Source organism: Urocitellus parryii, chromosome 4 (assembly GCF_045843805.1).
Source record: "Urocitellus parryii isolate mUroPar1 chromosome 4, mUroPar1.hap1, whole genome shotgun sequence".
NCBI classification, from domain to species: Eukaryota; Metazoa; Chordata; class Mammalia; order Rodentia; family Sciuridae; genus Urocitellus; species Urocitellus parryii.
In genome coordinates, this window is record NC_135534.1 from 134,524,608 (window position 1) to 135,028,225 (window position 503,618).

The following is a 503,618-nucleotide window of genomic DNA, read 5'->3' on the forward strand; positions in this document are numbered from 1 at the left end:
CTATACCCTACTCTGCTGTGATTTCTTTATTAAAGTTCTGGATGTTTAATTAACTAGGAAGACATAGGATATGCATTTTTTTCCCTGACTTTGTTCCTCTGGCCAACCCAAGAAGAACAAAATGTTAAAGCCTTCTAAAAATGTAAGCAAGAATTGACTAAAAGAAAGAAAACCTGAAGTAAAATCCAAGACTCAATAGCATAATCAGATTGACACTGAGGTATATGAAAGAACATAAGAGCTGAAAGTGCCCCTTCAGACATGGTTTTCTAACCCCACATTTTACAGAGGATCTGAAAGTAACTCACCCAAGATCAATGGCCCATTAATGGTTGAAGTAAACTGGAGCTCCCTCCTTTGTTCAGTGTTCAAGGGACCTTTTCCTGCTCTTTGTGGTTTTCTCTTGAAGGGAAGGTAATAGCCCAATTGGATGACAACTCCATCCTCAGAAGAGCGCCTCCTACATCTGGAGAAATGCTAGGTAGCCTGTGCTTGGTGCCCTGAGCTCCAACCCTGGAATTTAAAGTGACAGAAATCCAACTCCAGGTTAGGGATGTAGCTCAGTGGTCGAACCCTGGCCTATCATATGCAAGACCCTGGGTTCAATCCCAAGCACCAAAAAAAGAAATGAAAATAAATTCAACTCTGACCAGGTTAGCAGATTCCATTCATAGAACCTAGACCCAAACCTCAGTGTGGGTGAACAAAAAACCCAGATGCCAGGAGGTTTGCATCTGTGGATGTCTTTCTTTCCTTATCTTTTCTTCTCTCACACATCATTTCATTCACTCAAGCTGGCATTCACCTCAAGCCTGTGACCACAGTGACTGTGCCATCTTTGTCATTAGAGAAAAGACTCTCTCTCCTCTTGTTTCTAGGTTGAAAATCAACTCAGAATGACTTCAATGCCTTTGGGTCACACACACCCCGACTCCTGCACTGTGAGATGCAGATTGTGTTAGTCTGCTTTTCACTGATGTGAACAAATACCCAGCAAGAACAACCTACAGGAGGAAGAGTTTTATGTTGGCTCACAGTTTCAGAGGTTCACTCCATAGCAGGCTGACTCATTTCTATGGGCCCCAAATGAGGCAGAACATCATGGCAGAAGGGTGTGGTGGAGGAGTGCAGCTCTATTCATGGCAGCCAGCAGAGGAGGAGGAAGAGGCCACTGGGAAGTGAACCATTCCAGTGACCCAGCTCCTCCATTCATACCCATTTGCCTACAGTTACCACCCAGTCAGTCCGTTCAAACTAGGTTGGACAGATTAGATTGTGGCTCCCATCTTATCTCTGAATATTCCTACATTAACACAGGAATTTGGGGGGGGGCACCTTATATCCAAACCATAACACAGAGCAATACAATTGGCAGCATCCAATGAACCATAATACCATAGAGTGGGGGTAGTTCAAGCCCCAATGGAAATGTTCTTAGCAGAAGAGAGGCAGAAGGCTGAGAAGGTAAATGCCATATATCAACCTCGTCCTCCCTCCTCCTTGACACAGCTCTGCCCAGTGACATCATCACAATTTTTGTCAACATTCAGAAACTTGAGAGTTTCGGGGATATGAACTGTCTCCCAGACATTCCAAGTCACTATTCACACAGGGAGTCCTCTTAGAAGGAGATACTAGCCCACTGAAATCTACATTTCAATAGAAAATGAATGACACATTTTATCTCAAACCCAAGCGTAAGGTGAGGTTACAAAAACAAAAAGGTTTTATTTTAAAATCAGTAATTCATTGTGGCTCTGAATTGCATATGACTGCTAGACTCAGAAGACCATACATCATTGGAAATATCATACAAGAACATTTTTGCTATCCTAGAGCTTTGGCAAAAAAATAGAATAACAACAAAATCTTTCTTGCACCTCCTGCCCTGTCATCCCAGATTGAATTCCTGAGATTTAGTAGTTTTATTTTTCTGACTTGAACAATTCAAAAAGAATAAATATCTCATTCCTCCTTTTGTAAAAACAGAAAAAGTACAGAATTGTTGGTTCAGCAAAAATTTTGATAACACGTCAGTTCCATTTATGAGTTTCTTTGTCACAAAGATTTTTAGCTACAGGATTCCAGAGTTTTCCTACATCTCACTTGTCTCAAATTATATGACGGTAGGCAGCAGTGGATATTCGGCGCTCTTCCCTCCAGGAGTGGAGATTCATATGTTGACTGAATAATATCCCATACACCACATTTTGTTTACACATTCATCCATCAGGGTGCACTCAGGTTGCTTCCATCTTTTCCTATTGGGAATAATGCTTCTATGAATATAGGTGTATAAATAACTCTTCAAGATCTTGCTTTCAGTTCTTTTGGCTATATATCCAGAAATGTGATTGGTGGATCGTATGGTAATAGCATTCTTAATATTTTGAGTAGCCTCTGTACTGCTTTCTATAGTGGCTGTACTGTTTTGCATCCCCAAAAGATTCCAATTTCTTTACATCCTTGCCAGCCCTTGTTATTTTCTATTTTGTTTTGCTTTTTTGATAGTAGCCATTCTAATGAGTGTTAGATGGCATCCCCAGGATTTTTTTTTTTTAAATAATTTTATTTATTTATTTATTTATTTATTTACTTGGTACTAAGGACCAAACCAGTGCCTCACACATGCTAGGCAGGGAATCTACTACTGAGCCACAACTCCAGACCCATTCCCAGGATTTTTAGCTAGAACTGAAGAAGTCTTTCTATGACAGAAGCTATACTATGGGGGTGAACTCTAGAGTCAATTGTCATATTTTTTTTTTCATATGTGATGGAAGACAGTGTGTGTTGAACTTTTAGGATATTACTTATTCCTACTCTGCTCCCTCCAAAATTCTGAGCCCACCAAAATGTCTTCATAGAAGCCCAAAGGGCACCTAAAGAATTGGAATAGCAGCCTCAGCACATTTTATATATATATATATATATATATATATATATATATATATATATATATATATATATTAGGAATTGAACCCAGGGGTACTTAACAATTGAGCCACTTCCCCAGCCTTTTTTATTTATATATATATTAGGAATTGAACCCAGGGGTACTTAACAATTGAGCCACATCCCCCAGCCCTTTTTGTTATTTTTTATTTTGAGACAAGGTCTTGCTAAATTGTTCAGGGCCTAAGTTTCTGAGGCTGGCTTCATACTCAATTGTCCAGCCTCCGCTTCCCAAGTAGCTGGAATTACAGATATGTGCCACCACATCCAGCTTTTGTCTTTTAAAATTTATTTTTAGCTGGTATGTAGAAACATAAAAATGTCCATATTAAAGGGATATGATGTGAAGCTTGTTTTTGTTGTTGTTGTTGTTGTTGTTTTAACTTTTGTAGTTGCAGATGGACAGAATGTTTTATTTTTTTATATGTTAATTTTTATGTGTTGCTGAGGATGGAATCCAGTGCCTCACACATGCTAGCTAGGCAAGCACTTTGCCACTGAGCTACAGCCCCAGGCCTGATGTGAGGTTTTGATACCGGTGTACATTGTATAATGTTTAAATCAGGTTAAACATAACTTTATCCTCAAACATTTATCATTCCTTTATGGTGAAAACTTTCATAACCATTTCTTAGTGTACAGTAATTATTGTTATTTATAATCACCCACCTGTGCAATAGCACACCAGAGTTCTTGCTTCTATCTGACCTTCAGCACTTTTCAAGGTGAATTGGAGACTATGACTGGAAGCCAAGTCCTGTCTTCCCATTCCTCTTCCCCAACAAATGGAATTTACTCAGGAGGCAATGGTAGGCCTGCTATGCTCCATTTTATAACGGAGGCAGACAAGGTCCTGATGAATTTATAATAGAAAAGCATAAGACCAGAGGGAAGACAGCATGCTGCCCAGGAACAGGAGACAGCCAAAACAGAACCAGAGGGAGCCTGCATAGTAACCTTTTGCCAATCTCATCAGGCTGAATAAGTTACTCCATCAGTCTGAAAGAAGGGAGTCTGCTAGAAGAGCAAAAGTCTAGTCCCCAAAGCCTCTGACAAACAGACACTTTATGGATTTGGGCTGACACTGGAAGGGAGGGAATATGTCTCTCCGCTGCCTCTTCACACAGCTCAGCTCAGCTCAGCACAGCACAGCACAGATGCAGCTGTTCTTTCTGGAAAGAACATGCATGGGAGTATTTCAAAATTCTTTCAGGAATCCTCCTGAGGTCACTGATGAGACCTGAAGGCTCTGAAATGAGTCTGAAGAGAACATTGGTTGAATTTATTCAAGGCTATAACATGCTCTCTGTCCTAAAAATTCACTTTCCAATCTGTTTTCCACCTTAATTTTCTCAGGTAGGACATTCAGTAGAGCTCACTGGAGAATATTCAATAAACTTAAATGAAGCCATAAAACTATTCCAAATAATAAATACCAGCAATATTAAAATGCTCTGATTTGAACCATATGAAATACTTCCCATTATTAAAATTTCAGGGAGGTAGAAGTCTAAAAAAAAAATGTAAAGCCCAGGTGGAGTTCCAAAAAAATTTAAAAATTTCCTGTCCAATTTCTATAAGTTCAGGGTCAGTGAGAAGGTTCTCATTTAGAAATGGTGGTGGAGTCTGGCTTCTCTGGCAGCCGCAATCCATACAGAAGAATCTCAGCTTCTGGCTCTTCCAGAAATCAGTGTCTTGGCCAATAGTCTGAAGTCCAGGACTAGCGGATATAATTGGAGAATCCAGTTTTATAAGGCAGCGTTGCTGGCACAGGTCCAGGGCTGGCTGAGGGCTGTCTTGCTGCTCGGTGGCTCTCCTCAGGAGCTGCTGCCACTCAAGGTTTTAAAAGGAAACCCACTTGTAAGAGGCATCTCTGGCTGATTTGAGGATTTGAGGTAAGATTCTGCAAGGGCTGGCAAGCTCTGTACCTCTTCCACACAGGACTCTGAAGTCCCCCGGAGCCACTCCCTGACAGAAGACCCCTGGTGCCTAAGCTTGTAGGGCCACTCCATGCTCAGACAACCAAGGGCCATATTCTCCAACCTAAAAGCCAAGAGTATGAGACTTGCCCCTTAGGGAGAAAGGGTGAGATGGAATAGACAGCTGGAAAAGAATCTTCTTTACTTTTATTTATTTATTTTATTTACTTATTTATTTGAGACAAGGTCTCACTATGTTGCCCAGGCTGGCCCAGAACTACTAGGCTGAAGCAATCCTCCTTCCCACATATGTAGGACTATAGGTGCAAGCCACTTCTCAGCTTAGAAAATAAAATTTTATTGTAGAGAACAGTTATGAGTCTCAAGTTCAAGTCCAGTCTCAAACATGGAGTTGAAAAACCCCTAAATGATCAGAATCATCATGAATTTTATAGAATGTTTTAACTCAGGTTAAATGGTAAATCCTAACATGGTCCATATTATTTTTGCAGTACTGGGTATTGAACGCAGAAGTATTCTACCTCTGAACTACATTCCCAGCCCTTTTTATTTTATTTTGAGACAGGGTCTTACTAAATTGCTGAGACTGGCCTCAAAATTTGATCCTCCTGTGTCAGGCTCCCAGGTAGCTGTGATTACAGGCCCAAGCTACCACACCTGGCATAACAAAGTCATAATTAAAAAAGCAATCACTTCAAACGGATGGCAAAATCATGGGCAGTCAAGGGCCTTAGACCTGAAGTTCTATTTTATCTTAAAGTGAAAGATATAAAAATCTTAATCTCTGGTAAAAGACTCAGGGTAAATCTACTCTTTCTAGTGAGAGAAAACATCAAACTGTATCTTGTCTATTGTACTCAATATCTAGGCCTTAAAGACTATGGACTTCATGCTAAAATAAATGATTTCAGCAAAAAAGTTAATTTAAATTATTTAATATTTAATTTAAAAAAATTTTTTTTTTGTAGTACTGAGGTTTAAAACCAGGGCCTACTGAGCTACATCCTCAGTCATTTTTATTTTTGGAGATAGGATTTCACTAAGTTGTCTCAGTTGACCTTGAACTTAAGACCCTCCTGCTTTGGTCTCCCAGAGGGAGGGGGTTATAGGAGTGTGCCACTGTACCTAGCTAATATTTAATTTTTAAAAAATAAATAAATAGAATGGAAAACACACCAAAACATTTAGAGGCACTGCCAATTTAAACTTATAGTGCTATACCAAGGAAAGGAAAATAACTACAGAAAGTGATATAAACCCAAGTGTCCATAAAGAACAAAAAATGAAGAAAAACGTTTCTTGCACATGGGCTGTTCTAGTCCCTTTTACTACAGCAACAGCTCAGGCTAGGGGATCATTCACTGCTGCAGCCTCTTTGAATATATGGTGACAACCAGCGACAATAAATATTTTAGAATAAATATTTGTGCAGCAAAGAGCGCCAAAAGCCACACTGTGGGAAGAAAACAGATTTGAAAGCAACAAATCCTGCTCATGCCTTGAAACCCCCTAAAAACTTAATCAATTCTTCTAGGGGTCTCATTTCTTCTTTAAGATAAAGATAAGACTTTCCCCCTACAGGTTCTTGATTCTTGGAATAATGTATGAAAGTGTCTCTTGTCTAGTATACAATAAAGCATACGATTCCCAGGAGGGTTAAGTAAATTTTGACTTTGGTAAAAAAAAAATTGGGACTGACTATCAAATTGATTTTAGTGTATTCAAATCCTACTCAAATTTTATCATTTAAGGTCCTGAATTAGGATTTTCTAGTTTAAGATTTTGTTTTCTGTTTTTTTAAAGAGATAAAGCCTCTTCCACATTTCAAGGATTTTGAGGACTATCTTTCTAAGACATTAAATAAACCAACTAATCTTCACAGGCTTCTCTGGAACAAGGTTAATGATTATTTGATCTATAGGAGGTATTCTTATCTATTCCTAAACTACCAGGGTTAATGTTGAGTGAGGAAGTACACAAGGAAGCTTTACATATTTTACTCCATCTATTTCAGAGTTGTTTGACTTAGAGATTGGTGGGATTTTTTTCTTTTTAAATTCACACTGGTTTAAAATTTACAAATTGTACTAAGAGAATCCAGGCATCAGGCTGAGCTCTTTCAACCTCTACAGTACATTCTGTGTTTGGGAACAGCGAGGCATACCAAATGCCTTAAACCACAGGGTGAAGTCTCTTGTTTTCTACGTTTTTAACCAAATCATATGTGAAAATCCAAAGTTTTTTTAAAAAGAATCTAATGAGAATTACCTTAAGACTATTAAGAGTTGAAGAGGTGAAGAAAGCTACACTTTGAGGGGAGTGAGGAGAAGAGCAAAAGGGGAAATACTCTGGAAATGGTATTGACAAAATTGTTATATCGTGTACAAATATTCCACCATTATGTGTAATTATAGTGCACCTATAAAAAAACAGAAAATGAAAAAGAAAAAAAAAAAAAGGAAATCTAGGCTTTGATGTAAGGCCTGAATGTAGAAATTACTTTTAGCCAAATAAAGCAAATGTAGGAAAGATTTGCCCTATGCCACCCAGCTTTATCAGGGGTTCACAGAACTGATGTTTAAAATCTTGTAGCTGATTTTTTTTTTTAAAGAGAGAGAGAGAGAGAGAGAGAGAGAGAGAGAGAGAGAGAGAATTTTTAATATTTATTTTTTAGTTCTCAGCGGACACAACATCTTTGTTGGTATGTGGTGCTGAGGACCGAACCTGGGCTGCACGCATACCAGGCGAGCGCGCTACCGCTTGAGCCACATCCCCAGCCCCATAGCTGATGTTTTCAAACTATAGGACATGACCTGTTACAGGACTGTGAAACAGTAGGTTGTAAGCAGAATTTTCTTTAAAGGCATGAACTAGAACAGAACAAATCAGAGTGAGATGCTAGATGTACAATAAGAATTGTTTATGAAATTTTCCATTCATGGTATGTGCACACAAGTAGAAAATATGATCATATGATAGGTTGCTATCCAAGAAGGTTTGAGTACATTATGTAGGCTCCACCAACACTCCAAGGTCCAAAGCTCTGAGAGAATTTTACATAATAAAGCTTGTTTTTCATTCACATAGATAAGGAAATAAGACAGACATAAAAAATAAGACAGGATAAAAAAAAAGAACACAGGGCATAAGGAATAACATCACCCTTTTTAATTTTCCAAATTTCTACAATGAAAGTGAGTCAAGATAGGTCTCAAGCCCCATCCCATCTCAATTAGCATAGCTGACATAAGCCTAAAGACTCTCTTTTATCCCAATCCATTGTATTATCTGAGGAGCTAACTTCCCCAAGTGTAAACAGAAATATCCTGTTTTTCAAAATATTGGCCAACCATCTTGAGAAGCATTCACAGAGATCCAAGTTTGACCTAGAGTAACCTAATAAAGAAAAGTCCTTGTCTAAAACCCCGGGAACAAGCACATGGCACATACACAATAAGCATATGAAAAAGGGACAGGAATCTGTCAATCACCCCTTGCTTTGCATAAACCACTCCTAGGAAAAAGTCCACCAAAGGTGAACAAAGGACTCAAAAGTGCACATAAACCCTGATCTTATACCCTCTGAGTCATTGGCAGACATCCTGGGTTAGGATTAGGGTTAGGGTTAGAGTATCATTTCCCTAATGAACTCTAAACTGCTTCTCTTTATTTTGGTGAATTCTTCTGCCTGTGTACCCAACATCACCCAGGTTCATGACAGAAGAGGAATTTATACACTTATCAAACATAAAACCAGACTTACTTAAAAAAAATTCAATAACCCAAAAGTAAATGGAGTTAAAATATGAAAAACTGTCTTGCATTCTTCCTCCCTCAAAACAACTGCTTTAGTAGAAGAAACTAGTTGACTTAGTATGTACTACTGTCTAGGCACACACAGATACACAAAAGCAGTATGTATTTGTAAACTGGTTTTAACTATATGAATGTAAACTGGAGTGTGTGATTACTGTGCCACTTGTTTTTTTCTGTATGTCTCAGAAATATTTTCATGTCCACACTGTAGAACTATTGTGTTTATTTGCTGCAGACTATTACATGGTAGGAATTAGAAATTTTTTTTCTTTGTTTTAATATTTATTGGTAGAAATAGATCTTCAATGCATACTTTGTATTTATATATAAATTCTACATTTTCTTTGTTTCTTCTTGCTTTCTGTGGAGCTTTTTGGCCTCCAGAGTGAACTTAACATATTGTCTATGCATTTGATTCTTTATAATGGACTTTCTTTTTATTTTTTTTTATTTTTTTATTTTATTTTATTTTTTTTTTAAAAGTGAGAGTGAGAGAGAGAAAGGGACAGAGAGAGAGAGAGAGAATTTTAACATTTATTTTTCTTAGTTCTTGGAGGACACAACATCTTCGTTTTTTGTATGTGGTGCTGAGGATCGAACCCGGGCCGCACGCACACTAGGCGAGCGCCCTACCGCTTGAGCCACATCCCCAGCCCCAATGGACTTTCTTTTTAAAACTTTAGATTTTAAAACCAAACTTAAGAAACCATGCATATTGTATACCTTTCTGAATCCAAAGAATTATTTGCACTTTCAGAAAAGTCACAAAAAGGCTGAACTCAAGTTAAATAATCTGAATGTCCTAAAGAAATATTTGTCCAGTATTATATATTGTTTGCTGTCTAGTAAGTCAGATTGTCAGAGACATGTCAGTAAATTATCTCTTTTAAAAAATTATATCTTAATCCTATCAGAGATGATCTTGTCAATCATAATACTACATATGTCATTGTGCCATATGTAGTATTAGCCCCAAAGCTTAAATAAGAGCAGAATGGGTATATTCTAATTCAACAATTTCTGCATTTTTGTACAATTATGGTTTCTAATTTTTTATTAAAAAAAATGCTTCAGTACACGCCATATACCCCAGAGGATACTTGCATGACTATTTAGGGTAAATGGCTACATTTAGAGTTGTTAGATCAAAGGCAGACCATTTTAAATATTGACAAACACCACCAAGTTACCCACTCAAAAAACTACTTATTTATATTTCCTTCAACAATGACTGAAAGTACTAATTTCCATACATCATCTTCTCCAGCACTATTACCAATTCTTAAGTGTCATTTTAATGTATTAAAATAACTCAGCTTGTGAAGCTAAATGTTTTTATGTGCTGTATTTCTTCTTAAGTGTGTAATTGGTGTCCAATTTTTTGTTTGTAGTCACTTTATATTATGTACCTTAAACCTTTTGTTGTATTACACACATTTCCCAATCTTTTGTCTTTTATTTATAGTACCATAGTTCTACATTATTGTAGCTGATTTTAAGTACTTTGGATAACTGGGTCAAATGGTGATTCCATTCCAAGTTTTCTAAATCTCCATACTGCTTTCTGGAGTGGTTGTACTAATTTGCAGTCCTACCAGCAATGTATTAGTGAACCTTTTTCTCCACATCCTCACCAAGATTTATTGTTACTTGTATTCTTGATAATTGCCTTTCTGACTGGAGTGAGATAGAATCTCAGTGTAGTTTTAATTTGCATTTTTCTAATTGCTATAAATGTTGAAAATTTTTTCATATATTTTTGAGCATTTGTATTTATTCTGTGAAGTGGCTGTTCAGTTCCTTAGCTCATTTATTGATTGGGTTATTATTATTATTTTTTTGGTGTTAAGTTTTTTGAGTTCTTTGTATATCTTGGCGATTAAATGCTGTATCTGAGGTACAGGTGTTACGGATTTCTTTTTTTCTTGTATTTTAAGATTTTTATTTTATAATTTTGAAATGAAGTTTTAAAACTGCAGACATTTTAAAAATCTTTATGCAATATGTTCTTCTAAATTTTCTAGGTCCTCTTTAATGGTTTTCACCTTGGGTTCTAGTCTGAAATCAACACATCTATTTTTTTTTTAATGGGTAGATAATTTTATTCAACTTTTTTCTTTTTCTTTTATTTTGCATTTTTTATTTGTTTTAAGTAGTTATACATCACAGTAGAATGCACTTATATACTTTGATATATCATACATAGATGGGATATAATTTATCATTTTCCTGATTACACATATTATAGAATCACATTGGTCATACAGTCACATATATACATAAAGTAATAATGTCTATTTCATTCTACTATTTTTCTTATAACACATCTACTTTTGTTAGCATCTGCCTGCTATATTTTTGTCTGTCTCTTCATAATCAATGACATTACTTTTAAATTTATCTTTTGCAAATAATATATAATTAGATTTTGTATTTTTCATTAAGCTTAGGGATTCCAGAATTTAACTTATTCACATTTACTGTGAGAAAAGAACTTGGTCTTTTTACTCATGGTTTTGGATATTTTTTTTTCTTCTTTCTATCTTTTGGCAGATTTTAAAATTCAATTCCATTTCCTGGTCGTTTAGTAGCTATTAAAGTTGTCGACATGTATTTGGTTCTCTCTCTCCTTCTCTTGCCATGTGGCAAGTCTGAACTTCATTATTCTATTAACTCAGGCATGGCTATGTGACTTTCTTTGGCCAGTGAAACGTGAGTAGTGGTGACGTTCACTATATCTAGGTAGAAGCTTTGAAGTCATATTGTATGTTCCGTCCATACTCTTTCCTTGGGCACAACAAGGAATGTTCCACATAATGTTCTACCAGGCTGGCTCTCAAAATTGAGGGTGATATCCAGTAGGAACGCTAGACAATTTGTCAAGTAGCATGAACACAAAACTATGCTGGAAATCAAGATTTGGAGGTTGTTACTGAAGCATCACCTAACTTTGCTAGTATACCCTTAACTTTATTTTTCTATCAATACCAAGAATAAAACATTATCTCTATCCTGCCCTTGAATATTACAACCTCCTGCACGTTTTCACTTCCTATATCCTGCCCTGTCTCCATCCATGTTACATTTTAGTTAGACTTTTTCACATATGCGTATTTAACCTTTTATAACCTTTTTCTGTTAAAGGGGATTAGCAGGTCACCAGTTTCATCAGTTTCCTTGAATTGAAAATCCATTGTTCAGTTTGCTTAGTTATATAGTTACTGATGTAAAGTCTAATACCAACTTGATATTTGTGTTGTGTCATTAATTCAACAAATATATATGTCAATTCTGTTCTCCTAGGATTCTCTCCCTTTTTGTAACCTGGTTGCCTCAGATTTGATGATTCTTGGCTATTCCTATTTATAGATGAGGGCCACAGATTAAACCATGAAGTACTTTTCTTCAGCCAAATGAGAATACTGGTTAACTTTCAATGAATACAAACTAATTTTAGGGACCTATGGCAATTATAAAGGGAAGTGGCAGGTTACTATAGCAAAAGAGTGTGGGTGGGAACTTCAGTTCCTTCTTGTAGTCATTTTGGATAATGACCTTATTCTCCAATCCCAAAGTTGCCTATGTCATAATTTCCACTTGAAATAGCGCTTACTTAGTTCTGGTTATCAAAATCCAGAATTAGATGCTCCAAAGTGGAATAGCTTAGCTATTCCACATATTAACTAACTGGTCCTTCAATAATCTGCCTTTTAGTCTTCTAGAAATACCATATTATTCATTTTCTGGTTTTCCAACTCTGCTATTAATTTTTTAAAAAGTTTTAACGCTTCTATAGTCATTTCAAGAGGATTCTGGAAGAGCAGAAGAATGTGTTAAGTCATATAAATATATCATGTTATATACAAGTTCCTGCATGTGGTATGTAATCAAATTTAAAAAAAAAAACAGTCACCTCCTATCTTGCTGATTCTGTGAAAATCAAGTGTTAGACTCTAAGGCTAGAGATTATAACTACCCTTTTGAAATTAAACTGATTAGAAAATGAAGGCACTTCTTTTAACTTCCATTTTCCACCTTTATCTCCCTCCACACTAACCAGTCATCTTCCAACTCTGATAGTAAATAATTATTTTTTATGTATTTTGTGATGTGACCTTCTCTGATTTTTAATCTCTATTTCCCAGATCTTAAGAACTTGTTGCCCTGATGTATGCAGATGAGCCACCTCAAATCCAGAAACCAAATCTCCATCCTCATCTGTTCAGATCAATTTTAGTCTTATAAGCATATATTATGCTCCACCTTATCTGAGATCCTGCTGCATACATGGTCCTCTTCTTCAATTAGTTCTTTCCTGTCATCCCATCAAATTCAAGTCCTTCTTATTCTAAAGAATTTGTCTTTAGCTGTTTCCTCTTCTTATCCAAACTCCTTCAAAGAATAATCAATCTTGACTTCTTTGCCTCCTCAGGACAGCCCTGTCCCATCTACTTACTGTAATTTTTCCATCAACCAATTCATTGAATTGCCCTAAGGTCACCAGGATTTAACTGCCAAAATCCAATGAACACTTCTTCATAGCATGGTATCATATTTTTTTTCTTTCTTCTTGAAACACAATCATATCTTTCAGAACCCTTTCTTTGCTTGTCATTTAATGTCAGTCCCCACAATTCCTGGCAATCTCATCCACTTTCATATTAGCTACTATGCTGATTGACTTTTTTCTTTCTTTTCATGTCTTCATTTACTCATCAAAACATCTACCAGTCACCTCCTCCTGAATTCTACAGGTGCTTTACAGCTCACCACATCCGAAACCAAACTCTTTTCTCCAAAGCAGTTGGAAACCAAAGCAGTTTGGTTATTTTCAACCTTGACACCACCAACCAATCTTATGGAGTACATACTGCACAAAGGATGTACATACCGCTCCTTCTTCAAAATTGAGGGTGATATCCAGTAAGATAACTGCTGTAACAAACTGCTGTCTTATTTCCTAAGATTCAAGCTTATTTCCTTCATCATACTTATTTCAAATCTTTCTCCTCTTACTATGACTAACTCAGAAGTTATCAAATTGTATAATCAGTTGCTAGGAACTCCTATTTTAAAAGGACTCTATAATCAAACATTTTTGAGAATGGCTGCACATAAAAAAAAAAAACAAAGAAAGAAAGAAAAAGATGTTTTAAGAACTGGGGATTGAACCCTGGGGCACTTTACCACTGAGTTATTCCCCTTTTTGAGACAAGGTTTCACTACATTTTTTAAGGCCTCAATAAGTTGCTGAGGTTGGCCTTGAACTTGTGGTCCTCCTGCCCAAGTCAATGGGATCACAGCCATGTACTATCATGCTCAGCTACAATATGACTATCTTATTAAAGATTTAGAATGAACACTGCCCTATGTTGTGCTGAGAAGTCCTACAGTGAAGAAACCAGCTTAAGGGAATAAGGATATGGCTCAGGGTGGAGTGTTTGCCCGGCATGTGTGAGGTGCACTGCAAAAAACAAAAAACAAAAAACAAAAAACAACACAACAACAAAAAAAGCTTAGTTTTATTTAAGCCACTATCTCCATTATGTTTGTCCACAAAATACTTTAAGTAAGGGTAGGACAGTAAGTGGGAGCTTAAGTTCTTTAATTAGAAACCCACCATTTGTAGTCATACAAACCTATAATTCCAATGATTCAGTAGACTGAGGCAATAGAGCATAAGTTCAAGGCCAGCCTGGGCAACTTAGCAAGAACTTGTCTCAAAAAATAAAAAAGGCTGGGAATGTAGCTCAGTGGTAAAGTATCCCTGAGTTCAATCCTCAATACCAACAAATGAATTAATAAAAATTTTTAAAAATTCTCCTCAGAAAAGAAGAAAAATAATCTCCATGCTTCTTTAGTGTATCTTCCATACTAAGTGATCTAATGTTCAAACCTAGGACTGTCACTTCTTATTAGCTCATTATTTCCTGAGGAAAGAGAACTAGTTTCAGGCAACATGGATTGTTAAGACCAGGTCTCATCCTCTTGGGTGCCTACTTGAATGTCACATGTCATTGTCTGATGACATTCCAGGAACTCTAAACTACCTGTTTCTGTGGTTCTCTTCATCTCCTTATTCACCAGCTTCTAACTAGTTTAAGACTTAGCTTAGGTACCCAAATGATCTCTTCTTAGATAAAAACATGACCTTAGTCTCATATTATATAATCTTTCTCACAGCTTCCCTTTTCCCTACACATTAAATTCACTCAGTATTCCCACCATGGAATGGAACACACAGTTTTAAAATACCATCTTGAGTCTCTCCACTCCACATACTATTAAAGCGCCAAGATTAATGGATTCAAGAGTATTGTAGTAGTCCTTTGATAACATAGAGGAAGGAGTGTTTAGGAGAAATCAGACACTCTCAGCTTTTCTCTTAGTCTGGTTGTTCTACAGGATTTATCCGGGCATATTTTACTGAGGAAGGATGATTTAGTCTAGAAATGTGGTCATATTTACATACTCTGCCTTTGAAAAAGGCTGGGGTAAGGGATAGGTATACTTTCTGATAGCCCCCCTCCCCCTTTTGCACCTCTAGTGCTCATTGGCTTTTCTCTTGCCATCTGTTAAGCTGTTTCTCTCCTAACAGGGAAAATGGATAAATGAATATGAGCACTGGTTCTGGTTCCAAACCCAGCTGTACTGTTTATATCTGGACAACTTTGGGCAATTCACAATCTCCTCAAGTTCACCTACGGAATGCGCATAACAGTAGTTTACTCCTGTATAGGGTTGCTGTAATCCATAACATGGTTGGTTAAGTACCTAAGTACATGTTTGTTGCTCTGGTTATAAATTAGGACATGTCAAATGACCTCTGGCCATGTGATTTGCATTTCTACATTTAACTTAATCAACTTAATCTCATCCCTTTCTAGTCTCCTTCCCCTGCATTGTTGCTGTTGTTTTCTCCCTCCACACAGTATTAGTTCCATAAGGGTAAAAGCTTTGCTTTCTTTGTTGCTGAAAGCCACAGTACCCAGAATAGTATTGTAAACATTTGTTGAATGAACAGTGCAAAGTATCAAAAGGGAAAATATGCCAGAATCTTCATTATGATAAAAAGCATAGATAAACATTCCTTTAATGGCTTCCATTCCTATATTTTAAGACACCATATGCCATAATAAAAACATAAGAAAATTTATTAAAATTTGAAGGTAAAAACATAATTTCAGAAGGTTTAGACCTAGGTCAAGCGTGATAGAGAATGGATGCTTTCTTGAACTTCAAAATCAGATCCAAGAGTATCACTTTCAGAATGTTCTAGTGGATTGGATTTACTTTTATTTGTCTTGGATGAAACAGTCACTATTCTACTTTCTTTCTTGACAGAAATGTAGTTTTTTGAAGACTCACTTTTAATTGACTCATGAACCAAAGACCTATTTTCCCCAATTCCTTTGCTTTTCTGGTTTATAAAGGAGTCAGAATAGGAATGCAGGTCCTTCCCAGGCTGTTTCTTGGCAAAGTGTTTTTTGGTATATTCACCTGTTTGGGTCATTTTCTCTGAGGGTGAACTGCTATTTCTAGATAATTCCTCTTCTTCTCTTTGATTTCCAGTTCCAGAAATCATATCTGCTAAAGGAGAACATGTTCTCGCCATGAATCCTTCAAAAGATTCCTGCTGCTGCTCAGGAGCTGGGTCTCCCAGGTTGTCTTTGGAAGTTCCTGAGGCCTCCTGAGTAGAAACCGGGACATGGAAGGAGTCAAGAGGCAAAGGAATTCTAGCATCACCTGTGATTTTCTGAAACTGGAAAGGAAAACAAAAAATTCAGTCATAAACAAAGCTAACCATTAAAGAGTGCAGAACTTGATTGTAATTCCGTAATCTTGTTGTTAAGCCATCAGCTGATTGCTCAGAAGATTTTAGAGTCATTTTTCCCCACTAATTGTATCTTGGCAAATGACTCCACACTCAAAATGTGCTATATTCAGAGTTAGGTCTAGAACATTTTCAGATTTTGTGTTTAATGTAATTACTGTCCATTTCCCTTTCCCTCCTTCAAAAACAGCAACAAATAAACCTAAAACAACAAAACAACACCTATTTCCTAAGAAAATGAATTTATTTTCTATATACCACATGCATGTAAGTAGTATCCAATGTGTAACTCAACTGAGTTCTCAAACTGTCAGTTCCTGAGAACAGTCTGAGATTGGTTGATGAGAGATGGGGCTCCAGGTAAGGCAGGGGAAAAGCAGCAGGGGAGTCCTGTGGCAGACAGGTTTTCCCCTCCCATTCCCATCACCAGTGGCTACCTACAATATATTGCCTTTTAGTTATATCTGGACTACTTATTTTTTTAAATTATCTGTATCAGTATTTGTACCTTCATTAGTGTTCCTTCATTGTAAGCTGACTGCATACAAATAGAAACCTAGATGAAATGTGAATAAAATAGACATTTACAAAATTTAAAATTTAGAGTATTTTCTCTAATCTTTCCTTCTTTACTGAAGACAATCTGCTTTAAATCATAAACTGTCAAAATAAGTTTCTTATTTACAATATAATATTATGAAATGGACACAAACTTACTAATCTCAGACATGGAAAGGACCCTAAAGAGGCTTCTGGTCCCCCAGCTTGGGAGCTGAGGAACAGTTCTCATTTTCTCTCTAATTGAACAATTCCCTTTTTACTAGTCATTCTTTGATCATTAAGTTCTGCCCACTTACTTGGATATTCTGCATTTGTCCTAGGGCATTTTGCTTTGGATCTGTTTTTTCTTCTTCAAGTGCCTTCTTTTCTTCTTTAGGTGCACTACTAATAGTAGAATTCATCTGAGGACGACCTAGTAAATGAAAATCTGACTGATCTATACCAGCCATTGTGGCAAGTTGCCCAAGCCTGCATAAGAGGAACAAACGAGAAAGAAGGGTTACTGTAATCTCATCAGAATAACTCGGATTTCCCTATTCCTACAAGCACGAAATATTTGTATAAATGAATACCTAAGCTTCTAAGATCTTAGAAGCCATTATCTTACTTCAGATCATAACCCCCATCTCTCTATATTTCTCAGATCTTCCCATATTCATGCTTGGGGTACATACTGGATATCCAATCCTTCCTGTACTCCATATTCTCTACAACTTTGTATTAATATCTTTTGACTTTATGTCCTTAGCATCACTCCTCCATTTTAAGCTCTAACTTACCAGGGGCACCTTGTGCCTCTTATCCCCATACACTTTACCACTTTTCCTACGATTTCTAAGAATATGAATATTTCCACTATCAACCCATTCACATACAAAATATCACTCATCAACTATCTCCAACTCTTACTTTTAGCAAAATTATTCCTGGTTTAGAACCACCAATCTATATTTGTATCTATATCTATCCAGGAGATTAATAAGCATTACAATAGGACAAAAAATATCAATTTAAACTTATTCAACAAGAAAGATGAATAAAAGGCAAGAAAATTTCTACACATTCCTCAATATTTTCAATTATAATTGCCTTTCATTTAGTCTGTGCCAAGAGTTATACCTACCAATTACTACAGCACTACTTTTTATGATAGGCTCTCTACCAAGGCAGAATTGCCATTTTGCATTTTTTTAACAACTAATTTTTCATGTAAAAAACAAGTATATTATCATTACACACTAAATATAGCTTACAGAGCTCTGAAAATCACTCAGGTTCCTTAGCAAACTATGATTAAAATTATGGAAGGAAAAATGCCCTAGACAGAAATAAACTAACCCAGCATCTTTAAGGAGATCCAAGAAAGCGTGAAATTTCTGGAAAGAATTCTCAATACTGCCCAAAACACCTTCATCATCCAGGATCATGCTTGCCACGGACTGTGAATGAAGGGCTTCAGACAAAGTGAGATTTATATTTCTTAACTGGGCATTTTCATGTTCCAGCTACAAAAGAAGGTTGAAAGTGTGTGACACAATTTTCATACATTTTTTGTAATCTAAAGAAAAAATTTTAAGTAACAAAACTAAAATAAAACATTTAAAAATATAATTAATTTGTATAAGTCTTCACAGTGATGACAATAAGAGTAAACAGATCAAAACTTGGAAACATCTGGGCACTGCAGCACACACCTATAATCCCAGCAGTTTGAGAAGCTGAGGCAGGAGGATCCTGAGTTCAAAGGCAGCCTCAGCAACTTAGTGAGGCCCTGTCTCAAAATAAAAAAGGACTGGAAATGTGGCTCTGTGGTTAAGTACCCCTAGGTTCAATCCCCAGTACCAAAAAACAAAAACAAAAACCAACCAAGCAAAAAAAAAAAACCAAAAAAAAAAAAAAAAAAAAAAAAACAAACAAAAAAAACAACTTGGAGACATTTGACAAAATTTCCTGCAAAACAGGAAGTTATTATTTCATTAATAATATTTCAAAAGATCATTAACTGGTTACATTTTTATACCAGATCATTCTACACTAGAAAATTAGGTGCCTAAGATTTTTCTTTTAAATTAGAAAACGGGGGGTTGTGGCTCAGTGGTGGAGAGTTTGCCTTGCATGTGTGGGCACTGGGTTTGATTCCCAGCATCACATAAAAATAAACAAACAAAATGAAGGTATTGTGTCCATCTACAACTAAAAAACACAAAATAAGTAAATTAGAAAACAAAATATAGAGACTGATTTGAGCAAAGTCTATTATAATTCTGCTAAATGTTAAGGATTAATTAAGTTGAGAGTAATTTAAGATTTGGAAGTTTTGTTAACTTGTTAACTGGTAACGACCAATACCTGCAACCTCCTTGTTGGCTTCTTGAAAATATTTACTCCCCTGCATGCTGCTGCCTCTCATCATATACTTATGTAAAACCATACACAAACCCAGCACTAATTTCTCAGAAAGACCATTTCTTTGCAATGTAATTTTTGCCTTATACAATCAGGTGTTCAGTATTTCTTAATTGACTAAGTGTCCTTCAATCTAATGCATTACTATCAAAAATTCCTCCCTATACTCTTTGTACAAATTATATTATTATATATGTTTATAAAAAATGTTCTAGCTTTCATGCATCTTAGTCTAATTTAGTACTCTATATAGTATAGATTTTTATCTGTCATTGCATTTGTGGTATTTCCACTATCTTATACTTAGATTATTCATTTTATGCTACTGCACATGCAGTATAAGCCTAATAAGTCCATTTCATGCGTCAGAAAATAAACCGCAGTCGTATAAAGGCCTAGAGACAAATAAGAGACTACAACTTACTTTAAATATAATTACATGACACTAAATATAAATAAATACAAAGATTAAAATAATACAACCTACTACAGGGATGCAGCCACATCAATGTTTGTAAGAGTTCAATTCACAATAGCCATGCTATGGAACCAACCTAGGTCCCCTTCAACAGATGAATGGATAAAGAATATTCGGTATATATATACAATGGAATATTAATCAGCCATAAAGAAGAATGAAATTATGGCATTTGCAGGTAAATGGATGGAACTATAGAATATCATGCTAAGTGAAATTAGTCAGTCCCAAAAAAACAAAAGCCAGAAAAAAATGTTCTCTCTGATATGTGGATGCTCATCCATAACAAGGGAGAATAAGGTGGGAAAGTATAGCAGTTCATTAAATTAGACAAAGGGGGATGAAGGGAAGGGAAGGGTAGGGAGATAGGTATAGGAAAGATAGTCGAGAACTGGACGTAACTTTCTATAATCATATATGAATACACAACCAATGTAACTCTACATTATGTACAACCACAAGAACGAGATCAAAATTGTAATGGATTGCACCCTATATATGTGTAATTTCAAATTTTACCTACTATCATGTATATCTTAAAACAACAAATAAAAAAATACTCATATATGTCAGCAAATACTGTCAAAAACAAATACAGGTATGACATCAAAATAAAAAAGCTTATCCATAAAAAAAATAATGGAACCAATTTGCAATCACTATTATTTTCTTACTTTAAACTATATTTCAAAGTTTACATGTATGTATGTATATATGGCTTAGAATTAAATCAAACTCAAACTAAAAAACAAAAAACTTTCAGAATGTAAAACTTATTTACCTCACTGACTCGTTTATCAGCTTTAAGCCTTATTACTCTTTCCTCTTTTAACTGCTTTAGGCACTCCTCCAGTTTTCCCTAGAATGAAGAGAGTAAATATTATAATTCATTCATACTATGATCTCTTATCCCAAAGCTCTTCCAGTTACAGATTCCACCAAGTATTTAGGGGCAGAGCTGGAATTACAGAATACTACTTGTGATATCATACCACACTAATGAAATTAATTAGCAAAACATACCAAATTAGCATGCTACAAATTTATTTAAATCTCACTGCTTCCAGGACATTTGTGGCAGTTCACCCTAAGGTGTATACATGATCTAGTTAGTGATTCATAAATGAAAAGTAAATGCCATGAAAGGAAAATTCTGTTCTTATTTGTGAGTCCCTCATAATAGGAAACTTTTTTTTTTTTTTGTACTGGGAAATCTGGACTACTGAGCCACATCCCCAACCCTATTTTGTATTTTATTTAGAGACAGAGTCTCACTGAGTTACTAAGCGCCTCACCATTGCTGAAGGTGGCTTTGATCCTCTTGTCTCAACCTCTGGCAGGAAACTATTAACATGCGTTGTAATTGCAAACTACAATGCATTTTTAAAAAGTAAACACTTTCAAAGCACTTTATCAAATGTCAAGCATTGTTCCAGATATATGAAGAGTTTTCTTGGTATTATCTAATTGAATTATCAAAACCTTACAAGTAAAGTACAATTATTGTGTTATTTTATTCATAAGAAAACTAAGGAAAGGAAAAGTAGATTAACACACTCAAGATCACATCATTAGTTAAGTAGTAGAGCCAGGTTTGAATTAAGGAAGTTGGGTGCCAGTGTTGGTCACAAATATGGTAATCTTCTCCTTCATCAAGGTCAAAAAAATAAAATGCAAATGGGTTAACTCCTTTATCATTTTCAGGAACTAAGACTCCTTGAAAGTAGGGGTCACTACTTATGGTAGGCAGAACCTTAAAATGACCCCCAAAGAATCCTTTTGCTGGGGTACCCTCTTGCACCTCCCACTATTCAATCAAACACTTATCTAGGTGTTGCTTTGAAGGGAAGCAATTAAGATCCCCAAAGCAATTGATCTTAAGATAAGAAAATTACCCTGGGTGGATGTGACCTAATCAAGCAACCAATTAAAAGGGACCAAGCTCTTCCTGATAAAAGGTATCAAGTAAAAAAGGAATTAGACACAAGGGAAATTCTCCATTGCTGGCTTCTTTTGAAGTATGATGTTGTTGCAAAGAATGCAAGGAGGGGATGGCTAACAGCTGAGACAGTCCCCAAACTGACAGGCAGCAAGGAAATGGGATCTCAGTCCTAACTACAGGAAGGGAACTGCTTTTTTTGAGGCTGTTGTTTAGGATTTTTTGTTTGTTTTTGGTACTGGGGATTGAACCTGGGGGCCCTTTACCACTGAGCTACATCCCCTGTTCATCTATTTTTATTTATACTGAGACAGGATCTAAGATGCTGAGGGCCTTGCCAAGTTGCTAAGGTCCTAAGTTGCTGAGACTATAGGCAAGTGAATTATGTATGCATGAATAGAAGAAGGTTCTTTACAGAGCATTCATATGATAACACAGCCTGACTGACACCTGGGCCTCAGCTTTATGCTCTGAGCAGAGATGCTTATCATGTCCTACCCCAGACTTCTGACTGATAGAATTGTGAGCTAATAAGTGAGTACTGTTTAAAGCCACCAAGTTTATAGCGATAGAAAATTAATGTACAACTCAACCCCCAGGTTCATAAACAAAATAAATGACTACTGCTGTTTTAAGCCACTAGTTTGGAGTGGTTGTGCAACAGTAAATGAACAGAACATGTATGTTTACTAAAACAACAGGATACATTTTTATTTTAAAGGCTTTGAATATTCACTTAAACATAGTTTCAACTTTAGGTTTAACCCTGCTTATGTGTTGAGTGGAGATGCTCTACTACAAATTGACATTAGGAAAGGAAACTGATAGCATTTTCTGGAGTAATCTCTAGATTATACCAACAATTTTCTCTGATTTCCCTCAGGAAATAATCACAAATGTGGGCAAGGTGAACTATCAACATAATGTCAGAGAACTAAAACAAAACCCTAGAAGTAAAAGTTTCCAAACTGTAATTAGTAAAACAAAAAATAGCATAGAATGAAGGAACATTCTATGAAGCCACTAAAAAACAATGATAATAAAGATCTCAATCAGAGTTACTAAATGAGCTTTAGAAGTATCTTTAAAAATTTTTTGCATTTTTTCTTTGAGAGATGGTTCATAAGGTTAAACATATTCTCTGAAGAGTATTCAATGACAAAATATTTTGATACTTTTTTTTTTTTTTTTTAAAGTGTAGATTATAAAATCCAGGTGTGCTGGGCATAGTGGTGCATGTCTTGATTTTTTATGATCTACCCTCTTTTTTAAAAAATATTTTGTTATGTAATCCCAGATTACAAATTCAAGGCCAGCCAGAACAATTTAGCAAGATCCTGTCTCAAAATTTAAAAAATTGGGGGCTGGGGCTCAGTGGTATACAGTGCCTGCCTAGTACGTGTGAGGCGCTGGGTTCAATCCTCGGCATCACATAAAAATAAATGGAGGTGTTGTGTCCATCTACAATTGCAAAAACATATTTTTTAAAAAATTTTAATTAAAAAGGACTTGGAGATGTGGCTCAGTGGTAAAAGCACCCTTGGATTCAATCCCCAGTACAAAAAAAAAATAAAATTCATAAAACCACGCATAAATGGTTTTCCTTTAAATTAAATTTTTCATTATACTCAAATTTTTCCTTAATAAGTATATACTTTTATACTCAGAACATGTTTGAAAATAAGTAAATGCTCTAAAAACTTCAAATTCTTTGTTTGTTTCTTTTCTTTTTTCTTTTTTGAGACAGCGTCTTGCTAAGTTACTAAGGTTTGTCTGAAACTGACACTGAAATTTAAACAATGATGCAAACAAACAAACAACAAAAATCTCTCATCACTGGAAAGAGATTAAACTTTTCCATTCTTGACTGGTTCTATATAGAACACCAAAGTACAATTACATGAAATAGTTTCTCCCTCTAGTGGAATTAAAACATAATGTCCCATTTTCATGAAAAAGTAATACCCCTTTGTCCTAACCACTCCTTTAGGAGTAATTCATGCTCCTTGAAGAAAATAGGGACTATGGAACAAAAAATTACAAAGTAAAATCACTCAACAAAATATTCTACTAACTTGTATTCGTACTATCAAATTCAAGTGGATTCTTCTTCCCTGTCATACACCAATGGTAGTTTAAAAATCTGCCCCAATATAGTCTGCTTTATGTTTGTGTCAACAGAGCTTTCTCCTCCTCTGGAGTTTGATGTCCTTCTTCCTTCTCAATCTTCCCTCCTCCCTTCTAACTGTGCTGAATACATGGTAATGTGCTTCAAGTTTTTTTAAAGCTCTCAATCACACAATCACTGAAAGTTACAAATCTAGACTGGTTGTTCTATACTGAATTCACCTTCCTTTTGGGTTTATTTTTTCCCCCGATTTTGCTGGATTACATACATTTTTAAACGAGGAAAGCTGTAGCATAGGAGGTAAATTTTCAAATTTGTTAATGTACAAAATATCCTATTCAGCCACCACTTAAGACTGACAGCTTGGTTACATATAAAACCCTAGGTGCAAAATTATTTGCCTTTAAAACTTTGAAGTATCTTTCCAATGCCTTCTGGAATTTATAATAGATGATAAGAGGCATGAAAAAGGTTAATTTTTATTCGTTTTTAGAAATTTAACTTTTTTTTTCTTTTTGAAATGTCTTTCCTCACTGTTTTAAAATTTCACAACGAAGAGTGTCTAATTATACATTATTATTGCTGTATGTATATAGGTGACTGTATGACCAATGTGATTCTGCAACCTGTACAATCAGAAAAATGAGGAATTATACCCCATTTGATTCAAATGTATGAATTGTCAAGATCATTGTACTGTCATGTATAGCTTAAAAAAAAAAGAGTGTCCAATTATATAAGTCTATCTTCATTCATCTTGTTCAACACAGTGTAGCCCTTTGCAAAACACCTGAGACCTTGATTTACTGTTAAGAGACATTTGCTTGCTTTTGGAGGGATAATTTCCTTCTCTACTGACCAGAGATTTCAGCCCTTAATCTAAAATATGAAATGCTTCAAAGTGTGAAAGTTTTTAAGCACCAACATGGTGCCACAAGTAGAAAATTCTACATCTGACTTCATGTGAGGTTGCAGTCAAAACACAGGCATACTGGGCTGGGGGTTGTGGCTCAGTGGCTCTGTGGCATAGCACTTGCCTAGCATGTGTGAGGCACTGGGTTCAATTCTCAGCATTGCATATAAATAAATAAAATAAAAGTCCATTGACAACTTTAAAAAAAACCCACAGGCATATCAAAAATACTGTATAAACTTATCTTCAGGATTTGTGTATAAGATGAATATAAAATGTAAGTAACTTTTGTGTTTTGAGACTTAGGTCTCAGTTCCAAGACATTTCATTATATTTGCATATATATGCAAACATTCCAAAACAAAAAATATGAGACTTGAAAACACTTCTGGTCCCAAATATTTCAGACAAGGTATAGGTAACATGTAGTAACATGTTAGACCTCACAGACACAGCCTCAAGACCATATCATTTGTCATATTTTCCATTTCTTTGTTTTACATATAATGAGAAATAAGTTTCCTTAACTCCTATTGAATTTATTTCAACAAATGTACACATATTTGGGGCACTCTACCACTAAGCTATATTTCTAGTCCTTTTTATTTTGAGACAGGGTCTCACTAAGTTGTGGGGCCTGGCCTTGAACTTGTAATCCTTCTGCTTCAGTCTCCTGAGCTATTGGGATTACAGGTATGTGCCACCACACATGACTCAACAATCATATTTTAACCTCCAGAGACCTTTCTTGCTTTCTGAAAGTTCCTTTTTAAACTATACCCTATTATTATTTTATAGATGCCTTTTTCCTAAAATATTTTTGTTCCCTCAATTATTTCTGGCCCTACCAGGATGCATTTTTCATCTTGTTTTTCCCCTGTCATGTAAGTTTTATTGAACCAGCTGGTGAACCACAGTTATTTTGTATTTAAGAATAAAAGAGTAGCTCATTGGAAACTGATGATTGGCTTCTTTTATGCTTAAAGAAGTGGGCCGCCAGTTAGGTTACGATATCCCCAACTGTCCTTTTCTAGGGCGTGAAATTCACACTAGTTACTCTACTTCTCAGATCATTTACCTTTTTTCCAAAGTCAGATTACCTCACTTTAAGAGAGTGAAGGTAGGGCTGGGAGTCAACTCTTCTACACACAAACTGTAAGGAGCAACCCCTACTTTAGTCACAGTTCTAATCCCACTCCCTCTGGCAGGCACAGCTGAGCATGGAGCAGTTTCTGCAGGGAGGATTAGGTTCCCTTTGAGCATGGGCTGCCCCTGTGCATATTCCAGGTGATGATTTTCTTTTATTCTTCTGTTCAGTTAGATTTTCTTCCACTTGTCTTCTATTTTTCAAAATTGTATTAGAATTTCTTCTACAATGGCTTTTTTTTTTTTTTTTTTTTTTAATTTTGAGACAGGGTCTCCATAAATTGCTGAAGCTGGCTTTAAACTTGCAATACCCCGCCTCAGATTTCTGAGTTGCTGGGATTATAAGCATGCACCACCACATCTGGCCTAGAATTTCTTCTAGACTGTTGACTGCTATGGGTTTACATAGTTAGAATTTTTTGATGCCATCATTTTAGAGGGTTCTCAAAATGAAGAAGAGCTTAGAGGACACCAGAAATTCTCTATCTACATTTTTGAACCTTGATCTTTCCCAATGGCTCTAACCACTTTTAGAAATGTAGTCTTGTAGTGCCCTGGTGAAGGGAATAAATGTAACACATCTAAAACAACAATGGATTAGGATTAGATGATCAAAGATTTTGTCTCTACTTGGCAAATTAGTAATTTTAAAAAAATGAAAGTCTGGTGCTTTTTATTTATTTTTTTCTTTTAGTGATAGGGATTGAACCCAGAGCCACATGCGTGATAGGAAAGTATTCTACCACTGAGCTATGCCTCAAATGGCTTTCTACTTTTTTTTTTTTTCCCACGGATCAGTAATCTCCATAGTCACATAAAAATAGGAAACTGCCCTTCAACTATGGGAGAACATGGCAACATGGTGCCATCTGTGAACCAAAAATGCAGGCCCCCGCCCAGATACCAAAGTTGCCAGCACCTTGATCCTGGATTCTCTAGCCTCCAGAATTGTGAAAATTAAATTTCTATTGTTTATAAGTCAGTAGATAAATATAGTCTCATTCTAAAATAAAATCATAATTTTATGTGGGGGGCTAGGTGTGTAGCTTTGTGGCCTGTTATGTATGTGCAACACCCTGGGTTCCATCCTCCGTACCAAAAAAATAAATAAACAAAACAAATAAAATAAGAACTTTGTAGTACACACACACAAAGAACAGGAACTCTCCAAATGGTGTTTCCCTTACTATAAGTTATATGCTCTACTTTAAAATTGAAAATAAATAAATACAATCTTTTTTAAGGTACAAAAATATTATAAATTTTTATTTTCTGGTCACATAAACAGAAGAATAGAATGAGATTAGATGTGAGGAAATATAAAGTACCAAAATTTGTTTATGAAAGGAGAATATCAAAACTTTTCTTCCCTTTTACTTTTATTAAGCACAAAGTTATAATTTTCTCTTACAAGAAAATTCAACTAAACCATCAATTTTTAATTAGTTTTTTAAAAATTTTTTAGTTGTTAATTGACCTTTATTTATATGCAGTGCTGAGAATCAAACCCAGTGCCTCACACATGCCAGGCAAGTACACTATCGCTGAGCCCCAGCCCCAGCCCATCAATTTCTTGGTATGTAAAATAAGTACAATGAATTGGGTGACTACATCATACAATATTTAGTTTCCTTGAGTTTACTTTATGATCTCCTTAAATATAATATCCTATGATTCTAAAAAAAGAAAAATATGTTATTGGTGATATGTTTTGATTTTTATTTTGTAGTAGTCACATGTTCTTCTGTCCCCTTGCTCTAAAAAAAAGAAACCTTTCCAGGGGATATGAATTAGAAAAGGGGTAAACAGATCCCATGCAAGGTATCCAGGGTTGTTTCACAGTCAAGCTTTCTGCCAAGTAAGTACCACACAGTTTCAAATAATCTTCCCTATATATTTAAAGTAATAGTTTTGTACCTGTAATGCTTCTTGTTTTAAACAAGTTTTCTCAGGCATTTCATGAACACTTTCTGAAGAATCATCAACCTCTTCAATTTCTGAGGATGAAGGACTCTCTACTGTCACAGTCACAGGAAAATTTGAGGGCTTAAATAAAGAGGACAAGATTGTATAAACAATAATATCAATCAAGTACCAAATATAAAAGGCATCTAATCAAAGTGATCTTTCTGAAATATTTAAGTCCCCTAGAAGCTCACGTGTAACACAATGTAAGAAATTTCAGAGGAGAATAAATTTTTCCTCCTCTATAATTGTTCTGGTTGGGTCCCTTTAGTCACAGCAGTGAAAAACTTGATTAAAACACTGTTACTGTATTACATGGTTATGATTAATATTTGAAATTTCCCATTTTAGTTTAGTAAATTTCTTGCACATGAATCAAGTGAGAAGCCAGGACAAACATTTTTTCTCAGGTCAATTTTATACTGCAGATGAGAAATTTACTCTGCACTATCCAACACAAAGAGTCTATTAAGTACAATTTTTTGGAGGAAAATTCCTAAGTAGGGAGACTGATAAAGAATTATAAGAATGATTAGTTAATAAGCTAAACTGTAATTAACAAACATTAAAATGACCTTTTAATAAATCACACACACACATATACAATTAAAACTGGCCCATCAAACTACCTTCGCATCCTTAAAACAATGCTATACTCCTGTCAAGTTTCATTAGCACTGGAATGTTGCTTAATATGTTTCCTATCGTTTAAAAACTGACTAGTCCAACTTCATAAACAGTCTACAGATCAAAAAAAAGTATTGATATAAATTTGAAAAACAAGTCACTAGATGTAATTTCTACCATAAGCAGCAAACCATGCAGTATACGAAAATCCTCAATGGCAGAATGAGACGTATACTCATCTATTAAGTAGGCAGGGGGCAGTACTGACACCCCAGGTGCTCCTGTCTCAATCTCATTAGTGTTGTTTTTATTTTAATTTTTATTTCTTTTAATTAGATACATATGACAGTACAATGATCTTAACATATCATACATTTGAATCGGATGGGGTATAATTTCTCATTTTTCTGAGTGTACAGGTTGCAGAGAAAATTTATGGTCTCTTGGGACAACTGGGAGAAGAACCAAATACTCTGATAGAATCAGTTTGCTCCAAGACCGAGAGGTTATAGGACAGGGAATATGTGTGGCCCTGGTGAGGGAGAAAGAAATGGTATGAGAAATCAGAGGTTCTGGCATTTGTTGCTTTGTTCTGGGCGTAGGATCTAAAATTATGTAGAAATGCATATATCTCCCCAAAACAACATTTCTTGAAAACCGAAGGACATTTTTGAGTATGATAGCTTCATGTATCAAGTCAGTAATGGTGGTTTAAATCATTTCAACTGTAGTTTATGAACTGAAAAAATGGCTTCTTTGGCTATAGATGAAACTACAAGGTGCATGGTGTATGCCATATACATACAACCATACTGTGGTGTTGAGAGAGCAACCTGAAAAATTTTAAGTGGATTAACTTCAGGGAGGTATTTCTTATAAGGTTCTACTCAGGTTTTAAAAAGTAAAAAGCAGAGAATGACCCTCCATCTTTCTTAATCCAAACCCCTACATATTACAAATATGATAAGCACATACCTGCAGCTGATCAGATATATCACGAGTTTTGATTGATGGAAAACCCCTAAAAGAAAATCAACAAATTGTTATATTTTGATGTAAATGCACCATTAGTTAATACCAAGTATTCACACTTACTAGTACTATTATCTATATAGAACTATGTATAGAAATAATCTCAAAATAAGCACCTAGAAAGCTTTACGAGGGAGAAAACTGAACAAACTGCAGCATAATGATTTTTTGATAACTCTCTGGGAAATGCATTTCAATTCTATGCTCAAGATGATTGAGATTTTCAGACTAACTTCTCTGATAATAATTACTCTCTGATTTACAGCTCCTTCTGATCAGAGTGGACTAGAGATTACTAAGCATCCCAAGAAAAAGATATGAAAACACAGTTATAAAATTAAAATGTAAAATCTGGTATTTCAGCACTAGTTTATGTAATACTAATTCACATTACTAATTATAAATAAACATAGTAGTCAGTTGCCTATTATATACATCAATTTAAATGTGAGCAACTGAACAGATATTTTACATAGTATCTATTTCTAAACCTATTTAGCATCAATTCTTTATTGTCTTAAGCAACTATTAATCCTTAATTTCTTAAATATTCAAATCAGTTATTAGAAAATAAAGTATAGTAGTTTTATTTTATATTTTATTTTTAGGTAGCTACAATATCTTTATTTTTCATTTATGTGGTTCAGAGGATTGAACCCAGTGCCTCATGCATGCTAGGTGAGCACTCTACCACAACCCCAGCCATGAATAGTAGTTTAATGCCCTTATCAAGCCTAAAATTACAGTATAATTTTTTAAAACTTCTTTGACAAAAATTATTTCAAATAGCTACATCCTGGGTAAGTAATTAGCTAAAACTTATTAAATCTTCTTTGATTTACTAAAATGCGAGTTAGGCCAGATGACTTAGCAAGTCTCATCCATACTTCTTATCCACTTGGCATTAAACTATTTCCCATGCCTATAATGCCCTTTTCCCTATTCTTACATATCCAAATTTCTGCTTCTGTCCTGTAGGACTCAGCTACACTACACATGGGTTTTCTGAAACCTTTTCTTACCTGCACAAATAAAGATAATTTCAGTCTCCTATGAACTCCCATGGGGTTACAACCTGTGGTGACCCTTAAGATGTAACATGAAATTCCTAGTTATACTAATTTTTTTGTTTTGCTTCCCTAAAGGACCCATTAAGCAGAAACCATATGTTAGTTATCTTTTTCTCCTTGTAAAAACAACCAGATAACTTCCATATAATAGAAGCCCCCCCCAAAGAATTGTGAATGACTAAAAGATGGGGAAAAAAAAATCCCACCTGCTCCTTTTTGCACGTTCTGCAGTACGCCATGGCAAGAAACCAGATACACCAGGTGGTGGAGGTTCAGAAGTACATTCTCTACAAAGGGTGTGTTTTCTTCCACTGTTTACAGGTTTCTTTGTCGTCAATCCTGTATTAAGGACAATGTTAAAAAGAAAGACTCCAGATGCAATAAAAGGCTATCAATTAGTTATTATGTGCACATTCTTAAAAGGATTCAAATGAGCAATTAACAATGATACTAAACCAATAAAACACAATCAGTCTATAAATTTGTTTTTTGTTTGTTTTTTATTAGCTGCGTTGGGAACAAAACCAGAGTCATGTGACAGGCAAGCACTACACCACTGTGCCACATTCCCAGCACCCAATTTGTAAAACTCTTATTAAATAGGGCAGCAGTGTTTTGAAAATTTAAGTTCTCCAGGGTAACAGGTTATAATTTTGACTAAAAGTATATGGGTCATGCAAAACATGCCAAAGTAAATACAAATATATTCCAAATAATGAACAATTGTGCATCATGCAAAAACATTCCATTTACTGAATCTCAGAACATCTTGAGTATTTCTGAATTTCAAGGTCAGATCAAAATAGGTATACCCATAACTCCTGCCCAACAGAACCTTCTAAATTAAAACAAAATTTCACCTGCAGATTAATTTTACTACATAAAAATTATCAAAGTTAAAAGACTGAAGGTTACTGGGTAGTAGCTGAGTAAATGTTATCCTCATAGTAACTAAGAAATGACCTTGAGTGCTCATTTGATTTTTTAGAAACTACAAAAGAAATCAATAAAACATTGGATAAAAGAGTGAACCTACATTTCAACAATGAAGAGTTAAGTATCTTTATATAAAACACTTGGCAGAAAAAACTAGATCTATACCTTTGTTTATTTTTTTAATGTGGTGCCAAGGATCAAACACAGTGCCTCACACATGCTAGGCAAGCACACCCTACCACTGAGCCACAACCCCAGCCCCAAAAGTTATATCTCTATATATTGACACTTTATTAGAACAAACCAGATATTAAAAATTCAAATTTAAATATTTGTTTCTAATATTAGTGAGAACAAATAATATTCATTTATTAAAATGATTATATTTATCTTTCCAGTCTGTTTTACTAAACAAGGGCACTTTAGCCATTATTAGGATGGCATCTAAAATAAAATGTTTGTGGTAATATAGGAAAAACACTTCATATATTGTAACTTATTGATAATCACCACATGGTGTTATGGGATTTCTCTGGATACATTTACATGCCTCTTCAAATACACAGGAGCTCTATTCATATTCTCCTTTTCCAGTTTTCTTCTTTTTTTAACCTAATTATCTTCACACACACAAAAATGTTCCTGTGGATAGCCTTCACATATATAGCATTTCCTTCACTTTCAGAATGCAGGGCTGGGGTTGTGGCTCAGTGGTAGAGCACTTGCCTAGCATATGTGAGGCAATGGGTTCGATCCTCAGCACCACATAAAAATAAATAAAATAAAGGTCCATCAACAACTAAAAAAAAATTTTTTAAAAAGTGCAAACAACTTTTTAAATTAAAATCAAAATAAACCTATTTTGGCAGAAGATTAAAAATATAATAAAACTTCTTATCCTCTTTCGGCACATGTAATTACAATATGAATATGATACAATTCACATATTCAACCCCTGTTCTCACTAAAATCTAACTATACAGCCAAGACTCTGATTTGGCTTACCTCTATGTCTCCAAATAACTGAGGCAAATCCAAAAAAAAAAAAAAAAAGGGCCCAAGAAACAAAATTACTCTTAAAATACCTCGGTGAGTTTGTAAAATTCAGCCACATTCCCACTTTCTTTAACCATGCTGAGAAACAAATTTGATTTTATTCTCAACTGTGATGCTTTATTACACAAACTAGCTAATAAAATTACAAAATTTTGAACATGTTTTATATAGATGTAATATACATTTTCTATTTTTATTTATAAACACCAATAGAAATACTTAAAAGAATGCTTACATGATATAAACCTTTAGCAATATTTAATTAGTGTGATGTCACCAGTCTCAATTGTATATACTATTTGAGTGACAACTAAAATATCACTGTTCTGATATGAGAGTTGGTAGATAAGATAAATATTATACTTTTATGTACTACTACCTAATACATTTATTACTATTCACTACAAATAAGCTGGTTAACAGTAAATAAAAATACAGGTTTTAATAAAACAAGAAGTTATAGGTATGAAGATGTTTACACTAGGATTTTTTAAATTATTAAATACTTAAATACTTAAATCTTTTCCAGCTTTTTACCAGTTTAAAATATTGACCCATCAACTCAATAAAACCTTATGAATGTATTAAAAAAGTAACTATTAATCATATAAAAATTTACTATGAAATGAAAAAAAATGCCAAATTATATTTATGCTGACAGTCAACAGGAGAAAATATTATTTGACAGAATAATGAAATTGGAGGTGTTTTCTGTTTTTATCTCCATTGCTATTATAAAACAATACCTTAATAAAAGCTAAACAAAAATCATCAAACAACTTAAAAAAAATTATGTTGAAATATATCTAACAAAAATTTCCATATTAATCTTTTTTGTGTACAAAAAAGTATTGGGGACTGTACCCAGGGTCTCACACATACTAGACAAGCGCTCTGCCACTGAGCTACATCCCCAGTTCCTCATATTAACCATTTTCAACTATATGCCTCAATAGAATTAAGTCAAATAATTTGTTAAGATTTCAGATTGAATCCAAATAAAAGATTGCCATTAATTGTTCAGTGACCTTGATGTATCTGGCATATAACTAAAGTTACCACAAATCTTTAACTAGTAGAAAGTTGGCAGATCCTAAACATAAATTTTTTTTTCTATATTAGTTCTTATGGTTTTACTGTCTCAAAATTCAAAGTTATTACAAAAAAGGCCAGTTTTCTGATAGATTTAGATTAACTTATTCTACTGTGTCATTTTTTCTTTTCACAAAGAAAAAAAATTGTTTGTACTAAAGATAATTTGTTATAGAAAATAAAATTTTAGTGAATTAAATTATTCCAAACTGAAATTTACTTCACTCGTTGTTAAAGAGTTTTATTTAAAAGGTTTTTCCCATTATACTTGGTCACAAAATCATGGATATTTTTATTTCTAACTATTATTAGATTAAGTATTACTTGGAAGATTAAATATACATTATAACAAGTAATACAGAAAACATTTTATTCTAAAACATTCCATCTAGGGTCAATAAACTTATTTGCAACATTGTTTCATAAAGATTATATATATATATTTTAAGTTTTTTCTTCATCATTTAAAGAATCAAGGTGTTATCTAATATCTATTAACCTTTTTTCTTTTTGGTACCGGGGATTGAACTCAGGGGCACTCAACCATTGAGTCACATCCCCAGACCTACTTTGTATTTTATTTAGAGACTGAAGGTGGCTTTAAACTCCCGATCCTTCTGTCTCAGCCTCCCTAGCTGCTGGGATTATAGGTATGCACCACTGTGCCAGGTTTCAATACCTTTTAAATGGGATTTTTTTTTTAAAGTGGGGAACAAGGAGAAAAAATGTTGTTTCCTAGTTTTAAGAAAGGGTACTACTCCATTAAAAAAAAAAAAAATTGGCAACACACACCTATAATCCCAGCAACTCAGGAGACTGAAGCAAGAGTATCACAAATTTGAGGTCAGCCTCAGCAACTTAACAAGACCCTGTCTCAGAATAAAAAATAAAAAGGACTGGCCTAGTGGTAAAGCACACCTGCTGTGTTCAATCCCCAGTACCAAAAAAAAAAAAAAAAAAATTAAAAACTTTTTTTTTTAATTAAAAAATTTGATTCGGGGCATGACTCTGGTAGAGCACTTGACAACACGCTCAAAGCCCTGGATTCCTCTGTAGCACCATAAAACAACAAAGGACAATAAAAAGCAGTGTCACCAAAGGGCATCCCAATTTCAACTGCAAAGTATGCAAGGCAATCATCAACTGGGAAACACTGAAAATGATGAACATTTTATGAAAAACAAAAAACAAAAACGGCTAATTTAAAAAATGGAAATACTAGTATTCTTTCTACAATGATTCATTTAACTATTTCTACATTCTATAAATTCTTGTTATCTGTTTCAGAACAATTACAGTCCTGAGAAGATATACATGTGTCAATACAGACAATGAGAAGAGTAATTTTAACACATTAGAACACATGGAAGATATAAATTTTAAAAGTATTAAAAAGACAACACATATAGAGTTACCAATTCTAATAGTAGCTTTTCCTTTTCGACTATTTCCCAGAATTATTGTTCTCTTTTTCTGTTTAGCAGTTTTAGATGGTTCCCTTACTGATGGAGAAGTTATCCACTGGTACTGGAAGAGAGATATAGGTAATTTCAGTACTGGTATGAGGATTCAACCTTAACTCAAATTTATTAAGATATTCTTAACAAAAGGTTTGCAATTTGCAGTTTTAGGATTCCAAATTAAGTCTCAAAGTATTTTTAAAAACAGAAAAGCCACCTTAACTGACTGAAAACTTCATTTAAGAAAGTGCCCTGGCAATTTTATTTTACTAAAAACAAAAGTAAATGAATAAAAATTCTTTCTAGAGGACTAAAACATGTTATACCTCTGACTTAGCACTCCTTCCATTCTGAAGAACTTTTTTGATAACTGCTTTCATCATAGAATGATCTAAAGTAAAATGAAAATTGAAATTGTAGTAACTTTTCCAATGAGTGGCTATTTCTATTTAAAAACAAAAGTCAACTAATCATTACTTTTCCCATAAAATTAAAATATTCAAACCAAAGTTGTGATACACCCATGAAGCTGCTCCTCTCTCATCCTCCTTTTCTTAGTAACTGTACCACTCGGTCATACACATTATCACTGAGGGACATTTTAAAAATTACTATTTCCTTCATAGCTCACATCTATCTACAAGTCGTCGTCTTAGTTATACTTTGTTTCATCACCTCCAACTTTCCACCCTAAGCTAAGCCATAACCATCTCTCACTTGGACCACTTCAAACTAGTCTGTTTTCCTTCTTATTCCTCCCAAATGAAATGCTAACTTGGCTCATGCCTTTTTCCAGCTCAAAACTCTCCTGTGGTTTTAATTCACTCTAAATAGTCCAGGTCCTTACCTTGGCCTTTAAGACCTCAAAGTAGCCCCTGGCTAGCTGTCTGATCTCATAGGATACCAGATTCTCCCTCACTAAGTGCTCCAACCATGTTGGTCTCCTTGCTTTTCCTTAAATACTCCATCAACTCTACCACCTTGTACTTTTATTCTCATTATTTCCTTGTTCTAGAATTGCTAACTCTTCTCTCCACTCAGGTCTCTCTGTATGTCACTTTTCGAGTGATGTTGTCCCTTAACAAACCTATCTAGTACAGTCTCATCAGACCCCATCTGTTTTCTTATTTTAAGGCATTCTTGCACTTCCTGCTATCTCAAATTACACTACTTATCTGTTTACTCATTTGTATTTGATTTCCCCCATTAGAACATAAGCTGAGTGAGAGTAAGACTTTAACTAGCTGGTAAGTTTAGTGCCTAAACCAGTGTTTGGCACATAGAAGTATTCAAAAATTATTAGTCAAATTAGCAAATGAATGAAATGCTCTCTCCCAAGAATTCAGAGGTTCCAGAAAAAAAAAAAAACACAGAAATAATGCTCTTGGTAGAAGCAGGTTTATTATCTGGGTTCACCTGTATTCAGAGTAGCAGCCAAGAACAATTTACAAGTATAACTCATTTTAATTGGCAAATCACCTGCTAAAAACATAAGGAAGTACAAGATTAGAAAAGTATAAGATTAGGAAGATAAACATATTAAGCTTTAAAAAATGTCAATACATGAACAAATTCTTTTTATTCTGCTATTTGTTAATTAGATTTTTTAAAAAAATGAGGTGACATACCAATGAGTGAATTTTTTCTTATATCCAGAATGACCAGTGTTCTATTGGTTTCAAGGGCCTCTAATAAAGCTTTGGCTCCTTCATTGGTGAGGCCACACTGCTGCAGGTCAAGAGCTTTGGAGGAAAAACAATAGGTCATTTGCCAACTCTCTACATGTTTAACATTCAGACAACTCTCATTAATGTTGGAGATTCCTGAACAAGGCGAGTCATGGAAGGTTTTTAATCTTGAGTATTAAAAAAAATAAAATCAGAAAAGCATATGCAAATACATACTCTGGGGGGGAAAAACAGAGCATCAACTCCCCCCCCAAAAAACTCTTCTTGGATATGCTATGATTATCCATACTTTAGTTCTAATGAGTCACCCAACATATTTTATAACTGCAGAGTTGAAAAGCACTCTACACAATCTGTGAGAGAGGAAAATTGTCACAAAATGAATATCAGTTCATAATTAACAAGGATGCTAGTGGCAGTGTAAACATCACAGGCAAATACTGGGTAGTATACTGAGGTTGCACTTTATTCTTTTGATCATGATCTTGAACTCCAAATGAACTCAAACTATAATGGAAGGGGAATTTGGGTACAATGGCACACACCTGTACTCGTAGCTCCTAGCTATTTGAGAGGCTGAGGCAGGACAATCAAAAGTTTAAGGCGAGACAAGTAGGGTGGTGCACGCCTATAATCCTAGCAGCTAGGTAGGCTAAGACAGGAGGATCTCAAGTTCAAAGCCAGCCTCAGTAAAGGCGAGGTGATAAAAACAACTCAGTGAGACCCTGTCTCTAAACAAATTACAAAATAGGGCTGGGGATGTGGCTCAGTGTTTGAGTGCCCCTGAGTTCAGTCCCCAGTACCTAAAAAAAAAAAAAAAAAAAAAAAAATGTTTATGGTCGCCTGGGCATCCTAGGAAGACCTTGCCTCAATAAAAATAAGTGACATGATATTAGAAAATGAGGCCTTGGGAAAATAGACTTAGATGAAATTTTGGGAATAGAGCCCCCATTTTGGGATAAAACAAGAAGACAGGTTTCCATAACCCAGGAAGAGCACCTACATCAGACAGTGGATCTGCCAAGGGTCAAATATGATGAAGCTAAAGATCTGCCCACACCTAGACTTCCCAGCCTCACAATAAATTCCACTTTTCTGTGTAACTACAATGCACCAAGTAGAAAATAAATGAATGAAAGAGCAATAGAGGACTTTCCTCCATTTACTAGTAAATGATATAATTTTTTTCTTCTTTATGGCTAAGTGAAACTCTATTGTGTATGTATAACACATTGTCTTTATCCAGGATCAGGGGAAGGGAAAAGGAAAGGTAATGGATTTGTACCAGGGATTGAAATGGAGTAAATTATGTTATGTGTATTTATGAATATGTCAAAATAAGCCCCATATTTAAGTATAAATATAATGCACTAATAAAAAAAATTAAAGGTGCTCAAGCTATATTGAGTGAAAAAAGTTATAAAAGTTTATAGGGCAATCCTAATTGTAACAAAAAAGGGGTAGGTGGCTCTCATTTTAGTAAAGTTTAAAGTTTTAGAACTGACAAAATTGCATGTTTATGAGTGTGCAGGCTTCATATATATACTGTTAGTGTGAACCACAAAATGGAACAGCATTTCTGGAAGACAATTTGGCAATATGTGCCTTTATCTTTGAAAATATGTTACATTAAAGTCATTCCACTTTTCAAGAAGTAATTCCAATGGACACATACATTCTTTTACTATACATTTAAATAGGGAAAAAGTACAAACTGTCTAAATATCAAATAGCAGGGAATTCATTAAATTACTATGCATCAATATGAGGGAGTACTACATGAGACACTATAAAGCAAAATAAAGTAGGGTTACCATACAAATACAGTTATCTCCTACTAGACAAAGACACCATAAACATACACTGAAGAAAAGATAGCCTCTTCAACAAATAGTGCTGGGAAAACTGGAAATCCATATGTAACAAAATGAAATTAGATCTCTCTCTCTCACCCTGAACAAAACTCAACTCAAAGTGGATCAAGGACCTAGGCATTAGACCAGAGACTCTGCACCTAACAGAAGAAAAAGTAGGCCCAAATCTACATCACGTCAGCTTAAATACCAAATTCTTCAACAAGACTCCTAAAGCACAAGAAGTAAAATCAAGAATCAATAAATCGGATGGTATGAAACTAAAAAGCTTCTTCACAGCAAAGAAAATAATCAAGAACATGAACAGAGAGCCTATAGAATGTAAGAAAATCTTTACCATCTGCAACTCAGATACAGCAAAAAACTTAACACCAAAAAACCCCCCAAATAATCCAATCAATAAATGGCAAAGGAACTGAATAGACACTTTACAGAAGAAATATGAATTGTCAATATATATGAAAAAATGTTCAACACCTCTAACAATTGGAGAAATGCAAATTAAAACTACACTGGAATTCTATCTCACTCCAGTCAGAATTGCAATTATCAAGAATAAAATGACAGTAGTGTTGGTGAGAATGTGGGGGAAAAGGCACACTCAAACATTTCTGGTGGGACTGCAAATTGATGCAACCACTATGGAAAGCAGTATAGAGACTCCTTAGAAAACTTGAAATGGAACTACCATTTGATCCAGTTATCTTACTCCTCAGCTTATACCCAAGACTTAAAATCAGCATACTAAAGTGACGCAGCCACATCAATGTTTATAGCAGCTTCATTCACAATATCTAAGCTATGGAACCAACCTAGATACCCTTCAACAGATGAATGGATAAAGAAAATGTGGCATATATACACAATGAAATATTACTCTGCCATAAAGAAGAATGAAATTATGACATTTGCTGATAAATGGATGGAAGTGGAGATGGTCATGCTAAGTGAAATAGGCCAATCCCAAAAAACCAAAGGCAGAATGTTCTCTGATACAAGATGACTCACAATAGATAAGGTAGGGGGTGAAGTGAAAGTTCACTGGATTGGACAAGGGGAAGTGGGAGAAACAGAGGAGGGAATGGGAATGGAAAAGTCAGTAGAATGAATCAGACATAATATTTTCATAGTCATATATAAATACATGAACAAAGAGAACATGAACAGAGAGCCTATAAAATGTAAGAAAATCTTTACCACCTGCACCTACGTGTAACCCCATATCACGTACAACCACAAAAATGGGAAGTTATACTCCGTGTATGCATGATTTGTCAAAATATATTCTACTGTAATATATAACTAAAAGAACAAATAATAGTACCCTATAGTTCTCTATTTTTGTAATCTCTTACATGTATAAATACATCTGCCAAAAAAAGCTAAAATATGTATGCCAAAATGAACAGTGGGTGTTTTGATTATAGGTAATATTATCTTTTATCGTTTACTCTCTCTGTATTTCCTATGAAGAATATATTTAACTTTTATAAAAGTTTAAAAGCCATTAGAAAAAAAAGAATTTTAAAAATATCTTGGGCTGGGATGTACCTCGGTGGCAAAGTATTTGCCTCACATTCGCAAAGCCCTGGGTTCAATTCCCAGTTCCAAAAAAGACAACCGATACATTATGACAACAATACACTTCCAAGAGGTAAGCATATTTGATACTCAAAATTCACCATTTTCAATTCTAGAAGTTCATTTATCTTACCTCTAAGCCATAAATCCTCACTAAGAGAGTCTGCAAAAGCACGTGCCCCCAGGTCACCAATGAGGGAGTTGCAATTCAATGTGATTCGCCTTAAGCCAGCCATGCAGTCAAGATCTGGTCTCCTATAGCGAAGACTTTCAGCCCAGGTTTCTTCATGCCGTCTCATGGTTTGATACTTCAACAATTAAATAGCATGAATTTAAATGCTCAAAAAGGACACAGAAAAACTAACAGGAAACTAAGCGTGGCTGATTATGTCAGTGCCACACACACACACACACACACACACACACACACCAAGTACATTTGCTGGAAGTCATCCTTAGTATATTAAACAGTAGATTGTGACTTAGGGGTCCAGTGACCCAGCTCCCAGTCTGCCAATGACTAGTTGTGCAACTCTAGCCACTGGATAACCTGTTGCAGATTAGTATGTAAACTGACAATTCAATTAAATTTTAAGAGTTTTATTTTCCTTTATTTTCACACTTTTTACCATTATCTATTGCAAGGATCAGAGGACTTGCTCTATAGTGGCCCAAAAGCAAACATTTTCAACTTTGTGGGTCAGACAGTACCTTTTAGAAGTACTCAACAATTCAAGCGTAGGTTGAAAGTAGTCACAGTTACTATGTAAACAACTGAACATGGTTGTGCTTAAAAAAACTGGTGGTAAATTTGATCCACAAAGTTGGCCTATCCCAGATCTGTACCATCAAACTATAAAAAAGGTTTCATATCAAATTATCAAGTAATTGTATGCCAAAATATAGTAGTTATAACCACTATAAAGTTATTAAGGCACCCTTAAAATCATTTTTTAAAAACTATGATTTTTATTGGTTCATATATTATAGCAGTTAATATTTGAGTCACTGAAGTAATATGAAGACTGTAATGCACAAAATTTCTTTCAGTGCCCAAAACATATTTTCAATAACTAAAGGTACACAAATGTATAATTCATAATGCATTATACTTTAAAATCTCATCTAAGATTAAATACATATCTTACTAAATGGTAGAACCCCAAGCTAAACATGGGTCACATTCTTTCATTAGAAATATAATTACAATCACCATATGAATGAAAAGATAAAAATAATTGCCATCTCATACCAAAGTATTACTGTGCTTCAAACACATAACACATTTTCACAAACTTCTGAATACAAAGTCACCTTTAAGATCTTGGCCATGTGATCTGCTCCCTGCCATGTCAGACTACACCCAGTGAAGTTGACTGTCTTAAGAGTGATAGAGGTCTTTACAGCTTGACAAATAACTAAAAAGAAGGGGGAAAAAAAGACACATACAATAAACCGAAGAGCCTAATCAACCCGGTCAATCCTTTTCTTTTTTTCTTTTTTGGTACCAGGGGCACTTACCCACTTACCCACATCCCCATTTTTATTTTAAAACAGGGTCTTGCTAAGTTGCTTAGGGCCTCTCTAAGTTGCTGAGACTGGCCTCCAACTTACAATCTTCCTGCCTCAGCCTCCTGAGCTACTGGGAGTACAAGTGTGTGCCACCACACCTGGCCTAAACTTTCTTGAGTATATTTTAGTTTATAGCTGTATTCTTAAAAATCACTCTCTATACTCTTTCCAAAAACTAATGGATTGGTACATTCTACAACATGTTTGTGACAAAGTGTTATTCTAATTTATAGCAATAACATAATCCTATTGATGCTAAAATTGAAAACTCTGTATTCCCAATCATAGAGTAAAGTATTATAGAGTTTTTGAGTCATCTGAAAGAAAAAGAAAAGTCTAAAACATGATTTTTTTCTATTTTATTTCCAAGAACATACTTTTGGTCTTGATCATCAATTTAAATGTCAACTATAAACCCAGAACTATATCAGGTGCTCTTATTAATATAAGTAGGTGCTCTACCAAAGCACATAAGATACCAGAGCAACAGAAGATAGACGACCTTAAACTCTGTTCAGATTGAAATGCAAGCTTCCTTACCCCTCCAGACCATGATTCCACACACTGAACACACACCAATTCTTCAGGACCCCAATCAACAGATGACCTCTTGTAATTATGTCCATGACCAGCCCTCTCCTGGCCAGAGAGTTCACTGACCTTTCATATGCTCCCATAGCACTTAGCATATATTTTCTATTTTAGCACACACCACACAGTGCATTAAGACTGCATTATAGATGCCATTTAAAAATAATGATTTTTTCCTCTTTACATTTTGCTATTGCCATTCCCATAAATATTTCTTAAAAGGAAAACCCTAAAAGATGAATATACACAAAAAACAGAATACCAGACAGAAGAGGTTTGTGTGGTTTGTGGCTTAACACATCCTTTAGTAAAGTTACTTCAGAGAGTAATCAACATGATAAGCTTTAAGGGTAGAAGTGATAATGGATCAAGATATAAAGAGGCACAGGAGGTAGCTCAGACCGAGGCAGCAGCCAGAAAAGGGTATTAATATAAAACCAGACAGGGATTAATATGGCATATAGGCAAACATGAGACCAGTCTGATGGGTCAAAAGTTAAACAAGATTTAAACTCACTTTCTAAACCTCCATCTCCAATTGGACAGTTTGCAAGAGACAGGTGCACCAAAGAAGTCGATTTATTCAATCCCTTTATTAGAGGAAAAGAGTTAAAAAAATTTATTGAGTATTTCCCCCTACAAAACAACTATGAAACGTTTGCAGGCCACATTGAAGAAGGCTTACCTTTGTTAAAATAATTAAATCCCTCTCTCTCAGAACTAGTCCATTTAACTCCAGGTTCCTCAGCACACTTGATACACTTAGACAACCTTTAAGAGCTTTACACAACTGGAAGGTCACATCTTTGGATCTTATAGCAGGAACGCGACTTCTGCAAACTTTGTTTATGTCAGAACCTAAAGCAAAGTTATTGTAAAATTAGCAATCTCAATGATACAGTTCATCATTTAAAAACATTCATTCACTATTAAGGCGCAGACATGAACCATATCCTTAAAAAATCCTTGTAAGGAAAAACACAAGAACTCAAAGTCACCTGAGGTACAGAAACACAAACCTTATACATAGAGGTTTTTAAGATGGCAAAGAAATTGCACCTAAGGGATAGCTTCAAGAAAATACTGATACTGAACCCAGAAAGATGAAAGTAAGTTAGAGTGGATAATGTATTCTTCTAAGAGGAAGTGGAATGTGCAAAGGCAACCATGCCTGACCCCTGCAAAGCACTGTAAATGCTGCAGGTGGAATGACTACACTCTTCAGGGGTTGAGGAGAAGAGCTGCAAATTTTAAGAGGCAGAAACAAGCCTGGAAAAAAGTTGTCTTTTATCTCACAAGTGATGAGAACTAGGGCTACCACACACTAGGTGAGTTCCTGGCATGTCAGAAAAAATGTGTCTCACTGTGAGAGGACCAATTAGATAAAGAAAAGGATTAGAAAAAGGCACCTGCTTTCAATTAAAAAAAAAAAAAAAAAAAAACCCTTCCTCAGGCATAACTAGCCCCATGAGGCTTGGCAGAACACAGCTCAGATTTCAGTACCTTTGACAAAATACAAGTTGTGCCACCAATTTGCAGCGGTCCTGTGAGTCACTTTAAACATTTTTTTAAGCATATGGTTTCCTCTTAGAAAGATCACTTGAACTGAAGTGGGCAGAAGAATTAAGGGAAACTGAGTTCAGGGGCAGCAAAACTAGCTAGGAGCTTCTGCAATAGTACAGGCAAAATGTAATTAAGGTTGAGTAAGTGACATATAAGAGGTTAAAACCTAGACCCACTGGATTTGAGAGAGGAATGAGATTCAGCAAAGGATATCTGAAAAGAAATTGGTCCACAATACGTTTTTTCTTACACTGAGAATAAAGCATTTGGCAAAATCAAGTATACTAGTTTTGACTCTTAAGATCCCTCTCATTTTTCATTTATTTTGATTTCTGCTATTACTGTGGTTAAGTCCCTTCAGAGGTGCAGAATCATTCAACATCTGAATGAGATGCAGAGAATAAGGTGACTTCAGTCAGGGGTGTGATGAATGGTCCTTGCAGAGCAGACCATGGATGGTGCTAACCTCAGACCTTAGAAAAAGACTAGGCATATGACTAATAGTCAGGTTTTAAATAAATCCATAATCACTTCCTCTCCAAGATCTCTACACTCTGCTTCTCAGCTCGTTACTTTCTCTCAGCTTATAAACATAACTCAAGTTCATCCATTTAGAAAATGTTGAAAGCCTTTCAAATATTTTCTCCATCTTCTTTGTGGGTAACTCAGATCCTCTCCTATCTTCACATGCCTGTCTTTCCACAAGGCCCAAATCTGTATCTAGGGTTTAGATCTACTTAACAGAGACAAATCTGGAAGCTGTCTTAAAACATTAAAGATGAACTAAGATTCTCTTCCCAACCTAATCTAGTTGTCCTGTGTCTTAGAGAAAGATGATATTCTAAATTCTAACTAGTCACCAGGCCCCATCCATTCTCATCATTCAAAATCCAGCCCTTCTCCCTATCTTAATTTGGGCTGTTAGATTGCAATTCTTTCCCAACTTTAATTCGTCTTCCATATAGAGGACATAGTAGGGCCCTAAATCAAAAGTCCATTTCAACATCCTTCATTGGTTCCCCGCAACCTTCAGGAAAAACACTGAACATCTGATCTATTTGGCCTTCATCAGTCTCAACTCTCAGATCTTTCTCAAACTCTAAATTTCAGTTCTGTACCCCAGTTTGCCATATTTTCTATTTCCAACTCTGCACAAACTGTTTCCTTCTGTCATATGGCTGGGTTCTACACATCCTTCAAAAGGATGGCACCTCCTCCAAGAAGTCTTCCTTGAACCTCCCTCTTCAATTTTCTGTGCTCTACAGCACCGGGGCTCACTTCTTCCACAGCACTGACCCAGATGCTTGTGCTTACTTGCTGTCTCCCCCAGTAGAAGGGGAGAACCTTTGGGGCAGAGGCACACTAAGCTCATTGTAGTGCCACCAGGACACTTTACACATGACCTGCTTTAATACTAAGAACTCACTTAGAGTTGTTTTAATACTTTTTATAATTGTAAGAATTGTAGTTCAAAAAGTAATTTGCCTCAGATCACATAGAATGTAAGCTCCAGAATTCAAACCCTAGGCCACCTCTAATATCTGTACACTTTTGTTATATGATACTACTTTAAATTTTTTTTTTAACAAGATCTGTCTTTATTAAAAAGGTATTAAGAGTGAGATAGGAACATATATGTTGGGTGACAATTTTTTTTTTTTTTTTTTTTTTTGCTGCTTTGCATATGTCCATGAATGAACATGAAAGCACCACAAATACTGATAGGGGAGTTAAATTAAACATGGTGAATTTACAAATACAAAACCTGCAAAAATTAAAAATAAAGAGAAACAAAGAACAGAAGCATTAAGAGCAATCACTTTGCCTAACAGATCATCCTAAATATATCCTGCAGGGAGCCAAGTTTATCATTCTCACTCAAGTGTCCCCACTCCAAAACTTTACCACTCCCACTCCCCCAGCCAACTGCCTGAAGGGGGCAAAACTACAAGGGCATTCCAGCTAGCTACAAACATCCCACGAAGCAGATTAGGCTGGATTCATAAATTTACACTTTACTTTCCCCATCCATCTTTAACAAAATCTCTTTTATACTCATTTGATGGTTACTAATGGAAAGATGTGAGCCTCTTTCAGGTCAATTTAGAAAATATGACTTGAGCCCCTATAATGTACAAAATGTTGTGAAAAGTACTAGAAGGAAGAACATTTTGTCACATGTAGTCATTCACCTGTTTTCTAAATAATCGGAGGGTCTGGATTCTAATTACCCTATATCTGTAAGTGGCTAATAGTTGAAAAGGGCTTTACAAAATTCTTACGTACACACTTTTTTAATGAAGAAAAGGGTTGGAATATATTAATTTCGCTTACTTTTTCTGTATCAGGCAAAAAAAAAAAAAAAAAAAAGACATTGAATGAAAGAGGAAACAACTGTCCAAGATTTAATGACGTCCCAAACTGTGCTAAACATTCTACAAACATCATTAACTCAGGGAATCCTTGCAACCACTTATCCTCGATCTTCTTATTAAGCCCAAGTTACGGATGAGAAGTCGGTACCTTAAGACCTTCAATAACTTGCCAGGTTCGCCTCGCTGGTACTGCACACATCCTCCAGCACAAAGCGCCTCTTCTAGGGCCCAGGCTCCACCTTGGACCTATCTGAAAACCCATTTCGAGGCACCCACCGGGGAGCACAAACCTGTTTCACCAAGCCACGGCTGGAAGAAGCTCTTGATGGAGATCACGGGCAGATCTTTATTAATCTTGAGGGTGCTCAGGAGGGGTGCCCAGTCCACCACCCGCAGGCGGTCGGCATTGAAGTCCAGCACGCCCTCCCGGAGGCAGGTGCGCACGGCGGGCAAAGGTACCGAGTCCTGCAGCGCGCACAGGTACTCATAGTGCGAGAAGAAGTCCGCTGCGCTGTCCCGGCGCAGTTTCACCGAATCGATCATGGCCAGAGGCTATCCCGGCCACAGAGACCACTCCCGCACCCACCAGGGGCCCCGGATCTCGCCCAGCCTCTCCAGCTCCCACCGCCCGGCGGCTGCGGCCCCGCACTGTACGCAGGAGCGGCGGCTCAGCCCGAAGAGCACGGCCAGGGCCCCCAGGCTAGGCCAGCTCCTCGACGCTGCCTTCCCGCGTTGCCTCCCGCTCTGCGGCCGTAGCCGTTGGCTTCAGCCTCACCAACATCTGTGGCGCGGGACCGCGGTTCAAGCCGGAGGGCGGGTCCTGGCGCTGGGTGGTGCGCGTAGACGTCAGCGCGCTTGCTTGCGTCCACACGCAGACTGCGCCTTCCGAAGGGGCGGGGCCTTAGGCCCGGGAGGCTGGCCAAGCCCAGAAATAGTAGATGGGTATAATGTGGAGTTTGCGATAAAAAGTTTACTGATTGAACTGAATAATTATGGGAAATGGATGTAGCAACGCATTTTTAAAACGTGATCTAGTCCTGCCGGGCGCAGGACACAGGCCTGTAATCCCAGCGGCTCTGGAGGCTGAGGCAGGAGGATCCAAAGTTCAAAACCAGCTTCTTAGAAGGGAGGTGCTAAGCAACAAAGTGAGACCCTGTTCTAAATAAAATCCAAAATAGGGCTGGGGATGTGGCTCAGTGGTCGAGTGCCCCTGAGTTCAATCCTGGGTAACCCCCCCCCCAAAAAAAAATAAACCAGGGTCTAGTCCTTGGGTAAATTATTTAAAAGTTTTCAATTCCTGGAAGTCAACCATACTCTGTCAGAAGAAAAAATTGAGATGAGAAGCTGCTCAAATCCACATGTAAATCAAATGGCTTCAGTTTTGTTTTCTGTCTTCTCTTTGGAGCAGATAAAGCTAGTATTTAACTTATCATTTTCAATTAATATTCGTTTTTAATGTTAGTTATGTTAAAATGCAAATGTGTACTTGTGGGTGACTTCTGTGTCACAGAAAGCAGATAATTTATTTTCAATAGTCCTTTTTAAAAGTTACAATTATGTTCAGTGTAATAGTTATTAAAATAAACCGTTCACTATCAGTAGGAAAATTCAGAATCATGCTCATTTAGTTTTTTATTGGAACATTTAATTGTATATAAAATGCATTACTTTTGACAGAAACAAAATGAACTCTGGGAAAATAAACATACAGTCTGTCAGTTTTTTAAAAACAAACAAAAAGCCTAAACTCCTGAGGAAAGTGTCTGTGCTTGGAGTAGTCAGGACAGAGACTTACTCAATAAGGAATATATGAACAGTGGATTGTCATCCATTAAATCTTTTATGCCTCTATCAATTTCTACAAATAACCCTTAATTTCTGTAGTTTCTATTTGGCCCACATAATTGTTGGCAAATTGTAAACTGTTACATAAACTCAGTATTCTATTGTATTTCCATTGAATCACTACATTTGGTATTGATGATGATGATGATGGCTAACTCTGATAATTAGTACTGTGGCCTAGGCATTATTTTTAGGCAATAAGTATGAAATTATTTATTTTTCCTATCATCTCCTCAAGGAATGTGCTTTGTGATTTTTAAATACAGTTTACAAATGAGGGCACTGGGGAACAGAGATGTTAAGTGGTATACAGCTCAGTCAGTACAAGAACCCTGATAATTGTCTTCAAAACCTGTATTTTTATCCCTTCTCTAGACCAATGATAGTCTTCCTGTCAAGCCTTAGACATTATAGTGTTCCTCTTCTATCTGTTGCTTTCTGAATATTACAACCCACTACCAACACACACACACACACACACACACACACACACACACACAAACACACATATGTGCATGCATGCACACACATTCCTCTAAAATTCCTCAGATATGGCCACAGTGATGGCTTTGTCATGCAACATGCTCAAATTAAAATAAACATTCATATATCCAACAACCAGCTTGAACTAAAACATTACCACTTTAGTTGAAGAGCCCTGTATAACTGCCTTCCAGATTACAACTGCAGTGCCCTCAGACCCTGAGATAATTGCTTTTGTGAACTTGCTATTCATCCTTGCAAGTTTTACATTTCTGCTACATTTGTAAATAAATAGCATGTAACATTCTACTATGTTTTTGCCTGCTTCATTGTTCCCATTGCTAGGTTCTTCCATGTCCATACATAGAACTTGAATTCATTCATTCTCCCTGCTATGGAGGATTCCCATATAAGAACATAGACAATTCACTTGTCTGTTTTCCTGTCAGTAAAAAATTTAAATCATTTCCAATTTCATTTCTCTTGCTTACTTATTCTACATGTTGGTTTTCTTTTGGTTTCCATCCTCAGCCTCTACCTTTTCTGACATTTTGCAGTTTCTTTTGCTGATTTTATCTCTGGCTCAATTTGAACTTCCCCCTTAATATTAATGGCTTCTGACAAAGATATCTCTCTCCACACATCAAATCTTGGGAATGCCAAAGATTTCTCATTACATTCAGAATCAGATCTGTATTCCTTAGCTTGGCATTTAGGCACCTTCGTGTAACTGGAGTACCTCCAATGATTCATTTCTTACTACATTCCTTCCTATATGTCTTCTTTAGACACATGGAACTTCTTGAAGTTTCTGATACTGTCATTCCTACCCAGCCCTTTAATCATGCTACTCCTGAGTGGTCTAACTTCAATTTTTTCCCCAAGCCTTGGCTTGTGGGCACCATCCCAGGGAGGCCCTTTTCTCCTAACACTCATCTCTCCTATTTCTTTAGTGCCCTGCTTCTCTGCTCCCTGACGTTCCTGAAACACACACTTAGTACAAAACACTGGCATCTTTTTTACATGATTTTCCTTCCATAGTCAAGGAGCATGCCTCATTCATGCTTGTATTCCCTAAGCCAATCTTGCACAGTGTTGATACAGAAGAGGTACTGAATGATGACTAATTATTGGAACAATCTCCTCATCATCACAAGTCATCATCAGCATTTTGTGGCTGGTGCCTATTGACACAGCTCAGGGAAGCCTCCATCATATTAATTAATCATTTAACATTTGAATTTAAAATTTATTTTTCCTGAGCTTACTCATTTTCACTGTGGCAAGATCTCTGTCAAGCCTTGCCTAACAATCTCTTCTCTGCTTCAATTAAATTATGGTTTTATTTCTTCTTTGGATGTCTGGTGAGTTTGTTCACCCACATGTTGCCCTGAACACTATGAATGAAAGGTGCCTGTGCACAGCATCTCTGGGATCCTCTGAGAAGATGGGCTCAAACCTGGCCCAAGACAAAATGCTTTGGCCTCCCTGTAGGTGATGACTTGGGAGTGATATGCTACTGGGCAATATGAGAGATATACTCTCCTCTTCTAAGGGGTCTGGTGAGTGAATGTTGACCACAATACAGCTGAAGGCATCCTGTTACCTCTTATTCACCATACTCTACTCAGAGTTGATCTTGACAATATTTTACTTGACTTCCTAGCTACTTTTCTTTCCATTGGACCACAATGCTTGTGCCCTCTACTTATCTTTGAAATTGACCCTCTTTACCTGCTCCAGAGAAACAAGTTTTGTTGGATCCAGTCTCAGAACGTCAACCTGCCGACAGCATAGACTCTCTTATTTTAACTGATATGTGGTCACTTTTCATTTTTCTACTCCCTTCCTTATGGGATATTCACATGTTTATCCCAAATCTCCTCCACTCTTTTCAGATTGCCACTGGACTTCACTCTAAATTCCTGCTCTCTCACCTGAAAAGAACATCTCCTATTTTAACAAGACACAAACTTCCTTGTCGTCTTTCCTCTCACTCTGGCTACCTTCCAAACTGTGCTCTGTAATGTAGCCACTACCACTTCCTCTTCAGATCCTTCTGAGATTTCCTATTGCTCTTAGGATAAAGACAAAACTCACAACCATCTCCACGCAGCATGGAACCACACACTGGCTGCTGGTTGGGAATTATTACTGTTCTCCTAATATAAGGAGCTCACTTCCGAGTGTAAGTCACTTTTGCATTAAGGCAGTTCAGCAGGCTTTTTTAGAACAAGATTTTCTTGATAAAAGAAGCAGTGTGCTGACTTACACATTCTAGAACAAGCTCCTTACCACATTTGGCACTGGTGCTTGAACTAGCACTAGTCGACAGGGTGCTGCATCCTCCAGACATGTTGTGGTATGGTCTCTGCAGCCTCATCTTATACCCGAGTCCCTTCCACAGTGACCTCATTTGAGGCCTGTTTGCTTACAACGGGCCACTGATCATGCTGTACCCTCTGCCGACAGTGTACTTCCTTTCAATCTGCACCTGATTCACACCCTATATTCTGTTCAGTTCACAAGTCGCCTTGTCAAGGTAGCATTTCTTCCTTTCCTCCCTGACTCATCAAATCTCCCACCACAAGCTCTTATAACATGTAACTCTCATTCATAATCTGCATCCTATTTCACATTCATTTTAAGGTAAATATTTACTATACCATACACGAGGGAGGAATTATGCATGTTTTGCCCATTCTTGTGCCCCAGCAACTAGCTGCAATATCTTACTGACATTCTCTGTCAAGCGAATAAATGAACTCTCCAATTAATGACCAGGACCCTTTTAAGCATCTTTCATGCTCCTCCCTTACCTCTATATGCATTGCTATTACCTGAGTTCCACACCATTTACTATTTTCCACCTAGAGTACGAGTATTGCTTCAGAGAATAGAGTGTCCTCTACATTCAAGCTCTTCTTTCATCTCTTACCACACCTCCACAGGTTCCTTGATCATGCCAGAGCCTTTCATGACTCTCATTGCAAACAGAATGTAACCCAAACTCTCAATATTGACAAACAAGACCCTCCACAATCTGACTTTTCTGTCTCTTTTGTGTTATGGGTTTAATTATCTTTTCTCCCTTACATCTCTGTCTATTAAAATACACATTCTTTTTTTCCAATATCTTTATTTTATTTTTATGTGGTGCTGAGAATCGAACCTAGTGCCTCATGCATGCTAGGCAAGTGCGCTACCACTTGAGCCACATCCCCAGCCCCTAAAATACACATTCTTCCAGCCACTATCCTTATGCCTCCCTCCCTGGGAAAATTTTACTGAGAATCCAAGAAAAATATGGTTCCCATCTCTCCTTTGAACTTGCAGAAAGTTTAACAGGGCATATCTGAAACTTATATCTTATCTCTTCCTCTGGAATCTAAATATCCACAAGCTGGGATCTCTGTGTCTGTGTTATGCCCATAGTCAACCTGATCAGTAATTATTGAGTGAATGAATAACCGAATGAATGAGTCTCCATTAGAATGTGTTCATTGGCTCTTTCTTTTTCCTCTTCAAAGATCCTATAAGAGAGGGTTAGGTTTGGACAATATGTTGCTTCATAGCAACACAATACCCAAGTTCACAGTGTTGCAAATAGCTGCTAAGAGCATCCCTGCAACTCTTTAGAACAGTCCGTTCTCTCTCAAGTGGAGAGAGAAAGATCCAATATTTATTAAGTGGCTTTGTTCCTTTGGTATTTAGAGGCACTGAGTTGCACCAGGGCTGTATACTGGGTGAAATGCCCATATTGATTGTAATTTTCCCCTGGGAATAACTGCTATCTCCAGAGATGTTCCATTACATTTTTTCTTTCTTTTAGACACACACACACACACAAAAAAAAAAAATTTTGTTACATACAAGGAGAAACAGAATAGAAATTATTTTGCTTTATATTTAATAAAGGTTTAGGGAGGCATTTTATGGCACATTACCAACTTTACTTGAGGAACTTTAACCATATAAAATGTGTTAAAGAGGTAACAGAAGTTCAAGAATTCTCAAAACTTCTAACTACAAGGTAGCTTCACATGTAGGCATGGTAGCAGCCACACATTAGTCAGTTTTTTGTCACCGAGACCAAAAGACTTGACCAGGACAACTTAAGAGGAGGGAAAGTTTACTTTGGCTTACAGTTTCAGGGGTTCAATCCATGGTGGGTCAACTCCATTCCTCTGGCCTGAGGTGAAAGAGAATATCATGGCAGAAGGTCATGGTGGAAGAGTGCTGCTTAGTTCATGACAGCCAGAAGCAAAGAGAAAGCAAGGTGGCAGGGACAAAACATAAACCTCAAAGTCAGGCCTCCAGTGCCTTCTTCCTCTAGTCACACCCTACCTGTCTATAGTTATCACCCAGTTAATCCATTCAAGTGGATTAATCCGCTGATTAGGTTGCATCCCTCATGATATAACCATTTTACCTCTGAGCATTTTTACATTGTCTCACCATGACATTTTGGAGGACACCTCATATCCAAACCATAACAAGGCATCTATGTAACACTGATTTTGAGGATTTCATATTAGTCAGCTGTTGCTGCCATAATGCTGTAAAACAAAGCATAAGACTCAGTGATATGAACAAAAATAATTTATTTTTTTAAATCTATGGGTTAGTTGTAATGACTATTTTAGACCTTCAGATGGTTGGGTGTTGCTCCATGCTTTGGTTCAGTTTGAGGTCTGTTCCATAGATCTTACCCTGGGGCCCAACTCTGGGCATCAGCTTCCAGCGTACATGGTAGCTGAATCACATTCATGAAGTACAAGAAGTGAGCCCTGTGTTCATGGTTGGTAAAGCACAAGAGGTAAGTCCAATAGGGCAAGCTCATATAAAACATTCACCACCTATGTCTGCCATACTCCAAGAGCCAAAACATGTCACAAGTTCACAAAAACAAAACAAAACAAAACAAGAACACTAACTAAAGTAATTGTGTAGCTAATTATAGAAGAGTATATTTCAAATTTCTTCTTCTGTTTTTCTCAACTGGTTTTCAAAGTATTTGCACAAATAATATGTTTATGTTTGGATTTTTATCCACACAACATATAGAAATATAGTGTATTTGACAATAGCAGCACAAAGGAGACAGAACAAATTTGGATCCAGGCTTTTATTGACATCAGATTGTAACTGGAATTCAGAGGGAGAAATGAAGAGAATCAGAAATGATAAATAAATAGATGGACCTAACAAACTCTATAAATGTTTTTCTCCATTATCCTCACAGCTTCTTCAAAAGACTTGATTATATAAAGAAATAATAATAAAAATGTACTGTGGGATGTGTAATATGTATAAATGCAATAAAACCAAAAAGGAGTAAGTCATGGAACTATATAAGAATACAGCTTTTATATTTCACTGTAATGAAGTTATTATAAATATGAATTAGATTCTGATAAGATATATTTTATAAGCCTTATAGACACTAATAATTCGAAAAATACCGTTAGAGATCATTAAAATACTGTTATACTAGAAAATATCTGCTCAATATAAAAATAAATAATAAAGGAGAAATAGAGCAGCAATAAGAAAGCAACACATAGGAAACAAATGACAAAATGACAGATACAATACTACCATATCAATAATAAAACTAAATGTGAATGCATTAAACAACCCCAATGCAAAGACTATCAAGCTAGATTTTAAGAAGATCAAAGTGTCTATAGAAGACACACACCTTAGATTCAAAGATACAAATATGTTCAAAGAAAAAGTGTGAAAAAACATATTTCCTAAAAATAGCAACTATTAGAATGCTGAACTGCCTATACTAATACCAAAAACCAAAAAGACTTTAAAGTATAAAATGTTATTAGATACAAAAGGGGACATTTTAAAATGAAAAGAGGGTAAATCCATCAGCAAGACACAAAAATTATAATCATGTTTCTCCCCCCCAAAAAAGAAAAGTCATGAAGAAAAGACTAACATTGAAGGGAAAATAGATAATGTGATATTATTGGAGATTTCAATATCCCACTGTCAACAATAGGAAAAACAACTAGTCAGAAGACTGGCAAGAATATTAAAGACTCGAATAATATTTTAAATTAATTAGACCTAACAAACATCAATTAAACACTCAACTCATCAATAGCAAACAAGCATTATTCTCAAGTGTATATTAAACTTTCTCCAGGGCAGAACATAGACTATTGCATTAGGCAAGACATTGAAACCCTTATATATTGCTGGGGGGAATGCAAAATGGCATAATCATTTTGCAAAACTTTGACAATTCCTCAAAATATTAGACATAGTGTTACCCTATGACTCAGCAATTCCACTATTAGATATATACCAAGAGAAATAAAACCATGTTAATACAAAAATCGGTACATAAATGTTCAAAGAAGTGTATTTACAATAATAACCCAAATTGAAAATAACTAAAATATCAATTTACTGATAAATCATAACAAAATGTGTCAATGGAATATTATTCAGCCATTAAAAGAAAAATGTTGATGCATGTTACAACACAAATGAGCCATGAAAGCACTATGCAAGGTGAAAGAAGCCATTCACAAATGATTGCATTTTATATGATTTCATATATGAAATGCTCTGAATAGGCAAATCTGCAGAGACAGAAAGTAGAGTAGCAGTTACCTAGGGCTGAGAGTTGGGAAGAACAGTGAATAACTGTTAGTGTATGAGTTTCTTTGGGCAAGATAAAAATCTTCTAAAATTGGATGATGGTAACTCATAACAACCAATAGCATATATATGTAGATATATAGATATAGATATAAAACTATGGTTTGTGAATACGGTATTTGAATTATAATTCTATAAACCTGTTAAAACTATCACAAAAGTTATACATTTGAAAATGCATTCAAAATTACAATTGCAGTTTATGTCAAACTATATCATTGAACTTCATTCAAAGCTTTCTTTGACACAGGAAATAAATATGAAAAGTGCTTTCAGTTTTTGCTGGCTTTGAACATATGTATTCCAAAGATAAATCACCATCTATGAAACTAATCTCAGAAATAATTGGTAAGAAGGGGATTCTAACCCCAGTATCTGTACTGAAACTTGGGACTGGGGTGTAGCTTAGTGATACAGTGCTTGCCTAGCATATGTGTGGTCTTATGTTCAATCCTCACTACCACCACCAAAAAAATAAAAAAAAAAGTATATACACATATATGTGTGTGTGTGTGTGTATTTATAAACTACATATAAAATGTATATATCTTTTATATATCCCAGGATATAGGATGCAGCAAAGGAGCTGCCAGAAAGTATTCAAATTTTAAGGACTGCTATTTTCTACTTGTGGAAGATTATATTTTCCACAAAGGACCATGGCAGTATTTTCAGTCCCTTCCTGAACTTTTCTACTCTCCTAGAAGTTGTATCTATTTACTTTCCCTTAAAGTGATGCAGGACTTCTTTGCTGTCTCATTGAATGAAATACAGCAGACATGAGTGTATTGGCTTCCTAGGGCTCTGTAGCAAACAGCCACAAACCGGATGGCTTAAAAAACCAGAAATCTAATTTCTTATGGTTTTTGATGCTGGATATAAAAAAATCAAGGTGTCAGCAAGTCTTGTTCCTTATGGAGGCTCCGAGGAAAACTTTCCCATGCCTCTTTCCTAGTGCTGGTGGTTGCTGGCAATCCTTGACATTCCTTGGCCTGTAGATCATCATTCCATTCTCTTGCCACCATAGTCACATGGCATTCTTTCCTGTGTGTATCCCATATCCAAATTTTCCTCTTCTTATAAAGACACTAATCATTGAACTAGGGCCCACCCTAATCCAGTATGACCTCATCCTAACTTGATTACATCTGCAAAGACCCAATTTCCAAATTAGGTTACCTTCACTGGTACCAAGAGTTGTACTTGAACATATCTTTTGCAGACACAGTACAGTTCTCAACAGTTGAGTGATTCTGAGGTTAGGTCATAAAAGGTAATCCAAATTCTGCCTGGATTTCTCTCTTAGAGGCTGCTCACATTTGGAACCCATCATTTTGTGAGGAAGCCTAGGACATATCAAGAGGCCACATATATAAGTTTCAGCTGGGGTCAGGGGTGAACATGCCTAGCTTGCCCAACACAACACACACACACACACACACACACACACACACACACACATACACAATTTTAGCATACAGCCCCAGCTAAGATCTTAGCCCATGGCTAATCATGTAAGTGAACAGGCTTCAGATCATTCAAAGCCTATCCTTTGAGCTCTGCCAGCTGATGCCAGGTGGAGCAGACATGAAATGACAAATAATATAGTTGCGCTTCTAATCCACCAGACTTTAGGGTGGTTGTGTTATACAGCATTCAATTACTGGAACACTACTCAGTGTCTGTCACCTTACCTAAGACATCTGGAATTTTCTGTACTAGGATTACCACTTGTAATGAGAACACAGGGTGGGGAATCTTGCTGCAGATTTCTTTTGCATTCAATCATCCTTCTCGCTGGAGTCCGACGGAGAATTGGCTAAATATTTAGGTGTAATCTGCTTCTACCTGGCTTGAGTAAAGATGTAGCCAAGTGTTAAAAGCTATTTTGTTCATTTACTAGTGAGGTTATCTCTCCATCCTCTGGAGGTCTAACCAGTGACACAGATGTAGTTCTAGTACTTACTAGATGTGGGATCTGAGCCAAATTCCTTAAACTCTACCAGCCATAGTTTCCATCTATAAAATGGGCATGATGATACCCAATTCATTTATGTGAGCTTGCATCTCAATGTCTGCCTCATTGTAAGTGCCCAAGAAGTATTTGTAAGTAGCTCAAGATTATTTGAATTGAAAGTTAAAATGTTCACAAAAGATTTTTCTATTCAAAACACTGTAATTGACAGAAGTGGTATAAATTTGCAAAACATATCTCTAGTTAGTAACCAACTGTGAGAACATGCTACTCTGAAATTTAGCACCAAATAAGGGAGAGTAAATATTTATAACTGCAACATAATCCTTGTTGCCACAGATCACAAGGGCTTATCTATTAAAATAGGTGGCACCTGGCCAAGAGTGATTATGAAGTTGACAAGTTAAAAAGAATTTTCTTTTTATAACTAGCCACAGCCCCCTTACAAAGCAAAAGGAAAAAAAAGAGAGAGAGAAAGGAAGGAAGAAAAGAAGAAGGTCTTCATCATATGCTTGGGAAATTTCTAAACTAAATATTTTCTCTTCTCTGATGGCAAGATTTATCTCCAATATTAGAAACACAAATGTAAGATCATGAGATGTTGGAAATTTTGCTGGAACAAGTTTGAAAACTAGAGAACTAACTTAGGGAGGGAGCCCTTAGTTGATCCAGGGATCTCAATAGAAGCCAAGCCAGGCTACTTTTATATATGAGAGTCTAGGTATTATTTACTAGATATTTTTCTCATTTCTGGGAACTCAGAAACCCAGGGACTCAAGCATGCTTAGCAAGTGCCCTACCTCTGAGCTATATAGTTGCTTTTTAGTCAACTGGTAGTGTGGTTATGTTTTCTGGTGATTTTTATTCAGCCTTGTACGTGCATCAGAAACTTGGGCATGCATCAGAAACTTGGACATTTCATGAATAGCAAAATAAATGTGAACTTTATCCACAAAGCTTTTGGCGAAAGAAGTTTCTTTCAACAAAGTGCACTTAGTTTTTATTGTTTTAGTCTCATATTTACCAATGCATGCAAAAGAGAACCCATTCTTACATTTCTGTCCTTTTTAAAAGGATCCTTCTCACTTACCTTTCACAGGTCCAGGCTCTACTGGTAAAAGATATTTTTCCCCTGCATTCTGCAAAAGCCTACAAACTCTGAATGCTAAGAGGAAAGCAACCAAAACCAAAATGTGCAAATCTGTATGCTCGAAAATGTGAATATAGCTGGAGTTGATCCTTTGTCTGATGCCCAGGGGGAAAATACTTTGTTCTGTGGCTAGGTGGCAATATTTCCTTACCAAAAGGATGGTTATTGGACTCTTGCAAGTCCCTTTCTAAAACAGAAAGGAAAACTGCTGCCTTATTACTTACTGCATTAGCTACATTTTAACCAGACTTCCTGGTCTTAGCCCACAAAGAGATACCAGCAACTTCAGAGATTGCAAGGCTAGAGTGCCCAGAACAAAAAGTTCTTCCTGCTAGCCACTTTATGTTGCAAGTTTGCAGTGTAAAGCACACGTGGCTTCCAGTAGCTGCAAAAATCCTCTCTAAATAGGGACTGTAGTCAATACCAGACCCTAGTAAAGAAGTAACATGTTACTTTTCCAGTGATCTGTGGAATAATATTAATTTCATTAATAATCAAACAACTCTACTATTATGGTTATAAACTTATGTGTATGATGTGCCTAATAATTACTGAAGGATGTTTTCAGGAAAGAGGTTTATTTTACTCCAGTGCCAGACAGGATGACCAGATACTGTAAATAAAAATACAGGACACTCAGTTAAATCTGAATTTCAGTGAGTATCTTTTTAGAATAATTATGACCCATGCAATCATTGGGACTTACATAGTGGGATCTTGATATCCATGAGTTTAATATCTTCAGATTCAACCAACTATAGATTTTAAATATTGTTTTAAAAATTGAATCTGTACTAAACTAGGTACACTGGTGGATGCCTATTATCCCAGTGAATTGGGAGGCTGAGGCAGCAGGATTACAAGTTCAAGGCTAGCCTCAGCAATTTAGCTAGGCCCAAAGCAACTTAATGATACCCTATCTCAAAATAAAAAATAACAAAGACTGGGTATGTAGCTCAGTGGGAGAGCACCCCTGGCTAAAATCCCTAGTACTACACACACACACACACACACACACACACATACACAGTCCCAAATTATATCTATACTGAGCATGTACAGATGTTTTTCTTGCCATTATTCCTTCAACAATCCAACATAACACCTATTTATAGAGTATTTATATTGTATTAGGTACTATAAGAAATTAAGTAATTTAGAGATGATTTAAAGTAGGCAGGAGGATGTGTACAGGTTATATGCAAATATTATGCCAATTTATATAATGGACTTGAGCATCCATGGGTTGTGGGATGGGAGAGGTAAGTGGTTCTGGAACCAAGCCCCATAGATACGGAGGGAAGACTGTACTAAAAATATGTTTGTTGTTTATCTGGAAATTTCTGAGTCAGTGAATCTGGTACCTGTATTTTAACCCATACTTTTAGTTTATCGATGGTATTCTCAGGTGATTCTTACATCACACTTTCAAACAGCCTGGGTCTGAAGCCCAGAGTCATGAATCTTATTGAGAAACAAGTATTTTCCCAGAAAAATGACCACATCAACTCATTATTTTCACACAATTTCCATGAAATGGTTTACTGGAAAGCTCATTCTCCCACAAAGGTGAAGGGAGAACAAGCTCGTTTTGAATTCTTCCTCTCCTTCTTCTCCTCATCTCTAACAAGTGTCAGCACAGGGGATTTTCGGCTCAAAATACAATACCTTGCAACTATCTGGATTTCCTTTTCAAATGAATTGTTTTTTCCTTGCTGTCTCCCACTTAGCTTCATAAAGAGTGTTTTAAAACAGGGTCTGCCTGAGTGAATCTAGATACACTAAACCAAGTCCATCTTCATCAGTCATGAAAGAAACCAGTTTTGAGCCAAAAGAGCCAATTTTGAACCACAAAATAGTTATCTTAAATGCCCATCAAACCATAAAAAGGCAGAAAGGGATTGCAATTAGATATATCCAATAAAACAGGGAAGTAACATTGTACTTAGATTAAAATACCAAAATCATTCACTTAGAGATGGTTATTAAGTCAGAGGTTTTCGCCTTAGATCAAAGACTCTCAATTGGTGGTGGGGGAGGGAGGGTTGCCCCCTGGTCAGGGGACATGGGGCAATATCTGGAGGCTCTCCCCTACAGGTTAAGGACTGAACCCAGGGCCTTGAGTATGCTGGGTAAGTGCTCCACCACTGAACTACAGCCTGAGCCCCTGGAGACTTTTATGGTTGTGTATGTCTGTGTGTTGGTACCATTGAAAACTAGTAGGTAGAATCAAAGGATGCTGGAAACATCCCACCTACACTATATATAGGAGAATTCCCCTTTCCTCTCCTCACAGCAAGAACCAAATATGCAGAGTCCAGAGCGTCAGTGGTGCTGTTGGTGACAAACCCTGCCTTAGAGAGGAAGAGCATATAAAAGACCAGCACTTCTCAGTCCTCTAAACACCACTTTTGGAAAGTGAGTGCTCCAATTCCTTATCAGAGAAAATGGTCAGAGCCCCCAAATGCCAGCCCCAGTAGCAGTTAAGAGTTCTAACATATCTCCCTCCAAATCTCCAAGCCACTTTCTTCATGCATCCAGTGATAACAAGCTGTATAGATAACTTGAGAGGGAGAAGTCCCAATGTGGGGCACAGTCAACTTGATGTTCTGATGTGCTACCCCTGTTGCAGGGTTGCTGAGCCCTTCACACTAGCTTTGGGTGGGAATGTGAAAGCTATGGTGAATTCCCATACCAGGAGCAGGCACAATGCTGAGGAAGTGTTTTAGAATATATTCTCACTCTGCAGCTGGGTTCAGGGACAAAGACCCCACCACATTGTTGAGAAGGCCTTTTTATGTACTCATTCTGTCACTCCTGGAGCATCTAGGGCACCCTGTCACCACATGGGAAGATGGAACCACAATAAGGCCATGGGAGTACTATGGCTCAGAGCTGAAATAAGGCTAGCAGGGTGAGAGGGCACTGGAACTTTGTTTACTCCCTAAGGCAGAAATTCCATGTCTCCAGATTAAGTATCTCCACCTGAAAGGCTAAGCCTTATGAAGGTAAAAACTAGTACACAGGGAAGGTATCTTAGAAGCTGGTGGGTGGAGCAGAACCTTCCATGACCTCATTTATAAGGAAGATGATCGCACCATATTGAACTCTCCTGGCCTGGAATAGGCCTGAGTTCCAGGCTTTAGCATTTGGTGCCTAATACTTAAGGTTTATAGCTATAAGCACTTTCCTGGATGTGCTAGAGTGAATTTATCTTAATGATTCAATTGACTAGCCCACCACTGGCCCTCAGTACACCTCTACGGACCCCTTTAATTCATAAGGGTAGCTGGGCATAGGGAGTATTGTTCTATTTTCTCTCTGGACATAAAAGCCTTAGTGTATCTTAATCACAGGATAATGGAGTCTTCCTTCTTCCTTAGATTTATCTCACCAAGAAAATCTCAGAGCAACATTTCAGAGCAAAGATGAGTATCTATCCTGAAAAGAAAGTGAAATGAACAAAAAATGGTGCTGAACTATAAAGCTATGAGAGTATCTTCTCCACAGTGAAATGATTAAGTTAAAGGATAGGGGCATAAAAACCTTCTTTTATATGACCAGTAGGTTGAATAAACACAACTCTAATACAACAAAGTTGTTATCTAATTGTAAAAAATTTTGTATTTTCCCATGACCTCTTAATCTTTCATCTTCCTTTTTTTTTTTTGCAGTGGGAGGTACCGGGGATTAAACTTAGGTCCACTTGACCACTGAGCAACATCCCCAGTCTTGTTTTTTTTTTTTTTTTTTTTTGCATTATTTATTTAGAGACAGGATCTCACTGAGTTGTTTAGTGCCTTGCTTTTTGCTGAGGCTGGCTTTGAACTGGCAATCTTCCTGTCTTAGCCTCCCAACCCACTGGGATTACAGGCATGCACCACTGCACCTGGCTCATTCTTCCTCTTTTCTGATTGAAAATTCACATAGGCTTCAGCAATAACCAAAACTTGGAAATTTTAATTCAAATGTAAGCCTTCTTGATTTTCCTCACATGTTACCATTCAAAGCATGATGATTCTTCTGTCTTCTGCCTAGTGGCATTTACTTTCCCTCTGTCTCCCCATTAAGACTGTCTTGGCTCATTCAGGGTTGGAATCTGACAGGTGGGAGAAGCAGCATAGAGGGAAAGAAAGTTTTTATTTGATTTGTATCATCAGTGGATGGCTTCATTACCTGGGTACATTTTTCTCTTGTGTGCAATTTTTTAGGGTTCTCAAGAGAATTCAATGATGGGGGTCTATCTTTTCCGTTTCTTCAATATAGAAAACTGAACATCTCTTCTAGTTGTTCACTTGCAACTCCTCCTGCAACCCCTATGCATTTGATGATCTTCCACTAGCATCCTTCAGTTGAGAAAGTCCTTAGATTCTTGGTGCTTCCAGGCTAGCTGTCTGTCATTAGTGGAACAAATCTGATCCTTAGGAAATACACTTTCTTTGCCCACAGCCCTCTGCTAGCTTATCAATCTGATTCCAAATATATCTTCTCTTTGCATTTGAATATTTGATTCTCACCGAATGAAGTGTGGCACGTAGAGAACTTCTTTATGTGAGCTCCGTAAATTCACTTGAGCATGTTAAATAATTTTGTTTTGTTTTGTTTTTGGTGTTGATGCTAGGGATTGAATCCATGGCCTTGTGCATGTTAAGCAAGCACCCTACCACTGAGCTGCATCCCCAGCCTCGAAGCCCTTCACTTGAGACTAGGAGGTAAGCTTCTTCTATTCCCTCCCTTGTAAATGGATTCAGCTCTCTGACATCTATTTCCAAAATCTTCTCCCCAGTTTCTTCTCTAAAACTACATGTACTTCACCCATTTTATATCTTTCAATATGTGTGAGAAATGAGTTCTGCCATTGTTTTTTAGATATTTCTTTTGAAATTTTGTATTTTACTTTGGCAGCTCACTTTGAAATGCAATGCATATTATATCTTGATTCCTCAATTAAAAGTTTCAAGGCTCTGCCTTTTACATAAGAAAATTTGTTCTTGTCATAATCCTAATTTCACATCAGGCATAAACCTAAAGTATTTGCATGTGACACCATTGCAAGTGCCATTCACTAACCACCTACGATATTCATGAACTCTTTATATAGTATTCTTTGGTGATCCCATGGAAACCATATCCTCATTTGATTACACACTGGTGAGGACCAGTTCTACCATCTCTTCCACAAGCTCCAGGGCTCATCCACAGAGATATAATAGTACTAAGAAAACTGGTTAATATGGTAATTTTTGGCTTACATCTTCAAAAAATTGAAGACTTGTTCTCCATACTCTTTCTGTATTCTTGGTTGGTTAGGCCTTAGAGAATGGGTTGTAGAATCCATTGGGAATCAATTGTAATAATAAATGTGCATTAACATAAGAGGGAGAAATCTAATAACGAGTTTATATTGGAGGATGTCTACAACTGGACACTCATGATGAATAATGATTGATGGGAATAAGTTGGATCCTCATGGATCCTCATGAGGACAGGCTTATCACTCCCCCAATCCCTGACTTTCATAAGGCTGACATAGGAGACTAGTCTGTTTTCCGTGTGGTAAGATTCACTGCAAGTGAAATCACTGTTACAGTCTAGGCACCGACACTTTGATAAGCAAAGTCACAGTTGCAAAGGTTTTAAAAATTGGCAACTTTTAGGTGGCACTGAACTTTGGACAAGAGATTCAAATTCTTGGATCTTATTTTATGAGAAGTCTCAAGGTATCTCTTATAATGTGTTGCAGAGAAGTCCATAATCAGGACCCTATTAAAGCTTTAGTGGTCCTGAAGGGAAGGACTAAAATGGTCAGGAACCTTCTTATGCTTCCCCTTCTCAGGCACCCCAGTCAGATCTGTTAGCCTTCATACTGAATGTGGGACAACTGTGTCAGGGGATGTGCATGAAGATTCACATGTTAAGATCACATATGGGTGCTGCAGATACCTTGTTATATAATTTACCGTAAAATTATGGTAGTCAGTAAACCAGCTGCTAGATCTTGCTATTTATTAATAAAGCAGCACACGTTACAAACGTTATTTAGTATTTTGACAACTGTATTTCAATGTTTTTGATATTCTTTATAATCTTAGATGTTTTGTTTTATGTATTTACAAACATGAACAAGGTTTCCTTTCATATTATTTTGATTTGTGATGCTTGTCACTTCCATCTTTAGCTTAGAAGTAATTTTGGAACTGGAAGGAGAAAACTAGCAAAGGAAAATGGGAAATTTTACATCATTATAGCTTGCATTTTATACTAGATTTTATTTCCTTTGTTCCCAGGTTTTTAAAAAATCTGATATTACAGCTTCATATGCTAATTTGTTTTCCATAAGAGCCACATTTGAATCACCTTTTCCAGTGAATAATTATTTGCTTCCTTATGGGGAGCTAGGACGATTCCTGCTGGTTCTATTTTGGAATCAATGATAAGGTACATTAATGAGTCCCAGAATTGCTCCTATGAGACTGTTTTCCTTTCTGTGCTCTATCACATTGATGTGACCTTTTTCATAGTATTAGAAATTGCAATTCAGGCGTAACACTTCTTAGCTTATTCTCTGTGTCTCCAGATTTCATGTGGGGATGTGATTTTTTAAAAACATCTCATGTTCAAATTCCAAAATCAATAGTAGGAGTGTCTCAGAGATGTTTGATGTACCACCACCCCCAGATTGATATCTTAAGAATAAATGTCAAGAATAGAAATAGAAATTATCTATTCCAGGAGACCTAATCATAAACATTCTCAGGCTATTTTTATTGGGGAATGTGCTGCAACACTGCTCCTGGACTCTCTTCTCAGAAGTATAAGAGCCAGTAAGGCATCTCAGAGCCTTTTCTACATTTAGCAGGAAAAGAAACTTACATTAGTCCTAGTGAAAATTAATGTTAAAAACAAATAATGACATATTTTTGTTTAATGTACATTTTAACATCTCCATTTGTATTTTCATCATATGTTTTTGCAAGTCCTATATAATTCTCTCCAACCTCTCCTGGGATATGAGATCAGTTCATTTTATATTCAATACCACTGATGAGATACTTAAAGACAAAGGAAAGGGTATACTGGTAGATTAGTAGATCTGCTGTGTTGGTTAGCTTTCTGTTACTGTGACAAAATATGTGACGCAATCAACTTATAAGGAAGAGAGACTTATTTTGTCTCATAGTTTCAGAGGTTTCAGTCCATGGTCACTTTCCCCATTATTATGCACCTATGGCAAAGCAGAACATCATGGTGGGAAGCACATAGCAGAAAAGAGCTCCTTGCCTCATAAAGTCCAGGAAGCAAACAGACAGAGAACGCTTCTATAACAAAGCCCCTCCCCCCAAACTCTTTAAGCTATGGTTCCATCACTGGATTAATCCATTCATGAGATGAAAGTCCTCATGATCAAATCACCTCTCAAGGATCCCACTTCTGCACACTGAGGGCTTTGGGGAAAACGTTTTCAACACATGAGAATTTGGGATACATTTAAGATCCAACCATAACAAATGCTATTTAACTATCTTATTATTCCTTTCACCTTTTCTTGGTTTCTACAATGTAACAGGAAGCTACAAGAATATTCCCTCTGCTGTTGACATTAATGATGAGAAGGGAATTGAGGATAACAACTTGGTCAAGTTATGGGATTTCTTATAGAGAATGCTTCCTTGCTTATTTGGGGGAGAAATTATAGATCTATTATTATATCTTTTGCATACTCCTTTGTTATTTATTTTCATTGTAATTATACATTAGGTTTACATAAACTTAAATGTAAATAGCTCACATTTTAATGAGGAGTGATCATGATGAGGGAGTGTTTTCTAAAATTTTTTAAAAATATTTTTTAAAGATTTTTTTTTTTAGTTGTTGATAGACCTTTATTTTATTTATTTATGTGCGGTGCTAAGAATTGAACCCAGGGCCTCACACATGCCAAGCAAGTGCACTATCACTAAGCCACAGCCCCAGCCCCTAAAATTTTTATCTTTTTAATTTTTTAACAGAAAGCATACAATTCTTTTATTTTAAAACATTTATTAATATAACTCTTTGCATAGGATTGTGTTTGAGCAAGTGGATTTCTCTTGGGCTTTGACAGACAATAATGTTGTGAAGAGACACACACAATTGCATATGTCATTGCATATCTCTGCAAAAAGTAATATATACAATCAGCTAGAGAGTAGTGAAGGACAGTCTCTGCCTATATGACCTTTAAATCTTATAATGGAGAAGAAATACATACATAATCAAAGCATAAAGCAGAGAGAGGTAAATGATGTAAAAAGAGATATGTGTGAAGAAGTTCAGGAGTGAGGAAAATTAACATCAACTTTCAGGCCTCACCCTCAGAAATTTATTTACTAAGTTTGCAGTGGGTTCAAAATCTGCTTCAGGCATTTCAGAGCTTCTGATGTACTGGTCCTCAGAATATATTTTAAGAAATATTGATCTAGTGGTTTTCATAAAAAGACAAATTTTCAAGGAGTTGGGAAGTAGTTTTGTATCATTTAGTTTAAGAAATGTATCTTGTAAGCACATTTTAACATTAGCCACAACATAGTACCTACATACCATGACAGAAAAATCTCTTTACCATACCTTTAGAAATCACTTCTGGCGGGCAGGGATTGTGGCTCAGGGGTAGAGATCTTGCCTTGCATGAGTGAGACACTGGGTTTGATCCTCAGCACCACATAAAAATAAATAAATTAAATAAAGGTGTAAAAAAAAAAAAGAAATTACATCTAAGATCACAATCCTGTGTCTGAAACTTTTTTTTGTCAAATGTGTTTCAGAATTCAATTTTTTTCCTTGAAAGGTGCTAAAGAATCCATTTCTAAGAAAAATGCTAACTTACATTTTTTCTATCACTTTTTAAAACTCTTCAGGATCTAACCTCTTTTCAGTGTTCCCAGTAAGACATTATTCATGGCACTCAAAATCTCCTTAGCTTCCCATGCTTTTCTGAAGCAATCTATAAATTTAGGTAAAGGTTTTCAAGCTTTATTTATATGATGCTTCTATTTTCAATTGATAGCAAACCTTAACATTTATGTGTGTAGCTATGATTTTTTTAGATCTAGTGTTTGATTTTTTGCCGACTATTGCTTCTTTTATTTCAAGTATTTCTCTTCCATAGATCAGTACTTAGTTTTTTCTAGAGCACATTCTGGCTTACTTCTCTATGAAAGGTTTATGGATGATACATTTTATGAAAAACATTTCTTCTGCCATCATCAGTATTTATACTATTTAGACTAATGAAAGACTCCAGGTCAAAATTTCCTACAGAAACTTAAGGACCTATTAATTCATCCTCTTGTATTCTGTTTTTCAAATTAGTTTGACATCAACCTGATTCTTTTTTGTACAGGGGAGCTACTGGGGATTGAACTCAGGGGCACTCAACCACTGAGCCACATCTCAAGCCTTTATTTGTATTTTATTTAGAGACAGGGTCTCACTGAATTGCTTAGCACCTTACTGGTTTTTAAAAATTTTTATTAGTTACTGATGGAACTTTATTTATTTATTTGTTTATATGTGGTGCTGAGAATTAAACCCACTGCCTCACACATGCTAGGTAAGTACTCTACCACTGAGCCACAACCCCAGCCCTAGCGCCTCACTTTTGCTGAGGCTTTTGCTGAAGTTGACTTTTGATTCTCCTGTCTCAGCCTCCCAAGATGCTGGGATTACAGGCATACGCCACTATGCCAGCCAACCTGATTCTTTTCACATTATACCTTTTTGTTCTCTTTGGAGATAATTTGAGATATTAATTTGATACCCAAAATTTTACTAAGACTTTTGTAGGTATCGTAATTATTTTTGGAAGTATTTTGAATTACTTCTTGCTCATCATTGGGTAGACAGATCTAATGAGAACACTCAAGGCTTTTCTCAATACAAGAATTTTTTTCTATTTTTTTTTTTGTTCTTTATTCCTTTGAGTCTCTTCCTAAAACTGAATCATTAGAACACAAGGAATATATCCCCTGAGTGTCTTATCTTTTTTAATATTTATTTTTTAGTTGCAGTTGGGCACAATACTTTATTTTATTTATTTATATGTGGTGCTGAGGATCGAACCCAGGGCCTTGCATGTGCTAGGCGAGCGCTCTACTGCTGAGCCACAACCCCAGACCTGTCTTATCTTTTTTATAACACCTTTCTTCTTTTGCTTGTTGTTCTTGAATAAGGTGGATTAATATTTCAGCTCACTAATTCTATCTTCAGCAGGGTTAGGCTTGCTATTAAAGCCTTCAGTGAGTACAGTTTTATGTTTCAGGAATTATGTTTTTAATTTCCCAGATTCCTGAGTACTTATTTTTCACAAAATTCTTTCTTTTTTTCTTGGTAAAAATGACCTGTCAAATCTGTCTAGAGTTAATGACTATATTCTTTTTCTGTTCTCTGCATTGACTCTACTTCTGTAAGGATAGGTTCTGTTTGCACAGTTCAGAGACTCTCTCATGGAATCAATCTTTCCATGAGGAACTCTTAACTCCATTTTTTGGTCTTGTTTTCCTTTCTTCCTTTTTTTTTTTTTTTTTTTTTTGAATGCAGTTGCTAGGCCTGGGAAATAAATCACTGAAATTGTCAGCTTACTCAATGACTGACTCAAATATGTAAGCTGAAATCTAGATTTTCTATCAAGTTACATCAGCTGGGGAAACTTTGGCCAATTTCATTTTTGAAGAAGTGCTCTGGGAAAAAAATAGGTTAATCAAAACAGAAATGACTCCCATCTATAAATGTGTATATGTTTCCCATCTAAATGTACTTTAATCTAAGCAGTTAATTATTACCAATTGAAGCTACCCAAATAGAAATATGGAAAACGTTTTCTCCGTTACACTTTTATGAGAGATACATATGATAACACCAAAGATTTATTATATTGAAGGAAGCTTATTTATAGTTCCAAACTATTTTAACACATTTTCTTTAGATTTCTTTTATTATTATTATTAGCTTCATTTTATTTTTAATTTTTTCACTTAAAATTTTTTTTAGTTGTAGATGGACACAATACATTTATTTCATTTATTTATTTTTATGTTGCGCTGAGGATCCAATCCAGTGCCTCATGCTTGCAAGACAAGTGCTTCACCACTGAGTCATAGCCCCAGCCCCAATTTTTTTTTAAAATGGCGCATTATAGTTGTACATATTAATGGAATTTTTGGCATATTCATAAACGCACACAATGTAACAATATAATTTGGCCAATATCACTCCTCAGCACCTTTCCCCTCCCTCCCCATCTCCCAACTCTTGGTCCCTTTCCTTTACTGATCTCCCTTTGATTTTTAAGAGGTCCACCTCCAGCTTTCTTTTTCTTTTTCCTCTCTAGTTTCCACATATGAAAGAAAACATACAACCCTTGATCTTATTTCGCTTAGCATGATGGATTTTAGTTCCATTCATTTACCTGAAAAAGACATAATTTCATTTTTCTTTATGGCTGAATAGAATTCCATTATATATATATAAATAATTTTCTTTATTCATTCATCCATTGATTAACACTGTAGTTTGGCTATTATGAGTTGTGCTGCTATAAACAAGGGTATGCATGCATCACTGCAATAAGATGTCTTTAATTCCTCAGGATAAATATCAAAAAGTGTTTAGCTGGGTTATATGGTGGTTCCATGCCTAGTCATTTGAGGAGTCACCATACTAACTTCCATACTATTTGTTCTAATTTACAGTCCCACCAACAGTGTACAAGTGTTGCTTTTTCTCCACATCCTCTCCAGCATTTATTATTATTTTTATTATTTGCATTACCTCCAACTACTTCTAGGATATATTTCAGCATTTTTGTAATATTCTTTTTTTCTCCTATGAGTTTGATAGTTACTCAAAATTTTACATCTTCCTGAAACCTCTGAGAATTTTTGAAGTGTGGTATCATACCTCCAGACCTGCATTATATACTAGGTTTATGATTGTATATGGTTCTTGCCATTAATAAGGGGTTATTTTGTTTTTCTTTTGGTTATTGGTTCTTGTACATATTTAGCCTGAACTCTCATAAGGAAGAGAGGTGATCATCAGGGAAGTATCATCCTTTGATACTTGGCAGCAATGCAATCATAATGGCATACAAAATCCTTTTTTTTTCCCAAAGCCTATACACGTTGGCAAAGTGTAGGCTCATGTTGATATCTATATGGAACTGGTATTTGGGGCAAAGTACCATGTAGGAAAAACTGAGGTTCTTGGTGTACTTGCAACAACTGTAATTACTTCAGTTAGTATTAATTTTTAGGAAAAGAGATGACTTTGAGGTCCAATACTGTTTTTAGGTCTGATAGGTGGAGTAATTAATTTTTTTTTCACTAGAGCTTTTTGTTCCCTTCATTGTATTACCCAGCCATGATTGGGAACCAGTGTTTCAAACTGTAAAAGTAATTTGATTCTAGAGGACTAGAGAACACTGGTTTATGAAGCATTTGAAATTTAAATTCTCAGTATTTGGTATGGGCAGGTGGTACTAAATGATAGTCCCAAATCTAGTTTCTTTTTATGTTATTTTGAAGATGTTGTAGGAAAAAAAATTCATGTGAAATTCAGCTTTGGCTTTAGATAGCTTGTCCCTGAGTCCTGGAATGAATTCGACACCTTGACCATCTCTACCAGCATATAGCCTCATCTGATTCTGCCTGGTTTATTTCACAAACTCAAATCACAGCCAGTGGGTTCAGCTGTGGTGGACTTGGGTTGGGGATTGTCGTAGAGGGTAATCTAATTTAAACAATGAAAATTTGAAGAGAAGTGGAAAACCTTATTAATCAGGTTGGTGTAGAGAAAAAAAAAACTCATGTAATTGTTAAAAGTCCAAGAACTGAAAAGGAAATATAAAAGCTTATGCCCAAATACTGTACCTCCAGGACTCAGTTTTGCTTGAATCCCAAAAAGGCTAGTGACCATCTCATGAAAAAGGTGTTAGTCTTATAGTCAGGACAAGCAGATTATGAAACACATCTCCTGTTTTCTCTCTGCTGTTTTCTTTGTCTACCCACCATTCCTAAGAAAACATTAGTCTCTGATATGTTCTTTGACTGCCAACAGCAAGGAGGTCTGGATTATACCATCTGCTGAGATCAAGAGAAATAACTTTTCATGGAAGTAAACTACTGTCATAATGGGATTCACTTGTATTTTGTGTGTGTGACTGATCCATTGAGGTTCTTACATAGTTTGCTGACCCTTGTGAACTATAGAAAACCAGAGTGGTGAGATGAGTTGGTTTGGATTAATCCAATTTTAGAAGTATTCGAGGGAGCTCCACCCATCTCAGTGGAAGATGTTCCAGGCCACAGCTGCAAAAAAAAAAAAAAAAAAAGGAATTGAGACTCCTTGTGAATTAAGCAAGTCTGGCTATCAGTGAACAAAATAAGAAATAAGAATGGTAAAAACAATGGACTATAATTTCTTTCAGATTTTAATTTCAATCAAGAGAGGGGGAATTTGGGTCTGGGGCTTTAGTTTCTCTTTAGTGAATTAATTGGGAAAATTTATTCTTTTCAAGTTTGGGCATTCTTCATTATTTAGGCATGAGACATAAACTCTGATAACCTAGTCCAAATATCGTGAGTGTGCACAGGGAAGATATACATATATTGAAATATTCCATAGTATCCTATGGATTTGTACAACTACTGTGCATCAAATAAAAAATAAGTTTTACAAAAAAGGAAATGAATTTCTTACTTGAAATAACCTGTGACCTTTAAGTTAATTTAATATACTGTTGTGATTCATTTCAGTGGCTTTGGGGATAGTGGGTAAACAGATTTAAAGGAGGGTTTCTGAGGAGTAAGTGATGAGGGAATTAATTCTGAGGAAACTTCTCCAAGTCTAGTGGAAACCCGACTACTTGAAAACACTGTTGGGCTCTGTTGGGGTCACTAGCTTATCCTGATTTGCCTGGGACTGTCTTACACTCCTTCACCCTTCCCAGTCTGAGTGGAGGATAAGCCCTCCATCAGTGGGCCTTACTCCCTGTTTGCCATCCCAGGGAGATAAGAGGCCATCAACAGGGGCTGGGATATAGCTCAGTTGGTAGAGTGCTTGCCTCACATGCATGAGGCTCTGAGTTCCAGGAAGAGGCCATCAATAATTAAAATGAAAAGGGCTGGGACACTTCGGTTGTCTTTGCCCACCGGAGAGGATAGAGTCGATAATCAGCTTAGTAAAACTCTGAATATTCACTGTGTTTCTTTTTCACCTGGGAGAGGGAGGAAATTCTGCATCCACGTATTGCCTATCTATTGCCTTCTTGTCATGGAACAAAATTGAGTCTCCTTCTCAGAGACAAGGCAGTCATTCTGTTCTCTAGTAGCTACCACTCAGGGGCAGTTTCATCCCAGGGGACATTTGTCACTATCTGGAGACATGTTTGATTGTCCCAGCTGGGAGGGGTGAGTGCATTACTGTCAGCTGGTGGGTAGAGGCTAAGGATGCTGCTGAGTATCTTCCCTCATACAGGTCAACGACTTCCCCACCCTTCTCAAAACAGAAGTATCTCCCCCAAAATATCAATAGTTTTAAAATGTTGTTCACTTTCATTCTTTCCATAGGGTATATGTTAGCAAACCAGGACCCGGGACATCCTTTATATGCATGTACACCTGAATGTCTTATTTATATGTGGGGGAGTAGGAAGTGTGTAGCCTTACTTAGGTCTGTGAATCTTAGCCATATTCTTTTTTTTTTTTTTTTTGGATGTTCACCAGGATACATTTTTTATTTGAATAAATAAACCCCAAATTACCTTCCAGAAAGCCTGGACTAGTTTACACTACCAACAACTTATATGAAAGTTGCTATTTCTCATATTCCAAACAAAATTTTCTATTGCTTATACTGTTTCTTCACAGGCACCTCATTTAGCATTGTTGAGCATCTTTTCATGTGTTTATTGGCTTTGGGGATTTGTCATGTAAATTGTCCACCTAAAACTTCCACTCATATTTATAGTTTTGAATGACTTATAGAAACTCTCTATATATTATACACAATAACCAGTCACTCATTAAATATGCTGCATAGAGTTTTCTTAGCATGTTATCTGTCTTTTAACTTTATCATGACTTTTATTGTTCCAAGATGATTTTTAATTTGTGTGAGGTTTTATCTCTCAATCCTTTTCTTTTATGGATTCTGATACTTGTACATTATTTAAAGATCTTTTCCACCTCCATGTTATAAAAACATGCTCCAATGTAGTCTCTGAATGCTTTTCAGTTCTTTTTTTCAGTTACTTAATTCATTCTGAAGTTTACTTTTAAGAATGCTATAAGGTAAGGGTCTATTTTTCCACTTTTCTGAATTGAAAACTAATTTTCCTTACACAATTTATTGCATAGGTTATGCTTCGCCCAATGGATTTGAAATACCACCTTTATTATAACCTGCATTTCTTTTTTAAAATGTTTTTAAAATTGTCAATGGATCTTTATTTTGTTTATTAATTTATTTATATGTGGTGCTGAGAAGAACCCAGTGCCTCACACATGCTAGGCAAGCGCTCTACCACTGAGCCACAACTATAATCTGTATTTCTATAGATGATATGTGGCTCTTTTCTGGTCTCTGTTGTATTGATTCCACCCCCCATCTTCCAACTATTTTTTTAATTCTTTTTTTAATCTGTTCTTGTTAGATATACATGACAGTAGAGAATATTTTGACATATTAAACATACATGGAGTATAACTTATTCTAATTAGGATCCCATTCCTGTGGTTGAACACAATGTGGAGTTACACTGGTGGTGTATTCATATATGAACATAAGAAATTTATGTAGGATTCATTCTACTGTCTTTCCTATTCCCCTCCCCCATCCCTTTGTCAAGTCCAAAGTACATTCATTCTCTCCCTCTCCCATTTGTGTGCTAATGTCCACATATCAGAGAGAACATTTGCTTAGCCATATTCTTAAACTTGAATTTTCTGAGTCTTTCAATATCTATCTTGACTAGTAATTTATAAGTAGTATGTTTTCTTTTGTCTGTTATTCCTCATATTTTATCTATTCCAGTAGAAATTCTGTAGGGAAGAGTAAAGAGCATTAAGTCATGATTTGGGCATTCCTTGCTTCTGGACTATAATAACATCCCAATATAACTTTATCTCCTTCCATCTGTTGTTCCCTATCAATGTATCATCAACCCTTCTTTCTCTACAGACTTCTTCCTGTCAGCTAGAAACATGCTCATATTTCCCATTGTTTAACAAATGAAAATAAAAACCAATTTTAAAAAATTCTTTTATCTCATATTCCTATTCTAGTTGCCACTTAATTGTGAAGCTTTTTTTGAGTTAACAAATGTCAAATTTACCACAGACAATGAGTGTTCCATTGATAAGTATGGTTGATGGAATGAGTCCATGCTCAGGCACATTCCAGCCACATGTCCACAACCAAAGCATAGTTTATTGCTTTCATGTAACCCACACTCATTAAGTCAAGGAAATTAGAAACTTCAGGATCTTCTGGGTTGAGAATGGATGTATGGATAGATGGATAGATGGATTCATGAGTTTTGGAATGTATTATGGATACACAAAGAACCTTATCAAATAAACTAGACATACAACTATAAAACATGGACTGTCTAGAACCTGGAAATCAAGGCAAGATGTTTAAATAAAGAGATAACAAGCTCTCCCACTCCATTAATTCCCACCTACACTTAACCCACAAGGTAGTCCACATTAATAATCGGGTTGCTTCCTTCTGCACCTTTTTTCATAGTCATACAAATTTATATGAACACATGATATGGTTGGGGGGAGTTTTACTTATTCAAATGTTTTACTTTGTATTTCTCTGCAACTTTGGAAATTAGTGTAGACATAAAAAGATTCTGGAGTCAAACCGACTAAGCATAAATCTTGGTACCTTGATTTTTAGCTCTGGTATCTTAAGAAAACGATTTAGGCACTTTTATGTAGTTTCTTTATCTAGAAAATAAAATTTGGAAAATGATAATTTTCTTTTTTTATTTATATATGACAGCAGAATGCATTACAATTCTTATTACATATATACAGCACGACTTTTCATATCTCTAGTTGTATACACAGTATATTCATACCAATTTGTGTCTACATACCTGTACTTTGGATAATAATGATCAACACATTCCACCATCATTAATTACCCCATGTCCCCTCCCTTCCCCTCCCAACCCCTCTGCCCCACCTAGAGTTCGTAGATTCCTACCATGCTCCCTCTCCCTATCTCACTATGAATCAGCCTCCATATATATATATATATATATAAACATTTGACATTTGGTTTTTTGGGATTGGCTAACTTCACTTAGCATTATCTTCTCTAACTCCATCCATTTACCTGCAAATGCCATGATTTTATTCTCTTTTACTGTTAAGTAAAATTCCATTGTGTATATATGCTACATTTCTTTTATCCATTCATCTACTGAAGGGCATCTAGGTTGGTTCCACAGTTAAGCTATTGTGAATTGTGCTGCTATAAACATTGATGTGGCTGTGTTACTTAGTATGCTGTTTTTAAGACCTTTGGGTATAGACCTAGGAGAGGGACAGCTGGGTCAAATGGTGGTTCCATTCCCAATTTCCTAAGAAATCTTCATACTGCTTTCCATATCATTTTGTAAAATGAAGTACATAACACTACCATCAATAGACAGGGATCTAATTCAATTTTTAAAACTTTTTTCTTTTCTTTCTTTTTTAAAAAAATATTTTTAGTTGTAGATGGACACAATACTTTTATTTTATTTATTTATGATTATTTTTTTATGTGGTGTTTGAGATCGAACCCAGTGCCTCACACATGATAGGCAAGTGCTCTACTCACTGAGCCACAACCGCAGCCCCTTTTTTCTTTTTCTTTCTTTCTTTCTTTTTCTTTCTTTTTTTTTTTTTTTTTGAGACAGGATCTTGCTAAGTTGCTGAGGCTAACCTTGAGCCTGAGATTCTCCTGTCTCAGCATCTCAGATTGCTGGGATTACAGGTATATGCTGCAATGCCCTGCACTGTAATTTATTTTTAAATAGCTATGTAATATTCTATAGAAGAGGTGTACTAACATTCATTTGATCATTTCTAATGTTGGCCATAGGTTGTTTTCTGTCTCATCCTTACCATAAACATTTTTGGACTTAAATTTTAGGTTTTTTAATTTCTAGAGAATAGATTATCCAAAATAAGATTGTAATGTCAATTTAATTGAATCGATAGACACCTAGCATAGGAGACATCCTCCATGACAGTATGTTTCAGAGAGAAAGTACTGCAATCCCTGACGGTTTCAGGGATGGGGAGAGCCTAGGTGCCACTCTCCACAGAAATCACAAAAACTTCCAGGAGTTGTATATCAATCTTATATTGATTGGAATTGAAAAGGGTGCTTTTATTCTGGGGCTCAAGCTCCTAGTGGTGGAGAAGTTTGCCTTTTCAAGGTCAATTTATTTTAATTGTCATGGAAGTGAGAGTGTTAAAGAAATGCTCAGAAAAGAAATCACACTGGAATAGCTTAGTAGAATAGCTGTATTAAATTAAAGTCAGAAGGAAATAATAGGTCAATTCCCTACAAATTGGATATCCCACAGTCTTTCGCATGGAATGTCCCATGTGACTTCATTCCTAACTGATCTTCTACTTGCAAACCTATTGATAATTCAAACAAACCTGCACGAAGATGTGCCCTGTCTCGTTCAAGATCTCTGTCCAGTATTTCTGCACTAGAACAAGATATCTCTTTTCTAAATTGGGTTCTTCTCATTCCCTATTTTTCATTTCCCTTTTCCTTTGTACTTAGACCTCAGACCCTTGGTAGGCTCACAGCACCACCACTGAGATTTAGAAACAGATTACTTTCAGATTGCCATTTCCTTACAACAAAAGCAGTTTTCTGATTTCTTGGGCAATAAGCATTTCCAAGTTCCTAAGACAGAATCAGCAATATTTTTTGACATGTTCCTGCTTATCACTGATCTTCTTTTCCAAATATTTTTTAAAAATATTTATTGCTCCCCTTCTGTGGGAAAGAGATGATTTGGCTTCCTTCTGCTACTTTCTAGTGGAAATGAATACCAATAGGCCTCCCAAAATAAACAGGCCCCAGGCATCCATGAACACAAAAAAGCACTCAACCATACTGAGGTATTTGAATCTGTACTCAGCGGCACTTTTTTTTTTCTGTCTGTGTATAAACAAAACAACACAAAGAGCCTAAGCTCATAGTCTTTATGAACTACTCCCAGTAGCCTTTTGTCAATCTGAAACTGGAGAAGGTGGAGCAGCAAATATAAACCCTCTCAGGGGAAATGAGTGATTCTAACATACTTCTTTGCTTCAGTATTGCTTGTGAGAGGCTGTGAGAGTGGCAATATGGCTTTGGGAAAGTTGGCCAAGTCCTAATATGGACTAGCACTGCAGTTGTTTTCTCTTTCTGTCCAAATCTCTTCCTTCCTTCCCCTCTTTTCTATTCTTACACTGACTTCAGGCTGTCCCCACGTTCTACATGTGTATTTTTTTTATAATCTACTTCTTGTCACTCCTGGTTTCCGGCCCTATAGGCAGAAGGGAGCCCACAGCTTGAGAAGTACATCTGCCATGAGAAGGAAGGACTACTTTCAAAAGGCATCTTAGATTAGGTCTCTTTCCAGGATGGTCTTTGTCCCAAGTTCATGGTCCAAACTGCCAATTGACTTAGCAGCACTCTTGTGATGTAGACCAACAGGCCACTCAGAACTTTCCTAATTTCCTGTAAGAAGACAAACTCTTACCTATGCCAAATTATTTCTTTCTCATCTTTATCACATTTCTATGCTTTTCTAGGCCAAGTTGTGAGAGCTAAAAAGGTTTGCAGCATTCTTCACACAGGAAGAGTAACATGTCCATATTAAAACACACTGCCTTTTGAAAAGGATTTAAAATATTCCATGGGATTATATTATGGTGCTTTGACATGTGGATATATTGCAGGATGATTGGATCAAGCTATAACACATCTAACACCTACCTACTTATGTGTGGGGGTGGGGCAAGGAGAACATTTAAAATCTACTCTTCCAGCAAATTTGAAATGTTCAACACATTCTTATTAACTATGGTCACTGTGCTATGCAATAGATCACTAAAATTTATTACTCCTGTCTATCTGAAACTTTAGACTCTTTGAACATTTCCACCCCAGTCTCTGCTAAACACCAATCTAGTCTCTTTCTGTGAGATCAACTTTTTAAAATTCCACATATAAGTGAGATAATAGAGAATTTGTCTTTCTGTGTCCTCCAGTCCCATCTATATTGTCACAAATGATGGCATTACCTTCTTTTTGAGACTGTATAGTATTCCATTATGTATCATAGATCACATTTTTTCCCACTCATATATTGATGGACACTTAGGTTGCTTCCATATCATGATTATTATGAACAATGCTGCAACGTACACAGGAGTGCAGCTATCTTTTCAGAATACTAATTTCAATTTCTTTGGATACATACCCCAAACTGGGGTTAATGGATCATGCAGTAGTTTCATGAAAGAGCTCCATACTGTTTTCCAAAGGAATTATAGTAATTTACTTTCTCACCAATAGTGCAATAGAGTTCCCTTTTATCCAAATCCTAATCAACATTTACCTTTAGTCTTTTTGACAATAGCCTTTCTAACACATGAGGTGATATCTTACCTTAGTTTTATTTGCATTTCCCTGATAATTAGTGATATTGAGCATTTTTCATATATTGGTTGGCCATTTATATATCTTCTTTTTAAAAATTTTTTAGTTGTAGATGGACACAACACCTCTATTTTTATCTATTTATTTATTTTTATGTGGTGCTGAGGATTGAACCTAATGCCTCACACACACTAGGCAAGTACCCTACCACTGAGCCACAACCCCATTCCCTGTATATCTTCTTTTGAGAAATGTATATTTGATTCTAGTCCATTTTTAATCAGCTTGTTTTCTTACTATTGTATTGCATTCCTTATATATTTGGGTACTAGTTACTTTTTTACTCTACTGGTGTCTTTGGATAAACAGAAGTTCCTAACATTAGTATGGTCCAATAATCAATATTTTTACTTTTATATTGCACTTTTTGCCCACCCAAGCTCATGAAGCTCTGTTTTCTGTTAAAATGGTATCATTTGATATGCTTTTGTTTCTGAGTATTGAGTTTCATTCTCAATATTCCTTACGTTCCAAAGATGCTTGCTGGAACTCCAACAATAATGTTCATAATCCAGGAAATAGGAAGAAAGGTAGTGGGAGGGGAAAGAGGTGTACCAACTGTTCTGTCCTTATTTGAAGCATCTGTCCCAGAAATCTAGCGCATCAGTATCTACATATAGTCACATGACCACAGTTAGCAGCAAAGGAGTTTCTTTTTCTTTCTTTTTTTATTATTTTAGTTGAAGCTGTTGCTTTCTTACATGAAATTTCCTTCTGTCATTAAGGAAGATGGAAAAAATGGATAATGGTGGAGACTTCTGGTTGTTTAATCAATTCTAGTCTCACCCTTTCCTTGACACATGGCTACATAGCAAAAAGTGACTTTCTTGGTATGCTAGATTGCTAGATATCATGGCCTTGTAGCTAATTTCTAGTAATTGAAATAAAAGAAGAAGTAGTGTGTATAATATTAGCTTTGTTTAAAAGAAAATCTCTTTCTTTGGTTATTCCCTTTCCCCCTTCCTATAAGCTATAAGATGGATATGCCTACAACCCAGCTAGATATACTAGAGGATAATTTCTTGGAGATAGAAGAGAATCAAAATTAAAGGAAAATGGTTTTCTACATAGGAGGAAAAAATTCAATCCCTACCTCACACTATCTATAAGTGTCAAATGGATCAAAGACATAAACATCATAAAACTTCAAAAACTTCTATAAAAAAATCTTTATGGTCCCTGATTCAGAAGATATTTCCAGAAAAGACAAGGGAACAAAATCATTTTTAAAAAATTGAGGGTCTGGGGTTTGGGCTCAGCGGTAGATCGCTCGCCTGGCATGCACGAGGCCCTGGGTTCGATCCTCAACATCACATAAAAATAAATAAACAAAATAAAGGTACTGTGTACAACTAAAAAATAAATATTAAAAAAAGGTTTGAAACTTTCGACAATATTAACCTTTAAAACTACTAGATGATGAAATAAAATATAAATAAATTTGAAAGACAGCATATAGTTCAACCAATGTATGAACTATTCCTACTCATTGATAAGTAAACTTAAATAATGCAATGGAAATATGAACAAATATTTGCATATTCAATTCAGAGAAGAGAATATTCTAGCTGTCCAAGGAAAAAGAAGAAATTAGCTCAATCTTGCTGTTGCTCAGAAAAATGCAATTAAAGCCTCAAGGTATCCTTCCTCATAATTACAAAGATTATTAAGACTAGAATCATCCAATGCTAGCATAGAACAAGAAAACAACCTCACTATAAAACAGAAAATTATTGAACAGATTAGGGAAGATTCATGATAGAAAATATGCAGTATTAAAAGTATGAGGTACACATTGCTGGTGGGACTGAAAATTGGTGCAACCAATCTGGAAAGTAGTATGGAGATTCCTTAGAAAACTTGGAATGAAACCACCAGCTATACTCAAAGGACTTAAATCAGCATACTACAGTGATACAGCCACATCAACGTTTATAGCAGCCCAATTCACAATATCTAAGCTATGGAACCAACCTAGGTGTCTTTCAACAAATGAATGGATAAAAAAAAATTATAATTATATATACACAATGGAATATTACTCAGCCTTAAAGAAGAATGAAATCATGGCATTTGCAGGTAAATGGATGGAGCTGATGAATATCATGCTAAGCAAAATAAGCCAACCCCCCTCCAAACCAAAGCCCATATATTTTCTCTGATAAGTGGATGCTGATCCATAATTCTGGAGGAAGGGGAGGTTAGGGAAGAATGGAAAAAATTTGGATTGGGCAAAGGGGAGTGAGGGGTGGGAAGGACAGTAGAATGAGATAGACATTATTACCCTACAGGACCACTCTGTACCATGTTCAGCCAGAGGAATGAGAAGTTGTGCTCCATTTGTGTACAAAGTGTCAAAATGCATTCTACTCTTATACATAACTAATCAGAACAACTTAAAAAAAGAATTTGAAATTGAAAAATTATGAGGTACATTTCTGATAGTTTTAAGTGAAAAAACCTGTTTCAGAATAGTAAGTGTAGTATGATCTCATTTTTGTGAAAATCAAACAATCCTGCCCCATTGTAAGCAAGGGAAAAAAACCCTTAAAAATATACGTAAAAAACAAACACTGATTGATATGAAGTGGGTCCATGTAGGAAGGTCACTCCCACATAACAGCGTGGGTGCTTTCAGGAGGCCATGACCAGTGCACTTTCTGCTATTGGCACTGCTGTCCCATTTACTTGTTTTCCATTATTTATAAATCCTAAAATACAGGCCAAGTTAGGGCTTTTATAGTGGTGCCATTCCCAAGGGCACATTGATAAAGTAGAAGAGGCCTTAGCACAGGCTTGGAAGTCTTAGTGTTGCTTCTGTACCTATGTTTCTGGGATCTTTCCGCTGAGTCAGGAGGCAGAAACGTGCTGCCTGGGCACATTCATATCCGGGTATTCAAAACTTGAATCTGCTGAGAATTTTGTTTTCAATCAAAGGGGGTTGTGATAAACCATTATTTAGCAAGTTTTGGGAAAGACCACATTCGAAGCAGAACCTGGCATGTGGCCAAATCACTTTCTATTAGTACATTTGACACGCACAGAAACATTATCTTGTTCGTGCTATTAGGACGCGATCATCTGGTGCGCCAGTAATGGGCTGATTCTCCATGTAACTCTTATTCCCTGGGAGATTCTTAAGAAGAATGGAGTTCATTATGTTCACTGATGCTGTGATGTTAGGAATCAACAGAGAAACAGAGCAGTCACAAGGAGACACACAAGCAGTGGAAGGACAAGGACTCAAGCAGTTTAATGCATAGAGGGTCCACCCTGCTAGGGTGCCTGAAGACCTATTGCACACCCAGCCACAGTCTGGGTTGTCTAACTCTCTTTGCCATTGTCTCCCCATGCAAGAATCAGGCACTTACTTAACTTTTGGCTTTTCAGCCAATGTTTCTCAAATTCCTAGGGTTAACGTAAGTGGTAAAGTGAGGGGTGGCATAGAAGACTAATAAAGATGGTCTCAGGCCAGACAAAACCTGTGCTTCTCTCTCTTTTATATACTAGGATTCTATATAACATTTGGTTTGAAATAAATTTGAAAACCTCTATACCAGATTATTTCCTTGTTCCCAAGCAGTCTTCAAAATTATGGGGTTACTGGTACAGATGGAAAATGTTACCATGGACTTTCTTTAATTTACAGTCTTTACTTGTTAATAGTAATGTTTCCCAGAGTACATTCTTTGGAACTCTGTTTGATGCTCATAGAAGGGGGTGGCTACTATGTGAACAAATACGTTTCATAAAATCTTCATAGCAGAACTTCTAGGAGTCATTTTATATGTTTATGTACAACCTGATGGGATATAAAAAGCACATTTCCTCATATTTCTTTGCAGTTTATTTTCTGTTTCCTGATTCACATGGGGTTCCACCTTCCTACACCCTTCTACTCTGATCCCAGGAAGCTGGGGGTTATTACTTCAATATGAATTTGATGGGAAGAAACACAATCCAGTCCATACCAGGGATCATTTTTACTGTGGCATAATCTAGTGTATCCTAATACATCTACCTACTTGCGGATGTCAATGTCTGGATGTTACCTCTGACTGTCTCCATCGCCCTTTGCACAAATGTATAACCAAGTTGTGTTATATTTTTCTTTTAAATTTCTCTATAAAATATTCATCATCTTCATTCTCATTGTATATTAGTCAGCTTTGTGTCACTGTGACTAAAATACCTGACAAGAACAACTTAGAGGAGAGAAAGTTTATTTTGTCTCATGATTTCAGAGATTTAGTCCATGGTGGACTGATTCCATTGTTCTGGGCCCAACAGGAGGCAGAACCTCATGATGGGAAGGTATGAGAGAGGCAAGCATCTCAGCTCATGGCAGCAGGAAGCAGAGAGAGACAACAGGGTGAAGGAACCAGAGGACAAATGCACCCTTCCAGGATACTCCCCCAGTGACCCACCTCCTCCAACCACACCCCACCTGCTTACATTTACTGCTCATAGTCCATCAGGCTAGAATGAACTGACTAGGTTACAGGTCTCACAATTCAATCATTTTACCTCCAAATATTCCTGCATTAACACAGGAGATTTGAGGAAATGTCCAAACCATTACACACTGCCACTAGGTTAGTTCAAGCCATGCACAAGGAGCAGTTCTGTGTACTCAATGATGCTTCCCATGCCTCTCTCAGGAAATAGGGTTGCAGATAAGACAAGGATTGCAGATAACCTCCAGTGAGCATGTAAGCTGAACATGAGGTGATAAACATCAAGCTGTGAACTGCGTGCAAGTGGAATGGAGAAATACTGCCTAGGAAAAGTGAAAGAGGGGGGAAGTAGACTCAATGAAAAAAGGCAATGAGTGACTATGTGTGAGAGACGAGAAGGGGAAGATAGCTTTGTCCATGCTTATTAGCTTTCTTGGTCCGTATTTTAGTTCTTGGCTATGCTTCTTTCCTTGTTTCAATGTTCCTGCCCTGTTTTTGCTGACCAGTCTTCTTCCTCCTATTATTCTCTAATTCCACTTGTCTCTTGATGGTAGATGCTGATGGCAGGGAGACTCTTCCCTGAAAATCCTTCAGAATCAGAATTCAGTCCCACTACAGCAGTATTTCTAGGACCCATTACAAGTTTATGTATCATTGTGAAATGTAATGAGTTCTGCAGAACTGTAATCTTTTAAAAATCAAACAAACAGGGATCTCAAACACTTGCAACCAGCATTTCTTTCTTGCTGCTTGTCATGAGTTGTATTGTGTTCCCCCTGCCTTCAAATAAAGAGATGTTGAAGTCCTAACCATTAGGACCTCACAATGGGACCTTATCTGGAATAGGATTATTGCAGGTAAACTTAAGGCCATAAAATTAAGATGAGGTCATATTGGAGTAGGGTGGGCCCCTAATCAGATATGGTTGGTGTCTTCATCAAAAGTTAGTGAGGTGAAGAATACATGAAGACACATGGGGAGAAGGTGGTCATGCAATGACAGAAGCAAAGACTGGAGTGATGAATCCAAAAGCAAAGGAATGCCAATAATCTCTGGCAAAAATAGCAAAATCCAGGAAAAGCAAGGTCCTTTGGAGAGCACAGCCCTGCTGACTCCTTGAATTCAGACTTCTAACCTCCAGACTATGAGATAATAAACTTCTGTTGTTTTCAAACACCTATCATTAAGTAGTTTGTTACAGCAGCCTCGGGACACTAATAAACCACTGCTCTGGAGGTCCAGGCCCAGAGGTGACAGTCACTTCCAGGAGGGTGAGTCACTGAGGGATATGGAGGTCTCCCTGGGTCCTTCTACTCACCGTGTAGAAGTCACTGCAAGAGGGATTCGAACACAGATAGGTGAAGAGGGCCAGCAGCTCTGTGAGGCTCTTCTATTTCTTAGTCCACAGCAGACCCTTGTCACTTGTCAAGAGGAATCGAGGGGGCTTTTCGTGGCCCATCCAAACCTCCAGTACCACTTCTCTCCTCTGGCCTCCCCTCCTTGCCCCAATTGTTTCCATGCACTGCCGGGTCTGTGTTTCTAAACAAAATTAAGGATTTTTGAAAATGTTATAATCATCTGTATACAATCTAGAAGTATAACCACTTCAGATGATGGAGAAACAGCTGAGAGATTTGGGCCAAGTGGTTGAAAGCCATTTATTTGTCCCAGGTCATTGTCCCCTTGACACCTGTGGAGTTGTCCCCCAGGCATACTCTCTACTCTCCTTGTTCTTTCCCCCACGGTTCTGAACTATTTACCTCCTAACCTGCATCCTTCTTGGTTTATCAGTTTGGTTCAGTGTGTCTTAGAAAGCAGCTTCCCTTTCCCAGCCAACTCCAAACTGTGAGTACACTGAATCAATAAATATGCCCTTTACTATGGGAACTTTCAGACCTCTGATGAACAACTACTCCCCTGGGTACTGAGAATAGATTTGATCAGAGTGAGGAAGGAAATGTAATCCATCAAGCATAACCTGGTTACTCTCCAAAGTGGGCTGGACAGATTTCATGTCAATGACCAGGTTAAGGCTTCCAGATATGCTTACAAGCTGCTGCTCCTCCAACTATGTAAATAGAAGAACTTCAGAGTTCCAATAGCCACCTGCAAGTACACATTTGTCCTCTGGAGTAATCAGATATGGATATAACAGAAGTCAATAGCAACAATAAAGTCAACGCAGGCAGAATCTGGAGGAAAACACAGCAAAATGTTAACTCTGGTTTTCTCTTAAGAAGTAGACCTAAGCAATTTTTACTCGTTTATGTCTTTCTGAATTGTATGACTTTTCTTTTCTTAGAACAAAAATAGCCTTCAGTTATGAATCTGATAAATAAAGCTGTCTCAACTTTGAAGAGTAACCAACATCACCCAACACAATGCTAAGAAAAGGTAATATGCTGATTTAGCTTAGTCAAAAAGAAAATATCTCCTGGCACAGTGGCACATACCTATAATCCCAGAAACTCATGAGGCTGAGGCACGAGGACTGTAAATTTGAGGCCAGTGGGCAACTCAGTAAGTCCCTGCTTTAGAATAACAATAAATAAATTAATTAAAAAGGCTGAGGATGTAGCTTTGTTAGAGTGCCCTGTGTTCAATCCCCAGCACCATTAAAAACAAAAGTCTTCATTAGGTGGTAAATAAAAAAATAAAGACAAAACAGAAATGGAGGCATTAATCTGCCCATTTTGCCAACAATTGGTTATTGGAGTGCTGGGTTCACTACAAGATTACCCGAGACCAGCTTACCATGCACATACTAGAGACATGCTTGTAGCTACAGGGAACAGAATATCTGACTGAAAGTGGATTTTGCAATAGAGGTTTATTCTCCTCACACAGCCAGAATATGCAGGTAGGCAGCGCTAGCTTCAGCTTCTGTGAGAGTCTTCCCGTCTCGACTTTGTGACCACAAGATGGCTGCTCTAGTTCCAAGCATCAAGCTCTCCAGTGAAAAAAGAAGGAAGAAGTGGTTTGTGTGGGGGTGGGGAGGCTATGTTATCCTGGAAGAGAGTTCTTAGAAGCTTTCCCAGCACATTTGTCTCCAGGGTCATTGGTCAGGATGAGTAACTTGTCCCTTCTCTGACAGCAAGGGGCGACAGGAAACTGAGTAAAGAGTGTCTGCCATAGTGGGTAACTTGGTGAAAGTCCAGAGACAAACATATTCTAAAATTTAAGTCCTTTATAATATCCTTTATAAACACCTGAACTTTCATAGCCTGAAAAAAAGAAATCTAACAGCAGATTAATAACCCAGTTATGGTTTAGATATTAAATGTTCCTGAAAGGCTCATATGTTGAAGGTTCGATCCTGGTGCAGCAGTGTTCAGAGTTGTGGTTTTGGGGAGGTGATTGGACAGTGAGGGCTCTGATCTTGTGAATGGATTAGTCCATTGATGGATTCATAGCTTAAAGGAATATTGTGAGGTGGGGGAAACCTTAGGTGGTGGGGCCTAGTGAGATGAAGTATATCATTAGGGGCATGCTCTTGAAGGGGATATGAAAACCCTGGAGCCTCTCCCTCCCTGTCTCTCTCTCTCTCTCTCTCTCTCTCTCTCTCTCTCTCTCTCTCTCTCTCTCCTTCCTGGCCACTAGGTGAGCAGCTTTGCTTCACCACATGCTCCCAGCCATGATGTCCGGCCTCACCATAGGCGAAGAAGCAATGAAGCTGAGTTCCTGGGATTAGAAACCTCTGAAATCATGATGGAGAATAATGATTTATTCCTCCTCTTTTTTTTTTTTTTGTATCAGGGACTGAATCCAGGATGCTTAATCACTGAGCCACATCCCCAGTCCTTTTTATTTTTTATTTTGAGAGAGGGTCTCACTAAATATGCTGAGGCTGGCTTTGAACTTGCAATCCTCCTGCCTCACCCTCCTGAGCTGCTAGAATTATAGGCATGCACCACCATGCCTGGCATCTTTCCTCCTTTTCAATTGATTTTTTGTCACAGTGACAGAAAACTGAATAACACAAACCCACTTCAAAAATAAGAAAATTTTATATGACAAATATCTCATTTCCCATCATATGCAAAAAAAGTTCTCACTGTTTTAAAAACTACAAAAGGTTCACGAGGGAAGGAAAAACATCTCTATGTGCTTTACTCTATGTCAGGTGCCATATTAAGTGATTTAAATATATTTTTCAATTATTCCTTTAAGGAGGATATTATCAGATTTATGTTGTAGATGAAAAAAATAGCAGCTTCAGGGAACTGAACTATTTCTGCCACCTTCCCTTCCTGAGCCCTTTCATTTCATATCAGTCTCACAGCAAGATTTCTGTTGGGCAAAAACCAATAGCCAGGTTATACAAATGAGCAGACTATGACTAAGCAAAAGTATGAATTCATGCATTGTCTAAGGATAGTGGCAGTGAATATGAATGATTTCAAAGCAGGTTAGGCTTTGTTTATTTTCCCTTTAATTTTGCTTCACCTTCATGGCATATCAAAAATTGAAAGGGCTCCTGGATAGTCTCATACAAGTCCAGGCCTGAGTGTAGAAGCTGTGTGCCTAATTGACTCTGCATAGCTTATTTCCTTATTTATTTTGTATCAATGATTTAAAAGAAGGAGTTGTCACTGTCCATACATTATGCTCTTATATTTATTTGTATGCGAATATGTCCCACTGTTAATACTATAAATTAGTTTGGTGATTGGTTTTAAAATATGCTTTTCTTCCAGGTAAGTAAAATATAGTTGTTTGAAAAATGGAAGCATGTTATTTTTCCTCTTGAAAAATATATTGATGTGAATGATATTGGCCAAATTATTCTGTTCTATTGTGTGCATGTATGAATATGCAACAACAAATTCCACTATTATGTACAACTATAATGCACCAATAAAATATGAAAAAATGTATTGTAACTGGACATTGTGGCATACACATAATCCTAGCTCCTCAAGAGGTTGAGGTTGGAGGATCACAAGTTTGAGGTCAGCCTGGGAAATTTAGCAAGATCCTTTCTCAAAAATAAAATAAGAAGGACTGGGAATCTAGTTCAATGGTACAGCAACTGCCTAGCATGCATGAAGTCCTGGGTTCAATTCCAACTTTTGAAAAAAAAAAAGTGTTGGTATAAATTTTAGAAAATTTGCAAACTGAAGAAAATTAAAAAGAAAAAAATATCTTTTATTTCTTTCATGATCCAGATAGCCATTGAATTTATTCAGAATTTTATTTTTTACTCTTTAGTAAAATAAAACATCTATAATGCTTATGATAACAACCATGTGCCCCCCACACACTTTCATCTCCCAATTTTTGTTCCTTGGAGAAATCACTATGAATTTAGCTTATTCTTTCTATTGTGATTTATGTTATCCATTGACTTTCTGGAAGATGACAATTTACACCTTTGTTTCCTCCCTGCTCCTTGTCTCTCAAATTTCTCTCTCAATTATCCATACATTATATCACCAGTCAATATTCAGGGGGTATATTATTATGACTGAGCAAATATTCACATACAATTAACTCCAGTTGCATGTTCTTTCTTGTATGGATTTTTTATTACATGTTGTTAATATTTGTCTTGATTTTCTGTTACTATCACCAGTTTATTCGTGAATTATCTGAAAGAAGCATAATTATTACATCAGGAAAAACTATCAATTCCTTTTTCTTCACTACTTAATTTTGATGTTTTTAGGATCATCTTTTTTGGAGCCCTCTGTCCTTCAATTATAATCTAGACTTTTTATTCTCTTTTCAATTGATATTTGAAATGAATATAAAATTCTAGGTTGAAAAGTTGCTTTTCCTTAAAATTCCGAAAGTAGGGTCTTTTTATCCCCATTTCTATGTATGGCACCTAGTCTGTCTGTCTGTCTGTCTGTCTCTCTCTCTCCCTGACAGCTCTTAGAATTGTAGCTTTCTTCCTAATAATCTAATGCTTGCAGTGATGTGTCCTGGTATAGATGACATCATTCACCATTACATTGGGCAATCTACTGTCCTTCCAATTTGAATTTTTATCCTTCAGTTCTGGAAATTTCTGCTGTATGATTCTTTAATAATTTATCCTCTGTACTTTGTTCTGTCTAAAATGTTTGTTAGATGTTGAATATTCTGCCTAATTCTCTAATTTTCTTCTTTTCTATTTTTCCATCTCTTTGTCCTGCTGTTCTAAATTCTAGAAGATATCACTATCTTCAATTTCAGAGCAGCAACTGGACCTTCTCTTGGATGTAATAACTTTTGCCATGTCTGAGACATTGAAGTTTTCCAGAAGTTTCTTTCTGGTTTTGGTATTGACTGTTTTTCCTAAGGGTTTCTTTTTATTTCCATTTGTTCTGGTATCAGTTTTGTTGTTGTTCTCCTTTTTAGTTATACATAACAGTAGAATCTATTTTGATATATTTACACAAGCATGGAATATATCTTATTCTAATGAGGATCTCAGTCTTGTGGATGTACACAATGGTGAGATTCACTGTGGGGTATTCATATAGGTACATGGGAAAGTTATGTCAGATTCATTCCACTGTCTTTTTTATTCCTATTCCCTGCTTCCTTCCCTTCATTCCCCTTTGTCTAATCCACTGAACTATGATTAATGTTAGGGATTGTTGTTAAATGGCTGGGGCAAGTCTCAGCTTTACAAACTTGTTAGTGAGTAAGGGTCTCCATACAGATTGGAAACTCTGTGGATGAGGTGTGGTGAGCTTTCCTGGAAGACAGTGTGGCTGTTCTCTAAGGGAATCCCCAGTTGCCAGCATCTATAGGTATTTGTGCTTAAGTCAGAAAAGAATCCTGTCTTCTGTCTAAAAATACTGTACAATTCTGGCAGACCATGTTCTTAGAGGTCAGTGGAGGAAAATGAACTGGATGTGAACTTTTAGTCACTTTATAGCCTCTTTTTCTATTTTCTGAATACCCTGACTTCCTCTGACTTTGCTTTCTGGATAATAAATCTTCAGTCTGTTGCCAGGATTGTCTCCTAACTGTGTGAGGACAGCAAGATTAGAGAGTCTAAAATTGTTTTAAATAGACTTTTAAGCAATTCTGTACTTCTACCACAAAGGCAATTAAATTTATCCATCCCTAAAAAAAAAAAAAAAAAGAAAGAAAGAAAGAAAGAAAGAAAGAAAATTATGAATCCCTGAGCCTTTCTGGAGTATGGGGGAATTAATTGACTTCCTTCATATTGACCCCTATTTCTTCGATTTTCTCTGGTTTTCCAACTCTGTATCCTGCTTTCCAGGATCTGAAATTTAAGTGACATCTCTCATCTTCTGCCACCTATCATCACGTTTCTTTACCCTTTTGGTTTTTTTCTGTGTTTTTGTTTATTTTTAAACAACTTTTAAAAGTTGTCACTTTACTATGGTTTGAGGAGGCAGCAGGGAATGCTTGTATTCATTCATTCATAATGTTTTTAAAAAATCCATCTAATATTATACATGGTTGTGAACTCGGTTTACATAGATATAATAATATTAAAGAATTCTGCTCTTTTAATCTATTATTTTTCTAATGATTTTCCCAAGATAATAAGTCAATATTTTTTAACATTAGGATAATATTCATATTATTCACTATTATTTCAACTAGAAAGCTAATTTGGACTCTAATAAGCCACTGTATGTGTGTGCACTCCATCTCTCTCTGTGCATATGTGATAAAAATGCTTAATAGTTCTGGGAAATGCTGCCAAACTCTTTTGATGTGGTCACAGATTTTCAAAATGTCAGTATTATCAAGCATCTTATTCCCGACCATGGGAATAATGATCGTGTTTTTTGAGAAAGGGAAAATGAACATCAGTTTATTAAGCATTGGGGGAAAATTGATCTTTTATCTAAAAAAATGGAGGATATTTCACAATAAGTGTTTAAAAACATTTGTGAACTTGCTATTAATGATATAGGGATGTGAAACCTATCAGTTCCAAAGTCTTTCTCACAAAATAGCCTTCGAATACACTGAATTTGTTTAACTTATTTGTGGATTTAAGAAAAAAAATCTGAACATAAACTAACGGTTCTTTTAGGATTTGAAAATATTCAAAATAGTACTTAGTCTGCTTAAATATTAACATCAGTTACATATTTAAGAAGCATAAATACTCCTTAAGTACTTAAAAAAAATCTGTAGCCAGGCTCTGTGTAGCACGACTGTAATTCTAGCCACTCAGGAAGCTGAGGCAGGAAAATTGCAAGTTCAAGGCCAGCTTCAGCAACTTAGTAAGGCCCTGTCTCAAAATCAAAAATAAAAAAATCTGAGTATATATCTCAATGATAGAGCATTCCTGGGTTCAATCTCCAGTACTGCAAAAAAAAAAAAGAAAAAAATTTTACATTTTTGGAAACTACTTTTGTTTTCTGCTCTGACTGCTTTTTGTACATCAGTGTGCCAATCGCTTGTCAGTATTTGGTCCTTTCACATTAGATATTCAGGGCATGTATCAGTTATTTTTTTCATTCAAGTGTGCATAATCCTTTTCCATAAATTTTATGTACACTCCCAGAAGGAGTCAATATGTACATGATGCAAAATTATGGTTATGGAAAATACATTATAGTGAGGACCCACAAAGTTCTAACAATATGAGAAACATAGGATCTATTTGTATTTATTGGATCCCCAAAAAGCTGCTTCCACTACTACTTTTCTCTTTTTACATTACCAAACTGTCTTTCCTCAAGCCTGAGACTCTTTTCTTATAATCTGGGGGGGGGGGGTGCGTGGTGATGGCTGGTGGCAATGCCTCCTGTGGGCTGCTACTCGACTCCTGCTATATAAAATCACAGAGGGCAAGGGCTCTGGGGAAAATAACAGATAACCATGATTCAATTGTCTTCAATTATGACACATCATTACTGAGAAAGAACTATATGTTTTGTACTAAAACTGATGGCATGTGTCTACCCCATCAGTCAAATGGATTCAGGAGCCATTTGGATGAAATTAAACAAGGAAAGGAATAGACAGGGTGGATGTTATAAGAGAATGTATTTTATAAACTGCCTCACAAATGTTTCCCTCATGCAGATTACAAGATTGGCCTGCAGACAAGATATAATAAGGATGAAAAACTTACCATGCACAGACTAGTGTGTGCTCAAAGTCTCATCTTTCTCCAAACAGAGTACTGGTAAAGTCTGCCCAGACAATCACTTTCTTTCAAAGTGGAAAGGGAAGGGAATGAGCAGGGGAAGTATGTACTTGAACCTAATTCTAAAGAACAAGGAAGAAATTATGGTAAAATGAAATGATAGAATTCTGAGTACCAGCAATGCCCATAGTATCAGAATACAGGAAGAGAAAGCTGAGAAATAATCATGCATATTCCCCAGACTGTAAGACAGTAGATTTTTTAAATACAGGAAAAGAAAAAGGAGAATAAGGAATCTTATAAATAAAATACTTATCCCTTCAATTAGGAATATTTCTCATTAGAAGAAAGTTTTAAAATATCTTTGAAGATATAGAAAGCCAATTGTGAATTTATATTTTAAAAGCACATGTACAAAAGTTATTTGAATTCCAGGAAGTTTAAAAGGCTAGTACACAAATGTAGAAGCTAAACCTCTTAAGTTTATTTATTTATTTATTTATTTATTTTTGGTACCAGGAACTGAATCCAGAGGCACTTAACCACTGAGCCACACCCCAGCCATTTTTATTTTTTGAGACAGGTTCTTGTTAAGTTGCTTAGGGCTTCACCAAGTTGCTAAGGCTGGTCTCGAACTTGAGATCCTCCTACGTTAGCCTCCTGTGTCACTGGGATAGTTCAAGAGTTTTGAATTATGAGAGAGTAAGATTGGGGAATTAACTTCTTGATATAAGTAACTAGAAAAATGGGCATAATATATTTCCTATATTATTCCTAAATTAAGACACTAAGCAAAAGGCATCAATGGACTTTGATTCCTGAGAGAAGAGGTAAAAAAGAGGTAGGCTCTATCACTACAAACCTTTTTCTTTCTTGAGACAATTTCAATTCTTGGGCACATGAAGAATTTGACAATTTTCAAGCAAAGAAAAAGAGATTAGACTTCAAACAACTAGAATATGTCAGACAGAGTACTTAAGAAAACAGTGCTAATAGAGAAAGAACTCTAGAAATTTGCACATGAGCTTTCTTGTGTTTTGATAAAATAGTGATCTGTAAATGTATATAATAAGAACCCATGAAAGAAGGAAAAGAATAATTCTGGAGAAAGGAACAATTACTGGGGATCCATAAGATGAATAGTCCCTGAGTTTACACATGAACTATTGGAGTTTTCCAATAAAACTGGAGAGACTTTTTTGAGTATATTCAGTAGAGACCCCACAAGGGATACATCTTAGAAACGGGACTAAATTAGCTCTAGAAAAAAACTTCTCAAGACCAATCAGCAGAAGGCTTTAAAACAATCTCAAAAGGATCCAACTAACCTTCTACTAACTTGCCTCCAGCAGAAAATATTCAACACTTTTTAAGAAAGGAATACAACATTGAGCCCTTAACAATATGAAAAATTTACAACTTCTACTGTCCAATGAAAAATTACTACATATACAGTGAAACCCAAATATGGGACCTATATAGCCAGGAGAAAAGTCATTTGAGCCAGGTGTGGTGGTGCATGCCTATAATCCCAGAGGCTCAGGAGGCTGAGACTTGGATCTCAAGTTCAAATTCAGCAATTTAGCAAGGTAACTTAGTGAGACCCTATTTCTCAATAAAATATTTTTTTTGAAAGGCTGGGGATATGGTTCAGTGGTTAAACTCCCCTGGATTCAATTCCCAGTATCCCTCCCTGGCAAAAAAAAAAAAAAAAGTATTTGGCAGAAATAGACACATAAATGAGAGAAAATACAATTAACAGATTAGGACATTAAAATAACCATCTTAAGCATGAAGAATATGATCAAGCATAAAAGAAACACAGACATACAATGACTGGGAGAGAAATAGAAGTTTTAAAAGGGGACCTAAATGGAACAACTAGAGATTTTAAAAAAGTAAAAAATCTTCAATGAAAAATACATTGAAGCCAGGTGCAGTGGTACATGACTGTAATCTCAGTGACTTGGGAAACTGAGGCAGAAAGACCACTGGTTCAAGGGCAACCTCAGCAACTTAGTCAGACCCTATCTCAAAATAAAAAATAAAAAGAAGTGAATATGTGGCTCAATAGTAAAGCATTCTTGGATTCACCTCCAGTGACAGAAACAAAAAATTACCAGATGGCATTAGCAGTAGAGTAGATATTATAGAAGAAAAGATCAGTGAACTTGAAAGCATAGCAAGTTTTTTTTTTTTTTTTAAGCACAGAGAGGGTTGAGGGGGAAGACTATAAAATGAATAGAGCATCAGTGAGCTCTGGGAAATATCCAGAAGACCAATGTATATATCATTGAATTATAAAAAGAAGAGGAAAAAAAAGAGAGAAAAAGTATTTAAAGAAATTTTGGCTCAAATTTTTACAATTCATGAAAACTTAGAACCATAGTTATAAAATCAATGAACAGCAAACAGAATGAACATAAAGCAAAGCACGTGGAGCTGCATCAAAATCAAATACCTGAGAGCAAGTGATAAAGAGAAACTCTAAAAAGCAGCTTGAGAAAAGATAAAAGTAGGAATTACCTCAGATTTTTCTTCAGTGTTATAATATAGATCTGAAATGTTCCCCAAGGGTCCTTGTGTTGAAGGGGTAGTCACCAGCCTGTGGAACTCTTGGGAGGTGGTGTAACCTTTAGGAGGTGGTGCCTAATGGAAGGCAGTTAGGCCATTGGGAGCATGCCCTTAGCTTCCTGGCTGCCACACAGAGCAGCTTCCTCCACCATGCATTTCTGCCACGATTCATCCAAAGAGTTTATAATCTTTTCAAATGCACATGAAATATTTATCAAGAGATAACACTTTCTGTGCCATGGTACAGTCTTAAAATTTTTTTAAGGATTGAGATAATCTCTGTTTCAATCAAACTATTATACAGTTTGTAAATTCTGACTAAGAAGTGTTAAAGTGGACATCAGTAACAAAACGATAGCTGAAAAGTTACTTGGAATTAAAACAACACCCTCTGAATAATCTGTGGGTTAAAGAAGAAATCACAAAGGAAGTTAGAAAATTCTTTGAATGAAATATAAACAGAAACTATGTACCAAAATGTGTGTGGTAAAGTTAAAGCACCCTTGTAAGTTAAAGCACACTTGTAAATATTGTGAATATTTACGGGACCATGCAGTACTCTCCAGGCCTCTTCTTCTCCCTAGACCAACAACTAGTAATTTTGGGATTGTGGTTCCTCTATCAGTTTGGGTCCCTGATGAACCCCAATGAGCAAAATTCCTTTCTGAACCTCAATAGATATGGAATACGAACCAGGAACAAATCTTTATTGTTTGAAGTCAAGATTTTAGGACCATTTATTACCACTGCATAATTTTGCTTTTCCAGAATGATAAAGAAGTTGGTTCCTTACTAGCAGTAAGGAAGCCCAAGCCACAAGGAAGTCTCCTTATAGCTGTCAGTTAGGTTGACCATGTTATCTGAGTACGTGATACAGCCATTTCAGCCCAAGTACAGAGAATCCTCCAGTCCAGCTATTTTACCAGAACCCATTCATTTGTGTCATCCCAGCCAAGGCTCTAGACACCAAGTAGCAAACCAGCTTGTGGAATTCTTTCTGAACATCTGACCTATATCATCTTTGAGCATAGTAAAGTTTTTTTTTGATTTGCATCACTCTACTTAAGGTGATTTGTTAAGCAGCATTGATGTTATGGGCTGAATTGTACCCCTTGAAAATTCATAGGTTGAAGCTCTAAATCTCAGTACCTCTAAATACAGAGATAGAGTGCTTAAGAATAGAGTCTCTAAAGTGGTACTTTAGGCCATTAGACGGGGCCCAATCCAATCTGATTCATTCTTGCAAGAAAAGACAAAAACGAACAGAGAGACACCAGGGATGAGTGTGCATAGAAGAAAGACCATGAGGACACATCTGCAAGCCAAGGAGAGAGGCCTCAGAAGACACCAAATCTTTCAGCACCTTGATCTTGGACGCCTCCTTACTGTGTGCAATAAATTTCTGTTGTTTAAGCCACTCAGTCTTGGAACTTTGTTTTGGCCACCCTAGCAAACTAATATAGTAGATAACTAGAATGCCTGCCAAATTCAAGAAAAATCTTCCATTCTCACCTAACTCTGCCAAATCCACTGAATCAAGCTCCAGCATCTACTTTTGTTGTTTTCTAGGTGACCTTAATCCTTAACATTTACTTAATATCTAAGCTTGGACAATGGGACCTTCCTAGACAAAAACTGGTTTTGAGATTCAAGGAGAACTAAGGAATCTTCCCATTTGGGGGCTTAAGTTTGGAAAGACCAGTCAACAGAGGCAAACTCATAAAGCAGACACTGAAAGAGACAGGTAAAAAAGAAAAAATCAGATACATTCTTAGTTTCCTTTTTCTAATCTAATAGCACTTGCTTGATAGTTAGCTGTATTCCATCTATTCTGAGAGGGAGCCTCTTAGCCTTATGATAAACTCTTAATTTTGATTAAGTTAGCTTTAGTTAGTTTCTATGACTTGCAACCTAAAGAACTCAAGAGCTGATTTGGGTTTACCAACAATGGACATCCATGGGATGGGAACTCAGACAGAAGAAAGTAAGAGGTCTCCTTAACCCAGCTCTCATTCCTAATGCACCAAGAAATAAACTAGGAGGTCTTACATGGGCTATTTAGGCAAGATGCACCAAGGAAATTTGAGTCATTATGTAAACATGACTTCATTCATCCTAATGGCCTTGAGAGGCCAGGGGAAATTTGGATTGCAGAGAGATGAATTGAAAAGAATCCCAAAAACCTGTGACAATAGTGCCAGGCAGGCCCCAATACAAATGAACTAGGATTTTTTGAAAAAGTGCTTAAAAATTAAAAAAAGAAGTCACCTCAGAAAAAAATATAAGATCAATTGAATTTTCTTGGCAGTGTACTATGAAATAGTTAGCCAGGATGAAAAATCAATCAATCAAAACAGTGTTTCAGGAAGAAGCTTATGGGCCAAAAAGAAACCCTAAGGAAGCCTCTGGCCCAGCTGCTAACAGGAGAAAAGGAGGCATCCCATGCCTGTTCTTCCTTTGTCAAGTCTAACCTAAGCCTGTTCCTCAGGCAGGCCAAGAACTCACGATGGATTGGTCCTATGATGGGATGAGGAGAAGGAGAAATTTTAGAAAGTCAGCAACTCAGCTATAGCCAATCACCCCAAAGCTTTTTGTCCCCATGCAGTAGCACATATATCCTGAGAGAGGAGCAGATAAGTATGATAGGCCGTGTACCCAGATAAAGAGCTATATATGTCCTGATTTCAACAGCACACATGGTAAATGGAATTATTGTTTCTGAAAGCTAGCAGGCGGGGAAAGATGATACTTCCCTATACCACTGATGTCAGACTAGTCCATGAAATTTCCTCTAGCTAATGAAGCATAAGCAGAAGTGGCATGTGTCATTTCCAGACAGTCACTTTTAGATCCAGTTTGTGGTTTACTGTTTCTCCTTTTTTTCTCAGCCATGAGACTGGTAATGATCCAGATAGAAGCTGTTCCAGGATGAAAGAAATGAATATGAGTTAAGCTATAATGACTTGTAATGAACATGAAGTAGTGAGAAATTAAACTTTGTGTTGTAAGCCATTGTGATTTTCAAGGTTATTTGTTACTACAGCATAAACCTAGCCACTCCTGACTCAAATTGAAAGATCAATAGCACAGGGGCTGAGTATAAAGCATTTCTGGCCTCCAGAGGAATGCACAGGCTTCAGGAAATGGCAGTGAAAGGGTATTATAAGAAGAAATGGAGCAACCATCAGAAGCCCAAAAGCAAGGCAAATCTATTGAGATCTATTGGTGTTATGATTTAGATATGAGGTCCCCTCCAAAAGCTCATGTATGAGACAAAGCAAGAATATTCAGAGGTGAAATTATTAGTTTATGAGATTTATAGCCTAATCTGTGGATTAATCCATGGATAGGGATTAACTAGGTGGTGGCTGTCAGTAGTTGGGGTGTATCTGGAGGAGACAGGTCATGGGAGTGTGCCTTTGGGATTTATATTTTGTTCCTGATAAGTGCAGCACACTCTCTGCTTCCTAGGCATATCCTCAGTTGCTTCTCTCCTCTGTACCCTTCCACCATGATGTTCTGCCTCACCTTGTGCCCAGAGCAAAAGACTCAGCCCACCATGGACTGAACATCTGAAACCATGAGCCAAATTAAAACTTTTCCTTCTCTGCATGTTCTTGTCAGGTCTTTTGGTCACAGTGACAAAAAAATCTGACTAAAACAGTTAGAGAGAGTACCACATAAGAAACCCCATGCAACACCAAGTGTATTATTCATTTTCATACCAACTGAGAAAATAATGGGCATGAGGTCTGGTAAAACAGAGATTATATTAATGAAAGGGGTTTGAGGGGATGTGAGGTCCTCTTTGTTTCTTTCTTTTGTTTTTCAGCTAAGTTCTGAGCCAAAAGGAAATATGGTAAGGGTTAACTGACTTAATAGAGGAAGTAGATCAAATGGTAACAAATGCACACATACATCTGTTGTTGGGAGATAAAAGCTCTTAGATGTAAAAATCAGAACATAGTGCTCTACTGCTGACCCAGGCTATATAGCCCTTTCACTATGGCCGCTTTTCACATACTTTCTGATACATAAAATTTGTTGCAGTACATGAGATCCAATCCAAGGATACTCTATCATTGAGCTACATCCCCAGCCCTTTTTATGTTTTATTTGAAACAGGGTCTTACTAAGTTTCTCTGGCTGCCTTGAACTTGTAACCCTCTTGCTTCAGACTCTTGATATATATATAAATTTTTTAGTTGTAGATGTACACAATATCGTTATTTATTTGTTTTTTTGTTTATCTATATGTGGTGCTGAGGATCGAACCCAATTCCTCTCACATGCTAGGCAGGCGCTCTACCACTGAGCCCCAGCCCCACCCCATTCTATATATTTTTTAAAAACCAGTTCTAGCTCTTCATTTATTTCCCTTTCTTCACAGAAAGCTTACTTTATCTCTCTTTCTGGAGACAGGTATTTTGCCCCTGAACCTTTGCTTAGGAGTATCAAAAGATAAAATTACAATCAATTTAAGGATTTAGTTGCATTTTATTTTTGATTCATTAATTAGGGTAGACTCCATTCTACAAAACAGAATGGTAGTTCCCTCTGGGAAATAGTAGAATAGTGGCACCTTAATCTATTTTCTGCTGATGGAATAGAATACCTGAGTCTGGAAAATTTATAATAAACAGAAATTTGTTTGTCTTAAGTCTCTTGAGACTGGGAAGTCCAAGAACATAATTCTGGTAACTAGCAAAAGCCATTGTGCTATGTCATTTCATGGTAGAAGGTGGAAGGGCAAGAAGGGGTAAGAGAGGGCATCACACTTACTTTTATTAACAAGCCTTGTGATAAATAATCCATTCTCAAGATAACAGCATTAACCCATTCATGAGTGCGGATTACCTAATCACCTCTTAAAGGTTTCACCTCTCAACACGGATGCTTTGGGGATTAAGTTTCCTACATGTAAATTTTAGGAGACACATTCAAACCACAGTAAGTGGGATTTGTAAGATGACCCATGGAAACAGAATGATATGAAAAATAACTGATTGTTTAATATCATGTTACTTCAAGTTACTATTTTGTAAGGGTTAAAACAGGGGGGCTGGGCTGGGGCTGTAGCTCAGTGGTAGAGCACCTGCCTTGCACATGTGAGGCACTGGGTTTGACCCTCAGCACCATATAAAAATAAATAAAGATATTGTGTCCAAATACAACTAATATATATATATATATATATATATATATATATATATATATATATATATATATACACACACACACACACACACACACACACACACACACACATACGGGGGACTTCCTTATTGTGCTATTTCAGGTAGCCTGGTATCTCCTATTTTCAGGAAAAATTAGTCTATTTTGTGATCTGCTCCCTTAAGGTTTCAGTTTGATTATGTGGCATTTAGCATAAATGCCTTCATTTTGGTTTGGTCTAGTCTGTTAGGGCCTAGGGCAGGAGTGCAGTCCAAAACAATGGACTCCCATAATTTTTATTTAACTGGAGCAAAGGCACTGTTTTCTCAAGTACAAATTTTCCTTTGTTCTCTGCCTGCCTCCTGGATCCTTTTTTTAATATTTATTTTTTAGTTATAGGTGAACACAGTATCTTTATTTTATTTTTATGTGGTGCTAAGAATCTAACCCAGTGCCTCACTCATGGTAGGCAAGCACTCTACTCTGAGCCACAATCCCAGCCCCTGCCTCCTGGATTCTGAAGGTTCCATATCAGACTACCTTGCAAATTCACCATCCTCTTGTGAAGACATTAGTATCATCTTGGAATCTTCTGTCTCCCACCTTGTTGCCTAAAATAAAACAGAAATTGTTGAGACCCTAGATCATCATTCTTTACTTGCCAACTGAGACTTCTTGTCTGAATATTAAATCAACTTTCCTTGTATTAGTCCTGTCTGTGAGTAAACCATATGCCCAGCTCCTTGCTCCTGCTGCAAAGCTGTGCTCATTACAAATCAGAGTGACAGGTGGTATAAATGAAAAAGAGATTTGACCTTCAAAACTCTCTCAATTAGTTTTCACTAGTGCTCCAAACCAACAAGAAAGAACTCACCAGGGAGGTCTTGTAGGTTGCTCAATGTGGAAAGGCATGAGTTTGAGATGGGGAAGATCCAGCCTATCTGGTGTTCTGGGCCTGGAGTATGGTCTGGTTGACAAGAACCAACTGTGTACTGTGGTTGCTATAAAGTTTTCAAAAGACAGGCGGCAAGCTGGGTGCAGTGGTGCATGCCTATGATCCCAGAGGCTTAGGAGCCGAGTGCCTCTAAGTTCTATCCCCAGTAGCATCCCCTCCCTGCTGCAAAAAAATAGACAGGAGGCATTTGCTCCCTTTAAATCGTTCCTGCTTCTCTATATCTCTAGGAGCTGGCTGGCTCTTGTTTGTCAAATTGAGTCTGGTCAGGATGGCTCCATTAAAACTTTAACCTGAGTAAGTTATGGAATTCACATAATATTGGAAGAAATAGACAAAAGAAGACTCTTTTAAAAGAGTCATTAAAACCAAATACAATGTGTGACCCTATTTGTTTTTTCAACCTATATTGCATGGGATATGATGTATTACACAGGCTTATTTAAAATCCTAGAAAAGTAGTTTCCCCAGCACCATTTGTCAAAAAGATAATTCTTATCCTATTGGATTATCTTGGAACCTACACAAAAATACATATAAATAATCTGTTCTGCTGCATTGATCTAATGTTTGTCCTGATTACTAAAGGTTTATAGTAAGTCTTACATCAGGTAATGTAAGTCTTGTGTTATTTCTCAAAGTGGTTTTGGCTATTTTAGGCTCTATGTGTTTCTCTGTAAATTTTAGGATCTGCTTGCCAATTTCTATTAAAAAGCCTGCTGGGATATTTTAAGAATTGCACTGAGTCAATAGGTTAACTTTGAGAAAATTGCCACTTAAAAATACTAAGTCTTCCTGATGCATAAATACAAAATATGTCTTTATTTGTTTAAGTCTTCTTTAATTTCTCTCAGCAATATCTCAGTTCTCAGTATACAAGTTCTGAACTTCTTTTGATAAATATATTTTGAACTTTTTGATAGTTTTGTGGGTGGGATTATTTTCTTAATTTTAATTTTGATTGCTAGCTTAAAATAAAATTAGGGGCTGAGGTTGTGGCTCAGTGTTAAGAGCACTCATCTTGCATGTATGAAGCACTGGATTCAATCCTCGGCACCTCATAAAAATAAATAAATAAAATAAAGTTATTATGTCCATCTATAATTAAAATAAATATTTAAAAAAGAAAATAAAATTACCACAATAAGATATCACCTCACTTGAATAAAATGATTATTATCAAAAAGAGTAAATTTCTGGTGAGAGTGTGAGAAAAGGGAACGCTTGCACACTGTGGTTGGAAATATAAATTAGTATGGCCATTATAGAGGGCAGTGTTAGGTTCCTCAAAAAAAATTAAAATTAAAACTACCATATAATCAAATCTAGCAATCTCACCGCTAGGTACAATATCTAAAGGAAATAAAATCAGGATCTCATAGAGACATCTGCACCCCCATGCTCATTGCAGCTCTATTCACAATAGCCAAGAAATGGAAACAATCTGAGTCTATCATCGAATGAATGGATAAGGAAAAGGTAGTACCCATACAGAATGGAATAGTATTTGGCCATAAAAAGAATTAAATCCTGTCATTTGCAGCAACATGAATGGAACTGGAGATCAAGAAAATAAGCCAGGCACAGAAACAAGTACCATGTGATCTTATTCATTTGTGGCATCTTTTAGAAAGTTGATCTCATAGAGGTTGAGAGCAGAACGGGGGTTACCAGAGGCCAGGGGAAGCGGAGATTGGGGGAAAGTACTAAGAAGTTCTGGTGTGTTGTGGTACAGTGGTGGCTATAGGTAATAGTAATGAACTGGACACTTCAAAAAGTCAGAAAAACAGGTTTTGAAAGTTTTCACCAAAATAAAATGATAAACATTTGAGGAGATAGATTGTTTAACTTGATTTAAACATTACAAAATATATACATGTATAACAACATTACATGGTACCCCATCAATATGTATAATTTTGTTTTTATGCATCAATATGTAAATTTTTTATGTTTTTTAAATAAATGGAATAAAAACTGATTTTTATATAGACCTTGAATATTCTGACCTTGCTAACTTAGATTGTTAGTTCTAGTAGTTTTTTTGTGCAAGCCTTTGAATTCTCTTTCTTTTGGGAGGGTGGGTAACCAGGGATTGACCTCAGGGGCACTCAAATACTCAGCCACATCCCCAGCCCTATTTTGTATTTTTTTTGAGACAAGATCTCACTAAGTTGCCTAGTGCCTCACTGTTGCTGAGGCTGGCTTTGAACTCACACTCCTTCCGTCTTAGCCTCCTGAGCCACCAGCATTACAGGCGTACGTCACCACACTTGACTGAATAGGTATCACTTTTGAGTTGGAAACAATATTGTGTGTGTACGCCTTGGGATCAGGAATACAACAATGAATAGTAGAGACATCGATCCTAACCTCAAGAAGTGTATGGATCTGTTGGGAAAGTCATACATAGTAAAAGAAAATAAATACATATATTTTTAATATATCCAATTACAATGGTGATAAGCATTATACAAGAAATAAATGATATGTGATTTAAAAAGTGATGGAACCAAGTAGAGAGAGGCAGGGGAAGATATTTAAGGGGGCAGCAAGGAAGCCCACCAAAGAGATGATATTTAAACATCAAAAGTTTGAGTCAGCTGAGTAAGAAATGAGGGGTAGAAGAGTGTTTCAGACAGAGGTGACAAAGAGAGCAAAGGCCCCAGGCAGGAAAAAGCTTGCTGAAGTTGCAAAACTGAAAGAGAGATGTTTGGGGCATATAAGTGCCCATAAGTGATAGAGAAGAAAGGAGCACCAATTCAGGAAAGGCATTTTAGGCCACTTCCCATAACACTTAGTATTCAGAATCCTAAGTGTTATGGGAAGCCATCAGTGGGCTCAGTACGGGAGTGCAGTCAGCAGAGTAGGCTTAATCACTTCCATTTTACAGATTATGTTACTGAAGCTCAGAGACATTGATTCATTCACCATCACACAGTAAGCGGCTGAAAACAAAGATAATTCAATGCTTAATGTAATAGTCTTTAGACTCTGTTTTGATTGTTCATCTTTCTGATGACCTCCATCAGATACTGGGAACTCAAACTCAAATTTGTCATATTTACTGCTTGTGACTCATTTGCATTAAAGGCACATAGAGAGGAGAGACTGAAATCTGGTTATAATGAGGACTGGCATCATCTGTAGATTTCATCTACCCATTCTGCCCCCAAAATAGAGAACTAAGTACTTTTCAGGAAAAGATATAGATGGATGAAAGAAGTAATCTTTATAAAAACTAATACTAAAATATCATCTTCTCTTTAATCATAAAATCAATTTTGGTATAGCTATTTAATATTATATTCTCCAAAATGGCACTCCAGCATCAAAATATGAAGATAGAGTTTTGAGCATTGCAGACCTAACCATATCAAGGGTTGTGTGAATTTACAGGGATTGGTGGATTGGTAGGAGGCCAGTGGGGACAAGAGTTTGCAAAATGAGCTACTTTTCAGAACTAAATACAAAAAAAATTCAGTCAGAGCACAAGGGCAGAAAACTAGGTTCTATAGTAAGGAAATCTGGACTTTGTCAATGCCGTTTGGGACCTGGAGGTGGACACCATTAGCAGCAGTCTAAAAATGTGGTGACTTGCTTCTAAGGAGGCCTCAGGTGAATCATGAGAAACTACTGGACCATAGGGCAGAAAGCCTGAGGTCCCTGGAACCCTTCTAAGCCAATCAAGTGTGTCAAAATGGGTAAGTTTTCTAGTCTTACGTTTCTCATTTGTAAAACAAAATGTTTCAAAATAGTCTCTACAGGCCGTTCAAGATTTAACGTGTTACAATTTTAGAACATTTTGAGTTCATTTTTATTTTCTGGTCTGTGTATTAAAACTCTACAGCCAAGTCTAATTTGTCAATCAAGAGAAGGAATTTAACAATTATTTTGTGATCTTCAGTATAACTAGTAAATGATGGCCAAAATAATTTATTGAATGTATAAGATTGCCACTAAAGCAAGATCAGGTTCTGGTATTACTTTGTCTAAATAGTTTTCATTACTGCAAACTCAGACCTTCGGTATGATTTGTCCTCTTCTTGCAGTCATCCTGACCTCTGTAATTTACGCCACTGTTGAGAATAAAGTCACCCGTTGAAACACTTACAGGAATTTGAAAGTAGAAATGGTACCTCAATTTCTTTGATTTCCACATTCTTTAAAATACCTAACATTTCTTGCCACCCCTTCCAACACATCCACACACCTATACATACGCATATACACTTAACAAGCCTTCACCAAAACCCAGATCTCTTCACATTTAATAAAACTTAGCCCATCCAGTGGCCACCAAAGAGAAAAAGTACCATCTGTGAGAGACTTCAGAACCAATATGAATGACTAATGGGTCAGAGGGCAGGGGGGGGGGATATTTTACTGAAAGATGAAGTGCTCTACTTTATATTCTAAAAGCTATTGGATTTGGCCCTGAGCAAAATCAAAGAGCTAATTGAAGAAGTCAAAGCATTTTGTTTAGAAGGGAAGATAAATTTCTAATCCTGACTTCCACATCACTTTGTAGTTTCTTCATGGTTGGATGTGATGGTAAGAACTCAAGACCAGCCTGGTTGAATGTGACTTAAGGACTTTTCCAAACGTATACATATAAACCCAAACAAGAGGAGCCTGCCCATTACCATTTGCTGGAAGCTCTTGTATAAATGGTTCAGTATAACTTTTATTCTTTGATGCTTATAAGGGTCTTTCTAGCAGTAAAGAGTTACACACTCACTCATCTGTCATAACTGAAAGGACAACATTGCTCAAGAGGGTGTTAACAGGCACACACCTAAATAAATGCAGTGAAATATGACAAGTGAAAAATGGCTCAGTCCTAAACACCCCCAGCATTCTGGGAAGCATGTGTACATTTTTAAACTGATTGCTTTTTTTAATTCTCTGTGTATCATATTCATGGCTTTTAAAAAATTTACTGATTTTCTTGATGAAGAGTTTAGCAAATGCAGAAATTGAAACTTAATTTCCAAATGCTTTGATTGCTTCTAATTGCCTTTAGATTTTTTTTCTTTATGTGTCTCAGTGTAATACCACAGAAAGCTTTAGATTCATTAGCTCTGGAAACATAAGCCTGCACTTAATCACACAATAAGTGAATCACTGGCATCCAAGCTAGACAGGGAACCTGACCTGGAAGTGTCTTTTCTAAGGCTCTACTGAAAGAGTCATCTATCTTCAGCTGCTCAAATCACTTCTCATCTTTGTGGAAATTTTCAGGATGCCCTCATAACTATAAATTTCCAGCCTAGTATGGAAATTTATTGGTCCATCACAATTGAACCTTCCAAGGAGTGAAAGAAGCTTTTAGTTAGGTTCATTTTCTAAGACTAAAGGGACTCTTAAGGGCTTCATTTGCCAGCTTTCTCTCCTTCCCTTCCCCTACTCAAGAGCAGTAATGGTGTAATGCAAAGGCACCCTGCAAAAGGACAGGTGCCACAAGTTATCATTAGCTCTTAGGGTAAAAGATTCAAATCCAGACTCTCCACTTGACTATAAGCCCTGGGTAAGTTCTTTACTCTCTCCTAGCCTTCAGTGTCTTTATCTACATAATGGCAGAAATCATTTCTACCTCAAATGGTGGTTATAAGAATCAAATAAGATAATAGATAAAAGCATATAGCTTAGGGGCTGAGGTGGCGATTCAGTGGTAGAGCACTTGCCTGACACGAGTGAGGCATTGGGTTCCATCCTCAGCATCACATAAAAATACATAAATAAAGGTATTCTGGCCATCTACAACTAAAAAATAATAATAAATTTTTTTAAAAAGCATATAGTCCAGTTCTTGCAAGACAATAGTGCTTATTAAATGATAGTTATTTATGTTGCTGATGGTGTTGTTGTTTCTAAGTCCTTTCTGCAAATTGTTCTGTAGTCCCCATAGTCAATGAAGATCTTTGATTTTTATCGGTGGGACAAAATTTTAAAAATCTTATCTCCCAAACCATTTAATTTACAGATATTGGAACTCACATAACTGTAAAACAGCTAAGGGGCCACACACATGTCTGAGGTCACATGGAGTGATTGGCCTACCAGAGCAAAGAGGAGGTCCCTTGATTTTCCAACCAGAGTTCATTCTGCTCACAGGGCTCAAGTCTGGTTGTTCTCCAGTGTGTGCAGTCCTATATCTCTAGAAATAAAGCTGATCACTTACAGCTTTATTTCTAACTTGCTATCATGTGAACCTTAGGCAGATCAATGTGATCATGTGAAAAAAAATCTGAAAATAATGCACAATAATTAGAAAGCAAAAATCTAATTGGAAAAGAAGTGTTTTGAAAATAGCACCCCAAAAAGTACAAAAATAATTGGAACACATAGGCAAAGAAAAATTGTAGAATAATGTTGTTATAAGTGGCAAGTTTTATTTTTAATTTTCTAAAGGAATTTTTTCTGGGAAAAGTAACGCTGAGTGCAGAGTCTGGTGTATACCCTTCATACATGTATGCATATATGTACAGGTTGAATATCTCTTTTCTGAAATGCTTGAGTCAGAAGTGTTTTGGATTTCAGATATTTGCATATAAACAATTAGATATCTTGGGGATGGGACTCAAGTCTAAACGTGAAATTCATTTATGTTTATCTTATATACATAGGCTGTAAGTAATTTTGTACAATATTTTAAGTAATTTTATTCCTGAAACAAAATTTCACTGTGGGGAATTTCCCCCTTGTGGTATCATACCTGTGCTCAAAAAGTTGAAATATTTGGAAGCATATCAAATTTTGGATTTTTAGATTAGGGATGCTCAACTCTTAATTAAAAAAAAAAAAGTTTTGTTTTGTCTTCTAAATGTGTCAGCTAAAGAAGAATGAAGGTTTGGAGAAGAGAAGAGCCCTAAGGTTGCTTCCTCCTGTGAGAGAAGGGAGTTTACCAAGAGATAGAAAAATGGATGTCTTATTATTGGGTCCTGGGAAATGCTGTTCCCATTGCCAGAAGAAGAGGCAATGAAGTAAATGATTCTTGCTTGAGCTGAATCTTAAGTATGTGCTGAGAGTGAGAACATCAGGCTGGGGGTTGAGGAGAAGCTAGGACTCCACACTTTCCTCTTTTGTGCTGAATCCACATGGGCTCAGCCTTTTTTCTCTTTGTCTTCAGGCCCTGCTGTCAGTCACCTCTGCCCTGGGATTGTTAGGCTCAGGGAAAACTCCTGGACACATTACAACAGAAGTACCACTGCTATGTTTATTTGAGTCACATAAAGTAAGGTACCTTTTATTCTTACACAAGAAAAATGTGCTTACTGTAAATATTAATACAAACGATATGAGACATGCAGAGCAAAACACCAAGTCCTGGGTGGGGGATGTAGCTCAGTGCTGAGCACATGCTCAGCAGGACTGAGGCCCTGAGTTGGATGGACAGCACTGCCAAAAAACAAATAAATTAACTAAATACAAATTGAAAAGAAAAAAAAGTTCTATTTGCCCATAGTACTTGACTTCTTGATTCTTTCACTTGCAATTTTTATGTAATCAGTAGAAATCTACCTCATTTTTTTTCAATCATTCTAAAATATGCCACAATATAAATGTGCCATAGTTCTTTTTTTTAATTTATTTTTTAGTTTTAGGTGGACACAATATCTTTATTTTATTTTTATGTGGTGTTGAGGATCGAACCCAGTACCTGGTGCATGCCAGGTGAGCACACTACCATTTGAGCCACATCCCCAGCCCCTGCCATAGTTCTTTTTACCATTCCCTAATTGAGGGAGTTTTCTGCCTTTTTCGATCTTTTTTGATCGAAAAAAATTGATCATCCATGTTCATTTACTTTCTGAACATGAATGAATTATTTCACAAGTATGGATTATTAGAAATGGAATTCAAGCCAGGTGCAGTTGGGGCACGTGCCTGTAATCCCAGTGACTCAAGAGGCTGAAGCTGGATAACCACAAGTCAAGGCCAGCCTGAGTGGTTTAGTGAGAATTTGTTTCAAAATAAAAAGACTAGGGAATGTAGCTCAGTGGTAAAGTGCCCTTGGGTTCAATTCCCAGTTTAAAAAAAAAAAAAAGGAAAGAAATAGGATTCAAAACTCCAAAAATATGCTTGCTTACTTTAAATTTAGATATGTATTCCTAATTGACCATGAAGACAGCTTATATCAACTCACACTCTTGCAAATTGTGTATGCATGGAATTGCACATTTCTACCTGCTAATATGGATATCACTTTACTAAGGTGTGTAAGTGTGTATGTGTGTAGTGTGCTGAGGATCAAATCCAGGACTTAGCACTTGCTAGGCAAGGGCTATACTGCCAGACCCATTCTATTGGATTTTAGCAACCCAATTGGTTATAAAGTGTATCTCATCGTTTTTAACTTTGTATTTCCTTTACTTTTCAGATTAAGCATCTTTTTACAACTTTTTTTAAATGTTTTTTTTTTCTTTTAGTTGTCAATGGACCTTTACTTTATTTGTTTATATGCAGTTCTGAGAATTGAATCCAGTGCCTCACACATACTAGGCAAACATTCTACCACTGAGCCACAACCCCAGCCCCTCTTTTTTAAATCTTAATTGTCAATTTTTTGTGAATTGTCTCTATTTCTTTTGCTCAGTTTTATATTTTATGTCTTTTCACAATAAATTTAGAAGACTTTAATATATTTTTATGTATTTCTCAAATATATTTTATATATCATACTTTATTTTAAATATTTTTGTATTTTAAAACGTTAACCAGGACCTTTTATTTTGGTACTTTTGTCATGCAGATTTGTATTCATCAATTTTTCATCACTATAACAAAATACCAACGACGGCAGTCTATAAAGAAGATGCTGATTTGGCTCAGAGTTTTGGAGGCTGAAAGTCCAAGATTGGACAGCTCTATTGGTTCAGCCTCTGCTGTGGGCCTAATGGTAGAAGACACCAACATGGAGGCATGTGTCAGATAGAGAAATCATAATCCAAACAGAAAGCCAGAGAGACTGGGATCCCACAATCTTTTCTGACAGCCCACCACCAATGACCTAAAGCCCATCCACTGAGCTCCATCTTTTTAAAGTTTTACTATTTACATCCACACTGAGGACCAAGCTTCTAACATGTGAATCTTTGGGGAAAAATTTCAAATCATATGCATGGGAAAATCTTTTAATTTTTTGAAGTGAGATCTTTGGTATGTATGTATGTATGTATGTATTTTCAGTTCTGGGGATTCAACCCTGAGGTGCTCTACCACTAAGCTACATTCCAATCCTTTTTATTTTTTATTTTGAAACAAGGTCTCACTACAGTGCCCACACTGACCTTGAACTTGCAATCCTCCTCTTCAGCCTCATGATTTGCTGGGTCTATTGGTCTTTTATTAATGGCTCCTGAAATTTGTGTCTTTCTTTGAACAGCCTTCATCTCCCTCCAAAATTATAAAAACTAATATTACTTTATTTCTTTTCTGATCTGACTTTTAAAATTTATTGTTTATAATTAAACCCATTTGGATTTTTTGTGTAGGATATGATATAGGAATCTGAATTTTTTTAAAGAACTATAGTCCTCTCACTATCATTTTTGGAGAGTGCATCCTTTTCTCACTTATTCTTTCATATTTGAAATGTCCCTTTATACATAGCTTTGTTCTTGAATTGTCCTTTATCATTCCACTTGTCTAACGTTATTCTGAGTCAACATAATATTTTTTAATTAATATGAAAGTATATTTTGATAACTAAAGTCATTGTTTCTTCATTGTTCCTTTTTAAAAAAATTTTTTATTAGAACTTTATTGTTATACATAGTTCTTGGGTTCATCCTGACAAATTCATACATGCATGGAAATCGATTTCAGTACCTGATTTCCCCTTTTTCCTTCCCCCTTTTCCAATCCATCCTCCCTTTCCCCTCCCTTTCTTGCTGTTCCTTTTTAATTTTTTTTTTGCTTGTCCCGATGCATTTTCTATTCCGTATGAACTACAAAATCAGATCTTCAAGTTCCACAGTTCTCGTTATAATTTTACTAAGATCCCATCGAATTTATGGATTCATTTGGAAAGTTAATATCTTTAGAATATTGAGTCTTTTGTCAAAAACATGTATAGTTTTCTATTTATTCAGGTCTTCTTTTATATCCTCAATAAAATGATAAAGTTCTCTTTACATGGACCTTCCACAGTTCTTTTTGGTTTACTACTAAAAGATTGATTTTTTTTTAAAAAAAATCTACGTTGTCATTGGAAAAGGATTTTTAGATTTTATTTTTTTACAGAGGAAAGGTAAGAGAAAGAAAGGAAGTCAGGAGTTGAAAGGGTGGAAGAGAAAGAAAACTTAAAAGGGGAAAATTAAATGATGAAGAAGGAAGAGAGGATATTTTAATTGTTATTGAGCACTTACTATATGACACACCCAGAGACCTACACAAGCACTATCTGTGTGCACATTCAACCATGTGGCTCAGAGATGGAGCTTAGAGATCAGCAAAGAACTGTGGAACTGGAAATGGAGAGAGAACAGGTTTGGAATGAGACCTAGGAGTTGGTCCCAAATTCCACTCTCACCAGCTGTGTGATCTTTCTCCAATTACTGAAATTACATTTCTCATTTGTAAAGCATGGCTATTAACTGCTTGGGTAATTGTGAGGATAAATTGAAATAACATATCAAAAACGGCTGCCACATGAGGAACTTTCCCTAAGTGCTGATTCCCACCCACCAATCTGTCTCTTCTGACTCCTGCAGTAGGCTGCCACAGAAATCCCCAAGTGCTCGGGGCAACACACAGGGCCTTGATATTAACATATTGTGATCTAATTATTCCATGAGCACATAATGCACAGGGACACATAAAAAAAATTCATAAGAAACATGGTAGGGAAGACAGGAGTTGTGTGTGAATCTGAAAAAAAATGTCACCTATGCCTAGGAGGAAAAAAAATCACCCCTTACAAAATGAGGCATTATTGAAATGTGGATCCTTGTTTAAGCCTAAATCCCTAGTGAGAAACACCCTCTATTTCTGCCAAACAATAGTCCCTTGTCCAGAAGACAATGCTGGCTACATAGCCCTGGAAAGCATCAGACCCCCATGGCAATGGCCATGGTCTCTCCCTTGTGTGACTTTGAAACAGCATCTGGAAGAGCAATAGCACTTGGGGCCTCAGCCACTTCCCTGTAGGCTGCATTCCCAGGAAAACAGAACGGGCCTGGCCGTCTTGGCTATTCCTCACTCTTGCTGAGGGACTGGGACCTTCCACGAAATTGTGCTTATGAGATGCGAGAATGAAGGAGAAAAAAAGATAAAAATAAAACATGGCTGAAATGCCCCAAATGAGTGTTCTGTCCTTGGGGGTATGTCCATGTGTTCCCAGCACTTCTTGCTCATGAAGAAAATTCGTGAACTAGCCTGGATCCAAATTCTCCCCCTCTGCAGCTGGGAGAGCTTGAGGAAATTTTTTCACCTCTTTGAGCCTTCTTTTCTTCATCTGAAAAATAGGGTTAATAACACAGACCTCAGAGAATTGCTATGAGAATTGAATCACACAAATATAAAAATGTGCACAATAAAAACCAGAATTTATTCTCTCATCACATTGGGAATTGCATTCAGAGCCTATAAATGTCTTCAGTGGTTCTAAGCTTCACTTTTCAAGGGGAAATTTGATTTCTTGCAACAGCCAAATATCATGCATTGTTGGGTCTAGGAAATGATGTGCCTGATAAAATATTTTTCCTTTTTAAAAAGCGCTGTCCTCTCTTCAATACTGAGACTTGTTTCTATAGGTGACTTGTAAACGGCTCTTGACCTGTTGGGTCTACACTGAAATTGTATCCAGAATCCAATCACTTTCACCACCTCTTCTGCTACTATTTGGTCAAATCAAAGCCATCATCTTTTTTTTTTTTTTTTTGTATTATTACAAATAGCCCCCAGACTGCTTTCCATGCTTCCAATATTGCCCTGAAATATTTTGAGTCATGGCAGTATTGTTGGAATAACTGTATCATTTACCTGGACCTTGACCATCCTTTATCGGACATTCATACATTCAGCAAATATTTATAGTGCACCTACAAGATGCCAGCATTGTTCAGGCTCTGGCAATGTAGAAATAAAAACAACAGGCACAGATTCCTGCCTCCCCTGGAGCATATATTCTTGAGGGACACAATAACCAATAAACAGACAAAAAGTGCAGAATGGACTATGTCAGAGACGTGGTAGAAAGGAAAATAACAGGGTGTGTGGGGTATGGAAGGAGCCCAGGAACTGTGTGATGGGAAGTGGAGGTTGCCATTTTTTAAATGGGAAATTCCTTCTAACAAGCTGACATTTGAGTGGAGACCAGACAGGAGTGACCCCTGCAGTTCTGTGGGAGACAGGGGAGGAGGAGGTTTTCCAGGAAGAGGGAGTAGAGGTGTGAAGGCCCTGGGGCAAAACAAAGGGGCCAGAGTGTCTCAAGCACAGTGAGTGAAGGGAGAGCAGAGAGAAATGTGGTTACAGACATAATGGGAATGGGAAGAGGATCCTCCGCAGAACTGTTTCTTCCTCTAATGAGTTGGAAAGCCACTGGAGGATTTTGAGTGACCATCCTCCATCTACTTTTTTTTTTTTTTTTCTCCATCTACTTTTTTAAAGGACCATTCTGGCTACTCTGTAAAGCAGTGGTTCTCCAATTTCAGCATGCATTCACATCTCATTGCCCAAACCTCTCCCTAGAGTTTCTGACTGAGTAGGTCAATGTTACAGGAGAATTTGCATTTCTAGTGAATTCCCAGGTGATGCTGATGCTGCTGGTCTAGGATCACCCTGTAAGGGCCACTGAGGTAGAGAACAGATTGCAGGAGATGCCACCAGAAAAGCAGGGAAACCAGTTGGGAAATTTACAATAATCCAGGAAAAAGATGATGGTGGCCTTGTTTGGACCAGGTGGCAGCAGGAGACAATGAGAAGTGACTGGATTCTGGATACAATTTTAGCATAAATCCAATGGAATTTGCTGAATGATCAAATGGGAGGCACTGTGAAAAATAATGAGTCAGGGAGTTTAGATTAAGCAACTAGATGAATGGAGTTGCTATTTACTGAGATAAGGAAAGAAGACTATTGGGTGTGGGTGGGGAAAGAACTTAGGAGTTTAGTTTGGAGAAGTTAAATTTGTCATTTCCCGTAAAGATACCCAAATAGATATGTTAAGTAAGCTTTTGTTTTAAAGGAGTCTGGAATTCAGGGGAGAGTTCTGGTCTGGCCATAGAAGGGCAGGGACTTGTAGCATATCATGAGTACCATAAAGACTAGCTAAGAGCATCACTGGAGAGAGAGGGAAGGTAGGGAAGAGGGTCAGAGATGAACTCTGTAGCAGTCCAATGGTTGGAAGTCAAAGCAATGAAAGGGACCAGTAATGAGACTGAGAAGTGATGGCCAAGAGGTGAGAGGACAACTTGGAGAGAATAGTCCTGTACATGCCAAGGGAAGCAAGTATTTCAACAAGTTCAAGTTCTTTTGCTACAAAGCCATCTTTTCCTAACAATTACCACCAAGTATTGACTACTGGCTATCATGGAAAATGTCAAATTTTGAAGTGATTCCTTATGAATCAATGATTCTATCAGGAAAATCTGGTCACAAAGATTGAGATTTCCTTTTCTTTCTTTCTTTCTTTCTTTCTTTCTTTCTTTTTTCTTTTAAATAACTTTGAGCTGATTTTATTTTTGCAACCCCAAAATACATCATTGGCACAATTTAATCACTGACATAAACTAGACATCTTTTCTTTCATCCTCAAGCAGTCTGCCTAGTTGACTCTTTTCTTTGAAGAAAATTGTCCAATTTGAGAGATTGAGTTATAAATCTAAGTAGTTGCATGTGCAGTCAGACTGCTGGGAAGTGTATGGGTACATTTGATAAATGTTTCAAGTGCTGCAGCATTTTTTTCTGCCCTCTCTTTTTATTTTCTGACAGTGGTTCTTGGAATTCTCTGGGTTTTCAGCAGTAAAAACAAATTGTGGGAACAAATGCTTCAAATTGCTCGTTCATTAAGCTCTGAGCAATCTGGTCTTTAATTGCCTACTTTTATTCTAAGTGCAACGGGTTGGGAATCCATGGTTTTAATGACAGAAGGACGGGGAAAGACTAGAGATGGGAGCAGAACCGGATTTAAGAGTGGTGGCAATGAACAAGGAGAACAGCATCTGGATTTCTTTCAGAAGTCTGAAGATTTAAGGACCAGCTTTACTAGCAGGGTTGGGAGATGGGTTCTACAATAAGTCAACTTGGGCTGGCCTCGCCAACTAGAGGACATGAGGAACACAAGGCCCAGAGCCCCATGCTGCTCATCCTAATGAGCTACAACCACAGGCACATCAGCTTTATCCTGCAGAGTCCCCAACCTTCTTCTGCAGGGAGCTGTCAAACTTGCTCCTCCGTGAGAAATACAGTTGCTGGCAACTCAGGATGCCCTGAGCAGAGCCATTTATTGCATCTCTTAACAAGTTATATCTGATGATGAATCACCTGTACTCAGCAAGACCTAGTTACAGAAAATTCATTTCCCACAATTTTTCATTGCTTTTTTGTGAATCACAACTTCTGAGGACTCATCTTTAAACACAAATAGTATACGAAAAAGTACATCCCAGATCACATATGGCTTCTTGCTGTACAGAAAATATAGTAACAGCATTATTTCCTCCAAGTAAATCAGGTGAAGAAGACAGTGCCTAAATCTGTGTGTTGCATCTGTGGGTGATTCCAGTCTGGACTTGACTGCTCCAGAAGAGGTGAATGATCACAGACAGCACATTACTATTTCTCTAAGGAGCTGGAGGGGCTGGTATCCAGCACTGTTCTCCTTAGAAGTTGCCACAGCAACCATACAAACTGCAGGGGGTTATAGTTTGCTTCTCTATAAGATAAAAACGATTGTTTATTATTCAGATTTACTTCTTGAGTAGGTTACTGAATGACTCAGGGCCAGTTTTGTAGCTGTTCCATGTCTTACTCATTCAGCAAACATTTGTCTATTTCAGGAACTGATCTATGTGCTTGGGTTATGTTAGTAAAGGAAATGGTCAGAAATCCCTGCCTTCTTGAAGTTCATATTCTAGTGGAGGGAGAAAAAAAATAACTCAAAACATAATAAGTAGTTAAATGATGTAATATGTTGGAAAGCCATTAGATGCTATAGAAATAGTTCAACATAATAAGAGGCTTGGAAGGGAGGGAGAACGTGCAATTATAAATAAAAGTGAAAGACTCATGTTCATGGTGAGATGGTGACATGTGAGTAAAGATTTGAAGTGTTAGCTAAGTGGATTTTGGGGAAAAGAATGCTCAAGCTAGGTGAAAAAGCCAGGGTGAAAACCTAAGGCAGAAGCCAGTCTTGTATTAGGATCAGCATGAAGACCAGTGTGGCTGGAGTGGAGTTCAACAAAGGAGAAAGTACTGGAAGTAAAGGTTAGGGAGATTATGGGAACCTGCATGTAGAGGGCCTCGTTGATCATTTTAAAGGCGTTAGCATTTAGTCAGGGCAAAACAGGAAGTCCTGGGAAGACTTTAGGCAGATGACAGATAAAATCTGAGTTATATTTTAGGAATATCATTCTGGTCTCTGGGAATGGTCTCTTGGAAGGCAAGTTAGACAAACAGACCTAGAAGGAAGCTATACTGATACTCCTGGTGAAAGGTGTTGGCAAACCAATCCAGGGTGGCATGAGCAAGGATTGTCATAGGAGCAAGTGGACAGATTGCTCCTTCCAATCAGCCTAAATGGGAGAAGCCTCTGGTGGAGTAGGTTTGTAGAAAAGGTGAGAAATTTATTTTAGATATAGTTTGAGAAGTCTCTGAGGCATCCACGTAGACATGTCAAAAAGGCAGCTGCAAGCCAGGCGTTGTGGCACATGCCTGTAGTCCCAGCTGCTCAGGAGGCCGAGGAAGGAGGATTGAAAGCTCGAAACCAGCCTGATCAATTTAAGGAGAATCTATCCCAAAATTTTTAAAAAGGGCCAGGGATGTAGCTCAGTGGTAGAGCACACTTGCATTCAATACTAGAGGGGGGAAAAACCAGCTGCACATGAGTTAGATTTCAGGAGAGATGTTAGTCATAAGATAGAAACGGGAGATTCATATTGATAAAAGAGTTCATTAACAAACTGAGGACAGGGGAAAAAGAAAACCACAGACTGATACTGGGGCACTGTATAGAACTGGGAGAAGAGTGGGGACCAAAATGCACACTGAGAAGGAACAACAAGTGAGACAGGAAGCAGATAGGAAGAGTATAGTATCCTGGGAGCCAAGAGAAGAAAATACTTTGAAGAAGAGTGAGCAACCATGCCATTGGATTTGCAAGTGAATTTCCTCCTCTATCAAATGTACATAATTGGGCATGGGATGGTAGCTCAGTGTCAGAACAATTACCAAGCATGCAGAAGGCTCTGGGTTCAATTCCCCACACCACAAAATATATGCCTGAGTGTGTGGGTGGAGAGATAATAATAGCACCTGAATGATAGACTTAAATAAGATAATTTATGTGAATTGCCAATTACAGTGCCTGAGGCTAGTAAGAGCTCTAAAGTGTGGGCACCCACCTGTAATCCCAGTTACTCAGGAAGCTGAAGCAGGAGGATCACAAGTTCAAAGTCACCCTGGGAAATTTAGCAAGATCCTGTCCCCAAAAGAAAAATTTAAAAGGGCTGAGAATGTAGCTCAGTGGTAAATTACCCCTGGACTGAATCCCTAGTACTGGAGATATATCTATATCTATATGTAAAATTTTTATTTCTAACATCTCTGAAAATCACTTATCACTATAAAACTATTCACTCCCCACGCTGACACCTAGGGGGCGCACAAGGCCTTCCTTTCTTCCTTTTTTCCCCACATTAGAGATGGCAAATTTAGATGTAGAACAAAATGGATTGAGTCCCAATAGCAACTGAGTTCTTTGAAGTAAGGTGGAAAACCCAATGCAGTGGATATCAAACTGAGGTACATAAGAATTGCTTGAGCTTGTTAAAATTCGGATCCCTAGCACCACCAACCACCAGAGATTCTAATTAAATCAGAACGGGATCTGGGGATCTGCCTTTTGCCCACTCAGGTAATTCCCTGTCTGCTCCCACCCTGCTCTACTGTGAGAGAGGTAAAAAAGTAATAACCAGCCTACAGCAAACATTCTGTTCTTCTTTTCTCTAGGGACCTTGGAATGATTTCTGCTTCTTTTTCCTCTGTCCATGTAGCCAGTGAGGTAAACCATCCCTAAGGTTTCTTTTGGATTGGAAGGGCCCAGGAGGATCATGGCGGTTCCACAGAACACACATGTGGAGTGGGAGGCTTGGGCTAGCTTTCACCTGCCTGCATCAGTGGACACAAAGTGGTACCTGCCAGTCCCCATATGGCCCCTAAATCTGTTTTACTTGACTTAAACAGATTTGGCCAGGTAAGTGTTTAATAAAACTTGAATTTGTTTACAACATTTAAAACTCAGGTTTCCTTCTTTTCTGGAATAATATCATGTGAAACTTGGTCCCTTCTTCCCACATAGCATTGCTTCCTTTAGGTGGGGATGGACACTGTAATTTGCTGCTATTTCTCTCATTACTTGTTGCCCCCACTCCAAAATCAAGGCTGAGTATCAGTTGCCACTTATCATCATACTTACACTGAAAGTTGAAAATATTTTTCTTTGGAAAATAAGGATATAACAAAATAGTCTAGTGTTTTTTTTTTTTTAAAGAGAGAGTGAAAGAGGGGAGAGAATTTTTAATATTTATTTTTTAGTTCTCAGCAGACACAACATCTTTTGTTGGTATGTGGTGCTGAGGATCGAACCCGGGCCGCACGCATGCCAGGCGAGCGCGCTACTGCTTGAGCCACATCCCCAGCCCTAGTCTAGTGTTTTCAAAAATAAATGTTCTCACACCAGACCCATTCTCACATTGGCATTACTTGCCTGACTTCTCTAGGTTTTTAAATTTACTATCTCTGCCCAACCTCTTTTTTTTAACATTTTTTTTTAGTTGTCAATGGACATTTATTTTTTATTTATTTAAAAGTGATGCTGAGAATTGAACCCAGTGCCTCACACATGCTAGGCAAGTGCTCTACCACTGAGCCACAATCCCATCCCCCTGCCCTACCTCTTAATTCAGAGGAAAAAGGTACCTTTAGTGTTCAGCAGTAGAGGGGAGTGAATTACTAATACATAATAAAATGAATGAATTTTAAAAATCAGACTGAGTGAACTGGGAATATAGCTCAGAGGTAGTAAGTGTTTGCCTAGCATGCACAAGGCCCTGGGTTTGAACCCCAGCACCATAATTTTTTTAAAAAATTAGACTGAATAAAAAATAGACACAAAAGGATAATAATTCCACTTATATGAAATTCTAGAAAAGGCAAAAACTATAATAACAAGAAGCAGATCACTGGTTTTCCTGGGCAAAGATTTGCTGCAAAGAGCATGAAAAAAATTGCTTCTAGAATGAAGTTAATGCTCTGTCTCTTGATTGTGTTGGGGATTATGTGCAGGGATATGCATTTGCTAAAACCTCTCAAGCTGTACATTTTATATTTTTTTTAATTAAGTAGCTAATTAATTTACTTATTTTTGTACTGGGGATTGAATCCAGAGGTGCTTAACCACTAAGCCACATCTACCATGCAGGATCCCTATCTTTTATATATTTTTCTTTAGAGACAGGGTCTTGCTTAGGACCTTGCTGAATTGCTGAGGCTGATTTCAAACGTTTGATCCTCCTGCCTCAGCCTCTCGAGCTGATTACAGCATGTGCCACAGGACACAGCCTAAAGTCGTACATTTTAAATAAGTGCATTTTCTATGCCATTGATACCAAATACAGTTGATTTTTTTTTTTTTTTAAAGTTGCTAGTAGAGTTGCCCAAGGAAAGAGAGGAAGTGAAGTACACTCTTGCTTAGGGCTCTTTTTTACATATCACTGTTGTGATTCTACCACAATAGGCAGCAGGACAGCATTCAGGATTTCAAGATTCTTAAGTCTTGAGGGAATATTTAAATCCCCAACAGACATAAATAACATGTGGCAGAAAGTAGCACGCCCAGTTGACAGTTGTGCACTTGGGGCAGTGTGGGGGCAAGTTCCCAGGAAGCTTCAATGTTTTAAGAGCTACTCTTTAGGGTCAGTTTGGTTATGGAAAACCCCGGGGTTACTCTAGGTGAGGACCTTTATGCTAAATGAGGCATTGACAGGAAAGTGGATTATTTTCTTCTTTCCCTTCCTGTTTCTCCTTCTCTTTCCCCTTTTCTTCCTACTCCTTTCTTAGACTCACCCTCAGGAATCTCAGCCTGCAAAAGCATGTTGCATACCTGGCAGACCAGACTCCATTAAATCTAGTATTGGCAACTCCAGGCGTTGTCCTGGAGAGCCCAAGCAGGCTTCCCTCCAAACACACAGAGCTTTGTTTATGGGCTTTGGGTTTGCTTGTGTCTGACATTGTTGGCCAACACTCCATTTTTCCTCCTCTTGTGTTTCTCAGAATTAAAAAAATTTTTTTAAAAATTAAAAAAAAAAAAAGCATTGCTGGAAAAGCAAGACCATGACATTTATGGTTGGATTTACCTACTTATGAGAAACTGACAGAACCCTCAGTAAATTCAGAAGAAAAGGTAGCTATGGGCACCCCCACTCTTTGCTCTTGCCCTTACCACTTCCACATAAGCTGCCTGATCCCAGTGACAGCACCTACATTTCTTTGCTTACAGGGTTTCCAAAGTGACTGCACCATTGTGCAATCCCACCTGCCGTGTCTGCACATTCCTACTGCCCTTTGTCTTCAACAGCCCACGCTAGGCCAGGTTCTTCTTTTTTTTCTTTTTAGCTATCCGATGGATGTAGTGGTAGTTCAGTTATTTCTTTGTGGTTTTAATTTGCATTTCCCTATAAGCTAATGATATTGAGCATCTTTCACATGTTTATTAAATATCCATATATCTCTTGTTGACGTTTCAAAATTACATCATTCAAAACAAAAATGAATAAATTAGGTCATCTACTTCCTTATCCTTCAATTTTGATAATTCTTCATATATTCTGGATACATGATTATTTTCGGATAAGTGATTTATAAATCTCTTCTCCCAGTTTACCACTTGTCTTTCTTTCTTTTAGTAATATCTTTCCAAGAGCAAAAGTGGTAAAGTCCAGTTTATAAATTTCTTACCTCTTAATTGCTTAATATCATATCAAAATATGATATCTAAGAAATATTTGCCTAATTCATGGTCACAAACTAGAATTGGTACCTAAGTGTTTAAGATTCATTTGAAGTTAACTTTTGCGTGTGATTTAAGAAATAAACCAAAATTTATTTATTTGGAGCTGGGGATGTAACTCTGTGATAGAGCACTTGCCTCACATACATAGGGCCCAGTTCACATGAGTGTGCATGTGCACACACACACACACACACAATTTTTTATAAATGGATGTTACTTCTCTTTATTTTTTAAAACTTTTTGTTTTAATTAGTTATACATGAGAGTAGAATGCACTTTGATACATCATGTGTAATGGAGTATAATTTCTCATTCTTCTGATTTGTGTGTGTGTATATATATATATATATATATAAATAAAACTATATGACCGGTGTGATTATTCTATTTATTTTATGACAATGTATTTCAGTAAGGTCCTTTCAACTAGTTTTTTTTTCTTTTTTTCATCCCCAGATATAGCCAGTACCAACACTTACATGCATATCTATCTAATCAGTTTTTACACATCTGAATGTAAATATGTATCCATAAACTAAATACAGTATTGTGCTTATTTTAGCATGTTTTGTCATCTATCCACCTCAATATATGTAGATCTAGTTTATGTAATACTGCATCCTAGGATTATATACCCTTTGTCCATCTCTTAATTGATGAACATTATGTCTATCTAGTGCAAACACTGCTACAGTAATCATCTTTGCACATGTTCCTTAGATCCATGTAAGAATTTGTCTATGATATATAACAGAAATTCAATTTTCTAGGTATTAAAATGACTGAATCAATTGATAATCCTGCCACATAGAATGATTTACAATCCTACAACTTCACCAGATCATAAGACTCTGAAATTACTGCTAATATAATAGGTGTGAAATATTTTCATTTTTTAAATACTGCATTTACTTGATTACTAGTAAGATCAAGCATCTTTTAAATATTTGTTCATTTATGAATTGACCTTTTCTATAAGTTTCTTCTTCATATAATTTTAAAATTTTGATAAAGGCATTTGTCAATATTTTCTATATAGAACTTTGTCTTTTTTAAGAAATTATTTTTTACTTTGAGTTCATAAAGCTATTTTTCTATATTTTCTTATCATTTTCACATGAAATTTTCAGTTGAGTATTTCCCACAAGTTAAGTCGATTGAGAAAAATGTTCATATATTGACAGTGCAAATCATAAATGTATTATTTTATTTGTTTTAACAAATATGCCCATATACCAGCCACTTCAGTCAAAGTGTATTTCAGCATCTAGAAGCTTCTTTGTGCCTCTTTCCAGTCAGCACTCTTCCCTGAAGCATTAATGTTCTGATTTGGCTTTCTCTAACATGCGTTAGGCTTGCCTAGTCTAAGAACTTGTATTAATGGACTCATACAATATGTACTCTTTTGTGTCTGGTCTAGCTTTTATTCATTCAGTAATTTGAGATTTATTTAAATTGTTGCATATGTCAGTATTCATTTGTTTTATTGCTGAGTCATACCATTTCATGAATGCATCACAGTTTGTCCTATTAATGAACATTTGAATTATTTCCAGTTTTTGACTATTATGAATAAATTTGCCATGAACAATTCCTTACAAGACTTTTCACAGACTTGGTTTTCCCTTTCCTGAGTTAAGAATCTAGGAGTGGAATTTTTGGTAGCCGCTTGAGTTTTAGGTCCACAGGTCATGGTCACTAGGCAACCTGCAGAGATTAATTGCACTTGGTGGAGAAAAGCCACGGAACTTTTCTCTTTTTGTTCTTCAGTTTTCTTGGCCTATTCTTTCCCATCCTCCCTCTACTCCAGGTCAGCAGTAACACCTGAGTCTAGATTATGAGATACTTATTGGAGTGCAGGGACCTGTTTCATTCAGCTTTTTCACTGCTGTGACCAAAAGACCTGACAAGAACTATTTCAGAGGAGGAAAGGTTTATTTGATGGTCATGGTTTCAAATGTCTCAGTCCATAGACAACCAACTCCATTGCTTTGGGCTCAAGGTGAGACACAAAATCATGGTAGAAGAGGAAAGCAACTCAAGACATGGCCACCAGGAAGCAGAGACAGACTAAGCTCGGATCACCAGGGACAAAATATAAACATACCCCCAAAGCATGCCTCCAGGAACCAAAGTCCTCCAGCCACACTCTACCTGCCTGTAGTTACCACCCAGTTAATCTCTACCAGTGGATTAACCCAATCATTTCCCCTCTGAATGTTCTTGAATTGTGTCACATGTGCTTCTGGGGGACACTTCATCTAAACCATAATAGAACCCTACTTCAGCTTGGAAAACACTGTTTTATAAGGCAACAGTTTTCAAAATGTTGCAGAAGTACTTATTTTTCAAATAATAATAATAATAAGAGCTTCAATATGTAGATGCTTTCTACAAATGGAGATGCTTTAGTTTTGGAGGGCACTGCTTTGTTTGTACCTCCATTTTCTAAGCAACCTTAGTTTCCGTAGAACTAGTTTTGAAACACTTTCACCTAAGGAAATTAATATTTCAACAGAGGCCAATCTTCTTGTGTACTCTAAATTTAATGGATGTGGAACGGTTGCTGTGATATTTTATGTGTTTTGAAAAAGCTATATATATATATATATATTACTGACTTTAAATTGGAATTCTCTAACTCTGCAGATTTTGAAACAGTCATTTGATTTTAATAGAAGTAGAGAAGTTAGTGTCTGAATGGGAGCTCTATTTTTTTTTCTTCAGATTTTAATTTCCCTAAGATAAAAGGGATTTAATTGGTAATGAGAAGATGTGGTGTGTGTGTGTGTTTGTGTGTGTGTGTGTGTATTTCACTGTGAATACTATATATACTGAATGTTTTTCATCACATTTTATAAAAACAATCTATTGTTATTACCTGGGTTTTACTATAAAAATCTAACCAAGTACAGTTGTTGTTAGTAATACTTAGATGGGAAAGAGATCAGGGAAGCCTCTTTCATCTAGTGTATAATGTGGCTTTAGTGAGGTTCCATCACATTATGACTCTGCAGCTACATTAAAGCATCATTCACATGTGCACCTGAGTTGTCCATGTCACCAGTCCCAGGTACACAAGATGGTCCAAGTTCGTAACACTGTTTTATTCTGCCATGCTGCTGATATTCCTTTGTGGGGTGACGACAATCATGTTAGTTCTGGTTGGTAAATAGCACATCTGGGCTAATCTAGGAAAGAGCAGATTGGAGGGGAATGTTAGTCTTACCTGTGAACTACCAGGGAGCATAGAGAGTTTTGCATTGAGAAACTAATATGACTCCATTTTAAAAAATAAATAAATAACAGAAGCTTCTACCTCAAGGCCTGTCCTAAGGAAGGGGGTGTGACCCTTGTCCTTGGAAAAACCCACAGAGCACTCCTAAGCACATACCCACCCTGCTGAGCTGTTTGTCTGTAAATAACAGGAGAGGTCTGAGGTGCCAGGTGTCCCTGACTCAGTTAGGCTAGGTGAGGACCCATAGCAACCCCCTAGAAACCTCCAATCAGCATGAGACAGGGAAAATAATTGGAATGCCAGATGACTCCCAAGTAGTTTATGGTGGATGATAACATGTTGGGAAACCATGTAGTTTAGTATGTACACCTCTTGTGGCCTAAACCAATCAGTTCAATGAGTCCCCCTATTGTACTAACAAATCACCCCTACCCAACTTGTTCCTGCCATTGAATGTGCTGATCAATGTTAAAAGTTGTTGTTTGATTTTCCCATGGTATGGAATGATTTGCTGTGTGATGTCGTAACACATAGAGTATCCCCCCCAAACCTATAAAATCTCACTGAACAAAGGACCAGGACTCATTCCCTGGGACCACTGCGTCGGAACGGTTGTGAGTCCAGGCTCGAGCTTGCAATAAAGACTCTTGTGTGATTGCATCGGATTCGACTCCTGGAGGTCTATTGGGGTCCCACGAATCTGGCATAATAGCATCTTCCCTCATCACCTGTTATGATTTAGATATGAGGTGTCCCCCAAAAGTTCTTGTGTGAGACAATACAAGAACGTTCAGAGGTGAAATGTCTGGGTTATGAGAGCCTTAACTTAATCAGTGCATTAATCCACTAATATGGATTAACTGGGTAGTAACTGGGGGCAGGTAGGGTCTGACTGGAGGAGGTTGGTCATTGGTGGTATGCCTTTCAGATTTTTATTTTGTCCCTGGTGAATGGAGCTCTCTCTGCTTCCTGGTGTCATGTCCTGAGATTCTTTCTTCCTCCACATCTTTCTGCTGTGATGTTCTGCCTCACCTTAGACCCAGAGCAAAGGAGTCAGCCATCTGTGGACTGAGACCTCTGAAACCATGAGCATTAAATAAACTTTTTCTCCTTTAAAATTGTTCTTGTCATTGGTCACAGCGATGAAAAAGTTGACTAAAAGACAGTCACTGTCTTTTAACATCACTCACTGTCTTCCCTAAGGGTGAGACCTCTGATACAGATCAGGGACAAAAGGGATACCAAAGATAAAAGGAAGTCACTATATTAGGGATTAAATTTCCAATGGAAGGACAAAAAAATATATAAATAAATAAAGTAGAATTGAGACAAACAACCTCTTGGGAGCACTTTACATTCGCTGTCCTTTTCTCTGAACTCATAAAGATAGATGGTCCCTCACATTCTTCTTCTGCTAGAAAGGAGTTGCACCCGACCTTTGAAGGCAAAATAAACATCAGAGTTGGGACTGCTTCTAAGCCAGTAACAATGTGCTAGGGCTGGGGATATAGTTCAGTTGGTAGAGTGCTTGCCTTGCATGCACAAGGTCTGGGGTTCAATCCCCAGCACTACCACCACCACCACAAAAAAAAAAAAAAATGTGCTATGGTCCATACAGAGTCCAGCCTGGCCTGCCTAGTAGTCCACAAGGACAGAGACTGTGGGACATTGAACACAGGACTATCACAGCAGACGGCTGCTGTTCTAGGCTCTGTCCCCACCTGCTGTGGTTCCAGTTCAGTTCAGCTACTGACTGACTCTGTCTCTCTACTCTCACTCGATTCTTGTTCCTGCTCTTTGAATTTGCTCACTTACTTTGAGTTTCCTAACTTTCCCCTCCACATTCTCTGATGACTTGAGTTTGAACTCACACTTCGGGTCCTCTCTTTTCCTTGTTAATTCAGAAAGCATCTTCAGGTCTAGTTTTTTCTCCAATTCTGGACCCCAGATGCTGGCATGAATGCATGTAGATGGTTGCTTCACCTTGGCCAACTCCTGATTGGGGCACCAATAGGAACTTCAAATTCCAGTTAGTATTTGAAGCATGTATTTAAAAATAGGCACTGACCTTGTTCGAAAAGGAGTATAATAGAGACAAAATAGATTGAGTATGACATCAGCAAAATTATGTAAAGTACTCTTATGCAGAGTAACTCTGACCTGATTCATTAATCCTGAGGTTATCTAAATTCATTTATTGCTTTGGACTCTAAAGATACCTAAAAACACTTATTTATTTAAGTAAGTAATAAGTTAGTTGGTACTGTAGTAGCAGTTGTTAGAAAAAAATCTTGATCTGTAATTTAAACACATTGAGAAAGTTAAGTTAGACTTGTAGCTATACAGCTGAGAGGATTATTTGAGTATACCTTTCCAAAAAAGGTAATTCTTAAGTTTAGATTAAAATCAGGGAAGAAATGTGTATCAGCAATTATTAATTCAATGAACGGTTAAAGACAATATTACTTGTGATTGTAATTGTGGGATCAGAAAACATACCAGATTCATCTAGTCCTTAATGAATTCTATATCCTTTGCAACAGAACTTGATAATTACATGACTGTCAAAGTTAGCCTTGAGTGAGCTTCAAAGTGAGCTTCCTCTTTTCCTCCCAAGAAAATTGGAGTTATTAATATGGTCAGTAATGATTATTTATACAACTAGCTGTAATAACATGAGAAAAACTTGCTTGAATCTGGGACCTAGCACCACACACACACTCACACACACACACACCCCTAAAAAACGTTTATTTAATAGAACTAAATTTGCTAATTATTTTTAAGTTTCCATCTAGAAAAATATAGACACCCAGCCCCTTGGATTTCATAATGTTCATTCAGAACTTTTGATAAAATATCTTCTATTTGTGTGTGTGTGTGTGTGTGTGTGTGTGTGTGTGTGCGTGTGTGTGTGTGGTCCTAACCAAGTAATGATAATTAACTCCAAGTCTATTATGTAAAATGTAAGGTATTTGTTCCCAGTCATCTACCAAAAGATCAGCAAGCTGAATCACAGTTTTGAGTTTAGCTTCTGAAGTTTTTCAGGTCAGAATGATGGTAACCCCATCAACCAGGTTCCAACTGACTTATATCAGACTATCTCCAAAAATCTCTATTCAGCTCTTGTTCAAGAAGAAGATAAATAATGGTTCACATTCAGCTTGTGAAGGGACACCATGACCATCTGGACTGGTTTTCATTTCAGATCCTCACTAATTTCATCTTCTCCCTCAGATTCTGCAGGCCCTTTATTAGCTCACCAAATAAACTTTAAGCTGTAGAGCACAAATATGGAGTTTCAAGGGTCATAAAAGATAAGTCAAATGCTTGAAACCAGAATGATCAAAAATTGTTTGCAAACATACAATAGAAAAATCAATGCATTTGCTTATTCCTTTTTCCCATGCATTGTTTTTTCACCGACTGGCTTTTTGGACTGTTTCACTGCTCATAGAAATTTGCTTTTCAACTTTGGTTCTAGTTAGAACAATTTGTCTAATCTTTTTGGATCTCCAGTGTCAACTACCCCTATTTTTCTGACAGTTCAAACAGAACATTATGAAAGATAGTAGCATATGTTATCTAATTTCCTGATCTTTTTCATTGTGACATCCTGTAATAATTGCAAAATCATAGTTAAATAGCAATATGCTGATGCCATTTATTACTTTACAGTTTTTTGACTTGGTAGTGCAAAAAAAGTATTTCCAAAATAAATGCATTTCAATACAAAGTTAAAAAGCAGTTATGGATTGCAATTTTAGAGTAAGACAAGGTCCTTTGTAGAGCGTTGAGTCCAACATCTGCATTTTACAGCTGAGTCAAATGAAGAACAGAAAGTATAAATGATTAGTGCAAAGTCCTCCAACATTCTTCAAAATATCCTTAATTATGTCCCCAAAAGTTATAACAGCTTCTATATATAGCCCAGCTCACTCCTGAGTTTTAGCTTCCTTCTCTCTCTCACTTTAAACATTAAATCAAGCCTCAGGCCTTTCTTGTTCCACCTATAGACACCTCTTGAGTTTGTCTCTTCTCTCCATTTCCAACATCCCTACCACGTTTTAGGTCTTCGTGGCCTGTGGTATAAAGTCCACATTGTTTAGTATGGTAAGAGGCTTCTATGGGCTTAACCCTGTCAATCTCTCAGACTTTTTGTCTTCCCTTGCCTCTTTCATCCTCTACCCTCCCCCCAACAAATGGTAAAGCACTTGCAATTCTTTGAAAAACAGGCCATGTTCTTTCTCACTTTTAGTTCCTTGTACTCATTACTTCAACATACATCTGCTTCTTCCTCTTCCCACTTCCATTTACACGACTTGAGTCTATTTACCCAATAGATCTTAGCTACACCATCCCTACCCTACAACCCTTTCAAGTATTCTCATAATATTCATATTTCTCAGAGTAACTTTTTTCCTGTCCTAGCATTCAGGACACTATATTGTGATGTCGGATAGCTTATTAAGATCCATATTTAGGGGCTGGGGATGTGGCTCAAGCAGTAACTGCGCTCACCTGACATGCGCAGTGCACGGGGTTTGATCCTCAGCACCACATAAAAATAAAAAAGATGTTGTGTCCATCGAAAACTAAAAAAAAATTAAAAAATTCTCTTTCTCTCTCTCTCTCTCTCTCTCTCTCTCTCTCTCTCTCTCTCTCTTTTAAAAAAAAGATCCACTAGGCTATAAGTTTCTTGGTGACAGATTTTATCTTATGAGTTATTTTATCTTCAGAACCTAACCTAGGTGCCAAGACAACAAACAAAAAAATAATAGTAACAACAACAATAACAATAGCTGCTTTTTACTATTCATTTCCTGTATTAGACACTTCTTGTGATCTTGTCACCTTCATTATCAATACTGCTTTCATGATGCTTAATTTTATATGTCAAATTTCCTACACCACTATACCCAGATATGTGATCAAACACATCTGGATATTACTGTGAAGGTATTTCTTAGTTGAAATTAACTTTTTAATCAGTAGACTTTGAAGAAAGCAGATTACCCTCTACAATATGGGTGGGCCTCATCCACAGCTGAAGGCCTTAGGAAAAAGACCCTGGCATGTGGCACATGCCTGTGATCCCAGTAACTCAGGAGACTGAGGCTAGAGAATTTCAGGTTCAAGGCCAGCCTCAGCCACTTAGCAAGACTCTGTTTCAAGATTAAAAAATAAAAAGGGTTGGAGATGGAGCTCAATGGTAGAGCACCCCTGGGTTCAATCTCTAGTACTAAAGAAAAAATCAAACTGCCATGCCCTGAGGAAGAGGCATTTCTGCTTTCACAAATATATACTCAGTGAATATTTATTAAAGGAGTTTCTGTTTAAGAATGATGACTGATACTAATTGGCTGAGGAAGATTTCAAGCTGGTCCTGTAATCTCACTTTAGTTTCCCAAATACATCTTTTCTCTCAGAACCACAAGCTTAAGTGGTTTAAAACTGTTAGAATATTAATGAGACCTCATGAAGATATGCTAGGAGTCATGTATTCCCTACCTTATAGAAAAACATAATGTATTTTTTCCCTGATCAATGATTACATTGTTAGTTTTAATGGTAGAATGAGATCTCTTGGCTTTGTGTTTAAGAGATAATGTAAGTGTGGTAGGAACAATAAGAAGTTGTGATTAAGAGGAGAATCCATGGTAATTTAAGTTCTGTGGGAGAGTAAACCAGAAAAAAGAATCTTAGAAAGATGTTTTATTGTATCTATTGGTGATTAAAGAGGGGCCTAGGTCAGCAAGGCTGGAAGATATTGAGTAAAAAGGGGGTTCAATTCCTCTGATTTGTTCAATGCTGATTTTTAGATTGGCCCCTAGTGCTTTGAGGGAAATAATTGGGACAAAAGTCTACAACAAAAGAAATAGGTCCCATTAGGTTGCCAGCATAGTGATTGACAGAAATAGGAAGATGGCAGCCTGAAAGAGATTCTCTAGGGCAGAGAAGGGCAAAGATTTCACCCTCAGTGATATCTGTTCTCTGTCGGTTATTTCCTATCCTGAAGTATATAGTTCGTTCTATTGTCCCTACCCTTTAGTAAAATCTGAAGCACACAATATGGAATAGTGGTCCTTAGGCAAAAGGAGGGGGAGTGTGTTAGCTTTTCTGTAGCTGTGATAAACACCTCTGATAAGTCAGCTTAAAGAAGGAGAGATTTCAGAGGTATCAGTGTCTCTGTGAACCATGGTACTACAATAGTGGGTTCCATTGCTTTCGAGCCTGTGGCAAGGCAGAACATCGTGTCAGGAAGCATATGGCACAAGGAAGCTACTTCCCTCATAATAGCTGGGAAGCAAAGAGAGAGGAAGGGCTGGAGTCCCAATATCCCCTTCAAGGCTAGGCCTTCAATGACCTAATTGCCTTCAACTAGGCCCCACCTCCTAATGGTTCTTCCACCTCCCAATAGAGCCATAGGCTAGACACCAAGCACATGTGTGGGGGACTTTTAAGATCCAAACCATAGCAGACAGTGAAAGAGTAGGAAAAGATAACGAGGTGCTCAGAAGCCAACAGAGGGCTTGGAAGGGAGCTATGGCAACAGTCAGAAGAAAATGTGAGCACCCTGACCTGGGAACCACGCTCCCTAATCACAGAAGGCATGGGAGGTCTTGTTGTGATTGAGGAGAAGACCTCAAGCATGATCAAGTGTGACCTGGGATGCCTGGAAACCTCAGGAACATTCTGTTAATATAAGAACACAAAGCATCAGTTAAGATCACTATTGTGCCAAGAGACAGAACTCTGGGTAATTATATACTTGTCTTATTCCACTGCAGTGCACATTAAAAAAAAAAAAAAGCCTTGTCACTCAGAGAGAGAGAAGAATATTCCAGCATGGGGAGTCAGGGGAGCCAGAGCTTCTCTCTTGCCACAAGCCAAAAAGAGGGACTCCTTCCTACCCATGATCTTCTACTTCATAACAACAACAACAACAAAAAAAAACCCACCTCTTCCAGTCTTCCTATACTCAGGGATCATAATACCTACAGTGCAAGATTGTTAAGACAATTAGGACTAAAATATCTAACATAATGTTGGCATAAATAAGCATTCGATGAATGCTATTTATTGTATGAAGTAATACCATTTCTAATCATAAGAAGAAAAACAGCAGCCAGGCCTCCTAAGCATGAAAAGGGCTGAAGGAATAAGAAAAATTTTAATTGGTTTTTTTTCTGGAGCCATTTTCTTTCTGCTCTTTAACTAAAATAACAACAATCAATCAATCAGGGAAGCACCTTAGAGTGTCAGGGGAGAATGAGTTTAAATGCTGTTCAATGCTTCTGTCCTGGGTGGGCACATCAGCCTTGTATTCCCTGGGCCGGATCATAGCTGTCCCCACACATATTGTTCTTTTGTATTTCTGCTCTACTTCCCTCCTTGTTGGGGTTGTGATCTGGCCAACCTTCTCAGTTAGCCTGAACAGCTATTAAAACTCATCCATTAAAATTCACTTCCCCACAGAGCTAAAGAGAAATTTCTGCCTCAACCACTTAGAGTTGTTGTAATGGAAGTAAGTGTGAAGAAGGTTTTTGCCTTGCTGGGAACACAGAGAAGTCAAAATCAAAATTCTTCTTAATTCAAATTCTTCCAATTGTTTTCCTTTGCACTCTATGCCTGGAAGATCTTGTTTAAAAAATAAATATGGTAACTATGTTTTGTTGGATGGTTTCAATCCTGTTGATTAAATTCTGACCAGATTTACACATATTGTTTGGCACACTCATCTCAAGGAGCATAACTGTTGTATTTTGTTGTTGTTGTTGTTGTTACAAGTAAGAAAACTGAGAGTCCCAGAAGTTAAGTACCTCACTTAAAATCACACAGCTATGAAGTGATATGGTTAAGACTCCCAGCTAATTCTCCTGGGCTCCAGAAGTCATGCTGTCTAGACACAGTGTCGACTTTGGGAGGTGGTTTATCCTCAAGGGAAGCAGGATGTTTGGAATCAGTCCTACATAGGCAGAAAAAATAAAACTTAAAATATTCTATACCTTAAGTGAATGAAAGCCAAAGGTCTTATGCCTTAAGTTGGTTTTCATAAAGTAATATAGGGAAGAGAAGATTCTGATTTCTCCAAGTAGGTAATTAAATATTTTTGCTATTTTTTATTGGCACATAATATTTGTACATTTTTATGACATACAATGTGTAATGATCAAATCAGGGAAATTAGCATAAAATTTTAGCATATCTTTACAGTGACTACATTAAAATCTTCTCTTCTAAGGATTTGAGACCTACAAGGCATTACCGTTAAAACTATTCACCCTACTGTGCTATAGAATATCTGATTTAACTCCTCCTGTAAGTAATATTGTCCCCATTGACTGGCGGCTCTGGATCCCCTTTCTCCCTACTCTCTCTGGCCTCTGGTAACCCATCTTCTACTCTCCACTTCCATGAGATCAGCTTTTTTAGATTCCACTTATGGCAAGATCAGGTAATTTTTAAATCAGAGCACCGTTATGGTCTCATTTAATGATTATGCAGCATAACAAACTGTATTTGACTCTGTAGGAAATGAGATCTAATTAGGAGAGAGGAAAATAGGGATATGCAAAGCAGAGAAAGTTTTTCTTGTGCACTGCTAAGATGCACAGTGAAGTCACCTTTGGATGATTAATCATAAAGTTGTCTTATGGAGAATTCTGGAAAGTTCTGACTAAAGAAGGCTCAATATGAGAAATGGATTAAGTATCAGGCACATTGAATGACCTGTCTTAACACGGGAAAGATGAAGAGCAGGAAAAAGAGGACTAGTATTTATGAACATCCAGGATGTGTTACTATCATGATGTTTACCTAAAGCAATGTACCCGCTATCCAGGCAATCATATCATTTTGTTGTTTTGTTTCCAATCATCTCAGGTGCACCTTTACAATAATATCACAATTCAATGCCAGGTCTTTCATTCTGTAGCGACACTATCTTCCTAATTTATCTCCTATTCTTTCCAAGTTATTTCCAGGAAGCAAGATATTTGCCATTGAAGATGTTATTACAACCAAGTACATTTGTCATTTTTCCCCTATAAGCTTTTATAAACACATCATAGTGAGATCAAAGCAGTTAATTTATCACTGCTTAAAAAAATTATGCTGTTATTTTAAACTGTACTTTATATTCCAGCTGATTTATTTACTTATTATCTTCTTATGAGTCATCTTTAAATTTCAAAGTTAATTTTATTGCAAACAACTCAGACAATACAGAAATATGTAATGTAAAATATGTTACCCTTCCGCATCATCCCCATTCCACCTTTACCAAATTCTCTCCCCAAATTAACCAGTTTTAATAATATTACTGAAATTATTAAAAATATGGTATTTTCCCAGATTTTTTCTATGCATGGCTAAACAGAAAATAGATAGATAGAAAGATACATCAATACATGCATACATACTTTCATACCTTCATACATATGGCTTAATTTCTAACCTTTTTTATGATGAAAAAACATATACTTAAGATTAGCCAGCTACACACAGTTTGGATGATTCCGGCTTCACTGGGCAATATCCAAAGCATCAAAATCAGAAGCCAAACTTTTGCCTCCTTCTCTCAATCAATGCTGATCAAGGTGGTGAACATGGCAACACCAATATTATAGAGTTTCTTCATAACCTGCCGCCTTGACCTCCACAATGAATACTAGTGTGTTGTCACTTTGTCTTCTTTATGGTACACTCAGTGGTCAGGGGGAATTCAACTGCATAGTGGTCAAGTTTGTTTCTTCTAGGGGTGCTCTTGGAGGGTATGCTGCCTCTGGAGACACAGGGTCTTGGACCTCCAGAGGGTGGATGACAGGCAGATTTCTTTTGTCACTGCCTTCTTGGCCTTCAAAACCTTTGCTTTGGATGTGGTGGGGGCTTCCTTCTTCAATTCAGCACCACCATGGTGAAAAGGTCCTCTAATCTTTCTTGTTTTTTAATGGTCATACTAAGCCAGGCCTGTATGCAAGAGGATGGCATGTTCAAGGCCAGCCTCAACAATTTAGTGAGACCTGTCTCAAAATAAAAATTAATAAATCAAAAGGACTAGGGTTGTAGCTCAGTGTAAAGTGCCTCTGAGTTCAATCTCCAGTACCAAAAACAAATAAATAAACAAATAATTTTAATAATCATACTATACATCTTCAACTTTCTTTCACCAATCAACAATAGACCAAAGCTATGGTCCCCCGTCATCACAAGATCTGCAGAGCAGGTTGTCTGAATCAGTCCTAAGCAATAGCTTCTCATTGTACTCATCTACACACTTTTTTCCAAATGGAGAACATATGAACAGGACCTCTGATGGAGGAAAAATCTCTTAGAGATTAAGGTTCCTGCAAATTTAAAATAAAATCGAAGTCATTGCTTTATCCAGCTCCACATCTCTTTCAAATCTTGCACATATTTCATTATTTGTGGTTTATGCGCATATGTATGCACTTAAGCTTCACTTGCTTTACAAATGATTGTTGATTCATACAAACAATTTTATGAAGCTTGTTCTCACCTATCACCCAAAGCAGGTAATTCTAGGTTCCAGAGTAATTCCACCTTAATGCATTGTGTGCTACCAAAGGAGGACGTGCATATAGAACAATAAAAACCAAAAAGCATTTAATTATCACAATGATATCCCCTTAATTTGAGTACTGTGGAGCTGTCAAAGAAACTGCCTAGAAAATAAGAAATTAATTTAGCATAGATAGAAAGCTGGAAGATATCTACGCATCATAGCATCTCTACTTTGCTTAATAGCAAGACCATGAGTCATGGGTGGGAATAGCGATTTGGTTCCCTTTTTGCTTGCTTGCTGACAAAAATCTCTCATCTTGTGCAAATGCAGATGTACAGCCAGTTCACAAAAGAGGAACTGATAAATATAAATGAAAGCAGCAGACTCCAAAAAGCAGAATACCACAGTCAACTTTGGGGTACATGTCTATGGAGTACCAAATCTTATTAATTATTAAATTGTGTTGAATCTACTCTAATGTGGTAATATCAAGCATCCAACACACTTTTGAATGATTCCTTCTCTCTGATGTGCCCCCTCATAGATATTGTTTTACTTTTACTTCTGCAGCAACTCCTCTTTCCATGTAAGGAAATTTCCACAAAATTCAATGTTTTGCTGAAGTCACTTTACTTGAAGCCTACACCATCTCATGGAGATAGCTCTCTTTTCTAAACCATAGCATAAGTTATCTATAGCAAGAACTTGCCACATATTTAACCATTTTGACATATAAGGTTGCTTGGTAATGATATTTAATTTTTGCCAGGTTTTCTTCTTGATTCCCTAATTATGATATAAACTTTCTTAAGGCTTTGTATTGTGTATATTTTAGAAACTTCAAGCTGTTACCAGCAAGCTGCTTCAAGGACCAGCTCAAAAAGGATATTATTTATGCAAGTTTGACCAAGCACTGTTATACGATTCATTGCTTCCCAGTTTCTTTAATGTGAACTTGTTCAGTCCCTCTGAAGTGAAAAATCATAATGTTTTTTCTTAAAAGCTTTAAAAGAAGTGCAAGTTTGCGGTTGGCAAAATAGAATGATTCCTGGGCACAATTTAGGGCTGACACCTAACAGAAGCACCATGTGAATGACATTCTGATTTAATAGACAGCCAGTCAACGAAACACACAGACCTGCAGGGTTGGAACTAGAGGATAAAGATGGAACTAATGTGTTCCATCAGCACACCGGTGGCCTCCATTAAAGAGAAAGCCTGCTGTCAATCTCAGGGCCATGCTTCCATGAACAGCAACACATTTACAATGAAAAATGACAATTTGGTTCAGCCAGGTCTCAGCTAATGCAATATAATTTTCTCCAGTGTGATTTTAATTTTCTTTTTATGTCTTTATGGTACATAAAATATATGAGCTCAGAACACACACACATATGCATGTGTGTGCACACATATATATTCTAAATGATTGTTGTGTGATTTAAATTGAGATGGAGTTTCTGTTATAATCTCACCTTTGTTCCTTCAAAACATGGTTGTTAAGCTGCTATTTTCATATTTCAATAAATCAATTTCTTCCATTGTTTGACAGTTTACATTGTTTGATTATATCATCTCAATGATTTTTCTGCCATCACTGGCTACAAGAACAATTGTAATTTTTAAATATATAGCTCTTATGTACCTATATATAGGCACTCTAAAGAGGAAAAGCGTATTCTATATAATTTCTCATCCAAGTTATGTTTTTAAACCTTCTTGTTTAAAATAAACCACAATCTAGTAGTGGTGGTGCATACCTGTAATCCCAGCTATTTAGGATGCTGAGGCAGGAGGATTGCAAGTTTGAGGCCACCTTATCTCAAAATAAAAAAATCAAGAGGTCTGTAGGTTTGTAGATCAGTTTAATCCCAAGTACCTAAAAGAGTAAAATAAAATGAATCACATACACACAAAAAAATCACTCCTCCTATGAAATCATACCACTGTTTGTCTTTGGGGGTTTTTTGTTTGTTTGTTTTTGTTGTTGGTACCCGAGATTGAACCCAAGAACGTTTAACAAATGAACTACATTCCCTGCCCATTTTATTTTTTGAGACAGGATCTCACTAAGTTGCTTAGGCTTCAATAAGTTGCTGAGGCTGGCTTTGAATTTGAAATACTCAGCCTCAGCTTCCTAAGGTGCTGGGATTACAGCTCCTGGCCCATTGCTTGTCTTCATTGGATTATATTTCACAGGATTTAGCAGACTTTATCTATTTAAGGACTTTGATTTTTATTTTTTGGTTCTAAACAAGTAACCACAAAGGTCTGTGACCTATAAATGTTTATTATTTTATATGACACACAATTTTGATTTTTGAGAACTTTGGAGCTGACATTCACAGTCACATCACTTATCCAGAAAGCAAGGTTAAGCAATGTTCAGCACTTGTTTCAATATGACCTCATGGTTCTCCACTTATTTCAATTGACCAGTGTGATGGGACCTATTAGGCAGGTGTCTTAATCCATTTGGACTATTATAAAAATATAGTAGGCTGGGTAGCTTATAAATGATAGAAAGTTATTTCTCACAATTTCAGAGACTAGGAAGTCCAAGATCAAGACACTGGAAGATTTGATGTCTAGTAAGGACCTGCTTCTTGATCAGTAGATGGCTCTTTTCACTCTGGAAGGGACAAGGAATCTCTTTTATAAGGGGATTAATCTCATTCATGAGAGCTCTGCCCCTTTAATCACCTAATCACTTCCCAAAGCCCTCACCTGCTAATACTATCAATGGACAAATTGGCAGGGGAGGGGCACAAACATTCAGTGGAATTGTAAGACATCTTAGATTTCAAAGCTGTCTTCTTTCTGTTGTCTTGGAAAGGTAAGTTCCTTTAATACAAACACACAGGTTGAATATTTCTTATCTAAAATGCTTGGGACCAGAAGTGTTATGGATTTAAAAATTTTTTTTCAGGTTTTGGAGTATTTGCATATAAATAATGAAATAGTTTAGGAATGGGGCCCTGGTCCATAGATGAAACTCATTTATGTTTCATATACACCTTATTATACATAGCCTAAAGTAATTCTATACAATATTTTAAATAATTTTCTATGTGAAACAAAGTATGGAGTTTTCCACTTGCAGCATCATGTTGGTTCTCAAAAGGTGAACTTCACAGATTTTGGACTTTTGGATTAGGGATGGTCAATCTATATTAGATTTTAGCACTATCATAATCCTTGGAGTTTAACACACTGCCTGTCATATACATCTTGCAAGACTATCTTCTGTCTCCCTAATACACACAGTGGTGCTCTTTTGCACACATGCACACTCACACAGAATCAACATTTAATATAACTCTGATTTCAAAATAATCTGTCTTTTAGATTTTTCTATGCCTCTGGCTTCATTCCTTTAGGATGGATCATTGAGAATCAATTTGACCATTCCCAAAGAGTGATGATTTGCATTGCTCTCATGTTGGTATAGAGCAGTTGTTCTCAAACATTGCTATATATTAAAAACACCTAGGAAATTCTGCGACAATTCTGATGTTCAGGCTGTACCCCAGCTCAAATAGTTAGCATCTCTAGGGATGGGACCCATGCATGAGCATTTTTAACGTTTCCCAAGTGATTCCAATATGCTGCCAATGTTAACCACTGCTACAGTAGAGATTCTCTCATAATGAATGGAAAGAAACATGAGCACCCTAGATAGAAAGGCAACATCTGTCGTGGTGGAAAGAATGCTGAAGTAAGATTCAGGAAACCTGAATCTAAGCTCCAGCTCAACTGACAAGCTGTGTAGCACTGGGCCAAGTTCCAGCTGCCTGTTGCAATGTAAAAGCACCCTGAAAAATAGTAGAGTAAAACAACAACCATTTCATCATGCTCAGAAATCCCAGAGTTAGGAATCCAAACAGTGCACAGGGTCCATGGCTCACCTCTGCTCCCCAATGTCTGGTTTCTTTGTTGAGAAGACCTAAATGGCTGAGATTGGAATAATCTGAAGGCTTCTTTGCTTACTTGTTTGGGGTTGAAGTGGGGTGAGTAGATTCAGTGGGGGCTGTGATTATGATATTCTTCAAGTAGCAAGGGCTTCCTCACAGCATGGTTGATAGGTTTTTTATTTTCATAGCAGTGCCTAGCTTTAAACATGAGTGTTGGAATCAAGTTAGAAGCTGCATGGCCTTCTACCCTCAGCCTTGGGAGTCATGTAACATCATGTCTTTGATGATGTAACATCATCTTTTGATGAAAGCAATAAAATACCTCCCAGATGCAAATCGAAATGATATGGATTTCTCACCTATGGATGGCAGGAGTGTCAAAGAATTTATGGCCATATTTTAATACTTCCACCATTATGTTTTGCTAGGCCTCAGTTTGCCCCTGGTGTTAGTTACCTATTGCTCTGTCTAAAAAATTGTTACCAAAACTAATGACTGAATCAAGACATGTTTATTATCTCATAGTTTCTGTGGATCAGAAATCTGGGCATGGCTTAGCTAACTTCTGTACTTCAGGTCTCCCACCAGCTGCAATCAGGGATTTGACTGGGGTGTAGTCATCTCAAGGCTTCGCTGGAGAAGGATCTACTTCCAAGCTCACGTGGTTATTGGTTATTGTTCCTTGTCCTGTGGGTCTACCCAACATGGCGGACTGCTTCCTTTGAGTATGCAAGCTGCAAAGTAATAGAATGTCCTGAAAAGATAAAAATCCATCTTTTCTACCCTCATCACACAGTCCATCACTTTTGGATATTGATTAGGTATTGATTTGGTCCCACACTCAGGGGAAAGGGCTACACAAGGGTATGAATACTAGTGGGTGGGGATCTTTAGATGGAATCCTAGAAGTCAGCCTGTCAAATCCCTCTACAAAATGGAATATTTGCCAGGTCCTGCCAAACTCACAGGAATTTCATGAGACTCCAATAATCTGGGATGTTTGACAATATGTTCCACGATGTATACCATTGCATAATGAGTAATTTTAGGCCTGGGGATGTGGTTCAGTGGTAGAGCACTTACCTCTCATACAGGTTCTATCCCTAGCACCAAAAATGAATAAATAAAAGAGTAATTTTCAACAGTGAATACATTGTGCTTCTCTCAGAAAAACCTTTCCCCTAAGAGGGAGGCATTTCTCAGTGTGGACTTCATGTTCAAATTAGGAGAAAAGAATTTAAATTCTTTAGATTCAGTGATTCCTCCCTGATTTCCTTTTCACTTACAGCTCTCTAACACTGTTCAAATGAAAAGTATGACTGCTTATTCCCAGGAGAAATGGAATTTATTTTTTATTAAAAGCATTTGCTAATGCTTAGATCTATCATATGTTGTACATTTCCAAAGCAAACTGAGCAAAAGGTCAGTGTAAATCTTCTTATGAATCAAATCCTAAAATGTTCACATCCCATAAAGGCCAATCTTCAGATAAAACTGCTAGGAACTTTTTGTTTTTTAAAAAATGTGGGTTTTTTTTCCAGTTTTTAAGCTACAGAGAATTTTTGATGGCCAGGGGATATTAACTAGTGTGTTTATATGTGTACCTATTTTTGCTAGGTAAATAAGTGATTCATTTTTTAACCACATAGCTGTATTTGCCCATGTCAAATAATTTTAATAAAATGTTATATAATGTATACAAGGAAATCTTTGAAAACCTGTGCTTAAGTGAAAATTTTTTTACCTAATAAGAATCAAAAATAAGATTTGTACCTCTTTTATCTCTACCCCTCAAATTAGCACTTCTTCCCTTGGCTGCCAGGACCCTCAGACCAGCACGGGGCCAGGACTTGTCCATGGGTTTGAGAACTTGCCTTGGACAATTGCAAATCAAAGGATGAAAAAATTAAGTCTAACAGCTGAATGTGTGAATTTAAAGTTCTTTAATACATGTAGTTTGACTTCAGTTTTAAATCTCCCCAGCCTACATATGTTGAAAAGGTTTGAGTTCCATGACAACAGAATCTTCAGAGGTTTGGACATGTTAGTAGAAAACCTCCAAATCTCACATGTCTGAACTAAAGTGAAAATAATCTGAATGAAAAAGTTATATTGCCTAAAAAGCCTGGCTCTGGGCTGAGGTTGTGGCTCAGTGTTAGAGTGCTCACCTAGCATGCATGAGGCACTGGGTTTGATCCTCAGCACCACATAAATATAAAATAAAGCTATTGTGTCCACCTAAAACCAAAAAATAAATATTAATAAAATAAAATAAAATAAAAAGCCTGGCCCTGTAATCTGAATGGCTACCGAGAGTGTCTCAGGCTCCTACCCCAATTGACCCACCTGCATGGCTGAGAGGACCTGGAAGCCCCCAACTCAGATGTGGAAGTGATAGTATGGATGAAGAGGAGCATTAAGAAGGAGATAAGGAAGACGATGAGGATGAGGATGGTGATAAAGAATAGTCTTTTTAAAAATGTTTATTTTTTAAATGATTTTTTAAATGATATGTAAAAACATAAGTTGTGACCAGGTTGTGTGGCTCAATGGTAGAACACTTGCCCTGCATGCCCTAGGTCCTGGATTCATAGCACTGCATTCACAATAGCCTAAAAAATAAACAAATAAAATAAAATACTTGGGAATTCACTTAACAAAAGAGGTGAAAGACCTCTGTAATGAGAACTACAGAACACCAAAGAAAGAAATTGAAAAAAGACTTTAGAAGATGGAAAGATCTCCCATGCTCTTGGATAGGCAAAATTAATATTGTCAAAATGGCCATACTACCCCAAAATGCTATACAGATTCAATGTGATTTCAATTAAAATCCAATAGTCATTTTTTATAGAAATAGAAAAAGCAATCATGAAATTCATTTGGAAAAATAAGAGACTCAGAATAGCCAAAGCAATCCTTATCAAGAAGAGTGAAGCAGGAGGCATCACTATACCAGAACTTAAACTATACTACAAAGCTATAGTAACAAGAATAGCATGGTATTGGCACCAAAATAGACATATAGACCAATGGTACAGAATATAAGCCACAGAGACAAACCCACATAAATACAGTTCTCTCTTACTAGATAAAGGCACCAAAAACACACTTTGGAGAAAGATAGTCTCTTTAACAAATGGTTCTGGGAGAACTGGAAATCCATATGCAGCAAAATGAAAATAAACCCCTATCTCTCACCATGCACAAAACTCAACTCAAAGTGGATAAAGGACCTAGGATTAGACCAGAGACCCTGTACCTAATAGAGAAAAAAGTAGGCCCAAATCTTCATCATGTCAGATTAGGCCCCAACTTCCTTAACAAGACTCCTAAAGTGCAAAAAAATAAAAATCAAGAATTAATAAGTGGGATTAACAAATGGGATTAACAAATCTAGGGCATCTAGGTTGCTTCCACATTTTAGCTATTGTGAATTGAGCTGCTATAAACATTGATGTTGCTGTGTTACTATATTATGCTGATTTTAAGTCCTTTGGATATAGACTGAGGAGTAGGATAGCTGGGTCAAATGGTGGTTTCATTGTTTTGTTAAGTGGATTCCTAGATTAATAAATTTATTCTCAGCAAAAGAAACAATCAATGAGGTGAAGAGAGAGCCTACATTTTGGGAGCAAATTTTTGCCAAACGCACCTCAGATGGAGTACTAATTTCCAGGATATATAAAGAACTCAAAAAACCTAACACCAAAAAAACAAACAACCCAGTCAATAAATGGGCTAAAGAGCTGAACAGCCACTTCTCAGAAGAAGATATACATTTAATCAACAAACATACGAAAAAGGTTTACTATCGCTAGTAATTAGAGAAATACAAATCAAAACTACTCATCTCACACCGGTCAGAATGGCGGTTATCAAGAATACACACAACAATAAACGCTGGCGAGGATGTAGGGGAAAAGGCAGATTCATTCATTGCTGGTGGGGCTGCAAATTGGTGCAACCAATCTGGAAAGCAGTATGGAGATTCCTTAGAAAATGTGGAATGGTATCACCATTTGATCCAGCTATCCCACTCCTCAGTCTATACCCAAAGGACTTAAAATCAGCATACTATAGTCACACAGCAACATCGATGTTTATAGCAGCTCAATTTACAATAGTTAAAAACTGTAGAAGCAACCTAGATTCCCTTCAATAGATGAATGGATAAAGAAACTATGGCATATATACACAATGGAATATTACTCAGCATTAAAAGATACTAAAATTATGGCATTTGCAAGTAAATGGATGGAGTTGGAGAATATCATGCTAAGTGAAGTAAGCCAAATCCCAAAAAACCAAAGAACAAATGTTCTCTCTGATAAGTGGATGCTGATCCATAATGGGGGGGACATGGAAAAAAACGGAGGAACTTTGATGGGGCAAAGGGGAGGAAGGGATTGGGAAGGGAGATGGGGGTAGGAAAGATGGTGGAATGAGATGGACATCACTACCCTAGGTACATGTATGACTGCACAAATGGTACAACACTACATCATGTACAACCATAGAAATGTAAAGTTGTGATGCAATTGTGTATCATGAATCAAAATACATTCTGCTGTCATAGTAAAATAAAATAAACTTTTAAAAATTTATTTAAAATAAACTTTAAAAAATTTAATTTAGCTGGATTGGTGGTGCACGCCTGTAATTCCAGTGGCTTGGGAGGCTGAGGCAGGAGGACCGTGAGTTCAAAGCCAGCCTCAGCAAAAATGAAGCAATAAACAACTCAGTTAGACCCTGTCTCTAAATAAAATATAAAATAGGGCCGGGGATGCAATTATGTGGTAGAGTGCCCCTGAGTTCAATCCCTGGTACCAAAAATATAAATAAATTTAATTAAAAATTAAAATCATGCATACTAAGGTTGTATTATATATGTTTCCATACATGTATTGGAGGAAGAATTTCATAAAGAAGAAGATTTAGATGAAGACAAAAAAAATGCAGAAGGGGAAGAAGAAGACAGTTCATTAGGAAGGAAGAAGGTCTAGGACACAGGGAAGGAACAGATGAAAATGAGGAGGGAGAGAAGAAAGTGGGAAAGGTGAAAGGAGAAAGAAACATGATGAAGAAGATGATTAAGACTCTAAATTACCTGCAAAAGCAGAATTCAATATTAGTTGGCTGCTTATGGATTTGGTAGCTGCTAAAGAAAAAAAATATGGCTGTGATACAAACCCCAGGATACCCAAGCACCTGAAGAGGTGAAAATTGTTGCAATGACACTCTGCTTTCCTCTATACTTTTTTTTTTTTTTGGTAGTACTAGGGATTGAACCTAGAGCCTGAGGCAAGCTCTACCACTGAGCTACCGCAGCCTTGTTTTGTTCATTTGCTTGGTTTATTTGTTTTTTGTTTTTTTTAAAAACAGGGCTTATTTAAATTACTCAAACTGACTTTGAAGTTGCAATCCTCCTGAGTAGCTGGAGGTGTGCACAGGTGTGCACCACCACCCTAACTGTTTACACATCTTAATTTTTACACAAAACACTCCTAAAAAGTTTTGAATTCCTTCAAATCCTCTTGGTAAATCAACCCAAGTTTCTCTTGGTAATCCACTTGGACCGTGGGTGCCTCATCTATAAAACTGGGTTTCTTGATGAGCTCTCAGAATTCTAATTGATCTTGATTTATACATATCGTTGACATAATAGGTATTTGTTCATTCTGCTTTTCAGGGTCATTGTTAGGAGAGAGTTCTAGGTACCCCTGGTTACTTTACAAAGAAAAAACACTTTCTATTTAAAACCTAGTAGGTTTATACTGAATGTTCACCACAAGGTCCCTTCCTATCAGGAAGGACAGAAAAGAAATCAAGCAATTCAGGCTTTGTTCACAACAGTGAAAACACTAAATGTATTAGTATTAAAAAAAACAACTGATGTTGCTGATAGTTAGCCATTTTTTACATACATGAACAGTAATTTCATATAGTTCAACCTACAAATGAGATCAATAATATCAATAATGAAAATCAGAGCAATAGCTAATATTTGGTGAGGATTTATCACATGCTAGACTATGCTGTGAGGGTGAAGTTCTCGGTGGATGGAATGAACCTGGCTTGTTTTACTGAAATGCACAATGCTAACTCCACAAGGTGTGGTTAATAGAGTTGCTTTGTAACCACGGGTCTGTGGAGTTCAGAGGGACTGTGTACCAGCTGTCAGCACTGTTCAGTGAGAACAGTGAGATGGGTGAATTGCACCTATTCTTGGTGAGATATCCTCCTCACCCCCACAAGAAAGTTTTGCTGTTGAGATACTTAATAGCAAAAACAGTCCTTAGTGACCAGCAGGGAATAGGAAACCCTGGCCTAGACTCTGGGTTTTTCTGGTCCCAAAGTGTTCCTTGCACAGGTTAATGTTCCTGATCTGAGAATGAAAGTGCTTCCTGCCTCAACTCCTAGAGAGGAAGCACAGCTGAGCTCTGACCTGGCCTCTCCAGAACCCTGGTGCAAGGTAGCTTTGGTTGTAATGCGTATCTTTCCTTTAATGTTGTTGTTCTCTTGTGTCCTTCTATTACAATATAATGCTGATTTGTAAGCATGATTATTTGGGATCCTATGAGTCACATGAACAATCGGCCTGTCTACTTGACATTGTTAGTACATACACACTTTACATACTAATCTCTTGATCCTTATGGTAACTCCTGGGATTGGTATTCTTATCTCCACTTCAGAGAGGAGAAAACTGAGGTACACAGTGGCTCAATGACTTTGCCAAGATCGCATTGCAAATAAGAAATGAAGCCAGGATTTCAACCCAGGCAGTCTGTATAATAAGAACAGTGGTGAAAAAAAATGTCTTAAGGAGGTCTTTAAGAAATTATCACAGGAGAATAAGATAACAAACCAGCAAAGGAAACAAGATAAGAAACAGTTACATGGGTTTTGGTGAGAGGAAGAGGGCAAAAAGAAGTCTGTGAAAGGAAGATTCAAAGAATGATTCATATCTGTAGCCTAAGTAGAATATGCAGCTCCTGACAAGCCCCTTCCATTTAGCAGAACTCAGCAAATGACTGCTGAGTGAGCGAATGGATGAATTCATAAATAAATGAATTGCTCTGCCAAAGAAACTCTCTTGTTTCCTGTTCCTGGAGATGAAGAGAGGAGACTGGAGCAAGTGTCTTTCATAATTTAAAATGTGAGATGCTTTGTGATGCAACTTGGGGCAGGGTAGAGCCGAAAGCTCTGATCATGATAAGACCAGGGAAGATGTTCAGGGACTCATTAGAAAAGAAAGACGAATTTGTAACCCGACTCGGGTGTGGGAACAAGTTGGGGAAAACCCTTCAGGTCGGGTTCGGTAAACTTGAGCTGTGCAGGATTTTAGATGTTTTAGAGGACATGTAATGGATTCCTGAACAGTGAGGAGAAAGAGCTTGAAGTCTGACTCTCAGGGTACATTTATAAGTGTCTTTCTCTCCCAATTCTTCCTTCTCTTACTCTCTTCCTCCCTCCCTTATTTCCTTTTCTCATTTCTTCTACCTTCTGTCGCATTTTCCTCTTCTTATCCCTCAACTTTCCATTTTCCCACCTTCCTGTTAATAATTAATTAAATTACAATTCGTAAGAGTGCTAGTTGACATCAATGAGATGTCAAAAGAAGAAACTTTGCTTTAGAGATGGGCAGCAAATGAGGAAAGAATAATTTGTAGAGAAGTCAGTTGAGTGGGTCATCAAAGAAAAGCTCTAGAAAGCAGAACAGAGGGAAAGAATTGCAGGTAGGAAGTGCCAACTCAAAAGTGTGAAGGATTGGACCTGTTAAGACACAAGCTGTTCAATGTGGTGAGAGTAAATAATATGCATGGGTAAGAACAGAAGATAACATGGAAAGTTAACAGGGGCCAGATTTGCCACCATCAACAGCAGCTCCCAAAAGTGCACACTCCCACTTCCCTTGTAAGTGTACTAACAGGCACATCCTTGTTTCAGTCTGACTGATACAAATTTATATATGGCTTTCAAGGTCTGAGTGGTCTTGGATCCTATCTTCTTGGTAATGGAGGCTAAAACAAACAGTCGACCCCGCCCACATGACTTAATCAAGTAATCTAATGGTGATCTAGAGTCAGGTTTAACAACAAATCCCAGATTAGGATCAGAGCCCCTCTGGGACATGTGTTTGTATGTGCGGGAAGATAGGCTGGGGAATGTCTCCAATGAAGGTAGAGGTGGCTTTTTGAGTGTGTGTGTATGTGTGTGTGTGTGTGTGTGTGTGTGGTGCTGGGGATTGAACCCATGGCCTTGTGCATTCTGGCAAGCACTCTACCAGCTGAGCTACATCCCCAGCCTAGAGGTGTGGCCTTTTGACCTATCTATTGTCCCCTGTAATTATTGGCAATGAAATCAAAGATCAGCAACTCAATCTACATAAAAATGTTATACAGGAATTTGCTGTAATAAGATTTGTATTATAGAAAAAAAAATTTAAGACCGTTGAGAGAACTAGCAACCTTAGTTGAATTACTTGCAGACTGTAGAACTGAATCCCTTAGAAGGTATGACTCCTTAAATTGTTACAATAGGAAAGGGAAATATACAGTCTTAATATTAAATGTACAGTCTTAATATTAATAATGCTGAGTAAGCACTTTAGAATTCCCCACCTCTACCATCAACCATTTATAGTCATCTTAATGATAGCCTGGGCTGACTGCTCAGCTACATGGATTTTTTTTTTTCCTTCTTTCATGTTAGTTCAGTGGTCCTCAAACTTTCATGCACATAAATTTAGTTGACCTGCTAAAACCACATATGCTGTGTTTTGTGGCAAATGTTCAAGAGTCATTTTGACTCAATACCTTTGCTTGTCTTAGTCTCTAACATAAGTTTAAGAATCTCATCTCTAGTCTTGTGTGATAGTCCAAGACATAAGAGAACAGAACCCAAGACAGTGGCTGTGGGAAGGGACAGAGTGAAAGCATTTATCTAGGAAACAGGATCTTTGTTTCTGAGTTCTGTTTCTGTCTCCTGCTCATGGTTCTTCTTACCCCTGCATCTTGCTTTCCACCCACATTCTTAGTAGCTTCATGCTGCCCAACATTTGCTAGCTGTTGCATTAGGTGAGTCAGAGATGGACACACATTTTCCTTTCTCTCTCTCTCTTTGGAAACTAGGAGCTCATGACAATTTCTGACCTTGATCAGTTGACTCATCATTTCTTATGTTCAAGTGTGCTTGGCAGGACAGAGAGGAGTTAACTGAGTCACATTCCTAGCCGCACCCCCTTTCCTCCACCACCCCCAGCCCCGCATGGCCTTGAATTTGCAATTTGTGATCTCCTGCCTCATCCTTCAGAGTCTCTGGGATTATGTAAAGGCAAGCAATGCTGCACTCAGCTCATTTCTTATATTCTCAAACTTTTCCAGGACCGATGATCACATATTCAGGTAAACAGCCATCACACATGATCAGCATAACTACTTCAGTTATGACAATAGGGCTGCCATTCAAGTTTTTTTGTGACTTTCTAAATTATTCACATTCTTTTTGGAGGGTACCAGGGATTGAACTCAGGGACACTCTACCATTGAGCCACATCCTCAGCCCTATTTTGTGTTTTTATTTAGAGACAGGGTCTCAGTGGGTTGCTTAGCACTCACTTTTGCTGAGGACAGATGGCTTTGAACTTGCCATCCTCCTTCCTCAGCCTCTTGAATCTCAACGCTCAGCTAAATTATTCACTTTCATTCTACATGTAACTTGAAGTAGGGAGTATCTTTATATACTTTATACACTGAAATTTTATTAGTTGAAGTAAATGCATATTTGTCATACTGAGTTAACATGCTGTGATAATTAATGCTAACTCCTAAAATATTTAAATTGTGAACAAAAGCACAAAAGAATTTTCAAGTAATTAGATGAATAGGAAAATAGATTAATACTTAAAAATATTAAGAGAGGCTGGGCATGGTAGTCACACCTATAATACCAGCTGCTTGGGATACTGACACAGGAGGATATCAAATTTGAGACTAGCCTAAAAAACCTAGTGTTACTCTGTCACAAAGTGATTATTTTTCAAAAAGGTTAGGAACATAACTCAGTGGCACAGCATTTGCCTAGCATGCATAAGGCCCCAGTACTGAGAGGAAAAAAAGAATATTAAGAGAGTACAGTAGTTGGGAACATTCAGGAATAACATTAAATACTTTTGATCCAACAAATCTTATAAAAATTTAAGTAACAAAATACAGAACACTCAAGATTAAATTATACCCTAGTTCTAATATTGGCAAAATTGATATACTTCCACTTATAGCTACACAAAATGACCTTAAGTTATTAGACTCTTAAAGCCTTTGTCTTCATGTTTAATCTTATGTATTTTAGCAATAAAAAATTTTTTTGAGTGAATGCTCTCATCTTAGCAGGGGGTACTAGAAGCAGAAAACTACCTTTACACTTCAGTATTTCACAAAGAAGAATACTTTTAAATCATATGCAACAATATCCATGATTAATTAACTTTAATTCAGAAGTAAGAGTAATATAAAGAAAGGAAGAAGGCAACAGAGAAAAATGTCCATCTACAGATCCCACATGGTATTACTTCATGTTGTGCAGTATATAACCTGTTTAACTGAATAGAGTGGCCCTGTACATTCAGAATCTGTGATCTGCACAATCATTTCTAAACTGCATTGTCAAAATTTTTCTTTCAATTACTAATATTTTGAAGAATACATTTTTCATAATAATTGCTTTTAAGTAAATATTTCAAATTTATTATTGTAGGCCAGAAGTTCATCATGAAATATAATTTTATCTTCAGTAGAGTATCCCTTTGAACCCAAAGCTATTTGGCAACTAGCCAAGACATGTATTCTACATACCTCTAAATATGTGTGGATTTATTTTCTATATTCTTTTCCAGACATTGTATTAAGGTCACACTCAAGTGTACAAAATTTTGATTCCTTGTTTTCCTTATTTTTCTCTAATCATGTTAAGTTCTCATGAACTTCAATTTAATAAAATAGAAAAGGTAATTTAGCCGATTCAAAGCAGACTTTGTAACCCCTTCTGGATTAACATCTGAGCCTCCTCTGGGTAAATCTTCAGTCCAGTTCTTCTATCCTTCCCCCTCCTTCTCCTCCTCTTTTCTTCCTGGGAGTTGTCTGAGATCCAGAGCACCATTCATGTGTCTTGGTGTAGGGCAGCCAATGCTCAACACCGGCCAATTGTCAACGTGAGGACTCGGGGTGCCCAGTCATCTTGCAGGATGAGACAGGCTGGAAAACCCAACGTTTATGTTAAAATCCTCCCACATGTTTGTGCTGCCAAATGTTTGCCTAGTGGGAGTCAACAACCAGTGGGTCATGAAGGGGAGAAGGGATACCAAATAAAGAAGTTCTTTCTCCATCTCCCTTTATGTAAGGTATCGGGTTGGTCGGGCTGGCCATGGCTATCACCCTCCAACAGAGACTCCTGCCTGGACCTGTCCCAGCATGGGATTATGAAGGCTTCAGAGTATTTTGCCCTTCTTTGTTGTCTTCCCTTATCTCTATTTATACCCTTATAAAGAGTGAGTGTGGAAATGGTATCTGTTTTTTCCCCAAATCAAGATTGATTAAGAAATAGATTCAACATTTTATTTATTTATGTATTAATTTATTTATTATTTTAATGTTTTTATAATGCATTATGTTATACAAAATAGTGGGGTTCATTTTGGCATAATCATACATGTATGCAATATAATTTGTTCCATTCTGGTCCCTAGTTCTTCCTTTTTCCCTCCCTTCCTGCCTCTCCTTGGTCCACTTTCTCTACTGGTCTTCCTTCTATTTATTTATTGTTTTTCTTAATTGGTGCCTTTTAGATTATGCAACATTCTCCTTTTTAACGTTACAGGCCAAAGGAAACATAAGAAACCATATGAGTCAAACAAAGCCACATCTATTGACCAGATCTGGCCTATGGGTTGTAAATATTTTACTTATAGCACCTCCTACAACATAGTCTTCCCTTAGAAATTAATCTGAATTCAATCAAGTGTAACTATGTTCCTATTTAAAGGAAATAAAAGAGATGAAGAAATAAGTTAAGTGACATGATCCACAATATGGAACATTGCTCTCTAGGGCAAATGACCCCATTTTTCCAAAAATCAAAGACATGGAGAAAGGGGAGCTATGCATTGGGCTAACTATGGAAAAAAGAAACTTAAACTATAGAACAACCAAAATCAGCATGTGAATCTTGTTTGTACTGATCCAAATCAACACCTTTGAGACAATCACAGAATTTTAATAGAAACCTGGTATGACATAACACTAAACATTATTGTTAATTTTTCAATCTTCCCGGAAATTACAGATGCTTCCTAAAGTACCATTTAGAGATGCATCAATGATAAAAAAATGTGGCATTTATACACAATGGAGTATTACTCTGCATTAAAAAATGACAAAATCATAGAATTTGGAGGGAAATGGATGGCATTAGAGCAGATTATGCTAAGTGAAGCTAGTCAATCTTTAAAAAACAAATACCAAATGACTCCTTTGATATAAGGGGAGGGAAACAAGGACAGGGTAGGGACGAAGAGCTTGAGAAGAAGATTTACATTAACAGGGGTGAGAGGTGGGAGGGAAAGGAAGTGAGAAGGGAAATCGCATGGAAATGGAAGGCGATCCTCAGGGTTATACAAAATGACATATAAGAGGAAAGGAGGGGTAAGACAAGATAATACAAATGGAAGAAATGATTTACAGTAGAAGGGGTAGAGAGAGAAAAGGGGAGGGGAGAGGAGGGGAGGGGAGGGGGGATAGTAGAGAATAAGACAGACAGCAGAATACATCAGACACTAGAAAGGCAATATGTCAATCAATGGAAGGGTAACTGATGTGATACAGCAATCTTTATACGGGGTAAAATTGGGAGTTCATAACCCACTTGAATCAAACTGTGAAATATGATGTATTAAGAACTATGTAATGTTTTGAACGACCAACAATAAAATAAATAAATAAATAAATAGAATAAAAAAAAGAGAGATGCATCAATGAATAACATGAAATGCCTGATATCTGGGGTGTATGTAAGAACAGCAAGAAAACTGAAGAATAAGTAGAGGGAGGAGAAAGGAAAGAAGATTGGCATAGTTGTGGTAATTGTTGAAGCAAGGTTTTAGCACATGGGGATTTATTGTTCTCTTTTCTCTACTGTTTCAAATTTTCCAAAATAAAATGTTTTTCAAAGTAAAAAAATAAAAAACAGGGCTTACTTCTTTGTACTTAGGCAAAATTCCACTGTAAAAAAAAAAAGGTCATAATTCATGCTCTATACTAACTTTTCATCTTTTAAGAAAGGGCAGCCCTATGGACTCTGCATCTCAGGGAAGTTTGTCTTCCTTCATACAGCTTTCACACAAACTGTGCTCTCTCTGTTCTGATACCCCAGCTCCTATTTGCCTCCTACCTTGTTTCCACTTCTCTGCCCAGTTCATTGGTGGACTTTCTCTCCAGCCTCATTCTGAGCTTAGCGTTGTCTATCTTGTCTCCCTAGCCTCTACTACTTAGGTCAGGATTTGGAAAATACCAAGGATAATCTAAGGAGCTACCAAATTATCAAACAACCACCATCATTTGGGGCAGTGAATTTCTCATGTAAGATGAAATGGATTTTTCTCACTAATTATTTTTCTTGTATTAATGTATGAAAATTAGTATCATTAGCTTCATGATTTGCATGGGAAAAGGAGAACTATAGCAAAAAAAACAGTAGTAAAAATTTGACTGAAGACAGCAAATCATTCTTTTGGAGATGTTGATATTGTGAATCTTATTGATTTAACCATTTATAATACTACCTTTTAAAAAAAATCACTAAAGCTGGGTATGGTGGCACCCATCTTTAATCCTACTCAGGAGGCTGAGGCAGGAGGATCATGAGTTCCAAGTCACCCTGGGTAACTTAGCAAGATCCTGTCCCAAAACAAAAAAAGGCTGGTGATGTAACTCAGTGGTGGAGTGCCCTGGGTTCAAGCCTTAATACCTAAAAAAAAAAAAAAAAGTCACTAAAAACCCAGATCTTCACACACAAACACAACTCTTTCAGCTTCAATTATGGTCCAGTGAACCTTTTGAAGAATATATTTTTATTTTTTGAAATATACTTTTATATTTTTATTTCATATATATATAATGTTGCTCATGTAATACTATTAATAATTCTAATTGCTAAAAGATTTAAAATTAAAGTTGTCAAGATCGAAAGATATAATGTCTTAGACTAATGTTCTCTTGTCTGTCACAATTAAACCTTTAGTCTTCAGTTTCCCCATATGTAACAAAAACTTGTTTACTCTAACCTAAAACTTAAATTTCACGGTGTGGTTAGATGGAGCCATGTTAAATTACAAAACTGTATGGCTAAAATATGGCCGTTTTGAGCTCCCCTACATGTATAAAATATATCCACACATGGACAGGAATGCTGACCCTGATACTTACAACCCCAACTATAATCTCCCTTTGTCCTCCATCTTCCAATCATAATGTGTATAGTGTCCTCCATGAGCAACCAGAACTATAGCCTTCTCTTTTCCCTCCCCAATTTTAAATGATCCAATCTAGTAGATTGTGGCCCTGAATTCCTTCTGTCAGAACAAACAGGCAGAGTGCCTGCCCAAGTGTGCTTGCTTCCCTAACTTTCGTAGTGGCATACCCTTCTTCAGAAGTAAAATTTGCCTTGCCAAATAACTTTTGAGCACATGTCTGATTTCTTGTGGCACCCCAATATGTCTAAAACAAACCATTAATTGACTTTGTGTGTATGGTGCTAGGAATGGAATTCAGGGCCTTGTGCATGCTAAACCTGTGTTCTACCACTGAGCTATATACCTGGCCCCTTACTGACTTTAAAGAACTGGGAAGCAAAAGAACTAAGTATTCCAAAATAAATCCTTAGGCATTGTTATTGGATTGCTAAGAAAAAATAATGCTTTCAGATTCTAGTTTTATGATTTCATGTTGTCAAATTCATTTTTGCTTCCAGTTACTGGGTTTTGACACATCACTATGTTTAATGATACATATAAAACTCATTTGACTTAGGTGACAAGAATTCAAACTTTGTTTTTTTGAAGTAGCAAATATGGACATAGAACATGCCTATGATATGACCCTGGGCATGTTCTTTTGGTGTTATTGTCTTGGTATCTACATCCAAAAATGCCAATGTAATGAAATATGTCCAACATTGGTTAAAACACAAAAGGCACCTAGCACACTGGAAACACTCTCCTGTAACTCAGCCATTATGAGTCCTTCACTTCTCCTAATCTGTTTTTCATTATAGCAATAAAGACAACACCCTTTCACTCAATAAGGAGTAAATTAGTTAATACATGTGGAAGTGCACCATAAACCACGTTTTCTCTGAAAATGTGGCATGCACAAGGCCCTGGGTTGTTTTTGTCCTATGCCAAGACTCATGCCTCAATGTACCTTTAACAGCACTTCCTGCTCTGATGAAAGAGACAGAAATTGACAACAAAGATTTTCAATCAAACCCTCAAAACACCCTTTGTTAGCCAAGCCTGAAAAAGAAACCAGTCTTTTATTTTTTTCCTCTTAAATGATGTGTGTTTTTATTCTTTAAAATTTTTACTTCACATATTCATTTATTGATTGATACCAGTGGTTGAACCATGGGTGCCCTTAATCTTTGAGCCACGTCCCCAGCCCTTTTTCATTTTTTATTTTGAGTCAGGGTCTCACTAAATTGTTTAGGGCTTTGCTAAATTGCTACAGCTGGCTTTGAACTTGAGGTCCTCCTGCCTCAGCCTCCCAAGTTTCTGGGATTACTGGTGTGCGCCACTGTATTGTATTTTAAACCAAGCCCCTGCTGAAAGGTACACACACACACACACACACACACACACACACACACACACACACATAGGTGGACGGGGTGGGGAAGGGGAGAGTAGAGAAATAGGGGAAGCCTTGGAACTGAGTCAAAGCATTTACAAAGGAAATAAGTGAGCCCTTTGATAAGATATAAGTACATCAAACAGGACTTCAATGGAAAGAGACAGGAATCTAGCTCAAACTGGCGTCAGCAAAGGGAATTTCTATTGGTCATGTTACTGATAAAGTCTAGAGTAGATCATCTTTAAACATGATTAAGTCCAAGAAAGACAGCCTTCCCAAAGAAAATCAGGGATTTGGGTATCAGAAAACCAAAAAATGGACACTATGGAGTCAAAACTAATGTCTGTCCATGAAAGTAAACAATGTAGAAATGGTGTAGAGTGAGAAAGGTAGAGCCCTTGCGCTATAAATATATTTGGTAGAAGCACTACTATCTAAGACATGAAGCTATATCAAGGTTCCGATGAGGATACAGATCCCATTATCATGTTATTGGAGCAATTTTTATTTTAGAAGATGCAAATATTCTCAAGATAATGAACACAAATTATTTAGCACAAGACTTGGCACATCATTAAAATATATTAGCTTCCTTTCTTACCATTTTCTATACTTTCTAGAAACAGATTTGTTCTAAATCAACAAGAATACTTTTTTTGCTACAAGCATCAGGAAACTAACATGGCTAATTGTGTCATAGCCTCCAAGAGTTTTCATCTCAACTCAAGAGACCAATTCAGTTTTGAGGTTGAAATCTCAGGTCCAACTCAATTTTTTTCTTTTCTTTTTTTTTTTTTTTTTTTTTTGTCAGTGCTGGGGATTGAACCCAGGGCCTTGTGCATGCTGGAAAAGTACTTTACCACTGCACCACATTCCCAGCCTCCAATTCAAAATTCTTAGAAAAGAGTCTAGATGAGGTGCAGGGGTACACATTGTAATCCCAGAAACTCCGGAGACTGAGATAGGAGGATTGCAAGTTAGAGGCCAAACTTGTCAACTTATTGAGACCCTTTTTCAAAACAAAATTTATAAGAAGGTGCCAGGATGTAGCTCAGTGGTAGAGTACCTTTGAGTTCAATTCCCAGGACTGAAAAGAAAGAAAGTCAAACAGTCATCCTGACTGACTCATTACACCCAGAAGCTACTGGCCTCAGGCAAAAGGAATTCTTACTGGCTCCTGTAACTGACAAAAGTCTAGCAGTCGAGAATCCTTAACATGATGAAGTCCAAGGAAAATCAGGGATCCATTCAATCAATGATAGTCAGGAAGAAAGGGTCACATCTGATGAAAACAACACAGGTACCCACCTCTAGGCCCAGCAGATGGAAAAGAGGAGATAATCTCAGAGAAGTGAAGATCACTGTGGAGGGGAACACACCCAGAAGTGTCTATGAGAGATTGTTTTTTCAAAATCAAAGAAAAACTCTTCAAATGAGGTTCTGTCCCTTTAATATTTTGGAAGTATCAGTGAGACTCAAAACAGGACTGGCAAGGAGACCATCAACATTTCTCCTCCATTTAGCTGAGGAAATCTTCAGGCTGTGAATTGGCCTGGGAGAGTTAGCAATCTGCCATATCCAGGAAGGTAGCCAATTCACCCATCAAAGACAACAGAATGCTAACAAGCTAGAGAAGGGCGATGAGAAGGGAAAATCAGCAGGGTTGTACCCGGGGGACCTGAAAATACTCTTATCTGGCTGTAAAGGGGTACCCTTTTACTGCAGGGACCAATCTTGTAAAATAGAATTAGGTGCCAAGTTGCTTTTCTCTCTAATAGAGGACAATATAATATATAGTTTAAAAAAATCAGAAACAAAGCTAATCACCTCCTTTCCTTTCTGAGTACTTCTTAAAATTCAATTTTTTGTTTCAGAATAATTTTAGGCTTTTAGAAAAGTTGGAACATAGTAGAGACTTCTCATATATTCCACACCATTTCCCTATTGTTAGCATCTTATGTTAACTGAAGTTCATATTTTATTCAAATTTCTTTTGCTCAATGTTCATTTTCTGCCCCAGAATCCCACCAGGGATCCAATAGTGTGTGTGTGTGTGTGTGTGTGTGTGTGTGTGTGTGTGTGTGTTACTAAGCATTGAACCGGGGCCTTGCACATGCTACACAAGTTACACAAGTGCTATATCACCGAGCTATATCCCTAGCCCCTTTAAAATTTTATTTGAGACAAAGTCTTGCTAAATTGCCAAGGTTGTCTTAGAACTTGCAATCCCCCTGCCTTAGCCTCCTGGGTAGCTGGAATTACAGGTGGGTACCACCAAGCCCAGCATCACATCACATTAAATTGTCCTTAGGGTCCTCAAGACTGACAGTTTTTCAAACTTCCCTTATTTTCTATGACTTTGACAGCCTTGAGAAATACTAGTCAAGGTAGGACAATCCTCCCTTTAGATTATCTGATGTTCATCTCATAGTTAATGAGGTTAGGATTTCCAGGGGCAGGGAAATAAGGTGCCATTCTCACTATGTGTTATGAAGGGTTCATGTTATGAACATGTCTTATCGCTGATGAAGTGAAACATACCCATATGGCTGAAGTAGTGTTCATTAGACTTCTCCACTATAAAGTTACTGTTTTCAACTTTCCCCACAGTCTACTTTTTGGGGAATTATGCTAACCTTTCTAGAGAGGGCATTTATCTACATAAGTTATTTGAAATTATTCTATGTAGGAGATTTGGTTATCTCCATTCATTCATCCATTCATTCACTCATTCATTTAAGCACATGTACATATGGGTATGGTCTCATGGGTATTTATTTTTATTTTGGGTTATAATCCAATTCTACTTTATTTATTCTGTTGCTCAAATTGTTCCAGTTTTGGCGACTTTGGTTAGCTTCTGTGCTCCTTTAACATTCCCACATTATTTGGTTGCCATTGTTGTTTTTAGCTCTTCCTTACTTTCTGGCATTATAAAATAGTACAGGTTTATCTTTTCTACTCCCTGTTCCAGCTTTAGAATCAGTAATTTCTCCAAGGAGCCCGGATTATTAGAAAATGGTATTAGAAACCATTCTAGATTCTGGATGTGCCTGTTGCTATTGGGGTGTTGTTTCTTGGAAGGCCCAAAAAGTAAAATAAAAAATAAATGGGTAGTCCTCTAATTGCAAAGCTTCTCCATAGCAAAGAAAACAATCAAGAGCATGAAGAGAGCCTATAGAAGGGGAGAAAATCTTTGCCAACTGCCACTCAATCGGCATTAATATGTAGAATATACAAAAAACTAAGAAAACTCAACACCAAAAAAAATAACCAAATCAATAAATGGGCAAAGGAACTAAATGGACACTTCTCAAAAGAAGAAATATGAATGGTCAACAAATATATGAAAAAATGTTCAACATCTCTAGCAATTAGAGAAATGCAAATTTAAACTACACTGAGATTTCATCTCACACCAGTCAGAATGGCAATTATCAAGAAGACAATTAACAAATGTTGGCAAGGATGTGGGGAGAAGGGTACATTCATGAATTGTTGGTGGAATTGCAATTGGTGCAACCACTCTGGAAAGCATTATGGAGATTGCTCAGAAAACTTGGAATGGAACCACCACTTGACCCAGTTATTCCACTCCTCAGCATATACCCAAAGGACTTAAAATCAGCATACTACAGCGACACAGCCACATCAATGTTTATAACAACACAATTCACAGTAACTAAGCTATGGAGCTAATTTAGGTGCCCTTCAACAGATGAATGGATTAAGAAAACTTGGTGTATAAAGAAGAATGACTTTATGACGTTTGCTGTAAATGAATGATCTGGAGACTATCATGCTAAGTGAAATAAACCAGTCCCCCAAAACCAATGTTTTCTCTAACATGTGGAAGCTAATCCACAATAAGGGGAGGGGATTAAAACAACAACAACTAGAGGGTTGGGATGTAGATAAGTTAGCTAAGTATTTGCCTCGAATTCATAAAGCCCTGGATTTGATCCCCAATTCCAAAAAACACCTCACCACAAAAAAAGAAAGAATAGAAGTTCAATGGAGTAGACAAAAGGGAATGAAGGGAAGGGAGGAGGGATTGGATAAGGAAAGACAATGGAATGAATCTGACATAACATTCCTATGTACATATTTGAATATACCACAGTGAATCTCACCACTGTGTACATTCACATCTATTTTTTTAAAACTATGGGTTAATGACAGAAAGATCAGTAGAGTAGAGGGAAGGGAGGAGGGAGCCAGGGTAGAGGGGGTGTAGGGGAAGTACTGGGGACTGAGTTATAACAAGATATATTCCATACTTTTATAATTGTGTCAAAATGGATTCTAGCTGGGGATATAGCTCTGTTGGTAGAGTGCTTGTCTTGCATGCACAAGGCCCTGGGTTCAATCCCCAGCACCAAAGAGAGAGAGAAAGAAAGAAAGAAAAGAAAAATGGATTCTATTGTCATGCATAATTAAAAAGAACCAATAAAAAGAAAATGTGTATATACTAACTTGTGCATAAACAAGTAAGTACATATCTGTAATTACTTTTATATTTGTGGATCTGTACATATGCTAAACATGAATTTCCATTGATGTCTTCAACTCTGGTTCAATACTGCATCATTCATTCTGGCCTTCTCTTGCTACCTGCAATCTGCCACTCCAATAGTGAGACACCTGGCTACCCCCATTCACCATCTATTTACTTATTGTTCAATTCCAGATTTGTCTATAAAAATAAAAGATGAGGCTGGGTGTGGTAGCCATGCCTGTAATCCCAGAGGTTGGGAGGTTGAGACAGGAGGATCGAGAATTCAAAGCCAACCTCAGCAATAGCGAGGTGCTAAGCAACTAAATGAGACAGGAGGATCGAGAATTCAAAGCCAACCTCAGCAATAGCGAGGTGCTAAGCAACTAAATGACCCTGTCTCGAAATAAAATACAAAAATGGGCTTGGGATGTGATTCAGTGGTCAAGTGTCCCTGAGTTCAAGACTGGTGCCCCCCAAAATAAAAAATAAAAAATAAATCAAGGATGAGTACATACAGCCCCAGATGGAAGATGTCTATGATAGATATTGGCCTAAATAGACCTAACAAATGTTTGTCCTTGATAAAATTTATTTATTCTCATTCTTATAGTTTAGCCTGAAATGCTCATAATTCTCTCTCTCTCTCTCTCTCTCTCTCTCTCTCTCTCTCTCTCTCTCTCTCTCTTCCTTTGGGGTTCTGGGGATTAAATCTGGGAATATTTTACCACCAAGTTACACCCCCCCCAACTCTTTTTATTTTTTATTTTGAGACAGGGTCTTGCTAAGCCACTGAGGCTGGCCTCAAACCTGTGATTCTCCAGCACTAGCTTCCCAAGTCACTGGGAAGATATGTGCCACCACTCCTGACTAAAGTGTTCATAATTCGTCATCTCTCAAAATGTGTTATGGGAACAAATGCTTAATAGGAGAGCAACAGTTACCTGATGACACACTCCTTCAGTTTTTAAGGGGATTGGAGTAGAAATTGGGAATATGAATTTCTAATTGGAATTTACAAGCCAGCCCTGAAGTCAGAAATGTGTTCTGGAGATTTCTTTGTTACTGATTACATGACTCTGAGCCTCACTTTACCCCTCTAGGCCTGAGTTTCTTCATCTGTCATTCATGACATTTGGTATGTGGCTGCTCTTTGTCAGTCATTGTGTCAGAAGCTCTACAGAGAAATGCAACAGAAGGGAGATGGCCCTTCAAAGGTAAGCTAGGAAATTGCCATTTTGATCTTGTTAACAAACAAGTTGGGACCAGGAAGATGGCTCAATGACAGAGCGCTTGCTTGGCATATGCATGGTCCCAGGTTCAAGCCCAGCACTGCAAAAACAAAGAAAGAAAGGACAAAAAACTTGAAGGAGTATTGTCCTAGGAACACAGCAATTTCACTTCAAGGTATCTGTCATGGAGAAACTCTTCAAGGATGTCCACTGCAGAGCTGGTTGTAATAGGAAAAAAAAATTAAGACAACATAATTATTTATCATCTTAGGACCAAATAAACAGATGTTTCTTCATGCAGCGAAATACTAGAAAGGAGGTAAAATGAATAAAATAGATGTATGCATATGAAAATGGCTTTATCTTAAAAACAAAGTTGAAAAAAGAAAGCAATTTACAGAACAATGCATGCAGCATGATACTGTTTTAGTAAACACTATGTATGGTTTTTAAAATAATATGTAGTAAAAGTATTAAACTATGGACAGGGAGAATATATACCAAATTCAACTTAGTGGTTACCTCTGGGGAGGGAGGAGAGGGTTCTGGAAGGAGAACAAAAAGACTTCCACTGTCTCTGTAAAAATGTCTATATTTATAAACCAGAGGGGCTGGGGTTGTGGCTCCTGGCTTGCCTAGCAAGAGTGAGGCACTGGGTTGGATTCTCAACACCATGTACAAATAAATGAAATAAAGGTCCATCAACAACTAAATATAAAAAGAAAAAACTAAAAAAAAAATCAGAATAAAATATAAATGTTCATAGTTATTGAAATCGAGTGTGCATGTACATTTGTATTTAATATTGTTTAAATTTTTATTCATTTTGTATATTAAAATATTACTTTTCAAAAGATATACTCACAGTTTACTTCAAGCAGTGGAAACTCAATTACCATGGAGGTGATTTGGGGAAACATCTGAAGAATGGCAGGAGTGTATGTCCTTGTCCCTTTACCTCAAGAAGTACCCATTATCTACCAACTGGTTGAATCTTCTCTCTGGACTCTTCCGCCTGCTCCTTCTTTCTCAAGAGTTGCAAACAAACTTCTCACCTTTCTTTCTTTCTTTTAAAGATATATACATATATCTTTTGGTTGTAGGTACACATAATACCTTTATTTATTTATTTATTTTTATATGGTGCTGAGGATGGAACTCAGCGCCTTACCCATGCTAGGGGAGTGCTCTACCACTGAGCCACAACCCCAGCCCTCTCCTTTTTTTCTTCCTTTAAGTTTAGCTGATTCCTCTCTTGCCTGGTCCACAGCCCTCAATCTCACCATTTACTCCAACCAGATGGAAGTTTTCCCATGACAACTTTCTTCCTAAAAGTTGTAAAATCATAAAAATTTCACCAGCTTTGTATTTGTATAAGGATGTTCATCAGAATGAATGGTGACAGGTGTATCAAGTTCTGGTAATTTGGCCCAATGTGGAACATCACATTTTTATTTCCAGAGTTTCCATGGAGTCAGCCAAAGCTGTGGTCAAACTAGTGTTTCAGTTATGACTTCTCCTGCACACAGACTTTCTTCCTATCCATAAGTATGGATCCAAGGGGACTCTCTGAACTCACTCTCTCCTTTGAGAGTGTCCATTATTTTTTTCCCTTTGCCTATGCCTTCTAATGCAGTCATGACTGTTACACTGAGGAAAGAACAAACAATAAACCAAGGAGACTCTCTATGGAGTATCCTGCACATGAAATTCCATCAGGTGCTTTGCCCTCCACTTTCCTCCAGGGTCACAGGTAAATGAAGGACATGAGACAGCTATTGCAACAACTTCAAAAATCTCAGTGACCTACTGTCATGTATAACTAAGAAGAACCAATTAAAAACACGGTGATATACCTCAACATCCTTGGGGATGGGAGGTATATTCCACACATAGCAAAGAAAGAAAGAAAGAAAGAAAAAACTGTAAGCAAAGAATGCTATCTATCACAAGTAGCCAAAGAAATGGGCAGATTTTCCTAAAGCCAAGGAAACTTCTGGGAAAAGGGAGTCAACATTCTTCTCTTAGATGTCCAAAATTACTAAGGCATTATTGGTATGAATGGGGAGGGTCCTAACCAAGGCTAGGTATAAGGAATGAGGAAAACCCCTGATATAAAAGATCACCATAGAGATAGAAATAGATGGAATCAATGGAATTTAATTCTATGTACACTTATGCCTTCTATTAGAAATGCCCTGAATGTCCTGGGACAAATGGTTCTTTCTATGTGTACAAAACTATGCTTAAAAGAGCTTTAACATCAGGAGCACTAGCCTTGCATCTTGTATCCCAGCCTAGCAAGGCTATGTGGTAAGTAGAACCTTGTGCATCATGTATCCACAGTGACACCTTTTGGAGCAATGGAAAGAACATTGGGGTTCTGGCCAGTTTTCCCTTTCTACTTTTTTTGAGGCAATAATAAGCAAGATTGATCATTTAGACATAATAAGCATCAGAACCCTGGAATTCTTGGCTTGAGCATAAGGGACTTGGAGAGCAAAGATATGTCTGTAATAAAAAAGAGTTTCCTTCTGTTATGGTTTGGATATGAGGTGTCCCTCAACAGCTCTTGTGTTAATGCAGGAATATTAAGCAGTGAAGTCATTGGATTTTTTTTTTTTTTTGTACCAGGAATTGAACCCAGGGGTGGTTAACCACAGTGCCACATCCTCAGCCCTCTTTTAATTTTTTTTTTCTTTTGAGACAGGTTCTCTCTAAGTTGCTTAAGGTCTGGCTAAGTTCCTGAGGTTGGCTTTGAACATGCAATCCTCCTGCCTCCACCTCCTGAGCTGCTGGGATTATAGGTGTACTACACAGTGCTCCATGTGAAGTGTTTGTATTTTGAGAATTTTAACCTAATTGGTCCATCCTAGTTTGAACAAACTAACTGGGTAGTAACTATAGCCAGTTGGTACATGGCTGGAGGAGATGGGTTACCAGAAGTGTGCCCAAGAAGGGTTCATCTGCCCTAGATTCCCTTCCCCTTGTTCTCTCTGCTTCCTGGCCCCCATGGGTAGAGCAGATTTCCTCCACCACACCCTTCCACTATGATGTTCTACCTCTCTTTGGGCCCAGAGCAATGGAGTTGGCCTACCTTGGACTGAACCTCTGAAAACCATGAACCCAAAATAAACTTTACTTCCTATAAGTTGTTCTTGTCAGGTATTTTGTAACAGCAATAAGAATTTGACTAACACACCTTCTCAGAGGTGTTGTAATGTAAATAATCTAAATTATTTTGCATACCAAGTATAAAGAATTAGTCATATAGATTGGTTGGAAGTAAATAAGACTTTGTCTCTTCCCTATAGTATTTTAATCTTTATGGGAAGATATATTAAATGAGAATCATGCCAGCTTTACTATTCTATAATTTTAAGGTGTGCTGCATCTTCCATTTGTATAATACTTGTTTAGCAGGCGGAATGTGCAAGATAGAGAGCCAGATTTAACAAGCTGTCTCATGCCAATGTTAGCACTCCCTACAGGATAGAGATTTCAGTGTCTGCTGATCTAAAACATCAGCTACCTGATTGCAACATCAAAGAGCAAGTTGGAAGGCCTGCCGCCTTGTTAAAGAAAAGGTACATGACATTTTGAAATGTATAGCTCCGGGCAACGCTGAATCCTGAGGACTGACAACTAATGGGAATAATTGCTCTCATGAGAGTATGCAAGTCACTGTTTTTACTCTGTGGACTACATTAGTATTTTAACATTAAACAAAAAGATATGTGAAAATAAAGGTGACATTAGTGTCAGTCTTTGGATTCTATGAGTTTCCCAGACCCAGACAGCCAAGTCCCATGCAGTTTCCAAGTCATTTGGTAATACAATTAGTTTACTATAACTCCCTTCCATATCAGTAGTGGTCTCAGGAGCTCCTGTATTTGCTCCATAAAAAGGACTGACTTCCTACTTTGGTTACCTGATTCCACTCCAGGTTCTTGGAGGGGACTGAATCCCATGCCATTTGCCTGGTATCTTCCCAAAGTGTCTAGTTCCATCTAGCTTCCTCTCCTTAGAAGTGAACTCTGACTCTCATATTTCCATCTATGGACAAAATTCTGTTGAAACTTAGAAGCATTGTGAACCCATGTATCTTTAAGGAATAGTACTGCCAGGGAGCCCCTTTTTTTATGTCCTTCCTCCCACCTAAGAAGGTCCCCAGGAAGGAACAATTCTGAATCAACACTGAATGAGCTACATCACTCTTCACATTGCAATTCATACTATTTGTCTTATTGTGTTAGAAGAGTCCTTCACTCCATCCTGGGGACAATACTGAAGTCCCAATATGCTCCCAAGTCAATCTATCCAAGTTGGGCAAATCACACCTGTATATATCACAGAGGTGAGCAAGCTTCCTTTTTGTCTGGCATCTTAGTAAGGATGCAGTGGTTGCTGCTACTCTCCATGTTTCTTGATGCCACCCAAGGGCAACAAGAAGAGGCCAGAAAGTCAGCTGAGAAAAAGACCCAGTGAATAAATCTGGGAGCAAGCCAAAAGAAAGAGGTCCAAAGGCAAAGTTTGGGACAAGCTTAATAACCTAGTTCTGAGTTGACAAATCTACTTAAGTTAAACTCTGAAAGGAAATTCCCAACTATATGCTTATAACTCCAGCTGTCTGGCAGATAGAAGATTTAAGGTTCCCTGGCCAGGGCAAGTCTTAGCAAATGACTTATCAAATTTGTTTCCAAACAAACAGCTCAAATAATTTACACCAGAAATACCAAGGGTAGAGATGCCCAGCTTCTCAGCACAAACAGGTCCAATCAACTGAACATTTGGGAAAGTGAAATTTTACTAAATTTTAAAAAATCTACTTATGTCCAATGAATACCAATGACATCTTATTTTTCCTTTTTCCTAATGCTGTATCATATTAGAAATGACAGAATTCTTTAGGTTTACACATGTGAGTATATTTCCCCTGGCTTATGTCAAAATATTTATTAGAATCTTGAGAAATTAGAATCAACTACATATGGATTACATATTAATGTAATGAAATTGTTTAATCAAAATCTAAAAGTTACTTCAGACATGGTGGCACACTTCTATAATCCCAGCAATCTGGGAAGCTGAGGCAAGGAGATCCCAAGTTTAAGTCCAGTCTCACCAACTTAGCAGACCTTGTCTCAAAATAAAAAATACAGAGGGCTGGGGATGTGGCTTAGTGATAAAAGATCCCCTCGTTCAACTTCCATACCATAAATAAATGAATGAATAATAAAAATAAATCATGGTACTTAGGATTCTTACAGAATCAGTGATTAAATTATTACATGTGAGAAATTGGAAATTCCTAGAGGTTGCTGTCAGATACCATAAATTACCATGGGAAATTAACCAAGGGGGTTACTTGAAATAACTTGAAAGGAACATTTAAAAAGCAGAATTATGATTGGAAACAATAACCTTTATTTGGGTTCAGTGTATTTTTTCAAGATAGATAATATTTGAATATTTGTTTCTTTTTAATGAACAAATATTGAGGCATTATTATTAATTAAAGCCCATACTTTGTATTAGGAATTACTCTTTGTGTTGTACATTCTGTGGGTTTTAACAAATGTGTAAGGGCATATTTCCACCTTTATAATATCATACCTTTATTACTGTAAATATCACTGGTGCTCAACATATTCAGCCCTTTTTTCCTCCCCCAATTCCCTGGCAGTCACTGATCTCTTACTGTCTCCATGGTTTTGCCTTTTCCAGAGTAGTTGGAAATGCTAGTTAGTAGTCTTTTTAGACAGCTCTCTTTTACTAAACAATATACATTTAAATTTACTCCTTGTCTTTTCATGGCTTGATGGCTTATTTCTTCTTAGTCATGAATACTATTCCATTGTCTGACTTCTCAAAAGAAGAAATACAAATAGCTAACAAAAACATGAAAAAGTGTTCAACATCTTTAGCAATTAGGGAAATGCAAATCAAATCTACACTTAAATTTCATCTCACTCCAGTTAGAATTGCAGCCATCAAGAATTCAAACAATAATAAATTCTAGAGAGGATATGGGGGAAAAAAGGAACACTTATGTTGTTTCGGGGGATTGTAAATTAGTACAAACGCTATGGAAATCAGTATGGAGGTTCCTCAAAAGATGAGGAATGGGACAATCATATGATCCAGCTATGTCACTCCTCAGAATTATCCTAAAGAATTGAAGACAGCATACTATAGCAACATATGCATATTCATGTTTATAGCAGCATAATTCAAGATAGCCAAATTATTGAACCAGTCTAGATACCCATCAACAGATGAATGGATAAAGAAAATGTGGCATATATACACGATGAACTTTTATTCAGACATTAAAAAAACAGTGAAATTATGTCATTTGTAGGGGAAATGAATGGAAATGGAGAGCATCTTGTTAAGTGAAATAAGCCAAACTCAGAAAATCAAGGTTCAAATATTTTCTCTCATGTGGAAGCTAGAGAGGAAAAGGGGAAAAAAGGTGTTTGTGTTGGGGTAGGGGTGGGTGGGTATCACAATAATAGAAGGGAAACCAGTAAAGGAGAGGAAGGGCACCAGGAGGAGGGAGAGAAAGAGGTGGTAATAGGGAATGAAATTGACCAAGTTAAAGTGTTATTTGGTGTGCATGTATGAACCCCACTGTTAGGTGTAATTATAATACATAAAAAGGAAAAATATTTCCAATGAAAAAAATAACAAACTTTTAAAAAGCAGGAAGTAATTCTGTTGTGTGGATGTACCACAGTTTGTTTATCCACTCACCTACTGAAGGGCATCTTCGTTGCTTCAAAGTTTGCGCAATTAAGAATCAAACTGCTATAAACATTTGTGTACAGGTTTTTGTATGGACACAACTTCTCAACTCATTTGGACAAATACCAAGGAGAGTAATTGCTGGATCATGTGGTAAGATTATTTTTTAGGGCTGGGGTTGTGGCTCAGTGGCAGAGCACTTGCCTCACACATGTGAGGCACTGGGTTTAATCCTCAGCACCACATAAAAATAAACAAAAAAAATATAAAGACATTATGTTCATATATAACTAAAAAGTATTTTTAAAAAATTATTTTCAGTTTTTCAGAAAACTGCCAAACCACTTCCATAGTGGCTAGACGGTTTCATATTCTTGCCAACAATGAATGAGAGTTTCCATGGCTCCACATCCTTGTCAGCCTTTGGTAAATGCATTTTGGCCACTCTAAAGTGGAATTTCATTGTTTTAATTTGCATCTTCCTATAACATGTGATATAAAGCATCTTCTTACATGTTTACCAATATTGCATCTTCTTTGATAAAGTTTCTATTTAGATCTTTTGTCTTTTTTATATTGAGTTGTCCATTTTATTAATAAGTTTTAAGAGTTTTATTTTGTTGTTGTTTATTTGTTTGTTTGTTTTTGTACCAGGGATTGGATTCAGGGGCACTCAACCACTAAGCCACATCCCAAGCCCTATTTTGAATTGTATTTAGAGACAGCGTCTCACCGAGTTGCTTAGTGCCTCGCTTTTGCAGAGGCTGACTTTGAACTCACAATGATCCTCCTGTCTCAGCCTCCAGAGCTGCTGGTATTACAGGCATGGGTCACTGTACCCAGCTTTAAGGGTTTTTTGTATTATTGATTTTTTATTGGCTCTTTATTAGTTACACATAACAGTAGAATCCATTTTGACACAATTATACAAACATGAAATATATGTTCTAATTCAGACCCTTGTACCTCTCCTTCCCCTTGCCTCTACTCACCCCCTGCTTCCCTCCCTCTATTGGTCTTTCTGCCATTTACCCATAGTAATTTTTTTCAAATTAATTTCTTGTGGATATACACCATGGAGAGATTTACTGTGGTATATTCATATATGTACATAGGAACGTTATGTCAGAATCATTCCACTGTCTTTCCTTATCCTGCCCTTCCCCACTTCCTTGTTTTCCTCTTTGTCTACTTCATTGAACTTCTATTCTTTTTTTTAATCCCCCTTCCCTTATTCTAGATTACCATCCAGCTATCAGATGAAACATTCAACCTTGGCTTTTTGGGACTGGCTTATTTCACTTAGCACGATAGTCTCCAGATCTGTTCATTTACCAGCAAATGTCATAAAGCATTCTTCTTCATGACTAAGTAATACTCCATTGTCTCTATATAGCATATTTTCTTTATCCATTCATCTGTTGAAGGGCAGCTAGTTTGGCTCCATAGCTTAGCTATTGTGAATTATGCTGGCATAAATATTGATGTGGCTGTGTCATTGTAGTATACCACTTTAAAATCTCATATCAAGGAGCAAGATAACTGGGTCAAATTGTGGTTCCATTCCTTTTTTTATTTTTACTTTTTTGAGAAATCTCCATACTGCTTTCCAGAGTGGTTAAACCAACCTGCAGTCCTACCAGCACTTATAAGTGTACTCTTTTCCCCACATCCTTGCCAACATTTATTGTTACTTGTATTCCTGATAATTACCACTCTGACTGGAGGGAGATGAAATCTTAGTATAGTTTTAATTTTCATTTCCCTAATTGCTAGAGATGTTATATTTTTTTCATCTATTTGTTGACCATTGGTCTTCTTTTGAGAAATGTCTGTTTAGTTCCTTTGCCTACTTATTGATTGGGTTATTATTAGTAGTAGGAGTAATAGTGGTATTTTGGTGCTGAGTTTTTTTTAATATTTAATTTTAGTTGTAGTTGGACACAATACCTTTATTTATTAATTTTTAAAATGTGATGCTGAGGATCGAACCCAGGGCCTTGCACTTGCTAGGCGAGAGCTCTACCACTGAACCACAACCCCAGTCCATGGTGCTGAGTTTTTTGAGTTCTTTGTATATACCGAAGATTAATGCTCTATCTGAGGTACAGGAAGCAAAGATTTTTCTGCCATTCTGTAGTCTCTCTCTTCATGGTCTTGATTGTTTCCTTTGCTGTGAAGAAGCTTTTTAATTTGATGCTATCTTAAGAGTTCTTTATATATTTTGAATACTAGTCTTTTATCAGATATGTTTTGTAAATATTTTCTCCCAATCTGTTGCTTATCTTTTCATTCTCTCAACATCCTCAGGCTGGGGTTGGAGCTCAGTGGTAGAGCATTTGCCTCACATGCGCGAGGCATTGAGTTCACTTCTCAGCACAGCATATAAATCAATGAATAAAATAAAGGTCCATCAACAACAGCAACAAAAATTTTAAATTATTATTCTCAGAGCATAAGTTTTTAATTTTAATTATGTCCAACTTCTGCTTTTATGGGTTGTGCTTTCAGTGTTGTATCTGAAAAGTCATTGCCAAACTCAATGTCACCTAGAGTTTTCAATAAATGTATATTTTTATTGTGATAAAATATACACATTTATCATTTTAACCATTTAAGTGTATAGTTCAGTGGCTTTAAGTACACTAACATTGTTTTGTACCTAATAAATGTATCTTTATATTTATTGGGCTTTCTCAAATTTCATAAGTAAAAACAAGTTCATTCTAAAACTTGAAAAATACAGAAGACCAGCTGAGCATGGTGACATAGGCCTACAGTCCGAACTACTTGGAAAGCTGAATAAGGCAGGAAGATCACTTGAGCCCAGGTCAAGACCAACCACAGTCAACATGGTGAGGGACTATTTCAAAAATAAACAACAATAAAAGTACAGAACAGCAGAAAACATAAAGTAAAAATCATGCACAATGCCACTTCCCAAAGACATAGTAATTGATATTTTGGTGTGCAACTTTCCAGTGCAACACATTTTCATGATGTATATATATACACAAATTTGAAAAACATTATTAGGATCATTTTGTTCACATTATTTGATACCTCTTTTTCAGTTAATAAAGTATTTTGTTTGATATTACATTTTCCATTATCGTTAGATATTTTTTATATAGCATTGTTGTTTTGGTTATTTCATAGTCCATTATCACCATCTGTCCTATATGGTGACCTAATAATGCTGGGTTCACAAAATCTGACTATTCCAATAACTCAAGAAAATGACAAAGAAAGCATGCCACCACACAGAAGTGACTTTTCAATAATCCGGGGACAGCTCTGCAAACTTTAGGGTCCATGGAAAGAGAGAGAGCTGCTAGAATTCTTTATTCTTATGTAGAGGACACATAAGGGGAGGTTGCATGGAACATTCTATCCCCAAAAGGGAAAAAGGGTAGGATAACAAAGGAGCAGTCGAGTATAACTCGACACCTACTCCTGGAGCCACGCCTCATTATCAGAGTGGAGGTAAAACCCAAGTTACTGCTGAACATAATAATCGTTAAGTGCCCCTGGGACAACAGGACTTAAAGGTGTCTTCATCCAGGGCAGCTCTCGACAGTCCATCATATGGACATATTATAATATTTTAGTACATCCTCTAATATTTGACCTTTGAATTATTTCCACATTTTGTATAATCAAAATCAGTTTGGCAAATAACCCCATAAATAAATATTTGTTTACATCATGACTACATCATTCAGATAAATCTCTAGAAATATCATTACTAGGTTCAAGAACATATATATTTTTCCTGGTTTTTAAAAATTGTTGCCAAATTTCTTTCTAGAAAAGTGGCGCCACTTTGCAAAATAAGAACATGACCCTTTCTTCACACTATTATCAATGGTTGACAATTAACAAAATTATACAAATAAATCTCCACAAAGCCTTCATATAGTTTGCATGAGAAAATAAGGGGATAATCGGGGAATAAAGCATTGTAAGGAATCTACATTTTAGATATCTTCATTTTCTTCACACTTCGTTAAAAAATGCAAGCATGTATTAGTTGACTCATAGCTGTTAAATGATCCCCATGCCATCAGACATTGAACCACATTTTTGCTTAGGTCAAACAGTTCACCAGAATCCATACAAGAAATAAATGTGATGTTGACTATGAAACAGGTTTTGATAACCTCAACCTTGTGCAAATCAATTAAGAAGTTTGGCTTGAAAGCTGTATATTGTTAATTACTGAAAACATATCCCATGTTGGAGAATGTTTATAGCTCTGCTGTGAAATTTGCATGATGATTTGGCAAAATAAATGATTTCTACAAAATGTACTTGATTGTTCCCCTCCTCCCTCTTTAGATTGCATGAACTACATTTAGGTTAGAAATGTCTTCATTTAGAAAAGATTATTATGGATAAAAAAAACCCACAAGCTTCTTTCTTGTTAACCTGAATGTGAAATTAGCATTTTTGGAAACTTCGTAAGATCCTACAAAATTTGAACTATGTTTGAAATAAATGCCTTGGTAACTGAGCACCTACTTCCTCCTGTCATTGTGCTGGCATGAGGGCATAATTGCTGGGGCTACACCTTATACAGTCCAAAGTATACAGCAGGTGGTCTACAAGTGTTTGGAGATAATATGGAGTCTAGGAAGCCCCTCCAGATACTGAGATTCCATCATTTTGTCATCATCACCAGAAGGAGATGACAGGGTAGTATTTTGCTTACCTTACTTAAAACAAAAATACTGCAAATGTATCTGAGATAAACATGCCTCATAATGTCATCTAGCTGTTTGACATGTACTGCTATATATTTAAGTGCATACACATGATTCCTCCAACCCCCAGGAGAACTAAATTATGATACCCCTGCTTGGGAAGTGTCAGCTTGCCAATAACTATCTAAAAGTGCAAGTTTGAGGAACAGGTAAGGTGACTGGCCTGATAGGTTGGACATTACTAGGTGCCACCAGCTAGTAATACGTAATAGCTGGTAATACATAATTTCTGGTAATACAAAATAGCTGGTAATACATAATAGCTAGTAATACATAATAGCTAGTAATATATAAAGCTAGTAATGCAGCTAGTAATAAAGCAGTAGATACAGCTGCTAGGAAGCATCTCTAACTACACTGTCCCCCAGAATCAGTCCCCACCGAATCCATGCCTTCCTTTCTCAAGCTCCAAGTTAAAATAGGATTCCCAGTTAGCCAAACCCAGAGTCCAACTGCAGTTTCCAAAGAAAAGAGAAGTTCAGATTTCAGGTAGGCAAGCTGGTAACTTCTTGAATGTTCTCCCCTTTACAGTTTTACTTCCAAAGAAGTTGGCACTGGTATTACCTGGTAGCCACTGCCAATTCTCACTGAGATTTCCAGTTCACCCTCCTCCCAGTCACATGATCCCTTGAAGTTAGGTGTGGCCATGTGATTTGCTTTGACCAACGAATTGTGAGTGGAAGTGCACGCCTCCCTCCCAGTCTGAAGCATTTAAGTGCTGATGCCAGACATTCCAGTCCTCTTTTTCCCCCTGCCACAACCATAGATGATACAGATCATTAACCTGGGGATTCCAGAGGGAGAACAATGTAGATTGAGCCCTCTGCTCACATGCAATGAACATGTGGCATAACAAAGAGACACAATTTTGTCTGAAACCATTTAGATTTGGGTGTTGTTTATTTCTGCAGCATAGCATAGCCCAGTTTAACAGTTTAACTGATTCATCATCCACCCCCTAAATAGAATTTATACTCTAGTTCATTTATTTCTTTATGTGAACCCTATGTCAGAACTTTTTTTTTTTTTCCTGTCAGTGCTGGAGATCGAACCTAATATCTTGTTTTAGGATTTGTACTCCAGTTCGTTCATTGTACATGCTAGGCAAGTTCTCTACCCTTGAACTATATCCCCAACACAGTCAGAACTTTTTCTCATTTTCTAAGCATGGTCCTAGGCCTACGCTTGTTTTCCTGCTTCCTTGTCTTATACCTGACACTTCTGTTCTTATATATTAAATCACTGCTTCTGAACTCCAGCCTCAGCTAACCCTATAGACAACTATATGAATAACTCCTCTCTACCTAATCCCTTAATAGTCTCCTGCCAGCTGAACAATACACCTTTGGGCTCCTATTCCTATTGCCTTCTATGGTCTCAGAATCTGATCCATGGCTGTGCCTTCAGGCTGAGTCCTGCAGCTGGCCCTGCTCCTGCAGTTTGCACTCAGCATTCTCCTGTGGTTCTACCTCTGGGTTTTGGCTTCTGATGTGTGCCATAGCGTTTCTTCCAGAGTAAACAACATGTAAGCAGTAAGTGGCCAGATGGGAGGAATGAAACATCAAGTCTAACACAGTGGGGGCTGGAAGGTGTTAAGAATTTGGGAGGTTTTTTTTGTGTGTGGATGAACCCAGAGCCTTGTGCATACAAGGCAAGCACTCTACCAACTGAGCTATATCTCCAGCCCAAGAATTCAGGAGTTTAAGATGAGGAAATAGGACTATTCTCTTCTCTGTGTTCTAGCAAATTTCCAGTGTTGAACCCTGCCCTTAATATATGTTAATACATATTAAAGGTCTCAGCCTCCCAAGCCACTGGGATTACAGGTGTGTACCACTGCGCCTGGCTGAACTTTTTTTTTAACTCACCTGTGAACAAAGCTTTGGAGTAATATATCTATTTGTGGTGTTTTGTTTTGTTTTTTCTTCTTTTAAGCCCAGAAGAATAGAATACACACACACACACACACACACACACACACACACACAATTAACTTTGAAGCTTTTGAAAACTGGTTTTAAGTAAATCCAGAACTGGAAATCACTAAGCTGAGCCTTCTTGGAAGGGAAAGAAAAGCAATTGTCAAACTCAGGTTCTTTTACTGGCTTCTTCCCACAAGCAGATGGGGCCTTTTGGAGCCCAGTGAAAGTATGGCCATTTCTAGTCCCAGGACCCACCCAGGACTGCCCAGCTCTAGCCCTAATTTTCTTTCTTTGGTACCAGTAATTGAACCCAGGGGTACTTTAACCACTGAGCCATATCCTCAGCCTTTTTATTAGTCATTTTGAGACAGGGTCTTGCTAAGTTGCTCAGCACCTCACTAAGTTGCTGAGGCTGGCTTTGAACTTGCAATTCTTGGGCCTCAGTCTCCCAAGTCACTGTGACTACAAGCATGCACTAGCACACCTGGCTCTAGTCCCACTTTCTAATGATCAGCCTCATATCACTGAGCCACCTCTGAGGCAGTGCACTAGCTCCAGTCTGCCTGCCTGAATTCTGTTGTGCTAACCTGCCTTCAGTCTACTCTCCCAGGGGTTCTTTGCTTATCTGAGGAACCAGAACTGGGGCCCAACTTTCTTGCCTTGTGGCCAGAGTTCCTGTGACTGATCCCCAGTCCTGTCAGCTATACACTTCATCCTCTTTCCATGTTCTTCTGCCGTGTTATAAACTTGGAATTGAATGAATACACATACCAATAAAAATGACTAAGTGAATGAATAGCATTATTTGAACTAAAAGCCTATGGCTGTAGTCTTTGGACAATGTGTAATACTGATCGATTTTGGACAAAACCAACAGCAGGATCTATCTTGTTAGGCCTCAGTGGGAAAATTAGAGCAGGCTCCCCCCCTCCCCCGACTCCACACTCTGCCCAACTTCAAATACTATGCTTTAGGCCCAAATTTAAGATGTGTTAGGGGTAGTCCCAAGAGTTAGGTCAAAGGGTTTGAGGTTAATCATTCAGAGTTATAACAGCACTTTTGCAAGAAATGCCTATTTTACTAAGATAACAAATGTGGCCTGAGAGTAGAAAACATTAAAATCATTTGAATATGATGCATTGAGGAGACACAATGTTTTTTATATTGTCATTTTATCACTATTCTGCCTTCTCTACAGTCAAAGCATTGATCAACTGGGAATGGAAAAAAGAAGAGAAGAGTTCTGGAATCCTTAGATAACCTTTCTTTTTCTACTCCTGCCTTGGAAGACGTTTAGAATCTGTAGTCCTGGAATTGCAGTTAGTGGAATTGGCAGTCTTGTGCCCATCCCTGTTGAAGATGTACACTGAAATAAATACCTTTGGCACAGTGACATGACTTAGATGGCATTTCAGAGCTAACAACAGGCATCTGAGCAAACTGCCATCTCATTGGCATTCTACCACATGCCTCAAAATCCTCCAGGCAGGCCCCACTGAAAATTCTTGCAAAGCATGTACTTCAGGTAAATTCTAACCATAATTTAGGTGCATTTGAGTGATTCCAGACCTTCAGATACTAATCATTTGGCAGGACATAGAGTCCAAGAGAAATAGTGTGTGATGACTTTAGAAAAATTTAAGCAGTGTAAAGCTTCCCAGGATATTGTATCACCCTTACTTAATTGGGATCTTACTTTTTTAAGATCAATTCAAATGTACAATATTTGAGAATTTTCCCCACACGTACAGCAGCAAAGATGCAGCACATAGCCTGTGACACAATGAAGTTAATATTAAATAGGACTCCTTTTCCTTCTGGGTACAATTCCCCTCTACCCACCCCTTGGGGTAATCAGTAACATCTATCCCTTGATCCCTGAAAATGTCTCTCCTGGGACCTAATCCTCTTGAAGCTTAATGAATAGATTCTTCCCTTGAATTTCCTGTGAATTAAAAGGATGATTTAGCCAGTAAAATTTTATTCGTTTTGGGAAAGCTACATCCCTAGATGCAAAGAGTTAAAAGGGTGTTTATCATCTGCAGAATAAAGTGACAAAAATAAACGTAGAGCAAGCTTAAGATATACTTAAACTTTGGTGTCTGGCAAATTTGTGTTAAGAGAAAGCCTGGACTATTTGGGATTTTTCATGAAGTAGACTATTCACTCAAAGTAGGGGTTTATGAGAACCCCCCTAAAATAAAATTACTTTCAACTTTTTAAACTCAGTTTTGGGGGTTTATTATTTAGTTTAAATAATGGCTATTATAATTTCTAGATAGATACATAGTTTTATAAAAATCTCTAAAATTATTAAAGCCTCAAAGTAGCTTATAATGATGAAGAAATACTCAAGATTACAATTAGAAAAAAATCAATAATTTCAAAGAATTGACTTAAACCAATCCATCTGTATATGAACACATATTCCCCTTTCCCCTGTACTGAAAATTTAACCCAGGGCCTCCCACATGCTAGCGACATACTCTACTACTGCCATATATCCCCAACACTTAAAAAAATTTTTTGAGACAGGGTCTTATTAATTTGCAGAGGTTGGCCTCAAACTCTTGCTGCTTCAGCCTCCCAAGCAGTTATTGATCCATAATTTTTAAGCCAGTACTTGTGGTTGAGCAAAGATGAGGGAATGGGACTTTTCATACATTGCTGGTAGGTATTAATTGCAACCAACTTTCTAGAGAAAAATTTGAGACTATTTATCAAAAGCTTTCAAATGGCAGCTGGGGCTGTGACTCAGGGGTAGAAGGCTTGCCTAGCATGTGTAAGGCACTGGGTTTGATTCTCAGTACTGCATATAAACAAATACAATAAAGGTCCATTTAAAACTTAAAAAATATATTGAAAAAAAAAGGCTTAAAATGTGTATGTCCTTTGACCCAATAATTCTATTCTCTGGAATTTATATTTTTTTATGAATATGAGCACAAAAATTTATATACAAAGATTTTGTTGCAACATCATTCATAATGAAAAATAATTTGGAACAGCATAAATATCTCATAATACAATATTGTTTGAACAGATTATCATAAACTCAAACAGTGGCACACCACACAGGCACTAAAATAAATTTTGAAACATATTTAATAAATGAAAAAAATTAATGGGATGACCAAAGAACTAAGTACATAAATATTTATTATAAAGGTAGCTTAATACTAGCAACAAATATCCATCAATAATAGATTGGTTAAGAACTTGTAGGGAATCTATAAGATACTCTGCAATGTCAAAAAGAACATGTGCATAATATGGATCCATTTCTGATACATAGTGAATGGAAAAACCAAATTAGTACACTATGGAACCATTTGTATAACTAAAGTAAAAAACAAAATATTTTTTCAGTGCTGAGAATCAAACCCAGGGTCTCATGCATGCTAGACAGTGCTCTACCCCTGAGATACACTCCCAGACCTAAAAGAAATATTTGGTGTATACACATATGTTTCTGGAAGACTGCCAAAGGAACTAGTAACACCAGTTGCCTCTGGGTAGGTAAGAGGTGGGGTCAGGGGTGGGAAGAAGACTTACTTGTGAGAAGATTAAGAAATTAATGGGAAAATAAGGGAAACTTAAACAAAAAAATGTCTACAGTTCTGAAGGACAGTGGCAGTGGGAGGGGTGGCTAGGGGGCTAACTTCCTTCCAGTGCACAGATCCTAGGACCAGCCCAGTGCTAAACAGAACTGGCCTTACTTTCTACTTGGAGTAGATAATTATGACTGCATTATCCAGCTCTGGCTGAAGGCTACACATATCATTAGTTTTATTAATGTAACTCAGTTGTTCTCAATCTTGCCTGCACATTGGAATGCCTGGTGGCATACAAATTACTAAATATATACCAAGCCCCATCCCAGACCAATAAAATCTAAATATCTGGGGTGAGAATCCAGCTTCCAGTGTTGTTCAAAGGCTCCCCAGGTGATCCTAATGTGCAGCCAGAGGTCAGACCACTGTTTTAACCTCAGGCTTTGATATGATTGGAAATGCAAATCCCTCTGACAGAGCCATGTGCCAGTAGGCTATGGGCTTCCTAAGAACAGGTAAAAGATTAAGTAAACAGCAATCCTTTCAAAAAAGATGAGTACTTCCCCTCCCCCCCTCCTAATGCTGGGGATAGAACCCAGGGCCTCATGAGCTCTACCACTGTACTACACTTCCAGCCTGAGTATTTATTGTGAGACCAGGAAACTTGGAGACCAAATAAATATAACTTCTTCTAGGACTATTTCAGATTAAGGAAAAGGGTATCAGGAAAATAAAATTAAAATAAAAAATTAGCTCTAGCCCTGCCTCTGCCACTTCTGGGCTTTATAACCTGGATCAATGGATAGACTCTCTAGATGTGACACTTCTAAAATGTGACACAAAATGTGTTCAGGTTTTGAAAAGTGGCCTGATTGAAGTGGAGTGGGGATTCCATGTTGTCCCTCCCCTAATCTGTAGGCTTGTGTCTTACTTAACCTTTCTATATACTGGTTTTCTAGTGGGTTTTATTTTAAAGAAATGATTCCTGGATTTAAAAAAATTCCCTGGATCACATGGCATCTTAGGTCTCTGTGGTCCACAGTCTTTGCTTGCTTTGTTCTTGCTGTTACTTGTGGTGCTAGGGATTGAACTCAGGGCTTTGCATGGGCAAAGAGTACATCCTACCACTGGGCTACATCCAAGCCCACAATGCTTGCTTATCAATGTAAGCCAACTACTGAGACTAACAACGATATTTTCCACATTTTTCTCATCGTTTTCTTTTGTTTGATTTTCCTGAAAATCGTGTATTTTTTAATATTTATTTTTTAGTTGTAGTTGGACACAATACCTTTATTTTATTTACTTATTTTTATGTGGTGCTGAGGATTGAACCCAGGGCCTTGCATGTGCTACATGAGCACTCTACTGCTGAGCCCCAAACCCACTCCCAACCACATATTTTTAGAGGTCATAGAAGCTTCTACTGCTTCTATTTGGACAATCAATGACTTCTCAACCCAGTTCTTTTGTTTCAGCTCCACAGGCAGCAATAATACATATTTTTAGGCAGTAATAAATGGATAACCCCCTGAAGTTGATTCCTTCTCTAGAGTGACAAGTTTGTATGCCAAATCTCTTGGGTGCAAATTGTATACCAGCACCTGGATAGGGCAAAGCACTTGCTTTGGGTGCAAAATTAAAAACAGCATTAACAACAATGACAACAACAAGAAAAAAGAAAAGAACCCCACTATAATACAAAACTGAAGTGATACAATACTTTAAAAATAAAAATCAGGGCTGGGGTTGTGACTCAAAGGTAGAACACTCATCTAGCATGCATGAGGCCCTGGGTTCAGTCCTCAGCACCACATAAAAATAAAATAAAGATACTGTGTCCACCTATAACTAAAATCAAATTTAAAAAAATTACCACAAAGAATACACAATGAGTAAATTATCAAAATTTTAGATTAATAGTTCTGTACTGAGCCACATCTGAGCCTAAGCCAAAGAAAAATTTCCCAGTCTCTTGACCTTATTCCAGGTTCCATTCCATATTGTCCAATGGACTCACCACAAATCTGACTCTTAGACAAGCTCTGGTTGAAGAACATTTTACAGGGGGAGGTTACAGGATGGAAAGATGGAAGTATACTAACAAACCTGAAAGTGTGCTTATAGAAATTTTGTGGCTCAAGTAGATTTACGTGGAAGTAGGAAAGGGAGAAAAAAAATAAGAGATTTTCTTTTTCTAATTTTATGGTAGGAAGAGGACATTTTGTATTTTTCTGAAGTTGAAAAACTACTAGCTTTTTCACATCTTTTTTTAGGGGGGGGCGTACTGGGGATTGAACTCAGGGACACTCAACCACTGAGCCATATCCCCAGCACTATTTTGTATTTTATTTAGAGACAGGGTCTCACTGAGTTGCTTAGCTAGCACCTTGCTGTTGCTGAGGCTGGCTTTGAACTCACGATCCTCCTGCCTCAGCCTCCTGAGCCGCTGGGATTACAGGTATGTGCCACCATGCACAGCTGCTTTTTCACATCTTGATAAAATTTAGAATGGACTGGTTGAAAAATGTGCAAGAATAACAACTAATTGAAAGGTTAATATTAATACTATTTCAATCATCGAGAAAACAAAATAATGCCATTTTAATCACTTATGTGTTTTGCATCAGCATGTGCTGTTTAATTAATTTATCACACATCCAGCAATTAACACTTTGACTATAACATTGTGTCATGATCTCTAAGGTATAACATGCTTGAAATAAATTGATGACATAAATATCAACTTTCCTACAAAGTTGATTTGGATGGAATTAATACATGTTTCTACATGGATTTTGAAAATGTTGCATCCCAGGTTTCTTGATGCCTTAGTGATGGCTGATTTTCCATCTGAGGTAAAATTTTGAAGCCCATGGTTGAAGAACATTTTACAGGGGGAGTTAAGATTTGGTAGATACCATCTGGCTAAGACAAAAAAAAAAATGCAGCAACTGCCATGTGGCCAATATGTAATTTCTTTTATTAGAAAACCTAATTTTCATTCATTCAGCACATGTTTATTGAGCCTTTCTTGTACCCTGGCACTTTTCTAAGTGCTACATTCCCTAGTGAAAAAAACATAAAAATCTTGACTTTTTGAGCTTTACATGAAAATCGTAAAAGGTATAAGTGATTATTTGATTTAGAATTATGGAAGTAAAGAATAAGAGACAAATAATTGCCTTAATCACCCCAATATATTTAATTCTAAAATCCAGTCCTCTTCATGTTGTATTAGGTAAAAGGCCCATTTCCAGTGTCCATAGGTATGACATGTTACTAAATGGGGTGTATAAATTGATCCAAATGATGCAGAAATGGGGAGTAAACACTTGGTTGGAAGTGTTGTTATCTGAGATAATAAGCCTGGATTTCAAGAGTCAAAAGTAACACTTTGCCAGATTCAGTGTTGTTCACCTCTAGTCTCAGCTACTCAGGAAGCTGAGGCAAGAGGATGGCTTGAGTCCAGAAGATTGGGGCCAGCCCTGGCAAAAGTGAGACCCTTTCTCAAACAAACACAAAAACAACAACAACAAAAGTACACTACTTCTGCAGGCCAAAGACCCTTGGTCTTGATTTGAGTTCAGCAAAGCCAGTGAGTCTTGAGGCATAAGGTAACTTCTGTTTGTAATAACTTAAGGACAGGAGGGAAATTCCTATACTGTTATCCTTGATAAAAGGATCACAGTTGTGAGTTTAGTACTTTTTCAGTCATTAGCTCATTTGTTTATCAAACATGAGTTTCTCTGTAGGAAACACCAATATATCCAGCTTAAAAATAGCTCCAAACAGATGAATGGATAAAGACAATGTGGTATATATACACAATGAAGTAGTACTCAGCTGTAAAGAAGAATGAAAACCTGTCATGTGCAGCAAAATGGATGAAAATGAAGAATATTAAATGAAGTAGGCAGACAAAGAAAGACAAGTACTGCATGTACCCTCTCATATGCAGAAACTAAAAAAAGTCAAATAGTGACTATTAAAGTCTGGGAAGGGTATGTGTATGTGGAGGAGGAGGGTGGACAAAGGAGGTTGGTGAGTGCATGCTATGTACATACATGAAAACATCACAATGAATCCTATTAATATGAACAATACACATTAATAAAAATGTTCAAAAATCATAGCTATGGGTAACAACTAAAAAATAATTTGTAGTTCCCATCTGGCCAGGCTTTTAGGAGCTTCAAGTCTAGTGCAATCTGAATGTCCTTCAAACTGTGAAATGCTATACTTCCCATGATAATGCTGATTTGGATAGATACAAAATAGATGGATGTAAATAGAGCCAGACAATCACCTAGCTGCATTTTCTGAGCTTGATAAAGGAAAGATGTCAGTGAGGTACTCTGCTTAATATAGAATAGCTTTAAGGTGGATTTTTTTCAACAGAGGGTGTTTTCTCTGTCAGAAGAAATTATTGTGTCTCGCACAGGTTTTTCATCTTCAACATGTTGGTCCTGAAACCTTCCTTTTACTCAAAAGCTCAGTTTAACAAAATCTTTCTGCTGTTATGAAAACTGTCCTCTAGGTGGTGCCATTTACAGCTCTCTGGGTCTTTTTGGGCCTACTTCTCTTCCTTCCTAAGGAGCAGGTCCATTTTATTTGTTGGCTCTGTTGTCATCTCTGTACAGAAAACCTATTTCCCAGTTCTTGTAGGATCTACGATTTGCTTCAGGTTGATTTCCAGCTTGTCTTTTGGGTGCCCATTCTGTGCATACCCACTCTCCTCTGGTTTACTTTGAATGGTACCTTGGATAACTGCTCCTCTTGAACTCCACTGGCAATCCACTCTTTTATACATTAGATTAGCAGCAAGTGCTTCTCATTTTGTATTGGTTATTCTTTTATGCATATGAAGTGTCTTCCCAAATAGATTATAAAGTCTTTAAGGGCTTTGTATGCCTCAGGCACCTGGCATAATACACTGCCTGGGATAGGCAGTCTGTGAGTATGTTTGTCAGTGATGTAGGTGAAGGCATTCTTTTATTCATCACTTACTGAATATCTGCTTTAAACTAGGTACTCTTTGTTATGCACTGAAAGCAGGAAAAACAAGATCTCTGCTCTTGAGCAGTTCCTAATCCAAGGTGTGTGGGGGACAGATAATTACAATGGAAGGTATAAGCAATGAGGCAGCCATATTAAATTACTCTGGAAACAAGAGAGGCTCCCTATAAGGCCGGTATGTTGGATTACCCATACAGCTCTTTCCTTCTCCAGAAGGTTCCTTTAGAAGTTCTTGGCCTTTTTACTCTTTGCAGATTCACTCCTTGAAGCTGAAATATGCCTTTTATTGTCTCCCCCTTATACCTGATACCCCCAAACCAGGGTGATAGGATTGTTGGGGCAGGTATCCATAGGAAATAAGAACAATCTTTTGTTTTTTCATTTTTTTTGTGGGTTTTATGATATGCTTTTCATTTGGTAATTGCCCTTGAATTCTCAAAATGATTTATCATCTCATTGTTTGTCTGGGGTAATATACAATGGCTACTTTAAAGTGGTGTAGATATATATTTATTGAAAACGTATTCATTTTTAAGGTGCATCCAAATGTCCCCTCTTCTTTTCAAGTCTTCTGGAATAAATTATTCCTTCCTTTATCCCATTATATTGTTACTTCAACTCCCATTAAAAGAAATTGATTTCATTTTGTCTCTTATTATTATCTGTTCAAAGCCTTTTTTTGGTACCAGGAGTTGAACCCCCAAGGGATGTTCAACCACAGAGCCACATCCCTATCTCTTTTTTATATATGATTTAGAGACAAGGTCTTGCTGAGTTGCTTAGGGCCTCACTAAATTGCTGAAGCTGGCTTTGAACTCATGATCCTCCTGCCTCAGTCTCCCAAGCTGCTGGGATTACAGGCATGCACCACCACCACAATCTCATTTTGCCTTAAGACTGTAAGTCCACTGAAGGCAAGGATCATATTGTATTAATTTTAGTTTCTCTTCCTGTAACTCCACTTTAGTTCTTTACACATAGCAGGCAGTGAATAAATATTTGTTGAGTTAATGAATCAGGATTTTGAAACATGATCCATGTTTAGTTGCATAATTTAAAGTATATTCTCCTAGAACACACTCAGCAACTTCAGTAGTCTCTGCATAGATTTTGTTTTGACTTAAGTTGTAGGAATATTTGCTTGGTAAATGCTCTCCAGATAGTAAGGAAAGGTTTGGGGATAGATCTAGTTTCAGGCTTTGGATTTTCTCTTCCTGTTTCCTTCTTGACGCCCATATATGGCTTTATCACTGCACAGTGTTGGTTTTCCTTACTTCCTGATTTCTTCCCAATGTGTGACACATCCTATTGATTTATTGTATCTATTTAAAAATCTGTTAACCGCCAGAGTTTTTCTGATGCTGGAGAGATGGGGGTGACAAAACAGACTTTGATTGTTATCTACAATCTTTTCAAACAGTGTAATTCACCATAAACAGGTCAATTCAGTCAAAAAATTACCTGATAGGATTGACAGCACATTTTGAAAGGTATATCAAGTCTCAGAGGATACTTAGCTAGGAAGCCAGAGATGTGAAACTTTCTGTCAATTGGTTTTTCAGCATACAAAACGCTGGAATTTCTCAAAAAAAATATATATATATGTATATATATACACATACATATATATAATTTGTTTATTTATTAAAAGATGCAAACAATTTTTCTCTTGAAGCAATTTTACATTTCTGCATATTGAATCTTTCTTTACTTCATTTAAAATTGTAACTTCACAGCAAGTCTAGTGATTTTCTGCAGGTATTCACTTAAAAGTGGTGAGGTTTGTCTTTTCTGCTCCCTGTCCAAGGTGGAATTTAATTATTTTCTAGGCCAAATATCCTTTTGAAAACAGACCTAAAATATAGATTTTGTTTTAAGAATTTCCTTGATCTAAATTCCAGCTCTTTTTCTCTTTCCGTGTGTGTGTGTGTGTGTGTGTGTGTGTGTGTGTGTGTGTGTGTAAAGGGGGGGAGGGGAGGTAGGGGAGGGGTCAGGAAGGGGTGGAGGATAGGGCAAATGAAAGGAGGAAGTCACACACTTGGAGTCCAAGAACCCTCTACACATTCTTGTTCCTGATCTGTAGCAACAGTACGGTCATGACCTTACATTGCAGTCTGGATCAGCAGGTTGCACCAGGGATATCTCTGAGAAAACATAAAATGTGAAAAGGCAATTCTCTTCATAACACAGTTTATTCTGAAGGCCTCAGGTTCTACCGAGGCAGGAAAGAATATGATTCTTATCTTTTCTAGCTATTGGACCAAATAGAATTTTTTCCTATTCATTAGTAGTATATCACAATGAAATATGCAAACTGTATTTTAAAGTAAACTTCTTCAATCGAAAGTGGAAACCAAACAACCAGAATCAAATTTTGCTCTGGCAATCTTGGGTTCTCTATTTTTCTATTTCTTTCCTTTATTCCGCACTATTTGCATTTCCCCAGAAGTAATCCACAATCAGTCTCTGTCTAGAAGGGCAAATTCGATTATTTGGCTGTAAAACATCGTGTGCCTTTTCCAAAACAAGAGAACTGGTAAAACAAAACAAAAACAGTCTCAATGGCATGAAAAGTTGGAACCTATCAGGAGGCTCTTGGAAACTTGGGCAGTTTCATTTTTCTGCTCAGGATTTAGATTTCTATCTCAAGCTTCTTTGAGGACTTTAGTCTCCCCTTACCCCTCCGGCAGCTAGTGACAATTCTTTCTCATCCCCAGTCGTACCCCACAGTGGAGAGTCTCTGATCTGGGGTCAGAGGCGAAGCTAGATAGCTTCTAACCGAATGGCGTTATAGGAACGGGAAATACTGAAGTGGCTGAAGAGCTGCCGAGAGCAGCAGACAGGCGCGGCCACCGAGCGAGCAAAGCGAGAGCCGGCGCCGCCCGCAGGAGCCGGCAGGGTGTTCGCGGCGCCAGCGGGCGCAGCGGGTTCGCGGGGCTGAATCCCGCGACTTCCCGGAGGGCGGAGGCTGCGTTCCCGGGCTGGTGGGCTGAAAGGCAGGCAGAGGCCGCCATATTCCCGCTTCACCACGCCCGGGCGGCCGGCGGGCAGCCGCAGGTCGGCCTCGGCCTCGGCGCGTTGTAGCGGCCGCCGGCTGGCAGGGCGCGTTGGAGACCCGGCCCCGCCCCGAACCCTGACGGGGGCGGCTGCGACCGCTACGCCTGCGGGCCCCGCCGAGGGCGCGGGAGAGGGAGGCGCCCGCAGAGCCGGAGGGGGCCGGCCCTGCCGGGGAGCCTCGCGGGCGAGGCGAGAGCCGCACTGGGAGGCGCGCCGCGGCGGCTGCGAGCCCAGGAAAGCCTTCCAGGAGGGGCCGGGCGGCACCGCCTCCCGGCTCCCCTCCTCCCGCGCTCGCTCCCTCCTCCTCCTCTTCCTCCACCTCCTCCACCTCCTCCTCCTCCTCCTCCCGCCGCCTCCGTCGCCGCCGCCTCCCTCCCGGATCTGTGCTCCAGTTCAGAGAAAGAAGAAAATGTGTGTGTGTGGCGAGGGGGAGGGCGAGCATTGAGCAGTCGCTCCGCGCCTGGCAATCGGGGCCGGGGGTGGGCGTCTGGTGGAGGCGGAGGCGGAGCGGAGGCGGAGGAGCGCGCGGCGGGCAGGCGAACCGGGTTTGCGCGCGAGCCGGGCGGTGGGCGCCCAGGAGCCGTGACAGGCGGCGGCAAGGAGCGGGCGCGCCGAGCGCTGGGAGCCGTCGGCTGCCTCTCGCTGTGGGGACGCCCCGGTGAATGTGCTCTTGCCGCTGGGCTCACAGCTTAGGGGAGCCTCGGCGGCGGCGGCGGCGGCGGCGGCGGCGGCGGCGGCGCGGGGGGCTAGGCGGGCCGCCGGTTCCTGGGGAAAGACTCGCGAGCTTCTGAGCGAGGCCGGGCGCGGCGGCCTTCCCTCACGCGCCCTCCGAGCCAGCGCCCGCGAACGCCTCCTGAACCCGCCTCACTCCTCTGGGCGGCCCAGGCCGCCGCGGGCTCCGCCGATCCCCCGGCCCACCTGGTGGCCCCGGCCCTGGCCGCCACCCCCGCGGCGGTTCCCCGAGCTCGTCCCGGACGCGCGCCCGGGCGGCGGGGGCTCAGCGGCCACCGCTGCCTCGGGGGAGCGAGGGCGGGAGGGTGTGTGTGCGCGCGTGTGAGCAGGGGGTGCCGGCGGGGCTGCAGCGGAGGCACTTTGGAAGAATGACTCTGGAGTCCATCATGGCGTGCTGCCTGAGCGAGGAGGCCAAGGAAGCCCGGCGGATCAACGACGAGATCGAGCGGCAGCTCCGCAGGGACAAGCGGGACGCCCGCCGGGAGCTCAAGCTGCTGCTGCTGGGTGAGTACAGCTTGGGGCTGGCCTCCCTGGGCCCTGCCACCGGGCCTCTCTGGCCCCCGCCCACTACCTCAGGTCTCTGGGGGCAGCTGCCCTGCGCGACCCCCACCCCCGGGCGCCCGCCGCTAGCCCCTTTCCTTCCTATGCGCGCCCCCAGCCACTACCCGCACCCTTGAGGGCGCGCGCGCGTACAAACACACACACAGACACACACACACACACACACACACACGTTCGGGCTGCCCTTCCCGGTGCTTCGATGTGTGCCTGTTCGTGTCCCAGAGGGCTGTGCATTTTGTGCTGTGCATCTGCTAAGTGGCAGATCACTTGGGGCTTAGACGCGGGGATGGGAAGGTGGGCTATAGCGTTGATCTTTCTGTGTAGTGACCGCGGTGCCGGGTGGGTTACTGAAGCCGGGAGCTGTGTGTGGCCCAGAGGGTCGGGAGTCGAGCCAGGGAGCTTTGGGGGATGGCGTATGGTGGGGTGGCCTTTGTGCATCCATATCGTGCATTCTGGGGTCTGGAGGGAATGGTGGATTGGTGGGCAGACTCGCTACTAGATCCTCCAAGGAGTGATGAGGATACCGAAGAAAGGGGCTTATGTTTTGGGGGCGGGGCGGGAGGGCAAGCCCAAACGTGTCATACAAGTGCTGTTCTCTAGCCACTAGACCACTGAAAGGAGAGACCCCAGAAGAGTTTCTTGGCCAGTGGATGGTGACAGGCGTGTTTCTCGTTTGCACCATTTCTTCCTGATAAAGATGAGGGATAGGAAAGCGTTGTGTTGTGTGGTTGTTGACAGCAAAGGGTGTCTTTTGTTTAATGAGGCGACCCAGATGTAGGCCTGAATTCACAATAGTTACTACTGAAAACCAGTGCAGCCGCTCAGTTACTCTCCTGGAAACAAATAGAAACCTTTTGTTTAAAACGGACAGAATTTTAATATCTTTGGAATCTGGGCTAGAAGGAAAACGGAAGCATACAGCAAAAATTTCCTCTAATCTCTAAAAGAAAGAAAGAAAAACCCACCCAACATTCTGCTTTAACACTAAGTTAGCAAGAAAATGCCATTTCTCAAATAGGAATTCTATTGATTATTATCTCTGAGAGAATGTTCAGAATCAAGCCATCAGGGTTCACACACAAGCCAGCTTGACATAACTCTGAGCTATTGTGGTAGGAAGAGCAAACAGCTTTGCAGTAACAGGCCTGAAAAATGTCTGCACTTGTGTTCTAGATATTTGCTTGTGTAATAAATACATTTCTCAAACGTTTCTGTAAAAAAAGAATATTGTTAAGATTTGAGAAGCATGCCTTTTCTTTCTTATCTGGAGCATTCCATCTGCTAGCTCAAGGAACCAATTGCCTTTGGGACTGAACTACTTATGTACTGGATTATTTACAAGCAGGAACAAAATATAATGATCACAAATAGTTACCAATGGTTAATTCATATGTCATGATTTATGTCTTCATTTTGAAACCTGATTAGATAGGTGTGTATTTATTTACAAAGAATAGAGGCAAAGAGTTGAATGAAAGATGTGAGCTTCAGGGAATGAAAGAAGCCAGGGGAGGGGAAAACTGGAATTGAAAAATGAAGGTCCTTTTTTAATTCTCCTTCCTTTTCTCATTTGACCCTACTTCAAATGGCTGAAAACATGAAATTGAAGGTGTTTTTTTGAATTCTCAAGATTGAGAAGAAAATAGTGAGGGCAAGAGAAACATATAGTGTTCAATTACACGATGTAAGAGAAAAGCATGTGTTTGGAGGGACTTGCCTTATGACCTGGGTTTTATTTTTCTATTTCCTTGTTGACAATCTATAGGTTTTTGCAAAGCTCTGAACAGGGCCTTTGAGGTTCCTTTAACCAACCCTAACTGCCAGAAATGTGACAGTTCTGGGCCCAGCAGCTCTTGAGTTAAAGCCTAGGGGTTTGTTAAAGACCTTGGGGTTTAAATGTCTAAGAGGGAAATTCACTTATATAGCTGCTTAATTACATATTGTATATTTGGGTAATACTGTGCTTTTAAAAATGAACTTGCGAGATGATTTTCTGAGGAAAAAAATGTAAACTAAACCAGTTTTACTACTAAAGTGGAGGTAGTATGGATAACTTTTTTTATTTTATTAGATATTTGAGCAGGATTTATTAACCCAGCCCCACCTCATCTCCCAAATATGGCCTGGTAGAAGTAGGAGAAAAATACATGAATTCAGCACCTACATTCATTACTGACATTTCATCATACAGTTTTCTCAGAAACATGATCCTTGGACACCATGTACAAATTGCTACTGCTTCATATGCTAGATATGTTGCTTTTGTAACATAACTACTGCGCTTCCTATACTATTTGTATAGTAATGATATATATTAAACATAGATTTGTATGTGTATGTATAGGTGTGTGATTTCACAAGTTTATGAGTTGAAGAGGGAAACCAGGGTAGATTTGAATAAGGGGAGATCTTGGGGAGTGGTTCTGTATGAGGAATTTCTGAGGTGCTGCTTTGTGAATAGACTGAATTTTTTGGTTCCTTCCTTCATTTAAATGACACCTGTCCAGAGGAGATTGCAGAATGTATCCTGTCACAGTTTAAAGATCTGCTAGTATTTTTAACCAATTTATTTAAATGGAGGAGTTACCTTATGTTGAAATGAAATTCAATGTAAAATTATTTTCTTAGTAAGTTTTAGTTCAAGGCATGACACCATTTTAATGGAAAAGGATTTGCTTGGCAGAGATGAAAGTATTGACTCTTGCGTTTGTTCACATAATTATTTACTTTTACATAGTAATAATATAGAAACATTAGAAAAGGAAAATAGTGGTTATCTGACTAGATAATCAGGTGTGGCAGTAAAATTTGGGCTATTTTGATTCATATTCAGCAATTATGCCAAAGTCTTCAAATTTATTCCATAATACATAATGTTTTGGTTTTTGTTACTAAAAAAATGAACTCTGAAGATCATGATTTTATTTGCCACAGGTAAAACATTATAGATTATAGATTACATGTCTCTATAATTAAAAAAATTCATTCTATTCACAAATTTTAAATGGAAGAGTAACATTAAATTCTGAATTCTTGCTTTCTTTAACTTATCCATTCTTTTTTTAAATGTATATTTATTTTTTAGTTGGACACAATATCTTTATTTATTTATCTTTATGTGGTGCGGCAGATTGAACCCAGGGCCTCGCACATGCTAGGCAAGCGCTCTACTGCTGAGCCACAACCCCAGCCCAACTTATTCATTCTTTGAATCATTTATTAGTGTTCATTTTCTTTGATACCTGAAAGAAAACTTTATATTCTACACAGATATACAAGAGAATATTTTATCTTGGCTTAACTTTTCTACATTTTCTAGGTATAGAGTACATAATTTCATTTAGTTGATTCATATCATGAGTATTTACTAAATGTTTCTATTGGTGGCACAGAGGTTATACTATTTAATATTAATTTGCATTTTGATCTATTTGAAACAAGTAGACCTGAGTGTTTACTTTAGGTCTTAGATATTCATTGTGAAGTTTTATTCAGTTCCTTAAAGATACATTTTTCTCCCTGTTAGCCTGTTCTTATTTTACATGTGTCTGAAATATTTACTCTTTAGATTATAATCAAATAGGAAGATTTAATGAAAGTTTTTTATTGATTGTTTTCCGCCTATTGAAAACAGGCAAAGATTAGGTCAATTTTAAATGGAAGGTTATATATTGATTTTCTGAACAGAGTTACATATGTGTAGATTTTCTTCTGTTCTGCACTATAAGCGTGTGAGGGTAGGATTGTGTCTGTGTTCACTGTTAAATTCCAGCTTCCAGCACAATATCTAGCTAGAATGTTCTCAGTGGATATTGGCTGAATGAATGATTTTATTTATGACCCTCTTGCTAGAAATTGTGACAATAATGAATAAATTATAGAGACATGGGGATCTATAATGTTTTATCTGTGGCAGATAAAATCATGATGTTAAAAATAATTGTACCTTTAAGTAGTCCTAATAACAGCCTCTCTCTGGAAATACCAATTGATTACAGATGCATTTTAGAACAGGAGGTGTTAATGTTAGATGTTACATTGCATGTTGAACCAGTGTATTACAGTTTTGTGCTGGGTGCATTTGGGAATGATAGCAGTCATACTTGAAGAAGGAAAGTTGAAAGGAAAAAGAAAGAATTCTTAGCCATCCACCCCCATCCTCACCTTTTTGAGAATCCTGGGCCTTGAGCCCAGGGCTTTGTGCATGCTAGCCAAGTACTCTGCCACTGAGCTACATCCCCAGCCCTTCCTAGTTTTTAGTCTGAGGCAGGGTCTTGCAAAGTTCCCCAGGCTGGCCTTGAACTTGAATCTTCCTGCCTTGGCCTCTGAGTTGCTGGAATTACAAGGTATATGTACCATGCCTGGCTTCTTAATTACTTTTATCATGAAGAGACTAGTTTAAACCTATCATCTTTTTGTCATTTTCTCTATGGTATACTGATCAGAGGGAATTTTTATTTTTATTTTTTTTTCTAGAATGTAAGTGAGCATCAAGCAGATTCTTGTGATTTTCTCATATCATAAGGCAGGTGAAGTTTAGGCCAATTTTACACAGTGGTAGTTAAATAAAGAGTATTAGGAATTGTAGACGGGACATTTTAAATACAAAGAGTATACATTTATACTAAAAACTGCACTGCAGGCTGGGAGTGCTCCAGCCAATTTAGACTAGATGCACATCAGGGTGAAAGTGCCTTTCCCTCTGTCCACCAGTAGTTCATTAGGGAAGAATGGGCATGTTAATGGAGGAAAGTGAGTATGTATGTTCATTGTTTGAACTAGTCTAGTGGCTGTCTAGGATGACTCCTGAGGACCCAAGAATGAAAGCATTCCTTTATTTTTATTTTATTTTTTTAAATATTTCTTTATTTTTTAGTTATTGGCGGACACAACATCTTTGTTTGTATGTGGTGCTGAGGATCGAACCCGGCATGCCAGGCGAGCTACCGCTTGAGCCACATCCCCAGCCCCGAAAGCATTCCTTTAAGTAGTCCTAATAACAGCCTCTGGAAATACCAAAATGTGTTTATGATGCTGCTTTTAAGGACTGATGGATTTTATTTTTTGCTACTCTTTTAGCTTCCAAGTGTTGAATATGTTTCTAAATGTCAGAATTTATATGGATGCAGTTTTTTGAAAGAAATTGCTTATAGTTTATATCTGAAGATTGAAGTGAGAACATCCCTCATAAAAATAAAAACTGTGCCTCTGACTAATAGAGCCTTTGGAGTAAGATTTCACATTGAACTTTGTAGCAAAATTCATTGTTTATATCTGCCTTATAACTGTTAGTTCTGTGCATATATGTTATTTCTTTATATGGGAACTTGACCTGGTTAAAATCCTGCTGAACAGTGAAATTATTCCATGTGAATGTATTCAAATGTTTTTACATAGGTTTTGAAAAGAGAACCAGAAGAATCATTTAGTAGCCATTTTGTTTACTACAAATAAATTTCATAGCCTCTTTTTTATTTAGAAAAAAACAACCCAGCTCTGTTTTTTAAGAAATGGCTCTTGTTCAGTTTTTAGAAGTGCCTAATAAATGTAGTTATGGTCTTTATTACAGATGAATTTTTAAGAACCTGAAACAGCTTTTGCAGTTTTGAGACTGCATGTTATATTAAACTTAACAGAAAAAAGGAACAGATTTTTTTTTTCCACGATCTAGGGAAACTTATACTTGAAATGAAATTAGCAACATTTTCTAAGGATGATTTTGATTCTAGCATTTATATTAATTTTTCCTTACAGGGAATTATTAGTTCTGTTGATATTAGTGGGAATGTTGTTTGGGTGTTATAGAAAAGAAATAGGGAGCTCAAAGAGAATGTCTTGAAAGAAAGAGAAGCCATTTTAAGAAGGTTAAGATTGTTTTCTTGCTAAGAAGGTGGAGTGAATCTGTCTATTGGGTTGAGAGAAATACAAGTATTTGTAGCAGCAAATTTAAAGTCTCATTTCTGGTTGAAGAGGGAGGCAGAGACATTTTTCAAAGGGAAACTTTTGTAAGAGCTTTTAAGTAATCTTAAGATCTTTACAGAATTAATCCTAGGGAAGTGTGAAATAGCAATAGAAGGTAAAATGTGTGTTTGTTGGTAATTAAATCTGTGGCAATAACTGACTACAGTAAACAGTGAACATTAAAGAGAGTGATTCTTTGACGCAGTTTTGTATGAACAGCTGTTACTAATAAAATTATAGGAAGTTGTTCAACAATCACCTTTGATTTGTTGCATTACTGATATGTAAGAAATCTTTCTGATTTCTCAAACAACATGTAGTTAAAAAAAAAAAGAACCTACACATATTGACAAAACAAGTTAATGAATCCTAAATGGTCACAAATCTGTGCATACAAACAAAAATAAACATAGATGTTGTGATGATTAGAGCCCCAAAGTGAATTTGCTGTATAGCTCTGTATTAACTTTTATACCTGTTCATTATTTTTGAAACCAGTATAGCATATATTGTTATAAGCCTTCATGGTTAATATATTTTTTGTGTGTTTTTGGTGCTAGGATTGAATTCTGGGGCTTATGCATTTTAAGCATGCACTCTACCACTGAACTACACCCCCAGCCCCCTCCTAGTTCAGTTGCAAAGAAAAAATTAGTATTATTAAAAACTAAAATTATGCAGATGTCTCAAATTCATTTATTCAATAAACACTCATCAATTACTGAAAATAAACATTTCCTGTAAAATTTCATATTAGGCATACATTAAAAAGGAAGTTGTATACGAAATGTTGGCCTAATGAACAAATATTAAACACTCACTGTGTGCAAAATAATGTGTTGTGTGAGGTATTCCTTATTTCTTATTTGCCAATGGCAAGGACTAGGAGTATTTCTCACAAGCTTGTTTCATAGTAGTTGCCCATATTCTGGCATGTCCTACTAATTTTTGGCCTTCCTAGCTTTGGCTTTTCTGTTGGCTCTTCATACAAAGAAAACAACAAAATAATCTGAATGAAGGCCATTGTAGGAGCTTTCTGGGGATTTACAACTGGGGAAAGCAGATGATTTTGAGAATTTGGATTTCTAAGTTTATATGCATTATTTTTTCGAGAATGTCATTTTTGTGTTTAAATGTGGGAACCTGTTTATGATTGCTTGTCTTATGTTTCTACCGGATTGGAAGTTTCATGAGGGCAGAGATAAGTCACTTTTCTTTATCATAGCATCACACAATGCTTACTTAGTTGATTTCACAGTGATTTTATTACTAGTAACTAAGGGTGTATGGGTAGCTGGATTCCCCAAATAAAGTAAAAAAGTGAATTTAAACTTCTTGCTTTCTTTTAATAGAATCATCCGTAGATTCTTCATTTTCTGCTCCTCTTTGCTGTTTTGTGGTCCACCTGGGGCACAGTAAAAGGAATTCTGTTTTAAAGACCGGATGGTTTTGGCTTTTTGCCTGTCTCAGTTATTCTCTAGAGAGAGTATTTCAGGTGAACATTCTCATATTGTTTCAGGTTGAAAAGCCAAAGGCCGTGGATTCAGCAGTTCCAATGGAAAGACTGTCCTTTGACATTTGAAAATTCCATGAACCCCTTATTACATGATTAATCTTGGATTTGGATTAAGAGCAGTTGATTGCTTTAGAAACAAAATAATCATCTCAAGGAAGTGTATAATGGATTGTGGTGTGGTTGAGAATTAAAATGTTTTTAATATCATTATTTTCCTGAAACCTCACAGAAAGAACTATAATTGATCCACACATTAAAGAAAAAGAGGTAGAGCAAGACTTTTTGGCTCTGTTGTAGTAAGTGAATAGAGGTGTTTAGAAACATAATCATGTGTGTTTCTATTTAACTTGTGTTTTTTTTTTCCCCTTTGTAGCACTGGAATCATAAGTTAATTGCCTTTTTATTTGGTCACCACTTGGTAAAAAAAAAAATAAAAATAGAATTTTCTCTCTTTTTTTGTTTTAAAAGCATTTTTCATCATTTTAAATGTTTCTCTTCTACATTTCCTTTGCTGTGGGAACAGTAGGGTGAATGGTTGCCTCTTGTACTACCATACATTTCCTGGTGACTGCAGCTGTCTAGTTGTTTCTAAAGAAAAATGCTCCAGTGATTTTACCTACCCCCCATTATTCAGGATCCCAGTCATTTACTACAGGTACCCCCAATCCCTTCTATGTGAATGCTATTTATTCACCCATTTAAAATTTTTTTTTGTTTTTTAGTTGTAGTTGGACACAATGCCTTTATTTTATTTATTTATTTTTATGGTGCTGAGGATCGAACTCAGTGCCTCTTATGTGCTAGGTGAGCACTCTACTGCTGAGCCACAACCCCAGGCCTCATTTTCCCATTTACTCTTACCATGTCTTCCTTAAAAACGCTGGGAGGGGTTCCTCAGATTCTCTGGTTTGCACATTTCCTTAAGATTTAGAGAACTTCTAAGTTGATACTTCTGTCAGACATCATGTGGCAGTGAGCTGGTGAGAGGGGAAGTTGGGTGCTTTAATACATTAAATGAAATGGATTTGTGAACGTGGGTGTAGGAGATGATTAACTTTCTTTTGCTGTACTTACTCTGGGTTGCAGAGCAAAATTTGTTGTTACTGAAATAAATGTAAAATTCTCCTTCCTTTTCCAGAGGGCAGGGACTTGAGATTGGTTCATGATTACCAGCAGAGAATTAGTGAGCCAGAGCTGGGTAATATAAGGGGCCACTGGGTTGCAAAATAGGATGCAGTGTATTTGCTGGAAGGGGAAAAGATCCTGTAAGCTGTAGGTGGAGGTGGAGTTATGTCACATCTTTTTCATTTAACTGTTTGTATGTCCTGGTCTCAATTACTTGAGAACTTTAATGACATCTCTTTCTGATTGCATTTCCTCGCAGATATTAAGGAGGATGATAGTAACCATGTCCTTTGTTACACCTAGGCAGCCTTTAGGGTTTTTTTTTTTTTTTTTTTTTTTTTTTTGCTTTTTTTAAGGGAAAGATGCTGTACTTTCTTGCCATGTGAATTGATATTTTATGATCTATGCTTTGCACAGCACCTTCAGCCTCCATGATATACATTCTTTCTGCAGATGGCAAATGCAGTTTTCCTCTTGTCCTAGAGAGCTGACCCATTTCCTGTGACTTGTTCTAATAATACAGGATGACTTTAATGTTAGTTCATAGCTTGTCCTTAAAAGAATGCCAGATACTTAAGTATTTAACCCTCTTGGCTCTCTTAATTCGTGTAATATATTTTTGAGAATTGGCAAACCATGTGATGATTTAAAAACAATGGCAGACTGGCTTTGTGAAAATTGATTTGACTAAATAATTAAACACGCCTTATGACTGTGCATTCTGGATTAATTATGTTTATTTGTTCTAAAACCTGCAGCTGAAAAGCTATCTAGTATTCCTGCCTCACATCTGAAATTTTTTTTTCCCCTCATAGAACTAACCTTAGGTTATTTTTGTTCCTTTGTTTTGCTGCTTTTTCTATAACAACCTGTAGAATGAAGAGATTGGATGAAATGATCTCTAAGGACTGTTTGAACTTTGAAACTTTATCTGCTTCCCTTCTGCAGCTTCTGCATCTCTGCCACTTTCTGTCTAAACTCATCCGTGGATGAAGGGTCTGAGGTCCCCCTACTCCCTTTCCAGTGATGGTAGACTGAACAAGGGAGCATTGCTGGATGGGCTGCTCCTAACTGGCCTGGATCTTTTTTTTTTTAAATATTTTTTTAGTTGTTGATAGATTTTTTTTTTTTAAATTCATACGCGGTGCTGAGAATCGAACCCAGTGCCACATGACAGGCTACCACTGAGCCACAGTCCCAGCCCCTGGCCTGGATCTTCTCTCTTTTCCCTCCATAAAAGCTTTGAGTGCCCTACAGGCAGCTTACCACTTCTGGGGAGGGCGCAGCAAGGGAGGAGGGCCTGTGAATGAGGCCTTAGCAAGTCTGTCCAGAGCTCCCCCTCCTGCTGTCTGGCATGCTGCTGATAGTTGCACTGTCTTCATAGGGAATGGTATCAAAAACCTCCTGTTGTATCAGCATGGGTCTCTTGCTTCCTGCAGGAAGGGTGATATCCTGGGAGGCACTGAGGTGGAGCATAAGAGACACAGTGTTCAGGCGCTGCTCTGCTCAAGCCTGGGTCTTTTCTTGCGTATCCTTAGTCAGTTTTCTTTCACTCACTACTTCTTTTTGTTTGTTTGTTTGTTTGTTTTTTCTTGACTGGGCCATAAGCATTACTTTTCATGTGCCTACAAGTAATCTCTGCTCTTCAAGTCCATGTCTGCCATTTTTAGTTAGTGCTGGCTGGTTTGCCTTGTGAGCCTGGGCACCAAGAAGGCCCCATATACCAAAGCAGAGCACATTTGGGGCGTTGCTTTGTATCTAGATCTAGTAGGTCCCTTTTCCTCATCTTTCCAGGAAAGATTCAGCAGTAAGCCTTGACTCATTTGTGTTCATTTCTTCTGTTATTGTGCCACTATTTCCTTTGGGCTCCCAGTGAAACTAGAAAAACATGCATGGCATAGATACTGAGATAAAGATTTTTATGCTTTTTTTTTGTTTTAAAATATATTTAATGGTGTAACCTCTGACCCATCCTCATTTACCATGACTGTGATCAGAGGAACCTTAAAATAGTAACTTCATACCCTTATGTGCATATATGATTACATGATCTGTGTAACTGTACATCATGTACAACCATGATGTTACACATGAAGTTACACTCCATTTATGTATGATGTGTCAAAATGCATTCTACTGTCATGTATAACTAATTATAACAAATAAAAAATATATTTAAAAAAAGTAACTTCCTATGTCCTTTGTCTGCATCTGGAGAAAGGGCTTTGGCCAAAGAAGGAACAGCCAGATTCTTACCTGAGGCCTGGAGAAATGCTATAAAAAAGGGACTAATTCTTATTCTTCTGATGGTGTCAGGCAGGTGATTGGCATTCCTGGGCACTTGCTTTCCTCCTGGCCCACTGCCTTTTCATTATCTGGTCAGCATCAGGCTTTGATCTTAGATTTTGAGTTGGACAGGTGCTGGGGGAAAAAGAGAGCAAAGGAGAGTAATGGGGAGTCCATGGGACTTGGAAGGGTGGAGGGTTTTTGCTAATAGGGGTGGTACAGTTGTTTCTTTGCCAGGCTCTGGAGGGAAAGAAAAGAAAGCACAGGAGAGGTGCCTGTGACTTTGCTTGGTGTTCTCTACCAGGAAGAGCTAGGCTAATGCTGCTTCCTCTGCTGGCTCTAACACCAAACCATATTTCTCCATCCTCTCATATGCTGTGTGGTTCTTTTAGATGGTAGATTGAGAGATGAAGTATAGAAGCCTGGGTTGATAGAAGTTTATATTGTAGATACTGTATCCTGCAGGTTACATAGACTTAAGCGCAGATCTTATGTGGAACACTCCAGAAAACCATTTACATATAAAAATAAAAATTGCAACATGACTCCTCCATTATTGTCTTGAATTCTGTTCATTTAGCGGTAGGTTATGAGAGTGTCTCTTGAGACATCCTCATCCAGGAAATCTGCTTTTACCTAGCTTGCTTCTCTTACAATGGAGTGCCTTTCAGTGGTCCAGGGCAGTAGAAGATAAGCAATTTCATGAGGTATTCTTGCCAGATAGATTCATACTCAGGTGGAGACATGTACTGCAGAAGTACTTTTGCAGTTTGTAGATCAATTGGGCCATTACATCCAAGCCTAGCAGTGGACTTTGCGTGTGCACATGTGCGCAAATGAAAACATGCTAAGCCCACACTTACCATTGAGCTTATATCCCCAGCCCTTTTCTCTAAAAATCTTAAAGTTACTTAATCCCTATTTCTAATTATGACCAGCATTCAAAATAGAGTTGTGTTGATCTATATTATCAACGTAAGAGGATTTCTTGACTCAAAGTATGGGCAGGTATATTTTGAAAAATCTGAATAATTTTGAATAACTCAAGAGAAGAATTAGATAGTGCTGAAACAAAAAGATACTTGAAATCAGTCACCCAATGATTTATTTTTTCCTAATAAATATATTCTTCCTTTATATTATATAATGTATCTTTAAGTATTGTGGTCGAGACTGGATTTATGTTATATTTTATAACTGGTTTTATTGCTAGTCACTTCCACAAACTAATGAATTGCCATATATTGGCTCCTTTTGGAGGCAAGCTTGACTCTGATATGGCATCTGGAGGGGGCAAGGTCTTGCTGTGATCAAGGACTAACAGCCTCTGAACATTCTAGTTTCTCCTGCTGTGCCATGGGTCATTTAAATGTTCTCCAGACTACAATAGAAATGACTAGAGATTTCAGGCATATATAACCTTATGTAGTGATGATTCCCATAAATTTCCCATCTTCTGTGGGACAAGAAATCTTTGTGAAAATTTGTATTTCTTAGAATTTGTATTTCCATAAAATCTTTGACAAAGAGTTGCATTGTTTTAAAAATATATTTTTTTAGTTGTAGGTGGACACAATGTCTTTATTTTTAGTTATTTATTTTTATGTGGTGCTGAGGACCCAGTTCCTCACCTGTGCTAGGCGAGCACTCTACTACTGAGCCACAACCCCAGCCCCAAGAGTTGCATTTTAATAGAGGAAAGTATAGGACTTCATTCATATCTTTTTAGGGAAATTTTAATTCCCATTATATTTTCATGAAAATCACCAGCTTTGTCCTTTGAGAAACACATTTTCTGTAGGGCTTTCTACTCCAAGCCATTACAAATCTCTAAAGTTTTTCTAAATCTCCAGAGTCTGTGAATTGCTACTCAAGTTACAGTGTATCCTTCCCAGAATTAATTAATACATCCAGCATCCCCTAGTCCTGAGTCATGAGGTCACCCAGTGATTTATTTTTTCCTAATAAATATATTCTTCCTTTATATTATATAATGTATCTTCAAGTATTGTGGTTGGGACTGGATTTATGTTATATTTTATTTCGTTTTTGAAATGAAATAAAGAAGGAACACTTGACATATATATCCTCTGGTTAAGATAGAAAAAAATAGTTATTTGATGAGAAAAGTGTTGTATTTAATAGTTCAAGTTTTTTTTCTTTTTTAATATTTATTTTTTAGTTTTAGGTGGACATAATATCTTTATTTTATTTTTATGTGGTGCTGAGGATTGAATCCAGTGCCTCACACATGCTAGGCAGGCAATCTAGCTTTGAGTCACAACCCCAGCCCAGTAGTCCAAGTTTTGAGTCAAAAGGAGAGGTTTGTTTTTTTCCATTTGAGACTTATGTTCTTAAGGAATGCATTATTTTCATGTTAGCCTTTGAGTGACAGCCCATTCGTTATTTGTTAAATCTTATTTTTCAGCAATTTTGAAATTTTACAAATAAGGCAATTTTTTTTGCGCAAAATTTGAAAAAAAACTGGTTAAAAATTTATCCATAAATTTCTTCAAAATGAACCAGTCTAATTTAAGAACCATGATCTTTTTCTGTGTATTATTTCTTTCTAGTCTGTGTGTCTCCCCATCCCCTGTTTCTCACATAGGTGTAATCATGCTGTAGTTTAGCAGTATGTTGCAAGCATTTTCTACATGACAGTGTAGAGTTCATATTAATGTTTGATATAGCTGTGTAAGATTTTGTCGAAAAGATGTATACTAATTTGTTTACTCAGTCCCTTTTTTTTTGCGTTAGTTTTCTTTCAGTGTTTCCATTTGAAAAATAATGTTGTGATAAAGTTCTTGGTGGATAGCTTTTAAAAACACAATTTTGTTAGAGAAGGTTCATAGGTTATAGGACATAAAAACTTTTTACGACTGTTTACACTGTTTACATATACCCAAAGTATATTCTAAAATGATTGTATACAGTTGGTAACATTGATTAGTATTATGAGATCATCAGTAAGTTAGTAGGTAAAAAATGGTTATGTAATTTTAAATTTGCATTTATTTGATCACTAGTGAGAACAATCATTTTCCCATGTTTGTTTTTAGTTAGATATCTTATTTTGTGATTTGTCTATTCATTTCTTTTGCCTATTTTTGAGCTCCAAACATACAAATGAAACTAGCTTTTTGTCATATTTGCTGCAATAAACTTGACCCCAATCTGTTGTTTTTCTTTTTCTTCATTTGTATTGTTTAATACGGAAGTTTTTAAAATTATCAAGCCAAATCTGTTGATCTTTCGCTATTCTGTTTTAAAACAAAAATCTTAATCAGCTTTAGATATTCCATGAAAGCCAGATTTACTGCCATTGGTTTTGACAAAACTAGATCGAATGTAGTGTGTTATACATCACTGTTGTATGATTCTTTTTCTTTCAAAATGAAAATGAAGTATACATATCTGATCACACAGATCCTATAACATGAGCCATTCTATGTATAATTGCCTTTTTTGGGGTCCAGTAATGTGTAAGATATCTTACCATGTTAATATAAATTTTTTTGCATAATTTTTTTGATTTTTTTAGTGTTCCTGTATTTTTTGTTTTCTTTTTGCTGTGCCCTGGGATGGAATATACAGCCTTAAGCATGCTAGGCAAACTCTCTACCCTGAGCTTCATACCTCCAAAGTATTTTGAATCATACAGAAGGGGATATAGCTACCAGCTCATAAAAGCCAGCTGTGTACATTTTTTTGTCAACTCTATATTCAGTGACTTCACTTTGGCAGCTTGAAATTAGTCATGGTGGGAATGTTTACACCACAGAAATTGGTAATAAATATTTATCAGGACACCACTCTTTATACTTGATCCCTATTGATGAATAGTTACTTTGAGTCCATTAATTTTTTTTAAACAATCAGTGCAACTGTGAACATGGTAGGGAATACTTCTTTGTACACTTTTATGATTGTTTCCCTCAAATAAATTCCCCAGAGTTTGATGATCTGCCAATGATAGGCTTATTTAAAATGTTGATACATGTTAACCACATTGCCTTTCAGAAAGGTTCTATTGGTTTGCTTTCCCACCCCTAGTTTCTGTTTTTGGCTGTTTTGACCTATTTCACTATCATTGGATTATGCCAATCTGAGGGGCAAAAAAATGTTCTTGCATTGATTTGCATTTTATTGAATTGATTTATTTTAAACAGTTTTTATTTTCTAAGCTGCCTATAAGCCCCTTCACCTACCTACAAAAAATAACTAATAAATGTTTCAGTTTATCATTTAAATTAGTATATTTAAGAAAATACTTTAAGCTTCCACATTAATTTTTTTAATTTGTTCTAATTAATTATACATGACAGTGTGTGTGTCAAGTTTGTGTGTCTCCTCGTCTCCCGTTTCTCACATAGGTGTAATCATACTGTAGTTTAGCAGTATGTTGCAAACATTTTCTACATGACAGTGTAGAGTTCATATTAATGTTTGAAATGGCTGTGTAAGATTTTGTCGAAAAGATGTATACTAATTTGTTTACTCGGTCCCTTTTTTTTGACAGCAGAATGCATTTCGATTCATTTTACACAAATGGAATACAACTTTTCATTTCTCTGGTTGTACACGATGTAGGGTCACACCATATGTGCAGTCATACATGTTCCTAGGGTAATGATGTTCATCTCATTCCACCTTCTTTCCTGCCCCCATACTCCCTCTCCTTTCCTTCCTCCCCTTTTTCCAAAGTTTCTCAATTCTTCCCATCCCCCCCACCCCTCCCATTATGGATTAGCATCCACTTATCAGAGAGAACATTCTGCCTTTGGTTTTTTAGGATTGGCTTACTTTGATTAAGCTTCCACATTATTAACATACATTACTAGAAATTGGAAACTTCTCTTTATTTCTAGAAGGATGAAATACTCCAGGCCAAAATCCCTAGGAGGAAGAAAAAGGAACAAGATTACATGACAGGCTTAGTTATATATTGTATTATAGAAGCACAAAAGTTCTTTATTGTGATGAAGTCCAATTTACTTTTTCTTTTGTTGCTTGTACCTGAAATAATTGCAAAATCCAAGATCATAATGACCACCTTTGTTTTCTAATGAGAGTTTTATAGTTTTGGTTAGGTATTACATGTGGGTCTTTGATCCAGTTTGAGTTGCTTTTTATATTGTGTGAAGTAGTGTTCTGACTTCATTCTTTAGCATCGGAATGATCCAGTGGTCCTAGCAGCATTTATAGAAAAGACATTCTTTTGCCACTGACTGGTCCTGATCTTTTTGTTATTAATTTACATTTGCTTTGTCTTTCTTGGAACTGCTCTACGTTTATTGTTTATTTTTTCTGTTATTGAATGAAAATATTTTCAACTATTTGTTTTAATATTTACTTGATTTGAATTACAAAGGTTTAAGGTTTTGTATTTTTTCTTAGTCATTGCTGTATAGTGTTCTTTACAGATATTCAAAAATTTTAATTTTGATTTTTGATCCAGGGTTGTTTAAGGTAGTTTAGAATTTTCCAAATAATTGTAACTTTTTTCAAGTTTGGTTATTTATTCCTAGTTTTATATAATTTTGATAGAATGTGGCCTTACTGTTTTTTATTTTTTGGAATTTATTGTCATTTTGTTTGCTTTATGGCTACATAGAAATACGTGAATATATTTAATAAAACAAATATGTGCATATTATTTACTTTTGTTACTCACATTTGCTGCTGATCTCTTTGTTCATATTATGCCTGAATCTGCCAAGTACTGAGAATTGGTGCTAAAGTTTCTCATTACTCTTGGTGTTTATGGCAATTTCTCCAATTTACAGAAAATTTTGCTTTTAATATAGGTAACTACTCTGTTTTACGGTATATAAAAATGTTCATGAGAAGTAAAATTTTATCATTATAGCATTAGCTTTTTGTGTAAATTAATGCTATTTTATCTTGAATTCAATTTGTTGCATATTAATGTTATTCTTTTGCTCTCATTTGCTTGTTGCATTTCTTGCATTTATTTTCAACTGTTCTTAATCTCTTTGTTGTTGATGCTCTCAGAGTTTTGTTCTTTTTTAAATTTTAGCCTGAAGATAGGTTAACATATAGTAGACAGGGATTTTTTTTTCTGCCTTGCATTTGAATTCTATCCTTCATTCTTTTTTTGATTTCTTGAACTTCCCCTCACCCCATCCACCTTCCCTCTGTTGCCTCTCCTTTCTTTTCTCTTTCTTTAGTATTTGGTATATATTAGGTTTGTTGTTGCATTTCCCACTCTGATGATTTGAAAGGTATGTACTATGCTTCCTCCCCCCTCCCCCCTGCCTTAATTTTTTTTTTTGTAGTTGTAAATGGACAGAATGCCTTTGTTTGTTTATTTTTATGTGGTGCTGAAGATCGAACCCAGTGCCTCACATATGCAGGCAAGTGCTCTGCTATATAACTTTCACCAGTAGTAGTCAAGTTATGTTTCTCAGTTTCTTAGCTTCAGAGAAGAAATAATATTTATTGTGTCTCTTCTATACATAATGGAGATACTTGTTGATCTATACCAGGGGCTGCAGACTTTTATTTTAACTTTTATTAAATTTTTTTCTTTTTCTTTCTTCTTTTTTTTTTTTTGGTATGGGGGATTGAACCCAGGTGTGCTTTACCATGGAGCCATATGTCCACCCCTTTTTATTTTTTATTTTGAGACAGGGGTCTTGCTAAGTTGCCTAGGGCCACCCAAGTAGCTGAGACTGGCTTTGAATTTGTGATCCTCCTGCCTTAGCCTATCCACTTGCTGGATTACAGGTGTGTACCACATGTCTGGCTGCAAACTTCTTAATGTAGAATCAGGTAGTAAATATTTTTTTGGTTTTCTGGGCCATATGTTCTCTGTTGGAACTATTCAACTCTGTTGTAAACACTTGTTTAATGAATGGATATGACTCTGTTCAAATAAAATTGTGGACAGTCATTGAAAGACTAAACATAAAGAAAACTGAAATTACCTTTGTTTGAGTAGAGAAAGGATATTTGTCAGATGGAATGAAAGGTGTACATGGGTATTCAGGACCATTTCCACGTTCATCATTTTAATCCACATTTCCTCTATTCTCCTCTTCTCCTTGGTAACCACCTCTGACTATTCAAACACATCTGTTCTAATCCTGCAGTGGTGTGTTGTTGTTCTTTCTCCCTTGCACTTCCTTTCTTCAGGCACAAAGTTAACATTTGATCTTGAAGCCTGTGTGCAGGAAATCATTTTAAGTTAAGCTTTAAGAACCTCCTCCAAGATTTTATTATGTATTGCTGAATTATTCAGTTTTCTTACAGAAATTTTAGTATATATGAGTGTCTGCAATTAGAACATTTAGCATTAACTCTGTGTTAATTACCACATATTTCTTCTCTCCATTCTTTGTTTACTTTTATTTATTTTCCTCCACCTGTAGTTGCTTGGATCATACCTTCAGATAGATTTTTTTTATTACAGAGGGTCCATGGACGATATATTTCTGGACTTCTTGTGTATTTGCAAATGACTGTGATATTTACAAATTAACTGTAACTTTAATGGGCATAGAACACTATGGAACACACCTCTTTTTTATCCATAGTGCTTGCTACATAAAAGTTCCTGTGTTGCTTTCTGACATCTTAATTTGATGAAAAGTCAGCCTGCATATTTTTTCTTTGTGATTTTCTTTTTGTTTGGATGTTTGTTTCCATAACATAGAAGCTTAACAACTTTCGCATATTCTTCATATTTAATATATTTAACATCTATTTAATTTTAATGTTTAACATATTTAAAATATGTTTTATGTTCTTTATTACTTAATCTTGAAACATTCTGAACCCATTCCATCTGTATATTTATTCTTTCATTTCAAAGATTTTACCCAATTTATCATTTAATATAATTTTTATTCCATTGGAATTTTTTTTCAGGCACACCAATTATTTCTAATTGGATTTCTGTTGTTTTTCTACCAAAGATGTCAACTTCTTCCTTAATTGCTTCATTTCTGTTCTTTTCCTTGTGTGTCTTGCTCAAATCTCATTTCTGTCACTGATTTGGCAGTGTTTGGTGTAAAAATATCAAGTCCAGTAATTTAGGATTGAATGAATGAAGTGCTTCTTTTTTTTTAATGCTGCAAATTCATTTTTAAGTTCTGAAGTACTGTTTTTTCCTCCTGATTTCCTTTCTTAACTGACAGTTTTCATTTCACCTTTTTAAAAAAAATCCCCTATTTCAACAGTCCACATTTTCTTAAATTTTCTTGACATAATACAAAGCAATTACAGTGTTTTTCCTTCAGTTTCCTAGAGTAAATCTTCCAAAACATTCTCTTACCTTTCCTTCTGCATGTTCTGTGCCCTGTCTTCATTTTTACTTAGGAATGTTCCAGATTTTGTCTGGTCTTACTATTTGTCCAAACATAGTGTGGGTGGAATCTCATTAACTTCCTTCCGAATTCATCTTGGGTCTGTTTGTATCTTTCCCTTAGCACTTGGAGCTGGAGGGCTGGAAGATGATGGTATATATTCTGATTTTAGCTACTCTCTGGGTGAGTGGTAGGGAGAATTCTATGGCAGAGGCCATATCTGCCTATGAGCTTTTGTTTTTAAATTTTGTTACATCATTCAACTAATAATATTTGTTTCTCCTCCCTTGGGTGAACTAGCCATTTGAAGAGAAGTCATTCAGTCTTGTTTTGGGGATGATTGTTCTATGCATCTATTGGGTATTTTTCTCTTCCTTCTTAAATCACAATGTAAAGCAAGTTTGTTTTCAGTCTCAACTCTTCCAGTTAATAAGTCAGGTCAGGTTTTTAATTTATTCTTTAGCCTCTTCATGTCTAGAATAGGTAGGAATGTGAGTTCCATTGAAGATGTTACTTGCTACTCCAAATTGGGGGATACCAGTGAGTTTTTGAGAAGCTTTGTCATGTGTTTTCCTCAACTTTACACTGTTTCTATGAGAAGAGCTGCAGGTGGACTCCCAGCAGGTTCTGTTTGGTTCATTTGTGTTACTTCCGTCTGATAGTGCCTTTGCTGTAGATGAGTGCGCATGCGTGCTCTCTTGGTTCATTTTGAGAGGTAGAGAGGAAATTGTCGTATTTTCCCTATTTTTTGTTTAAAAAATTTAGTTGACACACAGTATTTGTACATATTTATGGGATACAATATAATACGTTGGTACATGTATATAATATGTAATGATCAAGTCAGGGTACTTAGTATTTAAGAGCACTTTGCCATCTTTCCAGGAAGTCTGCTTTATGAAACTTGATGACTGTAATTAACACATGTGAAGCCCTTCATGGAGAGGTATAAATATAGAATCTCAGTTAAGAATGTGCTGTAAAGTCCAAGCTTGCACCCCATACTTGAGTTGCCTCTGTAACATCCCCAATTTGTTGTTAGTCTATCCCCCTCTACAGTCAGTGGTGGGAGCATAATCCCCCAGGAGTAATTAATTCTGTCTTTAATTATTTTATGTTTGTTAGAAAGCTTTCATATATTGAGAAGAAATCTGTCCTGTAACTAGCCTTAGGTTCTATCCCTTGGGGACATTGGAACCCACTGGAACACATCTAATTGTCCAAGTAATTTAAGTTGGCCTTATGATACTCCTGGAAACTTCTTCTTTCTTTATGTGAAATAGCTTGTTTTTCATAAAGTAGGAATCAAGTTTTATCCCTTTTTATCCTAGATGCCCCCCTCCCCCCAAACAAACTCCCTTAAAAAAGCGAATTAAAAAAAAAAAGGACATAGTGGAATCTAACACTTGAGGTGTGGTTTGATGAAATCAGAAAAGATAATATTTCTGCATATTTTCTGGAACTGAGATACATGTGATTCTAGAAATCTTTGTCTTTTGTACAAATAAATAATTGTAAGAAATATGTAACAATATTGAGTTTGAAGAGCTCTCCATGATGTCAGCCAGTACAACAGAACGCCAGTTGTTCATAGTTACTTCACTTATCTCAATAGAGTACTGCATTGCAAGTCCTGTTTTTTTAAAAAACTTTTTTAGTTGTAGATGGACACAATACCTTTATTTTGTTTATTTATTTTATGTGGTACTGAGAATCGAATCCAGTGGCTCACATATGCTAGGTAAGCGCTCTATCACTGAGCCTCATCCCCAGCCACACAAGGCCTGTTTTTGGTCTGTAAATATTCACACAATTCTCTGCATTTTTTCCCATTTCCTTTTGCTATGTATTTGCATGGATTTTTTTCTTCCAATCCTGAGAGTACCTTTTCTTTTTGAATTTTATTCTAATTGTATGGGAACATCCTTTGAGGGTTAAGTTCATTTAAACTTTATTCCCAACTTCTAGCATTTGTTCATCTAGCAGATGAACCTATTATAATAGGATCCATAAAGAATTACTTCAGGACAAAAGTATTTTGGTTCACACTGCTACTAAAGATATGGAAGATATTAAGATTTGTGGATATACCTCCATAATCCATTAGTCAGTATGAATCTCTGGTTGATTCAAGCCTTTGGTTATAACTTTATTGTTTATTTGCCTATAGGTATAAAGCCAAAAGTATGCTGATTTAAGGTTTTTTTGTTTGTTTGTTTGTTTGTTTTTAGTTGTAGATGGACACAATACCTTTATTTTATTTGTTTGTTTTTATGTGGTGCTGGGGATTGAACCCAGTGCTTCACACATGCTGGACAAACATGTTCTTCTCTCTTATCCATGAGAATTACTTTAAAAAGAGTTTGACCATTACATTAGTGTTTAAAAATTTGTCTATACCTGGGTTTACAATGGAATTACTTTTCTAAATCCAGTTAGGTTGAATGAAATTTTATATACCTTTTTAGAGATTTCATCCTTGGAAGCCAAACCTGAATTTTTAAAATGTGCTGACTGCAGGTGGATAAAGTTTGGCCCTGTTCTAAGATGCGCAGAATCTCACATGGTGGGAGGGGACGGAGAAGTAGCCCTGACTTACCAGAGTGCTGCTCTAGGAGCTACCTTTGTTGCAAATGTGCAGCTTGTGTAATTTCAATGATCATGACTTCCTTTAAGAAAATATGTGGTTGTACTGATATTTGCTTTGAGCAAAAGAAGCATAGTTCATATCTGTTGAAGTTGAAATTAATAATGCATGGCTACGTGAGCGTTTTTTCCCAACCCTCTTTGTGTGTTCTTGCATACAGATTTTTAGAACCCATGGTAAATCAGATGGTGCAGAGGCTGTTTGATTTTTTTTTCCCTGTCTTCCCTGTTTTCCAGTGGGTGGCTTGCTTGAGTAGGCGAATGCAGTGAATAAATTTATCAGCATCAGAATCTGTATTTATAAAGTTATATTTCTTTTATTAAAAATTAAATATTTTGGTCTAAAGGTTTTCGTTTTCTGAAATGTCCTTTGTAAAAACAAACTTTTGGATTGCTCTTTACTGTGTTCAACTATTCTTTTACTCCTGAAAATGAAAGATAGGGGACAAATATTAGTACTGATTCTTTTATTGGCTTTTGTTTTTGTTTTTGTTTTTTAGGCCCTGTGTGATGAGTAGATAAGAGGGAAACTTCATTTTTTTGAAACCATAAAGACATAGTTTCTGAACCAGCACTTTTTAGATACTGAGGCTGCCTAGGAATGTAAACCCAGTCATCAGAATAGCCCTGGACTTCACAGCTGGACGAGTCTGCTGCACTGACTGAGTATTCTGGCATAGATCGACAGTTCCAGGTTGCAGAGAGTGCTTGGCTCATCTCTCATTTTCCTGAGGAATAACACTCACAGTGCTAAACCTCACTAGAAAAGAACTGAAAAATACTCCCAATAGGCCAAGAAAATGTATCCACTAACCTCATGTGATCTTTTTCCCCTACCAAGTCAAGGCCATATCTCTGAGGTTAAGAAAATTGTGCATTACATTGCAAAATCTGTGAGTTAGAATTCTCAAATCTGACTTTGTTACTTTTGGTTGTTTTAAGTTAGTACAACATAGGTAAACATCTCTATTTTCATAACTTTGCAGTAAATTTACAAAAAGCAGATTTCAGAAACCTGAAGATGAGCATTGTTTCTGAAAGCATGATAAAAATGAAAAGAAAAGCACTATCCTGGTTTAGATGATGGTTAGGAATGTTTTATTCCTAGGACTTCAGATGATCTATCTCTTATCAGTATCAGTCATATGGTGAGAACAGGGGGAAAAGCACAGATAGGTTTACTCCTTATTGTCTGGTAGAATTTTTTTCTTTCTTTTTTTGGGGCAGGGGGAGGGGGTTAGCTCTTTGCAGTTCTACTGAATAGGAATCTTCTGGGGCAGAGGGCAGTATACTTTTTTTTTTTTTTTAAAATGACATAATTGCAGCCAGATAGAAATATGTAGTCATATTTCTTGTAATATACATGTGATGGTTTGTTTTATATTTTACTGCTGCCTGAAATTAGCTGACAGATTAGAACATATTTATCAGAACTGGCATAGGTGCCTATGCTCTTATATTTCACATGGCTACCTTCCCCAAATACCTATTTATGACAGCTTACTATGGTAAGGAGCCAGAGCATTTATTCAAGAACATGATAAAAACTCAATCTTCAAGAATCTATTTGTAATCTTGTGCAGAAAAGAGTTAACATCACTAGCCTTCTTGTAAGATTGACTCTAGACTGGCATGTGGGAATTTGGATTTCTAGATGATTCCTACCACTCCTAGATCTGGTTAAAGTAGCTTGCAGTATCTCACACTGTTGGTACAAACAATGTCATTTATCCTGAGTAGCTGCTTTCCTTTTGGGCACCTGGAATTTTGGTAGGTGCTACCCAGTCAGTGCTTATGTCCCTAACCCCTGATAAAAATTGTGGACTCCTGGGCTTAGATGAACTTCCCTGGTAGATAACGTTACACATATGTTGCCACAATTGGTATTGGGCACGTTATATACACCCTGTGTGACTCCACTGGGAGAGTACTCAATGGAAGTTTGTGTCTGATTTTTTCCAGACTTTGCCCATGAGTCTTTCCATTGGCTGATTTTGCTTCATTGTCATAAATCATTGCCTTGCATAGAATTATATGCTGAGTCCTGTACTAAGGGACTTGAATACCTCTGACACACATCCCCCCATTCCCTGTTGAATGTCTCCACCTGGTTAATATGAAGGGCTCTGGGTCAGGGAGTTGGCATTGTGGATTGTTGGAAGAAGCATGTGAGATGATGTGGAAAACATCAAATCACCATCCAAACACATAAGGATATTATTATTATTGTTTTGTTTTTTCCATAACATGTTTTGATTAGTGTCATGAGTCAGACATTATTTTTTACACAAAAATTCAGTTATTTACCCTTCAAGTAGTATTAGGCTTTGTCCTCCATATTGGACTTAGCAAAACCATCTACTTACTTGGCCAGTGGACTGAGCTTACTATAGTCAAGAGTTGGGGGAGCAATTAAGACAGGAACTCCCTATCTTCCATTTTTCACATTGCTCTAGGTTACTTTCTTTTTTCAGTACAGTGGGTTGAACCCAGGGGTGCTTTATCACCCAGCTACATCCCCAACCCTTTCTGTTTTTTGAGACAGGGCCTTGCTAGGTTGCCTAGGATGGCCTCAAACTTGCAGTCCTCCTGTTTTACCTTCTGAGTAGCTGAGATTACAGGTGTGGGTCACCATATCCGACTCTTATGTTGCTTTTCCTGAACTGTTGATTGTGTTTGTCATCAGTTCAGAATTTTAATTACTTCCCATTGCTTGCAAAGTAAATATCTTCCATCTGTCAGTCAAGTGCATCAGATTCCCACCTTCCCTTTCTAACTTTATTTCTTCCTGCTTGCCTTCACATGTCTGACAATGGCAATGCCCCCTCTTCCCTATCTTCCTGTGTAAATCTCTCATTCTTCAAAGCCCATCTCAGATGCTCTGTTTTCCTCATCATCTCCTTTGTTTTCTTTCCTAGTTGCAGTTTCTTTTGACCTCTTATAGTGTTTCATGTTTGTCATGTATCTGTGTTTTTTGAGTTTGTGCTGGAAGTAGGTGTAGGTGAGTGGAGAAATAGGATGGCTTAGGCAGAACTGCCAATACAGATGGCATTATTAACCCAGTTGCTGTGGTGGACATGGGTTGCTGGAGTTCAAACTTGGTGAGAAGTTCTGAGAGATGGTGCTGAGCAGGAATTGTTAAATTTATAAACTTAAATGTATAAGGCCTGGGGACCTCAGTAAAATTAAAATGTCAGTTCAGATTCAGGTCTAGGGGGAGACCTGAGAATCTGTAGTTCTCAAAAGCTCTTGGGTGATAGTGATGCTGTTGGTTATGGGTCCCCATTTTGGAGAACAGTGACGCTATAAAGTTTTTCCACTTGAAGGGTGAGGGAGCTCTGGATGGTCATTAGTTGGAGGCTCTATGGTTTTTAACGTCTGCTGTCTTTGGTTTGTCAAGTGGACATCTCTGACTTGGAGGCAAGTCCTCAGGCAGAAAGGTATAAACACTGGCAGTAGGAAATTGGCCATTGACAGCTTTGCGTGGCTTGGACAAAGGTGGCTCCAAAACTATGGATATTTATGCAATTTTTTTTCCTTCATACCAGGCCATCAGATTCCTCAAGGTAGGATCCATAATTTACTTGCCTCCCTAGCGGCATTTAGCACACCTCGTGCTTTGGTATTTGCTCAATAAATGAGAAGACTGTTGCTGCTTTTCCCCTTGCTAAAGTATGACAGGTGCGGTTTATGGTGTGGTCCAATGATGAATTCCAGTTTGTCGTTCTTTATCTTAATTTCTGAGATAAAGATTCTACCACAAAAAGAACCTCCTTTCTTGTTCTCCATCTCCAGAGTTGTCAGTGGTCTTGTCTCCATGGACTGGAGTTCACAGATAATACAAGAGGAGATTGTCATTAAAGAAAGCAAAATCCTCTGTTCAAAGACTTCTGAGTTGTGTTTAATTTTAAAATGTACGAAAGAGAAAAAGGGTTCAAGAGAAAGAATTCTGGTGAGAAAGTTTTGGGATGGTGACTCCTATCTCATATCATGTTCTTTCTTGAGGGCATTTCTTTTCTTGTGTTTTATATGTTGCTTCATATTTGGGTGGATTTCCTATATGATGTACTGAAACCAGGTTTTTTTTAATGATAAAGGCTAAAATAAATCTTTGACCTGGTTAAGTTTCCTCTACATTGTCAAGGTCCTTTTTATTTTGAATATACTTTCTCTAATTTCATTTTTCCTTTGACTCATGAAGTCCAGTGTTAAAAACTTGTTGTGATTTCTTTGATGTTTTATATGAAAATAATCTCTGTGTATTTGAGATCTCATCTATGTAGCTAGCTTTGTAATATATTTTGGGGTTGATTGAAAAGGAAGTGTAAAGCTTTCTTTTGGTGGTTTAAAAAAAAGGTAGTAAGAGAATGTTGGAAAAGCAATTGTAAGTTGTAATGGATGTCCATTGACAGCTGGGTGTCTTCAGTTTTTCTCCATTTAGTCCTAATTTCATATGTCTCTCATTGTCAATTTGTCTTAAGTTATAGGTTCAGATTTCTAGTCAAAAAGGTACAATCACCGTCAGCTACAGGGATTTATCTATAGACAGGATTGTGGGCTGCATGGTGAGGGAATGTCACAAAGACCGTACAGTATTCTGTTTCATCCTTGAAGAGTAGGCTGGTGTGGAAAAAGCTGTTGGAGATCAAGGACATTTCAGCCATTGTTTGCCTCATCACCCAAGGGCTGGTTTGGCCTGTAGGGGACCAAAGTTAGTGTAAGACACACCTCTGCCTGCTAGAAAAACCAGCAACTGAGTGAATAGTGTTGATTCTTCTTTGGTATGTCTTTCTGACATTCTTTTGTGTTCTCTTTGAGTCTGTAACTATTCTAAATGTTCATTTTACTTTTGACTTTGGCTCCTTTCTGGCCTTAGACAACTGGTAAAATCTCTGTCCATACATTGTTTCTGGGAGATGATTTAGGGGAATGATACTGCTAAAGTCAAAGGAATACAAAGCAAGGAGTGCTAATCATATGAAAATGGTATATCCAGTTTTCTCAGTAAAGGCTTTGTATTGATAAATCTATCTTCTCTGTAAATATACAGCCATAATTATTTTATGATGTTCTTCAATATGTATGATTTTATTTGAAAGATAGGTTTCCTTTTTTCCCCCCTCAAGACAGGGCCTCACTAAATTGCCCAGGCTGGCCTCGAATTTGTTATCCTTCTGTTTCAGCTCCCAAGGAACTGGGATTACAGGTGTGCACTACTATACCTGGCTTTCCCTAGAAATTTAGAAATTTGTGATGAAATAAGCATATATTCATCATCGTGAATGTCCTAGAGAGGTTATGTGACCTTGGGGCATGGAGTCTTAAATTTGAAACCATAGTTTCAAACCAGCCAAAGTTGGTTAAGTTTAAGGTCTCAAACCTTGGCTTCTTATTTGTAAATGAAGGAAAATAACTGTTTCATTGGCCATGGTGAAGTATAAATAGGGTCAGGCACATGAAGCAGTCTGGGTAAATGTTTATTTCCTTAGGCATGGGATTCCAAATAATAGAAATTGGGGTCAGAGGAAAACTTTGGTCTTCCAACTTAGTGCAAGTCTTCTTAAAAAGAAAAGTAAGTAAGTAAATAAGTAAATAAAAGATATGGACATCACAGTAGCACTCATTTTCGTAATTCAAGTGATGGAGTAACTAGTGATACCAGTCCTTCTAAGTGTATTCTAATAATTCACTGTTTGGGGATATTTCTTTGTGGGGTAGCCAACAAATATACAGAGGCAGTGCAGTGCCTTCTCTTTTCCCCCAAAACCCAACAACCTTAGTTCTTTTTTTGGAAGAAATAGTTGTCATCACATGAATGCCTTTGTTTAATTGCTTTACTGAATAATACTTCTTCTTCTTCTTTCTTCTTTCTTCTTCTTCTGTTGTAGATGGACAGCATGCCTTTATTTTATTTCTTATTTTTGTTTGTGGTGCTAAGGATTGAACTCAGTGCTGCACCCATGCTAGGCAAGCGCTCTGCCACTCAGCCCCAGCCCCCTGAATTCTTAAATAGTTACATGCTAGTCTGATACCCCAACTAGTCACAAAGTTACTACAGGGTGAATTTTTTTTGGTGTAGGGAATTAAACTCAGGGCCTTGCTTATACTAAGCATGTGCCACTGAACTGTACCCTAGTCTCTGTTTTGTTTTTTTATCCAGCATTTGTTCTGAATAGTATCTGTTCAGATTGGTGGGTGTATACTGTTATTAAATATTTTGAATCTCACTGGAGATTACATGCTCTTAAACCATATTTTCTAAGAGGGTTTATAATGTGCCTTTTAAGAGAAAGGTTATTATAGTAAGTTCTATCAAATTAAAATATGAATAGTAAAGAATTTGCTGTTTTCCTACTTGTGGCTCTCTCTGAGCAAGCATTTGCAGTTATTTTTTTAAAAATAATCCTAAGTTAATGCTAATGGAACTATGTATTATCAGTCCCACATTGGAAGGCTAATTATCGGTATGTAATCTTAGCAGAATTATGCTTGTTGGTGTAATCCATGTCAGCAAGGTGACGCGTTGTAATTATGTATTCATTTTCGCTTACTCTTCTAGTCTTGTGCATGTATCATCAAACAAGCTTTCTTTATTATAGTTGTGGTTATTTTAGTGGCAACCACACTTTCACTTGAATTGACACAAAAACCATTCCTTATCTCTGGGCCACATGGTTTTCCCTCAGATATAAATGTGATATAGCATCTGCTACATAATCTTTTCTAATGATACTTGTGTAGTCACTTAAAGCTCCTTTTGTTTCTGTGTCTGAGCTATTGGATCACTAGGAGCTTTACTAGCAGACTGATATATTTTTCTGAATTCTGTTGGCATAGAATTTTGATTCTAATTTTTATAGGTCTACATTTGATTTCCCAGTAAATCATCTCATAATTTTTAGTCCAGAAGGGGAAAATGAATTATTGATGCTTATTAACCTTGTTTTATTTTCTCAATTGTAATTGAAGGTGATACCTCAGAATTTGGTCACTGATAATTTATGTTCTCTAATATCTGAACCTGTATTATATATTAGGTGGTTTTCTAACAACTAAAGTGTTTTCTTTTAGTTGTTCTAAAGGAAGTCTCTCCGTTAATGTGTACTTTTAGTGTTTTCCAGGCATATTAACTTACTATTTTCTTTATAATCTTGATCTGTTTTGGCTCAAGGGAGCCTGTATAATTTAGTGTGTGTTACCTTGGATTAGAGCTTTAATAACATTTTTTCCCCTGCTAGGGAACTATTCTATTCCTATAGGAAATTGTTCTTTCCTCATTTTTATTGACTTCCAGTTTTCCATATTTGGTGATTTTCTCTAAGTAAGTGCATGAAATTTCATTTTAGAGTTGGCTTAGAGCATCAGTGACAAATATTTTTTTCATCATTTGTCTTCATCCATGTATTCTTAGCTCCAAGCACAGTGCTAGGCCCACTGTAGAGGGACAATAAATATTTGCGGAAATCAATAGCTCCCCAAAGCCTTTCTTGAATTTTTCCTTTGGTCACCTAGCAAGAGAATGAAATCTTTATACCATTTTGCCTTTTGAGGCCCAGTTCCTTAGTTCTTGCACAGATCAGCATTATGTCATTTTTCTTCTGTGGGATAAATTTTTTTTTTTTGTGACAGCTGACTCCTCTGGGTGAATGAATTTCTGTATCAGCTGTTGAAGTACTGAGTTTGGGTTTAGAAAAATACAGAAAACATTTGTCCATCAAGCCTTTAGAGATTATTTAGCAGAAGAGAGAGGGTGTATTTAAATCAGAAAAATTTGCTTTCTATTTCAGATTCGGATCAGCCATCTAGGCTGGTCTTAACTTCCTGGATGCAGTAGATTCTTTTGTTAGATGATTGGATATGAATTTTGTAAGCCAAGATTATTTTGCTTGTTGATTCTATTTACATTTTGGAAGAGGCAATAATTCTAAATAACTATAGGTAGTATACACATTGCTGGTTTGATGGCCCTCTGATACAAATTCATCTTTTTCTTCAGTTTATTGCAGTAATTATTATCATTATTTTTAAACTTTATTTAGTTATTTTTTTATGTGATTCTGAGGATCGAACCCAGTGCCTCACACATGCTGGGCAAGTACTCCTCCACCACTGAGTCATAGCCCCAGCCCTGCAGTAATTCTATTTTTAAATACTTTTTTTTTAAAGTTGTTGATGGACTTTTATTTATTTATATGTGGTGCTGAGACTCGAACCCAGTGCCTCACACATGCTAGGCAAGTGCTCTACCACTGAGCTACAACTCCTGCAGTCACTAATACAGTTGATAAACACTTTTTTGTCTTTGGTTTCATACAATTGAAAATAATATTGATAAGCTTTTTTAGTAGTGATTCTATGAATCTCATTAATATTTTGGTTTCTTTTACCTTATGTTGTGTGTACTTTTGTTCATGTAAGTTGATGTAGTAGGAAATAATTTCTAAGTAATGACATTCATCAAAGAATTTGAAGACATTTCCATAAAGGAAGTATATATGTTAGTCTTTTCTATATAACCGTAGTCAGCGACTTGCAGTGACAGTCCAGCAGTGACAGTGAAATAGAAGGTGGGGAACAGGAATATTGTTACCTTTTTCATGGATAAGAGCTGTAACATAGTTTTACTAAGAATGAAGGGGTACCATTTAGTGTTAAGTAATTGTTTATGCAGTTCGTGTTTTATGTATTTCATAGAACCAAATTGTCACTTCAGATCTGTTATGAAAGAGGGTACTGAGTAAGTCATTAAAAAATGCTGCATATGTAAAAGGCAGAATGGGAGATGTTGGTGGTGTTTCTCTCATTTGGCATCTGCTCTTGCTGGTGAACTGTGAATGTATCATTATCAGTTAGTGGGAACGCCTGAGGCAGCCTTCAACAGGAAGCCAGGCAGCTTGACCCTGCCCTTCCTGCTAAGTCGATGGCTACTAACTACTACACGCATTGGATGGCTCTGTGTTCTGGTCTTGGTCCATAGCCAGAGTTTATGGGGGAAATGGGAGACAGAAGGAGGGAGGAGGAAGGCGCGGAGCTAGAGACAAGCCCGGGCTGGGTAGAGTGGGAGTGGGGGATGGGGTCTGGGAGAGGAATTGATAGATTGCTGCTGGCTATTGTTAGTACCTTCAATTAAGGAAATATAGCAGTTCTTCCTTAGCCTAAGTCACCTGATGTGGTTCATCCTTTTTCTAAAGAAGTCACTAACTGCATTTATTAGCAGTATAAAGATCATTTACTTAGACTCTGCAAACTCTCTTCCTTGAGATGCCCCTTGGGATGAGATGCTGAAGTGCCATGGGACTGCTCTTGCTCTTTGGATGCCCACGATTAATGGCTTGGCACAATTACACTGTGAATCTGGGTCTCGAGAGAGGATGTAGGCCATTTCCAGTCTTGAGTTGCAGACTCTCTGTCAGGTCATACATTTACTGATTTGGTATAACAGCCTCCTTCTACAGGGAATCAAGCCTGGCACCTCTTGACCACAGAAAGGAGATCCTGTGCTTAGTACCTCACCTTATCTGCGCCTTACTTGGAGAGGAATGGATGTCAAGCAGGGGGAAAGGGCACAGAAGGTGGAAGGCAAGAGGCAACGCACAGACAAAAGTTTGTGGCATCAGGAAGTTAGAACTGGAGGTCACAGAGTAACCAAGTTCTCAAGAATCTCTGGGGATGTGGCAGGCATGCTTGTTGGATACAGGAAGGGCTCACACCCTTTCACTTTGCGTTTCTTAGAAAACAGTGAGTATGTAATCTGGAAGCCTTAGGGATATTCAAACAGATTGATGAGACGACTCATAAACCATGTTTTAGGATGAACAAGGTGCTTACTGTATGTGGTGTTGAGGATTGAACCCAATGTGTGAGGCAAGTGCTCCACCACTGATCTATAACCCCAAACCTTGACTCCCACATTTATTGTCTATGTGATTAAAGATATGAGTCAGTATTGCTCTAAGTCTCAGTTGCCTTATCTATAAAATGGGGGATAGGTGCAGTGATTTTTGTAAAGAATAGTTGATGTGTTAGATATTTTTAACATAATAATAGTAATAAATAGTCACTGAAAGTTAGCTGCTGTCACTGTTAACACTGCTGTTCGTGATCTTCAAGTTCAAGGCTAGCCAGGGCAACTAAGGGAGGCCCTGTTTAAAAAAAAAGGACTGGGACTGGGGGTGTTGCTTAGTGGAGGAGCACTTGCATAGCATGTGAAGTACTGGGAAAAATAAATCCAAGTTTCATATTCCTGATAGCTGGGTATAAATGACTTTAGTGACAGTGTTTGTGCTTATTGTCATGTTTGCAGTGAAAATCAGTGCATTTTAGCTTATGCCATATTCTGTTAAGTTGTGAACTTATCAAAAAATAAAGTAAAATAAAGCCCCAAACTTCCCCAAGTCCTGGTCAATTCAAGGGACGCAGGTTGAAGTAGTGCTTGGTAAGGGCAAGTCTTGTGACTATGTTGAAGATCTCAGATGAGTTGTGGAAAGTCAAGAGCCTGCATTGCACTCCTCTAATGGTGCTGTTTTTTATGGATTGCTGTTCAAAGATGATATTCAGAAATTGCTAGATATGCAATAAGGTGGTACCTCCTTTATAAATAAGTTCTTTGGTCTTCTTCCTCTGTGCAAATAGGAAGTGTGGCAAAGACTGGTGTCATAGATTCCTTGGTTTTTTACTTTTGGGGAATTAAATATATCAAACTGTATTTTTTAAATGAACATAAAATTGTCATTTTATGAAATCAAAATCTCTGATGGATTCTAGAAATGAAAATTCTCAGTAGCCTGACAAGTTGAGGCCTTCATATAATAACTATGCTTTTGCCCTCCCACTTCAATTTGACACTCGTAAGGTTTCTTGGTGATACCTTCTCCCAGCCTACACCCCTTTACTTCCAGTTATACCCTCATTGGTCATATTAATACTCTTTGGGCCTTGGAGAATTAAGGGACAGTTCTATCATACAGTGGTTGAGAACATGGCCTCCGGAGCCCTAGAACCAGTTTAAATCTTGGCTTGCCACTTAAAAGGTAGAGCATCTTAAACAGGCCTCAAGATTTCTCTTTACCTCATTTTTTTCATCTTTAAATGGGGATATTAATAGTACTGTCTCATCTCTATTATTTCTGCTGTGAGGATTAAACCATGAGTTCACATTTGTAGAGTGCTTAATATGTATTGTATTTGACAGGTGGTAAGTAATATATATCTGTTAACTTATATTTTACAGCATGCCAAGAAGATAAGATGACCTGCTGTAACACTCATACCCCATTTGTCAGGGCCTTAATTTAGTAGATTATTTCTCACTTACATAAAGTCTCAAGTGAGTTTTCTCCATAGGTGGGGATCTACCAAAACAAGACGCATTTATTACTACCAAGGACATTCAACTATTAGAATATCTACCTTGAAAGAGCAGAAATCTTAGCTTATCCTTGGCTTAGTTATATGTGTGACCATATTTAGACTTGGAACTTAAAAGCTGCTCGTAAAGATTTACTTATAAAATGGGAATACTTTGGATTCTTTAAGTAGAGTTTTTGTCCTTAAAGGAGGTCCAGTTAATGACTTTTAAAAGGACAAAATAAGTGTAAGTTCAAACTCAGCAAAATATAGAAGTAACTCATACTGGGTGAGAAGGGAGAATTGTGGTTCCATGTGGGGGCAGCAGTATGTGGAGTGTTAGTGATTGTGGTGTTGTAGGAGTTGGATAGAACTAAGTGAATTAAGTGTTGGGAACCAGTGACACATCAAGAAATGGGTGAATCTGAGGTGATAGTAGCTTTGTAGTAAGGATGGATGAAATGTCCCAGAAAGTGAGGAAGGACTGTTAACAGACTCACAGGTTTCCTACAAATAGAAAGCAAGCAGAAAGATGGGGCTAGTGAAGTCTTAAGGAGTATTAACGTGTTCCAGGTGTCCAGAATAATGGCAGACACACCTTTTTTCAAACATAGTCAACATATTTGGATTTACAGAGCAGCTTCATTAGGGGACATTTTGTTTTGATTCAGCATAAATCATTTCAAAAGGATGTTTTATAGGCATCAAATATCATTTTCCCTTTTTTTTTGTTTAAAGATTTCAAGCAATATTATAAGATGAATGCCTTAGGATAAATTAAAATTTATCTGCACCTTTATATACTTTTTTCTCATTAGATTAATTACATGTAAATTGTGTGTTTATATTCTATTTGTTCTTTGCTTGAAACAGTCTACATGTATTATATATCAACTGTAAGTATTTTTTTGTCAGCTAATTAAAATAATTGAATACCAAAGCACATCTCTCTGTTAGAGTGAAGGGGTACTATAAATTGGTGGTTTAGACCTTTAGAGTTTAAGTAGAGCTAAATGAAGTTGACTTGCATTGAACTTAATGAGCTTCTAATCCGAAAACAAAGGTACTGTTTTATGTATAACATTCCCATTAAGAAAACCAGATATTTTAGCTAACATTGTTGGAATGTGCTTTGTAGAGGTAGGGATCTTTTGAAATTAGAATAAAAAATAATAAAAATTAATTCTACTGAAAATTTATTTCATACGTTGCATTAAATCTGGTAGTTTTGTGAAGTTATAGACACAAAATAAATTATATCCATACCTTTTACAGAGATTTCTTGGATTAAGAATTTTATGTCTTTGTTTTTAGTAAATTTTCTTATACTTTTGTGTTTTTGTCCAGATCACTGTCCTTCTGTCACTTGAAAGCCCAGGAGGATGATAAAAAGAAATTTTTAAAAATGTCAGTGTTCCTTATTCTTTCTTTTCAGAATGAAAATCTGGCATATTAGGTATTGAGGACCTTAGTCTTTCCAGCCCATGACTCACTCTTCATATATGATATAAGCTGAAGAAGCCCAATAAAAAACTTCATTTTTATAATGGAAATTGAAGTAATTGACTTACCCAGTTTTAACTGTTTCTTTGTGATCCAACTTTGCAAAGGAAAATAATTGAAAAAAGTGAGGAAAGGAGAGGTAAAACCAGAGGGAAAGAGTTCTGAAAGAGTTCTGAAAGGAGAGTATGGTCCTGAGCAGGGCAGTGAAGGTGTGATGAAATATTGGGAGAGATTAGCTTTCATGGGAATCCATGTTAGTGTACTGGTGCTAACTAAGGACTGTGGTGTTTACTCAAAATGTGTCAGACATTAGGCCTTTTCTGGTGGTTTTGTCCATACTCATTCCATAGTGATTTTTGCCCCTTAGTGTATTCTATCTGCAATGGTGAAAAACATCACTGAAAGAGAGAGTAAAGCAGAGAATAGGTCAGCTTTTGGTGTTAAACCAGTTTAGCTTGAGGTAACCATGTAAGTTATGCACACAACCAAATTCCATTTAAAGCCCCCCTTTGCTCTCAAGGTTCTCTAAGTAAACAATTGATATGTCAACTGAAAATGGCAAATATTCTCAAAGTAGCACAGAAACAAGTTTTGTCACATATATTGTTTTGCTTTGTGCAGTTTCTGTTATGGGTGAATAAAAGCAGTTGCCATGTGTAAGTTGAGTGTGTATGTTGCTTTGAGATCTGAAATTAATGGGACTCTCTTCTAATCAGTACATTTTGAAGGAATTTCATTTGGCATTGAGATAAGTGACTCCAGTAGAGATTTTCTTTTGTACATATAAAAAAGGTCAACATGGAGTTATGCAAGGAATGCATTTTTAGGTCATGTGTGTCTAAGAAAGCAGGCAAATAAACATCTTCTCTTTGTGTGCTGAAAGGGAGGAAATGCTGTTTATTGGCACGCCATCACTACACTCAATTTTTATGAAATGATTTTGCAGGAAAGCAGTTGTGCAGTAAAATGGTTAGGCAAAATGTTTGAATCCAACACTCTCTTTTCTCCAGGGACAGAACATCTTCTAACATTAGATTTACATACATGTGTGCTCTCAGATATAAATGTATACACCTGTGCACATATGCATATACCACATGTGCTCAAACATATATACCCCACAGGTTTCTGGACATATGGAGAGAAAAAGGTGTGAAAAATGAGACTCTCTCTGTTTCCCCCCACAGTGGTGCTGGGGATCAAACCCAGGGCCTTGAGAAAAAGAGACTTATTTAACAAAAGTCTTGCAATTCTAATAAGCACTGAATACCTATACAGTGAAAACACAGCTCAGAACTTGTAATAAATCTTTCCAGGTTTCTTGTTATTAGAGTTCTTTGAGGATATGTGGCATGGAGTTTTCATTAGTTTTTGTAAATAACTATCAGAGTAGAATATGTGTAAATTTAATTCTTCTTTTAAAATCTCAGACTTTACTCAGTTCATTTATGAAATTTAAAAATAATTTCCAGAAGGGAATATGTATTACAATTCAGACCAAAATGAATAAGAGGGGAAAGGTTATCTGTTTATTTATTTGTGCAAATGTGATATTATTTGTCAAAATAAAATTTTAGCTGTTGGGGCTGTGGTTGTAGCTCAGAGGTACAGCACTTGTCTAGCATGTGTGAAGCACTGGGTTCGATCCTCAGTACCACATAAAAATAAATAAATAAATGTCTAACTACAACTAAAATTTTTTTTTTTAGCTGTTATGGGATTAAAATATAATTAGTAATCATCTATCAAACAGTGTTTTAGCAGACAGCTGGTAGCAGAGATACCAAATTCTACTTGTCTTCAGCAAGGGAAATGAATTCTTTAATGTAACCATCAATCCAGGAGTAGGGAAGGCTACAGATGTCAGGGTAGGCCTCTGGCCCCAGTCTCTATGGGATTCTTTTGCATTAGGTGCTTAGCTGCCACAGGGCTTCCAGCTCCACAGCCAGATACAGCAGAAGGAGAGACAAAATGTCTCTTTCTTCCGGTGTTTTCTTTTTGGGAGTGGGGAAAACTTCCTGAAACATACTGTTGCCACCAGTATCATTACTCAGTCCCTTATTGAGTCTCACTGTTAGAACTATCTCATAGGTTTAACCCAGCCACTCTGGGGAATTGGACTGCAGTGATAGTCTTATTCAGGATCCAAATTCTCTCCCTGAGCTAAGGTCATGGCTGCTATCCCTGGAGGCATAGAAGAGAGGGAAGCCCTTGCAAATTAGAGCTTTATTAGCAAGTGTTAAGCCAGAGTGGATAGGCAATTAATTCTGCTTTTAATAAACAGAAAATGATGGAAAAGAATGCATTTTTTAAAATCATGGAATGTGTGTATTAAATGAAACATTTGGTTTTTGAGTTCATTTTTTTCCTCCTCTGCTGGTTATCAAACCCAGGGCCTTGCTAGGCAGGCACTTTAGCACTGAACTACACCCATACCCCTTTGAGTTTACTTTTTAAAAAAAAATAACATACTCTATTTTTGTAAAGAGATGATAGATTTTGCTAACAAATAAGAGTTTTTACTCCCAAACATAGCATTTATCCAGGAATTCTTAAGTAATCTTTGCATAGGGTTGGGACTGAACATCATTTTGTCTTCATCACTCAAAATGAGGGAGTTCTAAATCCATAGCTGACAGTCATTGTTGGTGATCTTAGGACAACTGCTGCCACCCTTGTTACATCTTATGAAATAAGTAATATCCTAAGTGGGAGTATTTATATTTACAACAACTTTCGAAAAAGTCTTCAGTTTTTGAAAAAGGCATTTCCTGTGGATGGTTTGGCAGTTGAGTTTAGTAAATGAGGAAGGTGCTACTGTGGGGTTCACAGCAATTTTATACCATGTGATCAATCCTTCCTCCCTATCTCTGTCTCTGTCTCTCTCTCCTCTTTGGATCAAAACCAGAACTTCACACATGCTAAGCACTCACTTTACCAGCTGAGCTACATCCCCAGCCCTATAGTATGTAGATTTTAAATTTTTTGTTAATGGGAATAGAACCCAGGGTGCTCTACCACTGAGCTAAATTTTTTTTGAGACAGAGTCTTGCTAAGTTGACAAGGCTGGCCTTGAACTTGCAATCCTCCTGTTTCAGCCTCCTAAATTACTGGGATTGTAGGCATGCACCACTGTACCTGGCTAGCATGTGAATGTCAGACACAGTCTTGAGGTCTGTGATGACTGACAGGAATCAGAGAAATCTCAGTAGTAATAATGGAAACAGCCATTGTTTATTCATCACTTGCACACTCTGCCAAACCCATGCTTGACAGGTAGTGTATTCATCATTTTTTTTTTTTTTCTAAAGAGAAAACACAACTTGTCCCACACTTCCTGTTGTGTAAGAGGAATAAGATGGGATTCGAAACCAGGGTTTTCTGTCCCTAATTCCCATGTTTCTGATATATCATACTTCTAAAGAAGTAAGACCAAACAGTAGCAATTCTGTCTTCTTTTGATGCAAGATACTGTATCAGATCCTTGGGCAGGTTCACGGATATGCTCCAGAATGACTTTGGTATAGTGTAGAACAAAAGTTATTCTTTTCTCATTGTAGCAAGGCTGAAAGGAAGTTCAGCTGTCTTGCCTTCTTCCCAATTGACCCTTCCCTCCACAAAGAATGAAATTACTCTTCTGCTAAGAATCTTCTGGGTGCTTTTCTGTCTCACTGGGAATGGGAGCTAAAGGTGTAGACTGGCTCTGTGCTTTCTCTCTTGCAGTACTTGTCTGTTCTCTGATGTCATCTCCATCTGCTCCTCTCTTCATTGACTCTGTTCTCTGCTCCATCCTCCTTGCAGTTCCTTGACCCCCTCAGTCTCTTTTCTGACTCAAGGTCTTTGACCTTGGGGTCTCTCTCTCTCCTGGGTTGCTTCCTTTGCTAGGAATCAGCATAGCTCATTCTATCCTGTCTTTCAAACCTTTACTTAGATTGTCCTGATTAGAACCTCCCTGTGTGCCACTCCATATGGCATGGACTAACTCTTTACCTTTCTTCCTTCATCTTTTCAATATTTTTTAAAAATGTTTTTATTAAGGCATTATAGTTATACATAATAGTGGGGTTCGTTTTGACATATTCACAAGTGCATATAACATAGTGTTTTTGTCAGCTTTTTTATTGCTGTGACCAAAAGACCTGACAAGAACAATTTTAGAGGAGGGAAAGTTTATTTGATGCTTCCAGTTTTAGAGGTATGAGTCCATAGATAGCCAGCACGCTTTGGGCCCAGGATGAGGCAGAACATCATGGCATCAGTGTGGTAGAGGAAAGCCGCTCCACACTTGGTAATCAAGAAGCAGAGAGAGAGAGAATGAGAGAGATATCTGCTTATTAGGGCAAAATATATACTCCAAAGGCAAGCCTCCAATACCTACCTTTCCTAGCCACACCCTACCTGCCTAGTTACCACCCAGTTAATCCCTATCAGTGGATTAATGGATTGATTAGATTAAAGCTCTCATAACTCAATCATTTCACCTCTAAACCTTCTTGCATTGTCTTACATGAGTCTTTTCGGGGCACCTCACATCTAAACCACAACACATGGTTTGTTCCATTTTGGTCTCCAGTACTTCCCCTTTTTTGTTCTCTGATCCCCTTTCTCTATTCTGTTAGTTTTCCTTTATTCACTTATTACTTTTTTTTAAAAGAGGGAGAGAGAGAATTTTTAATATTTATTTATTTTTTAGTTTTCAGCGGACACAACATCTTTGTTTGTATGTGGTGCTGAGGATCGAACCCGGGCCGCACATATGCCAGGCAAGCGTACTACCGCTTGAACCACATCCCCAGCCCCTCACTTATTATTTTTAATTGTTAAATTACAGTTTTATAGAAAACTGGAATGCACTGTGATATATTTATACATGCACATAACATAAGTTGGTCAACTTCAAATCCCCAGTTCTTCCCCATTCCCTCTCCTCTCTCTCTGTTAGTCCGTAAGGTTTTGTCTGTTTTGTGTGTTGCTGGATGCCAAGTACAGTAATCCCCCTTATCCACAGTTTTACTTTTTGTAGTCTTCATCACCTGTGGTCAGCTGTGGTTTAAAAATGTTAAATGGAAAATTCCAGAAATAAATAACTTATGAGTTTTAAATAACTGTTATTACAGTATGTTTTAAATAATTATTATGTTTTATTATCAGCTATTGTTATTAATCTCTTATTGTGCCCAATGTATCAATTCAGTGTTATCCTAGGTATGTATATATAGGAAAAACAGTCTAAAGAGGGTTTGGCACTATCCACAGTTTCAGACATCTTCTAGGGTTGTTTTTTTTAAGATTCTGGATATCAAGCTCAGGGCCTTGCACATGGTAGGTAAGTGCTCTACCATTTAACTGCATCCCTGTGTCATGAAAACTCAGTAAGGGAAGATGCCTTTACCTAGATCAAAACCTGGCACAAAGTAGAGGCTTAGAAAATACTGTTGACCGGATGAAAGAGTCAGTGACTCATATATAGATTAGGACTGTGGCTGTCGTCAAGCAGGTGGACTGCTGAGAGAGATTCACAAGGGCATGGTATTACTTAAATGCAAAATCTTTAGAAGCTTTTGTCAGATTAGTGGTGTCTAGTCCTTTTGTGTCGTCAAAAGAGTAGATCAGAGTGTCTGGTTTTAGTCAGCTTATGTTACTCTGATATTTCTCAAAACACAAAAATTATGTAAATTTTTAACTTCATGACGCTTTTTCCAATCTCATTGACTTCTGGCGTTTCAGAAGTCCTTGAAGGCCAGCACCCAGAGGCTTCCATGTGACTCTGCAAACCCAGAGACCATCATATTGACACTTTTGTGGTTTGCATGTGCTGCTTACAGATAATAAGCCTGAATGCCATGAAGGGAGATCCTTATGGATTTAGTATTGTTTCTGCTACCCCAATAGCCTGATGGCAGACAAAGAATATACATGTATAGCAGGGAAGAACAAATGACCTTCAAATTTCAGACCAGACTGAAGATGCATATGGTGGTGGTGGTTACCATTTTTGAAGGACTTGGACCTTTACACCTTTTCTATCTTGAGTAGTTTCCATCTCTTGAAAACCATTCCTTGAGTATGTGTGATATTCCAAGTTCTGTACAAAGTACTAGCAATACAGTGATAAAGGAGTGAAGTTCTATCTGTATCCAGCATCCAAACAAGTAGGGAAAGCAGACATTTACTAACATATATGTAAATGAACAATTTTATTTATTTATTTATTAATATTTATTTTTTAATTGTAGTTGGTCACAATACCTTTATTTCACTTATTTATTTTTATGTGGTGCTGAGGCTCAAACCCAGGGTCTCGCACATGCAAGGCGAGTGCTCTACCGTTGAGCCACAACTCCAGCCCTGTAAATGAATAATTTAAAAAAATATGATCAAAACTCTGAAGAAAAACAAAAACAAAACAAAAACACCACACAGGCAATGTGAGGGTAGGAGGGACCAGGGGAGACTTCTCTTAGAAACTTATACTTAAGGTTTGACTTTTGAGTAGGTCTGAAGGCTCTTGCTTTATTATTTTGTAGATTCATTAGCAACCATCACAGTTAGCAAGTAGCCTCAATGCCAAATCTCTGTAACAGGGTGCACGATATCATGAAGTTTAATGAAACTCAAAGGTTACTTAGAGAATAACTGTTTCTTTTAGGCTAATAGTGTTGCTTAGAGCAACAGGATTCTGTTGGATGTGGAGTCTGTGTGCAAACAGCTTGTATGGCCAGGATATCTAGCAGCAGCTATGTGACAGGGAAAGGGTGGTGGTGGCAGTAATCTCCATAGTTGAGGAATAAACAAATATTGATGTGGGACTTTAAACTATGGCAGTGCCAGGTAATTCTAGGAGTTTCAGCAGCTATACTAGAGGTGGATTATATTTTTTTTTGGTTAAGGTGTCTTTCTGACTGCTTCAAACTGTCCAGAAGAAAAATAAAGAAGGCGGAGGGGGGAAAAAAAAAGTCTTTGTGTTTATATCACGAATATAAAGTTCTTTTAAATGTGAATTGAATGACAACTGGTCTTTAGAAACCATACTTGTACTTCTCTAGCAGCAGTGTTTTATCTTGTGAGGTTAACATCTTGTAACATTGTTAGCAGTATTTAATATTTAAATGGCATGCAGCTATCCTCTACTCTGTGGAATACAAATTTCTGCAAAAATGACAGCTCAGAATTTTTTCAGTCTCTTCCATTATACAGTGTGATGTGACTTTCCATATAAGGAAAACCAAACTAAAACAAAGCTCTACAGGCTCCTTGGAAAACCATTTAGGAGGTGCTCTGTTTAGTATGTCCATGTCATAGAATTGCCATTTCTCTGCCACAGCATCAGCATCCTTAACTTGTAGTCTGCTTTGATATTATACTTTTCTGCCTTTTCCCCTTAGTTCTTAAATGCATGACTCAATGAGGATTGCTGCATTACTCAGGAACTTGGTGTGTTTGTGGATTATAGTAGGAAATTAATCAGGGAGTTGCCGTTGCTGATTTGACTGCTTTTTAAAAGCAGAGTTTCTCAAAGTGGGGAGTGAACCCCTGTTTCAGAGCACCTGCTCCCAATCTCTAGGGATGCTTCTTTCTGTTAAAACTGGATTTCTGGGCCCAATCCCAAAGTATCTGAGTAAGAAACTCTAGGATCCAAATAGGGATGAGCATTGCAGTTCAATTCTCACAGGCCCCCAGAACTCCATAATTATCATGACTTCATCCTACACATTTGAACATTATTTTGATGCTTCTGTGGTAGCAGAGAGCACCAGAAGCTTACACAAGTCCACTTTAGTGCTGTTGCTGGTGCTTATAAATATTACTTGAAAAGTGACTCAAAGTTGTTTTTTTTTTTCTCTTTTTTCTTCAAATTTTGACCCATTTTCTTTTCAGAAAAGACCTGATAATGTACCTGTCTGTTCTCCATGGGCCAGGTGATACAGACACAAAGTTAAATGAAAGGAATTCTTTTCAGGTTGTGAAAATAAATTATTTTAAGACAATAAAGGCTTGTTTGTAAAACAATTGTAAAGAAAAGAAAGAGATTTTATTCTTTTGGGAATCTTGTCATTTCCAAGGACTTTGCTAAATATGCTATCAACTCTGTAAGTCATTTCAAAATAAACACAGCTAAAGAAGTAGTTCAGCACGAGGTAAAACACCTGTAAATTCAGCATCTAGGGAGGCTAAGGCAGGAGGATGGCATGTTTGAGGCCAATCTTAGCAACTTAGCCAGATCCTGTGTCAAAATAAAAAGGGCTAGGGACACCCCTGGATTCAATCCCAGTATTGAAGGAAAAAAAAAAAAAAGATCAGCTGAGATTGAAAATCCTTCTGCCTGTGCCCTGACTGGCTAATTGATCAACTTGATCTAGCTGAGTTTTTTCCCTTCAAAATTCTCCTTGCATGTGTAGCAAAGATCCATGATGACTTTGGAGGAGAGGAGATGGATTTTTAAATAAAAGGTTCCAACTTGCATTTCTGTGTCTCCAGTACTGAACTAAATGCTTAGTACATAGTGGGCTCTCTCTCAGTAAATTCTGTGGCAGCTGGAGTTTCTTGGGGTGGTCTTCTTCTAGGATATGATTAAGTTTAAACTGTGCCTTCTCAGGAAAGAGTCTACCCCACTGAGAGAGTAGAATAGAGTGAACAGTCATTTGAGTCACTAAAATCTGCTGCTGATGGCTAAAAAGCAAGGGTAGTGGCCAGTGATGGTGATTTGAAGTGCATAGGTCATAATACATTTTGTATGTTTCCAGAAAATGAGCATGGAACAACTGCTCATAATTCAGTCAAACCTGGTGCCACAGGTGGAGGGACCTTGAGAGAAAGAAGCAAAGGGCACAGCCACCAAATGTAAGGAGTAAGGCAAACAGTTCTTTGGGGGAGGCCCAAGGCTGTATTGGTCCCTCTAGTATGCAGAGAAGGAGGAGGCCCTGAGAAGTCTTCTCTTAGCAGGCTGAGAACAGAAAGGTTGCAGAGGTGCTGAGGCTACCCATGGAGGAACTCAAGAGGAATAATCTCTAGAGCTGCATCTACACAACCTCTTTAGAATAGAATATATTGATAGAATTTGAGTGTATTGGTATATTATATAGATAACAATAAGAGCCCCACTTATGCATTTTACTTTGTTATTTCTTCTAAAATAATGTGCATCTTAAGCCTTGTACTGGTTTGGCTTTTTGTTTTGTTCTTTTTTTTAAAAAAACACAGAATCAAAACTTGGAATATATGCCAGGTACAGTGACACACACCTATAATCTCAGCGGCTAGGGAGGCCGGGGCGGGAGGAATGTGAGTTCAAAGCTAAGCAACTCAGTGAGACCCTGTTTCTAAATAAAAAATACAAAATAGGGCTGGGGATGTGGCTCGTGGTCAAGTGCCCCTGAGTTCAATCCTCAGTAACCTAAATAAATAAATAAACATGGATGTAGCTAGAGGATTCATTAACAAGAATGCATTTTCACTCTGGTGGCATTTTTGTTACCTTGAAACTTGAAGATGCTGTAAATACTTCCAAAAAAGCTTTTTAGTAAGTTCATATTACTTTTCAGAAAAGACTTATTTTTGTCTGTATAATAATTCTAATTCAGCTGGGTATTATGGCACATGCCTGTAATCCAAGAGACTCTGGAGGCTGAGGCAGGAGGATGGCAAGTTTGAGGCCAGCCCGGGCAACTTAGAGAGATGTCTCAAAACAAAAAGGGCTGGTAGGGTATCTCTGGTTCAAATACCAATTACCCCTGCCCCCCCAATTCTAATTCATGACTTTAGTTCTCCCTCCCCTACCTGTTATATGTCTATCTCTTATATTCTGCAAACCCCCATAAAGGCATAGAGAGACTCTTACGTGTGGAAAATTCCTGTGGGGTTGTAGCAATTCACAATGCTGTTCTTTTGATTGGCTCTTCACTTGCTCATTTCTTTAGTAAGAAGATTCACTTATAATTAAAAAAAAAAATTGTTAGCATCAGTGGTCAAAAAGCCCCATCCCTCCATCTCCCCTCTCCATACTAGTGTTCAAAACCAGTGTTTTGGGTAGGTTTCCTTTTTAAAAACAGTATATAGAATTTGAGCTCATGCTTCCCTATGAAGACCAGAATCCTTTTCTTTTTATATAACCCTTTCTGAGAATAGTGATGCTGTTTTGCTAAAAATGTTCTTGTAGTAAAGATGTTTTATAAGCACGTAGACAGACTAGGTATTTATGAAATGCCTCCTAGTCGTGGTGGTTACATTGATAAGAGTTATCTTTTTGTGCCAGCAAAAAGTATCAAATGTTGATCTAGATTCTAAAAAATTTGCCATTCCCCTCCAAATAGCTATTTTTGTATGTGTGGATGAATCTAGTGAATATCCTTTGGATTAGAAATCATTTTAAGATTAAATCACTGATGTTGCTTGAATTAAGCAAGTGAAAGCAAATGAGATAAGAATGCTTAGGTTCCAGAAAATAAATCGTACAATTATAAGAGGTGGAACTTGAAATATTGTCATGTTTTTTGGGGAAGAACTTTTAATGACATTGTATTTAATGACACTGTGTATGATTGTAACACATATAGCCACGTGTGGGAGTATTCCTCTTGCAAACTTCTAGAAATCATGATTTTGTAATGTAGCTTATAGAGTGATTGATAATTAAGCCTTTCTTTTTTGAGAAACCTTGTAAATTTAGATTAATTGCTTTTCATTTATGTATTTATTTTAACTAGTAAGTTATTTTAACATATTCCATTGTAAGGAATATGTTACATGTTGCTTGCCTTAATATGATAAGGCCTAGTCCAGAATTTGTTATCAAAGGAGGGGCCTTTTTCTCCCCCAAATCTTCCAGAGGCACTAATTATAGAAGATTTTGTAGTGACATTATCCTCTACCAAATCTTTATGCAGCATTGTGTGTCTTGTCTCCACTGTGCATGTTTTCTTTAATTTTGACTGGATTCTAATAATACACAGGACCTGAATGAATACAGTTTGATGCCTGGACTTTATTATGAATCATCTGAGAGACTCTTAGTTCCGGAAATGCAAGGTCTAGTGTTACTCAGCACCAATTAAATATTGCCAGTGAGTATGCTATTTGCTTTACACATGTCATTCCATTTTGCCTACATAGTGCCTCTGCAAAGGAGGTGGTATTATACCTGCTGTACAGGTTGGGGAACAGAGGTTCAGAGAGCTCTTGTCAAGGCCCAGGGTTACCCCACAAGCATAGGAGTTTTGCAGGTTTTGTCTTCAGTCTTAGCCCAGAACCATGGTACTTACTCTTATGCAGTGTTGTTTCTCCTGTAGCTTTGCCTATTTCATAAATTGATTTCTCTCCAGGGACAAACAACTTTGTCTCAGCTAGGGGTTATAGCCTATTTTCTGTTTTGTAACAATGCCAAGTACATAATTTAAAACTGTGCATTTTTTAAAAGTTGTTTATCTATAAGTGGTTGTTGCTTTTAAGCAAATGAGTATTAAAGGACAGTCAGGCGAGAAGCTAAGTCATACAGCAGCCATGTACGAGGGGAAAAGCGGAAGACCAGCATGCTGATGAGTCCTGTCTTTACCTGGGTTCATTGTTCCCTAGCACATAGTTTAGAGCTTGTGGGCCTCAAAAGTTCTTTTGTTGGCTTGTTTGTTTAGTTCAGTGACTATTCCCTTGTGCTTTTTTAGTAATATGCACTTCTATACTGTAAAACCAAATACTGTTGAAGTCATATGAATGCAGTTTTGATTAAAAAAACAAAAACACATGGACAAATCCCAAGCAGAACAGTTGGATGTCAAATAGTTGTGTACTTATATATGTATATGTAACTGTGTGCGTGCGTGTGTGTGTGTGTGTGTGTGTGTTAAAGTGAAAAAAAAAAAAGCAAACTAAAGTGTGATATAATTTTGAGCTTTTAACGGAGTGAAAGAAAAGAGAACCCTTTTGACCCTGAGATTGAACCAAGCTCACTAATGGGGGATTATATTTCCTTTCCAGGAGTTGAGAATTGCTGTCAGTTCTGTAGAAAGTAATACTTAACATTTACATAGTTTATACCATGATGTTTTAGATAAAACTAAATTTTGTTATTGGTTATCACACAGTCAAGGAAGACATAACTATGGAGAATAAAAATAGTACCTTAAGGTTTTTAAACCTGGCAATGTGGAAGGAGTAGGAGAATGGACGGAAGTCCATGGCAAGGTGGCGATGGGGATGGGGGTAGGTGGTGGAGGAACATGTGAGGATGCTGATTTTCTTCTCTTGGTGGGATGTCAAGAAATACTGTTCAATGCTGTTGAAACAAGAAACAGAGCTAACCAATTGAAGGACTAAAAATAGCAAAATCAAGGAAACTAGGGACAAATTAGAGGTGAAATAAGTGTGAATGAGTTAGATATGGGGGAGGCAGTGAGTTGATACTGTCAGAGATTGACAAATCAAGAAGAGATGTAAGCCTATTATTATGGTCATAACGACAGAAAGAGAGTAAAAGCAAAAATAACAGGAGGAAATTAAAAGGGGGAATAAAGGCCTAGAGTTGCTTACTTTCCATTTATTACCGTGGTTCTATTTGGGAAAACTTTAGCTGTATATGCATTACTTTAAAAATAATTAAAGAAAAAAGTATTTTAGAAATTGTATGCATATAGTATCGGAGGTAATTTTCCATTTGTACTACTATGGCTGCACCTAATGCTAGGCCACTAGGGATCCCCTTTGCCAGTGATGGAAGTTTCTAGTTTCCAAAGACTCTGACAATGGTATAGTGTGGTGGGGTGACAGCTTACACCATTCCCACTCAGATACTCAACTGGCATCATGGTTAGATCCTGATCAAAATGTGAGAACAGTCTTTTATTTTTGGTACTAGGGATTGAGCCTAGGGTTACTTTACCACTGAGCAGTACCTCCAGTGCTTTTTAATTTTCATTTAGAGATGGTCCTGCTAAGTTGCTGAGGCTGGCCTCAGAACTTGCAGTCTTTCTGCCTTAGCTTCCTGAGTTAATGGGATTATAGACTTGTGTCTGGACTTGGCTAACAGTCTTTAGATATAAGAAATAAAACGGAAAGAAACCACATGACCCTTCCTCATACAGGCAGAGAGAAAGGGCTTCTCCTACAGGAGCCGCCTGGAAGCCCATTCCTTTGCTGGAGCTCCTGTGTCTTCTGGATCCCACTTCCTTTTCTGGGATGCCACAGCCAGTCTGGAAAGTGGAGGCTAGGGTTGCCTTTGTTTTCTCTGGTCCAAGGAGTGGCTGAACTTCAGAGCACTGACTTCCTCCCAAGAACTTCCTGAAAGGGGAAATTTTGACTTTTCTGTATGAACACTTAAAATGCCTGTGGGTTGAACAATGGGGGATTTGGTTTTGTTTTGATCTTTGAAAGCATAGATAGTTGTGTTCATGGCGCCTCCAGGTGGGCAGTCAAGGAAGAAATTCATGGTAGGGCCAGGGAGGGAGCTTGAGCACTTGGCTTATGAAGAGTCTTGGCTATGCCATTTAGTTTGTGTGGTTGTGGAAGGCAATGTCTTTGGGATTCAGGCAAGTTATTTTATTTGAATGGCACAGTCTGATTGTGGCCTCTGGCCAGCTAAAATCCTGTGGCTCATTGATACTCTTGTTTAGCTTCTGTGTACCAACTAAGAGCAGGTTTTTAGGGTTGCCAGAGCTTCCAGTTTTTCTAGAAAAACAAGGAGTCTGGTTTTTATGTGCAATCTCTTAGATTTTAAATATTGCCAACTAATTGAAATCATTTAAAACTATTTTATAGAATTTAAAAATAAGACTATTCTATGGATGAAGTTCCTTGGCAGCCAGTTTTTAGCCTCTGTTTAGGACTTTAACTGCTGACTTCCAGTTGTTCTCATACCACGATTGTTGAAAACAAGGTGAGCATCTACTGTGCATTTTATTCATATTGCATCTTGTCCCCAAAGCATTTAAAGATGCTTTCATTACATATAAGCCAATGTGAGTTAGAATTTCGTGAAAAAAGTGAAAAACAGTGTGGGGATAACACATGGAACCAGAGTGATGTGTTCTCCATAGTTGTGGATGCCATAGTGCACAGATAAAACAAGATAAAAACATAGTGCAAGTTAGGGAGCTGTAGCAATTCAGAGGGTTTGTCATGGTGTGCTCATTCTGAACTAAGTCTTCACAGATAGAACTCCTTTATTATTTTGGGGCTGGATTTTTATGGTTTGAATAATTCCAAACACTGAACAAGCATATAGTAAGCTATTCAATAAAATACAATGAAAACTTACCCAAGCATTTTTATATGAACCATTATTAGAAAGAGTAGAATAATTAGTCATGCTTTGTAATTTGTGTTAATTAAATCTTACTATAGGTAATTTAGGTTGGGCTATCATATGAATGTTTTATCATCACCTGACGTTCTCTTTAGTTCACCTGGGGGTGTTCAGAGATGGAAATATGTGTAAGCAGGTGTGGTGCTAGGCAGCCTCACACTCTAGTTAAAAGTACAAACCTTGGTACAGAGTTCCTGAGCCCCACCATTAATGGCCCCCTGGCCTTGAAGAAGTTAGGTGGCATCTTGCCTCAGTTTTATTATCTGTCAGTTGGGTATGACTGTACTAGTACCTATTGTGTAAAGAGTGCTATAAAGACTACATAAGTAGGGATCTTTGAAGTCCTTACACTTGTGTATGGCACATAGCATTAGTATGTGTTAGTTTTTATCATGGTTCTCTCCTGGAACAATTAATGTTAAAAATTTAAAGACAGCAGGCAGGTCAGGCTTGGGCACATGGCCTGATGTATCAGAAGAGAGTACAGCTGGCTGTGTACACTGGGATAGAAGCTCTTAACTTTAGGACTGTTTGGATGTCATTAGGTCTATGGTTGTGGAAATGGATGTGATGGGATGTTGATAGGCCCATGTTTCACAACTTAGAAATCGAAATCTCAGATCCAGCCTTAGTTGCCTCTCACTTGGTCTATGACATATAGCAAGTTTCTTTTTCTTTTTGAAGTTTCTTTTTCTTTGTAACCTCTCATTCTTGATTCCTCTGAATTTCCTTCCAGGTGGGAAGCCCTGGGGTATGTGATGATTTGGTGAGTTATAATCTTACATGATATGAAAAATTTGGGGAGTTACAAATATAACTATTAAATATTGTTGGTTTAATTTTCAGATTTTCATAAGGAATTCAAATGTTAAGTGCTTATTAAGTGAGAAAATTAAATTTTACCACATTATCTTGTAGTAGCCCATTAAGGACTTTAATCAATTGCTCAATATATTCTCCCTCCCCGCCAGTGTTTAATACTGAAAACCCAAAAGTGCATTCACTGGGTTATCTTCCTCCTCCTTCCAACACCCTGATTCCATCAACAAATTGATTTGAATCCCATTGAGCTTTTGAACCTTCCTGGTGGATTTTTGCTCTTTGTGCTGGCTGTAGTTTCTCATACACATTAATCCTTCTTTTTGGGGGAAGTTGCTCTGAAGTGAGTGGTTAGCAGAGATGAAGACATACCCTGGCCTCTAGGGCTACACCTAGAAGAAAAGAGGAACCCAGCAGGAGAGCCAGGTCTCTGCCCACTTGTGTCTGAAAATGGGTGGACTCTCTTTAGGAGCAGTTCATTTCATGTTTTCCTTAAAGAAAAATTCTTGGCCATTCTCTCACACATTTATTCTTCATATGAAATTTAGAATCATTTTGTCAACTTCTAAAAAAAATCTCATTGGTATTTTGAATGTGATTGTGCTAAATATATAGATTAATTTTGGGAAAATTTACACTTTTACAATCCAGGAATGTGGTATGCCTTGCTTTTTTAAAAAAAATAAAAATAAACGCCTCCTCTTTTTTACCTCAGTAAGTGAAATTTCATACTTTCATTTATATGGGTCCTACACATTTCCTGTTAAATTTATTTCTAGATATTTTAGATTTTGTTTTTGATTGCTATGGTGAATAGATGGTTCTTAAATTATATCTAGTAACTGGTGTTTGCTGATTATAGAAGAGCTGTTGATTTTTGTATGTTTGTAAGTGTGCTTGTGAAGCCCATTTACTGAATTGCCTGAAAATAGGAACTGATGTCGCCTGCATTTGTTGTGTTCATGAATATAGGGGAAAAACAGTCTGAGAAACTTGTATTTTTATTTTATTCTGTGTGAGACTATGAAGTATACTCTGGGTCTTTATTTTCACTCTCTTACACATACCTTAGGATTTACCATGGTACATACTTGTTAAGAATTCTTCTTAACCTAATACTGTGTTGGTTTTTCAGTTGTTTCTCCTGTTTTCTTTAAGAAAAATAATTAAAATAATTATATATTATCCCCCAATAGTAATTTGGTTCCTTTCTAGTATTTGTCTCTTCTATTTTATTTTTTATTATTGGAGCTAAAACTTGCAGTATAATGTTCAATTAAGTCATCATTGCTGACTACTGAGTTTAATGGGAATGCCTTTACTGTTTCACTGTTGGAGTTTGAGGTAGTTTATTTCACTAAAGATATTTTTGTTTCTGATTTACTAGAGTTATTTTGCATCAAAATAAGGAGTAAATCAGCATATGTATAATATATATGTAAATATGTATACACATATTTTCAGATAGTTATCTTTTTCCACCTTTGACTTATGTGATAACTTATTTCTCTGTATATTCTAGTATTGAAGTATTGAATTACTGGAATAATCCTTGTTATTCTAATATGTATTATTGAATTTAATTTCTTGTTTTTTCTTATGGTTTTTGTCTATATTCATAAATTAGACTTTCTTTTCTATTTTTGTTATTCCAGCTTGATGAGTAAATTTTTGAATTGTTCCACTTTTTTTCCCCAGTTCTATGAAGAGTATAAATCTGTAGTACATTAGCCAGTTCTTTCATTTTAGGGTAGGACTTACCTATAAAACCAATGCCAGAGGCAGTCCTCTATTCTTTCTTTTTTCTTATTATTAAATACTGAATATGTACTATAGGAAGAAATTTTGTAACAGATAACAATAAGGATACACATTACCTAATTTCTTACTCTGCAGTGAAAAGCACTTAAAAGTGTTTTAGTTTATGTTCTTCTAAACATTTTCCTGTATAGAAACACACACATATAAATATATATAAATTATATAGGTTGTTTTAGAAAATATCTTATTCTCTGTGCTACTTTGTAACATTTCAACATCTTTCTACATAATTATAATGAATCTACATTTTATGGGTTGCATAGTATTTTATTTCATTAACGTGTTTTTTAATCAGTTCTTTATTAATGAATATTTTGGATGTTTCTTATTTGCTTTATTATTTAAAATGTTGAGTGACCATTTTTATATAGACATCTTTGCTTAATTATCTCATTTTTCTCCCTCTTGTGACAGAGTTCCTCAAATGTAGTAATTGTATCCAAAGGTGATGAATATTTTTCAGTACACATTTTGTCAAATTACCTTCTAGAAATGTTTAACTTACAAGGTGTGAGGGTATCCTTTCCCTTTAACTATCACTGATTTCTAAAAGAAAATAACTTGATGATAATTTAGCATATGACCGACCACAGGAGGGCTGGTCTCCCTGGCTTGATGCATGAAGGAAACCCAGAGCACATTTAGTTAATCTCACTGTGTTGCAATTAAGTACTTGGTACATTCAGGCATACGTGGTTCAGCTTTAGAGACTTACTACTTGGTCACCATTTTCACAGTCTTGTTCCTTTGGCTTGTTCAAGGGCTGAGAACCCACCCTTAACTCTGCTACCACTCCTGCCTTGGGAATACCAGAAGGAACAGCCAAAACTTTAAAGCAGCACTTTTAAAATTATTATTATTTTTTTTTATCAAAATGAAGTTTGTTATATATGAAAAAAAGTTTAAGGACTACAAAAACATACAAAATAGAGATGAAATATTTCAATTTTACTTTATAGTAATAAACTACCATTTGGAATTAGGTATCTACTGTTCTGTTCCAGGCTTGGTTGGCTGGCTGTTTTCAGAGGCATCAACTGGGAAGATGTCATTTTATCCCCTGACCTGTGTTGCTCTTTACAGCAGGGGAACTAACTTGCGCTGACAGACTTTGCTTTCTTTACCATATTTAGTTTCATAATGTTTTTCCCAATAATGTGTTATTTTTGCACTTGGGGAAGTTGGGGAGAGTTTAAATAGCTTCTTCAAGGTTAATAGGTTGATAGGTAATAAGTGACTGAGCTGGGATTCCAACTCAGTCGGATTGCATGGTACTTATTCTCCTGTTCCAGAAACCCCAACTGTGTAAACTTGCTTGCATGGTAGCCAATCTCTACGTGTGGCAGTTGAAATTTAAGTTAATTAAAATTAAATAGAAATGAAAAATCCAGTTCCTCATTGTCCCATAGTTCAAATGCTCAGTAAGCACATGGCTGGTCACTGTTAACACAGATAAAAACCAGATAGATAAAAGTTTATGTCCATCATTGTAGAAGGTTCTGTTTGACAACCACTGAAATCTAAAAAATCATGAGTATTGGCTTTTTTAAAAGCCATATGCAGCACACTTTAGTAGATTTCTATGCTTTAGATTTAGAAAGATAGCTCTGAAAACCCTGCTTTTTCAAGAAATGGATCAAACCTGCTAGGTCCAAAATTTAGGAATGCATTTTTTTATCATCTGAACTTTTACTATTAGGGTATGGATGCTCTGAGGAACATATTCCCTGTAAGATTGAGATCTCAAAGTGGGATATCCAAACAAGAATGTACCTCCTTGTTGATGTTTTTTTCTACGGTATGTGTATAATCTCCCAGCTAATGCAATCTGTGTTTTTAAAGGTATGTCTCAGGGGTATTGCAGCAAAATGGGAGGAGGACTAACCCTGCCATCACCCTGAGTTTTGATTGTGGCTGATCTACTGCAGATTCTACTGCCTTAGGCAGGCTCTAGGCACTTCTCTTGTTGATGTATGCACTTGGCCATTTGATAACTTTTCATAACATGGAGTCAAACTGGGGGGAGAATACCTGTGTCCAGGGCAGAGGCGATTCAGATTAGCAGTATGTAACAGAGTGTAGGGGTGGACTAGAGAGGAAGGATTTGTGATCCACTTGGTTTTCATAGCAAAGTTTAAACCTTTAGCTCAAGAAGTTGTTCTTGACCAGATGTGGTGACACACACCTGTAATCCTGGTGACTTGGGAGGCTGAGGCAGGAGCATTGCAAATTGGGAGCCAGGCTGGGCAACTTAGTGAGACTCTGTCTCAAAATTAAAAATAAAAAGGGCTGGGGAGGGCTGGAGTTGTAATTTAGTGGTAGAGCACTTGCCTGGCACATGTGAGGCACTGCGTTCAATCCTCAGCACCACATAAAAATAAATAAATAAAAATAAAGGTATAAAAAAAACCCAAAAGGGCTCAGGATGTGGCTCAGTTGTAAAGTGCCCCTGGATTTAATCCTTAGTACCCCCCAACCCCACCACTGTTTTCCCCACCTCCCGCCACCATATACATTTACATATACACAAAGAACTTGACAGTGAGTTAGAGAAAAGGGTACTGGTTCTCCACATCTATGGAATACATGCCTGGGGTGGAGAAAACACTACTCCTTTTACTTTACAGTTAGTGGGCACTCAGTATATACCTGATAAAGAAATGAAAGTGATACCTTCACATATTTTTTTTTTTGAAATTTTTAATGTTTATTTTTTAGTTCTCGGCGGACACAACATCTTTGTTGGTATGTGGTGCTGAGGATCGAACCCGGGCCGCACGCATGCCAGGCGAGCGCGCTACCGCTTGAGCCACATCCCCAGCCCACCTTCACATATTTAAAGAACTCTCTTAGCTGGGGATATAGCTCAATCAGTAGAGTGCTTGCCTCATATGCATAACACCCTGGGTTCAATCCCCAGCACCACAAAAAACAAAAACAAAAACAAAAACACTCCAACTGCCTTTAAATTTCCTGGAAAATCTGTAGGAATGAACTGTTGATATGGCCTAGAAAGTCAGCTGGGATGATTTCCAGTGTTGCTGCAACTAATGAAAAAAACATTTTGCTGTATGATATTTAAAGCTCTTAGTATATTAATAAAACTCATAGTAAACTCATAGTGTATTGTTAACATATAATATATATTAGTATGACCTCTATTTGTATATATTAACATAAAATATTCTCTCTTCCATCACTTTTCTCCTTCACTGAATAAGGATCGACATTTCAGTTATTCATTGGCTCATGACATCTATGTTCTATGGCTTTTTCTATTTTAAAAGGTGACCTTCATTTTATTCTTCAGTATCAGGAATTGGTAAATGGGTGGGCACATCAGACTAATTGTAGAGTAAGGCAAGATCCTGGTAGTAAACAAGCTAATTCATGAGTTTATATTGGAAACTTTGATGGCTGCATTAACTTTCAGTCCAGCAGAAATTCTTAAATTGCTGCTTTAGGGCCCTGGCTGGTAATTCGGGTGTGTTAGGAAATTACAGGGAATCACAAAAGTGTAAATCAGTAAGAGAGCCACAGTTGTATTTCCCACCTGCAGGTGGCAAAGCCAAAGGGAACATTGGAGGGCTTGAAGAAGATGAAATGGGCTGCTTGGCTGCATTTTGAAGGAGTTATTGTGTTTCCTGGCCATTGGAAATAGGAGACCTGGGGCATGTGCAGACCAATGGTGAGCTTCAGAGAGCACTCTTTAATTTCTTCTGGGAGAGTGCTGTCCTGCCATTATTTTTAGAAAATATATTTTTTTGGAGTAAGTCTTGTGCTCTGCCATTAGGAATCACTGGAGAGAAGAGAGCTGTCCATTACCGTGTGCTTACGTGGTTACAATTGCTGGTGGCATCATCTCCGCAGGCACAGTGGAAGCAAATCAACATGCCCACAGGAGGGAATTCTCATAAAATCCCTGCATGAAGAGATTACTCACCCAGTGAATGCTGGCTTTGTATTCTCCCTGAGTTCTCTTTAAGAGGCCCAGCATGCTAGTGTCTCTGCTTTGGCAAACAGCATTGTCTTTCCTTTGGTTTGGTGCACTTATGAAGATTAATTTGGAATGAAATGTAATTGGAGGCCAATTACATCTGATGGCCAGACCTATTAGAATAGAGCAGTGTTGTTGATTGGGAAATGGAAAACATTTGAGATAGTGTCTGGGAAATACATTAAATACATTGAATGTCACTGCTTTGTCTAATAGCCTAATTTAGATTACTTTTTTCCTTTGCTATTACATTAGGCTGTTCCAGATAGACTTTGGAGTCTAAGAGGAAGGAAACTGTATGGTAAATGAACACTTACACATCTTGATACATTTATTATAGTTTCTGTAAGAATTAGAAAACACATAAAGGAAATCCTTAGTTTTTGATTTCTCTAGAGAGAAAGAGGACTATAATTTACTTTTTGAGTTTAGTGGTTCATTTGGCCTGTTCAGACTTAATTTCTTCTGAAGTGGTCCTAAAATAATATGTCAGACTACAAGCAACATTGTTGGTGTCTTTGTTTCTATTTTTCTACAGATTTAGTTCTAAAAACTAAAAATTGAGATATAATTTGTATAACATAAAATGTTCCATTTTAAAGTATTCAACTCAGTGGTTTTTAAAAGAATTCTAATTGCTGAATTATAAAGAATAAAGGTAAAGTACACAATTCAGTGGTTAGTATATTCTCCAAGTTGTGTAGCCATCACAGCAAATTCCACGATATTTCCAACATCTCTGAGAGGAACTCATGGAACTTATCCTCATGTTCCCTCCCCATTCCTCTCTATCCTCTTGTCCCTTGATAACCAGTAATCTACTTTCTATGCCTATGAATCTGCCTGTTTTGGACTTTGCATATAAAAGAAATCATAGAATATGTGGCTCTTTGTGTCTGACTTCCTTGACTTACTGTAATGTTTTATCCATAACATTTATCCATGTTATAGCATGGGTCAGTATTTTGTTCCTTTCAAGGTCTAACTAAGAGTAGCTGAGAAGAGGAAACTTTGAGCAGTCGAAGAGGGCAGTTTGAGTACAGAGAAGGCTGGAATGGAGATCTGCCAACAAAATGAGAAGCTAGATTTTAATAGAAAGGGCTGGCTCCAGGAATAGAATGTGGCTGAACTTAACAGTTGTGCAGATGATGTAAAATACCCAACGCTTTAGCACAGGGACATAGGCTTTTGGTGGTGTGAAGTGACCAGGGTTGGATCTGAGCTGGGGAGAAGCATCTTTCACCCCACGCGAGAAGCTATTGTTATATCACCAGGGCTGTCAGTGCACCAGGTCCCCAGGCACTTTCCCACTCTGCAACATCACTGTGATGTTCTCCTTCCTGAGAGGTAATCAGGGTTTAAACAAACAAACAAACAAACAAAAAAGGTTTACCTTTGCTTTGGATTTCCCATGAAGGTAAAAGTTAAAGTTTTGAAAAGCAGAAGAAATTTTTAAAAGAACTGAAACAGACAGGCATATGGGGAGAATGATGAAGAATGAGTTTCTGCTAGCAATTTTTTTTTTTTTTTTTGTGGAAAGAGGGGTGTCCCATATCTAGGACAACAAAAGATGGGGAGCAGGAGTTGAAGTTGACCATGGCAGAGGCAGTGGGCAGGGCAGACACCTCCACCAAAGGAAAAGGCCTTTGACCTCTGCACATTCAGATATTGAGCAGGAACTGAAGCTATTGAGGGGAAGATGGTGGGGTCTACACTCCACATCCTGTGCAAAGGAGTAGTACTTAAAAAAATGTCATTTCAAGAAGCAATTTGGTAGTCACATGCTGTATGTCATTATTATCACCAAATCCATTACCTCCTTCTCCTCATAGGTTTCTTAGTATTGAATTTCCTGACATTATGATGAATAAACTTGGTTTTAATGTTTATTAATGCCATACTTCCATTGGATGAAGTTTTGACTAGTAATAAGATTCATTGTCTCTGCTCTAGAGAGGCATGACTGTAGTAAACCAAGCCCAAGGAAAGAATTTTACTCCTTTGGGGGGGACCATAATTAACCTTTAAAAAAGTTTGAAGTGTGCTTTTCAACTTTGTAAAATTCTATTTTAAATAAAAAAGTATGTGGTGACATATTCTGCTTACAGGTAATAAAATGTCAATAAAATTAATTTAGGTAGAACTTTACAGTTTATTGTTATTGTAATAACTTTCTATAGCAATAACTTTTTCCAGATGTAATTGTTGTAAAGGAAGCTGCACACATTTAGCATGTGGAATTTGATATTTTGTCATTTATTTGTATCCATGAAATCACTACCAAGATAATGAATGTCAAAACCAAAGTCACTTTGCCCATTTGTTACTCACCCAAACCAATCTGGTTCCCACCCATCATTACAAACCAATTTGAATGTGGTGGGGTTTCACGCCTATGGGATCATGAGCATGTCCACCTTTGTGTGCCTTTTTTAACTCAGTAAAATTATTTTGAGACTCATCCGTACAGTTGTATGTATTGATTTTGCTGAGACATAGTCTATTGTTGGATAATACAAAATTTTCTTTATTTACTTACTTATTGGTGAAGACTTAGATTGTTCAAGTTTTGGATTACAACACACAGAAAAGCTTCTATGAACATTTATCTGTAAGTCATTCTATGTACATACGCTTTTTTTTTTTTCCCCCTCTTCAATGAATACCTAAGAGTAGAATGCCTGGAACACATGATAAGTATATATTTAACTTCTTAAGAAACTACCACTGGTTTTCCATGGTGAATTTCAAAATTTCATGCTCCCAGTAACTATGTATGAGAGCTCCCATTGCTCCATATTCTTCCTACATTTGGTGTGGTCAGTGTTTAAAAACATTTTTTGGTCATTTTAATATGTAGGAAATTTTACTTTGTTGTAGTTTTAATATGTATTTCCATAGAGATTAATTTGTTGTAGGTTTTTATGTTTAATTATTCGCCCTCTGTGTAATGTTTTTGGTTAAGTGTGCAGATCTTTTGCCTGTTTCTTTCTTACTCCTTCCTTCCTTCCTTCCTCCCTCCCTCCCTCCCTCTTCTCCCCTCCCATCCCCTCCCCTCCCCTCCTCTTTTCTTTTCTTTCTTGTTATAGATGGACATAATAGTATTGTTTATGTGGTACTAGGGATTGAACCCAGTACCTCATGGTGCTAGGCAAGCGCTATACCACTGAGCCACAAACCTACTTATTTTCTTATTATTGAGATTCAAGACTTTTTAATATTTTATGGATACAAGTCTAAATACATACTTTGTAAAACTTTTCTCCTTGCCTGTGGTTTTCTTTTTATTTTTCTTACAGCATCTTTTGAATACTTTTAATGAATTCAATTTATTTACTTTTTCTTTTATGAACTATGCATTTGGTATCTTACATAAGAAATTGTTGCCTAATCTATATTCACAAAGATTTTCTCTTTTTTTTATTGGTTGTTCAAAACATTACATAGCTCTTGACATATCATATTTCATACTTTAGATTCAAGTGGGTTATGAACTCCCATTTTTTCCCCTGTATACAGATTGCAGAATCACATCGGTTACACATCCACATTTTTACATAATGCCATATTAGTAATAGGAAAGGTAGCAGAATACAAAAGATTTTCTCTTTTGTTTTCTAATGTATCTAATGTAAAACTCCTAACTCTAACACTTAAAAAAAAAGCATAGGAGAAAATCTTGAGTAAATTTTTATGAATGATGTGAGATATGATATCAGTTTATTTTTTATGCATATGGATATCTAGTAGTTCCAGTACCATTTGTTGAAAAGACTCTCTTTTCTCCTCTGATTTGTCTTTGAAGTTTTGTTAATAATCAGTTGTCATTATGTGTGTGTGTGTAGGTCTGTTTTCAGCCTATTTCATGGATCTGTTTATCTGGATGTTGGTACTATAGTCTTGATTATTATCATTTTTAAACCAGGGATTGAATAGGGACGCTTAACCACTGAGCCATGTTCTCAAACCTTTTTTTAAATTTTTGTAGTTATAAATTGACAGAATGCCTTTATTTTATTTGTTTATTTTTATGTGGTGCTGAGAATCGAACCCAGTGCCTCACGCATGCTAGGGAAGTGCTCTGCCTTTGAGCTACAGCCCCAGACCCCCAATGGTCTCACTAAATTACTTAGGGCCTCCCTAAGTTGCTGAGATTGGCTTTGAACTCACAATCCTCTTGCCTCAGTCTCCTGAGCCACTGGTGCACCACTGCACCTGGCTATTGTAGGTTTTTGTTTTTTTTTAATATTGTTTTTAATTGTCAATGGACCTTTATTTATTTATATGTGTTGTTGAGAATTGAACCCAGTACCTTACACATGCTAGGCAAGTGCTCTACCTCCGAGCCACAACCCCAGCCATGGCTGCTGTAAGTTTTTTTTTTTTTTTTTTTTAAATGCCTTTATTTTGTTTATTTAGGTTTTTTAATGTGGTGCTAGGGATCGAACCCAGTACCTCATGTGTGCTAGGCAAGCGCTCTACCACTGAGCCACAACCCCAGGCCCTCCCATTGTAGTTTTTAAAATGTCTTAAGATCATGTTAGCCTCCAACTTTTTTCCCCAGAATCATTTGAGTTTTCCAGTTTTTTTCATTTCATTTCCCAATGAATTTTATTGAAAATTATCAATTTCTACAATAGAGTCCTCTGGAATTTTGATGTGATTTATTTAACTCTGCAAATCAATATAGGAAGAGGGGATGTCTTAGCAATTATTAGTTTTTAACACATATTTTTCCATACAGATGATTGTGTCATCTGTGAATAAATTCTTTCTTTCTAATATGGATTTACTTTTCTTTTCTCATTACACTGACTTGAACTTCCAGAACTTTTTTGTTAGTAGAAGAAATAAGAGAACATATCTTCATTTTATTCTCAATCTTAGAATGAAAGCATTTAGTCTTTCCCAGTAAGTATAATGTTTTATATAGACAGTCTTCATTAGTTTGAGAATGTCCCCTTATAATCCTAGTTTGCTGGCCTTTTCTTTTTTTAAATGAGGAATGCATGTAGGATCTTTTAAAATGCTGCTTCTATGTATGTTGAGATCAACATGATCTTATCATTATTTTAAGTGGCGAATTATTGATTTCTGCTCTGATCTCCTAGATTTCCTTTCTCCTATGCATTAATTTGCTCTTTATATAGTTCCTTAAGGTAAAAATAGGGTATTAATTTGAGACTTTTCTGTCTTTTTTAAAAAGGTACTTAGTATTCTAAATTTCCCTGTAAGTACTCTTTTAATAACATCCCACATTTAATATGGTGTATTTTCATTATTATTCAGTTCCTAATACTTTGTATTTCCCCTTTTGTTTTTTCATGTGTTTAGAATTTTATTTTTTAGTTTGCAAATATTTGAAGATTTTTCTAGATATCTTTCTGTTATTGGTTTCTAATTCCATTATAGTCAAAGGGCTTATTTTCTCTGAATCTTTTTAAACATTGAGACTGGTTTTATAGTCCAGAAGATGGTCTGTCTTGATTAATATTTCTTGTGCAGTTGAAAATTATTATAATTGTTATGTCATTGGGAGAAGTGCTCTAAATGTCAGAGTAGTTAATAGTGTTCAGTTCTTCTATATCTTTGATGTTTTCTATTTGAGCTAATAAGTATTGAGAAAGGGATGTTGAAATCTCTGAGTATAGTTGTGGTCTCATCTATTTTTATTTGCCTTTTTATTATTGTTTGTTATATTTTGAAGCTCTGCTATTAGGTAAATAAACATTTACAATTGTTATATCCTTTTGATAAGTTGATTCTTTGTGAGATGATATTGATAATATTTCTATTATAATCCACTCTGATATTAGTTTTCTTTTGACTATTAGTGTTAGCATGATATGTCTTTTTCTGTCCTTTCACTTTTAAACCATTTTCGTACTTAAGATATTTCTTATAAGCAGCAAGTTGTTGGGTCTCTATATCATATATCTTCTGGCTGCTTTTAGGATTTTCTTGTTATCATTGTTTTTCAGCATTGTGACTATTAACTACCTTTTTTGATTTTCTTTACCTTTCTTCTGCTTAATGTGTGTTGAGGTTCTTAAAGCAGTGGTATTATAGTGTAATTAGTTTGGGAAGGTTTCACATGTTATTTCTTAAAATATTTTCTTTTTAAGTTGCTTTTTCTCCTCTTTCAGGTTTCAGATCCCCAGTGTGCTAAATAGCTTGACATTGGTTCCACAATCATTGAGATTGTTTTTTTTCCAGTCTTTTTATTCTCTGTGGGCCTCAATTTTGATAATTTCTGCTGCTGTATCTTCAGAATCACATAATGTTTTCTTATTGGTCTTATCTGCTCTTATTTTATCTGTTGTACTCTTTGCTTTGGATATTGTATTTTTAATCATTAGAAAATTCCACTTGGGTCTTTTTTTATATATATATTCCTTCCTGTTGTCTTCATGTTCATGTTTTCCTTTACATTCTTGGGCTGGTAGAAAATAATTAGTATAGCTTTTTAAAAAACAGTCTGTCTGCTAATTCCAACATCTTTTTCTTCCTTTGTTTGTTTGTTTGTTTTGGGGGGGTGTCTAATTTTATTGAGGTTCCTCATTATTATCTTTTCTCATTTCCTTATTTGCCTAGTAGTTTTCAGTAGGATGTCAGATATTCTTGGTTGTTGGGTTTTTTGGATTTCTTTAAATAGTGATGAACCTTGTTGATCCATTAATTAAGACTTGGAATCAATTTGACCATTTTTAGACATTTGTTAGGGTGAGTTTAGGGCAGTTTCTATTCTATGGTTACTTAAACTTCACTGCGGGGACACCTTTCTGAAAACTCAGTGACTTTGTGTGTGTGTGTGTGTGTGTGTGTGTGTGTCGTGGGGGGGGGAGGGGAAGACGGGGAGTACTGGGAATTGAACTCTGGGCACTTGTCCACTGAACTACATCCCCAGCCCTGTTTTATATTTTATTTAAGAGAGAGTCTCAGTTGTTTAGTGCCGCACTGTTGCTGAGGCTAGCTTTGAACTCATGATCCTCCTGTCTTAGTCTCCTGAGCCCCTGGAATTATAGGTGTGCGCCACTGTGCCTGGCTTCAGTGACTTTTTTGACTGGTAGGGACATGAACTGTGTGATACTTGGGGATTGCTCAGACTTTGCTTTCCCAGGTTTCTTTCCCAAGACTTCTTGAGTTTTCATCCCACTCTTCCTAGATCATTATTCAGCTGAAGATTCAAGTGTTTCCTGCAAATTCATGGGTAGCTCTCTACTTGCAACATTGTGTCTTGCAGATTTGGGCCTTTCATCTTTCCTGAACTTCCCATATTTTTTCTCAACTGACTAGAGTCAGCCTTAGCACTGAATTTTGTTTGGGATCTTCCTGGCCATGTTTGCAGAACTACTTCCAGGAGGTTATTTGAGGGCAGTCATAGATTTACTTGTATCCTTGTGCTGCCTATTGTCTGATGTCTTTAAACAGTTGAATCACATGTTTTCATTTGATTTTTTTAAAAGTTATTTTCCATTGTTGAAGTGAATGAATATAAATTCAAACTCTAGCAAAATCAATTAGATTTTAAAAAGTATTTACTTTTATCATTTTGATTTTACATATGAAAAATATTACCAGACATTACTTTTAAAGAGAAGAGCAATTTAAATTGTTCTTTTGTTTGTTGGAATCTGGACTGTGACTTTCAAATAATAAAATATATTGAAGTTATTTCACACAGAGAACGATCTCATATAGTTGCTTGTACAAAATGATTTTGTGGCTCTCATTATTAGCTTTTCATTTAAAAGTTAGTTATACAGAATGCAGGAAAAAAGTAAACTCTTAAATTTCTTATTTTCTATTTGTTCTAGTGCTAGTGAAAAGGGATTGACCATGTGATAGTTCAAATGACAATGGATTTTCTATAGTCTTAATTTTGCTTGGTTACTCCATCTTCTACAAATGATATTTTGTATTAACTATATTTTATTAATTCTGGGGTATTTGGCATTTGGGCCTTGCTGATCCTGGAGTGCCTCTCAGGCCTAGTTAATTCCTAGAGTTAGTGAATAATTGCCCTGTGAAAATAATTTTCATATGTACCAACTAATCCAGAGTCCCTACCCACCAACTACCTCTGTGAAAACTCTTGCAGTTTGAATCATTCACTACCTGCTACAACATTATCCTAGGGCCAGATTCTCAACAACCAAGGATAATCCCTGTACCCTAGAGCCCATTGAAATTGTTTAGCCAATTCTGCTTTTTCCTACTCTGCCAACCCCATTGCTTACTGAGAAAACTACATTTAAGGCTCTGGCCCATGCTTTCCCCTTACTCCTGAATCCTGGGTGGACTGGTGCTTCCTGGTGTGGCATGCCCTTTCCTTTTGGGAGCTAAGAATCACAAACCATCCATTCAGTGGCATTCATTTACGGATCTGTTGGCCTCACCATACCTGAAAAAAAAACAAACAAAAAAACGTACTTTTTAAAACACTGGAAAAATTTATTCAAATGTATTCAAATTTCTTTCTTAGAATAATCAAGCCAAAGGTATTAAGAGAAATTTGGAACTTGAAGTAGGAAAAGAAAGGGATGTCTGTTGTAACTATCAGACCTTTTGTCATCCCCACCCCAACTCTCACCCTCTCTTTTTTTTTTCCTCCTTAGTGCTGGGGATTGAAACCAGAGCTTTACACATGCTAGGCTCAACCACTGAGCTACATCTGCAGTATTCTTTTAAATTTTATTTAGACACATTGTTTTGTTAACTTACCCAGGCTGGCCTTGAGTTTACAACTCATCCTCCTGAATAGCTGGGATTACAGGTCTATGTCACCATGCTTGGTTAAGCTCTTGCTTTTATGAGGGCCTTGGAAGAGAGGGAAATAAAAGGGGTAGAGAACATGAAGGTAAAGAAAGATTTCCAAAGAAAGCGTGATGATTCCATAGAGCATATTAGATGTAATTAAATGTTCCTAAAAAAACTCTTGGAGGCTGGGTTGTGGTGCATGTGTGAGGCACTGGGTTCGATTCTCAGCACTGCATATAAAAATAAATGAATAAAATAAAGGTTCATCAACGTCTAAAAATAAAAAAAAACCCCTAACAAACAACTAAAGCTCATATATTCTGTAATGTCAAGAAGGCTAAAGATAGTTATTACATTCCAAGGGAATGAATAAGCTCAGTGTTATGCCTACATTAATAAAAAAGAAAATAAATGATGTTGAATAAAGAGGCAAGGAATCCACTTATTAACAACCTTTGTCGTGATTTTGGATGTGCAGGCAATACATCAGATCTCACTTATCTCCCACTCTCCAGGTTTTACAGTCAAAGGTCATGTGGTAGTGGCTGAACATACACGATTTTCAGAATTGTGTATATTCTTTGAGTCTTAATCATGAAATCCTTAGTTTCTAAAAATTTGCTTGGAGAAGTTAGATTTATCTTCAGCATTTATTTATAGAGAGGCTCCTTTTTTAAAAAAAGATTTTCTTTTGAATAATTTTAAAATGTTAAATGTACAGCATAGGAAAAGAAAAAATTATTTTGATAATTATAGAAATATAAAGCAGTACACAAAAAATATACTGTCCTATAATGTTTTGATGAAAATATTCAAAACTGAACTTGTGCTATTTCCTCAAAAACCTGATGCTTTCATGCACATTAAAATTTGCAAATGATAGTGTAGAAAATTTATCTGCAGAATTATTTCTGTAAAATCTGGAGTTGTAGAGTTTTAGTCAGCTTTTTCACTGGTGTGACAAAAAGACCTGACAAGAAAGAATAGAGAAAAAGCGGGGGAGGGGAGAGACAGACACTCTGATACTGTCCTTACCAGGGACAAAATATAAACCCCAAACACATACTCTCAGTGACTCACCTCCTTCAGCCACACCCTACCTACTTATAGTTACCACCTCAATTAATCCCTACAAAGGGATTAATTCACTGATTAGATTAAAGCTGTCTAACCTAAGCATTTCACCCCCCTAAACTCTCTTGTATTGTCTCACACATGAGCTTTTGGGGGACACCTCACATTTAATCCACACAGTGACAGACTGTTTTTATCTAAAGATATATTTGTATTTTGTGGAGATTTTTTATATTATAATACAAATAAATTTTACATTATTTGTAAGTGTGAATTAAAATATAAAAGCTGTGTATAGAAACAAGATTAAAAGAACTAATAATTGTAAAACCAGTTGATTTTTTTTTTTGGGTGGGTACCAGGGATTGAACCCAGGGGTGCTTAACAACTGAGCCATATCTCTAGCCCTTTTATATTTTTGATTGAGAGACAGGGTCTCACTAAGTTGCTTAGTGCCTCTCTAAGTTGCTGAGGCTGGTTTTGAACTCACAGTCCTTCTGCTTCAGCCTGACATTACAGGCATGCACCACCACACCTGGCAAAGGAATTCAGTTTTTCAAATTAAAATATACTAGAAGGAGAGAAAAAAATATTGAGTGTTGGAAAATTTAAATGAATTAAGAGTCTTTGGAATTATGGAACAGTGTGAATAGAACAGCAAAATTTTACAAAGTTAATTTATTATAGAAAGAAAAATTACTATAGAGAGAAGAATATAGTGTGAAGAATCACTTGGCAAACTCATTAAATATTGAACTGTCTGAGACTCTCCCTGCATGATTCTTTCGATCAGGTATACCACACCTTTGAAATATACCACACCTTGGAAAAACAGTGACATGGAAGTTTATATTACATGCACAATAAAGTGTTCATTTCTTTCCTTATTTCTCTTTTCTGCAAACCATCTTAGTAGTAAGCACATTTTGGAGTACCTCTGAGTTGGAAAATGGTGGGTAAATAATTAAAGAACTGAGGGGTTTTTCAGTGAATGCACAGTGCTAGTCTTTGGATTGAAATCAGTCTGTGTGCGTATTTTGTTTAGCATAGCTCGTGGTCTCCTTCCTCAATGCATTTTATCCAGCGACAGTTCCTAGTGCTTCCTGTTGTCCTGCACTGCATTCATGGCTTCCTGCATTTGCTTGACTTGCCTGGTTGTTAATGGCATTAGATTGTGACTGACCTGAGAGGACCTTAGTGACAGACATCTTGGTCATGAAATGATGACCCAGTTAAAAACTGTATGCCTAACGGTGCAAATATTCTCACCTTACTTGATTTCTTTAAAAGTTTTTAGTCATTCGTACATATAATCATTCTTACATTTTGTCAATTCCTTAACCTCCAAAGGAAGTCCTAAATTTTCCACATTAACAAATAGGCCAAAGCAATTTACAGTATTTCACAATCAGAAAGTCATTTATTGTTCTTGTAGCACTGTGTTTTTTGGCTTGGAGCTATAGGTGTACTTTTCTAGTTTTATTTGGTAATTAAAAAAAAAAACAAACCTAATCTTTATTCTCTCTGTATTGGCAATAGGATACAATAGAGACACAACCCCAAACTGATTTTTGGAAAAAGTAGATTGATTTATAGAGTTTTAAGTTCTGGTTCTTGAAGAAATCTTAAAAAATAATGAAAAATAAGTAGCAGCAGACAACTTTTACTGATAATTTACTATGTTCCAGAAACCAAACTAAATATAGTATTTGTTCTTTTAACCCTCCCAATAAGTTTATCTGATAATAACTATTCCACTATTCCTGTTATAAAGATGAGGAAACTGATGTTCAAAAGTGTTAATTTATCCACATTGCCTTTATAAAGAGAAGGTTCATGTTACAAAATTTCTAAAGATTCACAGAAAAATAATACAGTATTTGATCTTATAAGAAAATGCCTGCCATTTAAAATGTGGCTTTAAGATGCTACTCAATGTTAAGTTGCCACGAGATGGATGTGTCACATAGGCAAAGTACCCACCAGAAACATTTAGGTGGTAACTAACAAGCATATGTCTAAACATATAATTCCTTGCCTCATTCTGATTGCACTTGGCCACTGAGCTGGCAGTCTTCTACTCCCATAGTATAGGATGATACTGTTCCTTGTTGTTCTGCATTGGTAGTGGCCAGCTGAAAGTCATATTAAATAAGATAGTCTCCGTGGTGCCTATACCTCTTCCTTCCCTGCCTCTGTAGCTTGTAGGTATTTGACCTTTCTTTCACTCGTGTTGCTCATGAAACCCCACTGCCTCTGTGAACCTGACCTAGTTGGAAAAGAACAGGCGAATTCCCGGTGCTCTACTGCTGCCCTGAGCATTTGCTTCTTATTAATTGCTTCCATGCAAGAGTGATTGTGTCCCTTTCCATGCCTAGTGCAAATAGTTACATGTTGCATTCCCACTGGGATGGGGGCAATTATAGTATTGTAGATACTACAATTATTTTGGTTTTATACTGCCAGCATTTATCTCTGTCATTATGTCCTCACCAATACTGTCAAATGAGGCTACTTGGTCAGCTGTCATCTTTATTCTGAGTACTCCTTCCAGTGCTATCTCATATCACGTGAGTGATACTCAATGCAGTTCCTTTTTTTTTTTTTTTTTTTGAATCCATCTAGGCCATTTGGTCACATTCCTAGCTCAAAACCTAGAATAAATGATACCTCCCTGGGTGTGACTTTTTGTATCATTTTTCTGTTTTATTGATTCCTGTAAGACCATGCAGTTGTTACAGAATTCTCCTACCCACGTCTTCTTGAGTTTGAAACTACTTTCTCAACTCTTCCCACATTCCAGGACATGAGACAGGAAACTGGGCTTTTGTAGTGTGTAGCAGAATTCTCTTACACCCACTGTATAAAGCTGGTCCCTGGGGTCCAGCAGTGCAAGCTCTTCAGTGGAATACAGTTGAATACAAATGGCATATGCACAGGAGATGGACCCTTTTACTTCCATGCCCTAGTGCTTAGTTTACTCAGTTTTCTTCCTTGGGCTGAGTTTGGTGAGAGGGCATTTTCTCTCCTTCCCCTTCCAAAGGCTTTCTATTCCTCATTGAAGAGAGGCTGAAAGCTAGAATTAAGAATGCTGGTAAATGGACAGAGTTGGAGAATATCATGCTAAGCAAAATAAGCCAATCCCAAAACCCAAAAGTGGAATGTTTTCTCTGATATGCAGATGCTAATTTATTATGTGGGGAGTGGTGGGCGCCCTAGAGAAGAATAGAGTTATTATAGATTATTTGATTAGGTAGAGGGCAGTGAAGTGAGGGGGCGTACAGGGGTAGGAAGAATAGTGGAATGAATCAGACATTATTATCCTAGGTATACAGAACTATATGACTGATGTGATTCTACGTCATGTACAACCAGAATGAGAAATTATGCTCTATTATATATGATGTATCAAAGTGCATTCTACTGTCATGTATAACTAATTAAAACAAAAGTTAAAAAAAAATGCTGAGAAGAGACTCCATAACTGAGCAACACTAATCCAAGAGAATTACAATTCTGTCCCAGGAACAGATCTTCTCATAGGATGTATGGCTTCCTAAGTTAAAGATCATTATATTATAAGGAAGATATTAATCTTCTGGAGTTTGAAACTACTTTCTCAGCTCTTCCCACATTCCCAGGACATGAGACAGGAAACTGGGCTTTTGTAGTGTGTAGCAGGATCATGGCAGGGTCACAGATTGATGGATGGGGATTTAAATTTCTTTAAGCAGTTAAGAGTTGTTTTCTAGTGGTTACCTTCATTTCCCCTCTCTTTGGAAATTATAAATTTTTGCTTCAATTTTTAGATCAGGTAAGTTAAGATGGAATGACACTGGATTTCTATGTGAAATACCAATATTTTGTAACTTTATTAGGGTGTCTGGAGAGTTAAAATGAGTTATGTAAAAGACTTTAGAACAAAGTCTGGTGAATAGAAATGATCAATACACATTTTTATTACTACTTATTAATGAAAAAAAGACCTGTTAAAGAAAAACTACCAGAGAAATAAAAATTTTAGCTGGGCACGGTGACACTTGCCTATAATCACAGCAGCTGAGGAGGTTGAGGCAGGAGGTTTGTGAGTTCAAATCCAGCTTCAGCAACTTGGTGAGGCCCTAAGCAACTCAGTGAGACTCTGTCTCTAAAATATAAAAGAGGCCTGGGGATGTGGTTCTGTAGTTAAGTGCCTCTGGGTTCAATCCCCAGTACCGAGCCCCCCCCAAATAATAAAATAAAAAATAATAATAAAATAAAAAATTTTACATTAAGCATTTTATTTATTGTGCTATTTCTTGTTCATGGGTCCACTGAAGATTGTTACAAAGTTACCATGAAACTTCACCACTTGGTCTTGAATGGAAATGCATGATTGCTACCATCAGCCTTTACATTAAGCATTTTATTTATTGTGCTATTTCTTGTTCATGGGTCCACTGAAGATTGTTACAAAGTTACCATGAAACTTCACCACTTGGTCTTGAATGGAAATGCATGATTGCTACCATCAGCCTTTCAGATGGCTGTGTTTTATGATGATTTTAGATAACCTACAATGAATAAATAGCTTGAATGTTATCCATTAAATTGCCATGGCATATACTGAATTATATGATTTATTATGAGAGGACATTTCCTTTAAGTACTGAAAAATCAAAAGCGTTAATATACTGTTCCTGTAAAACTAAAGGTGTCTAACACCTACCTGTAAAAAGAATTTAGGTTAATCCACAAAATTGTTCCACTAAGTGATTTGAGTAGGCAAATTAAAAGCCTGCCTTAATATTTTCATATTTATTCAATCTTTCAATGAATTAAGTTTCTTGAAAATGATTAACACTTACCAAACTTTGCATTACTAGAGCTAAATGTTACTATTACTTTTAGTCAAGTTTGTTTTGCATGTAAGTAGAAACAGTATAGCCATGTCTGGGGCTGTAGCTCAGTGGTAGAGCGCTTGGCTAGCATGTGTTAGGCACTGGGTTCAATTCTCAGCACCACATAAAAATAAATAAAATTTTTTAAAAAATGAAGGTAATATGTCCATCTACAACTAAAAATAATAATAATAAAAAGAATCAGTATAGCATTATGCATATACATGCTTAAATGCAGTTATATAGCTTTACTAGTTTTCTGGCATGCTTTAGTACGAAGTAAAAGTTCTAGAAAACCTTTCCATTCCACTTACATTGGAGCAACTTCTGCAGAGTCTGTGCACCCTCTCAGTTGCTACTGTAAAGTGTGTTATGCCTCACCTTAAATTCAGGCTTATTATCTGGGCAGCTAGTATTTGGTATAGTGTAGGAGAGATCTGGTTTAGTAGAAATCATGCAGTTGTCAGGAACAAATTGAATAAGCACTCAGCTTGTTAGTGAGAGAGTGTTACAGAGTTTTTTCTGGACACCATTTTGACTTCCTCAGAAGGGCTTTGTTTTTATGTTGGTGGTCAACACAGGAATGACTATTGGCTTTTGTCCCCATAATAGCATTGTGGTAAGAATGAACAGTGTGATGCCAGGCCTGCTTTTCCAATTAGCTGGCTGTGTGGATTTATCTGGTCTCTTAATAGTGCTGTGCCTCAGTTTATATATCTGTAATAAACAAAGAGTGTGAGGCCGAGGATCTTGATGGCTTTTTGTGGCTCTGGGATCCTAATTTTGTGTTCCTTGGATTCTGACATTCTTTGAATGAGGCATTCTTTCTTGAGGGCTGATCTGAATTAATTAGGATTTGATGTTAAACCATCCAGGAACCTCTGAGACAAGGGGAAAGTCACACTGTTGGTATGCTCACCGCAGTTACTTAACCCCACCCTTGGTGTCAGTCTCTGGTTTTAACAAGCATCAGGTGCTTCTGAAACATAAGCCTAGAAATTATAGTGCTCTCAGTTCTTGTATTCTTTAGCACTGCCATGGTGCACTATGACCCTGTTGACATGCCTACATTAACACACCTTTCTTTGCTCTGACACTTGCTGTATGAAAGGAAGAAAGCCTTCGCTTCATTGGAATTCTCTAAACACCACTTGGCTCATGGCTGAGTTGAACAAATTAGGAAGAAAAAAGATAAAATATTCTAGAGAGAATGGAAATCTGGCTAATGTCTTAGAGTGAAATCCAGCTGACCCCTGTCTTAATGATAATATTATCATTTCCTGTATCAAATGCAAACAAAAGAAGAAATGAGACTTTCTCTGGATCACATATTAAACCCAGGTGTTGTAGTTTGTATCTTGAATGTCCCCTATAGGATCATGTACTGAAGGCTTGTTCTTCAGCCAATAGTGCTTTTGGAAGATGATGAAATCTCTGAGAGGTGAAGCCAAGTGGGGAGGGCATTAGATCATTAGAGGTGTCTCCTTGTAAAGGATGTTGAGACTCTGGCTCTTCTTTCTCTCTTTGCTTCTCAATCCCATTGAAGGGGATGTTAAGACCTTGGTTCTTCCTCCTCTCTTTCTTTGCTTCCTGACAGCCATGAGGTGAGGGCCTTTGCTCAGTCATATACTCCTCATCATAATGTTCTGTCTTGCTGCAGGCCAACCAGCCTGAACCTTTGAGACCATGAGCCAGAATAAACCTTTCCTTCTTTAGGGTAATTTATCTCAGATATTTTGTCGTCGTGATGGAAAGCTGACACGTGAGGACGTGAGGTGATAGGGAAATGAAACATGATGACAGTTCTTTTTTTTTTTTTTTTCAAGATGTAGTCTCAAAGATATCTTAAATCTTTTTCTGTAAGCATAATCTTTTGTGCCATTCAGGTAAGTAGAGTACAAAATATTTGTGACTTGATTTTTGAATTTGATAGGAATAGACAAACATTTGTGACACTGAAGGAAGAGAACAGCTTAAAAAGTTGTTTCAACAGTAAATGTGTTGGGGACAGTAAATTCCAAGGGCCAAATAAGGTTTTGCACCAGCAGCAGGCAGTAGCTAGGTCACAAATAAAGTTCAGTTGTAGTTGTTACTTGGTTCAGTCTCATTGCTAATCAGCCGTATTCTAATTACTTCCTTCGTTTTTTTTTCCAAATATTTTTTAGTTGTTAATGGATCTTTTTAAAAATTTTATTTATTTACTTATATGTGGTGCTGAGGATCAAACCCAGGGCCTCACTCATGACAAGCAAGCACTCTACCACTGAGCCACAACTCCAGCCCCTACTTCCTTAGTTTTGGTAGCCACAACATTTATTATCTGTTCAAACACTGGTAGATTAAATACCGTAAGAGGATTACTTAATAAAGCAGTCACAGATGAACTATCTTTTGTTTTGTTTTTGTTTTTAATGAAGAAAAGGCCTGGTTGTGCATGGATTCACTGCCTTAGAAGGCACCTTTTCCAGGGCCTTGGAGCCATTTCTAATCCAGGTCATGGCTTTAGTGGTGTACACTGCAAGACAGCTCACATTAGAATTTGCTCTGGGACAGGTCAAATGGGAACTGGGGCCTCTCCTCCATGCAGTGTTTTGTAGTCTGTTTACACCAACTTTTAGATATTGTCTTAAAGATACTGAACTAGTTTCAATGCATAGAAATCACTTTCTTTATGTCATTGTTAGAAATGATTTCCACCTGGTAGGCTTCAATGAGGCAATGTACTTGGGAATATAACATGATGCAACATTTATTGGAGTGTATTATTTTGTTTTTAACTTAAACAATTTTTTTTAAAATTTATTGAAACTTCTGCAAAGTAAATTAAAGAGGAGATTGGTTATTTTGATAGGGTTTTCAGAAATATACTTAATATTTCCCTTTTCAAAGTTTTATTCATATTTTTCCAGTCTAATTCTTTTCTTTGGATATAAGTCACTAACATGAAATCTGATATTTTGTTTTTGTTTATTATTTATTAGTGGGCTTCTTAGACCTTGACCTATGAATTATTAAGCAATACACAGAGTGAAACAAATGTTGAGTTTAATAGTTAAGTGATAACATTATTGATTTAGCATGGTAAATGGAATTTGGAGGACACTAGAAAAATTAAATACCTATTGGCTATTTTGAATTGAAATTTGAGACTAAATGAAAACTTTATAAAAGCTGATATTTAACTCATTGCATTTATTTATTTTTTATTAACTGCTTAGGCAATCACTTGCAAGGACACACAACTCAGATATGTGGTGTATACAGTAAAGGCACTGTTGGATACTATTAATATGCTTACTTTTGTGTGACATCATTTTTGTTATAGAAGAACTAAAAGTTGGGACGTACAAAGGAGAATTTTATAAGAAACAGTTATGCTCAGTGCTGTTTTTATTTTTATTTTTGGTTGACATGTTATATGCAGGGAAATTGAAAGTACTTCTTTGAAGGTACAATTTTTAGAATTTCTGCATTTCTCCCTCTATTTTGTAGAATTATTGGGTCACCCCATTGTAACTTTTAAAGGAACAATAGCAACCAAAGCTTAATCTTAAATACAAAAACTGAGCTTATTTCTGGCTTTAAATCAACCTATGTTTAGACCTATTTTCTCGTTTTGTTAAACAGGATGGAGAAATAGAAAATATAGACATAGGGCTGGGGTTGTGGCTCAGTGGTAGGTAGAGTGCTTTCCTAGATCGTGGGAGGTCCTAGGTTCGATCCTCAGCACCACATAAAAAGAAATAAATAAAACAAAGGTATTGTGTCCAACTACAACTAAAAAATAAATATTAAAAAAAGAAAATATAGACATAACCTAAACCTTTTAATTTTAGCCTGGGGAGGAGACTTGAACCCACAAGGAATTGGATATATTTGAGTTTTGTCTTTTTGCCCACTTGTGATTATCCCATTCATCATTAGATGGCTTTAGGGGCAGCCAACTTCTTTGTAATATGAATGCTCCAGGTTGGGGGGGGGATTCATGCTATCTTTCTCACTCCCTTGCTACAGAACTGCTTTGTGTCATATGGACTGATCCTGGGGGCAGAGTGACTATTGACAAAGCTTATTTAGGAAATTTTGAAAATGAACTTTCCTTGAGATCATTTAGAACTCTTGGACCTAATGACTCCTGGAGATAGCCCTCTCCCCCAGTTGCACCCATCCCCATGCTTTTTTCTAAGGTTGGATGATGTCAAAAGCCATGGAGTTCATCTGTGCAGACTCTTCTTAAAGAAATCCCCTTCTCTGGCATCTAGTTTCAGGGACTTATTCCAGCCATGTCTGCAGAATCAGTCAGGCTTTACACAGAGAGATTGACCCATCTGGATGTCAACAACTAGAAAAATAAACTATGAAGCTAAGAGACTAACTAGTCTTGTGTAACTTATGAGCAGCCTGTGAACGTATTTGTGAAAGATGAGCCCAGACATCCATGGCTAATATATTAAAATAAGCAAATGAAAGTGATTCTGGTAAAAGTTGATTCTGGTAAAAGCATTCTTATTTTGTAGATGAGCCTTAGAATACAATTGGTTGGAAGTACAGAATATTAATCTTGCCTGTATGTGCTTTCAATCTTATCTAAAGGATGTGGGGTTTTTTACAAATTAAGATTTTGTTTTATAACCTGTTTTTAATACATTGTAGACATTTTCAATGACAGCATAATATTTTTAATAGCTACCAGTATTCAGTTTTATAGATGTACTTGTTTTTTGTACCAGGATCCTATTAATTTATGATGATGATGATGATGATGATGATGTGCTGGGGATTGAACCCAGGGCCTTGTGCATTCGAGCAAGCCCTCTACTAACTGAACTATATCCCCAGATCCTGAGGTCCTATTTATTGATTAATTTAGTTTTTTCTAGTTTCTAATTATTACTTTGTACCTTTAACTGACCCCTCTCCCCCATGAGAACATTATAATGACTATTTTACTATTCATACATCTTTTCACATTAGTTAACTGGTCCTAGTATAAAAAATATTTATTTACACAAAAAATAAACACCATGTATGCACATATTAAAAGATTTTAAAGTACAGCAGTATATAAAATAAGAAGCAAAAGCCTTCTTCTCTTTCCCCATTTCTTCCCTAGAGATAACCTCTTGTAAACATTTTCTTGTTTATTCAGAGACGATTTTTGTTTTTAAAACACAGAAGGCAGATACTGAAATTTCAGTAGATGGACAATATGGTGCAGAAAGGGGCCTGGGAGTGTAGCTGTCTGCTGAATGGGCAAGGCTTCTTGAAGCAAATGGCTTTTGGTGTGTGTGGATTTCAAGGATGGAATGAAACTACTGTGTTCTGCTGTGTTTTCCTGGATCAGGTAGTGACAGCCATCTGGTGTGGAGGCACCAGAAACAGATCAAGAAAGAATCAAGGGGAGAAGTGAGGAAGCTTACCTACCTGCAGAGAGGGAATGAGGTCTTTCCCCTAAATGGGAAATTCCCTTTGTTAGGAATTGAGAATTTGGAGATGTTTTGAACTGACCAGCATATGGATGTGAGCTTAATGGAATCAATTCTAATTGCCTACAGAGGAGCAGAGTTTCAGGAAGGCAACCTGGTGAGGACATTATAGTCTGTTTTTTAAACCAGATAGATGAGGTTCTTTAGTAAGGGAAGAGTCAAGGTAAATAGGAAGGTACATCTGTAAGAAATGAAATACAGGAAGAGGCAATCCAGGGAGAATTGTTTTATACCAGATGGGGTACAGCTTGGCCTCAAGAATCTGGAATCTTTTTGAGGGTAGTTTCTTCTGAGGGTAGTTTCTGAAGGTTCAAGACAAAAACCAGATTGCAGAGAATTCAGGAGGAAGGAATTGAATATTAAGATTCTGAACCATGGCAGAGCTTCCTTTGAGCTTGAATATGAACAATGATATAGGAAACATGGGAAAGTTTTCTGCCCATGAAAAATATTTGCATGTGAGTATCTTAAAATTTTTCTTTAAAAAGGAAATTAAATTTTCCAGTTCTGAAAATGGTATTAGCCCCATATCTTTGTTTTAGCCAGAGCACCAGCTTTCCTCTCCTCTACCTCACCTTTGTCAATTTCTCAGAGATGCTATGGCCAGAGGTGAGATATTGAGGGTAGCCCTTCCTCTGCTGCTATCATCCCTTCCTTTCCCTAACCTGAGGCTTTTATACTTAAGCAGTTATTAGCAGGGAAGAGTAGGTGCTGACCTTGGACTCTTTGCATTGCTTCCCAAGTCGTAGTTTGTTCCCTGTTGGAGCCCTCCTCTAGTCACAGGCCTAAAAGCATTTCTAAGCCTGTCTGTCCTGAGAGTCTCAGAATTTGAAATCAGCTTTGGTTCCCACTGTAGAATACTGACATGACAATACCTCTGAGCCCTGTGGCCCTGCCATGCTATTTCTTTCTCATTTCTGCTCCTAGGGACTGAAGCCCCATCCTGAAAACCTTCACCTCTAAGCTGGGGCAGAGCTGTCTTGGCTTCTAGTCTTAAGGGCTATTGCTATTGCTGGATGGCTTTGATGACATACACATCTGGGTGGTAGAGTCATGTAGAGCTGGGTTCAAATACCAGCTCTGCCACTGTGTATTTCAATGGGTTCTATCAAGCTATTTAACCTGCCAGCAACAGTGTCCTTGTTTCCTGCTTTATAATGTGCATTTTCTGTGTGTCTGTTACACAAGAGGATGACTGTTTCAGGAACTATGGAGGAAATGATTAAAAACATAGCATCTGAAGTGTATGTGAGATCTTCTTGGGGACACCCTAGGCACCTGAAAGAGGCCACAGTCATTTGTGAGAGGTGTGCTGTCTGTATCAAGATGTCCTGAGTAGAAAACAGACTCTGATTTCTAGTATGCATCCCACATTGAAAGCGTCAGGGCAGATGCTTCAGATGGAGCTGTAGATTCTTGATCAGGTGCTGTACAGTTAGGTCTCTATGTTCTGAGGTTTCAGGGTCAGTTGCTGTGGGATTATTCATTTAAAGATGGATAGTGAGTCTCCAAACAATACTAGGAAGTCCTGCCAGGCTGCAAAATGGGAAAAACAAATTTTTTTCATAAAAGGTTCCTATAAGAATAAATTACACGTTACAATCTGACTCGTAATGGATGCTCGATAAATAAAGCATAGTCCTCTTTCTTTTTGCTGTGCTTGGTCCACTTCTTTGAATCCTGTGCAAATTCTTTTATCTGTGGAGCCTGAACCAGCACTAGAGTGGGGTGAAGCCTTTGGGCAGAACATTTGGCTATAATTTCTCATCAGTTTATAATGATTAGTTTAAATACTGTGTGTTATTACACTGAGGTTTTCTGAGGATTTTAGTGTAGATACCATTTTGTTTATTGTTTATACTATGATAAAGATGTTAATTTATTCACAGTCTTATTAGGATAAGTGCAGAAGGAGTTCAGCAATGTACATTAATAATAATAACTGATATCTGTCTAATACTTTCTTGTGCCAGATTTCTTCTAGGCACTGTTAATATATTCACTCATTAAATCTTTAATAACCATCTATGAAGCAGTTACTCTTATTCTACCCCCCACCCCCACCCCCCGCAACAGCTGGGGGAAAAAGAGGCCCAGAGAATTTAAGTGAGTTGCTCAAGGTCACACAGGTATTGAGTAGCAGAGCTAGGTTATGAGCACAGGCCGTCTAGCTCTGACACCTGTGTTCTCACTGCTTGCTATTTCCATGGGCCCACAGTGTTGGCACTTGACCATTGGTGCAGTTTCAGGCTCCACCCAAGAATTGCAGAATCAGAATGGGCATTTTAGTAGTATTCCCAGGTGATTGGAATGCATAGCTAAGTTTGAGGAACAATGTTCTGAACAACTCTGCTTTACCATCATTATCTCAGGCCTGAGAGGATCCCCTTCTCAGTGGTCATTAAACAATTATAGCCTTAATAAAGTGTTCACTAAATGGTTATAGCCTATACAAGGCATGTTTCGGTCACAGCTGTCCTTCTGACATTTAAGTTCTTAGGCAAAACACCAATGGAATGTTCAGACATATCAGATTCTTTCCTAGACTTCCTCCTGTCATATACTTTGGTCTCTTGTTTCTTGCATGCATATACACATACACAAACACACAAAGCCACTCCCATTTGGCTTTTGTGAAGTTTATTAACTTTAGGGAAAGCATGGATTTTCACTGGCACAGGGCAGAGTCACAGGTGTATATTTGTGGCTTTTTTGCATCTTGTTATTTCTTCTTTTCAGGTAGGAATCTTCCCCAAGAGCTGTGACCCTGGAAAGTGGAGCCCAGCCCGTGGTCCGATGCTTACCTCCTTGTGGAAATAGCCTTGACAGTCTAGTCCTGGCTCATCTCCCCATTTGTAAATAAATGTCTTTCTTGTTACATAAGTAATTATAATTCAAATATAACCACATAATAAATATAGAAGGAGCAGCCAAAGAACCTCAGGGGAGTTGACTAACTTAAAGAACAGGATGAGGAAGGTTTTGCCAGGCAGAGAAGAATATATGGGGGGAAAGGAAATAGGAAGTTAAAATTATAAGAAAAGTTTAGAGCACTCTTTTAGAGTTTTTGGCTTGTTTCTGGGGAGGAGTTGGGTGTGGCTGAGAGAGGGCAAATAAGGCTTTATTTACCATAATAAGAGTTACAGAATTTTACTGCTGAGCAGGCACTGTGCTAAGGGCTCTAGGTATATTTCATCTCCAAACAAACTTTTCATCATCTTCATTTTGCAGACACTGATGGTAGAGGTGAGATAGGTTGCCCAGAGCGAGTGTCTGAATCTGTGCAACTCAGACCCTGGGCTTTAAAAGCATGCATTTAACAATTGCTTAACCCTGGGACCACACATCTATTTAACAACTACTTTAACAGTCAGTTGCTGTTGCTGTGTAAAACAAAGAGCCCAGTTAACACCAATACAGAGCTGCACAGGTATTATTGATTTATTTTTGTTTTGTTTTATTGGAAATTAGATCTTTTTCAAGAGACAGATTTTCTAGCAGTCTCCTGAATTTATTCACAGGTCTGCGGTGTTCACGTATGCACTAGGGCTATAACCCGACTTGTTCTTGATGGGGTTATCTATCTTAGTGTTTTGGGGGCTTTTTGAAATGTAAAATCTTAAGAAGAAAATGTGGGATTCCTAGAGAGTAGTGAGAAAGAAGTTGGTTCTGCTTATTCTCAGTTCCTCCCTAACATAGTTTGGTGGTTATTCTGCTGTTTATTTGGTGGTGTGATAACTATCTTACTTCAAGTGAAAAGTTTCTTTTTCCAAGATAGATTACTTGTAAGGATAGTTTGTTCATCTTGGAATTACTAGGACCTCTTTTTTCCTGAACACATCAGACTTCATAAAGATTTTGTTTTTCTTTAGTTTCTGCTACTTCTGACTTGTGACATCAACTGGCAGGTGGGGATTACTCTGTAATTAGTTATGCCCCACCTCAGCACTTGGTCCTCTCTCCTTGCATTAGTTAGCTTTCTTTTTCCTATTTGTGACAGTTAACTTTCCTTCTGTCCCTTGGTCCTGTGAAATACCCCAGAAAGGCATTTTCTGTTTGGAATGAGAAGGACATGCCACTCAGGGTATGTGGTAACTGTGTAAGCGATGGGAAAATTAGAGGATGTAAACTTTGGCAATGCAGTAACTTCACTAGACCCCAGTTTCCTCCTTTATAAGCGAGGAGGAAGGAGGTTCAGAGCTTGTAAATGAGCCTTCAGGGTTTTCTTGAATGAAGTCTAAAGTTCATGTTCTAAGGAAATTTCACCACCAGTTTTTGGCTGTCTTTGTTTAAGAGGGTTAGCACTCCTGTAAACTTAACTATTGTGTCCATTTTCCCCATTTACAATTTATTAATAGCTTTAATGAATTGTGAATGACAGTTTAATTAGATCATCCGTGTATAATTAGGGCAACCATTTTTTCCCCTTAAGAGGATTTATTTTTTATTCCCCTAGTATGCAGCTTACCTCTAACCTAGGTAATTAAGAATTTTAAAGCATTATCCAAATTTCTATCTTCCTAATAAATACTTTACATCTTGAAAAGCCACATGCATGAAATATGGAGGGCACATTTGACCTAGGTTTTGCTTGTAATCATAACCCAGATAAACATGACCCATGGCAGTACATTTATTTAGTTTAGTGGTTAAAAAGAAAAGCAGTATGGAATCAGGAAAATCTGTTTATTTTTTATTGCTTATTTTCTTACTTTTTGAGTGAAACAGGTTTATAACTGCTTCATAGTGCTAAGTTTTCAAAGCTGGCTAATAAATTTTCATTAAAACATTATCTCTTTTGTAAAGGTGCCACATTAAATATGTAGTAGAAAGTCAGCCTTATCTGATGAATGGTCCTCAATTAATAGCCTCAGAACCAATTTATATTTGGCTTTGCAGTGTGTTTTGGTACTTACATTTGAGTATGGGTGTGCCTGATATTCTTGGAATTTACAAAACTTCAAACAAATAAGGAAGTCCCACTGTGAAGACAGAAGGAACTGGAAAGCTGACAGAGACCTTGGTCCTCCCCAGCTGCTTGCAGAATTCTCCTCTTTGGTGGGCTGAGACCTTCCACATTCTGGGATAGAAAATTATACCCAAGCAGAACTGCTTTCCATTTTTTCCTTTGCTATATTTTGAATTAAGACCTCCCAGGAACTGGGTGCTTAATAAAAGCATTTAGATTTTGAATACCTTAAGTATTCAAAATAGGCAGGGTGTCATTTTATGTTTGTTGTTTTTGTGTTTGCATTTTACAGGACTGATTAAGTTGTATCAGAATAGCAGACCAGATTCTCTTCACATTATAATGAGCGACTCAGGAGCAATGTATTAGTGGATGAGGTGGCAGTTGATTGGCATTGCTGTATGAAGGGCCCCGTGAAGCTCCATTAATGTCTTTCTCACTGACCTGACTATAAGTGCCTCAGAAAATGGTTGTGGTATGGTAAATATAGAAGAAAAGGGGACAACACTTTAGTGGCTGGTCTAAAGAGGATAGGTGGGTTGAAGTAGCTTGATGGCATATGGATAATTGGGTGTCTTAGAAGAATGGGTTAGGTGACAACCTGCATGTATACACAGCTTCATGAAACAGCCTCTGTTGGTGGCATACAGCCTCTGAATGGTAGAGCCAGATGACCTGGTAGGACTGAATATTTATGAGCTTTATTAGAATAATTATTAAATACTGTTATTGTAGACTTTGATGCATAGTATTCTGTATAGATCAGTTTATTTTGAACAGATATCATTTGAAGTTTTCATACTATCTGCTTGTTTTTTCCTCTAATAGATAATGAACATAGTCTCACTATTTATTCAGAATTCTTCCAAATTCTTATTCTGGTAGTTGCCTGATAAAATATGGGACATTTTTAAATTAAGAAATGAATCATTTCTATGATAAAAGGCAAAAATTTATTTTGTTTCCTATTTTAATTAAGGGCATCCTTGTATGAACATGCCTATTAAAGATTCATATCATTATAGAAAGAGAAGATACTTTGGAGTTTATTGAGTCTGACTCATTGTGTATATGAGGGAATTGTGGACCTTACTTTTTTGTAACTGCTCAAAGTTAGATATTCTAAAGGCAGGAAAGGGGTTAACATTCCTGGTCTTCATTGCCACTAATATATCATATCATATCATATCATATCATATCATCATATCATATCATATCATATCATCAATACAGTGTATTATATTTTTCCTTTTCTCAAGCTACGTGGAACATGTGATGGCATAAACTATAGTTAATGTCTCTGGATTTCTTTTTTAAAAAACATTTTTAGTTGTAGATGGACACAATACCTTTATTTTATTTATTTATTTTTCATGTGGCGTTGAGGTTCAAATCTAATGCTTTACCCTTGCTAGGCAAGTGCTCTACCACTGAGCTACAACACTCCTCTGGATTTCTTGTGTTGTTCTTGTTTTGTCTTTAAAGTGATCGCAAGGCTCAAATTTGGCCATGAGCCAAAACTCTGTGGGCACCCTTTTCTTGGTTGTGTAGATTGAAATAATCTTCAAACCCATGTTGACTTGAAAGCTTTTGAAGTAAAAAATGAGTTCTATAATGCCAAATACATGCTGTTTGAGGTTATTAGCATCATGTACTAACTGGAACTAGTAGAACTTCTGTAAATAATGTTTTAATCAGACATACTGTTCCTACCTATTAAAAAGTCACCAGTCTTAAAGCATTACTTACTGTTGAGCTAGACACATTCTTTGTCTTTAATCACTTATCGTGTATTCCAGTTCTTTCATTGGTAAGAAGAAACTGAACAAACTGAAACCAGATAGGTAAATTGAATCACTCATAGTCACATAACCAACTGGTTAGTAATTGGGTCCAAGTGCAACACATTTCTGGGATTTGTTAAGATTACTTAGAATTTAGTAAGTGCTTATTAAAAATTTACAAAATATAAAGAAAAAATAACATTACTTGTACTCTTGCAACTCAAACACAGCTATTGATCACATTTTGGTTAGTTTCTTTCCAAGTGTTTTTATGTTTTTGAAAGCTTTATGTGCATGGATTGAGATGTGGGCAGATAAAATAATTTTTGATCAACCTCTTTTCTTTGAATCTGTATTGTGTTCAAAGTACTGAGGTCAAGAACTATTAGAAGTATATTTAGTGGGGATTTATTCATACCCTACATTTCGGTGGGTTTTCTCAGGAAACTTATTGGGAATATCTTATTATATTACTTTTTTGTTTTGTTTTCTTTGATTAGAACAGAAGCTGATAATATGAGGCCTTTGGTTTTAATCCAGCATGTTAGTTCATTTTATGGTCTGTTAGCCAGTCATTTGAAAATGCATCATGGTGCTTGCTTATAAAGTAGTCATGGATCACTGAAGAATTAAGAAAAATAATACCAAACACGTTCTGCTAATGGCAAGTTATCTTTAGTATGATTCACTAGTACAGTCATTCCTTTGTAGAATTCTTGACCACCCTTTGAGATTTTCTTAAGTATTTTTATCTTTACCAGGTTGTAGTCTTGAGGAAGTCCAAATAGGGCTCTAAACCATCTTATCTTTAACATCATCAAAGACCATGATCTTTCAGATCTTTTACCAACTCTGTTATACTGTGATGTAGGTTCCTCTGGAAGGAGGTAGAATGTACATTTTAAAATTTCTTTTTAACAAGTTTTTACATTTTATAATGTAATGCCTCTTTAGTTTGTTAAATTGGCAGCACCCAAGTTAGCAATAGGGAAAAAAGAGAAGTTATCCTACCATCCAGAGATAATCCATTTTGTCATTTTATTATTAATCTTTTTGTCATGCCTATAATTTTATATGAAATGGTGTATGTGTATGTTCAAGATCAAGTATGATATTTGTGTAAGGATTTATAATCCATTCTTTTCATTTTGCAGCATATCACATACATTTTCATATTTAATTAAATGCAATAAAATATTACTTTTCATGGCTGCATGGGTTTCCCTTATGGATGGGCCACCATTTTATTTTTAGTGCTCCCAATTGTTAAATGTTCACACACACATACACACACACACACACACAGTGCTGCCATGCTCAACCACTGAGCCACGTCCCCAGCACTTAAATTTTTTTTTTTTTAAATTTTGAGACAAGGCCTTGCTATGTTGCCAAAGGCCTCGCTAAGTTGCCGAGGCTGGCTTTGAACTTGTAATCCTCCTGCCTTAGCCTTCTAAGGTGCTTGGATTATAGGAATGCTCTATAGTGCTTGGCTTCAGCTTTTAATTTTCGATGTTTATAATTATACATGTTTATACATATCCTCTAACTGATATTTGCAAAATATATAACTATTTCCTTGGAAAAAGTTGGAAATAGTAGAATTTCTGGGGCAAGAATGTAATGCAGTATTTTAAGACATGATAGCTATTGCTGAATTTCCCTGAAAAACAATGTAGCTATTTGCATTTTTCCCATTGGTACATAGAATGCCAGTTTCCCCCTAGAAAACATGTTTGTCAATTTAATAAATAAAAAAATTAAATCATTGCCATTTGAATATGTAGTTCTTTTAATCCCAGTGAGGCTATTATATTTTAATTGGTTAATATTATTATTTTTGGATTGCTTATTTTTTATTAGATTTTTCATTTTCTAAAATCTGATTTTCAAATATTATATATATTACTGTTAACTCTCCAAGTCTTCCTCAAATTTGTTTGTTATGAAACTTCGTACACTTTGTAGAGTTTCTTCCTTCAGCAAGAGCTGACAAAAATAAGTTTATCTGTCACCTATCTTAATTTTAATACTTTTATAAAATAACTAATTAGTCTTATAGTATTGAAATAGGCTTCTCATTTTCTTTTATGATCACATAATAAGGTATTGTTTAAAAAAGAGAATAGACTGTGCTTTGAACACTTTCCTTTCTTTTTCTTTATTGTGAGACAGTGAAGGTCCAGTCTAGAATCTATGCAAAGTATGCCACTTCAGTGGGGATGTTACCTTGCCCGCTCTCCCTCTGTAGTATGCACCTTAAGGAAAATTAGGATTGTGAACTAGTGCTGATAATCATTTTTGTTCTATATTCCATATTATTCATCTCTGTTGTTTTTCTTAAGCTTCTTAAATGTTCTGTTCCAACCCTTTTTTATTTCAGGATATTACTAATAGGACAATCATGTGTGCCCCAGTTTGCCAAGGATCCTAGCATAAGTTTTAATAGTACCCCTTTATTCTCAAAAGTTAGCCATTAAGGATGATAAATTATATGGTAATCCTGTTCCTTAACTGTCAGGATATCATATGTGTTAAGTAATCCAATCAGAGTTACTTCTTTGATTTTATTAAAAAAAAATCTATGTGGACTGGGTGCAGTGGCGCACAAGTGCAATCCCAGCCGCTGGGGAGGCTGAGAGGAGGATCCCGAGTTCAAAGCCAGCCTCAATAAAAGCAAGGTGCTAAGCAACTCAATGAGACCCTGTCTCTAAATAAACTACAAATTAGGGCTGGGGATGTGGCTCAGTAGTCCAGTGCCTGGTTCAATCCCTGGCACTTCCTGCCCTGCAAAATATCTATGTAGGGAGCTGGGGGGGAGGTCATTGCTTTCCACATGGTTTTGTATTCTTAATGGGTGAAGAAGTTCAATAACCATGTCTCCAAACACCTAACTCATGACTATAAAATAGTCTTACTATGGCATTATATATTTAATTCTGAAGACTTACTCATTTGATTGGACACAACAATAAGTCAGCCTAAAAATTAGGCTGAAATTAAAGTTTATTTATAATGATTTTTCCTCCCAAATTGATTCTCTCCTATGGCTAATGATTTGTGATTTAGGTTATTGGTTTCTGGGGATGAATTAGGAGAGTAAAGGGAGGATCTTATTTAGTGTTTTGGAATTGCTTAAGCTTTATATTGTTCCAAAAGTGGTAAAATCACAAGACTTTAATCTTAGCAGCTTAGGACACTGATTGTACTCTTCCAAAGTCTTAGTTAACTTCAGTAAACATAAATGACTTTCAGTAGAGTGAACTGAAATACATTCAATTCTTTGTGATGCAGGATCACAATTTTTTGCTCAAACTAAAGACATATGGCTCAGGCCTAGCTGTTGCATGCAGTAACAGAATTCTGAAAGACTTCTGGTCCAGTGGGTGTTCTTGGTGGAATACAATGGCTGTTGCCATAAAAGACCTTAATGTGTGTATTTATTCAGCATTTCTAGATCCTTTTTCATCCTTTCTTTATAGTACTTGGAGTGTGTAGTGGCTCAACTAAATGAGAGAATAGCAGGAAAGAGGTAAGTGATTCTGGAAGGCAGAAATGACTTGATTTATACTCTTGTCTTTCTCAGGACAGCCTGTGCAGGCCCTCTTACCCAGGATCCCTCCAGCCTGCCCTGTCTTCCTTAATGTACCATCTCTCTGCAGAGGGACAGTGGACCATGCCACTTCAATTTATCTGATTCCTATTGTTCCTTCCACTGCATTCAGAACTTTGCATTAATCAGTATCCAATATGCTTTTGGCCCCTGCCTTAAACATTGGTTGAACATCCTTTGTTAGTAGCATTTTCTTCTATATCCTCAGGAGGAAGATTTCCAAAACTATATATTTCTAGCTTCTACATCCTGCATAGGAGTGCATTCACCAATGTAGCACCTGAAAAGTGGCTCAGCTTCACCCTTTCACCAGGTTTTCTTTCTGGATCCCCTGATGGGGCTATAGGCTCTACCATTTTCCCACCCTTCCATGTTGGAATCCTGATGTTCTCTTACATTCCTCTTCCTCCGACTCTCCCACAGCCATGGCCTGCCTGTTCTGCCTTTTCAGTATTAAGTCCTTTATTTTTGCCTATGTTCACCACACAGTTTTATGCCTGGGCCTTTGCAAGAGCTTTTTTTGGCCCTATTTCTCTGTTCTGTGTCTTCCTTGTAAAATGGAACTATCCATTTATGCCATGCCTCTGGTTTTCCTAATGGACTCCTATGGTACAGTTCACTCCTGCTCAGAAATTTTCAACCACACCTCATAGACTGTTGAATTACATCCACACTCTGGCATAAGTTAAGTGGGAAAAGAGCAAAGCAACTACATATAAATATATATTTTAAAATTAAGGGGAAACGGTGTACATTTACTAGTAAGCTTATCTGGCTGAGTAGTCTTGATTATTTTGACTAGTTAGCTGTTTGATGGCTCATTAGAGGTTTCACTACTAAGATGAACTTGTTCTAAAATTGTGGTCATGGTAGCACATATCTGTGAATATACTAAATCCCTTTGAGTTGTATGCTTTAAATGGATGAGTTGAAGGGTATGTGAGTTTCATCTGAATAAACAGAAGAAAGTTCATTACCCATATTTTGTAAAATTCCCGTATCTGTTATAGTACAATATAAGTAATTCCTAATCACCTCAATAATAATATTATTAAGAATATATGACCAGGGGAAGTTTCTTTACCTCCATGTTCAACACTTGTTTGTGGGAGATCTAGAGTATTATATAATCATTCCATTTAATATGTGGTGTACTCATTGCCTTTAAAAAACAATTGATGTGAAGTTGGGGTTGTGGCTCAGCGGTAGAGGGCTTGCCTAGCACATTCGAGGTGCTGATTGATCCTCAGCACCATATAAAAATAAATAAATAAAATAAAGGTATTGTGTCCAACAGCAACTGGGGGGAAAACAGTTGATGGGGAATGTTTTTGGGAAAGCTGCAGGTAGACAATAGCATAAGCCAGTCATTCATTATTCTAGTTTCAGCATTAGGCTTCAGGTTTTTGGTTTTTGAGGTCCTAATCCAACTCTGTGTGAGAGAGATTTTACAAATGCCAGGAAATATCACTGTATTTAGCAAGGCCTAGTGATTCTGTATTTCCTTTCCTTTCATTTTTTGGGATTCATTTAAATATTTTGCATTCATTTTAAAAAAATTCTGTCAACTTCATTATTGGTTGAGTTAAGTAAACATAGTCTGTTGATCCTCTGCTTTCATTCTATGCCTTCATACTTTTCTACCTTTTCTGTGATGAACTGTTTCAGAGATAAAGTTGCATAGACAATGATTGGTTTTTGTTTTTAAACTCAGACCTCTTTTGTCACACAACCTCCAATGTTACATTAGTATGTTATTAAGTAAGTTTATTAAAAAATATGAGTATATACTACCATCATTTGAACAGCCTTTTTAGATCATATGATCCATACTAAGATCTCTTCTAAGTGCTGTACATTATCTTGGGTTATGTTGCATCTTCTTTAGCTCTAGAATTTTGCTTTGTGGATCAGTTTTATTGGTCCTAGTCAAAGAGGAGAAGCTCAGTTTAAACTAAGAGGGTAATTGGTTTCAATTCTTCTTTTATCAGTCAAATGGTAAGAAGTTATTATATGTACAAACCTCACTAAATGTTAATAAAATGCACTGTTGTACTTTCTTTAATTTTATTTCCTCAAGGAGCAAATCTGCTTTCAAGTCTGTCCTTTCTTGTTTTGTACGTATAGACTGTAAATGTCTAGGTATGAGCCTTCTTAGCAATGCCTATTCCTTTTTTTGGCAAGAGGAAGGCATATTTCCATCTGCAGTTTACTTAAGAGTGAGGAGAAAGGCAATTTTTTTCTTGACCATTGCTATTTCTGGAAAAATTGAATGGAAAGGCCCTGCTCCTCTATCATTCTGTTGAATGACTTACTGTCACTGGCTTGAGTGCTGGAGAAACATATGGCCGTCAGGCTAAATAAATTACAGGACAGAATTTAAATTAATGAAACAAACCACAGGGCAACTCTTTTAACTGGCTTGGAGAAATTGTCTTGACATCAGTTTGGTAGTGCCAGATGTTGCCCCTCTCTTTTTGGACAGCACATGTGAATGTACAAGAAGCATCATTGGATTGCTTTGGAGTAATTTAAATCTAAAATAACGGAGGCATTTGAAAGTTCACTAACATCTACTACAAAGGGACCATTTCCTTCTCCTTGCAATGGTAACTGTTCCATTACAAGAAGGCTGAATTTTAAAAATTATTTTTGTTTTATGCTTCCAGGGGAAGTGAAAATACAAATGATGTCCTAATGTATCTCTCTCTGGCGTAGTTATTGGATCTTCCTAAATTAGCCATTTGGAAATGATTAGTTTCAAGAGTCCTTTCTGGGTGGTATTAATACTATTCATGAGACTCCCTTGCCCAGCAGGTACTATGGTTTTTGATGTACATCAACATTTCCCCCAAGTGAGAATTTTAAGATGTGAATAAGGCATAGTTTTGGGGTGTGTGTGTGTGTGTGTTTCATTTATGTTCTTTTTAAGCAAAAGAAAACATTTCTGTAAGTTTAGTTTTCATCATACTACATGAACAGTGGACTTCTGAAAGTCCCTGTTATGTAAGTAACACTATAGGAGTAGATTTAATAGCTCTTGTTTTTCATAACACTGTTCTATTCTCCAGATCTTTTATTAACTTTATGCCTACAAGGCAGCCTGGGACCATATACAAGTCCTTCTTAGCATTTTCAGTGTCATTATTTAAGTTATCAAGATAAAATTTACTTAAAAAAAAAAGCCATGTTCTGCAATCTAAAAACCTGTTTATTTTTTGAGACATCCTAGATCATTGCTTCTCTAAATTGGAGCAGTATTTGCTTGTTCCCTGTAGCACCTTAAATTCCCCTACTTCAAAAAATAATTAGTTTTACAGGCTCAAAGTGAGCCATGTGAGTAAAGGGAAAAAAAAATATCTTGACATATTAACCCTGAATGATGACTCCTGTAGTTTTAAATAAATTCATTTGAGTCAATATTTGAATATATGGTAAATGATTTTTCAGTATGAAATTTTTCTTGTGAAATATAACTGATTTTTTTAAAAAGGCTGTACAACATCATACGGAGAAGGAAAACAGTCATAAAATCTGAAAGCTGGAGGGAACCCTTGAGTTTATCCTGGCCTGTGTGCTCATCATTAGTTCTCAGAGGCTAAGTATTTGTGTAGAGGTTCTTGTCTCCCATGGGGATGGGGAGACTTACTCTAGATGCTGCTCTTTGCATGCCACACCCCTGCCTGAAGTTGATCTCCTGGTGAATATAAAGTAAAGTGGACAATGACAGTTCAGATCCATGTTGAGCCTTTTCTCTACATTGAATCTTAATTTGTTGCTCTCCTTTAGGGAGGATCATGTAAGCCATTCTCTCTTATTTTCTTCAAGTATTTCCAGGTTCGATGAGAATCGCACAGTCCTTTTCTAAAATGCATCTCTTTGTTTCCACCCACTGCACTTTTATAGTATGCAGTTTATATTTTTATGACCTAAGAATCTGGATTGTGTGCATTCACATTTTCTATTATCCAGAATAACATCAACAACAACAGAAATCAATGTTAAATTCTGTGGGGTGGATATTTAGTCTGAAGAGTTTCCTTTTCTTAGAATGTTGCTTTGACTTGGTATTTTTTATGATATCTTCATGCATTCTAAATAATGTTCCATGAACATCCCAGTTTTCTCTGAAGTATGTATATAGCAATGGTGCCACTTTATAAAATAAGCTTGTGTATATTGTGTCTACACGCATAACTTAAAGATCCAAACCTTTTATGTTTTCTTTGGCTAAGCTGATTTATCTCATAGGAAGTAAAATTATAACCCCAACTTTACAGTCTGCTCTGACTCATCCATTGGCATAAGTAGCTCAGTCATGGCCGCGTCCTTGCCTTTGTTTGAGAATGTAGGACATAAATCACATCCTCTGTGTCACGAGTGTCCTCCAGTGCAGCAAAGCCTACGGGTGAACAAAAAGTGCTTTTGGTTGGAATGAGTACACATTTCAAGTTGAATGTACTCTTTCCCCAAATGCTTTCTTCTTTAGACTTCTCTAAGAATATAGCTACGCAGGCCAGAAATATAGGCATTCTCCTTATTTCATTTTTTCCCATTACCGCTCATGTCTTATCTATTATCTAAAATATGTCATTTTTCTTGGTTTTCCTTCCTGCCATCTTTGTCTAAATTACATTTTTTTTTTTTGGTTTGGATTACTGGAATACCCTCTAACTTGTTCTTACAACCCATTATTTTCTTACCATAAATCAAACCATATCATTTCCCTGGTTAAAGCTCTCCAAAGCTGTCTAGTGTGCTTAGAATAAAACCTGATCTCGTGTCCTGAACTGCAGTGCTCCATGTGACTTGGCCCCTGCCTCTGCAGCCAGCACTCCTGCTTTACCTCCTACCTTTTTCCTCACTACCCACCATGTCTGCCTTGGCCACTGTGTCCTTGTACTGCTAACCTGTCAACTAAATGTGTTCCTACTTCAGCTCCCATTTCAGCTGGTCTACTGCCTGGAATGCTGTTTCCTTCTGACTTTGTTGTGTTTGGATCTGGAATATGCAGGCATTAGTTTTAGTGTCCCTTCTTAGAAGGGCTTTGCCTGGTTTCTCAAATTAAAGCAGTAGCCAGGCCACTCAGTATTCCATTATCCTTTTGTTTTTAAATACATATCCCACATTGCCATCAGATATGTTATTAGTCATTTATTTGTATATCATCGGTTCACATTTGCATGTTATCTATATGAATGCACTGTGTCTGTCTTGTATCCTTGATGCCTGGAAGAATATTTTTTACACAGGACAAACCCATTAAAATTATGAATAAGCAGTTCAAGTCAAACATCTCCAAACACTGTGGCTTTAAATATTGAGTTACTGGCCTATAATCCCCTTAATTTGTGACTTGGGAGGCTGACGCAGGAGGATCACAAGTTTGAGGCCAGATTCAGCAATTTAGGGAGAGTCTTAGCAACTTAGTGGAGTTCTATCTCAAAAATAAAAATTAAATGGACTTAATCATAGCTTAGTGGTAAAGTGTCCCTTAGTTTAATCCCCAGTATCAAAAAATAGTATTGAGATACTGGGAATCATTATGTCTGTTTTTTTGGGGGGGGAATAGAGAATTGAATCAGGACCTTGCCCAGTTGGTCCTGATAACTAGTTTATTAGTTGCCAAGTGCAGTGGAGCTGAACAGTGTTAGCCATGCTGCCTTGTTCACCATGGATTTTATTTTCTTTTTTTGCATTAAAAAATTCATTATTTTTGTAGTTAGTTTGTTTTGTTTTCTGGAAGTGGCTTATTGTTTTCTTGTGGTGCTGGGGATTGACCTCAAACATGTTAAGTACATATGTAATCACTGAGCTATATCCCTAATCCTGGCATTTTTCATTTTAAAAAATGCTAAAATGCTATTTCTTTTGATTACTCAGTTTTTGGCATCTCCACCCCCAGCCTCATAGCATACTATTTTCTTCAGTTATTTTTCACCATAAATCATAGCTAGTGTTTATTGACTGTGTGCCAGGCCCTGTTTTACTTGGATTAACTCACTGAAAACTCATAGTGGAGTCCCTTATCTGTAGTTTCACGTTTTGTAGTTTCATTTACCCCTGGTCAGCTGTGGTCTGAAAGTATTAAATGAGAGAATTCCAGAAATAAACAATTCATGTTTTAAATTGGCATTGTTCTAAGTATAATGATGAAATCTGATGCGGTCCCCTCCATCTTGCCTGAATGTGAACCATCCTTTTGTCTGGTGTATCCACACTGTGTAAGCTACCAGCTTGTAAGTTCCTTATGGCTATCTTGGTTAGGAGATCTATTGTAGTGCTTGTGTTCAGGTAACCTTATTTTATGTAATAATGGTCCCAAAGCACGAGTGATGATGCTGGCAATTCAGATATACAAAAGAGAAATTACTAAGTTCATCTTTAAGTACCAATTCTCAACAAGGAAAGTAAAAAGTTGTATGTTGAGATTACTAAAATCTAAGGTAAGAATGACTTGTCTACCTTTGAAACTGTAAAGAAGGAAAAAGAAATTGGTGTAGGTTTTGCTGTCATGCTTCAAACTGCAGATTGGTATCTGCAGATATTGGGATCTTTAACATTCTGGAATATTTTCTTTGCTGTTTTTGAGAGTTTGTTTAATAAATGTGCAGTGAATCTAATGCTTAGGGATGGAGATGCTGGTCTGCTGATTCTATCAGGAACATGACAAGGAGGCAGCAGAATGACTGTGCTGGTGACATATTTTAGAAGACCCATCATGGTCCACATGTTTTATTGATCACCGTTTGGGAACACATAAGGGGACATGAATCACCTTCTGGTTAGGGTCAGATACTCCATTATGTTTAGAAATACTCTTGTGACAACATGACCTTAAAATGTAGAATGATTTTGGGAAAAAGTTTTTTTTGAGTTATAAACAAAACATTGCAGCACTTAAGTGTAGATAGGTAAGTGTAAAATATAAAACCATGAAAACTAGGATAAAATACATTTGAAACATTTAAAGAACATAAATGAAAGAAATCAAAAGGAAAATAGGTGAATGAATTCAATGCAAATACTAAATTTATGCACAAAATTTAAAGAAATGACAAGTTGGGGAAATATTTGTAACCAACCATTAATTTTATTCTAAAAACTAAATTGTTTAAAAAAAAACACTGTAAGAAAATAGCAAGTTATGGGTTGGGGTTGTAGCTCATTGGTAGAGCGTTTACTTTGCATGCATGAGGCACTGGATTCGATCCTCAGCACCACATAAAAATAAATAAATAAAATAAAGATATTGTGTGTATTTACAACTAAAAATTTAGCAAATTCTTAAATAATTGTTTAAAGATAGGTTCATAGAAGTAATACAAATGGGCAAGAAAATTATGAAATGTGCTTCTTGTACAAGTAAAGATGTAAATGAAAATAAGATTCTTTTTTGTTTTTCAATATATTTAAAAAAATTTTGTTTTTATTTTTGTGATACTGGGGATTGAACTCAAGTATTCTTTACCACTGAGCCACATTCCCAGCCCTTTAAAAAAAAATGTTTTTTTTTTTTTTTTTTTTGAGACAGGTTCTAGCTAAATTGCTGAGACTGTCTTCAAATTTGTGATCCTTCTGCCTCAGTCTCATGAGTTGCTGGGATTATAGGTGAGCGCCACTCTGTCCAGCAAATGTAGCCTTTTCAAAGGAGAGACAAGAGAAGGGCCTGAAATAGCTGCTTACAACTCTAGGACGGCCATCACAGAAGGTGACATCCTTGCACTTAATTACATTTCTATGATATTCTCCTAAGGAAGCAGAGATTGGGGCAAAATTTTTTGTTTAGGGATGTTTATCAGAACAATATTTATACAAGTGGAAAGCTAGCAATATTTGAAATGTTTTATGCCGGGGAATTGCTAATCATAACACCTCCTTAAGAGAATCTTCCAGACAACCATTCTTAACCATTTTTGAATAATAATTAATATCATGAAATAATTATCAATATAACAAGTGAAAAACAGTAAGTGAAAAATAACATAATATTGTTCCAGTGGTTTTTTTTTTTCCAAATTACAGAAATTTACTATAATTTTTTTTTTTGTACTGGGGATTGAACTCAGGGGCATTCAAGTACTGAGCCACATCTCCAGCCCTATTTTGTATTTTATTTAGAAACAAGGTCTCCATGAATTGCTTAGTACCTTGCTGTTGCTGAGGTTGGATTTGAACTTGCCATCCTCCTGCCTTAGCCTCCTGAGCCCCTGGGATTACAGGACTGCACCACCACATCCAGCAAGTTTTCTGTAATTAATATTTACAATTTTCATAAATAGGAAAAATGTTTAGTGTATTAAGATACAAGATCAGGAACCCTGAACAGGTAGGAGATCTTGGTAGATGCTGGTCCATCTTCTTCTTAATTAGCTGTCAACCCCCAGAACCTTTTAATGAGTCACTTTCTTTTTTTGTAAAATCAGAGTTTAGGGCTCCTTAATTTGTTTCTCTGAAATACACCAGAGACAGAAGAGAGTGAACATGCACTCCTAGTGGGGAAGATGGGGAAGGTTGAGCAAATCAGCTCAAAGTAACCTCCTGAAGTGGTTTTAGCATGAAACTTCATGTGTACTTCCTGTTCTCCTCTAAACTATACTGGTGTTAAAATAGGGAGGGAGGGGGGAAGGGAAGGAGTGAGAGAGGGGGGGGAATGCTTGAAATCTATACAACATGTAATCTACCATTTAAAATTGTACAGATTCATGGTTTTTAGTATATTCAGAAGATTGTTGCAAACAATTGCTCCTTGGTTTTGGTACACATATACTTACCATGGAGATACTTGGAAAAGCTCTTCCATCTTTGAGTAATCTTGGAAAGACTATCAGGTAACTTTTCTAGGAGGATTTAACCACTTTGAGATACCCAGGACCATGTGATCTTCCAATACTTTCAAAAATTTGCCTGTATTCCCCTTAAAAACAGCTTAACTGGTTTATTCATTATTGATAGTTCTTGTTACTCCTGACTTCCCTGTCCATTCAATTTCTGCTCGCAGTCAGTGATACTAAGCTCCATTAATTTTTCTGCTGCATTTTTTTTTTTTAACTGTTTGGAGTCTTCTGCGAGACTGTGCTGGGGATAAAAGGTTAAGTGCATGCAACCCTTTCCTTCAGAAGACAGGTATGGTGACTTTGATGTCAGAGATGCTTAGTTTCAAATGAAAGTTTATTATTTAAGTGGAGCAGAATGTGCAGAAGGTAGAATATATGAATTTTAATAGATATGGCTTGGAATGTGGAAAATATTGGATTGTATTGGACCCTTATTAATTCACTTTCATCTCAGTGAATCTCTTCTGTGCAGGTGTGGGGTAATGAGGTACTCATAGTTAGGAAATTTGTCTTTGAAATATGTTTTGACTTTATCCAAGATTACATGGAAGTAGCCCAAGTTCAGCTTTGGTGGTGCTGAGATTCCATGTTTCACACTCTTGGCCTAAAACAGCAGACCTGAAGTACAGTTGCTTAATTATAATTCAGCTCTGTGAGACTTGGGTTTTGTTTTTATCCATTCTTTACTGGGGCGCTGGCCAATCCAGAGAACAGGGCAGGGCATTGGCCTGAGCCTTCATATTCATTAAGGACTTCAGTTGTAGACTTCTGATGGTTTGACAACATCTCCAAATACAGTCATGAAAGTACCTGGCAGGATGAAATGAATATATTCATTGTACAATTTTAAATACCACAGTTTTTGTTTCTCTGTTTTGACATTTCTTCTTTTTCCTGGGAACCTGAAACAAAAAGTGGAAGTGGTGTGGTCCTCCCTCAGCCTGTGAGAGGCCCTGCTAAAATGTGTTTTCTTCCTTTGTTGTAGCATGGAAAGCACGAACCAGGTGGACCTTGGAGTTCCTAGTGTCTGATTGTTTTCCAGACCCCTTGTATGGAATTGAGGCACCAGAGTTCATCAGAGCAATGACCATAGTGGTGACATTTTTAGGGCATTGAGAAATACGTAGCATATATGGATCGTCCTTTAGAGCTCTCTTGGTAAGAGAGTAGTCCAAAAAGCCAGTTTAAATGTGAGAAATGAGTGAGTCCATGATTTTTTTCAACAATAAATGCTAATTCATGACCATTAAGAAGGTGCCATTCAGAGGTGAGTTCAATCTCTAGCACTGCAGGAAAAGAAACTGATACTGTATGACTGACTTAAAAGTCTTTTTTTGAAAGATGCGACAGCCAATTATATCCTGCAAATGGGCAAAATAATCACTGTAAACATATTGGTGCTTTATGTCAATGGGTTATATAGAGTAAATATGAATCTGTGGTAGCATTTGTATATGGAAATCCTGTTGTGCTGAAAAGATAGTGGCATAGAAAGACTAAAATGGAATCATGGGATTGTGTGGGTGCTTGTATGTATGTGTGTGTGCACCTAATAATACAGTATTGTCTAAAAACTTACAAAGTAATGTACATTCCATTGTAGGATATTAAATGTATACTTAATGTTTGTTATGATGGAAGTCTATGTGAAATGAACTGGGGATTCCTCTGTGCTTTATCTAGATCCACTGAGTAGGAAAGAAAAATAAATTAGTATCATTCACATCCAGTTATACATAAAAATGAAGTTGCTTGATTATTAAATAGTCTCATTTTAGAGTATTTTGGTGAGCTGGGATAAAAAAGGCAGAGCACTTGCCTGAAGGCACAAATGACTTTTCTGGGGACATTTTTTTTTTAAAGCTATATTTATAGAGAGCTTTGAAGGAGAGAGCAGGGTTTTTATGGGACTTACCCTCAGGTGTGTTGGCTTTGCTTGTTAAAATTATTAAATGACTTAATTGTTATACTCGAATTAGCAAAAGTAAGAATCTGCTCCCTTGCTTGAACATGAGTTCTCTTTGCTAGATTTTACTTTGCATTGGTCTTGGAAACAAAGTTGTTTGTCTTTAGATTGCTCAGAGTTATTTGTGCCTTTCATTGCCCTGTTTTGTGAAAGGACATAACCATTACTAAATTCAAAAGTAGTTTACTAGTAGAAAAGTCTGCTTTTGTTAATTCAGAGGCGAATAACTTATAAACCATCTTATATTTTTCATGTGTCATTAGAAAACATAATTTTATGTAATTTGAAAAAATGTATTTTTTTAATTGTACCACTTTTTTCATATTATGAGCAAATTATTTAAATAATTTACTGTCTCAAACTGAGAATATTGTATAATTCTTTAAAAAGAGGGGAATGACATTTGAAATTTGTTTTTTACACTTATTACACAATAGAACTGTTGCTTTCAGTGTCTTAGTTTATGTACTTTTCTTTTTTGTTTAATATTAGTACAGAATAATGCTTTAATTTATTACTTTTATCATTCTACCTGTAGTATTGCACCACACAGATTTTCTCTTACCTGAAGCTTTGCCTTTACTTTAAATTTGATATATTTATGCAATAAATAAAAAATAAAAGCAAAGTGTGAGTATGAAGCTAGGAAGTGAAATTTAGTTAGAAGGGGTGGCTGTTCCTTTGGAAGGTAGTACTAAGATTCAGAATGAGTCTCCATTAATTGAAGTACCTTTTAAAATTATGTTGAATGGGTAAAAATTGGGTGTAACTCATTTTTACATGGTGGATTGAAGTTAATTGCTTGGATTGGGAGCAGCTGTGGGACTGAACATCCTGCTAGGCTGGGACTAAACATCCAAAGGCTGGACTTAAGCTGTGGTCCAGCTGTGCTTAGCTATATCTTCTTAGCCATGTTGCCTCACCTGTCCAGGGCCTTTTTTTTTTCTGTAGAAAAAGAATAGATACCTGTCTTATAGATTTTGAGAGGATAAAATGTCAATGTGTTGAATACAAATTTGTTGAATACAAATTTCTGTTTCATTTTTAAGATAGGGAATATTTAAAAAGCGTAAGCCACTCTATTCCTTGTTGGTATTGGAGATGTGTGTGTGTGTGTGTGTGTGTGTGTGTGCATGCACACACATGCATGTGCTCTGGCTGATCAGTGGTGCATTAGTACTCTGGGGAAGAGCTAGCAACCCTGGATTCTGGTTTGGACTTTATCATTTTTTTCACTGGGTGACACCTGTTTCTTCATCACAGTTGGCATTGACAAAAGTGTCATGAGCGTGAGTTACTGAAGAGAATGCACTTTGTAAACTACAGAGTACCTTATAAATAAGATTTATAGAGGGAAGGAAAGAAGAGTCAGAGAATGTACTCTCCATTCCCTATCCTTCATCTTATTAATCTATTTTCTTTTCAGTATTTGATTAGTCATAGTTTTAGCAGGAAGCACATGGCACATTCTAACATTGTGACTGAGAAGAGTTTTATAAAGCAACTGTTTACAAGGATGTGGGCCAGGTTCAGGGAGTAAGGTCTAGAAGAGCCAGGCAAGGAAAGAGAGCAGTTACTAGAACCCAGAGAGGCCACCTTTCAGGAGCTGTAGCTTTTGGAAGGGGACATAGCACATCTGTGGTGCCCTTTTAGGGATGGAAGGGAGGCATGGGGGCATGCCCTCCCTCTTTCTCCTACTCTCTGTCATCATCGTTTCGTCGTCATCTTCTTCCTCCTCCCCTACTTCATTATTATAAAGAATATTACCAAGGAGAACAATGAATACCCAATGAAGAAATGTATAAGGCAAGGTATGAGGGAAGGAGTAAGCACGTACATGTGGTCTCCCAGTGTACCACCCTACAGGAACCCCCATGTATTCAGGTATCCTGAAGCTTCATGACAATTGCTAGTCTGTGTGGGTCCCTGTTCTCCTTTGTTCCACAAACACCTATGAGCCAAGTGCTTCTCAGGACTTAGAAAATTCCTACTTTAATTCTCAACAATGTTGCTCCAGCCAAAATAACAAAATTTAGTGGTCTGAACAACCATAGTGTATCTTATTATTCTGTGGGTCAGCTTGAACTTGGCTGGCAATCTGTGGGTGGTGCCTCTTCTGGGGGTCTTATATTGTCAGATGCTTTTCCATGTTGACCTCTTTTATAAACAAGCAAAAAGCAAAGGACAAGAGAGCTGTTGTTAACCCATAGCTGAAACCCCAATCTCCTGGGGCACTGTGCAAGAGAAAGGAACCTCGGGTGTGTTTTCCAATAACAGGAAAATATCTTCCTTAGAGTTGATTTGTTTGAATTATTTTTTTCTCCTTCTAATTCTTCCCAGTTCATTCATTGGTCCTGTGTTCTGCCCCTACTTGGAGTCCGCATTATTGTAATATGCTGCTGTGGATTGTGCCAGGCGCTTGGTAACTAGGGCCAAGTCATGTTAAGCTTTGACTGCTCTTGCCTAACATGGTTTAAATGAGATACCAGCCAATGTAATTTATACTTCTTCCCTTCCTTCCTTCCTTCCTTCCTTCCTTCCTTCCTTCCTTCCTTCCTTCCTTGGGGGTGAGTATATAAAAATTCCTCAAGTTGTCCCAGGAGAAACAAAGTCCTACTATCTGATTCTCTTTCCTTTTTTTTTTTCTATACCATTAAATTAACAAATTAAGATCTTTTCTGTTTTTGTTGTGGAGAGAACTGACAGAGATTGTGGTTTGTTGATATGTCTACAGTTGACCCCTCAGATCAAACCTTTGTCTCTGGGACAGTGATAATGAAGAAGCAATTAGAATGTTTTTTTTTTTTTAAACATTCTTTTAATTGCGTAGGAAAGTAAAGATACTGGTTTCTTTCTTTAAGGGATTATTTAAATTATTTAAGAAATTGTTTGTAACTATTTTTACTAGAGATTCTACTTTTCAGATACTTTATGTGATTTTCCAGTATTCATTGCTGAGATTATAAAATATTCATTTGAAACTCTTTAGACTAATCCTATTAAAATAGGCTAAACTGGTCCTAGTGGCATGTACCTGTAATCCCAGTACTCTGGAGGCTGAGGCAGGAGGATCTCTTGAACTCAGAAGTTTGGGAGCCTGTGCAACATAATGAGACCCATTTAAAAAAAAAGTGATAGCACTCACATTGCAGTGTTAAATATATATTTCAAGAAATTCCATATAACCTTATTAAGTCATAGGAAAATTATAAAGAAACCTCCTGTTTGACGCTCGGTAGAAATAGAAATCATTCTTTATTGTAACCATCTGAGGAGTCTGTGCTCACCAAGACATCTGCAGCCATTTAAGAGTCCTTTGATGAAAACTGTAATACTTATTTGATTTTTTGTGATTATTTATAAAGATAGTAATGAAATGCAACCATCAGAAAAACAAAAAGAATTAGGACAGATGTTGTATTCCTAGCTTCTGATTATCCCTTCCTCCCTTCCTCTTCCTTCCCTGCTGTCCTTTCCTTTCTTTCTATTGTTTCTTAGCCTCCTGGGAGGCAGGGATATTAAGGCTCTTGGTCATAAGGTTATCCTGTGTTTCATTCTCTTCTTCAGTGTTTAATATCTAAATGCACATTTTTATTTTCTTCACATTGTTGGGAGAAAGCAAAGTCATTTATTGTTTTGGAAATCTTAAGATAATTTGAAAGGGAATGAGAATAGGGAGGGAGAAGGAATTTGAAAAAAATGCCACTTCTATTTAGAGAATGAAGTTTTTAGATGGATAGTTTTAGCTTCTTTGTAGAATACATATATTGACATTTGGGGAAATGATTTCCTCTTCTCATCTTGTTTCTTCTAATATGACTCTGATAGGTATTACTGTCAGGCTTACGATAACAGAAAGGGAATGTAAATATGGTGAATACTTGCTTGTCTAGAAACATGAACCCTATTCTTCTCTTTCCAGGATACTGTGCTCTAATTATATCCCATTTCAACATTAGAGAAATGCCTAGAAATTTTAGGCCCTTTTTCCTTTATCTCTCTGAATAGCATTCATACAAATGTATTGTCATTTCCAAATCTAAATCCTGACTAAGCAAATCAGAATCCTGAAAGCATTTCAAATATTCTCCAGGGAAAAGAGCTTTATCAAGTTTATTATGTTAAAAGATGGTGTTATCATAATTTCTTACAAGATCCATGGTTACATATCACTATCAAAATTCCATGCTGAGTGGTGACAGGTTTTCATTTTGTTTATTCTCTTTCGAGCTCATCTGCCTTTGAAGTGGACTCTGGTTTGTCCAGTTTTGCTAAGTGTTCATGTTTTAGGGATGTCATATCCAAGCCATTGTGCCTAATTCAATTATGAGGAGACTGAGACAGTGCTGTGGTCTAATGTGCTACTGTTGTCTATATTTCAGGAACAGGAGAGAGTGGCAAGAGTACATTTATCAAGCAGATGAGAATCATCCATGGGTCAGGATACTCTGATGAAGACAAAAGGGGCTTCACCAAACTGGTGTATCAGAACATCTTCACAGCAATGCAGGCCATGATCAGAGCTATGGACACACTCAAGATCCCGTACAAGTATGAGCACAACAAGGTAGGTGGGACTCCTTGGTGGAACTGTTGCAAAGTGGTCCACAGTAATGCAGCAGTGAGAGTGGTTTCTTCACATGTCTTGAATGCACAGTGGATTTTTGAAATGTACATTTTTCATCTCATCTTAAGACATTTAATGGATATTGAGTTGTTTGTAAATGCATTTTTAAAAAAAAATATCTTTGAAGTTATACCTACAAAAAACTGGAATAGTGTTTAGTCATGCTAGTGAAAGACTGGTATTTGGATGTTTGATAATAAATATAGAGAGGTTTAAAATTCAGGGGAGCACACTGCATTAAGGAGACAGTTGAATCATACAGAGTGGCCAAGGTATAGGAATTCAAAGAGGTGATGGCCTTGCTTCAACTTCCTACTGTTTGTGTTTCTTTGGAAAAAAAAGAAAAAAACAAGCTCAAGACCATTCTGTCTGGTTTAATTTTGAATTTCGTGACTTCCTTTCAGTAGTGCCACAGGCTTCATTTTATTTCAACATGAGCCCATCTGTCACTTCCAATACCTTTCCAACATGTTTCCCTTCAATTGTGTTAAAGTAATGGAAACTTATAAAAATCTCTTGAGAAAGGATTAGGAGAAATAAAATGATTAAAATTTTTGGCTTAGAAAACAGTTAACCTTTTCAATATCTAATATTTTTAGTTCATGAAAACAAATGCTGTAATTGCTTACCCTCTGAATATCATAGAGATCACATACTAAAGAAGGTTGGTGCATCTCAGGGTACTCTATGTTAGAGTTTTTACTGCAGTTGCCCTGTAGAAAGCTCATAGGCAGGGACTATTGCTATACCAGGTTGTACCAGCACTTGCAGAGGCCCCAGCCTGAAGAAAGGAAAATCTATTTGGAATTTGTAGAAATGTCTTTTATACTCTGCTTTCTTCCCTTCCTATTAGTCAGTACATCCCCTTATGGTATATATTCTCTGTGGGTGCTGTCTTTGCTTCTTAGGGCTTATAGGTGCAGGTCTTATGGGAAGCCTCACTATTTGTTGACAAAACATTGCATTTTTACCTATAATTATATTCAAACCTTCAATAAGAACTTTCCTTCTCTTAGTACTCTTGATAAATCCATAAAGGATATTTCCATTTTCCATGATCAGTATGTAATAGCCAAAAGTTGGCATGCCCAATGTGACTCATAAACTGAGATAGAACTCACAAAAATGAATCTGGAGGTAAAACAAGGCAGTTCTATGTACCTTCATCTCTGTTATAATCCAAAGGTTTCTGAATATTTCAGGTGACCTTAAAATCAGGCATTTCTTTTTCTTGAATGTTTCCTTGAAATTCACTGGCAGTTTCTTATCTAATTGATACTGTTATACTTAATTTTCCAATGGCAATAAGAGTTTCCACAAGAAACAGAAATCCTCCACGGGTAATCCCTCCTGCTTGTACTCTGAAATTTGAAAAGAGCTGGGCAGCTTTATGAGCCCAGGAACAGGGTACCTGAACTTTAGTAAGCTCTTCAGAAATCTCAGTGTAGAGTCTGGAATAGGTGGCATGCTTATTTCTTTGTGGTTGTGAGAAAAATTCTGTTGGAGGAAGTTGTTCTTCTTTTTTCTTCACTCTCTTTTTTTAATGCTAGTGATGTTCCCAGTCTCAAAAATCAGTTGATAATATGATTAATTCTGACCAAGTTGTCATGTGTGTTATGTATATTATTTACCAAACACAAACATACAAACTTGCTGGTTTACATGTTGAAATTTAATAAACTCAACCAAAGTTTTACCGACAAATCTTCTATCTTAGATGCTTGAAAAGAATTTTTCAGGGTCTTGCTCTGATATTAGAATTTATAGGAAGATTATTTATTACATGGTCATGTAGAAGATAGGGTAAAAACTTTGCCCTGTTCATGTAACACAATGAAGAGTATTTCCTGCTGTGTGTTATTTGAGCTCTCTTTATGTATAGCAAATATTCCATTATCCAAAATTGTAAACATTTCTGGTTCCAAGCATTTGGGATAAAAGATAATCAACTTGTAGTTTCTCCTTTTAGACTTGGAAGTTTGATGACCAGGGCTCATTTAGCAACTTGGCTGCAGCTGCTTTTGACTAACTTGCCAGGAGTTTTGAGGGCTGTTTGCCTTCTTCCACAGATGAAGCTATGGTTAAGGGTAGAGGGATGCTCAGAGGACCAGTGACAGTATCTCTTGTCCCTCTTGAACAATTCTAGGGAAGGACTTGTCCCAGGAGAGTACCTTGTGCTTTCTGAATTTTCTGTTTCCTGAAAAATTCCGGATTTCAGAAGCCATTTTTCATTTTTCCAACAACAAACAAAAAGCAAAACACTACAATTTTGAAGAACATAACCAACTTATTTCTATTTTTGATCAATTGAATAAGAAGTTTCTTTTTTTCAGCATGAGAGAATTTTCATAATTTACAAAATGCCAAAAGGCTAATTTCATTTTGATATTTTTCACTCATCTAATTACAGCCCACAATAAAGGCAGAATTAATAGATATAGATATATGCTTTTTATCTGTTCATCCTGATAGTTGTTTTATGAAGGTTCTTTACTTGCATGCAACCAAAAGCCAATACTACCCAACTTAAGTAGAAAAATAATTTATAGTAATATGAGCTCATGGGGATAAGAGAGGAGAAGCTGAAGGACTAGACCTTTGAAATCAGAGTGCCTGGGGAACTCATCTGTGAGATGTGATGAGCTCTGACAAGTTTCAGTCTTCTGTCACTTACTCAAGATTCAAATTCCTTGGAAAAAGTACTTGAGTTGTCTGGCCTGGATTCTGTGCAAGCTCTTTGGACAGGTGGAGGCTGAGTAAAGTGATTGACAATCCCAGGGGAAATCTGAGTACAGTTAGTAGAATGAGGGGAATGATGCAGGCAAAAATCACAGCCCTCCACTGGCAAAAAAAAAAAAAAAAAAAAAAAAAAAAGGCAAATTTATAGCAGCAGAAAATGACACAAGATTCTCTATTCTGTATAGAAGCATGTCCTAAAATATAATGTCTTATTCAGGGGAGTAGTGACTTAGTAACGGTTATACAAGAAGGATAAAGTTGAGTTTTAACCCAAGCATTGAATTGCTAAGTAACCTTGAGCTTGTCACATTTCTTCCCTGAGCCTCAGTTTCTTTACTTTCTCAGTCTGAATTTTCTCATTTGTAGAATAGGGCAAAAATATCATACGATTGTTTCAAGTGTTAAATAGATAAAGTATGTGAAGATACCTTGTAGATATTTTTAGAAGCTTGGGAGTAATAATTAGATGAATTGTCATGATGGAGACTATGAACACTATAAACTTCACATCTTGATTAAGAATAAAATAAACAGAATGTAACTTAAATAATAAGACCATATTTAGGAGGTATCTCAGAAAAAGTTTCCTCAGAATGACAGTCATTGAAATGGGATACTAAGGGAGGTAGAGAAATATCCTTATCTGAATGTGTTCAAAAATAGTGACGTGAAATTTTAAAAAGTAATTTGGCTAAAGTGAAGTAAGTGATGGACCCTACAACCTCCAAAATCTTTTCCAACTCTATTTTCCTCCAGAACTTGAACAAACAGATGAAGCTGTGGTTAAATTATTGTATTATAGTTTGGAGCTTTTACCTTTCTAAAACTTGTGTCCATTCTAAAATATTAAAAAAAAAAACAGACAATAAGTAACAGATTTGTTTTGACAGCGAACTATAATCCATTGGAGGAATTTTTCTTGCTTTACTCTTAAATCCCGTAAGTGATTACAATATTTATATCTACATAGGTGTGTGTGTGTGTGTGTGTGTGTGTGTGTGTGTGTATGTGTGTGTGTGTGTTTTCGTTCAGAGTTCAAACTCAGATACAGCCTTTGTGGGGCTGCTGGTGACTGTGATTTTAATAGCATTTCTGGCTGCTAAATACTATAGACAGTCTGCTATTCCTGCATCTACAAATTTTTGAGAGTTTTCTTTTTTTTTTCTTTAATAGTTTATCTAAAGTTGTTTTTTTTTTGTTTTTTTTTTTTTTAAATTCTAAAGGCACTTCCTGGCCAACTTGATGAGTCATCCATCTTTTTCTGAGCTTGGTTGACCACTTTATCATCTCTCCAGGACTCTTCTTGGGAGTTTAATTGTCATTGAGTCTCCAGTAAATATGTCAGCTTTGGAAATCCCTTTCTATCCTTTCTTTTGTCTTTTAATGGCTTTCATATATGTCCTAGCCACATTTTCTTCTTCTCATTCTGTTCTTGTTCCATTGTAGTCCTTAATTCATTTTATAACAATGACAGTCATGTAAAAATAGAAAATGAATATGAGATTTTTAAATCCCTTTTTCTTACCTAACCTTAATCCATAATCCCAAGGCACACCATATCACTTATCTAGGATGAATAGCTGAGTTCATTGACATAAGAGGAAGACTCTGAAACAAAAACTGAGAGTTTTTTCTTTCTTTTTAAAAAATTTTTATTGAAGTACAACTTAAATCCAGAGAAATGTACACATCCTCAGTCTTGAATCTTGTGTAAATTTTCAGTTATGAAAAATTTGCATTCTGTCTCTTAATCTGGATCAGCTTGACTGAAACCTCAGAAGGCTCTTCATGCTCCATTCTAGCCAATACTCCAGGCTCCAAAGGGTGACACCATCCTGCCTTCTCATAACCTTTAGTTTTGTTAGTGGTTGAGCTTGGTATGAATGGAAGCATACAGTAGATATTACTTTGTATCTGGTTTATTTCAATCAACATTATGTTTGTGAAATTCACCTATGTTATTACTTACAATTTATGTATTTATTCTCACTTCTTTACAACAGTAGTGACCTATAGAACTTTCTCTGGTGTTGAGAATATTTTCTATCTGTACTGTTTAATATTAGTAGCCAGTAGTCATAAGTAGCTACTGAGTTTGTGGAGTATTGGTTGTATGACTGAAGAAATGAATTTTTATTTTTATTAAACTTAATTTATATTTAAATTCATATTTGACTAGCAGTTACTATATTGGACATCACAGTTGTATAACATTCCATTTTATGAATATGCTACAGTTTATTTACATATCCTATGTTAATATAAACTGGGGTGTGTTGGTGATTACAGATAACACATTATGAACTTTCATGTACCTGTCATTTTGGTGCAAGGAGAGTACCAGGTATTGAACGCATAGGCACTCAACTACTGAGCCACATCCCCAGTCCTGTTTTGTATTTTATGTAGAGACAGGGTCTCACCAAGTTGCTTAGCACCTTGCTTTTGCTGAGGCTAGCTTTGAACTAATGACCCTCCTACCTCAGCCTCCTGAGCTATTGGGATTATAGGCATGTGCCACCACACCCTGCTGTATCTGTCTTTTGGTGAACATAAGCATGCATTTCTTTAGAGTATGAATCTAGGATTTAAAATTGCTAAGTCAGAAGGTATGTGTATGGTCACTTGCAGTACATAGATATTCCCAGAGATTTTCCAGGATGTACCAATTTACAGTTCCTTTACGTATCTTGAAAGTTCTAGCTACTCCACATCCTTGACAACACTTGGAATTAAATAGTCTTTTTATTTTAGCTATTATGGAGGTTAGATAGTGGTATCACAGTGTTTTTATTTTAACTTTGTGCCTTTTTTGCTATTGGGTTTCCTGATCTCTCACTGTTTTGTATGAGTTCTTTGTACTAAGGGTTTGGATCTCTGTTGAGTAAAAGCACAGTAAATTTCTTCTCCACTTTTTGTTTTACTTTTTATTTTCTTAATGGCTCTTCCAGTGGAAAAAAGTTTCAGTCCGCTTTATCATTTTCCCTCCCTTATAATTAGTGCTTTTTGTCTTTTTAAGTCATCTTTGCCTATTTTAAGGTGATGTAGAAAAGCTTTTGAATTTTTTTTCTTAATTTTTTAATTGCTTTACTTTTTAGATTGAGATTTAAAAATCCATTTTAGATGGATTGTAGAATATGGTGTGAGGTAGAGGTCAAGTTTTAATTTTTTTGTATGAATACCTAATTAATTCACTATTATCCAGGGCAATGCAATATCACCTTTCCACAAATAAAGCGAATATATATATGTATAACGTGCTTTGTTTCTGAACTTGCTATTCTGATCTGTTGTGTTAGTTTTGTTAGTGGTTGAGCTTGGTATGAATGAAGCATACAGTAGATAATACTTTTTGTATATCTTTGTGTCAATATTAAACTCTATTAATGACTGTACTTTGTAATGAGTTCTGATATTTGACAGTAGAAGTCATTCAGCTTTGGTTTTCTTCTTCAAGATTGCACAGGGGGGCTGGGATTGTGGCTTAGTGGTAGAGCGCTTGCCTGGCACATGTGAGGCACTGGGTTCAATCCTCAGCACCACATAAATATAAATAAATAAAAAATAAAAGTATTGTGTTCAACTACAACAACAACAAAAAGACTGCACAGGGAACTGAATTTATTCCCTCATCTTTGAAGGTACATTTAAGGAAAACTGTTTCTTTAACTAGGGGGGCAGATTTCCTAGGGCAAATGTAAATACTTCAGTCCTTCTCTGTAATACAAACATCTTCCTTTTTCTTGAGGTCTCAAATTGTTTTCTTACTCAGTGTATGTCAGCTACATAGCTCAGTACAAGGACTTATTATTTTTCCTAGATTAATAACATGGTATTTAAAAAATCAGTTATCTCATTTATGAAGAGTGATGGAGGGTGGGGTTTCATCATTTAGTAGGGTCAAATTCTTTCTTGCTCTAACATTGTGTTTAATAAGAGTAGGAGCTAGATTCAGTCCAGTGGGGATCTACCAACCTACCTTTGTGCTAATCCCTTTTTGGGCTTTCTGTCTTTTTAAGTCATCTTTGCCTACTTTAAGGTAATGTAGATAATCTTTTGAGTTTTCTCCTTAATTCTTTATTGCTTTGCTTTTTATATTGGGACTTAAAATCCATTTTAGGTGAATTTGTACCACCCAAATTTGGCAGATTTGACACCAATTTTTAAAAAATGTTTCTTATCTTCAAAATCCATAGAAATTAGATTAAACAGTTTTACCTGGATTTCCTTTCTTCATCTTCTGATCTCTGCCTGTTAATGAAGTAGACCATTATATGTGAATCAACGTGAGAGCCAAAAGTTAGGTAAGAAGCAAAGAAAAGCTGATTTTGCCCTGTAAACTACTGTATTTTAGTCATTCCATGTAAAATTTGAGTTCATTTATCTGTAAAGCAGGTAATCAGAAGCAGCTTATTTTGGTGAAGTAGGTGTATTAAGCACAGGCAAAACTGTCCACACACAAATCTATGCACACAAATTTGTCTAATTGTCTTGTACATCAGCAGTGAACTTTGAACACTATACTGTTAAAATGATGGAATACCAACATTCTCTCCATATGTTGTATATGTAATGACTGTCTTTGCATGTTTCCTCAGCATATGTTTTGGGGCCTATATGCATACCGGCCCATCTCATCTGAAAATAGCTCAGATCATCTTTAGCTCATCTACGTCTTCTACATCCATAGCTGAATTCATCTTCAGCTAATCCATATTGTTTAAAATTGGATGAAAGGAAGAACATTAACACTTGAGAACAGAGACTGGGTCTTCATTATTTAAACCTAGCAAAGTTTTGTTTTATTTTTGTTTATTTGTTTGTTTGGTACTGGGGATCCAACCCAGTGTACTTAACCACTGAGCTGTATCCCCACCCCTTTTTGTATTTTATTTAGAGACAGAGTTCACTGAGTTGCTTAGGGCCTTGGCTAAGTTGCTGAGGCTGGCTTTGAACTTGTGATTCTCTTGCCTCAGCCTCCTGAGCTGCTGGGATTACAGGTGTACACCATAGTGCCCGGCTTAAATCTACCAATTTGACACATGTTTCTTGAATGAATGAAGTTGAATGAATGAAGGAACAAGTGTTTGTTTACTGTGATGCACTTTTCATGTACTATGTGGCATAAAAACACAATTGTTGAGTCAGATACAACTTTGAAACCTTCCCTCTACAATAAAAATTTCTGTGTGATATTGAGAAAATTAGTCTTATGATTCCAATTTCCTTACCTATAAAATGGTGGGTGATTATGATGCCTACTTTATAATGTGTCATAAGAATTCAGTTATGCATTCTGTGAAAAGGTTGAAAGTGTTGTCCATAGTTAAATACAGGCGATGTTCTTGCATTTAGTCATTCAACTATTATTTAATCAAATATTCCTGTCTTTTAGTTAACAGCAACCTGTTTGGCAGATTAAAAAAGAAGAAAATGGCAAGCTCTTAAGAACAGTACTGATTTGTCTAAACACATGAGAGAACTCTGCTTCAGCAACTTCTCTCAAAACTACTCTCAGCTGCTCAGACTGACCTGAACAAGATGTCCAGGAACTGGACAGCCACCATCTAAAACACATGTGGTGTAGTTTAGCACATTCTAGTAGGAAGTTGTGAAGCTGGTCATTTGGCTGTTTTTGGTTAACTTCTGGCAAAGCATCAGATGAATACTCTCCTTGTTCTTTTAGACCACGTAATGCATGAGTCCCCCTTTAATTTTAAAACAATGCATCTATTTTAAATTAGTGAGGCAGAATATATTTGTTGGAACCAAGAAAAGTGAATGCTGAATGAAGATCGAGTGAGCTTATGAGGAATGTAGCACTTTCCCATGTCATTTTCACACCACTGCAGAAGTCATTTCAGTGACACAGTTCTTGCTATTGAAGAAATTTGGATAAGGCTTGCTTAGTATTTGACAAAGCCACAATTTTGCTGAAATAAATAACATGCATCAAAGCCTAAAATCTTGTTTATAAAAAACTATAGTCTTCCCTATATTGTTTTACCCAATTTACCTTCATCTGCTACATAACTGTGCTTTTAAATAGTGTGTTTTTTACTTACTCCTGATTTTCATGAGTAAATGCATATTTATCCAAATAGGAATGTCAGCAAGGAAATGCACTTTAAAAATTAATGGCACTTGTGCTTTCCTTTCAAAAGAGATTGTTACATTAAAAGTTGTGATTGGCTCAAGCAGTAGTGCGCTCGCCTGGCGTGCATGCGGTCAGGGTTCGATCCCCAGCACCACATACAAACAAAGATGTTGTGTCCACCGAAAACTAAAAAATAAATATTAAAATTCTCTCTCTCTCTCTCTCTCTCTTTCTCTCTCTCATCTGTCTCTCTCTCTTTAAAAAAAAAAAAGTTGTGATTGTTAATTTTGGCTGTTCCAGTGTAAATGTGTTCTTTGAACACATTTATTTTATGTTTCTTAAAGTGAACTTGCTAAGAAGATATATTTAAGTAATTGTCACCATTAATTTGTAAACTGACTATGCAGTTTTCTTACAGCCTTATAATTATTTAAAATGAAAGGTGACTGAGATGAGCGGCATTACTGGTATGTGTCAAGAAACTTGATTCCACTGCTGAGATGTACTATAGTGTTAGATTAATTGGGAGGTTTTCTGCTTCTTTCAGTTTGCATACCTCCTATGGTTTTGAATTGTGAATTTATGGAGTGTCTTAGACATTGTCACACCTGGGAGGTGATAGGAAATCCTTCAAATCAGTGATCCTATGGTGAGAGAGTTCACCTATGTTGGTGATTGTTTTTATACTTTTTTATTTTGAGATGAGGGTCTTGCTATGCTGCCCATTGTGTTCTGTAATTGGTGGACTCAAGCAATGTGAACTCAAGCAATTCTCCAGTCTTGGCCCCCTGAGTAGCTGGGACTGAAGATGTGTACATCCTGCCCAGCTTTCATTACTAATCTCATCTTAGATCTCTTGACCTTTTTTAGCCATTTTACTGCTTGAATGCAAATAGCAAGGGGATGGACATTAAAATACTTTTGAATTCAATTATCTTGTAATTGACCTTGATCCTGTATTCCATATTATCATGGAAATTTTAGTATTATCATTGTCATCAGAAGTTCTGCCTTCCCCAATTTTGGCCCATTGCAATGCCAGTATGAATGTACTTCTTCATATCAGAGCAGTAGGATTAGCATAAAGATGGCCAGTATCATCTACTTTGTAGATGGCCTTTGTAGAGGTTGTACAATTTGTGCCCAGCTGTGGCAGAAAATGGTGTTCTGAGGAAGGGTGCCTTTTTCTTTGTACAACACTATCTTTTTGCCATGCCTTATCTGCAAATGGGTTACCTTTTTCTAATACGCACAGAAGGTAAGTATGAGAGTGGCAACTTTGTCATCCTAACCGAAAGTGAGGCTGGGGCCAGTGCTTTTATATTCTATAGCAGTGCTTCTGTGACACATCACAGAGGAGTCTTATGAAAACACCTACTGTGTTTCAGTGTATCTGGGGTGGCCTGAGATTTGTCTTTTCTAACAAGTCCCCAGGCAGTGCTGAAGCTTCATGAAGTAGAGTCATCTTGGAAATAACTGACTCTGCCAGTAGAGGGAATATGAAACCATCAGTGGTCTAACCTTTTGAGAGAAGGTCCTACAACCTGTTTTTCAATAGCATTCAACCAACGGATGTTAAGCAAGTCACTTGAAATTTTCTACCTTATGGAGTTTTTATCAGAAAAAGGAGGAGAATAATAATGGTTCTCACTTCATATAGTGGGTGTGAGCCTTAATAAGAAAATGCAGATCCATAATTTTAGGATAGGGACATTAGCATGGTAAGTACCCATCAAATAAATGGTGTTGAATTCTTCTTAGAAAGTGCTAGTTCAGGAGAGTTGTTTGGGTAAAATGAAGAATAGTTGAGGGGAATTTGCTAATCGTTTAAAGCTGTGACCCAAGCATGAGACTTGAGGGTTCTCATTATAAGATAAAATAGTGGTTTCTTGGAAGTAATGGTCTGACCTTCATAGAGCCCAACTTCTAGAATGTAGATAGAGGCGGCCCCTAATGGGCTTGATGGATTACTGATAATGCCGAGATCAGGGAGCAGGACTTGTTCTTGACAGCTAAGGTATCTTGACTCCAGAGTGGTTGTAGGGAGGAGGCAGCTAGTCTAATAAGAAGATGGGGAGAGCTGGGGTTGTGGATCAGTGATAGAGTGCTTACCTAGCACATGTGAGGCACTGGCTTTATCCTCAGCACCACATAAAAATAAATAAAGGTATTGTGTCCATCTAGAACTAAAAAATATATATATGTTAAAAAATATTTAAAAAAAAAAAAGACGACATGGGGAGAGAAGGAAAAGGGAAACTGTGAACCTCTGCAAAGAAAAAATACTCTTGGGACAAACCCAGTGTCAGGATTTTTCTTTAATACATTCAAGATAGTGTGAGGTAGGCCGTAGTATTCTAATTTTATAGATGAAAAATATCTTAAATCTATGCTCCAAATCATTCAGTTTGTGAGTTAATGGGGCCGGATTTTAAAATCGGAGCTAGACTTCATAATTCTCAAATGGCAGCTCCTGTGCTTGACTCATAAACATCTTTGGCCTCTAGTATCCACCCAAATGTAATTTCTTTGTGAGAGGAAATGGAGTTACCTGGGCTACTCCACCTGTCTTTCCCACTCCTTAGCCAGCTTTATCTTGAGAGAGTTGAATACTCCATGAGGCTTCCAGCCAAGACCATTGTGCTCACTGCTGTTTTGTCAGGATCTAGCAACCCCAGTTGGGTTTAGTAAATATTGTAGAATGAATGAATCAAAGTTTAATCAGAGATAACTGATCGTGATCCTGCTATTATCATGGGCCTTTAATTCTTATAATCATCCATTAGATTTCTCCCTCATGACTATATATTCTTTCAATTTACTCTTTATTTTCAATTAATCCACACATGTAACATCTAGGTTATATCTAAGTAAAGGCCAGGAGAAGTATAATATTGTGCTTTGCTTATGGGCACTTGCAATCCCTGTGGAAAGGTTAGATGCACAACAAAATTATTTCCTTCTTGAACTTGTAGTCAGGACAGATTTTTCTACACAAAAGTATATGTTCCTTTTGTCCCTTTCATAATTTCCTTTTGTCCTCCTTCCAGCTAATCTGGGTTAATGAATGTAGTGATACATCTGACAGTGTTGGGTGTCCGTGTTCAAACAATGTCCCATGTAGAGATCTTTGTTAGGAGCCAGGAGAAGGTCTGAGCTACCACTGCATTCTTGGCCTGACACTGGGTTTTGATCTACATTACAATAATTGACAAAATGATTTTACTCTGACAAACTTAGTATCAAATCAACAGTCATTGTAAAGGTTATGCAGCAGAAAAACTTCTTGACTGTGAGATAAGATGTGTAGCTATTATATGTGAAATTAAGAAACCTAATTGAGTATTTTCATAAGGACTGTTTTTTTTCCCAAATGGAAATACATAGACTTTTATAGACATAGAGATAAATGGGCTAATTACAAAAAGAAAATTCAGATAACATAGAAAACCAAAGTAAAAATCACTTGTAGTCTTACTATGTGAGAAGCCACTGTGAGTTTTATAATACATATAATTTCTGAGTTATGGCTATACACAAATGAAAGTAGGTTCACCATTCCTTATATAAACTCCTTGAGATAATTAAAAAAAAATTTTTAGAAAGATAATATGAGAAATATACTGTGTAATTCCCATTGAAGTTTGGGTAGTACACTGTAGTGAATTGTATTAATATTTCAATAGCAAATGTTAATATTTATATTTGGTGCAATAGATAATATTTACAGGTTTTACATCAGGTCATGTTTTCTCATAAATGAATTTTTTAAGTAAAATCTGTCAGTTCTTAGAATTTTAGAATTTCAGATTACAGATAAGGGAGGGTGAACCTGTATATGAATACTAATTATATTTCATCAAGTATAGGTTGAGCCTCTCTCATCTAAAATCCAAAATTCAAAAGGCTCCAGAATCTGAAACTTTTGTGCTAATACATGAGTTCACACAATGGGTTGTAGTCAAAAAGCAGGTGCACTAAAATTAATGTGTAACATTACCTTTAGGTTATGTATATAAGGTATACATGAAGTATACAGGAATTTTATGTTTGGTCTTAGATCCTATCCCCAAGATATCCTGTAATCTACATGCAAATGTTCCAAAATCTGAAAAAATCCAAAACTGGAAACATTTTTAGTCCCAAGCTTTTTGGATAAGGGATATTCAGCCTGTAAATACCAAAATACCCGTTTTTAAACTTGCTTTTCATTTATTACCATAACGAATATCTTTGCAGGATTAAATTGCTAGAAATGGAATTGCTGGGCTACAACCTATGCACATTTTTAAGACATTTGATAAAGATTGTTAAATAGTCATCCAGAAAGATCATACCTAATAACAATGTAGGATCTGAACTTGCCCAATTTAACCACATTCTTGTCACTCTGAGTTTAAGTGATAGTATAATTAACATTTTTAAACATTTATGATAATAGTTCATTTCATAAGTGTTTGGCCATAGGATTTTGCCTAGATTGATTCCAGAAATTGTGATATTTTTCAACCACTAAACTGGGACTATTTATCTGACCTTGTCTTTGGAGCTGTTAATTACATGTCAAGTGTGATCATTTGCATGGGTTATTTCATTTAAAAAGTAATCATGATGAAGAGCATGTCTGTAGTTGTCAGGAAGCTCAGGCCAGACATGTGTTTAAACCCTAGCTTTCACACTGTTCTCATTCGAGATGTGGTCATCACAGTGTCTGTCCCCTTGGTTCCTTTAGCACAGATAAAGATGGCAGTGCATATCGCCAAGGAGTCTTCCAAGGATTACTTGGAGAGAAATTTCCTGAATACCAAAAAGATATTTACCTGTCTCCCAGCCAAAGGCTTCAGTCTGAATGATCATCAACCTGTAGATGAAAATAAGCATGTCTGCCCTGTCTTTCTGTACAGCTGACTTGTGCAGTTTTCTGACAGAGTGAGATAATAAGGCCACAATTCTTGTTCTGAAACAGCAATTTTAAGTTTTATTTGCTCAGTCTACAGGGTCTGAAAAATATTTCCTAAACCTGAAGCAGAGATAAACTTTGGAATCATCTGGGAGCTTAATTACTACGCAGACACATGAACCCAGTGACCAGAGAACCTAATCCAGCAGGTCTTGGATTAACTTTGGAAGAAGGTTGCCCAACTCTGATTTTAAATCATTTATTTAAACAGTAGTACTAGTCATAGAAGTGATTTTATAGTTGTAAATATAGGTATTCTTATTATATAATAGCAGTATAAATAATTATAAAAATTCCTGTTAATAGTACTCTTAATGTTTTAAATATTCAGTATCTGATGCGGTTAATCAGAGTTTCACATTCAGTGAATGAAGAACTTTTGGATTCATCATCCTTAACATCTGACTGTGTCCTATTTGAAATAGGACAATCCTTAACTTTTGAATAGAGAAATTATTTTAGGAAAGAAGAGAGCAGTTTTCTTTAGTTGGTCAGCAGAATACCACAGGCATACCAAACATTTCCTACTAAAATTATGACACTATTCTATAATTTATTGTATTCTGCATATTAGTTATGTGTATCTTTCTTTTTGAATCTTTGAAATGAGCCTGAGTAGAAAATAGTAGCTTTCATGGAAGTCCTTTCCAAATATTATTCTAACCAATTATTCAAGAAAACAGAACACCTGCAACATTTTCAAATAGCTGATGTGGTTCAGTATTTTGGAGTTTAAAAACTTAGAATATTAGTCAAAACCAATTTAAATTTGGTTCATCCCTGAAGATTTGCTAATTATTTGACCTAAGCATTAATTACTATGAAACTTGTTCTTAAAATACAAACAAATGCAAACTTCATCCTCTCTATCACCCAGATACTTGCATGTTTTGGAAATTGATTATTTGTGGTCCTGCAGTCAGTTGCTTACTAAGCTAAAAGCCAGAATATGCCAGGCTTCCCCTCCAAGTCAAAGCAGGAATATCATTAATCTCCCAATAACTTGCTCCAGCAGTTTCCCCCAAGCAGGCAAAAGGGCCCTGCTTTGTCTTTCATCATTACATTTGACCTGGCTAGCTGAAAAAAAATTATCCAAAGTGATACATAAAGTCAAAAAATGGGATTCTACATCAAGTACAACCAGAAGAATGAGAAATTATACTGCATCTATATATAATGTATCAAAGTGCATTCCACTGTCATGTATGACTAATTAGAACAAATAAAAAAATAATAAGTAATTCTGTGTCCTTGTAAGCAAATTTAATTTACATTTTGCCTTCCATTTGAAAGTAATTTAACAGAATTTGTGAGGTGTTTTGTTTATCTTTTTATTTGAGCATTTCTCTAATAAAACAGTCTGGCCTCTAGGTATGAAGCAGAGAAGTAGGTTTTAGGTGACCTAGAAGCCATGCACAACCCTGGTGCTATAGCTAGAAAATGGAGGATTCACTTTTAGATGTTGTTCTCTTTCTCTCCTTTAGAAGAATATGATATAAAGTACATAAGCTTATACTTTAATGATCGGTTTGGAGAGGAAAAGCCAGTAGAAGTTAGTTTGCTTCCTACCCTGGTCAGTTCTGCTTCTCAGAGTGTTGCCTGTTTACCTATAAGCCAGGTAAAGCCTAAGTAGAAGTCAATTTTAGCCCCTGGGAGAAAAGAGAAGGGAATTATCATTTTTTTGAGAGCTGCTTATCCCTACTAGGTACCAGTGTCTCAGGAGCTTCTTCTAAGGGTCCCATTTTACTCCTGACCCTTCCTGCTATTGTCCTTTCCCTACCATAAAAAGAAAACTGAGGCTTTGCATGGTGAGATAGCATTCATGTGGCAGAGTGGTATAAAGTGCCTCTAGAATCTCTCGCTCAGGCTGCCTGGTAGAGTTTATCATCAGACTGCCTCAGTACTTTAGCTCTGCTCTTGCAGCCAAAGTCCTGTGGCTGTGTCTACTTACACGGAATTGAACCTGGGCTACTGAAATCTTAAACTTTTGTGTCCAGTCTGCTTTTCATCTATAAATTCTTGATTCTGCCACCCAGACATCACCTCTCTTCTTATGACCTTTGGTTTGTATGACTCATTGTACCTTCCAGCCTTGTCTTAATTAGCTGAGATTCTGCCCACTCCTTCCTGGCCTTTCTCATCTGATGAGCTGATACTTCCTCCTCTAGTATGCGTTTGGTACTGAGGCCTGGGCCAAATTGCAAAATATTATAGCAGAAGCTCTAGTATCGCATCTTGAGTGGTAAGTCAAGTAAGAGAAGGCTATGAAATAGGTTTACTAAGTGAATATGTTTATGGGTAGGAAAGCAGGCAGCTGATGAGAGCACTTGTACACCTTCTAGAGCCATGAAGGACAAACAGATGAAATTTTGTTGTCTTTATTCAAATGTATCCTATTTTTTAAATTTTTCTTTCCTTCATCAGAAAAACAGTTGATACTCCTTTTCTAGTACTTTGTTTCAGGTTTGTCAACCCCATTCTGAGATCTGCAGTCAGAACTCATCATCAATAACATTTTGTGGGTTATTGATTTTATTAAAACTACTTTGAGGGCTGGGGTTGTAGCTCAGTGGCAGAGTATTTGTCTAGCATGTGTGAGGCACTGGATTTGATCCTCAGCACTATATAAAAATTAAAATACAGGCGTTCTGTCCATCTACAACTACAGAAAAATAAAAGTAAACCACTTTGATCTATGATTTATTTACTTATTAGGTACTAGGGATTGAACCTCAGCCACTGAACCCCACCTACTACCACCCATCCTTTCTGAGAAAGAGTCTCTCTGTGTCGCTGAGGTTTGCATTTAACTTGCGATCCTCCTGCCTCAGCCTCCCAAGCTGTTGGGATTATAGGCGTGCACCACCATATCCAGCTTGATCCATCCTTTATTATTGTTAACATTCTTGCTTTCCTTTTTTTCTTTCTTACAATTTAAAAGAAAATAATTTAGGTAATGTGTCATGACAAACCAAGTATCTCATCTTGTTTTTTAAATTTTTATTGTTTATAAGCTACCAGCATATGGTATTTTTTAATCTTTATTTTGTTTATTTATTTTTATGTGGTGCTAAGGATCGAACCCAGTGCCTCACATGTGCGAGACAAGTGCTCTGCCCCTGAGCCACCACCCCAGCCCCCCAAGTATCTCATCTTTTATTCCTGTTAAGGAATTGCTCTCAACAGTTGTTTGAACAGCATAGTTTTTGTTATGTAAGTTGGCAACAAAGGTAGAACAGACAATGTAATAGTATTGAAAAACATGCTTATTAAAAGTCAGATATAGCACAACTATGAGAAAATGATACTTTTCATCAGCCTCCCAAGCTGCTGAAGTGTATTATTTGATGATACCAAATAGAAAGGAAACAATCTTAAAAGATACACACACACACACACACACACACACACACACACATAATTTATTTATTTATTATATTTATTTATTTTTGAGGGGGGTACTGGGGATTGAATCCAGGAGTGCTTTACCAATGATTTATATCTCCAGTCTTTTTTACTTTTACTTTGAGTCAGGGCCTCATTAAGTTGCTAAGAGTCTTGCTAAGATAACCAGGCTGTCCTCCAACTTGCAGTCCTCCTGTCTCAGCTTCCTGAGTTGCTAGGATTACAGGCATGCATCACTATGCCTGTCTTTGTGATTTTGATTTTGTTGTTAGGTATAGGGAATCTAACTTAACATTTTCTTTGCTTCATTCAGTGAATTATAATAAATTTAATACTAAAAGATAGGTGTCATTAACCCCATTTATTGTTTTATAGAAATTCAGAAGAGTTAGGCTACTTGTTATAGTCTGCATGCTTGTGTCCTCCCAAAATTTAAGTTGAAATCTTCATCCCCAAAGTGATGTTAGGAGGAAGTAGGCCTTTGGGAGGTGATTAGGTCATGAAGATGGAACCCTCATAAGTGGGATTAGTGCCTTACCAAAAGAGGCCCAAGAGAGCACATTTTCCCCCTTCTACTATACATCTATAAACCAGAAACTTTCTCTTGCCAGATAACTGAACCTGCTGGCTCATTGGTCTTATACCTCCCAGGCTTCAGAACTGTGGGGAGTGAATGTTGTTTATACACCATCCAGTTTATGGTGTTTTGTTATAGCTGCTGAGCAACCTACAACAATAACTAGACTGAAATTGCAAAAGTATAGAATAGATAGGTTCACGCCAGAATTTCAAGGGTAGACATGTGAGGAGTGCAGAGATGTGAGTATAGCATGGTGACTGCCTCCAGGGCATGTGCCATTCAGGGAGGGACACAGACATTCACCAGATATTGAGGAAGCCAAGGGTGGCCCTCTCTGAAGAGGAGGAAGCAAAACTGTGGTTGGCATATCCCTGGTCCTGAGGGCTGTGGAGGGTTTGGAGACGTGAATGGGAGTTGGGAAAGGGGATGAGGAAAGACGCAGAATAAGGAAGTATAGGAGAATTCCCTAGAAAGTGGAATAATTTGGGGGATGAGAGCTGACAGGGTAGGGCAGGTTTTGTGATGGGAGATAAGACTGTAAAAGTTATAGGAGAGGCAGATTGTGGAAAACTTCAAAATCCACCTTCTCAGGTTGATTATAACTGCCAAAGGAGCCACCCAAACAAGGCCTTTGGCCAGGAGAAGGAAGCAATGGGAGTGTGTGTTTTCACAGTATAAGCAGGTGGCACTGGAGTCTGATAGATGGCCTGTCCAGAAACCTTATTGAGAAATCTTATTGAGAAATAAGATGAAGAGGGTCCCAACTAGAGCTAGTGAGCTGGAATGGAAGGAGAGGGTGGAGGCTGGGTGAAATGGCACTTGAGGAGGAAGCTAGAGGCAGGATCCAAACAAGTCATGTTATTTCTAGCTTGTTTATTTGTTTCTTTAACTTAAGGAGAGACCTTAGTATGTTTGTAGGTCATTGAAATTTTGCTGGTAAAGAGAGTGACTACTGCTAGTATAAAAAAAACATAAAATAAAACAAAGTTCTGTAGAAGCAGGACCCCCATAGCTTTGAAACAGTTGGAAGAGAACTGCTGAAGTTAGAAGTATCAAGGTAAAGAGGAAGGCAGCTTTTAACAGCACCTTCATTAATTTGTCTGATCTGATAGGTAGGCTCTTCTTCCAGCAAAGAGGGGAATAAGCATAAGGGTCAGGATTGGGGGAAAAATGAAGGAGAAACTTTGTGACTATAGTAATTGGGAATTAGCAAATGTCTGTGAAACTGACCTAGGTAAAAGAGCAGGATTGTCCACCCAGTACCTAACCACAGGTAGATAGAATCATCCCATCCTCCCGGGGAGCAAGATGCTGTATCATCATCCCATAGTTTCTGTGATAATGGAGATCTGGTATAACATGAATAATTAAAATTTCCAAATAGGCCCTAAATTTTATTTTAACAATAGTTTCTATTGCAGTAAAACATCGTAGTGTCCCTGGATGTGGTGCTGGAAGTATCTTTTTTGGCTGTGGTTTTATACAGGTGGTTCTATCAGAATGTGAAATACCTGTGGCCCACCACAGCACAGCAGCCTTGGAATCCTCCGAGACTCCAGGATCACTGATTGACTTAGTAAAGAACTTTGCCCAAACAGAGAACTCTGATTCAGTCAAGAAGTCATTTGTTTTTCTCCCAGTACTGGGGAGTGAACCCAGGACCTTGTGCTTACTTGGCAAGCACTGTACCACTGGAGTACATCCCATCCCCAGACCCAAGAAATAGTTTGAAGAGCTTGCTAACCCTGTGAAAGAAAGGGACCTGGCAGGGCTGAACATCCTAAAGTAGGCAGCATGGCAGTACATAACAAAATTTAAAATATGTATCTCCATCCAGCTAGCAGTTCTATTCTGTGGAAGTTGCTGTAACAGCATGAGAATTTCGAGACGGTAGAGGCTATCTCTTTGTTCTTGCTGAATTGGTAGCACCTACCATGGTCTCGTGCATATAATATGTGCTTAATACATATTTATTAGGTAAATGTGTGGCTGAAACTCTCATACAAGGGTGCAGAGAATCATCTCCACCAATGTTTCTGAGGTCCTGCCAGTTGGTCTTTAGCTTCTGTGCTTCTGCCATGTTTGCTTTGTACTGGCCTTTGCATGTGCCTCCCACCTCCCCATACTTTCAGATTCTTTTGAGATGTTTCCTTATGATCCTGTTCCTTTCTTACTAGCCATTTATCCCTTTTTGTGATTATATATGCTAATGTGATTTTTTGAATAATACCTATCCCTCTGATCAAGCAGAATGATAATATCTGTACCATTATATGTTTAGGATCTAGTATAGTACTTGATAAAAAGCAAGGACTACATAACACAAACATGTACAGAGGTATACACAAATAGTGAATGAGGTTTGAAATAGCATTGTTTATAATAGTGAAAACTTGGAAATGACTCAAATATCTCTCCATAGGGAAATAGTTAAATTATGTTTTAGCCACTCTAGGATTCTGTGCAATTGAAGTAAACAATAAAGTAGAACTATATGTACTAATCTGGAAAGTCATGCATGAAAATTTATTACGGCTTTTAAAAAACAAGTTGGAAACTTTTGTGTATTATATAGTTACTCTAGCTTTTTTATGCTTTACAATTCATTTTCTGCCTTCCTCATACACCCCTCTGTCCATTCAGAGTTATTTAGTGGGTACCTATGTTCAAAGGATTGGGCAAAGCTTATATAAGTAAGAAATATATATAAGTAAGAAATGAGCTGCTCTTGAGATACTAAACTGCCAGCGGGGCTCACAGTTAAGGACATGGGCAGTTGATAATATAGTATGGTAAGTGCTGCCAGAGGCAAAATGACAGGCAATAGCCTGGTGGGGCATAAGCAGGGAGGCCTCTTTGCACTTTTTTTTTGTTGTTGTTGTTGTTAAAAATATTATTTATTGAAGACCTACTGTGTGCAAAGCTCTGGGCTGATTTAAGCACGGTTACTGTCCCACAGGAATCTATAAGTTACCGAAAAGGAATGCTAGTGAGTTTGGCATGAATTGTGCCTTTTGTTAGTTTTAAGCAACAGTAATGTACAGCCTATGAGGCACTGACTTCAGATTGAGAGAGGGAGAATGGCCTGGACTATCCAGAACAGCTGGCCTCCAGGTATTCAAGAGTGGCCTCTAAAGAGGCTACTCTTACATATACTAAGGGGATGTGATAATTTTAAATAATTTTTCTCATCCTACCTTCTTGGCCCTTCTTATATTTGCTTTCTTTATTCTAAATGAGGGCTCTCTTGGATTTTATTTTTAAAGATAAAGTCTTTTAAATTGTTTAAGAGTATTATTTTAATGATGGTGATTTCTGAAATGGAACTAATGGGTTTGAATGAATAATGGGAGTCACAGGGAGTGGGCAGAGGAGGCCTCAACATCTCTCAGCCTCACATTATGGCCCTGGTCGTCCTAGACGGTGTGGCAGTAGCTGCCCAGATCCTGATTGTCCTTACTTCACTCACAAATCCCTTTTATGGTGTTCCAGTTCACAGAGAAAACAAACAAACAAACCCAAGAGAGTAAAAAGAGATGATTTTAATGAGACTCTCAGGAACATACTTCACGAAGCTTTGCTGGGCACAAGCTCAGCATCTAAGAGCAAGCCGACTGTGGGCAGACCTAGAAGACTTGTTTCTCATGAAAGTATAATGGCCATTGCAGAGTCATTTGGATGCTGGTGGCTTCACTGACAAAATTGAATTTGCTGTTTGGAGTTGGCCAACTCTCAAACTTTTTAATCTACAGACCTGACGGTCTTGCTGGCTGCCTCCTCCTGCTCTCAGCAAAGATTTAATAGCTGTGCCCTGCTGCAGTAAGGTTTCATGTTACTGAGACTTCATTATTATTACGAAACATGCAGTGGAGCTTCATCATAAATAATTAAAAAACCCCTGAGAAAGAAAATGAGCTGGGCACATTCTGTGATCCAGCAAACTGATTTTCTCCTGCATCACTGTCGTCTGTTAGCCTACTAATTCCCTAAACTCCATAATTAACAATGGGCAGCTCTGTTCTGGAGAGAATTACCCAGGTTTGGCACTGGTGCCTCCTTTGTAATGGGGCACAGTGGGGTTGGCTGGGTTCCTACCAGTCTTTCAAATAAGACTTCAGTGTGCTTCCCGTTGTAATTAAGTATCATTGTAATAACAGGCATGTTTAGTCCTTAGTAATGTAGATAACTTCTGGAAGACAAAACACAGCTGCCCCCATGATGTGTCATATGTTGTTGTTTTCCTTTTTGAAGACAAAAAGTAAGGGAATTGGAAAACTTACTCTGAGGTTGGAACGTATCAGTCAGATCCACTATGTTTTGATGTGCATTAAGTAACTGGGGGTAATGGGTGAATAAAAATGGTTTGTGTAGTTGAACTAGTGTCTTGGAAATTCAGGAGGGTCTGTTTCAGATTAAAAGTTTAGAGATGAAATGCAGTGTATATGCCTTGTTTGGATCCTGATTTGAACAACAGCAATAACAAACAAGTAAAAAAATATATATAATTTTTTAGATAATCAGTGAATTTTAATGTGTTCCAGGCATAATACTAAGAAGTTATTCTTGGTTCACTTGTCCTGACAATAACATTGTTGTATAAGAAAATGTCTGAAAATTTTAGAGATGCATATTAAAGCAGTTTAAGATAAAGGATAGGACAAATGGGATTTTAGAGAAAAAATAAAATTATCGAAAAGGGTAGAATGAGGGAAGCAAATAGTATGGTATGATAAAATCTTAATGATTGTGTATTTATTTTGCCATTTTCCAAACTTTTGTGTATATTTGAAGTTTTTCATAGTGAGTACTTAAAAATGACCAAGTTCTGCATTCTTTTTTTTTTTTTAAATTTTTAGTTGTAGATGGGCATGATGCCTTTATTTTGTTTATTTTTATGTGGTGCTGAGGATCGAACCCAGTGCCTCACACATGCTAGGCAAGTGCTCTACCACTGAGCCACAACTCCAGCCCCAAGTTCTGCATTCTTTAGAAGGAAATAGCTTTTAATTTAATTTGTAATTTTCAAGGATTCTAGTTCAACCTCTTTGGTTATGTATGCTTTTTAAGATGGGGAACAGTGTATTAACTATATAAATTCTAGTACCTTCCCTCCAAAAATGATTTGTATATAAAAGCTGTGAGCAGGTTTCTATCCTGCATGCCTCTTCCCAGTCTATAACTAAATGCACAAAGTTAGGATTTTTTCTGGCATTGAACTTGCCATCTTCCCTCCTCAGTTTTCCCAGTCTCTGCTCTTTGACCAGTCCTATTTTTTCCTTGTCATCTTTCTTGGGGAGGAAGGGAGGAGGGCTTCAAGAGCTTTTCTCCACCAGCAGGCTGTGCTGAACTGTTATAAGTCCTTTTTTTGCACCTTCTTTTGGAGGACCTCAGACCCTGCAGACCAAAGGAAGGTTCTTTGGGGAGCATCTTCACTTCCCTTTTCACCACTGAAACCTCCTTTAATTTCCATGTAACCAATTGGCTCCCAGAATGTCAGGGAGGGCAGGATCTGGCAGTGGTTAATAACATAGGCAAATTTCCCATCACCAGGATATGGATATCAGTGCCACTGCTTACTAGCAATGTTCTTGGGCCAATCAGTTACATTCTCTGTGCTCCACTTTTGTGTTGAAGGGTAAAGATGGTGATAAATAACTCACTGACAAGATGAAGATCAAATGAAATGGTGCATGGGAAACCATTACCAGAGTGCCCTGCACAGAGTAATAAATATTTGTTACCTTTCTTCTTCTTCCTCCTCTTCCTTTCTTTCCCTTTTCCTTCCTTCTTCCTCCCCCATTTGTCCTCTTTCTCCTCCTCCTCTGTTGTCTGTAACTTTAGTTTTTTTAAAACCTACTTTATTGGGGCTGGGGTTATAGTATACTTCAGTGGTAGTGCGCACTTTTATTCATGAGGCCCAGGGTTCAGTCCCTAGCACCAAAACAAAACAAAACAAAAATTCCTACTGTACTGAGGTAAAATTGACATTCTTCTTAAGTTCATTATGTGAATAAAAACATTTCTGGAAAATAATACTTATGATCAATAAAAACAATAATTGTTATTTACTCCCACTGTCATATCACAAACTCTTGGGTCTATTCAAAATTGTTCTATAAAATCAATGTTCCTAGGACTTCTTCCTATTTGTTTTTAAATGAATTCTTTTAAACTTTAATTATATTTTATGAATATAGCAGCAGCCTTCTCTGTATGAAAAAGCACAGAGAATTAGCAGGCATGAATGGCATCACCTTCTAGAAAGAACAAGGATTTAGAAACTGGCTGTGCCTGGATTGGAATTTGCTACCTGTTTGCCACATCATTTCTTTAGGCCACATCTTCCTCAGATCTAAAATGAGGAACATGGTGCCTCCTTGTAGGGCTGTTGTGAGAATCAGGAAAGTTGGGCGGCCCTCATGCAGCACCTGATATGCATCTCATGATCAAGAGTTTAGTCCAGTGTGCTGAGGTGAGTCAGGGAGGAGAAGGTGGCAGACAAGACCCAGGCCACTGTGGGGGGAGCAGACTTCATGATGGATGCCAAGATAGGTGGAGCAGTCTAATAGGAGAGATTCTCTCAAATTCTTCTTAAGGCACACAATAGACAAGACCCCACACATTTACTTAAAGGTGGGGGTTTAAGAATTTACATGGCCTACTTGTTTACCTCTTAACTCCTAATCTAGCTTGTATGTATGACCCAGCTAGAACAGACTGAGATTTCCAAGCTTAGTAGGTTATCCATACAGTGAGAATTTTACCCTCATATAATTAGGAATCAAACCCTTCTGCATTTTAATGTTGTTCTCTTGTATGAGATATTCATATATACCTATATCTTATACATTTTTTTTCTTAATTTTACTAAGTTAAGAAAAACTTTGAGGTCTTATTCCTTTATAAACATGATGAGATGGCTCATTTTTTTTTTCTCTTTAGTAATCTGTATTAACTGTTGTCCAAAAAGGATCATTCAGTCTCATAGATTCTTGTCTGTGTCCCATAAATGAAGCATTGTCTTAGTAAGAATGGCTACCATTTTTTATTTCCACATCAATAATGCCAGAGAATACAACTGAGATCTTGTGATATTCAATAATGTTTCTCAGCTTTGGTTTTTAACAAAACACTGCTCATGACTGTTTAAAAAAAAAAGTCACCCTTTGCAATGCCAAGGAACTTACATCTCTGAAATTCATTCTTGTGAGGTAGAACATTCTATTACTCTGAACACTGTATATTACCCTGGGCATTGACTTGGAAGAAACCATTGTGGACATGATACAAACCAGCATTGAACCTAAGAGAAGTCTAAGCCCATATCCTTTTTATTTTGTATTTGAAGATCAGTTTGTTGCATATGGGAAGAGGCATGAAGCTACTTGAATGCACTTCCATGGCATATGGTGTGGTGTAAGGTACAGGTAATTGTTGAAGAGCTGAAGAAGAGCAGGAAGAGAGAGGTGGTATTGACCAACCTTATGGTTGAGGTTTAGACCAAGGCCTTGAACATCACAGTTAACATTCTAGAGAGCTTTCTGGACTTGAAATCCATTTACAAGGCTGAATGCAAGATTCCCCAGATGCCAAGGAAGGACACTTGAAACTAGAATCTAGTACATCTTTAAATAATAACATAACTTGGAGTTCAAGAGCTATAAGGAAGCAAAAAAAGCAGGGAGGGATTTCTGGTATAAAATCTTGGCTTCTGAAAAAAGGCAGGATTTGGTGAAAATAGTAATTAAAGGCTTATTTCTCATCTTGTTTCATGCCTAGGGCAATGACCTGTCTTCAAAGCTCTCCTTCAAAGGGCTTTGTCCGCAAGGATCAGTTGCTGAGTCTAAAATGTGAAAAGGAGGGGGAAGAAAAAGCCAAGCAATGAAAGGAAGGGAATTTTGAAATGTTCACTCTTCATATTAGAAGAGTGAACAGTGCTGTACATATTAGTGAGTTCTGCAGGACTGGCCTGGAGACTTTAGTTACAGGAACCAGTGTGCTTCTCACAGTTCTGACCTCAAGCATCTAGGAGGACAAGCACCAGAAGAACAGTGCTCCTTTTTTCCTATACTTGGGATTCAGTGAGCGGGCCTCATGGCAGGAGTGTTGGAATGTTGGTAAAGGAAAGCTTACAGTTGACATTCATAAAATATATTCATACTCACATAAAGGCAGAGCAATGGCAATGTCTTAAGAGTTGTAAAATGAACTTAAATCTCTGAATTTTCTTTCAAATATGTATTTTGAGGTAAAGTGAATAAATGTTACATTTTTAAAATTCAAACTTTAAAATCATCATTTCCCTGTCTTCTACCCTTGCCCTCTACAAACTGTTTGGTAAAGAATCGACAAATACATATAGAAACTAAACTGACAGAGAAAAGATAAGAACTGCTCTATAAAATATATCAAGGTATGTAGAGAGATAAGCCTGTGATGAGGCTAGCCAATGAGAATAAGGAAGATAAGAGTAATTTAGTTGAGAATATGTATGAGGATAAATAAATGGTAAAATGGTTACAGTAAAGAAATCAAAAGTAAACTAAAGCTGCTCATTTTTTGCCAAAATGCTGACTTAAGTACATTTTAATCTTTGGACATTATGCTATTATAAGTTTATTTTATTTATATTTTATGTGGTGCTGAGGATCTAACCCAGTGCTTCACCTGTGCTAGGCAAGTGCTCTACCACTGAGCTACAGCCCCAGCTCTGTATCATGACTTTTGAATGAGATATACCAAGATTTTCCAGCTGACCAATCTCTGGGCAAATGAGTCTAGCATGATGATGGCTCTTCTGAAAACTGAATGAGCATCCTGATCACGTCTTCTCAATGTATTTTTGGCGGAATTTTTATTACTAGAAAAATACTGTTTTATAATATATCTAATTCTTATTTTTTGTTTGTTCCCTCAATTTTCAAGAAAAATAAGATAAATTAGGAAATTACTGCTACAGAAGCTTTCCTAGGCACAGCTTACATAAGGTTGGATGGCTTGAGTAAATTGGCAAAATCTTAGTCATAGTCTCATGTTTCTTAGGGATCTAATAGGGATACAGAGGGTTGTACAAGGAGTAGGATAATTTGCTTCACCAAATTACCAGCACAAAATGTATGCAAATAGGCATAGAATTAAGATAGATTAGAATTAAGATGAATGCTTTCAAAATTTCAATGTTATAAATAAAATTGTAATATAAAACTAGAATAAAGAGATTAGAATTAAGATGAATGCTTTCAAAATTTCAATGTTTTAAATAAAATTGTAATGTAAAACTAGAATAAAGTGAAAAACTTGTATTTGGAGGATTCATTTTTATGTATTATGAAAACAAGTAGATGAAAGGTACATCTAATTTGTAGCTTTGTTTGTTTTTAGTTCAGTATGTATAATTTGGTATGTTTTAGAATTTCTGCGTATAAATTTAATACAAATTAACTTTGACAGAAAGATGCCATAACTGGAAAATTATTATATTGATTAGGGCAAAACCTTTAAACAGGATAAAATGTCAATTCACTAAAAATTCTAAGCTATGATGACTTAAGAGTCTTGGGGAAAAAATAATAAAAAGAATAGGTTTAGAAGAACCATCACTTTAGGTTTTTATAAAATTTTTTCTGGTGGAGTAAAGCAAACTAATTTAATATGGACTCATTAGAGACTATGCTAATAAAGGGAAGAGGAAAAGAAGGAAGCATTTCTGTCTAATATCAAGGGCATAACATCAACAGCAAATTGGAAACAAATCTACAGTGTTGCACGGGATCTGGCAGGATCAGCACTGTGTCAGTAAACCCCAAAGTAATGATCCCTCTTTGAGAATATTCTGAACACACCTGGAATACCACATTTACAGAAAAAGGCAAGATGCTAGTCATAGATCAATGCTGAAAAACATACTTCTAAAAGACTAGACAGGATTAAGGAATTTTTTGAAATGTTTAATTCAGTCGCTTGTCAACTTAGTACTGTGGAAGGAATCAGACATTGTTTGATGTGCACTTAAAAAATTATATATGGTGCTTCCAAGGAAACTGGGCATAAAGAATGTAGAATGACAAAGGGAGTCCAGGCTTATGAGAAGAATGCAAAATTTTTCTTTTCTTTTTTTTTTTTAAATTTCTTTACTTAATGCTGAGAATGAAATCTCCTCAATGTACTCCCCTGTTTTCTACTCCCAGGGAGCAAATGGCTTTAGTATTTGCTGCATTAGACACCTAAGGGATTTGCTGGCTAATTGTTAGTGAATAATCTAGACATTTCCACTTTGCTGCTTTGATTTACTGGAATGATAGTTGTCCTCATCTTTCTTGTAAACCCAGCCAAAAACTTCTTTCCAAAAGCTCCCATTCTTCTCAGCGCCCCATATAACAGAATCAACAGACTTAGTATCGATTCTTCGGATTCAGAGTACTCTTTTTTCCCCTTCTTTTTTTTTTTTAAAGGCAAGCAAAACCCCAACCACAGGATAACCCCTAATAAGTATTTTTATGTTTAAATTATAGAGATTCACTTTGTACTGAGGCATTAGGGGGTTGTTACGTGGAATAAACATTTAAAAAATGTTTTCACTCTTGACTACCTTATTCCTTATTGCCTTCACCCCTGTCCCTCCCAACCCCGCACCAAATGAAGCTGTCAAACTGAGCTATTCTTGCTCTACTCTTTCTAGAGTTTTCTCTGGTAATACTAACTTTGAAGATCGAGTTTCAAAAGTTACCTAAGAATTAATATTCTGAGTATACAGAGTTTAGTAGCAGGAGGAATATTGTCTGCATTCTAGAAATGGGGATTCCTAACCTTTTAAATCTTATCACCTCTTTATACTATGAGTGGGATCCATATGGATCCCAATATAGGCTTTTGTTCATATGGTCTATATCTATTAGTATTTGCCATATTAGAAATTAAAATTACCACTCCATCAAAACAAACATATGTAGGCACATATATTCCATGAGTCATTGAAATAATGGTACCAGCATATAGTGTATGGCTTTGTAGGCACAGCTTATGTAAGGTTGGATGGCTTGAGTAAATTGGCAAATTCTGTTCTAGTCCCAATCCCATGTTTCATAGGGATTTGACAGGGATACAGAGGGTTGTGTGGGTCATGAGAAAAACAAGCAGTAACATCATAGTGTTCATGTAACATTAATGAGACTACCTGAACCCTCTAAGGTCTTAGAAATCCCTGTTGACAAATGGGTCACACTGTCAGAGCTACCAATAGTGGACAGTTGCTCAGAAATAGGATTATTACATGAGCCAATACTTGGTGCATTTAACTAAATGCTTAGGAAGAGTATGTGGATGAAATGATAAAAATTTGATAAAAGTATAACAAAGGTTGTAGCTCAGTGGAGGAGCACTTGTTTTGCATGTGTGAGGCACTGGGTTCGATCCTTAGCACCAGGTAAAAATAAACAACAAAAAAACTGAAGGTATTATGTACATCTAAAACTAAAAAAAATAATAATAATAATTAAAAAGTATCACAGTAAAAATAATCATGCTACAAAATAATATCAAAAGAGTACATCATAGGAATTGTAGAATAATATTAAGTAGATATGTATATTTTATAGATTTATAAGTGCTATATAACATGTCATGTATTTATATAAATGTTACAAGTAATATCATTTATATAATATAAATGCTATTTAGCATAACATGTATTGCTATTATAGTAATAACTATGCATTAGTATATTATAACTTGTAATCATTGTTTATACTCTATTTTAGTATTATATATTACTAAGAATAGATAATACAGAGAATAACAATGTGAACCTTTTACTTTAACTGGGAGGATTATAAGATTAATATTTTCTGAATCTCTGGCTGTGGCAGTTTGAAGCAGACTAACAGTGCATTCCAGCAAAAACCATTCAATTTTAGCTAGTGTTCCTTACCAGTGTCCTTGGGCACAAAACCACATACAGAGCTGCAAAACTTTTCTTGTTCATGTTGGGACAAATAGAAATTTAGAGAGCAAAGCAAACAAATAAGCAGTCTAATTGCAAGCCTAATAGTCTAGGGCGCATCACTGAGAAATGTTATTTTTTTATTTTTTGAATTTTTTTCAATTGTAGACTAAGCAAACAGGCAAAGTTGCTTCAATGTCTTTACCTAGAAATTTAGATTATGTATCTTCAGATTTTAGTAATACTGAGCAGATCTGCCAGTGTTTATAAATCATGATTCATTTATTTGTTTATATTGTCAGTCAAAGCAAGCTCAAAACTGTTTCCTAAACATGGAGAACCTCATTCAGCTTCTCCAAGCACCATTTTTTTGGGGGTGGGGGTGGTGGTGGTGGTGGCTGATGTGGTAAGCTTTATCCATGGCTTGGGTCAGGTAGATAAAAGGTCCACAGTTCAGTGTCTTCTCTGCAGCATTTTCTTTGTGGTGATTATTCAGGTACAGATAAAATTCAGTTCACAATCATGTTTATTTTACATCATTTATTCTTTTATTTCTCTTGTAAACATTCTATTCCCAGGTGATAAAAATTTGAATGTCCTACCAACCCATGGTGATTATTCAGGTACAGATAAAATTCAGTTCACAATTATGTTTATTTTACATCATTTATTCTTTTATTTGTCTTATAATCATCCTATTCCCAGGTGATAGAAATTTGAACATCCCACCAACCCAAATCTCTCTTGCTAACCAGATCCCTTTGTTTTAAGTTAGTAGAATCCATTTTTAAAAAAGAATTCAAAGTATGGGGCATTCTTCTAAACTTTACCAACGCATAATACTCCCACTTTCTGAGGAAAATGGTTAAAATATTAGTGATTAACCAGTAACACCCCTTTGTTTTTTTTCTCAAAGAGCATAGTTACCACTAAAATATATTTTTTAAAAAAGTTGTATAAAAATGCTTTCTGATGGGTTTCTCCAGATTTATTTAATTTTACAAGTAAAAAATGACACTGAATTTCTTTTTAAATGCTGGAGATAGTATTTTAGAGCATTTGAGTAGATTACTAAATTATATTAAAAGTTTAAACCTTGTCAGACCTGGTGAAACATACCTGTAATCTCAGCAGCTTGGGAGGCTGAGGCAGGAGAACTGTGAGTTCAAAATCAGCCTCAGCAAATTATTGAGGCCCTAAGTAACTCAGCAAGACCCTGTCTCTAAATAAAATACAAAAAAGGGCTGGGATGTTGTTCAGTGGTTAAGTGCCACTGGGTTTAATCCCGGTACCAAAAAAAAGTTTAAACCTTAAAAGTAAGATTTTTATGTTCTTTACATATCAGTATTTATTGAAATTGAATCTACTTTCAACAGAAGAAACACTGTCAAGGTGAGGAAATAACACTTTTTCTTTTTTTGTTCTCTTTTTCTTTTTTCTTTTTAGTTCTCTTTTCCGTATTTCATTTTAGAAAACATTTTTATTAGGCAAGTGTAATCTGTCCAGAATCAAGTGTGACTTTAGTGAACTTGAAAAGGGGCTTTTCTTTCCCCTCCTCTATTGAGATGGTAACATTTGGACTTAGGAAATAGTCTTTTTAAAATCCAGAAGGCCAAGTATAGCCTTTCTGGGCTATAAATGTCGAATGTATAGCTTCTGGAATAGTAAAAAATAAAAATTAAAAAAAAAGAGTTTATGCTTTCATGTGCCTCCTTTCCCTTTGTGAGTTAAACTTAACTCCTAGAAGAGTTGTGCCAGACAGGAGAGGCCTGGTTGGCTTTTGTTTGCTTGCTTGGTTCTCTTCACACTCCTGCAACAAGTAGAAAATGGTTTATTAAAACCTGCTAGATGCACACTTTAATCTCTGGCAGAATTCTCTGTTTTCCTGGGGTTTTGTCTTCATCTTCATTTTTATCTTTATGTGTACCTGGCTAGTCTTGGCACCTGGCCCTGTGACCAGGCTGATGCTTGAGCAGTGTAGAGTTTGCACTTCTCAAAGTGCTGGTGCATAGGGGCCCTGAGAGATTCAGAAAAAAGCCAAGAACCTGGCCATATCTCTTTGTTCCCTTGAGCTCTCAAATCGGACCAAAATACCTCTAAAATTCACCCCAACTCTCTTATTATCATAATGCTAATAAATAATCCCTGATTTTGGACAGCTTGAAACAGACCAGGAATCTGTGTGATTTTATGTACTCTTTAGAAACCCAACAAGTAGTTACTATTATTTTCTTCATTTTACATGTAAACCTTTGAGAAATTGGACATTCGCACAAAGATCACAAATCTAATGAATGATAGAGTGGAGTTTCATTCCCTAACTATCTCTTATCAGTGTTTCTCTCCCTATGCCTGCTGCTTCCAAAGAAAAGAAAAAGGAAAAGTTAAATGACTGCTGTTTTTATTGAGGGGTTGCTGTGTGCCAGGTGATGGACTAGGCACTTAATATACAAAGTCCTGTGATGAAATATTACTCTTTCAGTTTCACAGATAAGGAAATTGAGGCTTACAGATTATAAACTTGTGCAAGAGCCAGTCAGTGGTAAATGGTAGGGAATGGTTTGAATCAAAATCTGCCTCTTAAAAAGCTTTCACTCTCTTATGCTCCTGAGGGATCCCAGCTTTTGAAAGCCTGGTTGGGGAAAAAGAAGAAGAAATGGGAGAGATATAATTTTCCTAATAGTTTTTGTGATTTTGATTTGCAGCTGCCTCCAAAACATCTGTGCTTCTGGATTAGAGGTTTCATGCAAGAAGACAGGAGTAGACAATAATGAAGTTTTGCCCTGATGTTAGGGACTGGAAGTTATTCACGGGCTACATTTTGAAGCAGATAAGGAAGAGGTCCTTGAGTTGCTTCTTGCCAGGATCACTTTGATGGCATATGGGTAAATTAGATGGACCCAGAGTTTTTAAACTGCACTGGAGTAGTGGTTCTCAAGTTATGGTCCTAGGACCAAGCAATGTCAGCATTGCTCAGGAACTAGTAGAAAAGCAGTTCTCTGAGCACCCATCCAGACTCATGGACTAGAACACTGGGGAGTGTGGCTCAGAAGTCAGGCCCTTCAGCTCATGTTAATGCAGGCTCCAATTTAAGAGCCACTGCACTAAGCAGCTCCTCCTAGCAGTGCAGCTAGCTTCAAAAGGCAAAAATACAGGCAATTAAAGGGCCAAATCTTAGAAATTGGAGTTTTTAAAATGTTGCTTTTGTCTTTCATTGTTGGACACAGCCTATCATTTTTGTAAATGAATGCCCTGATTGTAAAACACTGTCACTCCCCAGAGAAAGGCTTTGCCTTAGAGTGATATTAGAGTGCAGATCCTCCAGAGGGGTGACAAGTATAAGAAATCTTAACAGAAGGGTTTATTGAATTCCTCCCTTTTAAAAAACTTTCTCTTTTTCCTGGAAGCAGCTGATATGATTTTTCCTCTCTGAACAGTATAGAGAACAGAAATGAAATGCAAACTTTTGGCCTTAAGGAAAATAGAACCAAAGATAGAGCACAAACTGTAGTCAGTGTTATAAGGCAGTGAACATTTTTGACTTTCATTTTGAGGAATCTTCATAGTCATCATTCATTTAAGAACTAAACTGTGATACCAAGCCCCAAACAACAGAATAGCATGCCCTCCTCAAAATGTCCCTCTTGGAACCAGGATCTCTGGTAGAGATTACTGATTTTGGACCCCTTTCTTAACTAACAGTGTCCTCAATGACAGAAGCCCTTCATAGTAAAACACATTTACAGTTCAGGGGATGCTGACAGAAATTAAGAATGTACTGGGATTGAAATGTTCATATCTTAAGTCATCAGCTGCAACCTATCCTCCTTAAGAAAGGATGTGCTTCCTTTTTTTTTTTTTTTTTTTTTTTTAAATTTTTGGCTCTGAGGATAGAACCCAGGGTCTTGCTTCTGCCAGGTAAGCACTCTGCATTGGAGTTACATCCTCAAAGTACGAACTTCCTTAAGACATCCTCCAGTTGATGGCTGGAGCTTTTAGCCTTGGTTTGGGTGGGTGGAGTGGAGAACCTGTTTTGCAGACCTCTCTGATCTTTGGGGCCAGGAAGAACTCAAGTTCCTAACTCCTTTCAGATTATAATGGAAAGTTTTGCTTTTGTGGCAGTTTGCATCATTTATAGTATTATTTCATGCTGTAAAATGTTTTTCCCCTTGAAATAAACCCACTTTTGGTTTCTTAATCATTTGCCTTTTCTCTTCCTCTGAAATGCAGCAGAATAGATATGTTGGACAAAATGGCCAGCAGACTGATGAGAGGCAGCTGGTACAGAGCAGTCCCAGAGGCAGCTGGCTTGAAGGCAGATTGGATGAGATAAGGCTTCACACCCCCATGGGGACTTGCCAGAAGCAAGTGTTAGAAGAGTCATCTACACAACTTAACAGAGGGATTTTTTTTCTTCCTTTTTTCCCCCTCCTAGTTCCAACCCTGAGGGTGTTTCTGAAGCTACAGAAATACAGAAATGCTGTAGCTCTGAGAATATTCTTGGACCTGGTTCCCATTGGCAGTTGCTGCATGGTTTACTTCTCATCCAGAGCAACCATTCATTCAGAGATTTTTATTTGTAGAATGGAGTCCACATCTGCTTTTAAAGTGTATTGCTAGATCAAAGACTTCTTCTCTTCAGTTAAACCCATTTTCCTGAAATACCATAATTTGAGAAGAATTTGAGAACCTATGACAGTGTTCAACAAGTTTGGTAGTTTCTGCATTGCAAATTATCAAGAACTCAAATCCTACTCTGACTATAACATCTTGATTTATTACTTTGAATAACAACATCTTGATAATATCTTAATAATTTATTTTACTGTTAACTTCTGTAAATATGTTGATATAACTGCTTCTGAGGGGGATGTGCAGAGAACAGGAACTAGACAGTTTGTGGTTGATTAGGGGAGGAAGCAGAGACAAAAGACTGTTTCTTCCTTGGTCCCCAAGTGGTTCAGAGACTCATTGCAGAAGCAGGGATATTAACACCCAAGTTGTGAGCAGAATTAGCCTGCCTCCCTCCCTCCCTCCCTCCCTCCCTCCCTCCCTCCCTCCCTCCCTTCCTTCCTTCCTCCCTTCCTCCCTTCCTCCCTCCCTCCCTCCCACTCTCCCTCCCACTCTCCCTCCCTCCTCCCACTCTCCCTCCCTTCTTCAACAACCACTATCCCTCAGCTTACCTAGAAAAGCACTGTGCTCTATTCTTTGTTTCTTCTCTCTGAACCAGAGAATGAGAATTCAAGTGAATGAGGCATCTGGGTCTTTCTGATGCTGCTGAAACTATCCCAAGACTCCTATGTATAGCATGATGTCACTTCCCTAACCAGTGGCAGATGCACATTGTGAAGTCAGGGTAAAGACTGGGTTGTGTACAGTGAGAGAGGGGTAGATGGGATAGTAATTGTATTTCAGTTGACAGATGGACTTCAGATCGGAAAAACACGTCCCTGCTTATATTTCTGGCTTCTGTTTTCCCAGTCACTTAAACATGTTAATTTATTTTACTAATCAGTCCTACTATCTTATAAAATGGTTTCTTGGGTTCATAAGGTATGAATTGAAATGTTTGGCTTTTGATTCAAGAATTCGAATTTTTTCCCCCCAGAAGGGTACTAATTCTGTTAAACATGCCTTTGATATATGTGTATGTGAAGAACAGTAGGCTTACTGGTATGGAAATTGTTAATGAATTCAATGCTCAGTTTCACTCTAAATCAGTATCTGGTTCTGTGTATCTCATCTCCATGAAGGCACTTTGAGAATTGTTTTTCTCTATTACAAAAATAAATTAGAAAATACAGATAAGTAAGAAAAATTTCTAGAGCGCAACGGCCTGAGATGAAGCCGGCAGTGGATGAGATGTTCCCCAAGGGCGATGGTCCCTACGTAGACCTGGACGAGGCAGGAGGCAGCACTGGACTCCTGATGGACTTGGCAGCCAATGAGAAAGCAGTCCATGCAGACTTCTTTAATGATTTTGAAGATCTCTTTGATGACGATGATGTCCAGTGAGTCCAGTCCAGCTACACACATGGCCATGAACAGCACACCAATCTGCATAGAGGGCAGTGTCAGATGGTTTAGAGACCTCGTAGAGATCACTAGAAGTCAGGACCTGGCCAACCGAGGGTGGATACTTCATCATCTCTTGTGGAATGGCCTTTGTCCTCACGCTTATTAAAAACACACCATCACATGCAAAAAAAAAAAAAAAGAAAGAAAGAAAAAGAAATATTTCTATCATCTGTCACTTACTAATAGGCTTATCATGAATTCATATAAAATACTCGTTTTTCAGTCTTTCTGCCTGCACTTTTTCTCTCTTCACCAAAAACTGACTCAGTGGATCATGTTCACAAACCTCAGAGTGAGTACCTAATTGTGTCATTTGGCGATTTTCCTTAATTTCATGTTGGTGGCTATAGACTTGCCCATAGTGTGGCTATAAACAGTTTGTATGATCCACCCAGGTTGTTGGACATTTAGATTGTTTCTGCTTGTTTACCAGTAGTACTGTGGTGAAATTCTTTTTTTTTTTTTTTTTTTAAAGAGAGAGTGAGAGAGTGAGAGAGGAGAGAGAGAGAGAGAGAGAGAGAGAGAGAGAGAGAGAGAATTTTTAATATTTATTTTTTAGTTCTCGGCGGACACAACATCTTTGTTGGTATGTGGTGCTGAGGATCGAACCCGGGCTGCACGCATGCCAGGCATGGCGCGCTACCGCTTGAGCCACATCCCCAGCCCCATGTGGTGAAATTCTTGAAAACCTGTGCATTTGCTTGACTGAAGCTGTTACCAAATTTAAATAAATTCTTAAAAGTGTCATTTGCTGGGTCAAAAGCTTTGGTCTAACTGCCCTTGAGGATGGTTTATTTTTTTTAGGTTTCTGGGTTCAGTTCAGACCATTTAAATATAAGATCTGGAACAATTCTCCTTTCTTATTTTGTGTATCATATTTTCTACATCTAGAGAAAGAGAAAAGAATCTCAAATCAATTCACATCTTAGCAGGATCTGTTTTTCATAATACTCTGTGTAAAGACATGGCAATAAACCCACCATACTCTTTAAAAGAATTCTCTGCAGTTTTCAGAGCGTGACTCTTCAGTGTACCTTTGATTGATGTCCAGAAGACTCAAGTGAAAGACAATAATTGGGCAGCATCCAGGCTGTGATAGAAAGGATCAGCCAGCCGTTTCCATCTGTTAAAATCAGCCATGGCAATGCTTTTCATGTTCAGTACAGAGCTTTTGAGCCCTGCTACATTCTAGACGGGTGCGAGTGCTTGGGATATGTCAGAATTTGAACAGTAGTTTCTACCTTGTGCTGCTTCCTGTTTTATGTGTATTTTTGTAGACATGTACATAGTGAGGGAGAGTGCAGACAATAAATAATCAACCCAATAATGTACATATACCTTAGAAAATGATCCATGTTATGGGAACAAAATAGATAGTAGTGTAAGGGGGATAAGACATGTGGTCCAAAGTGAAGTTGTTGGCCTCACCAAGACATTAGCGTTTGGGCCAAGATCTCCAGGAGGGGAAGGAGGAAGAGGGAGAAAGCATGCTGACCTATATGGTTAACCTGACAGGGATTTACCAGAAACAAGGCCCTTAGGCAGGAACATGTTATGATGCAAGATTTAAAGGTGACTTTCCTGGCCTTTGAGGTATTGTTGCATATGTGTAAGCACAGTCCCAGAATGAATTTAGCTCTGGTTTCTACCTTGATTGTGCTCTTCTAAAAGCATTCTACTCAGCCACAAGCCTGTTATGCAGGGATAGATCCTTGGAAACATGTACTTTCCATGCATCGAAAAATGTAAAGCACACTCCCATGCACACCCTTAGCACAGGTAAACATAGAAAATGAATTAGTACCTAAAAGAAATAAAATACTCTCCATGATGAATGACAGTTCTTTTTGCATACAGATAAATAAAATGTTGGGGTACCATGTGAAATTAATAAAATTAGGCTTTCTAAAATGAAAGTATGTTCCAGCAAAATATCTAGACTTATAGACAGTCTTCTAAACTGTGTGAGAAAAGGAATAAATTATTCCATTTGGAGTTCAGTGGAACTCTTAAAAATTGTTATAAATACCTAAGTGCTACAGGTTCAGCCAGGATATCTTTCTGAACTCTTTCCAATTTTACAGCAGAGGAAACTGAGGCCAGGTACTTCAAGGGCTTGCTCCCAAGCTGGTGTGAAGCACTGTTGTTTCTGTAAGCAGGTTCATGTCTTCTTTATAAAGCTGTGCTCTGTTTTAAGGAAGGTCTCTCCCAGAGCCTCTGTCTCCATCAAGGGCTGATTGATGGAGACATTTCAAAAATACCATCAATTATGAGATAATATCCTATCACCTTTCCTTGAAGAGATCATTGATTTTCTGCTCTTCATTGTGCTGTGTGGCATGGTTGGACACTAAATGAATTCCCGAACTTTGTGTTTTTCTTGAAAATGTAATGCACACTTTGTGAAAAACACACAGGGCCTAAAATAAACTGACTGGGGTAATCTAGGTCCAGCCACATAGCAGAACCCAAAAAGTAGAATTTAATTTCAATCTCAGAACTGGTTAGAAGAGATTTTTCAGATTAGCTCTGATTTGTTTATGACCTAAATCTTTACCTCAAGTATTCCAACAATATATTTTTGAATTCATAGAGGCATAATGTTTAATTTAAAAAATATCTTAGGCCTTGTTCACAAATATCTTTTAGATATTTAATTATTTGTCAAGAAAATAATCATCAAAGCTAGAATTTGCCTGCATGGTAGGACTGAGCAGATATTGCACATGTGTCTGGTAAGAATAAACCAGCATTTGGTAAGAACAATTTTAGGAGGACTTGGTACAGAATTTTTTAAATGCCCATTTTTAGAATTTGAGCTTGAACTGCAGTCCTTTCCCATATTTTTCCATATTTTTCAGACTCTTAAATTTCTTTGTCTTAATGTCTTACTCTACGTCTTTATCTTAAAATATCTGTCTTGAATTTTTTTCTTACTACACCTGAAATACATCTCAGTTTTCACTACTTTCCTCTTTTTCCTGGGAGCTCTACTATTATGTTTTTTTTTTTTTTTTTTTTTTTAAATAGTAGTCCTGGGAGAGCTAAAGAAGGCAGCATATTAAGTGATTTTTATGGCCCAGTAAGTGTACTAGTGTTTTATGTACAGTGTATTGAATTTCAAAAATCTTGTCTACTAAGTGTACTATCCCCATGTTAGAGATAAACTCACATAGTATGTGAAACACAGAGGTGATCTCCAGACCTCAGTTATTTTGAATTAAAAGCACATAATTTTCCAGTCTTTCCTTTCTCCTCCCCTTTTTACCGTTACCTTGGGCCATTTTTCCTAAATTGAGTTTTAAAATTTTGAGTTGGATCAGTTTTTTTCTGTTTGGAAGGGTTTCCAAATAAAATAAAATTAATTCCTCCACCGCTTTGCATAGTTCCTACCAGAGAGCCAGAACTTTATCCATCTCACACTCCTGGGAACTGGCAGCCAAGGTAGAGACTAAACAAAAACAGCCTTTCATTGAACAATTATTTATTGAACATAACACCGTGTTCTAAAAACTATGCTGACTGCGGAGGTTAGAGGGGAGAGTGAAATCTTCCCGCTTCTGTACTTGTGGAACATCCAGGCAGTGGAAAGAGGGACATGGTAATTGTAAATGTGGTGAAGAAGTGAGAGGGGAAAGCAAAGGGTGTGTGGAAGAGGGTTAGAAGTCTAGCTTTCATCAGTGGAATTAGGTTGAAGATGCTCTGGGTGTACTTGGTGGAGGTAATAGACCTTCAACTGCAGGGCAGTAAATTAAAAAATCATAATAAGTAAGATAAATGGGCATTGCAGATGGGGCTGTATTGTTGCAGTGCTGTGTAATTAAACCCATTTGCCTTCCTCTCAATACAAACCGGTTATTCCTGTTAACCAAACCCAATAAAAGATACTGTTCAACCAAGTTCTTATCACTTTGCTGTTTTAAGTACAGAATGGAATCATAATAGTTTTTTTGTGTGTGGGGGGGGAGGGGAAGGGGTACTGGGGATTGAACTCGGGGCACTCAACCACTGAGCTACATCCCTAGTTCTATCAGCCCTATTTTGTATTTTATTTAGAGACAAGATCTCACTGAGTTGCTTAATGCCTCACTTTTGCTGAGGCTGGCTTTGAACTCATGATCCTCCTGCCTCAGCCTCCCAAGCTGCTGGGATTATAGGTATGCACCACTGTGCCTGGCTCATAACAGTTTATAGGAAAATTATTAATTAAAGTAGGTTATAGTAATTCTTGTCACTCTCCTCCTCAAATAACAAGCTTCTTTTTTGGGAAAGTATACATTTATTACCTACTTTTTTCCCCACCTGGTAGAGTCCTCTAATTTGAAAAATAATGCAGCACAATGAATGTATGGAGTCCATACTTGAAAATACGTTAACTTGTTCATCAACTGATAGTCCAACCCAAGTTTCAAGTGTCTCATGGAAAGTACCAATGGACTTTTAACTACTATCCTTATTACATGGGATGCTGACAGAGCTATTTCTGTTTCTGAAACTATGGTACATGGTATTCATGGCAGTAGAACAGATTTCATGAGAAACTGGTAGTAACAGTAATAAGCTTCACAGTGACGGTCTCTGTGACATAGAATATGGAATCTTGATGAATTATACTAGAGTGCACAATGTTTGAATGTTCTTTGGAGAAAGTTGGTCTGCAGACTAACGTGAGCCACATGAGGTACAGAAAAACAACACAATGGACTGCAGCGCCCCATTCATTCATGGGACTTTCAGATCCTTCTTGGGAATGTCAGTATTGAAAATGGTTCATCTCGAGTGCTTCTAAGTATGAATGTTTTGGAAGAATGTTGAAAATCAATATAGTTGAAGATTTATTACGTTTAATTTACGACATCATAGAAGGGAAAATCTATTTTAATTGATTTTTCCTCAGTTACTCTGTGTGGAGAAATTTTGACCTTTTAAGGTTCTATTCTGTGGTTAAGAGGTAACGAAAGTAAAGTTGAGGGTATGGCTATTGCAAATAGCTCACATGCCTACAGCTCTCCACAGTTTTGAATTGCTTTCCCAGAGATGGGAATTGAAGCCTGCCCACTGATTCATGACTGAGTGACCTGGGGCGAGTCCCACTTTTTTTCTGTAAAATAGGAATACTAATACTTACCTTATAGGGTTATTGGGAGGCTCAGAAGAGATAAAGATCAAAGGAGAATTCATGTCCAGCACTTAGCATAATGCCTGGCACCTAGTAAGTAAGAAACTTTGCTAAAAACAGTGGATTTAGGGCAGTCCTGGGAAGGAGCTGTGTTGGCCTCTCCTTGTTTTAGAGTTGTAACAACAGCAGCAATGGCAATAGATCCCGTCTATGGAACAGGCAAAATACCAAATGCTCTATGTTTGTTATTTCATTAACATTCAGCAATGTAAGAAAGAAAGTTTGTTGTCATTCTGTGGAAGAAAGTAATTAAGCAACTTGCTCAATCTTCCCTTGATAGGGGCATGGCTGGTGATAGAAAGTTAACCCAGACTTGGCTGAAAAGGTCTTCATTATAGTCAGTCACATTACTACCCACAGGAACAGAAGCTCTGCATCAGTCCTGTTCCCTAGGGAAGGAGCTAGATACTTCCTCATAGGCGGCCTAGAGGAGAGTGTGCATTCTGTGCCTGAGTTCACTTGGGGCTTGGCTCTGCTGATGCTCCTCACTAGTTCGCTCAATATTTCAGGGGCTATTAAAAAAAAAAATCAGTAGTTACAGTTTTATGTACATTGGGAAGTACAAATGGCAAATATTGTTTATTTTTTATTTTTATCCATGATATAATATGAAATGAGTAATAATCCTTGTGGCATGCAGGTGTGGCAGAAGATTGTGCAGGTGCTATGTGTGCAACTGGATTTTGGAAAATACCGCTGCCTATCAGGCGCTATTCGATTTGTAGGTTTCTCTCTTTGTTTTATCCACTTGTCTTTTAGCCAGACTCTCCCCTCCACCTACTGCTGAAAAATAGCAATGGTGAGTTAAAGTAGTTAGTCTAATTATGGTATGAGAATGGGTGGGTGGACAGAAATTTGTTTGATTTCTGTCAGCCTCTACTGTCCAGCAAGGCCTTCCTGTTTTAGCACTCTATTTGAGAGGTTCCCACTGTGTACAAGATGGAAATGTGAAGGAATGCTTTCAGCTTTTGGCTTCTGTGATTCTTGTAATTACCAGGAAAAGAGGGTCTAGTTTATGAATGTTGTTTCTGAAGCTCACTATCGACATTATACTTGGCTCTGATCTGTGGGCGGACATTTTCCATGGCGTTTCCCCATTCCCAAGAGTTCCATGGAGATCATATTTGCGGGAAGCAAATCTATAAAGTAATTAGCGGATGAGTAGATGGACCTACCTATGGTGACCACCCAGGCTCTCAGCCTAATAGCTTGTCTTTGTGGCTGGTGACTCCTGCCAGAGATCTGTGGGGAGAGTTAGCATGGCTAATGGTGGCTGAGACTAGTGAGAAAATAAATTATATTTGCGTGTACCCTAATTCTAAAGAGGAAGATGTAGATTTAATGTAGCTGTTTGCCTTTTGACTAAAGAGGTTCACGGAGGCTGTGCAAAGGATTTAAATTTCTGACAATGGTGGAAGTAGTTCTAGGATATAGCAGTTGACCATTTTTAGATTGAAGGTATGTGAGGGACATTAGTTATTTGAAGCAATCATGAAGTCATCTCTTCTTTCCTTTGCAGTTTTCAGTAATCTGAGTGGGTCAAATAATCACCCTGAACCAGACTGGAGAGGTGAGGGGGTCGCTTACTGTCTCACCCTTTCCTGTGTCACTCATTGGGAGCTTTCCTCCATTTGAGAGGAGTGTTTTAAAGTTCAGATGGATTTCTTACTGTCAGCAGAACCAGTGGCAACTTCAAGAGGCTTCAAGGACGTGGGCAGAGACCCTTGCCCCAGAGTTCCTCTTTGGACAACTTGAAGTGACCATTTTCTTTCTTTTAAAGCTCTTGGTATCTATTTTGGCATCTAATTTTATCTTCAGATCCCTAGGCTGGTGGGTTAAAGGGAAATGTAGTGTGTAGCTTGGAGGAGGTGAAAGAAAAAGTGTCCGGGGACCTGAGCCACTGTGCTACAAGTCCTTGCCTAGGCCAGCAACAGGCAGCAAGCATTCCAGAGATGGAAATGCCCCTGTGAAAAAAGACTCATTTTATCTTCTTCATGGACTTTCCTAAAGCCAAGTCAGAGCCTAACACACTATGTGAAGTGCTTTTTCTTTACTTGACAAAAAGGCTTAACAGAAGCCTTGAGGTGTACTAGTGAGAACCTCCATGATCATGAACTCTGAATGCAAATGCACTAGGCATTTGTTTCTACCCTTAATTGAATACCTAGGCACAATGATGCTTTTGGACATCTTGCATTTCCTCTGCACCTGGCCCAGAAGCAGTCTTGGATGACTTCCCTTGTCTTCTTCCACACATAATTTCTTCTTCCTGTCTTCCTCCTCGTAGCCATTCTACCTGTCCTTATTCTTATTCCTCAGGAAATGCCACTAAAACAAACCATCTGCCAACAAGCTCCTAAATGCATTGCTTTCACTAAAAGAAGAGCAGTTTTTGTGATTGAATTTCTACATATGCTTTCATTTGGGGTGGAAATTTCAACTTCTGGGGGCACTGCAAATAAATATAAAATAGAAATTTCTGCTATTGGTCCTGTTAAAGAGTACATAAACATTTATTTCCCTGGTGGATAAAGTCAAGCATCAAAAAGGATAATAAATACAATAAGGCTCATTTCCTTTTTGTACCCATCCACCCAGTATGTATCAGCTGGTATACCTTACATGTGAAAACAGATAAGATATTTCACTGTGCTGGCAAACATCTCTTCACCACTGTGATTGCAATTCTGTTTCTATTCTTTAGCTAGCTTGGGCTAAATCGGGTGTTTGAGTGTTGTAACATCCCCAGGATTAAACCCCAGGGAATGAATACAAAACCGTATTCTGTTGTACTTTCCAGTACATTCTTCCTTCCAGAGAAGCAAATTTGCTTTTTCTTTCCTTCCTCTAGTGCCTTTATGGGAATATTCTTAAGACCTAGAATTTCTTCTTATTCTCCTTCAAGCCAGACTTTACCAGATTCTTCTTCCAGACTCTACCTTAGACTTGATGTTCTTTTTGCATCAGTTCTTACTTCTAGTAAAGTGCACTGACCATTTGTTACGTGTGTTGTGTTGGTTTCTTTCATGTGTCTTTGTATTGTACCTATACAGAGGCTGGCTGGTTGTTAAAAATACAGAAATAGGAGTCAGAAACTTTGAAAGGCTTTATAAGTGTGACCTTGGCTACAGTGTCCCCCATCTGTGAGTTGGAGAATAATCTCTTTCAGCCAATTGCACTCATTTAGTCAAGTATCAAATTATGTTATTATGTGTTTAGTAATCTGTATCTCATAATGAATTATATGTTTATGGCTTCCCTGAAGTCAGGGACAGTTTCTTATGTAGCAAATCTGTATCATATGTACATTTAGCATGTATAAATTTGATTTTCCTGTAGTATTCCCTCTGAAGCTGTGCCTTGACTTCATTGTTTAGTGAGGGAAACCTATACCTGAAATGTTAACAGAAACAAAAGAAATTATTTTTTGGCTTTTAAGCTTCTAACAACTTAGATCCTACTAGTTTAGTGATTTTATAGGAATTTTCACAGGTAATTTTGACCATATGTAATTTTTGAATGCTGAATTTACAACCAAACCACAGTACATGTACATAGTTCCAATTATTTAGGTCAGTGCTGAGTGGATGCTCAAGAAATATTGAGTAGCATATAATACAGCAGGAAGTTATAAGATTGACCCACAAGTAATAGCATTTCCCATTCAGGAAATAGATCACTCCTAAGGAGATAATCTATTTTTATATGCATGTAGATGTCTAACTTCTGTTTGATTTGAAGGAATTTCTAAAACCCATTCTTTATTAGCCCTGGAATAAAATATTAAATTCAGTATTCATGAGATCATTTAGGGCATAGGCAATGTTTTGTCAGAGTTTCAGTTGCTCTCTTACATTTGGCCATTTATGGAAACGCACACATACACTCTGGGGAAAAGTCTAATGTTGCTCAGATAATAATTTTAAAAACCTCAAATTGTCCTATAGAAGGATTTTTTTCCTCTCATGGCTTCTGTCTCTGATAATAAACAACCATACATTTCTTATTTGTTTACCCAGATAAAAAAATCCTATAGTCCTTCTGTAAATCAGAAAAGAGTGACTTTTTTTTAAAGTACACTTTGAAGAACTGACACATCCTTATCACACCATCTGGGAGCTGAGGATGGTGGAGTCAGAACTTGAGAGCAAAGCCATGTGAGGGTGCTGAGAAGAGGAGGCACCCCGGGGAAACAGTCTCTGAATACCTTGCCTCTGAAGGAGATATTAAAAGGGGTCAGAAAAGCCTATACGGTGTTGAAGACCCCTTTGAGATTTGGGCCCTGAAGAGAATTTTTAAAATCCTAGTCTTAAAATCTGTCATGGCAGCAAATTACCTTAAAGACATGTTGAAAGGAACTGAGAGATGTAGGGAAGTAGGTATTTATTTTGTTTTTCCAGCTATGTTTCTGACTATAGTTAATTCAAAGATCTTAAGAAGTTCCTATCGTCTTCCCACTTCTAAGGAGATAATCTATTTCTATATGCATGTAGATGTCTAACTTATACATTTTTCATAAATGCACATTCATCTATCATCTATCTGTCAGCCAGACTGAAACTTGTAAATAGTTCACTGTGACTTTATGGCCAGATAAGGTTAGTGGTAGAGGATACTTTGTGTCTGGCCTTGATTAATATGGACTTGGGGCACCCTCCTGGAAGGGGATGGTTTGTGCAGGCAGGGCAGTAAGGTTCATTTGAAGAAGATTGAATCATCATGGCCTTCTTGAGCAGTACTAGATCATAAAACTGTGTAAGTAGGAAGTGGCCAAATCAAGGAGCATTTTACAGGCTGTACTGTGAAGTTTGTATTTTATCTTGAGAGCGTTAGAGTGCTCTTGCAAATGTTTTAACAGGGCAGTGATGCCATTATAGTAATATTTTAAAAGATTTAATTTCTGCTTTCATTTCTATGTTTATGTATAACGAACATGGTTGTTTACCAATTCAGGTGACTAAATTATCCCAAGAAGGGATAATTCAAAATTCCCCATAAACTACTTACACTTATTTAGCCTTCTTGACCCACTTGATTGTACTCCTATATATCCTGTCTTCTTTTAAAAATATTTAATCTGTCCCTGAAACACTGTGATAAACATAGGAAATATGACCTGTTAATTTTATCTTTCTTCCTCTGATACTCTCTCCTTAAACATTTAGTGATTAGAGCTGGTTATTCCCACTGTGAAAGAAAATGAGTTAACATTGACGACGACGAGTAGAAATAAAATTTTCTGTCTTCATTTTATCAAGTTTATCCTAAAATCATGCGGCTTAGCTTCCTTTCCAGAATGTCAGTTCTCTGTGTTTTTAAAAAAATGAATAATTTCTACATGATTGGAAATGAAATTATATATTAAGAAATACTGATAATGAATGGGAGATGATTGAAGACAGTGTTCAAAAAATAAAACATATGGACTAGGTTCATAAATGTAGCTTGTTTCCTGATATTTAGAATTCATATATCCAAAAGAGTTAAATTGTATATTGAAAGCATAAAATTTTTGGAAATATCATAATTTAGGAAGAAACAATCAATTTCTTCATCTGATTTGTAAAGTTTGGTATGTTTCAACAAAGGTTGATGACTTTTTGTTTGTAAAGTATTGTTGGGTAGATGTGTAAAATGTGACATTGACAGTAAACACCAAGAATGTTTGGTTTGGATAGATTTTTTTTGAAAGTATGACCATAGAGCTGACCTGAGATTGAGTTGATTTAGTAATATGAGTTGCTATTATTTTTATTACTAAGAAATGTCTGTTTAGTTTACACATAGTTATAGCATATTTGTGTACTGTATATTGTGATATATTCTTATGATGTACATCCTGATATATGTTGATGGTTTTCCTTGTTGCATCTATGACAAGGAAATAGGTCAGAATATGGGCAAACTCATGACTATTCAATTTTACTCAAGGGTAGTAAAATTGAGGTCTGAAAGGCATGCTATTTATGTTCATGACTCGTAGATTTGCATAGACAGACACTGCAAAGCTAAGTTGTTGGTCAACGATAAGTGATTTATGCCCATAGTCCTTCTAGAGGGGCTTCATGATGATAGGGTTTGGAAAGGCTTTGATTCCTGTGTACCCTTTTTAGACTTGACTCTACTCCTTTTCCATCATTTTGTGAATAATCCAGATTGTGTGGGCTGGTTCTCAATGGCATGAACCCAGAATTCATAGAAAGGGCTACACTCGAGAGTCAGGATTGTTTACCTTCATGTGTGTTCTGTGTAGTTTAGTACCTAGCTGTCACATTTCACTTCGTTCACAAAGGAAGACTTCTTTTCTCCTCAGGGCCACTTGGTCATGGAATCATATCATGGATCGAGTCCAACGTGCTTTCCTTTTGTTGACCATGCTCCATCTGTCATGTGAATATAATCTTAATAAATGATAATGTGACTGCAACATTTCAAACCAGACATTCAATTAATAATGTTTTAGTAAGACCCTATTATATATCTAGGGCACAACTCTGGGACTTACTGGGGATCTTTTATTTCTTTATTAATACTCAGCCATGAAAAGAAGAGAATTTTAAATGGTTTAAAAAGAGCAAAAATAATGTAAATTAGAAGTACTTTAGAAAAGGAAAACAATATTTGTGATGTAAGGAATTTAGAACCTGGTGCTGGCTTCTATAGAATTTTCCGTTTAGTTAAGGGAAGATGAAGGAGTAATTAAACTAACAAAAAAGTCCTGATGTATTGATGGGCCAAAATGATTGGCACATGAGTGGTCTGAGAGTAGGTCTGTTTTATTTATATATATATATATTTTTTTGCAGTGCTGGGTATCAAACCCAGAACTCACACATTGCCAGGTGTGTGATTTACCATTGAGCTACCCATACCCAGTCCCAGAAACTCTGTTTTCAACTAGGGTGGTCTTCAAACTCAGTAACTGCTTTAAAATTCAGTATGGAAAATAATCTTTTAATTCTCAGTCTAAGATTACAAAACATGAATATATTTTTCTTTTAATTTGTAAAAAGTTTTTAAGTTGATCCATAATATAAATATATTCAAAAATACTGTGTACTAATTAACTTTTTTAGAAAATACTCTAGATGACTACCACTATTTTTCCAAAAAAGGTATCATATGCCTTCGTTTTAGAAGTTTGTATTTTAATTTAGACAAAACTTCGATCAAATTTTATATTAGCTAATTTCTATGCTTATGTTCATTTTTCAGCTTGAGATAGTAATGTTTAATATACATTTTAACAATTGCTCAGTTTTTATATTTTTTTGTAATTTATTGCAGTATGCATCTATCAAGTTGCTGTGTGAAATTTTTAGATAAGTACTCTTGATTGGGTTATTTTGTTAATCAGTATGATTACTATAGTTGAGTGATAATTTACTTAGCTTTAACAGTCAAAAAGGAACAGTGAGATTGTAAGTAACCATCTTAACTATGGTATAGCTTTATTTTTATTAAAAAATAATTTAAATCACTGCCCAGCCTTTTTTTTATCAGCTATTCGTAAATAATTGTGATGAAGGAGAAGTAATCAAGTATGATTGCACCCTCTCTTTCCAGGAATATTAGAATCAAATATAATTATCTGTGTCCTCATTGAACTTCATATAAATTAATAAGATATTAGCAGTTTAATGTATACAGTTAGCTCTTTATATCCATGGGTTCTGCATCTTTGGATTCAACCATCTGCAGATTGAAAATATTCAGGAAAAATTTTCATCTGTACTAAAAATGTACAGACCTTTTACCCTTGTCATTATTCCCTAATCAACTCAGCATAACAATTTTTTATGTAATAGTTACATTTTAAGTATTATAATTAATCTAGAGATAATTTAAAGTATACAGGAAGGATGTACCTAAGTTATATGCAGATATTTGAGTATATGTGGATTTTGGCATCCAAGGTGGGTCCTGGAATCAATTCCTCCCCAATAGTGAGGGATGACTGCATATTCCTCTGGAATAGTAGGCTTTCCTAGAGTTGAGATTGTATTCTTCATCATCATTTTAATCTCAACACCTGAAATAGTACCCAGCACAGAGTATTCTTTAGCAACCCTTGACTGAATGAATGAAATAAGAAGTATTTCTAAAGCTAATTTCTAACCAACCTCATCTAACCCTTTATCACTTTTAAGCATTTATCTTAGAATACAAGATATTATTAAAGGTGATTTAATTTCCTTTCTTATGGATGGAAGAGAGCTGAGATCGAGATGCAGAATTGACTTGCCAAATGACACAGAGCCAGTGTCTGGTGGAGCTGGGCATCTTGTTCCCACCTCACTCCTGCCACTCTCTGTGGACCACTCGGCCATCTCTTCAACAGTTAAATGTGTTATGTGGTTGGCCATGCTGCTTTTCCAGGTTCTGTTCTGAGGACTTTGGTCCTTGGTATTTATAGTGTTAGCTGGGTTATCCAGAACAACACTTTATAAACAAGGCTGACATCTAGGGTAGCCAGAAAGTTCCCAAAGTTTCAGGCTGCAGATATAATGCAAATAGCTTTCTTACTATATAAGTTTAGCAAGTTCACAATAATGTGTAGGGGAGGATGAGAAAAGTAACCCTTTTATTTCCATGATATTATGGGTCACTTATTGTTTCTTAATGAATATTCTGAAAAAGTGTACACAAAGTGTATGTATTTTGAACTGATATTTTGAACTTATATTATACCATCTCTTTTTTTTGGGGGGGGGGGCTGGGCACTAGGGATTGAACCCAGGGCCTGTGCATGCTAAACACAAGTTCTACCACTGAGTTAAATTGACCCTTAACTTGATGGTTGGCCTCAAGTAGCCTTCCAGGTAGAAAGAGTGGAGTGAGCTATTTGTTAAGAGAAGTACATTAATAGTTTACTGACAAATGTAGAGATGTCCTAGGATTAAATAAATTTGACTTTGTTTGCAACTTAGAGTAAAAACGAATTTATTTTCTTTTGTTAGAAAAAAGCTGAACAATGAGGTCGTAGGGCATGATTCTGAGTTCCAGAAAGGGCACTCTCAAAATGCCTTAGAGTAGAGTCTATTTACAAAGGGGCTGGCTCCACCAAAGGTATAGGCTTAGGAACCAGCTGGGAGATGTGGGGATCTGGTAGTAGTATTTTGCCTCTCCTGTGCCGGAAAGGAGAATGTGAAACACACTTGGAAAATAATTTATTAGTTTCTTGTTGTTACTATAAGAAGTTACCACAAACTTGGCAGTTTAAAGCAACATGGGACTTCTGGAAGTAGTAAGTGTGAACTGGGTCATAACAGGCCAAACTGAAGTTGTCAGCAGGGTTCTGTGCTCCTTTCTGGAGGCTCTGGGAGAGAACCCAAACACTGAAATAAGTAAAACACAGTAGATCTGATTACCTAGATGACCACTAAGTGATTGTTAGTTGGTTAATGTATGTAGTATGCATACACTGGCATGATGCATGTGTCCCAGGCAGGACAGAGTGAGACAGTATGAGGTTTCATTATGAGACTTGGAACAATGGGCAACTTAAAACTTGTGAATTATTTATTTCTCAAATTTTTTATTTAATATATTTGGACTGTAGTTTACTGTAGGTAACTAAAACCATAGAAGTGAAGCAGCAGATAAGAAGGAACTACTCTTAAATGTTCTGCCTTCCAATCTTCTGCCAAGGTTTTTATACCAATGAATGGAGCTGAGAAGGCACAGGGACAGCATTGATGCTATATAGTCCATAGAGGGATCACATGGAGGAGGGAGAAGAGGGGACCAGGAGCACACTGAAGTTATTCCACACAAGAACAAACTGTAGGCATTTTGGCTTTTTTAAATGTTTTTTGTTTTTGAGTTGCAAACTTCTGGGCCCAAACAATCCTCCCACCCTCAGCCTCACAAGTGCTGGGACTGCTGGTACACACCACCATGCCTGGTGTCTTTCCAGGTCTTGTTTCCCAAAAGATCACTGATCTCAGAATGGTTTTCTAGTTGGTCATTGTTAATAAGATTCCTATCATTGAGCCAAATAGAAGAAGCCATATTATTGTTTTGCATTTCAACTTGTTTCTCTTTTTTTGTTTTCAAGTATTTAGTAATTATTCCTTAAGTGAGCCCACCTTTTGTTGCATTCATGCTGTTAAGAGAAGATACATGTGTATTCACAGAGACCTGGAATTTTTCTGTTGCCCCATGCTTCCCACTGTCAATGACATTACTTGGTGAGGCCTCCAGAGGCCTCTCAAGGTGTTTTCTCTTCCTGTATTGACAGTCTAGAAACATTATAGCACAGTGTTCCTGAATGGGAGCACTGTAATATTTGGGAGAGGACAAATCTTCCTTGAGTGGGTACTGCCCATTCTGTTGCAGGATATTTAAAATTCTTGGTCCTCAACTATTCAGTGTCAGTAGTACTCCATTGTCATTGCAGTAAAGAAAATACCTTTGGGAGCTGGTGGTGGTGATCATCCTTCATTGACAATTCCAGCAGTGAGGTGGGTAATTTTAAGAACCAGACTAACCTTCCCAATCTCGGATAAATTAGTGTCTCCCAAACTTGGTTTTCTCATCTATAAATCAAGGATAATAATGGTATCTGCTTCTTCAGGTTGCAGGAAAGCATACCAGGTATATTTCTGGAGCATTGTCTGGTGGGGAAATCATTCAGAATTCTGGACTGCCTGAGCCCCAGCATTGAGAGCACATGGAAACCAGATACTGGTGAAGCTGCCTTTACTGGCTAATTGCACACCAACCCTGTCTGACCCCATGTGTACTCCACCAGGGCTGTGCTTCTGAGAAATCTAGATTTTGCACTATGGGAGCCTTGATAGGAGATCTCAGCCTAAGAATATTTTATGACTTTTGTTACATGGGCAAGAATATAAAGTTAGCCTCCTTTGAAAAATTTTGCATGAAACCACACTTAATCCTTTTTTAACCTTCCTCCCTTTATAAAGCATAAATTACAGATGTCTTTGCATTTATTTAGGGATTTTTTTTCTCAAAAAGTTAAATGTTTTTACCACTACTTTCTTCACTAAATCCAGCATAAAAAGTATAATTTTGCTAACTTACAAGTGGCTTGCTGAGACCAAGTGTGCTTTCCTTTTTAAGCTCACAATAGCTGCAAGATAGGTTCAGCCTACATAGCTAGCCTTAGACTTCTACATAGCTGGCCTTAGACTTCATTGCATTCTATCTGGAAGGTGCTAGTGTAAAGGTACTTAATATAATATATATATATATATTTAAATCTTGGTTTCCATTTAAAAAGTGCTGTTCTACATTCTATCCATATCTACAAATGAATATACAAATGGAGTTAATTTTCTTGACCTTTAGATTTTTGTTTTAGTCAGCTTTTCACTGTTGTGACTAAATAACCTGATCAGAACAGTTTTGGGGAAGGAAAAGTTTATTTAAGCGCTCACAGTTTTAAGAGTTCTTAGTCCATAGAAAGAAAGCCTGCTCCATTCCTCGGGACTCAAGAAGCTAAACATTCCAGCTGAAGAGTGTGGCAGAGGGAAGCAGCTTATGTGGTGATCAGAAAGCAGAGAGGTAGAAGAGTCAGATACAAATATATACCCAAAGCCACACCCCAATTCCCACCTCCTCCACCCTACCACTTGAGTTACCACTCAGTTAATGACTATCAGGGGATTACTTCACTGATTTTGTTAAGACTCTTATAACCCAAACATATCTCCTCTGAAATTTCTTTGCTTTGTCTCACACATGAGCTTTTGTGGGTTTTTTTTTTTGGGGGGGGTACCACATCTAAACCATAACAATCTTCTTATAACTGTGAGTCTTAAAGTCACCAGGGTTTAGAGTTGATGTCTTTAAGTTAAAATACCACCAATGTTGGTTTTTTTTTTTTAATATTTTTGGCAGGACATGGACATAATAACTTTATTTATTTTTATGTGGTGCTGAGGATCAAACCCAGTGTTTTCCATGTGCTAAACAAGTGTTCTGCCAGAGCCACAACCCCAGCCCCCACAACTATATTTTTCCTTTAAAGATTCACACGAACAGAGGTGAATTAAAAAAAAAAAAATACTGGTTTCAAGTTTTGTAGAAATGACTGATCTAACTGGATACATTTTTTAAATTATTGATTCTTTTTTAGTTATTCATGACAGTAGAATCCACTGTGATATAATTTTATAAGCATGGAATATATCTTATTCTAATTAGAATCCCATTCTTATGGACGTACATGATGGTGAGATTCACTCTGTTGTATTCATATATGTACATAGGAGAATTGTGTCAGATTCATTCTACTGTGGATATGCTTTTTATTATACACTGTGTATCTAAACAGATAAATGGGTCAAAGTGTGGGATTGCTTTCATGAAATTATTAAATATACCATTTTTTCATGCTTCCCCTCTTCTGTAGGTATAGCAAAACAATCCACTAAGAGAATGAATAGAATAACTCTTCTTATTGTACTGTAAGGACGTACATTTATTAGCTTTAATTTCTGAATGTGTGAAGGGTCATAGTCATGTTATAGAATAGTAATAAGAAAGGACTATGTACAAAGGGACTTGGGAAAACTGGGAGTTAGCATTAGAGCAGCTATTGGTGCTCACACAAGTGATGTCAGCATGGGGGACCATTTGGGTAGGAGCAGCCAGGACTCTGCTACTATGATGTATAAAGGGCAAAATAGTCAAAGAAATGGGTATCAACAGCCAATGTGGTGTGGGGATAGTAAGGTACTAACAGAAATGGGGAAATCTGGAAGAGGTCAAGGGAAGGAGTGAACTAACATAAGATGCCCACAGGCTCCTACAAAGCAATTTCAGGCGTTTTGGGGGTGGGTGAGGGCTGGAGAAGCAGGTGATTGTACAGCTCAGAGAATAGCCTCTGTGGTGAAAGCAGTTGGTGTGGAGAGAAAACATGTGGCTGGAGAGTGATCACACACAGGGGTCAGTTAAGAGCAGGGAAAGCAGAAGGGGAGAAAGGAGGCGTGGCTGCAGGACCTGGTGGGAACAAGGCAGTAGTTCCAAGAAGAAAGTGACTTCCATGTCAGACACTATGGAGAAGGATCAAGACTGAGGAGAGGCAGTAGGGTGGTGTGCAGAGACCCCTAAATGGTCTGTATTGGTGCACTGAGAACAGATGGAGAGAGGGCAAAGAGAGAATAGTGAAGTGAAGACAGTCTCTGCTTTGGTGGTGAAATGAAGATATTAGTGATCACTACAAAATTAGCCCAATTTGGGGTAATTTTCAGGAGTAGAGATCCCTCCTTTCCTGATTTTCTCACTGCTGTCGATGTAAAAACATTGATCTCCAACTGGGTCTGGTTGTGTTTTACGTGGAAGAGCTTGCCCAGGTTGCATGATGGTAGCCATGTCTCTGAACTGAGGCCCAGTAGTAGAAGTGAAACACAATCCATACTACTGCTGGGTCGGGAGACTCAATGCCATGACTGGGCCAGAGCTGATAGCCATTCCTTCCCTTAGACTCCTGCATCCACCCTCCTGTGCTACTTGGCAAGGTTGGGGTAAGCAGAGAGCACAACTGTGGAAAGCAGAAAGGGTAGATTCAAAGGCAGGTTTGTAATGGAAATGCTTCAGTAACTTTCCTACTTGGTACTTGCTCTCATCCATGGGCTCTTTGTAAATCAGGTCCTGGAACAAACAGAGCTGACAGCTCTGTTTAAAAAAGCTTTTGGGGAGTTTGTAAGGAAATAAAAAGAAGCCTAATGCTATGTGAAACATGTAACCACATTTCAAAACTAGAAGGGAAAAAAGCCTTTATTGCCTTCTCATCATGCTTTGTCTATAAATTATTTTTTTCATTAAGTTAAACAGAAGAAAAGAAAATGGCCTTTTAAAGAGTAGAAAGGTTTTCCTTTTATTTAACAGGCATTAGCACGCAGGGCAGGAATTTAGGTAGATACTTCCTTCTCTTCTTTCCTTCTAGGCAGAATTCCTTTTAGGTTGAAATACAGTGTGTAATACTGTGCATGATCTGCATGCCTGCAGGTTGAACAAAGATCTAGGTAAGAAGTGTAATTTTCTTAAAAATGGCAATTCTGTAATCTCACAGAGCTAAGACAAGAAGGTCCAGTTCTAGATGCCTGTTGAAAGTGATGGGATTTCACAATGGAGCATTCCATGTCTGGTAAAGAAAGGGGCCTGAGGTAACGAGATGCTCATGCCATGCAGATTGGCATGTTAGGGTTTTTATCCACTTGATCTCTGATGGGTCTGATTATTTCTGCCCTGCCTTGCCTAGAGTGCCCTGCTTTCCCATGGCATTAGATAGGTGGTAGTGGCATAACATCACCAAGGTTAGCTCTGATTTTCACAAGGAGCGAGGAGGCAAGGGCTTAGTGACAGAGGGAATTTGGAAGAGACATGGGTGCAGCACTAACACCTCTGATTCCACAGGCAATTTCTATTCTCTTCACAAAACTTCTTTTCAACTACACAAAGAAATATTTAAAAGAATGGCTGATATGATGTCATGTTTAAGTAATTCTTTTATTTATTTCATGTTATTGTTTTTGCAAGGTTAAACAGTGAGGAAGAAACAAAGGCTTAATTGATACACAGCCTAATTATTCCTGGAGTAATTTTTAATTGCCTGCTGAGCAGACCCATTTAGAAATTACTCAGATTATATATCATAAAACACTTTTAAAATAATTACATTAAAAAATCTCCTTAAATTGGAAAGGTAGTCACTCCTATCCTTTCACTTCTACTGTAGTCATGTTGAAAGAGTTCAGTATGTGTCTCCAAAGTCTAGGGTAAAGCCCAGTCCCCTTAAGAAGTTCTTTGTCAGAAAATAATCTTTTAGATGTTACCTGCTGCCAGTTGTAACTTATTATGTATGAAATACTGATATAATTCACCTATTCAAAAAAAATCATTTTCCAGTTTGTTAAAAGATTGAGCTAATCTACTTAATTGCTTACTAGTAGTAATATACCCCCCAACAATCTTTCTTCATATAAGTATATATATCATATGTATAATATATATATCTCCCAATTCGTTTATGCAACACATCAGTCATTCGCATGTGAAATGTTCATCTCCTTTTCTGAGGGCTACTGCAGTTGGCTTTCACAGGGACAAGCAGAGTCCTTTGTCACAAAATGGAGAATCTTCTAGACTTGGAGGATCACTCCAACATACCGTAGATCACAGTCTTTGGCCCACAGAAGTCAGAAAACAAAGCTGCTTGTGTAGGCCTGGGAATGCCTTTCTTTGAAAAGCTGTCATTGCCAATGCCAAAATAGAAGTGAAGTTTAGGTTACTTATCCATTCAACAAATATTTGATAGACCAAGTTCATGAACCAAAGCTAGTGCCAGGAATTAGTTGTACCCTGTGTTAGTTTTCTTTTGACTAGAAGAAAACTAGTTGTTCTTTTTGACTTGAAGTTTTATTGTATGTTTATGTTGACTAATGTATGTTTAAAATATAAGAACTAAATTAAGATGGTTTTCTGTATTTGATGAAAAATATTAAATATCTGTGGTTGCTTCTGATTGATTTACTTACATTGTAGTCCTCATATCATAGCCCAGCATGATGTAAAGCAAATGGAAAAGGACTTTTCTTTTGAGTTCATTTTATTGGATTTTATAGGTAGGTAGTGAAATTGAGTTCCACAGCGAAACTAAAACCTAGCTTCTTTGCTGTTAAATGTTTTAATAGGTGAGCATCATCAGCAATGGCATATCTTTTCTTGCTTTGACTAATCATGTTTGTTTCTGCATATTTATTTGTGGGATTTTTATTCCATGGTAAACATGTTCTATGTTTTCAAGTGGTATAGACCTCATTTCAAAGAGGTTAAAGAGGAAAAAACAAAGAAGAGATAATGAGCTCATTAACAGGTATAGCAAGCAAAATAAAAATGTAGACCTGTAAATTATTCCATTAGGTTTAACTTAAGGTGATCAGTTCTTATTTCTCATGAGACAGTCTGTGTTCATTAGCTTTGGCCTCTTTAGCAACCCTTTAAACACATTAATCTCTGGACTAAAAGTGGCTAAAAAAAGCAAACAAAACTGAGTACTTTTCTAGAAGCTCACTCCTTAGGCCCCAATACTATATAGTTATGGGTCTACATTTTAGAATAGACAGGGTATATGGATATAAAAATACACAGAATATAAGGGAGGTATATGACCCACATGAAATAATGGCTTTATATCTTTGGTTGCAGGATAAAAATCAAAAAGAGGTTCTTCTAATTTAGGTTCAAAAATAGTTTGAACCCATAACTCATTTTCTCCCTATAGCAATGGCTTGTCATTATCATGTCAACAGATTTCAGCACGATCTGTCCTCTTGCCTGCAGGCGCTCCAAAATTCATTTAGGTGGTTTATGTAACAGTGGAAAGATTCTTAGAAATAGGACAGGGTGGATATAAGATAATTGCTTTTTTTCTGATGAAATGGTGCCTTTGATTTTTTTGTAGTAATTTCACAAAGATCCTAAATTGAAATTTAATGGAATATTAGGACACACAGGAGTAGCTGTTTTCTGTACTATACCTAGTATGTCTGTATCTGTGACATATGGTTATGCATATCTTAGGTTTATTTTCCAAATTGCTAGTTGATCATGATCACTCAGGGCTTGGCCCCAAATCAAGAATCACTGTGATGCTGCTGATCAATTTGTACTTTCAGGAAGATTATGGAATTCTTAAAGAGAGTGGTTTCCTTGGTTTGCTTTCATGGCAAATGGTTTTTATCCTGATATTCACCAAAGTCAGTCTCTGAAAATTCTTCCAGGAATGTAAATAATAACAAACAACAACAATATACCACAAAGCATTTTGTGCTCCACTCTCTCAGTACTATTTATATGTGCTGTTTCATCTAGGCCCTATAAGTCCTTTTAAGATAATTATTGTCAGATGAGGAAGTAAGAATTTAGTAGTGTACTCAACAGCCACATGGTAACCTAACTCCAGCCAGATATGACTTTTGACTGCTGACACATTGTTTTTGGATTAAAAGACCCATGAAGAAAAGGGTGTATAGTGTACTTTTTTCCTTAATTTTCTTGTTTACCCTCTTCTCTCTCTCTTTTCCTTTTCTAAAATATCATCCCTTTTTATAGAAGGGGAAAATAAGATATTCTTTTCTTCATTTGTGATGTTTGAAGGTATGTTCTATAAGAGCTGCTATTTTGCACTGTGCCTTACCACTGATTGTCAGGGTATTCTTCAACCTTACTTTGTTTTCTTCTTGCTAAAATTAAGATGATGTGACCTCCATCCTGCCATCCATGTACTAATGAGGGATTGGTGTCAAGGTCTTTTAGCTCCTTAGAGAAAGTTTACTTGTAAATTCAAGGCCAGGAATATAATTGTAAATATAAAACTGTGAGATTTCCTCATTAGACATTGACTTCAAAAGGTGCTGTTTCAAAGGACACAAGTAGGAGAAAGAACACTGTGCAAGGAGTCACATTGCCCCCAAAGAGGATTAGGGATACTTCCAAGAGATAGTGTGTGTGCACTTGGGTGTAAATTTACATTGCCATGAAGGGCTAGGAGAGCCAGTTCTTTAAATGCTGTTGTGGGTGAAAGATCACACAGCTGGGGTGTGAAAGCAATAGCTACACACACCTTTTTCAGCAGGCCTGGGGCCCTGGGGTCTTGGTAAGCAGAGCAGGTTGGTTACAGGTTGCCATGGTTATTCTACACTATCACACCCCATCCCTTTCCTCCTTGTTTGGCTGAGGCACTTGTGCCTGGCACTCTGAGTGTCCAAAGACAGGACTGTCCTAACTGGGCACAGTAGTCAGGTGACATAGAAACACATGGAATCTGCAACAGTACAGGTAGGGCAGAATGGAGTGTTTTCTTCTCTGTGCTGCCTAAGGACTTGCGTACAGGCAAATCAACCCTACCCCCTGTGTTTTGAAATTTTGGCACTTTTCCCTCTTTCATGTTCTTTTTCATCAAGTGTAACTTCTTATTCTATGTCAGCAGTTGATCCCCATTACAAATAATCTGCAGCAAAAATCGTTTTCCATATCCTATTGACTTTGGCACCTGCTCGGTTTACTTAAGCACTTAGTTGTTAAGAACAAGAGTCTTTGCTGATTTTTACCCAGAGCTGGAGAGAAAAACTTTTAAGCCAAAAAAATAAAAAATAACCTTCCTGTGGAACAATATTTCGAAAGGGAGGTGCTGGCTCAGTTGGTAATGGGGTGTTCATTGCATGAGACTAGAAAATGATGGAGCTGAGAGAAAAGGGACCTTTGCAGCAAACGAAGTAAAGCAGGAACAATTAAAGTAAGCAGAGCAAATTTCCCACGATGTGTGGCTGCCAGCATTTGTAAAAACTAACCCTCAGAATGGGACTGTATAGTGAAGGGGTCCTCAAATTGAAACTGATAGGAGGGACAGGCAGGAACACAATTACTAGAGCAGAGATGTGCAACAAATGGTTGGAGGGAGAGAAGATCAAAAGCAGAACAATTAGAAGGGTGATGTTAAGACAGTCTCCACTGGTCCACTGAATTTGCATCTCTTTTCTGGGCCCTCTGTGAGCATAAGAATGACCTAAGAGCCCAAGTCTAACTGTGTTTGCTGATCTTGGCTCCCCATGCAAAACTACCCAGAACAGTGATAAAATGGCATGTATTAGAAGACTTAATCATAGAACATTTTAAATTCTATGGTAGGGAAGGAGGCAAATCTTACATGGTGGGTATCATGCTTTGAAGGAGCTTTAATCAATCCCCCACAGCTTTTGTTGAACACTGAGAGAAAACAGTGGTTTGTTTATTTATATTTTAATGTTGTACTGAGTATAGATCCCAGTGCCTCACATGTGCTAGGCAAGTGCTCTACCACTAAGCTAGAACCCCAGTGAGAAAACAGTGTTTTATCTAAAAACCTGGCTCCCAGTCTTTTCCTCTCAGATTTTAGGCCACTATACAAATTGGCTGGATTCTCCTCCCTCATCTTGGAAACAACCTTGTTTGGTAAAATAAGTATATATGTGTAAATTTATAAAGACAAGTTTGTATGGAAAGATGTGATATGAAATTCCACACACCTCTGAAGGTCAGGGAGAGAGTGACATCTTCTCTTTCTCTTCCACTAAACATATTTACAAGGCATCAAACACTTCATTAGGAGCTGAGAAGGGAGAAGGAAAAGTGGTGGTCCCTGTACCAAGGAACTTATGTACTCCATTTGAGATAGATGAGGGGGTGGAGGTGTGCCCCATATGCTGTTGGGAGTGAAGAGATGCAAAGTGATGGTGGGAGAAGGGGCCTGGAGAGGATCATTAAGGGCTTCAGAAGTGGGAGGCGTTTGAATTGGTTTGAGAAGGGCATGTGGCAGTTTTTACAGATGGGCATGCAAGGAAGAGAACCTGAGGACAAAGTGTGGAGGTCTGAACAGGCTTGCCAGGTTTGGGGAACTGAACTAAAGTCCAAATGGCTGCGATTAGAGAGCCAAGGAAGTGAGGAATGAGGAGACTGGAAAGTACTACAGGTTCCATTGAGAAACACTTTGTCTATGGATTGTGGGCAGCTGTGGGTGAGTTTTAGGCAGGTGACAGTGCCATTGACTTTATGCTCTCTAGAAATAATCCTGTAGCATGGGAGCATGAATTTAGGAGAGACCTTCCTTATTGCAAGAAGATAATTACAGAAGCTGTTGCTATAGCCCAAATAGAAAAGCGTGAGTTCTAGATTCAAGGACATGGAGAGGAGATGGAGAGAAGGGAATTAATGAGCGATAAAAGAGCGATTGGATAATAAGTGTTTACTAACCGGAAGTGGGGGATGCTGGAACTAAAAGTTTTAAGTTTTGGCAGAAGTGCATTGATGAATGAGGCACCATTGGCTCTGATGGAGTTGTAGAGTATGGCAGGCAGATGAGGGATATGTTAGGACCTGTTGGGATAGAAGGTGCCTGTGGCCATCAAATGTAATAGACATTTGGCAGTACTGGCCTGATATTTAGGTGAAAAGTAAGGTGCTGTTGATAGTTACAGAACAGGGAGAAAGCAGTATCAGCAAATCACAGTAAAATAGTTTTAGAGTGGTCAGTATCATCAAGAACTGCAGAGAAGGCAAGTGAGAAAAGAATTGATATGGGGCTATTGCATCTGATTAGGTGGAAATGGAAGATAAATTGTGACAGTAAAGGGCAGGAAATGGTAGAAAAGCCAGTGTGGTGCACCATTTCCATTCAGTTAATCTGGAAGAAGGGAAAGCGCTGGTAGGTAAGGGATCTGTGGAATCGGTGTTAAACCAAAAGTGCTCCACATGGCTATTAATTGAACTCCCAGCCCACCCCAATATCAAGGCTGTGATTGTGGCTTAGGAGAACTGGTACGTTAGGAAGTCTAAAGAATCTTTGCTAAAGACTATTCATATTTCTATTTTTTTAAGTAGTTTTAGGATGTTTGTTTTGAGTTTTGTGTTTTAATTCACCCATCCCTGCAGTGAGATATTATGTTCCTTTCTGGAAAACCCTTGGGAGTCATCAGTCATCCTCTTATACAGTTAAATAAGTGATGTCCTTTGCTGTCGGCTAGAGCAAGGGGGGTGGGGGGGTGCTATTCTGTGACTCAGAGTTCTCATTCACGGCGTGTTGAGCAATGCTCTTGGTACTCGTGCCTAATAAAGCATGCTGAGGATGTTGTCACTGAGCTTGAATTCTCCTCAATGGGGCTAGATTCTGTCACCACACATTCCTTTTCATGCCACGCTGAGACATTTCTCAATGAAACATTTGTCCTCTTTTTCTTTATGAAGTCAAGATAGGTGCCTTCTCTAACATATCATTGCATTTTGCTGCTGAATATTTATCTCTGGTTCCAAGTTGGAGTTTTAATGTGGTTGGAGTATTTTCTTTTATTTTTCTCTAACAAAGAACTCTCTGGAAGGTCTTCCATCCTCAAGCCCCATCCAGACTGCCTTAAGAGAGGCCAGAAACCATCCATAGTGCAACTTGTGATGCAGGCGTTGCCTGTGGTGAGAGGCCAATGCCACAGCCTGCAGAAGGGCAAAGCCTCAGCTCCCTGGATAGACTGCTTCTTGTTCCCACCACTAATTAATTGTCATCTCAGAAGGTAGTGAGACCAGTTGTTCCGGCACTGCCCTGGCCAGGCCAGCTCTGGAAGAAGTAGTGAGCTGCCAGCTTTTCTGCATTTGGCCAGGAATCTGTATCCTGGCAGTCTGTTGGGGAAAACAAGCCAATTTGGGGTTTGAAATGCTGCCTCAAAGATGCCAGCAGTGGGTTTGCTTGTTAAGAGAATTGCACGGTAAGACTAGAGTGAAATGGCTTGACAATCCATTTGAGTGATCTGAGATCAGACACATGAAAGTATGCAGTTTGCTTGGGATGTGCAAGCTGCCCTAATCAAGTGGGCCTGTGAGGACTTTGCATCTTAGGTCATCATTATCTCTATTCTTCACTTTCAACTTGAATGAGGAAGAAGAATGTAGTTTTAATATACATAAAATCTCTGTGGAAAATGTTATCAGACCATGTTGGAAAAATAACTGTGATGAGACTTTTGGCACTGGCTGCATAGTGGCCCTAAGGAAACAGGATGTACATTGTTCAGGATGGAGACAGTAAAGCAGAAAAATCCCTTATGTGATTTGTCTAGGGTCCTCCTATATGGCTGGTTCTCAAATCCAGGGCATTCAAGATGGCTATATTACCTAACATCTACAATGACATGGGCTTAGAGGGACAGAGGCTTAGATGGGCAAACCCTTACCTTAGCCCAGGACTGCTGTTAACACATAGAGGGCCTTTATACTAATGAAAACAATGGCCTCCCAGGACCCTGAGCAGGTACCTTACACAGGGGTGCTGCTTTCTGGCTCAATGAGGCACCCAATTTAGTGAAGAGAATGCCAACTGGCTCTCAGGCCCCAGGATCGTGATGTTCACTGTGTGTACCTTTGCATAAGACAGAATGCACAATCATATATGTGGACCCACACAGATTTTCATCCTGACAATGGCCTAGTTCACAGGTGTGGGCAACTAGTTGGGCAAATCCTATTTTTAAATCTCCCCAGTTTTCTTTCCCAAGCCTTAAAAAAAAAAAAAAAGTTCATCATTAAAGAACTAATTGTAAGTGCCCCACCTAAACAGTGTACTTAAGGGGACTCCCTCCCCCACCCTTTAAGCTATTTTTCTCTCCCTGCCATATTCTACTACCCACCCTTCCTTTTTGATATCTGTTGTAGCAAATCCTAAGGCAACACTCTGCCCACAGGACGTGGTCTTTAAAGGAGTCATTTCCTCTTCCATCTCCTCCTGGCCATTCCCATGGTGTTTTACGTGGCACTAGCAACAGGAAGGGACATTGAATAGCAGCGCTGAAAAGGCACTTTGTTGTTTATTTTATTACTGTGGGTTTGTCTCTGCCTAATAATTAGTGTTTCCTGCTTTCTGAATTTATTTGCCAAAATATTTGCAGGACTTTAGTGAACAAATAAGGGATGTTTCTAGACATAACTGACCAAACTCGCAGGCTGACCAAACTTGTGGCGGACTGATTTGCTCAGAGAAAGATTATCCTAGTAAGGAAAAAATCTTCTAAACTACCAGCCTGGCATGGGTGGTATCTCAGCGACTGCAGTTCCAGGAAAGCTGAAATAGTACAGTGCTTCTTTCAGGAGGATGGGTCATTTGGGGGTGACTGTTGGGAAGTGGGGAGGCCATGGATTGTACTGGCAAAAGTCAACTCCATTCCCATCCAAATTCTATCCTGGCAAGGTTCCTGAGCTTCAGCCCCCTTGCCTATAAGTTGAGATAATAACATTTGCCTAGTCCAGCTAATGGAATTGTGGTTGAGGATTAGGTGAAAGAAAATGCATGTAGAAGTGTTTTACTAAGAGAGTCTAAAAGTAAAACACCATGGGAATGGGCAGGAGGAGATGGAAGAGGAAATGACTCCTTTAAAGACCACGTCCTAAAAGTGTTATTATATTAGGCTCTAAGGATACCATTCTCTACTGAATAATTAGGCCTTGTTCACTCTAGGTTAAAAAGGACATGTGCTTTACTCCGTTGCACTTGAGAGTAAATATGATGATAAACAATTCAACAATCCCTTACCCATTCTGTGACATTCCTTGCCCTTCTAGCCAGCTCTCTCTGTGCCTCACACTTTGGGATATCTTTTCACCTATCTGAATTTATTCAGGATTCTTTGGACCCTTTGGATACCCATAAGTATCTCACCCCTTCAGAGAGAGCTGTCTCTCTCTGTCTCCCATCTTTTAATCACAATCAGCCTTTCTTAACCAGCTTTTTCTTTTAGCTGGGAAAAAGCAACTCAAATTTTTGCAGGTGAGTGGAATGGGCTGGGTTAAGAGGGACTGATGAATAGCTGCAGACTGGAGAGTGTGTCCCCCTTGAAAGAGAGCAGCTGCTACTCACTTCAGCCAACTCTTACCCTGTGGAATTGCAGGCCCTGACTTGTCACACATTTCCTGATTTTTTTTCAGAAGAAGGCAGAAGTCAGGGTTTTTAATGGGGGAATTTTCCCATTTTTAATGTTGGAAGCTCTTTCAGTATTTTAAAAAATCATATTATGCACATTGACATGAGGCCAAATGACATGCATTTTGCTAGTGGATAGCTGATTTATGTCTTCAGGTGACTGAGCAGTTGTGACGTGTGTCCCATTTTCTGAAAGATAATAAACATGCATGCACGTTCCCCTTTCTCTGCTGAAGCACAGCCCCCATTCTAAGCACATAGGATACCCTATAGTTGACAATGACATTTTTTGGACCCTCTTGCCGGCCTCAACCTTTCTACCCCTGGGGATCCCTGTGCTGGACCTCCCCCAAGATACCACTCAGTGCCTGTCAATTCCCAGTTGCTCATACCTTGAGAAGTTGTCCAGTGTCTTTGTTTCTTTCATCTTCTCCATTATGAAGGGATGGTTGTGAGACTGCAAGAGAAAGATGGATTCAAACCTTTTAGTGAATGTGAAATTATGTGTCTTCAAGTGACTGGAGGTTCCTTTGAGCACATAATCCTACTCAAAGGAAACTATTTTTTAAAAAATCCACAAAAGGACTCAGTACTCTTTTTAACATGTTCTGTGTATATTTACCACTTTTAATGTGCATTTCTTTTCAATGCTTGATGTATTGTAAGGAATTTCCATTATTTCATCTAAAGTTTACAATGAAACAATACAGTGAAGGAATTCATCACCAAGAATATTTTTTGAAAAAAGAAGGCCAAGCTCTAGCTGGAGTTCAACACTTGCCATTGGCTCATTACAAAGAAACAGCCATTACCAGTGGAAGGAGAAATGAAGTACCATTTTAGATCTTCTGACAAGTACTATAACCAAGAACTCTTGAAAAAATGGATTGTTTTAAAACTTCGAGTTTTTTGACTTATGATTCTAACTAGCCACATTCTTTTAACATTAAAAAAAAATCATGTTAGATAGCACTTTGCAGTTTAGAAACACTTGCCTATCTAGTACCTCACTTTATCCCCAGGGTTTCATGGTAATCCCAGTAGCTTGGGAAGCTGAAGCAGGAGGTTTGCAAGTTCAAAATCAAACTTAGCAAATTAGCAAGGCCTAAGTAACTCATTGAGACCCTGTCTCTAAATAAAATGCAAAAAAAAAGGACTAGAGATGTGGCTCAGTGGTGTAGCACCTCTGGGTTCAATCCCTGGTTCAAAACAAAAACAAAAATACAAGTAAATTCAAAGATGTTAAATAGCTTTCCCAAGAGCACACTGTTAACAGATAGCATATTGAGATTCCAGTTGGCATCTTCCATTTTCAGTTTCTTCCAGTGGTTTTGATTTTCAGAATTTTGGGGATCTACCTTAGCTGGCTTAGATCTGGAATCTTTCGATTAGACTAATGGTTTATTCTTGTGCCTTTGTCTCTTGTTAAAACACACATCAGTTTGCCTTGGTATTGTCCTCTAAACCAGGAGAGGGATCATTCTTTTAGAGAAGTCCTTGCTACTTTTCATTATCTTCTGCCAGATGAAGGCTTAAGGAGCTTCCTTAAGTCAGTGCACATATTTGCAGGGGATATTTTGGTAACCTGAGGTTGGTTTTCTTTCTCATGCCCAAGGAACCCCCAAACCTGGAATCTTTATAGTTCCCACTAAAAGGATATGAGGCTAGTTCTGGGAGAGGTGCCCCTTTACTATCTGGCAGGATGCAGGAGAGTAATTTGGTACCATTTGTATTCTGCCATTTGGGTGTGGTCAGTACAAGAATTTTATGAGTTCTAGGGAGATCCTAGCATGATAAGGAAACCACACGTAAGGTGCCCCTTGAGCTATAGACTCATCTAGGCCCTCAATTAAGGGTCCTGAGAGCACTACAAATGGATTTCAAGGATTTTAGGTTTAAATCTGATGAATAAGCTATGGCATAACCCCTTGCAGAAAACATGCCTATGTAGCCTTTCAAATTGTGCCCCAAAAAAAGAAATTACACAGCGACCTGCAAGTTCATCTATATATGTGTGTTTTAGGTTCCCCATTGATTTCCTGTTACTTACACCTAGAAAATCAATTCCACAATAAATGGTTAACCTAAGGTCGGTATCTTCTGACTTCACATGGCAAATGCACCAAACCATTATATCCAGATCAGCATCCTTCCCACCTAGGCTTCTGCTCAACGCCTGTTTGTTGATTCTTATCTATCAGCACCTACAGCTGGTGTTCTTCATCAACAAGAAAATCATCACACAATTATCTGGGAATCACTTCGATGGACTCTCTATGAAGAATAAAGAAAACTCTTTCAAGGGACATCACCTCCCTGCTCTGCAAAGGCCTTTAAAGGCACCTTAACAGTTTCCCACTTATTCACTCAGTCCCAGCCTCCACAGCCTCCTTGCTGTCCCTGCAACAATTTAGCCTCCCTTCCACCTAATAGTCTTGACTGTCTAGTACTGTCTTCCCTCAGATATCTACATGACCCATTCTCTCATCTCCTTCATGAGGAGGAAAGCAGGCCAGAAAGATCAGGGAGATAATCTCATCTTGTTTCATGTGCTACATTGTTGTGTAAGGATGGGTTGTATTGACCTTAGATAATGATATCTACCCTTAGTACAGTCCAGTTTTAAAAAACTCAAATTGCATTGAAATAGCAGTAATACATTAAGGGAAAATACAGTGAAATCACACATACTTTTTGTTTTTCTTCTGCCTACTTCTTTCTGCAGGTATCCATAGTAAAAGCTTTGAGCACAAAAGACTTCACTGTCTGTCACTGGAACCCATTCAGTTCAAATGAGGAGATGGGGATTTTTTTTTTTAAACTGGTATTGCCCTAATTTAATATGATGTCTCCAGTGATGGATATCTTTGCATTGAGCTTACATCTAGTGTTTCTAGGACCCTGACAAAAGGCACACATACCCATCAGAACCTTGTAGAAGATGTAGGATACTCCAAGAGTCCAAAAGCCAGTTTGGCTTGGGCCATTTCTCTGAAGGTCTCTAACACCACAGGAAGTGTATCCTGCTAAGACAGAAAATCCCAAGGCCTTAGGGAGAGCAGCCTGTGGGGAACCAAGTGAATGTCCCAGTGTCTCAGAACCACTGACCTTGGAAAGCATGCTATACATGGGATGGCATATACTTTTTAACTTTTCCAGGCAGTTTTCAACAAAGCATCTCCAATATATAGCAAGTAGAACTCAGAAGTATGAAATACTGTTTCTTCTAAAACAAGGTTCATTTCTATCTTCAAATATTAAACAGATTTCTTTCTACCAGACATACCAATAGCATGTCTAAACTGGTTTTGATGAGAATTAGACTCAATTTCTTAGCCAAGGAATGTTGTTTGTTGAGTCTGTACCTTTCTGCTTACACTGTACCTTTGGAATTGATCAGGTCTTAAAGAGGAAACTCAAACTTCAGAGGAACTAAAGCTTGTTGTTTTTAATTCAGCTTTCCTCACTGTGGTTAGAGCCTGCAGTCTTAATTGTACCTCTATCCCAGTACAAGTTAAGCAGAAGATAATATGGCCCCTTCCCAAGAACCATCAGGTCTAGAGTTGAGGAAGACAGAGTAGGCTGGGGGATGCTGCAGCTCTGATGATACCACTCTGTGAGAGGAAAGACAGTGTAAGGAGCTCAACCTAATATAATTTCTTATGACAGAGTGTTTCCCCGGGGGATGTGATTTATGGAAAATTGAACTCCCAGGCCACAAAGTCCTTAAATGATTACTAAGATATACACCTGCAGATAAGTAAAAAAGCTAGATTCATTGTTAATAATTTGGCATATATTATACAAAGCTCCCTGATAAGCAAAATTGAAGCCATGCTTTGGGCAGTAGAGGGCACTCCCAACTTGAAAACAGAAATAGACTGGTTTTGCCTCACCAAGAAACCACTGAGCATTCCTACCAAGAACCTGCTAATGACTCAGTTTCTCCTTGTTTTTAAAAATGAAACTTCAATATTAAGGATGGTGCCTGGACAGAGTATTTCATGTTACCAATGCCAAACTGTCTTTTAAAAAGATGGTATAGTTTCTGTATTGTTTGTTTCACTTACTAATTTATGTGTTTAATTATTTATAATAACTAAACAATGTGTCAGGATGAAATCTTGATAAATCTATAACAAATAATAAGTAGTGATTATTATAGAGAGTGTTTATGTAAAAATTCTAGGATGCAGCTAAGCTGGAGGCAAAGAGGGAAAAGGAACATTAGAATAAAATGTAATGCCTTCTCTGAAAAAATATATCTGAAAAGAACATTTGTACCAAATTGCAGTGATTTTGCCCAATTTATTGTGTGAAAATTGCAGAATGATGATTGTTCCATTGCCAATCATTTCTCTGGGGCCATGCTGTTTAAAATATATGCTGAGAGCTTTGGACCGTTTTCCCCTCCCATTTGCCCTCATAGGAAATGGCAGTGCAAAATTTGACTCCAGTGTGAGATGCTGGATAATTTTTATTTAAATGCTCCCGGTATCTATTTTTAATGCTAGTCTCTCACCATAAAGCCGTTAAGAAAGGTTCTGTGTGTTATGTGTACAGAGTTTTATTTTATTTTCTTCTTCTATAGGTCAGCATAAACTCCCATGGGGGGTGGTGAAGATGGGAGGATTAAATGAACTCTAGATAGGGCAAAGGGAACAAGGGGAGGGGGAGTGGAAGGGAGGGGGCATAGGGGTAGAAAAGACGGTGGGATGCAATGGTCATCATTACCCCTAAGTACATGTATGAAGACACGAAAGATGTGACTCTACTTTGTGTACAGCCAGAGATGTGAAAAATTGTGCTCTGTATGTGTGATATGAATTGTAATGCATTCTGTTGGCATATATAACAAATTAAAATTTTTTTAAAAAAATTAAAAACATGCATGAATGAGACAGAATGCCTGGGGTCCACATGTAGTAGCATGGGCTTAGCTACCACCATTAGGAGCTCTGCTGCTTCCACCACTGTGCAACAGTACTCAGGAGTAACCAGTTTGGCTTGTTTTCCCTGCCTGCCTTCCTGTTCCTCTCTCCAGTGATCTCCCTAAGGGAAAAGAAGAATATAATTGTGACCATAGGCTCAAAGACAAAGGAATTGCCCCTGCCAAATCTAACTCTTTATCCAAATAATCTCTTCCCTCAAGGGTAATATGTTTTCATGACCCAGACTGTGTAATCAATAGCAGAAGGCTTATAATTCATCTACTTAGTGTACCTTTTTGCTTTAAAATAATTGATTCAAGTATAAAACTGTATATAACATAGAAAAGTTATGAAACAATCAGATGCACTTAACTGCACCAAACACTCAATCCAAGAATGAGAGCAGAAATAATATCTTAAACCAACCTGCATGTTAATCTATTCATTGTATTTTTACAGGATGTAATGTTTGATTTTGAAGTACATGAATTCTTTTATATCCCCAGATTGTGTTTTAAAAAACTCATTATTCAGTTAGCCAATTACTAAGTGCACTACGCATCCAAAATGACAGAGAAAGAAATGTAACATTTTCTTAAAAAATGAAACATGGACTACTTGAGCATTTGCAGAGAAAAATGTCCAGGTTTCCAGACAGGAAAAATGAATTAAAGATGAATCACTGAGTCATTTGCAAAGGTTATGCTCTTCAGTTACTACTGAAGAAAATAAAACAGACAGTCAAAAGTTGAACTTGGCCTTCTCAAAAATCTCAGAAGTGTTAAAAACAAAAGCTTCTGTCATCATAACTTAGGCATAGACATGCTATAGTATTAGGAAAGGCATTTTGGAGGTTAATTATCTAATTAAATACATAGTTCTTTGTATTTTTCACCCTTATTGTAAAATTGGGAATTAACATTTAAGTTTTTAATGCATTCTTGAGTAAATTAGTTCTAAGTAGAAAACCTGTGCCATACACCAAAATCTAACCAGATGTTCTCCATGTCAAGTAGAGCCAATTCTAGCCATCCAAACTGAACCTTCCAGGCCTCTGGTTTTCTTTCATTCATAGAGCTTTAGTCAAGTTATGGCACAAGATGTTTCAGAGCAGGCATCAATCATGTGAGCCTGGCATTATATCCTCAGCAGTCCCTGGAGGATTTTAGTATTTAGGGTAGCAGATATTGGGAAGTGAAATGTGACCCTTTCTGGGAAACCTTTACAGTTTGAACATTCCTAATCCAAAAATCTGAAATCCAAAAACACTGCAAACTCTGAAACTTTTAGAGTGCTGCCATGGTGCTACAAGTAGATAATTCCATGCCATGAAACTCTGCTGTATATACAAAATTATCTAAAAATTTTATAAAATTGCCTTCAGGTTATGTATATGAAGTGTATATGAAACAAATTAATTTCATGTTTAGATTTGGGTTCCATCCCATAATATCTCATTATGTACATGCAAATACTTCAAAATCCAAAAATCTGAAACACTTCTTGGTCCCAGGAAGTTTCAGATAAGGAATATTTAAACTGCATATGAAGTCAAATAAAATAGGGAGTCCTAGACCATACTTAGCCTGAGTATGAAGGCTATAATTTGGAATATCAGATTCCTTTGCTTTCTCTCTTTAGTATGCTCAGCCCAGGACTTTGGGTACCTGATAGCTCATTCTTTTTTTTTTTTTTTCCTTTATATCTCTGGTTTGTATACACAGTATATTCACACTAATTTGTGTCTTTATACCTGTACTTTGGATAATAATGATCATCACATTCCACCATCATTAATAACCCCATGTCCCCTCCCTTCCCCTCCAACAACTCTACCCTATCTAGAGTTCATCTATTCCTCCCATGCTCCCGCTCCCTAGCCCACTATGAGTCAGCCTCCTTATATCAAAGAAAACATTCAGCATTTGTTTTTTGGGGGATTGGCTAACTTCACTTAGCATTATCTTCTCCAACTTCATCCATTTACCTGAAAATGCCATGATTTTTGTGGCTCAATCTCTCTGAATAAAATTGAGAAGTGAAATCAAAGAGCAGAAGTTACATCTATAATTTGAATCTTGAATGTCTCTAGAAACTAGACTTATCCCCAGATTGATGCTGTTGGGAGGTAGTAAAACCTTTGAGAGGTGGGAACTATGAGGAGATCCTTAGGTTATGGGAGGGTACCCACAAAGGGTCTCTTCCTTTTCTTTTTTTTTTCTTCCTGATGATGAGGTGAGTGATTTGGTCCACCACATGCTCCCACTGTGATGGGTTGCCTCATTATAGGCCCAGAGGAATGGGGCCAATCTGTCACAGAGTAGAATCTCTAAAGTTTGTGAACCAAAATAAACATTTTTATCTTTTAAAATTAAATATCAGGTATTTTGTTATGGTGTAAAGAAGCCAACACATCAACTCTTATTTATCTTAGTCCCAAACAAGCTGATCAAGGATTCTCTGAAATAAGATAATTTGGGTTGACCATCCCATTTTACTGTAAAAGTCAAGACTGATGAGGTGTTACAGATCTTCATCCATGAAGTCTAACCTCTAGTTTTAGATAACACATGATTCAGAAGGCACTGTGGTAATTCATGGGCTGCTTTGCAATTTCAGTGCACATGTCTCCTGTCTTCTCCCCCACCTCCCCTCTCCTTCTCTTCCTACCCTTCCTTCTCCTTGAAACCCTCCTTCCCCACTCTCATGCTCTTAGAGGCATATGGCTATGTTGCCCAGGCTGCTCTGGAAATTTGGTTCTCAAGGGTTCCCTAAGTGCTGGGGTACAGCCACTACACCTGGCTTAGTCTGCACATCTCATGAAGTCAGCTCTTAGAAACTAATGCTTTCTTTTATAGAGCTTTTGTTTCTCTTCAGAGTCACAAATACTATCTAGAAATCATCTGTTCAGAATTTCCATTTAAAGTGTTAGCTATAAGCTGGTGAAAATTTGAGGGGCTCTATTTTCAACTTGTACATTTATTTTAAATTGCATATGTAATACAGTTCTTTATAGATAAATCAGAAAATGCTAGTAAATTATCAATTTAAAAAGCAAAAGTCACCTAAGAGTTCACTGAGTATAATCACTGTTTTATAAAATTCACTTTTAACTGGTGCACAAAATTTGAACACATACTGATAGGGTAACATGAGATGCTTTTATATATGTGTATATTATATAATGTTCAAATCAGGTTAAATAAATTTACCATTTATTTATGGTGAAATTTTAAAAATCTTTTCTTCTAGCATTTTGAATTGTACAGTACATTGTTGTTTATAGTTGCCCTGCTGTGCAGTCATGCAACAGGACTTCTCCTGTATAAGTGTAATTTAGTACCCATTGACCAACCTTTCTCCATCCCTCCTTCCCTCCCTTCCTCTCTCTGGCTCCTGGTACCTACCATTCTACTCACAACTTCCATGAACTCAGCGTTTTTAGATTCCACATATGAGCAACATCATGTGGCACTTTTGTTTCTGTACATGACTTGTTTCACTTTAACACAGTGATCTCCAGTTCCATGCATGTTGCTGCAAATGACAGGATTTTATTTTTTATGACTAATGATTGTCCATTGCGCACATGTACTGCATTTTCTTAAACATCAGTTGATTCACCCAGGTTGCTCATGTTTTCTTGGCTATTATGAATAGTGCCGCAATAAACATGGGAGTGTAGATGTTTCATTAGCATACTGATTTCACTTTTTTAAATATAATACCCAGTGGTTGGATCACATGGTAGTTCTATTTTTAATTTTTTTGAAGAACATTCATACCATTTTCCATAATGGCTGTACTAAGTTATATTTGCCAGCACTTATCTTTGGTCTTTTTAGTGTTAGCCATTTTTACAGGGGTGAAGCAATATTGCTTTGTGATTTTGATTTGCATTTCCCTGATAATTAGTGATGTTGAACATTTTTATATATGTGTATCAGTTGGACTTTTGTATGTCTTTAGAGAAATGTCTATTTGTATTGCCCATTTTTTAATCTGGTTCTTTTCTTGCTTTTGAGTTTTTGAATTTTCTTATATATTCTGGATTGTTAGCCCCTTGTCACACATGCAGTTAGCAAATATATTCTCCCATCCTGCAGGTTGTCTCTTCACTCCGTTCATTGTTTCTTTTGTTCCATGGGAGAAGCTTTTTTGTTTGATGTAATCCCATTTGTGTGTTTTAGCTTTCATTTCCTATGCTTTTAAGCTTTTAAAGCCTTCTTCAAAATGTGCTTGCCCATTTTAGTGTCCTAAAGCAGTTCCCCAGTGTTTTCTGATGGTAGTTTTTGTTTTGTTTTAATTATTCACTATATTTTGGGTTGATTTTTGTAAATGGTGAGAGAAGGGGTCTGGTTTTATTTTTATGCATGTGGTATCTCATTTACTCAGCACCACTACTGAAAAAAAAATGAACTTTCCTCAGAGCATGTTCTTAGCACTTTTGTCAAAAATCATTTGGCCATAGATGCATGGGTTGCCTTCTTGGCCCTCTCTTCTGTTTCATTGTGTGTCTATTTATGCCAGTACCATAGTGTTTGGATTACGACAGCTTCTAATATCTTTTGAAGTAGTGTAATGCCTCTTCCTTTATTCCTTTTCTTTTTGCTCAAGATAGCTTTCACTGTTTTTTATATCATCAAGATAAATGTTAACAGTGTATTTCGTAAATACGATTTCTGCAATTTAATTTTATTTGTGCAGATGTAGGATTTGCAAACAGTTTAAATAGTTTAAAAGTAATAGCATATATATATAAACTAAATATGATAGTTTATATTTCATTACTTTTGTATTTAATAGATACAGTATGTACTAGTAGTTCTTTTCTCAATTTGAAGTTAATTACACATCTTGTAGTTTTGAGCATGGTAGATGCCCTCCTGCCTATTGAGAATCTTTGGTGAGTTCTCTTCTGACTTTGTAGACTGCTCCACTGTCTTCTGGCATTGATACTTAGAAGACAGGGCAATAATATTTCTATCCCTGTAACTTGCCTTGTTTTTGCTGTCTAGAGTTTTGGTATATAATTTATAAGAAGAAATAAAACATTGTTTTATACAGAATTACATTGTCTAAACACTAATGTTTTCTGGGCTCTAAAGAATCTTCGTGAAAGTCCAGTGAGTACTAAGAAATCCTGACACTTGTTCACTTAATTCTAACTTCAAGAATTTGATGAAGTCACATCGTCAGGAATACCTGAAATAATTTTGGATTTTCTTGTGATTAGAGGAGAAAGCTTTGATAGGTTTTGGGAACCTTTATCATGGGGATTAGGAAATAAAGGTTTTTAGAGGGAAAAACGTAGGGAAAGGTTTGCAGGCATAATTTACTATACCTGATAGCTTCTGTTCAATTCATATATTCAACCACACTTCTCCAAATACACCTGCCTAGATTGATTATTTTGGCTATAAGTTTATAATAGTGAATGTTCAGATCTTGTATTTATTTTTTTTCTTTCATTTCATTTTCTTTTTTTAATACCTTAAAATTGTCTTGCTAGAAAGCCTGTTTTGCAGTCACTTTTGGAAATATTCCCACTATGCCAAGAACCTAGAATTACCACCTTCAGCTTCTTCATCTAAAATACATACATAGGACTGGAGATGTAGTTCAGTGGTAGAAGGCATGCTTAGCATGCTAAAGATCCGGGGTTAAATTCCTAGCACAAAAAAAAACAAAACAAAACAACATACACAAATAATTTTTGATCCATAAATTTGATTAGTATATCAGATGCTCTGGAGCCAGCCTTTCTGGATTGAATCTTGGCTGTACCATTTATAAGCTGAGTGACCTTGGGCAAGTTATTTAACCATCCACCTCCTACTCTCAGTTTTCTGAGCTTAAATGGGGCTAATAATAGTACCTGCCTTATATGATTATTGTAAACATAAAATAGCTTTATATATAACATGCTTATAACTGTATCTGCCTGGCACATATCTATATTTAATCAAAGATAGCTATTTTTTTTGTCCTTAATATGTATGGGGGGAGGGTATATCTTTATACTATATAATATTTTATCTACTTTGATTCAGAGTGGCACTATAAGATTATATTCCTACATACTACAGTGATGCAGCCACATCAATGTTTATAGCAGCTCAATTCAACTGGCTAGACTGTGGAATCAACCTAGATGCCCTTCTGAATGAAAGGATAAATAAACTGTGGTATATATACACAATGAAATACTACTCAGCCTTAAAAAAGAATGAAATTATGGTATTTGCAGGTAAATGGATGGAGTTGGAGAATATCATGCTAAGCGAAATAAGCCAATCCCAAAGAACCAAAGGCCAAATATTTTCTCTGATATATACTGGTCCATAATTGAGGGTGGGGTGGCAAGGGAAAAATGGAACTTTGGATTGGGCAGAGGGAAGTGAAGGGAGGGGAGGGGCCATGGAGGTAGGAAGGATGGTGGAATGAGACGGATATTATTACCCTCTGTACATGTATAATTGCAGTAATAGTGTGACTCTGTATCACATACAAACAGAGGAATGAAAAGTTGTGCTTCATTTGTTTACAGTGAGTCAAAATGCATTCTGCTGTCATGAATAACTAATTAGAACTAATTAGAACAAATTAAAAAATATTATATGTCTATCTAGTATTTTAAATAACCAGATTTAAAGTATTCAGTTTACTTTCCTCATTACTTGTTTCTAGTCTGAAGAGTTACTTGTGACTGTGTAAATATGTAGTTGTTTTGGGGGTTTATTTTTGGTAGAAGTTTAATTGTTACTCAACTGAAAAGAGAACTACTACATCACTCTGTATGTTGTCTTGCTAATCTGAATCTGAAAACTCAAATAACCAATACAATGACAGAACATGCCTGTGTAGTTACCTTAAAACTCAAATCACTTCAGGACCGGGGATGTGACTCAGTGGTGAAGGGCTTTGCCTGGCAGACATGAGGCCCTGGGTTCTATCCCTAGCACTGCAAAAACAAAACAAAACAAAACAAAAAACTCCTCCCCCAAGCCCCTTATTTGGTTTCTGGTAGATCTTCACTGTTGCTACTCCCTTATCAAATTTGATAACAACAACCAAAGATAGATTGAATGTGGGTGTGGTGTTTGTCTTTTCTGAGGACTGTCCTTACTACCAGGTACACAGGAAGAAATATCTTTAATCATGTTCAAATGTTGGAAGTCACTATCTTTTCAGTACCTGCAGACATCTGTTTGCTCTTGCCAGCATGTTTACCAGGAATCTTACTGCCTCAGGACATTTTAAATAATTGTAGGGTAAAACTTGCAATTGTTTTTAAAATCAACTAGGGTTGCAGAATATGGTGCGTTAAATTTCGCTGATTATGTAGAATAGAACTCTGCAGTGTTCTGTTAAAAAAAAATAGGTGGAGTCATGGCGAGTTTGAAAGAATAGTCTCCAATTTAAAAAATTCTTTACCAAACAAAAAGTTCTTATTGTGCATCATAATCTTTCAGTAGCCAGTGTTTCTTGAAAATGGTTGCAAACCATAGGAGAGCCAAGTGAGGAAGTGCAAATGTTAGAACTTCCCTTCATCAAAGCTCACCTGCTGTGCATTTAAGGGCTAAGACAAAAATCTCAAACTGCTCTATTTCAGCAGGTACAAATGTGTAGTTGTTGTGTGATACCAAGTCATTATTGTACAACTATTTTAACACAGTGAAAAATTTTAACAATCAACTTCAAAAACTGATGACATTCATTGATACCCCAATACCCATGTAATAAGTATATTATTACATATTTTAAAATGTTTTCCCCCCTCTATGTTCTAAAATCCTAACCTCATTTTCCATGTGGTTTTAATTTTTTCATATTGCAGGAATTTTGGAAACTGCTTTTGCCTAGATGTTGGAAGAAAATATTTTTTTCTAGACCAGCCAAGTTTCTCATACTTTAACTATTGGATCAGCTTTTCCTTGCATAGAAACTATTTCTACAAAAGAAAGAATGGCAATGCTAGGATGTACATGATTCACAATTTACCTTATTGAGCAAATTGCCTGCTTAGCAGTAGAATTCAGGATTACAAATAAGTGTATGCATGTCCAGGCTCAATGCAGAAAGAGGAAGTAGAGCTTGCTTGCTTTCTTGGTCTCCAAGGCCTTTGTTGATGCAAGATGTTACAGGAAACCTCTTTATTTCCCATTTGTCTTTAGCATAGCATCCAAGAAAGTAGACACTAAGCCTAGAATATCATACATAACAGTTTCAGTTTCACATCTATACATGGCCACAGGCAGAGATATGAAGCAGAAAACCCTAGAAAGCAAGACATTTTTCTCTAGAGTGACTGGGTATCAACGCACCAGTTGCTTACTTTATATTTCTGAGCCAGACAGGTCCCTGAAATGTAGGCATTCATCCTAACTAAAGGAGTCCCCACCAGGCATTGAAGTGCCCAAGGGAGAGAGGCTACTAGCCTTCAGGGAAAGTCTGGCTAAGAAATACTAATTTTAAAAATAAAATAAAACAAGAGTAGCATCAGGCAGTATATAATTAGCTATTCTTTTGTGTAGCACATGCTGAAAATGCATCTTGGAGTCAGAGAAGTCTCTGTGAGCTGGTTCAGTTGGCCCCTTTCCTGCAGGCCTGTACTTTGTCTGGGCAATGCCTTCATGTACAATAGAGAAGGCCAAGCTGTGACTGGACCCAGCCTGTGCATGCCTGACCAGCAGCCAGGATTTCACTCCCGGTTCCCCTAGACTGAGGGCCATGTGCAGTGACTAGCCGGACAACTATAGAAGGTGATCTCACTCCCCTCCTTTCCTTCTCTGAGGCATCTGGGATTTAAGTTTTGAAATGAACATGTGAATAGCTCCCAGGAAGATTTACATATATTCCCAGTGTATGCATTTTGGGGATACTGTTTAATTGAACCCTTCTTTGATATGTTCTTCTCCAGTTTCTTCTGTGCATACCTTTTCATGAATGTCTTTATAACTGTTTGCATCTCTGTATCTTTTAATGTGACTATCATAGCACTATGACCAAGGTATATGCTTAGAAGATGTTAAATAGAATAATATATTTCACACATAATGTGTCATAGATAATAGGGGAATTAATATTAGAGGAAAAATAGTCAGTAAATCTGGGAAATACATAGTTAACATGAAGAAGAACAGATGATTACCTACCTGTTATTCTAGGCTCAAGTACTCTCAAGATCATGTTTCAGAGATTTCCTTGGTCCTTTTCTAAAATACATTTTAAAGTTAACTTTATAGATGCTGTGTTTTCTCATTTAACCCAGATAGAATAATATTGTACCATATACTTTGTCTCTAAGCATCTCTTGCCTGAATCCCCATGTCAGTTTTTTCCTGCCCCACTGTGTAGCACCTCAGCATGGATGCAAGCTCTGCAGAGCTGGATATTCATTCTGTATCATAACTTTCCATTCACATCATTTATGAATAACTGATTCAATAACTTTATGTCTGGACATCTGATTTAAGGAACATAAAATAGGTAGGCAAAGCTTAGCCCAGATTTACTTTGTTCATTTTAAAATTCCTTCCCAGTATAAATCAGCAAGTAGGGAGCAAAAGACACTCTGAATAAAATGAGTAAAACAGTTGTACATGAGGGATACAGCATGGAGAACATTGAGAAATATGAGATTTAATTTTTTTCTGAATTTAATTCAGGTTTTTGTGCCCCATGTTGAGAAAAGAGAAACATTAGAGGAGAAAGAAAATAATAGAAAGGAAAAGAAAAAAAGAATACTCTAAAGGTTGCCTGGGATGTGGTTGAGTTTAAGTTTCTGGAGAAGAATGTCTTTGACCTACATGTGCTATATTCGTACGGTTAACCCAGAGCAGAGGCACCTCAGGTGAGAGGAACACGTGATATTGAGCCAGTGGAGGATTCTTCTGCTACTTAATGCATTTTGAGAGATGAGCTGGTGAGGGCAATTACACACAACTAGTTTAGGTCACATGAGACCCTAACACTCTTAGAAAACTGAAAAGAAAGTATATGAATACATAAAAATGTTCATGAATACTTATTGCTAGTAGCTCATCCGTTTCCTTAAAGATTTGATTTTTAGGGTGAGATTTCACTAAAGCAGGAACAGTGTTTCTGTGATCAGAGAGGATGTACTCTGCATATACCAGTTTCTATTACATCACATTTTTTTTTTATCCCATAGGCACAGTATTAAGATGTTTAGTGTAAATCAGCAACAAAGCCAAATATTAATATATGGAGTATGAAACACAGAATTCTTAACATAATGCACGTGGGTGTATTCTGGTGCTCAGAACACTGTCTAGTAGTTTTCCATTGTGCTATATTTAATTGAGGCTTTTTATAATACAGTGATACCAATTAATAATTGTTCCTCTTCCTGGTGGCTGGCCATCATTGATGTATCAGAAAACATCAGTGATATGAACAGTGATTTTTATTTTTATGATACATTAGTGGAGATAAATTCTGCTATAATATTGCTGATATGGTACAGGTTTTGCACGAAATATATTGCTTTCCCTGCTCTCCCCACTTTTGGTACTAGAATTGAACTGCATCCCCAGCCCTGTTTATTTTTTTTATTTTGAGACAGGGTCTTACTGTGTTGCTGAGGCTAGCCTGGAACTTGATCCTCTTGCCTCAGTCTCCTGAGTTGCTGGGATTATAAATCTGACAACAGTTGCTTTTAGCAGCATCTGTTGAGCACTACCATATAAAAACCATACTATTTGAGAGACCTGAGGAAAATGAAAATGTGAAACAAATCTTTCCCCAGGTTCTCTGAGTTGGTGAAATGTATACTTATCTACTATAGCAATTAAACCTTCATGCTTTATCTCCAAACAAATCTTCATTAGAGTTTCAGAAAAGATACTTCATAGTTCTCTCTAGGATAGAATTTCCAATTGTTTCTCACTTCCCCCTTGTACACTGTTAACCCATTTGGTATAATCAGTGTCTACCATAAGCAATGCAAACTTTCTTTCCTCTCTACCAGTTTCTGATTTGGGGTGTGTACTACTCCAAACAGTCCCCAGGGTAGATTGTATGGTCCAAGCTTTTTTTTTTTTTTTTTTAATCACATACACATTCATAAAAGTTATTTTGGCTCTTATTAAAATTCTTCTTGATAAAAATTTTGTTTCCTTTGTAATATAAAAAATATTTTACTATTTTAAAAAGTTATATTATTTCTTTGTGACAGTAATCTAGTGGTCTGGTTCTAAGGTCAGTTTAAGATTTTTAACATAAATAAAGGAGCATCACACAAAATATTTAGTTGTAAAGGAACTACATCATGGGTGCGTTTACTAAATTGTGATTCTTATTGTCAGTCCTGTCACCAATTCACAGGTTTTTAAATGAAACTTTGCTAGTATATTTCCATCTTGGCTTATGCCAGTTAATTCAACAGCTTAGCTATTAATTCAACAAATTGAAAGCTGTTACATTTTTCATGTTTAACAAATGGGTTAAAAACCCCACTGAAACTTTTCCCTAAAAGATTTATGTTGTCTTTAGCTTATGCATAGATTTCCCCCCAGTAGCTTCCAATAACTTTGACAGCAAAATCACATCACTGTGGAAACAGTTCCAGGTATCCACTTTCAAAATGCTTTTTTCACAGCATAAGTTGGGCCTTGAAGGAATAGATTGTTTATTTTTACAAAATTTCTGTCAGGTTGCTTGTTAAGTTTCTTTTCTACACACACGCACGCACGCACGTACATCAGCATATTTGGAAAGCATGCCATTTCGTAGAAGAAAAATGTGTATTTATCTTTAAATTATTCAATTCTTATAAGAATAAGAAACCTTTCATGGCTTAAAATCAGAAAAGAAACCTCATGGCTTAAAATATTTTCATGATTATTCCCCTTCTTATTATAAATTGTTGTCAAGAGTCTACTAAGTTAGATAGTAGAATCTGTAAATCACCTGACTGGGGAGAGATTAATGGAGATATTTGGCCACAAAGACGCCTTAGGAACCTCCTGTCTTTCCCTTGGAACTCAGATACCACTTGTGGCTATCAGACAGATGAGGCTGCTGTTGTTATTCCACACGTTAAATAGAACAAAACTTGTTATCTTTCTCATTTGCAGACTAAACACATAGGTTTTGATAGGTTCTTCCTGCATCCCATGGATGGTTATGTGCCTCTACTTCAAAGACCAAGGCCTCTCAGTGTAGACCACCTGGGGAACATTAAAATACCTTAGACACTTCCCAAACCAGATTATTAGGATGTTCAAGGGTAGTACCTAGGATTTTTTTTTTAATAGCTCTTCAGGTGATGCTGATATTCAAGTTTGAGAAGCCCTGATTAGCACTTCTCAAATTTTGATGTCTACACTTATCACCTGAGGATCTTGTTAACTTGGAGATTCTCACTGAGGCCTAGAGATCTACATTTCTTACAAGCTTCCAGAGCTGCCTGGTGAGTGGACTTCACCACTTTGAGCACAGAGACTACATCACCCCTCTCTGCTATTCTCTCTTCATTCTTTTGGGTTCTCAAGGCTACTGATAAACAGAACTGCAGCTGTGTTGAGAAGGGCCTCAAGCTCCAATTGTTGTTGCTGCATGACAGGGAATTTTACTGAGAACAAAAATAATACTTTCCTGATTTGTGAAACCAAGATAGTTGTTAGATGTGTTCTTAACTTTTATGTTTTATCTATTGAGCAAAGCAGGGGACAGCTTCATGCTTTGTACTCCTTATTGCCAGGTGAACTCACTCTATTGTGGGGAAGCCAGGAATTACAGAATGGCTACCTGAAAAAATATTGAATTATAAGGGTGGGAAGGAGAGGAATAAAAAATATATATCACGGGCTGGGGATGTGGCTCAAGCGGTAGCGCGCCTGTCTGGCATGCGTGCGGCCCGGGTTCAATCCTCAGCCCCACATACAAACAAAGATGTTGTGTCCGCCGATAAATAAAAAAAAAAAATAAAAAAAAAAAAAATATATATATATATATATATATATATATCACTGATAGCATGGATGGAAATTTCTGTTTCCTTTTTATTTATTTAAAAAATATTTTACATTTGGGCTGGGGATGTGGCTCAAGCGGTAGCACGCTCGCCTGGCATGCGTGCCGCCAGGGTTCGATCCTCAGCACCACATACCAACAAAGATGTTGTGTCCGCCGAGAACTAAAAAAAAATAAATATTAAAAATTCTCTCTCTCTCTCTCTCTCTCTCTCTCTCTCCCCTCTCTCTTAAAATTAAATGTAAAATATTTTTTTTAAAGTATTTTACGTAAAACAAAGGACTTCATGTACTTTTTGTACACAAGAGTGCAAGATTTATAATAGCAGTCATGATTATGTATGTTTTACTAATGCATTGAGGGAAATCTATATTAATTTTACATTAAGAATATGCATATTATTTCCAATTGTAACGTTTTAGGAGAGAATACTGGAGAGTACGCAAATTGATGTGCTATAGAATTTTCCTAAGCTAATACTTTAATAACAAACCAACCTAACTTTTAGGAAATAATTTCTAGTAAAGATTTGTAATGAGCATAGTCCTTCAGTGACTGTATAAGTTCATACAGTAGATAATCTCCTTGTATAAAAGTTTCAAGACTGTGCAATGATTTGTTTATTTTATGATCTGTGATCCAGTACTATAGAAAACGTTCTCATTTTCTCTGATCTTCCTTTAGTTCCAACCTGAATCTTCCCAGTACTGTATCTTCTACTTGTTTTTTCCTCTAGATGCATACTGTACATCTTTGCATGTAACTTTTTCATAGCTATCTCTCTATTTTTCGGTTAAGGTCTCTCGTTGATATTCAGAAACAACACATGTTGGGATCTGGATAGACTGTGGGATTTACTTGCTGACTCCCAGCTCCATTGACTGACTTAGTATCAATTCTCAAATCTTTAGTTTTACTCACCAGATTAATCTCATTGGGCTGGGGTAATATTGCCACTGTCACGATGCTAGTTGAATGTGGCCTTGCTTCTCTGTCTTTGGTACTCTGTACGCTCCCCCTTCAAATTCCATGTGTTTATAGGCTTTTGAACCACCAATGCTGCAGATGCATGTCTAAGGCCACTGATTTCACTTGAAAAGTATTTTGGAGTTTCAATATGCCATCTTTTATATGCAACATATCGCTGATACATATTGAATATCTCTGAAGTAAATAACATTGCCTCCTGACCCTCAGCTACTGCAGTTACCTCCAGGATCAAATTCTTTTCATTTGAAAAATTATCGGTTTCTTCTGAGGGAACCAAAAGTAAGATAATCCAATGCTTCGACTGAGTTATTATTTTTTTTTTGACACAGTTATTTCATTTGCTGAAAGTTTCTGAAATCTTCATTCTTATCATGCAGCAAGTGCTCTGTCACTCACAGCTCCTGCTCCTTCTTGCTCAGGAACTTGGTTATGGCCACCCACTTCAGCCCCCTGAATCTTAATTGGGCTTCCGACCTTGTCTGGTGCTGCAGAAAGGTCCCTAAAGTCCTATGAGTGTGAACAGCTCCCCCAGTGTCAGGCTTCTGCAGCTTAGTCCGACAGCCCGGACAGCCCATAGACCATGAGTAGCACCCCATGGAAGCCGGCCCCACATTGGTGGCCTGAGACTGGGAAGCCTCCGGATCTATTTTCTTTTTATTTTAAGCTCTGTAAGCAACTCTGACTTTCATATAAGAATACTGAGTTTTGAATAAAATGACTGAGTTATTACTTATAATACCCATTGATAACACAATACCAGTGTTTGTCTATTCATTTAGTGCAAAAAATCAAATTCAGGTCCCCACATATGCTAAAGAACAAGCTACACGCCCCAGCCCCTCCAGTGTTAAAATATAAACAATGCCATTACAGCTTCTGCTCCAGGTTCCCAGAGTGATCACAAGACATGCAGCCCTCAAAGGTTGACATGAGGAAACAAGGAAAGCCTAGGACCCTGCTCTTTTGTGTTTCTGGTTAAATATTTTAATATCACTTCAGTTTGTTTAAATATGTAATCGTTAGAGCAAGGCATCTCTGGCATTATTGAATCCAATGGCCCAGTTACATAAGTCAGCCCTTCACAGATAAAGGTTCTGGAGCTAATCTCACATTTTACCAGAGAACCAGTAGGTCTCCCAGTTTCCTGAGTAGGACTGCTGCCTCTGTCCAGAACTGGTCATTGTACCGTCTCTCTAGTGTTCCCTTCAGTCCTCTTAAATTTCATTTCTGGACAAATATATCAGAAGTGAAGATATCTTTGTTCTGTTTTACGAGTACTTACTGGTCTATTACTAACATTCTGCTAGAATACAAGAAATATTAGACAGTCTGACCTAAAGTAATATGCAGCATTGTTAGAAATTCTGTACATACAGACCTGGAACAGGTAAACAGCAGTACCAGACAATATGTAGCTTGATGCCCAGTGAGTGTCATGAAGACCACCAGTGTCCTGAGAGGATAAGAATAACTGAGAAAGGCTCAAATGGGAGGATGTAGTGAATTCTGGGAAGGACGAATCCCACCACACATCCTTTTCCCCCAGATTTATTTTTTAATTAGATTCTACTGCTATTTTGTCTTCATAAATATGAAAATCCCATACTGTGTTTACTACCTAGACACTCTGATTGTTTCTGCTCAAAATTTTGAACATATTGCTTGACGTTTTCCCTTTATTCCAAAAAAAGTTTAAATCTCTATAAATTTAAATTTTAAATTTTATTAATAAATTTAATTTATTAAATCTGATAACCATGAGTAGAAAACAAAAGAACAGAGTATTTTCATAGAATGGTAATTAATCCAGGTAGATAATTCAGAAGTTTCTGTCTGTGTGGCATTGTTTTTCATCTCATATCAGCAAACCAGCAGTTTCTTCACCTACCACCTCTTGTTTTCTTTCACCCCAGTCTTCTGCATTAGGTTGAAAGAGATCAACATCTTCCTTTAACTCATATTTTCCCAGCAAGAGACTAGTTTAATAGTAGATGTTGATGCTCTAGAATGGTTGGTATTTCCTATAACCAGGTATAGGAGATTTTAAAATATGTAAAATATATGGAGATAGTGCCAATAGAAACTGGAGAAGGGAAAGACGTGGTCTCTTGTACTGTCTGGGGCAAGCACAAAAGAGGTTAGTGAAAGGTTAACTTCCTTCTGACAGGCAGTTTCTATATAGGTTCTTTGGAGTGAAGATCAGAATGTTATCAGAAATGGGTGGTAGCTCAGATGACACAGTGAAAAGGAAGTCGGGGCTAAATTTAGAAATCACACAAAAACTTTTTAAAAATAGCAATATAACCAGTAACACAAAAAAGAGGCAATATGCATTTTCATCTTCCTGAGAAAGCAGTGCAAGTTGGTGTGTTTTTTTTTTTTTTTTTGATTATATAAAGATTGATTTGGTTTGTGGTATTTCATGACTAATGCTGTGTCACCAATCACTTTAGCTTTTCATGGGAAGCTCTTTAGAGTTGAAGAGGAAGCACACTAGGAGAGCAGATGGTAAAATGCTTGCTGAAGAGTGAAGTTTTTGACACAAAAGATTGAACCTCAGGTGAGGATGTATGAAGAATTTAAAAATAAAGAATTCAAGGAATGGAGAACACACACACACACACACACACATATAAATCACACACACACACACACACACACACACACACAAAATCAGGTAAAGCCTTCAGGCACATCTAATGGGATATGTTAGACAAGGTTTTTTGTTTGTTTGTTTGTTTTGTTTAGGGATTGAACTCAGGGGCACTGGACCACTAAGCCACATCCACAGCCTTATTTTATATTTTATTTAAAGATAGGGTCTCACTGAGTTGCTTAGAGCCTTGCTTTTTTAGTTCCTGGGATTACACATATGTGCTACTGTACCTGGCTTAGACAAGTTTTTGATTAGATTGTGGTCTTTGTGTGTTTCAAGAGGAATATAATCTAAGGAGATTTAGGCTTTCCTGTAGTGGGGGAGAAAAACAACCTTTTTGTGTCACTGAAAGTCAACATCCTTCTAGTTGAAAAACAATTTAACTATAAAATAATCACCAGTGGTAATTATAATTTTTATATATAATCTATATCTTAAGAATTTAAAACAGCATTTCCTTGCAGTACAAAACCTAGTGCTACAACATGTTGGTAGGAATCCTAGAAATTATAATTTTTGAACAGATCCCCAAGTTTCACTGAATACAAAAAAGTATTAGGAGAGGATATTTCACAAGGATATTCCACCATCGTTCCCCTTGTGTTATACCTGAGGTACAAACTAAAGATTATTTCTATTTATTGACGCATTAGTATGTGCTTGTTACTCTGTTCTTTTATGTATATTCTTACTTTTAATCTTTACAACAGTACTGTGAAGTAGCTATCAGAACTTCACTTTGGGGTAAGGAAATCAAGGCTTTACAGGAGTGCCAAAGTATGTAAATGATCTCATTCCATGCATTTAACTCCAAAGCCACAGGCCCTGAGCCACTGTGTATGTGACATTCCTAACAACCCAAACCATGTGGTACTCTTTGGTACCTAATGCATGCCGTGTTTTTCTCAGTTAGATCTGTGTGTATTAGAACTCAGAGCACAAGCTTTTAGTGCATAAATTAAAGGACCATGAGGAGAAAACATTGGAAGGTCTCAGCTACACAGGTTTTTAATGAATCTTAGCCAATAAGCTAAGAAAATGTTGATTTGTAGGAGTCAGATTCAGAGTAATTCTCAGTTCTTCATATGCAAAGTATACAAGCCTCCTTATCAAACAGAGAATACAAGAATTACACGAAAGCCCTGGGAGTTGTGGGTTTGGGCAGGGGTAAGCTCAAATTATTTCAGGGTCTGGTAGGTAATATGAAGGTGGCCAGGTTTTGTTCTTTGATCCAACATAGTTTTTGCATTATAGGACATAGAATATGCTTAACTTCTGTAACAAATATGTGTTCTCTTCTTTATTCTTGTCAATGTGAGAGTCAGTTGGTAGCCAACCTCACTAGAGCTCCTTGTCATCTTGGAATATGGGCAATATTGCTTAGTCTTTCAGTTTATCAAAAGGAGTAGGTATTTGTGTGTTTTGTTTTGGGGTGTGTGTGTGTGTGTGTGTGTGTGTTTGGGTTTTGTTATTCTTAATGTGAAATCTCTGAATTTTAGATATTGACCTCTTAAAAAATTGTACTGAATCAAGTGGTATGTGAGACCTCAATTCTAGCCCTCTTGGTATGAAAGCCAAGTCTTCTCCATGTATAGGCTAATAATGAGTCCCAGTGTGACTGAGATTCAGATACTAAACTTGATACCTGTTGTCCTAACATCCCACCACTTTAGCATTTGTCACAGGTTTTCATTTTTAATAAAGCATTCTTATTAATATCTGCATTAAAATAAGCCAGTTTAGCATTAATATATATTCACTTTGTGTTTCCAGATTTGTCTGTGCAGGTACATAAACTTCTTGCTTGATTAAATCTCAAATCTGTTCCAACACTTTTCCACATCCTTCCCAGACTCATTGTTAACTGTACCTCCCTTTCAAAGACAGCATGTGGCATTTCTACTGAATAGAAGTAAGTTCCAACAAGTGACTGGAGACATCCAGCCCCTTCTAGTCTCAAAGTTGTAGAGGCATGTGCTGCTGCTGCATCTACTAGTCATGCTGTTCTCTGTACACTGCAAGATCCACTCACACACCAGCCCAGCAGTAAGCAGGGTCAGTGGGAAGTTTTTGTCATGTGAATTATGTGTGGAAAATCAGGACTGAGCAATCTGTGTGGCCTAAAAAGCTTTTGCTTCAGTGACCATTTGCTATAAATCTATTACTATTCAATTCATTGTTTAGTTGATGCTTTTATTTTGAGACAAATTCTTTTAGCCATAATAAGCTTTGAAAAACCTTAAAATACATGTTTAACAACAAAAAAACTGAGCTTTTTTGTTTGTTTCTTAAAGTCAATGATAATGTATAACTTATGTAAAGATTGTTAATATTTAGCATCCACCATTGTAGCCATAGTGATGTCATCAACCACAGAAAATTTTAAAGGCCTAAGTCTTCTGAAAAAGGATTTATAGCTACTTCAAAAGTTTGTGAGTATTTTCAGAAGACTTTGCCCAAAGATGACATTTTACATGTGCAGTTGCAGAAAATGTATATATCAGTCCTTAATGACTTTTCATTTGATAAAGTGACTTCCCTTCTAATCTAATTTAGCTCATCATTTATTCCAGCTATTCTTACACATGTACAAAAATTAAAGCAGTAGTTTTTAATTCATTAACTCCCCTAAACAGAAGAAATCATTTACAAATAATTGATGGTTTAGTTTTTTTTTCCACCCACTAATTCATGGAATCCAAGTCCAACTTTTAAAAATTTGTTGATAAAGTGAAATACTTAGCATGGCTTTGGATACAATAGTAAAACCTTTGATTATTTAAAATGTTTTAAAAGTCATTGTGGAAATAAGAGTATTTTGTGGTAATGATATATAGTTCTTGATGGAAAAAAAGTGTCATCTACCGTAAAGTACTATATATATTAAATAAAGCCTGTGGATCAGAAATGCACTTGGAGTTAGTTATGGCTCACATATAAGTCACAATTGTATCTAAATAACCCTCAACAACCTACCAATTGTGAGTTTCATCTTCAAAACATATTTAAGAACATTAGGTTCCTAATGGAAGGTAGTTCCTATGAAAATATTTGAACTTAAATATTTACATATTTTCACTTGAAAAATATAATAGTGTAGGAAATATCTTCCATTTAGCAGAATTTGTTCTGACCTTATCCAAAGAGAAGATATTTGCAAATTAATTATATTAAGGTCTGCAGAGAAGAATTGAATTGAAAACATTAACAATTTCAAATTTATTAACCTTCAGTGGTTAGTAGATTTTTAAAAAAGAATATTGCAAGCAATATTTAAATATTTAAAAGTATAATATGTCCATTTTGAAAAAAAATTAGTCTTCTGAAAAATGACAGAGACACATTATAAAATACAGATATAGCTAAGAGCATGATTCAAGTACAAGAAGGTACCAACAAAAATACTTCTGCTCATGTTTCTTTTTTAATCTACATGAACAATGAAAGTTACATTTTTAAGAAATAATTTTGTATTTGGAATTAATGTTTTAAAAAATATGTATTTCCTTTAATAATACCAACATAGTACAACTGATTTGTTGGTCAATAAATAAATATTTTAGAGTTGCATGACATTAACAATTTTAGTAGCCTTTTTTATACTCAAAAGTATCATGGTGTGGTTGGTAAACTGCATCATCACACTCTCAATAGAAAGTCACCAGTTTCTTAGTACTGGTCCCAGTAACATTCCACAGTTGATTACTACCTATAATCTTCCTAAAATTTATGTCCTTACCAAAGTGACCTTATATGACTTCTGTTTATTTAAAAATCTTTCTGGTAAGATATGGGTTTCCTTCATTTCTACTCACATTCTGAATATTTCGTTACTCTTTTTCTCAGGACAAAGAGGTATCACTGCTATTATTTTGTTTTATATTTTTACTAATAGAACAGTTTCTGCTCTGTGTTAAAGGGGCATTTAGACAAGCTATTTGAAAAGCTTCTTTCCTTCCCCGTGCCTATTTCATACAGGGTGTTCCAGAAAGATTGTACCCCTGTGCTGGACCTTGGAATGCTCAGGAGTGTCTGGGCCTCAAAACATTAAGGAACTTGTTCATTTTACTTTGAGGGCTCTGTCTGAAAGTCTACGAAACTGAGTTGGGGAGTCTTCTTTATCTGTTTTCTCTTTTGTCAAACAATAAAATCCCAAGCCAGCAGCAACATATTCCTCTGGTTAATAAGATTATAGGAGCACAGACATTACAAAGGGCTAACGTGATTAGATTTTTTTTCCTGAGAGGTAATATCAGGAAATGATCCACATATAATATGTGATCTCAGAAATGACGATGATATGAATCCATAAAGCAAGGCATTTACGTACTATGCCAGACTGGGGGAGAATCAGCCAGGAAGTTGTTGTATTTGTATAAAATCAAGCCCCTGTTGGCTGTTCATGTTCTCACTCCCTACTCCATGTTTTAAAAATGTTATCCATAAGTACAACAATCCTGTAAACCAGTTGAAAGGAAGATAGCCTCCATGGTTGAACAAGTTTGAGAACTCCAACCCTTAGCTCACAGATGCCCAGCTCCATTGTCTTCTTAAAGCTTCTGCATTTTGCAGTACAGACATCTGTTTAACTTCTTATAACTACCATTCTCTACATTGGTCTTACTTTGACTTTGGAACCTACTTGTCAAATAGATAGCTATTAAAATCTCAAGTAACTAATGTCCCACAAATATTCTTTGAAGGCATCCATACATACATTCCCTAATCTTTTTTTCAATATTGCTTTTTAGTTGTAGGTGGACACAATACTTTTATTTTATTTTTATATGGTGCTGAGGATGGAACCCAGTGCCCCACTCATGCCAGGTGAGCACTCTACCTCTGAGCTCAAACCTCAGCCCATTCCCTAATCTTAATGATTTGTAAATCTTTAAAAGAGTCTCCCTTCCCAGTTTCTTCTTTATCACACTATGACTTTATATAAACTTTCTGAAAATAAACTGTTCTTTAGGTAGTATTTATGATGCTTATGTGCATATACCCATACTATGATGTTACCATCATAATCATAAAGGTAATAAGTGGGACTTCAAAGAGTGTAAGATTTATTTGTTTATTTATTTAGGTACTGGGGATTTTAAACTCAGGGCCATTTTACCTCTGAACTGCATCCCCAGCCTTTTTAATTTAACTTAATTTATTTATTTTTTAAATTTTATTTTAATTTTGTTTTGAGACAGGGTCTAGCTAAGTTGGTGAAAATAGAACTTGTGGTTCTCCTGTTTCAGCCTCTAGAGTCACTGGGATTTCAGGTGTGTACCACTGTGCCCTGGTAATGCAAGATTTTGCAGACCTGAGGGCAAGATTCTTTGTAATAGGACCATGTAAATTACATCAGTCCCACACTCTTTGGAACTGCTTGGTTTATGTTTTGCCATACTGCGTCAAGCATCTGACCTCCAGTGTCATTGCTTCTGATAATTAGGATATGGTGACAAACATGAAGTAGGAAGATGACAAGCATGGAACTAAATAGAAGAATGTTTACTTGAAAAATTAGTAATAGGGCCAGAAAAGAGATTTTAAAAGAAAAAGAATGTTTTAAATGATAAAGGAATATTTCCTCCAATAGGCTATACTGACTTATTTCCAATAAGTCAGTATAGCCTCTTGGAAAGCAAAACCCAAAACAGAAAGATATTTCCAGCAATATTTTATTTTTCTTTTATTCTGATGCTGGGGATTGAACCCAAGACCTCACCCATGTTAGGCAAGTGCTCTGCCATTGAGCTACTTCTTCAGCCCTTCTTGTATTTTATAGTACTTATAATACTTGTTTTAGGCATTTTACTAACATCTCTTAACTTCACTATTGTGAAGAAATGATGTGTGTTGATTTGGACTATTCAGTTTTAATGCATATTCATTAGTACTTCATACATCCTAATCTTGCACCAAAGATGATTTACTAATAAATAAGTAATAAATGATTTTTAAATAACACTGACACAATTTTTAAAAAAATAGCTTCACATAATGGTTGCACCCCACTTTTTTGCCCCCACACCTCCCCCCCAAAATTGGCAGAAAATCATGATTATGTGGTGAAATATAATACAATTAAAATCTGGTTGGTCTCAGGCTGATATCAAGCTCTATCTCTTCACTTATGACCATGATTCTTTAAATTGCTCAGTGAAAGACTGAATAGTCTTCATCTTATACCAAGTTTAAGAGGGACATGAGAACTTAGCAAAGAAGAATAAGTAGATCCCTGCCACCAGTAGATTTCAAACAGGATCCATAATCTTCAGGAGGGGCTTCAAGAGGCTGTGTCGTGCAGTAATTTGTAATTTTGCTGAGCAATGAGTTGCATCATAAGTGCAGAGAGGCTTTTCTATGGAATGAGTCAGTCAATAACGTGAACCCAGACAGCAGCGACTCGGTATGACTTTATTGTTGTCATTTATGTAGTAATGCTTATTTAAAAAGATGCAGCAACAACTGTCGCTGTGTGCAGTGTGAGAGAGGGCCAGCTGTTCAGGCTATAAAGGGGTCAAAAAAAGTAAGAAGTCTGATGAATAACTGTGTCCAAGTTTTCTGCTGTCAATTTGATGCTGAGGGGCATTTACAAATTTGAGGACTCAGAGACCCAATATCCAGGAAGGGTTTCCAGAATGTCATTTCCCATTTGAACAAATTAAGAGTTGGATGACATGCCAAGGGCACAGAGGCTAGATTGTACATATATACCATGGCTTATATTTTCTGTGCTATTATTCCTTTTGTTTTTGCCTTTTAAATAACCAGTAGCTTTAGATATTAGGCTCCACCTTTATGTATTTTATATGCATTCTGTAATTTAACCCTGTAAAGTTAAAGCAGTTATTACCCCCTATAAAGGATGGGAGTGTAAGGTAACCAGGAAGCAGAGGTTTATAGAGATATTGGCTACCTAATACAAAGTCATTCTCAGCTACAACTGGGTGGGATAAGGCAAATAGGCCAGTCTGAGGGTTTATCACTCTGTTATATGCTTCCTTTGATCAGAGGAAAACAAAGCTAGCTGGATTGTTGTTGGTGTCCCGGCCCCCCCCCCCCCCCGTATTTAGAGTCAAATGGAAAATGTAGAAAGGTGGGAGCCTTAGCTTAGAATTAAAACAGACTCTGATGGTGGTCCCTATCATTTCTGATTCAGAGGTCCTCTGAAGTCTCCCCTTCAAACAGAGCAGATCTAATGAACTGAATATTTGTGTCTAAGAGCTTCAGCAAATGTGGAAGTTACCATTTGGTTTTTAGTTCCAGAGTGTAGGAATAAAAATAGGTGTGACATTCCAGTCTAAAGCCACCTTGAGCTGTTAATGAGTTTTTGAAAGTCCTTTCAAAGTGACCATGAGATTTTAAAAATTTCATTTGAAAGCTTGGTCCTCAGTGGGCAGGGTAAGACCTAAGACCTATGTGGTAGGACCTCCATTCCTTCTTCCCTTTGCAGAAACAACCATGGAAATATCAACACATCTAAGATTTACCTGAATTTTATGATCACCATGTCACAAAAACATGACATTACCACATTGGCACATCTCACAGTTTCCATGTGGCCTTTCCCTAGAATTCTGCCAGAATTCCTAAGAGGAACTTTTTAAGAGTTCTCACAGTGTTCCTTCTAAGGCTTGCCATGAGCTTCCTAAGAGTTCTGAAAGCTAGCATTCAGCATTAAATATCTCCACCCAATGTGCTCAACAGTAACTTGAAATAAAATAAATTTATATTTTACATTTTATTTTTATGATTCATTAACACATTTTGCTTTTCTGTGCACAATGCTTAAAATAGGTTAATTATAATTGACTTATTATTTATATTATGTTATTGAAGGCGACTTCATCATATGCAATTTTATTGATAATTGTTTTAATTTAACATAATTATTTATAATATTTTACTACTGTTTTACATTTGGGCAAATTTTTAATAGAATCTAATTTATCTTTCTATTCTAACATACTAAAAAATATTATTTCCACAATGCAAAATGTTTTTTACAAAAAAAAAAATCAAGGATTGCTATTCCTTTGGGAATGTTGACATAAACAATTTTTGAGTTCTGTGTGTGTTTTATAAAATGCTGCCAAGCTTTTAAATAACTTAGAGAACATCACATGAAAGCTCCTACATAAATGCAAATTATAATTGATTATATTTGAATGCCTTTTTCCAAAAGGGCAAGGATGGAATTCTTAACTTCAGCTTTAAAAGTGACTTAGAAATTCTGACCTGGGTGGAGGCAGCACAGTGATCAGTGTATATTAAGGGCAATATTCTTTCTTAGATGATGGAGGTTGACTTGAGAGTTACAGATTCAGCACTGAGACAAATGATATGTCATTCATTATGCAGGTTTGTGTGAATTGAATCACCATGATTTTTCCTCACAAGACCATCCCCCCACCCCCACAGTTAAAAGAAGGTTTCATGTTTATTTCTCCTACAAAGGTTTTGTTTGTGTTATTCCTTCTCTTTGGAAGCCTCATGAATCTTCATCTTCACCTGTTGTCTAGCTAACTCCTATCTTCTCTCTGATACCTACTCAGTCCATACTGCATTGAACTTGCTCATGTACAAAGTTAGCTATGTTCTGCCCTGTCTTCTCAGCTATGGTTTGAGATAATAAGGTATTATTTTGCTGAATGATATTGTGTGCTCATAGAGGAACAGTGTCATAACTCTTCAGTGTTACACATTGTGGGTGTGTTTATTACATATATTTACAGTCATGCAATTTATGCTAGATGAGATCATAGGTGTTTGGGTTGAGTTGTCTTATGTTTATGGACAGGGAAAATTTTATATAAAAATGTAATTTCTCATAAGAATCATCACTCGCATTATAGGTAAAGCCAGAATTAGAATTTAGGTGTCGTAATTTCCAGCCTACTTTAGTACCCACTCTTCTTTCTTCCTTCCTTCCTTCTTTCATTTTACAAATACTTATCATTCACCAGGTATCAGACACTTTGCTAGGCCCTGATAATGCATTGTTGAGCCTGTCTTGGAACTTATACTATCATTAGAGAGAAAGATAATAACAAACATCATGTAAATGCCCCTATTCCAGCTACTGAACTAAGCTTTGTTCAGAATTCTGTAGTTCTATGAGAGTAAGTAATGGTAAGTAATGGATGGACTCTTTCCAAATGCCATCGCTTGGCCTAGTGGAGTGAGTTATCAAATTCATTTTGGAAATTCTACCTACCCTAACCTATGTCACCATGTACTTTTACCCAATCTAGAAAGCAGTCTTAGCCATTTCACCTAGTACATAATGGAATTTGTCTACATATTATTGTAGTAAAATGCCAGAAAATTATTCAGTCATCAGCATCCATTAAAAGTACCCACCAATGTCACCTACTGTGTCCCAGGTTGTGTGACTTTAGACTATACCCAACAGGAAAACATTTGGCATATGTCCCTGCTTCCATCCCACCTTCTGCCTTCCTCAATATTCTCAGATTTCTCAAGAGAACCCATGGGATATGTAATTTAGGATTATATCAGGGGTGGTCAATTGTCCTATCTCAGGACACAAAGTTAGTGCTTGTTCATGCTTAGTGAGCAAGGGCAGAAAGGGAGAGGTTGAAACCTGATGTTAGCGGTACTTGCTGATGTTGGGCAGAGTGAAGGAAGCCTCATATGCTTGGAGGAGGGCCAATTCTGTAGGCAGAGCAGATGGGTTCAGCCCAGTCTTTGGGACAAGAAAGTTCAACCTGATTTAACAGTGTGGCTGTTGAGCCAAGCAAAGCACAGCCTGGACATTCACTTGGGCCACTGTTTTTGAAAGGCTCCACTCAGAAGGAACTCTGATTGATGTAGGCCCTACCAAGGATGGGATTCAGGACTCCAGGCTGTTAACATTGCTGATAGGTTAACAAAGCATTGCCTAGACTGGGACCAATTCCTGAAAATAACTATAGGAATCCATTTCCAAGATCAGATAGCAGAGTGGAGCTAGGACTTCTTGGTTGCTAGATCTGAATGTTGTGGTCAGAGTAGAACTCATAAGAAAGTCTAGAGTGTGTTGAACTTCTTAAAACCTTAAGTCAAAATTAGTGTATTAAAAAAGGTCTTGTCCTACTTATGGGAAGAAAAGAAAGGTAAAGGTTGGGATCCAAACAGGGCTGGAATGAATAATTTAGCCAAGATGTAATCATGATAGCCTTGCTAACCTTGTTAAAAAGTTTGTATCTCTATGCAAACTAAGGACTCTTTCAATAATTATCAGCCATCTGCCTCCAATTTTTAAGTTAATTAGTTATTATATTTATTTTTATTTGCATATTTATATGTATGTCTAATTTGCGTATATATTACATTCAATAAAACCTAATTTCATTGGGATTATTAGTGATATATTCTGGATAATTTGAGAATAAATGATGTTTGGTTAATAAAAAATATTGTTATTTCAATCTTATTGAAAAATATTTTAAATCCCTCTTTCCTGCTAAATGTAGTATAATGAAAATAAGAACTTTTTTATGGTTAAAAAATTGAGTGGGGTCCTTAATCTGATAATATAGACAAGGCAGATATAAAATAGTTTGGAGGTTGGAGTGTGTAGGGGTAGAGGGAAGATGATTATTATTGTTCAAATTAATCATTAATATCAACTGTTCTTCTGGTGGTTTTATACCCTACCCTAAAAGCGAACCCTTAAAAAATCACCTGATTAGTTGATGATTCTGAGTTTCTGCTAAGACATGTACTAGTTATGGGCTGATGTGGTATGTGTTTATTATAATAATTTATAAACATAGAGGGGATAATAATTTAATAGTTTTAGGGTCACCATACTTGCCTGAAAACATCTCAGCATACGTAAGATGACTTTATTACTGTTCTGGCAAGAGAGCTGAACACTCTGCTTTCTTACAGTTTTTCTGATCAACTTTAAATAGCCTTAAGGTTTCCTGTAGAAAGAAAGACTTGAGATTGTGTTTTCTCTAAGAAAAATTAAAAATATGAAGCATAACTTTATTATGAATCAGTTTGAAAATTAGTCTAAGAAGGAAGATGTTACTTGAATCATGCATAATATTACGTGTAAACCAAAGGTCATTTGGGAAGTAATGGAAAGGGTATTAAAACTGCTGCTGTTTTTTCTTTTTTCTTTTTTTTTTTTTTGTTAAACAGGCTCATGCACAATTAGTTCGAGAAGTTGATGTGGAGAAGGTGTCTGCTTTTGAGAATCCATATGTAGATGCAATAAAGAGTTTGTGGAATGACCCTGGAATCCAGGAATGCTATGACAGACGACGAGAATATCAGTTATCTGACTCTACCAAATAGTGAGTATCCAGGCAGGAGGCATTTCAATCTTTCTCTTTACCCTGGTTTCATTTGAATATGTTCTGCAATTGTTATAACGTCCGCATTCTGTGCTATGCATGTAGTAATCAAACTTAGGAATTATAGATACTAGGCTTGTTCCAAACTCATAAATCTAGACTATATTATAAGGGTTTGGACTCACAATGGAGAGTATTTTCTTTTACCTATTTGAAAAACAAAACAGAAGAATCTAGGAATCTGATTTACCACCTTGTTTCCTCCCCAAAATTGCAAAACTAGTAATTGTCAAACAAACTACTCAGTTTGAAATCTTGTAATAATAATTTTTGAGACATTCTGATCTTGTTCATGTGCTGGAAAACAAAACATTAGATATTGCCAATAAAAATATGATTATGGCTTCTTAAAACATAAGATTTCCTAGTTTGAGTTCTCAGAATCTTGACCGTTTATTGAGAGCCACTATTCTATTGATGGATGGGTTTTCCTTTGCATGAAAATTACATGTGAGTCTAATTTTGCATGCATTCCAGAATTATTTTGTGAGTTGTCAGTCAAACTCATGTGTCCTGGGAAATATTTGCCTTCTAGAGAAATCTGTCAATTCTCCAGTAAAATCTTGCCTAATGTAAGGAAAGTAAAGATGTTGGTAATCATTGGATTAGTGTCATCATTGTATTCAACAGTCTAGATAATCCAGCACATGAAAAATAGTGAGAATGTTTTTTTATTTTTTTGTAGTATTTAGCCAGATTTCTGTCTGCATTAATTATGTTAACCCAATTTGCCTTTTGTCTTATTTTGTGGTCAGAAGAATGGGTGGAAAATATTCAGCAGCCTTAGGCCAATTTATTTGATAAAGTCCCCAGTAGATGAGAGCAGGGTCTTGGGGAAAACAAGGAGTCTCAATAGGCTGATTTGTTTTACTTAATAATGCATGGAAGACCTCAGAGCTGTGCCCTCTTGTTTTTCCAGTGTAGTTGTATCTTTGCATTTATAGAAAATGAGTTATGATTCAGGTCGGCCATAGAAATATTGCCTGATCAAAATATTTTCTTGTATTCTTATGGCAAATTTTAATTACATAATTCTGGAATGTGACATAAAATATCTCTTACACCTGAACTAAGGCTCATCTCCTTATGTGCCTCTGAAATATGTGCTACACTCATTCCATTTCTTCATCTTCCTCCTTCCACACATTCAAATCACTCTCCTTTCCCTGGTCTCCCTTCTGCTCACCTTAGTTTACCCATCTTCCCTTCACTCCCTCCCTCTGTCCTTACCTTCCTTCTTCGTCCCTTCTGAGCTTCTGCTATGTAAGTTTCTTTGAGTACAGAGATGGGAAAAAATACATTCAACTCTTCTCTGTTCCAAATTTTACCCCCTCCACCTTTGACCAGCTGTCTGTCTTGTACTTCCTGCCCCCTCTGTCCTTCTGTTTCCTTTGCCATTTCAAATTTCATCGATCCCCCTCGCCCAATGTTGCTGTTGTGTTTTATCCATCCTCCCTGTTCCTGCTCCTTTTGTCTCCCCCGCTGTGCTTGTTTACTCCTCCACCCTCCTTTTTAGTTCTCTCTGGTTCTAACTCCTTTCCATTTCTCACATTTCTACTTTGATGCCTTTACTTAAGTAACCTTTGTCTTTTCCATTTATTTGAAATTACATTCCTTCCTCTCCCTGCCTCTTTTATTTATCCATTATTTGTAATGATCCTCCCCACAGTGAGATCTTGCTAGTTGGTAAAGAGCTCTAATATCTAATAATTATATGCTCATTGGGGTTAGGTTCTCCCTCAGGAATCTGGTTTGCTTTTTGACCAGGATAGACCCTTTGGTAGATTCCTTGTGCATGAAGACACCTGTTTTGGTTACCATGGTTGTGGTCTTGAGACAAGCCTCCATCACCTCAGATGACATTCCCCCTATTTAGATTTGTAGATTTCTGGATATGTGTGCGTTACTTAGTATGAGAATTGGATGCTACCATACCTACTTGCTTTAGGGCAAAAAGCTATCCTAGTCAGTTCCTCCAGGTCCTGTTGGTGCTGTAATCATCAGGAAGCCACTATCTTAGAATTCTGCAGGTACAGTCCAGGTCCACCATAGAAACAGGCCTACTCATTGGACACATCCCTTTTGATAGAGCCAGACCATGACTGGGGCATCTGGTGCAGACTGATCTCAACCACCTCAAGTGATTATTCTTTAAGTAGTTTTACCTTCCTCTTATGGAAATGGGGAGAAGTCGATATCCCAAATTACATATATATGGGTACATGTATCTAAGATAGATACATATACCTGATTCCTTGCTAAGCATATTTTTATGCTGAAGTAATAAAGTAAATTTTGGCATGTTCTTATACCTTTAAGCATTTTAGTATGCTTCTCTTTATAAAAGACATTTTCCTATATAGTAAAAACTACAATAGTATACCTAAAGTTAATACTTAGTACTTATCAGTTCATATTCAAATTTCCCACCAGATTCTTTCAAAAATGTTCTTTAAAGGTGGTTGATTTTAGGACTACACATACCATCTGCTTGTCATGTCTCTATATGAACATTTTTTTATTATTAGTTGTTTAAAATATTACATAGCTCTTGACATATCATATTTCATACATTTGATTCAAGTGGGTTATGAACTCCCATTTTTCCCCCGTATACAGATTGCAGACTCACATCGGTTACACATCCACGTTTTTACATACTGCCATACTAGTGTCTGTTGTATTCTGCTGCCTTTCCTATCCTCTACTATCCCCCCTCCTCTCCCCTCCCCTCCCATCTTCTCTCTCTACCCCATCTACTGTACTTCATTTCTCTCCCTTGTTTTTTTATCCACTTTCCCCTCACTTCCTCTTATATGTAATTTTGTATAACGATGAGGATCTCCTTCCATTTCCATGCAATTTCCCTTCTCTCTCCCTTTCCCTCCCTCCTCTTTTCCCTGTTTAATGTTAATCTTCTTCTCATGCTCTTCCTCCCTGCTCTGTTCTTAGTTGTTCTCCTTATATCAAAGATGACATTTGGCATTTGATTTTAGGACTTGGCTACCTTCACTTAGCATAATCAGTTCTAGTGTCATCCATTTCTCTGCAAATGCCATGATTTTGTCATTTTTTAGTGCTGAGTAATACTCTATTGTGTATAAATGCCACATTTTTTTTATCCATTCATCTATTGAAGGGCATCTAGGTTGGTTCCACAATTATGCTGCTATGAATTATGCTGCTATGAACATCAATGTAGCTGTATCCCTATAGTACGCTCTTTTAAGGTCTTTAGGGAATAATCCGAGAAGGGGGATAGCTGGGTCAAATGGTGGTTCCATTCCCAGCTTTCCAAGGAATCTCCATACTGCTTTCCAAATTGGCCGCACCAATTTGCAGTCCCACCAGCAATGAACAAGTGTACCCTTTTCCCCACTTGTTGTTCTTTGACTTCATAATGGTTGCCAATCTTACTGAAGTGAGATGGTATCTTAGGGTGGTTTTGATTTGCATTTCTCTGACTGCTAGAGATGGTGAGCATTTTTTCATGTACTTGTAGATTGTTTGTATGTCCTCCTCTGAGAAGTGTCTGTTCAGGTCCTTGGCCCATTTATTGATTCGGTTATTTGTTTTCTTATTGTTTAATTTTTTGAGTTCTTTGCATACTCTGGATATTAGGGCTCTATCTGAAGTGTGAGGAGTAAACATTTTTTCCCAGGATGTAGGCTCCCTATTTACCTCTCTTATTGTTTCTCTTGCTGAGAAAAAACTTTTTAGTTTGAGTATGTCCCATTTGTTGATTCTTGTTTTTAACTCTTGTGCTATGGGTGTCCTATTAAGGAATTTGGAGCCCGACTCCACAGTATGTAGATCGGAGCCAACTTTTTCTTCTATCAGACACAGAGTCTCTGTTTTGATATCAAGCTCCTTGATCCATTTTGAGTTAACTTTTGTGCATGGCAAGAGAAAGGGATTCAGATTCATTTTGTTGCATATGGATTTCCAGTTTTCCCAGCACCAATTGTTGAAGATGCTATCTTTTCTCCCTTGCATGCTTTTAGAACCTTTGTCAAATATAAGATAGTTGTAATTTTGTGGATTGGTCTCTGTGTCCTCTATTCTGTACCTTTGGTCGACCCGCCTGTTTTGGCCAGTACCATGCTGTTTTTGTTACTATTGCTCTGTAGTATAGTTTGAAGTCTGGTATAGCTATACCTCCAGATTCACACTTCCTGCTTAGAATTGCTTTTGCTATTCTGGGTCTTTTATTTTTCCATATGAATTTCATGATTGCTTTATCTATTTCTACAAGAAATGCTGTTGGGATTTTGATTGGCATTGCATTAAACCTATAGAGAACTTTTGGTAACATTGCCATTTTGATGATGTTAGTTCTTCCTATCCATGAACAGGGTATATTTTTCCATCTTCTAAGATCTTCTTCTATTTCTCTCTTTAGGGTTCTGTAGTTTTCATTGTATAAATCTTTCATCTCTTTTGTTAGGTTGATTCCCAAGTATTTTATTTATTTTTTTTGAAGATATTGTGAATGGGGTGGTTGTCCTCATTTCCATTTCAGAATATTTGTCACTGATATACAGGAATGCCTTTGATTTATGCGTGTTGATTTTATATCCTGCCACTTTGCTGAATTCATTTATTAGCTCTAGTAATTTCTTTGTAGACCCTTTTGGGTCTGCTAGGTATAGAATCATGTCATCTGCAAATAGTGATAATTTAAGTTCTTCTTTTCCTATTTTTATGCCTTTAATTTCTTTTGTCTGTCTAATTGCTCTGGCCAGTATTTCGAGAACTATATTGAATAGAACTGGTGAGAGAGGGCATCCCTGTCTTGTTCCAGATTTTAGAGGGAATGCCTTCAGTTTTTCTCCATTTAGAATGATGCTAGCCTGAGGCTTAGCATAGATAGCTTTTACAATGTTGAGGTAAGTTCCTGTTATCCCTAGTTTTTCTAGAGTTTTGAACATAAAGGGATGCTGTACTTTGTCGAATGCTTTTTCTGCATCTATCGAGATGATCATATGATGTGGTGAATAACATTTATTGATTTCCGTATATTGAACCAGCCTTGCATCCCAGGGATGAGTCCTACTTGATCATGGTGCACAATTTTTTTGATATGTTTTTGTATCGGATTCGCCAGAATTTTATTGAGGATTTTTGCATCTAGGTTCATTAGAGATATTGGTCTGTAGTTTTCTTTCTTTGAAGTGTCTTTGTCTGGTTTCAGGATCAGGGTGATGTTGGCCTCATAGAATGAATTTGGAAGAGCTCCTTCTTTTTCTTTTTCCTGAAATAACTTGAAAAGTATTGGAATTAACTCTTCTTTAAAGGTTTTGTAAAACTCCTCTGTATACCCATCCGATCCAGGGCTTTTCTTGGTTGGTAGTCTTTTGATGGCTTCTTGTATTTCCTCCTTTGTTATTGGTCTGTTTAAATTGTGTGTATCTTCCTGACTCAATCTGGGCAAATCATATTACTTAAGAAATTTATCGATATCTTCACTATCTTCTATTTTATTGGAATGTAGGGTTTCAAAATAATTTCTAATTATCTTCTGTATTTCTGTAGTGTCTGTTGTGATATTGCCTTTTTCATCCCATATGTTAGTAATTTGAGTTCTCTTTCTTCTTCTCTTCGTTAGCATGGCTAAGGGTCTGTCGATCTTATTTATTTTTTCGAAGAACCAACTTTTAGTTTTGTCAATTTTTTCCATGGTTTCTTTTGTTTCAACTTCGTTGGTTTCTGCTCTGATTTTAATTATTTCTTGCCTTCTGCTACATTTGCTGTTGTTTTGATCTTCCTTTTGTAGGGTTTTGAGATGAAGTGTGAGCTCATTTATTTGTTGGTTTTTTTCTTTTTTTTTGAGGAATGAACTCCAGGCAATGAATTTCCCTCTTAAAACTGCTTTCATTGTGTCCCATAGATTCCGATATGTTGTGTCTGTATTTTCATTTATCTCTAAGAATTTTTTGATTTCCTCCTTTATGTCTTCTGTAACCCATTGATCATTCAGTAACATATTGTTCATTTTCCAGGTGATGCAGGATTTTTCCTTCCTTCTTTTATCATTGATTTCCAGTTTCATTCCATTATGATCAGATAAGATGCATGGTATTATCTCCCCACCTTTATATTTACTAAGAGTTGTCCTATGGCATAATGTATGGTCTATCTTTGAGAAGGATCCATGTGCTACTGAGAAGAACGTATATCCTCTTGATGATGGTTGATATATTGTATATATGTTGGTTAAGTCTAGATTATTGATTGTGTTATTGAGTTCTATACTTTCTTTATTCAACTTTTGTTTGGAGGATCTGTCCATTGGTGAGAGCGGTGTGTTGAAGTGACCCATAATTATTGTGTTGTGGTCTATTTGATTCTTGAACTTGAGGAGAGTTTGTTTTATGAACGTTGCAGCACCATTATTTGGTGCATACATATTTATAATTGTTATGTCTTGTTGGTGAATGGTTCCTTTTAACAGTATATAGTGTCCTTCTTTAACCCTTTTGATTAACTTAGGTTTGAAGTTGATTTTATTCGATATGAGTATGGTCACTCCTGCTTGCTTCCGAGGACCATATGAGTGATATGATTTTTCCCAACCTTTCACCTTCGGCCCATGTATGTCTTTTCCTGTCAGATGAGTCTCATGAAGGCAGCATATTGTTGGATCTGTTTATTTAATCCAAGTTACTAGCCTATGTTGCTTGATTGGTGAGTGTAAGCCATTAACGTTTAGGGTTACTAATGATATATGGTTTGTACTTCCAGTCATGTTTATTTATTTACTTATTTTATTTTGGCTTGTTTTTCCTCTTTGGTTATTCCCCCCCCCCCCCATTTACTGAGTTACCTCCCACTGTTAGTTTTGGATGCTGTTTTTCATTTCCTCTCCTTGTAGTGTTTTGCTCAAAATGCTTTTCAGTGCTGGTTTTCTGGCTGCGAATTCTTTTAACTTTTGTTTATTGTGAAATATTTTAATTTCATTGTCAAACCTGAAGCTTAATTTTGCTGGATACAATATTCTTCGTTGGAATCCATTAATTTTCAGTGTTTGAAATACGTTGTTCCAGGATCTTCTCGCTTTCAATGTCTGTGATGAAAAATCAGCCATTAACCTAATTGGTTTACCCCTGAATGTAATCTGCCTCCTTTCTCTTGTAGCTTTTAATATTCTCTCCTTGTTCTATATGTTGGATATCTTCATAATAATGTGTCTTGGAGTTGGTCTAGTACGGTTTTGTATGTTTGGGGTCCTGTAGGCTTCCAGAATTTGGCATTCCATTCCATCTTTCATTTCTGGAAAGTTTTCTAAGATTATTTCATTCAACAGATTGCTCATTCCTTTGGTTTGGACCTCTATAACTTCTTCTATCCCAATTACTCTTAAGTTTGGTTTTTTTATGACATCCCATGTCTCTTGGATGTCTTGCTCGTGGTTTCTTACCAATCTTTCTGTGTTGACTGTACTCTTTTCGAATTGATAAACTTTGTATTCATTATCTGATGTTCTGACTTCTATTTGATCTAGTCTATTTGTAATATTCTCATTTGAGTTTTTGATTTCGTTTATGGTTTCCTGCATTTCTAGGATTACTCTTTGATTTTTTTAAAAAATCGCTATCTCCTGGTAGAGTTCATTTTTTGCTTCTTGAATCTGCTTATGTAATTCATTTTCAAAGTATTCTTTCATTGTTTGGACTTGTTGTCTAACGACTTCTTTAAGATTCCATTCCATCTGAGTCAGGTATGCCTTGAGTTCTTTCTCTGTCCATTTTTCTGATGCCTCTAGGTTCTCCTGTAAATTTAAGTTGTCCTGCATTGTTTGTAATCCTTTTTTCCCTTGTTTTTTCATGGTGTTCATGTTACTTTCCAACTCTGTTTAACTGCTGTGTTTCTGTTTTCTCCTATAAATTTGTTTTGGTTTTGTATATCTCTGTGGTCTCTCCTATGTGGTGGGAGACTATGTCTAGAGATGTTGGGATTTATTGTAATTTAAAGCTGATTCATTCGATTCATAAAAGGTTTACGGATTCAGTAGGCATATAGTGATCTGTTGTTTGGTCTTAGGACTTTATGTTTAGGTTGGGTGCTATGATGGTATGAAGGTTAGTATGTCTTGGCTACTTTGGAAGATTGCTCTACTGAAGGGGGATATTAACAGGCGAGTGGATCAGGGTATTTGGTAATAGCTAGGTACTTAGGAGCCCTATAGACAGCTTCGGAACATTCACCTATTTGCATTTAGAAAATTACACATAATGAAATGCTTGGGATGAAATTTAGGGGGGAAGAAGAAGGAAGGAGTCCTTAAAGAGAAACAGAGAGAGAAAGACAGGTGGAATAAAGGAGACTGGAAAGGGAAGAAAAAAAAAAAGATAAATGAAGTCTTAGAGTTCTATTTTCTTCTTTTCCAGTAGACGGAGCTGTGCCCTCCGAGCCGAGCTTCTGCCCTCTATGTGCTGGCAGCAATCCCTGTAAGGCGGCTCCTCTTCCCCTACTGGGCGTCTCTCCAATCCTGTTAGTCCAGAGCCGTTTCTCTTCTCCGGCCACTCCCCCCTTCCTCCTGCCAGCCATCCAGGCCCCGCTCACACCGTTAGTTTAATTTGTCTGGACCCCTTTGGTGGCCACACCCCCCAGGAACCGGCGGCTAAGGCCTTGGGTGTCACCATTGGTAGTAGGGGAGTTGGGGTCAGGAGTCCCTTCTGCTTCCCTTGGCCCCTACAGTCACACCCACACAGAACTGGGGCAAGATTTTTGAGGTTTCCCAGCTATATGTATCTGGTGGGGATGGGAGTCACACACCTGCTAAAGCCAATTCCGCTGGGAAGCCATCCTCTCCACCGAACTCTGGTGACGTCAGCTCTCTGCTATGGCGGGCCCCAGACTCCTTGCTGGAGTGTCCATTGGGAGGGGTGGGTCTGGCCTGTCTCTGGTCTGTCCCAGTCTCGGTTTCTGTTCTGGTCCGCTGTTTCATGAAGGCTTGTTAGCAACCTCTTCATAGGGTCTCTATGCCTCACACGTTATCCGGCAGTGCTGAAATGCCTCCTTCTGCGCTCGTTGCCAGGCAGCGGCGGCCCAGACCTCCGCGCAGGGTGGCCAAGATTCACCCATCCGGGGCAAGCTGTCACCTCAAATAATCTCAAATTCCCCAGCTAGGTCTCCCTTCAGCAGAATTTTGCTGGGAGTTTCTCAGCAGGTAGAATCCGAATGTTCTGATGTGTCTCTCTGTCTGTGTGGCTGAGGAGGTACTGAAAGTGCTGTCTCTCTGCCCACCACCATGTTGAGTCTCCTCTATATGACCATTTTATACCTCGCTGGCTTGCTTGAAGACATTGGCCTGGGTTTGACTGGTGGCTTCATAGTAAGATTTAGCTTGCTCCTGTAGCCCATGGATTTCCTATAAACTGGAAGTTATATTGAAGATCTGATTAGATTCAAGGTAAACATTGTGACTAATATGCATGCTAAATGATGTTGTACATTATCTTACCCATTGTTGGTGAAGCTAAGATTTCCCACAGAGTTAGGTTAATGGCCTCCTCCATTGATTGTGTTTTTTTTTTCTCTTGCAATGTTATTTTGTTTCTGAGTAATCTCTAGTACTCCATCAGTTCTTCTTCACCTAGCTTTTCATTCTAATCAATAGTCCTTGCCTTACTGAATCATTTGTAAAAGAACTGTTTTTTTTTTTTCTTATATTGCTTGGTGCACATTGGCCTTCTATGAAGAAGAATGTCCCCTCTTCGGTGGGTACTATATGATTCTCTTGAAATACAATTCCTACTGGAAAGTTATATATTTCAGTCTTTTGTTTAAAATCAGTAATCTATTGCATGCACTGGATAAGATGATGACTGTATGATTTATTATGCAGACCAGGACACTTTTGAGAAGGAAGGAGTTGCTATTCATGATTCTAATGAAATAGCAAGCGTAAATGAAATCTCCAGCTGGGCAGGAACTTTTGGTTACCTTAGCTAAATGAAATAAAGGGATTTGGTTGGTTCATTTGTTTCCTTCATTTCCTCCAGAATACTCTTTTTATTTCAAGGAGATATTTCAGTTGATTCCTGCCAATTATTGAAGAAGTTGTAAATGGAGCTCAGTTAATTGGCCCCATGTTTCTGATCCCTTCCAGGGATTGTAAGACTCTTGGTAGATCAGTGCCCAAGCAGCCCTTAATCTCACTGCATCAGGAGTTCTGAGAACCAGCATCATATAATTCTTCCTAATCTTAGTTCTGGTGCTTTACCTTTCTTTTAGATAGGAACCCTCCCAACATAGGGATAGTACCCATGGCACCCTTTATTTACTCATTACAGGGTCCACATGTTCTCCAGAGTGGCCGCAGTAGATACTCTGTAAACTGCAGAGAATAGAACTGGTGAGGATATAGGTTACTGTGTATGGAACATCCCCAAAACCTAACACTGAACTCATTTTCACAGAATAACTCAAAATGCCTCCCTTTCTCTGTATTTGAGATGATTTGTTTCCTTTTTTCTTTTGACATTTTTGTGTATCCTCTTCCTGGCCAATCTTGAATGTTTTATCTTGCTTCATATGAGGTGTCCATTTTATTTCTGTCCTGTAATTAAAATAAAACATACTTCATTGATATTCTGAATCAATTTCTTTTCTCTTCCCCACCCTAGACCTAATTTATTATATAATACCACTATCTTATAGAAGTCTCTTTGAGCTTAGTGCTGTCTATAGTGACAGTTCTTCTATTTAGCTTAAGGGGATATGTAGATATTAAATTTCTAACATAAACTGATGCCTCTCAGGCACATCTGCTTAAAGGATGCAGCATAGCCACTCTTCTTATTGTGAGCCTGCTGGTTGTCAGATTCCATGCAAGCAGCATGTTAAGAACACTGAGATCAAAGAACAATCATGCTTTTCTTTCGTTTTTCTGTCTGAGGAACTCCTGTTCATCCTTCCAAATGAAATCCAAGAATCATCTTTTCTGAAATAACAGAATAATCTTGCCTGGTACCAAGACTATGTCACCTATCTTAAGACTTTGTACATCTCTCTTATATTTGTTTTTATTTACAAAAATGTCACTCTCTACCCTCAGTTCCTAATAGTGACTGCTCCTGTTTGACCTTCACAAATGATTTTTTCATGAAATAATAGATGAGTAATTTCACTATTTCACTGACCATGGGGTTAGCACTATCTCCCTTTGGCCATTTTATGAGCTGTAATGTTTCAGAGCGGAAAGCATTTAGGTCTTTTTTCTTGCCATTTTTAAAGTATGGAATGTAAAAGACTAATGAAAAACAGTTATTGCTCCTATTTGGTGAACATTTACTACATGTTATATTCTATGCTTAGTCTTTTACATGCATTATTCCATTTAATCCTCAAAGCCCCCGCCCCCAGTGGTAGATATTTATCCTCCCCTCTGTTAGAGGAGAAAAGAAGGTCTCAAAAAGATTGAGTAATTTGTTCAAGGTCACACAGTTAATAAGAGGGAGGAGGAGGTGAATTAATGCACGTTTGCTTATTGGAGAGCCTGAGTTTTTAACTAGTGTGAAATGCAACCTTACAAAGGATGGATGAATGGAAGAAACATAGATATACATGTAGATTAATAATGATTAGGCCAACAGATGTATAGATGATAGACTATGATTAGGGGCATTATAAATCACCATGAAAGATACACATTATTTTTTAATCTTTATCATTGTTGTCTACAAGTAGTTTCATATTTATGAGGTGAAGGATAAAAAATATATCATTTATAGAAAACAAGCCCACCAGGTTTTTTATTGTCATCATAAAAACTTAGCCATGTTTAGCTAAGTGTCAATTATTCATGCTAACATGGAAGATGATCTAGTCACAGATAATTCAGAAATGTTATTTTAAAGCTTTAAACTATAATCTTTACCTCCTACCCATCCCCCATACAAACACTTCACCTAATCACTTTTTATTGGCGCTAATATTAAGAATACAAAGCATCATTTGAGTTTCTCTTTTTCTGCTCTGATTAGGCATCTTACTACCATAATAAGCAATCAGATGGCTCAAAGGATAGGCAACAGTGTTAAAAACAAAGAGATGAGACAGAAAATGGATAAGTGGTTTGGGTTGTTAGCAATTGGTTTTAATTTTGTATATTCTTCTAATTCTATATAATGAAAGAATAAAAAGCATTTTAAGATCCTGTAGATCCTTTTATTAACTTTTTTGTTGTTATTGATAAAAAGCCTGAGGGTTCTGAATATCTTTAGATAAAGAGTACAATTAACAGATGGCTGTAGGTTTACTTTATTTTTTCTGGGGTTCAACACCTGCTTTAATATACTGAGACATCAGGTCAAATGAGTTTTCTGCCTACAATACTAAAAGCTCCCTGAGCCAGAGATACACAAATATCAATCACACTGACATGTAGTGAAAAAAAGTCCTCACACTGAGGCTTTGACTGAAGACTACTCTTATCTATGTTCACACTAAGAGACCAAGTAATCCATAATCTCACTTTACTCAAGTTCCCTCCAGGGAGATCAGGCACCTTGAAATTTCCACATTGTCCAAAGCCTGTAAATCTAAAATATATGGAGAAATTGGCCTTTTGGCATAGGTCAACATTGGAACTTCTAACCTGCTTACATTTTTAATTGAATCTGATTATGATCCTGTACCAATATATTATGTGTCATGTTGAATTTAAAATGCAAAAGGAATTTCAGAGTGAGGATAGCAAATCTCCCTGACTTAGGACTGAATTCTTGAGCAGGTACCTTGCTACAAAGTGGCTGACTGATGAGTCAAACACTCAAATCCTGTAGTATGTTGGCTTTGCTCTTCTGGCCATTCTCATTTTTCCCTTTTTCTAATGATCTGTAAAAACATCTAGGCCTACTCCAGGCTTTTGAAGGCACAAAAGACAATCATATGGCGAGCCTCTTGGGCCAAGATATAGCTGTAGATGGAATTCCCTTTTACTGTTCACCACCTCCAGGGCCTAAATGAGCCTTGCTTTCCTGACATGGCATGTGATATGTGATCTTTAAATTCTCGAGTCCTTTGATTCCATTGCAGTAGACTGCCCTTGTTTGAGAAATCATTATCTATGCAGCCAAGTCAAAACATAGCACCCTTGGATTTACCTGGAGATGTAATGAACAGAAAAATTATTCCCTACATGGTTAAATTACTAAAACTTCTGTCTTTAGCTCATAAAAGGGTATTGATCTTGAACAGTTTTGTTCTCTTCTAAAGAGCAACAATAATAACACGGAGTGTCATTTTTTCCATTTGAGTGACATATTTACTTCTATTCTTGTTTTGTTATCTAATAGGCCACGTCTTCTAATATCTTTTGCAAGAGTGAAACAAACAAAACAAAAAATCCTTTCTTGTCTTCCTCAGTGAACTCTGATGACTTAAGAGGTGCTCTTTATTGTTTCCTTTTCAGAATGTTTGGAGCTCATAAGGTTGGGGAGAAAAGTCTTAGAAGTGCTTAATGATTCTCTAAATTGCTCTAGAGAAAAATAGGAAAAAGGGCTGGAATTGGCCCTTGTTCACCATCATCCACTTTACCAAAGAGCCTCCTGAGTGTGGGAGACAGACGGGCTCCAGTTTATCAGTTAGCTGCCTGTTCGTACATTAGCAGGACTTTTGCACCTTTATATTTTGATTCCCTTAGATTTCTTTCCACAGCAATTCCTCAGGATGATTATGTGCCCAGCTAAAACTTGTGGTGCTATTCCTATAAAACAGGAATCAGTAAACCACAGGACAAATTTAGCCCACTATTTTTATAAATAAAATTTTATTGGAACACAACAGTACCCATTCATTTATTCATTGTCTATAGCAGATTTTTCACTTGAAAGCACTGTCAATTATTTACAAGAGATCATATGGCTCCCAAAACCAAAAAATTCACATATACACAATACAATTTCAGATTCCTCCTATAGAAAAGTAAATATTGAAAGGCAACTAACACTTTGCTTTGCCATTTGGAATACCTAGTTTAAGAATCATGTTCAGAATAAATCAGAGATAAGGTTTCATTTTTTTTCTTTTGTTTTTGTTTTTAGTACTAGGGCTTGAACCCAGGGGTGCTTTAACCACTGAGCTACATTCCCATCCCTTTTTATTTTGAGACAGGGTCTCACTGTGCAGCCCAAGTTGGCCTCAAACTTGTGATACTTCTGCCTCAGCCTTCCAAGTGGCTGGATTATAGGCATGCATTATCATACCCAATTTGACCAGAGATGGTTTGAGTTCAGAGAAATAGGATAGCCTGTTGTCCTTCAACAGTCCCCCAGAAATACTGCTTTGCACTGTGAAACTTTTTATAGGAAGTGAGCAGCAAAAAGTTCTACATTGTGGGCTGAGGTTGTAGCTCAGTGGTAGAGCGCTTGCCTTGCATGTGTGAGGCCCTGGGTTCGATCCTCAGTACCACATAAAAATAAATAAATAATGGGCTGGGGATGTGGCTCAAGCGTTAAGGCGCTCGCCTGGCATGCGCGGGGCGCTGGGTTCGATCCTCAGCACCACATAAAAATAAAATAAATATATTGTGTCCACCGAAAACTAAAAAAAAAAAAAAATTTAAAAAAAAGTTCTACATTGTATTCTCTATCAGTTTCTCTAAAAGCCACATAGTGACTAGTATTAAAGATGATGTAAATGACTAGAAATATTCATTGATTTGATTTGGCCTCTGAGAGCAAGGATTATGTCTCTTATGTTGGCTTTTACTCCAGCATAGTGTCTGATGCTGTTCTACTGGTGAAGGAAAGTGTAGTAGGTTCAATGATCAGTTGAAGCAAAGATAGGACTGACAGGCTTTTTTTGGTAAGAGGCCTAATAAAACAAGCACCTACTATATGACAGTCCTACCTCCCTTCACAAGTGATAGCAGGAACCTTGCTGTCTTCGTTGAGCTGCTTTTTGACTCCTACCTGCCAAGCAGCCTTTGGATACTGATGGCTAACTCATGTCTTTGTTTCTTATTACTGTGTCTTTTCATTTTCAAATAATGAGTTGAATTTTGATCTGTGATTAATTCATGTTAAGTCAGGTTAAGATACCTGGCTTCTCAAACCTGATCATCCTTGTCTAAATTGAAGGTTCTTGTCCTACAGAAGCAATATCCAAGTTCGGGTACCATGACTGTCGTGGGAAACTAAAATAAGCAACCTAGTCACAGCTGACTGGTAACTAACAGCAGCGACTAGAACCTCTCTTATGACCTTCTCTTTCCCCTTGTTTTATTGCTTTATATTTTTAAACCTTATTTATCTACATGGTAGATAGTTAGTTAACAGCACAGTTATTTTCACTGCCAACATGCAAGCTCCTTGAAGATGGGATTTATGCCTTTTTTGTTTCCTTTTGGGCTTCACCCTCAGTGCTGATCATGTTGTTGGGCTTTTCGTGGGCTTTCTGTAAAAGCTACTGAGCAAGTAATAAAAGAATAATTTCTCCCATCTCTCTCTTTTCTTTCCTGCCTGTTCAAATTCAATTCTGACTGCATAATGGAACCCCTCCCCCACCTCTTCTGCACACCATTCTCTAGTGACTACAGTTTATAATCATCTCTCCTTTCTTATGCATTCATAGTTAGCAGCTCACAATTTGGCACTTAATTGTTTCTTAATTGATTCATCTATGCTATCTTTGCTTCCCAGATAGTCTGACATCCCTAAGGGCAAAGAATATTTTAATGTATATAGTACCAGCTCCCTGTGCCGCTCTCACTCTAATATACACAGCACATTAGAATTTAACATATAACAGAGCCTCAATAAATAGGTATAAACTAACCAAATTAAGTGCTGCCATTGCATTTCAAAACAGGCAGACTGGACTAAAAAATCAGTCTTTTAATATTTCTTGGTATGTTTTAGAATTGTTTCAAAATTAGTTAACAGCTTTGAGATTTATCTTATGAAAGATGAATAAATTAACAAAGCCAAATAGGCAAATTGAAAAAAAGACTTCTCTCTCCCCTTGTTTTATTGCTTTTATATTTTTAAACCTTTATTTTTTTATTTATTTAGGTGCCAGGGATTTAACTCAGGGGCACTTAACCATTGAGTCACATCCCCGTCCATTTTTTATATTTTATTTAGAGACAGGGACTCACTGAGTTGCTTAGGGTCTCACTAAGTTTCTGAGGCTGGCTTTGAACTCAGGATCCTCCTGCTTCAGCCTCCCAAGCCACAGATTACAGGCGTGTTTCTCTCTGTGTTGCTGTCTTGAACTCTGGGCTCAAACAATCCTCCTGCTTCAGCCTTCTGAGTAGCTGGGACAATAGGCATGCACCACTGAGCCAGGCTTGTGTTTTTGATTTTGTTTTTAATTTTATTTATTTATTTATTTTAGTTGGTGATGGACTTTTTATTAAATTTATATACAGTCCTGAGAATCAAACCCAGTGCCTCACGCATTCAAGGCAAGTGCTCTACCACTGAGCCACAACCCAAGCCCTTGTGTTTGTTTTTAATTACAAGTTTGACTTATTTGTGAGCCCATTCCTGTCCCTGACTCTGAGGTCAGCCTGTGAAGCATAGAGTTGTCTGGCCCCTTCCACCCTTTGGCAGTAGAGGGCTCTTGATCTTAGCCATTTAGAACAACTCTCCATTTATAAAGCTCACGAGAAATTGAAACTATTTAGCAAATGCAGTACTAGGACCTTTATAGGAGGTACTTAATTTAGTTTTAAAAATCTGATTTTTTGCATTGACTTTGGTCTTTGGTATCCTCAGACTTCTCTTTTACCAAACAGAGTAGTCTCCCTTGAACAGTTTTTATAAACGTAGAATTGTAGCCCACTCACTATTGCTGAGTGTTCTTTGTTTTACACCTAGAATTTTGGATTAAACACAAATAACTTTTTGAGAGCAAACTACCTATAATAAATGTTGCCTTTCCTTGAATTCTAATCATGTTGTGCCTGGTATTAAAGAGAAACAAGGACAGTTGATTTGGCCTCTACCAAAGAATAATTCCATGCAGCTAACCAGCCTTGCAAGATCATTGCCCAGCTCAGATCAGCAGCAGGATCTGCCAGTTGAAGGAGGGAACTGGCTGGATTGGGGCACCAAAACTTCTATTTGCCTGTCCTCTCAGGATAACTGTTATTTCTCTTCCCGCCTTAAGTTCATTTTGACAATTTTTTTTTGTCACTTTTTTCCTTTGGATCTTCTTGGTCACACCTGTGCAAGAGCCATATGTTTCTGGTTTCTCCTTAGCATCTAGTGCTTTTGACAATGTCAGATGCAATATCGTGACACGATTTAGCTTTCAACTCCCTGGAGATTATTTTTCACAATGAGGTCTTAATTTTTTTTAATGAAGTTGACCTAGTTTTTCTAACCTTCTTTTTAATAATTAAAAGTGTGAAAATCTACTCAGAATTATTTTCTGTGCCATAACTTCATCTTAATATTGGGCTTGAACTACAAATTTGTTATAGATTCAGCCTCACTGTAAGAGGCCTTTTCACAGGGGTTGAAGAGCCCCACACACCTGTAACATGAACATTGAATGCCCAAGGTGATGTTGTCTTTTGTCATAATATATTTGATAGGGTTTGCACCAAATGTCAGAAATTTACTTTTCTGTTTACTACCCAGAGATACTTTATCCCTTTTTAGTGTAATTGTTGAGGATTGTATACTTCTAATTTATACAAAAATTTTTATATCTCACTTGTCATGTGATGTATTTTACTTGTCAAATCATCTCTAAATAGTATATTGTATTTCCTTTGTTTATAAAAGAACAAAGCATTTTAATTTTTAATTTCTATGCTGTTCTTGGTTTAGATTTCTATTATACTTCTAGTCAAAGTTTTTACTACATATAAAATTGGAGAATAGATTAAAACTTAAAGGTCAACTCAAAACTTATTGACAAACTTTGTTAAAATTCAAGAACAATTGAAATCTCTTCTTAAAACATATCAAAGTCAGAAAAATAACATTTAATTGATTCAAACATATTTTAGTGAAGTTGAAGCTTTTCCATTTTTAATCATACAAAGTATTAGTTTGGGGGGGCTGGGATTGTGGCTCAGCAGTGGAGCACTCATCTAGCATGTGCGAGGCCCTGGGTTTGATCCTCAGCACCGACATAAAAATAAATAAATAAATAAAGGTATTGTGTCCAACTACTACTAAAAAATAATAATAATTTTTTTTAAATCATACAAAGTATTGGTTTTTATCCTATTTCTGAGTTTCTGATCTTTCTGCAGCCAGAGATGATCCTCAAATATATAAAGAATGTGGTAGTGGCTCAGTGGTAGAGCTCTCATCTAGCATGTGCGAGGCCCTGGGTTCGATCCTCAGCACCACATAAAAATAAATAAATAAACAAAGGTATTGTGTGCAGGTACTTCTAAAAACTAAATATTTTTTTAAATATATTTAAAACAAAATGTAAATGAATGGGCATGATTTCCTTAAGTATTTCATGTAAATAAGTCATACTGCAGAGTGATGTTTTGTGGATTATCTCCAAGGATTAAAGCCTGGGCAAACAGGTTTCTAGAAAAATGACTGTATCCAAGGAAGAGAAACATTTAGTCCATCTCTAATAAATTTCACAATTTCTCCTTTTTTTTTTTTTACATAGCTCTTTTCCTCCCTCAAGTTGTAAACTTGTGTCCCATGTGTCTTTATATTCTTAGCATCTACCATAATGCCAAAGTCTATTTTGTTGAACTCAGGATGACTATATTTTACTCATGGAAGGAAAGGAATTGTTGGAATATTGCTGAAGAGCCTTTTGAGTCAGTCAGTGTGTATGTGTGTGTCTGTCTGTCTGTCTCTCTCTATCTCTCTCTTTCTCTCTCTTGCGCACGTGCTCTCTGCCTCACTTTTTGCCGAAAGCCTTAAAAAATCTATTTATTTCATTGAAGACATTGTATCAGAAACTGTTGATACGGTGCCACCTCCTCCATTTACACTTAGACTTCCAAAACTTGAAAAGTTGAGATTGATAGATATAAAATGGACATGCAAAAGTATATCATTCTGTAGCCAGGACCCAAGGAGAGCAGGAAATACATATACTAATGAAGTTAGGCCAATAATGCCTTTCCTTTCTGTGTTGTCATTAAATTTTATAGAGGCATTTTTAATTCAACATTTACTTCTTACATATTTCAGATTACAGTTAGCCAAAAGAGGTAATTACATAAAGATGAGTAGCTAATAGGCTCCCTACTCCTGTGTTTTCTCCTAATGGGTGTAACCTGCCTTTTTAACCACCATAGCATTTTCCATAAAATAATTTTAATATGAGTGACATGTTGAGCACTTGGCATGGACAAAGGTAGCCATGAGCCCCAGCCATGAGTTTGAGAGCCATAACTAACTGGGCAAACATGTGGAAAGAATGTTGCATTTTTAAAATTATAACTTGGTGTCAGATTGTCAATTTTTAAATGTCTCAGTGCAATGGAAGGTCATTAAATCCCTATAAAGGAATTGTAATAAAATAAAGTTTAAACAGCTAAACCTCCTTTTCTAACATGCTTTTAAACACGACTTGTCTTTTAGATAATTAAGACCCATTTATACCATGGAAGCTTTCTCTCCCTGACATCAGGAGAAAGCTACTGCCAGCTATTTGTTACACATATATTGCCTTGGAAATGTACCTGTGCCCATCACCATAGCAACACCCTGAGAATGACCTCAGCAGCCACTCAGAATCATTCCTACAAAACAGATTATGGCTATAATTAACTCTGAATTTACTCTGCAATATAAATTTGTTCAAGCTTTCGTGGTTTTTTTTTTTTTTAACAAGGTTAAATGGATGGAATAATGAGCCCATCCCCCATATTCTACCAAAGTTTTTCCTCACATTATGAGATACTTCGGTCAGACACAATTCAGAAATTATTTTATTACCTTTTTTTTTGGGGGTGGGGGGCAGTGCTGGGGATTGAACCAAGAACCTCAAGCACTAGGCAAGCACTCTACCATTGAGCCATACTCCCAGCCTTCTGTTACCTTTTCTTAAAATATGATAAGCATCAACAAATAAGGATACACTAGTTTTAACACACTAGAATTCATTTCTAAGGGAACAGAGTAGCTCTCCCCACCCCACCCCCAAACAAATATGAAACACAGAAAGGAAAGTCCCATGGGTCCATCCTCCGCAGCCTAAGAGCATAGGGAGGGGAGAACAAAGGGGGTGGGACTCTGCAAGCAGAAGCTTGTCACACTGGCACCCCCTTAGCAGTGAAAAATGCAGTTCTTCATTGTCTCACATTTTACCTGTTCCACAAACTGTCTCTTCAATCCCACATGGCTACTGAACCCCCAAGTCTTCTGTTAGGAGTAAATATTTGAGGAGTTTGTTATTATTTTATTTATTTATTTATTGCCTTGCTTTGGCTATGTGTTTGGTTGGGTTCTGGATAATTCTGGATGATATACTGCAACTAGCAGAGCTGGATACAGTTTCTTTCAGTCTTTTTCTTTTGTTTAACTAGATTAACTTTTTACTCCAAGTGAAGTGAGCCTTTCTCTCCATCATCCAACTAGTGCAAAACAAAAAAGAATACCAAGCAAGAACTATCACTTACTTTTAAGTTAATCAGAAATGTACAGAACATCTTTAAAGACCATTTCCTTCCCATGAAAGTTAGTTGTTATATGAACTGTATTGTCTTTAAGGAGCAAAAACAAAAAGATGAAAAGGAAGTGATATTCTTTGCAAGAATGAATATTATGGAGATTTAGTTAATATCTCAGTAGTATATATATTCATGAAAAATACCACTGACAATTTTTTAGGATAGCTTATAAGTCCTTGTAAGCAAAATTTCAGGTGAAGATGTGCACCCAATTCTGTCTTACCCAAGCATGTTTTTCATGGAGCTCACTGCATCTTTCTAAATTAGAGAGAAACTACCAACATTCTTTCTGTGCAGTGTGACAGGTAATTTCTCACTTGATATAGTTCTTTAAATTCTTCTTGGCAAACATACATCCATGCTTTAAAATGGAGTAGCAATTTGTAATCTGCTTGGTCCATCTTCAGGAAACAGCAAACTACAATTTCCTTGTATCCCAAGAACACCACAGCATCTTATATATGAGAATTATCACCCCTTCATTCTGACCTCTGTCTATGGCATTAAATTAGTTTAAATGGGCAACATTTTGGTGGGGGCGGGGATCGAGGATTGAATCTAGGGGCGCTTAACCACTGAGCTACATTCCCAACCCTTTTTATATATTTTATTTAGAGATAGGGTCTCACTGAATTGCTTAGGGCCTCGCTAATTTGTTGAGGCTGGCTTCATACTTCCAATCCTCCTGCCTCAGTCCCCTGAGCCACTGGGATTACAGACATGACCACTGTTCCCAGCTGGGCAGCATATTTCTGAGCCAGCTTGCCAGTGTAGAATTAATGTTCTATAATTTCTCTGAAATGAGATCTTGTACATGGTAGTTAAATAAATAATGATTTTGTTGATTTCAGAATATGTATTAATGTTTTTCAAATCAAGGGACTGGTAAATTAGAAAATCCCATCTGTATGATGTGATGAGCTGGTTTATCTGTGAATTAGTATCCAGATCAACTCCCAGAACATGGTCTCCTTAACTCTATCAGACAACCCCAAGACTAGGACAAGATATTTACTATAACTCAGGTACAGTTCATTTTTGCATTTATATTCACTCTCTCAGCCTGTCCCCTTTTGTCCTCCAGGCAGTTTTATAATAATTAAAGATGTGAGACTGGTTTCTATTAGTCAGTAGAGAGCTAATTTGCAAGCTAGAGAATCAATGCTGTGTCTGGAATAAGACCCTTAGAATATGAATTAGTTGTTTTGCAATAGAAACTTCTAGACTAATGCTGTTTTGTCTTAAAATAATTGATTATACCTCCAAAGAGGCAATTTTCTTTATAAAGTCAGGCTTAGCTCTACTATTTTATGATTCTATGAATCATATAAACTGAATATAATATGTCCTTTTAACACTCAGTCCCAAATTTAAGGGTATCATTCATATGGAAAATACCACTAGTAAGAATGGCATTTAAATAATGCTAAAACGAAATGGCACTATAAGAAATCCAGCCAACCAGCAAATGCTCCTTAAGTACTATTTGTATAACAGTGAAACCGAAATAAAGATGCAGAGATGGTAATGACAAAATTGCGGGGGCGGGTACTGGGAATGGAAACCAGTAGTACTCAACCACTGAGCCACATCCCCAGCCCTGTTTATTTTTTATCTTGAGACAGGGTCTCACTAAATTGCTGAGACTGCTGTGAAATTGTGATCCTCCTGCCTCAGCATACAGGGTTGTTGGGATTACAGGCATTCACCACCATGCCCGATAAGACAAAACTCTGATTACTAGGTAGATCATGTCAACTGAGTGTTTGTGTCTTTGCGGAATTTTGACAGCTGTGCAGCAGCCAGTCTCTGTTAGGAATCTCCAAACTCACTGTCTCTTGTTTGTGATCATAATGGAACTGAAGATCTAACTCCTTCCAGTTCTGTTAATGGTGCCATTTTTTTCTCTAAATGTTATTAAGTTAGTCACTTTGTAGTTGTATGTTTTGAAATCATGCCTATGCCCCATCCTCTCCAGGGCAGAAACAAACATAGTCTTTGAAATCATTAAGATAGCACTCAGAACAGCCATTTTCACCTGAATGTCATAGTTCTAATGGATTATATTGTTCTCAACATTGCAAATTATGCTTTCTACTTTGAGAGAATGAAAAGTGAATGGAATAGGAGGTTTGGGGAATGACAGATTATACTGATGGAGAACACTGTAGTTGCTAGGGGTTAGGATTGGCAGTGGCAACTCAAGGCGTTTCCTTTGTGGTGATCGAACAGTTCTATGTCCTTATTGTGGTGGGGATTGCATAAATATCTATATGTGATAAAGTCACATGAAAATCATATACCCTCAGTATAAATATGTATGTATATTTTGTATACTTCAATACATACATACATATGCATGCATACCTGTGTGTGTGTGTGTGTCTGTCTGTCTGTCTGTGTGTGTATGCACGTAACAGTGGGTGAACTCCAAGTAAGGTCTGTAGTTTAGTCAATAGTATTGCACCAATACAAGGCTCCTGGTTTTGATAATGTACTATGGTTATATAATATGTTGTCATTAGGGAAAGCTGGGTGAAGGGATACAAGGAAATACTCTGTAATATTTTTGCAACTTCTTATGAGTCTAAAATTATTTCAAAATAAAAAGGTTTTTTTACAGTCATGGTAAAGTGTCCTACGATCAGATAAATTTAAAGTTTAAGTATAGTAATCTAAACATTGAGAATGTCTGACCTTAGATGTTATTAATGTAATAGCTAGGAATCTGTGGCTTCACATTAATCATGAATGACTTAGGCTTTGGACAGGATTGAGGACACTGTATCCTGCTCTCTTCTCTTAGGGGAATAAGGAAATTCATTCCAGGAAAAGACTGATCTACAAGAAGCAAAAAATGAAAGGAAAGAAACATCCTGATCTTATGTGTAACTCTGTTAGCTGCTTATTTCTACAATTTAAATTCATACAAATAATCCAAGATTATTTATTTTAAACTCTATCTTTACCAATCAGACCTGCTAAACAAGACTAATTTGAGTTTCTTGTCCTTGTCCACCCTGTTGCTTTTACTTTTCATATGGTTTATAATTAATAGTAAGAGAAGAAATGAGAAATATGGTGAGCAGGGAAGCAATAGATGGGTAACCTCCCTCTGAGTATTGGAAGGTGGTTTTTATTTCTCTCTTCCCTATGCCATTTTTCTATCCTTGTATTTTTCTTTCCCACTTCACTTCTTCTGACTCCTTTTGCTCTTCCCTTCCCTGAATTTGGAGTGACATATTGCTGACATCTCATTGTGTTTTCCCCCCTCTAGCTATCTGAATGACTTGGACCGCGTAGCTGATCCTTCCTACCTGCCTACGCAGCAAGATGTGCTTAGAGTTCGAGTCCCCACCACAGGGATCATCGAGTACCCCTTTGACTTACAAAGTGTCATTTTCAGGTAGTAACTGAGCCTATAACACCTATTTCTTCCCAGCTTTTATACCTAAGTACATTTGGTGAATTCTATAAATACTGAAATCTTGTATTTTAAACAGTATAGCCTTATGTGAATTATTGTCAGAGACAACACAAATGAAATAATGTATTCCTGAAGAAGAAGCTGAATATAAAGATGTATTGACAGGTTTCTCTTTTTAGTTTAAATCACCAAGTGATTAATGAAACTTATATTGCTGGTAATTAAACAAGATCAAACATTGGCCCTAACTAATTTTATTATCACTTTATGAAGATGATGGGTATACTTTTATAATTGCCTAAGATATAAATGATTTTATGGTCTATCAATAATAGGAATTATATGTTTTCAGAAGCTTTCAGATTGATATTTTCTCTAGATTCTCTGGTACCAGTGCAAAATTTTTCTTTAGCCAAAAAAAAATAATAAAATATGATGTTTTATATTCATAAAATAAGTGATTTGAAATTTTTCAAAATTCTTGATTTTGAAAATGACTTAATTAACTTTGCCTAAATTTATATAGTAAAATAGAATTAAAATTTATTACCACCTTTTTCACTGCTTCTGTTCTGTCTGGATAATACTTTAACAGGAACATTCTATATTTTTAAAGATGAGAAAAAATAAACAATACTGGTGGACTTTTACTTAATCTTTTATTACACAATTACTCAGTCATACTTTTAGTTAGAATATAAACCACATGGTGTTTTGAGGAGTGAAGTATGTGTATGAGTTGAATGTAGAGAGGGTAGTTATGCAGGAGAGCCCACCCATTGAAGATGGATATGTGTAGCACCAGGTTACAAAATAAGGAGTCATGCAGCTCCTACTTTGCTGTGTGACTTTATAAAAGGTGCTCTATCCTTTCTTCCAAAGTAATTCTGTTTTATTATTATTTTATTATTCCTGCACCTGTGGTCAAAAAAGGCTGCCATACACTGTTCTAAAATACATGACCATTAAGTGGGTGACATTTCAAAAGTATTTTTGACCCTCAGTTTTTTCATCTCTGAAATGGTTGCATTAGATGATCCCTAAGGTTCTTTGATCCAGTATTCTATATGACTTACATTTTGAGTTTACAACATTTAGAGATCATAAATTTGAGATAATTATAAACTAAACTAAACTTCCTTTTATAACCATATTACAGAATATTTTCAGAAATAGCATTTCATAGATTTTCAAATCCGTACTATTTTATAATTAGTTAGTTCTGAAACCAGATTATTACATCTTATATTTCCCACATGTTGTGCATGTTTTTGAAGGATATTTTTTTACCACTACATTAAAGTAATGACTTAGAAGTATAATTTCCTGCTGCCATCAAAAGCATTGGGTGGGGTCTAGGGTGACAGGATTTCATGAAATGAAAAATTTCATGTAAATAAGTAGCATGTTATTCACACGGTGACACTAGGGAACAGTCAGCATTTTAATTTTCTGAAGACCTGGGAGTTCCAGTTTCAATGTACATAGTTCACTGCCCTCCCTGGATCTGCTGCCCCTCAAATTTCTGTTCTGTGGTTTTGAAGCCTTTAAGAAGCACTTAATAGAAGAGCCTCAAACTCTTGGTTTGGGAGGCAGGAAAACACCAGAAGCAACTGCAGTTTTTAACAAATGCTTAAAGAGCCCAAACCCTGAAATTTTATACCTAAACCTCTTGTTCTTTCGTGTGAACATTGTGCACATTACATTCAAGATATGGATCCAGCAGTTTGAAGAACTATTAATTGACTTGGAGGACCAAGGTCTTTCAAGAGACTATTTCTCCTTACTTTGTAAGAGGTGCTGTATTTATTCTGATATTTTAAAGTTTCCCTCTATGTGCTATTAATATAAGTATTGTTAACCTTGCAGGATGGTCGATGTAGGGGGCCAAAGATCAGAGAGAAGAAAATGGATACACTGCTTTGAAAATGTCACCTCTATCATGTTTCTAGTAGCGCTTAGTGAATATGATCAAGTTCTCGTGGAGTCAGACAATGAGGTAAGTGCTCTTTGGACAGGATGGATTATCATTTTATTATCTGATAAAAAAGAATAAATGACAGGAAGTAAGGGTAGAGAGTGAGGTCAGCTGACTTCATTGCTTTCTTGATAGTTGATTTTAGGATTTTGAATATAACACTGTGGAGCCACAAGGTGTGCTCAGATTGGTAAACTTTGCTGTCAGAGGTATGAGCAGTTCTGTGTACTCAGATCTAATTAGATCTAATTTGATACTTTTAACACGCTGCAGAGGTTCTGAAAAAGAAAACAAATTCCTAGGCTAGTCATCAGATTATTTTATAGCCTTCTTACAGGATAGAATGGGGAGTGTTGGAATGAGTCATCCTGTTTTGTTTTGTTTTCATTTTGTTTAAATCATTGTTTGTGTGATGGGTGGGTCCCAAAGAATACTGAGAACCTCTGTTGGCAAATGTGAATAACTTTGCAGCTGGTCTCTAAATTAGTTCATTGCGGAACCATGAAGGGTCTTAGTGACTTGGCCTTTCTGCTCTTAGAGAACTGTATAGGCTGTTGTACCTATTGAAAAAGTGCTCTTAATATGCCTAATTCTCTATTGTGATCTCCTCCCCATTGCAGGGAGACTTAACAGGTGTAAATACAGATTTGGGGATAGGAACGACTTGATGATGAGTCAGAGCTGATTATGGAAGATAATTAGGGGGTGTAGGAAACCATGCCTGTGAGCTAGAATTCATTCATGTGTGTGTGTGTGTGTGAAAAGATGTCTTGATAGTCCCATCAGAGGCAGTGTTTGCAGTCTGAAATGATAATGAATATTAAATATCTATCTAATATGGTAAAAGAAGTAGATACATTCAGTAGGTAATTAAGATAAGATCTGGCATTATTAAAATATACTTTTTTAATTAATTTTTTATTTATATATGACAGCGGAATGCATTATAATTCTTATTACACATATAGAGCACAACTTTTCATATCTCTGGTTGTATAAACAGTATATTCACACCAATTTGTGTATTCATACATGTACTTTGGATAATAATGTCCATCACATTTCACTATCATTTCCAATCCCATGCCCCCTCTCTTCCCCTCCCCACCCCTCTGCCCTGTCTAGTCTTCCCATGCTCCCTCTCTCTACCCCACTATGAAACTATGAATCAGCCTCCTTATAGCAGAGAAACATTTGGCATTTTGTGGTGGGGTGGGAGCGGAGATTGGCTAACTTCACTTAGCATTATCTTCTCTAACTCCATCCATTTACCTGTGTTTTTAGATATACAATAATTCCTAACTTTTTTAAGTTTTAAAATATATTTTTGTTTATTTTTCTGCAGGTCTTAAAAATTCTATTAAAAAAATCCATTTCTCTATAGCATTTCTTTTGTTGTGGGATTGATGATGTTCCCATGAATTAATATCTCATATAGAACTGAATTACCTATTCATGCATCATTCCTGGCTGAGTCAACCAGAGAGATTGTTTTTAAGAATGAAGTTTATTTATTAGCTAATTGTCCCCCTATAGGTAAAAAGCAAAGTGCTTAAAAGCATGCTAAAATACGTCAGTTATCAAAATATGTTAGGTAGTTGCTATTAGAATTTTAACTATGACATCTCTGTTTTCTGTCCTTATTTCTGTGCCCATTTGTTGTTCTGTAATCCTTGGATGTTGTGTTTTGAATATGTTGCATATTCTGAAAGCAGACATGTTATAGAATTTTATATTTCTTTGTATGTTGGATCAAGACAAAAAACATTTTGACATCTTGCCTACTATGTTATGGCTACCAGAGTATCTAAAGAGATATGAAAATGGGAGGAGAACATTAACTTTGTCTAAACAGCATTAAAAAGGAGACATGCTTTTTGTCAGAATACAGCATATGGGGGAAGAAAAGCCCTTGTTTTATAGGTCATCAACCTTTAGTTTGCTACCCAGTAAAATAAAATTTATGTGTGTGAACTAGACAGAAGATGTAAGAAGCACATAAAATTTTATTTTTTATGTTTATATTATAGCTAGAGAAAGTGTTTATTAGTACATATTTTGTACAAAATAAATGAATTGTATCCATGAAGAAATACAAGTTGTGATTTAATCATAATTGACTTACCACATTAAAATTAGCTAAACAGAAGAGATGGTAGATTCCTTAGATTATTTATTAGCTAAGTCTAGTACTTAAATACAGTTCTTTAATTATCTTGACATTACAGGTCATTTATCCAATTTTTCACCTAACATTATTAAAGAGGTCAGATTTTATATAGAAATATATAAAATATTAATGTTCACCTTAATATATGTTAATTAAAGGCAATGGCATTGTTAAGTATGCCAAAAAATATTGTCCCAGTTCCTTTGATTTTTAAGGTGATTTTTATATTATGTAACAGACTAAAATAATTAAAATAATAAAACTATCATTTTTTTTCACTAATCATTTGTGAATATTTTGAAAGTCTCCATTGTAATTCCATGAGATAAAAGTCACACCTGTATGGTATTTTTTCCTTAGAAATCACATCAGACCTGATGGTAGGATTAGAGATGATTTTCGGCATAATAAAAAAGGATTACTCATCATTTATTCTGTCCATATTAGCTACAGCCAGCATTGTTGGTAATTAGGTGACATTATCAAAAATATTTGTTAATATTGGAATATGGTTGAATGATCCTTTTTCCCTCACGTATACTAATATATGAAAATGTTGTTATTAATTCATTAAGAATATTAAGAATTATAAAATTCTAGATTCCCTAAATTCTCTGATTTGGGTGAGACAAAACTGAAATAGACTCCCAAGAGGTTTTGTTCTTGGTTTTGAAATCTGATGTTCTTAAGTTTAATCCAGAGCAGATTTTGTTGTGCCTCCTTTGGTATATAATCATGAGGAAAAACCTGGGAGTGGATTCTCATGGCCTTTTCTTTATGTCCCTGGGGGGATCTGTGGAGACCATAAGCAAAAGCCGCTAAGGAAGTAGTTTAGAATTTTGCTTTTGCTTTTGATATTTTCAAAACTTCATGTGTTCATCTTTACAGTTTTACATAGTTCTGCTTTTGTCTGTCCAGATTTTCAGCCTTCCTAGTGTTAGGGGAATGAATTTCTTCCTGTCTCTTTTGCCTCCAAAGAAAGAAATATTCTGTCAAATAGTGGGCTAGAGTATCGTAGAGCCGAGTTGATTTGTCTATTCCCTTTCTGTCTTATTTTTCTCTGACAGTATACCAGCATGGATCCAACTTTCTGCTATGTCCCTTTCATGGCTTTGTTATTTTATGTAACTGAAAACCCAGAGTACACAAAGCATCCACATCACATATTTCAGTTTAAAATTATATATCCAAACAGTACCTTTTAGTCTTTATTTTTCTGGCTCTTTGTTTCATGAATATTTGAGCACTAATTCAAAGATGCTGTCTCAGACATTGCTTCAGACTATCTTCCAGACTATGCTCTTTGTAGAATTGCAAAGACTGAGACTTTAATCTCCTCTATTTTATAAAAATTTGAGCTTCTTGAAAGAGTCTTGATGAATTGTTATAGTTTTGATAAAATTGCTAGGTAGTTCCTCCCAACCCAGGCCTGCCTTTGACCAAGATGGATTTCCCAACATTGATTCTCATAAACATTTATCCTTCAAACCTTATTCTTAGAGTTGTCCAAACCATAAAGTAAAAGGAGAGATAAGAACTTGATAAAACCATTGTTCTGTTGGCTTCACCAGTTGATCTGGTTTGCATTATAACAAAGAGTAAGGTCCACAACAAGATCCCTCAGGGCCACATCCTTTGCCCTTCTAGACCACCTTTTCTTTCCCCTTCCTACAGTGTTGTCTACAAAATTAGAGACACTTGCAGAGAAAAAGCAAGAATAGCTTTCAGGCATCCAAGAGCATGGGAATAGAATGAAAACTCTTTATTTTCAGGAAGAAATTGAACTCTCTCTCCTACCTATAAGTTCTTTCTATAGTCACAGACAATAGTGGGCCAGCCAGAGATCCTTTACCAGTAATTCAGAATTCCAGTATTGCTCATTAAGTTTTGAACTGTCTTGAAATAAATAATCCAAAATATGGATTTCTTTTGGATATTTCTGTACTAGACTAACCATTTTGAAGTTATTTAACTGGAACCAAAGTCTGAAAATTATCTTTAAAAGTGTGGAACATGTACTCTCTTCTGCTCTAAAAACTCTGAATGAGTTTTTGGGAATTTTCTTCAGATAACATTCAACTTTGCAGGGAATACTGACTAATATTAAGGAGAAAAATTCAAATTCCAAAGGAAAGATCTAAAGGAAACTTATAAGTACTTAAAAGTAAAAGCTTAGTTTAAGATAGCAGTCTCTGATCACTAATTGGATTGACTTTATCAGCCCTTAATCAAATTAAGCCTTTGGTACACTTGGCTCAGGTTCATGACCTAATTAACAAGGATATTCCTGAAAAACACTCTACTTTTTATATTTAACCTCTTTCTCATTTCCTTATTCCTTTGTTCATTTCCAGCTACTTGTCCTCATTTCATATTCCTCCTCCCACCCTCTCATTTGTCTGTTCTTCTGTTTCCTTATGACCATTGACCATCCACATCCTCCTCCCTACCACCCCCCCACCAGTCCCCAAATCGGGGTATGAAATCTAGAGCCTTGCTCATGCTAGGCCAGCACTCTACCTCTGTGCGCTAGCCTCTGCCCTCAGAAGGAAGTTTTTTGATCTCATTTGAGCTTAAACCAGAGGCTTGGACTTCTGCCACTAAGGATGTTAAATATATGAATATAGGTCCATCTGTATTTTTTCCACTGATTTTTTTTTTTTGGGGGGGGGCGCAGGGATTGATCTCAGGGTTGCTCAAATACTGAGCCACATTCCTAGCACTTTTTAATTTTCATTTTGAGATAGGGTCTTACTAGGTTGCTTAGGGTCTCACTAGGTTGCTTAAGGCCTCACTAAGTTTCTGAGGCTGGCCTTGAATTTTCAATCCTCCTACCTCAGCATCCAGAGTTGCTGGGATTACAGGCATGCCCCCATTGCATCTAGCATCCACTGTTTTGTTTTGTTTTTTAATATTTATTTTTTAGTTGTAGTTGGACACAATACCTTTATTTTATTTTTATGTGGTGCTGAGGATCGAATCCAGGGCCTCGAATGTGCTAGGCAAGCACTCTAACGCTGAGCCACAACCCCAGCCCTCCACTGTTATTTTTAACCTAACTATAAAATGTATACATACACATCAACATACACAAATTAAAAATTTATAGTACAGTGACTTATTACAAAGCAAATATCTGTATTCAACACTTGACGAAAAGTAGAATTTTGCCAAAACCATTGGTGCCTGCTAGTATCTCTCTCTCACAGTTTAGATTACTGAAGTAATCACTTTGCAATTTGTTTTGTTTTGTCTTAATACTTAAATATGCATTTCCAAACACTATGGTTTTGTTTAATTTGTGCTTAATTTTTATATGAAGAGAATCAGCATATTTTTTCAAACATTGTATAGAGAGTATGTTAATTTGAGCTTTAAAATGCATACAAATGAGTAATATGTTTTTGTCTGTTTTTTTTTCCTTAGTGTTTGTAAGGTGTATGCATTCTAAATAATTAATTCATTTGCACTACTGTATAGTATTCTGTTGCATGAAAGTACCACAGTTTGTTCATTCTTATGTCCATATTTTCAGATTGTTAATGTATGTTTCCACTTTGGGGCTATTACAAATAATGTTCCTGTGAATATTTACATGTATGTCTCTTGGTGCACATGAGTTCCTATTTCTGGTAGAAACATACCAAGAAATAGAATTGCAAGCACATGGATGCATATTCTTAAACTTAATAGATAAAGCCAAAGTTGTTTTCCAAAATGAGCGTACCAATTTACATTCCTACCATCAATGTCTGAAAGTTGCTATCGCTTCACATCTTTGCTAACCCTTCTTTTGTCAATCTTACTCATTGCGGTCTTCTGGTGAGAAGCAAGTTCAGCTGTAGTCCATTCATGTGCCTTTTTACTTGGGCCTACCTTCACTCCTAGTGCATAGCTCTAGTGAAAAGCAAATATGTTTTACCAGAGCCCTGTTTCCCAAGCCTCTCAGCTACTACCTCCAGAATCAGCAGTTACCTTCATGGGAAAAGTTACCCCAAATACTGGGCTCAGTTTTCTAGACCCATTTGCCCCCAGATCCTCGCCTAGTAACTCTTTGCTACCTTAAGCTCTCTGAGGTTTTTAAGCAGATGTACTTTTTATGTTGTTAGTACTTTAAAAAAAATTTTTTTTTTTTTAGTTTGTTAGTGTTTTTGATTATCCTCCTTCTAACTGATATCAATGACAGGGGACCTGTATCAAGTTTTATGATATGTACAAGTCTTTCTCTGAGTTCTCTGTTTGGTTGACCCATTTACTCTCCAATATAAAAGTTATATGGTTTTATAAATCTCAACATATAGGAGATTAAATCTAACTACATTATTCTGAATTTTCTTGGTTATTCTTGGTCCTTTACCGTCTGTTTGAATATTAAGATGAGCATAAATTCTACGAAATAAATACGATTGAAATTTAAATAACTATATACATAAATTTGAGGTTAGATTTAAACTTTACAGTACTGAGTTTTGCCATAGTGAACATGATATATAGTTCATCATTTATTGTTTTAGAACATTGCTTGTCATTTATTGCATGTAGTCAGTTTTTGTAAACATTCCACATGTGCTTGAAATTATGATTGCACGTTTTTTGGGTACAAGGTTCTATATTACATCTATTAGAACAAGCCATGTTAATTGAATCATTCAAATCTTTATTTTCTATTTATTAGTTACTGATAATTGCTGACAGTTATTTTTATTATCAAATTTGTTTTTATTGACATATATATATATAAAACTATACAAATTTTTAAGTATTTTGTTTGATAAATTATCACTGTGTGAACATATCCATGTTATCACTATCCACCCCAAGAAATAGAAATCATTAGCAATCCCCTGTGATGGTTCCCAGGGAATGTATGTATGTTTATACAGTCATCACTTTATTTATTTGGGTAATGCTGGCCTCATGGAACAAATTAGGAAGTATTCTCTCTGCTTCTCCTTCATCAAAAGTCTAGAAAATTGATAGATCTTCCTTAAATCTTGGTAGAATTTACCAGTGAAGCAATCTGGGGCTGCTGTTTCTGTTTTGGAAGGTTAGTTTTTGATTCAATTTCTTTAAGAAATACAGACCTATTTAGATTGTTTGTTTCTTATAGGAGTTTGGCAGATTGTCTTTCAAGGGCTTGTTCCATTTCTTCTAGGTTACCAGATTTGCATGTGTAGAGTTGGTCCTATATTCCTGTATCACCCCTTTAATGTCCATGGTGGCCATGGTGATATGTGCTTTTTTCTCTGTCTTTAGTAATTTGTGTCTTCTCCTTTTTGTGTAGCCTTATTTGAGGTTTATTGATCTTTTCAAAGAACAGCTTTTGGTTTTGTTGATTTTTCTCTGTTGACTTCCTGTTTTCAGTGTCATTGATTTCTGCTCAACATTTTTTTCTTCTTTTTATTTTGAGTTCACTTTGTTCATCTTTTTCTAAGGTAGAAACTTAGCCCTTTCTTCTATTCTAACATGAATGCATTCGGTGCTGTAAATTTCCTTCTAAGCGCTGCTATCATGTCATTCCACAAATTTTGCTATGTTGTGTTTTCATTTTCATTTAGTTCAAAACACTTCTTTATTGCTATGGAATTTCTTATAATATGTGTGTTATATAGAAGTGTATTGTTTAATCCCTAAGTCTTTGGAGATTCTTCCAATAATCCACATCCATATTCAAATACTAAACTGCTTCTGGGGGGGCTGGGGATGTGGCTCAAGCAGTAGCGAGCTGGCCTGGCATGCATGCGGCCCGGGTTTCTCTCTCTCTCTCTCTCTCTCTCTCTCTCTCTCTCTCTCTCCTCTCTCACTCTCTAAAAAACAATAATAATCCCTCTTTAAAAAAAATAAAATAAACTGCTTCTGGGGTAGTACAAGTATCTTATGACAAAATAATCTTAATTTCTTTTTCTCATCTCTTGTATTATTGCTTTCACTTTACCTAAGAATACATAAATGTGAATTGAATACATTGTTGCTATTGTTATTTTTAACAGTATTGATAAGCAAGAATTCTAAGAAAAATTTTTAAGAAAATTTTAATTTTGTTTTACCTTCTTATTCTTCTATTTTTTTTAATGTGGATCTGAATTTCTGACCTACACCATTTTCCTTCTCACTAAAGGATATCTTTTAATATTTCTTGCTTGGTGTAGCTTGGTGGTAGAGTGCTTGCCTGGCGTAAATGAGGCCCTAGGTTTGATTTCCACTACCACAGAAAGAAAAGAAGAATTCTTATATAATGCATGGCAGCACATTTTCTCCAATTTAATTTTTCCGAGAAAGTCTTTTTTCTTCTTTACTTTGGAAGGGTAAATTCATATGGTATAGAAATTTAGGCTCTGGGATTTTGTTTTTGTTTTTTCTTTCAGTACTTTAAATATTTTGTTTCATTCTCTCTGGTTTCTGAGAAGAGATAAGGTCCAATTTTTACAATTGTGTTTTATATAGGTAATTCATTTTTTTAATCTGGTTTCTTTCAAGATTTTTTTCTTAATCTTTGATTTTCTGCAGTTTGAATTTTATGCCTGGTTATAGTTATTAGGGGTGGGGTAATCAGGTATCCTACTTTGGTGTCTCTGAATTTATGTGTGACATTAATTTGGGGGAAATTCTCAGTCATTGTTGCTTTTACTTTGATTTTTACTTTGATTTTTCCTCCTAGTATTCCCATTACATGTGTCACAACTTTTGTAGTTATCCCACAGTTCTTGAATATTCTTTTTTTTTTCCTTCAAGCTTTTTTTCCTCTGTTTTTAGTTTTGGAAGTTTCTATTGATATTCACTAATTCAACAATGCTTTCTCAGCTGTGTCTAATCTACTTATCAAAGGCATTCTCCATTTCTGTTCTAGTATTTTTCTTTTTATCTCTATCATTTACTTTTAATTTATCCTTAGAATTTCTATCTCTGCTTACATTGCCAATCTGTTCTTGCACACTTTCTACTGTATCTGTTAGAACCCTTAGCATATTAATCATGCTTGTTTTAAGTTAACACCTCTACCATATCTAAGTCTGGTTCTGATGCTTGCTGTCTCTTCAAACTGTGCTTTGTTGCCTTGTATATGCTTTGTGACTGTTTTCCTTGATTGCCGTTGGTGATGTACTGGGTGGAAGAAACTGCTGCATGGAAGCCTTTAATGTGGCAATGAAATGGAGGGAAGCTTGTGATAGTACCATGATTAAGTGTCTGTTGTTTATTGAGCCTGTTCTGCTGGGCCATGCGCTTTGTGAGGTCTTCTCAGTCTCACCCCTACCTCCCTTAGGTAGAATAGGATGGCGAGTTTGTGAAGTTAAGTGTAGTCACGTACCACGTAATGACATTTGGTCATCAACATACCACATAAGATGATTAAGTCCAATAAGATGATTAATGGTGTGGGGAAATTCCCATCACCTAGTACTTTTACTGTAACTTTGTTTAGATACATTTAACTATGCAAATACTCATCATTGTGTTGCAATTACCTGCAGCATTCAGTACAGTGACACTGCTGTATAGTTTTATAGCCTTGGAGCAGCAAGCTATACCATGTATCACAGGTATGTGGTAGGTTTTATCACCTGGGTGTGCATAAGTGTACTCTTTGATGTTCACACAGCAATAAAATAACCTATTGACACATTTCTCAGACTTTGTCACTATGATTAAGGTACCATGCATCTATATTTCCCTCCCCACATGGAAAACTAGAGTGAGTTAGAGTTGACAGTTGCCCTTCTCCCAGGTCGACTGGGCTCTGATAAAATCCCTGTAATTTAGGTTCTGATAAAATGATTTCTCTTGAGATCAGGCCTTGTTAAGACAAACAGAACACTCTGATATATTTCAGAATGAGTTTTCCCCCATCAAACACAAGGTGATTTTTTTTTCCCCCTGATAATCAGGTATTTATTGTAGACTCATACATAATGACTGGAAGATCAAATTGAAATCCTTAGCAGGGATTATCTCTGAATAGCTATAGTAAGGGTAATTTTGATTTTATGTTTTATTCATTTTATGTATTTGCATTTTCAAAATATTCCTTGAACAACTATACTGTGTGGCTTAAAGATATGATAGACACATAAAAAATTATGAAATCTTTCCTGAAACATTTATCACTTAAAATATAGTTAAATAAAAATGAGTTTTAGGCTGTTTTCTCTTGTCCTAATTGCCTATAGAAGGATAAGATGGAAATACAAAGTATGTATATAAAGTATGTACAAATGTCTAGTCAAAGGAGCTCAGCAGTATTAGAAAATATCCATTTTCTATTAGTCTGCTCTAAATAGCTTCAAAACTGAGACACCTGTTAGGAATCATACAAATTAAGGAGCTCATTGAAATAGAGGAGACAGTTTTATGAGGTCAGGATTTATCTCAGCCCTTGTTTGTTCATCTTAGATGAAAACAAATAAAGGGAATTTAAAGCACAAAGATATAAAAAAGCTTATGTTATAGATTAACTGTGGGCCCAAAGCCAGAGAAATCTGGACCACTTTCATGGCCAAATTTAACTAGATGGGGTCTTTCTTAAGTACCATTCGTTTCTCCCTTAAAAAAAAAGAAAAGAGAAGAAGGAAAAATAAAAAGAAATTGTCTTTTATCAGGAATCTACATTTTGTAAAACTTAAAATCATTATCCATATCTCTGGTGTTCTCTAGAATAATAGCACATCTGTGCTTTCAGGCTCATTATGAAATAGGAAGTTCAGGCTATGTGGAATGTTCTTCCTACAGACAGGTTAAGACAAAGGGCATGGGTGGTGTAGCTGCCATTCTCTAGGTATCTTATGCTGCGTGAGTTAAATCTGCTATAGCAACATCTCTAGTGTGTTTTCACACGTGAACCTATTGGTGGGGGGACAGTGTTTTTTTTTTTTAATTGTCACTTATATAATGTGGATTGTCATTTACAGAATGTGGATTGTCACTTTTAGAAAGGAGTAATAGGGGATCCTTTTTTGGGACATTGGGTACCGATGAACTACCACTGAAGGGACAGTAGGGAAGCAAAAGAGTTGGACTATTCATCTGAAGCTCCATTCATCTCATGCTTGATGGTCTTAAACAATAATATCTCAGTGCCATCCTTTTAATGTAAAAAATTATTTTATTATTTGCTTTAGTGTTGTGAGGGTTATTGAAATAGATAACAGATAAACTTCTTGGAGCATTCACTAAATGATTGTTGGTATCATCAATAATTTTAATAGTGGAAGAAATACTGTAACTTTTCTTTCTAAACATCATCAACTGTGGCTAATTTAGTCTTTTAAAGAGAACTCTTTGATTTGACATTTATGCTAGTATAAGTATACTCAATCATTATTCATTAAGTAAGATTAAAATTTGGGGGAGAAGTGTTATATGAGTAAATGCTTAAGAAACGTGGAAGTTTTCTATTTAAGAAAATTCCTTTTAGACTAACAAGAGGGAGAAATTTAAAAATGAAAATAAGGGGAGACTCAAAGCAACATGACTTTTAAGATACAGCTCATCCTACTATGTTTGTTACCTGTTCACATGTTTTGTTTATCATGATTTTGTATTAGTCATGATTTCGTGGTTGGAGAAAGACTGTGAAAGTTATCACAGTGGTTCACATAACCAGAGAGTTCATGCCATCTCTGCATCCTGTACTAGAGTTTGGTTGGAACACTTTCTCTTTTGCTTCTCTTTGATTCAAACAGTCCTGAATCATGTCTTCTCAGCCTAACAACCCAAGAGAAAAGGAAGTTGCCATTCTGTCATGGTTTGGCTATGATTTGAGTGTGTTCACCCAAAGGTTCATGTGTTAGAAACTTGGCCTCTAGTGTTAAAGATGTTAAGAGATGGTGGAACCTTTAAGAGGTGGGGTCTAGTGGAAAATGATTAGGTTTTGGGGGCTGCCTTCAGAAGGAATTAATGCTGGTCTCATCGAGTGAGTTTCTGTAAGAGTGGGTTAATATAAAATAGAAAGAATGGCTTCTCCCTTCTCTTTAGCTTCCTGTCTTGCCATATTAGCTCTCCTTCTCACATATGCTCCTGTCACGATGCTATCTGCTTTCATGTGACATAATCAAGGGAACCTCTACCAAAGGCTGAATGAATGGGGCTGCCCAATCATGAAACTTCAGCTTCCAAAACTGAAGTTAAATAAACCTCTTCTTTACAAAGTATGCAGATTCCAGTATTTTGTTATAGCAATGGAAAATGAACTAATGCACACTCCAACTCCACAGTGAAAATGTTGGCAGGGGCTGGGGAGGGTGTGCAGGTATAGCCCTGAGATTGTCACTGCAAATTCCCATAAGAATGGCAAGAAGCTGGATGTATTTTCAGAAGACCAGGAGAGTGATGGGGTGATACGAGGAGGAGGGCACACCTGGCAGAAAAAAACACTAACCACTATTACAGTATTTTTCAAATTGTGGATTTTAATGTATGAATGAGTTGGCACCATTATTAGGCTGTGAATGTTATGTGGTAGATTATGAACAACTTCTTTAAAAGGTGAAATAGAATAAATGTAAATGAAATTCAATAGAAAATATCAAAAGATATCACTCTCAGGAGAATTATTATTTCATGAAACTTATTTTCATATATATAGTGTGTGTGGATGAGATGCAATATAAAATGTATTTGTTAATGTAGGTTGTAATCTTTAAAGTTTACAAGTCTACAATGTGTAGTGCTCATCCCTGAAAAACTACCACTGTCAATGGGATGGTGATCTGTTTGTTCTAGGACTTTGTTCACTAGTCCAGTTTTAGGAATGGAAATCGGAAGCTCCTCAACCTTCCAGTCACTAAGGTTGCATTTTGGTTTTGTTTTGTTTGGGGCACTTGGGGGCAGTTGGCCAGTAAAAGAACTGAAACCTTTGTCAAAAGTCCAGAGAGACAGTTCTTCAAAAACCAAGTTTGCCAAGAGATACTTGAAAGAAAAAATATATACTGCTCTTTACTTGTCATTAAAGTTAACCAGCTTTTATCTTATACTGAAACTGAAGATGAGAAGCATCTTGTGGTGGAGAGGGCAAAACTTCAGATCCCAAGCTCAGGGTTTGCTCCATGTCATCTCACTTTAATATCAAACTTTGAAGGACATCCTTGCCCTGAGTTGAATATCACATTGCAGAAGAGCCCAGGGCTAAGCATTTATTGAGCGTCTATCATGAACCAGGCACAGGAGGAATCTTTCTAGATCATCTAGTCCACTCATCTTTCACAGTTGAGGTCTTCATTGATAAGGATTATACAGAGTTTTTCAGAGTTAACTTCCCATTACTAGGGTCACCCAGTGTTCACTAAAAAGTACTTAGAATTCTAAAGGTACAGTTTTGCATGGAGGTTAAGAACTCTGACTCTGTAGCCAGATTGGGTGGATTCAAATCCCAGATGTGTTGCTCTCTGGCTATTTGACCTTGAGGCTCTCAGGGCCTCAGTTCATTCAACTGTGTTGGGGTTGTTGTACGGATTCAGTAACTTACTATATGTGAAGTAACAGACCTTGATGCATAATTAATGACACGTATGATTCTTATAATAAGATGATGGTGATTCCTAACCCAGGAGGCTAAAAATCATCCCCACTATAAATTTGCTATCTGGAACTCAGAGGATAAAAGCTACAACTTCAAAACATTAAAACTCAATAAATTTTCTATATTCAAAGGGTGTCTTAAGGATATTCCTGTGCAAGAGCAGGTGATGGTGGAGCACATCAAGACTTTAAGATTTAATTGGCTTGATTAAGTATCAGGATGGGCTGAAGGGAAATTAAGAAAGTGAAAGGTTTTGCATATGATATCCTATAAAAACAGAACAGTTTGAAATTAAAGCATTCCTAATCCTTTAGGCAGTTTTGTCATCTTAAAATTTAGATTTTAAAGAGAAACATCTCTTTAGGTATTAATATTCTTATTTCATTTTATCAAATAGCACTGGGAACTAATGGTAGAAATTTGAAGACACTCTTATTGTTTGCACTTTCAAGCATTTCATCTTATAAAGTACAGTAGGGCAGAATGTTTCAGAAAGGAAAGGTGCTGAAAAGTGCTTTTTACACCTAAAGTTGGTTTTTGTTTGTTTATTTGTTTGTTTTGTGCCAGGGATTGAACCAGAGACACTCTACACTGAGCTACATCCCCAGCCCTTTTTATTTTTTTAATTTTGAGACTAGATCTCACTAAGTTTCCCCGGCTGGCCTCCAACATGTGATCCCCCTGTCACTACTTCTGACAGCATAATTAATTTTTGCTAAGGACAGCCATACCTTTCATAACTCTTCAGAGGCCCCATGTTGGCCATCTTATGGAAAACAAGAGCAAAGGGTATTCACGTGGAGCTGGTTATTCGTTATAGAGTGCCTTGTCCCCCTGGCAGGGCATGTCCAGCTGTCAACTAGAATAGGCCCACACTTGGTCTGTGGACTGTGGCTGCAAAACCGTGCACAGCCTGTGGGCACTGAGCCCAAACTGGTTCAAAGTAGGCACTTTCACATTAAATAAGCACAGTTCTCTCTTCTAGATAAACTCAAAGGCAATCAGAGACACCCAGAAGTTTTATCAAATGTGTATTATTTATTAGTTTAAAAAAACACACAAGGGACAAAGTTGTTGATTTTTTTTCCCTCTGGATTTTTGAAAGTACACCTTTCTCCTTTGAGGGTATCTCAAGAGTAACAAAGAACAATACACTCCAGTGTGTATTTTATAAGCTAATGATATATTGAATATGAACTGTAAATCTTTGAAAAAGAATGAGGAAGTGTTAAAGAATTTTAAGGAGACAAAAGTTTTCTCTGAAACTAAACTTCCTTCTACAATACACACTGACATGAAAATTGTATTGCTTTTCATGTACAGAGTTTCCAATTTCTCTACATATTGCTAACACTTATTATATTTGTCTTCTTTTAATGGTATGCATCCTTAATGAATGTGAAGTGGTATTTCATTGTGGCTTTGATTTTTCTTTCCCTAATGTTTTCTTCTACTTCACAGATGATACTGATTTTTTAAGTCACTGTGCCAAACAGTGGCACTCAGTCAGTAGTAAAAAAAAAGAAAAAAAAAAAAAAAAAAGAGGTAGATTCTCACATGAAGTCAGAATGAGCATTATGTGCTTTGGATGTCCTTCCAGTCTTTCTTTCTCTTTCCTTCCTTCCTTCCTTCCTTCCTTCCTTCCTTCCTTCCTTCCTTCCTTCCTTCCGTCTTTCTTTCAATAAATGGTTCTTTGTATCACTTTTCTGTAAGCACAAACTTTTATTTATTCAAGTCAGCCAAATGTCCACTAGGTGGTGCTCTAAACACAGCATCAAGTATTTACATAAAGCTGAAAGTGAATTCCCAAGTTGTCCCAACAAAGATTTCTGCTTCACAGAAATATGTGTATTAATTTGGACAAACTAAGCACAGTTATGAGATGTTAGCACTGAATGGTTAGCATTTGTTTATTTCAACCTTTTCCTGGTAAAATGAGAAAACTGTAGTCCAATAAAGTTAAATGACTTGCCCAAGGTCACACCCCTGGCTACTGATAAAGCCAGGCTTCAATGTAAGACCTATATTCCCAATCTGGAATGTAGTCTTATTCTCCATGTTGTCACTGCTTTCTATTAACAGGTTTTCCCAGAGCATCTTCCAGTTCTAGAACCTGGGTTAATGTAGCTTTGTGCATGACAAACCAAAATACAGACATGAAGATACGTTGTATTGCTCTTTTGAATAATCCTTGGATTGCAGAATAGAAAATCAGAATTCCACTAAGTTATTTATAGATCTTAGGGAAATTACTTAATGTCCATGAGTTGGTACCCTTATCTTTAACTTAAGAGATTGCTTTCAATGTAAATAGATGATCCTCAAGTTTTATAATATCATACAAAAATTTAGTCTCTAAACTCTGAAACTGAAAGCTTGAAGCTTTCTTGAGTCAATCTTATTTCAGGGCTTAGCTTTATTTTTTATTTTTTGGTCATAAAATGAGTGGAAATTCCCATTTCCCTTTTCTCATGGAGTGGGATAAAATCTGCACATACCAGTACACCATTTAAAAAAAAAAAAAAAAACAGTTTACACCTTTAACTAGTGTTGGTACTCAAGATTCCCAATCATCCATAAGCCTTCAATGAAAACAAAACAACTAACAAAAAAGAAGTATTTTATAGCAGTGTATTGCAGAAAGTACAAAAATAGTATTTCTTTGGAATATGTATATCAGCTTCCCAGAGCAACCTGCCCTGTTAATCACTTCCTGACTTTCACACACTGTTTCTCACCTATCTTATCCCTAAGTAAAGTGCCTCTACATTGCTACTGTGCTTTGCTTCTCATTCTGTGTCTATTTACAAAATCAACTCACTAGACAGGACATTTTCCACTTTGTTTGTACAGCTTAGTAATATTCAGAGTAACAGTTTTTATTTACCCCCTATAATGAATGTAAATGATACCTCTTCACATTTGATGTATCACAACACATTAATCCCTCACCAGATTCAGAGTTACCTTCCTAAAAAAGAATAGCAGTTAGCAAAACTACAAATGGCAAGGTCATTGCTACACAGAAAATCCAGCAGAGCAGTGTGGAGGGACGATTTAAATGGCTTTACACACATAAAAATCATCATCCTAGTGCATGATAGTTCCAGAAGACAAAGTGATGCCAAAGGCCCTGATCGCTGTTCATGAGTCATCTTATTCAACAACTCATTCAACAATCTGAAATTTGCTGTAGAGATCATATCCTTTACTTTAGAGTTAATATCAAACCAAAATTTTTCTGGTGCCTCTGGCACTAATCTTTCCTTAATTTCATTCTCAAGAAAATACCTGAGTTTTTGTCCAGCCTTCTTACAAGTTATCCTGGGTTGAAGGGCATGATTTTCAAAGTCACGTATTGAAGAGGGAAGGGCATGCATCAGTCCATTTTCTGCACCTTTCCAGAGAACTGCCACATGGACTGTAGTAAGGGGAGCCATGATGATAAGATTGAAATTAACAAAAATATTTTTAGAAAGTTTTTTTATACTCATCATTCAAAAATGAATGAAGATGAATGTTTTCTTAACTGAAAAATTCAAAAAAAAATACAGTTTTACCCCCCTGATGCTAGAGATTGAACCCAGGGAAGCTGTACCGCTGAGCTACATTTGCAGTCCTTCCTATCTACCTATCTATCTGTTTTTAAATTTTGAGATAGGCTAAGTTGCTGAGACTGGTCTTGAACTTGTGATCCTCCTGCCTCAGCCTTCTGAGTCTCTGGTATTACAGGCATATGCTACTGCATCCAGCAAAAGTATGACTTTAGAGGCTATACATATCCAACTTATTTTACATCCTAAGAACACTATTGAGTCCATTTAATTTTATCTGCATGTTTATTTTAATTAACTATTTTTGATCTTTACAAAGAAAATGCCTTTTTAAAAAATTAACATAGCAGTCTCTTTGGGGAGCAATTTTGGATTATCTTTCACATTTTTAAAATATACATGACATTTACCTTAGTAATGATATATATTTGTATACAAAAACTAGTGCAGAGATGAACATTGAGATGATTAATTCATAAAGTTATTCAAGCTCTTTAAAAATATGTAGGCCAGATCTACATGTGCTGATATAGAATAGACTCAACGCATATTATACAGGGAAATGAGCAAAAATATAGGCAATACATACAGTGCCCTTCCATTTATCTAAAAATTATCTATATTCTGTATGCTTGTATGTACATAAAACTTTATGAAATGATACAAAAGAAATGGGAGGATAACCTGGATCTATGGTAGAAGGAATTTCTACTTTGTATAATTTTTGACGTTGGGTTTGCTACCATAAACACTTTGTTTTCTTTTTCTTTTCTTTTTTTTTTTTTTTTGACAGGGGGTACCACGGGTTGAACTCAGGGACACTCAACTACTGAGCCACATCCCCAGCCCTATTTTGTATTTTATTTAGAAACAGAGTCTCACTGAGTTGCTTAGTGCCTCACTTTTGCTGAGGTTGGCTTTGAACTGGCAGTACTCCTACCTCAGTCTCCCAAGCCACTGGGATTACAGGCATGTGCCACTATGCCCAGCTTTTTTTTTTTTTTAATTTTCAAAGCTAGCAGTTTAGAAATTACTAACCACTAAAACACAGATATGTCATACATATCATTGTGTCTTCTAAGTATACAGTATACATCTTTTTTTATTTTAATATTTCTTCAGTGTGTTCTTTGACATTGTGTTTTATGTTTTAGAACATTGGTGATGCTGTTCAGGGCTTTAAATTTGGTTGTTGTTTTAACCCTTATGTGTTCATTGCCTGTGTTGAATAACCTTAAGAAAAATCATATCCAAATCAATGTAACCTATATAAGAGGAAAGAATAATTTGCAGATGGGTAAAAATAAAACTGAAAGCAAATGTAGGGCAAATGTCCTTGTATGGAACAGCTCACAGCAAATTAAAGATGGCTCTACACTCCAAAGGAATTGTCCTTTGTACTTGAGGGTTTCAGATAAAATATTTTTAATATTGACTTAGCTCAAATTTAATTGGTATTTTTAGACTAAGAGTTTAAGCAGGAAATATTTTAGTTGGGGTGATTGATGTTTGCATCTTTTAGCATTTTGTTTTTAGGGTATACTTGTATTTAGCAAGCTTAGAAGGAATCAGAGCAGTTAAAAGGTGCATGACATATTTTGAAAAGGGGTTAAAGGGATTGAGGAAAGCTGAGGAAGAGCTTTTAGTGTTATTAGAGCTATATTTTGAACTATGGGAAGTTGAAAAACTATTGATATGTTAATGGGAGGTTGATGTGCAGTGAGTGAAATGGAGAAATGTTTATGTTGTTGATGGATCTGCATAGCTGGTGGAAGTTATGCAGTTATGGTAGACATCCAGGACATAGTGGAGGCACCATGCCTGGTAATGGTGATAGAAAATATTATGCTAGGTATTTTCTGTGCAGGTAAGAACTGGAGACCAGAGCCATTAAGTACAGATGCTGGACTCTAAGAGATACAGATGTGAAAATCATATTAGTTCTCTTCCTAATATGAAGCATTTTATGAGCTGAGGGTGGAAGAGAGTGGAACATTGAGATAAAATGCAGTATGACTTACTAGATGTGAAAAGTAATGGTGGAAATATTGGAAGATTTTTAACCTGGTAGAAAGTTGATAGTTATTTGAAGATCTGGTTAAAGGTATGTACTTGAGCAGCCCAAAGTGAAGGAAGTAGTCCTTAAGAATGAATGGTTCCTTTAATGGTTAAAAAAAAAGTTGAGGCCTTGTTTGTAATTCTGGCGAGGATAGATCCATACCTAGTGGAAGACATCTATGACAGATCTTCAGCATGGTTATGTTAAGCAAATCTTAACTCAAAGTTTCCATTTCACTGGCATAATTTCATGGGAAGTTTTTGCCTTTCCAAAATCTCATCAATTCAACTTGATACCTAAACTTCCAAATAAGAGCTCAGTCCTTTAATTTAAGAATTTGATCCCCAGTGAATGGCAAAAGCTTGGAGTAGAGATAGCAAGCTGCTATCAGTGCAAATGAAAACCACCAAGCAGGCTTTGAGAAGGTACAAGGCATAGTGAAAGCAAACTGGAGAGAACAGAGTACTTATCAGGGTGGGATTGGATAGGTCCCATGGGTAGGAGAAGAAGGATGAATCATAGAATTTTAGAGCCAGAAAGCATTTTAGTTACCCTTCTCATTTTACAGATAAGGAAACTTGGAATTCAGAACTGTGAGGGGGAAATGAGGCCATCATCTCCTCCTAAGTACATTTTTTCCTTAGAGAATGTTTTACTTCAGCAAAAGCTCAGCTGCTGTAATGAAGAATCCTGAAAACACAGCGGCTAAAGAATGTAGACCTTTGTTTGTCTCTTTCTTTTTTTTTTTTAAGTCCATTCTTTTTTTTAATGACAGCAGAATGCATTACAATTCTTATTACACATATAGAGCACAATTTTTCATATCTCTAGTTATATACAAGTATATTCACACCAATTTGTGTCTTCATACATGTACTTTGGATAATAATATCCGTCACATTCCACCATCATTTCTAACCCTAACCCGATATGCCCTCCTTTCCCCTCCTACCCCTCTACCCTATTCATCTACACCTAGTTCATCTCTTCCTCCCATGCTCCCCTTCCCTACCTCACTATGAATCAGCCTCCTTATAACAGAGAAAACATTCAGCATTTGTTTTTTGGGATTGGCTAACTTCACTTAGCATTATCTTCTCTAACTCCATTCATTTATATGAAAATGCCATGATTTTATTCTCTTTTATTGCTGAGTAATATTTCATTGTGTGTGTGTGTGTGTGTGTGTGTGTATATATCTTTTTTTATCCATTCATCTACTGCAGGGCATCTAGGTTGGTTCCATAGTTTAGCTATTGTGAATTGTGCTGCTATAAACATTGATGTGGCTGTGTCCCTGTAGTATGCTGTTTTTAAATCCTTTGGGTATAGACCAAAGAGAGAGATAGCTGGGTTATGTTTCATATATACTTTATCCACATAGTCTGTAGGTAATTTTCTATCTTTTTAGTGTATTTTGACTGCAGTGTGTCACATGCAGATGTGGAGTTTTCAACTTGTAACATCATGTTGGTGCTCAGAATATGTTGGATTTTAGAGCTTTCTGGATTTTCCAAATAGGAATCTCAACCTATATGAGAAAAACCATTTTATATATATATATATGGTTTAGTACCATCCAAGGTTTCAAGCACCCAGGGAACTTCTTGGAACATATCCTCCCTTGGGTAAGGAAGGACAAAGGGGAAAACTCATCTAGATAGGCAGTGAACAGTCTTTGCCATGGAGGCAGAACAGAGTTCTTGTCAAGGTTACTACCTGGAGTTTTGACATCTCAGAAGTCCACAACCATACCACATTTTGTCCACCCAAGGTTATAATGTGCCCTTAAAATAAGTCTTCGAATTTGTCTCATTGAGAGATCACAAAACTGTCTTTCCAGATAAAAATTCCTATTGCTACTCAGATTCTGCATTTGCTGTCCAAATGCAGGTCATTCACATAAGAAAAAGTATCACTTACCTGGTCACAACATGCCCACTGCCCAGGACCACATCATATATCTGCCACTGAGTTCCTCTTAATGTATCCAAGCTGGGAGTGCCTAGGATGGAGCAGGGAGCAGATCAGTAAGGCATTTGTGGTCTTTTACTGGGATCACTAAAAAAAAACAAGCCCCTGTGATTTGGGAACTTGTTATGGGTGTTAAGTGACATTATGAGTATAAAACACCTATTTATTTTGTCAAGAAGCATGGAAAGAATGTCACAGGAACTGTTCATTGGAGTATTTTGTTCACAAGAGCTTAGAATGCTGAAGTAAATAAGGTATTGCCCCTGTTCTTGAGAGGTTTCCAGCACACTGAAGAAGATTCTCAAGTGAATGATCAATTATAGTATCCTATAGTAATAAAGCATTTCCATAGCAGTAAGTAAATTTCTCTGGGAACAGAAACAAAAGGCCACCAACTCAGCCTTAAAGGGACCCAACCCTGAGGAAGGGAAGGCATGTCTAGGTGACTCCAAAGTAAATGAAGATTTTGCAGCAAAGAAACACTAGCTAGCATCGTAGCTACCCATACTGTGGTCAAATCACAGTGACTTTGAGTGTCTCTTTTTTAATTTGGTGTCTCTATATTTCTCTAATATCATTTCTTAATATTCCACTCATCAGGGCTTACAGCAAGAAAGATTGAGATTTTCCATTTGGGAAATTTTTTTTTCCTCAACAATGACATATAAAATCAATCCCAACACATAAAAAATGATATTCAAGAAAAATTACAACTACAGAATTTTTTGGAGATTTTGCTTTGACTGTTTCAAATTAGGAAGTTGTTACTATATTTATTAAGTTCACAGAGTAATATTTTTTCAAGGATGAATATCTAGTGTTTTTTCTCTTGTTCATGTTGTACAAGAATAGTTTTAGGAATGATCACCAGATAGACACCAGGTTGGTATTTCTAGACCTCTTTAAGTCTAGATATACCAACATCATAAGTATTGCTTAAATTATCAGGCTACCCTTTCTCTTTCTATCACCCTGATTATATCAACACATGCCTGAGGATTCTCAGAACTGTATATCAATTTGGGTTCATCTGATTTCAGGCATCTTTTACTGTATGAAAAGTTTATTTGCTCTCTAATTTAAAAGAAATCTTGTACTTAGTCCTCATTTCTAAAGGCAATGATACCCAGAGAACCATCCATAGGTACAGCAAGCATGACTGACTTTCACAAAGGAAATGGTACTCATCTTAAACCTGAGAAAATTTGTTAGACTTTGATAGAAGTTAATGTTAAGCTGTGCCTCTGTAGCTAATTCATATTTCAACCTGAACCCTTTTCTTCAAGGTGCATGTGTGAAAGTATACCACCTCCCATCCATCACACTTGAGGAACATGTGTCCCAAGTACATGTATGAGCAATGTGACTTCAAACCTGAACATTGTGTTAGTCAACTTTGTATCTTTGTAACCAAAATATCTGACAAGAATAACTTGGAAAAGGAAAAGTTTATTTTGGCTCAGAGGATTCGGTCCATAATTTTCCAGCTTGTTGCTCTGGGCTTGAGGTGAGACAGAACATCCTGATGGAAAGGTGTGGTAGAAGAAAATTGATCAACTCATGACAGCCCAAAAGAGAGAGAAATATAGAAAATAAACCTCTGGGGAAAGTTCTTAGTGACCTGTTTTCTACAATTAGGCCCCCCTTCCCAGTAGTCCGTCCAACTATCAGTGGATTAATCCATTTTAATTAATTCAAATCCATTTGATTAATTCACTGATGAGGTCAGAATCCTCATGATCCAAACATTTCCTGAAAGCCCTATCTCTGAACCTGCAAGACAGGACTACAAAGAAATTTTTTATTTGTTTTAATTAGTTACACATGACAGTACAATTCAGGTCTTTTCTTCACCAGCCTTTCTGAAACACTCATCTGTCTTAAAAGATCATACATTTGAATCAGATGGGATATAATTTTTCATTTTTCTGAGTGTACAGGTTGCAGAATCACATTGGTTATGCAGTCACATATATACACACAGCAATAATAATGTCTATTTTATTCTGCTGTCTTTCCTTTCCCTGCTTCCCCTCCCCTCCACTTTTAACACGAGAGCTTTTAGTGACACTCTAGATCCAAACCATAGCAGACATATATTCCCAGTTACTCGCTTATTTTAAAAATCCCCATTGAAGGCAACTAAATCTTCACAATGCTAATTTTGAAATTGCCCAAATTTAAAACCATTTTTAACTAAAGACAAAATTCAGATGCAGAATAGCTACTGTAGAAATATAGTGATTTTGCACAAATACTTCGGTGTTAGGAGGTTAAGCAGTGGACAGTTCTGTCTAACAAAACAAGGAAACAAAGAGCCTTGGAGTAAGGTTTGAGATTATTGAGTTCTAGTCTTGGCTTCACAGAAACACTTTGTAGGCCTTGGAGCAAGTTCTTTAACCTCTGCAGGTTCAGTTGAGTCTGTTGTAAACAGAAGAGATTGGATCTAGATGAACTCAGTGTCCCTTCCCTGCTTCATTCTTTAATGCTTGAGTGGGAGTATAAAGTACTTGCTCAAATCAGTCCTATCAGACTTTGCTCTGCCTGGCAATTGAATTTATTTAGAAAACACTTATTGAGTACCTACTCTACCTGCCCAGGGTAACTTATCTCAACCCAGGGATAAGACACTTTTTAGTTGTTCAGACCCATAGAGAGCCTCTTCCTAGCAAAGCAATAAATGAAACAAGGGAACTCATTTTAATCTTCTTACATTTTCAAGCTTTCCAGATTTTTATCATACTTTTGAATGCTTCTGCCATTTTTACTGCAGTTTTGCCTGGAGACCTTTCTATGCCACGTTTATTTTGTTTTATTATCTGTTTGACAATTCATCTGCAAACAGATACTTGCCAAAGTGATTAATTTACAAATGACTACAGGTTTTAAAAATGAGGTTTTTCCTTCCTACTGTTTGCATGCTAAGACTTAAGGAAGTAATTTTGTCATCTAATTCCAAGGGAAGCTTTTATGAACACTCTGATAGTTGAGTCTTATCACACAGCCTGAAAATGAGCACTGGGTCCCTAAAGCTGTCAGGGAATCTCATTGCAGATTCATTTTTTTATTTCCCTCAGCAGGGTCACAATTCCTGAGTTCCTATTATAGTGAATATAATGACCACACACCAGTGACCTGTTTTGTGGTTGTTGTTGTTTTGGTTTCTTTTAGAGATCTTTATTTCTTGCCTCATTTCCTAGTTGCCCTGGTAACAAGCCATCAGCTTGAAATTATAGGAGGTAAAAAGTTGTTCTTGTTTATTACTAAGAAAGGAAGAGCTGGTGAGTTTAATACAGATGCCACTTCCTGATATACACGGGGTGGGGGGGGGCAACATTGCTTTGATGAGGTCTCAGCTATCTACCCCACCCACCCCATTGTAAAATTTCTACCCACTTCTAGGCTAACCACTGTAATTCAGGTCTTTTCTTCACCAGCCTTTCTGAAACACTCATCTGTCTTAAAAGATTGCATATGTTGCCTAAGTAGAAAGTGTGGCAACTGATTGTTCATTTTCCTGGTTACATGTCAGACACAGGTAGTAAGTTTTGATCCAGGATTACTTCAGGCCCACATTTTCACTTAGGGAAACTACTTAACCCACCCAGGGTATGTCTACTCTTTGGCAGTACTTGAGGAGAAAATGTGAAATTATTGCAGATCTTAGCAAGACAGGACTACAAAGAAAGTGGAGCAAACTCTTCCAAAAATCAAGGTATTAAGCAGTGATTTAGGGAAAAGGTAGACTGCCTCCCCATGCCTGGAATAATATTGAAAGTACATGTTAAGGGCTCCTTTCATTGTCTTTGACTGCAAAATGGGATTCCACGGATGAAATCAGTTTTAGACTATTAAAAAAAGGGAAAAACTTTGAAAGCCAAAGCAGTGCTTGATCTCCACTTATCAGACTCACAAGTCAGTGTGTATGTAAGTCCTGTATAGTAACATTACCTCCTTTGGTTGTGTAGATATATGTCTATTTTCACCTTTGTTCAAAATGTTCATTTACCAACAAAAATTTAATGATCACTTGCCATAGCAAGATGAGGTTTGGGTGCTGGAAGAGAGTATAAAAATTAAGTATGACATGACTTAAACCCTGTAAGAAGTTCACAGTTCATCAGTGTTGATACAGTGTTTATATGACTAATGGGGGATTAACATCCCAAGCTTTGTTAACAAACCATATGTAATGTCAGAGCTGGGAGAGATTTTTTTCCCCACAGCTTTATGTGAGAAAAAGACGGAAATAAAGGCAATGAAATTTAAAAGTACAGGCATATTTAGGGAAGGTTGAACTGCTCCATTTGACTGAAAAATGGGGATTATATAGACTCAGCCACTGTATACCATCTTGGAACCTTGACTAATAGGATTTCTTTTTCTAAGTTGCATGATGATAGTGGCTTGAAAATTTCTATTGGTATTATATTATCACCAAAACCTCTTTCCTTTAAAAATGTTCTTATTAAGGTCTCATCTATATTTACTACTTAAGTAAAACTGCATTAGGATTAAAACTGCAGAGAAAAGGCAGTTTGGCTTGTTTGCTTACTTGTTTTCATATTTTATGTATAAGAAAGGTTGAATGTAAAAATATCTTGTTTCTGATAATTCTATAACAAATACAAGGGTCAGCATAGCTGAAGTTGTTAGCTCAAGCATTAAGAATCTTTCAATATTAGTGGAAAAAGAATCATAAGATTTCTTATTCTTTCGTTGTCTGGATCAAACCCAAGGCCTTGTGCAAGCCAAGCATGTACTCTAACACTGAGCTATACCTCCACCCCCAGATTTATTTTTAAATATTAATTTGGCATTTATAAAAGGAATATATATTTGTAGCTGATTTTCAATGGAGATAATATTTTTAAAGATGTGCTAAATGTGAATAATCAATAACCCTTGCCAGCCAACATATCTACCATCACATTTCAAAACTGTGTATCTGTTTGACCACAGAGATTTTTTAGTTTGGTCTTGCCAAATATCTGCTAGTATAGTATAACTGAGGGAAAACACTTTTTAAATTAGTGAAGATGTTCAGAATATTTACATTATTTGTCCTTAGCACATTAAGACCTGTTACTGAGTCATATACAATCAATACAATGGGTCTTGTTAAGCTTATCTTTTAATTCAGATGGCTGGAATTGCCTATGGAGGATGAAATGAAAATGAATAAAAAGGAATATATGGCATATTATTAAAGACAAGTATGGCTTTGTGAAACTTTCATCTGTAGTGTCTATATGCATGTGTTTTGTGGGTGAATAATCTGGATTGTTAGGTAAACTGTATCTCCTATTGTTTGTCATCAGTAGATTAAAAAACATTATTTTAAAGAAATCCCAGTTTCATATATACACAATGGAATATTATTCAGCAATAAAAGAGAATAAAATCATGGCATTTGCAGGTAAGTGGATGGAGTTAGAGAAGATAATGCTAAGTGAAGTTAGCCAATTCCAAAAAACAAATGTCGAATGTTTTCTGTGATATAAGGAAGTTGATTCATAATGTGATAGGGAGAGGGAGCATGGGAGGAAAAGACGAACTCTAGTTAGGGCAGAGTTGTTGGAGGGGAAGGGAGGGGCATGGGGTATATAAATCATGGTGGAATGTGATGATCATTATTATCCAAAGTACATGTATGAAGACACAAATTGGTATGAATATACTTTGTGTACAACCAGAGATATGAAAAACTGTGCTCTATATGTGTAATAAGAATTGTAATGCATTCCGCTGTCATATATAAATTTTAAAAAATTTTTAAAGGATGTGTTAAAGAACATATTGTGTTATGCTAACTGACTATCTCATTTTAAGTCTTGGAACACATAGAAGTTGGGTGTGGTTTATGTGAATGTTTTCATTAATAAAACAGTATTTTACATGAAAAAAAAAAAGAAATGCCAGTTTATTTCTTTCAACTGTGTTCAGTAAATGGAATTAAACCAATAGCTCTTGGCCTGGAAGACCCATCCAAGTCTCAGTATTAGTGACTAAAGAAAGATGATATACCCTTGCAATATCATATATATAAATACAGTCAGCCCTGCGTATCCATGGGTTCCATAACCAACTGCAGATGGAAAATACTTGAAAAAATTTTAAAAGCATCTGTTCTGAATATGTACAACCTGTTTTCTTGCTGTTATTCCCTAAACAACACAATATAATTATTTGCATACTATTTACATTGTATTGGGTGTTATAATCAATCTAGATATAATTTAAAGTTTGTGAGTGGATATGCATATTAGATGAAAATACTATGCCATTTCATATAAGGAGTTTGAGCTTCCACAGGTTTTGGTATCTGTGAGTGGTCCTGGAATCAATCCCCTGGACAAGGAGATTGACTGGATGTTTGTGAAGTGCCTCAGAACTCATCAGAAACTTATCCCTATACAAAGACAACCCCAGGAAACTTACACAGTGAGAAAAGGATCTACTGGCTTATCTAAATCTCTCTGCCTCCTTTCTTTAAAAATGTTGTTGTTGTTTTTAACTTGGACTTTGTAACAAGGGGTCCAGTGGGGTGAAATGCCCAATCCTTTGATTTATGATGTTCTCATTGGTTTTACTCACTGCTTCTGTACAGTCAAGCCTCTAACTCCACAAGGAACTGGTACTAATGGGATGTTCTAACTAGACTCCAAGCAAGAAGGGAGTCTAGGCAGCCAGGGAGAGTTAAAGAAGATATCAGAACCATGGAACATATTGAGAACTTGGGAACAGGATAGAGAGTGGAGACTCTTCCTAAATGCTAAGGCTGAGAATAGATGGAAATGGTCCAGAGCCAAAGCTTGAAGCCATGAGTATTGCACCCAGTCACCTAGTAGAAACCTGTTAGATGCCAGGGTCCAAGAAAGGAACACACACACACACACACACACACACACACACACACACACATATACACACACCTCCCCCTTACCCTGTCCTTGGTCTTTGCTGAGGAACTACTTCATCTCTATTCTCAACACACACACACACACACACACACACACACACACACACACATCTCCCTCCCCCTTACCCTGTCCCTGGTCTATGCTGAGGAACTACTTCATCTCTGTGCTCAACTTTTTCATACTAATGGAATTCTGATTTATAATGACAGGACAATCTTGATCCAGCATCTGGACTTATAGACTGGTTCTTGGACCACCTGGTACATTTGACTCCCAACTCAATGGGACTAGCATCCCCCTGCTAAACACCCTCATTCGTTTTTACTTTGTCACTTACTAAATATTTGTTGTGTGTGTGAGCCATTGGTTACCATATGATTTTTGACAGGAGCATTACATTTTTTCTCTAGAACTGGGGAGGGATGGGATTTCAGTAAAGAAGGTTTAAGTAACTTTTCCTATTACCTAATGCTTTCAAAGATGCCCTAGCCTTAGCATTATGGATTTTACTACTTGGCCTACTAAGAGTAGACTATTGTTTGAAACCTATCCACTCCTGTCACCCTCCACGGTTGTCTTAATAGGAGGCCATTTATGCTCCACATTTACTGTAGTACACACTTAAGACATCAGGCTCTACAAAACCTCCCTCTTGTCCTTAGGAACAGCCATTTCCAGCTCCCAGTACAGTAGTGTATCCTTTGATCTTCCCAGAGTAATTTTAGGAGAGCTTCAGCCATTTACTATCCTTTCATTGCCTGGGTTTTAGATTTTCAGTACCTTGAAATGGCAGATTTGGGGAAAATACAACTTAAAGTGCAATGAGCTATAGATTTAAAATAAAAGGTGAATTTGAAGTAATACATTTTAAAATAATAACTGAAAATTCTGACATATTAGCATGTCTTTCACTGGATTTTATTTCACCATAAAAATGTTTGCTGGATGTGCTTATAGATCAGGAAACTGGAGCCCAAAGAATGGGAGTGATTTTCCCAAAAATGGCCTTGGGACACAGGCTGAAAATTAAGCGCTCCTGACTGCCCCTCACTATATCACATGGTCCTGATAGATCTAATCATAAGGAATGTTTGCCAGCAATTTAAAACACATTTCAAATCTTGAATGAGAATTCTTTTTTAAAAAATTCCTCACCCACTGATATCATCCAACATGGCTTAGTAGAAAATATATGGACCTTGTAGCCAGGGAAATTCACCACCAGGTTGCATGAATTAATTGACATAACAAGTGAACCACCTAGAGCAAAGCAGCTGTTCAAAAACTGAGGTCCCACACAGGAATCAGAAGTTGTAGACATATTCCTAGAGCCAAGAAGGTTCACAGTTCCTTCTCTCCTACCTTTCCTTTTTTAGCAGGTGCTGTAGATGGGTGCATGAAGCCCTCCTGTTGCCCTGAGAATACCTAAGGTTTTCCCAACACAGTGTGTGCCAGACCTCTTCCTGTACATCATCCCACTCTGTACCTGTTTCCCATTAAAAGCCAGGGTCATTAAACATTCTCTGCTGGCTTTGCTAATCTTATAAACTAATGTTTATGAAAATGGTCATGACTAAAAGTTAGACTGATATATTGCTATAAAATGTCAAGTCTCCAGCTAAGAAGACTTGACACCATTTAGAGCAATGAGGATGTCATCTTATAATCTCCTTACCAGTTTCATTTTCTTCTTGTTGATCTCTTTGCCTTATGAAAGGTCTTCTTAAAGATGCTTCTCCTTAACAGAGTATGCAGGAGCAAAGTAGGAGTAGAAAGGTTCTAGTTTTCTCCAGATTGTATCAACCCTGACCGTGAGTCACTCACAGCAATGAGCTTTGCTTCTGCTTAGCTGTTTTGTCTTTCGATTTTTACATTAGTATTTAAATATAGAATGGATTTATTCTTAGTTTTTTTGGAATTTATTATCTTTTTGTTGTTTTATTTATTTTTTTTAAAAGAGAGTGAGAGAGGAGAGAGAGAGAGAGAATTTTTAACATTTATTTTTTAGTTCTCGGCGGACACAACATCTTTGTTGGTATGTGGTGCTGAGGATCGAACCCGGGTTGCACGCATGCCAGGGGAGCGCGCTACCGCTGAGCCACATCTCCAGCCCTGGAATTTATTTATTTTTTTTTTTTTTTTTTTTTTTTTTTTTTATTTTTTTTTATTGGTCGTTCATAACACTACATGGTTCTTAATACATCATATTACACGGTTTGATTCAAGTGGATTATGAACTCCCGCTTTTACCCCATATACAGATTGCTGTATCACACCAGTTTCCCTTCCATTAATTGACATATTGCCTTTCTAGTGTCTGATGTATTCTGCTGTCTGTCCTATTCTCTACTGTCCCCCCTCCCCTCCCCTCCCCTCCCCTCCCCTCCCCTTTTCTCTCTCTACCCCTTCTACTGTACATCCTTTCTTCCATTTGTATTATCTTGTCTTACCCCTCCTTTCCTCTTATATGACATTTTGTATAACCCTGAGGATCGCCTTCCATTTCCATGCAATTTCCCTTCTCACTCCCTTTCCCTCCCACCTCTTATCCCTGTTTAATGTAAATCTTCTTCTCAAGCTCTTCGTCCCTACCCTGTCCTTGTTTACTCCCCTTATATCAAAGGAGTCATTTGGTATTTGTTTTTTAAAGATTGACTAGCTTCACTTAGCATAATCTGCTCTAATGCCATCCATTTCCCTCCAAACTCTATGATTTTGTCATTTTTTAATGCAGAATAATACTCCATAGTATATAAATGCCACATTTTTTTTATCCATTCATCTATTGAAGGGCATCTAGGCTGGTTCCACAGTCTTGCTATCGTGAATTGAGCTGCTATGAACATCGATGTAGCAGTGTCCCTGTAGCATGCTCTTGTTAGCAGCCCTGGAATTTATTATCGATGTTTATTTATAATTATAATATCCCAAATAACACATGTTTGTTATTAAATATATAGAAAGCTACTGAAGACAATAAAAGCTCCTCCATATTCACACTCCACCTTTGCCATTCTCAAATTTTCTTTGTATCTTCCCAAAGCTTTATTTTCTGCATATGAAACCAGTACATCTTTTTTCAAGTTTGGACTTTTGAACCTGTGGTTTTAATCATACAGTGGTTTACAAAGCCAAATAACAGATACATTTATAATTTCAGAAACAATATACTTCCTCAGCCACCACTGTCCCAAAGCACCCTCAACTCTTAACTCTCAGTTTCTATTATTTCCCTCTTGTCTCTAAATGTTGTGTTTATACAATTACTTTTTGCTTTTACATTACTTTGGCAAGTATTGTATTATGGTAAATTAAAATCATGCTAACTCAGTTCTCTTTCTACCATTCTTTTGACATAGTTAAATCACAATTTTTCTATAATTTAGTGTTTACATTCTGAGACTACACAAATGTTCATTGATTAGCCAAGTGGTAAATATTGATTTTAATCATTTTGGGGTCATCTTTTTCCCGATGGTTGTTAGTACTTGTTTTTGTCTTCCTTCTTTGTTTGTTGTTTCTCTCTCTGGCTGATTATTTCCCAGTTCATCACAAAATCTATGAAATCTTTTAAAACTATAGTCAATATATCAGATAATATGTCATTTCTTTTTTTTACTTCTTTTTCTTTTAAAAATGGGAGAAAAGCAGAACTGAATAAATCCATGCCCAGATTATTACAAGCCTCCTTGAACTAAGTATGTTTATATAGTTATTTTGTAAACATATTTAAAGTAGTGTGAAAGTGTGTCCCCAGCTTCAAATGAAGACTATTTCTCAGTTATTTTATTGGCTTAAAATGCCAGACATAGGGCAGGAGTTGTAGCTCAGGGGTAGAGCGCTTGCCTTGCACATGTGAGACACTGGGTTCGATCCTCAGGACTACGTAAAAATAAACAAATAAAATGCCAGATATACAACAATGTCTGGGAAGGCATTTTTGCATGTTTGCAGCATCTGGATAAGTAGATATCCTTCCCTGACACTAAAAATGAAGCAGTGAATGGAAACATTCTTTCTTACATTCCATCTTATGTGCTATGGGAAGAAAGAATATGGGTGGGTTTTTTTGTAAAATTAAGAAAAAAAAGGAACATAAATTTACAAATTCAGTAAGAATTATGAAAAAAGACAAGAGAAAATTAAGCCATAAAGATATTATAACAAATTTATTAGGGGACCTTACTTTAGCTATTAGTTCTTATGTATGTGCTTCGTCATACATTATAAATTTTCTAAACATGAATTTTTAGTAAATATTCTTGAATTCTTAAATACATTTATAAAAAATAGAATGTTGCCAGTGATTCATATAGTTGTAATAAATATTTAGCTACCTACTAATTATGTTACTTAACTTGCTTTTTGCCAGTCTCCTCACCTAGAAAATAGGAGTCAGATTTCATGTGAAATTCTGTGCTGTTAAACATAGAACAGCTACAGCCAGAGGCCACTTCCAGCCTGCCATCTGTAACTGCACAGTTCATAAGCTAGGATTAGTTTTTATGTTTGCAAATGGTTGGGGAAAAATCAAAGTAAGAATAATACTTTGACACATGAAAATTATATGAAATTCAAATCTCAACATCCAAAACAAAGTATAGCCATACATTTATTTCCAAATTATCTATAGTTGATTTCCTCCTACATCAGCAAGTTGAGTAGTTGCGACTGGGACATTGTAATCTGCAAAGTCTAAAGTATTTACTATCAGATCCTTTACGGAAAAGCTTGCCACCCTTTTTATACACTAAAATGCTCCAAATAGTATCTGGTGTATGTTTACACTAAACAGATGTTAGTTATTATTAATATTATTAAAATTTTTGCAAAATACATCATAATATTCTATAGCCAAAAATGCATGTCAGAGTCTAAAAAGTGTCATTATGTGTTGTTCCTGAAATAAGACTAAAAAGAAAAGAAAAAACTATTTTATGACAAATCATTATTATTTAGAAATGTAACATAGCCTTTAGGAACCAAGCTTATTTAAATTAATGACTTAAATTCAGAATATTTTAGGTATTCTTTATGAGAAAACTTTTTTTAATGATTTATTTGTTCTTTATGGGAATCAAAAAGTAATTTCTTCTATTTCTGAGAAGGAAGAATGTAGAAGAGACAGAAGCCAAGAGAAGAGAGGAGAGCAGAGTTTAAGAAATTATGATATGCTGGATGATAGGAGTTAAAACAGATGGTGGAAAAACAAATAGAGTAGTTGAAGGATTTTTTTAAGAGGACTGTTGAAGACTGGGTAAAATCTGACCACTTCCTACAATGAGGCATTTCATCTGCTGGCCCATCCCACACCAAGTCCTGAAGTGCACCACACTCACAAGCTGGTTGGTTTTTATACCTCCGTTAGTTGGTTGGAGATATCAGGCCCAGAGTTATAAATCCAGAAACAGATTAGACCTTAAAAGATTGTTCCCTTGGGCTGGGGATGTGGCTCAAGCGGTAGCTCGCTCGCCTGGCATGCGTGCGGCCCGGGTTCGATCCTCAGCACCACATACCAACAAAGATGTTGTGTCCGCCGAGAACTAAAAAATAAATATTAAAAATTCTCTCTCTCTCTCTCTCTCTCTCTCTCTCTCTCTCTCTCTCTCTCTCTCTCTCCTCTCTTACTCTCTCTTTAAAAAAAAAAAAAAAAAAAAAAAAGATTGTTCCCTCAAGTATGGGAAACTTTGGATTTCCACAGTATGCAAAATGATGGTTCAAGCCTGGACCTCTTGAAAATTCAAGACAGTGGGAAAGCCCAGCTGATGCACATATTGTGCTACTTCTTTTTTCCAATTAGTCCTTTTTAGTTTAATCCTAACAGTAGGATTCATTTTGACACAATTATAAAAGCATGGAATATAAGTTGTTTTAATTTAATCCCCAGTACTTCCCCTTCTCTTCCTCCCTCCCTTTGTTCCTTTCCCTCAACTCTACTGGTCTTTCTGCTATTTGCTTAAAGTTTTGTTTTGTTTTGTTTTGTTTTTTCCTAATTAATGTCTTGTGGATGTGCATGGTGGTAAGATTCACTGTGGTATATTCATATATGTACATAGGGAAGTTAGGTCAGATTCATTCCGCTGTCTTTCCCCATCCTGTCCCTTACCTTCAGATGCCTTTGTTTATTGATTAGATTATGTTTTTTTGGTGTTAAGTTTTTTTGAGTTCTTTGTATATCTTGGATATTAATGCCCTGAAGAGCAGGTGGCAAATATTTTATCCTATCCTGTTGGCTCTTAATGAGAAAACTTCTAAGCCAACAGGTTACACCTCCTTTCTTCATAATGTTCTTGTCATTTGATCTATTTATCTGCTCATTGCTGTCCTTCAGTGCCACACTTTCTCCGATTCCCTACCTTACTTATTTCTCTATTTTTACCTGCTGTCTATTCCTTCATAATGCAAATTCTAGCCGTAGGTCTGCAGTCTTTGGAGGACAGAAGAAATGGAAAGAGAAACCAAGAGTAAATGAAAGAACTTCAGTGTGTATAGGAGGAGCGACACATTGGGCTCAGGACACCTCACTTGAGCAGACTCAAAAGTGCCATTTATATAGATACTAGACAAACCCACCTCTTAATCCTACTAATATCACCTTATTGTGTTAGCCAAAGAGTCACACTGACACATCCATAAATTATTCTGAATCAATAAAGGAAATACTTTATTGAATTGTTTAAAGTTATTTCATTTTGACAATTTTTCTTTGCACTTAGATTTTTCTGGCATAGATTGTATATGATTGGTTTATGTAGATCAGTCAAGTCTTCCTGTGTACTTTACTGGGTCCCCCGGTTTTCTAGCTCAATTGTAATATCCAGGCCTGTTTTCTTTTTAATCCCTTATCTCCACAGCCCCAAATGCTGCTTCTATTTCTCTTTATCCAAAGTTTCCAGCAAATGGGCCAATTTACAGTTCATCCACTGTAGAATCAGAAAATGAACAAGTGAGAAAAAGGAAACTGACATCCAGACATGCTTTGCTCCTTGCTACCAGCTCCAGTTTAGTTAGGGCAGTTTACAGAATGTTTTTTCAGATTGAGCCAGGGCTTTCATTTTCCAAACTAGCTAGTATAAAAAAAACTTAGCTGTAAGAAAAAGGAAAAGTGACTGTAAGGAAAAGACCCACTAGAAAATTGAAATTTGATTTTTAATAATAAAGTAGAACTGATTTCTGAGTTTAGAAAGATCTAACTTGGAAATATTGAAGCTATTTAATCTTAGTCCTAATTTAGAAATATCAAATCTATTTTAATCTTTTTCAATGTTCTCCAGATAGCTTCTTTGAAACATCCCAAATTCAAAATGACAAGTTAGTAAGAAAAATAAAATAATGATTAACGACTTCAGTGTGCTAAGAATGCATGCAAATCTATTTTTTAAAAAAACAAGCAAAATATATGAGCAATGTTCATGGACACAAGGCATGAGCAGACAGTCCACAAAAGGAGAAAACATGCAGTTAGTAAATGTATTAGTAATGTTCACCTTGACTGCTACTCAGAAATTCAAACCTAGCCAATGAGCTTTTGTTTTTATCCCCTTTTGTGTCATTTCATGCCACACATAATTTGATATGAAAAAGATAGTGAAAGGGTGAGACTCCAGCTGGAGGAGGAATAGTAAAATGAGCCAGTTCACATAGCTATGAGGTGTATGAGTAAGTAAGTAAGCTAAATGTAACAAAAGAGAAACCAAGTGGACTTCAGCAGATGAGTTGCTTTGCAAGCAGATGATCTAGGATACAGTGGGAACAGGTGCTTACTCATACTTACTATAAGGTGTAGAAAGCTATTTAGTCTTTAATCAAGAGCCTTAAAATTTACAAAATGCTTTGATAGGCTGTTATATAGAAATTTCAACTATGAAAATCTTTATACACAAAGTTGTAAATTATAGTGCTACTCAAGATAATACCCCTGAAGTATTTTACAGTATATAATTACACTTACTATAACTTTACAAAGCAATTAGAATATTTATGAATTGAAAAGCAGAAAAATGCTTTGAATATAATATAATGTTGAGAATAAAATATAAGATAAAAATTTTATGTACAGAGTTCAGAGCCCTTTAAAGTCACTAATATAGTAGCTGCAGGCCCCATGTGACTATTTAAGTATTTGTGTTCATTAGTTGAAATTCTAAAATATTTTTAATTGTGGTAGTCACATTTTCAGTGTTCACCACATATAGCTGTTGGTTTCTGAATTGACAACATAGGTACACAAATGACTACATATCATCCCAGCACTGACATAAAATAGCACCTAAACTGTGCACAGTCCAAAGATTGGAAGAAAATATAATTTAACCAGAAGAGGAAAAAAAAAGTATCTGGACAATTCAACCATGGGAGATTTTTCTTCCTCTTACTCCAATTTAAAATTTTTCTTGCATGACCACATATGAATTGTATAATGAAAAAAAGCATTTAACTTTATTTTAAGTAGTTTTTAATGTAAACGTGAATATAAGTGTAACTTGGGTAAAGACAATTAAAATGTATTCTTCACAATTTAGCTGTTTTTTTGTTTTATTTTGTTTTGTTTGTGTTGGTTTTTGCTGCTGCTGCTGCTGCTGCTAACATTTAGCTGTTTTTTGTTTTATTTTGTTTTGTTTGTATTGGTTTTTGCTGCTGCTGCTGCTGCTGCTGCTAACATTCAGTTTCATTCAGAATTTCCGAAACTTGAATTCTTAGGTATGGTGTTCTATTGAGTTGATGATGTTCACTTTTAAGTTTGCACATAATTATTTATACATTATGTTTCTCAAATTGAGTTAGTACTGACTGTAGTGTATTTAATTTTAAATTACCTTTCTGTCATTTCCTCAGTTTACTGTTCTTCATAATTCCAAATAAGTAGTCTACCAATGAAGCATTTGTGTCCTCCTGACTTGTTCTTTGGAGGCCATCATTAAATGTTTACTATGTCTTGAGGTGATGCTCAAGAAAATGAAGACTCACTGGTATCTGTAGGAATAATCTGTATTTTTCTCCTGTGGTCTGTTTTAAGTTCATATGAGTCTGGTTCTGGCTAGTAACAAAGAGAAACCAAGTAGACTTCAGCAGATGGGCTGCTTTGCAAGCAGGTGATCTAGGATACAGTGGGAACAGGTACTTACTCAGCGGAGTTGGGCCTTTGGACTCCACTTAGTGCTCATCGCCCATTGAGGTCTAAACTTAAAGTCTACCCATTCAGGTGGCCACATTGCAAGGCCACATCCTTCAGTCACTTGTTGTCTGCTTAAGTCTTATTTTATGAATCTTACTTATTTGAATGGGACCCATAACATTTATGATAGGCTGGAATGCTGAGTAGGTTATTGTCCTGATTAAATTCTAATGCAAATCTAACTTAATTATGCAAGGTGTCTTTCTATTCCTATAAATAGGTGCCAGAGAAAACAAATTATGGCCATCAGTTTAGGCAAGTTTGAAATATGGAGGCACTGCTTTTTATGAGATTCAGGCAAGAAATGACCCCACCAGTAGCAGCAGCTAAGGGAACTTACCTAGCCCTCTGTATTTAGTGGAATCAGAGATGTTACAATGAAAGTGACAGCTTCTGCGATTTAAGTTCCCAGCTTGGCAGTGTGATTTTTAAAAGGCTATGGGAGCTGGGAATGGTGGCTCACACCTGTAATCCCAGCTCACACCTGGAGGCTGAAGCAGGAGGATCAAAAGTTCAAAGCCAGCCTCAGCAACTTAGGAAGACCCTAAGCAACTTAATGAGAAACTGTCTCAAAATAAAAAACAAAAAGGGCTGGGCATGTGGCTTGGTGGTTAATACCCCTGGATTCAATTCCCAGTACCAAAAAAAAAAAAAATAAAGGCAAGGGGAGAGTTGCTTTGGTCATGAGACATCACATTGGAGAGCAAAGAGGTGGTGGTCTGTCTTGATCCATGATTAGAACTGCCCCAAGATGATGGCACAGAATAATGGGGAGTGGATGGGGCAAAAAAGGACAGGAAAGAAAGTGCATGGATTGAAAAGTTGATGTCATGTATATGTTGATGTCATCTATCCCAGCTAAATAAGTAAAGAGTGTTGAGAGAAAGAGAAGGAATTAAGGATAGATTTTGGGTCACTGATATGTAAGCATATTGGCACTCAGGAGAATTGCTAAGTAGAAAGATTGATTTGCTATGAAGTATACTTTAAAAGGAAGATGTTAGTTGGTCACTTGACTAAACTAGAATACCAGAAAATATTAAAAGAAGTGCCCTCTCAATTCCAGGACAGGGTATCCACATTAGAGGGTCACACATGTCTTGTTTTCTGTCACTCCTGTACTCTCTTCACTCTCCTGAGTTTCTCCTTGATCCTTCCCTCCAATCTCTCTTTCCCTCTCTCACTTTTCTCCTATGATACACTCTGGCTTTCACCAATTCATTTTATAAGGGACATCATCAGTGACCTCATCTCTGCCTTAAAACCTTAGACCCAGAGGTATTAGGCAAATAAGTTCTATTTCTTTGCTTCTCTAAACATCCTGTACAAGTAAAATACATGAATCATATGCAGAAACTATAACATTAAAACCTTCCGGAGCTGCCTTCAAGCCTAGAGAGTATGCCAAATGTGATCTCAAATAATTGCTTGCAGTGATTTGCAAAGACTAAGAAAATTATCAAGGAAATGATATGTGTCCAGCTGAGTTTGATGTCCTTATCCTATCTATTCCTGTTTTCTGATTTGTTTAGCTGAAGTGGGACAGCTAAGAAAGCTGTCTTTAATTATTTCTCATTTCAACTGCACCGCTTATCTATTACGTCTGTTTTCTTGGTTTTCTCTGGAGTTGAAAATTTTGAGCACTTTTAGAGATTAGGAAGATATTCCCCATTAACATGTGGAAAATCTTAGGAAGAAGCATTCTCCATGTGAGTGGAATTAGTAGAGAGCCAGGCGACTTTCCAGTTTCTTATCAATCAAGTGTGTTTGGACTTGATGGGTAGATAATGTGCAATTCCAGAGAATGGTAAGATTTCACCCACTGTACTGTTTACCCAGTGACTTGAGGTAAGCAAGTGGCCTCACCAAGAGGTTTTTAACTAGAAATTTTGCCATTAGTGATTGTGGCTACCATAAAAAAGTTACTGTGTACCCAGATCATAAGTGAGGTGCTTTGGCATGCTTTGTCTCACTCTTTCCTCTCAAACCCTAGGAGATACCGGGAGACTTGAGGCTCAGAGATGCTCAGCCACTTGCCCAAGTTCACAGTCTTTGAGACAGAGCCATGTGTCAAATGAGCTCCCTGGCTCACAGCCCTAGCCCTTTACCACTGGGCCCTGCTGCAACATCAGCATCTTCTCTGCCAGATTATCTCCAGCACATTTTCAGACAGCAGATTCCTATAAACTCCTGGACTCTTTCCCTCTGCCTTCCTTACCTCCTTTTCCCTCTCCACCCCCATCTCCAACAGGAGTTTGGCACAGAGTATGTTTTGAACTGTCCCTACTATTGACATCAGGATGCATAACAGTGTGATCCTACTGAAGGTACAAAGTCAAACATGACAAACTAATTATAATAAATAATCCAGGGAGGAAAGAAATATGCAAAATACTGGGCTTGCAAATTTTTTTCATTAAGCCTTAGAGTAATTTGTCTTTTGAGTTTTTGCATTATCTTCCTAGTAGACATATGTAAATGAAATAAATACCTGACAGAATATTTATTTTCCCTCATTAGGGATTTGAACTTTTTAAATTACAGAATGTTTGACAAACTACACATGATAATTTTGATACAAAAATAACATTATCATATCCAGATCTCTCTCAATAGACAGTATGGCCCTGGCCTTCTTTTAATGGAAAGCTTGAGAAACACAGTCACAGAATTGTGAACATAGACATTGTGAACACAGAATCACAGCCATCCAACTACTTCTGGCATGAGTGAGTCTGTGGGTCACCTAGGCCCTGAGTGTCTCTTTAATACCACAGCATCTCTACACCCTGGAAGTCTTCCTCTCCATTTCTCTGGAGTGCATCATGCATCCATTGAGAGCTACAGACAACTAATAGATGACTGTTAGCCCTCAGTGATGAGATTTGACAATCTGCATGTTGATTTCTTCAGTGTCTAGTTTTGCATTTAAGGGCTATTACATTCTAGATCTTATGGGGAGTGTAATTCACTGTGATTCATCAAAGAGATGCAGGCAGATAGGTGACTTACATCAGGTAAAAGAAGTAAGGGTCTCAGTCTAAATTTGCTTTTTGTTTTAAAAAAATGGGTGAGCTTTGTGAGAAGAGCATGTGCTTATTGGCAAGCTAATGAAGAGCTGCTAAGTTAGTGAAATGGATGCTAAGATCTCTAGTATAATTCTTTTGACAGAGGGAAGTACCATCTTGACAGAAAGAGGGCTAGAGAGAGCTTATGAGCAAAATTGAGCTCTCGATGGCAGCCGAGCTACAAAATACATAGGCATGAAATACCCCATTTGGCCCTTTGGCAGTTTTTTATACAGAAGTTTGGACCAGACCATAGACTGAGAAGAGCTAGGTTCTAGTTGGGGTCTTGAGCTCTGTCCACTGGATCTGGCCTTTTCTGTGATCAGAGGTTCATTTGCACTTGAGCCAAAGGGAAGGCAAATGATTGCATCTCGGCATGCCAGACTTGGTAGTCCAGCATGGCTTTCTGATACACTCTCCTGCATCCCAGCATTGAAAACATGCAGGCATTGCAGGCTTAACAGGTTATTTTAGGAGCCACAGAGGCTGGGCACGTGTGTTTTTCATGAAATTTAGCATGTTTATGCCATGCTTGCTCCCACCATATGATACAAATAAGGAAAAAATATTGCCCATTCTCAACACAGTTTTTCTTATTTAATGCACAGGTTCCAGAGATCAGAAGCCCTGGCACACCGTTCATTCAGAATTTCACAGATCCCTTCAAAGGACCTTGGATTTAAATTTTCCTATGCTTTGCTTTTGTCCAATCTTGCCTACATGACCTCAATCTCCTCTGTCACTGCTCAAGAGAGCTCTGATAAGACCAACCATGTAGACTGGAATGACATTGGCATGTCTATCTTCTTTGCCTGTATAAGTCAGGGACTGTGCCCAGCATGCAACAAGCACTCCACAAAATGGTGGGAAAACCAGACATAGCAAAACAGGCACTGGGTGGAAGAAGATGCGAGCCCCAGAGTCTCAGAAAGGACTGCTTGGGGAAGTCCAGTTGACCTAGGCCTTGATAGATGAGGAGTGGGAATAGCACTGTAGGCCCAGGTTAGGGAAATGCAGTCTTGCTTAAATGATGATATTGACATTGGATCTCTTCATCTGGAAAGGAAAACCTTGGTATAGGGGCTCAGATTAAAGGTGTACACAGGGAATCAGGCCATGGCAAACTGTGAATACCAGGCTGAAATTTGGAGTTTTACACTGTAGGCAGTGTTAGACAATCATATTTTGCCAGAGATTTCATTAAATAGTAGTTTTTGTAGATTTGAACACTTGAAAATTGATTTATTAAAAACTAAAGGTGTAAGAACCCTCATTTATGGCTTGATCAGGGCTTTCTGATCAGACTATTCAAGGGAGGATTTTCATGGGTCACCATGCTCTCTACAATTACATACAGGGAGCAGGGAACCTGGCTGTCCTCCCACAGCTAGGAATGGTATAAATGCTTCTTCCTGGTTTAGTGCTTGCCACTTGCTGGTTCCAACCCATAGGACAAGTGCCTTGCCTCTCAGTGTGGGCTGGGTAAGTCTGACATTTCCGTGGCCACATATACTTGGGGCAGATGACTTAATAGAGACCAGTCAGACCCCTGTGGTGTCTCAGAGACCAGGCAGGACCTTCTTTTCTGTCCCTGCTATAGTTCTCTCACCTGTGCTGAAACCTCCCTTCATTGGGCTCAGGAAAAGTGATGGGTCTGGTGACAGCAGTTGGAAGCCTCCTTGTGCCCAGATCTAGGCCAGGCCATTCTTTTAACAGGGAGCCCCCTATTTTGAATAGTAAAACCTTTGTTGGTATCCTCCCAGATACTCTTGTACATTTCCCAACTATTAAATCCCTAAGAAAAGAGAATATGAGATTAGTACCACCCCTCAGACTGCCATGTCTTCAAAATGAACAAAAAACTCCCTGTTTTTTGTCATTGGACACACCTGTGTCTCATACATTGCTCCTTTGTTTTTCTCTTCAAAACCTCATGGCCTGGCAAATTACTAAAGAACAAGTGCCACAGAGTCCCCTAGAACATGCCGTTCCCTCTAGATTTCAGTTTTTACTGAGCAGAGGAGATTATGCTATACACTCTGCATATTCCACTACCTTGTGAGGCATTGTGCAAATCCATTTAGGATTTAGTCCAAGACTTTGATACAAAGCATATTGGTTTGTAAATATTCTGGGGGTTAACATAAGGAATTTTCACTACAGAATGAAAAACACATCACATAGCATGAAGAAAGAATTGTAGTTCTTGCACAAAAAGAATGAAGCCAGCATGATTAGAATTGTATTTCGGGACTCAGATACTTGCTAATGTATCAACTAGGACTGCTTATTAGGAGAATGGGGTAGAGCATCACCTTCCTCTTTGTTATCAAGGCTCAGCAAGCTTTTTATACCTTCTACCTCAGGTGGAAGGTGACTATGGTGGCAACATCTGCCTTACCCAGGAGCCTTTTAGAAGTGCCCTGTGCTGTCAGGCACAGTAGCACACACCTGTAATCCTAGTGTCATGGGAGGCCGAGGCAGGAGGATCACAATTTCCAGGCTCTTGCTGAGCAACCTAGCAATAACCTGAGACCCTATCTCAAAATTAAATATTAATTAATATTTAATTAATTAGGGGTGTAGCTCAGTGGCAAAGCACCCCCTGGCTTCAATCCCAAGTACCAAAAAAGAAGAAAAATGCTATAAGAATCCTTGTTTTAACAAGATCCCCTGGTGATTCAGAATGATATTTAGAGAAGCTGGTCTTCAGCATCGTGCCTCACAAAGACCAGTGGCCATCAGCATCACCTGGAGAGCTGATTGAAGGCTGCTTGGTGCTGACGCTGCCAACAGTTGTCCTCTTTTGCTTTCTAGCTTTCTTCTAGTATGCTAAAGCCCCAGTCTACCTGGCACATGATGAACAGGGAAATATCCTGGAGTAAATTCCAAGTACATGCCTGGCTAAAGCTTTAGCAGATGGGGAACAGGCTCTGCCTCCAGAGTGGCCTTGGGCACAGCAGACTGGACACAATACTGGGCTCAGGAGAGATTCTCCTAGCCACTGTCCCATAAGCTAGTACAAGGCCACCTTCCAACTGACACCACTGGAGACTATTAATCAGAGACTTAGAGGTACCTTCTTCTGTATTGATGCATTCAGAACCCCTGTCCCTGACAGGGGCCCAATTACTTACCCTGGAGGGATTCCAACAAAAGGGATAGGGAGGGCCCTTCCCTTGGGAGCTCACTACCTGCTTCTGGAGGCTCAGTATATTGATGAGTCTTTCTTTGGGGACTCACTGTAGATGCCAGGGTGTGCACATCACTGTTTAGACCAAGATTCTTCAATGTCTGCAGTACATCTTTCTAGAATTTCTTTAGCCATAAGAAGAAAGGAGCCAGGCATGGCAGTGCACACCTGTAATCCCAGCAACTCAGGAGGCTGAGACAGGATTGAGAGTTCAAAGCGAGCCTCAGCAATACTGAGGTGCTAAGCAACTCAGTGAGACCCTGTCTCTAAATAAAATACAAAATAGAGCTGGGGACATGGCTCAGTGATTGAGTGCCTTCTGAGTTCAGTCCCTGGTCCCACCCCACCACCACCAAAAAAAAGGAATGTAACTCTCCTGTCAGCAATGTTAATATCTAATTTTCTTCAGATGATTCTTCTTAATTAGTTCAATTATTAGGGGCTTTATTCTTCTTCATTATCAAAATATTCAGCCTATAAAATCTGAAGCTAAGAGGTATCATTTGTCAGATAATATCATTTCCATGGCTTAAAATTTTATCACTAGGGCTGGGGTTGTGGCTCAGTGTTATAGTGCTTGCCTGACATGTGTGAAGCACAACACCACATATAAATAAATAGATAGATACATAGATACATAGATAAAATAAAGGTCAATTGACAAACTAAAAATATACATATAAAAAATTTTAATCACTGGTTGTAGAGAGTAAAAACATGTTTAAAGGCTATTCATGGACTGGGGTTGTAGCTCAATGATAGAGCGCCTGCCTAGCATGTGTGAGGCATTGGGTTTAATCCTCAGCACCACATAAAAATAAATAAAGATATTGTGTCAAAAATCACATTGCATCATTTTTTTAAAAAGACTATGCATGTCACTTATGTAAAATACAAATATATGCAGCAAGATAAGTCCTGCCCCTTGAGCCATGAATTAACCTTTCACTATATCAGCCCTCTTGTTTCATCGGTATTTAATTATCTAAGCAATCACAGGCACAAAGTCAAAAGGTTGAAGAAATTGATGATGATCAACTTTACTAATTTTTGTAAGGCACTGCTTTGGAAAAGTGGGCCGTTTCATCTTGATTTGAATTGGCATGCTTTATAGGAAAAACTAACAAGACATATTCAATATCTGGAAAATTGCACATAGTGAGTGAATTCCCCCAGAGATTTCCTGGAAAGGCAGTCAGAGGGTTATGCAAAAGAGTGTTTTGGTCCTTGTAGCCCTGCACTATGAAAGTTAAGGTGCATCCTCCAGTAGAAGGGAAAAATCTGAGCAGAAAATAACAATAGCTTGAGCCCTCAGTCTTAATGGTCATCCCTGAAATATCATTCATTCCCTCATACAAGTTGGAAGGGGGATGTATCCAACATTTCATGTAACAAAAAATAGATGAATACAACTCAAACTAGCTTAAAACAGAAAGGATACTTACTGATATTACTAGAAAATCCAGGTCTACGTGACCTATTAGAACCAGATGAGTGGGACCAGCTTAGAAAAAACTGATCTTTCAGTTTCAATGTGGCTTCTGAGACTATGTCATTTCTCTTCCATATTTTCCATAAAGGCAAAGTTCTTCTTTGTTCTACAGTTCCCAGCAAAAGCCCTAGTTGACTGGCTCAGTGGAAGGGAAGCTCCTCCTGCCATAGACCTGGGTCAGAGCCCAGGCCTGAACCAGCCCATGTGTCAGGGAACTCAGTATTCTGGCTTAAACCACAGAGCTACCCTTTAGCAGCAGATGTGGGCACTATTCCAGACAGGCTTTTCCATTGCTGGGAAAGCTCAGTCATCACATGTGGAACTAAGGAAGGCAATTGGAAAGTGCAGTCTTAACAGAGTGTCTAGGAGGAGGTATGTCCACACATCTTGGCTCTTAAATCCTCAGAAAAGGGAATTCCCCAAACCTATTCCCAGAGGGTGGAAATGATGTAGAGGTGAATGTGTCTGAGAGGAAGAGTGATAAGCAGATTAGGAAGAATGTTCGATTCTCTGGCTTTTGGCTAATGGTCCCCTAAGAGTGATGAGTGTCTTCATTTCTACAGAACAGACTGACTAATTTCCTTGAGTATCCATTTAAAGTTTCTATTATCAATGTAAACTTGAAAGTATAACCTGAGATAAGAACACTTTCTCACAAATGTTACTATGTGTTTTCTCCACATTGTGTATGAAAATTATAGCGTATCATAAGGAAAAAGTGTTGTTCATCAATAAATAGGAAATATATGATATTAAAATTTTCCCCCACGTGTTGCTTATCAAGGGAGATGTAGGTATATATTTATGTGTATGCATGTAACACACACACACACACACATACACATATAATTCTAGTAGGAATAATTTAGAAATCCAGATGTGCTTTGGGCAAAGAAGTAACTTTATTTTGAATGTTTTAAATAAATCATGAGACTTCAAGTAAATATAGGTTAGGAAATGCAAAATCAAGCCTTATATCTAGTTCTTAAGTATTTGGTCATGAATGAAATTTGGTGAAAATTTATGACCGAGTATCAGAATATAACATGATTATCTAGACTTTAATTTTCTCTTTCAGCCTTAAAAGTTTTTCACCAGACATTGTTACTTTTATTCTCTTCTGCTTGTCAGTCTGAAAGTTGGCATAATGAAAACAGCCAATGTTTGTCACAATTAATTGCATGTAAGTCCTGACAAGCTCATCTCATGATTATAAAAATGGGATGCATTCAGAGGATGGGTTGGACATATGAAATAACACAAACTCACAGAATGAGTCATCACGTAATTCACTCCTTGTTTTTTCTGTTTGTTTGTTTTTTTCCAGAACCGAATGGAAGAAAGCAAAGCACTCTTTAGAACAATTATCACATATCCCTGGTTCCAGAACTCCTCAGTTATTCTGTTCTTAAACAAGAAAGATCTTCTAGAGGAGAAAATTATGTATTCCCACCTAGTTGACTACTTCCCAGAATATGATGGTAAGTCCGCCCTGTTCAGGCAGCCCATAGCTGAGCATGGGTTGTGTATTCCAGCACCCATGCAAGAGTTAGCACATTGTGAGCACCTTTGCTGCAGAGCCTGGGCATTGGGATTGTTGAAGTACTAGTTATTGATTGCTCTTTCTTATAATGATACAGCACAAAACACTGTGTTCCCTAATGCTAAAAAAGTTACAGAAAAAAAGAAAACAAGTTCTCATATGTTTTAAAATAACCAGATCAGAGAAAGGAACAATTCAATAGTTTTGACCAGTTGTCTCTCAGCCATTATAGTTTTCTTTTTCTCTCCTTTCTTTTTTTTTTTTCTTTTTTTTTACAACCCACTTCTGCCTTTGTCTAGAGCAAGAACACAGTTTTATGGTCAAGAGCCAATCTCTGAATCTACCCAAGTTCAAGTCTCAATTCTGACACTTCTTATTTATAGAACTGTAATCAAAGTCACTTGATTTTGCTGAGTCTTTGGGCCAAACTTGTGGGATTGTTTTATAGACTGTAATAGATATTATATATATGACATTTAGCATGATGCCGTACATAATGAATATTCCAGAAACATTTGTTCTGGTGGGACTTCATGGCCTAGTGAAGTTCCACCATCTATAGTGATATTAGCTGCCCTTTAAGCTCTAGATGCAGCTCTTAGAATCTGTAGCACCCAGTTCATATGACTTTGCATTATTTACCTCATTCTTAGAAGTAGATTTTTGCCTTCCCTAACTAGACTGTGAATTCTGAACAACTCACACTCACTCTGAAAAACACTTGTTAATTGATTGATCAAGTAATCCATGTCCAGCCACTCTAAACCAAATGAGTCATAGTCACTGTTCTGTAAATGCTTGAATCTGGATCAGAAGGGGCAAACTTTGGTCTGCCATCTGTTTTTATGAAGTTTTATTGAGACACACCCACACCTATTCCCATGACTCCTTTTACATTGCAGCTACAGAAGTGGGTAATTGTGACAGAGATCAAATGGTCTGCAAAAGCCTAAAATATTCAGTCTCAGCCCTTTACAGAGTGTTTGCCAAGCCCTGGTCCAGACAGTCATTAAGAGCATGTACTTCAAATGTCTCAGAGTTCCATCTCTGCCACTCTCTGGAAGTGTTGCTTTAGACAAGTTTATTTAACTACTCCTCCTGAGAAGAGAAGGATTAAATGAAGTCATATGTAAATGTAAATCTCTTATCACAGAACCTGGCACAGAGAAAAGCCAAACCCCAAAGTACCATACAATCATATGTAACAATAGGAGAAGAGATTATTTTTGAGTTATATTATCACCGGAAGGTATACAGGATGGGCATCAGTTCAACAGTGGTTTTGTACTTTTGAAAACTCCCTGGAAAATAATTCTTGTAAATCTGAGAATAATTGGGCTGGGGTTGTGACCCAGTTGTAAGGCACTTGCCTGGCATGTTGAGGCACTGAGTGGTTCAATTCTTAGCACCGAATTTAAAGAAATAAAACAAAGGTCCATCGACAACTAAGAAAAATTTAAAAAAAACAAAACTTGAGAATAACTCCAGCTTCATAACTTTCTGTGAAGATCCAAACATACCAGGGATAGAGATTTAGTCATCTTTTCATCCCACATGCATTTTGGAAGAGAAATATTATGTTTAATGAGATGTTCAATAAAAGAATCTAAAGGTTTGTAAATTAGAAATATGCGTATTTGCAGATGTTACCAACTGTTAGAGATCGTGCTCTTTTTTGTTAGCAGTATGTTTACATCCCTTCTTCAAGTACACCTTCCTTTGTGCTTTGCTATTCTTTTAAAGACAAATACTTTCTCAGGCTGAGCAGCATTTTTCTCTTCTACTCCTTTTCACTTGCCACTCTCCTGGAAGCAAGTCCTGATGCCTGAGACTGTATCCCTTGGCATTAAATACGAGATTTACCTGAATAACATGGGCATGAAACTCAGGTGTAGACTTAAAACACATGTGCTTTCCTCACACACCAGAAGGAGAGCCTTCTTTATTTTTCCCCCAGAATTTGATGAGAATCAGTGCAAAATAGTGACTGCTCCACACAGTACCACACATAGTAGCCTGGCCTGGACTGGCTTGTTTTCCTGATGTGCTTGCATAAGGGACAGATAGCACTGCCCATCCACTGAACTTAAGTCCCCTAAGACTCAAGCTGCTAAGCAGTGACAGGCAGAGCCACACTATGTGGTGGTTAATTGTTCTGCAAGAGGACATTTTTCTGTGATGGATGTTTGCAGAACTGTTCATTTCTCTCTGCCACATCTTTTAATCCCTTTAATCTCCTTTGTCCACTAATCCCCAGATTCCCCATCATTGTGAGCATTTTCCTTCTCATATATGCCCATTGTGAATGTTTTAAAATCTGAAGATGTTTCCTCCTGTATACACATAATCCTCATCAGAAATGTGGCCACAGAAAAAGAAGATGCTGACTCTGTTAAATCTCAAAGTAAAACAGCTGTTATTTCATGAGCCTCAAAGCCCCTGTTAGACAAGTGAAAGACTGAAAAAAATCTAGGCCCACTCTGCAGGAATGTTTTCATAATGAGCATGTTTATAGTATTATAAATTTCACACTTCCACATTTCTGCACTTCTAGGTCTTAATCATAATGAATGCTATTTCTGTATTTCCCTTAAGGATGGTAAATTACGATTTCCACATGGACTTGAATTGCAAAATTGTTCATATAGACTGGAATTTTGTTCCTGCTATGATGGCTAGAATGCTTTCTTTGTAGTTTATGTTTATTCAAATAACATAAGTTATACTTAAAAACATAACACACTCCAGTGCACTTCAGCAAACTTGAATCTAGTTCCAGTATTCTTTAGGGTAAATAAAAAAATATATATATAGTCCCTTTTTTCCCAAATAGGATAAGTAAAAAGTGATGTAGGTCAGCCACAAGTCACAGTGTTTTTATGAAAATGACAAACTTCCCCTGCTGCAACAATCTATGAACATTTACCTTCTAATATGTGCTCATGTGAATGTTTTGAAATATGAAATTTTCCACTATTTGCAGATGACATGATTCTATACCTAGCAGACCCAAAAGGGTCTACAAAGAAACTATTAGAGCTAATAAATGAATTCAGCAAAGTGGCAGGATATAAAATCAACACGCATAAATCAAAGGCATTCCTGTATATCAGCAACAAATCCTCTGAAATGGAAATGAGGACAACTACTCCATTCACAATATCCTCAAAAAAAATAAAATACTTGGGAATCAACCTAACAAAAGAGGTGAAAGACTTATACAATGAAAACTAAAGAACCCTAAAGAGAGATATAGAAAAAGATCTTAGAAGATGGAAAAATATACCCTGTTCATGGATAGGCAGAACTAACATCATCAAAATGGCGATATTACCAAAAGTTCTCTATAAGTTCAATGCAATGCCAATCAAAATCCCAATGGCATTTCCTGTAGAAATAGATAAAACAATCATGAAATTCATATGGAAGAATAAAAGACCCAGAATAGCAAAAACAATGCTAAGCAGGAAGTGTGAATCAGCAATACCAGACTTCAAACTATACTACAGAGCAATAGTAACAAAAACAACATGGTACTGGTACCAAAACTGGTACCAGTAGTACAGAATAGAGGATACAGTAACCAATCCACAAAACTACAACTATCTTATATTTGATAAAGGGGCTAAAAGCATGCAATGGAGGAAGGATAGCATCTTCAACAAATGGTGCTGGGAAAATTGGAAATCCATTTGCATCAAAATGAAACTGAATCCCTTTCTCTCGCCATGCACAAAAGTTAACTCAAAATGGATCAAGGAGCTTGATATCAAATCAGAGACACGGCGTCTGATAAAAGAAAAAGTTGGCTATGATCTACATACTGTGGGGTCGGGCTCCAAATTCCTCAATAGGACACCCATAGCACAAGAGTTAATAACAAGAATCAACAAATGGGACTTACTCAAACTAAAAAGTTTTTTCTCAGCAAAAGAAACAATAAGAGAGGTAAACAGGGAGCCTACATACTGGGAACAAATCTTTACTCCTCACACTTCAGATAGAGCCCTAATATCCAGAGTATACAAAGAACTCAAAAAATTAGACAATAAAATAACAAATAACCCAATCAACAAATGGGCCAAGGACCTGAACAGACACTTCTCAGAGGAGGACATACAATCAATCAATAAGTACATGAAAAAATGCTCACCATCGCTAGCAGTCAGAGAAATGCAAATCAAAACCACCCTAAGATACCATCTCACTCCAGTAAAATTGGCAGCCATTATGAAGTCAAACAACAAGTGCTGGCGAGGATGTGGGGAAAAGGGTACACTTGTTCATTGTTGGTGGGACTGCAAATTGGTGCAGCCAATTTGGAAAGCAGTATGGAGATTTCTTGGAAAGCTGGGAATGGAACCACCATTTGACCCAGCTATTCCCCTTCTCGGTCTATTCCCTAAAGACCTAATAAGAGCATGCTACAGGGACACTGCTACATCAATGTTCATAGCAGCACAATTCACGATAGCAAGATTGTGGAACCAACCTAGATGCCCTTCAATAGATGAATGGATAAAAAAAAATGTGGCATTTATACACAATGGAGTATTACTCTGCATTAAGAAATGACAAAATCATAGAATTTGGAGGGAAATGGATGGCATTAGAGCAGATTATGCTAAGTGAAGCTAGCCAATCCCTAAAAAACAAATGCCAAATGACTTCTTTGACATAAGGGGAGTAACTAAGGACAGAGTAGGGACATGAGAAGAAGATTAACATTAAATAGGGATGAGAGGTGGGAGGGAAAGGGAGAGAGAAGGGAAATTGCATGGAAATGGAAGGTGATCCTCAGGATTATACAAAATTACATACAAGAGGAAGTGAGGGGTAAGGGAAGAATAATACAAGTGGAAGAAATGTTTTACAGTAGAGGGGGTAGAGAGAATAGGGGAGGGGAGGGGAGGGGGGGAAGTAGAGGATAGGATAGAGAGCAGAATTCATCAGACACTAGAATGGCAATATGTAAATCAATGGAAGTGTAACTGATGTGATTCAGCAATCTGTATACGGGGTAAAAATGGGAGTTCATAACCCTCTTGAATCAAACTGTGAAATATGATATATCAAGAAATATGTAATCTTTTGAACGACCAACAATAAAAAAAGAAAAAAAAAGAAATATGAAATTTTCAAACATTATATATATTTAAATTTTTAAAGTATTTTTTAGTACTGCTCTGGAACTAGTAAGTTAACTTATACAGTACATTGAAAAGATAGAACATTAAATATTTATATATACATAAACATTTAAACTGTATGTGGGTATTATATATAAAATGTCATTTTTAATTAGGGCTCTGTGTATGTGTATGTGTGTGTGTGCACGTGCGCACGCTGCCAATTAAACCCAAGACCTTGTTACGCATGCTAGACAAGCATTGTGCCACTAAGTTTATCCCTAGTCCTAATTTGGGGCACCTTTTTATTTCTCTCTGCCACATCTGAAAGGTGTGATGCCAACCTTTCAGTTACTTACAGATGTTTAAATTCCTGGTCCCTAAGTCAAAAACTCAGCCATTACTTTTATTAATTGTACAAATGAGAAAAAAGTTTTCACAGTTTACTCAATAGTACTGAGCCCCAGCATATAACAAGGTTGATTTGAAAGTTTTGAAGCTGGCTATCTGAAACTTAGGATGCATTTTTTAGAAATGGTGGTCAGGCCCTCAGTAGAGTTCTCAAAGAGTTTTCTTTATTCCAACCAGTAGATAACAAGAATATTTATAGAAAAAAAACCAAGTGGTGAATCCTAGGAGGGTCTTTCCCAACAGGAAAGAAGAGATCATGCCTTCTTGATGATATAGAACTAACTTGCATCACTAGAGAGAAACACAGACATTTAGTGACACAAAGATGGATTTAAGATATGCTCAACCCTTGAAAGGTAGTTGTGTATTGATGTTGCTATTAATTTAAAACAATAAGTTTGAAAGTAATATATTTATCAGAATTTTTAAATAAGCTTTTAAAAACTTTATTAATATAATTCACATAGGATATAATTCACCCATTCAAAGTATATAGTTAATAGCTTTTGGTATATTATGTTATGAATTTTTTAATTCTGATGTAATTTGCATAGTAATGTAATTTTTTAATTACAATAGTATGCAAACATTCCATGGTACCAATTGATTTCAAGGCATCAATTACATTTACAATGCTATGCAAACATCACTGGTATTCCCAAAATGTTTTTTCTATCCTAGGTAATCAATAATATTCCATTACTTCTTGATGAATGTGTGGTAATCCCTATTTTACTTTCTGTCTCTCTGAATTCAAGATACCTCTTATAAGAACAGTATTTGTTCTTTTATGGTTTATTTTACTTAGTAAAATATTTTTAAGTTCATGTATCTTATAGCTTCTGTCAGAACTGCATTCCTTTTTATGGTTGAATAATATTTCATTGTATGGATGTACCCTTTTTGGCTTAACCGTTCATCAGCTGATGGATACTTGGAGTATTTCCCCCTGTTGAGTATTTAGTGGCAGTTGTGACTAATACTGCCATAACATTAATCTGTAAGAGCCTCTTCTCAGCTCCTTTGGATATATACCTACAAGTAGAATTTCTAGATCATAAGGGAATTTTATCCTCAGCTTTTTAAGAACCACCAAACTATTTTCAACAGTGGCTACACCATTGTACATGCACATCACTAGTGCTCAAATGTACAAACTTCTCTTTACCAATAGTTATTTTCCACCTTTTAAAAATTATAGCCATTCTAGTAGATGGGAAAGGGATCTTGTGATTTCCCTAGAAGAATGACAGTTGAGCATTTTTTTTCATGTATTTATTGGTCATTTACATACCCTCTTGAAGAAATGTCTATTCAAGTATTTTGCCCATTTTTTCATCAGGTTGCCTTTCTGTTGAAATGTAGCAGTTCTTTATGTTTTCTGGGTGCTAAATTCTTATCACAGATATGATTTGCATATATTTTCTCCTATTTTCTAGGTTGTCTTTTCCTTAATAATGTCCTTTGAAACACAAATGCTTTTAATTTTGATGAAGTCCAGTTTTCATCTATTTTTTGTTGCCTCTGTTTTGGTATCGTATTTCAGTCCATTGCACAATTATTTATGTAAGTTTCTATCTTGCTAATATAACACAATTCTTATTCAAAGTATCTACAACAATGCTTGGTCCACAAGAGAGGCCAGAAAAATGTAAAAGTTCAAACCAATTTTTTACTCATTACACATGATGAACTGAATGCTGTGTAAGTGTAGTGTGCTCGGAAACCCCAGAAGTCTATATGAGTGTGACTGCAGAGTACTGTTGAAGATGGACCTGACCATAAGAAGCAGGTGTTCTTTCCTGAGATTTAAATCTGAACAATATCAGATAATCCATGGTACTGGGTCTTTAGGGGACAGAGTGAGGAGAGAGTCGGAGGCAGCTTTATTGTATGTGCACCTATGTACAGTTGATTCAGTTGAACAGAAGTAAGCAATCACCATCCTTAAGAGCCTATGGTTCCCTATCAACTAGAGAATCAGAGAGAAAAATAAACTTAGCTTGGACTTCAAGTCATCTTCTGTCCGCATCTATCCACATTTTATGGTGGGAAGGAAGGTGGATGCACAGACAGACAGGCAAGTGACATAACAGTAGATTGCACACAGTAGTGGTTGGGAACATGATTATAACAGATCACATCTGCAGTGTGGATTAGTCCTCATTGGCAATTACACAATAAATATTTATTGGATGAATTAATGGATCAACTAACAAACTATCCCTCTCCACCCTTGGCCAACAGGACCCCAGAGAGATGCACAAGCAGCTCGAGAATTCATCCTGAAGATGTTCGTGGACCTGAACCCAGACAGTGACAAAATTATCTACTCCCACTTCACGTGTGCCACAGACACCGAGAACATCCGCTTTGTCTTTGCCGCCGTCAAGGACACCATCCTCCAGTTGAACCTGAAGGAGTACAATCTGGTCTAATCGTGCCTCCCAGAAACCTGCCCTTCCCTTCCCTGGTGGGCTATTGAAGATATACAAGAGGGACTGTATTTCTGTGGAAAACAATTTGCATAATACTAATTTATTGCCGTCCTGGACTCTGTGTGAGCGTGTCCACAGAGTTTATAGTAAATATTATGATTTTATTTAAACTATTCAGAGGAAAAACAGAGGATGCTGAAGTACAGTCCCAGCACATTTCCTCTCTTTTTTTTAGGCAAAACCTTGTGACTCAATGTATTTTAAATTCTCAGTCATGCACTCACAAAGAGTCATTTCTCTCTTTCTCTCTCTTACTCTCTTTCTTTTCTATTGAGCAAAACAAAGCTGATTTCCCTTTTTCCTAATCCATACATCCCTCCTGATTTTTTTTCCCAGATTACAATGGCCTTTATCCTAGTTCTATTCTTGGTCACGTTTTTCTTTCGAATGATGGTCAGGACAATGTCATTCGATTTAAGCCATCCTACATCAGCTTAACCTAACACTTTGTAGTTTTTGCTGAAGGATTATATGTATTACTACTATGGTTTTCAATGTATTGCTCTGGATACACATCTAGTGTTTCTTTTTTGATACGTAGTCTCGTCTAACTGGACTGGGACAATGGATGCCCATCAAACAGTCAAGCATCATTTCTTTGAGTTTTGACCTTCAGGCATAGTTCATGATTGCTCAGAGAAATGCACAGAAGTTGGAGGCATGGGCAAAGACACACAGAAGGAGTCCTTTCTTTTGAAATCCATGTGCCATTGTCCTTTCTCCCTTCCTTGCTGAATTCCCTGCCCCTGACTCCCCCGCCTCCACCCTTTCTTTAAATCACAGATGCCAAAAAACATGCCAACAGACACTACATTGCCCCAATGGCTGCTACCCAGAGCCTTTTCATAGGTTATTTTTTGTTTTTGTTTTTTGGTTCCAACTTTTTTAAATTTTTTCCTTTGCAATTGGGCCACAATTTTTAAATGATTTTTTTTATTATGGGTATGTGTTGCCAAAACTGGCTTTTTGTAAAGCAAAACAAATTAAGACCTTACAAAATAAAAGCCAGTGTCTTAAAGAGAGTAAGACTGTGAAGCTGAAGATGACTGGCTGAGAAGGAACCTACCAGTTGCCAAATAATTGGTAACTGTAAATCTGATGCTCATGGTCCATTCTTTTCTTTGCCCTTCAGATCACGTGGTTTAGTGTCCAGTTCCACGTTGAGTGCCCCAGATCAGCACTGTAGAAAAGTCTCCTGTGTGGTTTATCATGAAATCTGCTCATGTCTTGTTTATTGGAAGCCAGTTTTACTCGCTCTTATGTCCTTTAAGTTCAAGTAAGTCTGCCAAGAACGTTGGTTGATAGTATTATCCTGACACCTTTAATTTGGGAAAAAAAAAAAAAAGTGACTGCTGGTTTATCTCCTTCGGGATCTTTTTGAACTGGTGACTGATTGAGTTGAACTTAAGGAAGTTTTGTGGACTTAAAAGTAACCTCTCAGTGTTCCATTGAACATGTATCTCTGTAACTGAACCTCCTAGGAGAGATGTTTGGAATTCTACATGTGCAATTTTTCAACACATGCAAAAAATACAGCACATGTATCATGAACTTCTGACAAGCAGCCTAAGTTGAGATGTGATTTAAGAAAGAAATCATGATTGTTTTAAAGCTGCTGAGAAGTTAGCATGAGGCCATGACTCTAGTCTCAGTACTATTGGGCACTAGTCTAAACATTCATATAAATCACTTTTTTGAATAACAAAGGGGAGGGAGAAAATTAACAGCTTTTGAGTACCAAAGTTACTGAATAGTAATGAAATGTTCTTATTCTTAATTCTCCCAGCCTCAAACAACACAGGTTACTTTTTTTTTCTTTACTCAGAAAGCACCTGTAATTTAATTAACAGACTGCCTGTAGGTATAGTGCAATTACGAATGCTCTAATCGTTGTACATACATCTCTCTTGATATTGCAGCATCCATACTGGCTTTGTAATCATTAATTTTTTTGGCAGATTGAATGTGCTGTATTGATATGTATCTATGTAATTGTATTGTATGTCTTATAGCTAATTCACATTTTGAATAATGTTATTTTATTTACTTTTTTAAGAGAGGAGAATGTAAATTTGTCAGTTTATTTCTGACTAGGGATATTTTTTTCCATTTAGAAAAGAAGAAAAAAACAAAAACCTTACTATCGTACAGAGCGGTACTAGCATCGTGCTGTATAAAATCATTTGCACATTCCTGAGTAGAGGTATACTGATTCTAAGACCCAAAGGTAATTTCATAGCAAAATACATAAAATCAGTCGGAGCTTTTATACAAACATGGAAACCAACTTTGTAGAACTTTTGCCATTTGATCTAGGATTGGAATATGAGCTTTTATACAATTCATATTCTTATTTGGCAAATGCACAGTTTAGTATTACCTCTCTGATGGCCTTTATTAGAGAAAGGCAGTTTTAGAAGCTATTGTGATCCACTAAGGAAACGTTTTAACAGCTAGAGACCACTGCTTGCCTGAAAGGGCGATCTTAAATTTGGTGCAGCAAAAAATAAAACAAAAAAATACAAAAATAAAAACAAAAAAAATGTAAACAGCAACATTTGATGGCCTACAGTGTGTATAGAGAAAACCTCATCACAAGATCATAAGTGTTACAGTTTTAGGGAATCAAGATATTCTATTTAATAGAGCTCTAGTAGATGTAGTTGATTAAACCTGATCTCAAAGCTCGAAGAAGCTGAGCAAAACAGGGAAAGATTGTTATATTTGTCTTTATGAAGTTGGGATGGAATTTGCTATGCAGAATTGAGGTTTGTGGCTTTGCTGCTTATCTTGGGGTGCATGACAGGATCCCTTCTTTTGAGAAGGGAAATAATTGATCACCCTAGCTGCAGTAAGGCATAGAAACCTAATTGTATCCACACTAGTCAATCGAAGCTACAGGATTTTTTGTTGATATTGTTTCTTTGGGGTTTTATTGAAGGGGCGAGGGGCGGGAAGGGATTCTTTTCAGTTTTGTATAAAAACAAAGTTTACTCATGCTTTCTATTCTATTGTGATTGCTCTAAGCGTGTGCCACTGGACTCCTGTTGTTGATGCTCTAGGTAATGGAGGCTTGTGGCGAGTTTTATGGTGACTTGGGCATGTCTTATTCAAAAACAAAACACAAAACACAGAAACCTTTCTTCAGCATACCAAGGCAAGCAGCCATTTCATGACTCACGTAACACATTGCAGTGTACCAGTTTACAGATAATTTTTTCTTTTTTTTTTAATTTTTTTATTTTTGTTTCTGCTTGATGCGGCAGTTCTAACCCACAGAGAATTCCTTATTTGTAAATTGGAGGTTTTTACTATGCCTTACAGAGCTTAAATTCAGAAGTTTGTGCCTCGAATCTGAAACAAAGGGAAATAACACACTTATTTAAAAGTCAGTAAATCCCCTAGAAGTTATCGGGTTTTTTTTTTTTTCTTTCTTAACATTTCCGTGTAAAGAGCTCTGTTGAATGTCATGAATAGATGGCGGGAGAAAGAAAAATCTTAGGAACCTGCACTTGTTATTCACTAGCAGATGACATCTACAGAAGGTATTTGAAGAACACCAGAAACTTTCTTTTTCTTTTTCCTTTTTTTTTTTTTTCTTTTTTTAAATGAGATCAACTACCAGGCCTGATATTTTAAAAAGGTAATTCAGCTAAAGGGCAATTTACTTTTTTGTACTTCAGACTATCTTGATTGTCAAGGTGTACGAACTGTAATTTTAAAATTTATACTGCCACATGATTGTAAATTTTAGTTGTCTTAAGTTAGGAATTGGTGGAAAGCTATTTATGCTGGATTTGAGTCAAAATGACTTATCTGCAAAAAAATAAAAATAAAAAATAATAATGGGAAGAAAGGGCTGCATAATAAGATACTGCAAGACTCAAATATTGGTTGGAAATTCCCCTCAGATTACCCTCAATTTCCCTTTGTTTTCACTTTCTCAAGAAGAACGAATGAAATGAAATATAGCAGAATGTTAACCCATATAAAAATAAAGTGTACCCAAATATTGTAATGCATATTGCTGCTCTTCTTAAAAATCAATGAGGGTCTTAAACCACTTAATTGGCAATTAATAACATCTCAAATTCATGAAAATAAGGTGTGCTTGGTATACATTCATATTTTCTTCTAAAGAGATATCTTTGGTTAGAAACACAAAATCAAAACTAAGAATATCATATGTTTAACTATCTCTACATATTTCCAGCATATGTAGCGTTAATAGATCTGTCCTGGTACCTGTGTCTTGGGGATTTCATTTTAGTTCCATCAAGTTAGGAAAAGAAATGGCTTAGTTGTATATGATTAGCTAGATGTTTTTGGAGCCAGACACCTGCTGTTTAGTAGTTAACTTAGTACAGTCTAAACTTGTCATTTGTTTTCCTCACAGAGTAACCATTTCCTGCTCTCTTCCCTACTACCACTGCCCTTTCAATAACACTCTTGCCTCTAGAATCATATGTTCCAAGTATGCATACACACCTAGCACATAGTAGGTGCTCAAATATTAATTTCCTCCTTACCTTTCTTACCTACCATGTAGCCTCCATTCCCCATATGATTCCAACCCAAGCTCTTGGGTAAAATTGGATTTTACTTGGATAAAGAATTCTGACTTTGGTAGAAGTTTTTGGTAGACAGAAAATAATAACAGGGAGGAAGGTATTATTCTTCAGTAGAATATTTTTAGGTTTAGGAAAGAAAGATGGAAAATTACTGTGTAACTTTGTCCAGGTGACTTGGATTGAAACACATGTTTTTTGTGGATTTCTTTTCCTCAAAGAACTCTCTAAATGCAACTTCTTGCTGGATTCCTCACCCATCATGTTGGAACCCCTGACTAGACCATGTATTTAGGGAGTTTTGTCAGAAAACATTTTTAACTTACAGTATTTAAAAGAATCATATTTACTGTTCTTAAAATGTCATTCAATGCATGTATTGTCTATTGTTTGGGGATGGGAACTAGTTTTGCAAAAACACCTAATGTTGTATAATAATGCCCCAATGATCTTGCTGGTTAAAAATACAGTATTTTTGGCCATAATTTTGTACTACAGTATTCTTCATTCTTGAGTTTTGCTTCCCTTGAAGTTGCCTAAGTGCCTCTCAGAACATTTTTATTTTAAGGAGTTTGGAATACATCTTTGCTTCCTTAAGATGCTTTATGGTGTACATGCATTTTCCAAAGTAGGCAGGTTTCATGGTTGCTACCCCCAACCCCTGTGCACGCACACATACAGCCTTTACCCATCCGTGTTCAATCAGAAATGTTACTCTCTTGTAGTGGAGAGAAAATTAAAAAAAAAAAAAAATATATATATATATATATATAGAGAGAGAGAGAGAGAGAGAGAGAGTATTTATCAACTTTGCTCTTTTAGGAAAACTTGCCATGATTCAGATTATAATCAACTGCTTAAAAATGTAAGTAGTTGTTTAGTATAGACTTACAAAGAGCCACCTGTGTGCAACTTGAGGTAGCCTTTTGATTAATTAAAAAAAAAAAAAAAAGCTGTCAGCATTTCCCTTGGTTTGCTAGAGGTAGATGCTTAGCTTTAGAGTTTTCCTCATTTGGATGCTGGTGTTGGATGCCATGTGGGAACAAGACCCTACACAGGTATCCTTTATGTCTTTGACTTCCATAAACACACATTTAGGAGTCTGAGGTCTGTCAAAACCCAGCTTCTTTTCCTCTAGGAATTTTATGAACTAGAGGGTATAGTGGCAAGTGTGTTTCTAGAAAATAGGTACTTATGTGGGGACTTAAACCCACAGCAAAAGCAAAGCCTCTCCTGCTACTTGTGTTGAAGGCTTTCCAAGCACCAACCCAGCCCTTGCTTATGAAATGGGTTTTTGTCAAGTCCTCTTCCATGCAAATGCTTTAGAGAGGAGTACCTCTTTTTATTTAAAAGCATGTTTCAGAAACTATTTCTGATATATGGTGTCCCAGGCTGTCTTACTGTTAAATGGTATGACTGAGGACTCTCATTTAGGACAGTCATGGAGTGATTAGTTCCCAAGGCCTGTCTGCTAAGGAACTGGGATGTCAAGCTCACACCAGTGCTCTCCCTCCGTGGCTCTCTGACATGGGCTTGAACCCTCTAGGATCAAGGTCTGTCCATGTCGTCATCTTTAAGACCCTTGGAGGTGGGAGTGGACGGGACACAACCTCACTGAACATCATGGTATTAACTTTACCTTTGACTCTCATAGCAAGGCCATCAGATTGTTTTCTGTTCCTATTTTTGTAGGAACAATAGAAAGAATTTTAACTCACTGGAAAGCTTCTCATTCCTTCCCTTCCTCTTTTCTGCCTTCTCCCATTTCTTTCTTAGGTTGTGATATCCTCCAGGCTGCCTCTTGAGGAACCAGGTAAGCCACAGAAAAATAGTGTGGAACAAAAGTATGATACAACCAGTAATGTGTGCAGGGCAACTTTGGATGACAAATTGGCCAGTTTCTTGCATTTTTGTTGTTTAATTTTGAGTCATTAGCATACTTGTCTGTTTCTCCATCTTTAAAACTTCATCGACATTTGATCAGGGTTGGAGAGTGGAAGGTAGTGGTTAAGGGTGAGTTTCTGCCTGGTTCAATGTGTCTTAAGTTACCTATGCATTTTCATCATTCATGACTAACTACACTATGGCTCCATCCCAAGGAACTAAATGCAATCCATTTTAAGGTATCCTATAGATCCTTGCAAAACAAGGCCCTGGTTATAAAATGTAGGCCTTTTTAAAACCCAAGGTAACTAGGGAGTACTGAGAAGATTCTTTTTCGCTTTGAATTCTCATGCTCAAGACTATTGAAATTTGATCTGTGTTGATTTTCTGTCTTCCTGTTTTCCTCAAGAGTGCAAAGGCCAGAGTATTCTTCTGTCCCATAAGCCTGAGGATAAAATAGGGCAAACTACCCTCCTTATTTAAGAAGGCAATCACACTGAACCATGTTAACAAGGAAATGTCTGGCAGGGCTCCCCAGTGGCATGTCCTGGGAGAGACAGCACTGGAAGAGGTATCTCTACCTCAGAGAACTGGGCCTGTGCTATAGAGATGGATGATTTAAAGAGCCTTTGTGACTTTCAGTCTATCCCCAGTTTACTTGTATGATAGATCTTTGAAGTATCTTTATAAATGAGTGGACCAAGAAAAAAACAGACAAAAAACATTTGGCAAACCCTAGACATCTCCTATGGGGCCTCCACACTATTAACAGTGGCCATTGCTTCCAATGACAGTGTGTGTCTGCACTGGGGTAAACTTCACCCAGGAGGGCATGTTTGTTAGGAATTCCGACAACATACAGTCCAACTCAAGGTACCAGCCCAGGCACATGTGAGGTGCAGGGACCACATCAGAGGTTAGAGCATCAATAGTTATTGTCTGGGACTAGAGTTACCTTGGCAAAAGGGGTCTGCCTTCTTTTTGTGGATTATAAAAGTCCTGCTCCAGTGATACCCTGGTAACTACTTAACAGTGGGTGGGAGGGGGATTGCAAGGTTGTGGTGATGATTTGTAGTGCACTGTGTTCAGATTTCCAATATGTAAATTTTCCTGCCATGCTCGAGTTTAAGCCACCAATGGGATGGAGAGAAATGTTAGCTAACAACTGGCTTTCTCATACCACTCCAGCATGCCACTTTCTGTAAACCTGGAAGATGTCAGCAGGCCAGGCATATGTGGGTTGTTACATCTTGAACAAATGCATCCTTTCCCTATGGCTTGGAGTTGATTAACAAAAAACAAACTGCTACCTTATTCAGGTTGGTCTCAGACAATGGATAGCTATGCCAGAAATGTGAAATACTTAGTTTCTCAAAAGGAATGGCAAGAATGGATGGCTGGGTACTTGAAGTGAGGATGCAGAAGCAATTTGGACCTCAGATTGACTCCATGAGTGGAGTGGGAGATCTAGACATCTTAACAGCTTAATTGTTGCTGTACAAAAAGGAAATGCCTATACAAATATTTATGTCATTTGGAAGCGATTACTCTCAAATCTGTTTTAAAATATAATCTCTATGTGAATATACATGTAGACTCTAAACATGATTTGATCATGGCATGTACACATGAATGTTCATGGATTTCCTTATCCATGTGATTATTATAAGAATTTTAGTTCACAGACAATATCTTCACTTTAGCATGACTAAGATAGAAAGGGATCATAAAATTTACTGCTAACATTTTATTTTTTAAATATTCTTTTTTCTTACCAGTCTCCCCTAAGAAAGAACAACTGATAACATCAAATTTAAATTTAAAAAATGAGGACAGCATAACTAAGCTGGGGCCTCAAAATCTCTTAGAGGATGTACAGTCTTCAGCAGAGGCAGGGAGGAAGAGTTTCAGAAAAGGTGCAGAAGGTGGATGGAATCTGTTTCCCCTAAGACCAGGCCTGCAGGTTTTAGGTGCACAATCACTACAGTTATAGTCATTTCCATTGTTGAAATCAAATCTTCTTTGTATAGATTACTTGCTTTGCACTAAGGATGGTGAGGTCCCAGAACCAGGCACATGTCATATGCAAATTCTTTTATAGAACCATAAATGCAAATATGCAGTTATGGACTATGCTTTTGAGTATTAGTCTCAAAACTGCTGAGGGTCCCCACTCTCCCACATCTTTTGATCCACACGGGAGGTCATTCTAGTCAATTCTCCTTTGGGTCAGAAGCTACCTGCATCCTTCTAACATTCTCTGACCATAGATTAGAAACTGACACCTGAAGAGTGATTCTCAACCAGTAAGCAGCAAGAGGTAATGGATACACACTCCATCCAGCCTCTTGTTCTACAGTGGGATTGAGACTCATTCTGTACAGTCTGTTGGAGGGTCCTCAGTTGCTGATGATAGATCCTGTTCATTAATGGATCCTTTATTAACATCTCTTTCTCTGTGTCACTTCCATCCTCTCTGTGCTTTCTGACATCTTAAATAAACTTGCAACAAAATCTTTTACACAGCATCTACTTTAAGGGAATCCCAACTAAAGACATTAAGAATCAAAAGATGGCTTTCATGTGTGGGGAAGCAACTCGTTCATGGGGTGATGTCATGGTCATACCTAAGGCTACATAACACTGCCTGGAGTGCACTTCTGACATGACTGAGGTCCAAGATTTAACACCTTCACCCCTGGTGTTAAATGAATTTGCCACAAAATTCCACAATGGGATGCATATTTATATCTGACCATGATGATCATAAAAAAAAAATGTTCTAGAAGCTAGTACTAAAGCATTTTTAAGAGATAATAATTTTTTTTTCATTTGTCTTGCACAAGTTTTATTTGAACAGGGTCATAGCTAGAGTTCTTATTTCAGTGTACAGACAGTTTAGTGAACTGCTTCTAATACAAGTCATAAAACTTGAACACAGTGAATATAGTACACTCAATAGAAAAAATTACAGTTTCAAAGCTAAGTAAACATAAAACAATTAGCAAGGTCCTCATAACTGTCTATTATACCTAGATATGAAAATAAAAAGACCAAGGGACTCTGATTTAAAAAAAAATAATAGCCTTTCTGATAAGGAGAAATTCTGGGATGTGATTATCTCAAGCTGTGTTATAAAGGAGTGGCTTACAGATCCTACAGAATCAGCTCTACCAACATGTTAACAGCTGAATTCAGCTCAGGGCAAATTTCCATCATCCAAACCTGGAGAATATACAAAAAAAAAAAAAAATTCCAACTTCTGATCACGTAAGAACCAGTTTTTAAGAGGAAACCAATAATCTAGAAGTGTGCATTCTTCAGTCCGTAGAAGTATCCGGGTTTATCAAATAAATGCATGGCAAAGGCAAGACAAATCAAAAGCTAGTGGGATCTCACAAAGACTGCTGAGACCCACAGCTGCATCTTACCCAGCCACAGCACAAATGGATGGGGATAAATGCCCAGAAGTGCTGGGTGTGATAACATCAGGTGACACTACAGAACCCACCTCAATACCTGCCTGCCTCTGGGACTGACATCCTACCATTGTTTGCACAATAATTATTCTTAATTGTTGAGTCAAAGTGATCTAGATATTTCAGCCTTTTTCCCCTTCTCTGTGGAATTCTCTATTCTCCATTCCTATTCCTCCACTCGCCCAGACCAGGCTTAGGCTTCTGGTTGAGCCCCCCCACATCAGGCCTGCCAGAGGTTTCAGGCCAGCTGCCTCTTTGGGACACCAAGGCACTTTAGTCAAATTGCTCTGGGCAGAGGATGATGCTGACAATAGAGGCAGGAAGGAAAGAATGTTCATCTGAGAATTGGCACATATGGTGACATTTGATTGTTGGGAGAAAATCAGAGAAGAGAACATGTATTTAAAACTATTACAAAAGTAGGGATGTGGGCTGGGGCTGTAGCTCAGTGGTAAAGCACTTGACTCGCATGTGTGATGCACTGGGTTTGATCCTCAGCACCACATAAAAATAAATCAAAATGCTGTGTGTTCATCTACAACTAAAAAAAAAAATTAAAGTAGGGATGTTATCTAGGCTACGTTCTGAGAGTTAGCTTCCTTTTCGGGGGTGGGGGGGACTTCTTGGGCCAGGGGTATGGATCGGTCAGTGGTAGAGTGCTTGCCTAGCACATGTGAGACACTGGGTTCAATCCTCAGCACCACATAAAAATAAATAAAGGTATTGTGTCCATCTAAAACTAAAAAAAAAAAAAATATTAAAGCTTCCTGAACTTTTGATGATTACTATAGGTGTATCCTTAGGAACAAGAAATTAGAAAATTGTTTCAGAGTTGGATGGAACAGGACTTAAGGAGAGGAACTCTATTCCATATAAAAACTAATATGCCACTATTTTACTAGAACTAACATCAGAATATATTATTCTAAAATATGCTGGAATGTGCAGAAATTGTATTTAACTAAGTGCTTTATCACTAAGTCCTTGAACTAGATGATGAAGGAATGAGTCTTTGAGTGGGAGCTACATGCCTATATATTTTGAGATGGTCCACAGCTAAATAAAACTGTATTCAAAATCAAATGCTGCTATTTTTCAGAAAGCACCGTCAGGATTTCAAACTATTTAATAAGACTGATTTTTCTTTACCCAAATACTTTTGCTAAGCGTAATTCTAAAAAGAGAAAGAAGATATTTCCAAAAAGAAATAACAAAATCCACTGATGGCTTAATATATTTGAGGGATTCAAAGACATCTGTTTAAAAGAACACATGCCCATGTTTGGGAACTTGAGGTGTATCTAATGTAAATTTGGGAGGGAAAATTAAGGGTAAATCATCTGTTTTCATGGAATTCTCCACCAAAAAAAAAAAAAATCTCTATCAAAATCGACTTTTCCCTTTCCAATTATCCACCTACCTCTATGTTCCAATTTGTCAAGATTTTCAGACCAGATAAAAAGTAATACCCCTGACATGCTGTTTACACGAAATGCTATAAATATAAATATGCAGATATGATGAAAGTGAAAGACATCTGGTTTCTGGTGTGGCATGCAAGGAGCTTGAAGTTAGCACTCTGCCTAAGACAAGTAGAAGCCTAAACAAACAGAAAAGTCAACTCCTGGGTCTGTCAGAAAAGGGAGGTCACAAGAGGCCAGTGCTGCCCCTGTACTCCCCCCACTAAATTGCACAAACAGACAAGCAACAAGGGACAAGAAGAGAATCAAGTTACCAGAGCAAAAACCACCCGAGTTAGGTTCAGGTTGGAAAACTCGGAACATATGAGGGGGCTAGAGGATCATTGTGGACAGTCTGAGTTTAAAAGGAGGGGCCCACGATTGTGTGAGTTTCATCTCTCATATTTTCACAGTCAAGTTCAGAGAAGAAGCCCCACTGAATTTGGGCAGGAGTGGGGAGAAAGCAGTCATTTTGATATACATCAGAACCATTTGTACTTCCTACAATGTCTCCATGAAATTATCATCCATGAGCCTTCTGGAGTTTTATCTGAGCCTAATCATCACAAGGAAAGGGAAATACCCAATTCCAGGAGTCTTAGATGAACAAATACTGGGAAATGTGTTACCAGTTACTTTCCTTGTGCAAAATGTTTAAAAGGTCCTGCAAATGCAAGAGGATATGTGATAGGACAGTTGTCTTCCAAAGATGCCCACAACCTAATCCCTAGAAACTATTACAGTAGGGAATTAAGGTTGCTGATCAGTGACCTTAAAATAGTGAGATTATTCTAAATTATCCAGGTAAGCCCAATGTAATAACAAAGGTCCTTAAAAGTGGAAGTGAGAAGCAGAGAAAGAATCAGTGTTAGAGTGATGTGAGAACTCAGCTGGCCACTGCTGGCTTTGGAGATAGAAGGGACTATGAGAAGGAATGCCAGCAGCCTCTAGCCACTGGGAAAGGCCAGGAAATGAACTTCCCTCTAGATCCTCCAGAAAGGAATGCAGCCCTGCCTACACCTTAATTTTAATGCAGTGAAACATGTCAAACCTATCACCAGAATTGTAAGATAGTAGATTTGCATTGTTTCAAGACAAGTTTGTACTTATTTGTTACAGCAGCTATAAGAAACTAGTACAGAGTCAGAAAACCTATTCAGATTAGTGTGGTTGTCTACAGTATGAAAATACCAACCAGTGAGACTCTTCTCAGAACAGAGATGATGTTAATCAATCAATGAATTGTGCCCCATGGCCAAGTATCTCTTAGAACGTTGCAGATAACTCTTCATGAAACATCTTGCTATAGGAGCTATTTTATTAAGGAATTGAATTTTATCAAATGAAAAAATTGTACATCAAAGGACATTAAGAAAATAAAACAACAACCTACAGAATAGGAGAAAATATTTACAAATCATATATGTGATAAGGATTTAGCATCTAGAATATATCAATAATCCTATAACTTACATTTCAGAAAAATTAAAGTCATACTTCTCAGCATTCTTTGCCTCTCCTCTTGGTCCCAACTATGAAATTTTTTCAGTTAGACCTTCCTTCCAGCTGAAAGCTGACAAGTAGAAATGGCATTGAGATTTCTCCTGAGTGCCATACCAAGAAGTCTCCTTCTCCCTCATAGTCCAGCTGGTCTGGTATTCAGCTGGTAGCTTTTCCAAGATTTGGTTATTCCATACTTGAAGGCACTTGGCATAGTGTGAGAACTTTTGAGAGTAGGGGTTGTGTCTTAGCCTGAATCCTCTCAGATGTAGTCATGTTGGTAAATAGCTCATAACTTCCAAAAGCAGAAGCTGGAAGTCATAAAATGATGTGGACAGCAAACCATGCAAAGCACACTCTTTAAGTGCCTGTGAGTGATGATGAAACCAAATGGACCCAGTGTACACTGACTCCTGCTCTCAGCTAAAACTGCATGCTACATTTTTTAACCCATTCTTTCCTGATAACAATTAGTTAATAAAATAAAACTCAAGTAGATAGAAGAATTAATGCCTTCCTTTTGGGGGCATATTGTTTTTACCCTGTTTTGCCTCTTGAAATTTAGTCATCTTGAATACAGATTTGAAACACTTTCTTCCTTAACTATTTTCCTAACTGACACAGGCCAAAATCTAGCACTTTGGGAGGAAAATCTGAATGTGGACATCAACTTGTTCTGAATTTCTCCAGATTCCTATTGAGCAGAAAGTTAGATTTTATTACTGCATATTTTGCATTAAACACCTGATCAATATATACACTCAAATACAACTTCCCAAACCAGGATGGATCTAGGGAACATATGGAGGTGAGGGCAAGCATTAGAGGAGTCAAAGGCATACTTACTTTGGTGGCAAAAGTTCACTGTTCATCGGAACTTCTAACCTCTTTTCTAATGGAAGTTAGCCTCCATGGACAAAGAACCCATGATATTGGGAATCTAGGACAGGGACTACAAAGAGCATTGGGAAATTAAAACTGAATATAGATGTTTATTTCCCGTCCAAAACAAATCTATTCCCATATTTGTCTCACCTAGATTGTATCTCCAAAGGTATGGGTCTGTCTTCATGTGTATATAAATTTAAGAATATTAAATGAATTTGTGGTTCAAATTTCTTTTTATAACCAATTCTTCTGCATTTAGAAAAATTTTGGGATCATTGTGCTGTCTCTACTCCACTGATACCAGAACAGACCCTCTAGGGTAAACAATGGATAGCATATTCCATTTTTCTCTGCCATATATTACTGCTGATATAAATTCTGCATATGGACTTAATTCATGCACAGGGAAGAATCGCATCTCTGGCAAACTCAGCCATATAAATACAGTATTAAATTTGAAATAAAAATAGATCTCTGGAGCCTAAAGAAAAAATCATGAAAGATATCCATTAAAGCTTGGGTTCTTGATCATGTAGACTCTTACTCTATATTCCATGCTATGAGCATGGGTAAGAGGTTCAGCTGCAGCTACGTGGCCCAGGGTGGATTCCTGGGCTCTGCTTCTAATTAAACAGTCATCTGGAGTAAGTTATATATAAACTCTTTAAACCTCTACTGAACTGTAAAATGAGGATGGTAATCATGCTGACATCTTAATGTTGCTATACAAATTAAATAAGATATGACAAATCAGGTGTTCAGTATAGTCTGACCAATGATAATTACTTGATATATATTTTCAGTTATTATATAGTTCATCAAAAATGAGGAAGGAAAATTATAAAATAACTAACAAACCACAGCAGACTGGAACATATATTACAGGCAAAACATCTCTACCCACCTTAGTAGTCCAGTGATGATTGGAGCAACACTTAGCTTTCATGAGAACAATACAAGGTCATCAAGAAAAACAGACAATCCTCAAGACATCTTTTTTAAGATGGTAAAGAAGTTAGAGACTTTTTTTTTCAATGTATTGGTTTTTTGTTTTTGTTTTTGTTTTTTGCTTGTTTGTTTTTTATTTGGGGTCATGCTAGGGATTGAACTCAGGGGCTCTCAACCACTGAGCCACATCCCTAGACCTATTTTGTATTTTATTTAGAGACAGGGTCTCACTGAGTTGCTTAGTTCTTTGCTTTTGCTGAGACTGGCTTTGAACTTGAGATCCTTGTGCCTCAGCCTCCAGAGCTGCTGGGATTATAAACATGCGCCATGGTGACCAGCTCAATGTATTGGGGTTTTTTGTTTGTTTGTTTTTTGGGGTTTTTTTGTTTGTGTGTTAGTTTTGGGGTTTTTTAAAAATATTTTTTAGTTGTTGATGGACCTTTATTTATTTTTTTATTTATTTGTATGTGGTGCTGAGAATCAAACCCAGTGCCCCATGCATGCTAGGCAAGCACGCCACCACTGAGCCACAACCCCAGGCCATCAATGTATTGTTTTTATCATCAAAAAATAGGGGCCAGGTTTGTGGCTCAGTGGTAGAGTGCTCACCTAGCATGCACGAGGCACTGGTTTTGATCCTCAGCACCACATTAATGTAAAGTAAAGATTGTGTCCATCTAAAAGTAAAAAATAAATATAAGAAAATAAATTAACCCAAATATAGTAAAAAAAAAAGTACTTGAAATTTGATCATAACCTTTTAAATTGGACATCTGCATCTGAGAAGGTGGAATATGTATTCTTTTCCTCATTCCTATCACCAAGTGCAACTAAAATCCCTGGCATCATATATAAATTGAACATAAGAGTCTTAAGGTAGAAAGAAGACATACTGCTAGACTTAAGGATCTGAGAAGTGACACATGATGAATTCCATATTTTTTTTTCTGCATATATCTCAGACTTGGAGCAGAAGAAATCAACGCAGGAAAACCAATAGGTCCAGACAAAAAAAAAGTCTCCAACAGAAAGAAGTTGCCTCTCTAAAGTACAAAGATATAGGCAGCCTAGCAGGACAGAAAGCTATTAGACAATTAGCACTCTAATTTGGCCAAACACCACAGACAGATTGTAACACCTCTCCCCTCTATGTCGGCAAATGTCAATTGGGGAGCCCAGAATTCCACCCTCATGAGGCTGTGATAAGGCACTCCAATGCCTCTGCTAAAGCATCAGAGAGGCCAAATGGGGAGCCAGAACTCTCATCCTCATGGGCTCGTAATAATCCCTCTCTAACCTTTATGGTTTCTGTGGAAAGCATACAGAAAGCCTGGACTTCCAACCCCACCCAACAATAGTAAAATACCTCTCCTTTCCTTCCTGGGTGGTATAGAAGAGGCATACTGGGGATTCAGAACTTTCATTGTTGTCCAGTGGTAATGAGGCCATCCCCACAACAGGGTCTATGATGACCATGTGGGGAGCCATCACTCCCATGTTACCCAGCAGTAAGGAGGAGTGCCTATCCTTAGCATAGGACCAGTAGATAAGCTAGGAATATGGTAGTACCTCCTTAACTGCTGGAGTGGTGTCATACCCTGCTAAAACAAAAGGTTTAGATAAAATTCTGAAGTTTTATAACCATACAAAATGTCCAGATTTCACTTGCAACTCACCACATCGTTCTAAGAACCAAAATGATCTCAAAATAGATAAAAATGACACCTATTAGATGCCAACACAAAGATAATAGAGATATTATAATTATCTGACAATTTTAAAGTCTAAAAAATGAAAATGCTCCAATGAGAAATTACAAAAATGCTTGAAATAAGTGAAACAATTTCAAGTCTCAGTAAAGAAAGAAAGTCTTAGGAAAGAAATACCAAATACATAGCACAAATGAAAGTTTTACAACCTAAAACTACACAAATGGAAACAAAAATGAAGCAAGCAGACTAAAAAATAGAATGAATCCTGGAGGTAGAACTTAATGCACCTACTTATTAGCTCTAGGAGTTGTGTTTGTGTTCATGTGTGTGCTAGCAATCAAACTCAGAGCTTGCATGTACTAAGCATGTGCTGTATCACTGAACTATACCTCCAGGCTGCATTCTGTTCTTCATTCTACTTATTTCATATTTGGTTCAGTTATTGTAGTTTCATAAATCAATTATACTTCTATATACTAGCAGTGAACATCCAAATTTAAAACGCACTACCATTTGTAGTTGAGAGAGAGATACTCCAAATCTAAAAAGATGTGTGTAGAACTTGTATGCTGAAAATTACAAAATGCTGACAAAATAAGCAAGAGCTCTAAATAAATGGAGAGACATACCATGTTCATGAATTGGAGGATTCAACATAATTAAAATGTCAATTCTCCCCAAGTTAATGTGCAGATTTAACACAATTCCTATCAAAATTCCATCAATATTTTTGTACATACAGACAATATTATTCTACACTAAATGATAGAGGAGCAAAGAAATGGAATAGCTTAAACATTTTTGAAAAGAAAAATAAAATGGGAGAAATTAGTTTATCAGATTTCAAAACATTATGTAGGTACAGTAACCAAGATTATATGGTATTGTGAGGGGACAGACACATCAATCAATGAAATAGAAGAGAATCCAGAAGTAGACCTACACAAATATACCCAGTGATTTTTCAACAGAAGTGCAAAGGCATTTCAATGTAGGAAAGCTAAAATAAACTTTTCAAGAAATGGTGTTGGAGCAGTTTGATATCCACAGGGGGAACATATCTATCTCTAACTCGCACACAAAAGATTAACTCAAAAGGAACTCACAGACTAATATGTAAGATTACAAAACGGAAAGGTGTTTAGGAAAAAACACAGGAGAAAAACCTACAATATCTAGGCAAAGATTTCTTAGAGGCAACACCAAAAGCATGCAAAATCAGGGTCCATAAGATAAAGATTAATAAATTATACTTCACCAAAATCAAAGATTTTAATTTCAGAAAGACCCTGTTAAGATGATGAAAAAACTGGGAGAGAATATTCGCAATACATACCTGACAAAGAATTTTGTCCACAATACGTAAAGAACTTCAAAACTAAACAGTAAAAAAAAAAAAAATTCATCCAGTTAGAAAATGGGCAAAATACATGAAGAGCTATTTCACTGAAGATGTTATAAAGATGGAAAATAAACACATGAAAGTGGAAAAAAATGTTCATAATTAGACTTTTGACATACAAATTAAAACTATAATGAGATATTACTTCATACTTATCAAAAATGGCTAAAATAAGAAATAGTGTGGATCCAAATGCTGGGAAAATGTGAAAGAACTGGACCTTTAATATGTTACATGAAATATAAAATGGCACAGCCACCCAGGAAGACAGCCGGTCAGTATCTTAGAGAACTAAACATATAACTACCAAATTACCCGAAAATGTAACTCTTGGGCATTTATCCTAAAGAAATAAAAACTTAGATTCATACAAAGGCATGTTGATAGCAAGTTTATAGGATGCTGTATAGGATGTCCATAGCACCTTTATTTGTAAGAGTGCAAAACTGTAAACAAACCAGATGTGTTTTCTCACGAATGGTTGAAGAAACTGTGGTACATCCATATCCTGGAATACTAATCAGCAATAAACAGGAGCAAACGTTTGATACATGGAACCAATTGGATGACGTCTGGAAGAATTATTCTGGGCGAAAAAATCCAATCTCAAAAGGAACAATTCCATTTATTTGATGTTCTCTAAAAGACAAATTTATACAAATAGAGAGGAGGGTTGTGATTGCCAGGGGTTACCAAGAAGCCACGTGGAGGTGGTAGGTTAGCAGGGGTAACTATGGAAGGAAAACCAAAGAGAGCTTTGTGGTCAAGGAAATGCTCTGTACATTGACTGAATCGATGTCAATATCCAGGCTATGATATTATATGAGAAGTTACCTTTGTTGGAAACTACATTGAAGATACAAGGGATCTCTTCATATTATTTCTTACAACTGCTTATGAATCTATAATTATCTCAAAATAAAAATCTTCATTCAAAATATTGATTTTTAAATTTTTGGCAACTCTCAACATTTAAAGGTAGTGCTGTCCAAAAGAAAGAGAAAACAAGTCACAAATGTGAACCTTCATATTTTCTGGTTAGAAAACAAGAATAAAACAAATTATAATTATACACATCAGCTCACCCACTGTCAACGAAAAAAATCTCAACATATAATCAATACAGAAGTTACTGGTGAAATATCCTACCTTCTGTCTTAGCTCAGGCTGCTATATAACAAAAATACCATAGACTGAGTGGCTTAAACAACAAACATGTATTTCCCATAGTTGTGAAAGCTGGGAAGTCCCAGATCATGGTGCTAACAGATTGGGTTTCCAATGAGAACCCTCCTCCTGACTCTCAGAGGTCGACTTCTTGCTGAGTGTTTTTACATGATAGAATGACTCCATTCTTTTTCTCTTTCTATAAGGACATTAATCACTAATCATTAATTAGTCTTTAGCCTTATAACTTTCCCTAACCCGAAAGACCCCCAATACCATCCTATTGGTATCATGGGATGACATTCAACATACCTCCTCTTTTTCTTTTACAAAATCTTTGAAATCTTGCATGTATTTTAAACTCACTGAATATCTTGACTCAGACTAGCCAAATTTGAAGTGTGCAGCAGCCACGGGGCTAGCCGCTACCGTGTTGGGCAGCACAGTGTAAAGGAATGAATATGAGTTTTCATTTTTGCCGATCATCTGTTCTCTGGGATGCCAGAAGAATGAGCCTTTAATGAGTGGGGAGAATCCCTGCAAACTCCTTTCCTTGCTGAGGGGGTCTGATTTGGGAAGGAGCAAGAGGGAAAAGGATTCTCATCTCTCCCTAAGAAAGAGTATGTGCCCTCTTCCAAACTTCCACCGTGAGAGCAGAGGGCTACAGATTGCTTTATTCTACTTAATTATAAACTCTTCGAAGCACAAACATTTCCCCCACACACACACCCACCATAACAGAGGTCTCAATCCAATGGATCTTTATTAGTGGGCAAAGATGTTTCCAATTCCCTCATAGGGCAACCGGTTTCACTAAGGGGCATCTTTACCTTTAAAACCCGCCATTATGGCATCTATGGAAAAATGCAGCTCAGCTCACTGTCTTCTGTGACCCCCCTCCCTGAGAGGAGGGCTCCTTGCTCTGGATGCTCTTGTTTTTCTGTTGTGGCAGTTTCCCCTGAATGCCTGTGTCTCCTCAACCACAGCGGTGGAGCTATTCAAATGTCTTCCTCCTAGCAGGGAAGTGCTGCTCTCAGGAATAGGGATGAGATGACCAGAGAAGTTGCCCCTGAATCATAGCTTTCCCAGCTGGATCTGCAGGAAGTTGCTTTAGAGGCCAGGGCAAAGGTGGCTCTTCTACAAACCTGACCATTTTGAGCTGGTGGTGCATCAGGCTCTCTCTTCGACTGACAAAGAGCATGAGAGAGCTGCCACCCTTTGATTCCGGTCTGAGTCCCCTGATGTGTCAGGCACGTATTGAACAGAATGACCCTTGAGATAAAGTGCTTCCTCTAATGTCTTTTCATTATAGTCCAAGCAAGTGTGTGGAGTGTCAGTGCATGACTTCAGAGATTGCTGAAAGGAACTCCTTTTGTAGAATTTTAGGAGGGAATGTGACCTAGTGAGGACACAGAAGTACTTTGGAGTTGAGTCTGACTACCTTGGTTTGATTCCAAGCTGTGTGACCTGGGCCAAGTTAATGTCTTTCTGCCTCAATTACTGTGTCTGGAAAGTGGGGATAATAGCTCCTACCCCTGTAAGAGTGTTCTGAGTATTAAATGAGTTAATATATTAAGGTACTTGGAAGGTGCAGGGCACGTAGTCAAGTCCACATAAACAAGGTTATTATTACATACTCAGAGGAAGACAGGAGAGGCAACTTTTCCCCACGCTACCCAGTTCTCTGCCACACTCTGCAGTCAGTCATTGGTTAGTGACCATTTCTGTCATTGTCATTAAAAAAATTAATTCAGAAAACACCTGCTCTCTCTTATTGCATGAAAGTCAGAGTGGGACCACTTAGGAGTTTGGGAGCAGACTTAGGCGGGCATCATCCAGTAGGTAGGTTTCTGGGATTGGGCCAAGAGGCACATTTGAAGACAAAGCCAAATTCAGTTGTGGCCATTTTATCTAAATGTCTACTCACTGTGAAGGGTTTTTTGGAGAAGAGAATTTCAGGATGAATTAATGAGAGACAGTGGCATCATCTGATGGGAGAGAAGGAGCAGAGGATTCTTACAGCAATGGACTTGTCCCTGCTCCACCTTTCCTTAGTGTTACCTGACAGTGGGTAGTGTGGATACACCCTCCACTAGGCCAGACCTGTGTAAAATCACCTCACCTTGAACACTGGTGAAAACTGTGACTTGCTTCCAATCAACAGAACAAAAGCAGTGGGATGTCACTCCCCTGCTGGCTTTGAAGAATAAAATGGTGTATTGTGGGCCACGTAGCAGGAAATAATGGTCAGCTTCTAGATACTGAGAGTGGGCTCTGGTCAAGTCAGCCAAAGCCAGGGCCCCAGTCATGTAACTTCAAGGAAATGAATTTTTCCACCAACTCAAAATGAGCTTGGAAGCAGATTTTTTTACAGTGGGGCCTCTAGATGACAACTCAGACCCACTGACAGTCTTGATTTGCACCTCTCTGAGACTGAGCAAAAGACCCAATTAGGTGATATCCTGATTCCCAGAAGCTGAAAGATAATAAATATATTATGTGAAACCTCTAATATGTGATAATTTGTTACACATCAATAGAAAGAAATAGAGGTGGGGTGGAATTAAGAGAAGTTGAGATACTGAATCCACATGGAAGTTCCAGTAGTGAAAGTCTCACATGTCCCCAGTTTTAAGTCCAATGGGAAAGGGTGTCTTCTCTCTCCCAAAAGCCCTGGTAAAAGTCTCATTGTTTCTCATTCATTTTGATTGGGTCACATACCCATCCATAAACCAGTAGTGATGTCTGTTTGGCAGGGAATGAATCACATGCCCATCATGGAGTGAGGAATAGAACTTCACCCAAAATGCATGGACTGATGGGGAGGCAGAAGGCATTTCCCAATAGGAAATCATAGTTGATTGCTTTCAAAGATGCCTGAAACACTCCTTCTCAAGATTCTCTGCAATGTGACTTTGTTGTTTCTTTGACAAAGAGACAGTTTATTTCTCCTCCTTTCAGTCTTGGCTGGGCTCGTAAGTTGTTGGGTTAATCCACCTTCCCCATGAAGCAGATGCCAACTCGAGACTAAACATGCAAGGATCTTATTGAGGGATGAGCCTCTGTGAAAGAAATTAGGAAAGAAAACTGGGAACACCATCAGGTCATGATGTAAATCCACTCCTAAGGGAAGGACAGAGGGAGGAAAAGTTGGGTAGAAGTGTCTAAGAAATTTTCAGCAAAGATACGGCGATGGAATCGTTGAGCCAATGATGGCTAAGAATGTTGACTGTGTCTCCCAGGTAAAAGCCTGCCTTGTGATCCAGCCTATGGCCCAAGCACAAACTCAGCAACAGAGTTTAAAGCAAGGTAGCTGAGGCCCTCAGTCAGCCACATTTCCTGCAGTGAGAGGTCTATGAGATGCTTTCTATCAGGTACCATACTTGTTCAACCAATAAAATGCAGAGGTGAAATTCCTTGGCCTTAAGAGACTTTAGCTGCACTTTTATTCTTCTAGAATGCTGATCTGGACTTCCATGTAAGAAAGCCAGTCTGATTACTGAAGATAAAAGACCACAGGAAAGGGATCCTGGAGACATACCAATAGCCAACACCCACTACAGATGCATGTGAGGCTGCCTTGTGTCTTTCAGCCCAGCTGAATGCATGAATCCCCCAAATTTCAGAGAAATCACCCAACCAACTCACATAATAGTGAGAAACAATAGTCATTGTAAACAAGTAAGTTCTGGAGCAAAATGTAGCAATAATTAATTAAAACAAAAATAAAGGTGACCCATACTGGGGTGATCCAAACTCAACAGGAATTCTATTTGTCTCTGTATAGCTACTAAAAGAGCATGAGCCATGTGCAGGAAGGGGCAGTTCCAAGGAACGTTAGAGGGTAAATCAGTGTTAGTATCGAGAATTTAGAATGATCTGTATCTTTCCTTTAATGGGCCTATGCTAGGTTTACCTAGACCAGTGGATCTCAACTGTGCATGTACGTTGGGACCACCTTGACAACATACTGATGACTTTGTTCTGGGCTATGACCTGACCCTCCAGATGCTTTTAGAAGCTTCCCAAGGGACTCTAAAGTACTGCCAATGCTGACAGCCTGAACTAAATCCTTCTTTATATTTTTCTACCATCCCATCTTCTGAGACTGAGGGATGATTGATGTGGACTAGGATCCAGGGGAGTTGGTCAGCATCTACCTGGCCTGCTCTTTACTTTCCTCTGCCAGTTGGCAGGTACTGCCAGGCCTTCTTTGGGGGTTCTCCCCTGCACTCCGTGAGTATCTAACATGCTTTCCTCCCTTCATTATCCAAGGTTCCTGCATGGATGCCTATGTTTAGTGGTTTGAGTGTTTTTCTATGTTAGTGAGCATGAAAAACAAATTCTTCTCCACGGAGGAATCTGGTGATCAGTCACAAAGCAAATGAGTCAGGACGCCTCTGCATGGACACATTTGGTCTTTGTGACCTTAGACAAGTCATCTTACTTCTCTTGGCTTCAGTTTCCTCATCTCTAAAATAAAAGTTCTATCCTGTAATTCCATTAATTTTCTATACTAATAGAATAATAGCACCTGCTCTCTTTCATTTGACTTTCGCTTTGGTTTCTATGACAGAAAAGGAAATGACAATATTAAAATACCAGATTTGTTTGGTTTTATGGGAAGAGCAGAGAACCAAAAGTCACTTTCATCAAAATTCTGTACAGATATTAAATGTATTCCTGGTTGGATTTATTGTCAACCTCAGTGAACAACTGGCAATTTAAAATATTTGCTTGGTGCCAGGAGAAGATATATGGAAAAGCAATTTTGTGGGAAGTGGAAATACTCTGTCTTCAGAATCCTTCCACTGTCAATCTGCAAATGACTTTTACTCCCCAGAAGAGCAATGGGTCTGTATTCTTACACTTTTTATCTACATTAAAAACAAGTATTCTTTAACTTAGAATTATGTAATCTTAGGGGATAAACTTGGTGCCTATTAAATATCTACAGTATTTTCAAGAAGTTGCACTCACATAAAAGCTAGAGAGTAAGGAATAAATTATCAGCACAAGTGTGTTCTTTGGAAAGATTTGCTATATGAAAAAGATGTCAACGGTCAATAAATGGGAAAGGTTAATACTTGATGATATAAAAACTGTCAAACTCTTCATGGCCTCCAACCACCCCCAGACCCCTTTCCTACTTCTCAAATAATTATTTTTGTGCTGGGTTTCAAATTCAAGGCCTCCCACATACTAAGCACACATTCTACCACTGAAGCTACACCCCCGGTTCCACTCCTCAAATCTTTGGCAGAACAACTGGAACTGGAATGAGCCTTCTTTATTCATCAACTACTGGTGGATTAAAAGTCTCTCACTGGGGACTGGGGACAGCAGTAGAGCACTTGCCTAGCATGTGCAGGGCGCAGGATTTGATCCTCAGCACCACATAAAAATAAAATGAAGGTATTGTGTCCAACTACAATGAAAACAAAATATTAAAAAACAAAAAAGTCTCCCTGCCCGGTTTCTGTTCTCACGACTAAAAGGCTCAGGGGTCACTCCAGTTAAACTAGGCTAACTGGGCTGCATGCACGAAATAACCACACAAGAGACACAATACCTTTTTCTTTGGGGTCGCTGTGACAGCTCCTCTGACCTTAAGGGTCCGCAGGAAGAGAGAGAGAGGGCGAGAGCACGTGCTGAACCCTTTTATTGAGAAGTTATTTAAATGAGGTAAGGGGTCAGGTTTCAGGGGGCTGAGTCTATCTTCATGATGTTCACTGTCAGCAGGTTGACTGACACCTGGGTAGGCCACACCCAAGGGCACAGTAAGAGAAGGGGACACACACAAGGCACTTCCATGGAAGATTCTATCCTAAACAGGGCAAGGGACAAAGGAACAGGGCTGTAGCAAGACACACCCATGCATGAGACACCGACCCTCAGACCCAAGAAGGGTGGGGAAAGCTCTGCCACCTTTCTGTGACTGAGCACCTCAGCACCCAGCCGGGGAGTGTGACCCAGTCATGTGCGAGGTTAGTCTCCCACATCTCCCAATGGGTGGACACTGGTTGAGTCTCTGCCCTTCTGGTCAATAACGTGCCCTCTTGTGGTGCATACCTGTAATCCTAGCTACTTGGGAGGCTGAGGCAGGAGGATCATAAGTATAAGGCCAGCCCGGGCAATTTAGCAAGACCTTGTCTCGAAATAAAAATTAAAAAGGGCTGAAGATTTTGCTCAGTGATAGAGTGCCTCTGGTTTCAATCCCCAGTACTGGCTGGGGGAAGGGAGTGGGGGCAAGGAGTACTCTTAAAAAAAAAAAAAAAAACAAGTCATTGTTTTAGATGTTCAAACCCATTTTTCATAAGTCTTCTCCTACCCCCTCATGAGAGGCAGCTGAATTGCTGGCAGCAGTTGGGCCATGAAAGATTCAAGGCCTTCACAGGCAACAAGAAGTTTGTCTTCAAACAACCTGAATGCCTTAAAATCTGTACACAGAGGACTGGAAACGCTAGTGCTGAAAGGGTCAAGTAGTATTTCTAAACTCTGGCAAAGAATTACAGTTAAAGACTTTCTGGTGCATTTAGCAGTTGGTTTCACTCCTTAAATGTGTTTGATGGTTGAAGTTCAAAAAAGAATGGTTGAGACATCGTCCAAATAATCATTGTCAAGTTTATATAACAGGAAAAAAGGAGCAGCTGAAATCCATCTATGAAGTGCAATTGAAAATCTGCTGAGAGAGCAAGGGAGAAAGAGAGAACTATATTGCCAAATATGGGGTGATTTAAACAGATTTTACATTCTGCCAAATAATACCTCTTACATCTTGTAAATCCATGTCTCTATTTTGCAGGAAGAGAAAAGAAAGCCAGGACATTCAAATGTGCGCTATAGGGGAACTCTGGCTATTCCCGATTCAGCTGGGTCTTTTAAACACAAAGGAAAACCTTGAGGATTTTTATTGTAGGCGGAGGCAGATTAACACATTCAACTCAGGCAGATCTTGAGAGCACAATTTCATCCACACGGGTACTCAGAGCCATGAGTGCAGCCTGGCTTTCAGATGAGGACCCTAGAGTATTGTACTGATTGCTTTTATAAACTGGTGGAGGGTGGGGGTGTAGCTCAGTGGTATAGTGCACATTTAGCACGTGCAAGGCCCTAGGATGGATCCCCAGCAGTACACATGTGTACACACACACACACGTGTATACACACATGCACATGTGCACACACACACACAACTACTGGTAGGTACAGAAGTTGGTGGCAAGGGTTGTATCATTGTACCCCTTAGTCTGTAGTCCCCACAAAGAGAGCCTTTGATAAAATAGTCATAGAAGGGCTGGGGTGGCTCAAGAGGTAGCGTGCTGGCCTGGCATGCATGTGGCCTGGGTTTGATCCTCAGCACCACATACAAATAAAGACGTTGTGTCTGCCGAAAACTAAAAAAAAAAAAAAAAAAAAAAAAAAAAAAAGTCATAGAATCATAGAAGACACAATGAACAACTGCTTCATTAAGACATGTATTTCAAGGTATTTCAGAGGCCAAGACATTTTGGCATGTCCTCAGTAAGCAGACTTCACTATATATACAATAATAACAACCATGCAAATAATCAAAGAACAAAACATAGTTTAAAGCTCAAGGCTCTGGGATTGAATATTTCTATATTTGATTCCCAACTGTGTAACACTGAGCAGGGGATATAAACTCTTGAATCCTCAGTTTCTTTATCAATGGGGCAATTAATAACATTTATCTAACTATTTTGGGAAGAATTAAATAACATCATGCAGGTAAAGATATTAGTACAATGACTGACACATTGTTGATATTAATAGACATTATTTGTTTTCTTATTCATGTTAGAAAGTCCAGTTAGGAAATAGAGGACAATCCATGAGGGGTCATTTTTAAATGGCTTTACTGAGATGTAACTGACATGGAATAAAATGCACCTGCTTAGGAGGGAGCAGTGGCACATGCCTACAATCCCAGCATCTCAGGAGGATTGTGAGTTCAAAGCCAGCGTCAGCAAAAGCAAGGTGCTAAGCAACTCAGTCAGACCCTATCTCTCAATAAAATACAAAATAGGGCTGGGGATGTGGCTCAGCGGTAAAGTGCCTCTGAGTTCAATCCCCGGTATCCCCACCCCCCAAATTCACCTGCTTAAAGTGCACAGTTCAGTGCTTTTCAGCATTGACAGCATTTAACATTTATAGAGTCATACAACCATCACCATCATCTAATCTTAGAACATTTTCTCACACCTGAAACAACCTATACCTTTAGATATTATTTCTCACTCTCATGCCCCACCCCAGCCTCTGGAAAGCACTAATCTACTTTCTATCTCCATGGATTTGCCTATTCTGAGCCTTTTGTATAAATGGAATCATACAATATGTGGCCTTTTATAACTGGTGTTACAGCTTGTCATATATATTTGTTCTAATCAGTTATACACATGACAGCAGAATGCACTTTGATTCATTGTACTCCACTTCCCTTTGCCCCATCCAAAGTTCCTCCTCTAATTCCATGCCCCTCCCATTATGGATTAGCATCCACTTATCAGAGAAAACATTTAGCCTTCGTTTTTTGGGGGTTGGCTTACTTTGTTTAGCATGATATTCTCCAACTCCATCCATTTATCTGCAAATGCCATAATTTTATTCTCTTTTAATGCTGAGTAATATTCCATTGTGTATATATACCACAGTTTCTTTATCCATTCATCTATTGAAGGGCACCTAGGCTGGTTCCACAGTTTGGCTATTGTGAATTATGCTACTATGAACATTGATGTGGCTGTGTCACTGTAGTAAGCTGTTAAGTCACTTGGGTATAGACCAAAGAGTGGGATAGCTGGGTCAAATGGTGGTTCCATTTCAAGTTTTCTAAGGAATCTCCATACTGCTTTCCAGATTGGCTGCAACAATTTACAGTCCCATCAGCAATGTAAGAGTGTGCCTTTTCCCCCACATCCTCACCAACACTTATTGTTGTTTGTATTCTTTTTTTTTTTTAAATTTTTTTTTAGTTGTTGATAGTCCTTTATTTATTTTACATGGTGCTGAGAATCGAACCCAGTGCCTCACACATGCCAGGCAAGTACGCTACCGCTGAGCCCCAGCCCCAGCCCTTGTTGTTTGTATTCTTGATAGCTGCCATTCTGACTGGAGTAAGAGTAGTTTTGATTTGCATTTCTCTAATTGCTAGAGATGATGAACATTTTTTCATATATTTGTTGATGGGTTGTATATCTTCATCTGAGAAGTATCTGTTCACACAGCTTGTTCTTAATTTACCTGAACAGGACCAAATAGAAATCAAAAAGATTTTCTGTTAGATTATCTCATTGGTCGAATTTAAAAGGATCCACACAAGATATGAGAAGGGAATGGTTAAATGCCACACGATTTCTCAACAGCCATTAAGCAAATAAATCACACAGTTTGATCACATTAATGCATAACGACCTTTCCTTGTTCATTTATTTTCTCTGGATCTCATCCTCAGTGTTTGGCTACATCATGAAAAGACTCCTCCCAGCCCTGAGACTGTCCTTGACTCTGGCAAGGACCTGGCATCATTCACTTCTTCAGCAAAGTCTGTGGTTGCACTGAGCATGCTCTCCCCAAGAGGCTGTGCAACACCACAGACAGCACCCTGCAGGGCGGCAGGAGACTGGGCTCCAGCCCTACCCAGGTACTGTCAGAATCAAAGGAAACAATGAACCTGGAAGTGCTTGGGAAGGTCTTCGCATTTCAGGTTAGGGCTCAGGCCAAATATGATGGAAGCATGGTTGTCTCCCTCAGAGTTCCAATAGGAAACACATGGCCCTCCAATAGGTTACCAGGGACAGTTTAAGAGAGGGATTATTTTTTAATGGGTGGAAATAGCATAAGCCCTATCTGACCCAATTCTAGGGTCAAGGGGATGAAGACCACCATGCTTCCAACACCTGCACCTTAAACTTCCCTTTCCACCTCTAGGATTTGTTCCCTGATTCCTGAGAGTAGAGAATACCCCCAGTCAGCACACCCCTAGGGCAGGTCGGGACAAAGGATGCTGTGAGTGGAGGATGTGCAGACTGTGAGCCCTCTGCCTTGTAGGACAGAGCTGTGGGGGAAGAACAAGGGGTGCCCAGGGTTAATGGTTCTCCATTTCTACTCTTACCCTGGGTCTACTAATGTTAAGGTAGGCTTGGGTGAAGTGAAGGGGAACTAACAAGACATGGTGCAGAAACCCCAGGCTAACAACCCAAGGAGCCATTATCAACACTAGACCTGAGAGGGTAAGGAAAGAGGGCAACTCCCAGAACCCAGTAGCTGTAGGAGATGGCCGCCAACAGACGCTTTGGTTTGGGGATAGAACGGAATCCAAGGAATCCACAGCTGGGAAAAAAAAAAAGTTATTTAGACCCATTTCATTCTCCTTTGGCTCTTTGAAATTAGGACAGCACCGTCCCCCGCCCTCCGGCCAATCCTCACTAGAAGCATGAAGGGAGGGAGCATGTTAAAGCTGTTCAAAGGGCGTCCCCCACAGAGTAAAGAGGAGGAGCACAGCTTGGATCTGGAGTATTAAGCAACAGGTGCTCCTCTCAAAACAAGATAGGGGAAAAGGAAAGAAAGGGAAAAAGGGATGTTTTTTTGTTTTGATGAATATAGGAGCCAGGTCGTCACATATAGACCAGGAACAAAAGACGTACCCTAGGTACTAGAAAGCCACGGGTAACTCCTCCCTCCAGATGTTTAGTTTCCCTCTGTCTCAGTCTCTGTCTCTGCTTCCCTCCTGACTAATTTTTTCTCTTTGACCAAACTCAGGCTCTCCCCAACTCCAATCTTAATTAGGCCTTGAGTTCTGGGCTTCCTGTGCTTGTCTCATCATTGTCCAGTTTTAGCAAGAATCCTGCTGAGTCAGTTTAACCCAGAATCCCCACCCTCCATATCTGATCATCCTTGATTTTGATTAGGTTCCTCTCTGCCACATGACCAGCACGCGAGTTTCATAAAAGAAGGTTCGATGCATAAAAAAATTGCTAGTGAGTTTTAAAATTAAAGAGACAGACTCTCATTTACCTTTATTCCCAGCTCTGAGAGGCCACATGACTATATGTGGGATACATAGGAGGGGGTTTATTAGGGGAACTGGCTCACGTGATTGTGGAGGTTGAGAAGTCCCACAATAGGCCACCTGCAAGCTGGAGAACCAGGGGTGCTGGTAGCATGGCTCAGTCCAAATCTGAGAGCCCCAGAACCAGGGAAGCCTTTGAAGCAAGTCCTAGAGTACAGAGGCCAGAGAACCTGGAATTCTGATGTCCAAGGGCAGAAGGAAAGAGTGTTCCAGCTCCAGAAGAGAAAGGGAACCTGCCTTTCCTTTGCCTTTTTATTTTATCAAGGCCCTTAGCCTATTGGTTGGTGCCCGCCCACTTCACCCCACTGATTCACATGCTGATCTCATCCAAATACACCCTTCTAGGCAGATACCCAGACAGTGCTTACCAGATACCTGCGTATCCTTCAGTCAAGCTGGCACCTAAAACTAACCATAATACAGCACATAGCAAACTTCATTTATTTTTTAAGGCTGAATAATATAACATTGTACGTTTGTCCACCTTTTGTTTATCTATTCTTTTATTGATGGTCACGAAGTCATTTTTGCCTTTTGAGCATTGTAAATAATACTGCAATGAACACGGGTAGACGAGTATCTGTATGGGTCTCTGTTTTCAATTCCTGTGGCTGTATACCTTTGAGTGAAATTGCTGGCACATGTGCCAGTTCTATGTTTAACTTTTTTAGGAACTGTCAAATGATTTTCCTCAGCAATTGTACCACTGTACATGCCCACCAGCAGTGTATGAGGATTTCAGTTTTCCAAAATGAATCAATACTTATCATTTCCTTCATTATTTTTATTATACCCATATTATTAGATGTGACGTGGTATCTCATCGTGATTTAATTTTTTTTAGTTGTAGGTGGACGCATACTTTTATTTTATTTATTTATATGTGGTGCTGAGGATTGAACCCAGGCCCCCCCACACACTAGGAGGGCGCTCCACTGCTAAGCCACATCCCCAGCCCTCATTGTGGTGGTTTTGATTAGCTTTTCCTTAGTGACTAATAAGGCTGAGCACTTTTTCTTGTATTTATTGGTCATTTGTGTATCTTCTTTGGAGAGATCTTGTTTTAGCCAGATTTTTTTGCTGCTGTGACTGAAGGACCCAACCAGCACAATTATAGAAAAGGAAGAGTATTTGAGGGCTCACGGTTTCAGAGGTCTTAGTCCATAGAAGGTCAGCTCAATTTCTCAGGGCTCCAGGTAAAGCAGAACATCATTGGTGGGGAAAGTGTGGCAGAGAGAAGCAGCTCACATCACAGTGATCTGGAAGCAGAGAGAGATTCCACTCTCTAAATACTAGATATATGTCCCATAGCCACGCTCTCATCCAGCCACACCCTACCACTTTAGTCACCTCTCAGTTAATCTCTAGAAAGGATTAAATCACTGATGGGGTTAAGACTCTTAGAACCCAATCATTTCTCCTTGAAACCTTCTTGCATTGCCTCATATGTGAGTTTTTTGGGGAACCTCACATCCAAACCACAATAGACCTATACAAGTCCTTTGCCCATTTTTAAGTATTCATTGGGATTTTTTGCTCTTTTGTTGCTGTGTTGCAGGAGTTCTTCATAGATTTTATATTAAACTCTTATGAGATGTTTTCTTCCATCCTGTGTATTGCCTTTCACTTTCTAAATAGTTCTCTTTAATGCACAAGTGTTCACTTTTGATAGAGTCCAATTTATCTGTTTGTTTTGGCGTCATATCTAAGAGACCATTGCCTAATTCAAGGTCATGAAGGTTTATACCTATGTTTTTATCCCTAAAAGTTTGTATTTTTTTTTAGTGCTTATATTTAAGTTTTTTATTTATTTTGAGTTAGTTTTGTGTATGGTTGAGAAGTCAGGGTAGTTTTAACATTTGCTTTTTAAGTGATTATATAAGTCCCTAAATAATATACTTAATTTTGCCTCTTGACACATAAAGCCTAAACTGTTTACTATCTGGCTCTTTACAGAAGAAGTGTGCCAACTCCTGTGGCCAGGTGCAGTCTTTGCAAACAGTGTTTAATAAATGTTTAATGGATTGATCATTCAACAAATATTTATGCACCTTCTACTGAATACATAGCACTTACCAATGTATTGTGGGCAGGGGAGGGATTTCAAAGATGAATGAGAACTCATTAAGGGCTTTATTGAACTCATTATATTAATTTTACCTTGCTGAGAAGAATCCAAATACTGGGGGTTGAAAATTCTTCTGTGTAAAAGTCAGTCTTGAATGGTGACAAAAGCTGAGACATGAGATTGATCTCAAACTGTTTTTAGAAGTGGATATATAATAAATTTGGAAAGACATACACCATAACATGTACCTGCGTGCACACACACACACACACACACACACACAGACATTTCCTTTCCTTTGATAAATTCTAGAGAAATGAGCAGAGATGGTGAGGCACTAAAGATGACTGGAATTGCTGTCACCGGAGGAGGAAAGACTCTTACAATACAGGCTTGTCTTTGCTCACCCTTTCTAGCTGTAGATCCAAGGCTTTAAATTAAAATGCTCTTGAAGCAAGAATTGTCTCTTACATGATAACCCTCTGGAAGAGACCCAGCTGTTCCCATTCACAAGTGAGAAGGGAATACCTTTTATATTTCATTCTCTCTAAATGGTCAAAGTTATAAATGAGACAAACAAGCAAACAAACAAAAAACAAGGAAGAATCTGCCTCCCTTCATAGTTGGGGCTGTATATCAGTAGTTTCGTAAACTCTGGCAAGAAATCTTTTGAGGAGCTTGCTTGTAATCCCATCAGCTCGGGAGACTGAGGCAGGAGGATTGCAATTTCAAATACAGCCTCAGCGAGTTAGCAAGACCCTAAGCAACTGAGTAAGACCCTGTCTCAAAAAAAAGGGCTGGGATGTGGCTCAGTAGTTAAGTGCCCCTGAGTTCAATCCCCATATTACAAAGAAAGAAAGAAATCCTTTGAATAGTGTATGAGTCAGGATTTGAGTTTAACTGTAACAAAAATAAACCAAACAGTGACCTAAACTACAGGCCTCATTTTACCTGTGTAATAAGGTCTCCAGGTGGGCAGTCTAGGGTCCTCTGGGCCTCCTTCCACATGGCCATCTTCTGCATGAGGATTAATGATTTGGGTCACAAATGGCTCCCCTGCTTCCACCAAGACCAAAGTAGGGCAAGGGCAAATTTGTGTGCCAGGTGAATATGTGTAACTCTCTAGAATTTTCCCCTATTGACCTTCATTTCCATTAGGTTGGTCTGAACTGTGCCACATGGCAATTTCTAATTTCAAGAGAAATCAGAAATGTAGCTTTGTGACAAGGTGCAAATTGGAGACCTGTTAGAAAGAAACAGAAATGGATATTGTATCCTAAGAGTGTAAACCACAAATAACCCTTTCATTTGGAAAGCCAGAGCCAGAAACCCATTCTCTGGTTAGTATCTTAAATCTTTAACATGCACAGAAATCACTGGAGGATCTTATTAAAAAGCAGATCCATTCATTAGATCCAGGGAGGAGTTTAGTTTCGTATTTTCTAAGAAGGTCTGCTGACCACACTTTGACTAGTAAGGTCTTAAATCACTGGGCCTTCTTGTCAATCAGAAAAGAAACCAACTGATTTCTTGTTTTTGGTTTGTTTTATTGAGTGGTATAAAAATTTAAGCCATATATACTACATGCCAACTAGCATGATGAAATACAAACAACCCACGCGACTTGCAACATCTCTGTAAATATATATTTTTAAAGCTGGAATCAAATAATAAAGAAACCAACAAATTAATGGGGATTGAAAATCCCTGTGAGCTACTTTGTAAGTGGCCTGAATTTATCAAAAACTGATGGCACAACAACAGAGATTGGAGGACGATCTCATTTAAAGAGACTAAGAAGATAACAATCAACCACAGCGCATAAATCTTGGCTATAACCTGGATTTAAAAAATAAACAGCTGTAAGAGATATATTTGAGGCAACTGGATAAACCCAAACACAGATTGTGTATTAATTCAATTATGGAATTTAAACTTTCTTAAGCATAATCATGCTGTCTTTTTGTAAGAAAATGTCCTTGTTTTAGTCCATGTTGGTTGAATTATTTAAGGGAGAAGAGCCATGACCTGCAGTTTGCTTTCAAATAGCTCAGAAAATATGTATTTTGAGAGAGTGAGAGTGAGGATAAAGCAAATATGGAGGAAGACGTTAATGATCAGTGAACTTTAGTCAAGAGTTTGCAAGTGATCCTTGTTACTTTTGAAATTTTCCAGATGAAAAGTCGGAAAAAAATGCTAGTCATATTAGAGTTATAGCACAGAAAGTTGAAGAATTGACGTTTTCTTTTATTTAGAAATGACTGAGAAATGTCAATTTCCAGGGAAGACAGTTACTTACACACTCTCTCATGTTCATCAAGGAAACATTTCTAATAGAAAACACATCCTCTATCTCAAAGAGCTTCCCTCGTGTATGATCAAAGCCCTTTTAGGGTATGTCCTGTGGAAGAACATCAAGAGTAACAACAGACCTGGCTCCCTTGTCTATGACCCTTGCCACATACCCTGATAAATACTTGTGAAGGAAGGTATGGATTGACTGACAGCCCCTGCCAGGGCGATTGTTTGGAAGACAGTCTGGGAACCAGACTTAGGATCTGAAATCAGAAATCATTCTAGACTTGGTTTCATGTGCCCAGAGAAGAATCTGTGCCTGTTTTAGCTCCTGACATGCATGATGGGGTCACTAAACCTGTCAGACTTGTTTGCACTGGTAAGCTGTCACTCAGAGCCAGTTCTTCTAAGGCACTTAGAGATGTCAGGGTCCTTGGCAGTGCAATACACACACACACACACACACACACACACATAGCCAAAGAAAATAAAGACAAAGGCCACAGGGAAACCATGTCACTCTTTTAAATTATCATCCAAACAGAAACAAAAATCAGACCAAAGCGAAGTCTGATTGTGTCATCATTCCCCAGGATTTCTTGCCTCCTCAAAAGTCAACTGAACAAATGCTAGAATGCTTGACCCTATTTGCAGTGCCCTTGTTTTTTTATTTCTTCAGAATCAACTAGTTAATTTTGATACAGGTGCAGGTCTTTCTGACAGGTTGGCTCTTCGTAAGCAACTGATGCCATATGGAAGCAAGAACAATAGGTAGTGAGAACTAGTTCAGGTGATCAACGTGAGGATATTTTACATATTCAGAACATTTTGTAAATTGGTTGCATTCAATTAGTTTACTAATCATGCACTTTTTTAAAAGCCCTCTAATCATGAGTCCTAAGATCATCCCAGAAAGAAAGTTTGGCACAAAGTCAAATCAATATATGATCCTTGTGCTAATGCTAAAAAGACCTTTTTGCTCATATTTCTTGAATGTAACTGCTTCCTGGTTCATGTTCAGCTTATTCTTGGAACAACATAGGAAGAATTTGATGACCATTTACCATTAATCTTTTTTATAGAAGTTATTAAAGTAAGTACTGAAGTATCAGGGTGCTACAATCTAGATCTTAAGTGTCCCCCCAAGTCTATGCAGTAAGGCTTGGTCCTCAACATGTTGCTATTGTGAGGTAGTGCAACCTTTAAGAGGTAAGTCTATTTGGAGGTCTTTTGGTTATTGGGAGCATACCTTCAAAGAGGGTAATGAAACATTGGCCCATCTCTTCTCTCTTTCTTTGTTCCCTGACCACAAGGTAAGTTGTTTTACTCTGCCATCTGCCTCTGCCATGATGTATGGCCTTCACCTTGGGCCCAAAAGCAATGGGGCCAACTGATCCTGGACTAAAACTCCCAAAACTGCGATGCAAAAGGAATCTTTTGTCTTTTTAAGTTGATTATCTCAGGTGTTTGTTATAGCAATGGAAAGCTGACTAACACATAGGGTATTGTAAAGTAATCCTTGATGGGCATTCAATTTTTCTTGTCCTTATCTCTTCGACTATCTACCTCTTCATTTCTCATGGCTCAGGTACATTTGTAGCCATTTGGTTACAAATGTTGGAAAAATAATCATCTTGACCTTAATAAGTGTTATGCTTTAGATGTGGTGGTCCCTCAAAAGCTCAAGTGTGAGACAATTCAAGATGGTTTGGAGGAGAAATGATTGGGTTATAACCT

General features: G+C 37.2%; 2 protein-coding genes and 2 pseudogenes across 4 annotated transcripts; 2 read left to right on the forward strand and 2 right to left on the reverse strand.

The window, feature by feature from the left end:
* Positions 1-15,415: 15,415 nt before the first annotated feature.
* On the reverse strand, positions 15,416-47,383 carry Cep78 (centrosomal protein 78). Of its 2 annotated transcripts, XM_026394024.2 has the most exons (16): positions 46,889-47,383; positions 43,346-43,518; positions 43,178-43,250; positions 41,812-41,915; positions 40,631-40,805; positions 36,983-37,096; positions 35,681-35,745; positions 35,310-35,421; positions 31,017-31,149; positions 29,684-29,729; positions 28,034-28,162; positions 20,772-20,849; positions 18,445-18,611; positions 17,403-17,574; positions 17,054-17,101; positions 15,416-16,473 (listed from the first exon to the last, which is right to left on the reverse strand). In XM_026394024.2, exons 1-16 carry the CDS (start codon positions 47,139-47,141, stop codon positions 15,910-15,912), a joined length of 2,406 nt encoding a protein of 801 aa, XP_026249809.1. In that variant the 5' UTR covers positions 47,142-47,383; the 3' UTR covers positions 15,416-15,909. The 2 variants fall into 2 exon arrangements, with proteins under 2 accessions (XP_026249809.1, XP_026249810.1); XM_026394025.2 differs by lacking the exon at positions 17,054-17,101.
* Positions 47,384-186,562: 139,179 nt separating this feature from the next.
* On the forward strand, positions 186,563-472,433 carry LOC113186547 (guanine nucleotide-binding protein G(q) subunit alpha). Of its 2 annotated transcripts, none has more exons than XM_026394018.2 (7): positions 186,563-187,602; positions 289,051-289,235; positions 386,472-386,626; positions 410,587-410,715; positions 412,606-412,735; positions 459,162-459,315; positions 467,165-472,433. In XM_026394018.2, exons 1-7 carry the CDS (start codon positions 187,467-187,469, stop codon positions 467,353-467,355), a joined length of 1,080 nt encoding a protein of 359 aa, XP_026249803.1. In that variant the 5' UTR covers positions 186,563-187,466; the 3' UTR covers positions 467,356-472,433. The 2 variants fall into 2 exon arrangements, with proteins under 2 accessions (XP_026249803.1, XP_026249804.1); XM_026394019.2 differs by lacking the exon at positions 186,563-187,602 and adding an exon at positions 187,865-187,901.
* LOC113186548 (COP9 signalosome complex subunit 9 pseudogene) lies at positions 324,832-325,144 on the forward strand (annotated as a pseudogene).
* Positions 351,328-372,848, reverse strand: LOC113186557 (peptide chain release factor 1-like, mitochondrial; annotated as a pseudogene).
* Positions 472,434-503,618: the final 31,185 nt, after the last annotated feature.

Bases quoted from the DNA above. Each gene is read 5' to 3' on its own strand.
- LOC113186547 (XM_026394018.2), top strand. From the start codon at position 187,467: ATGACTCTGGAGTCCATCATGGCGTGCTGCCTGAGCGAGGAGGCCAAG. The intron at 187,603-289,050 runs GTGAGTACAGCT...TCTATATTTCAG, and splicing joins GCTCAAGCTGCTGCTGCTGG to GAACAGGAGAGAGTGGCAAG. The intron at 410,716-412,605 runs GTAGTAACTGAG...TTAACCTTGCAG, and splicing joins TTACAAAGTGTCATTTTCAG to GATGGTCGATGTAGGGGGCC.
- Cep78 (XM_026394024.2), bottom strand. From the start codon at position 47,141: ATGATCGATTCGGTGAAACTGCGCCGGGACAGCGCAGCGGACTTCTTC. The intron at 18,612-20,771 runs GTAAATAAGTTT...CTTCTTTTGTAG, and splicing joins CTGATAAACGAGTCAGTGAG to CTGGAACATGAAAATGCCCA. The intron at 16,474-17,053 runs GTACAAATACTG...TTTCCTTTCCAG, and splicing joins ATGAAGGAACACTAATGAAG to TTTCAGAAAATCACAGGTGA.